This window comes from Heteronotia binoei, chromosome 2 (genome assembly GCF_032191835.1).
Source record: "Heteronotia binoei isolate CCM8104 ecotype False Entrance Well chromosome 2, APGP_CSIRO_Hbin_v1, whole genome shotgun sequence".
NCBI classification, from domain to species: domain Eukaryota; kingdom Metazoa; phylum Chordata; class Lepidosauria; order Squamata; family Gekkonidae; genus Heteronotia; species Heteronotia binoei.
In genome coordinates, this window is record NC_083224.1 from 137,370,306 (window position 1) to 137,947,021 (window position 576,716).

At 43.5% G+C, this 576,716-nt stretch overlaps 1 non-coding gene and 1 pseudogene across 1 annotated transcript; one reads left to right on the forward strand and one right to left on the reverse strand.

The window, feature by feature from the left end:
- The first annotated feature begins 410,204 nt into the window (after nt 1-410,204).
- LOC132567657 (elongation factor 1-delta-like) lies at nt 410,205-411,145 on the forward strand (annotated as a pseudogene).
- A 7,072-nt stretch (nt 411,146-418,217) lies between these two features.
- TRNAR-GCG (transfer RNA arginine (anticodon GCG)) lies at nt 418,218-418,288 on the reverse strand. The gene has a single exon. It is a non-coding gene; the product is annotated as a tRNA-Arg (tRNA).
- Between the last annotated feature and the right edge of the window lie 158,428 nt (nt 418,289-576,716).

The following is a 576,716-nucleotide window of genomic DNA, read 5'->3' on the forward strand; positions in this document are numbered from 1 at the left end:
TTCAGTTCAGCCGAACCAAATGCACACCCCTAGTGAGAACCAGGGTGTATTGTGAACCACTCCAGAGAGATCTGTTGAGGCTGGGAGAGTAGCAAATGAGGTTAATTGTGGGCAAGTGCAAAGAGAAGGAGGAGGAGGAGAAGAAGAGGAGGAGGAGGAAGAGATTGGATTTATGTGGCATCCTTCATTACCCAAAGGAGTCTCAGAATGGCTTACAATCTCCTTTTCCTCCCCCTCCCCACAACAGACATCCTGTGAGGTATGTGGCTCTCTAGAGAGCTCTAGCAGAAACTGCTCTTGAGAGGAACAGCTCTGCGAGAACTTGTGACTGACTCAAGGTCACATCATCAGGTGCATGTGGAAGAGTGGGGAATCAAATGTAGTTCTTCTAGATAAGAGTCTTAACCACTTAATCACTACACCAAACTGGCGCATTGGAGCCAAAAATCCTAACAATTAATATGCATTGATGGGGTCTGAACTGGCAGTAACTGAGCAGGAGAGAGCTCTTGGAGTCATGGTGGATAGCTCATTGAAGATGTTGATTCAGTACAGGGGCGTAGCTAGGGCTTTGGGGGCCTGGGGACCAAGATTTATGTGGGCCCCCCTATGTGTGCCCAAGATGTCCGCCTGAGGGGAGGGGAGGGAGCGGAGTCCTCCTTCAGGCAGCACCTGAGAATCCAGGTGTTGCAGCCGTGCACACCTGCCTGGGCCTCTGGCTGGCCCCTCACGGCTCTGGCGCAGCGGGCAAAGCAGGCCGGGTGAAGGAGAAGAGCGAGAAGGCGGCAGGAGGAGCCCCCCCACCCCTCCCCACCCGCGCACGTGGGCCGGAGGGAGGGAGGCTGGGTCTCCTGGGCGGGAGGGCGGGAGAGAGGGCAGGCCCCTCCCCACGACCCCCATCCCATCCCGTCCCTTGGCGGGCCCTGAGGGAAGGCGCCTACCGCGCTAAAGTCGAGGAGGTCGCTGAGCTCCTTGTCGTTCCCGATGGCGGCCATCCGTTGCTGCTGTGGGTTCATGGCGGGTGAGGGGCCTGAGGGGAAGGAGAGGCCCGGCGTTACCGTGCGAAGCCCCCCGCCTCCCAACTTCCATGCTGGGCGGGCCGAGGCAGGAAAGGAGGGAGGGAAGGAGGCCGCGGCCGCCACGCCACCCCACCCGCCCCACTGAGGGGAGCCGCATTGCCGCCGCCCCCTCAGCACCAGAGAAAGTAGTCCCCGCCCGCCTTTACCCAGGGGCTGCTGCTGCCACTGCTCTGAGCGGGAAGGGGCGTCGCGGCGGTGCCTCCTGGTCGCCTCCTCGGCCAGGCTCTGCAGATGGCTCCTTCTCTCCGGCCCAGGCGGAAGCGCGCGTTTGGGACCCCCCTTGGCAATGCGGGGACCCCTCAGACCTGGGGCGACCCGCCCCCCCTTCCCCCCCTCCCTACACCACTGATTCAGTATGCAACTGACAATTTAAAAAGGCCAATGGTGTGCTGGGGATTATTATGAAGGGGACTGAAAACAAATCCACCAGTACCATAATGCCTTTGTATTAATTGATGGTGTGACCTCAAAAAAATATTATAGCATTGGAAAAGGTGCAGAAAAGGGCAACTAAAATGATTAAAGGGATAGAACACCTTCCCTATGAAGAAAGATTAAAGAGGTTAAGGCTCTTTAGTTTGGAGAAACAATAATTGAGGGGGTGTCATGATAAGAGGTTTATAAAATTATGCTAGGGTTAGAGAAGATAAAGAAGTACTTTTCTTCGTTTCTCACAATACAAGAACTTGTGGGAACGCAATGAAATTAATTAACAGTAGACTCATAACAGATAAAAAGATAAAAGCTCTGACATGGATAGCCTATGCTAGCCTGATTTCATAAAATTTTGGAAGCTAAGCAGGGTCAGCTTTGGCTTGTATTTGGATGGGTGAACTCCAGGGAATACTAGAGGCATGGCACAGAGGTAGGCAATGGTAAACCACCTATGTAATGTCTCTTGCCTTAAAAACAAGTCTATCTCACCACCTAGTGGTGCATAATGCTAAAAGAGCTAAAACGTCTGGCTGCCAGACAATCTTAGGATCTCCTGGATATGCTGCACACACTGCCATATGATAATGATAACTATTAAATAAACAGAAGTACTTCTTCACTGAAAGAGTAACTAACATGTGCCGCAGGAAGTGGTGGCAGCCACAAGCATAGACAACTTCAAGAGGGGATTGGAGCAGAGGTACATCACTGGCTTCTAGCCACAATGCATCAATGGAACACCATGTCTGGGGCATTGATGCTCTGTATTCTTGGTGCTTGGGAATCAACCATGGGAGAGTTTCTGGGGTTCTGGCCCTGCTGGTGGACCTCCTGATGGCACCTAGATTTTGGCCACTGTGTGACACAGGTTGTTAGACTGGATGGGCCATTGACCTGAGCCAACATGGCTTCTCTTATGTTTTTAAATATGAAGTTCATTTATTAATGATTTAAACACAATGAAACCCAAAGTGAATAGTTCTCTGGAAATATTGAAATGTATTTACTTATAGATCTATCTGCAGTCAATGTGAAGGGTTTTTTTTAAAGAATATGCTTACCTCGCTGCCTGATAGTTATTTTGTTCTTGCTTGTAGCCCGTTTATCTGACTGACAGTTGTGTACTCTTGTGAATGGAGATTAATGTTATAAACTATGAATGTATCTATGATTCTTATTTTTCATTGAAAATAATAATAAAAAGAATATCCTACTGGATAATTTCCTTTTGGCTATGCTCATTAAATGCATGGCCAACACTTCTCAAAATTTCACTCAAACCCACTGCAGACCTTTAGGTTTTCTTTGTAGGTTTTCCCAGGAGGAGCCAAGCCAGTGTTTCACAACTGAAACTTCTACAGCTTGCTCCCACATGTGATCAGCCAGAAGTAAATCTCACTGGGCGTTTTCGCAGTCACCTTCAGCCGGCGCGACCCCCCTCTTCACCGCACAGGATCTGCGCGTATTTCGCACTAAATGCCGCGGAGCAGCCTTTTGCGCCGGAAAGTTGGCCAACCATGTAGTGCATTTCTGGTGCGACAACATGGCGGTGGTTCATGTTATTAATAAGTTGACTTCTAAATCTGTTCATGTAATGGGCCTGGTGAGGGCATTTACTCTTAGTTGTTTGCGTCTGAACATTTTGTTTCTTGCAAAGCATGTGCCAGGTGTATGCAATCTGTCTTGCTGGCAGATGGAGCGATTCAGACAGCTCACACCAGAAGCCGAGCTGCGGCCGGCGTGGATGCCTCTGGAAATGTGGTGGCTAGGAGAGTTGAGGCCAACCAGGCAATGCTGTTAGCCCTGGCACCGAGCACCAGAAAGGCCTATAACCGTTCTATCACACAGTTCCAGGTTTTTAGGGAATAGGTAGGGTTGAGCATGAGATGGCCCATTCCAGTTTCGCATCTCATGCAATTCTGCGTTTACCTAGAAGGTAAGGGTCTTGTAGTCAAATCCATTCAGGCAAAGCTGGCCGCGTTGTCATTTGACAGCAAGACAAAGGGTTTGGCCGACAATTCGGGTGATTTTCGGATTCGCAAGATGATGGAAGGTGGGCCCGGGAGCAGGGCCCTTGGCCCGATGGTAGGCAACCTGTTTCCCGCTCAATCCTAAGGGGTCTGCATTCGGTATGGAAGACTGTCTGTAATACTAAGTTCGAGGCGTTGTTGTTCCATGCCACCGCTTTGACGGCCTTTTTTGGCATGCTCAGAGTTAGCGAGCTAGTTGCTGGCTCACGCCACGATATTTCTGGTCATGCCCTTCAGGCTGGGGACGTAAAATTTGAGGGTGACCATGTATCCATTCCGGTACGGTGGTCGAAGACTGATCAGAAGCAGAGGGGGGTTGTAATTACCCTGGGCATGTGCCGTGAGTGGGATATTTGTCCAATTCTTGCTCTGAAGTGGTATTTGGCGAGCAGGGGAGACGAGTGCAGCCTCCTTTTTTGCCATAAGGATGGGTCCCCATTGACCAAGTTCCAGTTTTGGGCTGTCACTTCAAGGGCCCTTGAGAAACTTGGGTTGGGTGGGGTCAGATTCGGGACTCATTCCTTTCATATAGGTGTGGCCTCCACTGCTGCGGCCATGGGGTACCCAAGACCTGTTATTCAAAGGGTCAGTCGTTGGAGGTCAGCGGCTTATAAAAGTTACGTTCACCCACTGGATGCGTGAAGGGTCATGCAAGGGCATGAGTGTTGGCATGGTTTGTCAATTGTTTCTTTTCTTTATTCTCAGGTGCTGTGGTGCGACGTGAGAGACAGAGGATTCTGATCGCTGGCCACAGCATGGTTTTTTGGGTGGCCCACCATGCGCGATGCTCGCCAATTGGATTGCAATTGGGGCTCAGCGAATGGGCTGCGGTCGAGTGGCAGGGTCGGCGGGGCCTTTGATGGGCCGGACTTTTGCCCCTCTTGTTTCAGGGGAGGACAGGTCCTCCACTGCATATTTTGGTCATCCACCTTGGTGGTAACGACCTTGGTTTGTTGAAAGGGAAGGCCCTTTCACTGCAGGCTGTTGAGGACCTGCGGGTAATACGGAGCAGGTGGCCCGAGGTGCTGATCTTATGGTCCACCATCTTACCACACAGGGTCTGGAGGGCTGCCTTGGATCCTGTTGGGATCGATAGAGCCAGGAGCAAGGCTAACAAGGCTATCAAGAAAGCGCTTGGTGAAGGCCTTGGTATCTATTTGCTACACCCTGTTATAAAAGCTGAAGTGGCGGACCTGTATTGGCAGGACGGGGTACATCTGTCCGTGATGGGTAACAGGGCCTTTTTACACGATCTACGGCTGGGGCTGCGATTGGCTTTAGGCCAACCGGTGGGCCCAATTGCCTACGCTGACGCTTAGCATTGTGGTGGCAGAAGTTTTTGTTTGATAGTTAGGTAACCGGTGAGCACCCTCGGTTTATTCCATTTCTGGGAATGTGGCGGGATGGTACGGCAGAAGGGCTGTACGGCTCTCTGCTGTGATGCCCGCTATAGGGTTTCCCTCCTCTGGCAGGTGAGCTGGAGTCGGCGCCTGGCTGGTCGATGGTACACCTGTCCTTTGCCGGCCCGGCATTAGCCGTTTATCTCGGCTACTGCTGGGGGCTGGGTGGCTCACCCCACTGGACTTGGAAGGGTCAGGGGTTTCCCTTGGCTTGTCCGGCAGTTCAGGTTGTCCCATGCCATGTTTTGTTTTAATAAAGTTGCCCTGTTTTTTCATCCAACACAAGTCTTTGTCTCGTTCTTCCTATTGGGGGGGGGGCAATTCGGCCCCTCCCAGCCTGCGCCGCTTTCAGCGGCATAGGGCGGCCGTTCTTTGCCTCCCTGGACGGAGTCGAGGCAAACAGTCCTCGCCCATCTGGGGATTCAGGGGGCGTGGTTCCGGGGCTTTTTAAGCCCGGACATGCCTCCTGTGGTGCAGTTGCGTCCGGGCGTTTTTCGGCCCACCCTCCCTCCCTGCAATAGTACAGGCTTCTCCGGTTGCCGGTTTTTATGGGGCCAGGTAGGATTTTTTTCATCTCAACCAATTGGCCGGGTTGGGATGTGTTTCGCCTACCTTGTACTGTTGGCATATTCATAAGTTAATTGGTAACTTTTTGGCAGAAGTTTTTGTTTGATAGGTAACCAGTGAGCACCCTCAGTTTATTCCCTGTTTCTGGGAATGTGGCGGGATGGTACGGCAGAAGGACTGTACGGCTCTCTGCTGTGATGCCTGCTATAGGGTTTCCCTCCTCTGGCAGTTGAGCTGGAGTCGGCGCCTGGCTGGTCGATGGTACACCTGACCTTTGCCGGCCCGGCATTAGCCGTTTCTCTCGGCTACTGCCGGGGGCTGGGTGGCTCACCCCGCTGGACTTGGAAGGGTCAGGGGTTTCCCTTGGCTTGTCCGGCAGTTCAGGTTGCCCCATACCGTGTTTCGTTTTAATAATGTTGCCCTGTTTTTTCATCCAACACAAGTGTTTGTCTCGTTCTTCCTACTGGGAGGGCAATGTAAGATTCACCCGGAGGTGGGGGAGTGGATGGAAGAAATCAGAAAGGAAAAAGTGTTCCACCAATTTAGGCTACACTTTGTATATCCTTAAAATACTCTAGAATTTCCCCTCAATTTGTGGTACATCCAGCTTTAACAAAATCCTTCCTTGGCCTCCATATCTTGAGAGGGGATATGAGTAGACAGGACTTTGGAAAATCAGTGATGAAAAGCAGAAGACTTTTGAGGCACTAATACTCACAGTCATTTTCTCACAATGAAAGGTAAATTTGCATGTCAGTCATTTGTCTTTTGCTGATATCCAAGGTTTTAACATTGAGCACATTACCGGACAGACATACAGAATGTTTGCCATTAAATACAATGGCATTTCACTTTTCATTTTAATTAAAAAGCACTTACAATTGAGTAAGATTTGTGAATAAATAGTTGCATCTAACATGTGGAGCTGCAGTTGTAATACAGTTCTAGTTGAGGGGGGTATCTGCTGAGGAAAAGCAAAATGCAGAACTTCAGAACAGGGACCTTTTTAAAAAAGAACACATAAATGATCAACCCTATTCACACTTGTGCATGACATAAAACAAATTCACTTTCAGTACCTTGGTGGCATTTAATAAACCACTTTATTTTATTCTGTTGCTTTATGGGATCACCAGCATCCCTCCATGGAATTGCAAAGCCTTTCAACTGCAAGGTAAAAAAAAATCATTAAGACAGTTCTTCAATATTTTGTTATTGTTTGACCTACAGATTAATATGCCTCTCTAGAATTTGCATCTCCCCAATTGTCTTAGAACAAATTATAGCACAATAAATGTTGTCAAAGTAGAAAAAGCTCCCTCTGCCTCTGCCACTTTGCCACTTACAATATAATTATGACTGACTTGCTTCAGCAAAAAAGAGAAAAATAAAACAACTTCGAAGAACTTTAGAAATTGCAGTGAACTTGTCTATCCAATGATGGAATATATCTATAGGATGATGTAAAGAGGAGGGTTCATTCTACTGTAGGTTCACAATAAATAGTCATTAATTTTTATGTTCCCAAACTGTTTATGTGATTCAGTTGAATTGATTCCAGGCTTAACTGAATATTTGCACTAATGCTTTTTTGGAACACTTTTAGGTTTTTTTTATATCATTTGTCTTTTTTATTGCTATCACCATTTTGGATCTCTTGAACTTGTACCTCTGATTAGCTGTAGCAACTCATGGGATTTGTATAGCATCTGTGAAGTCATATATACAAATTACATTGGGCAGATTAGCAGCACTGAAAGCAATGGGCATCAAGAGTGCTGAACGCCAAGTCTAAAAAGGGAAAAAGTTATTATTCATACCCATTTTGTATTGCTCATTGATTTTTGAGGATGCCTATGTACTTTTAAGCTATCTGCCTGTCTCTTGGAGGCTGTTGGTCAATAAAAATGGACCCTCCATTTCCTTACTGCTAAAAGACTCATATTATAACACTGGAAAGATAAAAGACCACTTTCAGTAACTCAATGGATTGAAGACCTTAGAACTCTATCAATATTTGAATGCATGTCACACAGATGGAAATTGTGCATGGGCTTGTTTTAGATGTTTGGAAACATATGTGTAGATATGCCACCATTGTTGTTATATTTTTGTCTTCATGTATATCTTTAAAAAAAACAGCTTTATTTAGTTGCTAGATTTTAAGGGGTTCCCCCCTTGTTTTTTTTTTTTGTTTTTTTTTTTTAAATAGAAATACGGGGTGTGTTCTCCTTCATCCTCCCTGATTTTTCCTTAGCCCATAACTTAAATGATGCTTTTAAATACTTAGTGGCTTTCAAGTATTTTAAAAAGACTGTCTTCTGTTTTATTTAGATTTTGGTCCTATTATCTATTTTGTTGTAACTCTTGCATTTTGCTGTTCTTATTGTTGCATTTGCTTTGTTGCTTTCATTCTGTATGTCTGGGAGGTACCTTGGGAAATGGCTCTGAGGAAGATGGACTACTGAGAAGCCCAAACAAAACCTGTCTCCCTTGAAATAGCATGAGGATGTTCACAGTAATGACCCAAAATTACTGAAAATGGAACGTGCTTATGAACACTCACAAAAATAAGCACCAGCTCAGGGGAGAATTTCCTGACCAGCTGAATACTATTATGTGTGAAGGGCAGAAGATGACAAGGAGTTGGTTCCAGACCAAAATTTCTACTGGCAAAATGGAGTTGTAATTTCTACTTTCTCTTTCTGCTTCAGTCCTCTGATTGTCCCCTTGCATCATTCCTGGGAGTTTTCTTTGCCTCAGAAGAGGCATGTTGGGAAGATCAGTGGACTGCTGTGGGAGTGGGGGAGGCAAGAAAATTCTGTTCTTCTGATGGGAGTGCTTTCCATGAATATCTAGCCTGGATACAACCTATGGCTTATTAAATGTTGCATTCAAATTTTTGTATATCCCCACCCAAAAAAGAAGAATTATGTCAGAAGTAGACGCAAATTTCGCAGAACATTAAACTAGAACATTTTACTTCTGTGATAAATGTTTACATCTGGGGAATTTAAGGTATGCCTGGTGTTTCACTTCTGTTTGGCTAGAGCAGAACAAATAGGAAACCCACTACCATATAGGGAAGCCACTATGGAGTTTAGACAGCAGCTTGTGTTCTCAAGTGAATTTCTGCTAACAAAGCCCCAAGTGGTGTGTGTTTGTGAGTTGTTGTTGTTTGCCCTATGCACATATCATATATTTCAGAGGTGTCAAACATATGGCCTGCTGAATGCAACTAGCCCACCCAGGGGTTTAATCAGGTCCACACCCTTTTCTCACTCCTTCTCTCCCTCCTCACACTTTGAAGCTCTAAGGCTGCTGGAGTTCCCAGCTCCCTCTGTCAAGAGGAGATCAGAGTGCTGGAAGCCTGCTGCCAGCTCTCTTTTTGTAGCATCTTTCTCTAGCATGCCAGCAAACTGAACAGTGATATGTCATTCCTGTCCTCCCTGTTCACTTATCTGCCTAGCTGCTACTGCTTTTGCCTGCTCCTCCAGCTGGGAAATAAAGCGTCCCACAGCTGCATGTCCCCAAAAGAAATGGTTCTATCTCCTTCCATCTCTGTCATCTGATTGCAGGGCGCATTGCTTCCCAGCCTGCAAAATAGGAGAGAAAATGGCAGTACTAGTAACCCCATAGATGAGCAAGTGGGGAACCAGCATTAATTTCACCAACTTGCTACACATAGGCATTAGTATAAAAAGGCAGCTGGTTGGATCTTCACAGTGGTTTGAATTTCTGTCTTCATTCATTCTCAACTAGTACATGAAGAGCAGGATTGGCAAGGGTCACTGTCAAAATCTCCACTCTGAAGTTGCTTGGAAAATATACAAAAAAATTGTGCCAGAAATCACTGTTTTGATTAGGGTTTCTAACATCCCTCACCATCCAGCTCAAATTGGCATCTTTCTGTATCTTGACTCCCCAGATTCTTTTTCTTGCACCAGTCCTGTGCCCACTTACCACCTCCTCTCTCCAAGGCCTAAGTACTCCCTAGCTACTTTAAACTCCCCACTAAGATATCTAAAACTCACTCACATATCGAAACCATTCTTCCCACTCCAACCACACCCCAAGCCTGACTATCCATTTTTCTACTAGCCACCACAATGCATTGCACAAGTTTTCTTAGATACTAATTGTAATGCCACACTTAAAGTCCTAAAGCATATTTTCTATATTGGTTCTAGTGGGTTTAGACTGGAGCATGGCACTGTATTTTGTAGAATCAGTTCAACAAACCAACATAAATGTACGTCCAGAGGGCAAAGGTTAGAATTTTCAGTTTTAGTGGGATCCCCCCCCTAAAAGCCCTAGTTTTTGATGTCTTATTCTGTAGTTATTAATAAAATGCTTTCTTTTGTTGTTAAAATGCACTTTGATATAGTTATGCAACTCCAAACCACTCCAATGTGACTATTCTAGAAAAGGGGTGACTACACAGTGAAGCAGAACTTATACATCCAAACAATGAAACCAATCCAAACATATTTATCCTTATTGGGGGGGGGGGGGGGGACAGGACTGGTGGACTAAGAGTCTAATGATAGCAAATTAACAGTGCAATACTAAGTCAAGTTACACCCTTTAAACTTTAGTGACTTCAATTGATTTAGACAGGGGTAACGCCATTTAGGATTGGAAAGGAAACATTTGAGAAATCTCCAAAGATTTTTTTTGTCTAAATTCCAAAGACCCAATATACAAGTTCCTCTGAAATACTGTAATGCAAGGGTCCCCAGTGTAATAACAGTGGGCACCATGGTGCACCATGGCACCCACTGACATTTTTCTTGGCACCCATCAAGTGTTATTAGAAATTGGTTGGGCCAGATGGAGCTTTTATTCAGAAGGTGTTCCGACTAGGGGTATAAAAGTTTTTTAACCAGTATTTTTTTTTTATTTGTGTGTAATGACCCTCTACATTGGTACATTATTCAGATCAGGGATTTTGCAGAAATCCAATTAAAAAGAAAGTCAGCCCAAATCCAATTAAAAAGAAAGCCAGCCCAATTCAGGGAATAGCTTTGCTTCTCCAACATTCCAGTTTAAACCATGCTGCAGAAAAAAACCTGCCCAGGTTTTGCTTGCCATGGGGAGCAATCTCCACGCAGCATGCAGATCTGGGCGTGGGGTGGGGGGGGTGGGCTTATTTTTCAGATAGCTTTTGCAGGATTTTTTTTTTTCCTAAGAAAACCCAGCTACATTTGGGATGCCAAAATTTATTCAAAAATACCAATAAGGTATTTTTGGGTAGATTTTTTTTTTATTTGAGTATGTCCTAGTTCTGATAGGCCACTGGGGATCTGACTCATTATGCAGATTTTTTTCCAAACATAGTACAGCTATACTACATACATCTTAATTGTGTTACTGAAATTAAGCTTTGTGTATATAATAACATTTTTATACATTATGTTCATTTTTAAAAGCATCATGTTAAACAGAGCTTCTTTATGAAATGTTGAAGAGTTGCTATTAGAGTAATACATAAACTATTCCTAGACATTTTGTCATTGGTTTTGCCTCCTGCAGTTGTCATTTTTTGGTTCAACCTGTGTCAGAATTCCAAAGATATCCACAGGCTCAAAAAGGGTTGAGGACTCTTGCTGGACTGGAAAAGAGAATTGCTGTATCGTTGGAAGGATTTTAAAGCCAGATGTGATGGAAAAGTGCAATAAAAATATTTTAAATCAATAATGTATAATAAACAGGAGTTTTTGTGGTACTTTTAACTTAACAAGAATTTGTTCTAACATAAGCTTTCTGCAGACTGGATCTCACTTCATCCAAAGAATACTGATGTGCCAAGTGGGATCTACTCCGTAAATCCTAATCAAAGAGTGGTGACTTTTTTTAGTCTTAAAGGTGCTTCAGGACTCCTGTGTACTTTGCTGTAATAGACTAAGACAGCTATCCGTATGGATTTCAAGTGGGTAACCAGGCTTCTCAGACAGGTGAACTGGTAAAAGAGGTGTTTGCTTTCTAGAACTGTTCAATAACTTGTATGGATTATTGAAAGGATATTGCGGGTCACATTACAGAACACAAATGACTTGATAAAGGTCCCTGAGCCTTATCTTTGACAGGATTTTTTAGGGAATGCGCTAATAAGTAAAAGCTAAGTTCCATGGGTTTAGGAAATTTTTCACTGTTTGTGCAAGAATGAAGAGCAACAGAGTAGGTGGCATAAACCAAGTACTGAAGACTTATCTTTTTCTTGCATTAATGGTTGATATATGGCACTAATAAGCAGAGACACTGGAAAAGTGGGGTGGAGGTGGTAGAGAACACAAGGAAATGAAACATGTGTGGATGCACAACAGTCCTTAAATACATGTGTTTAATAATCATCAGAATTTATTGTAGACTGCCTTTAGCTGCAGCTATATTCATGCTTTGAATGAATTAAAAAAAAAGATGGGGAAATGATCTGATACCATAACAGTAACAAGAAGAAAAATTAAAAGATGGACCTTAAAATAATATTCAGGTTGATAATCCATATTCAGCACCTTTTGTAGCTCAGTTAAAAAGCAATTGCAAGTCTAGTGTTTGCTCTATAACTTCTGTGTTCCAGAAAGTTTAGAGGTCAAACTACCAGTAGCTGATTCATGGAGTTCCTCCATGTACATCCAGAAATGCTGAGATCATAATGATAATTCTGGTAACAAAAAAGAAAGATGAAACAATGTAATTCTTAATAAAGTTACACTCAGGGTTTTTTTTTAGCAAGAACGCACAGGAATGCAGTTCCAGCTGGCTTGGCATGGGGTGTGTGGCCTAATATGCAAATGAGCTCCTGCTGTGCTTTTTCTACAAAAAGCCCTATGCTAAGCAATGGTAATGTCAGGGGGTGTGGCCTAATATGAAAATGAGTTCCTGCTGGGCTTTTCCTACAAAAACGGCCCTGGTTACACTTATGTAAGCTCAAGCCCATCAAAGAGCGCAACTCTACTTTGTATTGCACTGTAAGCCTTCCACATTCAGCTGAACATTATATTAGCACTGACGTTTTGTTCTGTTTGCACAAAGCTCAGATTTTATGCACTCGTTGTTGCTTTGGCCTAATTTTCTTCTTCTGTATTGGGGGGGGGGGGAACCCATGCTGTCATATGATTTACAATCATGCAGTAATACCAGTCTATGGTTGCCAGCCCATCTAGTAGGCAGGGATCCCCTACCACCAAGCCCTGCCCCAGTGGGTGATCAGCTGGCAGGTGAGGGGACTTATCAAAAGAAAGAGAAAGGTCCTTGCTGTAAGTGATTTAATTATACTGGCAATGTCTGGGCAAGAATCTGGCATTTGGGCAAACATTCTATGGTAGAAGCTACTTTTATCATAGAGTTTTTGCTCAAATGCCAGACTGTCACTGAAATCACGATGTGCAGACATAGCCATGTTGCCAGTGACATTGCCTGGGCCTCCTTTCCACTCCTGGTATGTACCCCCTCCCCTGCCGGTTGCCAGGACAGACCTGCAACCCTAAAATAAACCCCTATAAAATCCTATTGTCATTTGTAGTGGCTATTAAGTGGTTATGAAAGGATAGAAGAACTATAACAGACCAGGGAGAGTAAGTTGAATGTGTGGAAGGATAGGAATAAATCAGGATCAGGTACAGTAGCAAGCAATGTTGCCACTAAGGGATGTCTGAAGTAAGACATGTGTCTGATCTTCACACACACATACACATGCACACACCATCTGACCCTAGTGTGGGTTTATATATACACAGGAACAGACTTGAGCAACATTTGGAGAGATATACAGAAAGAGCTTTAAACTGGATAGAATTAATATTATTGAACTGTAATAGAAAAAGGGGAAGGCAGAAAGAAATGCAATGCGATACAAAACACAAAATCTGAGAATATAATGGGGAATGGACTAAAACACATGAAAATAGGTAATACAATAAACACAGTTAAACAGTACCTAATAGAAGTGGTCACATTACAGCTTGATGTGTTCACCTACTACTGGTCCATGTGGAACCCTGAATAGATGAGCATACAGTTTTCCCAATGAAGAGGCAGAAGGAGACAGAACAAAGGGATGAAGAGATATAAATTGGATGTGGGGTGGACTTGAAGCAAATAGTAAGTGTATGTAAATTTCAGTTGGTATTTGAAAACACTTGAAAAGTGTTCAGAAACTTCACTTGGTATAGAATGCCACAGCCAGGTCGTTCCCTATCATATGTCATAGGGACCATATAACTCCAGTTTTGGCCCATCTATATTGGCTCCCAATCTCCTTCCAGGCACAATACAAGCCCTATATGGCTTGGCAACAGCATACTTGAAAAACCACCTACTTCTTTATGAATCTACCCCCAATACTGTCATCTTTTGAGGCCATGCTTCAGGTGCCTACTTTCTGAAATTAGGCAGGTAGCAACTCAGGAACTACTTTTTAAGGAACTAGAGTTGATAGACAGAGTGCCTGAAGAACTATGGATGGAGGTTCATGACATTGTACAGAAGGCAGCAACCATCCCAAAGAAAAAGAAATGCAAGAAAGCAAAGTGGCTGTCTGATGAGGCTTTACAAATAGCTGAAGAAAGAAGGAAAGTGAAAGGCAAAGGTGAAAAAGAAAGATTCACCCAATTGAATGCAGATTTCCAGAGAACAGCAAGGAGAGATAAGGAGGCCTTCCTGAAGGAACAATGCAAAGCAATAGAGGGAAATAATAGAACGGGAAGGACAAGGGATCTCTTCAAGAAAATTGGAGAAATCAAGGGAACGTTTCGTGCAAAGATGGCTATGATAAAGGACAAAAACGGTAGGGACCTAACAGAAGCAGAAGAGATCAGGAAGAGGTGGCAAGAATACACAGAGGAATTATACAAGAAGGATCGCAATGTACTTGACAACCATGACAGTGAAATCGCTGACCTTGAGCCAGACATTCTGGAGTGTGAAGTCAAATGGGCCTTAGAAAGCATTACTAACAACAAAGCGAGTGGAGATGACGGTACCCCAATTGAGCTTTTCAAAGTCCTAAAAGATGATGCTGTTAAAGTTATGCACACATTATGTAAACAAATCTGGAAAACACAACAGTGGCCATGGGATTGGAAAAGATCAGTCTATATTCCAATCCCAAAGCCAAGGAATGTTCAAACTATCACCCCATTGCACTCATTTCACATACCAGTAAGGTCATGTTAAAGATCCTACAAGCTATGCTTCAGCAGTATGTTGATCGGGAACTACCAAAAGTTCAAACTGGGTTTTGGAGAGGTAGAGGAACTAGAGATCCAAGTGCCAACATTCGATGGATTATGGAGAAAGCACAGGAGTATCAGAAAAACATCTATTTCTGTTTCATTGACTATGCTAAAGCCTTTGATTGTGTGGATCACAACAAACTGTGGCAAGTCCTTAAAGAGTTGGGAGTACCAGACCACCTCACATGTCTCCTGAGAAACCTGTATAAGGGTCAAGAAGCAACTGTCAGAACGGGATATGGAACAACTGATTGGTTTAGAATAGGAAAAGGAGTTCGACAAGGATGTATATTGTCCCCCTGCTTATTTAATTTATATGCAGAGTACATCATGCCAAATGCTGGCCTAGATGAAGCACAAACAGGAATTAAGATTGCCGGGGGGAAAATCAACAACCTCAGATATGCAGATGTCACCACTCTAATGGCAGAAAGTGAGGAGGACCTAAAGAACCTCTTGTTGAAGGTGGAAGAGGAGAGCACAAAAGTAGGCTTGAAACTCAACATCAAAAAAACTAAGATCATGGCATCTGGCCCCATCACACCTTGAGAAATAGAAGAGGAAGACATGGAAGTAGTGACATACTTCACATTTCTGGGGTCCAAGATGGTGACTGTAGCCATGAAATTAAAAGACGTTTGCTCCTTGGGAGGACAATTATGGCGAACCTGAGTAGTATAATAAAAAGTAGAGACATCAGCCTGCCCACAAAAGTCCAAATAGTCAAAACGATGGTATTCCCAGTAGTAATATATGACTGTGAGAGCTGGACCATAAGGACAGCCGAGCGCAGAAGAATAGATGCTTTTGAGCTGTGGTGCTGGAGAAGAATCTTGAGAGTCCCTTGGACTACAAAAAGATCCAATCAGTCAGTCCTAAGGGAAATCAACCCAGACTGTTCCCTGGAAAGTCAGATGCTGAAGCTGAAGCTCAAATACTTTGGCCACCAAATGAGAAGGGAACACTCACTGGAGAAGATTCTGATGCTGGGAAAGACAGAAGGCAAAAGAAGATGGGGATGGCAAAAGATGAGATGGCTGAACAGCATTACTGATGTAACAAACATTAATTTGAGCAGGCTTCAGAGGATGGTGGAAGACAGGAGGGCCTAGTGTGACTTTGTCCATGGGGTCACAAAGAGTTGGACTCGACTGTCTGAACAAACAACAAAAAAACAGGAATTTGCTGTTTGCAGCCGGCAGCAAAGCTGCTAGGCTGCTTGGACAGGATTTGCCCACCAGGAAGGGAAAGGGAGGATCACCGGTCCATTTGGGCACATGTTGTAAGGGGGCGGGGCTTGGCCGTTGTATCAGACGAGCACCCATCCCCCAGCTTCAGTCTGCAGCGAGGATCAGAGGAGCGTGTTGAGGCGCTCCTGGCTGGCGTGGGTGAGCTGGTTCCCAGAGTGTCGGTTTCGGGACGCTTATCAGTGATCGGATCGCTGATAAGCGGGAGAAGGAGCAGTGAGTCGGTCTGCGGAGGGCTGGGGCTTGCCTAGCCTGGTTTGTCGTATTTTGTTATATCTCATAGTTATTGCCCCCCTCCCCTCCCTTGGTTTTCGCTGGGGTTTGTGGCGGGCTTTTCAAGGGGTTTGAGAAGGGAGGTTAGTGTGGGGGCTTTCTTGCTACAGGTGGTTTGGGAGGAGAGTCAGCCATTTTGTGCTTTCCACAGTTCCCACATTGTACTTTCTCTTCTTGGTGTTGGACGGCAGCCATTTTTGGTTCCCTTCTTCCTAGTTGGAGGGCAGCCATTTTACGTATATTCTGAAGGGAGGCCATTTTGTGGGCTGCCCTGGGGGGCGACAGCTTCTCATTGGGTGGCAATTCATAGAGGTGCCTGGGGCTGCTTCTTTGGTGGTGTGCGGTGGTCTTTTTTTGGGGGGGGGTGAATTCTTTAGGGCCTGGTGAGCCTTTATTTGGCCCTGGGTGCAAAGATGTTGGGCAGGAAGGGGTCTGGAAAATCTAAAGGCAAGCAACCTGCACCTAAGACCACTAAGACTCCACCAAAAAGGCCTTCACCACATCCATCTTCTTCCAATGAGGAGGGCGAAGACAAAGTCAATGCAGCGATTTTACAAAGGTTGCGGGTGCTTGAGGAAGCATCGGGTATTCTGCCCTCAAGAGAGTGTAGGTATGGGAAAGGCATCAAAAAGGGCGCTTCAGGCAAATTTGTTAACCAGGTTGTCTATTCTCGAAGGCAGGTCTGGCGGAAACATAGCTGGCACTACCGTGGGTCTTGGCATTTCTGATGTGGGAGCAGGGCCATCGTCTGGAGCGGCGGGGCCTGGGTTGATGTTGATGCCTATTGGATCGGCAGGTAAGGTTGGGGACCTTTCACAGTCTTATCCTGGGCTGGCCTGGCCTTGGGGTCTGTGGGGGCAGGCTGCACCAACTGCGCCTGGCGGGGGCACTGGGAGTTCTGGTTTTTCTCCCTCCACAAGCAGTGGTGGGATTCAGCAGGTTCGCACCAGTTCTATGGAACCGTTACCTAATGTGCTATCGGTTCTATAGAACCGTTTGTTGGTCGGGCACCCTCGGATCAACAGGGACTTTCCCCTCTAAGTGCCTAAAACTCACCAGTTTCTTTTCCCCACCAGACTGCAAAAAAGCCCAAGCGAACAAGTTAGACGCGCGCCCTGCCAGGAATTGCGTCTCACTCCCTCCAGCCCCTTCCAGCTTCACCACTCCCACGTGTGATTAAAACCCAGGCGCCGAGGAAAAAGCAGCTCAAGCTAACCACCGCACGCCTTCTGGGACTCGTAGTCCTTGCGCTCGGTAGCACAGCAGGCAGGAGGCTCGAAAGACTACCAGACCCGGTATGCCCCTCGGCAAAGAAGGGCTCCGCTCGCTCGCTCGTGCGCGCTCGCGGAGTCAGGAAGCCCCGCCCACTTTCATTCCTGGAAGGATGAGTAGGCGAAGGTCTGTGGGCTGCAAACGCTTGTGGGGGCGTCGGGCTTGTTTGGTTTTTTTGCAAATGGCAGTCAAATTAGGTGACAGATTTTTCTTTTTGCAGAGAGATAAATATTGGAGCGTGTTGCCATGTATGCAAAACAAGGCTTGATAGCCGGGCTTTTCCCCAGCCAACGGTTGATCTGTTCAGATGGGTTCTGTGGCATGCGTTTGGGTGCCCCAACTGTAGTAGCTTTCAGGTGATGGTAAAAAAAAACCTCTGCCTGGACATGTGAGTCCTCCACCCGTGTTTGCTCAAGCTTGTATAACCAGCTTTGGTTGGCACACTGCTTTTTTAGGGAGGCCAGCCTTTTAAGCTCACATTGCCAGAGTGACACTTCGTTCTGCAAAGCCAGGGTGTCAAACATCTGACCTGGGGGCCGAATCAGGCCCTCGGAGGGCTCCTATCAGGCCCCTGAGCAACTGACTGTCATCTGCTTCCTTCTTTCTCCTTTCTGTATAACAGCTTGCTTTGCAAGGCTCCCTTAATTGCACAGGAACTGCAGAGCAAAACTTCTATTTTCTCCATTGGCTGAGGCTCCTCCCTTGGGGAGGAAGGAGGAGGAATAGCTTGCTTTGCCAGGCTCCCTCAATCGCACAGCAGAGATACTGAGTGAAGCCTCTCTTCCTTCTATTTGCTGAGGCTCCCCCCCCCCCCCCAGTCCCCTGGGGAAGGAAGGAAAGAGCCAGAGCTTCCTTTGCCCAGTTCCCTGGATCCCACGGGAGAAATACAAAGAAAGCACCTTTAAGACCAACAAGTGCTAATGCTTTTAGCATGTTTTAAGTTTTTTAGGAAATATATTTGTGTTTGTGTCCTTTATAAAGTTTGTATCTTTGCTACCTAATCTTTAAATAGGAACACACATGGCCCAGCCTGACATGGCCCAGCCAGACAAGGTCTCCTTTATGTCAGATTCGGCCCTCATAACAAAATGAGTTTGACACTTCCATAGCGGTCTGTACACTGGTTGTAACAGGCTTGAACCTCCCACCCCCACCCCGCTTCAGGTTCCACTGCAAGATTCTCTGGTTTGATTTTGGTTCTCTGGCTTGACACATTGGTTTGTGGTTCCTCTGGGATTACTGAGTTCTGTAGAAGTTCTGCTGAACTCGCTGTCTGTCAGTGATTCCTACTTGCAGACATGGGGGGGGGGGGTTGCCCTGGAAGCAGCTTGCAGGGTTTTCTGTCCCGCCTTCTCCTCTGAGACTCTTCTGAGTGGAGGGCGGGATATAAATCCAATATCTTCTTCTTCTTCTTCTAAAAACAACTCCCCCGGCCACCTGGAAATCTTTCAAAACAACTGTTCCATTTCCCCAGCCATTCCCCATTCAGAATAATGGTCCTGAAAAAACTGGAAATGGGGGGGGGGGGGGAACCATACAGGTATCTGGAATTCAGGAATATTGGAATTACCAATATATTCCCAGTCCAATATACCTGAACCTGAAAAGGTACTTTTTTGGCACGTCCCACCCAGGACCCTGGGAATTATATTGTTATGGACAGTTGTTGGTATTTATGGCGAGAAAATGGTTGGATCCAACACTGAAGAGGGAAAAAATCAAACATTACTAAGGACATAGGTGTATTAACAGCAGTTAGTGACTAGTTTACCAGGTTTCTATCCTGTTTATCCTTTCTATCAAGAGCCAGTTTGTTGTGGTGGTGAAGTGTGCGGACTCTTGTCTGGAAGAACTGGGTTTTATTCCCCACTCCTCCACTTGCAGCTGCTGGAATGGCCTTGGATCAGCTATAGTTCTTGCAGAGGTTGTCTTTGAAAGAGCAGCTTCTGGAAGAGCTCTCTCAGCTCCACCTACCTCACAGGGAGTCAGTTGTGGGGGAAGAAGATAATGGAAATTGTAAGCCACTCTGAGACTGATTCAGAGAGAAGAGTGGGGTATAAATCTATGGTCTTCTTTTTCTTCTTCTTCTTCTCTTCCTCAAAATTGTTCAAAGCAATTGTTCAAATTGTTCAAAGTTAGGAGCAATCGTGTTTTATTTAATTGGCCAGAAGAAGAAGCCAAGATTTGTTGCAATCAGAATTCTGGACTGGGAAGACTGAAGGTCAGATTCCTGCAAAACTCACAGGCTGATTTCAATCAGTCACTATCAGTGCAATCCTAAAGCCATTTCCCTCTGCAGCCCAGTTGCATAGACCTGCGTGAGAGTCTGAGTTAGATCTCCTAAGGATGGTGCTGTGTCTGTCAGCCCCACCTACTGCACAAGGTTGTGCGGATTTAAAGGGAAAGGCTAGTAAACCATGTATAACATCATGAGTACCTGAATACAAAGATGGGCTACATCAGGGGTAGGGAAATGGCTGAGAAGTTGAATGCATTTTTTGCCTTCACTGTGGAAGACGAGAAGTGTTTGCCCGCTCCAGAACCACTAATTTTGGAAGGGGTGTTGAAAGACCTGAGTCAGATTGAGGTGACAAGAGAGGAGGTTCTACAACTGATAGACAAATTAAAAACTAATAAGTCACCAGGTCCGGATGGCATACATCCGAGAGTTCTGAAAGAACTCAAAGTTGAACTTGTTGATCTTCTGACAAAAATATGTAATCTTTCATTGAAATCTGCCTCCGTTCCTGAAAACTGGAAGGTAGCAAATGTCACCCCCATCTTTAAAAAGGGTTCCAGAGGATTTCCGGGAAATTACAGGCCAGTCAGTCTGACTTCAATACCGGGAAAGTTGTTAGAAACCATTATCAAGGACAGAATGAGCAGGCACATTGATGAACACGGGTTATTGAGGAAGACTCAGGATGGGTTCTGTAAGGGAAGATCTTGCCTCACTAACCTGTTACAGTTCTTTGAGGGGGTGGACAAAGGGGACCCAATAGATGTTGTTTACCTTGACTTCCAGAAAGCTTTTGATAAAGTTCCTCATCAAAGGCTCCTTAGAAAGCTTGAGAGTCATGGAGTAAAAGGACAGGTCCTCTTGTGGATCAAAAACTGGCTGAGTAATAGTAAACAGAGAGTGAGTATAAATGGGCAGTCTTCGCAGTGGAGGATGGTAGTGCCTCTCCCCAAAATACCCTCCCAGTTTCAAAAAGATTGGACCAGGGGGTCCAATTCTATAAGCCCCAAAAGAAGGTGCCCTTATCCTTCATTATTTCCTATGAAAGGAAGGCATTGAAAAGGTGTGCCATCCCTTTAAATGTGAGGCCAGAACTCCCAATATGGAAATATCTTCAATAAATCTTTCTTTAAACATAATCTAGTTGTCTTTACCTCTTTCACTGTTCTTATTGCAGTATTTAATGCGTGAATTATTAAACTACCTTTCGGTATATCTTTTGATATAGTTAAAATGGTCATTAGGACATAGAACCTGTTGTTAATTTATTTGAATCCCACCACTGTCCACAAGTATTGGCTCACAACCAAGTTGGCCTTGGCCGCTTGGTCAGGGTGGCCCTTATGGAGTTTGGCCAGGTGTGGGGCAGCAGGATTTTGCAGGTCCCTTTAAGGGCAGTTAGGGCGACCCTTCTCTTTACGGAGCGGTCCCTTTTACCGCCTTGCCTTTTGGGGAGGTAGCACTACTGTCGAGGGATCATTTATTGCCTGCAACTAAGGATAAGATCCTAAAGGGTGAGTATGTAGATATCTTTTCCCTCCTGTTCTGGGAGTTGGAGAAGAAGGATAAGGAGGAACTGGATGACAAGGAGAAGGAAAAATTGAAGAAGCGCAAGGTGGAGCGGACTTGGGTCAATTGGCTGCTGGGGTTTTTATCTATGCTGGAGTGATTGCACATGCCCAGCCTTGGAGGGTGGCTGCACTTATCCAATACATGGATATAATTTATAAAGGGTACACTATGTTTAGTGGGCCTGCCTGGATTCAATATGATGAGGAATTCAGGATGAGGGCTGCATTGTACCCTTCCCTTCAGTGGGATCACATTACCAGCAGCTGTGGCTACAAGTCATGTCTCCTGCGTGACCACTCCGACAGCGGTCATTTGGTGGCCAGGACAGCAACAACATCCTCATCTTTGGCAGCCTCTTCCCGCAGTTCAGTGGGGCTGGCAGTTGAACCCCGCCTGCTTTGTTGGGAGTTCGGTTCTCAGGGAGTGTGTAGCAGAAAAGCTTGTCAGTTCAAGCACGAATGCCCCATGTGTGGCGGCTCTCACTCCTTCAGTAACTGCCTCAAAGCCCGGCTGTGTAAGAATCAGAAGAAACCAGGAGGTGGGGGAAGTACCCATCAGGCTGGAAAAGGGGCCCAGTCCGATAAAGGTGGGACCTCTTGAACGCTGGCTGTCCAGGTATCTGCAAAAGGTTGATAGTGTTTACCTGCTAAAAGGTTTTAAGTTTGGATTTAGGATTCCTTTTCAGGTTCCATTTATGTCTGGGAATCTCAGTTCTGTTAAAGGTTTAGAGCAGGTAGTCAAGGATAAAATTGCCAAAGAGTTGGCCGAGGGCAGGATTTTGGGCCCATTTCCCAATCCCCCTGTGCCTAACCTTAGGGTTTCCCCCTTGGGTGTGGTGCCCAAGAAGGTACCAGGGGAATTTCATTTGATTCACCACCTATCCTTCCCAAAGGGAAGTCTGTTAATGATGGGATTCCCAAGCATTTATGCTCTGTTAAGTATAGCAGCTTCGATCAGGCTGTAGCCGTGGTTCATTGCTGCGGTAAGGGGGCAGAGTTGGCAAAATGCGATATTAAATCTGCACTTCGCCTTTTACCTGTTCATCCTGCTGATTTTGAGCTCTTGGGATTTTCTTTTGGGGGTCAATTTTACAGGGATAGAGCATTGCCAATGGGCTGCTCTGTATCATGTGCAGCTTTTGAGTGTTTCGGCACATTCTTGGAATGGGCTGTTCACAAAAAAGTGGGTCTGCAGGATGTCGTTCATTATTTGGATGACTACTCTTTGTGGGTCCTGCGGGGATTGGGCATTGTGCACAGCTGTTGGCTGGTTTTATTGAGCTGGTTGAAGAAATTGGGGTTCCTTTGGCTCAAGAAAAAATGGAGTGTCTGGCCCAGAAACTGATCTTTTTGGGGATTGAGCTGGATACCCTGGCACAACTGTCCAGTTTACCTTTCCAAAAAATTGTAGATTTAAGGAATAGGATTCATTCCTTTCTTCTTAAACGGAAGGTCACTTTGATTGAATTGCAACAGCTGGTTGGGCATCTCAACTTGCTTGCGAAGTGGTTGCCCCAGGGCGAGACTTTCTTCGTAGGCTATGTGATGCTCTGGCTGGCCTTCGCTTGCCTCAACATAGAACACGGGTTAGCAGCAGCATGAGGGAAGATTTGAGGGTTTGGCAAGATAGGCTCTCCTTTTGGAGAGACAACTTGAGGCTGGAAGCTGAGCTCCAGGTCATGTCTGATGCTGCTGGGTCTTTAGGTTTTGGAGTCTATTTCCACGGACACTGATGTGCGAATAGTTGGCTAGACTCCTGGATTCAGGTTGGGGTGAACTGAGATCTTACATTTCTCAAGTTCTTTCCCATTCTAGTTGCAGTTTGACTGTGGGGGAAGGATATGACCAATCGCACAGTTCATTTTTGGTGCAATAACATGGCAGTAGTCCACGTCATTAATTCCCTTTCATCCAAATCTCAGTGGGTTATGAGGTTGGTAAGGGCCTTCACTCTGCGTTGTCTGCAGTTTAACATATTGTTTTTAGCCAAGCATGTTCCTGGGGTGAATAATGGGGTGGCTGACGCTCTCTCTCATAAACAGATGGAGAGGTTTCGTCAGCTGGCCCCAGATGCTGATCGAGAGCCGGTGCCAATGCCCCAGGAGCTATGGCTGATTGGAGAGCCGAGGCCTGCAGAGCAATAGGCCTAGCCATTGCACCTAGCACCAGGAAGTCTTATGAACGTGCTGTACAGCAGTTTGAGGACTTTAGGGCTGAGGTAGGGTATCACATTGTTTGGCCCTTCCCAGTGGAGCAGTTGCTCCACTACTGTGTTTCCCTAAGAGGTAAGGGACTGGCCATGCTATCCATTAGGGGGCGCTTGTCTAAATTGGCTTTTGCTAGCAAGGCGCTGGGTTATAAGGAGGAAACTGCTGATTTTCGTCTTAGAAAGATGCTGGAGGGGTTGGCCAGAGAGGCTGGTCCTAGGTCTGACACGTGCAAGCCTATTTCCCCTCTGATTCTTAGGGGCCTGAAGGGGGTTTGGAGTGCAGTGTGTGCATCTTATTTTGAGGTCACTCTGTTTCATGCTGCATCCTTGGTAGCCTTTTTTGGGGCTCTTAGGGTCAGCGAACTAGTGGCAGGGTCCAGAAATGTCGTTTCTGGTAATGCTTTGTCGTTACAAGATCTGAGGTTAGTAGGGAGAAAGGCGGTCATTACTGTCGCAATAAAACGGACCAGCGTCAAAAAGGTATGGTGTTGGAGCTGGGCATATGCTCCAAGTTTGAGTTGTGCCCAGTGTCCGCTTTGGCTGCTTATTTGGCAGTTCGGGGGCCCAAGGAAGGGTTTTTGTTTTGTCACATTAATGGTAGCCCACTGACTAAGCATCAGTTTTGGGCTGTGACTTCTCGGGCCTTAGCTAAGCTGGGGCTGTCTGGGGTGCAGTTTAGTACCCACTCCTTTAGAATTGGGGCAGCCTCTACAGCTGCTGTCCTGGGATATCCTTCCTCCTCCATTCAGAGCCTTGGCCGTTGGAGCTTATCGGCCTACAAATCTTATGTTCGACCTTTGCTCAGTTCTTAGCTTTGTTTGTTGGATGTGATGTTGCTGGTTCTTGTTCTAGTTTGACTGTTTTTTTTCCTTTTTTAGATGCTGTTTTTCCTGGCCAGAGGAGCCAAGTTCTCATCTGTGGACACAGCTATGTGTTTTGGGCCGCGCATCAGGCTCGGAGAACTTCGGTTGGCTCTCAGCTGGGACTCAGCCAATATGTTTCCATCGAGTGGCAGGGGCAACAGGGTCTTCAATGGCCAGGCCTGCTGCCTCTGTTATTCCAGGGAACTAGGGGCCCACCTCCTCAGGTTTTAATCATTCACCTGGGAGGGAATGATCTCGGGCTGGTAAAACGCAAGGCATTAGTCTTGCAGGCCCGTGAGGATTTTTGGCACATACCGGAGAGATGCCCTGGGACCATCATTATTTGGTCAGCCATGATTCCTCGCCTTGTGTGGCGTAGTGCCTGGGACCCTGCAGGTTTAGAGAGGGCCCGCTATAAAGCCAATAAGGAAATTAGGAAGGCATTGGAAAGGGGGTTGGGTCACTATCTGCCCCATCCGGATATTTCTACGATATTACCTGACCTCTACAGGGGGGATGGGGTGCATCTCTCTGAAAAGGGTAACATGCTTTTCTTGAGACATCTCCGGCAAGGGCTGCAGGTAGCCTTGGGCCTCCCGGTGGGTGCTAAGCCCTAAGTAGAGACTTGACCTTAGTAGTGGCAGGTTTTACTGGGTTTATGGTACTATGAGACTAGGGGAGGACTATGAAGCATCTCCCTTTTGGGGAGTTAGGGGTCTGGCAGGATCGACCTTGGGGTTTGATGACCCGGGGTGGGAGAATGCAGACCGTCCTGGAGACTCGACTAGAGGGTGCCTTCCATTGAGACATGAGTCTGGTGGTTGGGCCCTCTGGGGCATGCATCCTTGCTGGGCCAGCCTGGCGGGAGCTGTGTCACACGGCTCCAGCTGGGGGGCTGGGTCTCTTGCCCGTGAATAGCAGGGGAGTGGGTCTGTTGAGACCACTGGCCCTGACCAGGCCACAGTTATAGGTGCCCTTGCCCTGTTTACAAGGATATGTTTAATAAAGTGGCCCATAGTTTTACCAACATCTTGTGTTCAACTCTTTCTGATATGAGGGGCAATTTGCTGTTTGCAGCCATCAGCGAAGCTGCTAGGCTGCTTGGACAGGATTTGCCTACCAGGAAGGGAAGGGGAGAATCACTGGCCCGTTTGGGCACATGTTGTAAGGGGGCGAGGCTTGGCCATTGTATCAGACGAGCACCTGTCCCCCAGCTTCAGTCTGCAGCAAGGATCGGCCCTCCCATCCGCCCTGTTTGTTATGTATGCAAGTGCTGGTCGCCTCATGTTGGGGGGCCGGGTAGGAATTTTTTGCTCCCCAGCTGATTGGCTGTTTTCTGGGGTATTTTTTTCACCTACCCTACATAGCAGTTCAGTGGATTATGGATTTGACTTGAGGGAAGTGCTGTTAAATAGGTTGGTCACTTTAGTTTGGCAGTTTTTACTGGGTTTATGGTACTGTGCGGTCAGGGGAGGACCATGAAGCATCCCCCTTTTGGGGAGTTAGGGGTCTGGCAGGATCGACCTTGGGGTTTGATGCCCCGAGGTGGGAGAATGCAGACAGTCCTGGAGGCTCGACTAGAGGGTGCCTTACATTGAGAAGTGTGTCCGGTGGTTGGGCCCTCTGGGGCATGCATCCTTGTTGGGCCGGCCTGGTGGGAGCTGTGTTACACGGCTTCGGCTGGGGGGCTGGGTCTCTCGCCCGTGAATGGCAGGGGAGTGGGTCTGTTGAAACCAGTGGCTCTGACCAGGCCACAGTTATAGGTGCCCTTGCCATGTTTACAAGGATATGGTCAATAAAGTGGCCCATAATTTTACCAACATCTTGCGTCCGACTCCTCTTTCTGACTTGGGGGGCAAAGGGCTTTCTTATTTGTATTATCAAAACTCTGGAGCTTTCTTGTCATGGAGATTCTTTTGTTGCCATCTTTCCCCAGCAGACTTTTTGTTTCATGTTTTACTTGCTGTTTTAATGTTTTCATATGTATGTATTAAAAGGTAAAGGTAATCCCCTGTGCAAGCACCAGTCGTTTCCGACTCTGGGGTGGCGTTGCTTTCACAGCATTTTCATGGCAGTCTTTTTGTGGGGTGGTTTGCCATTGTCTTCACCAGTCATCTATACCTTACCCCCAGTATGCTGGGTACTCATTTTATCAACCTTGGAAGGATGGAAGGCTAAGACAACCATGAGCCGCCTACCTGAACCCAGCTTCCGCCGGGATCAAACTTAGGCCATGAGCAGAGCTTGGACTGCAGTACTGCAGCTTTACCACTCTGCACCACGGGGCATTTTAATGTATATGTTAGCTTTGGTTTAAATTGTTTTAATAATATATTTTGTCTGGTTTTAATGGTTTCTAAGATGTGTTTTTATTATGTATGTTTTTAATCTGATTGCACTGATGATCCAGGAAGGCAGGGTATACAATTTGTAAATAAAATAAGAGGATGAGCAAAAGAAAAAAATGCAGAATGAGTTTTTTGAGGCTTAGCCAAACAGGTTTTGACATCAGAACCTGAAAATATATTTTCAACATATGCCATTGCTTTCCTGTGGCAGTCTTAGTTCAGAAAACTTCTTAAGATTCAGGGAGGGAAATCTCAAGTTTTGTTCTCCCCCCTTCAAGCAACAAAAAAATGGGGGGGGGGGGGAAATCAGAGGGGGGGACCTTTTCTGCTTCTGTTTTAAACTACTGTAAGTACTCTTTCATCTACATTCTTGGAAATTTGGACAGCTTATAGCCTTCACCATAAGATCTTCCATACACATATGTCATATTAATGGGACAAATTGTCTTCATTTTATATGAAATAAAATTCTGTGGTTCTTCAATAAAGCACAGGCCCATATGAATGAGCAAACTACTAGGATGAACTTTCTCACCATAAGGTACTGTGGCCACCTCTCAAGTAGCAAAGAAGATTTTATCACATGTCAATAGTATAGTATAATATAGATGAAATGGACAGCTGCATAGGGTCATTTTGAAGTATGCCTGTACTGAGGCAATAACGGAGACTGGGAAGAATTATATATGGACACATGGGCTGCCTGGCAACTTGTGGGAAATGGGGAGGATTTACAAAGAGAAAGAGCTAGGCCTCAATGCTGGCATCACACAGGAAGTGACATCATCATGCCAGCAATGTCCAGGCACCATTCTAGTATTTGGGCAAAAAAATCCACAGTAAAACCAGTTTCCACCATAGAGTTTTTGTTCAAATACCAGAGGGTTGCCTAAATGTCATTAGCATGATGACATCACTTTCTGTATGATGTTGGTGAAAAGGCCTAGACATTCTCTTTCTCCTATTATGTGATCCAGATTTGACACTGGATCACTTCGACCCGCTCAGCCTGGAAGAAGTTGATGGAATTCTCTCTGCTGCTCGCCCGACAACATGTGATCTGGACCCGTGCCCCTCTTGGCTGATTAAATCTTGCCAGAGGGAGCTTAGATGCCCTTTACGGGACATCATAAATAGATCCCTCCTAGAGGGGCATTTTCCAACGCCTCTGAAAGAGGCCTTGGTCCGCCCCCTCTTGAAAAAATCTACAGCAGACCCGGCCGAATTGGCAAACTACCGACCGGTGTCTAATTTACCATTTTTAGGTAAAATCATCGAGAGGGCAGTGGCGTTGCAGCTACAGAGATTTCTAGATGACGCTTCTGTCTTAGACCCATGCCAGTCTGGCTTCCGGCCGGGCCATGGGGCGGAGACGGTCCTGGTCGCCTTGGTGGATGACCTCCAGCGGCAACTGGATCGAGGCGGTGTGGCAATACTGATGTTACTAGACCTGTCGGCTGCATTTGATACAGTCGACCATCAGCTGCTGATTCACCGCCTCGCCGACATAGGGGTAGAGGGGCTGGCCTTACAATGGCTTTCCTCCTTCCTCATGGGTCGGGGACAGAGGGTGGCAATTGGGGGTGAGCGATCCCAGAGGCGCACACTAGATTGTGGGGTGCCCCAGGGAGCAGTTCTCTCCCCGATGTTATTCAACATCTATATGCACCCCCTCGCCCAGATTGCCCGGAGATTTGGGCTGGGTTGCCATCAATATGCAGATGACACCCAGCTCTATCTACTAATGGACGGCCGGCCCGCCTCCGCCCCGGGGAACCTGGACCGGGCTTTGCAGGCTGTTGCAACGTGGCTCAGACTGAGCGGGCTGAAGTTGAACCCAGCGAAGACAGAGGTTCTCCAGGTGGGTCGTGGCACTCTGGGGAAGGAAATATCTCTCCCGGCCTTTGACGGGGCGCCACTGAAGACGGCGCAACGGGTGAAGAGCCTGGGTGTTTTACTGGAGCCTTCATTATCAATGGAGGCCCAGATAACAGCCACTGCCAAGTCAGCATTCTTTCATCTGAGGCGGGCGAGGCAGTTGGCCCCTTTCCTAGAGCGGCAGGACCTAGCGATGGCGATCCATGCGACGGTCACCTCAAGACTGGACTACTGTAACGCTCTCTACATGGGGCTGCCTCTATACCGGACCCGGGAACTGCAGCTAGTGCAGAATGCAGCAGCCAGGCTACTACTTGGTCTTCCAAGATGGAGGCATATACGGCCTGGGCTGCGCGGACTGCACTGGCTGCCGATTGTATACCGGATCCGGTACAAAGTGCTGGTCATAACCTTTAAAGCCCTATATGGCCAAGGACCGACCTACCTGAGGGACTGTCTCTCCCCATATGAGCCCCAGAGAGCACTGAGGTCAGTAGGCAAAAATAAACTGAATATCCCTGGGCCGAAAGAAGTAAAACTGCAAAGCACCCGCACTCGGGCCTTTTCCGCCGCAGCCCCACAACTCTGGAACCAGCTCCCAGAGGAGGTGCGGGCCCTGCGGAACTTAGATCAGTTCCGCAGGGCCTGCAAGACCGCCCTCTTCAAACAGGCGTTCATTAATGATGGTACCAATGTTTACTGCTAAATTAATAATGCTTACTGCCACTGTTAGTCTAGGAATGTTTTAATCACTGATTGGTTTTAATGTGTTCTTAATGTTTTATTATTGTATTGTTCATTTTAAATGTTGTAAGCCGCCCTGAGCCTGCTCTGGCGGGGGAGGGCGGGGTATAAATAAAATTTTACATTACATTATGTCCCCCAGCCTGGCAGCTGATCAGTGGCTGTAAGTAGGGCCTGGTGGTGAAGGATCTCTGCCTCCACCAGGGAGTTGGCAAAACGAGAGCTGCCTCATTTGTTCTGAGGAAGGAACCATATCCTGTACAGTTTATGATTAGGGACTTGCTTTCCATGCCTCAGTAAAATAAATGGGCCAAGCATTATGTGTGTATGGAGGAGCTTCTAGTGTAGTTTGAAGAATGTGCAGCCATAAGATATTGCTGGAGTATGTAATTAGTATAATAGTCTAAGGCAATATTGATCAAAATCTTAGAACTGAGGTAACCTCTCTCCTCCTGCGTAGAATAGATTGTTGAGACACAGAAAAGCTAGATAGTAACTACTGGCCAGATGCTTGTAGAAGGGAAAGATCATTGTGGGCTTTTATGTCTTGACAATGAAATGTTGCAGCTGCTGATAGACACAGCATCATCACTTGCTGTAGGGCCACTGGACCATATGTTATTCAGGACCCAGGGATGGATGGAATTTGCCAGGCTGCTTGTACTGGGGCTGAAGAGGGGTTTATATTGTATTGTTGCAGATAACAATCTAGTATAAATGTTGACAGCAGATATTTGGACAACATAAAGAATACTACATTATTTAGAATGATGACCTTTATGGCTTCTTCATGTTTTCTTTGTGAAATAACTAGTGACTTTAAATAAATACACCATAGAGAAGTGAAGCAAGGTTGTGGAGCAAATCCTTATTTCTGAATAATTTCTTCAAACATTCTCTCAGTCAGTGCCACAATATCAATACAACAAACAAGTGTATTCGAACCTATCCAAATCAAAAGCCATGGATGACTGGCACTGTTAGGTTTCTCTTGCATAGGAGATATAAGGCTTTTAAGTCTGGGGATGCCTCACTTTACAGTGTGGCCAGAGCAAATTTGAAGCGGGGTATTAAACAGGCCAAAGCTGCATATAAGGGCAGGATAGAAGAATGGCTTTCTCAGAATAATTTGAGACAAGCCTGGCAGGGGATTCAGCAGTTAACTAATTTCAAGGCGCTAAAGGCTAGTACGAATGGAAAGCAGGAGCTGGCAGAGGAGTTAAATACTTTTTATGCCCGGTTTGAAGTGGATCAAAAGGAAGCGGAATTACTAGTAACATCATCATTGGGGACCGAGCAAGGTGCTCCTTTCGTTGTGAGGGAGCACGATGTTAGGTGTATAATGAAGGCAGTAAATTCTAGAAAGGCTGCAGGTCCCGATAATATCCCTGGTTGTGTGGTAAAGGAATGTGCAGGGCAGTTAGCCGGGGTGTGGACTGAGATTTTCAATCGTTCTTTGTCACAATCCATTGTTCCCACTTGTTTGAAGGCTTCCCTTATTGTCCCAATACCAAAGAGGACGCCAGCAAAGGTTTTAAATGACTATAGGCCAGTGGCCTTGACTTCTGTGATAATGAAGTGTTTTGAACAATTAGTTCGAAAATATATTATTTCCTGCCTTCCTGTTATTTTTGATGAATATCAGTTTGCTTACAGGAAAAATAGATCTACTGAGGATGCTGTTAATACTGTTCTTTATACTGCTTTATCGCATTTGGATAAAAAGGGGACGTATGTTAGAATGTTGTTTGCAGATTTTAGTTCTGCTTTTAATACAATATCACCCCATAGATTGTTGTCTAAGCTTAAAGATTTGAAGCTGTCGGACTCTATATGTGAGTGGATTTTGAATTTTTTGTCAGGTCGTTCACAAAGGGTTAAAATGGATGGATATATTTCCTCCGTGAAGATCTTAAATACTGGCACCCCTCAGGGATGTGTCTTGAGTCCACTTCTTTTCACTATTTACACATCTGATTGTGTTTCCAGCAGTCTGAGTAACAAAATCATTAAGTATGCAGATGATACAACGTTGGTAGGGCTCATCTCTGAGGATGATGAGTCTGCGTACAGGAGGGAAGTTCAACAGCTGTCCCTTTGGTGTAAAGTAAATAATCTTATTTTAAATATAAATAAGACGAAGGAAATTATAGTGGATTACAGGAAGAGTAGTTTGGACACCCAGCCGTTGTTTATTGATGGTGTTATGGTAGAACAGGTGACAGAATGGAAGTTTCTGGGAATTACCATGAAACAGGATCTAACATGGGGGGCAAATACTTTAGCTCTAGAGAAAAAGGCCCAGCAACGACTATACTACTTAAGACTCTTAAGATCACTACAACTGTCAGGGAGTCTGCTGGTTGCCTTTTATCGTAGTTCCATTGAGAGCATTTTATCTTATTGCCTCTGCGCGTGGTTTGGGAGCTGCACGGAAGCAGAGAGAAGGGTGCTCCAAAGAGTGACGAGAAGAGCACAAAAGATTTGTGGATGTTCTCTCCCCTCATTGGTGGATCTGTATAATATGGCATGTAAAAGGAAGATACAAATGATCCTAAGGGACCATACACATCTGGGCCATTTGCTTTTTGAGATCTTACCGTCAGGTAGACGATATAGAGTGTTGAAGGCTAGGACAAACAGATTTAAGGACAGTTTCTATCCAAGTGCTGTGGTTAGGTTAAATGCAGGGTTATGAAGGATTATCTGTTTTAGATGTATTTAATGGTTTAAATGGTTTTAATGGTTTTATGAATGTTTAATGGTTTTATGAATGTTTATTTAATGGTTTAAATGGTTTTAATGGTTTTATGAATGTTTATCCGTTTTAGATGTATTTAAATGGTTTTAATGGTTTAAATGGTTTAATGGTTTCAGATGTATTTAAATGGTTTATGAATATGTGTGTTTGATGTGTTGGTATGTTTGTGGAAGAGCACCTCATTTCGTTGCTCTCTTTTTGTTGAGAACAATGACAATAAATTCATCTATCTATCATAATACACAACAGTGTTCAGGTGAATTATTAAAGCCTTTTCAAAACAAAGAAAGAAATGCTCAGGCAGCATTGTGCAGTATTATTACTTTTTGCAATAGTTAACCTCTTAAAGGCAATTACTGGTTACATCTCATGAATTTTTCAATGTTCTGCCTTGTTCAAGTGTTTCTGATCCTTTCTTTGTCTTTGTTTCCATCATTATGCCATTTATATAATCCCACTGAGGCCTTCTCCAGCAGAATTAAAATAGCTCTTAATTACTGGAATTAGAAATGACAAATATCACACTTTTTATCTGGTTGATCTTATCTAAGCAGTTCAGTAAATGAACTTGAATAATTTGGAACTGTGACTTTTAACATTTTCCAAGGTCTTAAAGAGTTGGGGATTTTTTTAAAAAATGTGGATTTATTTCCTGAGTATTTTCTAAAAGCACACTACTCATTCCTCCCCACGTACAGAGAGAGAGAGATGAATGAAAGGATGAAGTTTGATAGAGATATTCTCCTTTAGCTGTCCTCCTCCTGCCACATCTTTCAATTATTTACTTTTATATTCCTTTCATAGCTGACAGTTATATTTACACATACGCACGCACTCCCATATACACACAAACATATCTGTGTTTATATATAATGCAAATTTGAACCTGATGCTTGGCTCAAATTTATTTCCACTGAAGCATCTTTTTAAATAATAATTTGCATATTGGTATACTTTGAGACTATTAAATAAGTGGCAAAATTATGTACAAAGGTGTGTGCTGTTTTGCTATTACCAGACTGACCTCCTGAACTATTCAAAAATTGATGTGAGATTTCCAGTTAATACTTTCATAGGTTGCTGTGTTGGATGAAATTAAGAGTTTAAGGAAACATTGCTTGTATTTTACCTTAATTTTCTTCTTCACTCAGTTAAGTGGATGCCTTAAAAAAAAATTGCTCATGCTGGTATATGTTTCTTGTCTATGAAATATGGCTCTCAAAACTGCAGACTGCAAAAGAAGTTCAGCTTGTGTGAAGATTATTTCCATAATTCTGACAAAGTAAGGCACCTGAATGTCAGTGCTTTAAATTTAATTTTAAGCTGCGCCTTGCCAAAGGCTGAGCACATCTCACAGTGGTCTGAGAGGAGCAGAGCAGAGCAGCTCTGATAGCTGAGACAGCTGGAGAAATTGCTGAGAATTTCTGAGTTTTGAAGGACTACATTCTAAGGTTTGTGGGGCTGCCTAAAATTCTAAGGTGTGATAGCTGGGGAACTGCTCTTTGTTTGGTTGACTGCTCTTTGTTTGGTTGACTGTGTGATAGCTGGGGAACTGCTCTTTGTTTGGTTGACTGCTCTTTGTTTGGTTGACTGCCTTAAGGGTGAAAGAGATTGAGAGTGATTGCTGCTGATTGAGAGTGATTGCTGAGGAGTGCCTCTGCTCCACCTCTTTGCATTTTAAGCTGCGCCTTGCCAAAGGCCTTTAGCACGAGCCGAAGGGCGAGAGCTAAAGGGCTCTTGGCCTGTGGCTCTTCGCCTAGGGGCTCCCTAAGGAACAGGAAACCAGATCCCTGGCTTCCTTGTTCTCCAAATAAGGTAAGCTCCCAATAAGGTAAGTTGAGGTAAGGTAAGTTGACCCGCCAGAAGGGGAGCCACTTAAACAGCATTTAAAGAGGACTGTATATTTTAATATATATATATACAATGAAGATAGAATGCCAGCAGGGGGTTGGGGGCTTTCCAGTGTTTTGCACTGAGTGTCACATGTATGACTATCTGCCCAAAGGACAGAAGTCTTGGGTGTGTGCTCGATGCAAGGAGCTCCTGGTCCTCAGGGAACGAGTTCGTACCCTTGAGGCCGAGGTGACTGCCCTGGAGAAGCAGAGACGGTCAGTTAGGCACTTGGGGAAGACTCTCGGGGGTGTATTAGATGAGCCCCACTCTGAACGTAGCAGCCCCGTTGCTGCCAGAGAGCGTGAGGGTCGAGAGGGAACAGGGCACCGTGCTGAGGATAAGGGGAATGCGCCCTCAGAAGGGACCTCTTCTTCGGTTGGTGAGCGGGAATCCTTTCGCGCCAAGGAACCATCCCTGAGCAGAGGAAGAGGGGGGGTATTGGTAGTTGGTGATTCGATCATTAGGCAAGTAGACAGCCGGGTGGCGAAACCGCGTACTGACTGTATGGTGACTTGCCTGCCTGGTGCGAAGGTAGCGGACATTACGCGTGTAGTAGATAGACTGATAGACAGTGCTGGGGAGGAGCCTGTGGTCGTGGTGCATGTTGGCACCAACGATGTGGGGAAATGCAGTCGTGAGGTCCTGGAGGAAAAATTTAGGCTGCTAGGCAGGAGACTTAAGGCCAGAACCTCCAAGGTAGCCTTCTTGGAAGTGCTACCTGTTCCACGTGCAGGGCAGGAGAGACAGGCACAAATTAGAAGTCTCAATGTGTGGATGAGACGATGGTGTAAGGAGGAAGGGTTTAAGTTTGTTAGGCACTGGGATGCTTTCTGGAACAAGCGGGAGCTGTACAAAAGAGACGGTCTCCACTTGTCCCCAGATGGAACCAGGCTGCTGGCGCTTAAAATCAAAAAGGTGGCAGAGCAGTTTTTAAACTAAATCTTGGGGGAAAGCCGACAGGAGATGAAATGTCTCTGGTTCGGGAGGACTCGTCTCAAAGAGATGAAGGGTTAGCTACTATTTTTCTACCGGGTAACGGACCGGAGTTGTCCACTGTGAAGGTGACAAACAATATGGACTGTCTGCCAGTGTCTCGAGGCGGCAGGAGGAAGGTGGCGGGCCTAGCTCGCCTGGGAAATTATAGATGTTTGTATGCAAATGCTAGAAGTGTTCAAAGTAAAATTGGTGAATTGGAATGTTTAGTGTTGGGAGAAAACATAGACATTGTGGGAATTTCAGAAACTTGGTGGAATGAGGAGAATCAGTGGGACACGGTGATTCCTGGATATAAGCTATATCGGAAGGATAGGGAGGGAAGGGTTGGAGGTGGGGTGGCTCTGTATGTCAGAGAGGATATACGGTCCAGTAAGGCTGAGATCAGAGAATTAGATTCACTTTTAGAAATGCTTTGGGTTGAAATAGAGGGCCCAAAAGGAAATTTAACTATGGGAGTTTGTTATTGCCCACCAAATCAAAAGAGAGAGGACGATTATAATATGATGGAAGGCTTAAAGATAGCGGCTAAACGTAAAAACTGTGTTGTAATAGGTGATTTTAACTACCCGCAGATTGATTGGGTCAATATGTGTTCTGGTCGAGAGAAAGAGATTGAGTTTCTTGATGCTCTCAATGACTGTGCTATGGAGCAGATGGTCTCAGAACCTACCAGGGGTGGGGCGATCCTGGATTTGGTCCTAAGTAATGCCCAAGACTTGGTGAGAGATGTAAAAGTGATTGCGCCGCTTGGGAGCAGTGACCATAATGTTATTGATTTCACCGTTTGTATAAATAGGGAGTTGTCCAAAAAGACCACCACAACCACGTTTAACTTTAAAAGGGGTAAATACACTGAGATGAGGAGGCATGTGAGGAAGAAACTGAAAGGAAAGGTACATACGGTCAAAACCCTTGGGGAAGCTTGGACGCTATTTAAAACTATAATCCTAGAAGCTCAGATAAAATACATACCACAAGTTAGGAAAGGCACAAACAGGCATAAGAAAAGGCCTGCGTGGTTAACAAACAAAGTAATGGAAGCTGTAAAAGGTAAGAAGGACTCCTTTAAGCGGTGGAAAACCAGTCCAAGTGAGATTAGTAAAAGGGAACACAGGCTGTGGCAAATCAAATGCAAGACTGTGATCAGGCAGGCAAAAAGGGACTATGAGGAGCATATTGCAAAAAACATAAAGACCAACAATAAAACTTTCTTGAAATATATTAGAAGTAGGAAACCAGCCAGGGAGGCAGTGGGGCCCTTGGATGACCATGGGGTAAAAGGATTACTGAAGGAGGATAGGGAAATGGCTGAGAAGCTAAATGAATTTTTTTGCCTCCGTCTTCACTGTAGAAGACGAGAACTTTTTGCCCGCCCCAGAACCACTAATTTTGGAAGGGGTGTTGAAAGACCTGAGTCAGATTGAGGTGACAAATGAGGAGGTCCTACAACTGATAGACAAATTAAAAACTAATAAGTCACCGGGTCCGGATGGCATACATCCGAGAGTTTTGAAGGAACTCAAAGTTGAACTTGTGGATCTTCTAACAAAAATCTGTAATCTTTCATTGAAATCTGCCTCCATTCCTGAGGACTGGAAGGTAGCAAATGTCACCCCCATCTTTAAAAAAGGTTCCAGAGGAGATCCGGGAAATTACAGGCCAGTCAGTCTGACTTCAATACCGGGAAAGTTGGTAGAAACCATTATCAAGGACAGAATGAGTAGGCACATTGATGAACACAGGTTATTGAGGAAGACTCAGCATGGGTTCTGCAAGGGAAGATCTTGCCTCACTAACCTGTTGCATTTCTTTGAGGGGGTGAACAAACATGTGGACAAAGGAGACCCGATAGATTTTGTTTACCTTGACTTCCAGAAAGCTTTTGATAAAGTTCCTCATCAAAGGCTCCTTAGAAAGCTTGAGAATCATGGAGTAAAAGGACAGGTCCTCTTGTGGATCAAAAACTGGCTGAGTAATAGGAAGCAGAGAGTGAGTATAAATGGGCAGTCTTCGCAGTGGAGGACGGTAAGCAGTGGGGTGCCACAGGGCTCGGTACTGGGTCCCATGCTCTTTAACTTGTTCATAAATGATTTAGAGTTGGGAGTGAGCAGTGAAGTGGCCAAGTTTGCGGATGACACTAAATTGTTCAGGGTGGTGAGAACCAGAGAGGATTGTGAGGAACTCCAAAGGGATCTGTTGAGGCTGGGTGAGTGGGCGTCAACGTGGCAGATGCGGTTCAATGTGGCCAAGTGCAAAGTAATGCACATTGGGGCTAAGAATCCCAGCTACAAATACAAGTTGATGGGGTGTGAACTGGCAGAGACTGATCAAGAGAGAGATCTTGGGGTCATGATAGATAACTCACTGAAAGTGTCAAGACAGTGTGCGTTTGCAATAAAAAAGGCCAATGCCATGCTGGGAATTATTAGGAAGGGAATTGAAAACAAATCAGCCAGTATCATAATGCCCCTGTATAAATCGATGGTGCGGTCTCATTTGGAGTACTGTGTGCAGTTCTGGTCGCCGCACCTCAAAAAGGATATTATAGCTTTAGAGAAGGTGCAGAGAAGGGCAACTAGAATGATTAAAGGGCTGGAGCACTTTCCCTATGAAGAAAGGTTGAAACGCTTGGTACTCTTTAGCTTGGAGAAACGTCGACTGCGGGGTGACATGATAGAGGTTTACAAGATAATGCATGGAATGGAGAAAGTAGAGAAAGAAGTACTTTTCTCCCTTTCTCACAATACAAGAACTCGTGGGCATTCGATGAAATTGCTGAGCAGACAGGTTAAGACGGATAAAAGGAAGTACTTCTTCACCCAAAGGGTGATTAACATGTGGAATTCACTGCCACAGGAGGTGGTGGCGGCCACAAGTATAGCCACCTTCAAGAGGGGTTTAGATAAAAATATGGAGCACAGGTCCATCAGTGGCTATTAGCCACAGTGTATGTGTGTATATATCATTTTTTGCCACTGTGTGACACAGAATGTTGGACTTGATGGGCCGTTGGCCTGATCCAACATGGCTTCTCTTATGTTCTTATGTTCTTAATTTCTGAATTTCAGCAGTCAGAATTTTTTGTTGTACTTTTAAAGGACTAATAACCCAAACCTAAACCCTGGATGCCAGAACTATGTTGACCCTGTAAAAAAAAAAAAGATTTAGCAGCTTAGTAAAAAAAGGGGGGGGGAAAGGTAAAGGTAGTCCCCTGTGCAAGCACCAGTCGTTTCCGACTCTGGGGTGACGTTGCTTTCACAACATTTTCACGGCAGACTTTTTTTTTAGGAAGGAGATTCCAGCCAATGAAATCTTTCTAGGTCAAAGGGAAATCTGAGATAAACCATTTGCACTCCTGAAGGCTGCTCCGTGTGAGCTAACTGCAGAGATGGCGGTTTCTTCAGCAAGCTCCCAAGTTTGAGTGCCCCAGAGTCTTGGAATTTACAGCTTTGCTCATGATGCAATGTAGCCTTTAAATGGACCCTAAGCCTGACCACCACCATCACTTTAAGATTTATGAACACAATTACCTTACAGATGAAGAGAGATTTTCTTGAAGGCAAAAATGCAATGTCTTTTATGGTGAGATAACTTTTTTGGCGATTATAAAATTATCTAAAAAATTTATGGACCTAACTTTTGGTAAAAAGCTTAATAAAGAGTAAATATAGGAAAGTTTTAAATGGATAAAGGGACAATTATTCTTTTTCATTTCTTATTTTTAATTTTATTCTTGATGAAAGTGCATAAGTGGTAAAGTTCCTAGCTAAAGAGATAAAACTGCCATGGGATAATTTTTTGTTTATTTTAAAAGACTGTGTGTAATTGGAGGATCTTATAAAAACAGAAGATAAGTTACTGACTCAGTCTGTTGCCTCCATTGCTATGGTGATGTGCTTCTAAGCTATGCAGAGTCATAAGTGAAAGTGCCTGATTTATAAAGACTCTAAGTTTGTAAGATCTCTTTTTGGGTTTTTATCACACAATGGCTGGGTCTAGACTGGCATTTTCAGGTGGCACAGGGACCAGATGTGGGCAGACCAAAAAAGTGCAACCAAACACGCACAGCTGCCTCCCGTCCTGTTCCCACCCTCAACCCATCCAAAGGCATCCCAGCCATGCCTCATAAAGCTACCAAGTGGTAGCTGGTCTATAAGATGTTATAAACTTGAATCTAGCTGATCCACTTTTTAAAAAAATGAGTATGCTTTATTAATACTGAGCATTGTCTCACTTTATTAAAGAATACCAGATCTATTTGGATTACAGCTGTTTCTAGAATGGATTTGGTATCTCAAATCTTTTTTAGGAGTTATTGTGTTGGTTTTAGGTTTCTTTTCCTCTTCCCCCCACCCTCTTTTGCAGCAGCATGGTATTGCATAATTGGCACATTGTGGCCTTGTTGCCGTAAACTCTGCTGTAATTGCTGTGTTCTTAAGATCCTAGTTTAAGAAAAGAGCCCCATAGGGCAGAGTGGTAAAGCTGCAGTACTGCAATCCTAAGCTCTGCTCATGACCTGAGCTTGATCCCGGCAGAAGTGTGAGGAAATGACCCATCTTTCCCCAATATTGTAGTCACCAGCATGGTTGCCAGGGCGCCTGGAGAAGTGAGCTCAACGCACCTTTGGCCAGAGGGTGTGAGCAAAACCATCCAGGGACTAAAAGGGACTCATGTGTGCAAACAGCCTAAGTGTGCAGGCATTCTAAACCGGTATAGAGTGCTTGCCAACGTGCACGGACGTTTCCCCGTCACTGCGTGGGTCCGCCATGGTAGGGAAGAAGCTGCGCCGCTACGGAGCTATCCAGGCGACCGGTGAAGAAGCGCTGTACATGGAATCCACTGTGTATCGCTGACACCACTCGTAGCCATCTTCCTGCCAGGCTGGACTTCATTCCTTCATAGTGGGAAGCTCACGTACACACCCTGAGTCACCCTTAGCCCACAAGCAACCCATTTGCCCCATGAATGGATTAACAGCTCAACTGTTAGTTCTGATTGCCTGGCAATACCCTAAACAATAACTCCTGCCCAGAAGATGATGAGAAAAGAGGAAGAACATCTCCTGTCACAACCAAGTCTTTTGTCTTCACCGAGGATACCTAGGTCAATATTTGATTCCCTATTGTCACCTTCCCAGATAAACCCACTTAATCCCAAGTACCTAGCCATTTCCATACTGACACCCTTGGAGCCGCCCCAGGCCTTGTCGCAACCTGGAAGTTTCCAGGTTGCCCAGGATGAAGGTGAAGTTCATTGGTCAAAGCAAATACCCAATTGGGTGTCACCACGGGACTCGCCATTGGCTCTGCTAATGTCCAGCCTTCATGGTCATCACAGAGCCTCCCCTTCCTCCTCCCCATTGCCTCCCATCCCCTAAGGGCTCAGGTGAGGCCTTATAACCTGTGGACTAGCTACCCACAGGTGTGCTTCTATCAGCAACCCACATTCCGCTGCATAGATCCATCCCCGATTCCTGATCAGTTTCGGGTCCTCCCCCATTCCCTCAACTGTCGCCACCGGAGCCTTCCTTGAAGTCTGCGAGAGGTAATATCGCCCTGTCTGTCTACCCTTATATGTTCCCCTATCAATCTATTTGTGTTTCTTAGACCTGTGTGAATGTGTGATTGTTTTGTATTTTTATCTTGTGTGAAAGAACTATTATTCTAAATAAATTACAATTGGTTTTTATTAAATTAGAGTCCTCTTTATTGAGCATTACCCTCTGGATGGTTGATCCTGGTATATATTGGTAAAAAGATTCCTAGTGAGCCAGGTGCCCACCTAACTAATTCCCCAACCTCGTTTTGAGGGCATTTTGGCTAACAGAAGCTGGGTTCAGGTAGCCGGCTCAAGGTTGACTCAGCCTTCCATCCTTCCAAGGTCGATAAAATGAGTACCCAGTTTGCTGGGGGGAAAGTGTAGATGACTGGGGAAGGCAATGGCAAACCAAATACTAATCCAAAGCTGGAATAGTTAGTTCCATACCTAACCTATTATTTTACAACTTGAATTAAACTTAATGTCGTGAGCCTCATGTGCAGTTATGGAACATGGTTTCCCAGCTCCATCTTTGGCCTCAGTTCCTTTATGATTTTCTCCACCTGAGTAGGTTCCAAGGGTTGAAAACACAATGGGATGTGGCAAAAGGACTGAGAAGGAACCTGTGATTGATAGAAATTTAATTCTTTGTGTGAGCAGAAGTGACTTTTTGTTCACTTCTGATATTTGGATCCAAGGGCATGTTTTAAAAATGAAAACACCAAACACCAGGTTAAAATGAGCACTGAAATAGGTTGAATTTGAAGGAAAATCAATCTCTCTCTTACTTATACTTATACTGGTAAATAACAGGAAGTGTTTGCCTCAAATTTATTAGCCAGGACTTTCCTTCAAGACTCCCAAGAAAACAATTGGACTGGACTTTCTGAGGAATAAACAACACAAGAATAATAAAAACTAAGTTATGAATGCAACAGTAGAGGATGTATTTGACATTAAAACTCCAATAGATCGGGGCTGGGCAACTGTAAAAAATCTGACCCATGGTTTGCCCAACATCAATCCCCCCATCCATCCAATGTATTAATGGTTTTCAAGCTGTGTCCTAAGAGCCCTGTAGAAATCTAGTGAGCTTTAATAGGTTGAGTGTATATTTTTGATAGTCCTGGTTTCCAAACCCTAGGTTCCCATCCCACAGTGGATGCACCAGAAGACTACAGCTTGTCTGCAGATTTTGTTATAAATTATCATAAAATGGGCAGAACAAAAAATGTCCTCAAAGCTATCCATAAAAATTAAAAGAAGCAAAAATTTTACATATTATCTATCTCCTAGAACAAAGAAAATACTTGTCACTATTTAAATAACAAAAGTTGCTTGGGAAGCCATATGCATGATCTTTCTGTGAACTCAGAATAAAGGTCTATGGTAAAATGAGAGAATAATATAAGAGGGATGTAGTTAGGTCAAGATAATGTTACCACATATCAGAAGGCTTGGGTGAGCAAAGGACCTGCTATAACTAAACCTCTACTCATTCAAAAGCTTTTGAGATCTAAAATCTAGGCTTGTAATCACGACACCAGGCAAATAGTGTATTTTAAAAAGCAAAATTATATGAGACTCTCCATATTAAAAGTACTTTCTATATATGTTTCTAATATTTGCATACCTATGGGTTATTTTCACTCATAGATCTGCAAAATAGATCTCATTCCTTCCCCTCAATTTGTTTCTGATGTTCTACCAAGCCCAGGACATAGTTGGTGACTGTAGTTATCACAGCAATCACTTATTATGAAAACTGACAATGTCCCACTGAAGATGAAGAGAAGCGTTCACTTGAATAGAGCAAGGGGAGGTTGTCATGAAACAGTTCAAAGCACATTGGTGAATTTTCTGGAGTCAAGGGAAGTAATTTGCATTTGCAGCCCGTCACCCCTAAAGCCCTGCCATAGCACTGTTTTGGCTGTTATAATAACTATTTCCAGAGCCAATTTGTGAATCGAGGCAATTCACAAAGCGGCAGAGCTTCATACCATAAAAATAGATGCCAGAGATAATTGGGCAAGGTGGTGTCATGTCACTTGTGTGCAGCTCATTAATTAACTGCTTGAAACTGCTATAAAATAATAGCCATGTCATCAAGAAGAAAGTACAGAAGTGGAAACTAAAACTGCTGCAAGGAAGAAAACAGAAGCAGCTGTTATTAAAATACCCTCAAGTTACCATTCATTTTTAATGGCTACCCTCTGGCCTTCCCACTGCCAAAACTGAACCTAGACATGTACCCAATAGGCCTTTTGCTTATACCATTCCTGGCAAGGCTAGACTCTTTAGTACCGGAATCAATGCAGTGTCTCCATTTTAATCATGTATCAAGCCACTTCTTTAACCAGGCCGTGTTTGCAATCAGATAAATGCAGCAACAGTGGAGGTAGCACCCTTGCCACTGAAATCAACTTATAGTGCTATCCTAAAAAGAATTACTCCCTTAAAGTCAATAGGCTTATAAAACAGTAAGGGTGGCATTATAAGTTTGAGAATAACCCCCACCAAATACACTGGAACCTACTTCCAAGTAAACTTGCATAGGGATGCTGTTGTGAATACTTCCAAGCATCAACCAGAAGTCAGATGAAATCATTGCTTAATTTAAAGTTCAGAATCTACTGTATTATCACGAAAAATCACAATCGTCTAGTCCTTGCAAAATATTTGATGGGAGATACTGAGAAATCTTTCCATTAGTAGCAGTGTGTTAAATCCAATGAAATTAATTCAATGCAGAGCCGATTTCCATAAACAAACAATGTTTATTTTATGATCAAATACACAGTCACATGGAGACAATGAGAGCAGCATCTTAGCATAAGGCTGATTCATACATCTGGAAGAACTTGATGATATTATTTCCATCCATTCACATTGATTGCACAGAGAAGTATACACCATTGGCATTCCATAGAAAAGGTCTTTTTCGATTTCCATAACTGCAGTTGCTTTCAAAAGTGCACTGTGATTACAGAAATTGCAGCAGAAGTGCAAAGGTGGAGTGCTGATTCATAAAGCCCCCTTCGCTACATGACCACCCTGCTTTCAGCTCCTTGTCCCTTTATGGGTGCATATGATGAAACTGTGAAAAGAGCAGCACAGGAACAAATAGGCAAATGAAAGAGAGATTAAAATAAAAACAGAGATTAAAATAAATATAAATAATAATATAGGAATATGGTATGAACATGGCCTAAATGGCTTCCAAATGGCCATTTCACAAAGAAGGTTGGTACTTTTATAATAGTAATGGAACCAACCAGGATCACAAAGTATTGATGAATTAACTCTAAGTATAGTACATCATTTTTCATCATGGTTTATCACCTTTCATCTGACCATTTAGTTAAACAGGTCAGTGCTGAGAGGAAACTCATCATACTTATCTCTGAAATATTTGTGAAAACTGTCTACCCTTAATGGAATCCAAGGTTTTGTCAGATGTTTCTGTATTTAAACAGATGAAATATTTCCCTGTGTGCCTATTCTACCTTTGACAGTGCTTATATTTGATCAGCTAATGATGTTTCCTTTGCTACATCCAAAGGTCAAATAAGAATTTCTGATTCAGATTTAAGCCAAATGAAAGCGAATGCAAAAGTGCTATGAAGTATTTCAGTTATATCCACATACTGATTATAGTTGCTCAGAAACTCCTTCAGTTTGTTTGTAAAGTGGTCACACTGGTGTCTCATCACAGAGGACATTCTGTTCTTGTATGAATTCCCTTACAACACTGAAAGCAGTCATACAACTGGACATCTGTAGATACATCTCTATATCCTCCTAGAGGATAAGAAAAACAAAAGTATAGTCTAACAGTCTGTAGCCATATATGGCACTTTGCCAATCTAATCAATCTGGGAATGTTGTTGCTGTTTGTTTATTACATTCTTAAGAGCAGCATACAGCTTAATCAGACATAAAATACAATAGAAGAAATTTGAATTTAAGAACTTTTAAAATGTGATTCCAAGGATTTAAAAATTGATGCACAGAATTTAGCAACTAGACATGTATTCTTAGAATTGTTAGCAGATAAAGACCAGTGAAACTTTGCTTTGTTTGTATTAATGTGACCAGGGATCATATCAACTAACTTTGATTAATTAATTCTAAAATGGGCCTCCCTGTAAAATGGGGAGCTAAAGAACATGTGCTCTACAGACTTGACTTCCCCTATGGGATATAAGCATAACCTTTCTGAGTAGGGGATTTTATTATACCTACCTTCAATAACCACAGATGGGAGAGCAAAATACCTAGCCAAAGCAAACACCCTTCTAAAGCTATTTGCTTCCACAGAAGCCAGATATGCTGCCAGCTCAATAGCGCTTTTGATATTCAACAACGGCACAAGTTTCGATGCATTAGAGATGTCAGATTGTCACTCTATATCCTCAACTCTTTGTTTAATTAACTCTTTTGCTTGTCCAGGTCCTTAGGTTAAGAGTACTTGAGGAGAGAAGCTAATTCTGTTAATACTCTGTTAATATAGCTATAAACTGCCTCAAACCAGCTAGCAATATTATATATTTATTTATTTATTTATTGCAGGATTGCCAACCCCCAAGTGGGAATGGGAGATTCCCCAATTTTATGGGCTCTTTCCTTCTGCCAGCCAGCTGGCCAATGGGAGGAAACCCCTCCCCCAACAGCCACAACCTACATGATGTCCTCAATGCAATGACATCACTTTTGTGTGACCTCATCATGTTGGGGACATCACATGCGGAGACATTGCCCTGGAAAGCTCCCTCCCATCCCTGGCCAGTGAAAGTCTAGGACCCGGCAATGGCAACCCTAATTTTTTGAGAAACATACCTTGGTGAAAAGATCAGTGAACACCTAGTGCCTTCTGCTGATGGATCACTGGATCCAGTGCACAGCATTTGTATTTTAAAAGGATGTTTGTTAATAAAATTACAAATAGCAAGGATCTGATTAAACAACCGCAAAAAAGTATACTGCCTAAACAAATGCTGTGTGTACCCCGTTCCGCTTGAAACATAACCTTAGCCTGTATCATGTTTAAGATTTTAAGAAGTGTGCTGCTGAACCCATCTAATGCTCTGTCAGTTCCAGTGATCATTCAAAGGTTCCAGAAGGCTCACAAGCAGGGGACAGTGTCCCAAACCTTCCCACTGATGTTGATTCCCAGCAAATGGTATACCCTAAATATGACCCTTTCCTTCAAAAATTTGCCTAATCCATAATCCACAGAGAGACAACGTGTGGTTTAGTAAGCAGTTAGAGTATTAGATTATGATCTGGAAGACCCAGGCTCATATTCCCATGCCACTGTGGAAGGTTGCTGGCCATGGGCCAATCACTCTGAGCCTAATTTATCTTTCATACCCCCCCAATGGTTGTTGTGAGGATAAAATGGATAATGCAAGTCAATTGACTTGGATGCAAGTCAATCTGAGAAAAATGTAAATCCACAGAGGAGAAAGATAGGGCATGTTAGTAAATAAAAACCAATTCATGTCAGCATTTTATGACAGTGAATTTTGTAACTAAATTATACATTGGCTAAATAAAAAAAATGGTTTTCAGCATACTGCCCATCAACTTCTTTGGGTGTCTCCAAGTTCTCCTATTTGGTGACACAGGAAGGAAACTTTCTCTCCAACTCATTTTCTTCACACCAGGCAAAATTTTATAAACCTTTGTTGTACTGCCCTCCCCATATTATTTTGAAAAATGAAAACACCAAGCTTAGTCTTTCCTTGAATAAATAATTATTTATGAACAAATGAAAGTCCACCCTCTCTAACATAAATCCTGTTTCTTCCCTTCCATTCCTTCCAGTGTTGATCATTGTTGTGTTGCATATTATAGCTATGCATTTGAGAAATCTTCAAAATACAAATATAACAGAGAAAATCAGAGAAGACAAGATTTTATCATGACAAACTTAATAAACATCTGATCTGAAACACCTTTTACCTATGGGGATCATCGGTGGAGTCAGGATTAGGGATGTGCATTCGGTTCAGCTGAACCAAATATACAGCCGAATCAATACTGATTACTGATTCGGCTGTATTCGGAATCGGCTGTAGCCGATTCCCATTGCCGCCTATTATGTGGCAGCCGAATACGGCTCGCCGTATGCTTCCGAATAGCTATTCGCAAGTATACGGCTGCCAAAGCAAAAGGCGGGAAAGTGGCTTCTGCAGCCTCAAAGGAGCTGCTTGCCTACTTTCCCGCCTTTAGTGGCCTCTTCCCGCCTCTCCCATAGCCTCCCTGGGATCAGGGAGGGGGGAGGGGGAAGAGGAGCCCCATCAGCCAATCCAAAGCATGCATTTGCAAAATGCATTGCAAATGCATGCTTTGCAGGGCTGTTGTGTAGCTGATGGCCCAGCCATCAGCTACATTGTTGTTATTTTGATCTTTTGCTTACTTGGGTATCCAAGTAAGCACTGTTGTCTGGCCAATCAGAGAGCAGTGCTATTTTTTGAAATTGCTCTCTGTAGGGCCAGAGAACCTTTTTAAGGAGTCTTCCTGCTGGACTCCTCCATTGCTGTGTTGGTGTGTGGCTTGGTGTGTGTGAGAGAGATTGTGCTGCTGCTGGTGGCTGGCCCTTGGCTTCAGCAGCTGCTGCCTGCTGCTCTCTCACTCATCCTTACTTCCCTGGACTCAGAGAAGACAAGGTAAGACAGTTTTGGGGTTCTTGTTTTAGTTTTTGTTGGTAAAAGGACTACAGTCCCTTTACTTGTCCAGATTTGGGTGGGTGAGTACTGGGTGGGTAGGGTAGCCTATTTGGGGTTGGGGTTAGGTTCTACTGGGGGTGGGGGCCTGGGGTGGTGGTTTTTTGCTAATTTGCCCATATCTTAATTTAGTGAGAGGACTTTTAAAAGTGCAGTGTCCTTTTACTTCTCCTGATTTGGGTGGCTTGGATTTCTTGGGGTTAGGGTGAAGGTTTTTTTTTTTTTGTGGGGGGGAAGTTCCTGTATTGTTAAAAGTTGAGTTTTTTACTGTTGCAATATTTGATTTGTTGCTGCTGTGTTGTGTTGCTGCTGTGTTACTTTTCTCTTCAGGTTATTGGGTGGTGGTGGTGCTGTTTGGCCTAATTTTCATTGTTTAAAAGGCCACTTTTGTCCCCCTTTTCCTGGTTCTGGTTTTGGGGGGGGGGTGTTGTTGACTGATTTGGCCTGAGCTTTCTTATTGGTGAAAAGGCCATTTTTTAACACTTGAGTTGCTTGGCCTTTTCTCCTGTTGTCCCTTTTCTTGGTTTGGGGATGGGGGGGGGGGGGGGGTGTGATGACTTATTTGGCCTGAGCTTTCTTGTTGGTGAAAAGGCCACTTTTTAAACACTTGGCCTTTTGTGATTCTGCTGGTTTTGTTTTGGGTTTTTTTAATTACCTCTGGTTGGTGTGGGGGTTGGCGAGGGTGTGTGTGGGCTGGGTCACGTTTTTATAGAGTAGATTGTGTGTTCTGTGGCAGGGAAGCTGGCACCTGGGTGAGAGACCCAGAACCAGCAGGTTTGTTGTGGTTGGCCAGCTCTCCCCGTGTTGTTTGGGACAGGGCTGGAGAGCTGGCATCTGTAGACTGTGTGTTCTGTGGCAGGGAAGCTGGCACCTGGGTGAGAGACCCAGAACCAGCAGGTTTGTTGTGGTTGGCCAGCTCTCCCCGTGTTGTTTGGGGCAGGGCTGGAGAGCTGGCATCTGTAGATTGTGTGTTCTGTGGCAGGGAAGCTGGCACCTGGGTGAGAGACCCAGAACCAGCAGGTTTGTTGTGGTTGGCCAGCTCTCCCCGTGTTGTTTGGGGCAGGGCTGGAGAGCTGGCATCTGGGTTTGCTGAAGCCAGGTCTGCAGAGCAGACCTTGAGCAGATTGTGTTTTGTGTGGCAGTGACATTGGCAACTGGGTTTATATTGCTTCCAGGCCTGCAGGGTTCATAGAGGGATGTAGTGCATTTGGGTCCTATAGAGATTCTCTGATGTGGTTAGGTTTGGCTTTGGGTGCCCCAGGAATTGGACACCCTGGTCCAATTTTTTTTTTTTTGGCCTTGTGGGTTTTGTGTGGGACAGTGCTCTGAAGCTGCACAGCAGTTTGGGGGGCTCTCCTCAAAACTCCCTGCTCCCCAGAGCCACTTTTCCCACGACAATTACAGTGAGGAGGTGGCTAATTGGGCTTTCCCCATCATTGTTAGCAATGGGCCTTTTGGGGAGCCCAAAGACAGGGACCCCCTGGCCCAATCTTTTTGGGACTTGGGGGGGTTGGAGGGGAGAGTCCCCTGCAGGTCCCCTGAAAATTTGGGGGCTCTCCCTCAAACCCCCTGCCCCCCAGTAGCCTCTAATTATGCCCTATGTTGCCATTGATTTCAATGGCCCATAGGGTATAATGATGGAATAGGGGCACCCTCTTTGGGTGCCCCTGGAATGGGATCCCCTGGCCCAATCTTTTTGGGACTTGGGGCGGTTGGAGGGGAGAGTCTCCTGCAGGTCCCCTGCAAATTTGGGGGCTCTATCTCAAACCCCCTCCCCTCCATGCGGCTTCAAATATACCCTATTTGCCATTGATTTCAATGGCCCATAGGGTATAATAGGGCCGTATATTCGGTAATAGCCGCGCATCTACCGTATATGTGGCTATTCCGAATGCGGTATTCAGGAGTATACGGGGATTCCGAATTCCGCCCCCCCCCCGTATACTTCCGAATCCGTGTCAATCCGAATTTTTTTTTTTTTGCACATCCCTAGTCAGGATACAAAAATACAAGTAGGTTTATTCCTTCCATGTAGCTGAGGTGTTACTAACTCTGTGTACTTTTTGCTTCTTATGAAACTGTTAAATTCCTTTATGAATGTCACACAAATTTCATGACCAGAAAACCTTCAGTAATTTGCATAAATTATGCAAATAGACCAAATGAGCACAATCTTTTATTGTATTGAGCTTCTGCTAGTTAAAGAGAACTAAAGCCCATATTCTGACCTTGAGAATCTTACCTAGCATTATCTACATATCTTCCTAACTGTAAAAGATGGAATTAGCTTTTTTAAAAAGGAGAGAAAAGAAATAAATTCTTTTTTAACCGTTTCTACATTCTGAATTTTATGCAAACCCAGCATCTGTCCACTTTTGTTTATAACTTATAACTGAAGTATATGTAGTGTATATCTACAAAGGTAAAGTTGAGTATTAACATTTATCATGACTCATGAGACACTTGAAAGATGCTGATTTGATACTGGATTTTCTTATCTTGCGTATTGGACAAAAAAGATATACATATTTTAGTATAAATTGCAGAAGATACATTAACTATTCTAGAGATTGTTGCAACTTCTCATTACTGTTATTTTTGCATGTAGTGCTGACAAAACACTTAGCCTTGCCATGGATGAATTCAACTTATGGAGCGACTAATTGCAGACTTGCTGAGGAGCTCAAAAGGCCAACAGCTACTCTGAAACACTAGCCAATATTAATCAGACAGCTAATATGGTGCAGGGATGTCCATTCAAATCCACCCAACTTGAAAATACACCTAAAAATACCTTAGCATTTTCTAGATATACCTTGGCTTCCCAAATGTATCCAGGTTTTCTTTGAGGGGGGAGATCCCAAGAAAATCTTGGGTATATTTGGGGGTAGATCCGAAAACAGCAGAGAAGCAGGAGCAGATTGATCTCGGCTCTCAGCTGCTTATCGGACAGGGTTATGTTATCCCTTTAAACTTTGAACCAAGTGGTAGGAGAGGGCAGCCCCACTGGGATCACTTTACCTTCAGAGAGCCCATTACTTCTTGCAGGCACACCTCTGTACTGTCCCCTGGTTTACACTGGTAAGCAGGAGAGGACACCCCATGCCTGTTGGGAGCTGATTGTTCCCCATTGGCACAGCTCTGTGCTTCTTTCTCCTATAGCTCAGTTTAAACTTGGCTGCAGGAGAAGACAAGCCAGACCCAGGATCAGGCTGGTATTTTTATTTTTTTACTAGCATTTTTCAGTTCTGGGGGCACAGTTTTCTTAGGGTCTTCTCCGAAATTATGGAGATGGAGGAGCTCGAGTCCACCTCCATTTTGCATGGAGCGCCCTCGATTAGGACCGACAGTCTAACCTTGTCGGGGGCGGTGAGGGGCAAGTTCATTACCTGCAGGCTGGTCAATGCTGTTGTGTGAGCATCGGTCGAGTCATGGTGAGCGGTCTGGCATCTGCAAGTTGCCTTGGTCCAGCAAGCCCTCACTATGTGGCCCACCTTCCCGCAGTTCCTGCAGTCCGTGTTGCAATAGGGGCAGTCCCGTCTCTCGTGGGGGTCGCCGCAACTGGCACACTTGCTGTTGGTCGGTCTCTCTGTGGCTCGTTGCCGCGTGGGGGCTCTTGGGCCCATTCCTTGTTGGTGGCGGAGCTGGAAGGCCTCTTCGTCCTCTGGGTCTCCTGGTGCCATCTCTTCCTGGTGGACTTCTCCTCGCGGGTTGTTGTATGCTTTGGTAGTTCTTTCAAATGCGGTTGCTTTGTTGAAAGCTTGTTGAAGGGTGAGCTCCTCCTTCATGAAGAGCTTTTGCTGCAACTTTTCGTCTCAGAGGACCCATACGAATTGGTCTCTCAAGGCTTCCTCCTGCTTGTCGAAACCGCAATTCCCTGCAATCTGGCGGAGTGCGGCCAGGTAGATGGCCGCCATTTCTCCTGGTCCTTGATCTCTCTTGTGGAAGAGAAATCGACGGGCGATGATGGAAGGCTGGGGCAAGAAATGCCTGGTGAGGAGTCTGACGATCTCCCCGTACATTCTGTCGGTGAGTTTCACGGGGGCCGAGAGACCTTTGGCGATCTCGAAGATGGCCTCCCCACAGACGCTCAAGAGGACGTCTCTCATGCGGCTGTCGTCCATAATCAGGTTTGCACATAGGTAGCATTTGACCCGCTCCGTGTAGGTCTCCCACCTCTCAGGGTTGGCTGGGTCGAAATCAGCAAGGTGGCCTGTTGTTACACTCAGGTTCGCCATGGCGGCGGCGGGCGCTTCTGTCTCTTGCGGCTCCGTGCCTTCCTCGTCTCCAGCCAGGTTATCAACTTCCCGCTTGGGGAGTTACCTAGCTAGATCCCACCTTTGTCGCCAGTGTAATGTGCTCAGTGACGAAACGTGTTGAAGGCAACATACTTTATTAGCTGGTACATCCCAAGAGGGCGAAACATGGTCCATGTCCCAATTATATACATGCCCCGGAACAACCCTCCATCTGGCCAGGTCCAATCCTGGCCAGTTAAACTTCTCACCTCAGATCTTGATAGGCGGAGCGTATTAGTGAGCGTATTAGTTTCCTCTGGTCGCCTCGGTAGCGTTCGCTGTGTTATACCCGAAGAGTTGGATGCAATACATAACACCATCTCTGCAGTCTTCACAGTGGGAGCCTTGTGGGGAATGCTGCCTAGCCGGGGTGGGGGATGAGCAACAGCCACAAAACCAGAGGAATTGCTTTCACCCCTCGCATCCTCAGTTCCTGCCAGCCTTGCCCTCTTGGCCCACCTCTGCTCAACATGTTGGGAGAGCTTGTCTCTCCAGTGACTGAGTTCATTAGCCCGCTCAGTGACTTTGCCCTTGATGTGTGGGTCACACATGGCCGCCAACATGGAGACCGTGTCCTTTGTGATAACTGAAACACGCAGGATGACTGACCCAAGGCATCCATCACCATGATGTGGATCAAGTGGGCTGCACAGGGAATGTGGGATATGCCCACAAGCTTGGTAATCGCAATCATGTTTGTGCCACCATCTGTCACCATGTAGCCCATAGTGACCCAACTGCCTACCCAAGCCTCTATCGACCTGCAGATGATGGCACTGATGTTGTCCCCTGTGTGTAGCACATTGATTGGTTCACCATGCAGCAAGGTCTTGCAATAGCTGGCCCAGGGGCTCTGACCCTACCTACTGCTTCCACCACCGCCACCTACCTCCTTGCCTTGCCACCAGTGTGCAGTCAGGGACAAATACCATTGATGTAAACCATGGAGAGTCCATAGATCTGAAGTGAAGTGAACAGTTGCCCCTGCAGTGTGGGACAAATGCTCCCTCACCATGGACTTCATTGCCCTGTAAAGATTTGGTACTACGGTCCTGCTCATTATGGTGCAGCAAGGAACCGTGTACCAGGGCACAATGAAATGAAGCATCCCCTACTATCCCTCTCTACTATGGAGAAGGAATGTCCTTTAGTGATCAGTTCAGCTAGGCAGCGACTGAGCACTTTGATAGCATGCTTCTTCCCCATCCTTGGCACGCTAAGGTCACCCCCACCAAGCATCTCCATCAGAGTTGCCTGACACTTCCTCCTGATTGCAGATCTCCCTGGGAGAGCTCTGGAGGTGGATGCAATAGTAGGACTCACCTCGTTGCCACCAGCAGCAGGTCTGTCCCCTTGGAGAAGCTCCACTGCGTGGTTCTCCTTCAAGTGGTTCCACATCCCTGCGTGGCAAGCAAGGAGATGGCAAGATCCCTCCCATGACTGTTGCAGTCCCTACACAGCTGGCACTGTGCAAAATTGAGATCCTCCATGATCTGGATGTGCTTCCAGACACTGGAGGAGAATGGGTGCCCAAGCTTACAGGAAGGTGGGGTCACCAGAGCCATTTCCTGTGAGGGGCTTGGGGAAGACACACCATGTCTTGGGGTGGCAGGAAGAGATGGCCAACTGGGAGGAGGGGGTTGAGATGGCGGCAACCTGGGGTGCCTCTCCATCTCTTCCTCCTCCACCCCCTTCAGTGGCATCCCTTCTCGTCCATCCCCAGAAGGCCTGCTGGAGTCCAGAAGAACTGGAGAAGTGGGTTGATCAGCAGTCAGCTTCTCCTCCAGCACTGCCACAACCCTTTCCATCCTTGAGGTGAGGCTGTGAGACAGAAAACTGTCACTCAGGCCCAGCCCCAATGGTGACTGCTCTTGCCCCCCCTCCTCCTGCCACTGAGGCTGAGCAACAACTGGAGGAGTGAGTGCCTGAGCAGCAGACTGCTCCCAGTGCCAACACCTACAGGCACCTCTGCTGGGGCAACACCAGAAATAGCCCCAAGGAAGAGGTGGGGCCTCTTCCTTGTGCCACTAAGCCCCAAGGGTGGAGTGGTGAAAGACCCCTTTGGAGCAGTCCCATGCACAGGTGTGGGGGTCTTCCCCCTCCCCTCTGCCCTTCTAGTCTTCTCCTTCATTTGGTCCCCAGGGCCTCTCTGAGTTCCCTTGCTGCCAAGCTGTCTAAGCTTAGGTTTTGGAATAGATATTGTTTTAGGTCACCTAACTACCTGCTACATGATACAACCTGACCAATCAGAACCTGACTCCTTTTTAATTTCCTTCCTCCCAACAAAACTGTTTTTTTTTTCCCCCAGAGCTCCCTAGCCTATATTCTTAATTTTTATTCTTTTTGGTTTTTGAGCTGGTAGTGATTTAAACTAGGGGAACCTGACCATGCCCGGCTAAATGTTTTAAAAGACTTCCTCGAGATGGACAAGTACTGGAACTTTAGAAGCTTTAGAGGTACTGGAACTTTGGAAGCTTTTCCTAACTGGAATCTACTGGGACAAGGCTGATTTCTGTTTGATCAAGAAATGCAGGTGTCCCCTAAATGAAGGAAAAACTGGTGCTTTCCCTAGCTAAATCAAATAGGCAGGCACTGACCTTCAGTCACTGAAGGTCAAATGCACAATGTCTGCTGTGCTGTCTTTTTAACGCAACCCCCCTGTGCCTACTTACACTGCCTTTTAAATAAAGCCTTCTCTCTTTTGAATGATCCTGACACTTCCTAGTAAAATAACTGTTGAAGGGAGGTAGCTATTACTACCCACTGAATTATTATAACTGAAACAAGAACATCAGATAAATTAGAAATGCACGTCTTGATTTTAGGTGTAAATTCTATGAATGATTTTATTGTGTATTTTGTTTTAAATGTTTATGCGGTTCAATTTGTTGTTGTTAGCCGCCCTGAACCCATCAGGGGAGGACGGGATATAAATTTGATAAAATAAATAAATATCAAACTAAAAAGACAGCACAGCAGACACTGTGCACTTGTCCTTCAGTGACTGAAGGTCAGTGCCTGCCTATTTGATATAGTTAGGGTAAGCACCAGTTTTTCCTTCATTTAGGGGACACCTGCATTTCTTGATCAAACAGAAATCAGCCTTGTCCCAGTGCTAATTTAATTGAAAGTTTTTTAAACAGTATAAAAACACCAGTTCAGAAATCGGTCATAACCAGACACTGTTATCACAGGAGCCTATTTAAATGCCCTGCCAAAACCAGAAACTCCCAGAGTCCCAGAAGACCAAAAGAAAGCCACTGACCTGTGGGCAAAATCAAGCAGCCAGGCAAAGGCCAAACCAGAGAAACTAGGAACAAGAGGCCACCCCCCCCCCCAAAAAAAAAAAAGAATCAGATTCAGGAAAAACAATAAAACACCAGTCCACCAGCAGTCACACAGCCTGGCCTAGGGAAAACAGGAAGAAATCAGACCCATACAACCAGGTCAGCCAAAGCATGTTAGAAATTTAAAACACAATTCCAAAAGAAGTTTAAACACCTAGAAAAGATTATAAAATTATAAAAAAGATTAAACACCCTAAGCCATGCCAGAGCCACCCCTCATCCCTCAGTAACCAACCCCCCAACAGAAAACCAAACAGGTATCTACCCACCCAAAGCAGGAGGAAAACTCAAGGGGTGTTTTCGCACTCACGTTTTACTGGCGCCACGACCCTCCTGACGCCGGCGAATCTGCATGGATTTCGCAACAGAAGCGCCGGCGCTCCCAGAAGCGCCGGCGCTTTCCGTCGCTAAGCCAGCGCAAACGTTTTCCTGCATCTTTGCGATTTCCGTTTGCGCTGGCTTAGCGACGGAAGTAGCCGGCGCTTCTGGGAGCGCCGGAGCTTCTGGTGCGAAATTCATGCAGATTCGCCGGCGTCAGGATGGTCGTGGCGCCAGTAAAACGTGAGTGCGAAAACGGCCAAGGTTTCAAAAGAGTTTAAAAGAAAAACCTGCTTCTAAAAATTCCCCACAAAAAAACTAAAACGGAGTTCTCACCAGTTAGATGACGTCCGGCAGTCCAGGAACACCACCAGCCAGGCCACTGAGAGCAGAGCAAAGCATAGCCACAGTGTGTAAGCTCACTCACAGTCTCTCTGTGGCCACACAGCAGCAGCAGTGGAGTCAAGGGAGCAAGAGATGGTTAAATACCCTCTTTCTGCCCATGGACAGAACAGTTTGAAAATAAACTTCTATTCTCTGATTGGATTGAGGGAGAAAACATGCAATTCCATTGGAGAATTGCAGTTTCTCTCTTCCCCCTCCCTTGCTGGAGTAGACACAACCTTGTGAGAACAACAGCAACCCTACAAAGTCCTGCAAAGCAATGCATTTTGCAATCTGCATGGCTGTGATTGGTCAGGGGCCTACTCCCTCCCCCCAGGCAGAGGAAAGGCGGGAAAGGCAATCAACAATAAACAGACTGCTTTCACTTCCCCCCATTGCTTTTCCCTGCCTTTGCTTTCCCCTACTGCTTTCTATTGATGACTGGAGTTTACCAAATATTTCTGGTTACCACTAGCAATATCCAGACTTCAGCTATTTGGAATTCCAGAATAGGCTATAGATGCCTATCCAGAATTCCCTAATTCTGGATATTGCTGAAGAGGCTGGTATTTGGTAAACATCTGGTAAATCCTTTACCAAATGCACAGTCCTAACCCCAAAATTTCAGATTTTCTTAAAAATCTAAATAATGATATCTGTATCTGGGATTTTTCAGAAATTAAAAAAAAATCAGGTCCAAAATACCTGCAAAATACCAGACACCCCTAATGTGGCATTTTGCAATTTTTAATTTAAAAGTCAAGACTCCTACTAGTCATTTTCAAACATGTGGCAAAGTATATTCAATAAAAAGTTAGTTCCACAGCTAGTTTGGTGCACATTGCTGATTTTTTAAAAGGTTTCAAACTAGAAAGACCTTCACCAGAAATGAAAAGTAGAAATCATGATGGATCGATAGCTCAAATACAAATAAACATGTTTAGCAAAAAAGACAATTAATTGCTTCTGCAAAACCACACTGATTTCACTGGTCATGCCACTGCCCCCCAGGAGTCAAGGGGCAGAGCAGCAAGAGAGGTGAGCAGGGTACAAGCATGTGATTGGGAGGTGTGAGCAACAGATGCTCTTGCAGTAGCAAGTGAGAGGACTGAGGCAGTTACTCCAGTGGAGAATTCAAGCAAGTGCATGGATAGTAGGTAGGTGCAGAAGGGCAGGAAGCTGGGAAGTGGCAGTGGGAAACAAGGGTGGGTGGGTGCATGAGTGGTGATAGTAAGGAGGAGGGGGAGGTGAGCAGCAGGGAGAAGGAGCCCCCTGGGCCCAGGGCTTTACAAAATCTGGTACTAGCCCTGGATTTGCAAATGTAGTTTAAAAACGTTATCAGTGTGCATTAAAATTATTCCTGAGCCAAACATATACACAGAAAAGACTGGCTTGTATTGTTACAATGATTTCCTGAAATGGGAAAACAAATCTATGATTCTTGGGAATTATGAACCCCCCATCCTCCAAACAATCATTTTTTCCCAAGTTTGAGTGCTTACTACAAAGTAGATTACACTCATGTTGTTTGTTTGTTTTCTTTTACTGGTTTCCTAAGAAATGACATTTTTCCCTTTCAAATTCAATCATATTCTTGCAAGGGAGAATTGTCCCAGCCAATCACCTTTGAAGTCAAGGTGCAGAAAGCTATCATTCTCCTTTGCTCCCTCCTTTGTAAGGGGTGTAGCCCTTTTTTCTGCAAGTAGAACAGCTGGGGGTACCAAGTTCAGGGGTCCATAGAAATGGAACCTGTGGTACAATTCAAATGATACCTGAGGATTCTTTAGGGGACAGTCAGCACCAGCCCTGCTGCAATATTGGGGTCATTTGGTTAAAAAATGGCCACTCCAGTCCCCTGCAAGTATCCTCCTTCCTCACTTTGTGAAAAGAAACAAAAAACAGACCACAACAAGGAAGGGTGGCAAATACAGTGTTTTCAGAAGAAAGATAAAACATTTTTATTGCCAGTCATTTCAAGAGTAGGAAAATGAAATGAATGCAGACAGGAGGGTTTTTTTATTTAAAAGTGCCAGTGACTGATGCCATTTCCTTCTGATAGGAATCAGTGGAGAGAATTGCATCTGCTCCAAGAGAGGCCTACTTTGGGTACCTGTGAAACTGAATGTCTTGGTCCAGTTTACTTGAAACTTGTGAGATCTTTAAATTAGAGGGAAGGCTATGTTCTCTGCAAATTAACTTTATAAACAGCTCCCCTAGATGCTGCAATAGATTCCATATTAAAAGATCACAGATTGGAATCCTTAACTGGCAATGTTTTAAATGGACATAAACAGTTACTACACCCCCTCCCATCAAACTCTACCTATGCAAATATAACATTTTTTCTTGACACACACCCTTAGTTAACATAACAATATAAAAGCAGCCATGCTAGATCAGACAAATGCTCCATCTAGTCTAGCATCTAGTTTCACACAGTAGCCAAATACTCTTGGAAGCCCTATAAGTAGGATGCAGAGGGGAAGGCCCTGTTGTTGCCACTCACCACTGATATTCACAGGCTCTGGACATGATGGTTTCATTTCATCTCAGAGGCTGATGAGATAAGGCAGAGATGATGGGGACACACAAGCAGTCTGTGGGAGCAGCAATCCCATTCCACCTACCTCCCCTCTCCACCTCCCATTTCTTTCTCCCCCTCCTTACTTTCTGTGTCTCTCTGTCAGTCTCTCTATTCCCCCATATCCACTGTCACTCCTCTCTTTTTGTCTCCCTCAGTCATTTTTTTTCTCTCCGGCTTCCCTGACCCCATCATTCTGTTTTCTTCATTAGCAGTGGTGGCTTACCTGCCTCTTTACTGATTTTGTGACTCACTCAACCCCTCAACTGGTTTACTGCCTTTTTGGCAGCAGCACCTCACCTAGGCTAGCAGCTTTGCCTCCTCAGCCAGCGGTTCATTCAGGCTCTTCCCTGGCCTTGGCAACTCAGCCTATTTGCTGTGATAGTAGCAAAACCTTGACACCCCTGCCCTCCGCAGTTTTTCTGCCTCAGCAACACCTCATTAAACCCCCCAGCCTAGGGTTGCCAAGTCCAATTCAAGAAATATCTGGGGACTTTGGGGGTGGAGCCAGGAGACTTTGGGGGTGGAGCCAGGAACAAGGGTGTGACAAGCATAATTAAACTCCAAGGGAGTTCAAGCCATCACATTTAAAGGGACAGCACACCTTTTTAAATGTCTTCCTTCCATAAGAAATAATGAAGGATAGGGGTACCTTATTTTGGGGCTCATAGAATTGAACCCCCTGGTCCAATCGTTTTGAAACTTGGGGGGTACTTTGGGGAGAGGCACTAGATACTATATGGAAAATTTGGTGCCTCTACCTCAAAAAACAGCTTCCCCAGAGCCCCCCGAAACCTCCAGATCAATTCCCCATTATACCCTATGAGAATTGATCTCCAAATAGGGGATAATGAAGTGCTCAGCAGACGTTCCTCCCCCCCCCCCCCGTTTCTGATGACTCTGAAGTGAGGGATTGGCCTCTCTACTCAGGAGTTGCAGCCAACTTCTTCCAAGTAACACAGACACCCCATCCCAAGAGGAATCCTTTCCAATTGGAGACTGGAGCCTCCGGAGGGGGATAGTCACATGGTGGCTTTGGGGGTGGGGCTTCCCCCCCTGCCGGCCAGCTGACTGGGGGCGGGAAGCAGCCTGGAAAGCAGAAGAACCCTCACTGGGACCTGGGTATTGGCAAGCCTACCCCAGCCTCTTCACTGCCTCACCGCCTTGGCTGGCAGCTTCCTCAGTCTCTTTGCTGGCTCAGCGGTTCACCTGGCAGCTTGTCCAGCTGCCCTATGGCTTTGCTGCCATGACAGTCGCAACTCATCTCCCCAATGCAGGGACTTTGATGCCTCAGTGGCATTGGCAGCAGTTTGCTCACCCTCTTCCAGCATGATTGCCAGCTTCACAGCAGCGACTCCTTTCCTATCTCCATGGCCAATCCCAGAGTGCCTCTCAGACCCTGCCACTGCTGTGGCTGAGCCCAGAGTGGCTCTTGGACTCCACTGCTTTGGGCCCAGAGTAGATTCAGAATTCAAACTCCACCAAGCCTTCAGTACAATAAATGTAAGTCCTCACCTTCAGCATTGTTGTCTCACTGTTATAGAGGCTGCTGAGGAGAGATCAGGCTCCCAATGGCAGCTTCTGTTGTGCTCAGGTGCAGAGAGGCTCATCTGGGGGGAGATATTAAAGATCTCTTATCAATTCCGGAAAAAGTTTTTATATATTTCTGCAAACCTGAGAAGTACCCTGACTGACAGAATTATACAAATATGTAAATACAATCTTCCCAACACAACATTTTATCTGAAGTTACATCATTGTGATGGGATCTTGAAACAAGGGTATATGAAATCCACCACTCAAAAGCAGATGTTGACAGTCTTGATCACAAATATCACTTTACCCTCTTTCCTTTCCACTTTTAAAATACAGGTAACAATGGTGTGGTTGAAAACACACATATACCTCCCCAATAACTCTGTCTAGGGGATGTAGCAGAGGTGCCCCTTGCTTGGTTTGGCCCACTCTGCTCTGTCACTCCTTTCCCTTGTGGATTTCCAGATCTGTTTCTGCTTCTACCTCTTTCTTTATAATCTCCTCTCTACTTGCCCTCTACTCTCCTTTTGCCTGTTCCCTCCTCTATCACCTACCAACTATCACCAAATATCTCTCTTGTCATTTTCCTTGTCTTTTTAAATTCACTCTTCAACCTTCCTTTTGTTTTGTTCTTCTATACTCAGATCTGATCCTTCCTCTTTTTTTTCTGTTTTATCCTCCCCAATTATCTTCATTGCCTTGACATGCTTAAGGTTGTATGGAAAACCCTGTGCCTTCATCCCAAATTCAGGCCTCAAACTCCAACCATGGCCAGAGAGGTGATCAGAGGTAGTAATCACTTGATGTTGTTGCTGCTGCTGGCAAAAGAATGGAGCTGATCTTTAATGCAACTAAAACAACCCAGTAAAGTAGACCAGAGTTATTGTGGAGGAGAGGATCTTCAGCTCGACTAAAGCTAGCTAATAAGTTCATGGCTAAGATGTGAACCAGGAATAACCAGTTTGTAGCTCAAAGAACACAAAAGAATGGTAGGCAGGGACTAATAGAACTGTCTGCCAGTGCTAAATTCCCTAAATCTGTGAAAGTTTTTAAAATTCTAACTCTGTGAGCAACTGCAATGTTTCTGTCTGTGACCCTAGTCTAATCCTTCCCCCACACACACACTCACACTCTTATAGCTCTGGTCTGCAAAAGAGGTCATTTCTCACTTCAGCTGAAGTGTATTGCATTGATTACTGTAGCCCTACTTAAACTTTGCTTGAAAAGAAGACCAGATTTAATCACATCTTGCTTTACTAGACTGTTTGACATTAATTAGATGCTCATATGGAGTCCAATTTGGCATAAAGGCAAAATGTACACTTTTCCAACTGCAAGATTTGGAACCTATGCACAGTGGATGCAAACAGCCTAATTAGCAGCTTCTGCATTTCCACCTCCAAGACAAACGTTATTAGATGCCCAGCCTTGTGTTTGAGATTCTCATTTGGCAGGCAGCATTATGGGCAATGCAATAATACATTTTAAAAGAGGCAAACTTTCAAGTATCTGTAATGTACTTGGTACCAAGAGCTCAGCAAAAATAATGTGTGTTCTGACTACAGGGAATCTCAGTCCAGAAGCCTTCATTGCTTTTGCATTCAGAGTTCACTTTAAATTAAAAGAAAGACTAGTGAGTATGAACTAAAGCTTAACTAGTCTGTTTCAGTTTAAATAGTGCATGATAACGACTGTATAAAGGACAGAATTGCTGCAAAGCAATTTCAGATAATTACTCTTTACACTAAAAACAAACCAGAAAGAACACAGCTAATTAGTTCACAAAGAAAAAAGGTGATGTTGGCCGTGCAGTAAGTGCTCCTTAGAAATAACATTCTCCAGGGCTTTTTTTTGGGGGGGGGGGTAACAGGGACTCCTTTGCATATTAGGCCACACACCTCTGATGTAGCCAGTCCTCCTGGAGCACCTGTAAGCTCTTGGAAGACTGACTACATCAGGGGTGTGTGGCTTAATATGCAAAGGAGTTCCTGCTGCAAAAAAAGCCCTGACATTCTCATATACACTTAAAGGTTCAAAACACCATGGATTCCAACTATCCTTAGTTACTGTCAGTCACCCAACCCTTTGTTTTTGTTTTTTTAAAATGTTTTTTTAAAAATATGTTAAGAAAGAGCAGGAAGTTTGTTTATGGCCACCCTAATCATTGCGCCTAACAACATTTGTGCATACAAATCAGTTCTACAAAACTCCCACTTTAAGATGCCAGTTAAATACTTGGTCCTGATTTTTGGCAGATCTCTGAAAGAAAAGATGATGTGCCATCAATGTGTCTAATTCTCAACATAGCCCCATCTGTAGAAACTTAAATCGGGAGACTAGAACCATGTACAGACATGACAGATCTTCATACAAAACTGAAAAATTCAGGCTTGCAGAAAAATCTGTATATTGGTGTTTAACTCCCAGCCCCTAATAATAGAAGTAGTACCTGTAGCTTCGGAGAGGGCAGTGTTTTAAAACGGGCATTTTTAAAACACTGCGCTCTCCAAAGAGCACAGTGTTTTAAAGGTAGCCAGCCGCTTTCAATCCAAAAGTGGCCAGCTGCCTTTTAGAAACTACGCTCTTTGGAGGCTTCCAAGGAAGCTTCCCAAGAGTGTAGTGCAGGAGGAACGTGGTGATGATTTCACTTTTAGTGATGTCATCATAGCGCTAGTGCTATGCGTGCACAAAAAACCCCCCAAAGGAGCTGGAGGGGGCGTGGCGCGGGGGTCTGTCTCTAGTGGCAGAACCCTTAGCGCCGGTCCTTACAGTGCCACGCTTGGTCTAATAATCTGAGCTCTTGTTTCATCCTCCATAGCTCCAAAGTATACCATGGAACTGCTTTGGCCTGAGGGCAAGGGGGACACTGGGAGGGGGGCAATCTCATTAATGGCTTCAGAGAACTTAGAATGCCAGTCCTCCACCAGCTCATCTAACAAGCCTCTATTATTGGGGGCATCAGATTCCACAGAGCATCCCAAAGCATCTCAGGGTTCAGTTGGCTCCATGGGCGAGCAAAAATCCACTCACTGCCTAAACAGGGCAGGTATGGTGTGCTCAGCCAGACCTTCAGGATGATGTGTTCTGATCACAGGACTGCATCTGGGGTCATCAGATACACATTTATCCCCATCCCAAAAATCAAGTCCAGCATATGGCCTGCTTGATGCATGGGAGTCAATACAGACTGGACGACTCTAGGTCCTTAGCCTGAGAGGATGCTGCATCATCAACATGGATGTTGATGTCCCCCCAAAACTAATAGTCTGGGATGCCCACTCCGAAACAACATCCATCAGGCCAGGCTTGGTATCTGCTGGTGCATTAGGTGGGAAGTACACCAGCCAGATAACCAAACTCTCCTCTGTCTCCTCACCAGGCCATCACGTTTTTATTGCAATTGCACACTGTCTCAACATTTTCAGTGAGTTATCTACCCCAAGATCTCTTGCTTGGTCAGTCTCTGCCAGTTCACACCCCATCAACTTGTATTTATAGTTAGGATTTTTGGCCCCAATGTGCATTACTGGCCACATTGAACTTCATTTGCCATGTTGACGTCCACTCGCCCAGCCTTGACAGATCCCTTTGGAGTGCCTCACAATCCTCTCTGGTTCTCACCACCCTGAACAATTTAGTGCCATCCACAAACTTAGCCACTTCACTGCTTACTCCCAACTCCAAATCATTAATGAACAAGTTAAAAAGTATCAGACCCAGTACTGAGTCCTGTGGCACCCCACTGCTTACCATCCTCCACTGAGAAAATTGCCCATTTATACTCACTCTCTGTTTCCTATTAATTAGTCAGTTTTTGATCCACAAGAGGACTTGTCCTTTTATTCCGTGACTCTCAAGCTTACTAAGGAGCCTTTGATGAGGGAGTTTATCAAAAGCTTTCTGGAAGTCAAGGTAAACAAAATCTATTGGGTCCCTTTGTACACATGTTTGTTCACCCCCTCAAAGAACTCTAACAGGTTAGCAAGAAGATTTTCCCTTATAGAACCAATGCTGAGTCTTCCTCAATAACTTTTGTTCATCAATGCGCCTACTAATTCTCTGTTTGATAATGGTTTCCACCAACTTTCCTGGTATTGAAGTCAGACTGACTGGCCTGTAATTTCCTGGATCTCCTCTGGAACCCTTTTAAAAGATGGGGGTGACATTTGCTACCTTCCAGTCCTGAGGAATGGAGGCAGATTTCAATGAAAGATTACATATTCCATAACTCTTCCATAACCAGAGTGGGGTGTTCTAGGCCTAGCGGGTCCCCTCAGGTGGCCTGCAGAGAAGTACAACATGCAACCTTCACCTGCTCCTCCCTTCAGACTACCACATTACCAGTGAGCCTCTCCTGATGAACCCAGAATGAGTCTGAACACCACTAGCTTTGGCTACAGCATTGCACTTACTGCCACGATCCCCACATGCCCTTCATTATTACTTTAATTTGAAACCTGAGGTAGATCTAGGAATCCTTGTCACATCATAAGGAAACTAAGAAATCTGCAGGACACTGAAGGACACACTATACTGGAGACCTCATTGTTTTGCTTGATTTAAGATTAAAGCTTTACAAAATGGATGCTGGCTAGAATTTAGAAATTATGGGAAATATACGCTTTTTTTCATAACAACCTGCCAATAGGGGTTTTTTTCTGCTAAAATGAAATTATGTCTTCTATACATATACATTACAGTTGTACTAAAAATTTTGCTATGCTAAGAGTATCAATTAATTACAAAGCTGAAGTCCCATACTTGTACTTACATATGGAGGTAGCCTGTCTGTGGATACCAGTTTATTTCAATTTAATTGCTCTCGTTCTCTCTCTCTCACACACAAACAAGCCATTTCAATATTATTCATTGAATGCACTGTTTAGCAAACAATGGCAAAATTAATTTGAATAATTCATATTTTTATAAAGTATTCAGCTTGGTTTTATTCATACATATGTTTATATAAAATGGTTGAGTACTCTATAAACGGCTCATGAATAATTCAGTCGATTTTACTGTTTGCTATATATAACAGTATATATATATATATATATAAACATTTTCCAAGCTGGGTCTAAAAATAGAATCCAAAGCTGCATTGGCCATTCATTGGGAAATTCAGAAACTCACAGAACATCTTTTCTGTCAACTTTATAGCTGAAGTTGGCTGAGATGGCAGCAGACTATGAATGGTATCACTTCTGAAACTATCATTTCTAATAATCATTCCATATTCACAATACTTGATATGGCTTTTCTGCTGTGAATTGCTGCTGCTGATGATGTTGTTGTTCTTACTACTACTACTACTACTACTACTACTACTACTACTACTATTATTATTATTATTATTATTATTATTATTATTATTATTATTATTATTATTATTATTATTATTATATGGATTGCCTCATCCCAGGTGGTGTCAGGCTCTGGGCGATGTACAGCAATAAAAATTACAATAGTCAATAAAACCAAATTAGCTAAAAACCAATTTATAACCCAATGCTGTCTATCATGAAATGCCTTCAGTTACTGCTTTTCTAGAACTGCATTGGGAGCAGGTACCCCCCTTAAGGAAGGGGGGAAGAGTGCAGCCTGGCAACCATTGCTGCCCTCAAGCAAAAGCCTGGTGGAACATCTCTGTTTTGCAGGCCCTGTGAAATTGTAAAAGATCCTGCAGGGCCCTGGTGTCTTCCAACAGAGTATTCCACCAGGTTGAGGCAAGGACTGAAAAGGTCCTAGCTGTTGCTGAGGACAGCCAGACCTCTTTAGGGCCAGGGGTCACCAGCAGATTTCGACCTGCAGAGTGTAATGCTCTTCCAGGGACATAGTGGAGGAGGTGATCCTGTAGATATGTTGGACCCAGACCTCTCTAGGCCTTAAAGATCATAACTATAACCTTGAATCTGACTTGGTGCTCAAAAGGGCATTTAGTCTTATCAACATCATTTCATTTTTGAGAGCGCCAAGGGGACTGTGGCCATTTTTTTATACTGAGGATGACTTAGCAGACTATGCTGAAGGTTCCAATCTGGGTCCAAATTATGGTTCGGTAGAAAAATTTGCCATTTATGATGGTGTCACTTTTGTTGTAGAACATTTTGTTTTATTCAATATTGCCATGTTTATCTTCCTTTCTCCTCATACCCTCTATATTCTGAGATCTGCTAGAGCTAGTCTTTCTGCACACATTTTCTTAGGGAAGCAAGTCGAAGTACTGTCCCCAGCCAGGTACCTTTTCAACATCACTATCCCAAAATATCGGATAGCTTTCTCAAAAGCACGACTCAATGCTCTTTTCTCTTCGGTGCTTTTGGGACGTTACGCTGGGTACCCATATCTGGAAAGATTGTGCCCCTGCAATTGCAATGAGGTGGAAACAACTCTCCACATCGTTTTGCACTGCCCTAATTACAATGACTTGAGGGCAAGATTAATCTCTCCGATTCTTGGGTCCTTGGTGGGCAGGCAGGAGGATGAGCAAATTGCCTTCCTCCTGTCTGACGCTCATTCTGATGTTTCATCTAAGATTGCCCGTTTCTGTTATGCTGCTCAGTTGGAAAGGAGGAAAATTGAGAATGTAAATCTTGGTTATGAGTTTTAACAATATTTGTAATAGTAGGAGTCAGGAATTTTGTGTAAGAGGTGATGGGTTTGTTTTTATGATTTTGTTTTTGTTTGTATTAAGCTGGTCGGATGACCGTGAATAAAGAACTACTAACTACTACTACTCTATATTCTAGGGTCCTTCTCTAGTTTCCCTAATTTAATTTGGCTTGAAGGAACTTCCCATGCTGCCTAAAAGACAATGGGTAATTAACACTTGCTCTTCAGTCTCCCACTTGCGTCTTTCATAGACGATTAATTTGCAGTATTCCCTGTGAGTGGGATCCCATGATTCATGGAAGTATGAATCACAGATTTTTCCCTTGTTCCTCTCTCCAAGCAGTTGAAGGCATTGGGAAATGAGAGTGACCAGATGTGAGCTGGGTTGATTCCATGTAGGAATCCACATCCCTCAGTTTGCAAAAATTGAGAATGGCTGTTAACAATAGGACATGTAGATGATACTAATTCATAGAGTGATCTTAAGTTTTATTTATTTATTTATTTATATGTTAGATTTGTGGATCGCCCAGTGCCTATTTCTTCTGGGCTCTGGGCAATGTATGGCATCATTAAAACAAGCCAGTTACAATGAAACCATAATTAAAATACATTTTAAGAACAGATGGTGACTATTGTTACTCATTCTAGTTACAGACTGCTAGCTGCTTCATGGGCAAGGGGGAGAGGGTGATCGAGAACGAAGCAGAAAAACAGGAGAGGGTGCCAGCTTGAGGCGGAAACCATCACTGTCATCAGTCAAAAGCATGATAGAACATCTCTGCCTTACAGGCCCTGCAGAATTGCATAAAGTCCCACAAGGTTGCTGGAGTTTGGCAGAGAGTTCCACCAGGTTGGGGTCAGGATTGAGAAGGCCTTGGCCCTCACTGAGGACACTGAACATCTTTAGGGCTGGGGACCACTGACAAATTGTTATTTTGAGAGCACAACATACTTATGAGGACATAACGGAGAAAGTCCTGCAGATACATTGGTCCCTGACCACTCAAGGCCTTAATCCGCCTTTGGAATGGGTGGGATATAAATCAAAGGTAAATAAATAAAATAAATAAACACATACACAAGCAGTCCTTTACACTGGGCTGTGGGACCTCTGTGATATAATAATTATGTGAGTCAGACAGCTGATTTTGGGAGGGGAGGGGGGCATGCTGTTTCATCACTGAAGGTGATTTTCCCAGGGTTGTGGAAAGGACTTTGAGCAGAAGTGGAATGCAGGAAAGATCCATGATCATCACTGCTTTCTAGTGATAGATCATGAGATCCAGCCCTGTGATTGGTTGTTTAACTATCTCACTTGCTTAGCTCATGTTGTCATTGGCTTAAGGAACCCCGCTCACCAGTCTATCAAAATGTAGGGTTTTAATCATCCTGAAACACATATATTTGTCTGTCTCATTAGTAAGTAGAAGACAAGACGGAAATGGAACTGAGAGTAAACTAGTTGCTATAAATCATTGAAGCTTTCTATGGAAACAACATACATTGCTCAATCCAAATTTCTGCTCAAGGTTGGAAGACACATGGTTTAGGCCACAATCTGTGAATACAGAACATCTTATCTTCTACATGATGTGACCCAAGTGTGAGTTGAATCGGTGTACATGTAGGAGGAATAGCTATGAGAATTCTGGTCTCATCCCCTCTATGCAGTTACCAGCACATGAACATGGCTTAAACACTTGGAAGAACTGTAGGCTGGAGCCTCTGTCCCCATGATCAGGAGCATTAGCTGTTTAAATATTCCTGATCACAGAGAAGAAACATGTGTACATACTTGTACCACATGTAGATGCCCTGGTCACAGGCTAGCTATCATGCGTAGGTGGGGGTTGCAACCACCATGCACATGTCTACTCCCCCCTCTATGCTCATTGCATGTATGGGAAATGTGAGGAGGGCTTTTATAAACAAGTGCTGAATCTTGCTGTTGCCCCTCTGCCCTGAAATAGACAACAGGCATCAGTGCATGGGCTAATCAGGGTTTATTAAAAAATTCTGAATTGCACTTGAAAACTTAACTAGTTGATATGGGGTTCTCAGGAAGGTGACCAATTGACTTTGCTAGCAATTGAGCAGCTTACCCTGGCTCAAAGCTCAGCATGGCCTTCCTTCTCCTTGTCTGTGTCAGACTGCAGAGATACTACCCATTAATCCCACACCATGTAGAGTAAGGGATCAAGAGATTGTGTAGAAAGCCCCCTTGGATTGTTCTATTGAAGAGGGTTTGATTGAGTGCCTCCTTCCATCCTTAGATGACTCAGGGTGCTTGCCAATCTAAACAACAACAAGCATTATCTCACATTCATCCTGCCAACCCCATTTGGGCCTATGGTTGCCAGGTCTGTGTTTGAAAATACCTGGAGACTTTGGGAGTGGATCCAGGAGAGGACAGGGTTTGGGGAGAGATCTTGGCATGGTACAATGCCATAGAGTCCATCTTTCAAAGCAGCAATTTTTTTCCAGTGGAGCTGATCTTTGCCAGCTACAGATCAGTTATAAAAGTGGAAGACCTCCAGGCCCCAGACCTATTTAAACTACCCTCTCAGAAACAGCAGTGTTAAGTACCCTGCTGCCCAGGGAGGAATGGGTGGGAAGTCTGAACCAAAGGTGAGGCAGCAACTGGTGGAAAGACTATATACATATTCTTTATTGCCACCTTGCCAATTGGCAATTAATGGCCATTGGCCTTCCAAACCCTCATGTGTCTGTTTGCCTTTAGAGCTTCCAATGGGATATAGGCAAATTTGCTCTGTGTGCCTAGCCAGGGAAGTAAACCTAAATCTTGCATTGTAAACCCAAATCTATGTTTATTTTATATTTTAAAAGCATTTTATAATAAAAAGCATTTATAATAAAAAGCAAATACAATACTTAACATTGTTGTTTTTACCAGGTATGCAATCCCCCCCCAAAACAGAGGAGGTTGTCTCAAATTCTCATAGAAGTTACTGCTACATGAAAAACTAAAAAAAAAAAAAAAAAAAAAACAATCCACACCTTTTTGTTAATGTTTCAAGGGGGCATCATGCATTCAGGATCATCTTCCTTTGTACTATTTGAATATCAGATTGTGCCTGTATTCGCTGCTTATCTGTGCCATACTGTGGTTATTCTTATCAGTTCATGTCATGTCTGTGTTAATACTGGAGTGTTTTGTTGTTTTACTTTTTTATGAAGGTATTCACCAGATATCTTTGGAAGCATTTGATAGCAAAAGAGGTTAGAAGATTTTCAGGTGCCTTCTGTTTAAATACTAAGATGATAATGACGTATTTTTTTAAAAAAATAATAATGTTATGTGCAGATGGAATGGCAGTCCACCCAGAAGCTCATGCCCCAGAGGCCTCCTGACATCAGGGATGGCAAGGCAAGCTCCATTAAGGATATATGTCAAGCAAAACTACAGTAGTGGGAGAATCTCACAACAAAAAACAGTCATTTATTTACAGAATTATCTAGTCCATTGGAAAGCTTAGCTTCTTTAGGCAGTTACAAAATCATTCCCTATTTCCTACTTACCTTTTCAGGACTAACTTTTTCATAAGAATCAGCAACTGAGTAGGGTGGCCAGGTTTCCGTCAAGAGTGGGAAACGTCCTACCCTGCAGCTATGGTTACTCAAAACAGGGATAGAGGTAGGGTAGATAGCCTCTGTGGCAATGCCACAATGTCACCATCTCTAGCACAAACCTGGAAGTGTAATCACTGCATTGATGCAACACTCTAGGATTCTACTAACAATCTAAGTGTTCCCTCTAAGCAGCGTTGGCATGAGCTAGCTCACAGATTTTTAGCCTCCAGCTCACACATTTTTGTCTTAGCTCAGGAAGGATGACCCCAGAGCACACTAATTCATGCAGTAGCTGACAACTTTAATGCCAATAGCAAACAAAGCAGAATTTTTGCTCACAGGACTCTACAGCCTAGAGGGAACATTAGCGTTTCAGTGGCATCCTAGACCATGGCCCCAACACAGTGACTTCAAAACTAGGTTTGTCCCTACCCCTAAACCTCCCACTGGTTGACAGCACTGACCTTGCAACCTTACTATGTACTGAAAGTTCGCTTTCTATCTCCTACGGACCTACGGTAGCAAAACTGCTGTAAATCAGCAGGACCGGCACGTGGGAATAGGCCAACCAGGCAGCCCCCTGGGGTGCCAGAGGTCTAGTGGCACCAAAAGGTGCCCCCTTTCCCGTCGCGTCCGGCACCGCTAAATTCCCGACCTTGCAGAGGCTTCAAAGCCTCCATAAGGTCAGGAAGAAAGCCTCCACAAGGTCAGGTGCTCGGAGCCACCAGCTCTGAGTGCGCTTACTCCTTGCTCCCCCAACTCGCTGAAACCCCCTGCCCCCGACCTCACCACTGCCATGCCCCCCCCCCAGCATCTACAAAGCCAGGGGAGGCAGTGTGGCAGTGAACACACTCAGAGCCAGCAGCTCTGAGTGTGCTCACTCCTCCCCCCCCATCACACCAAAACTCCTCACCCCTGACCTCACCACTGTCACGCCCCCTCCCCAGCTTCAGCAAAGTAAGGGGAGGCGGCGTGACACCAAACATGGCATGACTTTAAAGTGGGAGAGAGCCGAGAATAGGGGGGGCGCACACTGCATGTGACCTGATGACATCACTTCCGGTGACATCATTGGGCCGCGTGCATGCGGAAAAAGTAAAAAAGAAAAGAAAAAGTCTGGGGGCCCACTTTCAGCCTGGGGCGCTGGAAAGGCCAGCACCAGGCCTGTATCAGCCATAAACACACTGTCAGAAACTGCATCATTCAGTAGCAATTCTGCAATCCAGGCTTTCCCCCTTAAGTAGCCTATCTTATTCTATCTAATCATATGAATCAATAGATACCCTCAGGCTTTTACTTTTTTAATGCTATGAAATTTTTACATCAGTACCTAAGTCCCATTTCTTATACAACACTCATTCCTTTGTGATATTGTACATCAGTTTCTTACTTTTTTGTGAATATGACCCCACATGATGAAGTTGGTTTTTTTCATGATTCTGAAAATGTGGCAGAACTGATTCAGTGATTAAGGCCTATGCTGACTTTATACATCTTTTACACTGCAAAAAATAAAACAAAAACAAGGAACGCACTTGAATTTGGTGTACTGGTAATTTAAAAGTTCTGTTAACATTTACTTTTCTGTTTGATGCTAGATCTGGCAACATGGGCATGGACATAAAAATCTGGTGTTAGCATTAAATCAGTCAATGCATTTAGGCACAACTGTAGCCAAATGTCATGTACATGATACCTTGCCCTGAGAAGAAAGATTATTCAATGTAATATTGATCCATGACTTTCAGGGACTAATTGCACAGAAAAGAAATAACAAAAGCCTTCTTTTCACAGGAAAAAGGCAGCTTTGGGAGAGGAATTAGAGCAGAGAAGTGGTGGGAAGATATTTAAGACTTGTCTCTGCTCACTGTGCCTCTCCGTCCCCAGCTGCTCTTGTTTTTGGTGAGGATTCAAAAATCAGCTTTTTACCAGCACTTTGAAATAGATAAGCTGTGGACACAAAAAGAAGAGTATATACGAAGAGAATAAATGAAGACAAGCACATACATATATTTCCCTGGGAAAAGCAGCTGATGAATGTTTGAAGCATCCATCCCTTAGAATAAAGTCATGCACATTATGGAAGCATCTCATTATAAAGTATTTTAGTAAAAAGGTCAAGACTGTACACTTAAGGTACACCTTCAAATATACTTTAAATAGCTGCATCTTGTTCAAAAGCAGAGCATGAAAGAAAGTTGATGAATCAGAAATCTGTCTTTGTTACCAATGAAATCTCCTTGCGTTTTGTTCATCATGAGAAAGCATGGTATTTTTTTGCAATACAATAGTTCTCCACTGATTTCAATGGAAGGCACAACTCTGCAGATGTATCCTTTTGTACTCCCAGACAGCATGTACAGAGCTCTGGATGGATGCACTGAAATGGTACCATCTGTATTTTTTGTGGTAAGTTTTTCTGGAAAATATAGTATAATCAATAATCCAATGAACTGCCCTAAAATGAACAGTGCAGTCCTAAACAGAGTTGCATCCTTCTGAACTTTGACTTCAATGGATTGGAAGGGTGAAACTGTTTAGGATGGCACTAGAAGTTATCTTCTTTTTGGTAGTTTGTTTACAAAATACCCTTTCTATTATTTTACATATGCTGACTCTCTTGTGGTTTGTAATGTTATTATTGAACAAGCTTAATGATTTGCTGAGGACCTCTTCTAGCAGAATTACCAGGCAATGTGAGATTAGAACTATATGGGGATATAGGCTATCTTTGAAATGAATGAAAATATTCAACTACCAAGAAGGCTCTCCAGAGATCAAATTAGGAGCTAGCTGTGAAGGGAGATGTTTAGGCATGTACTGGAATTATTTATCAGCATTTTCTGCTTTTGTGGGAAATAAGCAGGCATTACTTTGAATTAAACAAAGAGGGGGGAAAACAAGTGGTTTGGTGTGTGTATGCATGTGATCTGACTGCTAATGATATTTCTGAATTATTTGCCATTTAATATTTTAAGTCATTTGCAATGATAATGTCTGTTTCTGCCCAGGGTCTCATATTTATCATTCTTTTGAAGGTATAATTAATTGTCTCTTTAAAAAATCAAATGGACATATAATTGCATATTTTTGTGTGGTTTCTTAATTTTTACTTTTGTTTTCTGCTTGGAATTTGAACATATGAAGCTGCCTTACACTGAATCAGACCTTTGGTCCATCTAAGTCAGTATTGTCTTCTCAGACTGGCAGCGGCTCTCTAGGGTCGGGCAATTTGGGCAATATCATGTTATTTATGGCATACAGTCACAATTTGCCAATCTGGTTTAAAAGTCCATTAGAAAGAATAAATGGGTGGTTTATGTTGCACTTGTTTGTCTTTATTTATAATGAGTTTCTGCAGTGGAGGAAAGCAGTTTAATTATTAGTTTTGAACATGAATGTATTTTACGCAAACACACACATTCAAGATAAATATATTTAAATTATTTCAGCCCAGCATGAAATTATTATCTTTATTTTCTTGCTTCAGTTGTACAAACTTCCTTTTTAAAATTCAGAAATATTACAGGTGTTTATTTTTTACACTTGCTAATTTCATTGGTTGTTCAATGGCTAATGTCTTTTTAAAATGTACTATAGTGCCTACAAAAAATGGCTATGGAGAAAGTCTGTATCCCTTGCAAAACAACTGAAATATGGCTCCACTGTTCATATTAGAGACCATTGGCAGGGTTGGAGAAATCCCAGTCTAATAGCAGGCTGGATTGAGTGATTACAAACAGCGCTCCACCTTACCAATGCAGGCATTTCTTATATGCTGCTGATGACACACCAGCCCTGCTGCTGGAAAACAGTGGGATTAGTTGGTCACCTTTTGGGGCCACACAGGAACATTTTGGATCTGACATGATCAGTTTATGTAGGGAATTTTTTTTTTTTGCCTGATTCATATTGTCTTATGGTGCGGGTTGTGTAATAAATTTTAATTTAATTTAATTTTTGGATTTATATCCCGCTCTATCCTGCAAGTGGATTCAGGAAGGCTTATAACAATAAACAATATAACAGACATATCAAGATTAAAATAACATCATAAAACAATACTATAAAATTGAAGGCAACACATAAAAATAGACAATATTCAGACACAGGTGGCAACATATATGTGGTTTTGGGATTGGTTATATTGTAACTATAGATGCTTGGAATACAGCAGGTTGTTCAAGACTGGTAGGGATTATATATGTGTACCCTGAGTCTTCAAAGGTTCCTGTGATATCCCATCATTCGTTTATGGTGGGGTGGGCAAAGAAGGGGATGCCACTGGTTCTGAGAAATATCACCCAAGCCCTTTTGCAGCACCTTTGGGAAGGAAGATGACGCTTGGTACCACTGGGCACACTTCACTTGCACATGAGGACACATAAGGCTAACTTAATCACTGGCTAAATTTGGAGCCAGGGTGGAGTTTCCCAAATGACAACAGCCACAGTAAGAATGATAGTAAAATCTAAACATAAAATATACTGGTCTGGCAACCAGCAGGAGACTGGAGGCAGAATAATACAATGAGGTTGCTGTCAAGCAACATTGTGATGTTACTTTCAGGAAAAACCTGGTAGTGACATCATGTCTATCTAGGAATTTCTGGAAACTCTATGGTAAAATCAGAGAGTTTATGGCTATTTCTACAGGGGACTGACATCTCTTCTGAGTTTTCCTGGAGCTAGTATCATGCTGATGGGTAATGCCATTTTTAAAGAATATTTTTCTCCTACCAGCCTCAGCAGCAGCAGGAAATGGGAGCCTGGGGCAAGGGGTTCCCACCTCTTGGTGTGGGTTTGATAGAACAAGTTAGCATTTTTTTTAATGTTGTTACATAGATCAACCAATGAAATAAATTTAGTAAAGCAATACCCCCCTCTCTCTCTTCATTTGAAGGGAGGTGCTGGCAACAATTTTTCCCCAAAGTGCACTTTGGGTTGATTCCAAATCACCTGAGTTTGTATAGCTGCTCAGCTATCATGATGACATGTGGATTTTGAATTTTCTTCTTGGAGATTGTTTGCTGACTAGACACTTAGATCCAAGCCTTAGGACTTAGATCTCCTTGTGGACCTAGACATATCAGTGGGTTTTTGCTCTCTCACTCTCTCTTGCCCTCTTCTTCATCTCCTTCTTCTTTGGCCTCTTGCTTGTAATAACTTGCACAATGTTTGTGTGCTTGGAGTGACTGGGTTTTCATTGGGCTTTCTAGTACTGGGTAGTATTGATGAACACTTGATATTATTGGTATTAATGTTACTTTGACTGCCTGACACTTGCTAATACTCCAGCCAAGATACTCTGTATTATTTTGCTTCTGGTTTCACTTTATCTGGATTAGTGGTGTACACACACACAAAAATCAGTATTTTCCAGATTTGAGTATATTGGACATGAAAATATTGGTATACTTGATATTACTGAATTCCAAAACCAGCATGGTTTTTGGATTTTTGGGGATTCTCAGTTTTTCTGGCTTTATTACATTCTATGGGGATTATTGTAGAAAGTCAGGGCGTTTTCGCACTGACCTTAATCGGCAGCGACGTCCCTCTTCACCACGCAGGATCTGCGCGGATTTCGCACCAATTGCCGCGGAGCACCCGGAAGAGCCGCATAGTCCCGCGGCTTTTGTGGCGCAAATGGAAACTGGTTTTTGGTGGTTTCCATTTGCGCTGCAAAAGCCGCGGGACTTTGCGGCTCTTCCGGGTGCTCCGCAGCAATTGGTGCGAAATCCGCGCAGATCCTGCGCGGTGAAGAGGGACGTCGCTGCCGATTAAGGTCAGTGCGAAAACGCCCTCAGTTTGGCATAGTGGTTAAAAGCATGGACTCTAATCTGGAGAACTGGGTTTGATTCCCCATTCCTCCATATGCAGCTGCTGGGTGACCTTTGGTCAGTCACAGTTCTCTCAGAGCTGTTCACTCAAGAGAAATTCTCAAAAAAGCTCTCTAAGCCCTATCTACTTCACATGGTGTCTGTTGTGGGGAGAGAAAGGGAAAGGAGATTGTAAGCCACTCTGAGACTCCAAGTGAAGGGCACAATATAGCTCCAAACTACTACTACTCTTCCTCCTTCTTGTCAATGGTGAATCTATTGGGGATATCTGGGGGTCTGTGGGGAGCAGTTTTTGAGGCAGTGGCACCAAATTTGCAGCATTAGCTGCTGGTTCATTTCCTTAGAAAAACCCCAAGTTTCAAAAAAGATTAGACCAGAATGTCCAATTTTATGGGCCTCCAAAGAAGGTGTCCCCATCCTCCATTGTTTCCAATGGAGGAGGAAAACAAACAAACAGAAAACAAGGCAATAGAATCCCAGCAAAACAGAATCAAAGTCCCAGAGAATCTTTACAGTAGAAACGGAAGGGGGAAGCATATTTGCAAGCCCAGTAAAACTAGTGCTACTGTGACAATACAAAAACCCAACAGGACTAAGATTAAACCTGAGATCTCTGCAGTAAAAACTGAAAGGTTTTTTTGGGGGGAGGGGGAAGTTGCAAGCCCAGCAGAACCAGTGCAATGTAGAGATTACCCAGTAGTACTGGTGCAACCATAGAGCGCCTAAAAGAAGCCACTGCCATTGTTGCAATGCCAGCTCAAAAGGACTAATGGCAAGCATAGATTCACAATCAGGGGTGGGGTTTGGAAACCCAGAAGAACCAGTGCAATGTACTAATGCTCAGCAGAATCCAATGCCATTGTAGCAAGCCCAGCACAACCAGTTAAGTATATAGAACACCTAGCAGAACCCAGTGTCATTGTGATGATGCAAGCAAAAGAAAACTAATGTCAGATGCAGTACAAACTGAAGGTAGAGGGCATGTTTCAAGGCCAGCACAACCAGTTACACTGTGCGGAATGCCAGCAGAACCCAGTGCCACTGTAGCACTGAAAGCTTAAAAGGACTGATCTCAAAGCATAGAGTCACAAAAAATCTAAGAAAAGGGGGTGGTTTGCAAGTTCTGTGGAAGAAAATAGGGAGGGAATACAAAAGTACCCCAGCAAAGCTGGGAAAAGCCGTCTTGAAATGGACAAGACTAGTTTTAAACTGACAAAAGCAGCCAGGAAGCCCACAGAAACTCAAGACACAGAAACAAAAAAAGGAAAGAAATAACAGTCCCTGGGAACTTGCAATGCTGGATCCCAATCTTCCTGGAAAATGCCAAATACATCCTGGATTTTTTTGGGATTTCCTCCCTGGTTTTCTGAAAAAGCCTAGATATTTTTGAAATGCTAAAATATACCCCCAAATACTGATAAATATTTCAGGTATATTTGCAGCTTGGTTGTATCTGAAGGTACACCCCTAGTCTGAATGTCAGTGTTTCTTCCAAATTCACTTTGTCCAAGATCTCTTAATACTGCTTCATAGATCATTGTCTAGATCTGAGGGCATCTTTAAGCCTTATGAAGAAACTACAGTCATAAAAACAGTTCTGGAGTGTGAGGCAGTAGAAGCAACATTTTCTTTCTTACAATAGCCTTTTTGGTGTGAATTTAATCCTGAATTGGGTAGTGGTCCACATTCATGCTGTCGAATGTCTATCATACGTACACCTTTATACTACACTAGGAATAACGCCCGTTGTGAAGAAGAATACAACAGGCTGTAGAAAGAGGCTCTGGGCAAGTGCCCTCCCAACCTTGCTGTCTTCCCACCCACCCAAGTGAAGGCAATCACTCCCACCAACCTTGGTGGCTCCCCACCCCCCACCCCAACCACCTCTACCTCTCAACTACCCCCACACCCTAGGAAATCCACTACTACCCCCACCCATGACATTCGCTCACCCCCATCCTTCTATCTTCCCATACATCCCCACTCTTGGACTTCACTCACCCCTCACCCTTGCTGTCTTTCCATTCACTACCAATCTTTGGCATTCACTCACCACCCCCCATTGTCTTCCCACCCACCCTGCTGTTGAAACAGATGCCAACTTCCCACTCCTCCTGCATGTATGTGTGTGTCCCTGTGTCTGTGGTGGTGCAAAGCCCTGAAACAGGCCCAGAGTGGAGAGGATTAAGAATAATTATGGGGGGGGGGGTGCAGGGGGGATGACAATGGACACACACAAACTGAAGCTCAGCATTCCTTTTTTTTTTTTTTCTTTGCAGTGCATTGTTGCTGCCTTTTCCTGTCATATTCAGTCTTGTGGCATTTAACATCAGCATGAGTTTGTGGGGTGATTTGTGTTTTTTGGCCTGGCATAGTTGTGTTATGGTATACCTAGAGTGTGAGCCTCAAGGTGGCCATTTTCTGTAGGGGAATTGATCTGACTTCAGCTTTCCATCTCCTCCCCCCTCTCTACAGGCTCTACCTAGGAAAAGTGCAGTCTTTCTCTGCAGTGGGGACTAAAGCAGCTTACATCATTCTTCCCTTCCACTTTTGATCTGCACAACTCTGTGAGGAAGGTTATGCTGACAGTCTGTGACTTGGTTGCCTAGCAATAGCATCTGGATAGCAGCTTCCCCAGTGGCCCAATCTTCATCTGTCCTGGGGCGAGGCTGAGGGAAGGAGGGAAAGAGAGAGTGACAGGAAAGCGGTGGCAACCATGACTTCTGAGGAAATGCTCCAGGTGGGGCTAGGCCTTGCTGCCTAGTCACATTATGGGGTGTGTGTGGCTCCATGGCTATTTTGGTGGCCTTCAGAGGCTGTGTGTGCTGAGAAGCCATCTGTGTGGGCCATTAATGGTCTGTTGTTACTGGTGTTCATGATGTTTTTCATGAGGCTGCAGTAGAGCAGCAGCCTTTTCTGAGGCCAGTTGACAGAAAAAACACAGAGAAGTATTGGAGATGTGTCTGTCTCTTAGGTAAGACTGCTTTGGGCAGTTTGTTCAACATTCCCAGGGCTGCAGTAGGTAAGGGCGGGGGAGTCAGCCAATGGTAGGCCAGATATACTGACTGAGCCATGATGGGCTAATGGTTTATGGAGTGCACAGAGAGCCAATGGGAGAACTCCATTTGGCCACCACGATAGGGAAATTGTTATCTATGATATGGTTACACTATCTTGGAACCATAGCAGCCATTCAGTTTTGACTTATTTTTGCTGCTTCATTGAAGCACTTTGACTAACTATTCTTTACCAGCAGAAAGAGTCACTGTAAATCTAATTCTGATAGCCATATTACACAAATTGCAAAGCCATGGTACATTATTAAGCAGCAGTGGGGGATTGAGCTCCAGAGTTGGAGGTGCTCACCATAACAGGCAACCTGGCTCCACTAATTAAGCTGAGGTTGCTCACCACTGAAGACGTTCTCCTGCCCAGCCAATGAGTGGGCAGCTTTACCTGTGCTTATGCTATAGTAACCTACATTATTTCTGCCATCTTTATTAAGGTCACCAATCCTTAAAAACTAGGCCTAAGTGTAAAGAAACTGCCAGTCTTGTCCAGTGTGGATTGGAACAGGCGAAGAATACTAAGGTCCACTCCCCAAATTAAAAGAATAAAAAAGGCAAATTGTTAGTCATACATCACCTGTATGAGAGCAGGTTGATAGACGGCTGCCACACGGAACAAGTGTGTGAATGAGAGATGAACTGGTCTAGCTGTTCCAAATTTCAGTCATTGGCTGGGCTGCACAAGGCATACTGTCCAGCTCTACTCCCATTGAGCCTTGTGCTCTATGCAAAAAGGGGTAGAGTGAAAATATCTCTCACATGCATTATGATTGGGGTTGTGAACTTCTGGATGAATCTCTTTCAAATGCAGAATTATTTGCAAGACAATGAAGCCCTATGGGACATGGAGATTTTAAACTTTCTATTCTTGTTGAGGAAATAAGGCTGCCCATTCTATAGTTGTAAGTAGAAATCATTTTGGGGGGTTTTGTCGTATTTTAAGTGGATTTGTAAGGTGCAGCCAGTTTTCTTTTAGAAGTCCATTACCATAATTAATTCATCCCATGGTGATTCAACGATGAGCTCTGTTATATACATTAAAAAGGTACATAAAACTAAGTAAAATAAGAATAGAACAACTATTATATATGGCTTTGATCTTGTTCTAATGATAGACAGCTACTCGTAAATAGCAAGTGATGGCCCAGATTCAGATGCACATTAGATTTTGAATGGGGATGTGAATCAGTCATGTGATCCTTCTGTGAATTTTTCTGTGAATCGTGTGACTATGTTCTTTCTGTGAATCCCCTTGCTAGATCAGGACATACATGTATATTATAGGACTTAGTCCATCTTAGTGACCAAGCATGATCTTGATTCATTTTCCTCCTAACTACAGATCCCTGATCCCCCACAGTCTTTTATTCACAAGGGGCCTGTGAGTCCTACAATCAGCTATTGGGGTGTCACATGAGCCCTGTTTAGGGATGAGCATGAACTACATTTTTGCAGTTTGCTTCAGTTCATGGCTGAATCATAAACTGAACCACAGCCATGAATATGGATCCAAGTGGGTAGCCATGTTGATCAGAAGCAACAGAATTAAAACTGTTTTCGCACACAGCTTACCTCGCAGTCACAATCCTGTTCCCTCCGCAGCATCCAGTCGGATTTCCCACCATCTGCGCTGAAGTTACAGGAAGTGCCTCAGCTTTTGTGTAGCAAACGTAAACTGCTAAAATCCAGTTTACGTTTGCTGCACAAAAGCCGCAGCACTTCCTGTAACTCTGGCGCAGATGGTGGGAAATCCGACTGGACCCTGCGGAGGGAACAGGATTGTGACTGCGAGGTAAGCTGTGTGTGAAAACGGTCAAAGTTAAAGTCCAGTAGCTCCTTTAAGACAAACAAAATTTTATTCAAGGTATATGCTTTTGCCCCCCCCCCCCCCAGGCAGAATGAAGAGGCTGACACAGTGTGTTGGATAAAAAACCGGGCCGCTTTATTGAAACATAACTTGAACGAATAAGGATGGCAAGAGGAATAGGCCTACAAGAACAAGCCCTGGGGTCAAAACACAGGACCCCGCCTTGTCCTAGAAGGGCGAGCCACCCTGCCCCCAGCACAAGCCCAATATCATCTGACTGGTGCTGAGCGGCCAGGCCCAAACTCCACCTCCACCTCTGTCGGCATCAATCACTCAGGAAAGATCCGCCCAGGTGAGGCTTTGTCATGATCTGCACTCCCAGCATTGAGCCGTAAAGCCCATCTACTGTTCATACAGACCACCTGCACCCACTGGTGCTCCCCTGAAAAGACTGTAGCCAATACCTCATCCTGCCAAGCGACCAAATCTACCAAACTTCTATCCAATCTCTTTACAAATTCACACAGGCTAATTCTGTGAAAATGAAAAAAATCCTACCTGGCCCCTAATAAGGCAACCCGTAAACCTGTACTGCATAGGGCGGGTGGGTGGGCCGAGAGCCACGAAAGAACTGCGACCCACGGGCGGGGGCTGGGGCTTTATAGCCCCAACACCATGCCCCCTCCTCTAACTCCCGGATGGCCGGGAAGCTGAAGTCAGCCTCCCTCCTTCTGGGAGAGCAAAGCGCGGCCCCCAGCCTATAACTGGCGTTGCCAGTGCGGCTTGAAAGGGGCCGATTTATGTGTACATACACACTTCTTCAAATACAATGAAATGGGAGAAAAGCATTCAAACTTCTAGACAGGGATGAGGAAAAAAACCAAAAAACCCCCCCAGCATATAACATGATATGGAAATTTTGAGACAAAGCAGCAGAGCAGCTGTAAAAACCCTGCTTTCTGTTCTTCACAAACTGCCATAAACCACTAGGAACTTTATGATGGCTCTTCAGTTCACAAACATGGCTTCATGAATAATAAATTGGCCAAAATTTATGATGAACTTCAGTTCGTAAGCCAGTTCATGCCCATTCCTAGTGCTGTTCACATGTTATAATCTGCATTTACACATATATCTGTTTGTAAGAAGCAGCCAATGTGCATGCACTTTACAAATGAAACTGAGCACCTGTACCTGGATAAATGGGGGGTTCCAATCACATATTCAGCTTAGTGTGTTATATGTAAGATGCGAATTACTCAACACATGTATAAAGAAAAGGCAACTGAACACTGTACACAGATTGTGGTTGCTTTCAGTGTAACTTGTGAACAGTGGTAAAGTTTTGCTGGTGGAAAGGGAAGGTAGAAACAGATCCTCTTTCACCAGTGGGAAACTGGCAGAATCATCCTATCAAATTTCATTTCAGCAGGTTTACAGCACTGCACTATATACTTGTTGCTTAGAATATGTTGGAGGGGAAATTGAATTCAGATATTCATTAATACTTGATCCCTGGTGTTTTCTTTTTAAACATGGCCATGTTTTATTTGGATTGTGCATTATAAAACGGCATGAGGGGTGGGGGGGTTTTTTGGCATGTGCCAAGTGATCATGAGTTGAAATGAATGTATTTTCCACAAGTGACCCTTCCTTGCGCAATGTTGTTATCTGAGAATAAAAGCAACTGTTAGTAAGTTGACGTATTACTTTTTTCTGCGATCCTTTGTGCTGAGTGGGCCTTCACTTTTAATAAAGATATTGCCACTATTGTTTGCAAAACAGATATTATATCTGAGTTCAAGTAAAAATTGAACATGTTAAATATCCAATTGTTATTCTTGGCTAGTACTGTTAGACACTGAGACAAAGATGAAACATTACACAGCAGAAATGTAGAACATCTCTCATACCCACACAAGGAAAAAAAACCCCACAATTAATTGAGGGTCCAGGCTGATATATACAGTATCACAGAAATGTAAAGCCAATAATAATCTTTCTAGCTTTATCTTGTCTTGTTGCGCTCAGCATCGCAAAATTGCGTTGCAGTGTAATACATGTAAGTATAGAACTCTGAAATGTCTACAAATGTCCTGTCATAATGCAAACCAACACAAGCTAGCTGGGCTACATTTCGTTTTTATTCTTCAAATTAAATGTTATAGATTTCCTTGAAAACAATAATACATTAGAAATACTATTACCATTTGATGTAGTATTTTATGGAATAAATTTTCACTATACCAAATATGTTAAATGGATACATTTAGGAGACCCAATGTTAAAATCAAAAAATATACAGCCTGTATATTACAAATTATAGCAAAATCCATGTATTTATTATAAATTAGTTTAAAAACTATTATAAGCCCAAATATAGCCTCAATAAGAATTGCCTCAATTCAAATTGCAATATAGCCTCAATTCAAATTGCACAATATGCTCAGTTAGAACCTCATATGACCCTAAAATGCACGTTTTAGCCTATTGGCTTTCTTCAGTGATCAAGCATAAATATTGCACATTGGCTCAATTATTGCAGTACTAATAATCAATATAGGACCAAGTGAAAATTATGTTCTGATGAATATCAGTAACTCATGGCAAAGATATACTATATAGGCCTCATTTGACATTGCCTTGTGTCCAAATCAGGTACATATAACCAAATTAGTATTTCAATTGTGTTATAATGTTGCCAATCCCCAATTGGAGGCAGGGGATCCCCCAGCTTGGAGGCCCTCCCCCTGCTTCAGGGTTATCAGAAAGTGGAGGGTAGGATGTCCACTGGACACTCCAATATATCCTATGGAGACCAATTCCCATAGGGTATAATGGAGAATTGTTCTGTGGGTATCTGGGGCTCCGGGGGGCTGTTTTTTGAAGTAAAGACACCAAATTTTTAGCATACCATCTGATGCCTCCCCTGAAAACATCCTCCAAGTTACAAAAAGATTGGACTGGGGGTCTAATACTGTGAGCCCCAAAAGAAGCTGCCCCTATCCTTCATTATTTCCAAATGGAAGGAAGGCATTTAAAAGGCATGTGGTCCCTTTAAATGTGATTGGTAGAACTCCCTTTGGAGTTCAATCATGCTTGTCACATTCTTGCTCTTGGATCCACCCCCAAAGTCTCCTGGCTCAACCCAAAAAGTCCCCAGATATTTCTTGAGTTGGACTTGGCAACCCTAGTTGTGTACCCTCCTATTTTGGTTCAGGAAATTCAATTCCAAAAGCAATATGGACCCAGAGTAATGAAATAGTTACACTGGAGGGTACAGAATTGTACTGCCACAGTCATGTTTAGTCCAGCCTTCTCTATGAGTAAAGTTACTGTGAAGTCTCATTGCACCCTCAAGTAACACGTAGGCAGTTTGAACTTTATGTCTGAATGTGTGCCCTTCATGACCAAAGTTTGGAATCAGGCTTATGAGTAGATTTTCATATTCTCTCTTTTTGAATTACTCCTTTCAGTGGGGAAACTTAATGATTTCTCTTTCCCTGGCTCAGTTCTTTTTATACATAGCTGCTAGATGGTATGTTTTCCTCCCATTTCTAGCTCCTCTAAAGTTAGTACTGAAAGCAGTAGAAATGTTTATGATATCTTTTGGAATAAAAGCAGCAGGACTGAACTACTCTTTGCAATTACCAGATTTTTTTGGTGGGAGGGGGGGATGATCATTACTGCTGGTGGAAAGACTAAAAAACCTGGTCTGTACACAAAGCACAAAAGCATTCAAACTCTTGCTTCATTTGATGTTTGCCTCAGATATTTGATTCAGAGTATGGACAAACATATGACAGATTAGTTAGAAAGAAAACATCCTTATTTATCAACTGCTGCTCCTTCCTGAAAGACTTGGCTTCTGCATGATTAAATAGAAGCTGTTAACAGTTATTTTGGGGTGGAAAACAATAACCACAACACCAATCTGTATATAATGTAACAACTTGGAATGAACTGAGCCTTTATATTATTCCTTTACTTCACACTGGACAGTGTCTTTTAAATAGTTTTGCAGACTGCTCTGGTGGCTTACAGACAGGCAAGTGTCAGTTGAAGGATTACAGACAGTGTGCTGGAGAAATGTCTGCATCAAGAAAACATGGCAATTTGTGCCCAAATGAGCAACTTTCAAAAGAACATCAGAGTCATTACTTGGCATCACCTCCACGTTGGCAGATGAACCGCACAGCTATTAATCAATAAGCATTTGATTGAATTAATTTCCCCAAACATGCAAGCTATTAAGCAAGGATGTTAAACCATTTCTAAGATAATTTGGTAATAATGAGAGGGAAAATGCTGTTTTAGAACTGATATGTCTGATTTTTGTGCAATGAAGTGCAAAACAGAAAATGATTTCATGTGGTGTTGGATCCAGATTAAATTGGCACTTTCCACCAATTCCCCTTTTGCCCGTCATGTCATTCCTTAGGGTCCTCGTTTTTCCAGGAATGACATTTGGTTGAGATCAGCAGGCTGCAGTGGGAGGAGGAGGCAGGAAAATTCCATTATGCTATTTGAAAATTTGTTCTGGATCCAACCCATTATGTTGAAAGGGGCAATCTGATGAGCTTCTACTTTCCATGGCCCTGACTCTTGAGACTGCCAGCTTGTCCCGGCACAATGACATAGGGGTTTCCTCAAGCGTGCAAACACCTGGCCAAAGAATCCAGTATCAATATTAATATAGCAATGATCATATTCTATCATAATGCCTCAGATGTCTGTGGACAATCATATCTGCTAATTTTCTCTTCCTAAACTGTTTCACCCAGTACTGCTGAAAGCTACTACCTTTTGAAAATGGATTGTATGGAAAAGCAGGCTGTAGGCACAGATTACAAAGCACTTTTGCTTTATCCTCAGTCATAACTTGCATCTTCTTCTCTTGGTCTGAATAATATAGCTCAAGCTCAAATAGTCCCAGGTTACATTTATTATATCCATAAGTAGATAGGTACTGATACCAGTTTGGAATGACCTTTTCACCTCTCTCTGTATCACATACACATACAAATAACATGATATTTACAATTCAAACAGGGGAATCCTAAGCAGAATTAAACATTTCTAAACTCATTGACTTAAAAGTGCATAACTCTGCCAAGGATTGCACTGTAAAGTCAGGATCCTTCAGCGATGTATTCTCCATCCTTTCTGAATTGGTTGAAAGACAATTTCACATTTTATTCCCTTCCTTTCTGTGGCCTCCATGTGCTTTGTGTATAACCATCCCTCAGTTTTCAGGGCTAACTACATGCTTCACTTATAGAAGATCTAACCCTGCTTCTCCCATGTGCCATAGTATGATATAACTTAGATCTACACATGCCTGGGAAGCATGATACTCCCATACCATACCTCTTGATCTGTCCCAGGAACAGGGGTCATTTTGTAGAAAAAGCTTTCCAGAAACTCATTAGCATATTTGCATATGCCACACACCCTGACATCACCGAAAGTGTGTTAAAAGGCAACACCCACCACTCAGGCTCCACCCCAAAATCTCCAGGTATTTCCCAACTTAGAGATGGCAATCTGGAGAAAAATTGCCTGAGCTACAGAAAACATCTCACTCTTCAAAGTCCTCAGTATCTCAGCACCGTGATGCAGCAGTGTGCATCACAGAGAAAATAGCAAGAAAACTATATCCCACAGCAAAAATCCAACTTTCCCTTACTTTCCTGAAGTTTTTGAAACTTGTCTGTTCCCGATATCCTATTCTGACATACAAGATCCAGAAGCAGTCACTGGAAAAACACAAGCAGCTCACCTGTCACAAGCAGCCTGGCTCCTGTTGTATTCATTCAACAGCCACCACTACAAACTCTTTCACAGAGTTTGACAAGCAATAGCTCCCTCATTTTGAGACAAATAGAGGAAGGGAAGGAGAGAGACAGATGAGAGGAAAGAGTGAAAGAGGTGGGAATAGATGGAGAGAATAGATGGAGGAAGGAAGGAGAGACTTGAGGCAGCTTGTATGGAGGGAGGTCTTGGCTTTGACCACCACTGACTGGCTCTTTGCCTCCTGTGGAGGGGGAGGGAGGAATCCGCATGAAAAGACAAAGGATGTATGCCAGCCAGAGGGCATAAATGGCCTGTCAAGTTACTTTTGAGGGCGGAAAAGATAGGGGACAGAAGGCAGGGGGAAATAGAGAAAGGAAGGAGAAGTGAGGAGGTGAAAGAGGCTTCTAACTCTGCACTCCACACTTTTGTGATCCACATCCCAGGGAGATTATCTGGCTGTTAAGTTTGCAACAGCTCTTGAAAACAACCCTTTTCTGGGGAGTCTTATAGGAGTCCAGAAAGTCAAGACTGGTTTCTCTGACTGGGACTTGCCACTTCTTTCTGGCTTACACCATTTTTCTTTCATGGTTACTTTTATTCTGCATTAATTTTATTGTTCCAGTTACATTGATTTTGTTCTTGTTTCTGTAATTTTATTTTGTCAGTAGGGCTGTACACACACACACACATAAAAAAAATCAATAATATCCTGATCCGGAAATATTCAGGGCCAAACTATCTGAGATTCCAGATATATCTGAATACCAGTATCCAGTATATCAGAATATATAGGAGATATCCAGATATTTCCAGATATTTGGCTGCATTATACCCTAAGGATCATTGAAGTCAATGGCAACATAGGGTATAATGGAAGCTGCTTGGAGAGGAGGGGGTTTGGAGGAGAGCCCCCAAAACTGCAGAGCAGTTTCAGGGGACTCTCCCCCAAGGAACTCCAAAGTTCCAAAAAGATTGGCCCGGGGGTCCCATTCCACCATTATACTCTATGGGCCATTGAAGTCAATAGCACAACATAGGGTATAATCAAAGGCAGCTGGGGGACAGGGGTTTTGGGGGAGAGGCCCCAAAATGGCAGGGCAGCTGTAGGGAACTCTCCCCCAAGGCATCCCAAAGTACCAAAAAGATTGTATTAGGGAGTCCAATTCTAGGGACACCCAAAGAGGGTGCCCCCATCCCACCATTATACCCCATGGGCCATTGAAGTCAATGGCAAAACATAGAGTATAATGAAAGGCAACTGGTAGACAGGGGGTTTAAGGGAGAGCCCCCAAAACTGCAGGGCAGTTGCAGGGGATTCTCCCCTAAGGAACCCCCAAGGTTGAAAAAGCCTGGACATATCTGTGGGCACACCAAAAGTCTTTACAAAGGCACATACACACCCAACACAGCCAGGAAAAACAGTAAAACACCACTAGCAGTTCAACAGGTCAGGTCACTAACAGGCCTGGCCAAACTTGTCTCAGGATCCAGAGATGAACAGCCAAGCAAAGGCCAACCACCCAGAAATCAAAAGCAGTCCAAACCACACACATACACCCCAACACAATCAGGAAAAACATTAAAACACCACCAGCAGTTCAACAGGTCAGTAAACCACCACAGCTTGGCCAAGGGAAAACAGAGGAAGAAATCAGACCCCACACAACCAGGTCAACCAAAGCCTGGTAAAATTTAACAGGCAATTAAAAAAAAAAATTAGCACGCAATTCCAATTTTTAAAAAACCCAGAAAAGATTACAAAAATGACGCAGCTTAAAGTAAACACTTTAAGCCAGGCCAGGCCAGGCCAGAGCCACCACCACCCCTAGCAACCCAGCTCCCAACAGAAAACCAACCACGCAAAGCAGCAGGATGTCAAGCATTGATATTTCTCAGTAATTAAGCTTTTGTTCTTTAATCAAAAGTTGCTTTATTGTTAAAACTTCATAGCTTGCCCAAGGACGGACTCCTTGGAAGTAATGAAATACATAGCATTGCATAGTAACTTATAGGCATGCTTCAAAAGGATAGGTTACAGATAACTTCAAAAGAATAACATAAAGATGCAAATTGAGTTGAGGGTTCAAAGGCTACTCACTAGTATCTCTTTATGACGAAGGAATGTCAGCTAATAAAAAAATCTCCCTTTTTCACACATTCTCTGAGAACCGATAAGACCTGGCTGTGTGAATCTGGGGGAGAGGCACTCTACACCGTTAACACAAGGTTACACTAAACATCCTGGGTCCAGATGGATTTATTATGCAACCTTTGGTTAGAAGGAGGGGGCGGGGAAGAGCATGAGAAGTGTTCTGCTTTGTATCTGGCTTGTCTGCTAAACACCATTAGATATAGCATATAGAAATGGCATGCTTGACACAGGAAAACTCAAGGTTTTCAAAAAGTTAAAAATAAAAACCTGCTTCTAATCTGAACAAAAATCCCCCCCATAAACACACAAAAAAGAGTCATCTCACCAGATGATGTCCTCCAGTCCAGTAGTACAGTCAGGAACATGAACAGCCAAGGATAGGCCACAGAAAGCAGAGCACAGCACAGCCAAAGGGCACAGGAGCTCACTCACAATCTGTCTATGGCAAACTGGCAACACAGCAGCAGCGATGGAGATTAGGTTCGCTCTTCCCCCTTCCTTGCTGGAGCACGCAACAGCCCTGAGCCATGCATTTTGCAAAATACATGGTTGTGATTGGGTCAGGGCCCCCTTCCTCCCCTTCTCCCCAGCCAGAGGGGGTGGGGCCAGATCTCAAATGATCTAGCTGATACCGTAGCCTGTGAAGCTCCAGCAGTCTGCAACAGCAGACTTGGAGAGACAGACTTGGAGAATTTCACCATGTGTGTGGCCTTATAAGGTAAAAATAAATAAATAATTTGTATCTTCTCTCCCAGAACATTGTTCCTGTGCGTTCCCCCTATAAATGAGTCCTGCCCAGGGATACAACCAGGAAAAAATGTTATGTGGATGTAGGCCCTCAGTGGAGAATTTTCAGTGCACACAGGGGCTACTATGAGAAGGGAAGATAGGAAACAGTCACTGTGCTGATCCTTTCTGGAAATGGTTTCATTTCATCCAACCATTTAAAGAAATTATATATCCTAATTTCCTATTCCTTTCACAAACCATTTTGTTACAGTTTGGTTGATCAGGAGAACAGATTTCTGATGGAATATTGTAGCCAGCACATCAATTGTAGCCAGCACTTGTGATTAGGGATGGGCACAAACTGGAAAAAATGAAGGTTAATCCTGGTTTGTGGGATCTCACAAATCCTGAACCATGGACCTTCATGAACCTTCTTGTTTACTGAACTGGCTTGTGGATTGTAAGCTTCACAGCATAGTAGAGTGCCCCTCCATGGGCTAGTGATGTCAAACTCACAGTGAGTCTCCAGCTGACTCTCCTCCACCTGCCCTCCAAGTTTGGTAAATATTGTATTTATGGGAGTCAAGTTACAACCCCCCAAAATAGGTGCCCTGAAGAAAGTGCTCTTGGGGAAATCACAGTGGCAGGTTCAGGAGTTTGTCAAATTGACCTTCTGAAAGCCAGGGGCATAAAACTAACAGAGGACCTCCCCAGGATGCTTTTCTGTCTGTTCTCCAAATCTGCCCACCTCCTCATTGTAGACGTTGCTGCATATGAACAATCCTTCTCTTCAGACCCTGGAGGCGGTCACCCGCCTTCCTCTCCCTGGTGACAGGATTTGATGGAGTGGCCCATCACACTCCCCATTGTGCCTGGGAGATGGTCACCCAGTTGTGTACATGGATTTTGGGTTTGCTCAACCCTTCTCCTTGGGTAGGGAAGTGGTCACCCATCTGCCTCTCACTGGTGACAGAGTTTTTTGGGTAGCTCACCACACTCCCCCTTGTGCCTGGAAAGCAATCACCCACTTGTGAAGATGGATTCTTTGGGTGGCCAACCCTTTCCCCCTGGTCTAAGAGACAGTCACCCACCCATCACATTGTTGTCAAGATTGTTGTTGTTTATTTATTTTTATTTATTTATTCGTTATTTATATCCCGCCCTTCCCACAAGTGGCTCAGGGCGGCTTCCAGAAATTGGTCAAACATAAAAATTAGACAATTTTAAATATATAAACAATTAAACATTTAAAACAATTAAACATTTAAAACAGTTAAAACCTTAACAACCAGTAAACATTCCAATTACATATAGAACAGACGTCTGGCCAAGCTACATTGAGTTCTCATCTTAGCTAGGTGTAGGCTAGCCGGAAGAGAGTCGTCTTACAGGCCCTGCGGAACTGAACAAGGTCCCGCAGGGCCCTCACCTCCTCCGGCAGCTGATTCCACCATGTAGGGGCCATAACGGAGAAAGCCCTTTCTCTGGTGGATTTCAAGCGGGCTTCTTTTGGCCCGGGGATAGTGAGGAGATTTTGTGTTCCCGACCTCAGTACTCTCTGGGGAACATCTGCGCCTAAGATGAAAAAATGCGGACTTGGCAGCGGCTGCTATCTGAGCCTCCATCTTTAAGGAAGGCTCCAATAGCACCCCCAAGCTCCTGACCCTGTCCGCCGCCGTCAGCGGCGCATCGTCAAAAACTGGTAGGGGGATTCCCCTTCCCGGGCCACGGCGACCCAAGCAAAGGACCTCTGTCTTCGTAGGATTTAGCTTCAGCCCACTCAGTCTGAGCCACTCAGCCATGGCCTGTAGTGCCCAATCAAGCTTTTCCGGGGCGCAGACCGGCTGGCCATCCATCAGTAGATAGAGCTGGGTGTCATCAGCGTACTGGTGACACCCTAGCCCGTACCTTCGGGCAATCTGGGCAAGAGGCCGCATGTAGATGTTAAATAACATCGGGGAGAGAACCGCCCCTTGGGGCACACCACAATCGAGTGTGCACCTCCGGGATAGCTCCCCCCCAATTGCGACCCTTTGTCCCCGACCTTCCAGGAAAGAGGAAAGCCACTGTAAGGCCAACCTCTGAATCCCCGCATCGGCGAGGCGGCACGTCAGTAGCCGATGGTCGACCGTGTCGAACGCAGCCGACAGGTCTAACAGCATCAGCACCACCGAGCCACCCTGATCCAGATGCCGTTGAAGGTCATCCACTAGGGCAACCAACACTGTCTCCGTCCCGTGTCCCGGGCGAAAGCTGGACTGAAATGGGTCAAGGACGGAAGCGTCCTCCAGGAAAGTCTGTAACTGCATCGCCACTGCCCTCTCAATAAGTTTACCCAAAAAGGGCAAATTTGAAACCGGCCGATAGTGTGCCAATTGGGCCAGATCTAAAGATGGTTTTTTTAGGAGGGGACGGACCACAGCCTCTTTGAGCGGCATTGGAAAGTGCCCTTCCGTTAGGGATCTATTTATGTTGTAGATTGTGTGCAATCAAATGAGCTTGCTTGTATGGGTGACTGTTTGACAAGGTAGAGGTTTGCATAGGTGGATGTTGGTCCATGAGGTAGGTGTTGTGTTATTAGGTAGAGCTTGGTTCCTGAGGTGAGTGTTGCAAAATAGGATACGTCTTGGTTCCTGAGGTAGGTGCTGCACTATAAAGTAGATATTGGTCCATTGGGGAAAGGATGGAAGTGCCAGTTCTTGTGGGGACAGAAATCATGGGAAAGCAGACATGGGTGGGGGAATTCTGGAAGCGACAATTCTTTTTTTTTGGGGGGGGGGCAGATATAGTGGTGTGTGTGGGCAGGTGGAGGCTGGAAGCAATGATTCTTGGGAGCAGAAATCATGAGGAGGCAAATGCAGATGGGGGAAGTAACAATAGCCAAAATCTATCTCCCCCGTGGGGTGAACCAGTGAGTGGCAGAGCAGCCCTCAAGATAAAAGGAAGACACACCAAGTCCAAAACGTAGCCCCAGGAAAGAACAGTGACACCCAAAATCTATTTCCCCAATGGGGTGGGCCAGAGGCAGAGTGGTCCTCAAGATGGAAGGATGACATACCAAGTCTGAAACATAGCACCTGCCACTCTGCCATACAGAGGTCATTGGGCAGGGTGCAGAAATGCTCCAAAAGTGTGACCTGGAAATGGAGACCCAAAATTGGAGCAGGCTGAAGGCTTAGCCACTGTGGTGTGGTGCTGGACTGGTAGGAGAAACAGAGGGTTGGAGTCAAGGTGGGTGGCACCCCAAAGAATTGAGAAGTGGAGGGACTGGATATTTCCCCACCTCCCCTTACTTCACCACTCTTAGATTCCTCCTTCACAAACAGTTTTAGCAACTACTCTGGTTTTGGCAGCACTAGTAGCTCTTCTGCCTCTGAGTCCCCAATAGCACATGAGAGTGTGTGTGTGTGTGTGAGAGAGAGAGAGAGAGAGACTCTGCCTCTGAGACACTAGTGGCACCTGAATACATGGCTGGCAGGATGGACTTGTTCCACAGGGATGGAGGCCTGTGGGATGAGGGATGGATTTCTTCCCCATGTGATGAGCACTTCTGTGAACCCTTTCCTCCACTCTCACCCTCATGGCACAAAGTGGTATTAACAATTAGGTGAGAGGATACGTTCTCAGCTGAGGAGCCCATTGACTGAGCCCCTTTGCCTGGCTGTAGCAGATGAACAAGTCAGCACCTGTAAGATCCCTGAGCCTACCAGACACTGCCCCAGCCAGGAACATGTAAAACAGACATGTAAAACTCCCACTGAGGGACAGCTGTGCAAAACTCCCACTGAGGGGGACTGTGTGAGTCCTCAGCCTATGAACCCACTGGCTGAGCCCCTCTTCCTGGCTTTAACCTCAGAGCCCTGAGTAAGCACCAACACTGGTCACAATTTTGAGGAATGACTTGCAGTTCTTTCCCTCTCTGCCTCTAACATTTCTCCCTAACTTCCTGCTGCCAAGTAAAAAGAACTGTAGGTGAGCTGAGGGTTTACATCCATTCAGGTCCCATAGAGCAGAATGGGAGCTCTCTTGTTGGAAGCCAGAGCTGCCTATCAAACTTTGAATGGCCACTAGTGGTATTTCTAGGGCTGCAGAAGTCCATCCGCCCTTCCATTGCTTTGTCAAGTATTTCATCAGCACCAGTGTGTCTAGCTCACAAACTTCAGTCATGAACCATTTGAACCCTCCATGAAAAAAATGGTGGTTCATGGGAAGTTTGTGGGAGATGAGATTTCACAGACCAAGACTCATGAACCATGAACTGGATGGGCTTGTTCTACAGGGATGGGGGCCTGTGGGATGAGGGATGGGTTTCTTCCCCCTGTGATGAGCACTTCTGTGAGCCCTATCCCCCACTCTCACAATAATAATAATAATAATAATAATAATAATAATAATAATAATAATAATAATAATAATAATAATAATAATAATAATAATAATAATAATAAATTTTATTTATATCCCGCCCTCCCCGCCTAGGAAGGCTCAGGGCGGCTAACAACATATTCAGATAAAAGTTATACAGTAATTTTAAAACGACATTAAAAAGTTATACAATAGTTTAAATCAACAGTGTCTTAAAAACCATTCCAATTTACATGGCACAAAGGGGTGTTAACAATTAGGTGGGAGGATAGGTTCTCAGTTGAGGAACCCACTGGCTGAGCCTCTCTGCCTGGCTGTAGCAGATGAACAGGTTCATGATGAAATTAGGTTCATGATGAGGTTTGTGCATATCCCTACTCATGATACCTAGTTTGTTCTGATAATCTTACCGTGAAGTCAGGATATTAGTAAAATGTAAGTCATTGTAGACTTTTCTGTGGCAACAGAAAATGTTACCATCAGTATAAATTCAGCATAGAGTTAGCATAATGGAGTGTCTGTATTCTGAATTTTTAGTTAAATGGATGGTTAAGAGATTTGTTACAGATTCCACTTTTGCTTTGTATATGTAACATATTCCCATTCAAAGTAAATTGCTGTGTGGCACTGATGTCAGCAATAAATGGTGCAAAAATACACAAAGAATAGAAATTAGAACATCCAGCAATAAACAATCTGAAACAACTTTGTTATTTATCTCCAACATTAGGACCATTAAAAATTGAAGAAGTGCTGTGATTCAATTTGCTTTTCCTCAGAAATATTGATCCTCATTTTCAACTAAGTAGACCTTTTGGACTGTAGCTCTAAATGGAAAATTAATTTGCATAATGTTTTTCATATATATTAGCTTACTTGCTGAAGAGTGAATCTCTGCATGGTAACATTATGGCCTCATTCATGCCAATTGCTGAAGTATTATGTACATTATAATTGGAACACGATGGCACAAAATGTACAGAACATCATTCTCATCCCAAGATAAATTAATGTCAGCATCAGTCTAAGAAAACATTTAAAACTGTGCCTTATCTAAACGTTAAATCTCAATTTTAACACTGTGTTAATTTTACAGAGAATAAAGTTGTCACAAATGAATGTGAAATCAACACACAACTCACATAATGAATGTTCTATTTATTACAGGTGTTCATAAACAGTGCTGTCTTATATATAGCTGAACTAAAAGAGGGGCAGTTTTCATAAACATTATCAGAAGCATTGAAAGTTAACCTTCAGTTTTTTCAGGGATGCTCAAATAGGTCTGAAATGTTCATCTATAAAAGAAATGTTACCCTATTTAGGAACTGCTTTTGTTTCCCCAAATCATTTCAACTCCCAACCCACCTGGATTGCATTTGCAGCAGCATCACATCCTATTCTGATCCCAAATTGGCTGGCATTAACCATGTGATGAATTCAAGAAGCTCTCATTTTCTGTTGTATTTGTTTGCCCACAGTGACCTCACACATTCCACTGTATAATTTCATGACATCATCCCAGCCTGTAATTGTTTGAATCACTCTTGTGATATATCTTGAATGTAATTAAAATTAAAATGGCATCAGAACAACAACCACAAATATGTGGGAGGGATTAAAACATGAGAATGCTTTCACAAGGAAGTTTTGGTAATATTTCTACTTCTTGTAAGTACTGTGTTTGACTCTCCTATATAAAAATATTTTGATAGCTCTAGTAGTTATCTTTCATAAAAAGACCTACTGCTTGTGGTAGTAGACAGCTGTGGCATCAAGGTTTTGTCCAGTATATGAAGGGTCCTAGTGATGGTTCATTCCTCGTGGGGGATGTCAATTCCTCCCCCATTACTTTCATCTTCCCTGACCCCCTTACTCAACTACTCAAACTTGTCCTTCTGCCCCTGCAAGCAACTCAGTCAGTGGGGATAGTGTAACCATGAGGTTGGCAGGCAAGCCCATGGGGGCTGCTGCATTGTCTAGTGTCCCAGATATCAAGGAATAAGCCTTGGAGCCAAGGCATGAGGGCACCTGCACCATCTCTGGCAACCCATCTGCTCCACTGCAGTACTCCACCAAGGCCTCAATGGCCAGTGGCCCATCCATCCAACCCTCTCATTGGGCCAAGCCAAGAGGAGATGGAAGTCAGTGATGGTGCATTGGACTTTAGTGCCCAAGCTGCAGAGCTGGGAGGGGGAGAGTGTGAGAGGTGAGGAAACTGTGGGTACAAATCACAATTGTGGGGCTGCATGTGTAAGATTTTGCCCAGGTTCAATCATGAGACTTCTTGAGTGGAATCAATAGAAGTTTTAATGACAAACAAAATAATCTTTAAAGCAAACATTACATGGCAAGTGATCGCTAGTCCAGGTCTTGCTAGACTGGAGTATAATTGAAAGTTACCAACTATTATAGAAAAGGGCAATGGCTATTCACTTTCCCATGCCCACTAAAAGTCTTTTGAAAGTCTTTTGGAATAATATACAGTTATTTCCCTGGCCTCAGTAGTCAAGGTCAAGTCTTCTCTTCGGTTGGTGCCTATCAGTGTTACCCAAGGAGATCAGATTAGACCTGTCTCCTCATGGCCTCTTTCCACCTGCGAGCATGGAGCATCCCACATTATCACAAAATACTGAACATTCAAAAAAGAAACCTTGTGATTGTTAGTAACTGAAAATAAGTCTACACAATGAGGTTAGTATTATATGAAATCCAGGCTGGCTACATTTGCTATGAACTTATTAATAGACAAGGAAAATAATATCAACAGCTGCCCCCAACAACTCAGCCACTGCTCTCTGCTTCCTTCCTAGGCCCCTTTACCCAGACATTTGATGCTGATGCCATGGACCATCATTGCACCCTCACCCCTTTGAAGCAAGCCATGGCAGCAAGGACTGTTGTTCTCTGGACACTAAGTATAATGGAGTCCCCAGAGCTGAGGGGAGCTGATGAAGTAAACAGGCTCAATGTCTTTGGAGTTGAGTGGGGTGGGGGCAGTGGATGATGGGGGCAGGTTATGGATAAGGGAGGTGGGCAGTGGATGATGGGGGCAGGTTATGGATAAGGGAGGTGGGCAGCTGTCTCAGGTGGCAACTGTAGGCCTTTTGCTGGATCCCCATAGCCTATCCCTTCACACTCTTCCAATGTGGTCAGCAACTGAGTGGGAGTGGCTGGAGACCCATGACAAATGGAGGTATTCTTTCTCCAAGGGTGCAAGGAAGGGCATTTGTGGGAGCAGCTGTCAGACACTTGGAGGTGCTACTGGCTGTCAGGAGACACACAGGGGATGGACAGGTGTACACTGAGAGGCTATTGGGAAAATCTGCCTGACAGTTCCCTCACTGACATACACATACCTTCCCCTTGGATCTTCTATGTAATTTTCAGTAGCCATGGCAATAAGGCCAAAAAATTGGCAATTAAATTGATTTCAAAATGTCCTTCCTGAAAATTCTAATCTGGTTTACAACTGCACTCACTCAGACTCTTAAGAGGTAAAGTTTAATTTTAGAGATGCTCCTAAAGATTCCAATACCAAGAAGGAAGGAAATAGCACTGCTTATTGCCACTGCTCCTTGAATAATCTGCTCCCATAATTACTTTTAAATGTTATATGCGTTTAAAATTGAATCATACACCATGTCATCGTGTTGCACACACATAGGCAATCATACTTTATTGTTTAATTTGTTGTTTATTAATGTATATACATTTTATCAAAGCTTTGAGAGGCACTGAAAGTGAAATAAATCTATGTTTACAATCATAGACTGTTTTTCCCCTGAACTCATGTATATTAGCACCCACTCTGAAATTCATATAAATTCTTTTTCTTACAGCTATGTTACAGCTACATACAAGTACTAGAATAATGGACTAAACAACTGAGGAAACACAATTTTGATAAAGACAAGTTGGCTGTTTGCAACTGTTGCCCAGTCCCACTATCTATTTGGTATTCCTCATGTACTTACAGTGGCCATAGGGCTATCTAGTAATATAATCTGCAGTATACATTTAATCATGCTCCCCAGGAAAACTGAATTAGATGGGGTCACTTCTTCCCAGACTTCTTCCAAGTAATCTTGTGTTATTTTCCCTGAAGAACGGTTTGAAATTTTCTTAATGTTCACAGCATCCTGAAGACTGTGTATCTTAAGTCTTACATTTTCTTGCTTAAGGTTTTGAAATTCAGCAGTGAAATATATACATCTTCCTCTTTTCATTTCTTCCACTCTAACTCATGTTTTTATTATATTATTTCTTTTAATACTCTTGTTCCTTCAGAGAATCTCATTTGTTTATACCATATTTTTCATTACCTTTGCAGGTAGCTGACTCTGAATCATTAAAGTTGTTTCCATGAGATCTGGTACAGCCATCATTTTGTAAGATGCTTGTATTTTTTCCCCCTTGGATTCAGTGAGGATGAAACAGTTTGAAAGTTCATCAAAGAAATTTGTACACTCATCCTGTTCATTAGATTTATAATTGCAAATTCAGTTCTAGGTTCAGAATTCATATCCCAACTGCAGACAAAGGACTTGTCTACACTGCAGTTTACTGAAACTAAAATTAGAAAGCCACTAATTCCCAAGACTTGCACATTTGAAGCACTGTTGGGAAAACTACTAATAGAAAAGTTCTAAAAATAACTCCACAGCACTATGCATACACCTTTGACTTATACCCGTAGAGATTAGCTGCTTACCACAGATAGAACTGGAATACAGTTTATTCATGGTATTGGCTGTTCAGGAATTTGATATAGGAAGTTGCTGAAAGTAGAATTCCACTGCCTCTGAATCATGCCCTTAGAAACATTACACACTGTACACAAATAGTTTGATTTCCACTGAAATACAATTGTGTTAATAAAATGAGGATTAGAGTTTACAAAATAAAGAGTGGTGATCCAAGCACTAAATGATTAAGGCATACAATACATAACCAAATGCCATTCTCCTTTATACTAGAGAATCCCTTAAATTTCTTTTCAACTCCTGAAACAAGAAATATTTGTTAATCAGTACCAAGTTTAAGCTTCTCAGAATTTCAAGTACAGTCATACCATAAGGATGAATCTTGTTGATGTAGGGCAATGGTTCCTCTAAGGAACCCTGGGCCTTGTCAAGGTTCCTCAGTGAGAAGTCTTGTAATGGTGGACAAGGTTCTATGAAGAAATGTTTGCTCACTGCAACTGATATTCCCTCAAATGTGCATCAGCAGGGTGATTTGGTATTAGGATTACCAACTCTGGCTTGTGAACTACTGCAGATTTGAAGCAAAATCTGGGAAAATTAAAGTTCAGCAAGAATATAGGATATGCAGGCAGGAAAACCCCACAGTTTGCAATGTTTCTAGTGATATTCAACAGTTTTCTAAACTGACTTCAATAAGAAGTGTAATGGAAAAACACACTGACTAGAGAGCTCTGTTCTGCTTTGGCCTTCTGCAGTGTTTAGGCATTTCATGGTCGCTCCAAGTCTCTGCCCAGCAATGCGCTGCTCTCTTGAGTCTGTCAAACTCTCAGATGTGTCCCACTTCTGTATGGTATTTTCTCTGCCATTAGCTGGCCAGTTAGAGGGGTTTTTTCACTAAAAAGGTCAGCACTCTTAGCACTCCTTCTGCAAAGCCCTATGCAGGCCCTGGCTGGCCTTATTCTAAGACAAGCTGTTTGAATTTAGAAGGTATAGCATTGTAAAAGCTACACATTACCTTGGAGGTTTTGTCCAGACTGCTGGTCCTTTGTTTGTTCCACATGGTAATGGGAATCATCAAGATAGAGAGCTCTAGTGAGAGACCTCCCTTCTCCAAATGTTATCGGCCCAAATGGACCTTGTTCCCCTCAAGCCAAAGAAATACTATTTGGGATGCAATGTGGCATTTGACAACTCCAAATCTCTGTCCCCTCCCAAGTGCCACATTTATGTTAGAGTGTAAGTTGGCCCTTTGCTTGCTCTCTGGTAGCTAGGTGATTGTCATTGCAATCCCAAAAGACAGCAGAATAGAAAAAAAAAAGAACAAGAGAAAATCATAAAATACCAAGACCTGCAAAAGAGTTAGAGCACCTCTGGGAGAAGATTACCATCATGCCAGTTGTCACTGGGGCCCTAAGAACAGTGTCTAGAAGTCTTAAGAAACACATGGACATTCCGGGCATTGAACAAATAACTCAGCTCTGAGGTGATACAATCATTCAAATAGCTAAACATAGTAAACTCTCTGTGTGCCATGGTTAAATATCTATGACAATCCTCCATCTTCCTCCTCCTCTAAGTATAAACATGAATATTTGCAACCTTCCAGCCCCATTGAAATTACTGGTAAATATTAATAAGCGGATTCAAGCCGTAAAAATCAAGGTTTCCACTGTTCTCCCTCCTATTTTGACCCTATGCTTTTCTAGAGGATACTCTGTCCCTGAATCCGGGGACAACATTTCAGGAAGCTCAGTGGGTTGTAGCAGGAGGGGAAGAAAGGAAAGTCTCATTCTATTAGTAGAGTTTCTTTCGATATTTGGGTTTGATAACATTAAAACTGATTATAGGAATACAACAAAAATTGCATTACATTCTTCAGTGGTGAATGAATGTGGTGCTCCCTCCCCCCCCCCCTAGTTGGGGCTGACTCAGCCACAGTCCCTGAGGGGGAAACAAGATGAACATGGCTGGGCTGAGCTAGGGCAGAGCATCTTCCACAGAGATGTCCAAGGTCTAGCTGCTCCCACTGCAGTTTCCCAAGGGGCCCAAGTATGAAGAGGAGAAGGTGGCCATCCCATTGAATGCACCCCCAGCCATCCAGTAAGTATTGCCCCAGAACTCTGGGGAAATCTTGAAGGTTTTTTTGTGCCTGCCTTTCTCTTGGCTTGACCACCTTTCCCTTTCTGCCCCCACATGTGCCTATGACATTCTGCCTGGCCAATCATCAAATCACTTCTGGATGACATCAGAAGTGATGTCACCACATTGGAGCACATGCTCCCCCACAGAAAATGTTCTGGCTATGAACCCGGGAAGCAGGGAAAGAAGGCAGCATATGGAGCTGCTGGGATGAAAGAGAGAGGAATGGTATGGATAAGCGAATACAGCGGAAACTGAGGAGACCCCCACAAGTTCTTGTGAGTATCCCATGGTGCAACTCAGGCCAGGCCTGGTGGCCCCCACCAAAAAACTGAGCCCAGCATTGTGTTACTAGGACAATGGACAGTACCACATAACTTGGCCAGGGTTTTCCAGGTACCAGGGGAGGGAAGGAGGGAAAGCTGAAGTTGGGAGGCAGATAAAGTTTCTGTTAGCTGGTAGTGGGAAGCAGAGGATGAAGCAGAAAAGGTGGAGAGGCTACAGGGGTTTTCTGGAAAGAGAAAAAGGAAATGAGAGAGTATGCCTCTACAAGTTCTTGCATGTTCCCTACTTGTATATTTGTATTTGCAGCTACAACTTCCATTATTCATAGCAAATTTTAATGGTTTATACAGTTGTACAAAAATTATGCAATCATATAATGAATTAAAAACTTCTTGGGGGAAATAACTTGTAAGCAATGAATCATTCTTGAAATAGTTTTAACTCTTGGATAGAAAAATAAATCTCAGAACTCCATTGACTTCTTAATGAGTTCACATGAACTTGGGCAACATAATAATTTTTTTCCATCTGAAAAACAAACATAAAAATGTGTATTTTAATGCCCACAACTTTGAAGGAATATGCTAGACTTCAAAGAGGTCAGCCAGCTGATACTGCCGCCTTTCTGTGCTTATATTTGCAAGGTCTGGTTGGCAATATTTGAATAAAAGTTATACCAAGCTGAGCTCAGACTTCATGTAGACAGGTGCAATTCTATTAACTTGAAGAGAATTAATCAGGAGGGAACTCAGTTTGTTAAATTAAATTAACATCCAATATATACTGATGTTATGGGACCAAAAAGTTGCCTTAAGAACAAGGTGGCTACACAACTGGATGCCAACGTTAACTTTGAAAAATTAAAAATCACTGTGGCAGTAGATACAGTGCTATTTCACAATAATAAAATACTTTAACAACTGCATGAAATAATTTCAACTTATATTTTTCATTCTAAAAAACTATTTAAAGTACTGAGCTTGTTAATACCTTAAACATTTCTCTGGAATTTTAGGGCATGGATGCATTTAGGGATGGGCATGAACCAGCTCACAAACTAAATTTGTCATGAATGCTGGCTGTTTGTGGTTCACAAAGCAATGTTTGTGGAAGGGTGCCTGGCATCAGGGCTCTTTTTGTGAAAAAAGGCCCAACAGGAATGCATTTGCATATTAGGCCACACCCCCTGACATCACCATTGTTTCACACAGTGGGAACTCATTTGCTATCAGGCCATACCCCCTGATGCCTAGCCAGCCAGAACTGTGTTTCTGTGCATTCCTGCTAAAAAAAAGTCCTGCCTGGTATGAACATTTCAGAAACTTTGGTGCTGTTTGTGGTGGTTTATGGTGGTTTGTGAATGGATACATTTTCCAGACAGCCTGTCTCTTCAGTTAAACTGTTTACAAAATTCCAATACTGGGGGAGGGGAGGGATTCTTGGCCTGGGAAACACCAATAGGAGCCCTCCAAAGCTTAACAGGCACTGCTGGCTGCCAATAACAGAATTCCCATTCTGCTGTATGGGATCAGAATGTTACATATAGACAGGCCTTGGATTCAGCAGGAGCTCACCTAAGCGCCACTCCTGAACCTTTCTGGAGTGTTCCACCTCACCCTCCTCCCCTTCCTTTCCCTTGTCAGGTCATTGAATAAGGCAGTGCAGCTGCATAATCCCTAGTTTCTCCAAGGACTGACTGAAAGTGGAGGCTAGATAGCCAGCCAGGAACAAGGAGCTTTGCCATGCCCCCAGCAGCCTTTCTTAAGATGTGGAAATGCCCGTGCTTTTTTTCCTCCTGCTGCAATTGACACCGGAGGTAAGTTCAGCTCTTCATCTCTCCTCACTGTGAAGGGAGGGGTGTGGCCAAGGAGAGACTGGGGCCGAGAGAGGCTTTTGTGGGCCGGCTGGTTTTGCAGCTGGCCCAGAGAAGCTTCTCTTGCCCGCCCTTCCTTGCATCAGGGTTCTCATAGGTCGGGGGGGGGGGGTGGCAGCCTGCCTGTGCTCTTTCTGCTTACATTGGGGCTTTTTTCAGTCGGGCAGCCTAGGAGAGGCTGGGGCTGTTCTGGGCTGGCTGGCTCTGCAGCTAGCCCAGAGAAGCTTCTCTTGTCCTGGCAGGAATCCTTGCATCAGGGTTCTCATCAGTGGGAGGGGGGAGGCGGCCTGCCTGTGCTCTTCTGCTTGCATCAGGGCTTTTTGCAGTGGGGCGGCCAGCCTAAGAGAAGCCTGTGTTGCAGGCGGTGCCTTATGATGTACTTCTGGTGATGTCAGAGGGGTGGTGGTATATGCTCATGAGTTATGCTAATGAGCTCCACTACCTGTTTTTCAAGAAAAAGACCCCTGTATATACCCTTAGCTAAACTCTACAGCCTCTTTTCTCTCAACTGTTTACAGTTACAGAGAGAGGAAGGGAATGCAAACTAGCAGAGCATATTACCTTGCTATTGGGAACATCTCCCCTGCTGTGAGCCACTTGTGCTAGTGGATTCCTCATCTGAGGATCCATTTGGATTGTGATTCCTTTTCCCTGCTGGGATTTGGAGGTGTTGAGGTTCTGAGCTACCCCATCTTTTCACACCAAGCAAAGAGACTTATCTAGTGGATTCCTCAGCTGAGGAGCCACATTATGATTGTGATTCTTCTCTGCTGCTGGGGTTTGGAGGTCTTAGGTAGATTCAGGGCTCTGAGCCACCCATCTCTCTGCTCAAACTGAGCAGAACGGCTTAGCTAGTGAGTTCCTTGGCTGAGGAACCACATTTTAAACCGATGGTCAGGGTGAGCTCTCTAGAGTGCAACGCTAAACCATGTACTTTACAGGAGAACTCTGGAGCAGTCAGCAGCACAGCTATCTCTCCCTCACCACCCACTGGTGGCAACCATACTTCCTGTCTGTCTGAACTGTCAGGGCATGGCCCAGACCCGATATAGGAATGGTCCTGCCACTGGGTGGTTCTGCTCCATTCGTAGGGGATGAATGAAGATCCCATGATGCAAAACATCACAGCAAGGCACAAAGCATTACTATGAAGAAGAGGTTTACCACACAACCTTAGGTATTGTGCTATAAATGTTTTGTCTTACTCCCTCTGTAAGATCCTTAAATGCTACTTTGATTTATTATAATGTGAATATAGAATCCTTCACATATACTGAAATTCATCTAAGGCAGCAAGAAGTGTCATCAGTGTTCTCTTTGGGTATAAAGCAAATGTTCAACATTCATTAATATAAGCTACAGTTGCAAAATGCTAAAGGCTAAAATAGTAAAAGGTTAAAATAGTAAATATATAACATTTTCTAACTCTCATTACTGAAATCAAAATAATAAATTATATCACTCAATATCTGAACTTTATATTTTGAACATTTGTGAGATTCTGAAATTTCTGATAATATTTCTATCACATTTTTTTCTTTTTGTGGTCATATATGTGTGTGTTGTAGCACAGACCATCTTAAAAAGTAAATTCTTATGTATGGGAGAATGCCATTTTCAAGATGTCACCTACCACTGCCAATTTTTGTAAATAATTACAATGTCAACGTTTTTAAAAAAATGCAGCCTGGTCAATTGGGTGAACCAACTAATCAAAATACTGAATAGCCCTCTTCTTCTATTTTCTGGAAGAAGATAGTGAAGAAAATGATGTAAAGGAAAACAGTAACAACCAGTCCAAATACAGACTGGACAGGGAGGGGAATTTTTTTACACAAGAAAATAAAGATAATAATAAAATGGAACATCAGGGATCTGCCCACATGGCCCTTCCTGTGTCATAGGGTAACTGTTGCAATTGAATTACTACACTTAAACCCTCTGAGAGTTTTATGGAAGCTCTCTGGTGTTATCACCTGTGTCACACAGCAACCCGGGTCACTGGATGGGAGTTGCAGTTGTGCCATCTAGAGTGCCCTTCACTCATTTTCTGGCTAACACAGCTAGTCTTCATTGCTGTTGACTGTGCCTTACTGACAGACTGGTGTATTCAATTTTGATGCCACAAATAACTTCCCTATATGACCTACTTTCAGAAACTGCCAGGTAGAAAAGCAAAGGGCAAATGAAAGATTATTGCCCATCTCCTGCCTCCATAAATTGTGTACTTGTGATGCAATGGCTCGGGTTCCAATTTACAAGCAAACAGAGGATTGATCTTGGTGCTCTGCTAGGCACCATACCAGTTTCTCAATTTACTGCTGCCTACCCGTAATGATTTGTGAGGTAATAAAAGTGCACAGGTTCAAAATTTCATGAGCATTATGAAGACTTTGCTGGGACCCAACATTTCTGTAATTTTTAAACATCATTCTTTCACGATTACATCCAAAATCAATATTATTTTTCTCATTTTTAAGAGGGGCAAAAAACTAAAATAACAAATTAATACTCAGTTACACGCTCTAGTGCCAAGTTTTTGTTGGCAGCACATCAGTGTGGATATAATTTTGAAAACTCAACATAAGTTTTAAATGGTGCTAGTGCAGATGAAAATAAGTTACACACTTTGCTGAGTAAAATGATGTTCTGTTACGTTGAGGATGGTGGTTGTCAGTCAACACAGGATTCAGATTAGGAGTCTTGAGGATTAAGTCCTAGTGCCCTGAGTGCTATATCACTAGAAATCTTAGTTGGAATGGGAAGTGCAGGGAATCCAAAGTGCAATATTCCCACAGTATCCCACAATGCTCCTGATCTCTGGAATCAGGTGATATCTGAGGGCCAACCCTATGCTGTGTGATGGAAAGCCTCCAGATCTGCCTCACTCACTAAAGCAGAAATTCTATGTGGATTTAACCAGAATTCAGTCCCATTTTATTCAGGGCCAGGAACATGTCCTTTGGATTGCACTTTTACATTCCTCTAATTAGGAAATTTGGTTAATTTAGCAGTGTTTTACTAAGTCATAGAAGTGTGATACTGACTGCAGTAAATAAATTTCCCAATAAGTTTATGTCAAAAAAAAGTAAACTTACATGATTCAAATAGATCCAGTTCATATTCAGGTTGGTGTTGAAAAGAGAAAGAGAGAAGACTTATCAAAAGAGTACTTTTCCTATCATAAATGGCCAGCTTGTCCAGAAACATGTGTGGGAGTATGAGGATGCTGTATCTACAGGAGAGACCTGCAGAGACATGTGTCACCATGGAAGGCCAAAGAAGGAGAATGAGAAGACAATGAAAAAGAGAGGAGGGGTCAGAGGGCAGCTCCCAGATTAAGACAGAGAGGCATCACATTCAGGGAGATAACACCTATACAAATGTAGAGTGATGTAGCACCCCTCAATGTCCAGGCATGCTGAGTCGCTCACTCCAACATTAAGCCTATTGACTTCAATGGGTGTAAAAGAATGTAACTCTTAGATATGTGCTGTTAGTTTCCCCCCTGTCCCATGGAAGCCCAGGCCACCAGGTTCTTTTACTACACCTTCTGGTATACTAATCTCATGACTTCTTAAAGGTACATGTGCATTTTGGAGCCTGAATCACTGATTTATTTATTTTATTTAGAGTGGGTACTTGTATCCCACTCTACCCTACAAGCGGGCTCAGAGTGGCTTACATCATAATGCACAATAAAACAATTCCATAAAAACATTACCACATTAAAGTTAATTCTAACAGAGTTAATGTTTAAGAGACCACTTTAAAACACCTGATGGCCATTAGTTTTGCTCCAGTATGTGCTAGACTCATGCCAGGTAGGGACAGTGGTGTGCTTTGATGATATAAATCAGCTGCTCCTGGAGCCAATTAATATAAATAGCAGGGGAGGCTAATGTTGTTAGCCTGCCTCTGTGGTCCACTGCCTCAACCAAAGGCCTGGAAGAATGGCTCCATTATACAGGCCCTGTGGAACTGCAACAAATCCCACAGGGCCCTGATCTCAATCGAGAGCGTATTCCACCAGGCCAGAGCCAGGGCAGAAAAGGTCCTGGCCCTGGATGAGACAACGCAGACATCTTTTGGGCTAGGGACCACTAAATGGTGCTGGTCAGAAGAGCACAAGGCACTTGGGGGCACAAATATGGGGAGAAACAGTCCTGCAGGTATGGTCTCCGGCCATGTAGGGCCTTAAAGGTTAATACCATAGCCTCAAATCTGACTTGGTACTCAACCAGGAACCAATGCAGCTGCCACAGCATTGGCTGAATGTGCACCTGCACTTATGTCACAGTCAGCAGGCATGCTGCTGCATTTTGTACCAGCTGAAGCTTCTGGATCAGGTTCAAAGATAGACCCACATAGAGTGAGTTACAGTAGTCAAGCCTGGGAGTGACCATTGCATGGATCACTGTCACCAAGTCCTGGGTGGAAAAGAAGGGAGCCAGCTGCCTGACCAGCCAAAGATTATAAAAAGCTGACCTGGCAATTGTGACCTGGGACTCCATAGAAAGGAAGGCATCAAGAATCTCAGCCAGAGGGTGCTATCACACTGGGAAATTGACAGGATATTATCTCGGCTTCAAAAAAGTAGCTTGAGTTTGGTCCGTTTCGGGGCTATCAGACAGCAGCAGTTGAAGCGGCAGGATCCTGGCAGCAGTCCGTGGTTGCCCATTCAGACAGCTAGCGATCCTCAACCACGAACCCACTGCAGAAAGGGGTTTTTTTTAAGTCCCCCGGTGTGTGCACTCAAGCAAAGAAGTGCACAAGTGCTTCTCAGAGCAGGGTTAGAGGGCAAAAAACCCAAATGTGCCAGAAATGGCTTGGTGTGATCACACTGCTTTACCACTTATTAGTCGCACCTGGGTGTTCAGATGACCAGCAAATATGCAACCTAAATGTGATTCAGGGGGAAACTACTGGGAAAAACCAGATGGCTTTTTAATCCAATTAGGAGGTGTCTGGAGATGGGGCGAGAACGGGTGCAGCTCGGAGGGTAGGTGTGCTTGTATGATCATGCATATTTAATTTGAATGCAAGGCAGGGCTAGGTCAGGCCAAATCTCTTGTGTGGAAACACACAGACTCTTCACAGCAACAGTGTCACTGGTGCTCCACCAAGAGCTGAGAGTCAGATTCCCAAGCCCATCCTCCCACAACTCTGGAACAGGACTTCCATCATCTTAGCCGGATTTAGTTTTAGACAACTCTGTTGTAGCCAATCAGCCATCGCTTCCAAAGCCCTAGCCAAAGTATTGGGGGTGGAATCCATCCATCCATCCATCTATCCATCCATCCATCCATCCATCCATCCACGATACAGCTGATGTCATCAGCATACTGGTGACAACCCAGCTCGAACCCTCAGATTAACTGGCACATATAGATATTAAATTACTTCGGGGAGAGGATAACCCATTGCGGGACACTACATACCATAGGGTAACACTGTGAAAGTCTCTCTCCAACTGCCACTCTCTGTTCCTGACCATGTAGAAAGGAGGACAGACACTGAAAGGCAGTTCATGGTATCCCAACGTCAGCAAGGCAGTGGGTCAGAAGGTCATAATTGACCATGTGGAATGCTACCATTAGCTTGAGTAGGAACAACAGAGCCAACCCACCTCAATCCAAATACCTCCAGAGATTATCCATGAGGGCAACCATCACAGTCTCCATCCTATGGCCTAGGCAGAAGCTGGACTGAAATGTATCCAAGAATGACTGGAGCTGCTCAGCTATCGCTCTCTCAACTAACTTACCCAACTAGGAATGGAAGGTTTGATACTGGGTGGCAACTGGCTAGGACCATGGAGTACAAAGACGGCTTCTTTAAGAGCAGTCACATCACCACCTCCTTCAGGCACCCTGGGAACATCTCTGACAATAGGAACAGATTGATGCGATCTCCTAGGGCAGTGATGGCAAACCTTTTAGAGACTGAGTGCCCAAACTGCAACCCAAAACCCACTTGTTTATCGCAAAGTGCCAACACGGCAATTTAACCTGAATACTGAGGTTTTAATTTAGAAAAAACAACTCATAGTGAAATTAACAAACTCAAAGAACATTTGGTCTGGATAGCATTTGCTTAGGAAAACAACAAAATAGAGGACTTCTGGGTTTTGGTCATGGCGGATTGAGCTGCTTCTCAGCCGAGGAGCAGACCAGAGCCTCTGTTCTGGGCAGAGAAGGTGATTGTAACACCTGCTGCCTGCTTCTTCCAGGCAGGGAGAAGGCCAAGATATGCATATGAAGTTCTGAGAGGATTTACTTTGGCTGATGAGGGACTCCAGTGGGGTTCCTTTTTGGCTTTGAAGAGTCCCCGGAGAAGGACTGCATTCAATCATCTACAGAGGATTTCTGAGGTCATTAAGTTGACTTAAATTCACCAAGATTCAAAGCTTCTTTAGGACTGATTAACATCTATTTTCGAAAAGAGCAGCGTGCAGAAGGATATTGGCATTGAAGGTAAAAGATCTATATCACTCCGGGACTAATATAAGACTAATTTAAAATAAAAACAAAGGTCTGGATCCAATTATACCATCTTAAATTAAGGAAGATAAAGGAGGGGGTAATATTGGGACTGGTGATATTGGAGAAATAAGATTAAAAGAGGAAAAACAAATATTGTTTTGAATATCTGTGGTCAGGAACAGACAACTCCCTTCGAGGAGAACTGCTGACTTGACGATGACAAATAAAGGAAATGGCGTCATAGAAATAATGTGAGACTTCTTAACCATTGAAAATGAGACTTCGTGGCAAGAAAGGAAGGAAGAAGCCATTAAGAGAAGGGAAAATAGCAAGCCTCCCAGCCCTTTCTAGGACCTCAAATCATAGAGAAGTACTAGTGGCCATTAAAATAAGGTCAAAATTTAAAAAAAATTATTTAAAAAAATGGGACATTAAAAAATAGCGGAGCTGGCAGATATCGTCATTAAAAAGTGGAATCTATTGGATTATATGGTTAGAATCAACTTTGGTACAGTTTAGGAGAAAAAAGGAAAACAGTTTTTAAAAGGACAGAAAAGCCATGGAAGCCATTTTGGAGGAATAAAAATTTAAAAAAATTAATATCTGATCTTAGGAGCATCAGGGAACGGTGATTTTGGGTTTGTTCATAAGGGCATGGTCCAATCTATAAGACTGAGTACTTAAAAATTGAATCTCAGAGGTCAACCTTAGAGCCTATTCAAGTAATGGGCAAATAGTGATGTCTGTGCAAAAAATCAGTAACAAAGCAGATTCGAATGAGGGCTGGGTCACTTGAAGAAGCAAAAATGGCTAAATGGCAGGACACAATAGATGCTATGGAAGCAAGATTGGTAAAGATAATAAAGGAGTCAAAATCAGAAAGAAATAAAGAAATAAAAAAAGACAATGAGTCCAGTGCAGAAGAAGTTTAAAAAGAAATTTAAAAAGACATTGAGGATCTTAGAAAAGATTCTCAAGCAGTGTTAAAGAAAGTTCAAGAGGTGGAAGAAAAGGTGAAAGACCAAGGTATAAGAATAGACACAGTGGATTCCACTATTCAAAAAATACAGGAGAAAGCAGTATTATTAGACTGTAAACTAATGGAAAATCAGATACGGTTAAGAGGGGTGCCTGAATCTATTGAGATTGATTTAAGGACATATATAATAAAAATTATTGCTGAATTTTTAGATGAAGACCCAGATGAAACTATCCATTTCTATGACTACATCTATAGGGTAAATTCGGAATATGCCAGGAGAAACAAACTACCAAGAGATGTAGTAGTAAGATTTGTGACAAGAGATATGGTGGGAAAGGTCCTGAGTAAACAATTTGAGAGCACACTGGAGGTGGATGGCAGTAGAGTAAGAATCATGAATGAATTGCCAAGGAAAGTCATCAGCAACAGGAGACTTTATAAAAAGCTGACAGAAAAGCTGAGAGTAAAAGAAATGAGATACAGATGGGTACTCCCAGATGGTTTAAGTTTTGAATTTAAAGGACAGAGATTTACCATCACAAATACTCAGGAAATGACAAAGTTTGGGGGGGAGCATAAGGATTTTGGGGGAACAGATCAAGAATAAAAACCATTATGGATTACAAATTAATATCTTGGAATATAAATGGACTTAATTCACCACAAAAAAGAAGGACAACCTTTCATTGGATTTGGAAACAAAAATGTAACGTAATTTGCCTGCAAGGAGTACATATCAAACAAACAGGTTATAAATTTTTATGGAACAAACAACTTGGCATAGAATTTTGTTCATTGGCCAAGGAGGAAAAAAAGGAGCATAGTCTTTTACATCAAACAAGAATTAGACCCAAAATTAATTTTTAAAGACAATAATGGCAGATATATTGCGGTGGAAGTGACATTGAACTATAAAAGAACTTTGTTGTTGGGAATATATGGAGCAAAAGACTCTTTTTAAAAAAGATATTATGCAACAATTAGACCAAGTGGTGTATGAACAAATTATGATAATGGGAGATTTTAATGGAACAGTAAGAAAAAAAAATACTCTAGACAGGTCTGGGGAAAAAAATAATGAAGGAAAATTACCAAAGATTTTTTGAGCTGGTAAAACAAGAGAGTTTAGAAGACATTTGGAGGGAATTAAATCCCAAAGAACGTGACTATACTTATTTTTCAGCAAGACATAATTCTTTCTTGAGAATTGATATGATATGGACTTCAAAAGATCTTGGACTATTAATGAAAAAAAATAGAGATACTTCCTAAAATAAGGGCAGATCACAATTAATTACATTGAATAATAAAGATAAACAAGCCAAATATAAGCAAATGATGGACATTCAGAAAGAAACTGGAAAAAAGGAGAAGGAACTTAAAAAGCAACCTGGGAAAAAGAAAATTACAATATTACAAAGCCAATTGAGATATTTTTGAATACAGAGGTGGAATTGAATTTAAAAAGACTCCAACACAAATCTTTTGAAGGAGTGAACAAACCTGGAAAATATCTGGCTTGGCAAATGGAAAAAAGAAGGGAGAATAAAGTAATTAACAAAATCATGTCAGGAGGAAAGGACATTGTTGATCATGAAGAAATTAAAAGGGAATTTTATAAATACTACGCCAAGCTATTTAAAAGTCAAAGTGTGGATAGAAAAAAAATTGATGCGTATCTACAGAAAAATAAGGTAAATCCCTTAACAGAAAACATGGAGAAGGTGTTGAATAAACCAATTGAAAGAGGAGAAATAGAGGAGGCAATTAACTCAATGAAGTTAGGAAAAGCACCCGGTCCAGATGGCTTAAGGCAAAGTTTTATAAAGTTCTCTCAGAGGCGTTATTACCAAAACTTCAGAAACTGATAACATTATAAGAACAGAAGGGAAAATTCCCAACACATGGAAAGAAGCAGTAATTTCGTTGATACTAAAAGAAAACAGAGACGCTACAAATGTAAAAAAACTATAGACCAATTTCATTACTTAACAATGACTATAAAATATATGCAAGAATTCTGGCAGAATGCCTTAAACAGCATCTGAGCAGTTTTATTAAAGAAGAACAAGCAGGATTTCTTCCCAGAAGACAAATTAGAGATAATATCAGAACAGTTATAGATGTTATTGAATATTATGAGAAACATCCTGAAAAAGAAGTAGCATTATTCTTTGCAGATGCAGAGAAAGCATTTGATAATGTGCATTGGGACTTTATGTTTGCAGTGATGGAGAAACTGAGACTGGGAGAAGAAGAAGAAGAAGAAGAAGAAGAAGAAGAAGAAGAAGAAGAAGAAGAAGAAGAAGAAGAAGAAGAAGAAGAAGAAGAAGAAGAAGAAATTGGACTTATATCCCGCCCTCCACTCCGAAGAGTATCAGAGCAGCTCACAATCTCCTTTACCTTCCTCCCCCACAACAGACACCCTGTGAGGTGGGTGGGGCTGGAGAGGGCTCTCACAGCAGCTGCCCTTTCAAGGTGCAAGTGGAGGAGTGGGAATCAAACCCGGTTCTCCCAGATAAGAGTCCGCACACTTAACCACTACACCAAACTGGCTCTCCTCCTTTTTATAAGAATGGTAAAGGCGATATATTTTGAACAACAAGCAAGGCTCTGTATTAATGCAGATTTAACGGAAAAATGATAATAAGTAAAGGAACAAGACAAGATTGCCCTCTATCTCCACTGATATTTATAATGACTTTAGAGGTTTTGCTAATGCAACTTCAAGAAGATAAAGAGACAGAGAGACTGAAAGTGAAAGGGTTTTTTTTTATAAGTACAGAGCATTTGCAGATGATGTAATGATTATTAATGAAAATCCCACTCATGTAACACCATTGTTGCTTCGTAAGATACAAGAATATGGAGAATTGGCAGGCTTTTACATAAACAAAGAAAAATCGAAAAATTTGTGCAAAAATATGTTAAAAAGCAAACAGGAAGAACTACAGAGGTTAACAAAGTGTGAAGTTACCTCTAAAGTAAAATATTTAGGTGTGGAAATAACAACAAAAAATATTGATTTGTACAAAAATAATTATGAAAAACTCTGGCGTAAGATCGATGGAGATTTGATAAAATGGAATAAATTGAATTTGTCTATGCTGGGCAGAATTTCTGCAAATAAGATGAATGTCCTACCGAGAATTATGTTCCTGTTTCAAACAATTCCAATAGTGAAAGACAACAAACAATTTAATAAATGGCAAAGGAAACTTTCAGAATTTGTATAGGCTGGGAAAAAAACAAGAATCAAAATGAAAATCCTGACGGATGCGAAAGAAAGAGGTGGATTTCAATTTAAAGCAGTATCATGATGCAGTATGCCTGGTGTGGATTAAGGAATGGATGACATTACTAAATAGAAAATTACTAACATTAGAAGGTCATGGAAATGTTTTTGGATGGCATGCTTACATGTACTATGGGAAAAATAAGATGGATGGCTTCTTCTCACATCATTATATAAGAAGTAATTTGCTAAATACTTGGTCAAAATATAAAATATATGGAGATGAGAGGAGACTGCTTTGGATTGTGCCAACAGAAGTAATAAAATTGTATTCAGATATTAAAGAAGAGAAGTGGTTATATAAATAGCTTTTAAAAATTCCAGGAGGAAAGGTGGAATTAAAATCGGCTGAGGAAATACAGTATAAATATAATTGGTTTCAGTTGCAAGAAATAAAGAGTTTGCTTGAACAGGACATTAAGAAATGTGGAATAAGGCAAGAACAAATAGAACTGGAAAGAATGCCGTTTGGGGAGAATGAAAAGCTGCTTTCAAAGACGTATAAACTATTACTGAAATGGTCTACGGAAGATGAAGTAGTTAAATCACAAATAATAAAATGGGTGATAAATATAAATAAAGAAATACAAATGGAGCCATGGGAACATTTATGGAAGAACTCTATGAAAATATCTGCATGTTATAAAATTAAGGAAAATTGCTTTAAAATGTTATATAGGTGGTATATGACACCTAAGAAACTGGCAAAAATGAATACAGGTATCGGATAGATGTTGGAAATGTAAAAAACAAGAAGGATCTTTCTACCATATGTGGTGGACTTGTGAAAAGGCAAAACAATTTTGGAAAATGATTCAGCAATAGATTTCAAACATTTTGGGATATAATATTAAGAAGGCACCAGACATTTTTTTGTTGGGATTACAAATGGAAACATTTTTAAAACAAGATAGAACGATAATTTGGTATATGCTTTCAGCTGCATGGACATTATATGCGCAGATGTGGAAACGACAAAATACCAGAAATATGGGAATGGATTTTGAAAGTTATGCATTGGAGTGAAATGGACAAGCTTACAAGAATCTTAAAAGAACAAGACTTAGGGAAGTTTAAAAATGAATGGGCAACGTTCCAAAAGTATGTTGAAAAACAATGGAATGTTAAAGGATATTTGGTGATTTTTGACAATGGTTAATCTCTAAAGAAACTTTATATGTATTATAGTAAAAAAGTGACATTATTGGAATATATCTTTTTTTTTTTTTTTAGATCTTTAAAATGCTTTATTGAATTGAGAAACATGGTACAAATACATCAACAAATCAGTAAGTGTGCACCAAGTACCAATACAGAACAGGGAAGTAGGTGCGTACACCATAGGCCATTTTAGAGCAAAATTACAACAACAATTGACATGACATCAGTATAGCATGGTATGAGTTACTAGGAATATTGTTATCAGCTAACACCTTGTCTATAAAGGGACGCCATTTTTCTATAAAACTCAGGGAAGCAATTTGTTGAGAACGATGGGGGTCTAAATCATAAGTAAGCTTATCCAAAACAAAATAATCCCACAATTTCAACCACCAAGTCCGTCGTGAGGGCGGAGATTGCTGCTTCCAGACTAGAGCTATTGCAAATTTAGCAGCCACAAACATATGTGAGATCAATTCCTCTATAGGTTTGGAAGTGTTTGAGGTGCCTATAAGATTCAAAAGAGCGTATTCAGGCGTAAATGGTGGAGAGTATGAAGTGAGAGCTAGTACTTCTTGGTAGATTTGCCTCCAAAAGCTATTTATGACTGGGCATAGCCACCAAGAGTGAAAAAATGTGCCCTTCTGGCCACAATTCTTAAAACAGAGAGGTGAGATAGAGGATGAGTGTGCTAACTGCACTGGAGTTTTGTACCGTCGCGTAAGGACTTTTAAGGCTTGAAGCTGAATGTTCATTGCTTTTGTTTTGTATATGGAAGAACACCAAATAGCCTGCCACTGCTCCTCAGTCAGCTCCATGTGCAGGTCTCGGACCCAGGCACCTTGGTAAGAGTGTGGCACTGCGTTAAGGGGGCGGAGTAGTATTTTATAAATCTTTGATATCAATCCTTTGATCGGGATTGAGTCACAAAATAAAATCTTTTCAAAATCAGTAAGTTGAATGCGTAAAGGAGGGGTAAAGAGATGCGAGTCAAGTAAATGCCGAAGTTGAAGATACTCAAACCAGGGGAGCCGAAGGTCGGAGTCAGCCTCCAGAGTCCCTTTGTCTTTTACTACCCCATTAAGAAGGACATCGACAAAGCGAGTTAGCCCCAATCGTCTCCATTTCACAAATGAGTTTTTACACAGTCCTGGAGCAAACCAGTGCTGACCAACAAACGTGGTTAAGGGAGAGGTTGGAGGAGCTATCTTAATATGATGTTTACGCCAAACCTGCAATAAGGAAGCTAAAAAGGGATTTGGAGAAAGAGAAGATTTAACTCGTTTGGGAACATTCCAGAGCTCTTCTTGAAAAGAAGGGGCCTTAAGATAAGAATTTTCGATCAACTTCCAGTCCGCCACATAAGAGGACCTATAATATTTCACCAAGTTAGAAAGAATAATAGCGTCATGGTATCTAAAAATATCTGGGATCCCCAGTCCACCCATTGAAATAGACCGTCTGCTCGATGCGAAGTTGAGCCTTGGTTTCCGATGTTGCCAAATGAATTCATTTATTTGGGATTGCCACTTATGTAGCAAGGAGGCCGGGACACACAGAGGGACAGCGCGTAAGTAGAACACTATCTTGGGAAGGATCAAAGATTTAATTAAGTAAATGCGTTCCAAAAGGGTGAAAAATTGTTGTTTTCCGGAGTAGGTTAGGATTGACTTGATAGATTTGGAGATTTCCGCCTGATTGACAGCTGGGAGAGTATTAAAGTCAAGTGGGACGTGAACGCCAAGGTGTTTCCAAGATTTGTTAACCCACTTATAGCGATAGTGCTTTCTGATAAAGGAGATGGAGGCTGGGGATAGAGTAATAGAATGCAAGAGAGATTTATCAAAGTTTATGGTAAGGCCTGAAGCATTGGCAAATTCAGAGAGGTGAGAATGAATTGCTGGAAGTGACGAGGAGGGATTAGTAAGATACAAAGTTATGTCATCCGCGAAGAGACTTACCTTAAAAACTTCGGTCTCCACAGGGACACCCTGAATGCGAGTATCATTCCTGATTTTGATGGCAAGAGGCTCAATTGCAAGAGCAAATAAAAGGGGTGAGAAAGGGCACCCTTGTCGAGTGCCTCTAGACAAGTTGAAGATAGCTGAGTTTAAGTTGTTAATCCGAAGTAGCGCTGAAGGGGAGAAATAAAAGGAATCTATAAGATTGCGAAATTTAGGACCAAAATCCATTCTTTCGAGCAAAGAGTGCAAATAAAGAGGTTCGACCGAGTCAAAGGCTTTCTCTATGTCTATGGATAGAATACAGGCATCTTGAACGGCCTTGGATGTACAGTGATAGATCAGGTTCAATGTTTTTTGAGTGACATCAGTTAGATCACGACCAGGGATGAAACCTGCCTGATCTGGGGCAATATACTTTTCTATAAAACTATTTAATCGCTTAGTTAGAATGCTGGCAAAGAGCTTGTAGTCAGTGTTTAAGAGTGATATCGGTCGATAGGATTTGGGGTCTAGTTCATCTCTTTCTTTCTTATGCAAAACAATAATCTTGGCAAGACTCCAGGACTGGGGGATAGAGCCAGAGTCAAGAATATGATTAAAAAGAGTTAATAAATACGAGGATAGTGAGGAACTATAAGCTTTGTAGAATTCAGAGGTGAAGCCATCAAGACCCGGAGATTTGTTAGTGCGCAATGACTTGATGGCTGCAGCAAGTTCCAGCTCATCAATGGGGTGGTCGAGGTACTTTCTGTGAGTTTCTGACAAAGTGGGAAGAGAAGTGGTAGATTGAAAGAAATTAGAGATTAGGTCCGGTGATGGGTTTTTGGATTGGTATAAAGAGGAGTAAAATTGGCTAAAGGCAGCTAAAATAGATTTAGAAGAAGTGCATAAAGTACCTTTGCAGTCTCTGAGACCTTTTACATACAGGTTGGCAGCTTGTTGTTTGGCTTTCCATGCCAGGAGCCTGTGAAATTTAGGGCTTCGATAGCAATATGCCTGTTTAGTAAATAGCAAATTGCGTTTGATTTTTTGCGTTTCTAAGGCTTCTAATCTCTTTCCTTCCTCTTGCAAGTGTTGATAAACTTTTTTGTTGCATGTATGTTTGTGTTGAAATTCAAGATCTCTGATTTTTGCGGTCAGGGCAGTAATAAGATGTTGCTTTTTCTTTCTCTGGGCCGCGGTCAATGCAATAATCTTACCTCTTAGGACAGCTTTGCAAGCATCCCAGACTGTTTGGGCGGGGGTGTCACCAGAAAGGTTATGACTGAAAAATTTGTTAATTTCGCATTCAATTTGGTTGGAAAGTTCCTTATCTAATAATAAATAATTGTCAAGTCTCCATGAGAAGCTATGGTCATATTGCTCAGTTGCCCTTATAGTGCAGAGAACTGGCGCATGGTCAGACCAAAGTTTTGATTCAATGGAAGCGTCTACAAGAGTGTTGCAAAGAGAGTTGGAAATAAAGATATAATCGATGCGCGTGTGGGTTTGATGCTGTGATGAGAAATAAGTAAAGTCTCGTTCATTTTGATGAAGAAACCTCCAGGAATCCGTAAGTCCCATATCCGACATTATTTTTTGCAGACCTGAGGGCGAGGGGCACTGGCTGGGGAGGAGATGAGGAGGCAGGCGATTGGTTTTTTTATCTAGCCGGGTGTCCATAAGGAAATTAAAGTCAGCCCCGATAATTAGAGGGCCTTCCTGGAAAACTCTTAGTTTGGACATAGCCTCGCGAATGAAGTCCAGCTGTCCCGAATTAGGTGCGTAAACAGCAGCCAGGGTTATGACTTCTTCGTTAAGCCTACCTTTAACAAATAGAAATCTACCACGATCATCCTTTTCAGTGGCCAGACAAGAGAATTGAACTGAGCATGAGAATAGAATAGCGACTCCTCTAGCATGTGAGGAGCCAGGAGCGGTAAAGGTCAGGGGAAAGTGAGCGGAGTGAAATAAGAGATTAGTGTCATTTCTTAGGTGCGTCTCTTGCAAAAGAATAATATCTAGAGCCCGCTTCTTCAGGCCTGAGAGGATGTGTCTAGATTTAATTTTGCTATTAAGCCCTCGACAGTTCAGTGAAAGAACCTTTAGATCTGGAGCCATTTAGACCAAAGTAAGTAGATGGTGGGAGAAATCTCCCATTGAGGATAAGAGACAAGACAAAGGAAATGTAGGAGTGGAGCATGAGGTCTATGGCAAGAAAGTGCTGCATAGGACCCCATAGCAGCACAGTAAAATGATGAGTATGCAAATATAAGTAAAACGATGCCCAGAAATAAGACTGCGATGGTTACGTGACAGGGTGCTAGAAATATATAAATCACGAGGAGTGGGCCAAAGTGTTGCGGTGACTTATGTCCATTTGACTGGCTTTTAAAAAAGAAATGCGGCGAACCCAAGGGTGGAAGGACCCATGATCCAAAAGACAAAGCTATGGGGCATGAAAGCATACACATAAGACCTCTAAAGCGATCAAAATGCATTAGTGCCATGTCAAACAAACAAGAGCTAAAAAGAAAAAGGAGTTTAGAGAGAGCATACAGACAGCCATGTAATGACATTACTTGAACAGCAGATGGCATACCAAAGTAACAAGTTGAACAGTAGCTAGCATAGTTAACACTATAGTGAAGGTAACAACAATGAATGCACCATGTTCTCTCCCCCCTTCCCCTTTCTCTGTTCCTCCTGCAAACAAGTTATGTTTGTATGCGAGATGGAAAGGCATGTGCAGGAGGACAGATCCCTTAGCAAGTAAGGTGAACAATACCACCAGAAATAAACATATGGGGAAAACCTGCGGGTCCCAGGGAACCACCTGAGACAGGGGACCTCGTACCCTTCCACTACACATCCCCACCATTTTGGGGGGAGCTGGAGAGTCAAAACCCACACTACCCTTTCCCACCCACCCACCCTCAGATAACATGAAACATATTATTCATTTCTTCAAAGAAAGATAATAAGGTGACACAGGTTTATAGAGAGTTTACGGATTGTAGAGATTGCATAGGATCTGAAGCATGAGTTGGCTCAGGAGAACGAACTGAGATCATGCGGTCTTTAGGTGGTGATGCAAAAGTCCATTTTCGCTTTTGTGACTTGCGATCCAGCTCCATTGGTACATCTAGGTTGAGTGACTGAAGTAAATATAAGCCAGCCTCAGGGTCTTCAACTGTCCAATTTTTCCCTTGATGGTGAACAACGAGCCTGCCTGACAGCGACCATCTATAGCGGATGTTTGCTGCAGCCAGTTTTTGGGCTATCGGCTTGAGGAAATGTCTGTTCTGTAGAGTCTCTGCAGACAAGTCTGGGAAGGCAAGAATTTTCTTGTCTTTAAAAGCTAGACCATTCAGGTTTCTGGCAGTGTCTAAAATCTTCTTTTTGACACGGATATCAGCTAGTTCTATGATGACATCCCGGGAGCCACGGTAACGTGGGGAGAAAGCTGAGCCTAGCCTATAAGCACGAACGATATTTGGGGCAATGCCGTCTTCCAACTGAAGAGCTGTAGATAGCCAGGATGCTAAGAAACTAGCAAGATCTGAGGTACCTTCCTCATGTTCCTCAAAACCTCTCAGTTTAACGTGCTGCTCCCGCGCTTTATTGTCGAGTGTCAAGATTTTGTCTGTGGCCCAGCGTTCTTGCCTTTGAAGATGGCGGATGTCATCCTGATTCACTAGGCCCGTTTCTAGCGCCGAATTAGCTGTGGCTGTAGCTTCTTTCAGAGTGATTTGTAAAGTGCTGATCTGATCTGTGATCGGTTTCAGTATAGCTGCCATGTTATCAAGCATTTCTGACTGGAATGAACTCAGAGTATTGTGAAACTCTTTCGTTGTAAGCAAGTCCGTTGAGGGAGGTGAGCTGACAGCGCCATCTGCCATTTTTGTTGTTTCGTGAGGCCTTGTCAGGGAGCGATCTGCTTGCGAGCTAGAATCTAGGAATGATTTGAGGAGCCGAGCACTAGCTAAAATTGGCTTATTCTTTTTATGGGACGATTTTCCCATAATCCGATAAAAGGCAGAGTGCGGAAACCTGCGTCGATGAGGGAGGGTGAGGGGATCAGGTCAGGAGCTTGAGCCTCACACGTCAGTCGCCATTCGCGCCGAAGCCACGCTCCCCGGAATATATCTTTTTTGGGTTTTTTGTTAATGACTAAAGGACCACTATGAAGATGGATTATAATTATAACCCATGGTTTTTTCTTTTCTTTTTGATGTTTTTTCTATGAAGTCAGATTCTTTAATAGATAGTTTTACCTTTTTAACAATTTAAATAAAATACACTGCCGGGGGTCACCAAAAAGGGGGAGGGATGGAGAAAATGTAATGTATATGTATTAATTTTTAATAACAAATGATAATGTGCTATTACAATATATTACAGTATAATAAATTGTTTTAAACACCAGGAAACCAACAAATAGTAACATGTCAGAATGGGAGAATGATGTTGAGAGTGTCATAAGGCAATAAATGGAGGCTGTTCATTGCTCTGTTGCTTGCAGATCTGGGTTAAACTGAGAACATGCCTTTCCCAGAGATGTTCCTGTCCACCTAATTTACTTTTGAACATGTAACATACATTATAAACATTCTAGTTTGCCATTAGGGAAAAAAGAATACATTAAAATATAGCGTGTTTAGTAGGACCTGGTAGTTAGGGTGTCCAAATCAGATCTAGGAGGTCCTGATGCATATGCCCACTCTGCCCTGGCAGCTTGCTGGGAAACCTTGGACCAGTAATATACTCTGAGTTAACCCACTTCATAGGTACATTGTGAGGATAAAAGAGAAGGGGAAAGTGTGTCAAACCACTTCAGTGTCCTTTTGAGGGAGGAAGGCAGGGGATACATGATTAGTTATTAAATTAAGTTGATGAAAGGAGTCCACTGATTTATATGGCTAAATCTGAATCCAGCAGCACCCTAGAGAACAAGATTTTTGAGAGTCAAAGCTCCCTTTATCTAATTGAGGGAGCTCTAATGCTGGAAAGCTTGTTCCCCCTCCTCCAAATCTTGTTGGTCTCTAAGGTGCTCCTGGGTTCGAATCTAGTTGTTCTACTATGGACCTGTACGGCTACCCTTGGAAACTTCAGGGATAGTCTGAATTGTATTAACTAGAAAGTCTGATGTGAGAAAGGAGGGCCAGTTTGGTGTAGAGGTTAAGTGCATGGACTCTTATCTGGGAGAACTGGTTTTGATTCACCACTCCTCCACTTCCAGCTGTTGGAATGGCCTTGGGTCAGCCATAGCTATCACAGAGCTGTCCTTGAAAGGGCAGCTTCTGGGAGAGCTTCTCTCAGCTCCACCTACCTCACAGGGTGTCTGTTGTGGAGGAGGAAGATAAAGGAGATTGTGAGCTGCTTTGAGACCCTGAGATTCAGAGTGAAGGGCGGGATATAAATCCAATATCTTCTTTCTTTAAACTCAAACTGCAATCCTGTGCATGTGTAGAGAGTTGGTGCCACAGTGCTCACTGTAGATTACTTCCGCGTAACCATGGAGAGCAAGTCTGATGAGGAAAGGCTAAGGGACTTGAGGATATTCAGTCTGGAGAAGAGGAGGTTGAGGGGGGAGACATGATTGCTCTTTTGAAGTATTAGAAGGGCTGCCACTTAGAGGAGGGCAGGGAGCTGTTCCTGCTGGCAGCAGAGGAGAGGATTGGCAGTCTTTAAGCAGTGGCTGGAGAAACACTTGTCAGGGATGCTCTAGAAAACCAGAACAGAAGTGCAACAGTTCAAAAACAGCTTTGCCTTATGGTCCCTGTAGCTTGAAAGAGCTCTGTTCAGATACTGCTATCAGAAGCATCGTATTTAAAAGCAAGGAAGCTTGCAGTTCCTCACTTTCCATTCCTAAACCAGAGGAGATCCTGGCCACTGTTTCTGCCAGATTAGTGGGATCCAACATTTCCTGTAATAAACCCACATCCCTTCAAAAAAAAGTGCTTGGTTCAAGGTCCTGATCTCCCCCCCATCCCCACACACTCATGCTCTCTTCTTCCCTTTGGCTTGAACCATGCCACAACAGTTTTGAAATATGAAATGGAACCAGGTCTTGGCCACATGAAAACGTGAAGCTGCCTCATTCCCATCTCTCTAATGCAGGGGTGGCCAAACTGTGGCTCTTTCACACACATTGTGTGGCTCTTGAAACTCCCACCAGAGAAGACATTTGTCTCTTTAAACCACTTCTTCAAGCCAAGCCAGCCAGTGACTTGGAGAATGCATTTAAAGTCTAAGTTGCTTTCTTTCCACCTCTCTCTCTCCCTCCCTACTTATTTTCCTTCCTTCCTTCCTTCCTTCCTTCCTTCCTTCCTTCCTTCCTTCCTTCCTTCCTTCCTTCCTTCCTTCCTTCCTTCCTTCCTTCCTTCCTTCCTTCCTTCCTTCCTTCCTTCCTTCTCTCAGACATCTGACGTTCGTGTCTGGTGGCTCTCACACATCATTTACTCTATGTGGCTCTTATGTTAAGCAAGCTTGACCACCCCTGCCCTAGTGGGTCCCATCTAACCCTCTCCCTAAAACTGCAGGAATACCTGCAAGGAATTTTCCTCTGTGTGTTGTGCTTGGGGGCTGCATTGTGGTGGCATATCCTCCCACATCAGAATTCCAAAGGTGTCGACAAGCTCAAAAAGTTTGGAGTGCCCTGTTGTCTCTCTGAAGGAGGCCCAGTTAGGGTTGCCAGGTCTGGGTTGGGAAATACCTGGAGATTTGGGGGAAGGAGCCTGAGTTTGCAGAGAGGAGGAGCTTCAATGAGATATGACTCCAGAGCCTCATGCACGGTGGGGGGGGGGGGCGCGAGGGAGCATGCGTGCCCACAGAGAGAGCTCCGAGTGCCTCCTCTGGCACCCATGCCATAGGTTCGCCACCACTGTCCTAGGGGAACCAGAATTCTGTCTTCACAGGCTTTAACAAGCCAAGATGGACACGGATCAAAGAGTCAGGTAGTGGGCTTCACAGCTGCCAGGGTCTTGTCAACCTCTTCCTGGGAGAGTTGGCTGAAACAGTTCAAAACTGGACCAGAAGATGGTCAAGGGTCTATTTATTTATTGAATATAGTATTTATAAAATAACATATACAAAAATGATCTCTACCTCAAGGCATTTGCAGTCTAAGTATAGACACTGAAGAGAGAGAGGAAGTTACAAAAGAGTAATAGGAGACTAATCTGTAGAAATCCTGTTACTATGGGCAAGGGGAGGCAGTTACCCAAGGCCATGAGAGGCTTTTTCAGTAGAGCGCAGGCCTTTTCTATGTATTGATGTTGTACTGGTTTTTTTTAATATCAGAAAATTTGAATAATTATTCTAGAAGAATCACTACTTACTTGTTCTGTGCTTACTTCAGATTTTTTTAAAATAAAAAGAGACCACTATTCTTGAGCCATTCTAATTATGAATAAAAGAGGGAAGACAGATGACATTAATAGAAATACTTTGATGTGCTCCTAGCTACTGTAAAAAAAAAAAGTTGTATATATGTGGTCACCTATTTGCAGTCAGAGAAATTCTCCCCATATTCCAAAGTTTAACAGCTAGGGCAGTGGAGGGAGGGGTGGTGTGTGAATTGGGCACGGTCCCAATCTGTGTGCATGGGGTGTGTGTATAGGCATTCATACCTGCTCCCAAACATACCAACCTCATCAGTATATGAAACAGCCTGTCAGTGCTATGAAGAATTGGCTTGCAGTTCATATCAAAGGGAAGAGAAATGCTAAAATCTACAAGCACTATAATAGAAAGTGACAGAGAACCCCTATTGGATGCCAATCACAGAGGAAACTAATATTTGTCCAAAACACAGTCTTGCTGACTGACAGCCATTGCAAGCACTCAAAGAAGAGGGACTTTTCATACTGAACTATCAAATGAGACTGAACTAACAAATGAGACTGAAGAATCTTCAAAGAGATTTCAAATCAATGTGATGTATGAGGACATTTTATAGATCCAGGAAGGTGAAGCCATCATACCTTATACCTATCAAACTGTGAATCTGTAAGGTGCATAGTGTCCCTTGATTCTTCACTGTGTATGGGTTTTATTCCCAAGGTTTCATAGGAAGTGTCATTTCTGTGCACAGCATGACCCTGAGTATACCCACCCATGCATGTCCTTGCTTTTTGCCACTTAGACCACCTTTTTTCTTGTGTTTCAATTCTGTATGAGTGTGCAAAAGAAGTTTGTTTTGGATTAGTGTCATTTGCCATTTTAAATAGTTGGATCAACAGAACCTTTGGTGGAAGAATGCCACACTCCCTCTCCCTAGTAGTCCCTTCCAACCCCTTACAAGTTAATCCTTGGGGTTTGTGGACCAAAGTGTACTAACAACCTTATGAGTTGCAAGGTTCCAGTGAAGGAAGGAAAGGAGGTGAAACTGCTTTTCTCTCTTCCACAGGCACAGCTCCACTGATGGAAGAGCGAAAGGCGATTTAATCCACTACTTAATGAAGCCTAGGGTGGCCAGACCGTCCCGGTCTCCCGGGAAAGTCCCGGTTCTGGCCCCCAATTCCCGGCTCTCAGGCTGGCTATACCGGGACCATTAGAGGTCCCGGTTTAGCCAGCCAGAGAGCCGGTGGGCCGCGCGCGCGGGGAAGGTGGTGAGTGAGGGAGGGAGCGTCCCTGGGCGTGCGCAGGGCGATTGTGGCGGGCTCTGCGCATGCGCGGGGACGCTCCCTCCCTCACTTGCTGCCTTCCCCGCCCGCGCGCGGGGCCCTGCGGTGGTGGCGGAGGTCGGGGAGGTGGTGGAGAGGCCGGCGCTAGCCGCTGGAGGCCCTCCAGAGACTCCGGAGGGCCTCCAGCGACCAGCGCCGACCAGCGGAGGCGACGGAGAGGCCGGCGCTGGTCGCTGGAGGCCCTCCAGATACTCCGGAGGGCCTCCAGCGACCAGCACCGACCAGCGGAGGCCGCGGAGAGGCCAGTGCTGGTCGCTGGAGGCCCTCCAGAGACTCCGGAGGGCCTCCTGCGACCAGCGCCAACCAGCGGAGGCCGCGGAGAGGCCGGCGCTGGTCGCTGGAGGCCCTCCAGAGACTCCGGAGGGCCTCCAGCGACCAGCGGAGGCCAGCGCCGACCAGCCCGCCCGCCCGGAGGGGAGGCCGCCACCCGCCCTGGAAGAAGGTAAGCAGGCAGGGAGGGAGGGGGCCGAAAGCGGGGGGGCAGCTGGCAGGAGGGGGCGGCCTTCCTTCCTTCCTTCCTTCCTTCCTTCCTTCCTTCCTTCCCTCCCTCCCTCCTCCCTTCCTTCTCTCCCTCCTTCCTTCCTCCCTCCTTCCTTCCTTCCTTTCTTCCTTCCTCCCTCCTTCCCTCCTTCCTTCCCTCCCTTCCTCCTTCCTCCCTCCCTCCTTCCTTTCTTCCTTCCTTCCTTCCCTCCCTCCTTCCTTCCCTCCCTCCCCTCCTCCCTCCCTCCCTCCCTCCCTCCCTCCTTCCTTCCTTCATTTCTTCCTTCCTTACCTCCTTCCCTCCCTCCCTCCTTCCTTCCCTCCTCCCTCCCTCCTTCCTTCCTTCCTTCCCTCCCTCCCTCCCTCCTTCCTTCCTTCCCTCCCTCCCTCCCTCCCTCCTTCCTTTCTTCCTTCCTTCCTTCCTCCCTCCTTCCTTCCTTCCCTCCGTCCCTCCTTCCTTCCTTTCTTTCTTCCTTCCCTCCTTCCTTCCTTCCCTCCTTCCTCCCTCCCTCCCTCCTTCCTTCCTTCCCAGTGGGGTGGGCTCCCAACTCCCTCTGCCGGCTGTTTCTGATAGCCCTGCGCCCCCTCTTTCATTTGATATGTGTCCCGTGCGGGTGCCACCCTCCTGCCAGGAGATGCCGCAAAATGAGCCCCCTTGAGGCTTATGGCGGCAGGGCTCGGGGGAAGCGAGCTAGACTGCTGTTCTTTTGAGGGGTTATAGAGTGTTTTGAGCCCGTCCCTGTGGCATCAGCCCCATCATTGTGGGATCCAGGGGGCTGGCGCAGCGGCTGGCTGAAGCAGCCTGTCGGTCACTTCCGGGTTCCTGTCCTGCATCTTGACCTGTGTTATTAGTGACAGGCTGCTTCGGCAGGCCGCTGCGCCGGCACCCTGGGTCCCACAACGATGGGACCGATGCCACAGGGCCAGGATCGAAACACTCTATAACCCCTCAAAAGAACAGCAGTCTAGCTCGCTTCTCCCGAGCCCTGCCGCCATAAGCCTCAAGGGGGCTCATTTTGCGGCATCTCCCGGCAGGAGGGTGGCACCCGCACGGGACACATATCAAATGAAAGAGGGGGCGCAGGGCTATCAGAAACAGGCGGTGGAGGGAAATGATGTCATTTGGGGGAAATGATGTCACAGGAAGTGATGTCATTTCCTGCTTCTGGCAGGTGGCGTGGGGGAAATGATGTCACAGGAAGTGATGTCACTTCCTGCTTCCGGCGGTGGCATGACGTCACCGGAATTGACGTCACCGGAAGTGCCGTCACTTCCTGTTTCCGGCAACTCGCGCTTCGTGCGCCCGCACTCACATCATTCCCCCCTCAAGGTGTCCCTGGCTGGCCTCCAGCTATTATGGCCACCCTAATGAAGCCCCTCAGTCTGTTAGACCACGTGCATCCTGTAACCCCAGGAATTAACTTCAGAGAGGTTAGAAGGGACTGCTGGAGAAAGGAAATTAAGTGGGAATATGCATCTATCAGTTCCTTTGTTGTTGGATTGATGGATCCAATTCCAAACTTTAAATACACACACACACACATATTATCTATCTGTCTGTCCATCTGTCTGTCTATCTATCTATCTTCAACATCATCATCTATCCACACACCACCGCCAATGACCATAAAGCTGTTGACCCCACGGTAAAGACCCAACCGTCAACTCTGCCCCCTGTGAAGTAGACTGTGTAGCAGCCGTCGAAGAGACCTGAGTAGGGCCCCAAGGGAAGACCTGCCCTTGAGCCCCAGGAACCCAAGCCCCCAGAACACCGGGGAGGTTAGATGACCCCCACACACACCGCCAGGACTGACCCCCGGCATGCAGGGGGTCCCCAACCCCCCCCCCAGGGCCACCCGCTACTATTACCTGGACTGCAGTGCTTACCATCTGGGTCCTCAACATTAATCGCTACCACCACCAGCTCTGGAACCCCAACTCGCCCAGAGAGACTTGCCCCATCAGGAGTGTTGCCCTCTCCATCAGAATCTGAATTGTTGTCCACTGGTTCCCAGCTCAGCCCTCCAGAAGTACCAGCCCGAGCAGCCATGGCCTGTAAAGTAGAAAGACGAGCCAGAACCTCCTGCTCGAAAGCCCTGGTAGAAGTCCTTGCTGCCTTACGGCCCTTAACTAAACCAGTGGAACCAGGGTCTAAACCCTGTTGCTGCTCCAGCACCCCAAGCTGTTCAATTATAATTCGTCTGGTGCGTGTCTCCTCCTCCTCCTCAGGGTGTGCAATAGGTGTACACCTCTTAGCTACACCCTTAAGGGGCTGCTTGCCCTTGGATACCCCCTGACCCTTTTGGGGGGCCATGGCACACTCCCACCAACCCTAACCACTTGAGAGAGGGGGTGTGGGGGTGTATCTATACAACAAAATGAGGAAGGGGGGCCTGCTTGTCCACTCCTCTCCACTCATGGAGGTAGAGGTGGGGAGGGGACAACCACAGCACCTCACTCCCAAAGGCTCCCACCAACCCCCAAACGAAGGCCCTCTGGGCCCAGGGAAGCAGACTCAGAAACCTGATGACGATCACAACTTGCAGCCCCAGGCACTCCCAATAGTGAGGAGGGGTGAAGGGGGGGGTGAGCAGGCCACACAAACACTCTCTGGAGCTCAAAAGAGGCCTGCCAGTAGCCCAGAGGCTGAAGACCCCTGCACCCGCGCTTTCCGCTACCTAAAGACCCCCCGATGTGGGCCTCAGGCTCATCAGCTGGGAGCACTGAAAAACGCTCCCACTCCTCCAAAAATGCCTGGACAAACTGTGCCACTGGAGGCATGTCTGTGACTTATAAAGCCCCAAACCACACACCCCCAGCGTCCCCGAATGGGCGGAGGACCGTTTGCCTCTACTCCATCCAGAGAGGCAAACACGGCTCCCACCCTATGCCGCCCTATGGTGGCACGGGTGGGAAGGGGCCGCATTCCGGGTGCAAGTGTTCTCCTGGCCACCCAATTGAAATGAAATTCTCAGAAACTGTACAACATTCTAGATCTCCTTCCTGCCAAATTTGAGACTTATCTTGGTACATCCCACTTCCTTGATCATTTTCCTCCCAGTTCAGCTTTGATACTGAAAGTCAACTGGGTTAGGTGGAGTATAGGAGTAAGCCTGGAATCATAGGAGTAAGCAGTACTCTTTTTTTAAGGTGCCAGCACTCATGTAAAAGGTTGCACTGATTTCTACCAACTGGGAGAAACAGTGATATCAGTGAGTGCTATCACCATTTTTCAAAAGTCCTGGGAGTATGCAGGATGAGACAAGACCTAGTTCCCCTGCTGTTCCAATCTAAACATAGATGATCTTTCACATCTCATCTGATCTGTAGCCTGTAGCTTAGGTAAGCGGATCAGTATTAATACAAAATCAGAAAGCTCTTCCATGCTACTGAGATGGTGTGATCTGGTGGAAGGTAGAATCAAAAATTTCAGAACAGTTCTGTTCAGAAGTCTTCTAATCTGATTATGCTCCTGTCATGCTTATATATGTTAGTGAGTTATTCTCTCACCACCACCCCCAATTACTCCCAGTGTTCCCACCTCCTTCTGCCTGAGAAAATGAAACTGGACATTGAGAATAACTGTCAGATGGGAAGGCTTCCAACTGCTCCTGAATGTGTCTCTGAGTGTCCAACCTTTTAGAAACCCTTCCTAACCACACTGTAGTTGTTTTACATATGTTTTCCAACCAAAATATCCCTGGAGTAAATATTAATCTGTTGAGGTTCTATTAAAACCATTTTTCATACCCATAATATTTCTCTTCTCACAGGCTTTCTTTATATGCCTCTTGGGTAAGTGTTCTTGATATGGTTGTAGTTAATTTATTTATAAAAACAAATCCATACATATTTATTTATCCACATATGCAAGCTTGTCTTCCCATAGTGCAATAGCTGCTTAATAACTATATGTCATTTAAATTACTATGATTTTTTCCTTTAAATAAAATGCATTTATGTCTAATGCTCTATTCTTCAGAGGAGACCTCATGTAATAGAAACATTCAATAGATTTTAATATCAGCTCTGTTTCTTGAGCTTCTGATCAAATATTTGACAAGGCAAGTCACTTTCATAACAAAAGGCCTGAGTTAGCTAAAATCATAGGTGATTGTAAGATTTAGAACAAGTTGAGTCACCTGTGAGGTTGACCAAGGGATGCCATGCTGGAGCCATATTCTGAGTCTTCTCCTATGTGCCTGCCTCCACTGATTTACTACTGGGTGCCTGATTCTCAAATGTTTGGGGAAAAACAACCCATATCCCTATGCTTCACTCCTTAGAAAGCTAACACAGTTTCTGGCCACATGCCTCTATCTGCCTCATTGCAGCTGGGAAGCAAAGCTGGCTTGGAAAGCTGGTCCCATTCCCATTTTTTTCTTCATTGGCCTGGCTGCACAAAACACAAAAGCCCAGATCAGCCTCCCTGGAACCTTGTGCTCCATGCCCCTGAACCATTCTGGGCAAGGAATGGACTGTACTGTACTTTAGACCACTATACTGTAAAGGGCATTCTAAAGCCATCAGTTTACTCTCACTGACTCCTGTTGAGAAGACACTCAATGCAACAAAAAGCTTTTTGCCTCTAGAGAATCAGTTTCTATGTAGCTAATTCACAGCACAAATGATTTTCTAACCAATGAGCTTCCCGGAAAACAACAAAGGACTCTAGAGGCAAGCATATCCATCAATGGCACACCAAATAGATCTCAATTACATTAATTACAATAGACTTTCTAATGGGTGAAGTGTCAAGCACTGGATCTATACCCAATGCTAATAATTCACTCACTCTCAGCTGGCACTACTTCACATACTGGCAATGATGTTTCCTGCACTCTGACACCCAAAATGTCGACACTGAAGTGGTTACACTTTAGAGTGAGTGTTAAAATAAAATGGGCTATATCAATTAAACATTTTCGATTACAGAATGTGCATAGTTATGATGCCTCAGAAATAACTAGCACCACATATAGCATGGGAAAAGACAAATACAGATATATTTTATTATACATAAAAAAAGATGTCTGTGTTTTATTTCTTGGATTTGTTGTCTGTCCCACATAACCACTTGTTTGTCTGTAAGTATGGTATCATGAGCACACAAACACCACACTCAGTCCAGCTTCCACAGAGCCTTAAAATCTCATTTGTTTTTCCAAAGTCATCATTCATTTGCATAGAGAAATTGAATCTGAAGTTTCATAGGCATGTCCATAATAATTTTGTTGAACCAGACAAGGCCACATCTGTCATTGCTTCCTTTGGATGCTATCTCTCTCTAATGAAGGATTTTTATAGCAGATGATCCTAAGTAGTGAAGTTTGATCTCTCAATCCAAAGATTTCGTGGGCTGGTCTGATTACAATAGGACTTATAATTAATTGACCACAGTCAGTTATAGGTTTCTTTTTCATACCAAATATTTTGTATTTAACAATGTAATTCTAAGCAGAATTACAACCCTTTAAATTCATAGTTGAAGTCAATGGATTTAGAAAAGCATAAATTATCTTAGGTTTGCACTGCAGACCTCTCCATATACTGTTTGATACCCTTCTAAATTTCAAAGTTGTTCTCTCTGATTTAAAATACTTACTTCAGAGAGGTCTGAGAGAGAGCAGAGCAACTCTGAGATAAGCTAAGACAGCTGGGGAAGTTGCAGAGAATTTCTGAGTTTGGTGACTGCTGATAATTCTGAGTTGTGGTTGCTGGGGAACTGCTGTTTGTTTGGTTGAGTGGGCTGAAGGTGAAGGTGATTGGTGCTGATTGATTAGGAGTGGCTGTGTTCCTCACCCTCTTTGCATTGTTAAGCTGCGCCTTGCCAGAGACCTAAAGGGCTCTTGGCCTGTGGCTCTTAGCCTGGGGGCTCTGTAAGGACCAAGAACCCAGATCCCTAATTTCCTTGTGCTCCCAATAAGGCTCCAGAAGGGGAGCCACATAAACAAACAGGATTTAAAGGGGACTGTATATTTTTGAAAAAAGCTATCATGAAGGTAGAATGCCAGCAGGGGGGTGATGGCTTTCCAGTGTTTTGCACTGCGTGTCACATGTATGACTATCTGCCCACAGGACAGAAGTCTTGATGTGTGCTCGATGCAAGGAGCTCCTGGTCCTCAGGGAACGAGTTTGTACCCTTGAGGCCGAGTTTGTACCCTTGAAGCAGAGGCAGTCAGTTAGGCACTAGGGAAAGACTCTCGGGGGTGTATATGAGCCCCGATCTGAATGTGGCAGCCTCATTGCTGCCAGGGAGCATGAGGGTCGAGAGAGAACAGGGCACCATGCTGAGGATAAAGGGAATGCACCCTCAGAAGGGACCTCTTCTGCAGTTGGTGAGCGGGAATCCTTTCATGCCAAGGAACCATCCCTGAGAGAGGAGGGGTCTTGGTAGTTGGTGATTCAATCCTTAGGCAAGTAGACAGCTGGGTGGCAAAACCATATACTGACCATATGGTGACTTGCCTGCCTGGTGCGAAGGTAGCGGACATTACGCGTGTAGTAGATAGGCTGATAGACAGTGCTGGGGAGAAGCCAGTGGTCGTGGTGCATGTTGGCACCAACAATGTGGGGAAATGCAGTTGTGAGGTCCTGGAGGAAAAATTTAGGCTGATAGGCATGAGACTTAAGGCCAGGACCTCCCAGGTAGCCTTCTCAGAAGTGCTGCCTGTTCCACGTGCAGGGCTGGGGAGAAATTCACAAATTAGAAGTCTCAATGTGTGGATGAGACGATGGTGTAAGGAGGAAGGGTTTAAGTTTGTTAGGCACTGGGATGCTTTCTGGAACAAGCAGGAGCTGTACAAAAGAGACGGTCTCCACTTGTCCCCAGATGAAACCAGGCTGCTGGCACTTAAAATCAAAAAGGTGGTAGAGCAGTTTTTAAAATAAATCTTGGGGGAAAGCCGACAGGAGATGAAATGTCTCTGGTTCGGGAGGACTCATCTCAAAAAAATGAAGGGTTAGCTGTTACTTTTCTACCGGGTAATGGATCAGAGTTGTCCATTGAGATGATGACAAACAGTATGGACTGTCTGCCAAAGTCTCGAGGTGGCAGGAGGAAGGTTGCGGGCCTAGCTTGCCTGGGAAATTATAGATGTTTGTATGCAAATGCAAGAAGTGTTCGAAGTAAAATTGGTGAGTTGGAATGTTTAGGGTTGGGAGAAAACATAGACATTGTGGGAATTCCAGAAACTCGGTGGAATGAGGAGAATCAGTGGGACACGGTGATTCCTGGATATAAGTTATATTGGAAGGATAGGGAGGGAAGGGTTGGAGGTGGGGTGGCTCTGTATGTCAGAGAGGTTATACGGTCCAGTAAGACTGAGGTCAGAGAATTAGATTCCCTTCTAGAAATGCTTTGGGTTGAAACAGAGAGCCAAAAAGGAAATTTAACTATGGGAGTTTGTTATTGCCCACCAAATCAAAAGATAGAAGACGATTATAATATGATGGAAGGATTAAAGATAGCAGCTAAACGTAAAAACTGTGTCGTTATAGGTGATTTTAACTACCCACAGATTGATTGGGTCAATATGTATTCTGGTCGAGAGAAAGAGATTGAGTTTCTTGATGCTCTCAATGACTGTGCTATGGAGCAGATGATCTCAGAACCTACCAGGGGTGGGGAGATCCTGAATTTGGTCCTAAGTAATGCCCAAGACTTGGTGAGAGATGTAAAAGTGATCGCACCGCTTGGGAGCAGTGACCATAACATTATTGATTTCACCATTTATATAAATAGAGAGTTGCCCCAAAAGACCGGCACAACCATGTTTAACTTTTAAAGGGGTAAATTCTCTGAGATGAGGAGGCATGTGAAGAGGAAACTGAAAGGAAAGGTAAATACAGTCAAAACCCTTGGGGAAGCTTGGAGGCTATTTAAAACTACAATCCTAGAAGCTCAGATAAAATATATACCACAAGTTAGGAAAGGCACAAACAGGTATAAGAAAAGGCCTGCATGGCTAACAAACAAAGTAATGGAAGCTGTAAAAGATAAGAAGGACTCATTTAAACGGTGGAAAGCTAGTCCAAGTGAGATTAATAAAAGGTAACACAGGCTGTGGCAAATCAAATGCAAGACTGTGATCAGGCAGGCAAAAAGGGACCATAAGGAGCATATTGCAAAAAACATAAAGACCAACAATAAAAACTTCTTCAAATATATTAGAAGCAGGAAACCAGCCAGGGAGGCAGTGGGGCCCTTGGATGACCAAGGGGTAAAAGGATTACCGAAGGAAGATAGGGAAATGGCTGAGAAGCTGAATGCATTTTTTGCCTCCGTCTTCACTGTGGAAGATGAGAAGAGTTTGCCCACTCCAGAACCACTAATTTTGGAAGGAGTGTTGAAAGACCTGAGTCAGATTGAGGTGACAAGAGAGGAGGTCCTACAACTGATAGACGAATTAAAAACTAATAAGTCACCAGGTCCGGATGGCATACATGCAAGAGCTCAAAGTTGAACTTGTGGCTCTCCTGACAAAAATATGTAATGGACTGTGGGGAAAAAATTACAATAGAAAATTGGTCCAACATATGGTCATCAAATTTATTCCATACGCCTTTAATAAATCTACGGCTAAAAAATGTTAAAATTTATTCCAGTTGCATTTATCCATTGTTGGTGGGAATGTCCCTTAGTCTCGGGCTTCTGGAAGAAAACCTTACCCACGATTGAACGCATTATAGATCACAAGGTGCCTTTTTTCCCTGAATCAATTTTACTTAATCTCTGGAATAATGAGGAAGTACCAAAACATAAGAAAGAATTAACATCGATGCTTATTTTAGCTGCAAAAATATTAATAGCTCATCAGTGGAAAGCATCAGTTTTACCATCTAAACGACAATGGTTTCTAAAAATTTTGGACTTAATAGTTATGGATAAGTTAGCTGGTACCATACAAAATTCAGAAACACCCAACAGAGGAAATGAAAAAAATATGTTTATAGAAAAATGGTTTCATTTTTTTGCATTTATACAATCTGATCAAAATGCATTATATAAATTACCGGAAAAATATTTAAATTTTGCTTTCTATTAGATATTTACTTTGCACATTGTACAGGATGGCTTGTGTTATGGATATTGTTCTTGTTATAGTTGTTGTTTGTAAAATTGTGTTTTTATTAATTAGTAAAAAATATTAAATCTGAAAAAAAAATCTGCCTCCGTTCTTGAGGACTGGAAGGTAGCAAATCTCACCCCCATCTTTAAAAAGGGTTCCAGAGGAGATCCAGGAAATTACAGGCCAGTCAGTTTGACTTCAATACCGGGAAAGTTGGTAGAAACCATTATCAAGGACAAAATGAGTAGGCACATTGATGAACACGGTTATTGAGGAAGACTCAGCATGGTTTCTGTAAGGGAAGATCTTGCCTCACTAACCTGTTGCATTTCTTTGAGGGGGTGAACAAACATGTGGACAAAGGAGACCCAATAGATGTTGTTTACCTTGACTTTCAGAAAGGTTTTGATAAAGTTCCTCATCAAAGGCTCCTTAGAAAGCTCAAGAGTCATGGAGTAAAAGGACAGGTCCTCTTGTGGATCAAAAAATGGCTAATTAATAGGAATCAGAGAGTGAGTATAAATGGGCAGTCTTCACAGTGGAGGACGGTAAGCAGTGGAGTGCTGCAGGGCTCAGTACTGGGCCCCATGCTCTTTAACTTGTTCATAAATTATTTGGAGTTGGGAGTGAGCAGTGAAGTGGCCAACTTTGCAGATGACACTAAATTGTTCAGGGTAGTGAGAACCAGAGAGGATTGTGAGGCAGTCCAAAAGGATGGGTGAGTGGGCGTCAACGTGGCAGATGAGGTTCAATGTGGCCAAGTGCAAAGTAATGCACATTGGGGCCAAGAATCCCAGCTACAAATACAAGTTGATGGGGTGTGAACTGGCAGAGACTGACCAAGAGAGAGATCTTGGGGTCGTGGTAGATAACTCACTGAAAATGTCAAGACAGTGTGCGATTGCAATAAAAAAGGCCAACGCCATGCTGGGAATTATTAGGAAGGGAATTTTATTTATTTATTTATGATTTATATCCTGCCCTTCCCACCAAGGTGGCTCAGGGCGGCTTACAACAGATGAGTCAAACATAAAATATTAAATTGGTATTTAAATATATAAACATTTAAAACATTCAAAACATTTAAAACCTTAAAAACATTAAGCATTGCGGCAGTATGCATAGCAAGGATCTGATAGAGCTACATTAATTTCCTATGTCAGTTAGGTGTAAGCTAGCCGGAAGAGGGTTGTCTTACAGGCCCTGCGGAACTGAATAAGGTCCCGCAGGGCCCTCACCTCCTCCGGCAGCTGGTTCCACCATGTAGGGGCCATAACAGAGAAGGCCCTGTCCCTAGTAGATTTTAGGCGGGCTTCTTTTGGCCCAGGGATAACGAGAAGATTTTGGGTTCCCGATCTCAGTACTCTCTGGGGAACATGAGGGGAGAGACGGTCCTTCAGGTAGGCAGGTCCTAGGCCATATAGGGCTTTAAAGGTAATGACCAGCACCTTGTACCGGACTCGGTATATTATTGGCAGCCAGTGCAGAGCCCGAAGACCCGGCCGAATGTGCCCCCATCTTGGGAGCCCCAATAACAGCCGGGCCACGGCATTCTGCACCAGCTGCAATTTCCGAGTTCGGCACAGGGGCAGCCCCATGTAGAGGGCATTGCAGTAGTCCAACCTCGAGGTGACCGTAGCATGGATCACTGTTGCTAGATCGCCGCGATCCAGGAAGGGAGCCAACTGCCTTGCCCGCCTAAGATGAAAAAACGTGGTCTTGGCAGTGGCTGCTATTTGAGCCTCCATCATTAAGGAGGGCTCCAATAGTACCCCTAGGCTCTTGACCCTGTCCGCCGCTATCAACGGCGCACCGTCAAAAACTGGCAGGGGGATTCCCCCCCCCGGTCCCCGACAACCCAAACAAAGGACCTCTGCCGGATTTAGCCTCAGTCCACTCAGTCTGAGCCACTCAGCCACGGCCTGTAATGCCCGATCCAGATTTTCAGGGGCGCAGACCGGTCGGCCGTCCATAACCAGATAGAGATGGGTGTCATCAGCATACTGGTGACACCCCAGCCCATACCTTCGGGCAATCTGGGCAAGGGGACGCATATAGATGTTGAATAACATCGGGGAGAGAACCGCCTCTTGAGGCACACCACAATTGAGTGTGCGCCTCCGGGAAAGCTCCCCCCCAATCGTGACCCTTTGTCCCCAACCTTCAAGGAAAGAGGAAAGCCACTGTAAGGCCAACCCCTGAACCCCCGTGTCGGCAAGGCGGCAAGTCAGTAACCGATGGTCGACTGTATTGAACGCAGCCAATAGGTCCAACAACATCAGTACTGCTGAGCCACCCCGATCCAGATGCCGTTGAAGGTCATCTACCAGGGCAACCAACACCGTCTCCATCCCATGGCCCGGGCGAAAGCCAGACTGAAGTGGGTCAAGGACGGAAGTGTCCTCCAGGAAAGTCTGTAACTGCATTGCCACTGCCCTCTCGATAAGTTTGCCCCAAAAGGGCAAATTTGAGACCGGCCGGTAGTGTGCCAATTGGGCCAGGTCTAAAGATGTTTTTTTTAGGAGGGAACGGACCACCGCCTCTTTAAGCAGCGTTGGAAAGTGCCCTTCCATCAGGGATCTATTTATGATATCCCGTACAGGATATCTGAGGTCCCTCTGGCAAGATTTAATAAGCCAGGAGGGGCATGGGTCCAATTTACAAGTTGTTGGGCAAGCAGATAAGAGGATCCTGTCAACTTCCTCCAGGCTGAGGGGGCTGAAACCATCCAGAATACAATCCGAAGACAGGCTCGGGGCCTCAGTTTCGCTAATTGTCTCAAATCTGGCAGGGAGGTCGAGGCGGAGTGACGCAATCTTGTCCGCAAAAAATTTCGCAAAAGCCTCACAGCCTATTGCCAATTCAATAGAATTTGGACTGCCTTGTGGCAGCGTTGTAAGACCTCGAATTATATCGAACAATTGTGCTGGACGCGAAGTTGCGGACGCAATCTTAGCCTCAAAGTATGCTTTCTTTGCGGTTTTGATTGCCATCTCATAGGCCTTCAAACTCTCTCTATAAGATGTTCGGATCACTTCATCTCGATTACGCCGCCATTGCCTCTCCAGTCGTCTGAGTCTCCGCTTTAGTTGCCGCAGCTCCCGGTTAAACCAGGGCGACGGCTTCAAGCGGGGTCGCAGAGGGCGCCTAGGTGCGATCACCTCGATGGCTCTGGAGAGTCCATCATTCCAGGACTCTACCAGATCATCCAGGGAATTGCCAGTGGGCCAGGTATCCCGCAGGGCTGTTAGGAACCGTTCCGGGTCCATCAAGCTCCGCAGGCGAGCTAAAATACGCTCTCCGCCTAAACAGGTTTGGGGTGACACATCCATACGAGCCTTGAGGGCATAGTGATCCGACCATGGCACTGCTTCCGTTGCAATATCGTTCACTGATACTCCTGCCGCGAAGACCAGGTCTAACATGTGTCCCGCCTGATGAGCGGGCGTTGTAACAACCTGGGAGAGTCCTAGTGTCACCATGGATGACACTAGGTCCATCGCCTGACTGGAGGCTGCGTCGTCGGCGTGAACATTGAAGTCACCCAAGACCAATAGCCTTGAATACCCCTACGCCCAGCCCGCCGCGGCCTCCACCAGGGATGGTAAGGTGCCGGCCGGTGCGTTAGGCGGTCGGTACACCAGCCACATCGCCAACCCCTCCCCAACAACCCACATCAGGCCAGCACATTCCATGCCCGGTATCTCCAGGGCTGGGAGAGCCCTAAAGGAGTAAGCCTCTCGTATGAATAGTGCCACTCCTCCCCCCCCGCCCACTAATCCGGGACTGGTAAAAGACCGAGTATCCTGGGGGGGGGGTCATCTGGGAGAGAACCACGGTCTCCCCATCTCGCACCCAGGTCTCGGTCACGCATGCCAGGTCCACAATTGAAAACAAATCAGCCAGTATCATAATGCCCCTGTATAAATCGATGGTGCGGTCTCATTTGGAATACTGTGTGCAAGTCTGGTCACCGCACCTCAAAAAAGGATATTATAGCATTGGAAAAAAGTCCAGAAAAGGGCAACTAGAATGATTAAAGGGTTGGGACACTTTCCCTATGAAGAAAGGTTAAAACGCTTGGGGCTCTTTAGCTTGGAGAAACGTCGACTGCGGGGTGACATGATAGATGTTTACAAGATAATGCATGGGATGGAGAAAGTAGAGAAAGAAGTACTTTTCTCCCTTTCTCATAATTCAAGAACTCGTGGGCATTTGATGAAATTGCTGAGCAGTCAGGTTAAAACGGATAAAAGGAAGTACTTCTTTGCCCAAAAGGTGATTAACATGTGGAAATCACTGCCACAGGAGGTGGTGGCGGCTACAAGCATAGAGAGCTTCAAGAGGGGGTTAGATAAAAATATGGAACAGAGGTCCATCAGTGGGTATTAGCCACAGTGTCTATATATATATATGTGTGTGTGTTTGTGTGTGTGTGTATAATTTTTTTTTGGCCACTGTGTGACACAGAATGTTGGACTGGATGGGCCATTGGCCTGATCCAACATGGCTTCTCTTATGTTCTTATGTTCTTACTTTGGTGCCTATTTCATATATTTCAGTAAGAACTTCATTCTCTTCAAACCTTGATGATGATATGATGTCACAAGTCAGTTTCTAATTTCTACCTGTCCTCATTTTTAATAATAGATTATTAGTTATTTTTATTAATCTACTCTAAATGTGATCAATATATATAATTCTCAAATTGTCCCATCTGTGGAAGCTTAAATAGGAAGGTACTTAAATCTGGAGACTGGGGCCTTGGGCAGATAATGCACATCTTTCTATAAACCTTAGAATAAGCCTATGTTTGTAGAAAAATCGGAAATCTTTTTAAAAAAACCATTAGGGGTTAAAGTCTTCCAAAATGATAGAAACAGCATCCATAGCTCTGAGAGTCAAATGCCCTTGATGACTGTCACTAGGCAAGTATAACTGTATTGCAAAGTTTCAAGTGCAGGTTCTTTCAATAAAAGGCAGGGGTAAGACCTTTTCCAGGGATGTTTTGGCCTTTGAGGCCAAAACGTCAGGTCTGAAAGCAACCTATGAGTTCACCATAGCCAGTTTGGTTAGAGTTTCAGACTTAGATCTAGGACACAAAGGTTTGAACCATCACTTTGCCATGGATGATTCCTTGAAGACCTTGAACCAGTTACCTATTCTCAGACTAATTTACCTCACAGGATTGTACTGAGGATTAAATAAGGGGAGGGAAAAATAATAAAAGCTGTTTTGGGTTTCCATTGTCAGGGTATAAATGAAGGGAATAAATAATAAATATAGCTAAAGATGGGAGGCAGATAAAAGGTGGATGGGTGGGTAGGTTGGTGTGTGGGAAGGAAGGAAGAAAGGAAGCAGGGTAAAATGAGGCTTTGGGAGCTTCAAGGAGGGAGGATAAGAAGAAATAGTGTGGGGATGTGGAATAGAAGGGGAAATGAGATGTCCATCACAAGTTTTTGTAGGTTCCTGATCATAAAGCTAGGCCCAGGCTGGGCAGTGCCACCCAACTGGGCCTGACCTGGTGCCTGGAACTGTACAATTTTGGGGAAGCTTTCCTAGGGAATGATTGCTGGGGGAAGGAAGGAGGGAAAACTGAAGATGGGGCAGGTAGGTTAGCTGGTGGATGGGAGGGAAAAGGAGGGAAACAGGAAAATGAAGATGAAGAGCTGCCAGGGAAATCAAAGAGGAAAGAATGGGGGATGGGGAAATGAGGTACCTCACCACAAGTCCTTGATTTGATTAGTATTTCAAAACTTTTTGCTATTAGACCAATTCCTCATTAGCAGTTGCTCCACCCCGGGCTTCAGCTTTCTCCAGCTCAAGCAATCAATTCCCCACTAGTTGTTGTGCAGGTGCACTTAGATCCACAGCTCCCTCCGATTTCCCTCACAGCTTCCTGATCTTGTTTTTTAGAGATCCAGAAGCTGCGAGGGAAATTGAAGGGAGCCACAGATCAAAATGCACCCATGCAGCAGCTGATGGGAAATTGATTATTTGAGCTGGGGAAAGCAGCAGCCTGGGGGCAGAACAACTGCTAGTGGGGAATTGGTGTTAGCTTCATTCAAGGATAACATTAAGTCTCAACTGATTTTATGGAACAACTACTTATATACAACCAGATCTGGAGCAAACTGCTAAGTGCAGTCACCAAGTTAGAACTGCTATGCCAGAACAGAGAAACAGAAACTTATGTCTTAAAGGCACCATGTAATACAAGGAAGGTCTGGCTGGCCACCAAACCATATTAATATATAGAACTGTTCCATACACCACAATTATTAACAAATTCCTTTAGGTTCAAGTGGTTTTAGTTTCTCCAATATCATCAGGCTCAGCCACTCCCATCCCTCCATGGTACTAGCTGCTCTTTTTCCAGCTGTTCTGTGCCAGGTTTGTGCTGGGAAACAATATGCCTTTTGCTGGCAGAAGGCTCTAAATGCCCATTCTTCCTGCAGTCCTGTCCTTTTAAACATCCATGTTGGAGCCATCTGCTGTCAGATCTACTGGTCTTGTCCCTCACCCCAGCAAAGAGGCCAAAGGGATGGAGCTGCTGAAAGTTGCATCAGAGCCATCTAGCTGAGGATAATTTCTGAGCACATTTGCCCAGAGTTCTCCTATTCCTTCCTGCTCCTCCATATGACCACAATAAATATTTCAGCCTTAGACTGAAAATTAAATTTGTACTGGGAACATTCAAAAGCAAACAACACTTTGGTAAATGTAGAACAAAAAAAGCTATTTCTTGAAGCTCTCCAATCTGGTAGGTAGGTTGAAGATCTGTCTACAAGGAAGGTCTGGATTGCCACCAAAACCATATTCTGGGAGGCCCATAGGTTCAATATTCATGACTGGCACAGAGGAGTAGGCCATGCTGGTGGTCGCCTGGGGCACCATCTGCCTTACTGTGGTGCTGGGCACCCCCCTCCCACCAAGTGTGCATTTGCTCTGAGCGCATGTGCTGCCCCACTGTTCTCTGTGCAGACCCGGGAAGGCAAAAGCAGCAGGGCGGGGCACACCTGCACTCTAGAGCCTGCCTTTCCCAAGGGAAGGTTGGCTCTGAAGAGCACAGGCACCACACCACCACTTTTGCCTTCCCAAAGGTGAAAGCAGTGGGGAGGGACATGCCTGCGCTCTCACCCTCCTGGGTCTGGTGGGGTGCGGGCAGGCTTAGGGTGCCAAAAACCCTGATGCTGGCCCTGTCAATATTCTACTGGAGAGTAATCTTCTTCTTCTTCTCAGTGTACTCAGAGAACATATAGCTAGCTACCCACTCACCTCATCATAGTTAGTTGTTATCTAGTGAATTGGTTGATTTAAATCTTATTTGATGGCGTTCTATTTTGTAAATTGTCATGAGTTGTCATGGATGGTGAGAAAGGTAGAGTAGACACATTTTACTAAATAAATCAATCATACTGCTGCAAATATATTGAAGTAAATGAAGTTTATGTTGGAAGAATAGTTTGGAGAATGATCTAGAATGCAAGGTAAAAGAGCTCATTTCTTTTTCATTCTGCTCCATTTTGTGGCAACTTATTATTTTGAGTTCAAGTGGTAGCACTTTACAATTCAGTGTAGCAGCATTTAAACCCTCTAAATTATTATCCATCGTGTTGTGAGTTTTGCAGTACTATAGATATAATATTGTTTTTGTTAATATGATTGCCTCAGTAAAATAGCATTATAATGCTATAATTCTGAATCAGTTTCATTATAATCTTCATGTTGCTGTTCTTCTAATTTCTAACAAGGATTCAAAGGTGCCACATGAATGAAAGAAACAAGCCTCCGGTAGTTTTGATAATGGATAATTAGCCGCTCCTTTCCTTTAGATTGAAACACAGTCTTTTTTAAAGATACAAACACATTTCATAAATATTTCTCTTTTTCATTACATGCATGGCACTAAGGAGGGGAAAACCTGAAACCTGAGCAAGCTTCTTTTGACCTCACAAACATTAATGGTAGCCATTTCACTGGTGGATTTCTACTGTCTATTTGGTAGGAGTATTTGCAATTGTTTAATTAAATAATCAAGGGGGAAATTCTACCCTACTTGCAGTTTTGTTCGGTACCATGCAGAACAGAACTGGTTCTACAACATTGTCCTTTGGGATATTGTCACTAATAGACAATGTTCCTAAAATACAGCCACTGAGTTTTATTTCTGTAAACAAAACATCATCTGGGGCAAAAAAGACCCCAGAAACTTATTGATATTATGATTCTGGTTCTTTTTTTAACAACAGCCAATGAAATGTATTAGGGTAAAAAAATAGTCTCATTGGTTTTTGCAAAGGAAACTTATACAAACAATGACCGTTTTTGCACATAGCTTACCTCGCAGTCACAATCCTGTTCCCTCTGCAGCGTCTGTCGGATTTCCCACCATCTGCGCCGGAGTTACAGGAAGTGCTGCGGATTTTGCATAGCAAACGTAAACTGGGTTTTAGCTGTTTACATTTGCTACGCAAAAGCTGCGGCACTTCCTGTAACTTCGGCGCAGATGGTGGGAAATCCGACCGGACGCTGTGGAGGGAACAGGATTGTGACTGCGAGGTAAGCTGTGTGCGAAAATGATAATAGGCTTTTCACCAGATAATATTTACTTTACCACAGACAAATGCATTCTTGAAATTTAAAAAGCCCAGATACCAGTGTCAGTGATCAATGTGCTTTCTGCACAAAGACAAGATTGTATGTTTTTCCCTTTGCTGTTGTGGATGTCAATACAGTGTAGTGGCAATAGTGCATATGCATGGTAGTTTTTCCTGTAGTTTTCCTGACCCAGTACCTAAGCAATGACCACGCCCACTTATCGATCAGCAGTCTAATTATAACATCACCAGATATGTGCATAGGTAATTCCAGATACTGAAGCCATGAACAGAAAGAAAGATCTTTCTACAACCCCCATCTCAACACTCAGGACTGCACAAAAATCTGTCATTTAAAAAAGGAGGGAAGGTTAAACTTTCTAAAAAAATAGAAGCAGCACCAGTAGATTTAATTGGCTGTTGCTTGCTAACCAGAACAGTGCTTCCAGGCTTCAAAACTTGGTTTCTGTCTAAAAGGCAGGGGGTGGGTACAGGGCCCTTTCCAGGGCTGATTTGGCCTTTGAGGGAGGAGTCATTGAAGCCAGCCCTGACAGCTACTATCAACTTGGTACATGCAACTTGCTTGACTTATCCAGGAGTAGCCGCTATGGTTCAACAACAGCTACCCCATGACCCTTAGTTCTCAGTAGATCTGCCTAGTAAAGCTTAAACTTGTGTTAATGGTTAACATGACAATCCAGTGTAGTGTTAGTCCAGTCCAAGGCCATTGATATCAGTGGGCTTAAACTGGGCTGGTTCCAGACAGGCAGTATAAGCCACCCCAGGGATGGCTTGCAGGTGGATTAAAAAAGCATGTCCAAATGTGCACATCTGGCTCCTGACCCACCCTGCCCTCACGCCATCTCTAGCTACATTCCAGTCACCTCAAAAAGGTACCATGTCCAAAGTGGTACCAAATCTCTGAGGCGCCTCTCTGGCCATCTGGATGTCCAGGAAATGCCCCAGGGAGCAGTGGAAGGGCACATGAATGCTGTGGATTCTCCTCCAAGGTGCCCATGACCTGTCCCTGTTCCAGCAGAGGGCCACTCACCATTTGGATGCCCCAGGGCACTTCTGTTTCCACCAGCTCACTTCTGGGTCAGCACACTGCCACCCTGAGCTGGCTGTCTGGTCTCAGTCCTGAAGTTACACTGCATAGGGTTATGCAGCTAATCACTGCTAAAAGTTTTGAAAAATGTGATGAAAGAATACAGGCTGTTTCAGCCAGGCCAGTTTATCTCTGAGATTGTTCCTTGCCCATTCCTTGCAATGCCTTAATGGATCTTCTAGATTATTAGAGGCAAAAGAGAGCCTCAACTTAAGCCAACCTCTTCAACCATTGTTCTAAGTATGAAATTGTATGATGTTCCATCAATGTTCTTGGGGGGAAAGGGGTTTGATGGTTTTGATTTGATATCCTTGAGCTATGTAAAATCAAGAAAGATCAATGGTCATTGCAAGTAAGTATATTTGGGACTGGTGCTCACTAAACATTGTTACTTTTGCCATTGGTACTTAACTACTTAAATTTTAAGATCTTACAGAAATGTGGGCTTTGGAGAACATCATAAATGCTCCATACCAGCAAACTGTTTTTGGTTAAGCTTGGACGTTATGCAGACAGCTGAATACGAACATCCAATTAAGCTCTGCTGCTGGCCGAGAAAGAGAGCAGGATAAACTGCAACTAGCACTTTTTTCTTGTCTTCATTATCTCTTTAATTTGCTTGATCTAGAACAACTTTATCTTCTTCCTTAAACAGCAACAACAAAATCCATGCCACCTTTTTGGCTTCATTGGCATTAATCACAGTATCATCTTCTAAAACCTTGAATCACCATAATTACCCCCATCGCCACCACAGTCTCATCAGCACTATTAGATAACTTGTCAGTGCTTAGTCCCAGCATCTTTTTCAATACTGACAGATGAAGGAAAATCAAATGTCTTTAAGCATGTACAAGGAATCTTTGCACTGCTGCTGAGTAACTATTATCAGCCTTTTTTCTTATAAGGAAAAAGGATGCAGCCTTCAGACAGCCCTGAGTGTTACTCCTTGCATTTTAGAAGCACTACCTAGCATACAAAGGATGTGATTTTTTGGGTATTGGAAATATTTATTTATTTATTATTTGCAATTTATAATCTGCCCTTCCCTCAACGGGCTCAGAGCAAGTAACAACAATCAATAAATATACAGAAAATTAAATAAATATAAAACAATATAGCACTTTAAAAACCAGCTCAAATTCTCCAGATGGTGATGTTAAATTACATTAGCTCCTCCTATATACTCCTCAGCTTGTATAAGACAGATGGCATGATCCCAAGGTAGTGGGCTGATTCAACAGAATGGTTTCAGCAGGGCCACTGCAGCAGGGAGGCCACTGACAAAATGTCCACTACCTCAGTTGAAGGCCTGGTGGAACAGTTCTGTCTTACAGGCTCTGCAGAACTGCAACATTCCCTGCAGGGCCCTAATTTCCAATGGGAGCTTGTTCCACCAGGTAGGGTCCAGGACAGAAAATGCCCTGACCCATGTTGAGGCTAAGTGGATTTCTTTGGGCCAGGGATTACCAGCAATGTTGATCCACGAAGAGTAAAGCTCTCTGGGGGGTCTACAGGAACAGGTGGTCCCACAGATATGTAGTGTAGGTCACACAACCACTTACCAGTGGATTTGTATACCAGGCTACAAGATAAGGAGATGACAGATGTCTATCAACTATATTAAACTGGCTACAAGTAGTTTAATATGAACAAGGGGAAGACTCACATGAAAGGGAAAATGCTGTTTATTTTCCTCACATGTGGTATGGTTGAGTGGCTAACTGAAGAGAGAGAGAGATATGCTTAGATATGAATGAAATGTATACATTAATCTGCAGTAATTTGCATATTAGAATTCTTATGAACCCCTTAATAATTTATCTCTGAACATAATGGGCATAGGTCAGCTGACATACTGTAAAATTTTAAAAATCTATTCTCAAATACAAATTAATTTGACCCTACTTCACAATGACACTACTCATCTGAAGAAGGCAGGGGGGCTCTCCTCCTGAAAAGACAAGAGACCTGTAGAAATAAGATAAATCTGATTTTTTTTTCCCATTGCTTGAGTAAGGGGCAGTCAGTATTACTTTATTTTAATAGTAATAGTAGTAGTAGTATATACATCCCTGTTTTATTAACACCATCAATAAAAACATTATTTTATTCTCCTTTTTCAGAGAAGAAAAACACCATTTCTTTAAATCTGAAAAACATTACTTTTGATGCTTGGCATTTCACCTGATTGTGGTCTCATGTGATATAGCGTAACCCAAAGCACATGTCATGTTGCATCTCATGTAAGGAAATGCTCTCTGTGCAGCAGCAGGAAGCAGCTGCTGTTGGCAGCAAAACATGTGGGCTGCACCTAAGAGCCTCTGGGTACACTGCTGTCTGGAGCAAAGAATTAAGAACATTTAAGAGACTTTGGTGTGAGGCAGTGATCCTCAGCACATTTATTTGGGAGTAAGTCCCCCTGAACTCAGAAGACTTTATCAATAAGTGAACATGTCTCAAAGAATATACAATTTTAGCAGCTACTAGCAGATCTAATTGAAATAAAGTGCACAATGATTGTAGCTCATCTTTGCTCAACAACTCTCCATGAGAACTGGGGACAAGTCTGATTTCTAGCCTGTGGTTGCAATCTCATTACCATAGCTGAGCACACTATATCAGGCAGGCAGGGGGTGAATTTATGTGTCTGATTCACTGGGAGGCAAAGATATGTGGACACATATGGTAATTATCCCTCATTCAAGTCCCACAATGCATCATATGTGCAGGTATATAAATACACACCGTTAAACAAACACAGAATCTTGAGTCACAATTCTTAACATGTCATGATGCGTCAACTTACAAGAAGCTAGAAGTAGGAAACCATGCGATAACTATATTCATCATGACTTATTTACGAACTTCTCTGCAATATTTGACTGGCTACAGTTGAAGCACGTTTCTAACCAAATAGTGACAGGGCAGTTTTGCATCCATCCTCCTCAGAAAATCTGAGAAATCAGACATTGAGGGTAGGGAAATCTGAGAGTTTGTCTGGTAAAATCCGGCCCCTTCCCGCCCGCGCCGGCTTGAGCCGGCTTTAGGGCGGGGGCCGAGTTTGCCTCTCCGGATGGAGCGAGGCAAACGGCCCCTTCATCCGGGGATGCTGGGGGGCGTGGTCGCTGGGGCTTTATAGCCCGACCATGCCTCCGGCCATGCACTTTGCTGGCCGTTCTCGGAGGAAGAGCACGTATTCCTTCTGCCTCACTCGGAGGCGCGGCAGCAGAGCCTTTGCCTTGGCTGGCAAAGCGTGGTTTCTCCGTCGGCCGCGGCGGTCCTCTACTGGCCCTTTCGGCTGGGAACGGCCGCTGTTTCGGCCCGGCGGCTAACAGGCCGGAGTGCAGAGCGGCTCGGATGCGGCAGCGGTCGTGCGGCTCTCGGCCGCTTCAGGTCCCCCCCCCTATCGAGGAGCGCCCTGCGGGAGCCTCGCCTTGGGCGGCGTTCGGCTGCGATGGTCCCCTTTGGGCCCTTCCGGCCGGGAACGGCTGTCGTTGTGGCCCCGGGCCCGGCTATCAGTGGCGGAGCGGCGTGAACGCGGCGCCCCACCCACGGCTTTTGGCCGCTTCAGGTTTTCGGACCCCCCCTCGTTTTTTCCCTCGTGGGGATCGCGCGGGCTTCTTCGCCTGCGAGCGGCTAAGGCTTGGCTTGCTGGGGCGTGGCCCACGTGGCTGGGAGCCGACGTGCAATTTCGGGCCCAGGCCCCTTTCTTTTTAAATCAGCTCGCTTTGGGTGTTTGGCAAAGGGGGTTTGGGCTCCCCCAGGGCCCGTTTCGCTAGCTAAGTGGTGCCCCGGTGGGTTCCTCTTCCTGACCGCTGGCAAGGCTGTCCCCCCCCCCATCTGCCCTATCTCTGCCTCTCCCTTCCCTACTGGGAGCTAGTGGCTCAAGTGGGCAATTCAGTTCGTGGCCTGTGGGTGCCTGGGATCAGTCATGCCTAAAGGGCAGGGCAAAGCGAAGGGCAAGCAGCCCTTAAAGGCCGGGCAAAAAAGGCCCATCCCCAGCGGTCCCCCGGGAGCTGAGGAGGAGGCCCAAACCAGGCAGGCTATTGTCGCCAGTCTTGAGGCTTTGGAAAGACGCAATAGCGTGGATCCCGGGTCCACCCTCCCTGCGCGAGGGCGCAAGGCAGCCAGGACGTCCACCAGGGCCTTTGAACAGGAGGTCCTGGCTCGTCTCTCTTCTTTGCAGGAAATGGCGGCCCTCCCGGGGCCTTCCGGTGGATCGGGACCGGAGCCTCATGACGCCAGCTCTGATGCCGAGGAGGGTAACGCTCCAGAGGTGCCTGCCCACCCGGACCTGCCACCTACTCCAGTCCGGACACCTGCAGGTGTGGAGCCGGATGGTAAGCAGGGGCGGCCTGGCAATACTGGCTCGTGGCCTTGGGGAGGTTGGAATCCCTGGTTCCCGCTAGGCATGGCTGGCTCGCTGGCCAACTTCGGCCATGGGTTGCCGGTGGGCCCGGCGTTTGCGCCCAACGCAGCCGCTTTAGCCGGCTCGTCGGGGCAAGGGCAGATTTTGCCTTGGGGCCCGCCCCCAGGAGCCGGTTCTGCTACTACTCCTTCAGCCCCCTCGGGCTCTACAGGTCAACAGGCCCCCTTGGGTTCCCTGGCCTGGCAATGGGGCAGCCCGCCGCCAACGGGTTGGCTGGTCCCTCAGTGGGGGGGCTGGTGTTGCCCCCCGAATATGATGGGCACAGTGCCTTTCCACTGTCGCCCTTTTGGTGACACCGCTATGCCTTTAGGTGACCACCTAACGACAGCCACCCGGGACAAAATTTTGTGGGGTGAATATGTTGATGTTTTTGGTCTTCTTTACCGGGAGTTAGAAAAGAAGGACAAGGACAAATTAGACGAGAAGGACAAAGAAAAGATCAAACGTCATAAGGTTGAGAGGAACTGGGCCAATTGGTTGCCCGGTTTCCTGATCTATGCTGGGGTTATCGCGCGGGCACAGCCTTTACGGGCCTCACCTCTTTTTCAATACATAGACATTATCTATAAGGCCTATACGGACTTCTCTGGTGCTGCATGGTTGCAGTATGACGAGGAGTTCCGGATGAGGGTGGCTTTGAACCCCATCATCCCCTGGGACCACATTCACCAGCAGCTGTTGCTACAGCTTATGTCACCGGCCAAGCCTAACTCTGGTGACAGGTCTGACAGTGGCCATCTCGTCAGTAAGCAGGCATTGGCGTCAGGTCCCTGCGCTTTGGCGGGGCAGCCGGTTCAACCCCGGGTGGTGTGTTGGGATTTCTCGTCCCAAGGGGGTTGCAGCAGGAAGCCGTGCAAATATAAGCACGAGTGCCCCTTGTGCGGTGGTTCCCATTCCCTGGCCTCATGCAGCAAAACGAAGCCTCAAGCCGGGGCTAAGCGGACTGGGAACAGCGGCAACACCCAAGCTGCTGGAAAAGGGTCCCAGTCCCATCAAGGTGACGGTCCTTAAGAAATTGTTAGCTGCCTACCCACGCGCCCGCGACCGAGTTTACTTGTTGGATGGTTTCTGCCACGGTTTCCGTATCCCCTTTCAAGGGCCCAGGGGCCCCTGTATGGCCAAGAACTTGCATTCTGTTAAAGGGATGGAATCAGTTGTTCGGGACAAAATCCTGAAGGAATGCAGGGAGGGCCGAGTTTTAGGTCCTTTTGATAGACCCCCAGTTCCCAATTTAAGGGTATCCCCATTGGGGGTAGTGCCTAAGAAGGCCCCTGGGGAGTTTCGCTTGATTCACCACCTTTCCTATCCGAAAGGTGGGTCAGTGAATGATGCCATTCCGGATTCTCTCTGTACAGTGAGATACACCTCATTCGACCAGGCAGTCAAGATCGTCCGGAGCTGTGGATTGGGGGCTGAAATGGCAAAATGCAACATTAAGTCAGCATTTCGCCTGTTGCCAGTGCACCCGCATGATTTCGAGCTCCTGGGTTTTACGTTTGATGGGAAGTTTTATATGGACCGAGCCCTACCAATGGGGTGTGCTATCTCGTGCTCAGCTTTTGAGCGTTTTAGCACTTTTCTTGAATGGGCCCTGCGTGTGCGGTCCGGTTCCGCCTCCACGGTCCATTACCTTGATGATTTTTTATTTGTGGGCCGTCGCGGGGCAGGCCAGTGCGCCCATTTGCTCCAGTCCTTCCTGGGTTTAGCATCTGAGTTGGGAGTACCGCTCGCCCACGAGAAGACTGAGGGCCCAGTGTCTATGTTGACTTTTTTAGGCATTGAGTTGGATTCTGTTCAGCAGGCTTCCAGGTTGCCTGGGGAAAAAATTAATCGGTTGAGGCAGATGTTGACGGCGGCAAGGGGCTAGCGCAAGCTGTCGCTCCTAGAGCTTCAGAAACTAGTGGGCCACCTTAATTTTGCCTGTAAGATGGTGGCCCCTGGGAGAGCCTTTTTCGGCATTTATGTGACGCTATGTCGGGTTTGTGCCGCCCTCACCACCGAGTTAGGATCACCCAAGGCATGCGTCAGGATTTGCAGGTTTGGGAGCTTTTCCTGGCCAATTTTAACGGGGTGTCTTTCTGGCACGAAGAGCTGAAAATTGAAGCTGAGCTCCAGGTCACATCTGACGCCGCCGGGTCCGTCGGCTTCAGTGTTTATTTTCATGGCCATTGGTGCGCTGAAGAATGGCCTGCCGAGTGGCTGGCCAGCGACCTCTGCCGGAATTTAACTTTTCTGGAATTTTTTCCTATAGTAGTTGCACTTCAGTTATGGGGATCTGCTTTGGCCAACCATGTTGTCCACTTCTGGTGTGACAATTTGGCCGTTGTCCACGTGATTAACACATTGTCCTCCAAGTCGGTCCCGGTTATGCGCCTAGTTAGGGCGTTTGTGTTAAGTTGTTTACGGTTAAATGTTTTGTTCCTTGCTAAGCATATGCCCGGAGTAGGCAATGGAGTCGCGGATGCTCTGTCTCGTCAGCAGATGGAGCGATTTCGCCTTCTCGCACCAGAGGCCAATCTCCTGCCGGCTCGGATGCCCCCAGAGATGTGGCGGCTTGGAGACTCGAGGCCAACCGAGCAATGATGCTAGCGCTGGCGCCTTCTACCCGGAAGGCCTACAATCATTCGGTTCACCAGTTCCTGACCTTTAGGGAGCAGGTTGGGTTGGCCAACCGGTGGCCCGTCTCGGTGGCCCACCTTATGCAGTTTTGTGTGCATCTGAAAGGTAAGGGGCTTGTCGTTAAGACGATTAGGGCCAAGTTGGCAGCCCTTGCTTTTCATGCAAAAATCAAGGGTTTACCTGACAGGTCTGACGATTTCAGACTGCGTAAAATGCTTGAGGGCTGGGCGCGTGAACAGGGGCCGCGACCCGATACAAGGCAACCCTTTTCCCCCGCTGTGCTGAAGGGGCTCAGGGCAGTTTGGCCTTCAGTTTGTTTTTCCAGTTTCGAGGTTGCGCTTTTTCAGGCAGCATCGATGATTGCATTTTTTGGAGCACTCAGAGTGAGTGAGCTGGTGGTCAGCTCTCGGCAGGACCGCTCCGAGCGGGCCCTACAGTCGGGCGATATAAGGATTCAAGGAGACAGCATTGTCATTTCAATACGCAAGTTTAAGACTGATCAGAGACAGCGAGGTACGTACATCACCTTGGGATCGTGCGAGGATATTGATATCTGTCCTGTGGTAGCCTTGAAGGAATACATCGCTGTCCGAGGTGATGACATTGGTCCTTTATTTCGTCACAACGACGGGTTGCCATTGACCAAATTTCAGTTTTGGTCCATAACCAGCCGTGCTTTGGATAAGCTTGGCCTTGGCGGGGTCCAGTTCGGGACTCATTCTTTTCGTATTGGGGCTGCATCGACGGCAGCGGCCATGGGGTATCTGGGACCTGCCATTCAGAAAGTGGGACGGTGGAGGTCTGCGGCTTACAAGGGTTACGTTCGCCCCATTACCCATTGAGGGCGTTGGTTGTTATGTTCATGGTGTTACTTTGTTCTTTGTTTCAGGTGCTGTGGCGCGGGGCGACAGGACAAGCATCTTGATCGCCGGCCACAGCATGATATTTTGGGCTGCCCATTTTGCTCGACGATTGCCCTTCGGTTCGCAGCTGGGCCTCAGCGAGAGGGCAGTAGTGGAATGGCAAGGGCGTTGGGGCCTACGCTGGGACGGCCTCTTGCCGCTTCTGTTCCAGGGGAGGGACGGCCCTCCACCTCGGATCCTGTTGATTCACCTCGGGGGTAACAATCTGGGCCTGGTGCAGGGGAGGGCCCTGTCACGTCAGGCCATCGAAGACCTTCAGGTGTTGCGGAGCAGGTGGCCCGATGTGTTGATCCTGTGGTCCACCATCCTTCCGCGATGGGTGTGGAGGGCTGCATTGAACCCCGCCAGGGTAGAGAGCGCTCGACGCAAGGCTAACAGAGCGATGCGGAGGGCGCTCGCTGGGGGCCTTGGCATTTACCTTCCTCACCCGGTCATTAGGTCGTATAGGGCAGACCTGTATCTGCCAGACGGTGTCCACCTGTCCGCAGCGGGCAACAGAGCATTTTTGTTGGACCTACAGCTGGGGCTCCGGCTGGCTTTAGGCCTGCCGGTGGGCTCAAGTGCCTAAGCTGAGGCTTGGCATTGTGGTGGCAGGACTTGAAGTCAGGTTTGTTTTGGTGAGCACCCATGGTTTTCCCGGTTAAGGGAAGTGGCGGGGGATGGATGGCAGCTGGGTTAAACAGCCCCTTCATCCAGGGATGCTGGGGGGGGTGGTCGCTGGGGCTTTATAGCCCGACCACGCCTCCGGCCACGCACTTTGCTGGCCGTTCTCGGCCCACCCTCCCATCCAGCAATAGTACAGGCTTCTCCGGTCGCCGTTTTTATCGGGGCCAGGTAGGAATTTTTTCATCCCACCTGATTGGCCTGAGTTGGGATGTTTTTCGCCTACCTTGTACTGCTGCCTTGAGGTTGGGCTTATTGTTAGGTAACTTTATGGGGCGGGACTTGAAGTCAGGTTTGTTTTGGTGAGCACCCATGGTTTTCCTGGTTAAGGGAAGTGGCGGGGGATGGATGGCAGCTGGGTTAAAACGGCCCTCTGCTGTCTTTCTCGCTACTGCGTTACCTCATTTGGCGAGCCGTCCCTGGGTGGGCGGCTGCGCCATTTGGAGGTGACACCCGACCGTTGCCGGCCTGGCAGCAGCTAGTTTACCCGGCTGCTGCTGGGGGCTGGGTGGCTCGCCCCATTGTGACTGGGAAGGGTTTTGGAGTTCCCTTCGCCTGCCCGGTTAGTTGTTAGGTTGCCCCAGGCTGTTGGTTCAATAAAGTTGCCCTGTTTTACACCCATACACCGTGTTGTCTCGTTCTTCCGACTGGGGGGGCAATACAGCCAATAAGAGGGCTGAGAACAGAAGGCTATTGAAAACAGTTCCTTGGTTGTTTGGTGTATTTTGGGGTGCAGAACAGCAACATGTCTTTTGTGCAAAAATGTGTGATTAGCCAGGTGCTTTGGAGTCAAGCAGGAAGTTTTTAGGTCCTCTGCTTTGCTTGTTGTGTGGTTGGATTATAGAATCAAACCTGACTCGGGGTTGGTGAGGCCCTAACTGAGGTTGGCAGGTTTTGTGCAGTTGAGGTGCTTGCTGGCTTAGATTGACTGCAATGAACTGGACAATTCACACATGAGATGACATTAGATGTCACTCCCAATTGTTACTTTGCTGATTCTGAAAAGGTCTAATACTACTAAGAATTTCATAAAACAGTTTGGCTATGTATTGTTTTCAGAGTTTTTGTGAGTGTGTGTGAGCTTGTGTTTGCAGACAAAAGCATTCCACAATGCTTATTTCACCTATGCTCACATCTTCTCTTGACTGGGCCACATGGGCCTATCCCAGATGGCCTAATAACTTCACTCATTTGCTTTAAGTCATTATTTTCCTAACAAATGACTAGTGAATATGATGAAGTTTCTAACTATATTTAACCACTGAGGCAGAAGAAAGCCAAGAGAACATTGACTCATTCATTGAGAGAGATCAGATGGGATTTTTTTGTTTTCTTCTTTTAAGTTTGACATCACAGCATTTATTCTAAATATGTCATAACTGAGACCTGCACATCTTCTGACTGTTGCATTCTGAAGCAGCATTTTAATTAGGGTCACACGCATGAAACCCCTCTCAAGGGAGTGTCATATAAAGACTGGAATGAATAATATGACAGATCTTGTGAAGGGAAAAAAGTCTGTAAGGTGTTGCCAGTAGTATTGCATCATCCTATCTAGCAAGTGTTCCAGAACTGAGGATGACAGAAAATTTCATCCCATACATGAAGCTCCAACTTCAGCTATAGTATTCCTGTGCAGCTAATTAGCATCTTGCATGGGATTTAGTGATGTTAATTATAAAGGAAATGTGTGGGAAAGGGGAAAAATCTGAGACTCAAGGAACCATTTTATGTGCAGTCCCTTCACAACAAAACCAGCAACCGTCTGCTAGAGATCTTTCATTATTCACTCATGGATAGTGACTAGAGAGGGATACTTCACTCTCTTTTGATCTGGAGAGCAGAATGTGCTTAACGGCAGACCAATTATGAAATTCAAGTATTTTTTAGATTGCTGAATAGGAAACATTGAGCTGTGCTTGTGTGATTAGCTTCATTAGTTTCAATCAATGAAGAGCTAGGCTTAAGAACTGCATTGTATTGATGAATTTCATGAAGAGTATGCCATGCTAGCCAAAAAAAGGGGCTCCTTGGATTGACCAGAAGAAAGTTGCTGGCACTGTAGTTATTGGAAAAACAGCCTTAGCCTTTGGCAGATAAGGCTACCCAAGTTATCAGAGTTTGATGTTTTCTTTTTCACCTTAGTTTCAATTTCTTGCAAACAGCTATCAATTATGTCAAAAATAAAGAGGGTGTCATTGAGTTCTAGGACTCAGAGATGCTTTTTATCTGAAAGAGCAGAGGGCTTACCAGAAGAAGACACTGAACATTTACATTTTTAATTTACATTTACATGTGCCATTGAATATGCAGCTTTGCAAAATGCATTATAGAACATTTCAAATGGAAAAATAAAACCACCTCTAGCATTGCATGATTTAAAAATTGGGGGAAAGTGTGAATAGGAATCAAAATAATTTTTTATACTTGACTTTAGGAATTTCTGATCCTCCTACTTAAAGTTTAGAATTATGTATATATGAACTATAAAATTACTATTAATACTATTACACTATAATTAGGACCTAGTCCAGTATCATCATGGATGCAGTGCCACACATACAAGATTCCCACAAAGCCCTGTTTGCTCCTTTCCTCTAACATGAATATCTCGTAGTGCAATACAATATGAAGTGTTCATTCAAAGTGGGAGATGGAACTTCTGAAGGACCTTCCTAATGATAAGAGCTCTCTCTTCATATTAAAGATTCAAAACTATTCAGATCTCCAGCAGCTTGCCGCCTCGCGGCTTTGCTGCCGGGGAGCATTTTGCCTCCCTGGAGGGAGAGTGGACTTCGGGCGTTCTTTTAGGCACATCTTTGAGGAAGCGGGGCTGGAACGTGCCTGTAGAGGCCTCTGCGCCCTCCTGTCAGTCCCTTGGTGATGCTCGGGCTGTGAGGAGCGTGCTTCGCTCATTCTGCCGGCATCGAGGGATTCAGGCCAGGCCTTTAGGGCCTGTCGTCTAGTGCGCCGGGATCAGTTCTTCGCAGTTTAGCGGTAGCATGGGGAAGAGAGCATCGTTGGACTGAGGATTTTCATCGCGGTTTATCTTGCTTTGATATAGAGGGCTGGGGGGGCTCCTTATTTGGGGGCTCTTTACTTAGGACCTTCCTTTCACTGCCACCCCCCTCACCCCCCCTCCACCACTCCTTATCAGAGCACGCAGCTTTGGCTCAGTGGTAGAGCATCTGTTTGGCAAGCAAAAGGCCCCTGGGTCCATCCCCAAGAGCCCCATTTAGAAGAAGGGGAGTTGGTTTTGCCTTTGTGGTGTGTGTGGTAATTAGGGGGCCTTGCTTTAATTTACTCAGGCAGCCATTGCTCCCTTTCTTGTTGTGGGCTTGGTGGCCATTTTACAGCCTTGTCAGTCTGGGTTGAGGTGGCAGCCATTTCAAGGGTGTGAGTGGGAGGCCATTCCTTGATTCCTGCTCAGGTGGCTGCCATTGTTCCTTTCTTTGTGGGGGCTTGGTGGCCATTTTACAGGCCCTTTTTAGTCGGTGTTAAGGCAGTGGCCATTTTAAGGGTGCGTGTTGGGAGGCCATTTTGGTGAAGGTTTTTGGGTGCTGCCATTTTAGGGGCTGGGTGTTGGCCCCCTTTGTGAGTTGGCATTGCTGGCCCCTTTTTGAGTTGGCATTTCTTTATTAATCAAGAGAATGTCGGGACTTAAAGGGGCAGGAAAGTCCAAGGGCAAGCAGCCTGCATGTAAGGCTCCTAAGCCCCCACAGAAGCGACCCCCGCCTCCTTCTTCTTCTGATGAGGCAGGAGAAGATGAGGTGAATGTGGCTATTCTTGCAAGGCTGCATGCCCTTGAACAGGTGTCTGGGTTGCCACCTTTATCGGGTTCTAAAAAGGGGCCTGTTTCAAAGATGGCTTTTCAGGCCAATATATTGACACGTTTGTCTATTTTAGAAGGCAGGTCCGCTGCTGCTTCTGAAGGAACTTTGGGTTCTGGTGTTCTCGATGCTGGAGTGGGCACTTCTTCTGGAGTGGGTGATGGTGGTGGTGCGGGTACCGCATTGGAACTTGCCGGACTTCCAGGTAAGACGGGTGATGGTTCTGGGGCCTGCATGGGGCTTGTCTGGCCATGGGGGCCTTGGGGTCCAGCTGCACCTGCTGGTGTGGGCTTGGCTCCTAGGAGTGCAAACACTTCTTCTGTTGGGGGTGTGGGGCCTCAGGCTAGTTGGGCATGGCCGCAGGGTCAGTTCGGATCATGGGGGAATTGGCCTGGGGCAGGGCAGCAGGGGGTTGCACCTTTCTTAGCCGGAGGTTGGGGTTTACCTTCCCCGTATGGTTCTATTTCCTTTTGGTGCTTTGCCCTTTGGTGAGGTTGCCTTACCTTTGGGCGATCACCTACTGCCGGCCACAAAAGAGAAGATACTAAAAGGGGAATATGTGGATATATTCTTCCTTTTATTTCGGGAGTTAGAAAAGAAAGACAAGGAGGAGCTTGATGATAAGGAGAAGCTAAAAAAGAGAAAGGTTGTGCAACTGGAAAGTTTGCCAGTTCAAGCATGAATGCCCCCTGTGCGCCGGCCCACACTCATTTAACAACTGTCCAAGAGTTTGGCCACGGAAGGGACAGAAGAGACAAGGTGGGAGAGGAGGCCCTTCCCAAGCTGGAAAAGGGCCCCAGCCCAATAAAGCTGGGGCCTCTTGAGCGGTGGCTAAGCAGGTACCTGCGTAGGGCTGATAGTTTATATATGTTGAAGGGTTTTACATTGGGTTTAGAATTCCTTTTCAGGGTTCTTGGGTGCCAACTTGGTCTCAGAACCTTAGTTCGGTTAATGGTTTAGAACATGTAGTGGAGGCTAAGATTGCCAAGGAGCTGGCTGAGGGCAGGATTTTAGGCCCATTTGCTAGTCCTCCAGTGGTCAACCTTAGGGTTTCCCCTTTGGGGGTGGTACCAAAGAAGGTGCCTGGTGAATTTTGTTTGATTTATCACCTTTCTTACCCCACGGGTTCTTCTGTTAATGATGGGGTTCCCGAGGAACTTTGCTCGGTTAGGTATACTACCTTTGATCAGACCATAGGCATCATTCGACGCTGTGGTCAGGGGGCTGAGCTGGCTAAATATGATCTCAAATCTGCATTTTGCCTTCTCCCTGTCCATCTGGATGATTTTGAGCTTTTGGGTTTCTCTTTTGCAGGGCAATTTTACATGGACAGGGCTTTGCCTATGGGCTGCTCTGTATCATGTGCTGCTTTCGAGTGTTTCAGCACATTCCTTGAATGGGCTGTGTGTGAAAAAGTGGGTTTGCAGGATGTCGTCCATTATTTGGATGACTCCTGTTTGTGGGTCCTGCGGATACTGGACGTTGCGCTCAGTTGTTGTCCGGCTTTATTGAGCTGGCCTCTGAGTTGGGTGTGCCATTGGCCAAGGAAAAAACTGAGGTCCTGGCCCAATGCCTTGTGTTTTGGGGTATTGAGTTGGACACCATAGCACAATCGTCCAGGATTCCTGGTCAGAAGCTGGAGGATTTAAGGAGTAGGATTAGTACTTTCCTCCTCAAAAAGAAGGTTGTGCTTCTTAAGCTTCAGCAGTTAATTGGGCACCTTAACTTTGCTTGCAAAGTGGTTGCCCCTGGAAGGGCTTTTCTGTGATGCTATGGTGGGTCTTCGCTTGCCCCAGCACAGGACTAGGGTTACCGGCAGCATGAGGGAGGACCAGCAGGTGTGGCAGGAGTTTTTGGAATCCTTTAATGGGATTTCTTTTTGGAAAGAGGATATGAGACTTGAGGCGGAGCTTCAGGTCATGTCCAATGCTGCTGGGTCTACGTTTTGGGATCTACTTCTGTGGACACTGGTGCATGGAGGTGTGGCCGGATTCATGGGTGTGGGCTGGTTTGAGCCAGGATCTCACTTTTTTTAGAATTTTTTCCTATTTTGGTTGTGGTTTGGTTGTGGGGGAGTGATATGGTCGATCGCACCGTACGTTTTTGGTGTGATAACATGGCTGTTGTTCATGTTATTAATTCCCTTTCATCCAAATCGCAACGGGTTATGAGGTTGGTGAGGGCCTTCACTCTGCGTTGCCTGCGGCTTAACATTTTGTTTTGGCCAAGCATGTTCCTGGCGTGAATAACGGGGTGGCTGATGCTCTCTCTCATAAACAGATGGAGAGGTTTTGTCAGCTGGCCCCGGACGCCCATCAAGAGGCAGCGCCAGGAGCTATGGCTGACTGAAGAGCCGAGGCCTGCAGAGCAATAGGCCTAGCCATCGCGCCTAGCACCAGGAAGTCTTACGAACGTGCTGTGTGGCAGTTTGAAGACTTTAGGGCTGAGGTAGGGTATCGCATTGTTTGGCCCCTCCCGGTGGAGCAGCTGCTCCACTACTGTGATTCCTTAAAAGGTAAGGGATAGGCTGTGCAATCAATTAGAGGATGCCTGTCTTAGCTGGCTTTTGCTAGCAAGGCATTGAGGTATAAGGAGGAAACAGCAGATTTTTGTATTCAAAAGATGCTGGAAGGGTGGTCCAGAGAGGTCAGGCCTAATCTTGACACCAGGAACCCTATGTCTCCTGGGATTCTCAGGGGTTTGAAAGGGGTTTGGAGTGCAGTTTGTGCATCTCACTTTGAGGCTGTTTTGTTTCATGCAGCCTTTTTCGTGGACATTTTTGGGGCACTCAGTGTTAATGAATTAGTGGCAAGCTTCAGGAAGGATGTTTCAGATAAGGCATTGTCTTTCCGGGACGTTAGGTTAACGGGGTGTAAGGCAGTTCTTACTGTCCACCATTCCAAGACAGACTAACAGGGCTTTGGGACTGTATTGGAGCTGGGTCCGTGTTCAGAGGCGGAGCTTTGCCAGGTGTCCGCATTGGCTGATTATTTGGTGGTGCAGGGGGGCAGCGAAGGGTTGCTGTTTTGTCATGCTGGAGGCAGCCCTCTGACAAAACACCAGTTTTGGGCAGTGACGTCTAGGGCTTTAGCTCTGTTGGGGTTGTCTGGAGTGAGGTTTGGCACTCACTTCTTTAGAATTGGGGTGGCCTCTACGGCCGCAGCCTTGAGATATTCTTCTTCGTCCATCCAGCACATTGGCCGTTGGTGGTCGCAGGCTTATAAAGATTATATTCGCCCTTTGCTCCATTCTTAGCTTTGCTCTTTGGAGCTGGGGTAGTTATGGTTAGGTTTTTGTAACTTGTCTGTATCTTTCTTTAGATGCTGTTGTTCCTGGCTGGAGGAGCCGAGTTCTCATCTGCAGGCACAGTTATGTGTTTTGGGCGGCACATCAAGCTCGGAGAACTGCTGTTGGCTCTCAGCTGGGGCTCAGCAAATATGTTACAGTTGAATGGCGGGGACGCCAGGGTCTTCAGTGGCCTGGTTTGCTCCTGCTTTTATTTCATGGATGTGTGGGCCCTCCTCCTCAGGTTTTAATTATTCACTGGGGGGGGGGGGAATAATCTCGGGCTGATTAAAGGCAAGGCTTTGATCTTGCAAGCTCGAGATGATTTCAAGTACATTAGGAAGAGATGGCCCGGTACCATTGTAGTTTGGTCAGCCATGATTCACGCTTGGTGTAGCACAGTGCTTGGAATCCAGCTGGGATAGAGAGAGCCCATTATAGAGCAAATAAGGAGGTCCGTAGGGCATTGGAGGGTGGTTTGGGCCACTATTTGCCCCATCCGGATATTTCTATGGAATATCCTGACCTCTACAGAGGGGATGGGGTGCATCTCTCAGAAAAGGGTAATATGCTTTTCCTGAGGGATATTCGGCAAGGGCTAATGTTGGCTTTGGGCCTTTCTGTGGGTGCTAAGCCCTAAGTAGAGACTTGGCCTTAGTTGTGGCAGGTTTTACTGGGTTTATGGTGCCATGTGGCCTGGGGAGAACCGGTTAGCCTCCCCCTTTTGGGGAGTTAGGGGTCTGGCAGGATCAACCTTTGGGTGTTGGTGACCCGAGGTGTGTGAATGCAGACTGTCCTGGAGACTTGATCGGATGGGTGCCTTTCGCTGAGACGTGCGTCTGGTGACTGGGCCCTCCGGTGCGTGCCTCCCTGCTTGGCCTGCCTGACGGGAGCTGTGATGCACAGCTCTGGCTGGGGGGCCAGGTCTCTCGCCTGCTAAAAAGGCAGGGGAGTGGTCTGTGGAGACCCCTGGCCCTGACCTGGCTGCAGTTGGTTGCCCTTGCCGTTGCTGTGTTAATTTAATAAAGTGGCCCATAGTTTTTACCAACTCACTTGTGTCCGCCTCTTTATTCCGACTTGGGGGGCAATTAAGTTTCTGCATGCCACATTTTTTCATGGAACCAGTGGGACAGGTTTATTTATCTACAGCCTTGCTTTTTCTCTTCTGCTGATATAAATTATACCATGGGACCAATATCCTGGTCTGTCATATGAATATAGGAAGTTAATCTATACTAAGTCAGAACACTGGTCCATTTAGTCCAGTGTTATATATTTTGTCAGTGGCTTTTCAGGGCTTCAGGCAGAGAAAGGTTTTTTCAAGCATTTGTTACATGAGATCCTTTAACAGGAAAAGTTCTTGTTGAATTTCCATGTCACTGAAAATGGCCAACTTATAATGGTTAAGAAGATACAACTTTTAAAGCACACTAGTTTCCAAATAATCTAATTGTTTTGTCAGAACAAGAGTTCATGTAAACTTTTTAAATGAAAGGATAGCCCACCTTGACTTCTCCAACTTTGTTGCAGAAGTAGGGTGCTTATTGGTGAGTATCTCAGTTGTTGTGCTGCTCCTGGGCAGCATACAAATTTGCATCCCCTCACTGCCTTCTCATACCTTTTCCCTCCTGCCTCTGTTAACTCTGAGAACAGTACCCCCCCCCCCTGAATACCATAAGAGTGTCTCCATTCACAAGAATTACCAACCTAAAGGTGGATTCTGGAGTTCTCCAGGAATTATGACCAGTCTCCAGACTACAGGAATCAGTCTCCCTGGAAGTAATGGCAACATTGAAGGGTCAACTCTGTTTAGCATCACATCCCCATAAGCCCCATCTCCCAAGTCCACACACCCCAAGCGCCTCAGCCAAAGCTCCATGAATTTCTCGATCTAGTGTTTACAACCCTACTTTTCACAAGGGCTGTGCTACCTGAATAAACAAACAATTTTAGCACAAGTAGAAAGGCCTAGAACTTGGTCAAAGAGTCAAGGGTCAATTACACATGTGCGTTTTCTATTACTTTCAGTGTACATGTCTGTCAGTTCCCCTTCTCCATCCCCACATGTTTTTCTCCCTTCATTGCTTGCTTTGCTTTCTGTTTGCTTTACCCCTGTGTTTTCTGAGAACACTTTTGTGGCATTTTTTTTTGTTCACTTCCACATCAAAGTGTATCTAAGAACGTAATGATTTTATCATACCCCCCCAGCCCTTTGCTTTCCTTCAACACCTACTCTCCCACCCACATCAACGTTGTAGGTAGGTAGGTAGGTAGGTAGGTAGATAGATAGATAGATAGATAGATAGATAGATAGATAGATAGATAGATAGATAGATAGATAGATAGATAGATAGATAGATAGATAGATAGATAGATAGATAGATAGATAGATAGATAGATAGATAATGAAAGGAGTTGTAAAATGAGAGCAGGATATAATTATCCTAAGGTTGAGGATAGAGTTTACTTGTTCAACGGTGTTAAGTTTGGTTTCAGAATTCCTTGTCCGTGACCCAGAAGGCCGTTTATGGCCAATAACCTGACGTCAGTTACAGGTACGGAGCATATAGTTCGACAAAAAATAGGGAAAGAATTGGCTGAGGGCAGGGTGATTGGTCCATTTCCTGTAGCTCCTGTGAGTTCTCTGTGGGCCTCTCCTTTGGGCATTGTGCCTAAAAAGACCCCAGGGGAGTTTATTTTACCCTCGTGGGGAGTCAGTGAAGGATGCCATACTCGAGGTATTGTGTACCATGAGGTACACATCTTTTGATGCAGCGGTTCACATGGTGAGGCGCTGTGGGGTGGGTGCTGAGTTGGTGAAATGCGATATAAAGTCTGCCTTTCGCCTTCTCCCTGTTCATCCTTTGGATTTTGAATTGCTGGGTTTTCAATTTGATGGGCAGTTTTACATGGATAGGGCCTTGACCATGGGGTTTCTTGTGCTGCCTTCGAGTGCTGTAGCTCTTTTTTAGAATGGAGTGTGGGCTGTAGTGCTGGTTTAAGCAATGTTGTGCATTACCTTGATGGCTTTTTGTTTGCCAGACCCTTGGGCTCCGGCCAGTGTGCCCGCTTGTGGCAGCCTTTACAGCGCAGTCTGAGGAGTTGGACGTCCCCCTAGCCAATGAGAAGACAGAGGGCCCTACCCAGCAATTGACATTCTTAGGTGTTGAACAAGATTCCTTGCAGCAAACCTCTCGCCTCCCAGGGGGAAAAAAATTGAGGCTCCAGAGGCTGATTGCCCAGTTTTTGTTGTGGCAGAAGGCAACCTTGAAGGAGTTGCAGCAGTTAGTGGGACACCTAAGCTTTGCTTGTAAGGTAGTCGCTCCTGGTCGTCCTTTCTTGAGGAGGCTGTGTGATGCAATGGCTGGTCTATGCCAGCTGCATCACAGAATTAGGATTTCCGGATGCATATGGGAGGACCTCTTCTAGTGGCAGGAGTTTTTGATATCATTTAATGGTGTCTCCTTTTGGAGGGAGGATTTGAGGTTGGAAGCCGAGCTTCAAATTACATCTGATGCTGCAGGGGCCTTGGGATTTGGCGTCTATTTTTGCGGACACTGGTGCGCGGAGGACTGGCCTATGGAATGGGTAGATACTGGGTGGACCATGGACTTGACTTTCTTAGAGTTCTTCCCAATCCTGGTGGCCGTTTGGTTGTGGGGAAATGATTTGGCAGACCACACAGTCCACTTTTGGTGTGACAATTTAGTTGTGGTGCATGCCATTAGTTCTCTCACTTCTAAATCACCCAAAGTTATGAGGTTAGATCTGGCTTTCACACTGCAATGCCTGCAGCAGAATATTTTATTTTTTGCCAGGCATGTGCCTGGGGTGGATAATGGGGTGGCTGATGCTCTCTCTCGCAAACAGATGCAGAGGTTTCGTCAGCTCACCCCAGACACAGATCTTCTTCCTACAAGGATGCCCCTGGAGATTTGGACGATTGGCGGGTCGAGGCTGGCAGAGCGATGAGTATCGCTATTGCTCCCAGCACTAGAAAATCATACACAAGGGCAGTCAGCCAGTTTGAGAAGTTTAGGAGCACTGTAGGTTACAGCATGGAATGGCCTCTTCCAGTGGAGCATTTACTCCACATTTGCGTATCATTGCAGCGCAGGGGCCTGGCAGTTCGATCCATTCGGGGCCAGTTGTCTGCTTTGGCTTTTGCCAGTAAAGCCATGGGGTTACAGGAACTAACTAGTGATTTCTGCATTCGGAAGATGCTCGAAGGATGGGCCAGAGAGGCCGGGGTTATATCGGATGCAAGGCTGCTGATTTCACCCGTAATTCTTAGGGGTTTACGGTCAGTCTGGGGTCAGGTGTGTCGGTCGGAGTATGAAACACTTCTCTTTCTGCTGTCTCCCTGGTGGCATTTTTTGGGGCTCTCTGAGTGAGTGAGCTGGTAGCTCAGTCCAGAGGGGATCTTTCTGGAAGGGCCTTATTGGCCCAAGACATTTGCATTGCTGATGTTGCGGCATATATCACAGTATGTCGTTCTAAGACTGACCAATTGCAGCGGGGGAAAACTATTAGTCTGGGCGCCTGTTCCGAGTTGGAACTGTGTCCTGTAGCAGCTTTAACGTGCTATCCAGCTGCCTGTGGTTCTGGGACTGGTCTGTTGTTCCAGCATGGGGATGGTAGTCCCCTGACGAAGCATCAATTTTGGTCTCTGACTGTCAAAGCTCTTGTCAGGCTTGGCCTGGCGGGGGTTAAGTTTGGCACTCATTCTTTCCGCATAGGGGTGGCTTCTATGGCAACAGATCTGGGGTACTCCCCACTGTCCATTCAGAAGCTTGGTAGGTGGCGTTCCTAGGCCTATAAAGACTATGTCCGCCCTCTGGCACTGCAGTAACTGGCATCAGGTTATTGAGGATGTGGTTATTCACTGTTTTCTTCTTTTTTCAGGTGCTATTGTTCGTGGGGAAAGTCTACACGTCCTCATATGCAGCCACAGCTTCATGTTCTGGGCTGCCCATAGGGCCAAGAGGACTTCGGCCGGGTCACAGCTGGGGCTCAGCAAGTGGGCTACCATAGAGTGGCATGGACAGCAGGGTCTCCATTGGTCAGACCTGTTGCCCTTGCTTTTTGAAAATGTTCATGTTTTGCCACCACATGTTGTGGTGATACATTTGGGAGGAAACGATCTAGGCTTGCTCAAGGGTAAAGCCCTTGTGCTGCAGGCCAAGGATGACTTTTGAGTCATTAGGAGTCGTTGGCCTCAGGTTTTGATTGTATGGTCGGCCATGATCCCGTGCATGGGATCCACGGGCATGAGGCATGGGATCCACGGGCGATTGAGAGAGCGCACCGCAAAGCCATTTTAGAAATTTTAAAAGCGCTTGAGGGAGGGTTGGGCCACTTTCTCCCTCATCCTGTGCTGATTGTACGGATTTATATAGGATTGATGGCGTCCATCTTTCCGATAAGGGAAACAACGCTTTTTTGGATGACTTAAAACTTGGGCTTCGGGAAGTGGTAGGCGTTTAGTGGGCACAGCTGCCTAAGCAGAGGCTTGACCTCGTGGTGGCTGGGTTTTTTGCCTAACTTCCATTATGCAGCTCAGTGAGCACCAATAGCACCGCAGTTTTGGGGCATGGAGTCTAGCTAAATCATTCCTGGCCCGTGCGGACTAGTCGAGTGATGAAGTAGACTGCCTCGGGGAGGGACGGTGGCTCAGTGGTAGAGCATCTGCTTGGGAAGCAGAAGGTCCCAGGTTCAATCCCTGGCATCTCCAAAAAAGGGTCCAGGCAAATGGGTGTGAAAAACTTCAGCTGCTGCCAGTCTGAGAAGACAATACTGACTTTGATGGACCAAGGGTCTGATTCAGTATAAGGCAGCTTCATATGTTCATATGTATGGATTGATCCGCCCTTCAGCCGTGCAGATGGGGGCTGGAACTCCAGGGCATAACCTTTCTAGGCCAGCTGGGTACGAGCCATGCATTTTGGCTATACATAGGGGCAGGGTGGCTCGCCTGTCATGCAGCAGGGGAAGGGTGTTTGTCCCCTGGCCCTGCCATGCTGCCTGTTATGTTTATAGCCCTTGTTGTTAATTTAATAATAAAGAAAGTGGCCCTTAGTTACCCAAACCCTTGTGTCCATCTCTTCCTTCTGTGGGGGCAAATTCATTTATGAGTTGTTACATCAGTAGCACAGGTCTCCAGACACTCAAAGGAGAAACCTGGCTGGAGCATATACATTTAAGCTAGTTAAGTAGTTATGATTTCAAAAGGTTGTTTGAATTCTCTTTAATGCTTGCAGGTACAAACATGCTTTCACTGATTAGCCAACAGGTGGGATCCTTTTACACATATAGGATTCCACCCACACCAGCCTGCCTTTTCCCAAATGTAAGACTAAATGGCATGAGGTCTGCTCATAACCAGATACAGGCCTTACAATTCACAACTGATGCTTTGTCCTCTCCCATAGATAGAATAAACTGTTAAGTCATGCTACCAGAACAAACTGAGTTAGCGCTAAATTAATTTCTCTGTTTTACTTATTGAATGTGCATTTTATAATATTTATTGATTTTAATTGTTGTTGTGATTTTTTATTGTGAGCCGCCCTGAGCCTGCCTCGGCAGGGACGGCGGAATATAAATCAAATAAGTAAATAAATAAATAAACTATCCTTCAAACTATTTGTTCTCTTGCTGAGACAAATCAAAAACTGACTCCTGTTGTGCTTTCATAAGAACATAAGAGAAGCCATGTTGGATCAGGCCAACGGCCCATCCAGTCCAACACTCTGTGTCACACAGTGGCAAAAAATTTTATATATAGACACACACTGTGGCTAATAGCCACTGATGGACCTCTGCTCCATATTTTTATCTAAACCCCTCTTGAAGGTGGCTATACTTGTGGCCGCCACCACCTCCTGTGGCAGTGAATTCCACATGTTAATCACCCTTTGGGTGAAGAAGTACTTCCTTTTATCCGTTTTAACCTGTTTGCTCAGCAATTTCATCGAATGCCCACAAGTTCTTGTATTGTGAGAAAGGGAGAAAAGTACTTCTTTCTCTACTTTCTCCATCCCATGCATTATCTTGTAAACCTCTATCATGTCACCCCGCAGTCAACGTTTCTCCAAGCTAAAGAGCCCCAAGCGTTTCAACCTTTCTTCATAGGGAAAGTGCTCCAGCCCTTTAATCATTCTAGTTGCCCTTTTCTGGACTTTCTCCAATGCTATAATATCCTTTTTGAGGTGCGGCGACCAGAACTGCACACAGTATTCCAAATGAGACTGCACCATCGATTTATACAGGGGCATTATGATACTGGCTGATTTGTTTTCAATTCCCTTCCTAATAATTCCCAGCATGGCGTTGGCCTTTTTTTATTGCAAACGCACACTGTCTTGACATTTTCAGTGAGTTATCTACCATGACCCCAAGATCTCTCTCTTGGTCAGTCTCTGCCAGTTCACACCCCATCAACTTGTATTTGTAGCTGGGATTCTTGGCCCCAATGTGCATTACTTTGCACTTGGCCACATTGAACCACATCTGCCACGTTGACGCCCACTCACCCAGCCTCAACAGATCCCTTTGGAGTTCCTCACAATCCTCTCTGGTTCTCACCACCCTAAACAATTTAGTGTCATCCGCAAACTTGGCCACTTCACTGCTCACTCCCAACTCTAAATCATTTATGAACAAGTTAAAGAGCATGGGACCCAGTACCGAGCCCTGCGGCACCCCACTGCTTACCGTCCTCCACTGCGAAGACTGCCCATTTATACTCACTCTCTGCTTCCTATTACTCAGCCAGTTTTTGATCCACAAGAGGACCTGTCCTTTTACTCCATGATTCTTAAGCTTTCTAAGTAGCCTTTGATGAGGAACTTTATCAAAAGCTTTCTGGAAGTAAAGGTAAACAACATCTATCGGGTCTCCTTTGTCCACATGTTTGTTCACCCCCACTTCGGTGGGAAGGGCGGGATATAAATCAAAATAGAAAGAAAGAAAGAAAGAAAGAAAGAAAGAAAGAAAGAAAGAAAGAAAGAAAGAAAGAAAGAAAGAAAGAAAGAAAGAAAGAAAGAAAGAAAGAAAGAAAGAAAGAAAGAAAGAAAGAAAGAAATGTAACAGGTTAGTGAGGCAAGATCTTCCCTTGCAGAACCCATGCTGAGTCTTCCTCAATAACCCGTGTTCATCAATGTGCCTACTCATTCTGTCCTTGATAATGGTTTCTACCAACTTTCCCAGTATTGAAGTCAGACTGACTGGCCTGTAATTTCCCGGATCTCCTCTGGAACCCTTTTTAAAGATGGGGGTGACATTTGCTACCTTCCAGTCCTCAGGAACGGAAGCAGATTTCAATGAAAGATTACAGATTTTTGTTAGAAGATCCACAAGTTCAACTTTGAGTTCTTTCAGAACTCTCGGATGTATGCCATCCGGACCCGGTGACTTATTAGTTTTTAATTTGTCTATCAGTTGTAGGACCTCCTCTTTTGTCACCTCAATCTGACTCAGGTCTTTCAACACCCCTTCCAAAATTAGTGGTTCTGGGGCGGGCAAAAAGTTCTCATCTTCCGCAGTGAAGACGGAGGCAAAAAATTCATTTAGCTTCTCAGCCATTTCCCTATCCTCCTTCAGTAATCCTTTTACCCCATGGTCATCCAAGGGCCCCACTGCCTCCCTGGCTGGTTTCCTACTGCTAATATATTTGAAGAAATTTTTATTGTTGGTCTTTATGTTTTTTGCAATATGTTCCTCATAGTCCCTTTTTGCCTGCCTGATCACATTCTTGCATTTGATTTGCCACAGGCTGTGTTCCCTTTTACTAATCTCACTTGGACTGGTTTTCCACCGCTTAAAGGAGTCCTTTTTACCTTTTACAGCTTCCATTACTTTGTTTGTTAACCACGCAGGCCTTTTCTTATGCCTGTTTTTGCCTTTTCTAACTTGTTGTATGTATTTTATCTGAGCTTCTAGGATTATAGTTTTAAATAGTGTCCAAGCTTCCCCAAGGGTTTTGACCGTATGTAACTTTCCTTTCAGTTTCCTCCTCACATGCCTCCTCATCTCAGTGTATTTACCCCTTTTAAAGTTAAACGTAGTTGTGGTGGTCTTTTTGGACAACTCCCTATTTATACAAACGGTGAAATCAATAATATTATGGCGCAAGAGGCGCAATCACTTTTACATCTCTCACCAGGTCTTGGGCATTACATAGGACCAAATCCAGGATCGCCCCACCCCTGGTAGGTTCTGAGACCATCTGCTCCATAGCACAGTCATTGAGAGCATCTAGAAACTCAATCTCTTTCTCTCGACCAGAACACATATTGACCCAATCAATCTGCGGGTATTTAAAATCACCTATTACGACACAGTTTTTACGTTTAGCCGCTATCTTTAAGCCTTCCATCATATTATAATCGTCCTCTCTCTTTTGATTTGGTGGGCGATAACAAACTCCCATAGTTAAATTTCCTTTTGGGCCCTCTATTTCAACCCAAAGCATTTCTAAAAGTGAATCTAATTCTCTGACCTCAGTCTTACTGGACCGTATATCCTCTCTGACATACAGAGCCACCCCACCTCCAACCCTTCCCTCCCTATCCTTCCGATGTAACTTATATCCAGGAATCACCGTGTCCCACTGATTCTCCTCATTCCACCAAGTTTCTGAAATTCCCACAATGTCTATGTTTTCTCCCAACACTAAACATTCCAATTCACCAATTTTACTTCGAACACTTCTTGCATTTGCATACAAACATCTATAATTTCCCAGGCAAGCTAGGCCCGCCACCTTCCTCCTGCCGCCTCTAGACTCTGGCAGACAGTCCATACTGTTTGTCACCTTCACAGTGGACAACTCCCCCTTCTCTGGGGATGGTTCCTTGGTGCAAAAGGATTCCCGCTCGCCAACTGAAGAAGAGGTCCCTTATGAGGGCGCATTCCCCTTATCCTCAGCACGGTGCCCTGTTCCCTCTCGACCCTCACGCTCTCTGGCAGCAACGGGGCTGCTACGTTCAGAGCGGGGCTCATCTAATACACCCCTGAGAGTCTTCCCCAAGTGTCTAACTGACCGTCTCTGCTTCTCCAGGGTAGTCACCTTGGCCTCAAGGGTACGAACTCGTTCCCTGAGGACCAGGAGCTCCTTGCATCGAGCACACACCCAAGACTTCTGTCCTTTGGGCAGATAGTCGTACATGTGACACTCAGTGCAAAACACTGGAAAGCCCCCAACCCCCTGCTGGCATTCTATCTATCTATCTCTCTCTCTCTCTCTCTCTCTCTCTCTCTCTCTCTCTCTCTCTATATATATATATATATATATATATATATATATATATATATATATTAAAATATACAGTCCTCTTTAAATGCTGTTTGTTTAAGTGGCTCCCTTTCTGGAGGGTCAACTTACCTTATTGGGAACTTACCTTATTGGGAGAACAAGGAAATCAGGGATCTGGGTTCCTGGTCCTTAGGGAGCGCCCAGGCAAAGAGCCACAGACCAAGAGCCCTTTAGCTCTCGCCCTTCGGCTCACGCCTTTGGCAAAGCTTGGCTTAAAATGCAAAGAGGGTGGAGCAGAGGCACTCCTCAGCAATCACTCTCAATCACTCTCAATCTCTTTCTCCTTTAGCCCACTCAACCAAACAAAGAGCAAACAAAGTTCCCCTGCTATCACACCTCAGAATTTTAGGCAGCCCCACAAGCTCAGAATGAAGTCTTCCAACATTCAGAAATTCCCAGCAACTTCTCCAGCTGCTCTGCCCTGTTCTGCTCCTCTCAGACCTCCAGTCTTCCATCCCCTCTCTGAAATATGATTGGTTACTGGACCAGCACTCCCATAGAATCAAGGATGAAACATCTGAGCGGCTGTTTTTCCTTTCAAGGACAGGATACCTTCTTGTTTGCCACAGTTGTCTTCCATATAAAAAGTAACTCTTGTCATGCAATGTCGTAACCAAGCTGTAAAGAGGAATGTCTACTTTCTCAGTTTTCTCATTTTACCTTGTAAACTGTCTTACTCTACCATTTGTCTCTTCTGAAGAATGGCTAATCCTGCCTCATGCCCTGTTTCTCATATGTGACTTACAGGCCATACCAAGCTCACTGAACCTCTCACCAGTCTGCCAGTCCTGTATTTTATCCTCTCCCCTCCCCGTCATCATTCTGGCATTTCTCTGCATTGCTGCTTCTGATGTCTGCTGAGACTCACAGTGTCCAGCCCAAGATTCCTTTAGTCCATCCACAGTATCCTATAGATATAAAAGTCCTTTTGTCTTGGGAAAACAAAGTTCTCCCATTGGTTGGGGGTGCGCTCCATCATCCTTTGGCCCATTAAACCATCAATCAAGAGAACTTGCAGGCCATTGGTTGAGTCTGCTCCTCTCTCCCATCCAAGTGGCTGTTGCTAGCTAGCCAAGCTGATTCTGTCAGTAAAAGGCAACCAAGCTTAGTTCTGGCAGTTTCTGTTTCTCCCTACTCTCCCATTGGATAAGCTACCTGTCACACTGCTTCACAGAGGAGAGAAAGAAACTCCATCCCTCAATTGGCTAAGGGGAGGAGGAGGAGGGAAATAGCCAGAGAAAGCCTTTCCCTTGATTGGCTGAGGAAGGAGGAGGGAAAAAGCCAGATAAAGGCTTCCCTTTGATTGTCTGAGGGCTCCTCCCTATCCTCCTCTGGAAGGGATATGGCCAATGATGGGAATGGGGGGAATGCTATCCCATAGCAGCAGAGAGATAGGGAGGGAAAGCGAGAGACAGACAGAGATAAAAGTCCTGTGCTTAAGACCAACAACGTTATCAGAGTGAATGTGTTAGTCTGAAAAGTATCACTAAAGGCCTATGAGGGAGAACTCATTGGGGCCAATCCTGACGAGGTCTGCCAGTTCCGGATTAGTGGGAAATTCCTAGAGATTTTGTGGTGGAGTTGGAGGAAGGCAAAGGAGTTAGGGCTTCAGAGCAGGGTCTGCCAGACCCAGGTTCTTGCTGTGGAAGTTGACTGCGTGATTTTGGACAAATCACAGACTTCCAGCCTAACCTACCTCACAGGCTTGTTGTGCAGATCAAAGGGAGGAGATAAGAATGATGTAAGCTGCTTTGGTCCCCTCTCATTGTGGAGAAAGACTGTGCTTTTTCTAGGTATAGGGTGCCAGGAGGGGAAGACAATGGAAACCCCATGTGTATTCATGCTTTTTGACTCTCCCATTGACCCATGATGCTCACTTTCTCACCCACTGGTCCATCAACCATGACTCAACTGTACTTACTTCCCACTGACTGGGTCCACTCCTCTCCTCTGCCCACTGCCAGCCCAGCCACATCTTCTTTGGCTAAAAAAAAAAAAAATGCCTGTCTCTCCTCAGGTGGCACCAAGTCTGGCAAAAGAGGCCGCTCCTTTCTAGAGTCCATTGTATTTATTCTCAATATGGGCCTTATTCCTAGTATATATATATATGTATATATATCTTGGACTCTAGTAATAAAATTGTTGTTTGTTGTTTTTTGTTTACATGAAGTACAAGAAAAGATGCTGCCTACAATAGCTGTAAAGTGAAAGATAAGAAACTGATAACAACAGAAGGGGCTAAAGAGATACTTTTAATTGCTTGGGGAGCGACTGGTCACCTTAAGTGGCCTTCTACCCATGCCTGGCTTAGATGATGGAGTGCATGGTATGGGGCTATACTTTTTTTTTTACCTCATATTATATATACTTTGGACACACACCAGCTGGATTGGAGGAACACAGGCATTGATCTGCAGAGAAAGGGCACTTTGTACAAACAGCCAAGGATAACAAACATTTTTTTCAGCACATTGCTAACACTGCTGAACACTGAAGCTTTTCAGCTATTCAGCTTCAAAACGTAATTATCAACCTGAATTCTCTGCTCTTCCAACTGTGGGAGTGGGGGGGAGGGAGAGCAAAGACAATGCACCCTAAATAAATAAGTGAGGGAGGGGGATTTCCTTCCTCAAACTTTGCTGCTAATCCCTCCCCTGCTGCCCCTGCCACCCCACCACACAACATTGACAAGCTGTGTATTGGCTTAACAACCCTTCCTGAACTTGATGTGGGGGTGTAATACTCCTTCCATCTGGTAGAACAATAATGATGATCAAGAGAATCGGGTTCACTATAAGGTAGCTTAATCACATACATTGACTTTTTCTCTTTTCTATATAGAGAAAGAGGAAAACTGTAGAAGTACAGAGGCAAGCCCAGAGTTTCATATATCGTACTTTTTGGACTAGCACCATAAAAGGTGTCATAAGTGGAAATGGAAGTGTGTTGTAATATCCTGCAGACCTGAATGGGTAATATGACACACAACACAAGTCATTCCATGGTTTCAAAACCACATATTTAAAAGTTGCTAGAACCTACACTGCATAGAACAAACATCTAATCAATGCATAGCTTCATTTTAAAGTGAAGTGCCATCTGCACAACACAATCCAGTAGAAGTCATCAACACCTTTGCTGGAAGAGCTTTTGATTCCAATTTGTTTGGCAATGATGTTTTATTACAGTTTTCTAGGGCTATGTCTGCATCCAAAGGGAAAAGCTGCCATCAGACAGTGATGAAAGTAAAGATATTAGCCACATCAGCTACTGGGAAATGCCAAGAATATTAAAATATATTTAGAGACTCATCTGTGTAGCTGACAAAATGTATATACATGTTTTGATGTATTTAAAAGTTATGACTAATACCACAATGTGGTTTTGGATTCTTTTAAATAAAAGAGAGATTTGGCATAGTCACTGCTTTTCATAAGCAATATAGCAAAAATGTAATGAAATGATGTGAAATGATGTTGCCACCTCATTCTTCCAAAATATGAAGTTTCCCATCAATTATCTGGTTGGCAAGTAGAAACCCAAAACAAATACTTTGTGGCAAGAAGGAATGGGAGCAAAGGACTTTGTTCCTTTCTTCTTCCTTAATTTTTCACACAATGAATTGATCATTAGAAAGAAGAATTCAAGAAAACTGTTGACCTACGATGGCCCCTTTTTCCTTTTATTTGTTAGTTTCTTTGATCAATAGTCCTAAGCTCAAGATAAAACAAGACAGTAAAAGCAAAACAAGTTACAAATAATTTAAAACCAAAATATACTAACAACAAGGACAAAAACCAATAATCATACTCACAACATAATTAAATAATTTGAAAGACTACCTAATATTAATATAAAATTCCGTAAAACTCTTTAAAATAATATAACATTATAACATTAGAGTTAAAATCTAAATACATAATAGTAGCACAACAAGGCCTTTATTTGAGAGAGAACACTATTGGCAAATATTTTGCCACCGAGTGAGTTTTTTCAGGGTCCAAATCTGCCAGCAGTAGGGTTGTCACCCAGGATTCCACAGGAAGTCAATGTTTATGTAAAATAGGAGTAATCCAAAAGAATCTGGGCACAGTCCACTGATGGAAGAATAATATAAGGTGATCTAGTGCCTCTATTATACCTGATGCACAGTCACACAATCGGTTCGAATATGGAATTTTAGCAAAATGTCCCCTTAGCTCTGCAGTTGGAAAAACATTCAGCCTAGCTCGTGTAAAAACATATCAACCCTTAATGGCCTAGGAAGTACTGGATTAGGGTGGAGATATAAAGGTAAAGGTAAAGTTAGTCCCCTGTGCAAGCACTGGGTCATTACTGACCTATGAGGTAACATTACTTCAGAACATTTTCTTGGCAGACTTTTATGGTGTGGTTTGCCATTGCCTTCCCCAGTCATCTACACTTTATCCCCAGCAAGCTGAGCACTCATTTTATTGGCCTCACCTTGAGCCAGCTACCTGAACCCAGCTTCCACTGGGATCGAACTCAGGTTGTGAACAGATCTTGGACTGCAGTAGGTACTTGATCTTGTAGTCAGATCTCGTAGCTATTACTTGATCTTGGATAGTACTCTGTGCCACGGGGACTCTGTAGGGTGAAGAGACTAGGGTTCAAATATTTATTTATTTCCCCATTACCCCCATGCAGATATAATGTTTAACCATTTTTGTTTTATTAACCAAGGTTAAGCATTGTACATGAACACTTAAACCATACTTAAAGGTTGGCAGCAAAAGCATGGTTTATATTAGCAACAGCTAGGCATTATGTCTACACCTAGCAAAGCAATCCATGAAGCTCACCTTGGGTCAGTTGTTCTGTCTCATCCAAATGTATCTTAACAGATACTGATTTTGCACACAGCTTACCCTGCAGTCACGTTCCTGTTCTCTGCGCAGCGTCCATCAAATTTCCTACTATCTGCGCCGGAGTTACAGGAAGTGTCACGGCTTTCCCGTAGCAAATGTAAACCGCTAAAACCCAGTTTACATTTGCTACGTAAAAGCCACAGCACTTCCTGTAACTCCAGCGCAGATAGTGGGGAATCCGAGGGACGCTGCGCAGAGAACAGGAACGTGACCGTGGGGTAAGCTGTGTGTGAAATCGATCATAGTTATTGTAAAAATAAGACTGAGGGAGAGAACTATGTATGCTCCCCCCAAAGAACCCTCCTTGGAAGAAGAGCAGGAGAGATATTGAATACATAATAAATACATTCTCCCAACCACAATTTGGCTCCCCCCCCCCTCCAAAGGCTGAAGAGTGAAGACAGGGTTCAGTATTATCACTGGCAATGTTCTGCTGCTGGTTCTCTGAGACACTGCAGGCCTCCTGAGAGTTTACAATAATCATTCTGCCTGGTACCAGAGAGGACTGCTCCAGGGAAGCTACGGGGTTGGATCCAGAATTCTTTGGATTTGGAATAGCTCCTGAAAACTGATGGGTTGGAGCACTGGATGCCACATCCCCCAAAGTTTCAGAAGCTGTAGAGAGCCATCACTAAGTCACTCTGATTTTTTTAAATTTTATTTTTACATTTTTAATTATCATTCCGATCTTACCCCAAAAACATACAGAAAAGAAAATCAGAAAAAGGATTAACATCATCCTATACAGTTAATTACACGCTCCTTTGCATACTTAAAGAGATGAGTTGTGGTTTAAAACCCAAAGTAAAGATTTAAATTTTTAACCATCTTCCTATTTATATTAGTTAATTATAACAAAAAAGTAAATCATACTATATAAAAATCATTTTTTTTCTAACCACCTGTAGACTTTCCCCCATATCTTTACCGCTTCACTCTTCGGCATCCCTTTTACCAAATTGGATAAAATGTCCATTTCAGCAACTTGGAGTATTTTCTGAATTACCTCTTCCTTTTGTGGGACTACCTTTTGCCTCCAACACTTGGCAAATAAAATTCTTGCCACTGTCAAAATATAGACAGTAATATATTCGTCTTCATGAGGGACTTCCTCTCTAACTAACGAAAGTAGCATCATTTCCGGCTTAAACAAAATATTTATCTTAAGTATTTCTTTCAACATTTTATGAATATCTACCCAATATCTCTTTGCTGAGTTACACGTCCACCATAAGAGGTATAAGGATCCTATCATTATTCTGCACTTCCAACATTTAGGGGATATAGAATGCTTGATCTTATTTAATTGGACCGGGGTAATATACCATCTATGAAAGATTTTAAAGAAATTTTCTCTAAAGTTTACCGGTTTTATAATCTTATAATTGTTTTTCCATAATATCTCCCATTGGTTCAAAGTTATATTTTTCTTCAAATTTTTGGACCACTTTATCATGGTTTCTTTTACTATTTCCTCCTCAAGCTTTATTTGCATCATATAGTTATAGACCTTAATGACTTTTTCTTGTCTTGTGGCTATTATTATATCGAAGCCAAAATTCTCCTTAGTAAAACCTAATACTTTATCTTTGTTATATTTTGATACTATTTGTGTCATTACCCACCAATCAATTTTTATTCCCAAGACTTCCAAATCCTCCTTCTTTCTGATTTTATTCTTTTCATCCAATAAATCTATGTATCTAATCACCCTCCTAGAGTGCCATAGCTGCGGCATAGTTGAAGCCTCCTCTGGTGAAAGCCACCTAGGCGTTTTGTCATATATTTTTCTTTTAACTTTTGTCCAGACTTCATAAAGAGATTTTCGTACTAAATGATTTCTGAAATACTTTTGTGGTTTTCCGATGTACCATAAATTTGCGTGCCATCCTGCCTGTAAATCAAATCCTTCTAAGGCTAATAGACGATTATCATCCAAAGTTACCCAATCTTTTAACCACAGGGTTGCACATGCTATATGATAAGTTTCATAATCGGGGAGCCCCAAACCCCCATTCTCTTTCTTATCTGTTAGAATCTTCCATCTGACCCTAGGTTTCTTTCCTTGCCATATAAAAGCTCTCGTCATTTGGTTTAACTTAGTAAAAAAAAGTTTTCCTAACTGCAAAGTTCGCCATTTGGAATAAAAATAAAACTTTTGGAAGTATACTCATTTTAAGTAGTGCAGCTCTACCCATAAAAGAGAGTCTCAAATCACTCCATTTTTTTAAATAATAACTCTATCTCTTTTAGTAAAGGTATGTAATTATCCTCATATATAGTGCTGCATTTATTTGAGACTGTTATTCCTAAATATTTTACTTTTTTATCCGTTTTAAAACCTGTTTTCCTTTCAAGATCACCAACTTCCTGCGATGTCATATTTTTGGTCAGAATTTTTGATTTATTTTTGTTTACTCTTAAGCCCGCAACCTCTCCATATAGTCTGCATTAAGTAAAGATATTGGATGGTAGTTCCTAATATCATCCGTTTCTTTTTCTGATTTGGGAATAAGAGCAACATTACTGTGTCTCCAGGATTCTGGAATTTTAGCGGAGAACCATACCTCATCCATTAAGTTTTTAAAATGATTCATAACATTTTCTTTAAAAGTTATATAATACTCCGAAGGGATACCATCGGGACCTGCTGCCTTATTTCTTTTTAATTTGCTCCATACTTCTTCTAATTCACACATAGTTATCGGGCCATTTAATACAATCTTCTGTTCTTCCGTTAACTTTGTCTCCACTTTATTTAGCAGATACTCTTCCTGTTTTCCCTTATTTCTCTCACTCTTACTATACAAATTCCTGAAAAAATCTTGAACTATTGTTTTCATTTCTTCTAAAGCAGATGTATGTTTTCCTTCTTTATCTTTCAATACTTTTATTAGTTTCTTTTCTCTTTCCTTCCTGACTTTCTATGCTAACCATTTTCCAGGTTTATTTGCATTCTCAAAAAATTGCTGTCTGGTGTATAATATCTTTCTTTCCATCTCCTCTAAAAAAAAGTAAATGGATCTTATGTTGGAGATTTCTGATTTCAATCCTGAGTTCCCATTGTGACGGGTTTGTCTTTAATTGTTTTTCTTTTCTTTTAATTAAATCCGTCCAATTCGTCAAAATGCTACTCTCTTCTCATCGCTTATTTGCGCTAAAATTTATAGCTAAACCCCTGAAGAAAGCTTTACAAGTTTCCCAGATTGTTAGATAAGAGATGTCCTTCTGTACATTTGTTTGAAAAAAAAACCTTCATCTCTTCCCCTATGTATCGAATAAATTTCTTATCCTTCATCAAACTTAAATTCATTCTCCAACCTGTTTTCGTCCTAATGGTTCTCATTGATAACATAATGGGAGAGTGGTCAGCCATAGTAGAAGGTAAAATTTCTGCCTCTTCGACTAATTTCATTAAACCTATTGAAATCCAAACCATATCGATCCTTGACCAGGAGCTGTGCCTGTTTGAAAAGGAAGTATAATCTCTTCTAAACGGATTGAGTGTACGCCAAACATCAACTAAGGTAAGTTCCTCCACCATCTTAAAAAAAACTTCTGGAAGAGTATTACTTCCTAACGCCTTACGCTTCTTATTATTGTTTCTGGGACTTCTATCTATCTGGGAAACATAGACCGCATTAAAATCACCCATAATGCAAAAATTCTCATACTTAGATTGGACCACTTTGCGGTATAAATCTCTATAGAATGGTCCCTGCTTATCATTAGGAGCATAGACATTCACCAAAAGAAATTTTTGATGCTCTTTTATTATTTCAATTCCATGAAATCTGGCATCCTTACCCTCAAAAATTAGATCGGCTTGCAAATCCTCTTTAATGTATGTCACAAGTCCTCTTTTTTTCTTATCCACCTCAGAAGTTATAATTGACTTCCCAAGTTTATTGTTATATAGCAAAAATTCATCCTTCCTTTTTACATGCGTCTCTTGCAAACAAATAATATCTGCATTTAGCTTTCTAAGTTGGAGAAAAATTCACTTTCTTTTTTGAGGGGAATTTAAACCATTAACATTCAGAGATATAATTTTTAATTTATTTGCCATGATTCTATATTAAGCTTCCTACCGTTCACTCTATTGATTTCTCTTTTTTTTTCTGTAACCTTGTTTCCCTTTGTACCGATTCTTCTGTTTGGAGTACTTCTCCCTCCTCTCGTTCATTTAAGTATAACAGGTCATCCAAATGAGTTGGTTCTTTCTGTGTTAGCTGCTCCTCTAAATCTCTTGAATTTTTCCCCCTTGAATTTTTTTGCCAATTACTAATATGATTTCTGATAAATTCATCTAGTTTCAGGATCGAGCCAATCTTATATCTATTGTTTGCAAATGTAAAAAGCATTCCTTCGGGGACTAACCACCTGTACATGATCCCTTTTTCTTGCAGCATGAGAGCCAGTTTCATATATTCTTTTCTCCTATTTCTAATTGACCAAGGGATTTCTTTCATAATTTTTATTTTTGTCCCCCTAATCATCAACTGCTGATCTCTAGCTTCTCTCCACACCCTCTCCTTTATAACCTTACGAAGAAATTTTAAATGAACTTCTCTATTAAGACTGTTCTTTTTGGCATACAAAGTGTTGACTCTATAAACAAAATCAATTTCCTTCTCCACTTTCCCCTTCTCCATCTCAAGTATGTCAGTCAAAACTTCCCCCATTAATTTTACTAAGTTCTCATTCTTCTCCTCTGGTATATTCAGAAATCTAAGTACATATTCTGCCTGGCCCATTTCCATTTGAGCCATTTTGGTATCACATTTCGACTGTTTGGATTCTAATTCCGCCACCTTGTTTTCTGTTATTTTAAGTTTATCTTCTATAGATTTGGTAATTTTAATCATCTCAGATATATCTTTCCTAGTGTCTCCAAATTTGTCATCAAGGTTTTCCAATTTACTTGATAGTCCCTCCATCTGTTCAGTCAATACATCTTTCATCTGACTTAAAGCTTCTAAAAAATTCTGTTGAATATCTTTAAGAGAATCCTGTGGAATTGATGCTCCCACAGTTTTTGGCTGCCCTGGTGAGAATTTGGATTTCCCTGGTTGAGACATTGTTTGAAGCTTTAACAGTCTTATCTAGGTATTTGCCCCAACACTTAAAGTAATAGTACACTCAGAACAGTAAGTAATCATTAACAGATAAGAAACATTAAACAAAATCAAACAAAACCAAACATCCAAACGATAAGCTATTTGTTTCCAATAGACTTTGGGTCAGGCTATTCTATAATTTTTAAGCTGTCATTCTTAACATACCACCAATCACTCTATTAAACAGTTTACTTTAACAGCCAAAAAAAAATTGCCCCCAGCAGCCTCCCACTATCCAGACACCAGCTACAGCCAGCAGTCTTAAACTACCCTTCCGTTCTCATTTCACTTCAGTCTCTTCCAGACAATTTACCCCCTTCTTGTTTTCTACAGGCTACAGTCTCTCATGCAATTCGATCCTCTCATGCTCTAGCTTGTGTCAGTCTTCCTCTCTTCCGTCTTCCGTCCTCACCCACGCCTTCACCTTCGCCACAACGTCAGCAAGTCCAGATCAAACCTCCAAGTTAACTGTTTAAGCACCAACTCTCCTACAAACTCCCAGCTTTCCTTCAGTTCTTAGCTCCTTCTTTTCCGCCTGGAATTCTTCTCTCCTCTTCCTGTCTTCAGCTCAATGAAGCCAGTCATAGAAACAGAAAAACACATGACGGAGGAACGAGGGGGGGGGCAAACTCACCAGTTTTCACAGGGGAGGCATGACGAGAAAAAAAAGAAAGAAAGGGCCTCGCGTAGTAGTGTTAAATGCCGAGTCTTCCAGCACACATTGAATCTCCCAAGCGGATTCACAAGCAGTATCACAAATGAGTCCAATCGAACAGAAAAAGACAAAAGCGATAGTGTTTCTCCTCCAACGCCCTCCACCAACCACCTCTGTGATCCAGTGGCTGGAGCTAGCTCGCCCAAAGGCGTCTTCGGCCCCGGTGTAAAGGTAAGAGGGTAAACTCTCGGAGAGACCTCCCGTTGGTCTCCCTTCGCTCCCCTCGCCCCTTCTACGCACTATAACTCCTCAACCGGAGTTTGTGCGGACCTTGGGTCCCCCAAAAGGCCGAAAATCGGATTGCCTCGAAGAGAAAGCCTCGAGACGCTACCGCACCGCCCCGCTGGAAACCGGAAACCCCCTAAGTCACTCTGATTAATAGCTTCTTATGCCTGCTCACTCAGTGAGCCATAAACAAATCAAGAAGAGGGAGAAGTACCAGACACAGTAATAAACAGGGGTCATTTAGTAGGAAAAAAGGTGCAGGAGCTCAGTAGCATATCTCATTTGCATATGCCCCAGGATCTGTGTGCAGCAGGAAAAGAACTCCCCACTGCATGCAGACCCTGGCTGGAGGTTCAAGAGCTGTGCTCCTGTGAGCTCCTGCTGAATTCAAGCCCTGGTAATAAAGGATCCAACTAAAATACAGCCCAATGAGGTATGGGCTAAGAAACTGCACTCCCATATTTTAACCGAATAGTTGGTAGCCCAGCCCACTCTGAGATGCCAATTAGAACTTTCTCAAAGTTCAATCACCAAGTATCCCAGAGTTTTAAGTCACTCAGACCACTTATCAAAGATGTCACAGAACCTGGCCCAAGACCCGTGAATGTCTCTGGAATGCAAGCCCCTTTAATAAGTGTTCCTTATGCTGGGAAGATGTTTCTCACATACTGCACTGATAATCTGGTTGGTTCTGACCATTGTAGGAGCAAGTTGTCCAACCTGGAGCTATCCACAGTCCTTGAAAATCTACCAAACTTCATACTCTGACCATCGGTACCATTCTTGTGATCCTATCGATCAGAGTTCTTCCTGTCCCAGCCCAGAGGCCACTTACTCAGGGCCAGAAAAGGACCACAGCATTTGTCACCATTGACTGCCAGGGTTGATTTGGCTGATCTGGCTGGCTAGGTGGGTGTCCCCTACCTCTCCCACTGCTCCATGTGTGTCCCTCCTGAAGCTGCATGCTTGGTGGAAGAGGACGACCATCCCAGATAGAAGGAGTGCACCATTCTTCAGTCAAGGGTATACAATATATATCTATATTGCCTATATTTACTTGTATGGTACATAAGATACATACCATGACAAAGCATCTCTAATGGATCTATATATATATATACACACACACACACACAACCATCTTTGTACCCAATTAGGGCTCTCAAAGCAATAAACATTCTTTTTTTAAAAAGGCAAACCTAAAAAAAAATACTTATGTATAAAACTAACTGAAAGTCTGGATTGTAGTGTTTTTGGAGAATTAAGTTAACAGCATCAAAGTTGTAAATCTTGGTTAAAAAAACAATTGTGTAACATATTTCTCAGTGTTAAAAATAAGATTTGTTTCAGGTGTTAGCTATGATTCTTTTGGTCCTGAGTGGATTGATAACATTAAGTTCCATTCTATTGGATATTTCCAAATAAAAAGCTTCAGAGATTGTTGATGCTTATATATTTTGGAGGGACATGGTTTGGCCTTTTCACTTTCTGGATATGAGGAGAAATTTTTCTACAGTCTCTTAAACCAAAGCTCCTCCAGAACAACTTTTGTATTGCTTTTATGCAAATAATGCCAATGTTATTGAATACTGTTCCAAATAAAGTCATGGAAGGCATATTTTCTTTACGTGGGTTTTATACAAAGTAATTATAATAACTAAGAATGATCTCTCTACCATTAATGGAAAAAGGGAAAAGTAGAGCCAAAAAGGAAGAGCCAAATGGAAGGAGTGTGATTAGAGTCAAAAAGGGAAAGTGGGGGCAGTTATATCCCATCATTTAGGGTTCATGCAAACCTGGAACAGGCCTTGCCTTGGATGGCCTTTATAAGACAGGCATCACTAACTCCCATCAATTTAGGTGTCATTTGTTTGAAAAAATAGCCACTCTCTGCTCCCAGCAAAGCTCTTTATAGCAAGGGTGGCCAATGGTAGCTCTCCAGATGTTTTTTTGCCTACAACTTCCATCAGCCCCAGCCAGCATGGCCAATGACTGGGGCTGATGGGAGTTGTAGGCAAAAACATCTGGAGAGCTACTGTTGGCCACCCCTGCTCTATAGGGAATAACGGAAGAGCTGTCATTTCCTTCCTCTCTTTGGTGAAACAAACAAAAGATTACAATAAGGAGCATGGGAAATGCAGACCTTTCAGCAGAAAGGTAATTTTATTTGACAGTCAGTCACTGTAAGTGTAGGAAAATGAAGTGATGCAAACTTCTAAAAAAATACCGGTTGCTGGCACCATTTTTTCCTCCCTGACAGGAATCACCTGTGCTGAGAGGTGTCTGTTTTGGGGGGTTGTAAAATCAACCCCCTTGTTCCAATTTATTTGAAACCTGTGAGTGTGTGTGTGGGGGGGTCTTTAGGTTGAAGGGGAGACTATATTCTGTGCTAATTAGGTGCCTTTTTATAAACAGCTGTCCCAAACCTACTAATAGATTCTCGATTGAAAGTAATAGTCCCAAAGTAAAAGACCCCCCTGCAAAAATATCAACATGGATTTGAATCCTGAATCAGAAACATCTTACATGAGCAGTTATGACCCCTCTCCTGAATCCTGGATATGAAAATATGTCTTTATTCTTGGTGCACATCCCTAGCCTCATATGCCAAACCCACTTCAATTAAGTGTTGTGTTTATTTGCAGACATTTTCACAATCCAGATTACCTGTACCAGTTTCTGTGAACAGACTTGGCCTACGATAAAAACGTTTGTTTTTCTTTTTGTAAATCTCAGTTGTACCCACAAAAAGTCTTGGGGCGTTTTCGCACTCACCTTCAGCCGGCGCGACCCCCCTCTTCACCGCGCAGGATCTGCGCGGATTTCGCACTAAACGCCGCGGAGCAGCCGGAAGAGCCGGAAACTCCCGGCGCAAAAGCGGCGCAAACGGAAACTGCTTTTTGGCGGTTTCCGTTTGCGCCGCAAAAGCGCCGGGAGTTTCCGGCTCTTCCGGCTGCTCCGCGGCGTTTAGTGCGAAATCCGCGCAGATCCTGCGCGGTGAAGAGGGGGTCACACCGGCTGAAGGTGAGTGCGAAAACGCCCTTGGTGTTCGCAGAGGTAGAAAAATAGCTCATAAGTTACCAAGGCCACTTCTCATGACTGAAGAGCAATTCAGAACCTAGATTTCTCTTACTCAGACCCAGTAGTCTATGCACTGCTCTCCCCAAAAGGACTTCATAAAGAAGTCCAGTTGCAAATATTCATTTTGCTAGGCATAAGGTTGCTGTATGTTACAGCCTATTTGCTAAAGCTGATTAAAACAAACTTTCCATCTGTACACTAAGTCCTCAAAATCAAGACAAAGTTAAGAGCATGTAAATCCTTTATTTGTAACGGAATGGGCTTGTGCACATTTAAGTGCTGGATTTCAGTCTAAACGATGGCCAACCTGCATGCCTATATTCTGGAATATTTTCATCTGCAAGAGCCATTCAAATTTCCCTTAAGAAAACTCACAGGTTTATGGTGTTGTAGCTGAAAGGGTGTGTGTGTGGGGGGGTGGAGTCATCAGCTACTGAAAATGTTTGTTGTTGTTCTAATTAAATAATGTAAATGAAGTTGAAATGACCCATCTGCTAGTAAATATTTTGTTTGAAAGGCAGTGCAGCTATTATCAGTTTAGAAAAGGGATATATGTACATTGAGTGACAGCCTTAAAATGAGTACTGCCATCCCATTATTTGTAAGGTGGATTGCTAAATTGGTCTATTCATACCACAGTGGCTACCATTAACACCCTCATTTTCTACATGCAAGTAATTAACCTTACTGCAGTGTTCACAGTATGCCCCCTACTAACTTTAGCACAAATGTGGCAGTCATATTAATTACAGAAAAGGAAGAGATTTTATTGGCAAGCATTGCATTATCAAGAATAACAGCACAGGAGGCTGGTAAAATACGTGACATAAATGCAAGCATCCATTGATCTCCTGTTGCACATCTTTATTGGTATTTTTTAAAAAAGTAATGTGGTTATCTATAAACATAAGAGCACAGCTTTGATGATCTACATGGTGCAGTAAATAATGGAACCACATTGCCCTTGGTGGAACATATTTTATTGGCATAGCTGTTAAGTATAATGGACCTAGGACTAAAGGCCTGGGGACACCTTTGGCAATGGCATGTTTCACAAAGACGAGTGGCTTCTTAATGGCAATATAGGAACATTGCGTGATGTGTCACAACTGACCTGTAGTAACCAGTTTTCTGTTTTCAATGATATATAAACTTGAAAGATTTCCATTTGCTTTGCAACCTACATTACTTTTCCATGCACAGCCCCACAGAACAGGAAGCACTGGGGTTTTTCTAGCAAGATATTATGTGAGTAAGCGACAGTCATGAATTTTATTAACTTTTGTTGTTTTTATTAGAAAGTGCATTAAATGGCCAACACGAATGCACGGATGAGCTCTACGATGTACCCATTCCAAAGCTGAGCAGTTTTGCTGTATTGCTTGCTTTTTGTGTTCTCTGTTTTCTTGCTGCATCCTTGACTCCTTCTACAGAAGAGCCTTAAGCTTTCTTGAAGCCTATCAAGCATGGGGGCCTCATCAGTCACTGATAAGGAGAAAAGCAAAAATCTGTGCCAACAGTATATTAAACCTCTTTCTTAAATGGAAATGAGAACTATGTTCCAGATACTGTTCAAGTCTAAGTCATTCCTGTTATCTTTATGAGATAGCCTAAGGATTGTCTTGGTAAATGAAAACATCGGCCATCTTCTTTTATATTTCTGTGAAAATTATTAAACATTCTCTGCAGTGGAACTGGTGCAGCTCTGCATTCAGAACTTGGCCAACCTTCCCTTGAGGAAAAAGCTTGATTGCAAGCATTTAGACTGTTCATCAAGTCATATTTCAGCAACAAGGGCTATCTGGCACTCCTGAAAGAAGACTTTTATGGGTCAATGTAGTTTAAGACTCTCTTTGAGAAACTGTTGGCTCTTGATGTTAACCTGCATACTATCCAGGTCCTAGGCTTTCATGAAGTAATGAATCACCAAAGCTCTGTCTTTAGAACACACTACATCTGTTCATCCCAATTTTTTTGGTATTCCACCTCCAAAATCTCTTCCCTCCTACACCAATCTATTGTCTTCCCAAAGCCTATTAAAGGTATTCATTCTGGCCAGACAAAATGCCCACTCCTTGAAAGTTATAAGGGGGAGGTTAATGCTTTTACCTTATTTAGAACAAATCTGCCCCTGTCCTTTAGGTAAAATTGACGTGATACTACATATTCATCTGGAGTGTCCTTTGTATGCTAATCTCAGGAGGCATTATATTTTACCATGTTTGCAAGCTCGTTCTGAGATATATTCTCATGACTTAGATATCTTTTTACTTTCTGACCGAGATCCATCAAGAACTCTAGCAGTTGATTTTTTTTTTTTACTCCTTTTGTCTACTGGATGGTAAGTGATTAACAACAACTATTAAGGTTGCCAGTTCCCCTGGCCAGTCCTGCAGGAGGGATTGGGGGGGAGCATTCCAAGGATGGACAGGGATGTTGTGCAATGTCCCCAAAGCAATGATGTCTCCCAGAAGTGATATCATCATGTGGGGGATGCTCTGGGTTTTGTGTGAATCCTATGGTTAAATTGGGCTTAAACCATAGAGTTTGCCCCAAAACCAGAACATCCCCACGTGATATCCCTGACACAATGATATCACTTTGCGGACATCACAAAGTGACATCACTGTTTAGGGGAGGGGTTTCTCTCACTGGCCAAGTGATCCACAATGGGGAGAAGCCTTCAAAACCAGAGGATCTCCCACTAGAACCTGGGGGCTAGCAACTCTAACAACTATCCACTATTCAAGATCATCCACTATCCACTATTCAAGATCAAGCCTTCAAAACTAGAGAATCTCCCACTAGAACATGGGGGCTGGCAACTCTAACAACTATCCACTATTCAAGATTCATAGAGCTTGGATAAAAAGAAGAAGAAGATGATGATATTGGATTTATATCTCGCCCTCCACTCTGAAGAGTTTCAGAGCCGCTCACAATCTCTTTTACCTTCCTCCCACACAACAGACACCCTGCGAGGTGGGTGGGGCTGGAGAGGGATCTCACAGCAGCTGCCCTGTCAAGGACAACCTCTGCCAGAGATATGGCTGACCCAAGGCCATGCTAGCAGGTGCAAGTGGAGGAGTGAGGAATAAAACCCGGTTCTCTCAGATAAGAGTCCACACACTTAACCACTACATCAAACTGGCTCTCCAAAAAGGAAAGAAAACAAACTTATCAAGTAAGGACAGGGTGTGGTAGAAAACAGATATATAAGAATCAAATAATGCGCTACCTGTGATTCGCCTTCCTTCCTTCTTTCCATAAGGAGGATTTATATTTTCATTTCCAGGGACTTTTGCCCTCAAGGTCTTTTCCTGGGACAAATGAAAATCTTGCTCTTTATTTCAAAATTGGAACAAGTCGTGACATAAAGAATGGTCTGAGTAGCTTGTCTTTAGTTAGCTGCATTTTCATATTTCTGCCATTTTATTACCTTTACATTCACATATTCCAGCTGTTTTTAAAAAATGATAAATCATATTTTAATTTAAAATTTACAAATGCATCATTTAAATTGCACTCTGAAATAACAACATGATCATATAATCAATAGGTGAAAGGCAGGTGAACTAAATTCTGTGTCCTCAGGCAGAACCTTGACACTCTCTTAAAAGAGAAATCTAGATTTTAAAATTGTATAGGCTCCTGTACCTTTAATAGTTGTGAAGAAGAAGACATTTGGGGAAAATGAATACTGTTTTTCTCACCTCTATATAAGTAACACTGGCTTAAATTTCTTTTTCATAAGGCACCAGGTGAGACTCATCCCAGGCCTTGAATTGATTGCCTTACAAAGCAAAGAAGATCTGGAACCGGTATAATCTAACACTGCCATCTGTCTGTCTCTTCTCCTGTTTCAGGTATCACTTAACTGGGCCTGAGCAAATGACAACTTGAGCCAATCAGTATATCTCAGACTCTGTAAAGCCCTAGCATTCAGGCTGTTTCTTCAGTCTAGATAGTTTGTCAGCTGAATGCAGAGCTAGGACAGACTGAACTTAAATTTGTGGCTCTGTGCTCTATTTCATACCTCCCGGGATATGGAACATTGGCCTGCCTGTGACTTTGCTTGTGGCCTTCAGATCCTCTGAAACCTGACCATCATCTTCTTTTGACTGCACCTATTGCTTGGGCCTGTCGTGCTCCAGACTGATCCCTTATATCCTGTCATTCTAGGGCTGCCAGCTCTGGGTTGGGAAATTCCTGGAGATTTGAGGGTGGATCCTAGGGATGGAGAGAAGGGACATCAGTGGGATATAATTCCATAGAAGCTACCATCCAAAACATTTTTTTAACAGAAACTGATCTCTGTAGCCTGGAGATCACTTCAGTTGCAATTCCAGGAGATCTTCAAGCTCCACTTGAAGGCTGACAACCCTATTACCTAACACATACTAAGTGTTCATGAGTCCTGCCATCCTCTCTCTCATCTTGAAACCTCTCTGTGTAAGACAAGCCACCTAAAAGCAGAGCATGGATGCACTACAAAAGGCAACAACAGAGTATGTAACTTTAAATCTCTCCACTAGTCCATGCCATGTGCTGCAGAGAACACCCAGACAAACAAATTACAACACATCTACTTAATCTGTTCTGACATCACATTCCTTCTAGATTCCAAATAATATGACCAGTCAGACCTTGAGTGCATGGAAAATGTATCCAATGATATTTTTTCTAGAGTACAAATCAATATGTCACACCTTGTGAGGCAAATTTATCTGAATGGCTGGTCCAGGGCCAGGGTTAAATCCTAATCTGATCATCCAGTACTAACTAGCTACATTACACTGTTTTCAGTCTTCCACAGAGTAATCAGAAGTTTAATTAAAGTATTTTACTTTGTTTTACATCATGAAGTAACTGCTTGGTCATTTGGTTTTCTCCTAGAATCAGGACTTGGGGGCTAATTGCAAATACATTAATAAATAAAAGCAGTCTTTCATTAATATGTTATTTAGATTGTTTTCACAGGGACCTTTCTAGCATGAGAATGATCTTCCACATACCAGAATTCTTCACACAAGAGAATGTTATTGCTCTGCTCCTTAGGAGACTAGTTTTGCCTGTGTGCTTAATCTAGGGTTTTATTCAAACTCTGGGGTATATCTAATTTATAGATTGCTGAATTTGATATTGCAGAACCCATAATTAGCCCAGTATTCATTTTTCCCCACTAAATAAGGAAGAAATTAAATGTAAAACTTACTTTTAAGCTAGATAATTATAATCTTCATATAAATCAATATGGATTTTTTAATATATAATACAGCAATTCCATTTTAATTCTAAAGAAAGAGTTTTCAAAGAAACCATAATCTTGCTGTTAAAGGTTTCTCAGCTTTTAATGATTCTGAAGTGGACATGACTACATATTGCTCCTATTTCACAAAGCAAGATTGGAAAACTGATTGACTTGCGCAAGATCAAGAAACCATATATTAATAGTGTACAATGCTGATAGTACTCTGGGTGAAGCAAATGCCTGCTGGGCAATTCAAACTGAAGTTTCAGGGCTGGTATATCACCAATGCCAGAACAGTATCAACACTTCTAGTTAGTATCTAATGCTCACTAAGCAGAATGGAAATATGTACAAGAAACACCCAACTCCATGGAGTCAAAAGTATAGAAATTGCACAAAAGAGCATAGTACCTCCATTATGAAAACCATAGGTAGAAGCAGCCAATCAACATAGTATGATGCTGATGAATCTCCATAATATCTAGGGTTTTTGAGTTTGGAATACTAGATGGAGTCCATCCTGTTTACCAATACTTTTACCTTATATAGATTTTGTTTCTGCTTCATATCTAGGGTTGCCAGGTCCAATTCAAGAAATATCTGGGGACTTTTTCTCCATTCTGGGTCTTTTTCAGGGTTTCAAGTACCACAGACATGGACACACATATGCAGGGGGAAGTGGGATGCCAGCAATTATCAGCTGCAGGGTGGGTGGGAAGACAGCAAGGGTGGGGGTGAGTGAATGCCAAGTGTTGGGAGTGGGTAGGAAGACAGCAAGGATGGAAGGTGAGTGAATGTCATGAGCGAAGGAGTAAGGAGGTGCCAAGAGTGTTGGGGTAGTTGAGACGAAGAGGTGGTTAGGGGATGGCTAGTAGTTGGAGGGGGTGAGGGGTGGAAAGATATCAAGGTTATGGGGAGTAATTGCCTTCACTTGGGTGGGTAGGAAAAGCCTCTTTCTAGAGCCTGTTGTATTTTTCTTCACAATGGGTCTTATTCTGTGTGTGTGTTATTTTGATTGCACAGAAAGAGTCTGCATGTTTACAAGTTTTACTTATACCTTCACCCATATGGTTGAAGGCTGTGAGTGAAGTTAGCAAGTACATTGTCTAGAAATGGTAGCTTATTTAGAATATAGCAGCCATACTATTCAATGGAACTGTTCCTAGGGAATATATTTCCCAGTTAATAAGAGATCATTAGGGTTTGTAGAATCTTTCGGGCTCAAGTGCCGTGTTCTACTGGAGAAAGTTTTCCTTCCAGACATTTCGTTCTCAGCTGCAGAGAACATCCTCAGTGGCGTTGCAGCTGGAGCAGGCACTCTGACCTTCTTGGCTGCTATGCATTGAAGGTCAGAGCGCCAAGAAGGTCAGAGCGCCTGCTCCGGCTGCAACGCCACTGAGGATGTTCTCCGCAGCTGAGAACGAAACGTCTGGAAGGAAAACTTTCTCCAGTAGAACACGGCACTTGAGCCCGAAAGATTCTACAAACCTTAATGATGTTACCAGCCGTGAAAACCTGAAATCTTTGATAATAAGAGATCATCATACATTGTTTCTGAGCACAATTCAAAAGTATTGGCACTGATCTTAAAGACCTAATTAGTCTGTGACTGGTTTTTCTTATGGACCAACTGCTCCCATATGAACCTGTCCATCAATTAAGATCCCCATAAGAAAAGTTTCTATGGGTGCTGTCACACGTCACATTAAAAGCAGGTGTGTAGCACTCAAATTTGAACCACTGAATATTGATTCAATGCAGGGCCATTCAGATGAGCATCCAAGAATGCAACTCATTCTGTTGTTGAGCGATCAGACATCCAATACTATCATGCTCTTTTCTTGGAGCATGCATGATCAGATGGTGATTTCTGGGAGGGCGGGTCCATTGAACATGAGCCCAACTGTTTGGAGGTGGAAAATCAAATGTTGCTTCAGAGACGTGGGGGGAAGGGGGGGAAGTTTCCGGAATTAACATTGCTGATTCAAACCAGGGAACTGCCAGGAATTACTTTCCTAGAAATTGACAGTGACAATGATATCTGGAAATCTTCCACTTTGAAAAAAAAGATTTTTTTTCCTGTTTTGAATAGTGGGATAGCATCTCTCCCCCCCCCCCCCCCAAATCCTGTGTTGATTGGAGAAGCAGAAGCGTCACCTCAGATTCCCGGATGATCTGGCAATGCACATGTCTGCTGGGGCTTTTTTTTTTTTTTTAAAGTGGGAGGGGTGGTAAACATTACAAGGGGCAGTATTGTGCATGAGCTGTCCAAACAGGAAAAAGCCGATCTTGTGCTGCTTTTTGAAAAAGGGCCGGACTTTCTGCACTGTCTAATTAATACGGCATTGATCCACAGCAAGCCGGGATGACCCTGGATGACACTCGATTGCCAGATGTGGATGTCTGAATGAACACATTTAATCCGTCAGCGAGATGGAGCTGTGTCGCCACTAATGGTACGCCTGATTGCACCCCATGAGAATCTTCACCTTCTCAAGTTAGGTGGATGGCTATCAGAAAGAAAGTGAGGCCTCTTCTGTGATTACCCCAGTTATGGAACTGTTTCTCTAGCCAAATTGACCTGATGATCACATGCACAGTTTTTGGAGTACTAGATGGAGTCCATTCTGTTTACCTATACTTTTACCTTACATAGATTTTGTTTCTGCTTCTGCTTCATATCTTGATTTAAACTATCAGAATGTTATTTGTTTTTATCTGGTTACATATTGATATTATAAACTTTTTAACTCTCAGCCACCTAATGGAAGAAAAGCAGGAAAGACACCCTCTAAATAAAATAATAAATAACAATAAAACAATGTTCACACTGAGAAAAAAAGTTGTGAGGCTCAAATGACGTGAAATATTTTTTCACAAACTGGGTCAATGGTCTCCAACCCAGTTCATATTCCCCATAGCCATTTCCCCAACCTAAAATGGCTTTAAGGGCTGGATTTTGTCCCACTGCAGGGCTGCATGTAGAGACACAACTGGCAGTTGCACAACACAATTCAGACTGGGGCCATGATGCCCCTTCAGACAATTCAGACTGGGACCATGATGCTGAAGCCTCTTCTACCCTGTACCATGCCTCCAGTCTGAAGCTGATTTCACAGTGCTGGGGGAAATAAGTTATCTGCAGCTGTCATGAGGCTGCAGGATATGCATATCATTTCAGGAGAATCCAGGGTGTTAGTCAAATTGGTGCACTTGTTGGACCCATATAGAACAAAGCATTGTTGGACCCATACAGAACACATGTAGTGTTAGATGGTGCCTGCAGGGTAATTATTTGATCTAGTGTATACTAAGTCTCACTCCACACACAGAGAGAAAATCACAGAGAAGATACAGAACTAGGGAAATGAAATGCAAGGGAAAGCAAAAATATAACACTATGTTGCAATCAATGTTCCCTCTAATTGCCACCCCCCTCTTAATCCTGCTTTGCAGAATGGGCAGGATATAAGTAAAAAATAAAAATAAAATATTCTGAGCAGAATATAAATGCTGTAATCTTAAAATGAACAATGGGCAGTGCAAGTTACTGAGTGGCTCCAAACTGCTGCTGAGTTCGGCTTCTTGTGTTAATGAGGAGCTGCTCATGCGCACAGCTTAGAGGGAGCACAGGTTGCAATATAGTAATGCAATATTACCTTTTATTGTTGCCTAAGGTGAAAATCTAATAGGAAATTAGGATCATGAATTCGGTTGCTCCGAGGTCTATGGTAAGACGAAAAGCTGGTCTTGGACACAAAATCCACTGTGAGGCTGGGGCTCCAAATGCGGGATTCAGTGATTCAGCAAAAGGGCAAAGGTCTATGTAATGCAGCAGCCATGGAATTCGGCAATAAGAATAAAAACTACAAAGCTGAAGGGACATGAGATGCCCTATTTATAGGTTTATCAGGATAAGGTTCAGGAGAGTGCACACCTATGTGGAAGTAGCAGGACAATTTAGGTGGAATAATTGAGTTACTGGGACACCAAACCAAATTGGTGTCAGAGTGGTCTGACAAAGTTGATGTAGGCTTGATGACATTTCCCTAGTTTTGAGACTAAATTACTAGGGTAATGCATAGGAAGGAGGTTGTATAGTCCCAGGTTATCTGAGAATAGCAAATCTGAGTCAATTACTCCTGACTGAGGAAGCTTCTGGAGGCCAAGGACAAAGTGTGCTCTTTGGAGCATTCCAAAAGGTCAGCTAGTCTCTTGTGATATTATTCAGGGAAATTCCTATTAATGACAGCTAAGGGGTGCAAAAACATAGGGGTCCCAGGGTGGGCAGCCTCATTTATAACATGACCTGATTTACGGAGAAACATATTAAGTGGTTTGAACCTCAGATACAGGGTTGTTAAATTTCTGTCTCCTCATGGTTTCCAATGGAAAGGTAAAAAGACAGAACAGAGGAGAAAACTGAGTTTGCAGGCTACTTGTTGCTTGGTTTAATAGCTTTCCTATTTCCTATATTTCCATGTTTATCCCACTAAGTATAGATGGCTGCTGCCCTCCAGACCAACAGATGCTAACGTCTCTTCACCAGTTGATTACTGTAACTATGCAGGCTTGCCCTTGGGACTGATCTGGAAACTCCAGCTAGTGCAAAATGTGGCAGTACACCTGCTGACTGCCAGGGCCACAATTTCTTTGAGGAGGGGAACATCAATAACCCCCTCTCCAAAACAAACCAATTGAGTACCAGATCCATTCTAAGGTGCTGGTACTGACTTTAAAAGATCTGCAAAAGACCAATATATTTGAGGGACTGCCTCTCCCCATGTGTGCCTCAAAGAGCTTTATGCTTGGCTAACCAGTGGCTCGGAGTGGTAAACTGCAGTACTGCAGTCCAAGTTCTGCTCACAACCTGAGATCGAACCCAGCAGAAGCTGGGTTCAGGTAGCCAGCTCAAGGTTAACTCAGCCTTCCATCCTTCTGAGGTCGGTAAAATGAGTACCCAGCTTGCTGAGGGTACAGTGTAGATCAGGGGTCCTCAACCTTTTTAAATAGGGGGCCAGTTCACTGTCCCTCAGACTGTTGGAGGGCCGGACTATAGTAAAAACAAAAACTATGAACAAATTCCTATGCATGCTTCATATATCTTATTTTGAAGTGAAGAAACAAAATGGGAACAAATACAATATTTAAAATGAAATAAAGTTAAATCATCAAGTTTCGCCTGCAGCCCCGCCTTTCCCTCGAGGGTGCACCTGATTGACAGGCGGTGGTGTCTGCCAGGCTTCTGGGTCGCACTTTCTAGGAATTACTGAGCAGGGGAAGCGCCATTTCCACTGCCCCCCAGCAAAGATAACTTTGCACGCAGGATGCACATCTGCACAACTCGCCTTGCCATTTTTCACTAACCCCCTTGCAAGTTTTCAAGCCTCCCAAATGTTAAGTGGCACCCGGAGGCTCTTCATATGCCTTCTCGAATAATAATAATAATAAAATAGCAGCAGCAGCACTAAAACCACCAAAGACCCCCGTGCCTAGGCACGTGTGCTCAGAGTCATAAGCAAATCCCCACTAAATGCAATGGGGATTACTCGCTAGTAAACGATCGCAGTCTTAAAGGCACGCTTACCCGGAAGAAAGTCCCTCTGAACCTAGTGGGACTTACTTCTGAGTAGACGAGCTCAGCGTGCACTGTTAATCGCCCTCCCCCCGCCGCTGGTCTCAACGGGAGGAAGCGGAGGACTTGCTTAATGTGAAGGGAGAGCTGCTTTCGGGTTTACTGGGGAGCAAGGCTCCCTGAACAACTAGCCCGCCCCAAAACACTCATTGGAGGGGGGAGCTGTTTATTTCTGCTGGCTCAGCCCCGGGGGGGGGAGGGAGCAAAACCTTCCCCCGCACTGGCTGCGCTCCATTCAAAAGCACCGTCTGCAATTCCTTACCAGTTCCAAATCAGTAAGGGCAGAGATCGGGCTGAAGTCTGAGCGTGGGAAGGGAGGGGGCGCCCCTCTGCAGATTTACTCAGAAGTAAAGCCCCCGGAATTGCAAGAGCACGTTCCCATATAAGCACGCTTTGCTTCCTGCAGCGGAGTGAAGAAGGGTGGCGGCCTCAACGCAGGAGGGGTCTTGCTTGGCTTTTCCGGAGTCCTCCCTCCCTCTGCAAAAGTTGCGAGGGGGGAGGGTTGTTCCTGTCCCTTCGTCGATTTGCACAGCCAATAGATTGAGGAGGTTTGCTACTGCGCATTTGTTGTTACCGGGCAGATAGTCTTCCAAGGGCGAAGCGGGGCCCTGTCGTTCTACCCGGTCTGATTTTGCCATGACCCGGCGGGCCGCATAAACGTCCTCAGCGAGCCGCATCTGTCCCGCGGGCCGTAGGTTGAGGACCCCTGGTGTAGATGATTGAGGAAGGCAATAGCAAGCCACCCTGTAAAAAGTCTGCCATGAAAATGTCATGATGTGACGTCACCCCAGAACTGGAAATGACTGGTGCTTGCACAGGGGACTACCTTTACCTTTTTAAAAGCCAATATCTACTAGCTATCCCCTGCCCAAAAGACATCCATTTGGAACCTTAGAACCAGGGCCCGGGCATTTCCCACTCTGGCCTCAGCCTGGTGGGACACATGCCCACTTGAGATCAGGGCCTGTAAAATGGAGCTGTTCCACCAGGCCTTTGGTTGAAGTTGTGGACATCCAGACAAGTTGGCCTTCCTTACTGCAGCTCATCACTCCATCTGGCCCAGCCTTAAGAAGCTCTTTTATGACCCAGCTCGGGTTCATCATATCTTAATCTGGCTCAGGTTCATCATATCCTAATCGATGGCTATCTATGTAAAATTTATATTTTTACTCTTTTAGCTTATTGAACTATTATATTAATATATTGTATATTGTCTGATGTAATCTGCCCTAAGCCTGCTCGCAGGGAGGGAGGAATATAAATAGACATAAATAAATAAGCCTCACCCAGTGGTCTTCACTTAAGAGGCATTACCAGTAGTCTACCAGTGCCTTGAGAACCTGGCAGTCCTCCTAAGAATTTGGCCTGGAGTGCAGAGCCAATCCCCATCCCAAGCATTATCACATCTAAGACAAAATCTAACCTCAGCAAGTATTCATAAAACTGCTAATCATGGTATAGAGGAGTGAAAATCACTGTATAAGTACCATTGTTCAGCCATGTAGACACTCTGAAAAATAAGAGCCACTCCCTAGCTGGATGTTCTGTTCTACTCTGCCTAAGCTGTCTCTGTCCCATCCTCCCTCCTCCTTCTGATTTTTTTTATCAAAGCTATAAAAAAATTGTATCATCCAGCACACAGCAGGATGCACTATTATATGTGAAATAAGCTTTACCGGTATCACTGGAATGACAAGTTCATTCTTGACTCTTCGCATACAAAGCATAACGCATCCCTGTCGAGCTTATTGCATTCAGGGAACCCAATCACATATGTGAGCCTTATATTATTTTTCCCTTTCACAACATTTATAAATTGATACATATCTCTCCAAGAGGATAAATGTTTTTTTCTAAGTCAAAAGAAAAAATGTCTGTAGAGAATCAGATTGCATTAGTGCTGTTGAGTTCTTCAAATACATACCAAGTTAATGAAGGCTAAACCATGGTGGGCTAAGTTTTTTGACAAATATTGCAGTGGTTTTTTGATCATGATAACCCCCAAATGTTCAGCATGAGTGCGCTTTCATGGTCAGCTTTCAATGATTTTGATATTTGACTTAATCTGTAGCCCAGGGTTGTTTGTTTTACTTATCTTGATGGCATGCCTTGAACTGAAACAGGAGAAATTAAAAACAGTTCAGGAGTACTGGAAATTTGATATGCTTCAATAATACTATATCCAGTCCTTGTTTTGTTAATACTTTGCTTCACTTTACCAGTTTTTATTGGTTCATTGATCCACAACTGTATCTAAGGTTGCCACCTCCAGGCTGGGAAATTCCTTGATGGGGGAGGGGATTTTAACCTCAGGAAGGACTTCAATGGGGTATAATGACACACATCTTCTAAAGCAGCCATTTTCTTCTGGGTAACTGATCTATGTAGTCTGGAGATTATTTAGAATTCCAGCAGATCTCCAGGCACCTTCTGGATTTTGGCAACATTAGGTTTATTTGATGTTTGAGTTGCCAGGTCTTGGAGTGTGACATGAAGTTTTCGAATCTTCACTGTCTTGGGGACTTAAACGATGACAATTATCTGGATAAGGAGCAGAAGAAATGGAAGGAGACTCTTTTCCTCAGAACCCATACATATTTTTCTCCTCCATTCTTTACTTTTCAGTGGTCCCTTCTTTATGAGCATTTTCTGCATTTGACCAACAGTGACTTAAAAGCTTTTGTTGTTTTAACTTACCTCCAAACCAACTATCAAGCACCTCCAAGGGCCACCTGATCTGGTAGTCTCCATTTTTTATTTTAGCAAGCACTATTCTTCGATTTCCAAGCTCCCTTCCATATGAAGTTCCAGATATCTGAGATTTAGATAAAAAACTACATAAATATGCTATTACTCTATCAGACCTACAAGGGTGTAATTTAAAAAAACCCCAACCTCTTCCAGATGGAAATGTGATATTTGTTATATTCTGGAAATTTTATAACTGATACAAACAGAATAGTTGAGTGTGCAAACAAGCAACTGTTGAATTCTTATAGTAATATAAACATTTTAATTGACTGAAACATTAGCAAAAAAAGGTCTCAATTTATGTTCCTTGCTTCCCCAGATTCCTGCAGATATGTTTTCCTAAGTACAACCTTTTGCAAAACTCTTACTTCCTACTGTCTGTCAAAATTGAATTTGCAAGGTAGTATTGAGGTTGCTTCCCAGCTCCAGGGCTCCAATATAGGGGAAAGACTAGAGTGGACATAACCTTGCAAGTGGGACAACCCTATTAAGCAGTTCTTGAATATTTTTTTCAATGCAATTAGGCATCAGTTGCATGAGATAGGATAAAGGCTTCAGTGACATATAAAAGTAATATAAAGAATGAGCCAAGAAACCCGATGTTACATACATATCACAGTTTATCTGCAGTTCAGTATACATAGTGCACACATAAGCACCTTTAGGGAACCTTTGCCAAAGGAGTTCCCCGAACTGGAAGATGGCTAGGATCTGGTGGCTTTTATGTATGAATGGAGCACTTTAAACGCTGGAGTATCCCAATGCACTTTTGTGATGATGCTCATGTAATGTGCAGACTGTTTCTTTCCACTGAATGGTTCTTCCATAGAATAGGGCTTTATTATAAAAATCCTATTTCCTGAGGATGGAAATTTATTGATTTTGAGGACTTTTGTGCATTCCAGAATCCTGCAAGCTTTAGACCCACACAGGCCTCTGATTTCAACAAAATCATCAAAAGCAAAATTAAAACTTAATGAGCAACAACAGTACAATGTTGAATTCTTGAAATCCAAATTAATCACTTTACAATTCATTTCAGGATGGCCCACCAATTTTTTTTTAGATTGGTTTTCAATATTTTAGTAAGTAACATTCTATGTTCTTAAAATATAACTACATCTAAAGGAGTCATTTTGCTAAACCATATTTCTTTCTTGGTGCTTAATAGTCTTGTAAGACTGAAACTAAAGAAGAAAAAATGATTACAAACAGAATGACCTGTAAAATGCTGTAGTAGACCTGTAAAATTTGTAGTAACAAAGAAGTCCAACCAGTTTATCTGAATTACTGGAAGAAACCTATTCATTCAGTTGAAAGCCTTGTAATAAACTGAAAACCTATAATAACTGTGTTTTTGCACTTCTTTACTTCAAATATCCTTCAGCAACATTAATTAATTCTCACAACATCCCTATGAAGGAGGAGCACTTAGGTGAAATAACCCCTTTCAATGTTTGCCATTGGAAGAAAAACAAAAAAAAAATAGCCCTAAAAAGCTTATTTCAGGAATAATGCTGGCAAGGTGGGAGTGCAGGAAACAACTATTCTGCATACTAATGCTTTAGGAGAATAATAAGAGCTGCCATAAATATGAGAACTGATAGAGATCAGGGAACAGGTTGCCCTTACAAGCCAAGCTTGATGCCTTTGAAACTGAAATGTGTAACATAGTTTGTGAGATTTGTTTTTTAATTTTTGTTTTGCTTTGTGAAATTATAAGAAAGTGAGAGTTAGAACTTGCCTTTTAGGTAAGATTTCCAGAGCTCTCACAGCTCTTTAATAAAAAACGAATTCACAAATACCACTTAAGGCTGACTGGTAAGTAATTGAAAAGAAGCCCAAATTGCTGCCTTTCTGGGCATGAGAAACAACAAAACACAAGCTCGAGTTTTCTTGTTGTGACTGATAAAAGGATCTGTGAGCAAGTTATTCTGGAGTTTAAGGAAACCATGATCAAGAAAGAAAGGTAAACATTCAAACAAAGAGGCTTTTATTTATTTTAATGAACACTAATCTTTCAAGCAATAAGTGTAGAAACACTTTAAAGGCAAACCTGGAAATAACACCCTGGCAGATCCTGTGTGGGTATAGCAAAAGATGCTCAAGAAATGGAAATAAACTAGCAAACAAAATGTCATTTGCACAGAAACAATAATCTAGTGTTCAGCTAAAGACTGTTTACTGGGCTCTCAATCCATGCACTAAAAACATAATTTTTTTTTCCCCTTGAGGCCAGATCTGGATCATTTGAGCAGGATCCCAGGGAGACAGCAGCATGTATGATGAGCTGATTAACTACAAAAAAATCAAATGCCTTGCAGTTAGAAGAGATGTACTTGAGAAAAAGCACTACTGCCATAGAAGTGGTAAATATCTACATGCATGCATGGCTAAGCAAGAACACAACAGAGATTAAGTTTCACTGTAGCCTAAAACAAAGGATTTAGGAATGATGATTTACCCTTGACAGTCTGACCCCTGCCAATCTTTATTAACTAAGGCTTTGACATATGACATTTTAAAGTAACCAAACACTCCTTTTTCAATCATAGGATTTTACCTTCTTAAAACATAGCGCTAAGATTTAAACTGTCTTTCTCTCCCACCCCCATCCCCAATAGTCAGTGATTCATATTTAAAGGTTAGGATATGTCTTATTTCAACACTTGTGTGCATAACTATAATCCTTTGAGCCTGTCTCTTAGGAAGAGCTCATTTAAATTGAAGTGCCTACCTACCAGGAAGACATAAATGAAAGCAGAATCATATTAAATATTAGGAAAGCTGTATTGGCAGGCTGGAGAAACTTGGAAGCTCTCTCTAATAACAAGATAATTAGAAGTAGGGACAAATCAACCTTATTCATTTTCCTTACCTCAAAAACACCCACTAATAAGCCTTTGTCCCCAAGGAAAGTAGAAATTACTTTCTCAGTCATGAAACTCTCTGTGTTCATCTAAGATTTCCATGGTACTATTGGAACAAGCACTCTGTTCAACACATTCATGTGTATCAAGGAACTTATGGACAGTATTAATGTTCATTTTAACAAGTATATATAGCCACAATTCCAAATATCATGGAATAATCCTAAATGACAATCTGCAGTCTGTGTACACTTTAGTACACTATATGCTAAGTAGTATTAAGTAGGACAGCTGGATTACTTTGTCATTATCCAGAACCTTTCTATTGTTCAGAGTGTGAGGCGCCTTTCACATTACCATTCTAAATTGGATGTTATCCGTTGTTGGCTGAGTTCTAAGTACAGCAATACAAGGACAGAGGTTTCATACAGTGAATTTCATTCTGTTAATGAGTGTCTCAGAAGTGATCTGGTCATTTCAAACAGAGCCATACTTCCCTCTCTTTCTTCCTCAAACTTTTTAGAAAATTCCAAGTTGAGCTTTATAGCACTAGACCAATATAGCACTTCAGTGTTTAAGCGGCACCATACAGTGTTTCACCATGTAACAACAGTCGCAATCCCAGTGTATCTCAACCAGCCCCGTAGCCAAAAACATTTGGGTAAAGGGGCCCGGGAGCTAAAAAATTTGGTGGGGGGCCTGCAGAGCTTGCCTGCTTCTTCCCTCCAGCGGCCAGCCTGCTTAGCCCCAGCTCTCTCTTGCACATCACTGTCACTCTCCTGCTTTCTCTCTCATTGCTGCTCTCTCACTGTCCCCCCTCTCTTGCTGCCATTCTCTCTCTCTCTCTCTCTCATCTTGTGCTCTCTCCCCCCATCGCTGTTGGGAGCTCTCTTTCCCCCCCGCAGCCCCCCCCTCTCGCTGCCACTCTCTCACTGTCCCTCCCCTCTCTGTCCACAGTAATACTATACATATTAAGGAGTTCACATATGTTGCTTAAGGAGTTCACTAGAAATGGGAGGCTGTTTAGCTATCACATCCCAACAGATATACATGAGTTTCAGGGTGAAGAAGGTAATCCAATGAAATATGGATCATGGGATCAAAACAAAGCGGGAACGACCAAAACAAAGAAGAAGAAGATATTGGATTTATATCCTGCCCTCCATTCCAAATTTGAGTCTCAGAGCGGCTCACAATCTCCTTTATCTTCCTCCCCCACAACAGACACCCTGTGAGGTGGGTGGGGCTGAGAGAACTCTCACAGCAGCTGCCCTTTCAAGGACAACCTCTGCCAGAGCTATGGCTGACCCAAGGTCATTCCAGCAGGTGCAAGTGGTGGAGTGGGGAATCAAACCTGGTTCTCCCAGATAAGAGTCCACGCACTTAACCACTACACCAAACTGGCTCTAATCATGCCCTAATTCTCCAGGAAGTCCACAAAGAAGGTGGGATTCTTGTTTAACCAAAGAACTTCCTTAAATGACTCTGCAAGGTGAGGAATTGTGAAGTGCTGCTTCTAGTAGAGCAGACCCTGTTTTCCTCCTGACCTCCCATTTTCCTGTTTGCATAAAAGTTTACCAGCAACCTCAATGAGGGGCTGGCAGGAAGAGGGCAGCAGCTCTTTGGCGCCTCCTGAAGCAGACTGGCAGCGGGGGGGGGGGGAGCTGCTTCTGTGCTTGGCCTTTCTGCATGTGGGAACCCACTTGCCAGGGTCTTCCCTCCTTGGAGGTCATCCAGGGCAAGGCAGGGGGTGACTCTCCTGGGGGGATGAAGCCTGTGGGTGCCCTGCCCTCCTCTCCCCACAGGGCTCCCTCCCCACAGGGCCGCTGCTCTCTCTTGCTGCCACTCTGCCACTCTCTTTCTCTTGCTGTCTCTGGCCCTCTCCTTGTTGTCTCTCTCTCTCTCTGCTCTCTCATGTGCTCTCTCTCTCACTTTCCCTCCCTTTTCCACGGGTCCTGCAGGCCCTCCAACAGAGGGGCCCTACATAGGGAAAGGGTTTTTTTAATAGAGCAGCCTGGCCCCCCTATAGCTATGGGCTTGATTGCAATGGTGCCAAGGCATCTCAGTAGTGCCACTGTAGCATTGAACTGCTAGGGAGATTGCATGATGGAAAAGGGCAAGGGGAAAGGGCTGCACTATTGGAAGCACAGCAGACATCTTAGACAGAATACTACAGCAATTCAGAAGCACAAAGAAGAGATGAAAACAGAAGAAAGCAGTTTACCTCAAGAATGGCTCGACCATGCTGTTCTAACCAAATGCAAGCAGTTTTATATTAAAAGGAAATATAATTCATTAGCAGCCAATTGCTAAAATGATTATATCTGAAATGACACAAAGGGTGATAACAGAAATGCAGTTAGGGGCGACTCAGAGATGCCTAAGAAACCATCCCAAAAAAATCCATGCAAACATAAACATCTGCCACCCAGCGCCATCCCATACTCACCCCACCCTCCAGCAGCCTCAGAGTGGCTCAAAAAGCTACCACTTTCAAAGTGGTTAAATATACTAAATGCAAGTTACATATACTAAATGCATGCCAGTCGCTTCTTTGGCGTCTAGATGGGGAAGTGCACAAATGAGGTGCCTTGGCGGTGTGAAACTGCCAAGCTGCTCTAAGACGTTTCTGGCCTTTTATTTTTTATTTTTTGTAAAAACTACTCAGAGCACTTGAGTACATGAGTGCTTGACTTGTTGGGGGAGAAAAAGAGCAGACCGGCCTCTGAGGTACCCCCCCTCTGATCGTACCAAGCCACCTCCAAGATGGGATGGGACCGCCTCACTGGGGAGTATGTGGAGGGTTTGGGACAGCTCTTTTTGAGCTCAATTTGGGATGTCTCCGATCTGCCCCTAAATGTCCATCTGTTATCACCCCAAAAGCACTTTAGCCATTAGCTACCAAAACAGATTACAAAGGCTGTCTGAAAAGGGCATTCTTTCCTGGAATTCCTTTAAGGTTCTCACAGAAATATGTAGGCATCATTGTTTTCTAAAGGGATATTTGAGAGGCCCCTATGTTCCCAGCTCTGATATGCTACCAATGAAGAAAAACACAATGAACATAATCTTTGTGAAATAACAGAACAAAGTTCTACACCTTTGAGACCAACATTAGGTTTTGTATGCTTGCACACTTCTCCAGATATGAAACCTTATACCCAGAATAAAACTGGGTATAACTTTGTTCTGCTGCTTCAGACCAACACAGCTACCCAAGAGAATCTATCTTTATGAAGTAGTGTATTTTAAGATATAGATGTGCCTCAACATTCATACGAAATTAGCTTGTCTGGGACAACAATTCTTACTTTAGGATCTGATTTGTTTGCAAGTACAAGGGTCACATTAGAGCAGTGTTAAGTGGAAAGAAAGGAAGAAACAAAAAAGAAGATCATGTGAGTGACATGCTTTACTGTGTTTTAAAACTATAACTGGAGGTAATATCACCACTGCTTTTATCTAGCGCTAACTGAGTCATCACTGAATTGCAATCTGGATAGAGAGTAACTAAATACAGATGACAAGAAATTAGTCCCAAGCACCTCCATTAGGTCAATGTAGGGCTATAACAGTGACATATGGAGGTGCAATAAAGAGCTATGATTCTAAGAATCCTGTTCCTATTAACATCAGTGGTAAGGCTCTTAGTGACTTCAATGGATTAGTAAAAGGCATTTTTTAGATTGAGCCCTTAGGCATTTTTGTGGACTACCTTTTAATTTACTAACTTTGCACAGTCAGCCTGTTCAAATGAATGTTGCTCACATTTATTCTATGACAATGGTACTCTTTTCCATTTTTCCTCCTTTTTTGAGTTCAATACTGACCATAATATGGCACAATTGCCCCATTGATTATAGCTTGGGGGATATAGATATTTCTTCATGGTTACACTGTTTCTTGTAAAGCAGTAAAGTCTTTCACAACAGTTGAAATATTTTAACCAAGACCACAGCAGTGTGGCTAACAAAAGTAACAGAAGATCAAAGAATTGTGCTGCAGACTGTGATAAGAAAGGTATTTTATTTACTGATAATGTAGATATACATCACAGTTGGGTTATTTTCCTAACTGGGAGCTATAGGCTATGTTATTGTCTGCACCTGAACTCATTTAAAAAGCAAACTATGTTTTTTTCTTAATTCACTCCTGTGAGGCCTCTTCCCCCCAGACCTCAGGAGATAATACTTCAGAGGGATTTTTTTAAAATCCTTAAACCCAGACTTTTATCTTTCCTGTAACTCTTTTGCATTGCAAACACCTGACTCTAATTCTGGAACCTGACCATCAAAATTACCTTGCTTACTTGATATTTTAACTCTTTGGTCTTTGATATGTCTGATAAATACATGTTTGAGTGGCTGAGGTTGAAAACAAGTGATTCAGTTTCCCCATCTGAGGACTTGCTTGACGACACAGAGCCTCATCATCTCAATGGAGGGAGGGAATCAAGGAGCACAAAGGGATGCTTTCATGAAGCTGCTAGCTCTGTTAATGAGAAGGAGCATGGGATTTTCTACTGGTGATCTCTGACTGACTCACAGGGGATATCTGACTGATTCACCTCTATCTGCCCTCCAAGTTCAGTGAGGATTGAGCTTAGGTGGTTTGAGTTATGCACACATTCATACTCCTCCAAAAAAGATGCTCCCTGGAAAAGGGTGAGGTGTAGGTTCAAAGTGTTTAGAATGCAAGTTACATATACTAAATGCACAGGAACCTCATCCTGCCTGCCACCTACTCCTCTAAAATCTCTCAGAATTGGGGACATGCTACATTTCTGGGGTCCCAGTTACAGACCCCAAATGAAGGTCTCCCCAACTGCAGTTACAGGAGTCTATGGAATGATTCAGGACCAATGCAGTGACATGAAACTCACAAGGAAACTTCACCTGGGCAGACCTACCCCCCCCCCGACACTGAAAGCAAGGCAAGCATCTCCCCTATGCTTGTAGCCACTGACAAAGTTTCCAAAAGCAGGCTTTGAATGACAGAAAGGCAGTCATCTCCCAGAGTTCCGACGCATATTAGCAGTTAGACTCCTCCTCTCACAGAGGGGCAGTTTATAGCTTAGAGAAGCAGAAACACCCCTCTTAATATATCAGCTCAAAAATCATTGCCTGACCCAAAATGAAATAAAATGAATGCCAGTCAGAAACAGGCCTGGACAAGTGTTTTGGAAGGTGAGTCAGAGTGGCTGTCTACTGTCCCCTCCATGTCCTGGAGAGATGCATAACTATGCAACAATGGGTCTCCCAAAAACCTATTGACTCATAAAGTCCATCTTTACTTCCTCTGCACTCACTTACCCTAATTAAGTGTCACTCAATCAACTCGTAATTCTACTCACCAAACCCATTCATTTTCTCATCTGGTACTTGCAGGATCATCAAGCTTTTCCCAAACCTTTTGTTCATCTTAGGAAAATCCATCAAGTTATTGTTTTGGGGCAGATACGTCAGCTTGCCCCAGGGTGCATTTTGCCCTATATCAAGAGCACTCAGCCACCAGTACAGTGTTTGTCTGACTTGGGGCCTCTCTCACCCTACACTTTGTTGGGTCTCTTCTCTCCACAAAATGCTGGTAATTTTGCTCTTCAGTTTGCTGCTTCCGTGGACTTTCTTCAGGACCAGTAATTATCTCCCTTCCCTAAAATTGCTCTCCTCTCCGTGTTTCTCTTAGTTAGCTTTTGCATGTGTGTTAATTGCATGCATTTTGTTTTATTCTTTCTCTTTTTAATAAAAATTGTTCTGGTTGGACATCTGCCTAGTTTATTTTTAGAGTTTATTTAGTTATTATCCAGCTTCTAACTCTCCCTCCCCTGCAAGCAGGCTCAGAGTGGATTACAATAAGCAATAAACACAATTTAAAATAAAGTCAATTAATATCAAACAATGACACTATTCAGCTTCTCTCCATTTGCTCCCACCTAAATTCCCCAAGTGTTGCAGATGAATAGTAATTAATATTTGGGAAACAGGCAGACAAAAGATAATGCAAGTTGACAAAATGCACAGCACTATAGCTTCTGTGTGGCAGAGTGCCAGCTTTGCCTCACTATATTCAGAGGGGTGCACACCCCCAGCACTTGTTCTCTTTCATCTTTTGTAGGCAACTGAAAAGGATGCACCCAACTACATTGCTGCTAAAGGAAAGAGTCACAGCCAGCGGGAGAAAGAAGAGATCCACTCCATCTCAACAGGGAGAAGCAAAGGAAAATAGGAAGCCCCTCCAAAAAAAGGCTCTCCATACTCAGGCTGCCATGGGTGGGACATCAAGGTGAGCCACCCTCCCAAAGGTTAAAATCTTTTTTGGATCGAGGTGGCTCTGTGGTGTTGTTGTTGCTAGATCTGTCAGCCACATTTGATATGGTTGACCACCAGCTACTGTCTAGCTGCCTCACCAACATGGGGATTCGGGGGTCTGCCTTGCAATGGCTGGCCTGTTTCCTTCAAGGTTGGGGACAAAGGGTGGTGATAGAGGAAGAATTGTCCTGGAGGCACCCATTCACACGTGGTGTACTGCAAGGGGCAGTTCTGTCCCTGATGCTATTCAACATAAACATGCGCCCCCTTGCCCAGATTGTCAGGAGGTATGGGCTGGGGTGTCACCAATATGCAGATGACACCCAGCTCTATCTATTGATGGGTGGCTGATCCGGCTGTGCCCTGGACAACTTGGCATTACAAGTCATGACATCTTGGCTCAGGCTGAGTCAACTGAAGCTGAATCCAACAAAACAGAGGTATTCTATCTGAGCCACAGTGGCCTGGCCTGGGAAAGGAGATCTCCTTGCCGGCTTTTGATGGGATGCCACTAATTCCAGCCCTGAAAGTCAAGAGCTTGGGAGTGCTCCTTGAGTCTTCCATGTCTATGGAGGCCCAGGTAGCAACCACTGTCAAGTCCACCTTTTTCCATCTGTGGCAAGTATGACAGTTGGCCCCTTTTCTGGAGCATTGCATAATAATAATAATAATAATAATAATAATAATAATAATAATAATAATAATAATAATAATAATAATAATAATAATAATAAATTTTTAATTTATATCCCGCCCTCCCAGCCGAAGCAGGCTCAACTTAGCAATGGTGATCCATGCTATGGTCACCTCGAGAATAGACTACTGTAATGCCCTCTACATGGGGCTGCCCTTGACTCTGACTCGGAGACTGCAGCTAGTGCAGAATGCTGCAGCACAGTTGTTAATTGGACTCCTGTGATGGGAGCACGTTCAACCAGTGCTGAAAGAGCTGCACTGGCTGCCTATTGTGTTCCGAGTCCGCTTCAAAGTGCCGGTATTGACCTTTAAAGCCCTATATGGGTGAGGACCTGTCTATCTAAGGGACCACCTTTCCCCATATGTTCCCCAGAGAGCACTGTGTTTGGGAACTCAAAATCTATTGTCAATCCCCAGACCAAGGGAGGCCAGACTGGGCTCTACACAGGCCAGGGACTTCTCAGTGGCAGCACCAATACTGTGGAATGTGCTCCCTGAGGCCATAACAGCTGTGCAGGATCTCTCCCAATTCTTCAGGGCTTGTAAAACCGAACTTTTTAAACAGGTCTATAACAACTAGGAAGAGCCCCGTGGCGCAGAATGGTAAAGCTGCAGTACTGCAGTCCTAAGCTCTGTTCACAACCTGAGTTTGATCTTGGCAGAAGCTGGGTTCAGGTAGCCGGCTCCAGGTTGACTCAGCCTTCCATCCTTCTGAGGTTGGTAAAATGAGTACCCAGCTTGCTGGGGGGGGAAAGTGTACATCAGGGGTCCCCAACCCCCGGGCTACAATCTTCTTTATCTTCCTCCCCCACAACAGACACCCTTTGAGGTGGGTGGGACCGAGAGAGCTCTCCCCAGAAGCTGCCCTTTCAAGGACAATTCCTATGACAGCTATGGCTGACCCAAGACCATTCTAGCAAGTGGAGGAGTGGGGAATCAAACCTGATTCTCTCAGATAAGAGTCCTCATGCTTAAGCACTACATCAAAATAAAGTGCACAATTGTATCATCCCGAAACCATCCCCCCACCCCGGTCTGTGGAAAAATTGTCTCCCACAAAACCAGTCCCTGGTGCCAAAAAGGTTGGAGCCCACTGGTGTAGATGACTGGGGAAGGCAATGACAAACCACTTCATAAAAAGTCTGCCGTGGAAACATTGTGAAAGCGATGTTACCCCAGAATCGGAAACGACTGGTGCTTGCACAGGGGACTACCTTTTTTTTATAACAACTAGGGGAGAAGGCTGCCGCTCTATGCTGTTGGGCAACTCCACCTAAAGGACCACAAACAGATAAATTGTATACTTGTATAGCACCAATACTTTGTTTTAAATTGTTTTAAATTATAATTGTTATTCTATTGTTTTATATCCAAAATTGAGATGTTGGTTTTATTATGATTGTTAGCCACCCTGAGTCCATTTGGAATGGGTGAGATATAAATCAAAAGTAAATAAATAAATAAAATAAAAATAAAAGGGCTAAATGGAGGGCACAGGAAGCAGTCACTAATCTTGTTGTTAGTGAGATTATTGTTGTGGATGGCCAGCCCATCTTCATGGAAGTCATAGCCTTTCACTGACTGCAGTGGTGATGGTCAAGGCTCAGGCCTTTAGAGCACAAGGAAGATCTGTGCACTTTACAGCAGACCTCTGGAACAGCCAGCAGGACTGTCAGGACATGACCCAAGCCCCAGGAGGGGACAGTCCTGGCACAGGTTATAAAGTGGTTCTGCTCCACATGCAGGGTATGGATGCAGACCACAAGGTGCAAAACATCACTGCTTTGTGATACAGAGCAGCCTGAGGGAGTGGGAGCAACATCAGCCGTGACTACATGACCACAGATACAAGAGCCAACATGCTGACCAAGGTGAAGTGTGTGCATCTCCAGGACATCATCTCCCTGATGCACACACTTCAGATAGTGCTGAAGGATGCTGTGGGGCTGGAAAGCACTGTCAAGGCCAGCTGGGATGCTGCACCCCTTGAGGTAGTCCTTGCTCAAGACCTGCCAGGACATGGCCTTTCACTTCTCATGCAGCATCAAGTCTGTTTGTCTGCTACTCGAGAGGCAGGGGGAGGAGGATGAATTCCACGTATTCCATGATTGCATGGAAAAAGCAGTCCTCCTAAATCTCAGGACCTTGGCAGAGAGGTTGCAGGTAGGCATCACCACCAGGTTGCATCCTCTCTGCAATAAAGGGGAGTACAAGGTGGCTTGTATCTATGACCCCCACAAACAAAAGCCAGCATTGTTCTCTGGAATGCAGAGATCTTGCAATGGAAATGTGAGCTCTGCAATGTGCAGAGGCTACAGGCCAAAATACATGGTCAGAGGGAACAGCAGATGGGAAGGAGGAGAAGGAAGAGCCGCAGCCCAGCACCTCTGCCTCAAAGAGCCCAACCAGGGAGAAGCCCCCTACTGGTTTTCAGGAGTGAACTGGGAAGTCACTGGTGGCAGGGATATCAGGTGTGCAGTGGTAGAAGATTCAGCAGAGGTGATGATTAGGGAGTATCTTGACAAGTCCCCTGTGCCTGCTGATCCCCTGGAATATTGGTCATGCAGGGCTGTAATCTGGCCTGACCTCTCTTGTGTGGTTCATGAGCCCTGAGCCCACCTAACAACCAAACCCCAGCAGGGAAGAGGAGTGCACAATCAGGAGAGTACACTCAGTAGGTAAGCCCCACCACTCAGTGTCAGCAGAGAGATGAAGTGGCTTAGAGCCCTTAGTTCCCCTAACACCCAAACCTCAGTAAGGGAGAAGAGTTCAGAAACCAGAGGGAATAAATGAATGTGCTCTGCTAGCCTGCTTTTAACAAGTTCTCTGTCTAACTTCCAATAGACAACAGAGGAAGGCGGGGGCAGGAATGAGCTAATATATACTTTCTGATCCCACAGAGCACTCTTTTATTGGCAGTCATCAGTGCCTGTTAAGCTTTGGAGGGCTCCTATAGGTGTTTTCAAGGCTGGAGAATTCCACCCCCCTGTTGCTTTGAAGTTTTGTAAATGGTTTAATTGATGGAGACAGTCTGTCTGGAAATGTATCCATTCATGAACTGCCGCAAAGAGCACCAAACTTCATGGAATGTTCATGCCAGTTGCCTTTCTATAAACATAGCTTCACAAACCACAAGCCAAAATCTATGATGAACTTTACTTCATGACTCAGTTTGTGACCATCCCTGGAGATAACCTAGCATTTTGATTGGTTTAAAGGCATTGCTATTTAGCTTTTATTTGAAAAACCTATGAACCTACACTGTTGCCTTGCTTCTTCAAAGCATTGCTCTAAAATAAGAACAACTGTGTTGTAGTATAGGATTTTGTAACTGGAGATGTCAGTTGAAATCACTGTTTAGCCATGAAGGTTCAGTATGGTGTTGAACCAATAGCAAGTGAGGATAAAACTGAGTAATCCCTTGAATGGTACTTGTCCAGAATTCCTTGGAAGTAGGGAGTTCCTGCTTATGGTCACCTATAATGTCTGACTCTTCAGCAAGCCACTGCTTATACGTTTGCTAGGTGTTGTTCAGTTATGACATGTAGGATCTGCAGGGGCTGAACTGAATGTTGATTATCTCAGCTAGATTCTAGTACGTCTTGGGTTCAGATCCTCATTCAACCATGAGGTGGACCATTTGGACGTGGACAGCCATCATCTCTCAACCTTACTTACCTCACAAGGATTAAATAGGCTAAACCTTTTCCCCCTTATCAAGCTTCTTGGAGGAATGCTAGGGCATGAACACAACTAAGAAGCAAAATATAAAGTTTAAGGTAAAAGAAAACACTTCAGAGTTCTCCAATGGCAAATGTATTCTAGCAATTACATTGGGGATGTGCTCTCTGTTCTTTTGGCTTGCTGTTATCCTCTCCATCTGTTGACATGGATTACTGCCTGTACCACAGTTTTGCTAAACCAACTTATTCTGGCATGAATGCCAAGCCATGGCCATCTATAAAACACAGCCAGTTTCACAGTGTCTTCAAAGGAATTCTGAGGGATGCTTTGGCACTTTGTACCTTTTTGCACCTGCTGATGCCTACAGGCCATCGGCAGGGGTGGGGGGGCGGATTTAGGAAAATACACACACACTTCACAGTACAGTGCTGGCAAACATTAACAACAAGATAAAATACATTAACTGGGAAACATTTGGGATATACAATGAGGGACTTTTGTGTCTCAGAGCAACTCTCTTGATTTGTCAGGATCATTGGTGCCAGTTAAGGACACAGCAGAAAGTTCTATTAGTTATAGAACAGAAGCACTGCAACACCAGGAACATCTGTCTTTTCTTTTAAAGCCAACTGAAGCCAAAACCTTGCAGGTACTAAAGTAATAAAACAAATATATCCCTGATGTGTCCATACTCCAACCCACAAAGCTCCAGACAAATTAGATTAATTCCATTATGTTCAATGTACAGAAAACTCTGTACATGCAGTACAAACATGTTTTGCTGTTCACTTGTGAACACTCATAAAGCTTTCTAATAGTAGCCCTGTGCATGCATTTCCATGAACAAACATATATCCTACATTGTTACCACCCCCACAGACATGTAAGCATATTCAGACAAACACAAGAAATTAGTTTGTGTGTTTGTGCAGGGAGCAGAAAACTGAAAGAGGTGACTGTGAATAGCATGGGCAGTAGGAGAAAGATGAAAGAGATCAGATTAAAAGTATGAAAATAAATATGGAGTTTATTATTGACAGATCTGGTACAGTATTAAGGGAGGATAGACTTATCCTATGAAATAATAGATCACCTCACAAACTGAACTACCTAGAAACCAACTAGAACTACATGAGAGCCAGTTTGGTGTAGTGGTTAAGTGCATGGACTCTTATCTAGGAGAACCAGGTTTGATTCCCCACTCCTCCACTTGCACCTGCTGGAATGGCAGTGGGTCAGCCATAGCTTTGAAAGGGCAGCTGCTGTAAAAAGCTCTCTCAGCCCACCTACCTCACAGGGTGTCTGTTTTGGGGGAAGGTAGAGGAGGTGGTGACCGCTCTGAGACTTTGATATTCAGAGTATAGGGCAGGATATAAATCCAATATCATCATCATCTTCTTTATTTTGGAGCTAGAAATGTAAATGTGTGGGGGGGAATCTGGAAAAGGTGGCTTGGCTAATACTTAGAAAAAACAGTGGTGCTTTGGGGAATAAAACTGGAGAAAGAAAATATATGTCTGATGCTGAAGAGAAAATATGGGTGAGAGTCCAGTTCAGCAATAGGTGATGGAAAGTAAATCTGGGGATGAGTCTCGGGTTTGAAGCATGGGAAAGCTCAGTGATTTCAGCAAGAGTAATAAATTACACCAAACATGAGACTGGAGTAACAAATAGGATCCAGAACCAGCAACAAAGGTGAGGAGGCTGAGAGGTGGGTTTTATGTAGCTTTAGTTGCATACAAAAGGGGCAGTGTCTGCTGGGATGGAATTGGGTTCTTGTTGAAAACTCTGAATCTTATTGGAAAGTTTAAATTTTAGGGGAGTGGAAGGTTGAAAGAATTCCAACTATGGGCATGATTTTAGAAGTCTGAGGAAATCATTTGTGACTTCCTGCTTCATTTACTTAAGATTATTGTTCCCAGTTGACCCCTTTGTGGTGCCTAAGGAGTGTTTTCTTACACTATATAGTTGTGTCTCAGGCCTTTTAGACAAAGGCTGTGAAGTGGCTTGATGGCTTTCCCTGGGTCTATGATTGAAATACCTCAGAGACAAGCTTGAGGGCTAGGAGATGGCTGATGGTCCTTGGTTCATTTTTGATTAGGTTTCCAGGGAGCTCTGTATTTTAAGGCAGATTTCCTGGATGGGCTTAGAAGGCAAGATATCCTTCAGCAAACCTTGATCATTAATCATGGCCTGAAATCTGATGAGCCCTCAGGAAACCAAATAATTGAACTATTGTAAAAGGAGTGTCCAGCACCGTCCCCAAGGGACCTTGTGATTTCCTGTGGGTCAGCTTTTCTGCTGCCTTCAGCCTGGACTCAGTTTCCCAGTTTCAATATTGAACATAGATTCTGTCCTGCAATCTCATTCAGCATATGGCCTGAGAAGTTATGAAGATAAAGAAATAATGTGGCTCCTCAGTTCATTTGAGTTACAATACAATCCCATTTGTAAAGAAACCCAATAAAAATGGATAAATATCATATGTTCAGCTGCACATGTGTAAAAAGTTATGTGAAAATTACTGAACCCATTTATTTTAAAGAGTGTGCATTGTACATATATGAACAGCACTGCTGAATAGTGCAATTGGACTTTCTTTCTTTGTCACAGTGGACTCCTACTTAGGAAATCACCAAAATTACAGAGAACAGATACACTATGCAGATCCTGATTTGAAATCATTTGTGACTTCCTGCCTCATTTACTTAAATTATTGTTCCCAGTTGACCCCTTTGTTGTTCCTAAGGGGTGTTTTCTGATACTACATAATTGTGTTCCAAGGTCTACAAACAACACTTATCAACAGAGGTTAAGCCAACAAAGAGGAACTGTATAATCTGATAAATGCTACTTGAAGTGGTCAGGTATAAAATTACTTACCACAACAACCATGGTACAAATGATGTTTCCTTCTTTAAAACTGATGAACTCTTCTGAAATGTGTTCTCTTTTTCATAGCTATCTTTTATCATTTCTCCTGTTGCTTTTGTTAATTTTCTTTATGTGTACTTAAACATTTGCTTTTCACCCTTAATCCTGTCCTGAGTTTATAACAATACTGAAGCAAAGGTTTATTTTTGTACCATTTGCCCTCACTTCATTATTACATGAAGGAAAGTCTTTGTTCCTTTTCTGAACTTTAAATATCCAATCTTATACTACATCCTGTGGTTACAAGAGACATTTTTTAAAAAAATCTTAACTTTTTCCCAATTTTGACCATTTGCTTGGGTTTCAGTCTGTTAAAATTCACAAGCTCAGGTATATTAGTTTGTAGGGATGGGAACAAACTGGCTCACAAACCTGTTTGCAATTACGGTAATTTTGGCTGCTTTTTGGTTTGCAAAATGAACTGCAGCCTGGCCATGAACCTCCCCAAATATTTAAGGAAATTCATGGAAGTTTGTGGATATCTGGGGAGCAAAAAGCAGGAGTTTAAACCCCTACTTTCACCTTTCCATGAAAGCTGCCCAAACATCCCTACAAAGCTGCTAAATAGGAAACAGCTGAGCCATGGGGGCAGCTTACTCCCATGGCTCAATTATTTAAAGGGGCTTTTATAAGCAACCAGTGCCTGGGATTGATGACCCAAAAAAGCCCCTTTAATCAGAGGAGCCACTGGAGCAGGCTGATGTTTCCAATCTAAACAACTGAGCCATGGTGGTGGCCAAGTTGTTTAGATAAGAAACACTTGAGCCATGGGAGCAAGCTGCTCCCACAGCTCAGCTGTTTAGAGCCAGATGCAACTGAGTTGTGGAAGCAGGCTGCCCCCCATGGCTCAGCTGCTTTAGGCACAAATTTCACTAACCTGGTTCAGTTTGCATGGGTTCATAGGGTTCGTGGTTCAGTTCATGGTTTGCCACAAACTGAAACACATTTTTGTTGTCCATTCTTATCCCTATTTATTTGAATAAGAAAAGTTGTAAGAAATTCATTCAGCTATTTTCACAATTAGATAGTTGGTTTACGATGTCCTTGGGAGGGAAGAAAAATCAATATGCATTGGCATTGGTATTAATTGCTCTCAATCCACTTCTGGCTTTTCTCTAATAATGGCAATACAGGAAGTTATTTTTTCTCTGTTACCAAATACTTTTAATCAATAAAGTAGATATCATTTTTCTGATGTATAGTGCAATCCCAATCATGTATTCTCACAAGTAAGTCCTAAGTAAACTTTCTAGGGAGTAATCCCTATGTAATACAATGGGACCTACTCATTAAGTAATTATTTATAACTGTTAGGATACTAATACAAATATAAAGAAGCAAACTGGAGTTGTTCTGAGTGCTTTTCCAGAAGGATGGGGTGTAGTGGTTAAGTGTGCGGACTCTTATCTGGGAGAACCGGGTTTGATTCCCCACTCCTCCACTTGCACCTGCTGGCATGGCTTTGGGTCAGCCATAGCTCTGGCAGAGGTTGTCCTTGAAAGGGCAGCTGCTGTGAGAGCCCTCTCCAGCCCCACCCACCTCACAGGGTGTCTGTTGTGGGGGAGGAAGATAAAGGAGATTGTGAGCCGCTCTGAGACTCTTCGGAGTGGAGGGCGGGATATAAATCCAATATCATCATCATCATCATCATCATCATCATCATCTTCTTCTTCTTCTTCTTCTTCTTCTTCGTAAATAATATAAATAAGCATTCAATATTCTTCCCCCAGTGGTTTTGCAGTGGAAGAGGAAAGGAGCAAGTAGATATTGTCATAAACCTACCCTGGTTTGAATATGTGAGTGCATGGCCGTTTTCGCACTGACCTTTTACTGGCGCGACCACCCTCCTCACGCCGGCGGATCTGCAGGGATTTCGCACCAGAAGTGCCGGCGCAGCCAAAAGAGCCGGCTACTTCCGTCGCGAAACCCGCTCAAACGTTTTCCTGCTTCTTGGCGGTTTCCGTTTGAGCTGGTTTCGCGACGGAAGTTGCCGGCTCTTTTGGCTGCGCAGGCGCTTCTGGTGCGAAATCCCTGCAGATCCGCCGGCGTGAGGAGGGTGGTCGCGCCAGTAAAAGGTCAGTGTGAAAACACCCCATGTGTTCTTCAGTTGCCACTTTTACATTTACTCGTGGTCTGAGGGGCACCAGTAAAAGCTGTCTCTGTACATGTGCAAAGGCAAAGTTTCACAGGTACCACAATCCCTTTTCTGTGTGCACTATTCACACAGGAAGGTCTTTGTACAGACTGCTTTCTTAAACAGATGAGGTAAACATTTTATTTACTACAGCTAAACACAGTAGAGCACAAGGATAGGGCAAATAACAACCATACACATTAGGCTATAGAAGATCTAGGAAAAGAAAAGGGAAAATCATATCTTTGTTAACCTTAATGCTACATATGTTTACCTCATTTTTGGGAGCAAACACTAATCCTGGCTGTCCACTAGAACCTAATTCCTTACATTTTAAATAATGTTAATAGGTTGCTCAGACCTTTTAACCCTTCTTGCATTAGCTGGTTAGAAGTCCCTGACCTAATCCAGAGTTGGGAGTCTTTTCCTCTTGTGGGACTATGATCTCCTATCCCCAATCATCAGAGACCTCATGTCCTAGTTGCCTTGATGCCAGCTCATGTGTTGTCAAAAGCAGGGGCGGCACTGGGGTTTTTGCTGCCCCAGGCAGCTACCCCACCAGCACCCCCATCCTTGTCCTTTAAAAGAGGGGGGAGGTGGAGCTGCTTCTGCTGCTTCTCCCCCAGGCAGAAACAGCTGATCTGCCTCCCCCCTCCAATTTGTAGACTCCCACTGATCAGCTGATAAATGGGAGTTTTTAAATGGTGGGAGGGGAGTAGTGCCTCATTCCTCTGCCTGAATCTTAGGTGGGGAAAAGAATGGGTACAGGGCCTTGTCCTCACTCTTGGGCTGCCTTTCCTGCAGGGGAGGTGGCCCAGGAGTGAAACTAAGCTGCCTCTTTCCTCTGCCCGAGTATCAGGCAGGGGAAAGAGCCAGCATGCGGCCTCATCCTCGCTCTCGGGCTGTCTTCCCTGCAGGGTGGAGGTGCTTCTGCTGCTTCTGCCCCAGGCAGAAACATCTGATTTGCCTCCCCCCTCCAATTTATAGACCCCCACTGATCAGCTGATTGAGGGCCCTTTACTCTTGCACCTCAAACCCTTCTGCCAAGTCCCCTTTTCTCTGCTGGGATATCAATCTGTCTTCTGGAACTCCAAACTGAAACAGGAACCTTTGTCCTTCTCACAGTGTGTTTCTGTTCTCTCACACAAATGGAGTCTTCCCCTTAGTCTTGGGATCAGTATTCCTCACCAGAACCTCTAACCGTGGCTCTGCCTTTGTGACACTCTGTGCCACAAACTTGAGAGCCTCCCAAAAGAGTGGCTGCTAGCTCCTTCTCTCACATGGACTCTCACAAAGACAAGAGCTCTGCCTTAAACTCCAGCTCTGTCTCAGAATGAAGAGATTTCTCTCTCACTGCCCTATCACTGTTGTTACAATTAGAAACTGTCAGCCAATCACAGTGAGTTCCTCTAGCTGCCACTCACTGAGAGTTCTATCCAGTCCATCACATCAGCTCTGTTTTTCTTCCATTTAAGGTTTCCCAGGCAATAAGAGGGAGGAGGAAAGGAGGCAGCTCTCCTACACATTGGCATAAGATGTTTGTGGGAGCACTACAACTGTCTGCCCATTCCTGCCAATTCTCTCATAGCCCTTTAATGGCCCTCAGAGCATGAGGGGGAGGGATTTAAAGAAGGTCTGGCACATTCTTTTCCTTAATGATTTCACCCTGTCCCTTTTCCTACCTTTGCCAACAACTGATAAATGAGATGATGGGATATTGGGGTACATTTCTTCAATTTCATGACCTTCCTTTTTATTATGGAGACCATTCCCATGCATAGGTTGATTTTGAAGAGCCTGTCTTGACCCAACTTGCTGAAGTTGTGGTTGTTGTAGATCTCTGCCTCCATCCCCCCAACTCAAGAAGGGCCATCACTGAATTGGAATGACTTTCAGTTACAGATTGGTCTTATTCTTCAGGTTAAGTAACCTTGCTGGGTGGCCTTATTTGTAAATTCTCCCTGGAAAGTAGTGTCTGTCCTTTTCTTGTTACTCAAAGACTCTGGTGTGACAAAATTACTTCCTGAGGCTTAACTGAATTTTCCCAAAGAGGCAAATTGCCCTGTGCTGCAGATTAGAAATGGTTTTTCAAGGCTGCTCCATATACCATATGTTAATATAGTGAAGTCCAAAGGTTACAAAGGCATGGATGACAGTTGCTGGGTATGAATTTGTAAATTATCTGGCTAAGGTCACAGAGGATGTATACAACCCACTGTAAAATTAACCTGAAATCTCCTGAGATTCATGCTGTAGCCACACACCATCTTTCCTCCCTTCTGATACAGTTTCACCTTCAATTTTCATAATACCTTCTGCATCCCACTTTCTTTTTAATTTCCTTTTGGCAAAGATAACCTCTTTGTAGATCATTTTTATATAATGAATCAGCTTATTTTTTATTTGAAATAGCTTAAATTCAACTGTCAAAACACAGCATAAAGTACTAAGAATTAATCTTTCTCATTCCCAAGCCACCATTCACCTTCTGAATACCTTATAATTACATCAACAGTGAACTGTGGAAAAAAGCAGTACTCTAATGATTGAGAGAACAAAAAAACTTAAAATCTCTGTGCAAATTGTTAAATAGTGTATTTCCTCTCAAGATTTTAACCTTCTGAGGATAGAGCATATGTGTGAAAAGAAGATGAGAAATGGTTCTGAAGTCCTATTTAACTCCTGAAACTTTAGCTGCATTTAAAATTCTTAATGCAGACATTACAGTTCCGAATGTAAGCATTAGCATGTTCAGGGGTGATTAAATTCAAATACATTTTTAGTGATCAGAAATTTTGAAACTTCTTTTTTATAAAAAAAATATATTGCAACATATTTGCATGTATTAATAGGGTTCCCAATTTCCAGCTGGGCGGTGGAGGTTCCTCCAATCTTGAGGCCTCCAGGCCTCCAGCACAGGATCAGCCAGCAGGGGAGCCCTGCCCCTGAAGAGTTCTGATGATGCCTGACATGCCCAGCAGAATTATGTCACTTCTGGGTGATGCAATCATACCACACATGCTTCAAGTACGCAGGGGACCCCTGCCCCCACCGCCAACACCAGCAGCTAGGTAGGACCTGGCAACCCTATGTGTTAATGGCCTGTGCATTGGAAGGAAGCCTAGATGCAAATGCTGTCTAAGTTTATGTTAGGGAAATCATGATGATGACTCAATATGTATAAAGTGCTTTAAGACCGGCAAAGGAAGAGTGTTTCACATTCTTTTGTCTGTCTTTTCACTTTTCTTCAGTAACAATAGGATGGTGAAGAGCCAGTATTTTCCTTCAAAAATAAATTTTTGTGAAAGAGAGAAAGACAGAGAGTGAGACCTTTAGAAATGAAATTCCTAAACCCTGAGCACTTCAGCAATTACAGAAGGGAAGGGTTCAAAGGAGTATGGTTTGGCATGATATGGGATATTTTTTGTTGGTAAGGCTCCTAAACATTTTAGATTTGAATTAATTTTGCTCTGTAAAGGAATGCTTATATTAAACAAGAAATCCTTGGACCTGGTTTAGAAGGAGAGAATTGTTATAGTGGGATTTTATTGCCAGAGATAGCCTTTCTAATTCAATTAAATTCAGATTGCTGTGATTTGAATTATCAGAATTGTTATATAAATACATTTGTGAGTTGCATGTATATACACACAAAATGGGTTTTAGACCAGTGGTGAAAACTCCTGGTGAAGGTTTTACTCTGTTCAGACCTCTATTCCAAAGTGCATTTCTTCACTGATTTCAACCATGTGATCAAATGATAAACGACTCCAGTCTGATTTCAGTGGTCTTAATGTTGGGCCAATCTGCATAAAATTGTACTAAAACTCAAATAGAAAAAAATTATACTAATACATAGGTGCAACAGTGTATACAAATACATCAGTGTTAACAGTGTAACAGCAAATTACACTAGTAAAACAAAGATGATGGATAGATACTACCCCAGATGTTCTGGCCAAGAGTTTGAATGTCATGGCTGTGTGATTAAAATAGACATGACTGAAACTGAATCAAGCAGGATTGAGGTCCTGAACTTGGGTTGTGGGGTGATTTTATCAGGGATATAGCTTCCAACTCTGGACAGGGTGAGATTAGTATTTGCACCAGTGGTAAAGAATCTGACTGTGGTCTTAGATACCTCACTTTCTATGGAGACCCAAGACATACCAGTTGCAAGATCTGCATTTTTTTTTCATCTGCAGTAAGTCAAGCAACTGGCCCCCTTTCTTTCCCACCATGACCCAGCTACAGTGATCCATGCAATGGTCACCTCCAAGATGGATTACTGTAACTTGATTTATGCAGAACTAACCTTGAGAGTGATCCAGAAATTGCAGCTGGTCCAAAATGCAGTGGCATGTGAGCTTCCGGGCTATGTCGCCTTGCTCTTAGTCGGGTTTGCAAGCTCTCCTGCTTGCGGCCCCCCTGAGTCAGGCAGGGGGAGGGGTGCAACAGATGTGACACCCCCAAAGAGGCCCTGGAGGGGTTTCTTTTTGGCATGGGGCTTTTACAGCAAGACAGGGGCACAATGACAGTTGTTCCTATTCTTTCTGTATGCTCTGAAGCCCTCCCCATCGTGATCGCCATTACAGCAGCAAGAGGTGAATGCCCAATCGCTTGCTTTTCTTTTCTTCAATAAGCTTTTGATCTATCATCCCTCTGTCTCATGCATGACAACTCTACAATGCAAGTAAGTCGGCTTTCAATTGCCAATGGCTAATGGATCATTTTTACATTTCAATAAACTGGGAGTTCAAAGGAAGGGAAAGAGGTCAATACCTCTAATTTCCCAGTGAATGAGGCCGTGAAAAGCTAAAGAACATCTCTAAGTACTGGAAACAATTTGAATTAATCTGAATATGGATACTTAAATCGACCCAGATCATAATTGGATATTTGTTAAAGAGACTATTATTTGGCTGCAATGTGGTCTGAACAAAATGAGATACTTGTTAGAGGAATTTCTCCTTGTCATCTGATTTGAAATTCATATGCTAACATTTAAAACTCCAGTTGGAAGAGACTGGGAAGGACGAACTATCTGGGACTCTGAGCTACTTTTCAACCTTGATTAATGGACTGAGTTTGCTGACAGGGAAAAATGGCTTTGCTAAGCGAAATTTTTCACAAAAAAGATATTTTAAGCAGTTTGAAGTCTCTGAGGCAAGATCTTGGTTTATTGACAGAGTTGGTTAAGAATCAAATGGGAGCTTTTGTGCTGAAAGCTAGCGAAATCTCAAATCTACATGAGCAGAGTGCTAAAGAGAACCCGGTGACATCTGTGGAATTGAAATGGGAAAGCGACTTGTTGGGAAATGAAGAAAAGAAAATCAAAACAGAACCTTATGGGGTAATTAAAAAAGAAGACCGGAAATGGAGACTGATTCAAGTTAGGTCTAGAGGAACAAAGGCTGTGGAATTTTTCCCACTTTCTTCGAGAAGGATGACTGCATTAAGAAGTAAAAAGATGCATTTTAACCAGAAAATCATGATGTGGAAATCTTTCAGAAAGAAGAGCCTCCTGAATTAGATTTTTCTCAGTGGATAGTTGGATATGGACTTTGTAAGAAAATCTGATATGTGATATTAGAAGACTAAGTGAGATTCCTTTTTCCCTTTTTTGTTTTTTTTTTTGGGGGGGGGGCTACAATAAGTTGTCTTGTTTAAAATAATATGGATATAAAAGCTAAAGGATTAAAAAGTCTTTGAAAAGAATTTTATGTAAAAATAGTTAATTTAGATTAACTATTAAGAAGGCAGATAGCATAATTACTTGATAAATTGGTGAATTTGTCTTTAACAGATAATGATATTAGCTTTTTATGTTTGTTATTGATATGGGTAATCCTACAAGTTAACCTATAACTGTTAAGAAGGTAGATATTGTAATTATTTTTTTAATTAGTAGATCTCCTTCTAATATGTTTGTTTGAAGAAATTGTCTATAATAAGATAGATAAATTATTGTGCTCTATTTCTAATCTGTCAAGGATAAAGACTGTATTAAGGAGAGAGAAGGTGCATATTAGTTACAAATCAGGAGATAGTTTTCTTTTTAGTAAGAAGGGTTTCTTGAAATGTTCTTAGCTTGGTGGGTATTTGGGTATGGAATGCTCAATAAGAACAGGCATGTGATTTTTATTTTTGGGTTATAATAAGTTGTTTTTTCTAGCCCAATAGGAATATAAGAGTTGGATTAATTGATAAAAAGGCAGACAGCACAGTTGTTATGTAAACTGGCAGATTTGTCTTTAGCATGTCTCCAGGAGAAACTGTTTATATTGAGATAGACAAGATACTATGTTGTATTTTTCTTTTAGCTTCTTAAGGATAAAGATATGAATTTTTGTGTCTATGTTAATGAGGATAGTGTTAAACTAACAAACTAGTCTGTGTTTTTAACATGGTTAATCCAAAGCAGCTAGTTCCGTGTTGAGATTGCTCTGACTTGTTTATACTTATATGTGTTGAAGAATAATTGTTTAGACTTGTATTGCAAATAATAGTTTAGTAAAAATGTTTTATAATGAAAGATAAAGATAGTAAAATATATGGAGAACTCTATACTTGCAGGTAGAACGAATTGGATATTTTATTTGGAGGTAGAATTAAAACTGATATAATTGTAATTTTCTTTTTTCCCCCCTGCTTTTCCCATTCTGAATATGCCCTCCCCCGTTTTTTTGTATCTATGTTTATGCTTCTTTCTTTTGTAGTTAAAACCAATAAAAATTATAAAATCAAAATGCAGTTGCATGTGTCCTTACACAAACATCCTGTGCTATGCCAGCTGCATTGGCTCCCAGTTGATTTTTTAATACTGCTGCAACCTGCCCTGAGCCTGCCGTGTGAGGGAGGAAAAACTCGAAGCCCAATTAAATAAATAAATAAATAAAAGCTTGAAAATGTAAAGTTTATAAAAATATGGGAAAATAAAAAAGCAGATAGATGGTTTTACCTCTCATCATAGTTAAACAAATAAAATATGTTATGTCTGATTCTTTTGCACAGAGGTGGCACTTGTGTTCAAGATCCTTCTGTACCCACACAATAGCTGCGAATTTCCTGCATTGTGTAGGGTGACACTGGGGTTCCTTCCAGCTAGGGTCCCTTCCAGCCTTCCAGCTATGATTCTAAAGAATCAAACTGTAGACAGGGGAAGAAGGACTAACTAGTTTACCATTTCTGAAGCAAAGAAGCAGGCATAGGAGGCAGAGTATTGTGAATGGGGCATACATTAGGAAAATATTTTAGTCTATAGAGCATGTGGCTTTTCCCCTCCTATAACATTTTGAAGATGAATGAACTCCAGGGAAAGGCGGGGAAAATTTAGGATAACTCTTGAAAAAAGGAAACTTGCAAAAATCATGCATTTCAAGAAAGTCCTTTTTACCTTGTGAAGAAGAATATATTGGAATAAGGTAAAATGATCATTACAGTGTTTACAAACTCTCTTTTTAATTGTATAGGGCTTGGAACTGAAAATATTTAATCCATAGCTAAGAGTGTAGAAAGGATGTTGCTTTGTATTTTGTGAGAATAATGACATCATAGATGTTCCTCCAAATTTTGAGGTGATTTCTAAATACCATTTTAGAGGAAAGATTATTGAGTGAATTACTCATAACTGTTTGTCACCTCCCAAAGCTCAACCACAGAAAGAAAGCACTGAATAGGTCTCCTAATCTCCCACCCCTCATCCCTTTCTTTCAAATCAAGTCAAGTGGAATATAAAGGCTTTGTTTCCACTGAAATCTTCTGTGTGAAATTAGACCTTTGGAATCCAAACTTTCCTGGCAGGCTTTTTTTTACAGTAAGTAGTCAGTGTTTAATTACTTGACTTTTACATTGTACAACCTTTGAGAGCTTACTGACTTGCTGAGTCTTCAGGTGCATTGTTTTAATCATTCAATGGCTCTGTTTAGCTTGTTAACACCTACAGTGTGTGATGGGAAGGGAAGAAACCCTCCACTGAATTAAATATGTTACATTGACAAAAGCTATCTATAATATACACGGATTAAAAAGGATTATCTGTATTCTCCTTTACTCAGAATCATCTGGTGAACTCTTTTCGCCATCAGAGGCAGATGTTAGAATCCCAAAAGCAGCATTCTAAGAACTCTTTCTTGGGAGTAAGCCCAGTAGACCTATTTAGGATTATTCTCTTATCCTATTCTTTGTTCAAGATGAGTTATATACTCTGAGCAAAACTACTCTACTATGCACTTTAGATGATAATTCACAATGCCACTATCTGAAACCAAATTACATGTTGCAGAAAATAAACAGTTTTTGCCCCAAATTGTAGCTGAGTGTCTCTCTTCTGCCTCTCTGAAATGGCTATAGACTTTACCTCATGTAGTTATGTCATGATGTTCAATACTTCTACATCCCATTTCTATAATGTAAAGAAATAATGTTAAGGAAATGAGAAAATGCATTATGTCATGACACAACAATGCTCGGTAAAATGTTGTAAATGTTGTAAAATGGCAGGAGGAACTTTACGTAAGGCTGCTTTCCAGTGCAGTCCCAGATTTCCAAGAATATGCAAATCTGAAATTTGTAATGAATTGTATTCAGAATACAGTCAACTATCAACCAGCAGCTCTGGAATGATAAGACAAAGAAGGTGAAAGAAAACTCCCTACCCTGTGGAATCAGTGCATCTCATATATAGCAAATATGTGTCTAATGCCTTGTGGCTAACAAGTCTGTGGGCCTAACTCCACTTATAGATGTTGTCAACAATACATGGTTACCATTGCTCACAAACTCATAACCTGGGGAGTTTAGCACAATAGTTACTTTAACCAAGCATAAAGTGGTGTTTGCATCCTTTCTGGAAAATGCGGACATGCCAGGGGCAGGGCCTGATGCCACCTGGAAATGATAGGTGTGCATTGCTTCCAGGTAATATGAGCGTGCTAGGGGTAGGGCCTGCTGCCACCTGAACTAATTCTTAATCCACTGAGAGAACAAAGTATGAACAGTTCTTGCTATTACCAGAAAGACAACACTTTCCAAAAACAATGAAACTCAGAAAATCTCTCTGAAAAAATGTGTTCTCAAAGATTGCTTGAAACAGGAAATAGCAATCTGTTTTTAATAAAATGGATCCCTGAATTTCTTAACTTAAAACTGGAATTGAAGTCCAATTTAAGAAAAGAGAGTGTGTGATAGGGTTGCCAGGGGCCTTCCTCTTGCCAGGGGGGGGGGGGGGGGCGGGGTGTGTGTGGATTGCAGGGATGTTCCAGAAGTGGGCAGGGATGTCAATGATGCTCTACTTTTTGGGTGAAACTCTATGGCAAAAATGACTACAATTAATGGAGTTTTGCCCCAAAAATAAACCGTTAACCCATTGCTGATGCAATGATGTCACTTCTGGAAGTGACAACAGTGTTGTGCAGAGATGTCTGTTTGGGATCAGGTTTCCCGTGCTGGCTAGCTGGCCAGCCCTGGGCCAGACCCTGCAAAAGTGGGGGATTTACAGCTCCTCATAGCCAGTTTGGTGCAATGGTTAAGTGTGCAGACTCTTATCTGGGAAAACCGGGTTTGATTCCCCACTCCTCTACTTGCAGCTGCTGGAATGGCCTTGGGTGAGCCATAGTTCTCGCAGGAGTTGTCTTTGAAAGGGCAGCTTCTGTGAGAGCTCTCTCAGCCCCACCTACCTCACAGGGTGTCTGTTGTGGGGGAAGAAGATAAAGGAGATTGTAGGCCGCTCTGAGACTCTGAGATTCAGAGTATAGGGCAGGATATAAATCCAGTATCTTCTTCTTCTTCTTCTGCACAGTGTATGCATAGTTGAATTGCTCAGCACTAACACCACAACCAGCTACATAGCTGTGTGTTTCAAAAAACTCTCCTTGCCTTTCTAGTTCTAGAGGTCCCACTTTGGAAGGATTGCATAACTGATTGGCAATCCATACAATGGAACCTTTTGTTATGGATGCTGGGATAGAAAATTCATATTTCAAAATAGGGTTGCCACCAGTGGATCTCCAGACCACAGTTCCCCAGAGAAGATGGCTGCTTTGGGGAGTGGATTCTATGGGCGTTTTCACACTGACCTTACTCTGGAGCGACGTCCCTCTTCACAGCGCAGCATCTGCACGGATTTCACACCAATTGCTCCGCAGAACCCGGAAGAGCCGCAAAGTCCCATGGCTTTTGCGTTGCAAATGTAAACCGCCAAAAACCAGTTTACATTTGTGACGCAAAAGCCGCGGGACTTTGCGGCTCTTCCGGGTTCTGCGGAGCCATTGGTGCGAAATCCGCACAGACGCTGCGCGGTGAAGAGGGACGTCGCTCCGGAGTAAGGTCAGTGCAAAAACGCCCTTTGGCATTATATTCCACAGACAAGAAATGTGGAAGACAATAAAGTTGAAATCTAGTAGCACTTTAAAAACTGACAAGATTTCCAAGATTAAACTTTCACAAGTCAATGCTCTCTCAAATCCTGGGAACCTTGTTCATTTTTAAGGTGCTACTGGTCTTAGATCTTGTTCTTTCACAGACGAGTATGGCTACCCACCTGATAAAGTGGCAGACAGTGCTTTTTATTTAAAAAAAGGTCTATTCATATATAAGGTTGTATCAATTTCCATCCAACTCTGCCTCCCTCTTCATATCCCTGTAGGGTTTTCCTGAGGATTTACTATCTTTCTCTGGCTGAGTGGGGCAGACCAGCACATGACAACTGTGTTTTGGGGTTGCCCTCACAAAGGTACCAGTGCTCAGTCCTAGTGGATACTATCCCTCCCCTTCCCCCCCCCCAAAAAAAAAGCCCTGATGACAGGCAAGGATGTTTTGCACAGTTTAGAAAAGTTTAGGGCCTGAGATAACTTTTTTTTGTAAATAAAAGGTCTGCCCTAATTGTGCACACAGTGTGGAGGTTATGAAAAAGTCAGATGTCCTTATTATGGGGTCAAAAAAGGAAAACAGCAAAATCCTTCAATAACATGCATGTAACAGAAGCAGGAAAAGCAATTATCCTAAACTGTAGCTTTAAGAACAATGTATATAAATGTGCCTCATCTGAGAAAGGAAGGTCTCATTTTTGAGGAAGATCTCATTTCTGTGGGATGCAGGTTTTACAAAAATGATGAAGAGTAGTAAGTAGCTATGGTCCCTCAGAGCAAAATTCTTATTGAACAAGAATATGTGGTTGGATAAAATGAACCCTTTGCTTTGGCGGGAAATTTTTCTGCAGTTGTTCATTTACAATCTTTGTAATAGTTTTACCAGTTCCAGTAGCCATAAATGGTGTGACTGAATGTTTCTTAGTGAGAAAGGCAACTAAGCTGACGCTTCCCAGCAGGGTAGTCACGTTGGATGATGAAAAGAGTCAGATCCCATTTGAATGCATGAAATAAACATGATTCTGTAATGCCATAGTTATTGTATGGGTAATCGCTGGGCTACTGCATCCCCTACATCTTCACTCCTCTGAACTCTTTTTGCAGTTGAGCAACACAGGGGTGTGCAAAGAAAGCAGAAAACAGCCCCTTTTATTAGTTTTACTCTAATGTTAAAGTTAGCTGTGAATTTTACAGTCATGGGTTGTATTTAGCTTCTTTCCCAGATCTACAAATGCACACAAGTTTCTGTTATGGAGTACTATCCACTTGTGTAAAGAAATGGTCATATGGGTGTCCTTTAGTTGGAATGAATAGGTGAGCTGTTGTCAGGAGAACTATACAAGCTGCTATATCTGTAAGATATCAGGTCAGGCTTCCTGTTTATATAGATACATACTCTGCAGATATGTTTACACAGACTACCATTATTGATAGGCTACATTACAAACGCAGTGGATCAGATTTTTCTGAACTTCTGGTAATGGGTTATTTCTCATGACAGCTGCTCTTGATGCAAAGCTGGAGGTGGTTAATAAGGTGTGTTGTTACCTGTTATCCTTCTGTTGTTTAGCATTTATTACAAGGAGATGCTAGTGTTAGCAACAAATCAGCATTGGAATTTCTTAGTCCTTCCTTCAAAAAATGCAGACTGATTTCGCACTAGACTTGTTCCGAGTGTGGAGTCCTTTTGCTCCCAGGGCTTCTCTCAGTTTTCACACAAGTTGCCCTGGAGTTGTGAGTTGACGGGCTGCTATTCCACAGCAAGCGAGATTCTCTGACAAGCAGTTTCTGCCTGCTGTGGAAAAGTGGCAAGCCAACTCACAGTTCCGGGGCAACATATGCGAAAATGGAGGGAAGCCCTGGGGGCAAAAGAGCTCTCCACCCGGAACAAGCCCTAGTGCAAAATCAGATGCAAGCTCAGGAGGAAAATTAAATTGCTTGTTTCAACTCTTCTCTTCATACCTTTTTCATAGAATCATATGAAAGAAGTTGATGTTCTGTGAGGATGAGACTAAACCATGAGGTCTTCTTGCTTCAGCTACTGGCCCATTAAAATTTGGCTCCATAATTTACTTTGCATAGGCAGAAAAGATAGCATTTTTTTTTTTATGACAGGCCTTGAATTCAGCAGGAAATCACAGGAGTGCAGCTCCTGAACCTTTCTGAGGGTTTCCCCTCCTCCTCCCCACCTACCTTGTCCATTGAATAGTAGGAGCAGCTGCATAACAATCCCTGGATTAGGAGAGCAGGCAGCCAGACAGCCAGGAGCTTTGCCACACCCCTAGCAGCCCTCATTAACCCCTGGAGAAGCCCACACCACCCTTTCTCCACTTCTTATGTAATTTTGGGCAGTGGTAGCTTGCTGGCCCTTTGACTGTGGGGCGGGGGATGGCCAAGGAAAGCCCCAGGTGAGGAATGCCTAGTTGAGCTGGCTGCATCTTCAGCCAGCCCAAGCAGGCCTCACTCACCTGAGGATCTCTTTTCTTCCATCAGGTTGATGTTGGCTGGTGGAGGGTGACAGCATATGCTAATGAGTTATGCTAATAAGCTCCACCACCTATTTTTCTCAAAATGACCCCTGTTTATGCACATAATTTCACAAGCAAACTGAAATTTCATACAAGAAAATGTCTTAGCCTATGGTTCCCAGCTCTGGAAGGGGCCAGTAAATGCTGTGACTGCTGAAAGCTTTGTAGAATATGACAGTTGTAGACATTGGTGTTTCCTTCCCCATAGCATTCATAGTGAAACTTGCCAAAATGTCACTTGTCTCTTTAATGTTTGTCATGAACAACCATTTATAAAACACCATGTTATTACACATATGAGAGGAAAATATGGCAGCAAGAAAGAAATGTTATCTTCTATTCATCCACTCATAAATTTATCATGCAGGAACAAAAGGATCCAATGAACCATTACCACTGCACATAACTACTGGACCAAAATATGCAGACCCCCTGTAATAATACCAAAAAATATGTTTCAATTTACAGTGAAGTACAAGAACCATCACAAGCAGCACAGCAAACATAATGAGTGATGGCTAGTGTGTCTTGAGGATAGCAGTCGGGTTGTGTATGTCACTCACTGGGCTTTTTTTGTAGCAGGAACTCCTTTGCATATTAGGCCACACACCCCTGATGTAGCCAATCCTCCTGGAGCTTACAGTAGGCCCTGTACTAAGAGCCCTGTAAGCTCTTGGAGGATTAGCTACATCAGGGGTGTGTGTCCCAATATGCAAAGGAGTTCCTGCTAGGGTTGCCCAGTCCAATTCAAGAAATATCTGGGGACTTTGGGGGTGGAGCCAGGAGCAAGGGTGTGACAATCATAATTGAACTCTAAAGGAAGTTCTGGCCATCACATTTACAGGGACCACACTCCTTTTAAAATGCCTTCCTTTTGAGGCTCATAGAACTGGACCCCCTGGTCCAATCTTTTTGAAACTTTGGGAGTATTTGGGGGAGAGGCACCGGATGCTATACTGAAAGTTTGGTGCCTCTACCTCAAAATACACCCCCCCAGATACCCACGGATCAATTCTTCATTATTTCCTATAGGAATAAGTCTCCATAGGGAATTGGACTCCCGAATCCACCGCGGACTCCCGAATCCACCGCGGGGACCTCCAGTACATCGTGGACTGGGAAGGCTATGGCCCCGAGGACCGTTCATGGGAATTCGTGAACACCCTACATGCTCCTGATCTTGTGCAGCAGTTCCACACAGCCTACCCTGACCAGCCTGGCCCATCTGTGGGGGGGGGGGTCCTGCGGGGGAGGATAGTATCATGAGCCCTGACGAGGAGGAGCTGGAAGGGTTAACAGACCTGGAAGAGTTGCCAGCCAGTTCCTCAGCTGAACAAACAGCAGCTGGCCCATCAATCACTCTCCAGGCACCAGTGTCAGCTGTTGACAATCAATCTCCTCCAAGCGCTCCTCCTCCCATCTCAAGAGTTTGAAGCAGGCTCCGGAAAGAACTTTCAGAGTGAAGACATGAGGCACGTCGATACTTCAGGTCTCTCAGCCCTGAGTTCTAGCAGAGTCACTGCTACCCAGGGAGCAGGCTGATTGAGACTTCCATATAGCTCCCACCCAGGACCTGGTAACCTTGTGGAAGCGACAAGTCTATTCTCTGGCTTGCATTCACGGTCCTTCCTGAGTCCTGATCCTGACCTGCTTGATTTCCTTGGCACCCTGATCTTTTGACTTTTGGACATTGACTTCTGATTCCAGTTTGTGATTCTGCATTGGTGACTTGGTTCCTGCTTGACTTCCTGGACGTTGACCTTGGATTGTCTTTGGATTCCTGCCTGCCTGCAACCCAAGAATGTGACAGGTAGGATGATAGTCCTGATGCAATTTGGAATCTGAAGAGACAGAAGGTTCCCAAGCAATGATAATTCTGCCTTCATAATCTGGTGCACACAGTGACACTAAAATTATATCAATAATTTGCATGGTTTGCTATAGGAAAATAGTGGGAGTTTGGCTTAAGAAGACCATTGAAAATGGCTAAAATTGAGGGAACTCATTAGGTGAGACTTAGTTTCATTATGGGCACTCTGAACTTTCTTTCATAATTCATGAACTGGGTAAGATCCTTTTGTTTTCCACAGCTGCTTTTAATGGTACTCAAAATCTGCTGCCTGAAGTTTTTGCTTAATGATAGAATAGTCCCTGTTTATATTTCCTCTTTTCTTCCATATTTTGTAAAGCCCCAAACAGTTCTGAAAGCAGAAGAACCTGATCTTTCTTCTGATAAGATAAGACAAGAGAGTTTGTTTTGATGTACTTGCCCCATAAAATGAATAAAGCATGATGACTAAGCAAGACTATCTAATTCCTACAGCAAATGAATTTCTTATGCTTATTTGGGGGAGGGGGGAATTGTACAGTGTGTTCTACTTTTACTAGAAATCTGACGTTGATTCCTGTCAAAACCAGGTTTAAATGCAGAGATGTGTCAGATTATTGTCAATTATTATAAATAGAATGTACATTGCAAAATTGAAGCAGGTTATATATCACACTTCTATTTTTGTTTAAATTAGAGCAAGTGCTGGGCAGGAAATAACAACTTTTAACCAATGCCCCCCCCCCCCCCCCCGCTCATTAAGTTATAGTGCTGTCCTGTCTTACATAAGCAGAACACTGGAAGGAAAATGCAAACATCGCCTGATCACTCATTACAAGCTAAGGGGCGTGTGAAATAGGCACTTCAAATCAGCAGTAAAATCAATACACATCATTTAGCAAATGTCCATCTTTCTGTTTGTCTCTTTAAAGGGTTAAAGATATGTACATTGTCTATTACTACTTGATAGTTCTCCTTAATTGACAAAGATTTCACAGAATCCGGCCCCTTCCCGCCCGCGTCGCCGTTCGGCTGCATAGGGCGGGGGCCGTGTTTGCCTCCCTGGATGGAGCCGAGGAAAACGGTCCTCTGGCCATCCAGGGATGTTGCTGGGCATGGTCTAGGGGCTTTATAAGCCCAGCCACACCCAGCGCCACTCACTTTGCCAGTGGTTTTGGCCCACCCTCCCACCCTGCAATAGTACAGGCTTCTCCAGTCGCCGAGTTTTACGGGGCCAGGTAGGAATTTTTTCATCCTAACTGATTGGCTATGGTTAGGATGTTTTTCGCCTACCTTGTACTGTTTGCCTTTAGGATGGGTTAGGTTTGGTAACTTTAGTTGGCGGGAGTTTAAGTAGGTACAGGTATTTGGTGTGCACCCACGGTTTTCCCGGTTTTAAGGGAAGTAGCGGGATCAGACGGCAGCAGGGCTGTACGGCTCTCTGCTGTCTTGCCCGCTATAGGGTTCCCTCCTCTGGCAGGCCGTGCCTGGGTGGGCGGCTGCCACTTGGGGGTATACCCTGCCTTTGCCGGCCTGGCAGCAGCCGGTTTAAACGGGCTGCGGCTGGGGGCTGGGTGGCTCGCCCATCCAGACAGGGAAGGGCCTGGTGGTTTCCCCCTGGCCTGTCCGGCAGTTTTTAGGTTGCCCCAGGCTGTTCTTGTTCAATAAAGTTGCCCTGTTTATTACCCAATATACCGTGTTGTCTTGTTCTTCCGACTGGGGGGGGGAGCAATAAGATTTAAACAATACTTCAGATTTTTGTCCTAGAATGGTGCATTGCTGCATATTAATCAGACTAACTCTAGGAGCATGTCCACACTGTATCTGAGACATGTAGCCTACTCTCCTAACAGTTTTTCTTCATTGGCTCATCTTGGGTAGGTGACAGTGCTTGAGATTTCCTCAGAGCCATGGCCCTCATTTCTCTAATCATTGCAACCACCTGAATCTTGAAACTGGCACAAAGCCTTCTTTGCCTTGTATCAGCTTTAAGATGTTTGTAGAGGCCAATCTCACTAAATCTGTGGTGCTATTCAAAAAGTGGGTGGTGACTAGAAAATGCCTACGTAGATATTAGGCAAGTTATTGGGGATGGAAGGGAGACTAAACAAAGAGGTTCATGTAGGAGTGACCATGTAATTTTGGAATTTACAGTCTTGGAGAAGGAAAAAGATGTATGTAGTCAGATATATAAGTTGGACTTCAGGAAAGCAAATTTTGAAGAAATTTTGCTGGGTAGTTATGTTCGGTAGAATCCCATGGCCAGAAGCACTTAAGGATTCGGGTGTTCAAGAGGGGTGGGAGTTTCTTAAAAGTGAAATATTGAAGGCACAATCACAAATTATTCCTATGAGATGGAAAAATGGGAGGAGCCTAAAGAAGCCAAGGTGGCTCCATAAATAGCTCTCTAAAGACTTGAGAAATAAAAAAGACACATTTAGGAAATAAAAGGAGGTCTTATACAGCCACATAGAAATTTTGGGGTGGGTGTCCCAGAAGATAAAATTTTGGGTGGGGGGGCCATGGGGCTTGGCTGCTTCTTTCGACATCACAGTTAAGTACAAGGGAAAGCCGCAGTCCCTTAGCTGCTTCTTCCAGCGGCCAGTCGCCCAGCCCCAGCTCTCTCTCTTGCACTCCCTCTTGTGTCTCTCTCTCCCATGCTCTCTTGTGCTCTCTCTCTCTCTTGTTCTCTCTAACTCGCTTTTGCTGTTGCTATCTCCTCTTGCATTTTCTCTCTCACTATCACTGTCACTCTCTCATGCTCTCTCTCGTTTATTGTCTTTCTCTCATGCTCTATGTCGTTCTTACTGTCACTCTTTCTCGTGCTCTCTCACTTGTTGTCACTCTCTCTCTCTGTGTTGCTGTCGCTTTTGCTATCGCTCTCTCTCATGCTCTCTTGCATGCTGTTGCTCTCTCTCGTGCTCTCTCTCTCTCACTCACTGTCACTTCTCACTCACTTTTGCATAGTTCCCTCCTCTCATTCTTTCTCTCTGTTGCTCTTGCTCTCTCTTGTGCTCTCTCACTCTCTCTCTCACTGTCACTCTCTCTCTCTCTGTGTTGCTCTCTCCCTCTCTCTATTGCTCTCTCTCCTGCTCTCTCTCTTGCTTTTGCTGTCACTACCTCCTCTCACTCTCCTAGTCTCTCTCTCTCACTGTTGCTGTTGCTCTCTTGCTCTCTCACATGCGGAGGTGGGGGAGAAATAGCCTGGGAATGGAGGGTCTCTACAGAAGGAAGGGGGGTTTACATAGAGTGGCCTGCCCTCCTAGAACCCACAGGTTGAAATTAAATCAAAACAGTTTTTGGCTAAACATTAGGAAGAATTTCCTAACAGTTAGAGTGCATTCTCAGTGGAAAAGGCTTCCTCGGGAGCTGGTAGACTCTCTTTTGGAGGTTTTTAAACAAAGGCTGGATGGCCATCTGACAGCAATTCTGATTCTGTAAATTTTGGCAGATCATGAGAAGGAGGGCAGGGGGAGGTACTTGCAATTTTTCTGCATTGTGCAGGCGGTTAGACTAGATGGCCCTGGAGGCCTTCCAACTCTATGATTCTATGGTTGTATGTTGTGTAACAGAGATGAGATGGAGCGCTAACTCAGTCCTGTTCAGTTTACACAAGAAACTCAACTGGCTGTACTTTCATATATCAATTGGAAATAAGATATTGTGAATTTTATCCCACCAAGCAGACTGAGGTGTGTCCAAAAGTAAGCTATTGTCTCAGTTCCATTTATGACAACCAGGATAGGCTGGATGGAATGTGGAATTATTCATACTTGAATGTCAATTTATTCTCCTTGTCACAGCTGGACAATGTATTATATTTTGAAAACTGCTATGACTTGGTCTGGCCCTTCCCAGCCAAGCCGGCATCGCCGGCGTTCAGGCTGGGGGCCGTCTTTGCCCCCCTCGGAAGGAGGGAGCAACAGACCACTCGTCCCTGGTGCATCCGGGTCTATTTCTGGGCATGGCGTCGGGGCTATATAAGCCCCGGCCCCGCCCCGAGCTCTTGCTGTCTTGTTTGGCTCTCTGAGGGAGAGCCACGTGCAAGAGTGGCGCATTCAGGCTGGGTCGGCTGGGCCTCGGAGTGGCGAGGGACGGTTCCTGTCGACCTGGTGGGAGCATTCGCCGAGCGGCGCGCGCAGTGGCGGCAGCGCGAGCGGCTTGGGCTAGCACAATCGTCGGCTTTGCTTCCTCTTCGGATTGGGGTTTGGTGCCCAGAAAGGGGGCCGGTAGCGTGGGCGGCGGCCATTTCAGGGGGTGATTGTTTCCCAGGCTGCAAGGGGAGGCAGGACGTGCGCAGTGGCGGCTGGGCATGGCCTACGGCGCGGGTGGTGGCCATTTTAGGGGAGAGTCTTCACAGGGTGCCAAAGGGAAGCAGGGTGTGCTTTGCACATGGCGCGCATGGCGGCCATTTTAAGGGAGCGTCTTCTTAGGGCGGCAAAGGGAAGCAGGGCGTTCTCTGCACACGGTGCGTGCGGGGGCCATTTTGTTATAGCGCGGCAAGGTGCATTTCAAGGGCCGTTGAGCACGGCCGGCGGCACACGCGGCGGCCATTTTATTTGCTCTTTTTTACTAGGAGAGAGGCCTTGGCTCAGTGGCAGAGCATCTGCCTGGCAAGCAGAGGGTCCCAGGTTCATTCCCCGGCATCTCCAGTTAAAAAGATCAGGCAGTTGGCACTGGGAAAGATCTCTGCCTGAGATCCTGTAGAGCCACAGCTGGTCTGAGGAGACCATGCTGATTTCAGCCCGGTAACCCCTGTTCAGTGAACACACCCCACCCCTTTCAGTTTATTGTGCCGGCTGGCATACATAGGGGTCGTTTAGGGCCTGGCTGGGCCTCATCCCGCCTCCACCTCTCCTTCCCCGTTTGACGGTCGGGGGGCTCATATTAACATATTTAGTAGCCAGTCTGGTCACTGTAGGGGTCACCAGGGTCACTGTGGTGTGTGTGGCTGATATTAAGGTCATCTTTATGGCGCCTAAGAAAGGACGGGGAGGCTCCAAAGGCAAGCAGCCTGCCCGCCCGTCACGTGGGCAGGTTCAACAACCATGTTCTGTTGAGGAGCTGGGCCAGGGGGAGCAGGTCCGGTTGGCCATCATCAGTCAATTGGAGGTGCTAGAACAGCAGAGGGTCGCCATGGGGGCTCCCATATGGGAGGGGCGTCGCCGCGCTTCAGGGCGGTCGGCGCATCTGACTTTTGAGGCGGAGATGCTGGCTCGTCTCTGCCTTACAGGGTGGTGCAGCGGAGCCCGATCCACTGCCAGAACCGGAACAGGAGGACGACCCGGGTGATGGTCCGTTGGGTGAACAGGCGATCGGCGGCATGTATGGAGGCGGTGTAAAGCAGACTCTGGGCGGGGCTGGAATGCCCTCGGATGTTGGTGGTAAGATCTTGTTGCAGCAGACACCTCGGTGGCCCTGGGGTCCTATTCAAATGCCCCCCTCCCCCCGGGGATGGGGGGAGGGGCTTGGGGCACAGGGCAGTCCGGAACACCTGCTGTGCAGTGGGGTTCTGGGCTGCCTTGGGCTTGGGGCCTGCAGAGTTCCGCCCCACAAGGGTCTGGCTTGGGTAGCTCTGGATTCCAGGCACTCGGTCAGCAGGCGGTCCCGGTGGTGATGCCTGCAGTTCCCACAGTCCTGCCTCCCCAGGGGGTCCTGTTTTGGGGCGGGCAACAATAAGCACAAATGCAAGGGACGTGGCCGAGTGGGCAAGGAGGCGGATGGTTTTACCCTCCAAATCCTTATGCCAGTATACCTTTCCACATACTCCCATATGGCGACACCTCGTTGCCTCTGGGAGATCATTTAACGGCTGTTACACGCAAAAAAATCCTATGTGGAGAGTATGTAGACATTTTCAGCCTACTTTATAGAGAGCTCGAAAAGAAGAGCAAAGACGAGCTCGACGAGAAGGAAAAAGAAAAATTAAAACGCAGAAAGGTGGATAGGACGTGGGCAAACTGGTTGCCCGGCTTTTTAATTTATGCGGGTGTCATCGCTAGGGTGCAGCCGGCCCTTGCGTCTGCGTTGTTTCAGTACATGGATATTATTTACCGGGCGTATACGGATTTCGTCGGTGCGGCATAGCTGCAATACGACGAGGCCTTCCGCATGAGGGCCGCTGTCAACCCGGGGTTGCCATGGGACCAGGTCAGCCAGCAGCTTTGGCTGCAGTTGATGTCCCTGGCAAAGCCTAATGCGGGGGATAGGTCCGATAGCGGACACTTGGTACAGAAGCAACAACAGCAGCTTTCTGCAGGGGCCCGCCTCACGGCGGGCCAGCTGGTTCAATCACGGCTGTTATGCTGGGAGTTCGCTTCAAAGGGAGTGTGCCCCAGAAAGCCCTGCAAGTTCAAACACGAGTGCCCACTTTGTAGCAGGCCTCATGCCCTTTCCGCCTGCAGCAGATCGAAGCCTAGGCCTGGGGGTAGGCACCCCGGTGGCGGCGGTGCCAGTCAACAGAACCATGGAAAAGGGGCACAGTCCCATTCACCTGAGGGTACTCAATAGTTTATTGAGAAAATACCCACGTAAAGCGGATGCACAATATTTGTGGGAAGGGTTTTCTTTTGGGTTTAGGATCCCTTATCAGGGGCCTAGGGCCCCCTTTTTGGCTTCTAACCTTCGGTCAGTGGTAGGTCTTGAGCACATAGTTAGAGCCAAGATCGCCAAGGAGTGTCAGGAGGGCAGGGTCCTAGGACCCTTCGATACGCCACCTGTACCCACATTGCGGGTATCTCCCTTGGGGGTGGTGCCTAAGAAGGCGCCCGGGGAGTATTGCCACATTCATCACCTGTCCTACCCCAAAGGGGCGTCGGTTAATGACACCATCCCTGAGGAATTGTGTTCAGTGCGGTACACTTCCTTTGACTAGGCGGTCAAAGTAGTGCAGGGTTATGGTGTTGGGGCCGAGATGGCGAAATGCGACATCAAGTCTGCATTTTGTCTCTTGCCAGTGCATCCCGAGGATTTTGAGCTCCTGGGTTTTTGCTTTGAGGGCAAATTCTATATGGATCGCGCCCTCCCAATGGGTTGCTCGGTATCCTGTGCTGCATTCGAGCCCTTCAGTTCCTTTGTGGAGTGGGCGCTACGGGACAGGACCGGGTTTAATGACACAGTGCATTACCTGGACGACTACCTGCAGGCACAGGGCAATGTGCCAGGCTGTTACATTCCTTTCAGGACTTAGCCATCGAGCTGGGGGTACCGTTGGCACATGAGAAGACTGAAGGGCTTCGGTGCTTCCCTTTCTAGGCATTGAGCTGGATACCCACAAACAGGCTTCTCGGCTGCCGGAGGCCAAAGTAACAGATCTTAAGGCCCGGTTGGCTGCCCTGAGGAGACAGCACAAGGTTTCACTGCTTGAATTGCAGCAGGTGGTGGGTCACCTTAACGTGGCATGCAAAGTAGTGGTGCCCGGAAGGGCCTTTTTGAGGCATCTTTGTGACACTATGAGTCAATTGCGTCTCCCTCACCATCGGGTTCGGGTGTCCGCAGGAATGCGGGTGGACCTGGGGGGTTGGGAGGGGTTTCTAGAATCATTCAACGGTGTTTCTTTTTGGCGGGAGGAGTTGAAGATTGAAGCTGAACTTCAGATCTCCTTGGATGCTTCTGGGTCTACCGGGTTTGGAGTGTACTTTAGGGGACACTGGTGTGCGAAGCAATGGCCTGCAGAATGGTTGGACAGCGGGCTCAGTAGGGACCTGACATTTTTGGAATTTTTCCCTATCTTAGTTGCCGTTTGGCTTTGGGGCGAGCAACTTGCCAACCATTCTGTGCTTTTCTGGTGCGATAACATGGCAGTAGTACATGTTATGAACTCCTTGAATTCTAAGTCGGTGTTAGTAATGAACCTGGTTAGGTCATTTACACTTCGTTGCCTCTGGTTGAATATTTTGTTCCTGGTAAGGCATGTACCCGGAGTCTGCAATGGGGTGGCGGACGCTCTATCTTGCCAACAGATGGAGCGTTTTTGGCAGCTCGCCCAGAAGCGGACCCGCGGCCAGCGCGGATGCCCCTGGACCTCTGGCAGCTTGGGAAGCTGAAGCCGGTAGGGCCATTCAATTGGCTTTAGCACCTAGTACCAGAAGGGCTTAGGATAGAGTGGCTTCTCAATTCCGGGAGTTTAGGAGGGCTGTTGCGCTGATGGATTGCTGGCCGATTCCCACGGCTCATATTATGCAATTCAGCGTATTTCAGAAAGAGAGAGGTTTGGGGTTAAAGACTATTCGGGGCCAACTGGCGGCATTGGCCTTTATTAGTAAAGCACATGGGTTTGCCGAGAATACGGCCGACTTTAGGATGAAGAAAATGTTGGAGGGCTGGGCCAGGAAACGCGGTCCACGGGTGGATGACCAGCAGCTCATCTCTCCTTCTGTCCTGAAGGGGCTGTTTGGAAGTTGGCCGGCCATTTGTTCTTCCCCTTTCGAGGCCGCTTTGTTTCATGCGGCATCGTTGGTGGCTTTTTTCAGCGCACTAGTATTAGCGAATTGGTAGTGCAGTCTAAAACTGACACTTCGGGGCGGGCGCTCCAAGCCAGGGACGTCAGAACGGAACAGGGGCAGATTGTTTTGACGCTCCGGCGGTCCAAGACTGACCAACGGCAGAGGGGGTGCATCATCACGATTGGACAGTGTGATGTACATGAGTTATGTCTGGTTAGGGCTGTTAAGCGGTATGCTCAGCTTAGGGGTGGAGTGGAGGGCCCCTTCTTTAGGCATGACGATGGATCCCCCCTCACCAAATATCAGTTCTTGGCTGTGACAAGCCGGGCCCTGGCTGCACTAGGTCTGAAGGGCGTCAAGTTTGGGACGCATTCATTTCGCATTGGAGCAGCCTCCACAGCTGCTTCAATGGGTTACACGCCATCCACCATCCAGCGCATTGGTTGCTGGCGGCCGGCAGCCTTTAAAACTTATGTGCGCCCGTTGGTGGCCTAATGGGTCGTTGGTCAGGCGTGGGTTGTATTGCCTTTGTTAATCACCGGTTTTGACAATTTTTTGTTTTTCAGGTGCTGTGGCTCGTGGTGAGAGGCGGCGTATTCTCATCTGCGGGCACAGCATGGTGTTCTGGGCCGCCCATCATGCTCGGCAGTCTCCAGTGGGCACCCAGCTAGGCCTCAGTGCATGGGCAGTCATGGAATGGCTGGGTTGTCAGGGCCTGCGTTGGCCTGGGATTATGCCCTTGTTGTTTAGGGAAAGGGCTGCACCACCTCCACACATATTGGTCGTTCACTTGGGCGGGAACGACTTGGGGAGGCTGCGAGGGAAGGCTCTTTCGCAGCAGGTGCTGGCCGATCTCCGTGAAATTAAGCGGAGATGGCCGGGGGTGATCCTGGTGTGGTCAGCAATTCTGCCACGCAGGGTGTGGAGGTTTGCCCTTTCACCTGGAGGGATTGAGTGCGTTAGGCGCAAGGCCAATAGGGCTCTACAAAAAGCCATGGAAGATGGTTTGGGGATTTTTCTCCCTCATCCGGCCATACGGGTCGAGGATGCAGACCTGTATCAGCCGGATGGAGTTCATCTTTCGGAGTTGGGCAACCGGGCCTTTTTAGATGAGATTCGGCAGGGTTTGCAGTTAGCTCTGGGCCATCTGTTGGGATGCTAATGCCTAAGCAGAGGCTTGGCATTGGCGGTGGCTGGAGGATGTTTTGGCCACAGTGTTTGCAGGGGAGCACCTATAGCCTAGCACCATTGGTGCGGGTGGTCTGTATGAACTGCAGATGGGCTACACGGCTCAGTGCGGGGAATGCAGATCATGGAGAGCCTCACCTGGGCGGATCTTTCCATGGGGGATTGATGCTAGCCCAGGTGGAGAATGGCTAGGGACCTGGCCTCTCAGTTACAACCCGAATACGGCGGGTTTGTGCTGGGGGCAGGGTGGCTCACCCTTTGGACAAGGCGGGGTCAGGGGGTGACCCCAGGGCTTGTCCTGTTTAGGTCTCATCCCTGCCAGTTTACAGGTTAATTAATTATTCAATAAAGCGGCCCGGTTTTAAACCCAACACTTTGTGTCTGTCTCTTCTTTCCAACTGGGGGGGCAAGGTCCAGCCCTTCCCAGCCAAGCCGGCATCGCTGGGGTTCAGGCTGGGGGCCGTCTTTGCCCCCTCGGAAGGAGGAAGCAACAGACCGCTCGTCCCCAGTGCATCCGGGTCTATTTCTGGGTGTGGAATCGGGGCTATATAAGCCCCGACCCCGCCCAGAGCTCTTGCTGTCTTGTTTGGCTCTCTGCCTGCCTGCCCTCCCTTGGCAGTACAGGTTTCGACCGGTCGCCTTTTTAGGGGCCAGGTAAGAATTTTTTCATCTTCACATAATTGGCCCATGTGAAGTTGTTTTTTGCCTACCTTGTACTGCCTTATAGTGTTAGGTGTTAATTGATGGAGTTTGTAATTTGGTCGCAGGCTGGAGGATCTTTTGGGCACAGTGTTTGCAGGGGAGCACCTATGGCCTAGCACCATTGGTGCGGGTGGTCTGTATGAACCGCAGATGGGCTACACGGCTCAGTGCGGGGAATGCAGATCACGGAGAGCCTCACCTTGGCGGATCTTTCCATGGGGGATTGATGCTAGCCCAGGTGGAGAATGGCTGGGGGCCTGGCCGCTCAGTTACAACCCGAATATGGCGGGTTTGTGCTGGGGGCAGGGTGGCTCACCCTTTGGACAAGGCGAGGTCAGAGGGTGACCCCAGGGCTTGTCCTGTTTAGGTCTCATCCCTGCCAGTTTACAGGTTAATTAATTATTCAATAAAGCGGCCCGGTTTTAAACCCAACACTTTGTGTCTGTCTCTTCTTTCCGACTGGGGGGGGCAATATTCTTTCTCTAATCATATAATTATGTAACTGAGTACTCATATATACTCAAGTAGAGTTGCAGGAAGCATTTCTTCACTGAGTTTTGTGGCTTGAAATGCTGTTAATGTTTCATGTCAATATATATATATATAGCTACGATATGTTCTGATAGCATCTATTTGCATACTGTGCTGGTTCTAGTAATGGTCAATAATACCATAATTGTCAAGCAGAAGAATCTTTCTGTATGAAATACCAATCCCAGAATTTATGGCTCAAAGACAAGCAAATTGGACGTCTATCCTGTACCTTAGATAAGCTGCAGGTACACTCTGATGCACACCAAGAACTCCTACATGAGTAAGTTTCCCAATTTATTTTCCTTGTGTGTATGTGGAACTAGCTTCTCCACTGAAGTGAATGAATCAGATATTCCTTAATGTTGCCATTCTGTAGATGCACTAGAACTTTCACAGAAGCAAGAACTTACTGGTTCAAGGATCTGGAAAATCTGTTCCATTAATCCAAAAGCACATATGCTACGTAAGTGGTAATATTCATTGTTTGGTATTATAAAATAAAAAGGAATTAGGAAATTCAGGATGATTTTTTTTAAATCAATATTTATGTTGGCTTGAATTCTAGGATAGTTTAAGTTGCAAGAGTTTTCAGAAGTGTATTTTACCCACATCCAACAGGCAGCCCTTTATACACCCTGAAAATCCTCTGAGGAGGATTGGAGGTCTCTCACAAACAAAATGTATCATGAGGTCTATGGTGAAGTATGGTAACTGGAAATACCTCCTCCCCACTCCACAGGTGGAGTCACAGTAAACTTCCTGTCTGATCAACTTGCTGGGTCCCCTTTGCCATATTACACATTTAGCTTGAGAGGGTCAGTTGATAACAGAGAATTTTAGGGGCATTTTGAAGGGCTGTTGGATGAAGGCAAAGATGGAACTCTTTATGTTACTGTATGGTCCAACCAACTGTTTATTTACTAGATTTTTTCACTGACTTTAATCAGTTTTTAAAAAAATGGCTGACAGAGTTGTTTCTATAAAGCAAAGTATATGTAATTACAGAAATCCAGTCATATGTACTAAAACACTGAGATCATTTTCAGGGTGCTCTTGCTATGAGGCTATGACAGTGTGTGTGGGAAGTACTGGTCTGAGTAACCTGATATGTGCAACTCCAGTAGCTGTGCAGGAAAAACAAAACTCCAAGCAGCCAGTCAAACAGATATATTTGGGCAACAAGATAGAAGCAGTGTTAGGCAGTCCAAGGTTCATTCACAGTTATCAGTTCAGCCGAGTATACAGTACTAAATTCAGTTTCCAGTTAGAATAGTCAGTAAGCCAGTCCATACATTACATCAATAGCCAGTCTTATCCAATCCTTCAGAGTAACAGTCAGATAGTCTAGATGTTGCTCCTCTCTCACGCACAGTTTCTCCTCTCCTTGTATCACCCGACCATAGCTGAGAGGTAGACCTTTTCTGATATAGTGCAGCCAGCCAATCCCCATCATTGATTGCTAAACAAGCTGCACCTGTTACTCTTGTGACTTGCATTAGCCTGTATAGCATGTGTTACATAATGCTTACTCAGCAGTTTTGTTTCTTAAAGAAACCTAACTCTGACAGGCTAGATGAGTAGCAATCTGAGAAAGGGCCTTTTTGGTTGCAGCACCAAGATTCCCTCCCAAGAGAGGTTCTGCCGGTGAGTGAAGACTTATCTCTTTTGTATGACATTTCCTTACTGACTAACCTTCCTGCATATGCATTTTAACTGTGTATGTGTTTTGTTTAATTGTTGCTTTTGACTGTTTTAAGTTATGCATTTTAAAAGCTTGTTTTGGTATTTTTGTTTTGGGAACCCTAAACTAGGTGGGAAAATAGTATAACCTGCCATTTTAGTCATTCTGGTTTTTTTAGATGTTATATATTTAAATTGGTCTTTTATTGTTTTTATTATTGATTGTTTTTATGATGTAACCCGCCCTGAGCCTGTCCTACGGGCTAAAAATCAAATAAATAAATAAATAACAATGTTTAAAGTAAATAAATGTTTTCCTTATTTGCCCCTTGGAAGTCAAGAGCAATTTGCACTACAATTTCTGGTGGAACTGACTTCCAGAGGCTGAGATCCAGAGTGTCCTGTAGCTTCATTCCAAAACCATGTTATTGATTTTTGTCCTAGCTGCAGTATATGAATAGTTAGCCATGTCTGTTGTTTTACCATGGGGTCCAGTATATAGTGTTCTAGTTACAGACTACATTCATGATCATTTGTGATAAGAGTGGGAACCCAGAGTGGTGCTTTAAGTAGATAGGCTTGCCTATAGATTATGCCCTTATGCTCAGACTCGTAAATTAGCTGTGTTTTCAGTGGGTTAGGGTAGAGTAACTCTGCATAGGCTTGCATTGTATATCCACTATAAAAGCTATGATGAGCAATTTAATTGCATGGTGTTGCAGACTTTTAAAATGTGTAATGTGTTATAATGGAAATTATATAATTTTGCATCCCTAACTATCTAGATTCAAATGTTTTGCAATTAAGAAATGACATACAAAACTGAAACTCTAAAGTTCTTTTATCTCCCCCTTGGCAAGTTTTGAATTTGAAAGACTGTTGTGGTGTCTTTTTTACCATGTGGTTCTGTTCTCTTAAAGGTACACCACATGGTCTTTGTAATGAGAAATCGACAGAATACAATTCCCATTTGTCATTGCTGAAGTAAGGCAATGATTATGCAAGTTTTGATGGAGCCCATGCTGTGCATGGCATGGATGCGAGTGTACACAGTAGCCAGTTTACAGACTACATTTTTGTCAGCTAGTTCTCTTGCTGTTACTGTAATAAGATTAGTAATGCACATGGTGTTTGTTCTTTCTTTGGCAACTGGGTTTTGTAAAGTTGTGACAAATATGAACTGAACAGCCAGAAAGACATCGGCAAGAAGGAAAAATGTCTCTGTTTGGAATAGTGTTTCTGAGTGCACGCTGCATGCAAGAAGGAAGTGCTTTTGTAAAATGGATGGATCCCGCTGGGTTTTTAGTACTAAAGCTCACAGATTTTTTTAAAAAGCATCTTGTCTTGTGTGAAATCTGCCTCTGACTTTGCAGCCTATTTACATGCTTGTTAGAATGACATCTTGCAAATACACTCCACGAAGGATGTTGCTGAACCAATAAATTAGAAAAATGAAGCTTTTCCTAGCTAGCACATCAGGCCAGTAGCTCACTGGCTCATAAGCTGAAATTGAACATATGTCCAAAAATGCTAAGTAGATTTCACAAAGTGCTGTCAGTCTACTTGAAGGCTGGTGCTGTTTGCTTCTTGGTAGCTCCCTAGTACAACTTGTATAAATTAAATACATGTCAAAACTGCTTCTGAATATGTTGATGTGCTCACTGCGCAAATGATTCTTTGTTGCTAATGAGCAGTGCGGAGAAGCTTAATGGAAGCAGCAAGTAAAACTTAATATATTTGTCTAGCTATGGGAATGGTCACAGACTGTTATTTGAGATGTTCCTCCAGCCTTGAATTGTACCTCATAAGTCAGCTGCTTCAACATTATTGAGGTTGGATGTTTTCAGTGGGTTAGTAAGATCCTTGGCTTCTCCTGGGGGTAAACAGCTAAAAGATGCCTCTTTTGAAGTACCTCCAATAACATATACTCACAATCTGAGGCCGGTCCCACACACATTGCTGGATATTGGGCTAGTATCAGACTAAAGCAATCATTTGTAATTATTTTCCTGAGGGAACAGGCCAGTTCATGTGAAAATGATTGCTGTAGCAGACCAATAGCTCTGTGTCCATTGGTGTGTGAATGCAGCCCAAGTGAAGGGGTTTTTTGGTACAAGATCTGTTGTGATTGTCTTGTTTCCCCTCTTTATGCACTGTGTACATCTTTGATGGATGGACTTGTGATTTCAGGGACAGCAAGTGGTTTATGTGTAATCCAGTTACTTATTCTGGTATTATTATATGATTGTGAAGGACAGAACCAGGCCACACCTAGCATTGACATTTTACTGTAATGAATATGCTAAAATGTCCATGGTAGATCCCTTTATAATCTTTCAACAACTGTTGACACAGGGCATGTTTGCATGTTATTAATCTAGATGCATTTTTACAGTGTACCACATCCATATGGTATACTGTTTTTTTCTCTGTGTAAATACAGTTAAAGTCCAAAATATTTTATCACACAAGATAGATAATCCAAATAATGTTTTGCCCCCCCCCAGTCGGAATGAAGAGGCAGACACAAGTGTTGGGTTTTAAACCGGGCCGCTTTATTAATAATTAACCATGTAACTGGCAGGGGGGTGAAAGTACCGACCAGACAAGCCCTGGGGTCAACACCTGGACCCCGCCTTGTCCAAAAGGGTGAGCCACCCTGCCCCCAGCACAAGCCCGCCATATTCGGGTTGTAGCTGAGCGGCCAGGCCTCCAGCCATCACCATCCGGGCTGGCATCAATCCCCATGGAAAGATCCACCCAGGTGAGGCTCCCTGTGATCTGCATTCCCCGCACTGAGCCGTGTAGCCCATCTACGGTTCCTGCAGACCACCGCACCAACGGTGCTAGGCCATAGGTGCTCCCCTGGAAAACCCTGTGGCCAAACCTCCTCCAGCCACCGCCAATGCCAAGCCTCTGCTTAGGCATTAGCGCCCCAACGGACGGCCCCGAGCCGACCGCCAACCCTGCCGCATCCCTTCTAAAAGCAGCCCGGTTGCCCAACTCCAAAAGATAAACCTCATGCGGCCGATACAGGTCGGTGTCCTTGACCCGTATGGCCGCATGAGGGAAAAATCCCCAAGCCATTCTCCATGGCTTTCTACAGGGCCCTACTGGCCATGCGCCTAGCGCGCTCTATCCCACCAGGTGAAAAAAGGGGGGGGCACCTCCAACGCTTGCATGGCAATCAGCTGACCATACTAGGACCAGCCAAGAAGGACGAGCCCTGGGGTCACCCCCTGACCCCGCCAAGTCCACAGGGCGAGCCACCCCGCCCCCATCACAAGCCCGCCAGATTCGGGTTGTTGCTGAGCGGCCAGGCCCCGAGCCACTCACCCCCCGGGCTAGCGTCAATCCCCCATGGAAAGATCCGCCCAGGTGAGGCTCCCCATGATCTGCAGTCCCCACATTGAGCCGTGTAGCCCATCTGCGGTTCATACAGACCACCTGCACACTTGGTGCTAGGCCATAGGTGCTCCCCTGAAACCACGCATGCAAATGACCAAGATGTGCGGAGGAGGTGCCCTCCTCCCCCTGCACTACCATGGCCTAGTGCCCGGCCAACACTGGCCACGATGACCAAGCCATTCCCCAACTGTCCCGTCGCTGAACCCAGCTGGGTGCCTGTTGGAGACCTCCTGGCTTGATCGGTCACCCGGAACACCCTGCTGTGCGCGCAGATGAGAATACGATGCCTCTCACTATGAGCCACAGCACCTGGAAAACAGAAAATTGTCAAAACAGATGAGAAGACAACCACCGATTTATACCCCACCCTTTTCTCTGACTCAGAGGCACAGAATAGCTCACAGGCCTCTCCATCCTCTCCCCCCTAACAGACACCCTGCGACGTGGGTGGGCTGGGAGGGCTCACACAGAAGCTACCCTTTAAAAAGGATAAAGATATTGGATTTATATCCGCCCTCCACTCAGGAGAGTCCCAGAGCGGCTCACAATCTCCCTTACCTCCCTCCCCCACAACCTGCACCCCGTGAGGTGGGTGGGGCTGGAGAGGGCACCCATGGCAGCTGCCCTGTCAAGGCCAGCTCCTGCAAGAGCTATACAAAGATGTGCAAGAAGAAGAATAGGGAATGAAACCTGGCCCTCCCAAAGTGGGGGGTCTCCGGCCATAACTGAAGGCTGGCAACCCTAATTGCCTGCCTCTGGCTAACAGCTCTGGTATTCCTCAGAGGTCACCCATCCAGGTATTAACCTGAGCAGACCCTGCTTAACTTCCATGATCTGACAAGATCAGGCAGCCTGGGCAATTCAGGTGAAACGCTAGTAGTCAGCATCTTAACCACTACACCAAACTGGGTCCAAAGGAGACTTTGAACATACAAAATTATGAAGCCACCTTATACTGAATCCAGCCCCCGGTTACACCAGGTCAGCACTGACCGCACTGACTGGCGGCAACTCCCATGGACTCAAGCTTAAAGTTTAAAAGCCTATCCATCTGGACCCTCTATTAATGGAAGATGTTGAGAGCTGAACCTAGGGGCTTCCGCTTACCAAGCCGATGCCCTGTAACCGGGCCATCGCCTCTTTCCCAGGCTGCAAGCGGGGGGGGGGGCTACCCACAACTCATGTGCTGCCCACACTCCTCGGGCCGCCCCACTAGCGCAGCCGCCGGGAAGGGGAAGGAAAAAAGGGGGGGAAGGAAGGGGGGCCTCCCGGCGTGCACCCCCGCTCAGGTTCCCCTCATTCCTGAACAGAACTAATTCGCCACTCATGTGCTACTTAAAAACTATTTAAAAGCTGCTCAGCGCTGCCCTGAGCCGCCCCGAACTGCTCCTTGCGGCCAAGACCCACTCCCTGCAGCCCCGACCAGGCTACTTGAGAAGGAGGGGCCCGCGCCGCACCGGCTTGCAGCTCACGCGCCAAGCCCCGGCCCCAGTCGACGCCAGAAGGCGTGGCTAATTAATAGCCATTCAGAGCCGATCCAAACAGCTCCCCGCAGCCCCGACCAGATAACGTTAATAAAGGGCCTGCGCCGCACTGTCTTGCCCGACAGGCTAAAGGCTCCACTCCAAAAAGGCTGCCTAATAAAGGCAAGCCTGGAACTTGGCCCCGCATGCGAACCGCCCCTTAACAGAGGGCCGCTGCGCATTTCCCGCAATACAGAGGGAAGGAAATAGCGGCAGCCGCTCCCTGCCTCCCAAATGCAGCTCGGTATCAGCCCCTCAAAGCCCCAGGACTGTAGGAATGCCGGCCTCTGCGCTGGCCTTGCCCGCTCAGGCCCCCCAGGAGAGGGGGGGGGAGAGACTTATTGCCCCCAACTAGGGTCCCTCTAATTCAATCACCAGTGTGCACCTCCCACCTCCCGGAGCACAAGTTTCCTTGCTGCAGGCCCCCCAATTAAAGAGCCCCACAGATACAACGAAGCTGCGGCCCCAACTCGCCCCCGCCAGCGGTCAGGCAGCCGCGCGGGATTACTGCGCTCTTCCCTCAACTGGAGGGTAAACTTAATCGCCGCCCCAAAGCCAGCCCCACGGACCAGGGGGCCAAATATCAGCCGCCACACGTGCGCTCCAACCCAAGCCTCCCAGCTGCCAGACAGCCCCGAAGCCGCAAACCGCCTGGGAGTGAATCCGATCAGCCTCGCCGCTCGCGATCTCACCGCCGCTGGCGCGCGCACACACAGCCCTTCAACTGGCCGGCCTCAACACAGACCCTGCCAGCACGTGGCTCTCCTCCAGAGAGCCAAAAGGAACTGCGCGTTGAGTGGGCGGGAACCGGGGCTTATAAAGCCCCGGCTCCACGCCCAAGACAAACACCCGTATATCGGGTGATGTCGCCCCTCCCTCCTTCCAGGGAGGCAAAGACGGCCCCCAGCCTAAGTGCCGGCAAGCCGGCTTGGCTGGGAAGGGGCCGAGCCATCTCTATGCATCAAAAACACATTAATAAAAGGTAATTGATTGTTTCCCCAAATCTGACAAGACGAAGTGCTGGGAGAATCTATGAATGCAATTCCAGCATACTTTTAAAAAACACTTGTTTCCAAAGAGCGGAAGTTAGGGTTTCCAGATGCATGCTACAGGAAGGGCAACCCTGACTCCTTCTCTTACTCTATTGAACAGTGGCAGAAAAATAGAAAAAAATGAACAATGTCACAGCCCTGTCCTACAATCCTATAGGAATTACGGTTGCCAGGTCCTTATGGTACTAGAGGATCCTCTGTCCCCAACTCTGAGCAGCAAAATGGAGACAAATTTTAAAAATGACCATTGGGCCAATGGTGTGACATCATTTATGAGGAAAAACCAGAAATTATACCAGTCCTTTCTATAAATTACTGAAGACTCTATGGTTACCACAGAGTTATGGCTTTACCATAGAGTTTCCAGTGATTCATAGGTAGGCAGGACATCACACTGTTGATGCTGACTGTCCCACATGTTCCTGCCCCCCCAGTCTCCTACTGGTTGCCAAGTATGGCTTGACCATCCAACATTTGTCATACAGACAGGGAAGCTCTTACAGCATCATGGGAGAGCATTGGCATCACTTCTGTCTCTCTACACAAAAGTGATATCAAAGCATTAGTCCATTACTTTTCTCCCCAAATGCTCTGGGGATTGCAGGGGTGGGCCTGGGGACCCTAATGGCAATAATGAAGAGGATTTTTCCTCTATGTCATTTTTCCATTTTCAAATGCCTCTCCTGAGTAACTATTCCCTTAGGGGAAGAAGGCAACTTACATGTTTTCTCAGTGAGGATAACATTGGATTGATTTTGGGAAAGCAAACTACATCTCTGAATCATCCTAGTCCTTGGTTCTTATAAATACTTGGAGATCCATTCACAGAATTCCAGCAGCTTTTGTAGTTGGGCTTTAACATAGCTGCTATGTTCTGTCTAATTCTAGCCCTAACCTGTTCAGTTGTTATTGATGATAGAAGATGAATTCATTGCAACAGCTTGCGTTCTGCCTGGCTTTAGAGATTGCTTTCACTCTGTCAACCTCATCAAGACCAAAAGGATTCTAGAAAGAGGTCAGGAGGGCTGCTTATTAGGTGTGGTAAATGTCAAGGTTCTTAAGCAAATGCTATCACAAAGTTGGGTTTTCTACAGTATTTACACAACTGTTTTCTTTGTATATATGATTCACGTAGAGACTTGTAAAAGAAGAGAATGTTTTCAGGGCCCTTATGATCAAAGAAAGAAATTGAAAAAAGGAAGTGCATTAAAATTCACACTCCTTGCTTCTTTCCAATAAATTATTTGCATATTTTTAGATTAGAACAGCAGGACGGCAGCAGAAAGCAAGATTTTCATTATTATTAGTTTGGATTGTGGCCACTATCACTATTAGATCTGAAAGGGCAAAAGGACATTAGAATTGTTCCCTTCTCAAAGGCACTTATCTTTGAATACCTGATTTGTTTCCCCTGCTGTCCAATACATTCAGATTTCAAGTACATTGAATAAGTAACAGGTTTTCAATAGGGATGTGCAGAACCACAATGCAAGAAATCTTTTGGTAGAAAGAGCAAAGGAAAGGGAAATGGAGCAAGCAGTGATAATTTTCAAATATTATTTTCCCAGTATTTGAAAGCACCTTCTATCCCCAGAGCTTCTTTATCTTTACAGTACTTGTGTTTTTGCCCATATGAGGCAAAAAGCATATTTGAGGAAGGGTTTTTCACTTGATGGTCCTGATCCAATTCTTTCCTCTCAACTGCTTTTAACTAAAAAGCATGTATCTTATCTAGCATGGCAAAATGCTATAGAGAACTATACAAAACTAATAGCTTTCCCTGTCATTGTTCTTGTGCTCAGCTTTGTAATACCACTACAGCTTGAGCATGAGATGACATAGTTCTGCCCTCAAATAAAAGTAATAATGACACATTGCTCAGCTCTTGACTATCTCTGGAAATTATACATGTTTCTATGTAAAGATTGTATCCCAGGAACTTAACAGCAGTCTGGTTTTGGAGAGCTAAGGTTGAAGTCTTGTGCAAAATTATTTGTAAGTGTTCTATTAAACACCATGTGATTTGCTTACAAATAAATATGCATAAATCAAAGTTACTTTGGAATGTGGCATTAATAGCCTGAGTTTTCTTAGCTAAGACTTCAGAGATTTCAGTGAACTTTCATTTGCAGTGTAGTTTTCTTAGAATCAGGGCTTTTTTGGTAGAAAAAGCCCAGCAGGAACACTTTTACATATTAGGCCACACCCTCTAATACCAAGCCAGTCCACAAGGATGTATCAGAATACTCCTAATAAGTGTTGGAGATGCCAGAGGGCAAATGGTTCATTTTACCATATTTGGTGGCAATGCCCTAAAGCGAAAAGATGTTGGGGCCAGATTCATAGCCGGCTCCAAAAGGTATTAAGAAGAAATATCAATCACCAACCTGGGATGTATTTATTAAACATATGTCAGAATGGTATTTCAAAACCGGTGTTTAGATTTTTAGTACATGCAATCACGATGCCAAGAATAGCTTATGCAAAATATTGGGAAGTTAAGCAAATACATAGACAAGAAGAGTTCATACAAAAATTGCTTGAAGTAGCAGAAATTGATTATTTATCAGTGAGACTAAAGAAGGAAATGTACAAATGTGTAAAGAAACATGGCAACCATTGTATGATTGGTTAAAAATGACAGAATAACTGATTCTTAGAGATAGATGATAAAAAGGGTAAAATATTTATGTGAAAATAAGAATATGATGGAAATAATAAGGGGAAAGTCCATAATATGTTAGGATATGGGAAAGAATAGAAGATTAGTAGTAAGTGCATTGTATTATATTATAGATTAATTTAGTTTTATGGCAACGATATTGGGACTAAGGTACTTTAACCATTATTCTCCAGTATAACCATTATTCTCCAGTATTCTCCAGGGGTTATGTCTGTTTACTGTATTGTATTGTTTGTTTTTGTTTATGTATATAGTGGTATTTGATTTGATTGTATTGTTATTTGAATTGTTAATAAAACTTTAAAATCTGAAAAAAAAAATAATACCAGGCCAGCTCGAATGCGTTCCTGTGCGTTCCTGCTCAAAAAAAAGCCCTGCTTAGAATCAAATCTTGAGCATGAGATCCACAATCCAATTTAGCTGTTGCATTCACACTTTGATAGTAACATGAAGCAAGCAGGACCTTGAAATAAAACATATTTCCTTGGCAGTACATTCCAACAAGATTTATTAGCAAGTAAGAATGTTTGTAACTGGGATATAAGGACTCCTTCACTTACTTAGAAATATGTGTCATGGAATGTTACTTTGAAGCAGAGGATTGTGTTTAAATTCTATTACATCATGCAGCTCTATTCCTCCAGGGATTTACTGGTTCTGTTTTATAAAGGACAATCACATCACTATATGCATCACCATGCACCAAAGATTATTTTTTCTCATAGAAGAGAATGGACATCTCTGGCATGCAAATGTTAGCCATCTCAATGTCACAAGAAGAAGAATAAATCAAAGTACTACAAAATGAATAAAATCAAATGCAAGTCCTGCCTACAGACTTACAACTCACAATCAGTACAATGACACAAAAAGATCACAACATGAGCCGATACAAATAATGTTGGTTTTGAATATACTTGCTCCTGAGGCACGATGGCTTGGGAAAATAAAAATTGCGAAGGGGAATGTTTATGTGACACCCCTCCCCCCCCCCCAAGATGGAAAAAGAAAATCTTAGGACTTGATCCTTGATCTTGACAAAATGTTTTCAGATTAAGCAGAACATATATCTTCAGGTATTTTACCCAGGAGTGAAAACATATGATAGTACTAAGAAGCTTGCCTCAGTTCACGCAACATTTCTATTTTCTGAATTCCATGAAAATTAAGAATTGGAAGACATTGATATTTTAAAAGAGTAGAGGAGAGTACATGTATTGTGGTACTATTTTCAAGGATGAAAATCTAAATGAAATAACTGTGTCCATAGAGTAGCTTGGTCTATTTCAACAAAACTTTATGATGCCTTAACAAACTGTACTCTGGTCCACAAAAGCTAGAATGAAACTTGCTAGTGTTTAAAGTGTCAGAAAACTCCTGTTTATGTAAATATGTATTTGGGGTAAATAATTCTCTCTACAGTTACTGTAACATTAGCAGCCTGCTCTCATGCATGTCTATTGAAGTAACAGATCTATGGGGCAATGCAGGAATGTAAGCTCACTAAATTTATTTATTTGTTTGAAAGGTTTTCTATCCTACATTTTTCAAAGTCACATGTATGATGACATCCTAATGAAATGTTCAGTATTATTATAAAGATAAACTAAATGTCCAAATGTATTACTATTCTCATATGCATTACAGGAAGGGTTTTTTTTTTTTAATCTTTCCCCTTTAATATTTTTCTGTTGCTTCAAGTTAATGCCAAGGTCCACATACAGTTTCTAAGCCCAGCTGATAAATCCTTCATTCACAGTGTTCTCTGCTTTTCTACATCAATGTTCCAGTACTTTCCTTATTTTTCCTGTTTTCCTATCAAAAACTACACATAGATAATGTGAAGGGAAGCATACTTCATTCCCCCCACCCCAATACTTCAGGTGTTTCCTCCACAAAATATGGATCCCTACCACCATGTGTCTACAGATTTCCTTGAAACGGTATCTCTCTTCTTTTGAGAAGGTCTCAGCTACTCATACTGCAGTGTAAAAAATGTATTTGGATCACACCTTAAGCCATTTCATGAACTCCACAAAAACTGTCGATCATTTAGAATCAGAAATAGTCAAATTAAAGTTTTCTTCTAGAATGCCCAAAATGTAGTCATCAGTTTTTCCCTAGCTCCACTGAGTAATAATACACGAGATTTAATACCTCATACCATTGTTAAAATGCATGTGCAGTGCACCCTTATATATCATTCATCACTGCACAGGGTCAAATTCATTATATAATACAGGGTTTCATACTTAAATTTTGCTATGTTAGTTACCTCTGGAGATATAGATAAGAGGAGTTTGATTATTTCCTGTTCAAATCCCCATGGATGGCCAGTGTTATCAAATCTAATAGCACAAATTATTCATTTGTGAGGTGCTCAAACAACATCTAACCAGTAGGGAATATTACATAGCCTCCACGACTATCACCTTCACTCTAATGAAGATAAAATCTGGTGTCTATTAAATGTGTTTTACAAGGTGTTATTTACAATTTACAAAAATATACATACATACAAATGTACATGCAAAATACATAAATATATGCATACATAAATTTATATTTAAAATTAACTTTTGTAAGAGACCAGGATGCAAGCAAATTATGCATGATTGACTAAGCCAGAGCATTTCCAAATCAAGTTATTTCTGATATAACTAATAAGTCTGGTACAAAGTTATCTAGAGGCTTGCTTTTATGGCATCCATGGAATTTAACAGTATAGCTGTTAGAATGCATTTAAATCAAATTGCATGCATAAATCTAATTATCTGCTATTGTTTATAGAAGCATGACTTCAGGGATTTAACAGATGAGAAAGCAAAGTGTGAAGTTTGGCTTTGAAGTGGGTGGTTTTGTTTCAGCACCCCTTGGTTTTTAGCCATTTAAAAACATGGGAAATATGAACAGTAAAATCAGATTTCCTACATTTTTAAACAGCTAAAAACCAAGGAGTGCTGAAACAAAACCACCCACTTCAAAGCCAAGCTTTGTATTTTCTCACATTACAGCAAGTTATTAAATTAAAGAAGTTTAAATAACCTGATTAGTTGTCTTTGCATAAATACTAAAACGTTCTTCACTTGAAAATTTACAAAGGCATGAATCTATTCTGTGATTTCACAAAAATGCATGAAAATGTATGCAGCACTGTAAACTGTCTTAAGTTCCTACAAGGTACAAAGGTGGATAATAAACATTTTACACAAATAAATAAAACAAGTAGCATCCCTCAAAAATTAACTGAACAAACCCATTGGTATATTTTTGCTACACATAAGTGGTTAAGTCCATTTCAAGTGGACTTATATTTGTAAGTATTGTTAACTGTTTTGTAGGTCTAATTTTGACAAACCCACACAACATTCTATGCTCCAAATACTCTTTTTGTACTTATGTCAGAATTCTTTTCTTCCCCTCTTTTTAATCTTTTATGGTGGGAACTGTAATCTGGTGTCTTTTTTCTGAATAAAAACTGTTAATTATATTTAACATAATATAAAGCTCTGATACAAATACAGTATTGGCTTGGAATTTCCTTTCTTCTCATACTGCTTTGCAACATCAGGAATCGGTTTAAAAACTACTACCAATTATGGTGAGCCAGAGCTCAGTGAATGGAAGTGAAAAATATAGAGTATGGTCTAGACAATGTTAAGGAAGCTAAAATTCTATTGACTTGCATGAGAGGAAAGTGAGTTAACTTTCTCCCATTGGAATTAATGTGAATTAACCTTGATGGGGTAAAGGATTTTAGATTTTACAGTTGAATTCTCTCTTCCACAAGATACAAGTACAATCTGCTCTGTGAAGCTTTCTCATCAGATAGGATTTCAGGATGCAGACAGTGATTTTTACTTTACATTTCATGGATTCTTCTGTATTTCCACATACACAGAGAAACTAAATCCAAGTCATTATTCTTGAAGAGTGTAAAAAAGAAGCCACTTCAATGGTTTTCTGTGTTGTCCTTACCCTGAATAAAACTCTTCGGTAAGAAACACAACATGATGGATGCATTACTCAATACCTGATTGCAAAAAAATATGTTATTTTATTGCAATCTGAGGTGACATTTCTAACAATACAATTTGTTAAGTGTTTTGCCTGTTCAGATGGATACTCAATTTTAAAATAATTTCAGTTATAAAATTGATGGAATAAGATTAACATATTTTATGTTTTTTAAGAATATTCATTTCTAGCATTTGTGCAAGCCTTTCTTTTCTCATGTCTTGTATTTTGTTTATTGGGAACACCAGTTCAGCCAGCCACTACCAGTGCTTTCATGAAATTTCCTATAAATTTCACCACTTGCTATTTTCAAATTGCTTTATTACTTTACAACTTCTGAACTTGTTCCTTCCTAGTACACTGCTCTGTTATCTATAAATTTCACTTCCCACAAACCATGTTGTCCATCCTTTTCAGAAGGAAAAAGTTTCATGAATTTGTTCTTGAAAGGGTAATTTGCATTGCTTCCCCATCTGCTCAAGAAAAATGTTAGGGCTGATTTTGAGGAAGTTACAGGACCTATAGTACATGAGCCAGCTCCAATCCAGGCCCTGAAACAATTATATCTGCACCCCCTGGCTTTAGCCAATTTTATCCTACATATGAAAAGAAAGTATGTATTAGGAGCAGTCAGTGAGGTAATATTCTGGGAAATAAAAAGCTGCTGTTGCTCAGGTGAAAGATGGAACAAAAAGATCTGACTAGCTGTAGACAACAGGGGAGGATCACTTATTTCTTCTCTATATTTTAGTCTCCTTTTCTCATTGAGTCTTAAATATATTACAGTGTAAGTTGATGCAATTAAAGTGATGAGACAATTAATAAGCAATGTACTAGGAATGATTACAGAAATCTGAACAAACATAGAATATTAAACATGTTACAGATTTCAGATACAATGCAGAAGAAATGGTATTGCATCAGTAGAGAATAATGCAGTGACAAGGAGATAATATCTGGTGTAAACATTTAACCAGTTCTCTACACAGTGGTATAGTCCACAGTTCTGTTCCCTTTCTCCTTCCAAGACTATTCTGTTATAAAAAGGCCCTTCTAAACAACATAGTTTGCAAAACAACAGATGCATAGGAGCCCTCCTGACTTCATCAGGCAAGCCATTCCACAAGAAAAAATGCACATGTACAGGCAGTTGTTGAGATTGCCCATTTGCAAGGTGCTACATGTGAACGAGTAAAGCCATGATCAGTCAGTCAGTCACATTTTATTTGTATCCCGCCCTCCCCGACCAAGCGGCTCAGGGCAGCTAACAGCATAAAATTCAATACATACATTATATACTAAATAACATTTGAAGACAAATTAAAATCCATAAAATTCTATAAACATTAATGATGAAATATAGGAGGAGAGGCAGCCCCACAGATATAATGGTTCAAAGCCAAGCAAGGTTTTTAGACCACCAACTGTTGGAATGTGTTAAAAAATGTTCTGCAAAAAGAAAACCAAAACAACGAGCTGGGGAGGGACTGAATCTGTGGAGCTAGTTTTTGGTTTACATGGAGTTTATATATGAAGAAAGACCTGAAACTGGGCTTTGCTACCTCCGTCTAAAATAGTACCGTTAGATTTTATCACCTCAGAGTTCTAACACTTCATTACTACCTCTTTCTACTGCATTTGTGACCTAGGACCTAGAGATAAACCCGACAAGCTAAAAAGTGGGCCATTCAAGACAGAAGGGGCATGGGGGATTCTAGAAAACACAGGGAAATGGCAGTCTTCAGACCCAGAATTTCTGGTGAATATGAAAAAGTACTAAACATCATAGTTCTATTCATTTACTAAAGTACTCCACATTATATTGCATGATGCATTTCAAACTTTACATACTTAATGTTCATCATAATCAAAAACAATAGACATGCTTGATTATATAATTGTAGTTTATCTATAAAATGGTGAGAGGTCTCTTATAAGATTTGCTTTATAGCAAGGTAGATAATCGATGGACTTCTTTTACTTTAGATATTTAAAGTACATCATCAAGTCAGTGTTTTAATTTCATAATACTTTACACTTAAGTTGTTTGAAAATGTTTTAGTTTTTCAGAGGAAACTAAAAATGAATTAAATAGTATAAGTATGCAGTCTTCAAACTGCCAGATAAACTGCTTCAGCTAATAAACAGTATGACTTTGGTGCCATTTGATGTTTGTGTCTTTGTGCTGCTGGGATGATACAAACAGGCATGCAGCTGCTAATGGGCCTGTAGTTTCAAAACTGACTTCATGGCCCTGCTGAGCACCAACCAGATGATATCCTAGTGACCTGCCTTTGCCACCACTTGATACCTGCCAGTCTGGGTTCTGGATCCACATCTTACTAATGTAAAATGCCAATGCCAGTATATCACCTCAAAAATTGCTACTGCTCACTATTCCACTAATGTGGGGAGGGGGAGGATATGATCCTCTAAAAGTAAAATAATTTGATTCCCAGACCCAATTCCCTGTAGTCATCATGACTAGTAGTAATTGATTGATCTATCCTTATTGTAATTGATGGACTATCTGGTATTGTTTTAAAGGTCCATCTTGAGAAGAAAGTGGATCACCACCACCAGCATCATCTTCCTTGTATCGTAAACAAATATATGGCGTTATAAACGCTTGAGTCGCTGTTAACAAAATTGAATAAGGCATTGCTTAAAAAACAGCAACCCTGAAATGCTTCTAGGAAGGTTTTATCTTTGTGACATTAATGATAATCTCTTGTGTAATTAACTGTAGAGTGGTTATGCATGCAGTATGTAGTCCATGACAAGCCTCATAGAAAATACATCAGTATTAGCCACAGGTGAATTCATTTAGAAAGATTAATGACTGCACCTGAATTTTAATGTCTGAAAAGGGACGGAACACTGAATCCTTAATTAAAAAGTTGAATGAGTGGTATGGTTTGTTTAACATCACAAATTTCAACTGGAGATTTTTATATTCAAATGAAGTCTGCAAAGGGAAACTTTCCTTCAAGCAGGGAAGAGTAAAGGTGAAAAGCAATCATGTTTTATGTGCTTTCCCTTATGTAAATCAATACATGGATCAGTTGCTTTGATAAGAATCAAATATGGTATAATTATGGCCCCTCCATGTTTATGGAGTATATAAAAAAATAAGGAATACAATGCAGACTGGCACCACTATGTGTAGAACATCAGATGAGAGACACAAGAAAAGTGACACATGATCTTATTATTTTCTTAATGAAAGGCAGTTTTCTCTTCAGTATTCTTGGGCAGAGTTTTTAGTCAGTAGAAAGTAACCTTGAAAAATACTACTGCAGTCCCATTCCCAGAAGATGATTAACTTGTCCCTCCCTGAACCTCTCTTTCAATTAGTGAGTTAGTTTCAAGTTGTTAGCATTAAAGTTATTCCTGTTATCAAAACATAAAGTAGAAGTGCAAATCTGGAAAGAATACATAGAGTAAAGCTTAATTTGCTTAAATGTGTCAAGGACAAGTTAACCCAATGGATTCCTGGTTTGAAAAAAATGTAAACATATTTGTATGCTGATATATATATATATATATATATATATATATATATATATATATATATACACACACACACACAGAGACACACATACAAACACAATTAATCACTTCCAGTAAGTCTTAATCATAGAGACTGCATTATATAAATGATGGGTTTGTGTGTGTGTAAAGTTTATTTGTGTAGTGACTCATCCACGGTTTTCCTGGCTCTATGATGAGTATTATTTCACCTGGAACAGATGCACAAGGTCACTTTTCTGACTGTCTTCCTGAGCACTGTAAGTCATTCATACTGTAGCTTGTTTTTAATTAGACTATTTTTACTAAGCAGAAGAACTAAATAACTACACAATCAGAGACACTCATGCTTATATCCTAGTATTTCTAAAAAAAACATACTTTAACTAAAGTAAATCATGTGATTGTATTTAATTGACAAAGGGGAGGTGGCTTGAAGAAGATTACAAGTAAATTAACTAGAATGCTAGAACTGGTTGTGATGGCCTATTATCAAATGTGCTACAGAAAATTATTGCAGAGAAAAGAGATTGGTCTTATTTTCATTTTCCTTTACTTTTGAAGGGTATTAGAACATGTTAAAAACACAGAAAACCATAAGTTCTGACTAGGGAGGGGCACAAAACCAGCTGAGGGACTAAACCCTGGCCTGTTCAGGGTTTGCAAACCGAAGTTCATGAACAGAAGATCAGGATGAACTACCTTGAATTTTGTGCGCAACTCATGGTGGCTCATGACAGTTTGCAGAAAAGGATCTACCCCTTCTTTCTGCTCTTCAGGACTTTTTCTGTAGGAGGAAATCCTTTGCATATTAGGCCACACACCCCTGATGTAGCCAACGCTCCAAGAGCTTACAGAGCTTGGCTTACTGTAAGCTCCAGGAGGATTGGCTGCATCAGGGTATGTATGGCCGAATATGCAAAGGAGTTCCTGCTCCTGTTCATGAGAAACAGCCCTGGGAGATCCCTGCTACTCAGCTGTTTGGTTTAAATGGCTCTGAGCTTTTAAAATCGTAGCTACTTTATGCTCCCTGCAGCTTTCTGAGGGGAACAGAAAATGGGTTTAAAAGACATGAGGAGCAGAAAGCAGGGCTGAAATGGAAGGAGTGGATCCTGGGAGATCATCACTCCCTTTCTTTCTTATGGTGGCAGTCCCCTGCAGCCAGCAGAAAGGAAGGGTGGAGATCTTCCTGCGAGATCTTCCTGGGAGATTTCTCCTCCCATCTACTGCCCAGGGCTTGCTGGGGCCAGAAGTAAGGTGGGAAGGAACCCCTTTTCCAGGAGATCTCTCATTTGCCCCCATCTCCCAGCCTGCTCTTCCTCCTTTCAAGGAGGCAAAAATGGCCACTGGAGGCATGGCTGTTCAGCCTGTCACTGGGAGGGAGCTGCATTGCCCCCTCAGATGGAAGAAAGAGATGGACACAAGGGTTTGGGTAAGCTAAGGGCCACTTTCAGTGATCTTAGAAGATGCAACTCTGCTTGTGATCCCACTGTTATTATATCAGGTTGTTCTGGCAAGCATTTTACAAGTTCGTGTGTTGAATAGTTATATATAACTAAAGAACAGCCTTACAGTCCTCTTCTAAGATACTAGTTTGTGACTGTTGTCAAAAATGTATTATGATGAAGTTGGGAGTTTCCAGAAAGGATTTCATTCTGTGCTAGGATAGGTTCTATAGCAGCTTGCTTAGGAGGTAATGTTCAGTATGTGTTGTGTATGTGATTCTGTGTTTAATGTGGGTTGCTAATTCCTGCCTGGCTCACTGGAGCTGTTTAGGACTGAGCTTGGGGACTCTGGAATAATGGGAAGCTGGATCCAAATTTCTGCTTCCCGGGACCAATCACTAGCCCCCTGCTGGTTCAAATGATCCAATGGTGTTCAAGCGTGGGAACTTTGAGTTTATATAGTTGGCCCATCGACCCAGTTCTTGAGTCTTAGTTTAACTGTTGCCATGCTTTAATTGCTAACAAAGAGCTTTGATCAACTGCAACCAAGTCTCCTTATGCATCGAACCCAGTACTTTTCAGTATGTCAAGGAGTATGGCGACTAAGTTTTCAGACATTTAGGTTAGGCTGTTGAGATCAGCTTATCACCTTGGAGCTGAATCTGCTTGTGAAGCCTAGGGAACTGGAAAGTGCTAGGGCTGAGTAGTGATCAAGGTACAGTCATAAACTGTCATTGTTGGAAGGTACATGCCAAGGAAGGGTAATGCCAAGGAATGTTCAAACTATCACACCATTGCACTCATTTCACATGGTCATGTGAAAGGTCATGTGAAAGGTCATGTTAAAGATCCTACAAGCTAGGCTTCAGCAGTGTGTCAATCGGGAACTACCAGAAGTTCAAGCTGGATTTCAGAGAGGTCAAGGAACTAGAGATCAAATTGCCAGCATTCGCTGGATTATGGAGAAAGCATGGGAGTATCAGAAAAAACGTCTATTTCTGTTTCATTGACTACGCTAAAGCCTTTGATTGTTTGGATCTCAACAAACTGTGGCAAGTCCTTAAAGAGATGGGAGTACCAGACCACCTCACATGTCTCCTGAGAAACCTGTACAAGGGTCAAGAAGCAACTGTCAGAACAGGATATGGAACAACTGATTGGTTTAGAATAGGAAAAGGAGTTTGACAAGGATATATATTGTCACCCTGTTTATTTAATTTATATGCTGAGTACATCATGTGGAATGCTGGCCTGGATGAAGTACAAACTGGAATTAAGATTGCCAAGAAAAACATCAGCAACCTCAGATTTGGAGATGATACCACTCTAATGGCAGAAAGTGAGAAGGACCTAAAGAACCTCTTGTTGAGGGTGAAAGAGGAGAGCACAAAAGTAGACTTGAAACTCAACATCAAAAAAACTAAGATCATGGCATCCGGCCCCATCACACCATGGCAAATAGAAGAGGAAGACATGGAAGTAGTGACAGACTTCACATTTCTGGGATCCAAGATCACTGCAGATGGTGACTGTAGCCATGAAATTAAAAGACGTTTGCTCCTTGGGAGGACAGCTATGGCGAACCTGGGCAGTATAATAAAAAAGAGAGATATCACCCTGCCAACAAAAGTCCGTATAGTCAAAGCGATGGTATTCCCAGTAGTAATGTATGGCTGTGAGAGCTGGACCATAAGGAAGGCCGAGCGCGGAAGAATAGATGCTTTTGAGATGTGGTGCTGGAGAAGAATCTTGAGAGTCCCTTGGACTGCAAGAAGATAAAATCAGTCAGTCCTAAGGGAAATCAACCCAGACTGTTCCCTGGAAGGTCAGATGCTGAAGCTGAAGCTCAAATACTTTGGCCACCCAATGAAAAGGGAGCACTCACTGGAGAACATCCTGATGCAGGGAAAGACAGAGGCAAAAGAAGAAGGGGACGGCAAAAGATGAGATGACTGGACAGCGTTATTGATGTAACAAACACGAATCTGAGCAGACTTCGGAGGATGGTGGAAGACAGGAGGGCCTGGCGTGACTTTGTCCATGGGGTTGCAAAGAGTCAACATCGACTGTTTGTCTGAACAACGACAAAACATAGTGGTTTTTCAGGTATGATTGCAGTGCTAAGAATGTCATAATCTATGTTCACTGTATTGTGTTCTGGGTGCTAGACAACCTACCAAGCCTATTTATTGAAGACCACTCCAAACACACATACAAGTTCAGAAAATGAAAGAAGTAGATTATAGAAGACAAGAAGGGAATTTATTTTATATGGGACTATACCTATTCCAAAACAGAGACTCAAGGAGAAATGTGAACAAGATGAACCAGCATTCCACTCAGAAGAGAATTACTCAACTTGGTGTTGGGGGTGTGAATTAGTGGATGTTCAAATAATGCAGAGAGAGAGAGAGTCACTCAGTCTCAACATATTTATGAGAGCCAGAATGTGTGTGTATATAGTATTTTAGCTATGACATGATTGTTCCTAGAATGATGCTGTGATGGTGTAAATGAAACAATGTGTCTGACCCAGCGAAACTTCATAACTTTCCCATCTGTTGCAAATGTAATGTAACATTCATGTGAAAAATCCATTGTGTTTGGTGACCTCTAATAGACAGGACAAGACAACTGTAACACAAAGGATTATGGGATTAAAATGTTTTTTTACTACGTATTTAGAATAACCAGGTGAGGAAAGGCTAAGTGAGGTAGGGAGTTTATAATCTAATGTCTTTTTTTGAAATTAATTTTTGGCATCGATGGATTAAACGGAGGGAAGAGAACTGCCAAAATCCAGACCTATGTACCTTTAGGATCAGTTTTCCAGACAAGCCTCTGGCCTATGTTTGATGGCACACATTCCATGTGGCCATAGGACCCACTTTGATCCTAATTGCAGACCAGGGAAAAGTTTAGAATGAATGACTATGAGAGATGTAGAAAAGAAGGTTCCCTGTCCTCACCTTTTCCAAGGTATCAGGCCTAACAATATCCCTTTCTAAACTGTCATCTTATATTTATGTATTTGGATGTCTGCAGCTTCACTTTCTAAAGCAGAAGACATCTGTTGAAGTTTTTTTCTCTGCCTCTTGCCTAGAATACCTTGGAATAAAAAGTTCCATTAGAAATGTTTTTGAGCTCCCACAATTTCCATGTACTACTGAGGAAGTTTGGTTGTACTTCCCAAATATGAACAATTTTAATAAAGGTATTCTTCCCTTTGCAAAGTGTGTTGAATTTTTGTTGGTTTGAATGTAAGGTAATGAATTTTAAGACCTATGAAAAATTTCCATTTTAAGATTTAGAATTCACTCACGATCAATTCAGTATTGTTCACTGAGAGACAATATTCATTATTGTATTTGTGCAACAAGGAAAATGCAGCATTCTGGAAGTGCTTATTAGAAGAATATTTTTTTTACAAAAATCAGTTTTGTTGTAAAAGAAAAGATGTTATGGATGAAACAGTTCTTTTTACTAATTAATTCATTCAAGTATTTTATCTATCTTGCCCAAATGCTGTTATTATATAGGAGTGATGAGAAAGAAAGATGAACAGTTTCCATGCACTGTATGTAAGTCCAGTTATCAGAAATTTCGAAGAGTTTGAATACTTAAAGCAGGAGCTGCTGATAACCTCTTAAAAGTAGTCTATAAATCCCAAGGTACATAAGATTACATCTATAGTAATCTTAGCTTGTTTATCTGGAAGCCAGGCGGATAGAGTGCATTAGTGGATCAGTTCCGAACCACTTTCCTTAGTAAAAGAGAGAATATAATGCTTTTTGGTAGAAAGTAATCTCAGTAGTGTGTTTTGGCTTTACTGAGTACAATATAAACAATTTCTTAGCACAATTTACAGCTACAGTTATAGGCTGTTTATCCAGGGCTGCATTTGTTACAATCATATTTCCTGAGGTAATTGCTGAAATATCATGGAACACCCTTCCAAGAGGACAAGATCCAATGAAAAGCTATTTGAAAACAATGTAGTCCAGAGGGCAGTAAGACTAAGTTGATTCTCCTTTTGTTACATTTTTATCCATCTATCTTATCCATCCATTAAAAGCTAAGCACTCTTGTCTGCCTTGATTACACTGCTGTGTGGATCTTGTACATTTTATGTTGAATAATTTTTTAAAAAACACCAGGTTTTGCAAAGTTCCAATTTAATAGAGGTTCCTTTCAACATGAATGCTCTCCATCTCCATTATGAATACTGGCCTGCTGGGAAGAGTCTAAATAGCAAGCCTCCCATTTATCCCTTCTGAATGGATTGCAAAATCCCAGTCCTGAGAATTCTTCTCTTATTAGCAGTTACTTGTAGAACATCTGAAGGCACATCCTTTGGAAACTATGAGGTTCAGAAAGGTATAGACTTCAGATACTGTACTGAGAAAGTCTGGGTAACAACAATACACATCTAAAAGTCAGCAGGAAATGAGCATGAACTCTGCATATTTGCCTCATTTAAGGAATGCGGCCCCTTCCCACCCGCGCCGCTTTCCGGCGGCTGAGGGCGGGGGCCGTTTTTGCCTCCCCGGATGGAGTAGAGGCAAACAAGCCTTCCCCATCGGGGGTTTTGGGGTGGGGGCGTGGATCGGGCTTTATAAGCTCGAGCACGCCTCCTGTGGCGCAGTTCGCCCGGGCTTTTCTTTGGTGCGTCGTCCTTCGTCTTGTCAGCATTGCGCTCCCGATCGTCATTGTGGCGCGGTTTGGCTGGCCTGGGTCTTTGGCTCTTTTCCCCTTCTCCCTCTTCTCCTTGGCCTCTGCTGTTGGGTCCCAAGGAAAACATCGCACTTTTTCTGGGTTGGGGAGGGTCGGGAGTGTTGTAGGGAGGGGTGAGCCAGCCCTATTCAGCAGCCTTTGTGGGGGAGCCTGGGCTAATTGTGAGCCCGTTTTTTCTGGCTTGTAGTGTTAAGTGCCTAGCCTCTTTTCTGAGTGAGCTGGGTTCCCGTCCCCTCTATTAATTGCCTTCGGCTGTTCTTAACGGGGGTGAGGATTTGGCTCAGTGGAGGAGTGTGAGGTCTCTGCTGGTCTCATCGTGGCCTTTGATAGGGCAGTGGTGGGAGATACTGTAAGACTGCTTGCGTGGGCTCTCCTTTGGGCTTAACCCCCCCTCCTCTCCCCTCCTCACCTTCTTGTTGGGGGTTGTTATTGGAGTTAGTTATGGGTCCTAAAAAGGGACAGGGGGGTGACAAGGGAAAACAGCCCCTTAAGGGGGTTAAAAGGCGTATGCCTACACCACGCCCTGGGGAAGAGGATGAGAAGCACACCAGGCATGCCATAATTGAGCATCTGGGTGCTTTAGAAAGGCAGCATGGTTTGGACCCTGTTGCGGCTGGGTTGGCCAAGGGCCGTAAGGAAGCAAGGACCTCCACTACGGCTTTTGAGCAGGAGGTTCTGGCTCATCTTTCTTCTTTACAGGACATGGCCACTCAGAATGATTCTGCTGGAGGGCCAAGGCAGGAGCTGGTGGACAACTATTCTGAATCGGAAGTGGAGGGCTATTCTCCTGATGGGGCAGGCCCCTCTAGGCCTGGTGGGGTTCCAGCTCCAGTGGTGTTGGCGGTCAATGTTGAGGACCCCGAGGGTAAGCAGGGAAATCAAGGTAGCTGTGGTGGTTGGCCCTGGTGGGGGGTTGGGATTCCGCCTGCATGCCGGGTCAGACTAGCTATACGGCGGGGTACGGTCCTGTTAGCGTAGGTGGGTCCTCTGGCCTTCCTGGCAGTCCTGGGGCTTGGGTATCGGCCTCTCATGGGCAGCTTTATCCGTGGGGCCCCACTCAGGTTTCTTCAGTGGCAGCCGCCCCCTCCACTTCACAGGGCATTTCGACGCAGCAGGCAGCAGTAGGGACGCTGCCGTGGGGTCAACAACCTCTTAGTCAGTGGCCTGTTGGTTGGCCTGCAGCCCATTGGGGCGGGTGGGGCCTGGCGCCAACACCTTATGGCTCGCTACCCTTTCAGTCCCGACCATTTGGGGACACGGCCATGCCGTTGGGAGACCACTTGACGGTTGCTACTAGGGAAAAAAATTTGCATGGAGAGTATGTGGATGTCTTTAGCCTTCTTTATAGGGAACTTGAGAAGAAGGATAAGGACGAGATGGACAAAAAGGATAAGGAGAAGCTCAAACAGAGGAAAGTTGAAAGGAACTGGGCCAATTGGTTGCCCGGATTTTTTATATATGCGGGAGTTATAGCGTGGGCACAGCCTTTACGGGCTGCTCCGCTGTTTCAATACTGTGATATCATTTATAAGGCATTAACGGACTTCTCGGGCACTGCATGGTTGCAGTATGATGAGGAGTTCCGTATGAGGGTGGCATTGAACCCCTCCATCCCATGGGACCAGATTAACCAACAGTTGTGGCTACAGCTGATGTCCCTCGGCTAAGCCCAATAGTGGGGATAGATCTGACAGTGGGCATTTGGTTAGCAAGCATGCTGCTGTAGTTGGTCCCCACACTACAGCAGGGCAGTCAGTTCAACCCTGTCTGCTCTGTTGGGAGTGTACATCACAGGGTGTTTGCAACAGGAAAATGTGCAAGTATAAGCACGAGTGCCCGTTGTGTGGGGGTTCGCATGCCCTGTCAGCATGCAGTAAATCTAAACCCAGGTCAGGGGGGAAACGGCCAGGAGGGGGTAGCAGTGCCAGTCAGCTAACAAAGGGACCCACTTTTGGTGCAACAACATGGCTGTGGTTCACGTTATCAACACTCTTAATTCCAAATCTGTTGTGGTTATGGGCTTGGTTAGGGCTTTCACGCTACGTTGCATGCGACTGAACATTTTATTTCTTGCCAAGCATGTCCCAGGTGTTTGCAATGGAGTGGCGGATGCTCTGTCTCGCTGGCAGATGGAGCGGTTTTGGCAGCTTGCACCGGAGGCCAACCACCGGCCGGCATGGATGCCACCGGAAATGTGGCAGCTTGGAAAGTTGAGGCCGACCGGGCAATGCAGTTAGCTCTGGCGCCCAGTACCAGGAGGGTTTACATCCGGGCCATCAAACAGTTTCAAGTTTTTAGGGAGCAGGTAGGGTTGGGCTCACTGTGGCCCATTCCAGCTCAGCACCTCATGCAGTTCTGCGTTCAATTAAAAGGTAAGGGGCTGGTTGTCAAATCCATAAGGGCAAAGTTGGCAGTGTTGTCACTCGACACTAAGATTAAAGGTTTTGCAGACACCACGGGTGATTTTCGGCTGCGCAAGATTTTAGAGGGTTGGGCTTGTGAGCAAGGCCCCCGGCCAGATACCAGGCACCCCGTTTCGCCGTCTGTTTTAAGGGGCTTGCATGTGATTTGGAAGGTGGTGTGTAAGTCTACTTTTGAGGCTTTACTGTTCCATGCAGCGGCCTTAACGACCTTCTTTGGGGTGTTCAGAGTTTGCGAGCTAGTGATTAGCTCATGCAATGATTCCTCCGGTCGAGCTTTTCAGTCGGAGGATGTTAAATTTGAGGGTGACCAGGTATCCATTAGGGTATGTAGGTCCAAGACTGATCAAAAACAGAAGGGTGTCATGATTACCTTGGGCTGGTGCCATGAGCAAGGCATTTGCCCTGTGTTTGCATTGAAACAGTATATTGCTGTGCGGGGTGATGAGTCGGGCCCCCTTTTTTGTCATGTTGACAGGTCACCGTTGACCAAGTTCCAGTTTTGGTCCATCACCTCCAGGGCCTTAGAGAAACTGGGGCTGGGAGGTGTGAGATTAGGTACCCATTCTTTTTGGATTGGAGCGGCTTCTTCGGCTGCTGCTATGAGGTACCCGGGTCATATTATTCAGCGGGTGGGCCAGTGGAGGTCCGCAGCGTATAAGAGTTATGTTCGCCCATTGGATGCCTAAGGGGGCTGGTATGGGTGATTGTGTTGTCATTGTTGCGTTCAATTGGTGTTTTCCTGTTTAATAGATTCTGTGGTGCGGCAGGAATGGCGCAGAATTTTGATTGCTGGCCACAGCATGGTGTTTTGGGCGGCCCACCAGGCTCGACGTTCGCCAATTGGATCGCAGTTGGGGCTCAGCGAGTGGGTTGTGGTCGAGTGGCAGGGCCGGCGTGGCCTGCAGTGGGCCGGGCTACTGCCACTCCTATTCCAAGGGAAGAATGGTCCTCAACCACATATTTTGGTCATCCACCTTGGTGGTAATGACCTTGGTTTGTTGAAAGGGAAGGCCCTTTCATTGCAGGCCATTGAGGACCTGCGGGTGATACGGAGCAGGTGGCCCAGGGTGCTGATTGTGTAGTCTGCCATTCTTCCTCGCAGGGTTTGAAAGGTGTCATGGGATCCAGCTGGGATCGAAAGAGCCAGGTGCAAGGCCAACAGGGCAATTAAGAAGGCGCTGGGTCGAGGCCTGGGCATTTATTTGCCACATTCTGCGATAAGGGTTGAGGTGGCGGACTTGTATCGACAGGACGATGTTCACCTGTTCGTGAAGGGTAACAGGGCATTTTTGCATGAGCTGCGGCTGGGGCTTCGGTTGGCTTTAGGCCAACCGGTGGGCGCAGTGGCCTATGCTGAGGCTTGGCATTGTGGTGGCAGGAGTTTTATTGGATAGTTAGGTAACCGGTGAGCACCCTCAGTTTATTCCCGGTTTCAGGGAATGTGGCGGGATGAACGGCAAATGGGCTGGATGGCTCTTTGCTTGGATGCCCGCTATAGGGTTCCCTTCTCTGGCAGGCTGCTCTGGAGTATGGCGCCTGGCTGGTTGAGGGCATACCTGGCCTTTGCTGGCCTGACATTAGCCAATATTAATTGGCTACTGTCGGGGGTGGGGTGGCTTGCCCTGCTGGACAGGGAAGGGTCAGGGGTTTCCCTTGGCCTGTCCAGCTAGTTAGGTTGCCCCATGCCATGTTGTGTTCAATAAAGTTGCCCTGTTTGTTTACCCATATACTTTGTTTGTCTCTTTCTTCCAACTGGGGGGGCAACATTCAGTTCACATCCAAAGTAATAAGACTCAACCTAATGTTTCAGGTTATTTCCTGAATAAGAGTTTGTTGGCTATGTGACTGAGCCTGGTACTTTGTCCTATGTCTCAAACTGTGTCTGTGTAACCTCAGATACTATAGCAGTGCCGTTTAGAATTGTGGAATCCTAGAATTAGGGTGGGTGAAGATTCACAATTAAAAGTTGCTCTTAATTTTTTTTTTTTTAAATGTGATTCCTTTGATTTAAAAATTTTGACATCTGTGTTGAATAGTGAGGAACAAATGATGTCCTCTTAGAAATGAGTTGTGGCTTAGTAATTGCACAAACTGGTTAGTAGTCACTTGTGTCTTACTCCAGTATAGCCATAATTACATTATTTTCCTGAAGGAAGTCCACTTTCTTGCGGCCATACTGTCCCTTATTTGCAATGGAAACCTGTTCTATAGAGACTTCCAGGGCTCTTGTTAGAGACAAATTATTGAGATTTCATTCTTTGATCTTTTTCAGTACTAGTCCATCATAGAATTTGTTGTGTTGCCTCTTCTAGCAATTTAGGAAGATATCCCCATCTTTTAATCAAAAGTCAGAGAGAACATTTTACCACAGCTCAAAATGTTGCAAAATTTACCTTATCTCTAGTAAAATTATTCAAGCAGCTGTCTACCTATTGGTCCATGCCCATATAGTTTTATCAAGTGTATGGGTTCACCTCATACAATCATATGGTGATGATATTCTTCCTTCTGAATCACATTATGGTGTCATTGACTGGTGAGAAACTGTTCCTCCTCTCTTATAATATTAAAACCTGGGGCCACCCTTAGCATGAAAACTTTATAGTGGTCCTTATGAGGTTACATATATTACATCATATAGCAGAATAAACTATAAAGCATGAGAGTATTACAGAACATAGACAGAGGCTCTAAAAGGTGGCCATATTGGACCTGTTAAACAATCACATGTTATATTATACACACATGCATACATACATATGTACTCTCATATTAATATACTAACATCTTGTGTTATGTTATGTATTTGTTAAACTATTTTCTATACACTCTTTTTACATATTTATACATTGATTACGGAATATCATTAGTATCTGTAAAACTGCCTATATATTGTGTATTTGGGTAATTATAACAAAGCTTACTTAATATGTTTTTCCCTTTTTCCTATTTTTTTTTCCTTTTTGTATCCCCATTCAAATTTAAAATTATATTTAAAAAAATAAAAATTGAGGTCACCCTACAAAAATGATTCACAATATATTCAAGACAAGAAATCAGTACTGTTTCACATAATATGTAGTTAAATTGCGGAATACAGTGGGCCACTGATCTGATCCAGTAATGCTAATGTTATGTTTTTATGGCTGAACAGAATCTCACAGTAATATTTTGCATGCTACTTATGAAAAAGACACAGTCAATTTCTCAGTACTCACAGAGGATTAATAATTTTCTAAGCAGATAAGTATCTTTAAATGAATAATATTGTTCTTATTACTAAAAACAGGGTATACCTGGGATCTTAATAAGATTATTATATCCTGATTCCTGGCATTTTGTATGTATTAATACATTTTGCCAAGGGCTTTGGAGGGCATATATGAGGTCATGGCATTTCAACCCTGCAGCAGCCTCATGAGATAGATACTGACCATAGACTACGTAGGGAACAAGGATTTGTTCCACTCTTTCCTTTGTGTAAGTTCAACCATCTACCAATCATTCTGTATAGGCTCCTCCCTCCCCCCTCCCCCCACCCACAGTGGCTGAATTATATGGAAAATTGAGTCAATAGAAGGTTTGTGATTTTTGGTTTGTGACAGAACTTTTTTTCACTTTAAAATATTCTGCAGACTTGAGAAGTAGATAGGACAGTAGGTCAGAGCAGCCCCAAGGCAACTTGCATCATCCGTGTTACTCATTAGAATGTTGAAGGTATCAAGGATCTTTCTGTTATGACAGATATAGTACAATACATTTGTTCTTTGTCTCCCATGTAAAAAAGAGCTCTCCCTGAACATCTGGAGTGTGTGAAACATTTCAGTAATTTAGTTTCCATCTCCTATGTCCTCTCTCTCTCTCTCTCAGTAGCATTCCCCTCTCTCCTTTTCTCATTCAATTTTCTGAGATTCCAGTCTACCAAAGGCAGCCACTGACTTTGAATAATCTACAAGGAAGCACTAGCTAAGGTTGCTCAACTTGTCATTTGAATTATGTAAAATCATGAGATGCAAGGGAGAAGAATGATTAGATTAAGGCCTTTAAAATGGGCAGACTTGTGGAGAATGTGCTCACCCTAAACAGAATATTTTCAGCGTCCACCCAGTCCTTCAAAGTTAAATGCTCATCTGTACAAAAAGCACATCCTAGCCAGCTTAATTATTATACCTCATTATATCTCCATTTTCATTCTCCATATTTTACTTAGATCAAGGTAAAACTGTGTGTCTGAAATCAAATTTATTTTGAAACCAATATGTGTATAAAGATTGACTCAGATTTTAGAGTAGGGATAAGTAGCTGTGACTAGTACATTTGACATTATGTTATAGAGTGTTTCAATATCTTTTTTGTCCCAGGCTGTCTGTATACCTTGAATCAGACAGGCATATGGTGGGGTATTACTGGAAAATAAATTATTCTTAGAAATACAGAGATTGAAGTAAATACTGCCAGGATGAAAATTACTTTCTTCTATGATAAGTTACTTTTTAACAACATGCATTCTCAGAGGCATTTTATTTCCTTTATGGAGCTGTTACAGAAAAGGATATTGTGTCCACAATAGAATGTGTCTGGGAAGAAAAAAAGACGGAAGTCTAGCATTTTTCAGTTTCCACAAAGCCATTTGTCATTTCATTTGTGTGCATGTAGCATCCTTGGAGTGTAGGTGCATTTTTATTTTATTTTTCATAGAAATCATAGCATATATAAGTAATACATGCATGTCTTTCAAAGAATAATATTCTCATAGACCTTCATACTAGATCAAACATAGGACTCTATTCTGGGATAAACACATACAGAAACCTTAAAGAGAGTGAGGCTGCTGTGGATCAAGGAGTTTCTAGTTTGCAGCCTCATGAACCCCAGCCCCCCCCCTTTTGCTTTCAGATAGTATATGCCAAAGAGCTTGAGATATAAATATTTTCCTCACAAAACCATCCAAAACATCCATTTGATTGATCCTTCTGAGTGTTTGAATCACACAGGAGTGGCCTTAGCCATGATACATCTGGGACAGTTACTTCAGGTCCCCAAGTTGGGGCAGCCCCCGCAACTGCCATGCAGCCACAGTCTGGGCTGCGACCATGAAGCTGCCACCATTGTAACTTCAGAGACTTTGAGTTGTGGTGGCTTCATTCAAGGAACAGCCAGTAGCCATCAGTCTGAGTCAGAATGAGACTGATTTCTCACTAGCAGTTGCTCCACCCCTGGGCTTCTGCCTTCCCCAACTCAAGCAATCGATTCCCCACCAGTTGCTATGTGGGCACATTTTGACCTGAAGCTCCAGTTTCCCTCAGGGTTTCCTGATCTCAAAAAACAAGACTAGGAAGTCACGAGGGAAACTGGAGGAAGCCATAGGTCAAAATGCGCCCACAGCAACTTGTGGAAAATCCATTGCTTGAGCTGGGGAAAACAGAAACCTGGGGATGGAGCAACTGCTAGCGAGGAATCAGTCTGAGCTTGTAGGAAGAGACAGAATCTCTCTGATTATAAGATGGCAAACAGCAGGCAGCAGGTAAGGGCTGTTGTCTGTGTGTACTGCTTGTTGGCATCTTGTCTCCCTGAAGCAAATAGGAACTCTGCTATTTGCTACCTGAGCATCTTCTGGGACAGGGTGCCTCAGGGCTTTTGCCCATCTGCCAAAGTAACCCAATTGCTATTGTGCCCAACTGCTATTGTGGGAGCCCCATCCTTAACTTTTGCCCAGGACCCACAATCACTAAGAGCACCTATGTGTTCATACCCTAAGAATCCACCACAATACAGTCTCAGTGACTGCCCTACAACTTTGAAATCCCAGTTCCCTAGAAATTTAACAGAGATTACTTCAAGACCATCTTGTTTTGGGGTGTGACTTTTAGGAGGTAGAATTAAGATGGGCTTGAAGTTGTTTTCTTCTCATATCCTAGAGATAGGACAAAATGAAATGTACTAAATACATTAATATCTGTTACACCTCAACTAACCTTTAATTGGGGGATATTAATATTTCTTAGCTCAAAATAGTGAGTCTACGAGAGGTGAGGTGAGCAAGGATCTCTGTCAATGTTTACGGAGATAGGCCACTGAAAATCCTTTGGTTAATAATGGATTTTATTATAAGTATTGGTTTTCAAATAGTTACATCCCAATAAAATAATTTCAAGCATACAAGAGGAATACAGTGGTTAGCTGAATAAATGTGAATGAGGGAGAGGTGATACAATACCTAGATCTTGCAGAGTAGGGTCAGTCAGAGGAAACACAAGGTCCTGAAGGAAGATTTCTCTTGAGAAGAAGGGGAAGTGAAGGCAGGAAAGGATAGAGGGAGGAGAGGGTGGAAAAATCTAATCCTGACAGGTAGGATTGCCTGCTTTCTAGGGCAAATTACGTCACATCAAGTGATTCAGTTACCCAATGAGGAAGCAAAGTGTCACACCAATGGAAAATCGGAGTGTCATATGTTGACTATCCAATCAGAGATCATTGTGTCATAGACCCATACCCCAATAGAGGAATTTTAATTACACTGGCCAAATGAGCTTTTATGGCCCTGTTTTTCCAAACTGATTCCTTTGAAGCTTCCCAAAAGTGATAGATTTCACCCTAAATGTCAACATCCATCAAGGGTTCAGGAAATTGCTTGACTTTGATAGCCTTAACAGTAATTAAAGAAAAATAGAAATTCTATTAGAAGTCAGATTCCCTGGCAGAAATGTGAGACCAGTTTAAAAGTATACCACACATTCACACAAGATGGCCACTTAACCTTTAGCCTTGGTGTTTCTGCTGTCTTGCCCTGAAGAATAACAGAAGATATATATACAAACCATTCATTTGTGTTGCAGGGGTTCTGGTAACCCTTATATTGTTTTTATGTTTTGATAACAGGACTTAAAAGGTTGCCAAAAGAAGTGAAGGAACTTTTAAAGCTCTGCCCACTACGTGTCCCTCTTTGGGCTTGGAATTCTTCATTTCCAGGAGCAGGAAGATGGATGCTCTTTAGCCTTTCAGCACTGCAACCACATTTGCCCAGTCTGTGAACCAGACTTGGCATCATGCTAGCCTGCTTGGGGCCTAGAAGGAACTTGATTTGTCTCCCTTATGTACAAGAAAGACCATTCCAATTCAAATGGGTGTTGCTGTGTCATATTAATATTCTAGGGTTACATTGCAATATCACATTCCAGGGGTGCATGGCTTGGGAATCAGTACAGGGGTGTCTTTCTGGATTTCACTGGATTACATAGTAATTAAATCTGAAGTACATTAAATTAGGCAGATACTTAAATTTTTAAACAAGCATCTGGATTTAGTGGGCTTTGTTGACCAGTCTCATTCATGCTGCTGACATCAAAATTCTTTAGAGAATAGAACCATACTGATTAACAACAGTACTTTTGCTTCCATGGTGTGACAGTGAAGCCATTGACTAACTGTATTTTTTTGTTCACATTTCAGCTGTCCACACTAGCACAGTTAGCTTTCTATCCTTTTCCATTTTCAGCATGTTGCCTCTTATCTTGTGTGGATCTGCATAACCATAAATCAGAATGAGTTTCTGAAAGGTTAGAGTCTTATTGCATTGAATAACAAAAGAAGTCAGGAACAATGAGATGCAAGTAACAAGTATTTCTTGTGGCGAGTCTTCAGTACACATGGTATCTCGTTGGATTGGCAGCATTTTAGATTTGAATACTACTGAGAGAATAGCATAAAACACCTGTTTGTAGAACTAGATACATTCAGGCTTAGTGCATCCCAGTAGGCCACAGGGACAGGTATGGGTGCCCCCTTCCCCCGAGTGTGTGCTCCTTGGAGCCTTCCCTCCCTTGCTGCGGAAGTCTTCCGCAGCAAGGGAGGACAGGCTCTGACTGCACGTTCTGTGGTCACCGCACTGCTCTCACCTAACCTTTGCGCAGACCTGGGAAGGCAAGAGTGGCAGGGCAGCACAGTACATGCACTCTTTGGAGCCCTGCACCACCCTTGCCTTCCTGGGTCTGCCGGGGGTGGGGGGCGGGGGCAGGGCCTAGGGCACCAGGACCCCTGGAGCCAGCCCTGGATACATTGTGGGCTGCCTGAGGGAAATGTATCAAGTGCTGTGTGTCATTTGGAAGCTCTCTCTCTCTCTAACAGACACACACACTTCAGTTACCATTTCTTGTACTTTTAAACTTCTGGTTAATAGCCTAAAAAAAACCTAACAACAAAAGAATAGAAAACCAATTTTCCCATCAAGGCAGGGGACTTATGATATCTGAAAATTTTGCACTGTTTAGAAGGATTTAATTCCCCAGTTTAGTCATTCACCATGCCTCCGATTTCTTTTAATTAGTATGCAATCATGCTGCCGATGCTGCTGCGATAAAGTAATAGCCAGAAATACTCTTGGTCTGTGATTACACACACTAAATAATGCACTTTCAATGCACTTTACAACTGGATTTTCCCATGCAAACTGGCAAAATTCAATTCAAAAATGCATTAACAATGGATTGAAAGTACATTATTTATTGTGTGTGATTGCAGCTTTGGTTATGTAGATTTGAGCTGCTGAATTAGCTATTCCAGTTCAGGAACAATGAACCTTCAGTTTAAGATTTAGATCTGAACTATCCCTTTGCATCACTATGCATTGATCCACCTGTATCCCATTTTTGGGTTTTTTTGTTGTTTTACTCACTGTCTATGAGCAAGCTAATCTGTTAGACATTTGTGTACACCCACATAGCTGTGTTTTAGGAGCCACTGTGTTTGTTTAAGGCTTTTTGTTAGGACAGTAGTTCAAGTGTTAGCTACCTATAATATACAGGTAAATTTTGAGCTTAATTCTCTACTGTGTCTGAATATAGGTCTCTGGTTTTCAGCTATTCAGACTAAAAGAACACGATACCTGTAGGGAGCTGGCAATGATAGTTGGCACTGCTTGTTTCCCACATTCTTTCCTAATGGTGCAGTACAGCACAATCTGCTATTCACTTATCTGCATTTTCACACAACCAGATTGAGTTATACCCCCAATTTTGTAGACAGAAAATTTTCTGAATGGTTAAATCAGTCAGAAATAAACAATTCAGTTCTCTGTTTGTCTAAGTAATCCTTAGGAACATTAATTGTTTGGCACTGTTTTTCCATGTGCATAGTTGAATCACAATTTCAAATATTTCTCTCTCACTTTCCTTTGAGGGCCAGTGACATCTAAGGTAGCAGATTCAAGAACAGATATCCTGCCATGTAATTTAGTGGCAAGTACCTCAGTATGGATTAAAGCACCAAGGAAACATGGTACTGTCTCCTACCATTTTAATTTAATTAAGCCTTAGTGGGGGAAAAGATAGGTATAGGACTATTTTTGAGCAGGAATGCACAGGAACAAAGTTCTGGCTGACTTGGCATCAGGGGCATGACCTAATATGCAAATGAGTTCCTACTGGGCTTTTTCTACAAAAAAGCCCTATATGAAACAATGGTAATGTCAGAGGGTGTGGCCTAATATACAAATGAGTTCCTGCTGGGCTTTTTCTACAAAAAAGCCCTATATGAAACAAAGGTAATGTCAGGGGGTGTGGCCTAATATACAAATGAGTTCCTGCTGGGCTTTTTCTACAAAAAAGCCCTATATGAAACAATGGTAATGTCAGGGGTGTGTAATAATATAAATAATAATAATAATAATTTTTTATTTCTATCCCGCCCTCCCCACCGGAGCAGGCTCAGGGCGGCTCACAACACAAAACACACATTACATCAGTTATAATTATAAAACACGGTTAAAACAATTACAAAGTATTAAAATTCACATAACAGTATGGCGTTATAAACAAGTTTCAATAAATTTCAGAAGTAAAAACATTTCAAGAATAAAAGCATTTCTAGCAGCATATCTAGTTTTGTCACAAGTTTTTTCACTAATTTTTTCGCTAGTTGAAGGCCATCTTGAAAAGGTGGGTCTTACAGGCCCTACGGAATCCCTCTAAACATCGTATGGCCCTCACCTCCTCAGGGAGTTGGTTCCACAGTAGTGGAGCAGTAATAGAGAAGGCCCGGTCCCGGGTGGCTTTCAGTCTGGCCTCCCTTGGCCCAGGGATATTCAGCTGGTTTTTCCCAGATGACCTCAGTGCCCTCTGGGGCTCATATGGGGAGAGACGGTCCCTTAGGTAGGTAGGTCCTCAGCCATATAGGGCTTTAAAGGTAATAACCAGCACCTTGTAGCGAACTCGGTATGCCACTGGCAACCAGTGCAGTCCGCGCAGCCCCGGCTGTATGTGCTCCCACCTTGGGAGCCCCAGCAACAGCCTAGCCGCCGCGTTCTGCACCAGCTGCAGCCGCCGAATTCAGCACAAGGGCAGCCCCATGTAGAGGGCGTTGCAGTAGTCCAGTCTCGAGGTGACCGTAGCATGGATCACTGTTGCTAGGTCACGGCGCTCTAGGAAGGGGGCCAACTGCTTCGCCCGACGAAGATGAAAGAACGCGGACTTGGCAGCGGCTGCTATCTGTGCCTCCATTGATAATGAAGGCTCCAGAAGAACCCCCAGGCTCTTGACCCTGTGTGCCGCTTTAAGCTGCACACCGTCAAGAACTGGCAAGGGGATTTCCCCTCCCAAGGCACCGCGACCCAAGCACAGGACCTCTGTCTTCGTTGGATTCAACTTCAGCCCACTCAGTCTGAGCCAGCCTGCCACGGCTTGCAATGCTAGGTCCAGGCTTTCTGGGACGGAGCCAGGCCGGCCATCCATTAGCAGATAGAGTTGGGTGTCATCAGCATATTGATGGCACCCAAGTCCAAACCTCCGGGCAATCTGGGCAAGGGGGCGCATATAGATGTTAAATAACATCGGGGAGAGAACTGCCCCTTGTGGGACCCCACATACTAGTGGGTGCCTCCGGGACCGTTCCCCCCCAATGGCCACCCTTTGTCCCCGTCCTTCGAGGAAGGAGGAAAGCCACTGTAAGGCCAATCCCCCAATCCCCGTGTCGGCGAGCCGGCGGGCCAGTAACTGATGATCAACCGTATCAAATGCGGCCGACAGATCTAACAATATCAGCACCGCCACGCCGCCTCGATCCAGATGCCGCTGGAGGTCATCCACCAAGGCGACCAGCACTGTCTCCGTCCCATAACCCGGACGGAAGCCGGACTGGTGAGGGTCTAAGGCGGAAGTGTCATCCAAAAAACTCTGCAGCTGTAACGCCACTGCCCTCTCTATAACCTTACCTAAAAATGGTAGGTTCGAGACCAGCCGGTAATTTGCCAATTCGGCCGGGTCTGCTGTACTCTTTTTTAGGAGAGGGCGGACCATGGCCTCTTTCAAAGATGTTGGAAATTGCCCTTCCAAGAGGGATCTATTTATGATATCCCATATAGGATATCTAAGCTCCCTCTGGCAGGATTTGATTAGCCAGGAGGGGCATGGGTCAAGGTCGCAAGTTGTAGGGCGTACAGTTGAGAGGACTTCGTCGACTTCCCCAAGACTAAGCGCGTCGAAGTGATCCAAGATAACACTAGAAGACAGGCACGGAGCCCCGGGTTCATCTGCTGCAGTCAATGTGGCAGGAAAGTCCTGGCGGAGTGACGAGATTTTATCTGCAAAAAATTTCGCAAAAGCCTCACAGCCTATTTCCAATTCTTTCATGTTTGGTCTGCCTTGGGGCAGAGTGGTCAGATTCTCAATTATCTTAAATAATTGTGCTGGGCGCGAATTTGCAGATGCAATCCTAGCCGCAAAGTATTCCTTCTTTGCAGCTTTGACTGCCATCTCATAAGACTTCATAAACGTTCTGTAGGATGTTCTCGTCGCTTCGTCACGAGTATGCCGCCACCGCCTCTCTAGTCGTCTGAGTCCCTGTTTCAGTTGGCGTAGCTCCGAGGTATACCAAGGAGCCAGCCTACTTCGGGGGCGCAGAGGATGCCGGGGTGCAATTTTGTCGATGGCCCTGGATAACCTGTCATGCCAGGTATTTACTAGGTCATCGAGGGAATTGCTAGGGGGCCAGGGGTCCCGCAGAGCCCTCTGGAACCGCTCAGGGTCCATCTGACTCCGCAGGCGAGCCAAAATAGGCTTGCCGCCCGTACAGGGTCGAGGGGGCGCACCCACACGGGCCTTAAGGGCTAGGTGGTCCGACCATGGCACCGCTTCTACTGCGATACCGTCCACCAGAATCCCGGATGCAAAGATCAAGTCTAACATGTGTCCGGCCTGATGCGTGGGAGTGGTAACAAATTGGGAGAGTCCCAGTGTCGCCATGGAAGACACTAGGTCCAGCGCCTGATTGGAGGCCGCGTCGTCTGCATGGACGTTGAAGTCACCCAAGACCATAAGCCTTGGGAACTCCAACGCCCAGCCCGCCACCGCCTCCATCAGGGCTGGTAAGGCGCTGGCTGGTGCGTTAGGCGGACGGTACACCAGCCAGATCGCCAACCCCTCCCCCACTTCCCACGCTAGACCGGCACATTCCAAGCCATCGATCGTTGGGGCCGGGAGAGCCCTAAAGGAGTAACCCTCCCGTATGAGTAGCGCCACCCCTCCCCCCCGGCCAGTGGTCCGTGATTGGTGAAAGACCGAGTAGCCCGGGGGCGCCATCTGGGAGAGAGCCACCGTCTCCCCATCCCGCACCCAGGTCTCGGTCACGCAAGCCAGGTCCATATCCTGCTTGAGCAGGTAGTCCCTAAGGATTGAGGTCTTGTTATTTATGGACCTGGCATTACATAACAGCAATGACGGAGACTGACTTTCCCTCTTGGCCCCACTACCTGCCACCCTCGGGATGGGACGCAGACCGGAAGAGGGTCGAGCACTGTTTTGTCTCCGCCTTCTTCCCACATGGTTCTGTCTGCTCCCACCGTCATACCTCCCCCTCCCCATGAGCACTGGGATCCCTAGGCCAGACATCTGCTCCATACCCGATCCTTCACTAGTGTCAGTTAGCTTGCTACCTAGTTATCTTATCCAAAGCTTCACCACCCTCACGCTCCTCTGCTCCACAATTCCAATCGCCTGGTCTTTAATAATTCATCTGTAGTTAATTAAGTTAAACCTCTCCCCACTTTATCTCCATAATTTAATTGGCTAAACATTTTCATCTATGTTGTGGCCTAATATACAAATGAGTTCCTGCTGAGCTTTTTCTACGCACAAAAAACTCACAAAACCCTGTAGGTACCAATATCCTGTCTGCTGTTAATTTCCTTCATTTTTCAGTAGGGGAAGAATGTAGCAGAATGCCTCTCTTCTCTGGTGCAATGACTCACAGGGCCCCTGTTGTTGCTTTCTGCATCCACATCACACATTAGCCATGGTTGCCATGTGTACTGTGGTCCTTAGTAACACAGATAATATGAAAAAGAATGCACAATACACAATCTTGTTTTCATTTTATTCTTTTTGTGAAGTTATGCATCATGACCTTTTTGAAAATTAAAATTGCCTTTTCCCATCCTTTAATGTAAAATTTTACTCTATTATCTAGTTGTCAGGACAGTGTTGTGTTGTAATGAGGCAAAAAAAAATAAACAATTGTCTCTGCATTGCAAAGATTTGTGAATGTTTTTCCTCTAGAGGCCTTAAATGCCTCTCTGTATCACCTACTGATAGAATTAATTTCTAACCTTGTGTTTGTCAGGCAAATCACACTACTACATCTACCTTGCACATCATCAATTTCAAGTTGCCAACTCTTGTCTTACCTAGGAAGAAGCTTCTGTTTTTGTTTTGTTTTTGTACTAAAACAGGAGACTTTTCTCAGATGTATTGTCCCCATTCAATTATTGCAACAATCCAGCTTTTCACTTTTCTTTGTTATATGCTTTATTCATACTGACGCTCATTTCAGAACTGGAAGAGACCTTAGATCAGAGGTGGCGAAACTTGCTTAACATAAGAGCCACAAAGAATAAACATCAGATGTTTGAGAGCTGCAAGTCATGAACAAATATCAAATACGCATCTTTATTAAAACTCTTAATACTTCCTTTGCACAGAAAGATAAAATACATATGCATGCACTTCACAACATGACCATGCTAGAAGGAGACTTTTAAAAAACACTAAAGTTGGGAATAACACTCCCCATAAAACTAGCATAGGGAAAGCTTAGGGAATTATTTTTTTGCACCAGTGGGAGAAGAAAATACACATGTACCATATAAATCACTGACAGTTTTCATCATTATGCATCTCTCTTTGCCTTGGCACCAAGGTTAGTAAATACAGCTTCTACAAGAGCTATGAAACTAAGAGGGAACCCTGCACTGCTATGTATAATTTGGCCCCCACCCAGCCGAGCGGCCGATTGGATGCTTAGGCTGGGGGCCGTCCATTGCCTCCCTGGAAGGAGGAGACAGTGGACTCTTCCTTCTGTGGGTGGAGGCGGGGTGGCCTTATAAGGCTGGCCCCGCCTCCAGTGGCGCAGTTCTGAATTGCACTCTCGGCCCGATCAGCCACACATTAGCTATGCGGTCCCTGGGCCCTGAGAGCGTGTTTGTTTTTGGTGTGTTTTTACACGCCAGGGAGCTATGCGCGCTGCGGTAGCAGCGCAAGGAGTGCGGCCCAGCTGATTCCTCCCCTCTGTGGGGGCTAGCTTACGCGCATCGGATGGAGTGCGTGTTTGTTTTCAGCGTGTTTTTACACGCCAGGGAGCCATGCGTGCTGCAGCAATGGCAGCCCAGCTGATTCCTCCCCTTGGCGGGGGCTGGCTTCCACACATCGGGGGAGCAGCGTGGTCCATCGACGGAGTCCCGTCGTCAAGAATAGGTTTGAGATTTCCCATCTTTCCTCCATGGACTACATGTAACCTGGGGCCCTGGTTTGTGCCTCTGTGTTTAACAGGCGCTATTTCATGCAGCCGCTTTAACGGCCTTTTTTCGGGGTTTGCGGGTGTCTGAGCTAGTGGCGCTCTCACGCACTGATTCTTTGATAGGGCACTCCAGGTGAAGGATGTTAAGCTCCCGGGGGGAGCAGGTTTCTTGGCTGGTTGGTCGATTCAAGACAAAGGGTTCGCACGGTCATATTAGGACCTTGCTTGGAAAAGAGGTTGTGTCTGGTGGCAGCCCTCGAACATTACAAGTCAGGCTTTGGTAAAATTGGCCTGAGTGGCGTGAAATTTGGTACTCATTCATTTAGAACAGGGCAGCATCAACAGCTACTGCTGGTGGAGATCTGGGGCTTATCGGAACTACATATGGCCTTTATGATCGTAGGGTGATTACCCATTTTCACCTTTATATAGACTAAGTTTGTACTGTTGGAATGTGTTCTAATGGTTTTTCTTTTCTAGGTGCTGTGGCTGGCGTGGAAAAGAGGAGGATCCTCATTGTGGCCACAGTATCACCTGTTGGGCGGCACGTCATGCTCGTTGGGTACCGGTTGGTTCTCAGTGAGGCCTGAGTGAGTGGGCTGTCATTGAGTTGTGGGGCCGATGGGGCATGAGGTGGTCAGGGCTCATTCCACTTCTCTGGTGGAAACGAGGGCCCCCCTGCTGCATTTGTTGGTGATTCTCTTGGGGGAGAATGATTTGGGCTTACTCTAGGGTAAGGCCCTTTCACTTCAGGCCCAGGATGGTATCACCATGATTGGCAGTAGGTGGCCGGGCGTCCTCATCCTGTGGTCAGACATGCCACCATGCCAGCAGTGGAGGGCGGCTTGGAACCCAGCAGTTTTGGTGTGGCCCCGGAAGAAGGCTAACAGGGCCTTGCGGATAGCCCTGGAGAGAGAGTTGGGATTTTAAGTGTCGGATCCATCCATAAGGTCTGTTGTGAGGATTAGTACAGGCCGGATGGGGTCCATCTTTCGTTAAAGGGCAACAAAGCCTTTTGGCTGAGTTATGGCAAGGGCTAGAACATGTTCCCGGTTAGGTGGGGGACAGTTGCCTAAGCAGAGGCTTGGCTCTGTCTGTGGCTGTTTATTGTTGGTAACATGTTGTGTGGGGTATTGGTGAGCTCCCACGGCACTGCACCATTTGGGTGAATGGTGTCCCTGGGGTGACTGTTAAGCTGTACGGCCCAAGGTTGGCTCCGGGGAGCCTTGGGATCCCGTCACTTGGAATTGTCCACATCCCATGCTGTATGGCTTGGGGGATGGTGGAGCGCAGGTGAATGGGATCTTGTGCCTGGCCGGCCGGGTTTGAGCCATTGGGTTGGCTCCCACCCGGGGCCTGGGGCTTGCCCAGTTCCAGGTTAAGGAGGTGGTCTGGCTGACCCCTGGCTTAACCTGACTCCACTGTTTTTCCCCTTGCCGTTTAAAGTAATAAAGTGGCCCTTTAATCCATAATTTGTTGTCTGTCTCATTATTCCAACTGGGGTGGCAATTCCATTCCTCTTTCCAGTGGCTCCCTTTGCTCTTACACTCTCTTGCCCCACACTTGGTCACCAGGCAACCTCTGTGGTGGAGGTGAAGAGTTTGAAAGCCTGACTATTTCCCCCACCTTCTTCCCTTCACACATGGCAGAAATCAGACCTTGAATTCAGCAGGAGCTCACAGGAGTGCAGCCCCTGAACCTTTCTGAGGGTTCCCCCTCCTCCTCCTCCCCACCTACCTTGTCCATTGAATAGTATGTGCAGCTGCATAAAAATCCTTGGATTAGGAGAGCAGGCAGCCAGCCAGCTACCAGGAGCTTTGCCACACCCCCAGCAGCCCTCATTAACCCCTGGAGAAGCCCAAGCCATCTTTTCTCCACTTATGTGATTTTGGGTGGCAGGTGGCTTGCTGACCTTTTGACTGTGTGTGTGGGGGGGGGAGTGGCCAAGGAGAACCCCAGGTAAGCAAGTCCTGCTTGGGCTGGCTGGATCTCTAGCCGGCCAAGCCGGCCTCATTTGCCTGGGGCTCTCCTTTCTTGCATCAGGTTGCTGTTGGCTGGTGGGGGGGAGGGTAGCATATGCTAATGAATTATGCTAATGATCTCCACCAATGCAGTTCCCGCAGCCTAGGCCATACATGTTCCCACCAAAGTAGTCCCATTAACAGTCTGGATGCTGCATTCTGCACTAGCTGTAGTTTCCGAGTTCGGTTCAGGGGCAGCCCCATATAGAGGGCATTACAGTAGTCTAACCTCAAGGTGACCGTTGCATGGATCACTGTTGCCAGGTTGTGATGCTCCAGGCATGGATCACTGTTGCCAGGTCACGACTGCCTCGCCCGTCTAAGATGAAAAAAGGTGGATTTGGCAGTGGCTGCCACCTGGGCCTCCATTGTCAGGGAGGACTCCAGTAGGACTCCCAAGCTCCTGACCCTGTGCACTGGTACCAGTGACGCACCGTCAAAAGCTGGAAGGGAGATCCCTCCATCTGGAATGCCATGACCCAGACAAAGGACCTCTGTCTTCGCTTGGATCATTTTGAGTTGAAAAACAACAATTGTTACTCATTACGAAAAGGAACTTTTGTCAATGCCCTTATATGGAACAATATGAAGGAATGCTGCCAAAATGGCTTGCATTCTATAGAATATATGGATGCTTACTTATATTGGAAAGGGGAAAGGGGATAAGGAAGATGCATAGGGGTTTCTATAGTATAATCATTCCACTTGTGGTGAACTAGAGAAAGGAGGGAGTGGGAGAGAGAGATTGCCAAGAGAGGAAAAATCTGCCAGAAATTCAGGCTAGACAGAGAAGGGGATTTTTAGCAGATGGATTTGTTAGACTCCCCCAAATAGGCTAAAGATACATCTAATGAAGTAGAATGTATACACACGCACATATGTATCTCTCTCTCTATATATATATTCCTGATTTTACACATATCCCTGATTATGTTGGGTTCTAATTGGATAGAAAGAAAGGGGTACTTTCTGGGTTCTGATTGGATAGGTCAAGAGGGGGGGAGGTTTCCTGAGTTTTGGTTGGACAGAGGGGGGAAAGGTGGATGGTGGAAATGGTATAATTGGACCCATCAAGGAGGGTGTGGTGGTCTTAGTTAGTTAGCTAGTTAAAAGTGAGTTTAGGAGAAGCCTCCTGAGAAGCAAGACCCCTCTACATGCTTCTGCATAGACCTGAAGCCAAAGGAGAGGTGAGGATGGGATGCTCTTTGCTATCTTTGTAATGGCTTTGCTTTTACTAAATGGAATAGGTTAGGGGATTTAAGCATAGGAAAGATTGTAATCATGTAACTAAGAAGTCATTTAACCATGGGTTATGTACATACACACCCATGAGCTCATGAAATCAATCATGTAACCATGTACTCTTGTTAAAATGCTGCAGCAATTAAGATTCAAATAAATTTATGCATATATTTCAGAACCTGAAGTCTGGTGTTTTTCCTCTCTGAGGGGTGTTCTTCCCAGAGTATCTGAATAAAGATCCCCTTTTCTTATATAGGGTAAATCCCTGTATACTTTATTTGTTAACACTGTTTTCCTGTGGTCTTTGGTATATTCTGTTATGTAATGGTTTGGGTGCCCAGGGCTCAGCTGGAGACCTAGGGTGTGGTCAGATGTTATACTAAAAGCGGATGCATCACGCTCCAATTTTAACCGCCCAATTTTGAATCGGCACATTTCTGATCAGACGACCGCTCCTGAAAGAGAGCAATCCCGCACTAGTCCCGTATTTGAATGATCAGACATCGCAGACATGTATCGCTTCTTCCTGTGGGCATGTGCTTGAAATAACAAGTTCTGGGAAAACCTGGAGTGGAGAGAGAAGCAAACATGCGCACACACTTGGAGGGGGGGGGGGAATGAAGAGATCTCGATTGCCTTTTTCTTCCTCTCCTCCCAATACACACACGCATACACACCCCACACACTTCCCGCGGGGGGTTGCAATATCTTTGTTGATATGGTTGCTTTAGAACGCAAGACATTTGTAGATGGATGGCGAGGGAAAAGGACTTGGGTTTGGATCTCAGGCGGCGGGAAGGGCTTTCTTGCTTTCCATGCCTCCTGCAACCCTTTCCCCCCTCCTGTTATTAGTGTTATTGTTGATGATGGATCACTTTCCAAGAAAGAAAAGCAGCCCTTTCCAAAACTTTTTTAAAAAGAGAGAGAGTTAAATCTGGATGATGCTCTTTTATTACAGGGTGAGCTGAAGGATACAATTAAACTTTTGGAAGAGAGTGCATGGAGAAGCCAGAGTGTTTCCTGGAGAATGACAATTTCAGTGCGTGTGTTTGAAAAAAAAAAGCCTGAGGTAGTTGCAATACATTTTGTGCAGTTGAAAAACTGCTGTTGTGGGAAGGGATCCTCGTGAGGGAAGGGGGGAGAGAAGCCTAGCCAGACGCATTCAAACTGCCGATCAGCAGAGAACTACTTTCAGGGAGAAATGGGACTTGACATTGACACATGGAGATTGATACCATGGAGTTCCTCTAAAAAAGAAAGATTCTGCTCCCGGTAGCCTGTGTTGACAGGAAAAATGCAAAACTGCTAAGCTGTTATGTGGTCATGTGCATGCATGAATTCGTCTGTTAATAATGGCGCCAGAAATGGTCACAGTTTGAGGAAAGTGCAAACCAGCTGCATCGCGGATGAGCCATTCAGACAGAAATAACCCGATAGTATGCTGCACCAAGCAGGAAGGACCGGACTTTCTCTGGGGTCAAATTGCAGCAAGATCTATCTGAGGCAAGTTGAGATGACTACAAGTTGCTGCCGAGTGGTGGACGTGTAAAATAGCCCAAAGATTTTGGGTCAGAATTTATGAAACTTTGAAGGCAATATTAAATATAAACTTACATTTTAAACCTGAGATTATGTCACTGTCTCTAGTTAGGAAAGAAATCCCCCAAGAAGATGAGTACTTGACAGTTTACACTCTTACTGCAGCAAGAATTACATTTGCTAAATATTGGAGACAAAAGGAATGTCCGAAATTAGAGGAGGTTCTGGATAAAATACTGCAAGCCGCAGAAATGGATATATTGTCAAATTTGGTGAAAGGGATACCAAAATCTGAAGCAAGTAAAAAGTGGGAAAAATTTTACAAATGGTTAAAAAAAGAATGATTTATGGGTAAGCTTAAAGTATTGCTGATTGTATGGAATTAATGTATGGATATATATTATTATAAGAATCTGATTTAACTCTTGTTTTAAACCACACTCGATCTCCTCAAGGATGACTACTTAGAGTTTGATTTTCTGCACTTATTTAATTCACTTTTTTTCTTTTCTTTTTTCTTTGTATATTAAGTTGTTGTTATGTATAATGATGGAATTTGATTGGAAAAAGGTGAAATAAAGGAAAAATTCACACACAAAAAAAAGTTGCTGCCGAGTAACAGATGTGGAAGTCTGAACGTGCTCAGGAAATCCGAATGGGAAACATGCCTCTGTCAGAACTAAAGGAGCTTCTGAACGCACCCCTTGTCAGTTGGATTCTTCATGCTCTGCACAGGAATATAACTTTTAATTGGAACAGTTTAAGACCAAGATTCACTGGAAAATACTTTGGTTATATTATCTGTCTCCCCCCTTTATGAATAGAATCTGTTGTATTGTTGAGTTGCTACTGTTGTATATAAATGCACTTTGTCAAACCAGCTTAAAACCAACCACCCTTTATCATAGCATTTGGATAGATCCTGAGTCTGAGGGTTTCTGTGACAGCTGTTCAGCAGTTTGGGAATTATAATGGTTTACAAATGGACAGTGCTGGGCTTCTTGTTTCACAGCCAGGTTTTCAAGTTGCAGATTTTACAATATGCTTCTCTACCTTTTCTGACAGATTTAAGAGATTAGCCTTTATGGATGGATTTAGTAGTAACCTTTATGTATTAAAGGTTACTCTTTATAAAAAGATCTTTCGGTGTATATTTCATCACAAGTAAGTGTAATTATTCACTAACATTCTAACATTTGTCAGCTACAGTTTCCTTATCTCGAGATGGTGCTGATTCTTCTTCATGTATCATTTTTGAAATGCACACAATCGTAGACATTATGCACTCAGCCTTACCCATTGTAGCACTTATATCATTTCCAATTTTCACCTCATGGTGATAGATTTTGCCAAGGTGATAAAGATAGCTGAGAAAAGACTGTCTGCCTTTGAACATGTAGGTAATTTTTGGGCTGCTATGCTCAGTTTGGTAATACTTACCTGTAGAGAAGTCAGGTTACCAACCTTCAGGTGAGGGCTCTTCTGGGATTACAATTTATCTCCAGAATCTAGACTACAGAGATCAGTTCTCCTGGAGCAAAAGGCTGCCTTGGAGGGTGGATTTTTTGACATTATACCCTGTGGTGGTCTCTGCCTTCTCCAAACCCTGCCCTCCACCCACCCACCAAATTTCCAGGTATTTCCCAAGGTGGAGTTGGCAACCATGGTATAGAAGGTAGCTGCCCTTCAATTTCTTCACAGATTTTCCTAAATACAAGTAATCAGTGGTGACACAGAGATGTTTTTCCACACCTTCACAGTGCCCCCTCTCAGAATCGTAGATTCTACCAAATGTTGACTATTAAAGCAGGAAGCAGAGCCTAGCAAAACAATGTCAGTCTTATGTTCAATTTCCTCTCCTTCAGAGCTGACTGTGCTCAGTAAATCCTTGTACTTTGGGTTCAGATCCCTGAAATTCTCAGTGAAGCCCTGTGTAATGAACGAGAGTCTCTCTGAGTTTGGTGGACTTTGTATTAAGACTTTAAAGGACTCGTACGTGCTGTATGATAAATATTCGGGAGAACAAAGGCTTTCTGGTGTTTCAGGATATGAACTAAGGTGTTTGGGTCTGATCTCATTTTTTAAAAACTAGAAATGTCTTGAAGTCAGAAATCATGATCTGGGGTTTTGATCAAGAAGGATCTAGCAAATATGGGTGACAGTGATGAAAGTCAAGTACTTATAAAAAGAAATATTTCCTGTTACTCTATTTCAATTAAAATAAGAAATATTTTTATGCTTTGGAGAAGACTTCATTCTTATCTATAAATTGAATATATATTCAAAATTACTCCACTGATACCTGCCAGCTTACCCAACACTGTTTATTTTGATATCAGGCTTGTTTACACCTGCACATGTAACATTTGATTGCTTTGAATGTTGATTTGCAGCCAAGTAATGAACTCAATGCCCTGAAAAAATATTTTGGACTGAACTCAATGGAGAATCTCTGTAGGCAGAAGTTCTGTCCCACCCAGTGCAACTCACCCCTCCCTCAATTGCATCCCAGGGATACTTTGGTTTGTATTTGAGATAATGCAAAGTGAACTAAAAATGTTACCAGATCTTTGGTGGCTTGTGCATATGCTGAACCCATCTACACGTCAAACAGACCAATGCTGATGATGAACAATGCAGAAGTGAGGTGATTGTCTTTCATTATTCCCAAGTCATCATATTTTACTGTGCTGTGTATTTAAGCTTTGAAAGAAGGTTGGTGGTGATACCATGAAATGTGTGCTTGAACTGAAGAATAAAAATGTGACCTGTTTCCATTGCATGCATAAAATGGCATCATGGATTGACTCTGGGGCCCACAAGACCATAGCTGTCTGCTATATAATTTATGCTGAATTCACATTATAGAAAATTTGCTTCCCTGAAATTGCAGTGACACTGCACTGCTTAATCTGTTCTAAAAGATGCCTATATATAAGCTCAAAAAAACATCCTTCCAAGAAGCAAAATAGTTAATTAGGAAACAGCTGAATGTATAAAACCAAATAAATTATCCAGGACATATTGTGCCCATAGAAGTAGTGCCAAAAGTAACTGTTTTGAAAAGCTGTCAGATGGAGGCGTTTGGTGGTTTTACAGAGCAGATATAGAATAGAGAATGCCTCCCCTGAGTCAAAGACTGTTGATGCTGTGTAACTTTAATTGAGATCTGATTCCAGGCTGTTCTCCCACTTCTGCTGTTGGCAGCCACTGCTACCTGTGGGTGGATGAAATTCCAGATGTAGTAACTCGATACATGAGCCTAGCCCACCCCTCAAACTGGTATCTTCTGGGAATGCTAATAGGAAGTTAAAACTCTTTGGAAAGATTAAAATAAAACTTGCCATGTCTTCTCAAGGAAAGAAAAAGTAAATGGAACAGATTTCTTTTTTATTTAAAAACAAGAGCCCACTATGCTTGTGTGATAAACCAAGCAGCATATGCAAACAAAACTTCTAAAAATAAGAGACAAGTGAAAACAACTGTCTCTCACCATCTTTTCCTCTTTGCTGCTGCTGAAATATTCTTCCTGGATGTTCATACAACTGTACAGGAGAGATCTTCACTCAAAGTCCAGTTATCTTTCTAATAATAATCGGAATGCTAATACTGATTGTGGGGATCATGAGTGCTGATGAGTTGTACATACCTGGAGGATGAATCAGCAGAACTGACTTCCAGCTGCCTGCCTAGGCAGTCCTTGAATCACACAGCTCCAGGGGACGACATGATGTGAAAACCAGACCGACATCAAAAGAACAAAAATAACAAAGCACTAGGCCAAAAGGTTAAGTTTCCATCCTACAATGCTAGTGCAAGGAGGAATAAAGATCAGGATGCATTGATTTTGAATTAAAATTGACCTCTACACAAATCCCGTTGCAGTGTTTTGATATAAGTCTGCTGGATGCTTCCTGCAAACACATGTGTTGACTTACCTGCTGAAAATCCACAGGAAGGATTTTGCTACAAGAGAGTGTAAGGTGGGTTGCAGACTGGAAGTCTTTCCTTGCTTCTTCCTCCTCCCCACAGTCGATGTCTTTCCTCATCACAAATGACTGACCTGCTGCAAAGAGCATGATAATATAGCTCCTATTTATTAAGTGGGAGCTGGACTGCTTAAAGACTACCTGCATCATGGTCATGACAGTATGAATACTTTCACTAGGAACAACTGTGCAGTGCTGTAAAACTATGTAAGTAGCACAAGAAAAAAACCCCGCAACCACCTTGGCAGTATTTTTAAATGCAAATCCCCTTTCTACATGCTTAACTCTTCAGTTTAAATAGCTATTTATGAAGGAGCTTGCTTGATTGTGCTGAATGCTGTCTAGACTCAAAACTGTTAATAAGTACACAGTGGTAATACTTCACAAAATCTGTTTCATTACATGTTTGTCAGGTCCCTGAGAGCCAGTGTGGTGTGGTGGCTAAGAGCAGCAGATTCTAATCTGGAGAAGCAGGTTTGATTTTGCACTCCTCCACATGAAGCCAGCTGGGTGACCTTGGGTCAGTCACAGGTCTCCCAGAGTCTCTCCGTCCCCAAAATAAGTCTAGCTCACCACTTAATGGTGCATAATTCTAAAAATAACTAGTACTTTAGGGAGCCAGACAATCTTAGGATCTCCTGGCTATGCCACCCACAATACATTATCCACCCACCATACATCACCATAGATCATCATCATCATGCCAGTTGCCTGCTACATTCTTCCTCTGTCTCATGTACAGCCATGCCTTTCCTTCATGAAGTTATAGCTACATAGCTATCAACAGATGTCCCTCTTGAATTTTTCTTCTGAAAATAAAACTCTGCAGTGATACTTCGTTTTATTAAGACAGTTTTCATTTCCATTACAATTCAAAGCACAGCATCGTCTGAAAAATGTCAGTGAGCCATGGCAGGCATATTCAATTGAAACCTAATAATTAAAATAGAACGAATGATTTTAAAGTTATTTATGGTGATTCCACTTCAAAATATTATCATTTTATGTGACCAGTCAATATTACTATGAAAAACTGTGATTACAAATCTGCCTAAAATTATACCATGACTTGTTCTTATAGTCTTCTGGTATATAAAACATATATTCTGTTATATATTTTAAGCATTATATTGTTTTCCAATTTGTATTTTGTATACTATTCTAGTTGACTTGTTGACTATTTCATAGTCAATGAAGAATAGGGATTGCATTAGGCCTTAGGTGACATTGCCATCAAAGGGTTGCCATCCCCCTCTGTGGGGCCTGGAGATCTCCCGCTTTTATAACTGAGCTCCAGACGACAGAGATCAGCTCCCCTGGTGAAAGTGGCTGCTTTGAAGGGTGGACTCTATGGCATTGTACCATGCTGAGGCCCACCCTCTCCCCAAGCCCCACCCTCTCCCAGATCCACCCTAAAGCAGGGTGTAACTCTGCTTAGGAGTGCACAATAGGGTTGCCGACCTCCTGTCAAGTCCGAGGATCTCTCAGAATTACAGCTGGTCTCCAGTTCCCCTGGAGAAAATGGCTGCTTTGGACTCTATAGCTTTATACCCTGCTGAGGAACCCCCTTCCTCTCCAAATCCTTCATTAGACTCCACCTCAAATCTCAAGAAATTTCCCAAGTCAGAGTTGGCAACCCTAGAGCACTGCTAGTTTCATATTCACCATGCAATCCATTCGTGACTTTGGGTCAATCACTATCTCAGATCAACCTACGCATGGGATTGTTGTGAGAATAAAACAGAGAAGGGGGAACACATGTCTGCTGCCCTGAACTGGAGAAAAAGTGGGATAAAAATGAATAAAATCAGTTTAAGATGAACTATAGTGCAGAAGCTTTCTCATGAAGAAACTGGAGTAAATGATCTTGACACACAGACTTTAACATGGATTATGGGGACAATCCATCCCTTCCTGTACATGGAGCATTCACATAGGAAGGAACCTGTGTTGTATTCAGTGGATATCTTTAATGCACTTCCATTGTTCCTCATTCAATATGTGTAATGCCAGTTTGCCACTGGGAGGCCCTGACGATGAGTTGAGTCATTGGATCCTGCATTACCTACAACCAACAAGGTAGGAAGAGAATGGGAAGTTACAGTTGTATTTGCATCTCCCACGTTATATGTTGTGTTCTTCTTTTGATTTCAGCCTTTGGACAGTTGTGCTGGGTTTTTAGGGGCTGGACTAAAAGGAAGCCAGTGCAGTCTGAAAGACTGATAGTTGTTTTTTTGCCATCAAGTCTGCTGATCCTGTAGGGTTTTCAAAGCAAGACACATTCAGAGATGGATTGCCATTTCCTGCCTCTGCATCATGACTCTGGTATTCCTTGGAGGTCTCCCATCCAAATACTTGCCAGGGCTGACCCTTTTTCGCTTCTGAGAGCTTTTGAGATTGGGCTAGCCTGGGCCATCCTGGTCAAGGCAAAAGGCTCTTCCAATTGTTATACTTTGTTGCTTACATTTTTTCCCCAGACTGTTTGCCTTTCTATATCAAAATAGTGTGTGTGCATATATGCACACATACACACACATATTTGCATATCATATTATATATGTGAAAATGTCAGAGAATGAAAAAGCAGAAGGATTTCATAGGGTTGCCAATCTTCAGGTGGTGGCTGGAGATCTGCTATTACAACTGATCTCCAGGAGACAGAGATCAGTTTGTGTGCAGAAAGTGGCTGTTTTGGAAGGTGGATTCTATGTGATTGAAGGCCCTCCCCTTCCCAAACTCTGCTCTCCTCAAGACTTCACCCCAAAATCTCTGGGCATTTCCCAAGCCAGAGCTAGCAATCCTAACAATGCTGGGCCCCTGTTCAGTAGCATAGGTCCTGCATAGATGCATTTTATGTGAAATGTGTAAGAGAGAGAAAGAGACAGAGGCAGACAGACAGAAAATCATTCACTCTAGTTACCACAAACTTTGCTGCTATTTTAAAGAGATTATTTCTTCTGCTATTAACAGAAGTGCAGAGAATCCCTTTATCTCCAAATACTGTTGTCAAAATTGGAAGACTTTAGGATTGTAAAACAGCCCTTTTAATACTGATGTCCTGACAGAAAGGAGAAATTGGTGGTTTTCATCAGTGAGCTTTTTGATTGAAGTCAGATAGGTACTTAGGTCTTATTACATGTGGTTTGCTTGGCTAAAAATAGACACATTCAAAACTTGACATCAATGTCTTAAAAGCTACTCATGAGAGAGACAACAGCTTTCCTTAAGCCACTTAATTTTTGCCATCAAATTAATATTTCATGATTCCTGTGGGCCCTCTACATGGTCTTTATGGTTTTCTAAAGAACAACAAGAGCCACAGATAATATTAAATTGTGTCTTGAAAATCTGTTGAGAGAAGGTGCTCGCACTAAATGCTTTAGTAACTAACAGAAATAATTAACTGTGGGATAAGAATTACAAGTTGCAATGGTTTGTTTTAATGGATGGCCAGAGGGGAATGAAAAAGATAAATAAATAAAATATCAAAACATCACATTCTAACCAATAGCAATCCTATATAGTGAAAAAAAAATATTTCCAGGATTTGATCAAAAATTATCAGCTGGAAAGCAAATATTTTACAACTGTAAAACCCTTGCACAGTTCACACAAGAGAACAAATTCATAAAGGAGACAGATATTTAATTTGCTGTCACTGATCACAAGAGTATCAATTATTTCTTGAAGGGACTTTCTTTCATCTTTTCCCAGACGAGATATTCACTGCTCTTCAGACCTCTCCTTTTTTCATCAGTCACTCAGAAATAAAAAATGTATGATGTCAAATATTTTTACCTCACTGTAACTGATAGAAACACTTCTGTTTAAAATATGTAATACTTCCACTGAAGTAATACTTTTCCGGAAGAAACAAAAGGGACACCAGGAGACTTCATACTTCTGAACATGTTTATGATTGATTTTAGCAATTAGATGGTATAAATATGTATACAGGAATAAAAGTCATTTGCTTATTTTTCTCAAAAGTCTCCTTTTCCTGTTTTATTGTGCAATTTAGACTAGATTTTAAACAAAAATGACTCAGTGTTTTTAAAGTCACAGAATCACAGTTTTAATGCCAAACTGTGTTCCTGCCTGAGTGTTTACATTTTTTCCAGTCTTGCAGTCAGTGTCTCTATGATAATTTTGATAATTTTTTTCTTGATATTTTAAGGTACACATTCAAAAACCTTGGGGATATGATTTATACTCCCTCATCCAGCATAACAGTGCTTGGTAACAACAGAAGGTCAGTTACTGGAAACATGATTGGAATAGCCCATAATCAACTTAAATTAAAAGAAATGGGTGTGAGAAGGTAATCCAAGAGGAGACCATGACCAGTCAGTCCTGACAGAGCAAAACAGGACAGATCCAGGCAAGAGAAGGAGAAGTAGGTCAGTACCGCTTGGCAGGGAGAACAACAGAGTGAGCCAGCCTTGTCAGAAAAACTCGCAATGGAGATGGATAATTCCACTGAAGAAGGAAATAATAAGCCAAAGCTGTCAGGAAAGAGGCAGACCAGATTCATCTGAGGGGTGAGGAGTGGTGCAAACTAGCCCCACTCGTGCAGCATTTACAAAGCCTGAAATCAATACACCTTCAGGAGGAGGAAACAGGAGACTTAGCAGAGGGAGGAAATTAAAATGACTTGCCAATAAAAGAATTTGGGGTTAGAAGTAAGAGCAGAGAAAAATGCACTCCTGCATGTTAAACAGTTTTGCATGGCTACAGAGAGAAGTTATCTTTACAAAGCTGCAGCTTCTTAGATTAGTAATAGATTGGTGTTAATAAACACTCCTGACAGTGAAGTCTTCCTTTCCAGAGGTATCTCTTCATCTCTATTTACTGTTTATCAGCATGTCTGACCCTTTGTGGGTCTGTATACTGCAAAGAGATCATCTTTTCATTGAGTAATTTAAAGACAAAATAGATCCATCCAGGGCCTTCTCTGACTTCTGTTTCTCATAAACTAACAATGCAAACTGCCAGGTTGGGAATGTAAACATTCAGTAGCCAGCAAACAGCATGAATTTAATCTTATTTCCTAGTGTGCAGACCAATGGGAATTACATATCCTTTTTGATATCTGATTTTCTTTTAGTTAGTCTGGAAGAAATAAACACCTTCCTTTGGGAAATAGATTGCAAGTTGATGACCATCTACAGTTGTGTTTAAACATGAGAGAATATCAAGTAGTGGCTGCTGAATATCGCAGCTTGTTGTGAGCATTGTAGAGTACAGTCAATAAAAAAATGATAGAATATAAATTGACTGTTTCCCTTTCAAGAATGATCCTGTACACTTCACATTGGCACAGCACATTCTTCAATATCGAAATAAACTGAGTCCCAACAATGCTTTAAAAGAGAAAGCAGCATGTGGGGAAAATTTTGAACAGAGTAGTGGCAGCAGAATACCCAACCCTTGCTCCATCTACCATTTATGTACTCCAGATTCCCAACTCAAGAACAGATATCAGCCTCAGGAACAAGATGTGAGTAAACATGAACTTTGAACCCTGTATAGAGAGGGAGTGATCATTTGGAACTTTTTAAACTGCTCAGTGTTTTATGTTGCTTCGTGCTCAGGTTGGGTTTTAAAGCTAGGTTTTAAATTGTTAATTTTTATGGACTTGTGTTTTGATAGTTTTGTTTTGAAACTGTTTTTTTTGGAAAGGTAACATTAAAATTTTCTAAATATATAAACATATAGAATGAATTGCTCTTTTCTTGATCAAAACCTCATCTCCAAAGCTGCTGTCTTTAAAACAACAACAACAACAAAACCTTCACAACCCTAGCACCAGTGTTGGTTCTGTTACAAATATTTGCATATCATGGAAGCCCTCAGCTTCCAAACAAACTTAAAACAATTTGCTAATTTTCCCTCTTCCTTCGCATGTTCTTACTAGGTATGCTCTGAATGTCTGCTGAATATTCCATAAATGTTTGATGTCTTCCAGAAGAGTATAAGTGTTAAATCTGTTGTAGCGCAACAAAAATGGATATCTGACAGTTGGTATGCAAAGCTCTTTGATTGATCTCTGTTGTCTAGTTGGCATGCAATGGAACTTAGTAACTGATAGACAACATTCAACAATATTTCAGTTTGAGTGGTGTCTGGGCAGTGCATTTTTTCCAGAATCTATATATGGTGCATGCCAAGTATTTTTTTAAAATCAGATTTGCGTTTCAGATTATAAAATTCCCAATCAAATATAACTAGCAAAATGTTTCATAGTTACTTACTTTCCCTACATTTGCCAGTACACAAGGTTTTGCCTTGGGGTACAGAGATGCCACTCCAATGATGGTTTTCCAAAACCAATGATGGTTTTCAGTTGAATCCAAGAAGTTCAGATTTTATGTGACTCTGATCTTTTTCTGTTTCTATGGGCAGCTCTGGAAAAGTTTCCAGTATTTGTCCTAATTCTGTTCAGCTGAGTTCCGGCTAGGAGTTTCTTGCTGTCTCCAGTACCAAAGTCCCTTGATAGGAAGTGTAAGAATTTGAAACTTTGGATTGGATGGAAGTGTATTGACATGTATTAAAGCTTGGATTAAGCCCTTTTGGGTGAAAGTGAGGTCTAAATGTCCTGGGAGGCCTGTTTAGCTTGCTCAGCCTGTACAGAGAATATTGGAAATTATTGCACATTGAAGAACCTCTTTCAGACTGCAGCATATTTTTCTGCATCCTGAAGTCCGTCTTAATATCTACACAAAGTGGGAGAAGTGAACAGTCAACCTGGAAAGAAAAGGAACTGGACTTACCTGTTGAACTGTGAACTGTATGAGAATTGATTATTGCTTTCCGTTTAAAATGTACTGTTCTGTTTGTATTTTTGTATGAATGCATATTGTGATTTAATAATAAGTATTTAAGATTTTTCTATTTCTATTGTCTGTACTTGATTAAGAAATTCTTATTAGTACTGTAGTATCTAGACAGTATACACGGAGGCTTAGCTTCTCTTGCCACTTCTATCCGTGGGTCTCACTCTGGTTGCCAAGTCTCCAGATGGGGCCTGGAGATCTCCCGCTTTTACAACTGATCTCAAGCTGGCAGAGATCCGTGTCCCTGGAGAAAATGGCTGCTTTGTACCATGCTGAAGCTCTTCCTCTTCCCAAACCCTGCCTTCTCCAACACAGACCTAACAATCTGAGGGTCTGCATAAATATTTTAACCAAAATGGTGCTCCCTGGATTGCCAAAGTTTGAGAATCACTTCTTTAGGGACGCAAAAAGTCTCTGCTGCATGGACCACAGAGGTAACATTTATTAACTGGAATTAGTTATATGTTACATTACTTGCTTCTGGGTTCACAGTGATTCACTCTCTTTTGCGGCGCAAATGGAAACTGGTTTTTGGCGGTTTCCATTTGCGCCGCAAAAGCCATGGGACTTTCCGGCTCTTCCGGGTGCTCCGTGGCAATTGGTGCGAAATCCGGGCAGATCCTGCGCGCTGAAGAGGGGCGTCACTGCCGATTAAGGTCAGTGCGAAAATGCCCTTAGTGTTTGGAGTATTCATTTCATCAAACATCCAAACAAGACAACTTAAATAGTCCTATTATGCTTAAAGATATAAAGGAATAAATCAATCATGAATTAAAGAGGAATGGAAAAAATGGTTAAATCCCCCCGTGTAATAAAAAAAAATGCTCAAAATTGGTGTAAACGAAGAAACATGTTGCAATATAGAATGCCTCTGTGCTATCTGAGGTTGAATCAAGCCTTTTTTCTATTTGCAAAGACTAGTCAGATTTTGCTGCTGCCTCTTCCTCCTCCTCTCCCATTTTATATCCAACTTGGAACTACTTGATGTGAAAGGCAGCCTATAAACTGAAACTGCATTATATTTTGGAGGAGATAAAGATATTGAAATGGCAAAGGGGGGAAGCTTTAAAATGAGAGTTGCTAGAGTTGAAAATACAAACTATATTAATTCAAAGGGGTTGAGATTTTTTCCTCTGTGGCCAGCCCATAAATGAACACAGCCAAGGAGGATGTTTGAAAGTGTACATGAAAGAACATGAAACTTAATAAATGAAGATGGTACAAGCACAGGTAAACAAATGAAAGTAGTACCATCAGATGAATCTGAGAAACTAGGCAGGAAGCCAGCAAGTAGAGTTGCAATATATAAACACGGAATGAAAATGATTAGGAATATGAAATGTGCTTAAAAAAAAAGCTAACAGAGGGGGACAAGTTAAAGAGGAGCATGCTTTTTTAAAAGCAACAGCTATAGAAGTTGTGGTATGATCAAGATTGGACATAGTTTATGCAGAGGGAAGCTGCTGTTGTTAGCCTCCAAAGTATGGAAGAGGTCTTCCAGTGGGGAATGTTCATCTCATATAAACTTTCACACATAATGAGTGGGGTATAGTGGATAGTGCTGGGCTCTAAGCCCAAGGTTCTTGTCCCCATTCAGCAGCACTAGAAGCCCTTGCGTCTGTTATCATTTCTCTACTTAAATCTCCTTCATTGAACTGCACATAAGGAAGTCCTTGGAACCAGAGAAGCATTTAAAATCTGGTACTGATTCCTCAGTAGTTGCTCTGTCCCCAGGCTTCTGCTTTCCCCAGCTCAAGCGATCAATTCCTCACCAGTTGCTGCATGGGTGCATTTTGATCCGTGGCTCCCTCCAATTCCCCTCACAGCTTCCTGCTCTTGTTTTTCAGAGATCCAGAAGCTGCAAGGGAAATTGGTGGGAGACGCAGATCCAAATGTGCCTGTGCAGTAACTAATAGGGAACTGATTGCTTGAACTGGGGAAAGCAGAAGCCCAGGGAACTGCTAGTGGGGAATTAGTATGTATTTCAATAGTGGTATTGAAGAAGACTCATACATCATTGCTCAGCCATTAGCCAGGCCTGTAGCTATAAGGGGGGCTTTGGGGGGCACAGCCCCCTGACTTCTGCCCAAGGCCCCCTGACTCTGGGACCCCAGGAGCCCCTGGGACCTCAGCCATGTCAGCAGGAGCTGCCACTGGCCCCACAAGCGATTTGTGTGGTGGAGAGGTTGCTTGTGGGCCGGCACCAGAAGCAGCTGGGGCCTCCTGCCTGAGTTAAATGGCCTGCCAATCAGCTGATTGGTGGGCCCTTCAACTCACGTGGGGTGCTGGGGGCTTCTTCTGCCCCTGCCGATGCACTATTTTAGTGGCATGGAAGGAAGGCTGGTGGTGAGAGTGACTCATCCTGCTGCTCTTATTGCCCCCTCCCTTCCCACCACTAAAATAGTGCATGGGGCCAGGGGCAGAAGCAGCCCCCCAAGCTAGTTAAAGGGCCTGCAGATTAGCTGGGGGACTGGGGACTAATTCTCCCCCCAGCCCCACATGCTATTTTAGTGGTGGGGAATGGAGGGCGGTGACCAGAGTGGCAGGGAAAGCTGCTCTCTCCGCTGGCCTTCCTTCCCCACCACTAAAATAGCATGGGGGCTGGGAGCAGAAGCAGCCCCCCAGCTGATCTATGGGCCCTTTAACTAGCAGGGGGTTGGGGGCTGCTTCTGCTGCCCACCAGCACATTATTTTAGTGGTGGGGAAGGAAGTCCAGTTATGAGAGCAGTTCTCCCTGCTTCTCTCTCCACTGCCCTCCCTTCCCGCCACTAAAATAACATGCAGGCCTGAGGGTAGAAGCAGCCCCCAGCCCCCCACCAGTTAAAGGGCCCAGACTGGCTTCTGCCCCCAGCCTGGCATGCTATTTTAGTGCCAGGAAGGGAGGACAGCAGCGAGAGCAGCAGCGAGAGTCGCTCTTGCCACCGCTTTCCCTTCCTGCCACTAAAATACCATGTGAGGCCAGGGGTAGAAGCAGCCCCCCATGCTAGTTAAAAGGCCTGCAGATTAGCTCAGGGGCTGGGGGCAGGGAAGGAAGACTGGCAGAGAGAGCAGCTCTCCCTGCCACTCATCACCGCCCTCGCTTCCCCACCACTAAAACAGTGAGTGGCGCCAGGGACAAAAGTAGCCCCCAGCCTCTGGTGCCTTGGTCTGTTTAACTCATGCTGAAGGCTGGGAGTTGCTTCTGCCCCCAGCTCTGCTCACTATTTTAGTGGTGGGGAAGGAAGGGTGGCAGCGAAAGCGGCAGGGAAGGAGGGGGAGGGAGGAGAGGAAAGGTTCTGTGGGGTGTCTGGGGGCGTGAGTGCCCCCCCCCAAAAAAAATTAAATGCTCCCCCAACTTTCCAAATCCTGGCTACGGCCCTGCCATTAGCTGAAGTGATGTCTCCTTTTCTCCCTGAAGCAAAATTGCTTTTGGAACTTATTTATTTAAGCATTGCTAGACCATCTTTCACAAAGAAGAAGGGCAGTTAACAAAAGGCGAAAATGCAATTAAATGTCAAAATATAAAATTTCCCTTTAACTCAAAGGGACTTAGCTTGAATAGATGAACAAACAGCATTGCAACACTGTACTAGCAGGAGCTGACCATAGAAATACAAGTTAAACACAGGCACATATACTTGTAAGAAGGATGGGAAATTTTTCTGACCACTGAATAATACTTATTTCAGAGTGCTCTAGGAACAATTTCTGTTCTAGTTAATTGTCAGAATGCTCAGCCAGTAACACCAATAGCTACTTTGGAGACAAGTCCTGGGTATGTCTTTAGCTGTTACCTCTGCCATGTTGTCCAAATCAACACTAACTTGCTCTCAATAACAATGACCATAGCAGTAGAACAAACCACAAAATGCATGGACACAAAATCCCATTTAATAAACTGCAGAACCTACTTTCTTAACAACCCCAATGCATGCATTCAGAACCATTTTTAGAGTACTGCTATTATAAGATTTACACCCACACCTTTAACTAATGTTTGTTGCTACTAGTTCATAAGATATTTTTATCTCCCAAGTGTTAAAATTAATGCATTATGTGTCTGTTCTATATCAGTTTCAGAGCACCCATAAATTAGATTGGATTCTTTCTAAAGACAGAAATTTACAGGTAAGACAATTTAATATTCCATACTTTAAATGCTGCCTTGTCCAAAGTATGGTATTGCTTAAAATCTATTGCCCCCCAAGTTGGAATAAAGAGTTGGACATAAGGTATTGGTATAACTAAGGGCCACTTTATTAAGTATAACAATAAATGGCAAGGGCAATCAGAACTGCGGCCTGGTCAGGGCCACGGATCTCAACAGACCTCTCTCCTGCCATTAGCAGGCGACAGACCCAGCCCCCAGCCAGAGCTGTGTGTCACAGCTACCGCCAGGTCAGTCCAGCAAGGAGGCAAGCCTCAGAGGGCCCAACCACCAGACTCACATCTCAATGGAAGGCACCCTCTAGTCGAGCCTCCAGGACGGTCTGCATTCTCCCACCCCAGGTCATCAAACCCAAAGGCTGATCTTGCCAGACCCCTAACTTCCCAAAACGGGGATACTTTCTGGTCCTCCCCTAGCCACATAGTATCATAAACCCAGTAAAACCTGCCAAACTAAAGTGACCAACCGATTTAACAGCACCTTCCTATAGCCAAATGCACAATCCACTGACCTGCTATGTAGGGTAGGCAAAAAAACGTCCCAGCAAACAGCCAATCAGCCAATCAGCTGGAGAGCAAAAAATTCCTACCCGGCTCCCCAAACCATGAGGCGACCAGCACTTGCCTACATAACAAACAGGGTGGGTGGGAGGGCCAAACTTCAGCCATGGACTGAGATAGGGGGCGGATGGTGCTGCCGTTACTACAGCAAAGCCCTGCCCCCTCCAAAGTGCACCCAAACGGGCCGCAAAAGTCCTCCCTTCCCTTCCAGGGACGCAAATACGTTCCTGCAGCCCAGCAGTGTTGTCGCTGGCTGCTAGAAACAGAATGAGTAGTTTATTTCACAGCTATTACTACTTAATATTTCTTCAGTCACATCAGTGAACTTGATACTGTTCAAAAAATACAAGCCATACAGTTCCTGCCCCAGAGTTTCATGTTCCATTTTGTACATGGATCAAAAGGAGCTTCATGACATTCAGGGACTGTTGGAATAAGTGGAAGAGTTTCAGTGGGCCATGAAAGGAATGAACTTAAGACGAGATAGATATAGGTTGGATCAACAATGGTCTTTCCTTGGCTGAGGCAAAAGAACAGGAGTAAGGAGAAGATGGGTTAGACATAGAGATACTTCAGGAGGAGGTGACACCCTGGGACAGAGGGTTAAAGCTTGAGGTAGCTTTTCCTGTAGTTTTAGTTACATTTAATATGTAATACAATGGACATTTTTGGAAGCTGAATTGAATGTCTTGGGTGTGTGTATTTCAAATAATAAAAATAGGGAAGATATGGAGACAAGAGAAGTCATAGAGAGCCAGTTTGGTGTAGTGGTTAAGTGTGCAGACTCTTATCTGGGAGTACTGGGTTTAATTCCTCACTCCTCCACTTGCACCTGCTGGAATGGCCTTGGGTCAGCCATAGCTCTGGTAGAGGTTGTCCTTGAAAGGGCAGCTGCTTTGAGAATCCTCTCAACTCCACTCATTTCACAGGGTGTCTGTTGTGGGGGAGGAAGATAAAGGAGATTGTGAGCCACTCTGAGTGGAGGGCAGAATATAAATCCAATAGGTAAGGAGGCTAAGCTAATGGAAGTAATAAATGAAAATGAGACAATTGAGAAAGATTTTTGTCTCATGGAGGCAATTTCTTATGGGTATAGGTCCGCAGATGTTAATTACCTTATGTGCAAAGCTGACCAGCTCACAAAGAGATATTATATACCCAGATTTGTTGACCCAATAACCCCATTTAAACAAAGTCACTGGTAATGTGCACAGGAACTCTGTGTACACATTTCCATGCACACAGTATCTTGACTTAGAGTGCTTATCTAGAGGATTAGTGAGCCCCAGCACCTGTGTATCAGGGGAAACTACACTTTAAACATTTTCAGTGTGGCTGAAAGCTGAAAAGCAACATAAGGATGAAATAGTAGGAATGTTAGATGAATGGACCAAGTCATCGGTACACTGTGTCGTTGATCGGATGGAGGTTTGGCTGTATCTCCAAGGGCAGTTTGTGCCATCTGTTCTCTTCAACAGTTGTTTTATACCAATGTGGTTCAACATCTTCCAGATTCCACGTATCTGATTTACCTATCAGAAACAACTAAATTCATGGTGGGCTGAACTCCAAGCCATATGATATAATTTTATTATGAAAACTATAATAACTTACTTTATTTGGAAAACATACTTCTCTTGACATATGCATAGGAGTATTTCGCTATTAACAATAGGTTCAAGCTCCTTTGTAGTATACATCAAGAAAACATTTCTTTACTTACACGGCACTTGTCTAGCTCTGTGCACCCTTTGCTGGATCACAACAATGATCCACCTTGTCCAGCATTCTGTTTCCAGCAGTGGCCAGCCAGATGCTTCAGAGAAGCTTTCAGTTCTGTACATAGGCTTGCCAGGTGCCCGCTTATGGTGAGTACATTCTCAGTCATTTTGGCTACTGCCCACCAATGCTCAGCTGGTTGGTGGGTGGAAAAGGCTGGCCAAATGGGGGAATAATTATTGTTGTCATTGCATGATGATATCACTTCCAGCACAACCTGGAAGTATCAGCATTGAACCAAGGTGACACTCTAGCTGTTGTTGTTAACCATTCAATTTAATATAGAATTGCCATGAGTCATGTCTGACTCATGGCGATTCTATGGGCCACCTCTCTCAATGTTTTCTAATCTTGCACTGTTCTTTGAGTTGTTTCATGCTCAGGCTGGTGTCTTATGGTGTCTAGCCACTGTGTTCTTTGGCAGCCTGGTTTCTTTTTACTGCTAACCAGTTCAAACATAATTGCTTTTTGCAGTTAGTTCTTCCGCATGACAGGGTCAAAATAAGTCAGTTGGAGTTTTGTGATTTTTCCTTCCCAACAGCATATCTGGTTTTATGTGATCCAATATTTGCTTGTCACCTTTGCTGTCCAAGGAATGAGCAGGAGCCTTCTCCAGCAGCACAGCTCAAATGAGTTGATTTTCCTCCTGACTTGTTTCTTCTTGGTTCAACTTTCACAGCCATAGGTTGCTATGGGGAACACAATAGCAGAGAACTAAACTGCATTTGCTTTCTAGGCTGATGTCCTTGCTCTTCCATATTTGATTCATGCTCATCATCGCTGTGCGACCCAGCGCGATTCGATGTTGATTCGATTTCTGGGCTGCATTCCTCCCTCTGGTTGATCAGTGATCCTAAGAAAGTGGATTCTTCCACACATTCAATCTCTTCATCATCCTGTTATTTTGATGTTTCTATTCTCAGTGGTCATAATCTTGGTCTAGCACTCACACCAAAAGTAGAGTTTTGGGACATGCTTTAGAGAGTCACCTCAGCATGAAACTGGTGCTTCCAAGTCATGTTGGAAGTGACATCATCACACGGTGACATAATCACTCCCACACATGGTAAATTCATGTCTCCCTCCATTTCCTGCCAGTTGCCAGACCATGCCTCTCAATACTACTTAAAAGTCTAGACTTTTTATTTTTATTTTTCAGATTTATATTCTGCCCTCCCTGCAAGCAGCCTCAGGGGGGATCACAGATAATCCACTTCAGTGGATTCAATCCAGACTGGATTAACTCTGCATAGAATTTTACTGTAAAAGAATGAGCAATGATCTGTGGGGTCCCCAACTGACATGTTGCTTCTGCAATGAATTTAGCCAAGCCACTATTTTTAACACTCCTCTCACTATATGAGGATAATAGTCTATCCAACAAGATAATGAGGACTAAGCATGCTAAATAAATAATAAATATTATTTCACTGCACCATAGAAGGACCACCCTTCCATAAATGTGTTTAGTCCCTTTAAATTATATAGTTAGGATGCTTTCTACATCTTTTATTTTTTAATGTATATATTAAATATTTCAAATCTATGCTTTGCTTGAATTTTTTCATAGGGCTGTCAAAATTATGTTATTGTTATTAGCTTGGCTGGAAAATATAGGTGGGGGGGTTGTTTGTGCTTACTGTTTTCAAAAGAACAGCTGAATGTCTTGTCAGTTGCTTTTTAGAAAACAAAACCTAGCGTATCTTATCCCTAAGTAAGAACTTTTTATGCTGCTATTAGTCTACATTAATGTTGGTTCTTGCAAGCTAGGAATCTGAGCCAGAAAATTATGAGGAATGCTAATGTTCAAACAGATGCACCTTTAATAACAATTGTATTGGGATGAGAAGCCCTGTTTTATTTTCATCAACTTTGTTAGGGAAATGTTTTGGAAAAGAAAGGGAAAGAGAGTGTTTTAATGATGTTCACATGTTTTCCAAAGAATGAAAGTTGATATATACAGGCGTCGAAAGCATTACATGCTAATTTCATTAAAGTGGAGGGAAGAGAGTGTGTATACAGAGCCCAAATGTAAACATGTTTGACCTCACTGGCAAAAAGATGAACATGAGAACCTGCTCTGACAAACTAAAATGTTTTGCCTTTGTTACAACAGAGCAGGGTGATGGCAGTCTTGAAAATTTATGCTATTATTTTATTTGCAGCAGATGTCTCCATAAAGTGAGCATTTTTGCTTTGTGCTCCACAAATCCTATGGATAATTGCAAACGTAATGTGTAGTTTTGGTTATGCTGCAGTGGCCCCTGCTATTTTCCTAAAATGGATTATGGTCAGGAGAAGAGGGGGAAGGAACAAGCCCTGATCCTAATCTTGGCCTGAAAGATAACAAAGTAATCAAAACAAGACTTCTGCAGATGCTTTGTGGAGCCTTGTTTTAAGGGGGGAAAGGTAAAAGTTGAAACTGTGTACGGAGATCACTAATTAAATCAGTAACCAGTCTTGCCGTTCAAATTAAAAGGACCAAATGCCAAAATAAGCCAGAAGTAGCATATTTAGTTATGGTTATAGAATGAAAAACCCTGAGATTTCCTTTCTCTTCCCCCCACCCCCAAGCATTGTTACTTAAATCACATGCTAAACTATACTGAATAAAACTAAATCAGACCATCAATTCCACAATGATATGGGGTGGGGAGATAGATTTAGCCTCAGTCTGAAAGACTGTCACTGTGTTACTTGTGTTAACTTTAAAATAATTGTTTCCATGTAACATGAAGGAAATGTAACATTTTTTATGTTTAGCAAAGGAACAGAATTTCATACATATGGCAAAAGAATAAAAGAGTTTTCTCTGTTTTAGTATCTGGTTCAAGCACAAGTGACAGGATTTTTTTTTTAAAAGCGCAATAATAATTAAAGATAGTTAATTTTGACAAGTTTTTGTCTGATTCGAAAAGTAACATCTGTGAATGAAGTAGACTTCCATAGTCCAATCACTTGCTTGGTAAGGAACCCTTCATGCTGAAGTGTGCTTCATGTGCAGGTCCTGTTATAGGGATGTACATTTGGTAAGGGGCTAGGGCTCAGTGACAGCCCACATGTTTAGCCAAAAGACTGAAATACTACCTTGAAGCTCATGTTGGCCTCTAAGGTGCTAGTGGACTCTAATCTAACTATTCCACAGCTGTTTCCAAAAGACTTCCATTGTTGGCATCTGCATTTAAGAGGACCTCAGATATTGGGAAAGAAAGACCCATTCTATTTGAGACCCTGGAAAGCCACCATCTCTCTGACTAGTTTTTGTTTCTGTTGCTAGTTTGTGCATGGACTCAGAAACATGCATTCAGATACTAATTTATTCAGATATTAATCAATGAATCAAATAAAACTCCATCGTGTTAATGTCATTATGATACCAAATACAACAAAATCAACAGCATTTCAATGGTTTTAATTAAGATTTTGGTATCTTCGTTATTCTTGCACCTGCCTGTCCAGTTTGGAGTTAAAGGAAGCCTATGGCAGGGAGCTAAGTGGAAGCCTTCCTCCTTTTTCTGGAACTGAGCTAAAGCTGCAGCTGCTTCCTTTGTCAAAGCTGACTGGGCTGAACAGCTCTTTTCTGCCCTAGATGTTCCTTCGGATTATTCATGGTGCTTCATGGTTCATCCTTGGAAATGGAGTGCCAGACCTCCTGGGACTCTCTTTCCTATGATGACTGAGACATTGTACCTCTGTTATTCCTGAAAGAGTTCAAAACCACTGAAGAGGAAGGTGGAAAAGAACTACTCTGCCTTCTGCCTAGTAGCAGCCCCAAACCACATCATAAACTGGGGAGGTAGAAGGAGGCATTGGGGGGGCATAGAATAATAAGAATAAGTAGAATTAATAATGAAAACAAATAATTTTAAGTGAATTGAAATGGAACTGGACATTTTCATTGTGCACATCCTTAATACGTAGCACCTAACCAGCTTGGCTTGCCCAACTGTGGAAGCAACCAAGACAACTCTCTGGAGTGTTTCCTCAATTATCTAAAAGAGAGCTGTTGTCTGTACGTTATGATGAAGGCTCTTGAGGCACTCATGGAACAGAACTGATAGCCCTTTCAAGAAGAAGAAGTAAATCATTAACAATTACCAATACAATTTCCAGTGATTTTTTTTTTTTTTACGTTCTAATGTGCTGCATTTAAACTAAGAACTAAAAGTAGGAGGTTTTCTTGCTACGCTATCCTTCCTAACTGGTCAGCTGAATCCAACCTCTGACCTTTTCACATCCACTGACAGCACCAACCATCAGTAAGATACATGCAGATATGCATATGTAAGAATAATTTAAGTAGTCTAGTCCACTGATCATTGAGTTGTATCCCCTTTTAGTGTTTATTCTTTTAAAACATAAGATATTATTGTCTCCCAAACATTAGCTATACTTAAAGTAATAAATAATCTTAAATAAACTTAAAGTAATGAATAATCTTATTAAAAAAAGATCTCCCCATATTAACACTATTTTGTTCTCATTTGATGATGTGCAAGACAGAGGGTGCTTTCACACATCAGCTGTTTGAAAGTGAATTTTGTTATTCTTACACAGTAAAAATCCAGTTGCAAAGTGCATTATTTTGTATATGTGAACACACCCAGAGTCATTATTAAAATTACATTTTAGAAGCAGGAGTACAAACATTTATGGTCTTTAATGTTTTTGTGAATTTACTGTTCACTATGTGGTGTTGCCAAAAGCAAGATTTTACTGAGGAATTCATTAAAGAAATACTGTTACTATTTATTCATTTTGCTCAGTTCCAAGGCTAATTAAGGATTAAAGGACACTTTTCAGGAGTGAGCCGCATAGCATACTATGGGATTTACTTCTGAGTAGGATTGGTCCCAAAATAACTTACTTTTTCTAGAGGCAACTGAACAATCTTGTGACAAGGATGGAAAATTGACTGACTTTGTGATAATATAATTTTACTTATGTCATTAGTTTATAATTTCAAGGACACGATATACCATTCTGTAACAGTGCAGGAGTGCCATTCCTAACCGATGCATGCATTAAGATATGAAGAAAAATTCTCTTCTCTGAACTTCCTTGAGAAGAGATGCTTGCCATTATAATTCTGGTCACAGATTAAGGTTAAAATATTGTTCACCTTTACAAATGTAATATGTGGCACCAGTGCCATAGCTTTTATTGCAGATAAAATCTATCACACATTCAGTGTGTGACAGAAAGAAGGAATATGATTCTATATCACATTTGGATGATAGAGGCAGAATGTTGTTCTTGTACGTCTAAACTACTTTGGATCCAGTAACAATGAATTGCTCTTTCCAAGTGATTACAAGTAGTAATCCTTGACATCTGTTCTTTTTTATTACTTCTGTGCTGCAATAGATTCCTCTCTACAGAATTTATGAAGCCTGAATAAGAGGGTTAAAGAAAGTGTTAAAAATTCAGCTCCTTTTTAACCTTGGCAATAAGCAAGATAAGAAATTCATCCATCTCTGGAAGTCTGTAAAATGTAAGCAGTTGTCGCCAATGGGGATTGCAACACAATCAGGATGTTCTGATGAAAGCTAAAGAAGAAAAGCATAGTCCATTCACAGATCACTGGATACTTCCATTTCTACAGCAACTTCATGACCCAATCACCCAATCCTCCTTTTTACTATACTCCCATGGATTTTGTCCATGCAGGTCAAGAAGACCCTTTCCTCCCTTTTCATCAGTGGAGAAGCTGGTTGGATCCAACTCTTGGTTGTCTCTGAGATGACCTTTACTTTGTAAGCACTGCTCATGCTGCTGTCTGATTGTTCTGTCACTATTATGTGTAAACAGACAGCTTATAGCATGTGCTGCAAAACAGAAAGTAGATCTGAGAGGCTTAGATGATCTACCTGACAGCAGGTGGCTGGCTGCCAGAAGTCTTACATCAGCCAGCAGAGTCAGCATGACACAGCAAGTTGCTGATTGGCTGTCCCATGTATAAATGTACAGAGTAACAGTGGTGATTGTGGGTTTAAGGAGTTGGAGTGCAGCGGAGCATATTGTCAGTCAGGAGAGTGAGTTGGTGTAAATAAATGTATATAGTGGTTTTACAGCTACTGTGTACAGCCTTCATTCTTGCGTCGCTAAGCATCACCCTCTGGGTCTCTCTACGCGCATCGACAGGGTTATGGGCCCAGCATGCTTCCGCTGCGCCTAGAACCTAGGAGTGGAAGACCTGAGAGAGAGGTGGTAGAGAAAGGACGCTGACTTGCTCCAGAGGCTGCCTAGGAGGTGAGACCAGCAGTGGCTAAAGGAGTCTGAGCAGGATGGCTACAGCAGCAGCTACAGTGCTGGTGGATAAGCTCACCACTACCAACTACAACACCTGGTCGCTGAGGTTAGAGCATTTCCTGAAGAAAGAGGGGCTTTGGGACTGTGTGTCAGCTCCTCCAGCTAATCCCACAGCGGCAGAGGCCATCAAGGATCAAAAAGCTCTAGCCAACATCATTCTAAGTGTTGCAGACGACCAGCTGGTGCATGTCCGTGGGCACCAGAAAGCAAAGGAGGCTCGGGAAGCTCTCAAGGCTGTGTATGTGCAAAAGTCAGCCGGCACGCTGATATCCCTATGGAGGAGGCTCTACAGGAAACGTATGCTAGCCGGGGAGTCGATGAGGGACCACCTCGACGGTATGTCTAATTGTTTCCAGGACCTTGAAGCAAGAGGGAAGGCCGTGGCTGAGGAAGATAAGGTGTACATCTTATTGAGCTCTCTGGATGAGAGATACGACATGCTGGTGTTAGCATTTGAAGGGCAGGATGCTGACAAGCTAACTTTGCCTTATGTGACCGGCAAACTCCTGGCTGAAGAGCAGAGGCAGCTGGAAAGCAAGAGAGAGCAGACTCGAGCCAAGGAAGAAGAGAAGCCGAGGTCTGTCGGGGCTGGTTCCAGCTGGCAAGCTGAGGAGGAAGAAAAAGCCTTACAGGTGCGGAGGAGGCGCTGTTATCTGTGTAATCAGCTCGGACACTTGAAAAGATTTTGTCCTCAGCGGCAACAGAGGAAGAGCCGGCAGCAGTCTTCAAGGACTCCCCAGGTGACTCTAGTAAGAACTAGTCCGGGACTGCAGAGTCTGCCTTGGGTTGTGGATTCTGGGGCTACTCAGATATTCTGCTGCTGTGAAGAAGAGCTGCAAGACTGCAAGCCAGCTGAGCAGAAGACTGTCAGCTTAGCTGATGGGAGACAAGCTAGTGTTCTTTGCCAAGGCACGGTTTATTTTCCGGGACTTAAACACAGGTTTGAAAATGTATTATGTGTGCCCGAGCTAGAAACTAACTTGCTAAGTGTCTCTGTTCTGGCAAAAGCTGGGTTTACCGTAGTATTTGATAAGCAGGGCTGTGCAATTTTGAAACAGAGTAAACAGCTGGCTAAAGGCACTCTAAGAGCCAATGTGTATGAGCTCATGCAAAATGTGGGGAAAGCACATACTGTGTGGGATAGACAGCCACACAACAAGTGCATACATAGGCTGCATAGAAGGCTGGGCCACGGCAGCTACAATACAATAAACAAAACTCTAGAAATATTAGAGGGAGTGAAGGTTGACAAATGCAATGCCTTTCTAGATTGCAATGTATGTAAAGAAGCCAAATCAAGGGCAGTTCCATCGACCAGAAGGAGTGTACGCGTGTCGGAGAGACCACTCCAATTAATACATGCCGACCTGGTGGGGCCGTATGCACCCAGTGTTTCTAAAAATAGGTTTGGCTTAATTTTGGTTGATGACCACAGCAGGTTTGCATGGGTATATGCTATTAAGCACAAAAGTGATGTCTGTGCCACCTTCAAGTACTGGGCAAAGAGAGCGCAGAAACAGTTGAATGCTAAAATTGCCTCAATTCAGACTGACCAGGGGGTGAGTTCCTGAATAAAGAGTTTGCCAATTATTTGAGGCAAGAAGGCATAGAGCACAGGGTGGCCAATGTTTCCTCTCCATGGGAAAATGGGATTGTGGAACGGAGAGGTGGAGTACTCCAAGGTATTTGCCATGCTTTGTTGCAAGATAGTGGCCTAAGGCAGGCATACTGGGGTGAAGCCTTAAAGGTGTCCTGTTATATTTCTAGCCGCTATTAATGGTAGTTCTGTTGTATCTGGAATTGGTAGAGTTCTTGCTTTTTCATCTTTTTAGTTTTTCTTCATTTTTAGCTAGTTATTATATTTTTATTTACTTTGAATTGGTTGTATGTTGAATATATAAAAATGAAATGGTGAGCTTCAAATGTTTTTAATTTGACGGGGGAGTTTCAAATCCTATATACAAAATTATCAGTACTCTGAAAAAGAAAAAATATCACATGAATGCAAATGAGAGCAGAACAATTCTTGGTAAATATGGCATTTGGTGCTGGTGCACAGTAGCTGACAGCATATGGATGTTTTGATGTTTCTGACTTCCTATATATTAAAATTAAAATGCCAAAGAAACAATAGGCAAAACAGATTCTAGCAGGGAACAGCAAAATATAACTTCCAGATCCCTATGCAAGAGGCTTTCAAGGCAAGTAAGGTACTTTTTCTTTGCCTCTCTCTTCAGAGCCTTCCTTGGCAGTCTCTTGTCCAAATACTGACCCTCCTTAATCTCCAAGACCTGATGAGACTGGGCTATAGTAGGTGCTATAAAATTCAATTTTTCTATACATGATGCTGTACCCTCCAACATGAAACACTGCCATTAATCAGAGTTTTAAACTATTAAAAGAAACTGAATCAATAATTGGTCTTAGCCCTGGAATAATACATTCAATATAGTATCGTTAACAAAAATTATGTTTGTTGGTCTCCTCAGTAGTCATTTTTAATTTTATGGTGCATTGATAGTAGAATTCCCGCCTGTCATACAAGTGGTAGAATTCCCACCTGTCATACAAGAGGCTGGGGTTCAATTCCCAGTCAATGCAGCTAGGTACAGTAGGGGCTGTGGCTCAGTGGAAGAGCATCTGCTTGGCATGCTGAAGGTTCTGGGCTCAGTCCCTGATATCTTCATTCAAAAGGATCAGGGAAGAGTTGATGAAAGACCTCAGCAGCCAGAGATAATGGAGGGCTGCTGCCAGTCTGAGGAGACAATACTGACTTTGATGAACCAAAGTTCTGATTCAGTGTAAGGCAGCTTCATATTTTTACATTTTAGCTCTGGAAAAACCATTAATTCATTGTTAAGGGAAATGTCAACCTCTGAGGAAGCCTAGAAGTCTAAGCTCCCTTTCCTCTCTATCAAAACTCTATGTCTGTCTCTTTTTTCCCCTTATCTCACAAGGGCTATATTGGTTCAATGCTCTGGCAGTACAACAGTAACCATGGAAGGTGTTGGTGGTAGAGTAGTTGACCTCTGACTCTCCATTGCTACCAATGGGTGTATTTTTAGTTATGCAGCTTGCTTTAGAAGTAGACTGTTACGTTGGTTCAGAGAGGGTAAAAGGTTTGCACAAATGCATGATTCCAACAAAATCCAGCTTCTCCTCCAATTCTGCCCATTATTCTCACTGGTGCCGACAGTGAAAATTATTATTGAGAAGACTCTGGTTGTGCCTTGCACACAGGCACGTTTACAATGTAGAACTGTGTGAAGCAAAAGAAGCTCCAATGACTCAGGTTATGAAAGAAAAAGAGATCCTAAATACTTGCTGAGGCATTCTGCCTCACAAAACCAGTGAACCTCCTTCATATGTGTTATTTATTTATTTATTTATTTATTTATTTATTTATTTATTTATTTTTATTTACATTTATATCCCGCCCTCCCCGCCTAGGCGGCTCAGGGCGGCTAACAACATTTCACATATTTAACAAAGGATAAAGCTTTAAAATTTTAACAATTAAAGAAATTAAACATAAAAACCAGTTAATTAAGTTAAAATATTTAAAATACATAATTCATTACATAGAATAAATCTGGCAGCAGTAAACTTGTTTGGCGCTGGTTCTGCCAGTTTAGATGATTTATATGCCCTTCTCTCTCAAAAATAAGTCACAAAATGATAGAACTGAGAGTCATTAAAGTTAGAGAGGACATACTTTTTTGTTAATACTATATTGAATTTATTATTCCAGGGCTAAGACCAATTATTGATTCAGTTTCATTTAATAGTTTAAAACTCCAATTAATGGCAGTGGCTCATGTTGGAAGGTACAGCATCATGTACAGATAAATTGAATTATATAGCATCTATCAAAACCCAATCTCATCAGTTCTTGGAGACTAGGGAGGGTCAGTATTTGGACAAGACACTGTCAAGGAAGGCTCTGCAGAGAGAGACAAAGGAAAACTACCTTACTTGCCTTGAAAGCCTCTTGCTGGGGTTGCCATATCATCTCATCTGACAGCACATACCTGCATATGTAGTACACTGAATTTCAAACAATAAACTGCTGTTTGCTGGTTTAACTCATACACAAGCCAGAGTGTAAATAGACTTAATGAAAGAAAGGTTTAGTGCTACATTACAGGCAAGTGATTTGCTAGTATAAAACAAAATATAACAAAACAAAAGAAGACTAGGAACTAAAACTCTGAGCTAATGTGAAGAGGTTGTTGTTTCCTGTGGAAGCCTTCCAGTGATGGTATTCTGCTTGCTTTGTCATAGGGGGTGTTCTACAAAGTGGATTTTTCCATCACCAGGCATTCTCTATCTACAGAACACTACATAATCACATCTCATGCTTCAGCATATAAAGTGATCACCAGCAGGGGTCCAGTAGGATTTTCTTCACTGTGTCCAGTACTATCCTTGTCACCAGATTTATTTGAGATTCATTTGTGCCTGCTGGTGGGGTAGGATGATGAAGTCCTGTAGAATGTTTGGCTGTTTCTCTGTTTGGTCTTGGGAGGCTCAAGGTTTGCAGCTGAGAGGCAGATCTGGTTGCACACCTGTTATTTTTCCTTTTAGAGTCTTATCACTTCTTAGTGTCAAGTGATCAGTGTGCACCAAACAGCATTTTAAACTGAATTGTTAATTTTGTAATTGGGTAATGTGGTCCAATGGATGGAGTAATTTATTTGGAGTGGTGGGGTCTGTCAGTTTAATTGTGGATCAGCCATGAAACTTGAAGTGTTTTTACTCTGCATAGTGTGCATACTGTCAATGTTTGCTGTGGTAAGCATATTATATGTGAAACAGCAATGTACTCCAAACATGGAGTGGACATGTGTTAGGTAGTCACAGCTAGTCAAACTCCTCAGCTCACATTTCAGAATGTTTGAAGTTTGCGCCTCACCTTTAAAGTTGAAATGTTTACCAGCAGTAAAAAGTTCAGTTGCTTCCTCTCCATATTCATGTATTTATCTGTACTCTTCCAGTCTAAAATGAGCATTCTCACCATTACACCATACCAGATAGTGTTGGACAGAAAACGCTCTTGTGTTTGTTGAGCCATTGGACAGCCAGTCCATAATATCAATGGAAAGTCTGTCAGCAGTAAAAAGCAAAACAACATGGTACCAGATTCTTCAGTCTGGTAAAAAGCATTGGTCTGGTATCCACACATCCCACATTCAAGAGAAACCACAAGCCTTTGCCATTTGTACATTTGTGTCATAAATAGTTGTTTAAAAAAACTTGCTCTAGCTGATTTTTATGCCTGACATTCAGATTCCATACCATTTTAATTTATTACTAGGCTAAACATAACTTTAGTGTGTTTCCATCCAATTCTATTGATGCTGGTGATGATATTTGCTGAGGACAGCAGACCTCACTTTTTCCTATAGCCATCCTGTCTCGCCTGTTCTCTTAAATGGTTATTGAACGGTTTGTTAGGAAAAACCTATGATAAATAGATCCTTAGCATAGGAATGATTTTCAGAAATTGCTGAGTGCCTGTGTTGAGATATGTAGCACTCTCACAATGTAATACTATGCAGAGAATGGGCTTAGACTGGAGTAAGTCTGCATCGGATTGCACTGTAACCTCTCTTTGACCCTAAAGGGAGACTTGAGCATTCATCACTTAATAAGAGCTGGAACTTTGGCTGTGTTCTCTTGTACATCCCATGTAAGCTATAGGAAATACCTTGAATACTACAAATATTGAAGTTAGCTCATTGCCAGAGAAAGACTTAACATTTCTCATGGATCCACAGAACTATGTTTGGTCTCCCTATTAAGTATAACCTGTTCCTATCCAATGCAATTCGCTAAGGTGCCTTAACTGCTTTTTGCAGATTTAACTAGAAGAACTGCAAAATATAGCCAGAAAGGCTTCACAGCCGTACTTTTATTCATGTTTGCATTTATTTATTCATTTATTTATAACATTTCTATCCTAATGTCTACTTGGACTCAAAGTAATGAACAATAGAGCAACCAAGTGGTAATAAATGATAGTCCAATGAACATTAGTAAACTAAATGAAACAAATTATCAATTTTAACACATTCAGATTTAAAACACCCAAGAATCAAAACATACAGGATAAGCAAACTCACAGCCAAATGTGCTATAAAATTCACTTTCTGCCAAATATTTTGCATCTCCTGAGAACACCTGGAGAACAAGTCAGTCCCCACTTGTATTTTCATGAGTTTTAACTTTACAGAGGAAACAATAGACAAACATTAATGGAAGGAGCATAGGCCTGTAGTATAGGTGACTAAAAAAAACAACAACCTCATTTTCAGGCTTACTCTGTGGCTTGTGCCTTGGCTATGTTTTCTCATGTACACATCTTTTTAAAAAACGATTCTGCTCTGCTTTCTGATCTCTTCTAGTCCATGATGTTTTTATATTTCTAAATGTTAAGGGCCAGCTTGAAAGATGTGAAAAAGACATTGCTATGGATCCTTGGCTGCTACAAAGCAGGGATCTGGGTGATATTGTTTATTATTTATTTAGTTAAAATATTTATATCCCACCCTATGTCCTTAGACTCAAGGTGGCTAACAGAACAACAGCAAGTTGCAGACTCTTTAAAAATACACAAGTCCACCAACAAAGCACCACAAGATAAAAATGCGGCCATAAATAAATATTTCCAGTATCTCCTACTTAAATTCTCCCAAAGTCACAAGATTCCTCTTTCACAGCTGGTATTTATTCCAAACAGAGAACTGAGATTTCCTCCATCTATTCAAGAAGGCTTTTTACAGTCGTACTGCTTATTTTAAGATATCTATGCTAGATTTTGATAGATGTAGCACCCCAGAATGGACAGTGATAATTATCTGCAGCAAGGATAACACTGCTACATGTCCATGTTCCGAGAATATCTATAATTAAAATGAAGCTTTGACTTCCAAAAGAAGAAGGGGTTGCAACAACGTGGGATGTAGAACACACTACTACACTGTTCAATAGAAAGTGACTTAAAAGAACTTAGAGTGGATGCAAAATAGACAGATTTTATTTACATTAGTAGTTTCAAGCCTTCTGCTCAGGCAAAACACGCCCACAGCCAATAAGCATGCTAATTCTTAGCCTGTCTGCCCAAAGCTGCAGTGTACTGAGAAGAGCTTGCACAGACAGGATCTCACTGATGCACGCCTTGTTCTCTAACTGCTGCAGAGAAAATATAAACATTAAGAACAAGGCAGAGCATAGCATTGGGACATTTTAACCACAGCATGACTAGATAAACTAGACGTTAAGTGCACTTCATACCCATCATGAAGTAATATCACTGCATTACATAACACAGTGGGAAAGGTTAAACTGGCTGTGAAAATGCAACCTTGCTTCATTTGATTCTCTCACCGAACTGAATGTGAATATGACATAACAAAAGTCTTGCATCCCAAAATGGGAAAATTATTTGAATACCTGCACAAATATGGTGTACCAACTTGATTGATTTGCTTTTCATGGTTCTACTCCCTCTACCCCATGTTCTTAGTTATTGTACAATCTGAGAGCATGTTGCAGATGAGAATGGAAAATTTTAATTTGTCCATCTAGGACATTTTTCTCCCACCCTTCTTTCTTTCTTCTCACTTTCCCCATTTTAGTATCAAAGAACTCTATTAGGCTTAGGGTTGCCAATCTCCAGGTGGTAGAGATCTCCTGGGATTAAAACTGATTTCCAGGTGACAAAAATCAGTTCACCTGGAGAAAATGGTCACTTTGGAAGACTGATTCTGTGGCTTTATACCACACAGAAGTCTCTCCATTCCTTAAACTCTGCCCTCCTCAGGCTCCACCCCCAAATCTCCTGGTATTTCCCAACCCAGAGATGGCAACGTGAAGTCAGGCTGGGTGTGATTGGTCTATTAATTCATCCAGTGAGCTTCATACAGCACTGTATTTGGGCCCAGGTCACTGTGAGGAACTGGTCAGGGTCAGCTTGGGAGGGTGACCACTATAAATCAGCCCCCCCATCAGTACCTCAGGCACATTCACAGAAATCCTGTCAGAAATATATAAAGACTAGGTACCAAATGTTTTAAAGTCCAAAACCACAAAAAGAATATTGGTTCACAAAAGGTAAGAGAAAGGGATAAAATAATATTAATTAGTTGTAGTGAAAACAAATCAGTTGGCAAGCTGGTGGTTGGTAAAATAATCAATCTCTAAACTCCAGAGATTTGTCAGACTGAACAAATATAACCTGGCAGAAGATTCTTAAATTGCTAAACAGGCAAGCTTTAGAATTATTCAAAACTTTGGACAGGTAGGCAGTGCCTACTGGGCACTAGGCAGAGATGATGATATCACCCTATGCTCTGGCTTCTGTAAATCATAAAAATTATAAACTGATATTCATTCTTCCACAATCACTGAGGACTCCTGATTTGTGCCAGATCAATTCTCCCTCACAGACAAACACACTAGCATACAGGACCCACACCTTCTGAGTGCCCCAGTGGTATTTCCAGCCCCTCACTCCTATGTGACCCAGCCAGCTAGATTCCTAGTCTGAATTTTGGGATTCCCTTCTAGCCACCAAAAATCCAGTCCTCCTTTCTGAGTGTTTCAGTGTTCTCAGTTTACTGGGAGTCTGCCCTGTTGTACTGACAGAGAGTTCCTTCTCACAGAAGGTGCCTGACTTTGACCCCCTTCTGACTACAAACTCTCTCACAGACAGAAACTTACCAAATCCCTGCAGTGTTTCCTGAAGTGATTAGCATGGTTAGTAGGTAGGTAGGACGGACAAAGGCCTTAACAATATAATAATAATAATAATAATAATAATAATAATAATAATTATTATTATTATTATTATTATTATTATTATTATTATTATTATTATTATTATTATTATTATTATTATTATTATTATTATTATTATTATTATTCCAGTAATAAATATTATAGTAAAAAGGCAACAAGGTTAAAAAATATTAAAATTGTCAGGACCAGGGCAGAGTTTATAACAAGGATGACCACACTTGCTTATTATAAGAGCCACATAGAATAAACATAAGATGTTTGAGAGTCACAAGACAGGAACAAATATCGCATGCACATTTTACTGAAAAACATGAAAATTTGCATTTTATTAAATTAAATGAGAAATAAAAACAAAAGGGTAAAAACATATTGATAATGATATTTGTCTAAGAGTATAATAAGAAATGCTGAACATCAGGGCAAAAGTTTTGTATGAATCTTCTTAGCAGCCAATGCATACAGTGACATTATGTAGGTGAAATAATGATCATCATCAGAGAAGAGGTAGATTAGTTTGTCTACCACTGAGTGTGAGGCTAGCCTGGATAAAATGGCTGCAAGGAAGTTGGCCCTGGGAACCACATAAAAGACATAATGAGAGAGATTCTCCAATTCCAGGGCTCCACAGATGGATACTCGCTGAGGAATTGGTATATGTTCATAACAGACAACTAACATAGGGCGATTTCCCACACAGCTTACCGAGGAGCGAAGTCCCTCCTCACAGCGCAGCGTCTGCTCGGATTTCCCACCAACTGCTCCGCGGATTCAGGAAGTGCCGCATCTTTTGCATTGCTAACGTAAACTAGGGTTTTAGCGATTTCCATTTGAGACGCAAAAGGTGCGGCACTTCCTGAATCCGCGGAGAAGTTGGTGGGAAATCCGAGCAGATGCTGCGCGGTGAGGAGGGACTTCGCTCCTCGGTAAGCTGTGTGGGAAATCGCCCATAGTGATTGTCATTGTTTGAGATCTGAGGGATGTAAAGACTTCTCTAAATATGTGGAAGGTGATGCTGGACAAATTGAAAGCTCTGATGTGATCCTGTTTGAGTAGTTTAAACCATGGGGAAAATCTAGAATTGATCATAGTTCCCCTATCTAAGGCAGCATCTATACTGAATAGCAAATTCCGAGTTGTGAACCCATCCTGAGGGAAGCCCTGGGGGGTCAACAGGTATTGGGTAATGACAGAAAAGCCTGTGATAGCTAGGCACCAAAATCTAGTCCTCCTTTCTGAGTGAAACTGGGTGAGTGGGGAGTCTGGGTGTCAATGTGGCAAATGAGGTTCAATGTGGCCAAGTGCAAAGTAATTCACATTAGGGCCAAATATCCTAACTATAAATACAGGTTGATGGCAGAGACTGACCAAGAGAGAGATCTTGGGGTCGTGGTAGATAACTCACGGAAAATATCAAGATAGTGTGCGATTACAATAAAAAAGGCCAATGCCATGCTGGGAATTGTTAGGAAGGAACTGAAAACAAATCAGCCAGTATCATAATGTCCCTGTATAAATCAATGGTGCAGCCTCATTTGGAGTACTGTGTACAATTCTGGTCACTGCACCTCAAAAAAAGATATTATAGCATTGGGAAAAGTGCAGAAAAGGACAACTAGAATGATTAAAGGGTTGGAACACTTTGTCCCCACAGAGAGAAGAAAGAGATTGACAGAAGGGTATTGGGTAAACTAAAGGGCCACTTTCTTTATTAATATAACAGCAAGGGCTATAAATATAACAGGCAGCATGGCAGGGACAGGGGACAAAACACCCCTCCCCTGCTGCATGACAGGTGAGCTACCCTGCCCCTAGGTATAGCCAAATGAATGGCGCGTACCCGGTCAGCATAGCAAAGGTCATGCCCTGGTGTTCCAACCCCAGCCATGCAGCTGAAGGGTGGATCAATCCAGGCAAACCCAAAGCAGTCCGCTTCATCACTCAACCAGTTCGCACGGCCCAGGAATGAGAACCCCTGCACAGAGGGCACTCATGCCTGTATGGGCAATTTTTGCTGGGAAAGCGGGGTTGAACCACCTGCCCCACATTACTACGGGACCCAGAAACCGTCGCAGAGCACTGTACCACATGCCCACTATCAGACCTATCACCGAGATTAGGCCTCGCAGGAGTCATCACCTGCAGCCAAAGCTGAGGCTGGATCTGATCCCACTGAAGGGACGGGTTCAATGCAGCCTGCATCCTGAACTCCTCATCATACTGGAGTCAGGCGGGGCCCGTAAAGCTATTATAGCTTTTATAATTGGGGATTGGATAAGCATATGGAGCAGAGGTCCATCAGTGGCTTTTAGCCACAGCGTATTCTTGGAATTCTCTGTCTGGGGCAGTGATGCTCTGTATTCTTGGTGCTTGCGGGGGGCACAGTGGGAGGACTACTAGTGTCCTGGCCCCACTGGTGGACCTCCTAATGGCATTTGGTTCTTTTGGCCACTGTGTGACACAGAGTGTTGGACTGGATGGGCCACTGGCCTGATCCAGCATGGCTTCTCTTTTGTTCTTAACTAAGAGATGTCTTTCTGCAGCTGGATATAACACTGCTTAGAAAGGTGACTAGAAGGAGAATTCTTTAACTTTTTCCAGTAATTAAGGCAGCATGAGCACAGACCATAATGGAAGGCAAGCCAGATTCAGCTCACACCAAGGCAGCTGGAGTGCCTGAGGCAAAATCCAAATTCTATTTAGAAAGGACTTTTGTATATTTCTAGGCTTGTATTTGTATTGTTGTCCCAACCCCAGATCTCGACTCCACACAAGAACTAGGTAATGGTTGATATGATCCTCTCTAGGGATGGGCATGAACCACAAAAATGCAAACTACAAACTGAACCATGAACCACACAAACCCAGTCAGCTTGCATACAAACCAAACTGGGTTCATGAGGTTCCTGCCCCAAACAGCTGAGCCATGGGCATTAGACTCCACTGATGTCTGTGCTCCAGTAGCTCCGTGGCTTTTGGCTCTAAACATCTAAACAGCTGACTTGTGAGGGCAGCCTGCTTGGTGTAGCTCAGCTGTTTCCCATCAAAACAGCTGAACCACAGGGGCAGCCTGCTGAGTGCAGTTCAACTTTTAAAAGGGGCTGTCTTGGACAGCTTGCCCCAGGGGCTGCCTGCTAAAAAAGCCCCTTTAAATAGTTGAGTCCCACAGAACAGTTTGCTCCTCATGGCTTAGCTGTTTAAAGGGGCTTTCTTGGGCAGCCAGCCCCAGGGACTCAAGAAAGTCCTTTTAAACAGCTGAGCCATGGAAGCAGACTGCCCCTGTAGCTCAGCTGTTTCCCATCTAAACAGCTGAGCCATGGGGACAGACTGCTCAGTGTCACTCAGCTGTTTAAAGGGGCTTTCTTGGGAAGCAAGTCCCAGTGGCTGGCTTCAAAGAAATTCCCTTTAAACAGCTAAATTGAGGAGGCTGGCTGTCCCTGTGGCTCATCAGTTCCCCTGTGGGTCAGTAGGGGCAGCCTTCTCAATGCTGCTCAACAGTTTAAAGAGCTTTCTTGGACATGAGTGCTGTCCAAGAAAGCCCCTTTAAACAGTTGAGCCCTGCAGGGCTAACTGCTCCCTTGGCCCAGCAGTTTAAAGAGGCTTGCTTAAGCAACCAGCCCCAGGCTCAGAGCTATTTAAACCCCTGCTTTCTGCTCCTCACAGCTTTTTGCAGGGAGCGGGAAGTAGTGGTTAAAATAGCTCCCAGCTGTCTTTCATGAAGAGCAGAAAGCAGGGAATTAAACCCCTGCTTTCTGTTCTTCACAAACCAGAATGGACCACTGCAAAATTTCATGAAGAACAGAAAGCAGGGAATAAAACCCCTGCTTTCTGTTCTTCACAAACCAGAATGGACCACTGCAAAATTTGTGCTGGTTTTTAAAGTTCCTGAACATTATGATGAATTTTAGTTTGTTAGTTAGTTTGTACCTATCTCTAATCATCTTCTCTTCACCAAGGAGGTGAGGGTTAAAGTTTCAACTTAAACAGGTTTACTTAGGCTGAAGCCAGATGGTTGGTTTGGGGCAGCTTGTAGCCGCCCCGAAGAAAACTGGCCAGCAGAAGAGTGCCCCGGAGCTTCTGGATGGCGCTGGAAGAAGGGGCGGACCTTGGGCAGCTGGGGAGCATTTGGAACACTCACGTGTCTCGCTCACGCACACGCTCACAGGTGCTTGTAAGCCACCCTCCGGCCTTCCAGATGGCCTAGTGCCACCTCAGAGCCGCTCCAGCGAAAAGGGACCACTTTCCAAGTGGTGCCTTTTTGAGGCGGTTGGAGCTTCCTCAAGGACGGGGTAAGTGCAGGACAGGGGCAGGCGGCAGATGTTGCCGTATGGATGGTTTTTTGGGTCGACTTCAGAGGTGTCTTTAAATTGACCCAAAGTGCTGATCTATAATCAGCCTTAGAGTTCTATTCAGATCTACTTAAATGTATGTGTTCTTAGGGTTGCACTCTAAATAGCAGTTCACAGAAAGGATTAAAAAATATTTAGAAAGCAATCCTAAGAAGTATTCCCTCTAAGCTGAGTTAGTGTGAGCTAGCTCACAGTTTTTAAGTCTCTGGCACACACATTTTTGTCTTAGCTCAGGAAAATTTTGTCTTAGCTCAGAGCAAACGAATTTATTAAGTAGGTCACAACTTTAATGCCAGTAGCTCAGAGTAGAATTTTTGCTCACAAGACTCTATAGCTTAAAGGGAACATTGATCCTAAGAATGTCTATTAGGAAATAAGTCCTGTGCTTTTCACAGAGGCTTTGTCCCAAAAGCATATATATATATATAAAGAATTTAAAATTAGAATGTTCAGAAAGTCAGACCATAAATGATACAGGTACATAATGTGTGAACCTCATAGTTTAAAATCATGTTTATTTTGCAGGGCATGATGCCTTTGGTTGACTTCCTAATTATTAACTTCCATCTTCACAGACAAAGTTAGAAAACCAGTCAAGACTGAGCAGTTTTTTTGTAATATTTTAAATGTTAACCTTTAAAAAAAAAATGTAGCTATGAAGTTTGCTTTCATTTTAAAGGATGTCTTAAGCCTGCATGGTAACTAATGAGACTGAAGGAAGCTTCTGATGATTACCTCTCTCAGTCCAGGAAAAAAGTATTTTGTTTCCTTTCTGCAGGATAATGGGCTGGCATTGAATACTAGTTTGAGGCCATTTATATGCAGATATAATCTGCTGTCCCATCTCTTTCAATAGGTGCTGTAAATTAGAATTCAATTTCTGCTACAATTTTGTCATCTTTTTTCCTTCATTCATTTCCTACGTATTTGATCTGACTTCCATCACAGCTGTTCCTCAAGATGTATCATCCTCTATGTGGAAACAGTCAAAACAACTTTTGGTCAATTTCTAAACTTTTTGTACATTCCCTTTACAATATTGCTGCAGTCAGGCTGTACTATTGTTGAAGTTGTGGTCTTATTTTGATTTGTATATATTATATTTATGAGATTTAAAATTTGTTGTATTTAATTTGATATATTTTACTTATTGTTAGTGTAATGTTTTAATGTTGTAAGCCGCTCTGAGTCCGCTTTGCGAGATAGGGCAGGGTATAAATCTCAAATTAAATTTAATTAAATCCTGCTGCATGTTTTTGCTTCTTATTTCTGAAACTTATACATTTACATTTATTTATTTTTGCATGTAGGCAGTGTTTGCTCATTCATTGGTTTTTTAAACCAGAGGGCTCTCCGAGAGAATTGTGTGGGTACTGAACTAAACCCCAACAGTTATTTATTTAGTTATAGGTTCACGTCATTTAAGATGTCAGCCAAAGGCACAAGGCACAAGTTATAAAATTACAAAAGTAAAAACAAGACATTAAATACAACAGAGAATGCCAGCAAAAACAAACCACAAAGGCAAGATCAGCTAATCAGCCAAAGCTTTCCTAAATTTTCAGTGTAGCACCCAAAATATTTTGTGAGATTAGGGACAGTTTCAGCTTTTCATGGATCCTCAGTGACAGAATATAATCAAGCCCTCTTTCACCTTTGGTGCAGCCCTTTTCTCCTCTGCCCACACCCTTTCCATTTGACCTCTCCTAGTTGCCTCTACCCTTTCTTCTTTAAATTCTCTCCTTTCCTTCTCAATGTGCTTACTTTTGTAAAGATAAATTATACAAAACTTTGCTTTCTTGGTTACCTTTCATGACTTTGTATAATACAGAAAGAAGAAAATATACCTCCCAGGATGTTATTTGGAGTGCTATTCAATGAAATTGGTATCTGGCCTCTGCCTCGTCAGAACTTTCAGCAGCATATATCAGCACAGGATTCCAGTTGTGGAGGAAGCAGAGTACAAAGAATACCTGAGGGTTTTTTCCCTAGAATAATGGCTTTCAGTTCTTTGACATCATTATCGCAGCATTGGCCACAAATTTTAGACACCAACAATTCATAATCTTCTGACACTCTAACACAGTTCTCCCAAACATTTTCCTTTTGTGTCTGTGAAAAGCAGAAATCTCCCTCCCTTTCAAGCAGAAATCCCCCACCCAATTTCCTTGATGTCCACTGATTTTTCAGTTAACAAAGAAAAGGGGAATGTTTGTGATTAGAATGGGCAAATTGCCCCTTGCCTCCTGATTGAGAATCCAGGTGGGCAACCATGTTGGTCTGGAGCAATAGAACAAAGTTGGAGTCCAGTAGCACCTTTAAGATCAACAAAGTTTTATTCAGAATGTAAGCTTTCATGGTTACCACTGTCCACCAGCTATACGTAGCACTGCTCATTGTACACCATTTCTTTGTCTGATTAAGTGTGCATGCACACAAAAGTTTACATTCTGAATTAAACTTGTTGGTCTTTAAGGTGCTACTGGACTCCAGCTTTTTTCTATTCCTTGTTGAAGACTTAGCAAATCCTTGCTTTCTCAAATAATGCATCACTGTAAGGTAATAAAGTTGACTTTCTCTGCATTAGTACATTGAAAAGTTTGCAAGTTCTAAAAAAAGCAAAGCAATTATTTCAAAGGAGGTGGGCCTATGAATTATTTCATAGAAGGTGTCCTTCCTCAGCATAGGAGGTGTCCTGCCTCAGCCAGTGCTGAAGCTGGCAGTTGTTGAGCTGATCATATGAGAGTCCCAGTGACCATGCTATTACAGACCAATCTTTCCACCACTTGTATAACCCTTTCTCTTGAAAGTGGTGACACTTGGAATGGAGCCTCACATGATAATTTCAAATCCTGGAAAGGGAACATATGGGAGAAGGAAGTTCTTTAGATAGTATTAAGACACATGCATTCTGAACTGACAGAAGATGACCTTTCCGTCTGTCAGTTTGATTTTGATGAAATTCATTTGACCACAGTATAGTTCCTATAGCCTTCAATTGTGTGCAAGCATTAATGGAGCATCCAGTCACTGGTGAAAGTTGAACTTCCACTTATTTTATATAAAGCTTCTCAATATTGCTGGAACTAAATCAGGATGAATCTTTTAATGTAGATTACTCCAAGCAAATTCACAGATGCATAATATTTTATTTATTTATTTGGTTTATATCCCACTATCCTATCTGCTACAAGCAGAGCTTAGGACTGTTTTCAACATACATAAATACAAAAATTTATTTTTTTAAAAAAAAAAATAATCAATTCAGTATAACATAATATAAAGTGCAAGATGACTCCAATGTGGTTAAATTATAAATTCCCATTGTGTGTGAGCTCTGATGGTTTAATAATTTAATGAGTGGCGAATTCCCACCAGGAATACCATAGAAGCAATGCCTGCAAATAGAGCCAGCAGGTGAAACAGGTAGGTGGAGTGGGGAGGCATTTTAATTTGGTATCCACTGCCTCAACCCAAAGCCTGGCAGAACACCTCCATTTTACAGACCCTAAGAACTGTTAAGTTGCCAGGGCCCTGATTTCACTTGGGAGACTGTTCTACCAGGCCAGAGCCAGAAACCTTTTCAGTTGAGGCTAAGCAGGTATCTCTTGTTCCAGGTATCACCAGTAGATGTTGATCTGAAAAACACAAGGGTCTTCAAGGGTTATAGTGGGGGAAATGGTCCTGCAGATATGCTGGTCCCAGACTGCAAAGGGCTTTAAAGGTTAATATTATAACCTTGAATTTGATCTGGTATGCAACTGGAAGCCAATGCAGCTGGCAGAGCACTGGTTATATATGTGCTTGTGTGAATTCCTCCCCACCCCCGTTTTAGAAAATTTGTAAATTAAAAAGCGAGTCTACTCACCTACAAAGTTCAGCTCAGCTTGTAATTGGCCGTGGAAAATACTGCCAAGTTACAGCCAATTTGTGGTGACTGTATGGGATTTTCAATGCAAGAGAGGTGGTTTAGCCCTTCCCTGCCTCTTCATAGCAGTCCTCGAATTCCTTGTTGGTCATCCATCCAAGAACTAATCAGGGCCTACCTTGCTTAGCTTCCATGATCTGATAGGATGATAGGTCCAGTTCATAATTACGTCATCTTAATACAAGCTGTCCTTTACCTTCTAAGATGCTAGTTTCTCTTCCTCTCGTCCACGGTTAATATATGTTGTGAGAGAAGAAAAGAAAATAAGTGTCAGGAAAAGTTTCATTAGTGAAGGTTAGTGGGAGCATGGTCTTTCCAAAGAACTTTCAAAGTTCAATGAACTTTCAAAGAACATCTTTTTTGTGTGCATGTGTGTGCCTGCACCTGGAAGTCATGGCAACCTCTGGTGACTAACTCCTACTGGGGGCCTGGATGATATTCAGAGGTAGCTGAATAAAGCCTGCCCCTGTCCTCCTGACTGCTGGTATTTCAAGGAAGTCTTTCATCCAATTCTTGCCAGAGTTGACCCTGCTTAGCTTCTGAGATCTGATAATATTGGGCTATCCAGGTCAAGGCTTTCAAAGAACACTTTTAAAGAGCCTGAACTTTTTCCTAACGTTCTTTGAGAAAATTCAGAATGGCTGAGTTCATTCTGAATCAATAGTTGGGGAATTTGCCCAACAGTATTCACCAGTTTATTTTTTAAATTAACTTTTCTCCACCCACCTCCATTGCACCCGAGGACTTGTAGGTACCTGAGGACTTGTAGGTACATTGCTAATACAGAGCAATGGCTCACAATTTCACTTATTTGTGGTCTGTGGTCTGATCGTATGATGTGCTCTCTACCCTGTTTTTAGTTCCACCATGTAAGCATTGTAGCTATTACATAGTTAAATTTTGCAAGAAATGTGGTTGTTTTGTCTTACTGATATTTGAGGACTGTCATTACCGGGAACAGATCTCTCACAAGCAGTGCCGGCCCTAGGGCACATGGCTCCGCAGGCAGGCTCCCTGCCTGCCACCTTCCTGCCGCTACAGCCACCTAATGGCCTCCCTCCACAGCCGTACTCCATCGTGCCCCCCCCCCCAAATCGATTAGAAGAGTGTGTCTTTCTGGAACCAGAAGTGAGGGGGAGTGAAGCCTCCTCCAGTTCTCTCTTCAAAAAACATTCAGATGCCTCCTGCCTTGAAGGCAGTAGGGCCCAGTCTCATCGCAATGTGCTCCTCTGAGGAGGGGGGCAGATGGAGTGCAGCAGAAGGGAGGGGGTAGCAGTGGCAGTGGAAGGAGGGGGCTGGCAGTAGCAGTGGCAGCAGGGGGGAGAGAGGCAAATTTAGGCAGTTGTCTTGGGCACCAGGAGGGGGGAAACTGATTTGTTACCCACTCCCAGCACCCTAGGCAACCACCTAGTTTGCCTAGTGGATGAGCCAGCCTTGCTCACAAGTGAGGATATATTATACTTCACTCAGTTAGTTTTTAACTACTTCCCACATAAAAGATACCAGTGTGTAGTAAAATAGCATATCAAAGAGACAGCTATAATGAACAGTCAACATATAACCCATTTTAAAATAATACATAGATTAGTTCTACCTCTGAGAGACATAATAATGTCCAACATACCATCTGGCTGTAAGGTACAGAAATGTGCATGTTCTTGCACTTATTTATACTGTATACTAGATTGTTTAAGTGGCTCCTCTGGGCTTAGTGGTCATCTATTTCCAGTCATATACTCTCCATCTTCTGGAGAAAACTAAATACATCTATATTAGTTAGTTAGACATTGTTTATTGCACACAGACAGCTACTAATTACTGAGCAGTTATTAGGGAATTCAGATATATTCTCCACTTTCTCTGGTGTCTAATTGGTCATTTATCTGATGTGAGTTTTTACTGTAAATGTGATTAGTTCTAAGAAGCATTTATTCATGACTGGATTACATAAAGGTATTCACTGCCTTTTCAGATGTAGATAGATGCATCTTCTAAGCCATTAGGTCATACTTGAATGCCCCAGTATACTGCATGAAAAGATTAGTCCCCCAAAATAAGCTGCACAGTCAAATGTGCAGCCCTTGTAAAGAGAGGCAAAAAAAGTACACAATTAAACAGAGTTTTGAGAAGTCTATAAGTTGCAGTAGTTTTGTCATATGATGAAGTGGACTCTCGTCTTTACGATTCTGTAAGATTCCATTCTTGTGTTGTTTTATTTTAATATACCATATGTTCAAGTGCTCTGCTAGTTATTGGCCAGGAACCAAAGAAAACAGTTCCCCCTAGCACAAGGAAGCTTTGAGCTTGTGTTTTTTGAACAGCATCCCCTCCCCCATGCTATATGGTAAATCCTTTTGAAAACTTATGGGGGAGAGCTGAAAGCAGTATGTGAAAGAATCTGTCAGCCTGCTTTTCAGAGGTGGGGGAGGGAAGGGGCAAAATGTCCAGGTATTTCAAAATAAGAAACCTTGTGATATTTAGAAAACTGCATGCAAATTTATTTCTGTCTTTGTTGGGGAAATGAAGTTTTTAGAAAGAAGGGTTGGGAGATCAATACCTGTAAGAATTCACACAACAAAATCAAAAGTATTAAAAGTATCAATGTGAGAACAGAGAACAGGAGATAGCATTTGAGTTCCACAGTTGTTTGTTTGTTTGTTTGTTTGTTTATATTCCACCCTATCCTGCAGGCAGATTCAGGGCAGATTACAATAAATTTAAACAAGTAACAATGAACAATGAAAATGTAACAATGAATTTAAACAGTTAAAACAATAAAAAACAATTAAATGATTAAAATTACTCCATTTCAGGTGGAAGACAATTGGGCCATAATACAAATAAAGCTGGGACTAATGATATCTCAGTAGGTCTGATAGAATACTGTGGCAAAAGAGGCCAGATTCAATGTATTATGGGTGTCCACTGTCTCAAAAGCCTGGCAGAACAGCTCTGTTTTACAGGCCCTACAAAAAGGTAGTAGATCAGGTGGGGCCCTAATCTCTAATGGAAGCACATTGCAAAGAAAACACTTTAAAAGCTCAACAGATAGATAGATAGATAGATAGATAGATAGATAGATAGATAGATAGATAGATAGATAGATAGATAGATAGATAGATAGATAGATAGATAGATAGATAGATGATAGATAGATAGATAGATAAATTTATTGTCATTGTTCTCAACAAAAAGAGAGCAACGAAATGAGGTGCTCTTCCACAAACATACCAACACATCAAACACACATATTCATAAACCATTTAAAATACATCTAAAACCATTTAAACCATTTAAATACATCTAAAACAGATAAACATTCATAAAACCATTTAAACCATTTAAATACATCTAAAACAGATAATCCTTCATAACCCTGCATTTAACCTAACCACAGCACTTGGATAGAAACTGTCTTAAATCTGTTTGTCCTAGCCTTCAACACTCTATATCGTCTACCTGACGGTAAGATCTCAAATAGCAAATGGCCCAGATGTGAAGGGTCCCTTAGGATCATTTGTATCTTCCTTTTACATCCCATATTATACAGCTCCACCAATGAGGGAAGAGAACATCCACAAATCTTTTGTGCTCTTAAACATAAGAACATAAGATAAGCCATGTTGGATCAGGCCAACGGCCCATCAAGTCCAACACTCTGTGTCACACAGTGGCAAAAAATTTTATATACACACATACACTGTGGCTAATAGCCACTGATGGACCTGTGCTCCATATATTTATCTAAACCCTTCTTGAAGGTGGCTATACTTGTGGCCGCCACCACCTCCTGTGGCAGTGAATTTCACATGTTAATCACCCTTTGGGTGAAGAAGTACTTCCTTTTATCCGTTTTAACCTTTCTGCTCAGCAATTTCATCGAATGCCCACGAGTTCTTGTATTGTGAGAAAGGGAGAAAAGTACTTCTTTCTCTACTTTCTCCATCCCATGCATTATCTTGTAAACCTCTATCATGTCACCCCGCAGTCGACGTTTCTCCAAGCTAAAGAGTCCCAAGCGTTTCAACCTTTCTTCATAGGGAAAGTGCTCCAGCCCTTTAATCATTCTAGTTGCCCTTCTCTGGACTTTCTCCAATGCTATAATATCCTTTTTGAGGTGCGGCGACCAGAACTGCACACAGTACTCCAAATGAGACCGCACCATCGATTTATACAGGGGCATTATGATACTGGCTGATTTGTTTTCAATTCCCTTCCTAATAATTCCCAGCATGGCGTTGGCCTTTTTTATTGCAGACGCACACTGTCTTGACATTTTCAGTGAGTTATCTACCACGACCCCAAGATCTCTCTCTTGGTCAGTCTCTGCCAGTTCACACCCCATCAACTTGTATTTGTAGCAGGGATTCTTGGCCCCAATGTGCATTACTTTGCACTTGGCCACATTGAACCGCATCTGCCACGTTGACGCCCACTCACCCAGCCTCAACAGATCTCTTTGGAGTTCCTCACAATCCTCTCTGGTTCTCACCACCCTGAACAATTTAGTGTCATCCGCAAACTTGGCCACTTCACTGCTCACTCCCAACTCTAAATCATTTATGAACAAGTTAAAGAGCATGGGACCCAGTACCGAGCCCTGCGGCACCCCACTGCTTACCGTCCTCCACTGCGAAGACTGCCCATTTATACTGACTCTCTGCTTCCTATTACTAAGCCAGTTTTTGATCCACAAGAGGACCTGTCCTTTTACTCCATGACTCTCAAGTTTTCTAAGGAGCCTTTGATGAGGAACTTTATCAAAAGCTTTCTGGAAGTCAAGGTAAACAACATCTATCGGGTCGCCTTTGTCCACATGTTTGTTCACCCCCTCAAAGAAATGTAACAGGTTAGTGAGGCAAGATCTTCCCTTGCAGAACCCATGCTGAGTCTTCCTCAATAACTTGTGTTCATCAATGTGCCTACTCATTCTGTCCTTGATAATGGTTTCTACCAACTTTCCCGGTATTGAAGTCAGACTGACTGGCATGTAATTTCCCGGATCTCCTCTGGAACCCTTTTTAAAGATGGGGGTGACATTTGCTACCTTCCAGTCCTCAGGAACGGAGGCAGATTTCAATGAAAGATTACAGATTTTTGTTAGAAGATCCACAAGTTCAACTTTGAGTTCTTTCAGAACTCTCGGATGTATGCCATCCGGACCCGGTGACTTATTAGTTTTTAATTTGTCTATCAGTTGTAGGACCTCCTCTTTTGTCACCTCAATCTGACTCAGGTCTTTCAACACCCCTTCCAAAATTAGTGGTTCTAGGGAGGGCAAAAAGTTCTCGTCCTCCACAGTGAAGACGGAGGCAAAAAATTCATTTAGCTTCTCAGCCATTTCCCTATCCTCCTTCAGTGATCCTTTTACCCATGGTCATCCAAGGGCCCCACTGCCTCCCTGGCTGGTTTCCTACTTCTAATATATTTGAAGAAAGTTTTATTGTTGGTCTTTATGTTTTTTGCAATATGCTCCTCATAGTCCCTTTTTGCCTGCCTGATCACAGTCTTGCATTTGATTTGCCACAGCCTGTGTTCCCTTTTACTAATCTCACTTGGACTGGTTTTCCACCGCTTAAAGGAGTCCTTCTTACCTTTTACAGCTTCCATTACTTTGTTTGTTAACCATGCAGGTCTTTTCTTATGCCTGTTTGTGCCTTTCCTAACTTGTGGTATGTATTTTATCTGAGCTTCTAGGATTATAGTTTTAAATAGCGTCCAAGCTTCCCCGAGGGTTTTGACCATATGTACCTTTCCTTTCAGTTTCCTCCTCACATGCCTCCTCATCTCAGTGTATTTACCCCTTTTAAAGTTAAACGTGGTTGTGGCGGTCTTTTTGGACAACTCCCTATTTATACAAACGGTGAAATCAATAACATTATGGTCACTGCTCCCAAGCGACGCAATCACTTTTACATCTCTCACCAAGTCTTGGGCATTACTTAGAACCAAATCCAGGATTGCCCCACCCCTGGTAGGTTCTGAGACCATCTGCTCCATAGCACAGTCATTGAGAGCATCAAGAAACTCAATCTCTTTCTCTTGACCAGAACACATATTGACCCAATCAATCTGCGGGTAGTTAAAATCACCTATTACAACACAGTTTTTATGTTTAGCCGCTATCTTTAAGCCTTCCATCATATTATAATCGTCCTCTCTCTTTTGATTTGGTGGGCGATAACAAATTCCCATAGTGAAATTTCCTTTTGGGCCCTCTATTTCAACCCAAAGCATTTCTAAAAGTGAATCTAATTCTCTGACCTCAGTCTTACTGGACCGTATATCCTCTCTGACATACAGAGCCACCCCACCTCCAACCCTTCCCTCCCTATCCTTCCGATATAGCTTATATCCAGGAATCACCATGTCCCACTGATTCTCCTCATTCCACCAAGTTTCTGAAATTCCCACAATGTCTATGTTTTCTCCCAACACACTCTTCTCATCACTCTTTGGAGCACCCTTCTCTCTGCTTCCGTGCAGCTCTGCTTCCATGCAGCTCCCAAACCACACGCAGAGGCAATAAGATAAAATGCTCTCAATGGAACTACGATAAAAGGCAACCAGCAGACTCCCTGACAGTTGTAGTGATCTTAAGAGTCTTAAGTAGTATAGTTGTTGCTGGGCCTTTTTCTCTAGAGCTAAAGTATTTGCCCCCCCCCATGTTAGATCCTGTTTCATGGTAATTCCCAGAAACTTCCATTCTGTCACCTGTTCTACCATAACACCATCAATAAACAACGGCTGGATGTCCAAACTACTCTTCCTGTAATCCACTATAATTTCCTTTGTCTTATTTATATTAAAAATAAGATTATTTACTTTACACCAAAGGGACAGCTGTTGAACTTCCCTCCTATACGCAGACTCATCATCCTCAGAGATGAGCCCTACCAACAGAATCATACAGAAGAGACGTGATATTTTTAGATTCACAGTGGTCTATTAGATACTCATTCCATCTCTACAGCTGGACCCAATAATAGAAACCAAGGCTTCCATCTATGAACTGCAATCTTGTAGGGACTCCATTCCATATTCATCTGATCCAGTACAGTCAAGCAGTCAATAGAGTTATTGATATTCCAGATTTGTTCCTGCCCCAGATTCCTTTAATTGTACCCAGCCAGCCCCATTGTCCTGCTCTATCCCATTCATCCATGCCTCTCTCAAGTTCATTTGTTTGGTTGCTAGTATCTGCTTCCGCAGCTGATGTCGTTGTTAATCTTCCTCTCCCTTCACACTCCATCTCATGACAGCAGTCTTGTTTGGTTTATTAAAGTAGCAGGTCAAGAAGATACTAAATTGTTATAATTTGCCAACACCAGGTTGGTGCACCACTGGTAATTCTATGAAAGATGCAGACCTTCAGCCCTGGTAGGCTAGCAACATGGAGACACTAATACTTTTTCCCTCATTCTCGTAATTTCTCCTTGCATGGTGAGCAGAAACTGCAGAGGAATTGATGTTAAAAATTATCAGCTTTGGACTGAATAGATAGAATATATACCTTCAATGGATGTAAAAGAGAGTCACTCTGCTTAGGATGACACTGTAACTCACCAAGTGGATTTCGGCAACCGATTATCTCTAAAACTGTACCATCCAAACTCTACAGGTTTGCTGTAAAGATTGTTAGGGTAATAATACAAAGCACTTCAAACATTTTTTTAAAAACTACATCATTGCTTAGAGTTCTCTTGTTGCTGTTACAGGGCTGTCACTACTCTAGCTCTGTTTTAAAATCTTCATAAAAATCTGAGTGCAAGAAGATGTCTCATTGCTCTCCTCTGGCTTTCAAGTAAGCCTTAATGACAGCATTTCTTATCTTACAACTATGACATGAAGAGGGAGCTGTGGTTCTTCTGAGACATGCAGAGCTTTGCTTGAGCTCGCCCTCTCTGCCAAGCTTTCTGATAACTTGTCTGATTTTCCTTTCTCTCTCTTGCTCTCTCTTTCTTGTCTCTCGCACTCACTTACTCTTCCTTCTTTTGCCACTGTGCCAGATAAATTTAAATGTATCTGTTCAAGTGGAGATAATCCATGCAAATCAGAGCCACTGGTTCCCAAGTGCTCGATTCACAAAGAGAACTCAGCTTCAGGAGGTCACTCGTTCACAGCTGCTCCTCCCATTATATCTCCCCCCCCCCCCTTATAGCAGAACTGCTGCTTGTATACACTGACTGAAAGGACTCAATTTACTGCTACTGCTGCCTGGTTTTACTTACAACTTTCATTAAAGAAGGACATACCTTCCAGCTATCTTGCAAAGAAAGGTAGGAAGTCTGATTCTTCTAAAGTAGTGGCATACCTCTGCTCATTGTCAGATCATACAGTAATGGTGCTTACTGTTATCAACCTTACCTCTACGTAGTGTGATGTCAAGTGTCTAATGCTTTTGTTACTTATATGTGCAATTGCAATTGTTTACATGACTGTTATTCTAATGGCAATTCAGGCAGCTATTATCCAGACGCAAAATGGCAAGGAAGATCTTATCACAGGCTCTCTGTTCTGCAATTGCAGTTTTCCTAGTTCCAATCATATTGTCTTTTTCCCTTGTTATTTTTTTAATAAAGCGGTGTGCATGGGGGAAGCTGTTTTAGGGTGTCTTCTAAGTGCATATCAGTACTTTCATCAAATGAGAACTCCAAAGGTGACAGGTGATTCTGTCCTTGGTCCTTATTAAGATGATTTCCTTGGAGCAAAACAAACTTGAATTTTTTTAAAAGAAAAACAATATACTCTAGGTCTTTTTTTTTCTTTGCATTATGGTAAACAAGGAAACTGCAGGCCTCATTGCAAACAGGCCTGTCAAAAGCTGCCCTTTTAGATTAAGATATAGTTATGCCAACAGTGTTCCTAGAAAAGAAAACCCAGCTCATTGATGTTAGATGTACAGTTTCAGAAGCAGAACTGGGATATAAAAAGATCAGCTTAAAAAAAGTATAACATCCATCATTCATATTGGTTGCACTTCAAAAGAAAATTCAGATGCTATTTAGTTAGTAATGGTCTCAGTCAAAGCACATATCATGAGAAATATGAAATAAGTGCTTTCCAGTGGCACACACAAGTCTCACAGTAGATCCAGGAGCTCACCAGACTTATGTCCTTGCATTTGGAGTTGGGGTAACATCTTAAATGCATCTTGACAAATGACACTCAAGAGGTGTTTGACACCGGCAACATTTGCAAGCAGCACAGCTCAGAAATCAAATCAATCAGTACTGAAATGAATGCATTGCATAAAACTTAATGGCCTTTTTGGTGTAATATGCTATAATACAATACAGTTATTCTCTTTCAAGATCCAGAGCTTGTTTGGTAAATTCATCTGAGAAATTTAAAGGTATCTGCTTACAAAAGAGAAGTGTAAAAAACAAGGAATCAACAAGGAAGTACCAGAACATAGAAGTTTAAAGAGGTGAAATTCTTAGGATATAATACAAATGATGATAATGCTATGGATTTTGAGTTTAAAAATGAAATTTATCATTTATCATACCTAATCTTGTAGGTACAAGAGTAGGTACTAAAATTTGCTAACTAAAAATGCTCACTCTCACAAGAGCGAATCTGGACCATACACTACTTTTGCCTAAGCATCTACAGATTTTTTGGACATCCTGGGCACTCAGAGTATCTTATTGCTGCCCAAATATAGAATCCACCTACACAAGTCTTGATGCATAGGAAGCACCTTTCCTTTCTGTAGTTCTTTGTATGGTTAATGTACACTGAATGTAGCAGATAAGCATCTTTTGGTTTGCAGCATTTGGGGGATCCTGTTGGTATACAGACCAGTCCTCTATGATGAGAACTGGGGAAAAAGAGTAAGCTTTGTAGTACCATACAATGAACACCTTCACTCTGATGTAAGAAGAGTCAAACTTTTTGTTTGCTGATTTTTAAAAAAAAAAATGTACGGTAACTATTTTCAGCTTTGAGGGGTTTTTTTTAAGTATAGAAATTGACTTACAGAGCAAAGCTATCTAAGCCACATATTTATAAATGCCTAACTGCAATGCTGTGCATATTTGTGGCTCAAACTGAATAGGATTTAAGCTAGTGTAATACTGTGAAGAATAGTGACCTACATTTTCAAATCAGCTGCAATCCTAAACACATTTTATTTTGCAGTCAGTTTCACTGATTGCAGTAGATTTTTATTTCATTTTTCCTTTACATAGAGTGGACTTAGGAACAAGTTTTTTCTATGCCCTACTTGTGGTTATAAATGTGTTATTTGGTTTGGCAGTTTTTCAAGCAACAGAACAAAATCATACATCTAGACAACAACCTGATACGCACTTGGTTGTCTGCATTGTAAAAGCAAAGCTTAGTTAAGAACCCTTATGTTCATTTTAAAAACCAACATGGAGGACTTTTCTTCATTTGAATGGAATTCTGATCCAAATAATGTTGGGGGTTAAAGATGTTCTCTTTTGAGTCTGGCAATAAAGTGAGGTGACATTAGTTTTCTCACTAGCAGAGATATGAGAAAGAGATGAAAGGCCTGTCAGAAGATCTTAAAGAAATGCAATTGAATGTGCTCATTTCCTTCTTCCATTTTCCAGAATGCTACCAAATACCCAGTTATATAGGCAGGCCTCAGATTCAATGGTAATTCACAGGAGTGCAGCTCCTGAACCTTTCTAAGAGTTCCACCTCCTCCTTCTGAGAGTTCCAACTCCTTGTCCATTGAATAGTATGTGCAGCTGCATAACAATCTCTGGATGAGCTCTACCACCTATTTTTCTACAAAATGACTGCTATATATAGGTAAGGAGGTATCTGATCAGTCACTTTTTAATAGAATAATTTCAAAACAGTGAAACATTCTGAAGATTGCTCTGGGGAGTAATCCTAAACAAGTCTACTAAGGTTTATAAAAAGTTAATAAATGAGGTTTACTCACAGAGAGCCAGCTTGGTGTAGTGGTTAAGAATGGTGGACTCTAATGTGGAGAACTGGGTTTGATTCCACACTCCACCACATGAAGCCAGCTGGGTGACCTACAATCAATCCCAGTTCCCTCAGAGCTCTCTCAGCTCCACCTACCTTGCAGAGTAATTGTTGCAGAGAGAGGAAGGGAAGCCACTCTAAAACTCATTCCAGAAAGTGAAGGGTGGAGTATAAAACCGACTATTCTCCTCCTCCTCTTCCTCCTCCTCTTTAGGATCACAGCCTTTGTCTCATAAAATATATATCATTACTACCTTCAGATTTATGAACAGATGGTAATGCTTATCTTAAATATTCCAGAATATGTGATTATTATAAACATGCATCTTCTATAAAAGTCTACAAAAAAGTGGGGTTTTTTGTTTTATTTTCAAAAAGGTTGTACTGTCTTGAGCATTTGTCCATTCCTTCTCCATAGCTTCTGTCCCAAGCTTCTCTTCCTTCTTTATATGTGAACCTGAATGAAAAACTGCATCCCTCTGAAGCATTTTGCTTCTCTCTACATATGCATGGCAATACAGAAGAATCTGCAAATGCATTTAACCCTGCTTGTTATTCAGTGGGCACTCTCCCATCAGCATCTCTGCTGCTAGTTTTATGGAAGACAGTTATAGAGATACATACAATGACCCTCTTGAAAGAAGATTGTAATACAATGCATATAAGTTCTTTAAAGTTCAACCTGGGTTCTCCTTTCACTGCTGTGAAACACTGCTGTGTTTCGAACAAGGAAAATGCATCACTACAGACACAATATTTAAAAAAAACTTGAGCCTCATAAATATTAGTGGGAAAGAGAGCTTAATTGGCTACAAGTTTATCAAGCAGGAGCTGCCACTTGAGACGGCCTATAGCAGCCAGAAATGAAAACTCGCTCCCTTAAGTTTCTCATCAATTTGCATACTTGATTATATCCTGCTCTCATTTTACAACTCCTTTCATTATCTATCTATCTATCTATCTATCTATCTATCTATCTATCTATCTATCTATCTATCTATCTATCTATCTATCTATCTATCGTTGCAGACTTCAGGCCTTTCGTCCAAATGAATGCTGAAAATTATTGCTATTTCAGGAAAAGCTTCTTTATACCCCAAGGGGTTAAGAAGTGAATCAGATCTGTAATTGACTGACTTCCCTACTGACAGCCTTTGAAGCTCTTCTTCATGAAACTCCTATTTCATGAAAGAGAGAGAGAGATATTGACACGCCTTTATATGTTTGGAATTCTTCAGCGGGTGTAAAGTACTAGGTAATGATAGAAATTAACCCTGGGCTTTTATCTTTCTACTTCTTCCTGTAACTTCATTGAAGTGCTGGTAACAGTTAAAATTTTTATGCAAACAACTGTTCTCATCAGAATCGTGCATGCTTCTGTCATGTCATGTCATGCTTGTGATTTCTAGCGGTGTTAAAAATCTTTCCTCCCTCTCCACCTCCAAAAATGTCATTTTGTTTCAGAGAACCAAGGACAATTTTGCCAGTCAAAAAGCACCAGCTGAGGACCAGATAAAGAAAAAAAATACAGAGTGCAAATGCATTTCTGAATGGTTAGCCTGTGGAACGTTGAACATAGTTATCTGACAGTATGTCAGCAAGAGTTATCTTGAAAAGAGAAATGAGCAAGAGCAGGGCCTTCCAAAAAAGAAAAGGAAAGGGGGGGAAGCAATTGTTGCTTTAACTTCTGTTTATTTGTGCAGGTCGAACTGTTCCTCCAATTGTCCTCCTGCTTTGACACATTCACTGCTATTTGGAATTTGATTCAAAAGCTGTGTTCCTTAAACCTTTTGAGAATAAAACAAGTGATTTAAATCTACACACACTGTTCACTGTTTGTTGCCTCTGATAATGCCTGTTTTATGATGTTTTAATTTTTACATATGTGATTTTTAGTTTTTAATATGTTGTTTTTATAGTTGTAAGCCACCCTAAGCCCGCTTGCGGGATAGGGCATAGTAAAAATTGAAACAAATAAATTAAATTAAATTAACAAAAGTCCCAACCATGTGAATTCATAATAAATGCAAGTGATGAGAAGACCACAAGCAAATTTATTGACCCATAGCAAATTCCTCAGGGATTTTGTGATTTGTGAGCAGGGGGCATGATAGAGGTTTATGGAATTATATACCATGAGTGTGTTCACACTACACTAAATAATGCATTTTGCAACTGGATTTTTACTGTGCAAGAATAGCAGAAATCCACTTGCAAAACACATTATTTAGTGTAGTGTGAACACACTCCATCGTTATAAAGTGGATAGGAGGTAACTCCTTTTGTTCCTTTCTCCAAACAATACAATGAGAAAGTGATCAATGAAGCTGATGGGCAGCAGGTTCAAGATAGATAAATGAAAATACTTCAGTGCACAATTCATAATTAACTTATTAAAATCACTGCCAGTGGGATTTAGTGTTAGCAACTAACTTAGATCACTTTAAAAGGGAGCTAGACCAAGTCATCCACCTATTATAGATGTAGCAGTTATTTTATGTGCTCATATGGTTTATATCATTCTTGTCTTCATTTTATTTTCACAACTACCTGTGAGGTTAGGCTGAGAGCACGACTGGCCCAAGTTTGCCCAGGAAGCTTCCATGGTATAGTGGGGATTCAGACCTGGGTCTTCCAAATCCTAGTCTAACCACTGTTCTTATGAGTAGCCAAGTAGCTAAGTGGGACCTCTTTGTTCAAAGTCAGTAGGTCTCTGAATGTCAGTTGCTGCAACTGGCCAGAGGAAAAAAATTAATCATCTGAGCACCTGCAGTGGCCTTCTGGTGCCTCTGGACTGTAACTGTGGAAAAACAGGATAATGGACTAGTTAGACTAATGTCATCTCTTGGAAGAAGTTAAAAACAGCATTGAGGACACAGACTATAGAGAATTGCCTTATAATGAGTCAGAATGAAGTTGAGATTTTTATGCATACTTAATTTGTGAGTAAGCTGCATGGAATACAGTTCTGTATTACTAGATGGGGAAAAAAACAAAGTAAAACTGCTTCAGAACACTGTGACAGTATGCTAAGACTTCTGCTTTCTACAGGAACTAGAAGTATCTTTCTGGTCTCTGATTCCAACCATGCTGCTTGAAATCTTTAAATAGGAGAGGCTTGAACCTAGAACCATATACATGCCTGAACTTTAGCCCTTGCCCAAGTAATACCCTTTTGTGCTTTGTGTTATAGGAATATCCACTACTTCCAATACCAATTCCATCCTGTCCCCCCCGCCCCCCCCCCCCGGCCTCACATCCACCTATTAAAGGTCCTGGCCAAATATTGGAATGAAACATTATTCCAGTTGCACTGAGATTGATTCAAACAAAAATATATTTTAAAAGGATGTTACATTCTAAACAATAAAAATCATAATAAAAATACTATGTGCTTGCCTTATAAGAATTATGTGTCATTTAAACTCCTTGCTGCACTGCCAGATATTTTGTGTGTGTGTGAAAGAGAAGACTGCATTTATCATGAAGGCATTTCAATCCCATCACTCTGTTATTGTTGCAACACTTTAAAAGGAATCTCAGAGACTTACATAAACATATGCTTGGTGTGACTGAAATTTCCAAAACTGCATCCTGTAACCGCTGTTTCAACTTCTCCACGTTGCCAAGATAATAATATAACCAGAGAGTAACAGGGGGAAAAGCAAGCGATAGCTATGGGGAAACTGAATATGTGAACATATGTTGAGATGAAATTCACGTAATGACCAAATAAAAACTGATTTGAACACTACCTGTGAGAATTTAGTTAAAGATGCAAGAACTTGAAACAACCTTAAAAGAATGTCAGGATGGCATGTTTTCCATTCTGCTTCATTCAAGTTCCATGGAAATAGGAGATTTATATCCCATTTCTGACCTGAAGATCCAGTTAATGAACAGTTAAGATTTATTTATTTATTTTTTGTGGGGGGGGAGTCTCTTCAGAGATTAATGTATCTTGAACATTGCAGTGCATAATAGAATATTCTCTCATTCATGATTTAGGACAGGAGGTGATCTCCTGAGGTAAAGGAGAATTAGGTATACTCAAAGAGAAATGTTAATGGGACCCTTTTCTCTTGCAGTAACTGCTATTGGAAATCACTATTGTCAGAGAGATCTTATCAAAAGAGGATTAGCCTCTACAGTTTAGGAATACATTTTATACTAAAAATCCAGCAATCATATGACCATTTCTCTACCTACCAACTCCGGGGGTCTCCAAGATCTTTTGACAATGTCCTCTTGAGGCTTTCTCCCACAGGGATGGGAATAGCATTAAATACTAGTGCCACGATAAAGCAGGAAAACTATTCATATGGCTATTTGAACTCATGGCAACCATTGGCTTTCAGTCAGCCATAACTCACAGCCATACCAGCACTGTATAAAGCTGTCATTGACATGTTGCCAAATGTTGAGCCTGGCATATATCAGCTTCTGGTAACCATTTACAATTTCTTAATTAGTTGCAATTGCATTTGCTGACTGAAACAGGCTCAAAACTGAGAGATGTCTCTCGAATGAGCTTTATAATTTGAACCTTGTTTTCTGAACTAGAGTCAAATGACTCATTAGTAATAATTATTATGGTGGCATTCTGGGATATAACATTCTGAAAAGTGATATCAGAATTCCTGAATTAAATTTTGCTTAGCGGTTTAGTAACTGATTCTAAAAAAATAAAGATTATTTTTCCTCTAAGTATATATTTAAAAAGAGGTGTGCTTTCTCCTTTATTCTTTATTACCATGCCTGATCTTGCTGTCTGAAACTAGAACTGAATAAACTTACTACCAACAGTGAAGATGAGTGGAGGTCAAAGATGTGTATGAGGAATTATTTCCACACTTGTTAAGGTCATAAAGTTTCTCTAAGTCAGTACTTCAGCACCTGCAAAACAGGCTCTTCTAGAAGAAGGCTGGACAGCGAGTTTTTATGAAATGCATCATTTCCCAAGGTCCATTTTCTCTGTACTTTTGGTTCAGATATTAGTCTCAATACAAGGTTCTACTATGTCAATATGAGAGGTTCCCCCCATTTTGTTTTATGTGGCTCTGCGCTATTCAGTTCTGTGAGTTGTCAGACATGTCCATTGCTGATTTATATAATTGTGTAATAAGATTCACAAATGAATCCTATGGCTGGAATCCCAAGTACCAGATCTAGGTACATTGTCAAGTTTTTTTCAAAATCTTCTATGGATAGAAATATATGGACAATATTGTAATCTGGCAAGGATCAAATCAGATAGGAAGTAGTTTATTTTTCTTTTGACTGCTACTAAGTGCTGGGGAAGTGTGCTTCATCCATGTCCCATGAACATAGGATTGAGGCTGTTCTTGTTTAAATGTAGCATTTGTAGCAGATATTTAAAATGTACAGAATAGACATGAATATTTTAATTGGGAAAAATTAAATTGTTGTTGCTAAAGATGAAGACACTGGCTTTCACAACAGGTACAGATCTGGGAAATCAGCATTATGAATCTGTTCTTAAAGAGCTATGCATTCAGCATGCTAGTTTAAAGCAGCGCTCCCTACCTCTGTTCTACATCCAGTATCAGAGAACTGAATCTAATATGTTAGTATGTACTTGAACTGATCTTTCCAAGTTATTGATCACTTCAGACAAATTTGGCAATAAACTATCTTACCAGTATGATCAGTGATTAAGATATATGCTTCATAGGATTTTTCAAATTTATGAATATGTTTTAAACCTTGTCATTTTTTTCCTATTTAAATATCACCAATGTGAAATTATTTGCATATTATTAGTTTTATAATAACTTTTTAAATACAAATCATGCCTTATGATTAAACATTTATATACAACCTATTTATACTTTATGATTAATATTACAATACTATGCAAAGTTGTGTCGATCTAAACCCATTGCAATTAATGGGCTTGGAATACAATAACTCTACATACAATTTCATTGTAAATGTTGTAATAACAGTATAGAAAAAGTGAGTTCTAATGACACAGAGTTAAGCAGGCTTAAACCCTTTTGTTTTAATCAAAAATATACCAATTCTATATTAAATTGTGGAGACAAGCTTTACTATATATATATAAGGTATACAGACAATTACTCTTATTTCTGGAAGACACAACAGTTTCATATGTGTGTGTATTTGTTACAATTAGCATTTTAGACATTTACTAAAGCGCAGTAGCAAAGCATGAGCTAACATCATCATGATTCCATGATACCTTGGAAATTCACTATGTGCCTTGAAAGCTAATGCAAAACATAACAACAACAAAACCCCTTTCATCATGATTGAGTTGTATTAGATTCCCCCTTAGTCAGCGGCGTCACAGATTTTGGAAGAAATACTGTGAAAGGCATCACTTTGCAAATAATATATGAAATCTACTGTTTTTCAAGGTTCTCAAATAAGGGTTACAGAACTAAGCAGTATATGTTATTAATGATACAATAAATAGAGCTGAAATGTTTTATACTTTCATAGGTTTAGTTTTGCTTTTGCATAGGACACTTTTGTTAGAATTTACTGGTTTTTTAAAAAAGAAATTATATTAATTGATTCAAAGGAACAAGACAATCATTTTACTTATTGGTATCATTGCATGTATGTGTGTTTTGTCCTGTCTATCCCACATTTTATGCTCTTGCCCTAAAACACATACACACCAAAATTCTATTTTAGCATATAACCCTGTTTAATTTTCAATGAAAGATTATAGTAAGCGTGCTTTTAACATAATGATGTCAGCACAAGATGATAAACATGTATTAGGCAGCGTGAACTACTGATTATCTGTCAGGATAAATCTGTTTATTTCAAAAATAGCAATCTGACAACCCCTTGTTGTTAATCATGAAAGTATGTGGCAATGCCAGGTACCATTTGCTGGGGCTCTCTGGCAGAGGAATGTGGTTCATATATTGGTTTTGTAAACTTCTGTCACCTAGTTGTGCCATCCCTCCCCACCACAGATTCTTTTTTGAAAATAAAACAAAGGCAAATTCTTGATGGACAGATTTTCCGCTCCCTTTAAATTCAAAGCTATTCATAAGAGTGAATGGCAGAAGGCCAGAAAATGTAGATTAACGGATTAAGTTGCAGTTTGTGATATTTGTTGTGAATGTTGTCACTGTGTGCTCATTTGTCTTAACCTAGGAAAGAACATGCATAGAAACAGGAAGAAACGTTAGCCAGGACATTTTCCCTGAAATGGTATTCCTTTTTTATCACAGTAGTTCTGCTTATATCACATGCTTTGCTTATAACCAACCCTGTTTTTAAGTTAGCAGCTTAGTTTAAGTAAGCAAGGGCAAACAGCTGTGTGATAGATTGTTCCCTAAAGTTGAGAGGTAGACCTTGTGTACTTGTAGCTTTCTGAATTTAGTGAGTCTGAATTTGACAGTTAGTTTTGTTTTCTCTAAAGAAATCAATGTATTCGAAAGTCAGCATTAGAGGTGGACTCTCACTGCAGCCTTATGTTACAAATCTTTGCTGATGTGATATTAGTATGACTGTGTTGCATTTTGATCTGTTGCAAGCACCATAAAATGCTAAACAGCTCAGTAAAAATTGGTATTTATATTGACATTTCCAAATGCAATAAAGAAGCCCTAAACAGACTCAAGTTTGGCAAGCAGCTGTTCCTTCAAACCTAGTCTTGTTTTGACAAATTTCTTCCTTCTCCCATCTACACAATTGCTTTAGATTTAGTAAATACCTCCCCTAAAACTAATTTCATCCAAGAAGATTGTATATTTCTCCATCTTAATTTGAAATTTACATGTTTAGTTTGCATATTTTAGCATCAGAATATCTGTTTCCCACTAGATAAAGGTCACTGCCATTTATAATCAAAAGGAAAAGGTAAATTAAAGGTCAGGATTCAGTAAAAAAATGATTAGCTGTACAAGTTTTTTCATATGATTAGGTATATCATTGAATAAATGAAATCATGAGTTAAGAAACTCATGAGTTAACTAACTAAGCAGTATTATGGGGCATTTGCTTCATTTGGTTCTGAATGAAGTTTACATATTCTCTTCATCTCAATATACTACTTGTTTGCCCCCCCAGTCGGAATGAAGAGGCAGACACAAGTGTTGGGTTTTAAACCGGGCCGCTTTATTAAACCATTAATTAACTGTAACTGGCAGGGGGGTGAAAACCTAAACCAGACAAGCCCTGGGGTCAACCCCGGACCCCGCCTTGTCCAAAGGGCGAGCCACCCTGCCCCCAGCACAAGCTCGCCGTATTCGGGTTGTAGCTGAGCGGCCAGGCCTCGAGCCATCCACCATCTGGGCCGGCATCGATCCCCGTGGAAAGATCCGCCCAGGTGAGGCTCCCTGTGATCTGCATTCCCCGCACTGAGCCGTGTAGCCCATCTACGGTTCATACAGACCACCGCACCAACGGTGCTAGGCCATAGGTGCTCCCCTGTAAAACCCTGTGGCCAAACCTCCTCCAGCCACCGCCACCGCCAATGCCAAGCCTCTGCTTAGGCATTACCGCCCCAACAGGTGACCCAGAGCCAACCGAACCCCCTGCCGTAGCTCATCTAAAAAGGCCCGGTTGCCCAACTCAGAAAGATGAACACCATCCGGCCGATACAGGTCAGCCTGCTCGACCCGTATGGCCGGATGCGGGAGAAAGATCCCCAATCCCCCTTCCATAGCTTTCTGAATGGCCCGATTGGCCTTGCGCCTGGCGTGTTCAACACCACCCGGCGAAATGGCGTGCCTCCACACCCTGTGCGGCAAAATCGCCGACCATACCAAAATAACCCCAGGCCACCTCCGCCGAATTTCGCGGAGGTCAGCCAACGCCTGCTGGGAGAGAGCTTTCCCACGCAGCAGCCCCAAGTCGTTCCCTCCCAAGTGGATGACAAGAATGTGTGGAGGTGGTGCCTTCCGCTCCCTGAACAACAGGGGCATGATCCCGGGCCAGCGCAGCCCCCGACGACCCAGCCACTCCACAGTAGCCCAAGCACTGAGGCCAAGCTGGGTGCCCACTGGAAACCATCTGGCGAAATGGGCAGCCCAGAAAACCATGCTGCGCTCGCAGATGAGAACGCAACGTCTCTCACCACGAGCCCCAGCACCTGAAAAAACAAACAACTGTCAGCATATAATAACAACAATACAACCAAATAAGGCCCACCACCTACCCATTAGGTGACCAGAGGGCGCACATAAGTTTTGTAGGCCACTGACCGCCATCGGCCAATGTGCCGTATGGCGGAGGGCGTGTAACCCATTGAAGCAGCTGTGGAGGCCACCCCAATCCGGAAGGAATGCGTCCCAAATTTGACACCCTTTAGACCCAACTTGTCTAGGACCCTACTTGTGACCATCCAGAACTGATACTTGGTGAGAGGGGAGCCGTCATCATGCTGAACAAAAGGGCCTCCGACGTCACCCCTAAACTGGACGTAGCGACGAACAGCCCTAACCGGACATAATTCCTGTATGGAACACATACCAATCGTGATGACGGATCCCCTCTGTCTCTGGTCAGTCTTGGACCGGCGAATTGTCAGAATAAGCTGACTATTAGTAATTTTTACATCCCCAGACTGGAGCGCCCTCCCAGAAGTATCAGCCTTAGACTGTACTACCAGCTCACTTACACACAAGGCCCCCAAAAAGGCCAACAGCGAGGCAGCATGAAACAACGCCGCCTCAAAAGGTGAGGAACAAACTTTGGGCCAACCCCCAAACAACCCGCGAAGGACAGACGGGGATATAGGTTGTCTGTCATCCACTCGCTGGGCCCGCTCCCGGGCCCAGCCCTCGAGCATCTTCCTAACCCTAAAATCACCTGTGAATTCAGGAAGACCGCGGGCCTTGCTAACAAAAGCCAATGCCGCGAGTTGGCCCCGGATCGTTTTCAACCCCAGGCCTCTCTCCTTTTGGTGCACGCAGAATTGCATAATGTGCTCCACTGGAATCGGCCAACAATCCGGCAGTGCAGCTGCACTCCTGAAATCCCGAAATTGGGCAGACACTCTGTCATATGACCTCCTGGTATTAGGAGCTAGTGCCAACTGAATGGCCCTACCGGCTTCCTTTTCCCAAGACGCCAAAGTTCCGCGGGCATTTTTGCCGGCCAAGGATCTGCTTCTGGGGCCAGTTGCCGAAAACGCTCCATCTGTTGGCGAGACAGAGCATCCGCCACCCCGTTGCATACACCCGGTATGTGCCTTGCCAGGAATAAGATATTCAACCGGAGGCAGCGCAGGGTAAAAGACCTAACCAAGTTCATAACCAACACAGATTTAGAAGTCAAAGAATTGATAACATGTACTACAGCCATGTTATCGCACCAAAAAAGGACCAAATGGTTGGCTAGCTGCTCCTCCCAAAGCCAAACGGCCACTAAAATGGGGAAAAATTCCAGAAATGTCAGGTCTCTACAGAGCCCGCTGTCCAACCATTCCGTGGGCCATTGCTCCGTGCACCAATGTCCCCTAAAATATACACCGAACCCGCTGGCACCGGACGCATCTGAAGAAATCTGAAGCTCTGCTTCAACCTTCAGGTCCTCCCTCCAGAAAGAAACACCATTGAAGGACTCCAAGAACTCCTCCCAGACCTCCAAGTCAGCACGCATTCCAGCGGTAACGTGGACCCGATGGTGGGGGAGGCGCAACCGGCCCATGGCGTCACACAGGCGCCTCAAAAAGGCCCTACCCGGGGCCACCACTTTGCAAGCGAAGTTAAGGTGGCCCACAACCTGCTGCAATTCCAGCAGCGAAACCTTCCGCTGTCCCTTCAAGATGGCCAGCCGGACCTTAAGGTCGGCGACCTTGCTCTCCGGCAAACGTGACATCTGCTGCAGAGTATCAAGCTCGATACCCAAAAAGGTGAGAACCGTGCGGGGTCCCTCGGTCTTCTCGTGTGTCAACGGCACCCCGAGTTCAAGGGCTAACTCCTGAAAGGAGTTCAACAACCTAGCACATTGCTCAGACCCCGCTGGACCGACGAAAAGATAGTCGTCTAGGTAATGCGCCGTATCACTAACCCCGGTCTTGTGCCTGAGCGCCCATTCCAAGAAGGAACTGAAGCGCTCGAACGTAGCACAAGATATCGAGCAACCCATCGGCAACGCCCGATCCATATAGAATTTCCCTTCAAAGGAAAAACCCAATAACTCAAAATCCCCGGGGTGAACGGGCAAGAGGCGAAATGCAGACTTAATGTCGCATTTCGCCATCTCGGCCCCAATCCCGCAACCCTGAACCACTTTGACCGCCTGGTCAAAGGAAGTATAGCGCACCGAGCATAGTTCCTCAGGGATGGCGTCGTTCACCGATGCTCCCTTAGGGTAAGACAGGTGGTGAATAATACGATATTCACCTGCTGCCTTCTTGGGTACTACCCCCAAAGGGGATACTCTCAACGTGGGAACCGGGGGTACAGCGAAAGGTACAAGGACCCTACCTTCCTGACATTCTTTGGCTATTTTTGCCCGAACTACATGCTCGAGCCCGACAACTGAACGAAGATTGGGAGCCAAAAAGGGGGCCCTGGGCCCCTGATAAGGGATTCGAAACCCCGAGGTAAACCCGTCCTGCAAGTATCGAGCGTCTGCCTTGCACGGGTATATGCTCAACAACCTATTGAGTGCCATCAGGCGGATGGGGCTGGGCCCCTTTTCCAGGGGGCTGCTGACTGCCACCGCTGCCCCCGGGGCGCTTACTGCCCGGTCTGGACTTAGATCTGCTGCAGGCAGAAAGTGCGTGGGCCCCGCTGCAGAGCAGGCACTCATGTTGGAACTTACAGGGTTTCCTGGGACACACACCCTTAGATGCGAACTCCCAACATAACAGCCGGGTTTGAACCGACTGGCCCGCGGTAACGCGGGCCCCTGTAGAAGACTGTTGTTGCTGCAACCTCTGCACCAGATGGCCACTGTCAGACCTGTCTCCGGCGTTTGGTTTTGCTGGGGACATCAGCTGCAGCCACAGCTGCTGGTTTATCTGGTCCCACGGCATCCCAGGGTTGACGGCGGCCCTCATACGGAAAGCCTCGTCGTATTGCAGCCATGCTGCACCGACAAAATCCGTATACGCCTGATAGATAATATCTATATACTGAAAGAGGGCCGACGCCCGAGCCGGCTGTGCTCTCGCAATGACCCCGGCGTAGATCAAAAATCCGGGCAACCAATTTGCCCAGGACCTATCGACCTTCCTACGCTTCAGTTTCTCCTTCTCCTTGTCATCGAGCTCGTCTTTTCTTTTCGAGCACTCTGAAAAGGAGGCTGAACATGTCCACGTACTCCCCACGGAGAATTTTCTCACGTGTAGCAGCTGTCAATTGATCCCCCAAAGGCAAAGAGGTATCACCATAAGGGAGGACGTGGAAAGGAATACTAGCATAAGGGTTAGGGGGGTAGAACCACCCACTACCCTGGGCCACCGGCCAAGCCCCCTGAAACTGAGCAAGCTGCTGACCACCCCATGGCAAGATGCCGGGGTGGATGGAGGGGTAGAAGCAGCAGGCGGCGCCACAGTGCACACCTGCTGGCCAACTGGAGAAAAAACCATACTGGACAGCGGGCTTGTTGCATGAAAACCCCAAGCCCATGGCTGGACAGAACCCGGCTGCTCCATAACTCCCAGCTGCCCGGCACCCCATACTGCCCCGCCCGCCACCGGAGGGGGGGGAGGAAGTTGAATGGGACCCCACGGCCACCCTTGAACTGGCTGAAGAGGGGGCTTACCACCGTCACCCGGGAAGACACTAGCGCCTCCAGGGGTCTGCTGCACACCGCTACCAGATGCGCCACCGCCCATTGCCGCACCCGATGGGCCTTCCTCTGGATCCTCCTCTTGGTCCGGTTCCAGTGGTGATTCAGGCTCAGATGGCCCACCCTGCAATGCAGATAGACGTGCAAGCACTTCTGACTCGAAAGTCAGCCACGCCGACTGGCAGGTGGCACGGCGACGCCCCTCCCAAATGGGAGCGCCCCTAGCAACTCTGTCCTGTTCCAAGGCATCCAGCTGGCTCATAATGGCCTGCCTAACCCGCTCACTTTGCCCCAATTCCTCGACTGGGGGCCCCTGCTGACCCCGCCCACGGGGCGGGCGGGCTGCTTGCCCTTAGACTTGCCCTGCCCTTTTTTCGGTGCCATACCTAGGTGCCTCTATAAGCACAGGCCAAAACAAAAGTGAATGCTGCCCACAGGCACTCAAAGGTACCCCCTGTGCACACCCACCACCGAATAGTGTGATAGAGGAAAAGTTATAGTCAATGGGGGGGAGGGGTCCCCCAGACACCCCACCAAAAGGCCAAAAGCCCAGCCCAGCCCAAAACAGCCGCCTTAGTACCACAGGCCCCTTGCACCAAAGGGAAAAGGAGGGGTGGGGGGGGTGACTAGAAATACGTGCCCCAGCACCACATCACCTCCACAACCAGTTTAGGCAGGCTCAGGGGAACCGGCCAGAAAAGAGGGGGGGGTAGGCGATATCCACCCCCACCAGGTACCCACAAGCCAAATTCCGCACGAGGGAGCAGCTCGTAATTAATGGGCACAAGATGGCTAAAGCCCCCCTTCAACAAGGCACCAGCCCAATAAAGGCAAGCCTAGGAACTGGCCCCGCTTGCGAACCGCCCCTTAACGAAGGGCCGCTGCGCGTTTCCCTCGCTCTGAGGGGAAGAGAAAGTGGCAACAGCTCCCTGCCTCCCGATTGCCGCTCTGGATCAGCCCTCCCAAATGCCCAAGGGCTGGGGAATGCTGAGGCCGCGCTGGCCTTGCCCGCTCAGGCCCTTGCCCGCTCAGGACTCCCGCCGCTGAAGCGCCCAGCCGCACAAACAAAAATAAAAGGTCAGCCTCGCCAGCGCCGATCAGCCGCCACACGCGTCGTCGCAGAGCGCTAGGAGCCACTGCCGCGCTATACAGCAGTTCCCGCCACGCAAGGTCCCCGCCGCTAAGGCCTTGTCCTCGCCACGAACGCACGTGGCTCTCCTCTCCAGAGAGCCAAAAAGAACTGCGTAGAGGAGGGCGGGAGCCGGGGCTTATATAGCCCCGACTCCACGCCCCAGCAAACACCCGTATGTCAGGTGATGCTGCTCCTCCCTCCTTCCGGGAAGGGGCAAAGACGGCCCCCAGCCTGAAAGCCGGCGAGCCGGCTTGGCTGGGAAGGGGCCGGACCTTGTTTCTGTTGCAGTAATAAGAGATTTGTGTGTCTTTTACTCTCACACAGCAAAGTGTTTTTTGAATTAGTTTAATGTTTTGTGAATTAGTTTAATGCTTAATGACTTGGTTGCAATTCTTAATTTTCTAGGTTCAGAACAGGACATAAATACATTTTAGGTGTGTATTAGTACTCCTAAATGGAAGGCAATAGTGTGGGGGGGGGGAGTAATATCATTTAAACTTTAGATCAGAAGTTTCATGAGAAATATTTGTGTGTGTGAGAGAGAAGGTTGTGTGTGTCAATGGAAGATTGTCCTATGGTTTAGCTGTTGGTTTAAATCACAGCTTTTCCCACAGGCATTCTATAAACTTCTAGTTAAATAATTGACACTATACCTCAGTTTTCCATTCACCAAATATGAAATGGCCCTAATATATTTCTGAGATGCTTCAGATTCAAAGAACAAACCAGGCACAATGTGAATGTTATTACCAGTGATTAGGAAATTTGGTGTTTTTAAAGTAACTGCTTTCCAGATGGGAAAGAGGTTGCTGGGTATGAGGTTGTTTAACTCTTTCCTCTCATAAGTCTTTAATGGGTTTCTTTAAAAAAACAAAAACCCTGTCTATATCTGTAATTAAAATAGAAAATTCCAGATAAAATTCCCAGAGATTGCATCATTCATAAAGGGATCCTTCCACTCAGATTTCAAGCAGATTAGAGAAAAGATTGTATGTCTGAATTTCAGAGCAGGCACAGAGAACCACTGGGCAATCCCAGAAGGCAGGCAAAAGTTGTTCCCACATAAATATTTTGCTCTGTCTTTACTGGAGCATTTTCCAGAGCATCCCTATGATGTTCTCAAGTTGCCTGGTTTCCGTGGGTTCTGCTGCTTTTCTTCAGTGTTTCCTAAGCATCCAAGTGGTTTTGCATGCTGTCTAAACAGGTGATTCTTTTCAGATTTCCCACCTATTATCAGGACCATTTTCTGCCAACAGTGTTCCCTCTAAGCTGTGACTACCATGTTCCACATACCATCAGACGGTTGTGTTTTTTTAAAAAATGTAGTTGCTATAGCACTGTAGCGTTATAACACTGTAGCAATATAGCAGCTACTGTTTTTTGTTTGCTTTTTTAAAGCTAACAAAAAGCATTCTTGTGGCATTGGGAGAATGATCACTGTGAGAAGATAACTTAGAAGATAAGCAGAATCCTTGCATGTATTGGAATAGGCAATGTCAGGTATATACAGGAGAAATGAACAAGACTCTGTAGGATAATTAGGATATTATTGTTGAAGCAAAACTGTTGTGGTTCTGGAATGGAGGGCTCCATGGAACCCTGTGTACTCTGTGGAACACTATGTACACTGTGTACTGGCTCTAGATTAAGGACGAGATCAAAATTCAAGGTTCTGGTGCTAACCTTCAAAGCCCTTAGCAGTCAGGGACCAGCATATCTTCAGGAAAATGTTCCCTCTAAACTGTGGAGACTTGTGAGCAAAAATTCTATTTCGTGAGCTACTGTCATTAAAGTTGTGAGCAAGCAATTTGGCTGCTGCATAAATTTGTTTGCTCTGGGGCCATCCTTCCTGAGCTAAGACAAAAATGTGTGAGCCAGAAGCTAAAAACCTGTGAGCTAGCTCACACTAACTCAGCTTAGAGGGAGCACTGGCATGTCTCCCTAGAGCATTATGCTCTGGTGATCAAAATCCTTTGGCTCAAAGAGTGTCTGGTCGTCCTCAACCAGCCCAGTGGAATAATCTTCCAGGAGAGATTAGGGCCCTGCAAGATGTTGTACAATTCTGCAGGGTCTGTAAAACAACGTTGTTCCACTGGGCCTATGGTTGAGGTCAATACCAGGCCCATAGCTAATATGCTATAGCCAGAGTCTGGCCTCTCCTTCTTTTCTTCTCTTTTCCCCCCCACCCTTCTTCTCTTCTTATGCCATCTTGATTTTTACAGAAATTGTTCTTTTGATCTTACTGTTTTTATAGATTTTGAATAATTATATGCTGGATTCAGAAGGTTTTTAATTGTATATTTATAAGATGTTGTCATCTGCTCTGAGCCAGTTTCATGGAGAGCAGGCTATAAATTGAATGAATGAATGAACATAAGAACATAAGAGAAGCCATGTTGGATCAGGCCAATGGCCCATCCAGTCCAACACTCTGTCACACAGTGCCCCCCCAATATATATATGTGTGTGTGTGTGCGCGCGCGCGTGTGTGTGTATACACACACATATATATATATACACATATACACACTGTGGCTAATAGCCATTGATGGACCTCTGCTCCATATTTTTATCTTACCCCATCTTGAAGCTGTCTATGTTTGTAGCCACCACCACCTCTTGTGGCAGTGAATTCCACATGTTAATCACCCTTTGGATGAAGAAGTACTTCCTTATATCCGTTTTTACCTGACTGCTCAGCAATTTCATTGAATGTCCACAAGTTCTTGCATTGTGAGAAAGGGAGAAAAGTACTTCTTTCTCTATTTTCTCCATCCCATGCATTATCTTGTAAACCTCTATCATGTTACCCAGCAGTCGACGTTTCTCCAAGCTAAAGAGCCACAAGCGTTTTAACCTTTCTTCATAGGGAAAGTGTTCCAACCCTTTAATCATTCTAGTTGCCCTTTTCTGGACTTTTTCCAATGCTATAATATCCTTTGTGAGGTGCGGTGACCAGAATTGCACACAGTATTCCAAATGAGACTGCACCATCGATTTATACAGGGGCATTATGATACTGGCTGATTTGTTTTCAATTCCCTTCCTAATAATTCCCAGCATGGCGTTGATCTTTTTTATTGCAATTGCACACTGTCTTGACATTTTCAGTGAGTTAACTACCATGACCCCAAGATCTCTCTCTTGGTCAGTCTCTGCCAGTTCACACCCCATCAACTTGTATGTGTAGCTGGGATTCTTGGCCCCAATGTGCATTACTTTGCACTTGGCCACATTGAACCTCATCTGCCACGTTGACGCCCACTCACCCAGCCTCAACAGATCCCTTTGGACTGCCTCACAATCCTCTCTGGTTCTCACCACCCTGAACAATTTAGTGTCATCTGCAAACTTGGCCACTTCACTGCTCACTCCCAACTCCAAATCATTTATGAACAAGTTAAAGAGGATGGAACCCAGTAATGAGCCCTGCGGCACCCCACTGCTTACCGTCCTCCACTGCGAAGACTGCCCATTTATACTCACTCTCTGATTCCTATTAATTAGCCAGTTTTTGATCCACAAGAGGACCTGTCCTTTTACTCCATGACTCTCGAGCTTTCTAATGAGCCTTTGATGACGAACTTTATCACAGGCTTTCTGGAAGTCAAGGTAAACAACATCTATTGGGTCTCCTTTGTCCACATGTTTGTTCACCTCCTCAAAGAACTGTAACAGGTTAGTGAGGCAAGATCTTCCCTTACAGAACCCATGCTGAGTTTTCCTCAATAACCCGTGTTCATCAATGTGCCTAATCATTCTGTCCTTGGTAATGGTTTCTACCAACTTTCCCGGTATTGAAGTCAGACTGACTGGCCTGTAATTTCCCGGATCTCCTCTGGAACCCTTTTAAAAGATGAGGGTGATATTTGCTACCTTCCAGTCCTCAGGAATGGAGGTAGATTTTAATGAAAGATTACATATGAATGAATGATTTAACAGGTATAACAGTATGTGGGTTCAATCTTCAAGGATTTTAGCTGTGCATAGGGACTAATTCCTTATTTTATTTTTCTTTTTTTCCAGCCATCTGCCTAGGTTAACATTTCCAGTTCCCTCTGAGTCCCCAGTGGGGAACTTTGAGGGGACTGTCAAGGAAGGGGTGGTGACAGCCCAAATGTGATGATGCCACACAGAAGTGACATCATCATGCTGGAGACTTGGCTCATGCATATTTGAACTCCAAGCAGGTGTACTGGCCCCACTTTGTGATAACATCTTATAAATATATAATTAAAAACCTTCTAAAATTGTGGCCTGGAGTGCAAATGCATGTGTTTTCCCCTTCTCCCCCAAAGCATTTTTAAAATACCTTTAAAAGCTTTGGGGGAAAAGGAGGGGAGTGTGCACATTTGCACTCTAAGCTGCAATTCTGTTGCTTGGATTGCACATTCACACACTGCCCCCCCCCCAATTCTTCCCCAAAGCATTTAAAGGTATGTTTTGGGGATGAAGTGGGGTGTGTATGTTTGCACTCCAAGCCACAATTTCACAGCTTGGATTTTGGGTGCCTGCCACCCTTCACTTTCTTCCCCAAGCATTTAAAGGTATCATTAAAGGATACCTTTAAATGTTTTGCGGAAGAAATGGGGGGTGGCACCCACCCCTCTCCCTCATACAAGTGTTAAAGGACCCTCCAGCTGATCAGGGGGCCATGTGCTCAGCTTTAAACCTTGCATGAGGGGAGGGAGAGGGGTGGCCACCAGCATGGGGCTTGGCCAGCTAGCTGTTGGTGGGTTGGAGGCCCCAAAACCAGGGGAACCCCCACCAGGATCTGGGGGATAGGAACCCTATCCTAGATTTAGGGGCAAATTAATAATAAAAGAAGCCAGCAGTCTGCCCAAATATCTCCAACAAATAAATTATTGTAATGTCAGCAGACTGCCCAACAAGAATTTATTTGTTGGAAGTATTTAGGCAGTCTGTTGACTTTTTTTGAAAAATAGAATGGCCTTGGAACTTATTCGGATATTTCCAGCAGTAAAAAAAACCCCAAGCAGCATTCCAAAATGTCCATTTTGAATGTCATCTAAATTAGTACTTTTGAAACAGAACCATAAAAAGGTTATTCATTTTCCTTTGCTTGAACAGGAGGGGAAAATGGTATTTCTGCTATTCAGATCCATTTCAAGTGTTCTGAATCTGGGGGTTTAATCAAATATGGTTTCAAAGGCTATTATATAAATGTTGCTACTTTTATGAGAGTCTTGACTTTCAGTTTTGTTATGCTTTTTGAAGATGTTTATGAAACAAGGCTGAAAAATATACTACATTGTATGCACAAGGTGAAGAAACTAATACCTCTTTTCTCTAACAGAGTTTTAAGCTTGTTCTTTCAATTTATTATAATAAATGCAGTTTTGGAAAATATATTGCACAAAGAAACACATTTATTTTTAAAAAACAATCATTTGAGTTTTCTAAATCAGGATTGCCTACTCTTCAAAATTCCTGGTATTTGGATGAGTTTGGAGGCTTATTCTAGGGTTTTTTCAATGGGGTTATGTCAAATTCAGTGTTTGATGTAGGATATAGCCTAGCCCAGTGATCCCCAACCTTGTATCCCTCCCCCAGTGTTTTCTGGCATCCATATTTTCTTCCTCAAAGCAAAGAGTCAGTCACAATATTTGCCCACCTCCCCCCCAAAAAAAAATCCTGGTCACACTGTTGTTGTTTTGGTTGCTGTTTTTGTTTGTATGTTTGTTCAGTCAATTTTATGAGCTTGGGTTGTCCACTTGTCAGTCAACTTTTTGAACTTGGGTTGCTGATTACCTTTCTCCCTTTTCTGTTCTTGTTCTAGTATTCTAGATGGTAACATTAATTTCTGGAAGAAAAGAAAAATACTTTGTGTCCAGTTAGGCTGGAGAAATAAAATGCAAATAACTGGCACTCCTATTTCAGGCAAGTTGCTTGTCTTATAGAATCCATAGAATGTTTGTCGTGCAGCAAGAAGCATAAGCTCCTAATATAAGGTAAGATCCAGTCAAAGTTAAATATTTTTATTACACAATAAAATTTCAGGAGCACAGTGAAGGCAGCAGTATACTTTTGCTGCATATTTGTCCTGTAAATCAGGAACAGAAGCCCACAAACTGTGATTCATCTTGCAATATGATTGATCTTGCAGTTGTCTCTAACTTGGAAGACTGCTAGAGGTACAAAGTCACAAAAATCACAGAGTAATCGAAATGATATAATATCAGTTCTTCAATCATATAGTAACAACTTCTGTGCTTTTAACAGCCAATCACTAACAACATACGCATCAAATAATCATCACGTTGCACAACAGTGGGTTTCCAAAAGTAGAATAACTCCCATACAATGGGTGACTGTCCTCAATAGTAGCTAAAAGTATCTTGCAAAGAGAATCCTGCTTTTTTAGTCCAAATCTACTAGAAGAAGCTTGGAGTCATAACATCATCTTACCAGCGATCAATATTGGAGCCAGTTTCAGAGTCTTTCTCAGAAGCTGATTAAGGAATGAAGCAATATTCTCATAACCTGCAAATAAAGTCAAAGATGAGGAAGAATAAATCTTAAAATCTTGTCAAAAACAGTAGAGACTTAGGATTTCTATTTTAAGATTTATTCTTCCTCATCTTTGACTTTGCAGGTTATGAGGATATTGCTCCATTCCTTAATCAGCTTCTGAGAAAGACTCCAAAACTGGTTCCAGTATTGATCACCAGTCAGCTGATGATGTTATGACTGCAAGCTTCCTCTAGCAGCATTAGACTTAAAAAGCAGGATCCTCTTTGCATGATATTTTTAATTACTATTGAGAACTGTCACCCATTGTATGGGAGTTATCCTACTCTTGGAATACCACTGTTGTGCAATGTGATGATTATGTGATGAATACATTGTTATTGATTGGCTGTTAGAAGCACAGAAGTTGTTACTACATGATTGAAGAATTGATATTATATCATTTCGATTACTCTGTGATTTTTGTGATTTTGTACCTGCAGTGTTCTTTCTATTTGAGTCCCCTCTGATGTGACACTTGTTGTTGGTTTTACTCCACTTCTTGATTTTTATATTGATGCTGATCACAAACACTGACCCAGGTCTTTCACTTTTTACATTTAACCACTCTAAAACAAATCTCTCAGGCCAGAGGGCTTTGAACTCCTTTTTCTATTAAAAGGTCCACCTTCAGCTTTAAGAGTGTGAGGTTTTAAGAATGGATTTTCTCCCCCTATTCTTTTTTCTTTACACAGGATCATTTAATCTTTAAAACAGAAAGTACATTAGATAGTGTTCAGGACTTTTCCCCTGCCCATTCCAAGATATCTCCTAACCCCTCTCTCTCCAAAACCAAACTTGATTCCCCCCCCCCCCCCTCAATTTATCAGTGGTTGTTGAACTGCCTCAGTTCCACCTCCCCTCCAGCATTTCAGATCTAATTGGTCCTAGCTGTATGGAGAGGAACAGAGGGCAGAATCTTCTACTGTCTACCACAATGACCTCATTGGAATAAAATATGTGTTCTCTTCTGATAAACATATTTGTGGACCCTGGTGGGGGTCATTTGCAAAGGAAAGCTTACTTTCCATATGTTTGCTGATTTTATCCTGAAAGGTTCCAATGGTAGTGTTTAATTAAAAAAAATCTTCAGGTGCACTTTGGAAAGTCCAGCTGGGGTAAAAACAGGCCTAGTGGAACATCCATATGCAAATTGGCAACTGTTGGAAGGGTTCCTAGCTTTCAATCCTGTATTAGTATTTTCCTAGTATACATGGCTTTGGGAGTGATATTTGTTGAGGGAATATGTTGCCTCTCACTGAGTAACAGCTCTTATCATAGAAATAACTGAAATAGTTGGTGCTGGCCTTTTAAAAACAAAATACTGATGTCAAATGTAGGGAAAGTGCCATTTTAGCTCCTGTTTCCCAGTCAGGGATAAGATCTGAAAAATGGGGAAACCACAACAAAAATTCTAAACAAAATGAAGTGATACAGTCCTTTAGCTCTTGCAACGTGCTGCTTGCAACATGCTCATACTGCTTGCATACTACTTCTTTCTTTCTGCAGAGAACAGCCTTGATTTTATGCCCCACATATTCTAACCATTACACTTCAATCTTGTTCCATCTATACAAGCTCCCAGCTGGCTTCAGTGCCGAACTCAAGGTGCTTGTGTTGACTTTTAAAGCTCTATATGGCTCAGGGCCAGGATCCTTGAAGGACTGCCTACTCCCATATGAACCTACTGGCCCACTCCGGTCATCTTTGGAGGCCTGCTTCAAATGTTTCTGCCATCTGAGATTAGACAGGTGACAGCTCAAGAATGGGCTTTCTCAGCTGCAGAACTAAAACTTTGTTACTCCTTCAACAGGAAGATCTGCCTCTCTCTAGTGTGGAGGGAAAGAAAAATACTTTCCCCCTTTTGATTGATGTCCCTCCGCTAACTGATATTGGTCCTCTCTCTGGTTGTGTGTTTGCATGTTTATCTATTTTATTAAATTGTTTAAATATTGTATATATACTTTATTTTAAATGCTGTTTTAATGTATCAAATATTTTAATATTGAAATGTTTTAATATTTTGATGCTTGCCACCTCAGGGATCTCGCACAGAAATGTCTCAAATAAATAAAATTCATTTTTTACATGACCAGTTTTCTGCATCAAAATTGTATCCCACGGTATTTTTTTTTTTCTGGTTTGCAAATCAAAAGATCTTAGTGCACCTGGTGGGATGATAGCCTGTTCTCTAAAGGGTCCCAATACATCAGCAGTTCTTCATATCAGTACACCATATCAGGGCAGTAACTTTGTCATTATATAATTAACTGCTTTGGCTCTGCAGATACATTCTTTGAGAGTAAGATATTGCAAGCAGGCAGCAGTTTGTGTGAACAAGATCTTGGAGGTCCGAGTGAATCATAAGTTAGATATGGGCAGCCGGTGTGATGCAGCAATCAAAAAAGGCTAATGTCATCTTAGAGTGTATCAACAGAGACATAACATTCAAATTGCATGATGTCATAGTCCTGCTGTACAGTGCATTGGTCAGGCCACACCTGGAGTATTGTGCACAGTTCTGTGCACCAGGGGCGTAGCTAGGGCTTTGGGGGCCCGGGGCCCAAGATTTATGTGGGCCCCCCTACGTGTGTGCACGCTGCCAGAAACAGGATATGATGTCACTTCCGGTGATGTCACTTCCGCAAGATGGCCACCACTTGCGAGGGAGGGGTGTTGATATCACTGTGTGTTGGTATTATTGTGTTGGTAAATCTTGGTATTATGGTATGGGATGTTTTTCATTATTACAGGGGTGGCCCACGGCAGCTCTCCAGATGTTTTTTTTTGCCTACCACTCCCATCAGCCCCAGCCAGCCATGGGAGTGGTAGGCAAAAAAAAATCTGGAGAGCTGCCGTGGGCCACCCCTGCAATTAGATCCCTGTGTGTGTCTTTTGGGTTGCCACGTGGAGGTGCAGTGAAGCCCCCTTGGCAATTAAGATCCTATAGGCAACATATCCTGTTCTATCTACCTACAAAAGAAATAACTCAGGAAAAAGCAAAATAGGTCCCTGGCTTCAAAGGATAAAATAGACAAGTGGCCTCATGGGAAAAATGTTAGTGGAGGAGGAGATGATGATGATGATATTGGATTTATACCCCACCCTTCACTCAGAGTCTCAGAGTGGTCACAATCTCCTTTACCTCCCCCCCCCCCACACACATACACAACACCTTGTGAGGTAGGTGGGCTGAGAGAGCTCTCACAGAAGCTGCCCTTTCAAGGACAACTGCTGGGAGAGCTATGGCTGACCCAACACCATTCCAGCAGCTGCAAGTGGAGGAGCGGGGAATCAAACCTGAGTCTCCCAGATAAGAGTCCACGCACTTAACCACTACACCAAACTGGCTCTGTACTGATACAAGCAAAGAAGCCACAGCTGCCATGTTAGCAACAGCACAGAACATAATCAATTTAAGAAACACAAGCTATGGAGGGAGAAAGTCCACACAGTGAAGCCAAATGAAGCTACAATTTAGGGTTCTGCAAACCCAAAGGGGCTCTCCAGGTTTGCAGAAAAATGTGATTAAAAAAACAAGTTGGAGATAAAAATACCCCCATGTTGAGAGTAAGAACCCAGAGTCTGCATTTTGGGTAGCTGTAGCAACCAAAAAGAGTGCCTGGAAGAGACAAAGGAAATAGAGCAGGCTCCAGCAGAAAATGGAGGAAAAATGGAACTAGACCCAGGGAAGAAATAGAGCTGGTGGAGGAATGCATTTTCCATTCCCCCACCAGTTCTAGGATCCCTCCTTTTATATGTATAAAGAAATACATTAAGTAGTAATATAGAGATCTATACTAAAGGAAACCTTGCACAAATAAAAATGAGTTCAGTTGCATCTTTAAGATCAAATGAAATTATTTTTAAAACAGATTTTCTAGGCATTTAATCACTGGCTAAAATAGTATAGAACTCTTAAACTCTCAAGAGTCACACACAAGTTATTAATTCTTTAGTTATGTCAACTATGTAAGAGAACAACATACTGCAAATGGGATCTTCTTCTAGGGACAGGACTAGCGGGGAGCCTCCGGCGGGCGGCCGACTCAGCCTGGCTGCAGTGACAACTCCACTTCTCCTCCCGGCAGGCAGGCGGGCGGGCGGGACTGAGGGAGGGGCGAGCCGGCGGCGCGGAGCTCCGTGGGCGGCTGCTGGCTGCTGCGGGTGGAGGGCGCCGCCGCCTTGCAGGTTCCCTGGCCCGAGAGGGGGAGGAGAGGCGAGCGGCTGCAGCTTCGGGGTGGAGGGGCCCTGCTCTTTCTAGCAAGTCATGGCTGCGCTCCGTGCTTCCTCCTGGACGGGCTCGGTCGAGAGTTTCTCGCGGCCCCGCTAGCGCACACAAACATGAGAGTCACTCCGTGCTTCAAATGGGGCCACTCTCACTGCACACAGCCTGCCTGCTGTACTGGTAGTACGGAGAAGGGGATAGTATAGAACTTCCTTATCTCATTTAGTTCTAGGATAGCAAGTAAGAAACGCAAGTATTATAACTGACTTGCATCCTGGATAGGAAAGAGAAGACAGGAGCCCCCAACACACATAGCATGTTCTTTTAAATGATCTAGCATCATAGAATCACAGCGTTGGAAGGGGCCATACAGGCCATCTATTCCAGCCCCCTGATCAATGCAGGATCAGTCATAGAGCATATTCCTTGTAGAATAAGGGGTCCATCAGGAAAAGACTCCAGTTTTTATGGCGAAAAGCTGGAAATGGGATCTGCCCTTGGGACCACCCTGGATAGACTCCTTTCTGCAAGTTTCATGACTTCTGAGATGGTACTACAGGGAAGCTACCAGTTTGCCAGGTCGCCAGTTATGAGCCAGGGGATGGCTCAAGAACATGGCAGGTGTCTCACCCAATGGAGGGCAAGGAAATGGACCAGGGCAACACCTGTCTTGCCTATTCTGCATCCAAGTTTGCTTCCCTTGTACAGGTTAATTAATAAAATGGCCCTTGTTTAAATCCATGATGGTGTCTGTCTCTTTCTTCCAACTGGATGGGCAAATGTTTTGCTTTGTTTTTAGAACAAATTATCTCCAAAAATCCTTTGTAACCAGATATTAAGACCGATTTCACTTAGCACTTGCCTCTCTTCTGTACAGGGCTCCTCTCAATGGCACTTTTTCTTGGATTCTGCATTGGCATCTCTGGAACAGGGAACTCTGTAGTACCATCCCAGAAGCCATGAAACTTGCAGAAAGGAGCCTATCTAGGGTGGTCCCAAGGGCAGTCCCCATTTCCAGCTTTGGGCCATAAAACCTGAAGGCTTTTCCTTATGGACCCCTTATTCCACAAGACTCAAGCATGAGACCGGACAAAGGCTAATGTGGAATCAGTCAAAGTTTAATCCCCCCCCTCCCCCCCCCACACATCTGAATCAGAACTAAAGTTAATCCTTTCCTGCCTTTTGTCTTAGTACTAAACAGAAGGGAACTTCACTATACGTACAACAGCTTTCTTCACTACAGTGTCATTTCCTAAAAGTTCAGTGTTCACATGCATTATCTCAGTAATCCTTAAGGCAGTCCGGGAGGGGGGGGGGGACTAATATGTTTTTTGTCTTCATGTTGCAGCTACATGACAGTCAGGGGTATTTGAGGCACAGTGACTTGTTCAGCACTATCCAATTAATTCCGAAGTTCTTGAGAGATTGCCTGGCTCCATTTCTTTGTTGTAGCAGTCTAACATGACTATATTATATCAAGTGCCTAAGGACTGGCCAGTTATCCAGAAAATTCTCAGAACTGAATTCTGAACTGTGAATCCATTGCCTTCCCTATGAACTGGTCCATGCTGAGTTGAATTGAAGACTCTTGTAATGCTCAGTAACAAGGCACTGACAAGAGGTCAATGAAGGTGGGTAGGATATGTACTCACAGGAGATGCAGAAATCCAAGAAATATACATGTGATGAGCACTGGATACCAAGGCTGTTTCCACAGTGGCAAACCAGCCCAATTTGTGCTTTGTGAATACAATCTATGGCCATAATACTGAACCTGTCTTAATATTCTTTTTGCATTTCCGCTTTGTATACTATTAGCCCATGTTGAGCACCTTTTATCTTCTAAACTGCACAGATCAGAGAATATCAGAAACCCCGCTAAGAAAACCAGGCTGTTCCTTGCACATAGCAGAAGCAACATCAGCAGCCTTAAGTAAAGGTGATCTAACTTGTTCTTGTTCATTAGTTGCTCATTTTTAAAACAATTCTTTGTATTTCAGTTCACCCTTGCAATGCTGGTGATCCCTCAGCCAGGCTAAAGGCATTTTACCATACTATCAACAATTCTAATTTCTCTTAATGATTGGTTTTCTTTTTTAACTCAGTAAGACATCCTACTAAGACTAAGGCGGTAAGTAATTAATAAATTTGTTCAAGCAGACATTCGTTCAGGCATCAAGCTTGAGTGCTCTGTCTCTTTGATAGATTTCTCAGCTAAATGGAAATACTCTAAAGTATTTTGTAAATTAATGTTTTAACAGGCAATATTTCACAACTTTAGCATCTATAAAGTGACCAAATTCAGGGCTGCTTCCCAGATTTGGAATTAATTACCATCCTCATATAAAAGATGAATATTTTAAATAGGCAAAGAAGTTTGATATTAGTTAAGGGTTATTCAGAAAGGTATGTCCCCTGTCTAAAATTGGATGCCATTGGGGAATGGCTCTGACAGACAGAGCACAGAAATATACTAAGGCAAGGGCTGTCTTAGTGATCATGGGGCCCTGAGATCACTGTGTGCAGTGCTTGCTGCTACTTAAAGCCAAACTTGACATGACATCTGCTAAAAGTTGGGTTGAGGTTTCATGCTCTGACTTATAGGCAGATACGATGTTAGGGACTATAACAATCCCAAGCAACTGTGCCTTCTTAGTCACATAAGCATGGCATGTAGGAAAAGGGACTTCTCGCCCATGCCATTTTTTTCCTGAAACAAAACAGCTGTGAGGGACCTTATTTGCCCTGCCATGGGGCTCAATATACTACAATCAGCGCATGTATTCCTTAACATGACTTTCAGCTCAGAAAATGCAGGGGCAGAGTCTGTGCATCACTAATGAGACCAGTCAGGACTGGAGCACTTAGGGAAGTTAGTTCTTTGATGTCATGTCTGCCTGCAAGTTGGGTCAGGGAACCCCAACACAACTTGTGGCAAAAGTCATTTCTAGAAGCCACTGCCCATGAATCCAAAACCTCTAGGGTAATAGAAGGAGGGGCTTCAGGACAGCTCAACCTTAGGGCAGTTGAGAGGGAAGCATCCTACAGCTGATTTTCACCTGCCTGAGTGAAGCCATTACCCAGAACTCCAGGGTTGCCCTCTGATTTTCCTACAGGACAGTGGCTGAGGCATCTGGCTGCAGGGCTGTCACCCAACCACCCCACCATGGCCTCTTGTTGTGTTGGGAAGCTGCCCTGGATGTCTTGTGGCTAAGACTGTTCGTGAACAAAGGAGACAATGAGAGCAGCACCCTGAACCAGCTAATAAGAAGCTCAATCCCAACAAAACAGAGATGGTAGTGTGGAGAAGTCTGACCCAGGAAGTGGGTTATCTCCTGCTCTGTATGAATTTGTACTTTCCCAAAGGTGCGGGTTCATAGGTTGTGGTGCTCTGGGACCCAGGCCTCCTGTTGGATAAACAGATGGCAGCAGTGGCCAGGGATGCCTTTTAGCAGCTTCAGCAGAACCTGGGCAGAAAAAAATCTTGCTACTGTGTGTATTCCCTGGTAACATCTAGATTAGATCACTGCAATGTGCTCTACATGGAGCTGCCCCTGAAAACTGTACAGAAGCTACAGTTGATATCAGTGCTGTGGCAAAATATTAACTAGAGTGGGTCATAGGGACCATATCACTGCAGTCAATTTTTAAAATCTACTGTGGCTTCTAATTTGCTTCTGTACTTATATTGACCTTTAAGGTGCTGATATTGACTTCTAAAGCTATGTAGAGTCATGTAACATACCTTAAGGACCACCTTCTCTCATATGAAACTGCCTTCTAACTCAGGTCATTCTCACAGGCCCTGATTTGGTTGCTCACACTATCTGAAGTTAGGCAGGTGGCAGCCAAGAAAGGGCCTTCTCCATCATGGCACAAAAACATTAGAACTCCCTCCCCAGGAGACTCTTCTGTCTACCTCTACTGGTGTCTTTTGCCAGCAGGTAAAAACTTTTATATTTGTCCAGCATACTCCCAATAATGGATACTGACCCTCCTTCTAGTATTGTTTATGTTTTTAATTGCATTATTTTATAATTTAACTGTATTTTAATTGTTCAAAATGCTTAATTTTTATATATATTCATCACATTGCAGACCTTAATTGAGTGGAAAGATGGCATAAAATGTTTAAATAAATAAATAAGAGCTATGTACGGGAAAAGAATTAAGAATTCACATGGAGTTTATTCAGCTGAATGTTAGAGACTGAAAACTGTGAGTGCGAGACATGGATACAGTTAGCAGAAGTATGAATAAAAAAAAAGAGATATAAAATCTTTGTTTAACCCTTTGCTGTTGTGCTAGCATTCTACATACAGGGACTTATAAACATAGATTGTTTTTAAAATGTAATGCAAGTCTCTCCCATGGTAAGTCTCCCACCAGTTACCATTCTAAGGCTAGCAAACCTAAGTGGGAGAGTTAAACTTCTTCCCCTCCATACCATTACCCCAGTCTAAATTGGCACATTATATTTAAAAATGCTAGAGATATTCAGTCATGTATTTCCCATCATCTTATCTAATTAGGCCCATAGCATATCTGTCTGTCTTCAATGTCATATAAATTATATAATTACATTTTCTTGTCTGTTATGTTGGACAGAGGGAGTATGGGAAGTTATGGGGTGAGTATAAAGGCTCACATGAATTGACACTTTAGGGATATAACCTCCTCTGGAAGCAAAATTTGTACTAGGTCAAATGACAAATATCCAGAGCACAGATCATCTGGCACGTGGAAACTATTTTCAAGAGCTCTTATGTTGTGGCTATATCATGAGAACCATCACCTGATATATCACGGTGATATCTCTGTAGAAGAGAGCTGTGGGATGTCTATGTAGAATTTCAGATGGAACACACTTTTTAAAAAAGTTAGAAGTGCTGTACAATAGCTGAAGGACTGTGAAGGGTTAACTCTTCACAGACACAGAGGGCCTTGAGTGACAGGCTGCTCCAAGCAATCTGATTGGTTAGCATCAGCTGAACAGAGAAAGTCTGGAGAGAACTGCATGCTGAGGACAGAGTCAGTAAGATTTCTGCCTTGACTGAGTTGAGTACTGACAGTCTGATTTCAGCCATAGCTGAAAAGAGTCAAGTACTGACAGTTTCAGAGTTTATCCTTAGCTGAGAACAGTTTAACACAGACATTTGGGCCAAGGAAAGGGGGTAGATCTTCTAGAGCAGAGTGCATTCTCAGTCCGAAACATAGTGGTATGTCTGATGAAAACAAAAGGCACACTTAGTTCTTCGTGTGAATATAAAACAGTAAAGACAACTAAATTTCTTTGAATATGAAAGACCATTCAATGGCCAATGGTCAATGGCTGGGGCTGATGGGAGTTGTAGGCAAAAAACATCTGGAGAGCTACCGTTGGCCACCCCTGCAATAGAGTTTGGAAGAGGGAAAAATGTTCTCCAACTCTCCTATATGTTATGAGATCTTTGGAAGTCTTTTTGCTAGAAAGTGTTCATAGCGGTATCAAATATGATAATACAAGTTCTCCATCTTATTAGGTTGCTCTAGAATACTACTTAGGCAACAGAGGTGTGAACAAGATGCAATCTGTACCCAAAACAGAGTACATTTCATTCATCTGTCCAAAGCAGTCCCTCATTGCTTCTAAAATGCTCCATATAACTACAGTAACCACAGTTTTTACAACAGTTTAAACATTGGTTGTCTTTTGTGTGAGCATTTTACTTTCAAATCAGTATTTGACAGTGAATGAATAAAATTTACAATCCAACCCCCTGTCCTGCTGTAGATACAAAGGACTGTGAGCTTTTGAGCAGTATGTACCCTTATGAAGGCCACACTCAGAATCTTCTCTGTCTTGGGATATCTTTTGGTATTCTGGAAAGCTAAGCTGCACTTAGTAGCCATGTAGTGTGACTGTTCTCATATGGTGTATTAATATTACTTTGACACATTAGTATAAGCATATTTTTTTAAAAAACCTTAAGTTCTCAGAAGGGAGTGTAAACACAGACATTTGGGCCAAGGAAAGGGGGTAGATCTTCTAGAGCAGAGTGCATTCTCAGTCCGAAACATAGCGGTATGTCTGATGAAAACAAAAGGCATACTTAGTTCTTCGTGTGAATATAAAACAGTATAGACAACTAAATTTCTTTGAATATGAAAGACCATTCAATGGTCAATGGCTGGGGCTGATGGGAGTTGTAGGCAAAAAACATCTGGAGAGCTACCGTTGGCCACCCCTGCAATAGAGTTTGGAAGAGGGAAAAATGTTCTCCAACTCTCCTATATGTTATGAGATCTTTGGAAGTCTTTTTGCTAGAAAGTGTTCATAGCGGTATCAAATATGATAATACAAGTTCTCCATCTTATTAGGTTGCTCTAGAATACTACTTAGGCAACAGAGGTGTGAACAAGATGCAATCTGTACCCAAAACAGAGTACATTTCATTCATCTGTCCAAAGCAGTCCCTCATTGCTTCTAAAATGCTCCATATAACTACAGTAACCACAGTTTTTACAACAGTTTAAACACTGGTTGTCTTTTGTGTGTGCATTTTACTTTCAAATCAGTATTTGACAGTGAATGAATAAAATTTACAATCCAATCCCCTGTCCTGCTGTAGATACAAAGGACTGTGAGCTTTTGAGCAGTATGTACCCTTATGAAGGCCACACTCAGAATCTTCTCTGTCTTGGGATATCTTTTGGTATTCTGGAAAGCTAAGCTGCACTTAGTAGCCATGTAGTGTGACTGTTCTCATATGGTGTATTAATATTACTTTGACACGTTAGTATAAGCATATTTTTTAAAAAACCTTAAGTTCTCAGAAGGGAGTGTAAACTAAGGTCCACTTCCTGTTTGCATCAAACCGAGCTGGTTATTTTCTTTGATATCAACAGGAAGAAGTTGAGGCTGGGGCCACAAGCCTGGCTAATGCCAATCCTTTTTCATATTATTCACAATGCATATGCAACTCTCCATTCCTAATGGACTACATTGCTGTCATGTATTTCAGCAAATCATATATCCTTACTGAACAAATCATAGATGTTCTCAGAACAAGCAGTATAATATGGTAACCGGAAAAAAGCACAAAGGAAAAAATCCCAAAGGAAAAAACCCTCTGACATAAATGCTCACAGGAAAAAAGCCCCCATGGAAACATGCCCTCATGAAAAAATGCCCACATGGAAATAAACCCAAATGGAAAGAAGCCCACATAGAAAAAAGCCCCCATGGAAAAATATGTAAAGCACCATAGATATTTATAATTGTGAATAACCATTAATAATATTTTGTTGTTATTTTAGGATTAAAATAAGTCATATTTACATGAAAAAGTGACCATTTTGTTAATTTTTTATTGTTATGTTAGGATTAAAATATGTCATATTCACATGCAACAAGAAGTGACCATTTTGTTATCAATGAACTTTATTAAGAAGGAAAAATAATAATATAAATTAAACTCTGCATACAAATATATTTAAATAATATTAAATACTATCACTTTATTAATTTACAATTTGTTAAACTTTTTAATGTTAATACATTGTAGTACACCCAGTGACCACGACAAAAGACTTTCTGACCCTAATAGTAAAAGCAACAATTATTTAACAACAATAATAACTCAGATATAATTCTTCATTGCAAATTAGCCAATCTCTTTAAGCAACTAATTTTATCTTCCATCTGCTCATATTGCTGCACAGAAGTGGCAACCGTGTCATGTAGTGCCTCATATTTCCTCTTTTTCACCTCTAGGTGACCTGCCTGTGCATTAGCCAATGTTAGTTTGTGACAAGCCAGGTCCCTCTGCAGTCCATGTAATGGAGACCACACACTGGGATGACTGGAATGGAACAAGGAATTAAGAGCATTGTGAAATCCCTCACAACAGTTTATAGTCTTTGGTAACCGTTCCAGGGTTGCATCATGATGATTCCATATTCTTATAGGAAACTATGCATAAACAAAACAAAGTGTAATTTGCACATTAAAGAGATTCATTCTAATAAACTTCTTTTCTAAAAGAGATGAGTGGATAGAAATCAAAACCTGCATTTAATTGACTGAAATTCTGTGCCAAGATATTCTGGATTTTGTGACTTTGTGACCTATTAAAACGTAGCACACTCCACGTATTTTATTTATAATAAAAATGTTAAGCTGTTGCTAGCCCCTGACAATTTGATATTTGCAAATTCACACAAAATTATTAAGACCATTTCTTAACTGACTTTGCAGTCTCAAAAACCAAAAATAGTGCTTTTGTACTATGATTTTAACCAAATTCATGTCCCAATATCCACATCCATGGTTGTGTGGTATGATTATTGAGTACACACTAAAATAACCTAACAGTATTACCCAAATTCAGCTGGCAAAGACAAATATTCTTCACACTTAGGAAAGTGATCTGGAAACATACTGTAGTGGGGTGGAGGTGCCCTGCATCACTAGGTGATATTACCCAGTTTGCATTTTGCTGATTCTTTACATAGTGCATCACCTAAAATCAGCCTCCTGTTTCGTTAATGTAACAACCACTTTTCCTCTACTGTTTAAGGGACCAGTGTGTTCCACATAGTATTGATCAGCTTCCATGTTTTGTATTTTTAATTGGAAGTTGTCATTATTTCGTCTTCTGAGCAGGGCCGGTGCCAGGTTTTTCGGTGCCCTAAGTGAGGCTACCTACTTGCACCCCCTCTCTAACCTTAAAAAAAAAAGATGGTTTTTTAAAAAAAGATGGTTTTTATGAGTATTTATATGTATTTAATTAGTTATATACTTTTCAAAGTACTGTATTTCAAAAGAAAGAAAGAAAGATGGGGAGGGAGGGAAGAAGGAAAGGAGCACTTGACACAACACTGATTTCAGTTCAGTTCTATTAAAATATTTATATCCCTTTCTTCTTCTCCACCCATCATGAAGTTTTGAAGGTGGTCCTGGCCTGAGTCAGTGTTATTGGTGTTGGGGAACTATGGAAAGCTGTTGCCCCCCCCCCCCCAATTCCAAAAATGTGAGGTCCTGGCTCAAACTGTCCTGCACCCACGACTCCAGCCACACCTCCATGCACCAGTGTCCACAGAAGTAGACCCCAAAACCTAATGACCCAGCAGCATCGGACATGACCTGAAGCTCAGCCTCGAGCCTCATGTCCTCTCTCCAAAAAGAAATCCCATTAAAGGATTCCAAAAACTCCTGCCACATCGGCAGGTCCTCCCTCATGCTGCTAGTAACCCTGGTCCTGTGCTGTGGCAAGCGAAGGCCATAGCGTCACAGAACCTGCGAAGAAAAGGCCTACCCGGGGCAACCACTTTGCAGGCAAAGTTAAGATGCCTCACCAACTGCTGCAGCTCAAGCAGCATAACCTTCTTCTTGCGAAGGAAAGAACTAACCCCTTCCTTCAAGTCCTGCAGCTTCTGACCAGGAATCCTAGATGACTGCTCTAAAGTATCCAGCTCGATCCCCAAAAACACAAGGCAATGGGCCGGGCCCTTGGTTTTTTTCTCAGCCAATGGCACACCCAACTCAGCGGCCAACTCAATAAAGCCAGCTAACAACTGAGTGCAGCAACCAGAACCAGCAGGGCCCACAAACAGGTAGTCGTCCAGATAATGAACGACATCCTGCAAACCCACTTTCTCACGCACAGCCCATTCCAAAAAGGTGCTGAAACACTCAAAAGCGGCAGACGATACAGAGCAACCCATAGGCAATGCCCTGTCCATGTAAAATCACCCTGCAAACGAAAAGCCCAGAAGCTCAAAATCATCCGGGTGGACAGGGAGGAGGTGAAATGCAGACTTGATATCACATTTCACCAACTCAGCCCCGACCACAGCGTCGAACGACGCCCACGGCCTGAACAAATGAGGTGTACCTAACGGAGCATAGCTCCTCAGGTATGCCATCATTGACAGAGGAACCCCTGGGGTAAGAAAGATGGTGAATCAAATGAAATTCACCAGGTGCCTTCTTTGGCACCACCCCCAACGGGGAAACCCTAAGATTAACCACAGGAGGACTAGCGAATGGGCCCAAAATCCTGCCCTCCGCCAACTCCTTGGCAATTTTTGCCTCAACTATGTGCTCTAAACCCTCAACTGAACTAAGGTTTCTGGACCAAGTTGGTACTCAAGAACCTTGAAAAGGAATTCTAAAACCCAACGCAAAAACGTTCATCAAATATAAACTGTCTTCCCTACGTTGGTACCTGCAAAGCCATTCTTCAAGAGGCCCCACCTTTATCGGGCTGGGGCCCTTTTCCAGTTGGAGAATGACCCCCACCTGATCTTTTCTGACCCTTGTGTGCCCGAACTCTCGGGCAGTTGTTGAAGAAGTGCGGGCCAGCACACAGGGGGCATTCGTGCTTAAAATGGCAGGCTTTACGACTGCATGCCCCCTGCGACCCAAACTCCCAGCAAAGCAAGCGAGGTTGAACTGCCTGCCCCGCAAAACTGCGGGAGGAGGAGGATGTACTAGAAGGAGAAGAGGAAGCCCTAGTTACTAGGTGACCACTGTCCGATCGGTCCCCCAAATTGGGCCACGCAGGTGACATCACCTGCAGCCACAACTGTTGGTGAATCCGATCCCAAGGGAGTGAGGGGTACAAAGCGGCCCTCATCCTGAACTTCTGGTCATATTGGATCCAGGCCGGGCTGCTGAACATCGTATACCCCTTGTATATGATGTCCATATATTGAATTAACGCAGCAGCCCGCTTGGGCTGCGCACCGCTATTACTCCCGCATATATAAAAAACCCCGGAAGCCAATTGGCCCAGGTCCAATCAACCTTCCTCTTCCTGAGCTTCTCCTTCTCTTTATCATCCAGTTTCCCCTTGTCCTTCTTTTCCAATTCTCTAAATAAAAGGGAAAATATGTCAACATATTCCCCTTTTAAGATTTTTTCTCTTGTGGCAGGCAGCAGGTGATCGCCCAAAGGTAAGGCAACCTCGCCAAAAGGCATAGCACCAAAGGGGACCGCCCCATAAGGAGATGGTAAACCCCAGCCACCAGACCAAGCCACTGCTGACCCCTGCTGCCCCTCCCCAGGCCAATTACCAAATGGACCAAACTGACCTTGTGGCCACATCCAATTGCTCTGCTGCTCTAAGCCTAAAGTTGAAGGAGCCCCTGAACCACCTGACGGAGCACCCGCCCCACTAGGACCAGCAGACCCCAAAGCCCCCCAAGGCCACACAGGCCCAGTGTGAGGTAAAGAGCCATCCCCCGACTTACCAGAAGGTAAAGCAGGCACCAATGCTGACCCGGCACCAACCGCACGAGACGACGGGCCCGCTCCAACATCAGAGCCAACAGGCCCCACAGCTCCTCCAGCAGCAACTGCAGCAGATCTGCCCTCCAAAAGAGACAAGCGGGTCAGTATATCTGCCTGCAAAGCACGCTTAGAAACCCGCCCCTTCTTAGGCATCTGAGAAGGTGGAAACCCCGATGCCTGCTCCAAAGCTTGCAGTCGCTGGAAAATGACTGCATTCACTTCATCGTCCCCCTCCTCATCAGAAGACAAAGGGGGCGGAGGATGCTTTGGGGGCGGCTTAGGAGCCTTAGGGGCAGGCTGCTTCCCCTTTGTTTTCCCACTCCCTTTACGCACTGACGTGCTTGCTAAAGAGCACAGCACCAGTTGAAACTAAAGGGGGAATGGACTGCTGTAAAGCAGCTAACCTCTCTGAACCCAAAAAAGGTGAGTCACCAGAACCCACCAAACCCTTCAGTTATCCTACCAAAGAAAAAAAAGGGGGGGGGGAGGCCAAAGCAAACACCTAAAATGGCTGCCGCCCCTCTTAACCTTAAAATGGCCGCCACCTCACTAGGTCCTAAAATGGCCACCAAGGACAAGGGGTGATGAAGAAGAAAGCCACAAAAATGGCTGCCAAGCACCAGAAAAAACCACCACACTAGTGCATAAAAATGGCCGTACACACCACCCCCAGACAACACCTCAGCCTCACTTAAAATGGCCGCCAAGGCCACCAAAAAGAGGCACCACAATTTCCTCACAAAAAAAGGGAGGGGGGGCAGCAGGCATTGAATCACTATTGCCTATATAAACTGAAGCCACTCTCCAGAATCTCAGGCTGAGGTTTTTCACATCTATTTGCCTGGATCCCTATTAGCTGGAACAGTAATGCCCTTATAAGGAAGCAACCTCCAAACACCCCCCCCCCCTTAAGAACCACCACAATTCCCCCTCACAAAGTTCCCAAGATGGGCTGCAGTTCAAGGCCACCCGCCCATATACTCAAGCAGCAAATGTTGGGGAAAAGCCTAAGCAGCCGCTCCAACGATGCTCAACGCGACGACGACGACCCTTCCCGGCCTAATCAGCCCCGGCGCCAAGCAGGAGCGTGAAAGCATGCTCCCAGCCCACTGAGCACCAAGAGCGGACTGCCACGACGAAGAGCGGGGCTTCGAGACAAGCTCTGAAGCCCCTCCCCCACCAGACGCACCTGAAAGCATGCCGAAACGTCCGCTCTCCCTCTGGGGGGGGGGCAAAATTTCCCCTGCGGCCACTCCACGATGCGGCGGGCCGCAGGAGGCTCCGTTGCAGCCCTAAACCATAAAGAGTCATGCCGCATGTTGGTGGGTAATACTTCACCTGCCCAGGTGAGAAGCAGAGATTCAGCAGCGAAGAAGAAGGGAGGGGAATGTGTGAGATGATCAGTGTTATTCTCAATAAGGGGCCCAAACTGATCAGAAGTGTGTGTGACTCTTCCAGACAGAGTCACACCTGAATTGCAGAGAAGCCTGCCTTAAGCAGCCAAATTAATAACCTGAGACAGGTTCCCATGATGGGATATCCTGGCAGGTTGATAGTTCCCAGGAAATTTAACAATAAAACTTAGGGAGTGATTAATGTTTCTCTGAGTAGAAACATGCACTAGTCAAGACAGCCTTTATTGGCATAAAAATAACAGTACAAAATTTATAATGTAAAACAGGATAAAAACACAACTTTCATGTAAACATGCACTAAGCAATGGGCAATTTAGGATCTGATGTTTATTGATGGTGGCACCTCATGGGGAATAATAGGAGACAAAAAGGGGTTGAGAAGGGTAGGAGATGGGTAGCAGGATGTGACTGGTGATGGCTGTGAGATTATGGGATTAGTCCAGCAATGGTCCACTGACAGAGGCATAGTTTCACAATGGAAGTAGGAAGATTCCTTTGTTGGCAGATACCTGGGCTGGTTGTCTTACACCAGTTCTAGTGTTCTTGACTGGGTAGTCAACATCTGCATAACCAAAGCTTGATACAAAGGCTCTGGAAAATTGTATGTGGTGAAGATGCAGCCTTTTCATGGCTGCAGCAGAAATATAGTTGTGATTTTGAAATCTCCAAGAACATGGCTTCTCCTTGGACTGCTATTGGTTTTGTCTCCATGAAGATTGGGCTGTAGTTGACTGCAATAGGATGGCTGGACAGCTCAGAGTTGAAGCACAGTCTGTCCATGCGGCCCTGAGCAGGGCCGGTGCTAGGCTTTCTGGCACCCTAGGCAAATCACCCACTATTGCCCCCCCATTATTAAAAAAAAAGGGAAAATAAAGAGCACCAAATTGAAACTTTTCACATTTTTAATTTACTGATTTTTAATTTTAATTTTTCAAAAAAATGTAATAAATTATAAAAAATGTGAGAATAAGTGTTTGCTGGCCATGCCAGGAAGGAGGGTGGTGGGATAGGATGAGGTGGGAGGCCAAGCTGCACATCGGGGACAGGGGAGTGGCTTTGCTTTGCTGAGGGCAGCTTGGTGATGGGAGAGGACAAGATTACAGTGGTCAGCAGCCAGAGTCATGTGTCAGAGAGGGGATGCCCAGTGGTGCCCCTAGGCCAGGTGACACCCTAGGCAACTGCCTACTTTGCCTACTCCCACACACCGACCCTGGTCCTGAGGGCAGAAGCTACCCACAGTGTAGTAGTCCAAACAAGGGGTGTAGCTCAGCATTATGACAGACCATTAGTGCCAAGTGCCCATATCTGGCTTGACATATGTGCCAATCTTGCAGTTTGAATATAGTCCATTAGAGTTTTAGGTATGTTTAATTTTGGAAATTGTGGCTGTCTGGCAACAACCCCCAAGTTTCAAAAAGATTGGACCAGGAGGTCCAATTCCACTATTGTTCCTATAGACCATTGAAGACAATGGCAAAACAGAGAGGCTGGGAAGAGGGGGTTTGAGGAAGAGGCACCAAATTTGTAGTGTAGCTGCAGGAGCCTCTCCCACAGAGAACCCTCAATTTAAAAAAAGGGTGGACCAGGGGTCCAATTCCAGGGACACCCAAACAGGGTGTCCCCATTCCCCATGCTTTGCTATGGCAGGAGGAAAAGGTGCCAATTTCCCCATTGTGGGAAAACTGACACTGGGGAGGAGGGGATTTGAGGCAGAGCCCTGTGACAACCTAATAGTGACCAGCCCAGTGGTACAACCCTACCAACAACTTGAACAGGAGATTGCAGGGGTTCCATTGCCCTGAGGTTTGTTTGTTTTTTAATGAGTGCAAAGATTGTAATTCAGCAATCTCCTGTTCCAGTCTGTTTCTGAAATGAAGTTGTAGTAAAACAGGTTTCTCTGCTGCTTAGCTCCAGTGCATTCAATGCACTGTTTCTGTGCTGTGGTTCTTGCAGAAAGCACTCCCCCTAGGTTTGTAATTCAGAGAGATTCTCAGATTTTTACTAAGGTCCTATGTGTGTGACACTGGCACTGTCACAGTAGCACTTGTTCTGCCAGACACATAGTAATGTTATACTCCTTGCAAACAAACATTCTCAATACAGTTGACTTTCCACTGCAGAGATTTTCTAGGAGAATCTGACTGCTTCCTGTGTTTGCAAGTTTTTCCCATCATAGGAAACAATTAGGAATGGGGGCAACCACTTTGGGGTCCCATAGAATGAGAACTCCTGGTCCAATATTTTGGAATTTGGGAGTTCTCTGGGGGAGAGGCTCCTGCAGCTACACTGCTAATTTGGTGCCTTTCCCTCAAACCCCCTCCCCCCAGCCCCCATATATTACACCCTATATTTTACCATTGACTTCAATGGCCCATAGGGAACAATGGTGGGATGGGGGCACCCTCTTTAGGACTTCCTGGTTCAATCTTTTTGAAACTTCAGGGTTCTGTGGCGGAGAGGCTCCTGCAGATGCCTGCCAAATTTGGTGCCTCTCCCTCAAATCATTGCCCCCCGCCAGCCCCATACATTTCAACTTATCTTTTGTCATTGACTTTAATGGTCCTTTGGGTATAATGGAGCTGAATAACTGCCAAATAGAGGCAGAGATGTTGGGTTGTATCTCTTTCAAAATACAAAAGCTATGGCTGACCCTGCTGGAATGGCCTTTAGTCAGCCATAGCTTTCATGGGAGTTGTCCTTGAAAAGGCAGCTGCTGTAAAAGCTCTCTTAGCCCCACCTACCTCACAGGGTGTCTGTTGTGGGGGGTAGGGAGGTAAAGGAGATTGTGACTGCTCTGAGACTTTGAGATTCAGAGTATAGGGTGGGATATAAATCCAATATCTTCTCCTCCTCCTCCTCCTCCCCCAGCCTCTCTCACTCACTGTTCCCTCTGGCTACATCCGTTGGCCTGCAGTCTCTGTGGAGGCTGCAGGCCAACAGATGTGGCCAGAGGGAGCAGTTCATGCTTTACAGGGTTCATGCTTCCATTGCAAGAGCTCTGCATTCAGGAGAGCAATGCTGTCTTTTTATCTAGGCGTAGGAGAACCCCATGGCACAGAGTGTTAAAGCTGCAGTACTGCAGTCCTAAGCTCTGCTCACGACCTGAGTTCGATCCCCAGCAGAAGCTGGGTTTTCAGGTGGCTGGCTCGAGGTTGACTTCCATCCTTCCAAGGTCGGTAAAATGTGTACCCAGCATGCTGGGGGGAAAGTGTAGATGACTGGGAAGGCAATGGCAAACTACCCCGTAAAAAGTCCACCATAAAAACGTTGCGAAAGCAACATCACTCCAGAGTCAGAAATGACTGGTGCTTGCACAGGGGACCTTTCCTTTTCCTATATTTATACAGGCCAGTTTGTACTCCCATTTATTGCAGAGAGGATGCAACCTGGTGGTGATGACCACCTGCAACCTCTCTGTCAAGGCCCTGATCACATGAGAGCAGCCATCCTCAGTGCAGAAGTAAATGCTCATCCCAGTCCTCAAATCAGGGGGATTACTTGCTCTAGCTTGGATATATAGGTGCATAACACATCATCGATGGTGTCCTGGAAGGGCTTGAGAACACAAACCATTTGAGAGGGGGTCAGCCAGTTGCTGGAGCTGATGCTGAGCTCCTCTTCCCCATGCAGGATAGTCATTCTTCACCAACAGCTGAAGCATGTGTGCCAGGCAGATGATGCTGTCAAGGCACACACTCTTCACTTCTGTCAACATGTTCATGTTGACATCCATGACCATGTAGCCATGGACGATACAGCCACCACCTATCCACTCCCTCAGGATTCTCTGTAGCACACAGCAGTGATGTTTTGCGCTGTATAGTCTGTATCCATCCCCTGCACATGAAGCAGAATCACTTTATAGACTGGTGGCAGGACTGCCCCCTCCTAGGGTCTGGGCCAGGGGTAGGGAACGTTGACTCTCCAGATGTTTTTGCCTACAACTCCCATCAGCCCCAGCCATTGGCCATGCTGGCTGGGGCTGATGGGAGTTGTAGGCAAAAAACATCTGGAGAGCCAATGTTCCCTACCCCTGGTGGGCCATACCCTGACTGTCCTGGCTGCTCCAGAGATCTGCTGTGAAGTGCACAGTTCTGCCTTGCTCTCTAGAGACCTGAGCCTTGACCATTACCACTACAGCCAGTGAAAGGCTACATCCTCAAGAGAAAAGGGGTTGCCATCCACAGCAATCATCCCACCAATAATGAAGTGAGTGACAGCTTCCTGGACTCTTCATATAGCCTCTTTGACTTTTCATAGAGTGGCCTGTCTTGATGTCTCTCCCACAGCAGCCAGGGAATGGGGACCTTTTCTTGGAAGGGCCACTTTATCCCTGTCTCCTTCTCTCTGCTGCAAAGGAGTGAGCCTCTTCTACCTCCCACTGGCTGCCACTCCTTCCTCTGTTTGTTCCTGGTGCTCATCCCATGTGTCCCCATGGATGTTGCCCTGTGGATGCTGTCCTGTGGTTGGTTGATTCCCTGATCCATCACAGCTGTGCCATCATGCTCCTATAATATTTTATGACTTCAACGGAACAATTACTGAGGATACCAAAATGGTCATGGCCTGTGCAACCCCACTACAAAGATTTTGGCAAGGCCTGGCCTGTTCAAGTTTCACTTCAGGGAAAGGGCCAGCAGCAAGACTATTGCTCCTGCATACAACTACTTCCACAACACCAGTCCTCAGTATTAGGCTGTGTTGTTGTTGTTGATTTTTCCTTAATCATGAAGAGTTATTTCTTTTTTCTTTTCCCCAGATGTTTCTATTTGGCTGGATGAGAGATATGAAACAGATCAGCACATGAATTGATGGTCTGTCTTGTTGTTTTTGTTCTCTAATTGCTAAAGAATAATAATAACTATAAGTATGTAAATATCATATTTAAATTTGATAAAATGATGGTTGACATTAACAGAAAGGTCAGGTGTCCCGCTTGCCTTGATGAGGCTTGCCTTGTGAAATTAAGAGAAACATGCATTTGACATAAAAATTCAAATGCCTGCTATATCAACAGTGCCATTTTGCTAAATGTAATATAGTAAAAAGGCACTTAATTAGAACTGCTTTAAAATCTGATTTTGCTGATTTATCTGAAAAAAATTGCTGATGTATGAGCAAAGGCTGGTAACAGACATTAGTTTTCAACAAAATTTGAAACAGTATAATATACCCCTTGCTGAGCCTATATATACTCTTGGAGTTTGAGAACAGGGAGTGGGCAGCACCACAAAAAGATAGCTAAGGTGTGCTTGATGGTATGCTGTAGAGTTTGGTGCCACTCACAAAATGCTGGGAGATTCCAAACGAAGCCCCACCTACCTCACAGGTTATCTGTTGTGGGGAGAGAAAGGGAAGGAGAGTGTAAGCTGCTCTGAGACTCTGTGTGAAGGGCAGAGAATAAATCCAATCTCTTCTTTTTCCCTTCTTCTCCCCACAACAGACACCCTGTGAGGAAGGTGGGGCTGAGAGAGCTCTGAGAAAACTGTGACTGACCCATAGTTACCTAGCTGTCTTCCTGTGAAAGTGTGGTTCTCCAGATTAAAGTCTGCCACACTCTTTACTACTGCACCATACTGTCTCTCAATAATCTAGCAGGCTGGTAAGTAAGGATTTTAAAATGCAATATCATGGAAAGAACTGACCATACTTTAAAGAGGATACCATTACAGCCAAACTCATGTATGCACTGTACAGTATAGCACTACCTTCACAGCTACATTAGCTTAAAACTGAAATGTAATTTTCTTGGTCAATGAAAATGAATTGAGTCATGTCCCATTTCTCAGAGAGCCATGATCTAAGCTTTAAAAAAACTTAAATTGACCTCATAATGCCCGTTCAATGTCTTTTTGAAAATGTGATGCATGAACTTGTAGAAAGGATGACAGCTATGAAACAGATTTTCTTTCATTTGTCATCTCTGATGTTTCTATTTCTATGTATTTCAAGGACTAACACTGAAGTTTAGGTGGTCTAGTATTTTTTTTTTTTCTCTTCATAAGTTTCAGCAGCGCTGGGTAGCCATTACCAGCAGTACAGCACAAAACCATAAAGCACAAAACCATAAAGTAAAGGGCCAGGTGAAACTCTCTGTACTCATTAAGACACTGAGAAAATTAATAAAATACCATTCACCTAGGAAGTCTTCAATAGATGTTGTTTCTGGTGCCCAGATTCTTCTGTATCCTATGGTTGCTAGGATGCAGCCTTCCCCTTTCATTTCTTACATTTGTTCCTAATACTCTTACTTCTACACATCCTGTCCCATACTCTTCCTTCTTCATCTTTTTAAAAAATCCATTTGTTGCTTTCAAATAAATATTTCACAGACCGTAGCAAATTGAATAATGGAGCCAAAGACAACAATAGCTTAAAGAATGTAGGTCTTCATAAACAAGAAATTTAGTCTTTCTTTGGATGGCAATAGCATATAATGGAAAGTTATCTCCAGTGCGTGACCCCATGGCGTAGAGTGGTAAAGCAGAAGTACTGTGGTCTGAACTCCCTGCTCATGACCCAAGTTCAATTCTGGCAGAAGCTGGATTCAGGTAGCCGGCCCAAGGTTGACTCAGCCTTTCCATCCTTCCGAGGTCGGTAAAATGAGTACCCAGATTGCTGGGGGGGGGGTGGGTGGGACTGTAAAGGACTGGAGAAGGCAATGGCAAACCACCCTGTAAAAAGTCTGCTGTGGAAATGTTGTGAAAGCAACGTCACCCCAGAGTCAGTAACGACTAGTGCTTGCACAGGGGACCTTTCCTTTCCTATCTCCAGTGCAGTGAGTTGTAATATGAGGAGTTGTGATAAATGAACAGGTCTCTTTACATCACTGAGGAGAATTGTGGGTATGAATGATCAAAGGCACAAATCCACAAATCACATACTCAGGAACGAGCTATGAGAGTCATATTCTCATAGAAATCAATGTAATTTCTCTGAGATTTCCCTGGGATAGCATGCTCTATTAAAACAAAATTGCAGATTAATGTTTTCATAAGGGAAAGTCTGGTTCATGGGATGTATCAGTTAAGAGGTGACTGTTTTACCAGACATAGAAGAATAACTGGGGTTTCTGGTGGGGAAAAAACTCTCTTCCTCTCTGGTTGAGGATAATCTGATGGTGCAGAACTACTGGCCACAAGGGAGAAAAGGGGTTGGCCTCTCGCTGTGCCATGGTGCCAAAGTGTGTTGTATGATTGGCTAGTTCCCAGCCAATAAATAGAGTCCCCTGCTGCTCACAATGAGTTTTACATTCCAAAACTAATTAATTCCCCACTTTTTAATTTCCGGAGAAGAAATTCAGTTTGTGGATTGCAGCCAATGTCAGTAATCTATTTTCAAATATGGGTGCCATTTTACATGACTGCCAAATGCAGTATTTAGCCTGTTACTTCAACACATAATCATTATATAGACATTTCAGTGTCAAAATTACCATAAAAGGTTTTGAGGATATTTACATAAGAACATAAGAGAAGCCATGTTGGATCAGGCCAATGGCCCATCCAGTCCAACACTCTGTGTCACACAGTGGCCAAAATTTTATATATATATATATATATATATATACACACACACACACACACACACACACACACACACTGTGGCTAATAGCCACTGATGGACCTCTGCTCCATATTTTTATCTAAACCCCTCTTGAAGGTGGCCATGCTTGTGGCCGCCACCACCTCCTGTGGCAGTGAATTCCGCATGTTAATTCCACCCTTTGGGTGAAGAAGTACTTCCTTTTATCTGTTTTAACCTGTCTGCTCAGCAATTTCATCGAATGCCCACAAGTTCTTGTATTGTGAGAAAGGGAGAAAAGTACCTCTTTCTCTACTTTTTCAATCCCATGCATTATCTTGTAAATCTCTGTCATGTCACCCCGCAGTTGACGTTTCTCCAAGCTAAAGAATCCCAAGCGTTTCAACCTTTCTTCATAGGGAAAGTGTTCCAGCCCTTTAAACATTCTAGTTGCCCTTTTCTGGACTTTCTCCAATGCTATAATATCCTTTTTGAGGTGCGGCGACCAGAACTGCACACAGTACTCCAAATGAGACCACACCATCGATTTATACAGGGGCATTATGATACTGGCTGATTTCTTTTCAATTCCCTTCTTAATAATTCCCAGCATGGCGTTGGTCATTTTTATTGCAAACGCACACTGTCTTAACATTTTCAGTAAGTTATCTACCACGACCCCAAGATCTCTCTCTTGGTCAGTCTCTGCCAGTTCACACCCCATCAACTTGTATTTGTAGCTGGGATTCTTGGCCCCAATGTTCATTACTTTGCACTTGGCCACACTGAACTGCATCTGCCACATTGACGCCCACTCACCCAGCCTCAACAGGTCCCTTTGGAGTTCCTCACAATCTTCTCTGGTTCTCACCACCCTGAACAATTTAGTGTCATCCTCAAACCTGGCCACTTCACTGCTCACTCCCAACTCTAAATCATTTATGAACAAGTTAAAGAACATGGGACCCAGTACCGAGCCCTGTGGCACCCCACTGCTTACTGTCCTCCATTGCGAAGACTGCCCATTTATACTCACTCTCTGCTTCCTATTACTCAGCCAATTTTTGATCCACAAGAGGACCTGTCCTTTTACTCCATGACTCTCAAGCTTTCTAAGGAGCCTTTGATGAGGAACTTTATCAAAAGCTTTCTGGAAGTCAAGGTAAACAACATCTATCGGGTCTCCTTTGTCCACAAGTTTGTTCACCCCCTCAAAGAAATGTAACAGGTTAGTGAGGCAAGATCCTCCCTTGCAGAACCCATGCTGAGTCTTCCTCAATAACCCGTGTTCATCAATGTGCCTACTCATTCTGTCCTAGATAATGCTTTCTACCAACTTTCCCGGTATTGAAGTCAGACTGACTGGCATGTAATTTCCCGGATCTCCTCTGGAACCCTTTTTAAAGATGGGGGTGACATTTGCTACCTTCCAGTCCTCAGGAACAGAGGCAGATTTCAATGAAAGATTACAGAGTTTTGTCAAAAGATCCACAAGTTCAACTTTGAGTTCTTTCAGAACTCTCGGATATATGCCATCCGGACCCGGTGACTTATTAGTTTTTAATTTGTCTATCAGTTGTAGGACCTCCTCTTTTGTCACCTCAATCTGACTCAGGTCTTTCAACACCCCTTCCAAAATTAGTGGTTCTGGGGTGGGCAAAAAGTTCTCATCTTCCACAGTGAAGACGGAGGCAAAAAATGCATTCAGCTTCTCAGCCATTTCCCTATCCTCCTTCAGTAATCCTTTTACCCCATGGTCATCCAAGGGCCCCACTGCCTCCCTGGCTGGTTTCCTACTTCTAATATATTTGAAGAAATTTTTATTGTTGGTCTTTATGTTTTTTGCAATATGCTCCTCATAGTCCCTTTTTGCCTGCCTGATCACAGTCTTGCATTTGATTTGCCACAGCCTGTGTTCCCTTTTACTAATCTCACTTGGACTGGTTTTCCACCGCTTAAAGGAGTCCTTCTTACCTTTTACAGCTTCTATTACTTTATTTGTTAACCATGCGGGCCTTTTCTTATGCCTGTTTGTGCCTTTCCTAACTTGTGGTATGTATTTTATCTGAGCTTCTAGGATTATAGTTTTAAATAGTCTCCAAGCTTCCCCAAGGGTTTTGACCGTATTTACTTTTCCTTTCAGTTTCCTCCTCACATGCCTCCTCATCTCAGAGAATTTACCCCTTTTAAAGTTGAACGTGGTTGTGGTGGTCTTTTTGGGCAACTCCCTATTTATACAAACGGTGAAATCAATAACATTATGGTCACTGCTCCCAAGCAGTGCAATCACTTTTACATCTCTCACCAAGTCTTGGGCATTACTTAGGATCGCCCCACCCCTGGTAGGTTCTGAGACCATCTGCTCGATAGCACAGTCATTGAGAGCATCAAGAAACTCAATCTCTTTCTCTCGACCAGAACACATATTGACCCAATCAATCTGCGGGTAGTTAAAATCACCTATTACAACCGTTTTTATGTTTAGCCGCTATCTTTAAGCCTTCCATCATATTATAATTGTCTTCTCTCTTTTGATTTGGTGGGCGATAACAAACTCCCATAGTTAAATTTCCTTTTGGGCTCTCTATTTCAACCCAAAGCATTTCTAAAAGGGAATCTAATTCTCTGACCTCAGTCTTACTGGATTGTATATGCTCTCTGACATACAGAGCCACCCCACCTCCAACCGTTCCCTCCCTATCCTTCCGATATAACTTATATCCAGGAATCACCGTGTCACACTGATTCTCCTCATTCCACCAAGTTTCTGAAATTCCCACAATGTCGATGTTTTCTCCCAACACTAAGCATTCCAATTCACCAGTTTAGAGTTAGACTGGAAAATTTCAATGATTATTGTATGCTGGGAGCTCAAACTCACCTCTTGTGCTTACTGCTGAATGCTTAGTGAGGCTAAACTTGGGCCAGTAAGATCTAGCAAGGGAAGCCATGTTGGGGTTGGGGATAGTAATAGAGGGTAGGGTAGGTTTGCCAGTGGGACAAAGTGGTATATGTGTAGAAGATGCAGATATGGTAATGCTCAATCCCCTCCTACCTGTGTCCCATCCTGAGGGATATTGGTTCTGGGGCTAGGAAGGTATACCCTTCTCTGACACTCGTGTTGTGTAATGCTAGGTCTATAAATAATAAGACCAATGTTCTGCAAGAGTATCTTGCAGAGCAAAATGTGGATATGGCATGTGTGACCGAGGCCTGGGTGAGGGAGGGTGAGATTGTTGCCCTGAACCAACTTGCCCCACCCCTGTTTTTTTGGTCCTTCATGGCATTGCTTATCCAGGAGTTTCTCCTTGAGGGTGCTCCTGCACCAAAAATTGCTGGCATTGAATATGTTGCCCTAGTGTGGAATGCTGAGGAGAGCTCATTTATCTGGCTGGTGTACTAACCACCTAATGCACCAGCAGATACCCTACTTGTTTGAGGCTGTATCAAGCTAGGCATTGGAGTACCCCAGGCTGCAGGTCCTGGGGGGACTTCAATGTCCATGCTGATGATGTAGCATCCTCTCAGGCCAAGGACCCAATGTCATCCATGGTGATGCTGGGCCTCTCCCAGTTTGTATTGGCTCATACACATCAAGCAGGTCAGACAGTGGGTCTTATTTTTGGGATGGGGATAAATGTAGATCTGAAGGCTGTTGACACAGTGCCATGATCAGACCAGTTAGCCCTGAAGACCCAGTTGAACATGCCTAACCCTCTCTGTTTAGGCAGTGAGCAAACTTGTTCTCTCCCATGAAGACTAATGGTAGGTTCCAGATTGTTCTGCAGAATCCGATGCTCCCTGGCTGTTCATTGGATGAGCTAGTGGAGAACTGGCACAGCTAGTTCTCTGAAGCCATCAACAAAATCACTCCCCAGCATGCTCTCTGTCCTCATGCTAAACTGGCCGCATGGTATACATGGAGCTATGCAGGATGAAATGGGACCTGAGATGGTTAGAGTGAAGGTGGCAGTGTACTTGTGATGAAGCTGCAAGAACATCTTATGAGACATTTATGAAAGTCTATGAGATGGCAGTGAAGACTACGAAGAAGGATTTCTATGTGGTATCCATTGGGTGTGCTCTCACCCAGCTCAATTATTTAGCACGATTTGATCGCTAGCTTCCTTGCCACAAGGCAAACAAAATGATAAGGAATTGGCCATTTGGGCTCTGAGGCATTTGTGAGCTACTTTGCAGGTAAAGTCTTGTCACTTCATCAGGAACTCCCAGCCACAGTTGGGAACCAGAAGCCCTTTGCCTATCTTCAAATCCAGTTTTGGACCATTTCAGCTGGTTCTCCCAGGAGGAGGTTGACAAGATCCTATGTGGCCAGGAGCCAGCATACCTACAGCATTGTCTTTCTCCATATGTGCCCTAGAGAACCTTTCACTCTGCCATCTTATTTGAATTGGTTTTAATCTGGTTTAAAATAGTATTTTTAACATTGTTATTATAATAATGTTTTTGTGACATTGTTGCAGTATGATCGTTATGACTGCCCTGAGCCCGCTCATGCGGAAGGGTAGAATATAAATAAAATAAAAAGATTTTTAAAAACCACAGCATCATCTTGAAGCACGATCTCAGTACCTACCTTTTCACTGAACTTACCCAACAGCTACTATCATCCCCAGACTCTATCTTGATTCCAACAAGAAGGCTTGCTGTAACCAGCAGTGCCTTGAAAGCATTGAGCTATATAAACATTTTTGTTCCAGTAATGTTCCTATTTTTTCAGCCCCTTCTTTTATGATGACTTGGGGGAGAGGAGATTTAAATTTACTATCCTGCTCACGTGATCTCCATAACTATCTGGAACAAAAGAATCACATGCAAATAATTGTCATGGGCAGGGCTCTTTTCTAGAAAAAGCCTAACCGGAACTCATTTACATATTAGGTCACACCCTCTGACATCACCATTGTTTCACACAGGGCTTTTTGTAGAGAAAGCCCAACAGGACCTCATTTGTGTATTAGGCCACACTCCCTGACATCAAGCCAGCCGGAACTGCATTCCTGTGCAAAAAAAAGCCCTGGTCATGGGTAATTTAGAAAGTAGAAAGGCACCAAATAACTTTAAACAAGGGAAATGTTACTCCTTTTCTCACAGAATTATATTGACCTATATATAATAGACTAATTATGAATAAACATGCATGAATTGAACCAAAATCATATGAAAACTGCAGGCCTTCTTAAATTGTTCAATATCAGTTTACTGAATTGCATTTACTATGACCTGAGCCTGTCTGGGGAGGGTGGGATATGAAGGAAAGGAAGGAAAGGAAGGAAGGAAAGGAAGGAAAGGAAGGAAAGGAAAGGAAAGGAAAGGAAGGAAGAAAGAAAGAAAGAAAGAAAGAAAGAAAGAAAGAAAGAAAGAAAGAAAGAAAGAAAGAAAGAAAGAAAGAAAGAAAGAAAGAAAGAAAGAAAGAAAGAAAGAAAGAAAGAAAGAAAGAAAGAAAGAAAGAAAGAAAGGGCATGGCCTTGGGTTAGCCATAGCTATTGCAGGAGTTGTCCTTGAAAGGGCAGCTGCTGTGAGAGCCCTCTCAGCCCCACCCACCTCACAGGGTGTCTGCTGTGGGGGGCGAAGATAAAGGAGATTGTAAGCCGCTCTGAGTCTCTGATTCAGGGAGAAGGGCGGGGTATAAATCTGCAATTCTTCTTCTTCTAATGAAACTTAATACTGATATTGTCTGTTTTAAGAGTGAAAAGCCCATTAGTTTTGCTACCTCACTAATCTTTGTGACAACACTGTGGGGTATGTTAAAAGACAGAGGTGCTGAGGCTTGCCTAAAGCATGAATGACATTTAAATCAGGCACATTCTGGACCATCACTTACATTTTTAGCCACAATACTACACTCATAGACACATATATTTTACCTGGTGGGTTTGGAGCAAACAATACTGGCTTTAGATCAAGATGGGTAGCCATTTTAGTCTGTATGTAGCCAGTAAAACCTTGAAGACTAACAAAATTTGTAGGAGGGTATGAGCTTTCACGAGTCACTGCTCACTTCTTCAGATACAGCTAAAATGTTAGTCCATCTGTCCTTATATCTTGGAGAGTGATTTCAGATGTCAAATGACAATAGAAGGTGAATTACAAGAGTTGGCATGATTGGATTAGGTGTGATATGTGGAGGGGTAGTAGGGATGGAGAAATTTGCATTGATAATGAGACAGGAAACAGGTCTCAAGTCAGTACATTTGGATGCATTGTCATGGGCTTCCTTGTTGGTTGCACTTAAGCAGTCTCTCTTTCTAATGTCCCTTTGAAATTCCTTTGTAAGAGAACTGCTACTCTTAGGCCAGCAACTGAATGTCCTGGAAGGTTAAAATGTTCCCTTCCCTTTAAAATGTTAAAATGGAATGATGTTGCTAGGTCCACTGATGTTATTGCAAGGATCTATATGAAAGCAACGTTGGCATCTTGGTTTACTGCAGGCCTTGGTACCAGAGTCCATGTTACTGTTGAATAGTTTATCATTGCAGGTGAGAAGCTGTTTTAGGTTAGCAGACTGTCTGTAAGCAAGAAAAGGTTGCCCCTTCCAGTGCTGTGTGAGGAAAGTGTAGATTTGCTAGCTTGGAAATCTCTCACTTTTACAAGTAATCTCCAGCTGGCAAAGATCAGCTCCCCTGGAGAAAATGGCTGCTTTGAATGGTGGACTCTATGTCATTGTACCATGCTGAGGCCCCTCTCATCCCCAAACCATGCCCTCTCCCATATCCACCCCTGAAGTTTCCAGATATTTTCCAACATGGACCTGGCAACCCTATGGAAGTGTCACTATCCAGCACAGGTTGCAGGTTGTTAATATTGCATTGAATGGATTGAATTGTGAGCTGTATGTAACCACCAGTGGCACTCTGTTGTCATTTTCTTTGGGCTAGACTTGAAGCAAGCTGTCCCTGGGAATTATGTTTTGTCTAGTATGACCAGGGCTTTTTTTCTTGAAAAAGAGGTGCCAGAACTCTCAAGAGGAAAATGAAGGAGAAACGTTTGGGTGCCCCTCATGAATTTTTGTTGTTGTTGTTAAGAATTTTGTTACCATGAAGAGACTCCAGAACTCCATTCCACTGTGTTCCCCCAGAAAAAAAAGCCCTGATTATGACAATCTTTTCTTGCTTGTCAGATTGTTTTATTATAATATCAGCATTATTTTTCAGGCTGGTTATGGCAATCTTCTCTGTGCAACTGAGACTGGATCTTGAATGGTGTTTTTTAAATTATTATTATTTTAGCCTGGGCCCAGTGGTGGAAGTATTCTATATATAGGTCCAGTTTGGTGCTTCCGCCTTCAAGGAGACTCCACATGTCCTTCTTTTTATAGTGTTGATGGGAGCTAATTGGTCACTCTTACACTGTTCATTGGTGGAAGAGTGAGGAGGCAGCTTTTCAGCTATAAGAAGGCTAAGGGCGTTTTCGCACTGACCTTCAAGTGGTGCGACCACCCTCCTCACGCCGGCGGATCTGCAGGGATTTCGCACCAGAAGCGCCGGCGCACCCAAAAGAGCCGGCGACTTCCGTCGCGAAACCAGCTCAAACGGAAACCGCCAAGAAGCAGGAAAACGTTTGAGCTGGTTTCGCGACGGAAGTCGCCGGCTCTTTTGGGTGCGCCGGCGCTTCTGGTGCGAAATCCCTGCAGATCCGCCGGCGTGAGGAGGGTGGTCGCACCACTTGAAGGTGAGTGTGAAAACGCCCTAAGTGTGCTCTGTTCTGTGCTGTGGTGAACATATTCCTTTAAATGTAGATAGCAGAAAAAGGCCGCCAGTTTTCCACAGAGTTGAATTGTCTGTGTGGGTTTAGTGGGACAGAAGAATAATCCTCTTGAAAGAATAGATCCCTCTTCTAAACTGAGAGTATGCAGGGAAAGATTAACAATATTGCTGGTAGGGCTGTTGTCATGACTAGTCGTGGCTTGTAAAAGCTTGGAAAGTTTTTTGCTCTTTTGCTTTTGTAGAAAAGTTAGTTTCATGTTGAAGATGCCTTATTTCCTGTTGTGGAATTCTTCTCAAAAAGGTGATTCTGTAGAAAGAAGTCAAATGCTTTCAGTCCAACCTTTAGGATTCTGTATTCATTTTCTGTCCTAGTCTTCTCTTTTTTTTCTTTTTTATTGCTAGGCTTGCCAGTCCCCAGGTCTAAGCAGGGGATCCCCTGGTTTCGCAGGCTCCTCCCCGCTGCCAGACAGCTGGCCAGCAGGGGGAAGCCCTGCCTCAATGGTCACATGTACCTTTAGATCTTAAGGCAGTTTCAAAAGCTTGCAACTGCTTCTGTTTTGGAAGGTGTGTGTATGCCTTGAAATCTCAGTGAGAATGAAGCTGCAAGGGGTGCAAGCAGGAAGAGCTATGTGTGAGAGAGAGACAGAGGAAGTGAGAGAGCCCAATCCCTCTGCTGGTTTTGAATTCCTTTCAGGAGCTGTTTGCATAGTAAAAGGGATAGTAAAGAGTTAACTAGAACCTGAGTTCTCCAACCCCTAGACCTCTTTCTCTATAAATTGGTTGGAATACAGCAGATTGTTATATTCAGTAACTCTGGTGAGAAAAGCTATCTATACCATTGCCCCAGGAAGATCACAAATGTGTGGGCATGCAAACTTCATTTTGGCTGCTTTGTGAGTGTGAGTATGTGAGAAAGTTCACTTTCATTTTAGTGGAAGTGCAGCTGCTGTGGAACCATTTGAATACAAATAAAAGGAGGAGGAAATGAAGATTGTATTCAGGAACTGCATTGCTGTATTATTCTTTATTTAATGTTAGGGAATGGGAAAGTCTCCCAGCTCTACCCCCAAAGTCTCCCAGCTCCACCCCCAAAGTCCCCAGATATTGCCTGAGTCACACCTGGCAACTGTATTTATTGTTTTCTCTCACATGCCCATTTAATGCTACCATTTGTGATACCTCTGGCTAAGAAAAAGCAACAGGTGGCATTTTCTGAAATGACACCAAAGCTTATCTGTAAAACAACAGAGCACAAAGTTCTCCCTGATGGCAAGTATCATACTTCCCTCTGTGAATAGCTTTCAGGGATGGAGAACTTAATAGATAAAAGCAAGTTTTTACACACTCTTTTATCTGCCCCATTTTACTTTGCCCTCGCGTATGTGGATCTTGCATCCTGTGAGAAGATACAAAAACAAATGTCAAATGTTTATTTGTGAAATAAACATTTCAAATATATGAGTATATTTAACCTGAAAAGCCAATTCTGTGTACTACCATGTTTTCTGCACTGTTATTTCTTTCATCTGAAGCAATTTTTTTTTTTTAACAAAGCAAGGAAGGTCTTAGAATAATATGTAGGAATACTCCACTAGTAATTATTTCTATGCCAATTTTATATCAGGTTGTTGCTTTATGGAAATAACATTAATTTAAATACATCTGCACAAGAGATGGTTCTGGTACATGGAGCTCACTGACTATATTAAAAATAAACTCCTATGCAGGAGCATAAATTTCAGTGGGGCAGTGGGACTTCTGGGATTTCCCAGTGGCTGCCAGGTGGCATCATGAAACTGCTCATGTCTGTCAAGTTCAGTCAATTTTCTTTTTAGCAACTTAGCAAGTTCATAAGAGTCACAATGCTAGTTTTGTTCATTTGTTTGTTTTTTAAAGATAAGATGGGGAGGGTACCTTCAGTGGATAATACTCTCTGTGAACAGAAGAAAGAGCCTGGAGGGGAGAAAGGGATTACCAGAACTGGTTGATTCCATTTAGCAATTAGAAGGCCTCACTAGTTGAACTGAAAAATGTATTTCCGGTAGCCTGCAACACAAAATCTGACGTAAGTAATGGACTGAGAGAATTATGGTTTGCCTTCACAGATGGGATGGTAATAACAGCAATATTACTGTGTCATGGTGGGTCCAGTCTTAGACAAAATATGATCCCATCTCAATTTTATCCATAGCTATGGATTGGGGGAGAAAAACTGGTTCCTGAAAAGTGGCATGGTTATTCTACTGCATAGACTCCCCTCTAAATAAAGAAATATTTCCATCATTTTATATTTACCTAATGTGTTTGGAGGTAAAACCGCCCGTTGCCCGAATATTGAACCTTGTGTGCAGGGGATGGGGGGAACCAGAAGCCTGTGGCCCAGATTGTGGACATTAAATGGATTTTGATATCCTGGAACCTGCTTTAGAAAAAAAGAAATTGGGAAGACTGGAAAATTTATTTAGCCATTTTTGTTTGTCTCTGTGTATCTGTTGGCCAAATCTTTAGATTTAAATCTAAACTCAAAAGCCTTTATTGGCATGTATCAGATTATAAACAAACAAATAAACAGCTAAGGAAATAACAGTCAGATGCAGCTATACATTGGATAATTGATCCTTGAGATATTTAAATCTGGTGACTAGCTGTGAATGGTCAGACAAGCCAGGTTTTTATACAAACCTTAAAAGGAGGCCAGGTTTTAGAGAAATGTCAAATTTTAAAAATGCATTTAAAAAAAAACCTAAAAGGATAAAAGGAGTGCCTGTAGCTTTAAGCAATATATGCCTTCAGCGGCTGTTGCTTGGCAACAGCAGAACCGGCTGGGTTTCTGTGAGTAAAAAAGATAGAGGGAGAGAGCCAGGTACTTTCAAGGCCTATTTTGACCTTTGATGGAGGACTCAATGAGGCCAGACCTCTAGGCTTGCCAACTCCAGGTTGGAAAATTCCTGGAGATTTTATGGATGGCAGGATTTGGGAAGAGAATCAGACACAGCTGAATATAATGGCATGGGATCCACCCTCCCAGCAGCCATTTTTTCCATTGGGATGTCCAGTTTCTCCATGTCATTTGGACTTCAATTGTAATTATAAGAGATCTGCCAGCAACTTCTGAATGAGTTGATATCCCCTGACTTGCATTGCTCAACTAAGCCTAGCTGCTTGCTACTTTCCAACAGCATTCATCCTATGAAAATCAGTGTGGTATAGTGGTTAGAACCTTGGGTCTGGGAGACCCAGGTTTGAATGCCCATCTTGCTGTGGAATCTCATTGGGTGATTTGTGGACAGTCACATATTTTCAGCCTAATCAATCATACAGGGTTGTTGTGCAGATTGAAAGTAGGAGAGGAGAATAATGTATGCTGTTTTTGTCCCCACTGTGTAGAAAGGTGGGGTAAAAAATGAGTAAATAAATAACAAATATAGACTTCTGGGACTGGAAAATGCCAAGCTGAACTGCTTCTCAGAAGGGGAGCAGGCTGGAACTTCTGTTCGGGGTAGTGGAAGGCAATCTAATTCTTTCTGCCAACTTTTCTCAGTTAGAGATCAGTCCAAGATATGAACAGGAAACTTTGAGGAGATTTACCTTGGCTAAAAGGGAGTCCCGGGGGGGAGGGGCGCTCCTTTGAGGCTTTGAGGGATCTCCAGAGACAAGTTGCATTTTCATCATCTGCATAAGTTTCCAGAGTCATTTATTTGACATAAGCTCGACAGGATCCTCTTTGATACTGCTAAACATCTAAAGCTATACAAGACCGGTGTTGATCTGGATAACTACAGAAAAGGTACAGATTGCTATCTTTCATTCCGGGACTAATTAAAGTTAAACAAAATAAAATCAGAAGGTGGGAAATTGAAATCTAGAAAGCTTGGAAGAAGAAGGGGAGAAGGGGTGAAATTTGGACTTTGTAAATTTAAAGGACAGTGCTAAACAGTGGAAAGGAATTTATTGTTTTATCTACCTGCGGTTTTGGAGAAAAAGCTCCATCATCATAGACTTGCAGCTCCCACAGCCAACACAGGAAATACGTCAAGCATTGTGAGATCTCTCTACCAGCGAAAACGGGATTTGGTGGCAAGCAAAGCAGGAAGTATTGGATGGAAATTAATGCAATGAAAAATGGAAAAGCACCTGGACCAGATGGATATACAGCTAATTTTTTTTAAACCTTCAAAGAGGAGTTAATTCTAAAACTTCAGAAATTGATGAACATAAGAATAAAAGGGAAAATACCAAATACATGGAAGGAAGCTGTTATATCATTGATTCCAAAGGAAGGCAAATAAGAGACAATATTTCCAAAAGGCAAATAAGAGACAATATTAGAACTGTTGTAAATATTTTAGAATATTATGAAAGACATCCAGAAAAGGAAGTAGCATTATTCTTTGCGGATGCAGAGAAAGCATTTGATAATTTAAATTGGGATTTTATGTTTGCAGTAATGGAGAAAATGGAGTTGGAGGAAAACTTTATAAGGATGATAAAAGCAATATATACTGAACAACATGCAAGGTTATGTTTAAATGCAGATCTTACAGAAGACATGATAATTAGCAAAGGTACAAGACAAGACTGTCCACTTTCCCCACTGTTGTTTATAATGACTTTTGAAATCTTACTGATGCAAATCCAAGAAGATAAAGAAATAGGATTAAAAGTAAAAGGATTTACTTACAAATATAGAGCATTTGCTCTATATAATGATATAATGTTTATAAATGAAAATCCCATACAAGTCACACCTTTGTTGTTAGCTAAAATACAAGAATATGGGGAATTGGTGGGACTGTGTATTAATAAAGAAAAATCAAAACTTCTATGTAAAAATATGCAAGTAAGCAAACAAAAGGAACTGCAGAAGATAACGGGATGAGAAGTTACCTCTAAGGTAAAATATTTGGGTGTGGAGATAACAATGAAGAATATTGACTTGTTTAAAAATAATTATGAGAAGCTATGGCGTAAAATGGATGAAGATATGATAAATGGAATAAACTTAATTTGTCATTGCTTGGCAGAATAGCTGCAATTAAGATGAATATTTTGCCAAGAATAATGTATTTGTTTCAAACTATTCTGATTGTGAAAGACAGTAAACAATTTAATAAATGGCAAAGGAAAATTTCAGAGTTTGTGTAGGCTGTGAAGAAACCAAGGATTAAAATGAAAATCTTAATAGATGCAAAAGAGAGAGGAGGATTCCAATTACCAGATTTAAAATTATAACATGAAGCAGTTTGTTTAGTGTGGATAAAACAATGGGTGACGCTGTTAAACAAAAAACTTCTAGCGTTGGAAGGTCATGGAAATAAATTTGGCTGGCACACTTATATGTACTATGGGGGAAAAAAGATGGATGTTTTTTTTCTCTCACCATTATATAAGAAATAATTTGCTAAATACTTGGATGAAATATAAGAAGTATGGGGATGAGAGAAAACCACTTTGGATAGTGCCAGCAGAAGTAATAAAAATAACAGCTGAGACGGGTGAAGAAAAGTGGTTGTCATACAATCAACTATTAAAAATACAAAGTGGCAAAATAGAATTGAAAACTGCTGAAGAGTTGAATAATAAATATGATTGGTTCCAAATGCAACATATAAAGAGCTTTGTGGAAAATGATATTAAAACTGAAGGAATAAGAAGAGAGCAAACAGAAATGGAAAAAAAGTTCTGCTTGGAGACAATGAAAAATTAATTTCAAAATTATATAAATTACTTTTAAATGGTCTATGGAAGATGAAGTAGTGAAATCTCAAATGATTAAGTGGGCAATTAATGTAAATAAAGAAATACAGATGGAAATTTGGGAATATTTGTGGAAGAATTCTATAAAGCTTTTGACGTGTCATAGTATTAAAGAAAACTGTTTTAAAATGATGTACAGATGGTATATGACTCCAAAATTTGTCAAAGATGAACTATAAGATGCCAGATAGATGTTGGAAATGTAAAAAATATGAAGGTTCTTTCTACCATATGTGGTGGACTTGTGAAAGAGCAAAAAAGTATTGGCAGATGATTCAACAAGAAATTTCTAGGATCTTGGGATACGAATTTAAGAAAGTTGCAGAGACTTTTCTGTTAGGATTACAAATGGAAAAATTCCCAAAAGAAGATAGAACTATAATCTGGTACTTGCTTTCAGCTGCTAGGACACTGTATGCGCAGTTGTGGAAGCAAGAAAAAATACCAGAAAAATGGGATTGGATTGTAAAAGTTATGACATGGAGTGAAATGGACAAATTAACAAGAATTTTAAGAGACTATAACTTAGAAGTTTTTAAGATGGAGTGGAAAAAGTTTAGAAGATATGTAGAAAAAGAGTGGAAAATAAAAGGACATTGGGCAATTTTTGATAATGATTAAGTCTTAGAAGGAAGAAGAATATTAATCTTTGTTTTTATTAGTTAAGGGTACCTTTAAATGTTAGTATTTTAAGTAAATAACACCGGTGGGGGTCAAGTAACGGGGGGGGAGGGGTGGTTAGAAAGTAATATATGGGATAGATAAAAAGAAGTTATTAACGATGCAAGAAATAGATATTGTTACCATATGTTACTAAATAAAATTGTTTTAAACAATAAATAACAAATATAGCACATAAAAGGTAGGTTGGTGAAGGCAGAGAAGGAAAGAATGAAGCAGGGAAAGGGGAGAGGATATGGGGTTGCCAGAGAAATTGAAAGAGGAACAATTCATGGAAGGGGACAGAGGGGAAAGTGAAGTTGTTGTGGGATTTTAGAGACAAGGACTATTCCTGGGACCTCCAGTTCCCCTGAATTCTTTTATTGGTTGGATGGAGACAAAAAAAATTACTAAACATTCATAAAATTCTGACACTGTTTCATAACATATACTAAGGCGAAGATATAAAACATAACAAGTCCCAATACCACAGTAGGCAATGGATGCAATGCAAAAAATATGGGCACCAATGGTTACACTTGAGGAATCCTTAAGCTTTCTGAATGTTAGCATTCCTTCCTCATTGCAGGTAATGACTGAGTATGTGGCCATGCAGAAAATACAACATACACCTAGCCAAGGGATGCCAGTTAATAGTGTCCTTTGGGGATCTGTCAATCCAATCAGGTATGGGAGATAGTTGTATGTTTCCAGTCAGTTGCCAATATATCTTTCTCTTTCCCTGTAACCTTACACAGCTGCTGCATTTCTATATAGTATTTTTACAAGTATTCTTTAGCAGGCATTTATGCATGAAGGAAGAAGCTGGACAAGAATCAGTCCACTATGTTCCCTACTTTGTATGATGACTTCAAAAGACTTCTGTTCAGTAAACAATTTAAAAAGTGACATTACCATATTCACAGATAACAGTAATGGCTACTGCAAATGCTGAGAAACTGAGCAGTGAAGGTAATTAATAATACAAGGACTATTCCTTTTCCCACTGTGGTCTACAGCAATCAGAAAAAGAAAACCCTTCAAGTGTTTAATGCGAAACCGATCTAAAACATATATTAAAAATGTCTTTGTCAATGTTAATTTTACACAGCATGAACTTTCCAATAGGAAACTGTTGAACTCTTGGGTATTCTGTTGCTTGTGAGAGTGAAGTCATATATTGAACTCTTTTGACTCATGACTTAAAAATGACTTATTGTCACAAAACATCTCCTGAAAATAGCAGACTTGCAAAATCTCAGATCTGTAAAGGGACACTGAAGGAGTATTCATTTTATAGCATCTTTTAGAGGGGAAAGGATCTGTCTTTGTGCCTCACTGAGGCAGTTTGACATCTTTCTTTTACTTTGAAAAACAAAAATATAATCTCTGTCAGTCAAAATTTCCCTGTAAGAAAGTGTAGGAAAATACATAAAAGTAATGACCATTCTGAGATAATTTACAAGGTCCAGTTTCTTGTGACCAGCTAGTTATGCTTTTTCTTTGCAACACCCCCTGCTTATTCTGGTCTGTATAAATGTTGGCACCCATGACAGTCAGCAACAAATGCAGGCCTTTCTCCAACTTATGGACACTGTTAAAATTAGTGGGCATACATATGCCACTCTGGGTTTCAGTCATCATGGACTGTAAAGGTGCCAGGCCCAGTTTAGCACCCCTCACTTGGACTGCTACACTATTGATGGGCTCTGAGATTATCATGCTTCATCTCACAGCTGCTCAGCTACACTGCAGAAGACTACAACCATATATCTACAGAAATAAGTCAAGCAGCAAGCCTGAGAGAAACCATGAATCTGAGGATTTCTAAAAGGCTTCTGTCTTTCTGTCTACAGAAGCCATGCTGAAGCTGTCTCTTCCTCACGTTCTGCATTCCAGAGTTTTGGATTATGCAGATGCATATGCCCTGCCGATAACAACAGGACTGTTGCAATGCACTTTCACAAACAAAGAAGAATCTTCCTGTCACCCCTATAGACATCACCTTAGTCAATAGAATGTCATTTAATTGATTGCCACACCGTCAACCAGTTTCTGTTATTCATCTCCTCCCTTTCTCAATCCTATGAGGTGTCACTATTACTTACAATGAGATTACAAATCACCCGTCATAATTTATTTATATCTTGGCCCGGAGAACCATTGATGGTACTCCAAGTTTATTTTTACATTTCCTGGGAAACTTTCAGCCAGGCAGATAATCCTGTCACAGGATCCTGCCTCAGGTTATGAATTTGGCTATATAAGGCAGAGCCCTCTGCCATTCGGTGTGTCTCTTTCGGGCCCCCACCTTGCTGCCCCCATTCGTGATCAGTTTGGGCCCTTATTGCAAGTAATGCTGGTTGTTACATGCACCTCCTTTCCTTTCCTCATCTCTGCTGGACCTTCTTCATCTCATCTGAGAGGTATAGTATTTCCCCATCAACAAAATCCTGCAACATCTCTATTATTTTTTCTCCCTATTTTCTTAGCTCTGTATTGTGTGTTTGAGTGCTTGTGCTTCTTAATAAATATCTTTGAGCCACTCGTGGGAAGGGCGGGATATAAATCCTAAATAAATAAATAAATAAAATACAACTCTCATTATTGACTCTGTGGTGCCCCTGGGAATTCTGACTCTCGTATACATAGGTTATCGATCCTGTAGTGTTTGGTCATCTTGCCCACCTACCTAAATTTTTCCTTAAAACTCTTACTGAGGCAATTTGACTAACATCCTCACTGGACTCTGTCTATGGCCTATTACTCATGGGTGTTTCCCCCTTGCTTTTACCATGCATGTCTGTTGAGTTTTCTTTGTTGTTCTGCATTGATTTTCCTCCCTTCAACACTCAGTTGTTTTCTGGTTGCTTTTTCCCCAAATTTTCTGAGAGTGATTTTGTGCCAATTTCCTCTTTGCTTCTCTTCCAAGCTGAAGATAATTCAAATGTGTACAGATTCCCTAGGATTTCCCCCTGCCCTTCTGCTTCCCCTTGAAAGTCACTTCCCATTCCCATCAAGGTCATTCTGTCCACTTAACACCTTCTGTCATCTTCCCCATTCAAGCACCATTTTTTCTTAATTTAAAATTTTTATATTTTTTTTACAAATGGGCATGAGTCAAGCAATATGATACTATCACAAGTTTCAAATAACTGAATAAAAACATTTAAAAGAAGGGGAGAAGTTTAAAAGGGACTGCAGGAGGTTTTGTTCCCTCCTGGTATTTCCTTTAATGGGAAATCAGAAAGGAGGCAAACAGCAGTATCCCCAGTGCAAAAACAATAATTCCAATGCTGTATGCAAACAAAATGGAGGGGGGGAGAGAGAATCATTAGTGCAGAATGAAATTGACATGAGATGAAAAGAGAGACACTGGGATGGGAAACCTAAAGCTTTGAAAACATTTTTTTTCCTTTAATGCTTTAGTAAACAAGGTTTTTTGGTACATGGACCTTCTGAAAACAACCAAACATAATGGTGCAACTTAGTTGTGCAATCCATATAGAACAGGTTTTTAAGAACTGCCATATTCATGACCAGTATGCAGGATTAAATTAGAGAATCACAAAGAAAAAAAATGCAAATTTACAAGGAAGAGAAGGAAATTAGCATTAATAGGCAGCTGCAATAAGGCTTTGCAGGGGTATAGCCAGAATTTTTTTTTTTTAGGTCTGGGGGCCTTTTAAAAAATTCAGGGGCCATCTGAATTTTTAAATGACCTCCTGACCTAAAAAGATGGGACTGGCAAACCTGATCTTTCAAACTGGTCTGCATGTTGTCCAGAGAATACAGGATGCCATGACTCAGGCATACAGCCACAGCAAGACATCTGAGGCACGTGTCCCCTCCCAATTTGCCTGGCCCCCTCCCTGCTGCTGCATCCTGCCATTCTCTGACCTCAAAGGGTCAATCCCTCCCTGCTCCTGCCAGCAGCTGCAGCACACAAGAGGAGCCTGTGGTACATGGCCTTGCCCTCTCATGAATGGCACAAGAAGAGAGGAGTACAATGCTGCATTGCAGCAGCCACAGTGCACGAGGAGCCTGGGGCAAGAAGAAAGGAGTGCAGCACTGCACTCATTCCAGTGTGGAAGAGGCAGGCAAGCAGAGCAGCAGGCAAGCTTGACTCGCCACATTGGCTAGCTGTGTCCACATGGTGAATGGCCCATCCCAGTGCCTCATTGTACCTGTGCCAGCCAGCCAGCCCATCACAGGACACATGACCTCATTGGTGGCATCATGTGGCCTATCATGTGACCTGTGTTGGGCTCAGCTGGCTGGTGTAGATGGAGTGAGGCACTAGGGTGGGCCAGAGTTGGCTGTTGTGATGAGCAGCCCTCGGCTGGCATGGCTGGCTGGGTTGAAGGAGAAATCCATGTCAACTCCAATACCCTGGCTCCTGGCATGACTACTGACATGGATAGCATTTCACATCTAACAACTGGCAGTGTCTGACAACTGATCATGCAACAATAATACAGACCACATGACCACAACATTAGTAAACTTGGAGCCAGTCACTGCTTCCCAAGGTATCTTGGTGGAGCTGGCCAGAGCCAATTCTCCATGCTGGTGAGGTGCCGAACTACCTAATCTGCATGGTATGACAGCTTTAAAATAATGTCTAAGTCAAAAGTGAGCATATTCAGGACAACCGTTTTTTTTAATAGTTCCTCTTCCTGCCCCCATCTGATTGCTAGGGCATGTGATAAGGCCTGCCTTGCATCAGTTATTCTAATTACATTCATTCATTCATTCATTCATTCATTCATTCATTCATTCATTCATTCATTCAATAAAAATCCTTTTAAGGAAGACAGCAGCGACATCCCCCCACCCCAGTTTCAAGCAGATCTCTTAAACAAAGTGATTCCAAAGTATTATAGAATCATAGAGTTGGAAAGGACCTTCAGGGTCATTTAGTCTAGCCCCCTGCACCATGCACTCCCTCACATCCCTGCTCCATGACCAAAAGATGGCAAAAAAAACCCCCACCCTCCAGAATCTCTGGCCAAACTCTCCTGGAGAAAATTGCTTCCTCACCCCCCGAGTGATGAACATCATTTCCCTGGGTGTATAAGAAAGGGCCACAAGAACTAAGCACTGATGCAACCCTTCCTGCCCTTCCTCTCATGATCTGCCTAAATTCACAGAATCAGCATTACTGTCAGATTACCATCTAGTCTCTGTTTAAAAACCTTCAAGGAAGCAGAGCCCATCACTTCCCAAGGAAGCCTGTTCTACTGAGGAACTGCTCTGTCAGGAAGTTCTTCCTAATGTTTAACTGACAACTCCTTTGATTTAATTTCAACCCATTTGTTATGGTCTGATCTTCTGGGGCAACAGAAAACAACTCTGCATCATCCTCTATATGACAGCCCTTCATGTACTTGAAGATGATGATCATATCACCTCTCCGTTGTCTCCTCTCCAGGCTAAACGTGCCCAGCTCCTTCAGCCTTTCCTCATAAGACTTCATCTCCATACCCCCCACCATCTTTGTTGCTTTCTTTTGTCTATATCCTTAAATTGTGATGTCCAAAATTTAACACAATACCCTAGATGAGGTCTAACCAGAGCAGAATAAAGTGCGATCTGGACACAATTCTTCTGTTGACACAGCCCCAATCACATTTGCATCACACTGATGATTCATATTCAGTGTGTGGTCTACTAAGACCCATAGATTCTTTTCACACATGATACTGCTGAGACAAGTCTCCATCCTATGATTATATATGCGATTTTTCCTACCTAAATGCAGAACTTTACATTTATCCCCATTAAAATCCATTTCATTTATTTTAGCCCCGTTTTTCAGCCTGTATCCTCACTGTGTCTTCTACCATATTTGCTATGATTCTATGAAATCTCTTGAACAAAGTGATTCCAAGATATCATAGTTGTTGTCTGTATTGTAACATCAAGGGCAACATTTGAACAACTGCTGAATTTTGATTTTTTTTAAAGGGGGGGGGGTTGTAACTGGAGACCCCTGCCCTGCTTTCAGAGGAAGAAGAAGAAGGGACTAGATTTACACCCTGCCTTTCACTCAGAGTCTCAGGCTGGGTTCAGACCTGTGGGTTGGGGCAGCAAAGGAGAAAGTGCCCCGGGGTAGTGAGACAGCATACAGTCTGCTGCTGGGACACACACTCTGGAAGAGTGGTCAGAGCACTCAAGTGCTTGAGCAGCACTTCCTAGGCACTCCCTGGCAGTTCAGACAGCTGGGAAAAGTGGCAGGGAAGTGCTGTGGAGATTTGCTACCACTTCCTAAGCTGCTTCAACAACACTGGAGGATGGGATGGGTATAGGAGCAGGATGATTGCCAGATGTGCACGTCTGAATCTTCTTTTTTAATCCATCTGGGGGCTATCCCTGTGTTGCCTCAAATTGGCCATTTGGACCCAGCCTCGGAGTGGCTTACAATCTCCTTTCCCTTCACAAATACCCTGTGAGGTAGGTGGAGCTGAGAGAGCTCTTTTGAGAATTGAGAGAACAGCTCTGGAAGAACTTGTGACTGACTCAAGGTCACACCAGCAGGTGCATGTAGAAAGTGAGGGATTCTCCCAGGTTAACCACTACACCAAACTGGCTCTCCAAACTGGATCACCAAACTCGGTGTACATTAGATTCCGTAACAGCCTTCACAGAATGGGTTTCTATCATAATATCCTTTTCTATTGATGAAGGTACCTTTTGTGTTAAGGGGGCTACCAATTTCCTCTCCCACAGCAGAATCCCTGCACTGCTCATGAGGTCTGCCAACCTCTAACAGCATCATGGGGGGGGGGAGGGGATTCTGAGTCAGTGGAAGACAGAAAATTTCTGCTCCATGATCTTGCTCTGCTCTTAGAGCTCATAGGATACAAACCACCAATTTGCTATCTCAGCCATCCTAAGAGTAAGCTCAATTGAATAATATTGAATTTACTTAGGATTGGTCCCTGTGTTCATTACATTTGGGCAAAAGTAAATAAAATGGAAGCATGAGTTCATTCTTAGACCCTTTTCAAACTGCCTTTGTATTCCACTTTAGTAACTTGTTGCTAATAGTTTTTTCCCCCCTGTCATTTCAGACAGACCTGTTTTAGTAACCAGCTGCTAGCAAAATGTATTTACCTATTCATACAAACCTGCTTGTATCAGGTTAGCAAAATGTGGTTGAGCTGCTTATGAGGGAAACTGCTTTTTCCCTATATTCAACCCCTTTGTTGCACTTCTGAATCACTTTGGTATGTTCTTTAAAATATCTACAGTGCTCCCTAAATGCCGCTTCTCCCCACACACACACACTTTTCACTTCATCGATCTTCCTCAGACTTTTTTTTTTAAAGCATTCTAATGTGAGCGCTATAGCACTGAAGTACTATAGTGGCACCATTGAGATGCATTGACTCCCTTTTAAAAAAGTCGGAGGAAGATTGCTTGGCGAAAAAGGGCAGGAAAAAAGTGGCACTTTCTGAAATGACCATAGCGCTTCAGAGACAGCTCATTAACTGAAGGAAATTTGTTATATGAAACCCCTATCCCCATACTGCTTTACTTGAAATTGAGCCAACAACGAATGACATCCGGTTTAAATGGTAATATGAAAAGACCCATAGTTTCTTGAGGCCAAGCTATAGAGCAGTTTCATATGTTTCAGAAGCAGTAAACAATTACATTATATAAACTAACCATCTGATAATTAAACTAATGCATCGGTCTACTTCATTGATTTATGCATTTCACTAATGATTCTTGTTTGGAATAGTAGAAGCCATAATGCATTCACTGATTTCTTTTTAAAGAGAATGTTGCACATAGGAATATGACCTTTCCCAATATAACAAGAATGGTATTTCTGAGCCTTTGGAAACGTGAAGAGGTTGTACTATCATAAAACCAGTTGAGAGCTTATATTGCCATACTGCCAGTTCTTCATACTGGATGCTTCCATTCCATCTTATTATCAGAGAGGAAAAGGGAAACATCTGCTCATTCAGAACATTAGGGGTTTGCACAATGCAAACTGCAGTGAAAGAGTGTAGGAGTTCAGCCTACAACAACGGAGAACAAGCAAAGTCAATGTAAAACTGTGGAGATTAAGGTTAAGTGAGACCTACATCCAATCCAGCCCAAAGGTTTCAGCAGAATCAGAACCCCACACTCTCCATTTTGATATTTTTTATATTCTGGTAGCTTCTGCTGCTCTCAGCTCCTCTTTTGTATTAAACATTATCATGTTTACTGAAGAAAATGTTCTCCTTTCCCCCAAAGAATTAAAACTCTTGTCAGATAGAGCAAGGAAATATTATCACCAATACTTTCTGTAAGCAGAAAAAACAAAGAGTAATTTTTAAAGGTTTATTTATTTATTTGATTTATATCCCACCAGGTTGCTAGTTCAACCCTCAAACTACTGAAATGTTCATAAAAGAGGCTTGGGCAGTTTTAGAACACTGGAGAGTTTGGATATGTATGGTACAAGATAAGAATGTCCCAGGGGCTTTGGGCCAAACTACACATTACATAAGCATCTGTGTCCCTTGACTTAAAAGAAAGAGAGAGACCCTTTAAACAGCCACAATCAAAAAGGAAGGAAGGCTAGTAAAGGTTGCTGAATCTTTAACCTGTGGTGCATTTTTCCATTCAAAATTGCCTCCCCAGTTTCTTCACATCTCATCAGGTACTTTTCTTTGTAAGTACATAAGGAGCTTGAAAGGGGAATGATTTTGAAAGGGGAAAAACTGGCAAGGAAAGCAGTAAGCACCACACACACACACACACACACACATACACATTTATTTTGTTCTTGACTGCTGCCTCCAGTGGCCACTTTTTATTTTTAAAGTCAGAAAGTTACACAAAACTTCTTTGTAAGCAATGCCCTTGATTTTACTCTTTGTTCAAAGCTGTCCAGCTGCCTCTCATTACCTTTTCAAAATCCTTGATGCTTATCTTCAATTCTTTTTTTCCTTCAAGATTTCCCTGAAACTGTATCTGATTAGATTGTTGTGGTAGGTCTTTCACCACTCAAGAATTTCGCATATCACCAGTTTGGTGCATGGTAGCTGAAAAACAAACACACAAAAACAAAAGACACCCAGAAGACTTCTAGGCAAGGCAGCCATGTTCATCAGTTACATGCATAATGCATGACATTCAGCAGCTACTTAACTTCTCCACAATGTTTCCAATGGTGTGCCTAAGATTGTACCCTTTATATTGTTACTAAAGTCCACAGTTGGTTGGCCACAGATGATGACAAGGTGGAATCCAATATGAATTAGGCTTCCCCTGCAATTCTTATACACTCAAGTGATCACAATAATCATCAGTAGATTCCACAAGTGGAAAACTGTATTTTATTTGATGGAACACAGAACAACTCTCATGATGGATAAGTCATACTGTATTTTTAAAAATCTGGGTCCAAATGGAAATTAAGTTGAAGTGGGAAAATATACAGCGGCACCATCCACAGTTCAGAGAGCACATATATTTAAACCTTTTTTTTCTCCCCTTAAACATACAAGAATCCTTTCACAGTTCCTGCTTCTTTGTTCAATGCAGAGAAACCCAGAAATTTATAGGTCCACATGCCATTCACAATGAATGTTATCACCATGTGCTTTGTCAGTTAAGCACAGGTGTTTTTTGTACTCCAATTTAAACAGCAAAGTGTGATTGCTGTGGATATCCTCTGCTCCGCTCCTGATTTAATTCACAGCTTTGTTTCTGTTTCTCTTCTTCCTCAATTACTTGGCACTGGGGTCTTTTAGAGCTTGCAGGCACTTTTGGAATTCTAACACAGAGTGGTGGGCACAATTATAGGAGGCAGAGCCAAGCATAAAATGGACACCATAAGAGGTGGCATTTTCAGCATTTTAGGCAAAAACTCTGTTTAATAGGATGTCTTTTAAAATGAACATATTGTTATTTCCTTGCTGATACACAGCTTATCCTCAATCAGGGCTTTTTAAAAAAAAAAAAAAAAAAAAAGCAATAACACACAGGAACACAGTTCCGGCAGGCTTGGCATCAGGGGGTGTGGCCTAATATACAAATGAGTTCCTGCTGGACTTTTTCTACAAAAAAAGCCCTGCTTTCAATCATGCAGTGAAGAAGTACTGTGATGGCAGCTGCTGCTGAAGCAATTTTTTAAAAAACAAAAAACTGCACAGTCTTTTTTCTCAGGCTAAGGTCAGGTGGAGTGGAGTGGGACTTCTTCTTTGGGCTTGACTTCACAAGGATCCTGCCTTGACTTTCCTCCTTCACTGGCAACATAAAAATGCAACCTAGAGAGATCCACGGAACTGGAGAATAACAAGGGAAACATAACCATGGACAAATTATGAATCAACACAAAGAAAAATTAATTCAATATCTGTTTAAGGTCCAACATCAAATAAGTCTTTCATGAAGGCCAATACCACAATAAATAATTAATTCATCAATGACGCAAACATTTACAAGAATATTCACCATCCAAACCACAGTCCATATAGTCTTTAGAAGTATTTCAAAATGATGCTGATTTCTTCTCTAACTGCAATGAAGATTTAAGGTGCTGATTTAAAGTGCTTGTCCCATGAAATCCGCTAAAGTGCTCAAGGAAATCTTGTGTATGGCTCCTCATTCCATTTTAGAACTAAAGCATATATCATGGATATGTTGTATAGCCTCTAACAGATACATTGACATGTATAGCTGTTTTCCATTCCTGCTTTTTCAAAGAGGCAGATTACAATCCAATTCACCCTCAATATGGACAGCATTTAGCAGCACAATTTTCTGAAGTGCAATTAATTGATGAATTAATTCTTTATTGTGGTATTGGACTTTAGGAAATACATATTTGATGTTGGGCTTTTAATAGATTTTGAATTAATTCCTTATTGTGTTGATTTGTAATTTGTCCACTGTTATATTTCCCTTGTTAGGCACCAAAAAAATGGCAACCAACTTCTTCATGCAAAAGACGATCTGGCTCAACAACTATGATAATGCTGAGAGGAGGCACTACAAACACATGTACAATCCCATTTGCAGCCCTTCATATCAGCAGCTCAAGACAGTTTTGCAAATCCTCCAGAAAGCCCCTGCTGCTCATCACAAGAAGCAGACAGGTCACGCAACTAGTGTGAGTGCTACCTCACACTCTGGAGACTCTGGAGACCAAAATGAGCTGGTGGACAGGATTGTAAACTTGGAGACAGAGAATCAGAAACTGTGTAGCATGCTTACAGATCTCCAGCTTGCCATCTCCAGATTGGAAACTCACCTGAGTGTGCTGAAGAAGGCATTTACCTGTCATCCCCCTTCTCAGATGCCTCCCACACAGCTTGTCACCACCATGAAGGAAGTCAAGCTGCTCCCTGCCCTTTCAAGGAAAGGAGAGATGCCCATGGCTTCACTTGCAAGGCAGGTAGAGTTCACTGCTGCCAAGGATGATGATGACGATATTGACCTGTTTGGCAGCAACAATGAGGAAGAAGACCGGGGGGGGGGTGCTGCCAGAGTTCGGGAAAAGCAGCTCCAGCAGTACACAGAGAAGTCATCCAAGTATCCCAGGCTGATTGCCAAGTCCTCCATTCTCCAGGATGTCAAGCCGTGGGATGATGAAACTGACATGGGCAAAATGGAGGTGTGCATATGAACCATTCAGATGGATGGCCTGGTGTGGGGAGCCTCCAAACTACTCCCAGTGGGCTACAACATCAATAAATTCCAGATCCAGTGCATGATGGAGAGTGACAAGGTTGGGATGGATGTACTGGAGGAGAAGATTACCAATTTTGAAGACTATGTGCCAAGTGTTGACATAGCAGCCTTCAACAAAATATAACAGCAAACCTTTACACTGTCTAAACCCAATAAAAGGTCAAGAGCTGGGGGGAAATTGCACAGTCTAATGGCCAATCAGAAGCCCTCCTGGGTAAATGCTCCACATGGCCACACTCATTTTCTAAAAACAAGTGGCAGGGGCCAGGAATGGTGTCTGCAGATGCAATTGGAACCCATGCCCTTGTGCATATGGAGGCTCCATACAGCTTACACTGGCATGACATCACACACAGTAACTGTAAGATCAAACATTCCATGCTACCAGAAAGAAAACACAGAAGTTGTATTTCTTGTCTTTGAGGGGGGAAAGATTAATAACCATTAATGTGTTCCTTTAAGACTGTGAACAGGGTCCAGAGATCTTCATCGTGCACATTTTTCCTAAAGTAGATAGTGTACAGAGGACTCTATACAGAGAATCTGTTTCATGCATGAAAGCCTGCTTTGCACTGTAATTGTAAATGTCATTGCATAAGGGCTAGTGTAGTCACAAGGAGAGCTGCAAATGGTTCCTTTTTTCCTTTTTCTGCTGACCATCTGTGACAGAGAAACTCTTGTTCTCTGATTAGTTTGAATTATATATATATATATATATATATATATATATATATATATATATATATATATATATATATATACACACACACACACACACACACATACATACATACATAAACATTCACTAATGGTGGTGGCCCAATGCAGCTCTCCCATTGACTTAGGGGTTCATTCCATGTTCTCCACAAGCCATTGGCCCATCATGACTCAGTCAGCATCTCTGGCCTCCCATTGACTGACTCCCCTACCCCCACCTATGGCAGGCCTGGGAATGTTGAACAAACCACCAAAACAGATACATCAACTCTTCTCTGTGTCCTCTCTGTGAACCGGCCTCACAAAAGGTGTTGCCAGCAACAGACCTCTGCCACCCCATCAATGGCCCACACAGATGGGGCCTCCCAGCACACGCAGCCTCCGAAGACCAAAGAAATAGCCAGGGGGCTGCCATTGTCATAATATGACTAGGATGCAAGGACTGGTCCCACTGGGAGCTTTTCATTATAGGCCATGGCTCTTTCCTGTAACTCCCTTTCTTCCTCCTCCCCTCAATCTTGCCCCTAGCCAGAGGCTGTTGCTACATAATCAACTTCTGTCAGTAAAGGGAACGGTATCAAGTGAATAGAATGGGATACAGTCCACCCTCCAAAGCAGTTATTTTCTCCAGGATCAAGAGAGACATCTATTGTCTAGAGTTCAGTTGTGATCCCAGGAGATCTTCAGGCTCCACCTGGAGGTTGGTTACCCTAGGCCTGGCAGCACCCTCTGGGTGACTTGATGCCACCTGACTGAGATGACAACTAGGCCTGGCTGCTTGCTCCTGTTCAGCAGCAGCCCTAGTATAACAGCCATTGTGACTTAGCAGTTGCCAACTCTTGGAGATTTGAGGGGTGGAACCTGGAGAAGGTGAGTTTGAGGAGGGGTGGGACTTCAGACAGGTACAATGTCATAAATGCCACCCTCTAAGCCACCCATTTCCTCCCAGCGAAGCACTGTTGCCAATATCCAGGTGAGACAGAGAAATTCAAAGCACAAGGCTCTCCGTAATGACCCTCCCTCACAATAATCTCCCTCACAAATGACCAGCCTCCATATCAACACTAAACTTGAAAAACATACAAATAACCATAAGCATATATTAATTCATAAAAGACCATACAATTAGTCCTTCACACAAAAGGGAACATGTTCACCAAGAATCAAACCAGTCTTTGTAGCAATATGCTTAGTTCATTCCATGGAATCCTGGTGAAATAGTTGTATAGATTATCAATGTCCCTTGATATATGCAGCCAACAATCCAAAATTGAGAAGAAAAGGTCGTACTGGAACCCTTGTTTCGCCCAAGCTTCTTCAAGCTGCAAATAATCCTAACTGCATAACCAGATCATATAAAATTTAAGCAATGTACAAATAAGTCAACCATTTTTAAATATAAAAAATTATTATCAAAACATACCTTTTAGCAATATTTTCATACCCTGGGCACAAAACACCATTCCATTATCACATTAAAGGGCACTAGAGTAGTGCTAAGGAAAACAGTAGCAAGTGGCTTATATGTAACATCTTACCATGCAACCTTATTGGAAATTTAAGCAGCACACAAAAGCACAAAGAATCAGGTTCATGCTTAAATTGGAGGAAATGCTCCACCAAAGGAGCATCCATCACAAGATATTTCACTCTCGATTTGTGTTCCAGCATGCGCGTGTGAACGGCCCACATGGTGGAACCCAAATAACCCTAGATTTAAAACCTGTCTTTCTTTGGCTGACAAATTGTACCAAGATAAATTCACTACTACATCCGCTTCCTCGCCCTGGTAGGGCTCCTGGATAAAAAAGAATCCCTAGGTCTGGTGTTTCTTATCATGCGGTTTAACTATACAAACTTATGAGTTTGTTCATCCTGAAACTGGTTATAAAGTATTTTTAAAGGACACTACAACCTGTGCTACTCAAAAATGCATTTATGCAATTCTCTGCCCTTGTAAAAAAATTATTTGGGTTCCACCACGTGGGCCGTTCGCACGCGCATGTTGGAACACAAATCGAGAGTGAAAAATCTTGTGATGGATGCTCCTTTGGTGGAGGAAACTATGTGGTACAGAGGGACTACCTTTTAAACAGACAAAACATTTATTTACAACATACAACTACATACAGGCATTTTTTTTAAAAAGGTGAACAGAATACATAAAATAAAGTAGGGAAAAATGCTCCTTCTCTCCCTAATATACAACTTGCCCTGACCATACCTTCCAAGACTATATTCCAACTCAAACTCTGAGACTGTTGCCAGAATAATCACTCACTGAATCGAACTGAAGGGTTCCCGCTCAAAATCTCCCATATTAAAACCCAGTTCCCACCCAGGAACTGGTTTACCTCTCTTGCAGCATTCTGGGAGGCAGGCCTCAAGGACTTCCTGTCTCTCTAGGAGCCCCCCCTCCCCCCCCCCCAGGATTGCTGGTTCCAAACAGGAGGGAGAGGGCAGGAGGAGGAGACTAGGCTGAAGCCTGCCTCAAGTTTGACAGCCTCCTCCTGCCAACTCCCAGATAAACATAGCCTAAAATGGCGTTTCACCACAGGCTATATTACAGGATGTCTTGAACACCTGACTGAGCCACCCACACATTTTTTGTTAGAACATATTGATATTATTTTTGAACACAGTTATTTCAGATTTGATGAACAGTTTTATTTACAGGTTATTCTATGGGGAGTCCTTTTTCACCTAGTTTGGCATGTTTATTTATGGCTGAACTGGAAAACAGATATTTTTGTAATTCTGAAGTTAATCCTTTCTTCTCTTCAATTATTTGGTTCAAACAATATATTGATGACATCATAGCTGTGGTAGCACATAACTCTGTGGTTAATCCTTTGATGGAATGGATGAATGGGGTACACCCTTCCATTAAATTTTCCCATGTAGCTGATTAACAGATGATTGCTTTCTTAGACACATGTGTTTAAAATCTGTAATAATATCTTAGCAGTAAAAATGTATAAGAAACCTACTTATAAAAATGCTCCTTTGCATTTTCCATTGTGTCATCCTACACACTTGAGAGCTAGTCTGCCCTATAGCCAGATGGTAAGGGCTAAAAGTAATTCAACCACACAGCACAATTTCAAAAAGGAATGAGATAATATCTGCCAACAGTTCAGACCACGTGGCTACCCTGATAAAATTTTGAAGAAGGCTGTTTCTAGAATTAATCAAGTACAGCATACAACTTTGTTTAAGGACCTCCCAAAATAGCGAATGTCCAAATCGGAAAACAGAATGACTTGTGCCATGCAGTTTTCTCCTTTAACCCAGCCTATTTACAACATATTAAAAAAAATTAGTTTATTGTTACGAACGTACCAGTTTGTCAGGAAGCTCCAAGGATGGGCTTCAGGAGGACTAGAAATTTGGAGGAGCTCTTAATAAGGTCAGATTTTGTGGCTTCTCAGCATACATCTATAATTGCGTGAGGGCTCTTTAAATGCGGTGCCTGTTCCGCGTGCGCCCTTTCTATGCAAATTTCTGAGTTTGTACATCTGACTTCAGGATATAAGATATATTTGAAGGATACCATCACGTGTTCCATGAAAAAATGTATTTATGTGATTTTCTGCCCATGTAAAAAATCTATTTAGGCTCCATGACACGCATGGTGTGCACATGCATGTTGGAGCACAAATCTCATATTAAAAACCATGTGATAGATGCTCTCCTCATGGAGCATTTTTCTACTTTCAAACATAAGCCAGATTCAATGCGCTTTTGTGTAATTTTAAAATTTCCAACTAGGTTTTGTTTGGAGGCTGGTTTTCATGGAAGCTTTTTGCTGTTTATTCCCCTGTTCCTCCTTTGCCGTGATTCTCTGTTTTTGTTGCACAATCTCCGGGTGAAGGCTGGATATCACTCAGAATTACAGCTGACAGACATGAGCTCCCCTGGAGGTGGAGGCATGTGAATGCCTTCATTTGAGTGGGTGGCAAGACAGCAAGGGTGGGGTCACTTCCCCAGAGCCTCTTTCCAGAGCCCATTGTATTTTCCCTCACAACAGACCTTATTCCTACTCTTATACAAAGATTACTCTTCCAGCCCCAACCCACATTCACACATTTCATGCTAAAGTCTTGAAACAAACCAAAAAATATATCTAGGATTTTCACTTATGAGTAAGGAGTATGAGCTCCAAAATGTGAAGCATTCTGAAACTCAATCCAATGCCAACCAGGAGATCGCATCACTTCTCAGTAAATCAAGCTACTCTTATATGTTTTTTTTTAAAGCAAGCATATCCATGCCCCTTCCCTGTGGATGACATCTCCAGGGATAGGTAAGGCCTCTAATGCTTTCCAAAATGTCAACCTCCTTCCCTGGTGAAATGAGTTTTAAAGTTAAAAAAGAGAGAGATGTCAACAGTTTAAGCACAGACAAAGGCAGGACCAGAATCATACAAGCATTTAAGGAAGGAGTGCTCTGATAATTAGCTGTTGCTTAGCAAATGGCAGGGGCCAGGAGGTACTTTTCTCCATTAGCAGTAAACCATCCTGTTTTTGTCATTCTCCAATCACTGCCCTGTCTAGTTAATACCTGTCTTTTTATTGAGCAAACATCCTTTGTTTGTTTTCAGTTCTGTTTGGTAGAACACATTTAAGCAGAGTAGTTTTCTGAAAAACAAAACAGAAGAGGAAGAAGAAAGGTAGAGGTGGATGGGGAGGGAGTTGAGAATTTATTCCACAGTGAAGCTCAATATGGGATCCCAGGTGCTGGAGCTGCAGGCTTTGTACATCCTTTACTGTTTAATTTTTTTTTCCTTACAAAATACACTTCAGGGTTCTATGAGGTGATGAAGAGACTCATAGTCTTCTGCAACAAGCAGTATCTATCTTGCTGCTTAATGGCTTCAGCAGCTGATTGAAAACAAAAGCACTACAGATAAGTGATTGGCCTTAAAGCTTATTGGAAGCCACGTCTCTTAATTAGAAGCTCTCCCTCTCCCCCAATTCAAAATTAGGTCTGGCTACCAGCGGAGAAAGGCACTATGAGAAGTCACTGTTCTCCATATTAGTTCATTTATGGCTGTTAGGGCTAGGGATACTTTTGTCGAAATCAAATGAAGCACAAGGCACTGAGAGTAGGGTCTGACTCAAGAAATATCTGGGGACTTTGGGGGTAGAATTAGGAGCAAGGTTGTGACAAATGAACTCCAAAGGGAGTTCTGGCCATCACATTTAAAGGGACTGTGCACTTTCGAAATGCCTTCTCTCCATTTGGAAATAATGGAGGATAGGGGCACCTTTTGGGGAGCTCATAGATTTGGACCTTCTGGTCCAATGTTTTTGAAATGTGGAGGGTTATTTGAGGAGAAACATCAGGTGCTATGCTGAAAATGTGGTGCCTCTTCCTTAAAAACAAGCCCCCCAGAGCCCCAGATATCCAAAGATTGATTATCCTTTATACCCATGGAAACTGGCCTCCATAGGGTATAATGGAGTACCCAGTGGACATTCCCCTCCCCCCTTTCTGATAACCATGAAGGGGGGGAGGGTCTCCACACTGGGTGATCTCCTTCCCCCAACTGGGAATTGGTAACCCTAACTGAGAGGTCAGGGCAGTTTATTGCCCAGCCATGGAGAATGGTGAAGAGCCTAAAAGTGGCTCTGTCACCTTCTTGTAGACTTTTGCCAAGTGCAGTTGCCTTTCCATCCTCTCTAGAGGCAATATGGGATTAGCTGGTCACTAATCCCATATTAATCCCAAAAAGGAATTTCTGGGATCTCTCATGATTGACTTTTGGTAGACCTTTTCCCCTTGTTTCATGTTGCCTGAGGAGAAATTAGGAAAATTAAGCCTGGTCCCAGAACTGGCTAAGCCATATGTAGAACCCTCTTCACGTATTACATTTGGATGCACTTACTTTGCATGTAAATGTAATGTGAGAATTACTCAATGCACATATAAAGAATAATCAAGTATATACTGGACACTAATTATATGTACATTCGCTGTAATTTATGAACAGAGTTTAGGTTGGCTGGAATAGAGTGGCTGAAATACCTGTTATAGGTAGGGTGAAATGGTGAGTACCCAGAGACATCATGTGATGACTGGGATCCATGTAGGGTTGACAGGTCTGTGTTGGAAAATACCTGGAGACTTTGGGAGTGGATCCAAGAGAGGGTGGGGTTTGGGGAAGGGAGGGGGCTTAGCATAGTACAATGCCATAGAGTCCACCCTTCAAAGCAGCCATTTTCTCCAAGGGAGCTGACCTCTGCCTGCTGGAGATCAGTTGTAAAAATGGCAGGCCCCACCTGAAGGCTGGCAACTCTAATAGCCCATAATTTGTTTTATGGTAGGGTGGGATTGTGAAGGAATTCTCTGTGAACTGAGCAGCTTCCAGCTCTTATATATGAAGATATATGAACATATGAAGCTGCCTTATACTGAATCAGACCCTTGGTCCATCAAAGTCAGTATTGTCTTCTCAGACTGGCAGCAGCTCTCCAGGGTCTCAAGCTGAGGTTTTTCACACCTATTTGCCTGGACCCTTTTTTGGAGATGCCAGGGATTGAACCTTGGACCTTCTGCTTCGCAAGCAGATGCTCTACCACTGAGCCATCGTCCCTCCCTACCACTGAGCCACCGTCCCTTAGTTTCTGTGTAGCACACTGGAGGAGGGAGAAGAACCTGGGCACCTCTTGGCACAGCTCATATGCATGTAAGAATAAACAAAGCCAGTAGATAAACTGTTTGGGGCCAGGTTGGTATCACCAAAATAGAGGTACCCCACCCTTAAATGAACAGTTCCGTGGCACAGAGTAGTAAAGCTGCAGTACTGCAGTCTGAACTCTCTGCTCATGACTTGAGTTCAATCCCAGTGGAAGCTGGGTTCAGGTAACTGGCTCAAGGTTGAGTCAGCCTTCCACCCTTCCGAGGTCGGTAAAATGAGTACCCAGCTTGCTGGGGGGAAAGTTTGGATGACTGAGGAAGGCAATGGCAAACCACCCCATAAAAAGTCTGCCGTGAAAACGTCATGATGCAACGTCACCCCAGAGTTGGAAATGACTGGTGCTTGCGCAGGGGACTACCTTTACCTTTTTTAACCCTTAAATGAGGCTAACTTACCATTTAAATAAACTAGTTAAAGACAAACTTACTTGTCTAGTGTCTATATTTTGGGAAGGATAATGGAGACAATAAAATTTTATTCAATATTAAATTGTGCTGTGTGAGCCTGTTTATGTCCAAATACTCTATTTTTCTTCATTTTACTTTCTTTGATGTAAGAAAAGTTGTGTGTTTTCCATTTTCAACTTTCCCTCTGCATCTCAGAGAGCAAAACGTAAGCTATTCATCCTAAAATAGCATAAACCACAGCAATTTGTGACTTTCTATTTCTTTAGTCTTAGGTATACTCAAAATATTGCTTGTATGACATTTATACTGTTAAGGTTTGTACATATGTCAAACAGCACAATTTTGAATGCCAAGTTGTAATTGATGAATTTTATGTTAAAGTATTTAAGTAAGTTTAGGCTTGATTTGGGAGAAGAGTTGAATATATTATATCCCGCCCCCCCCCACCCCCCAAAAAAACACAAAACTTGTAAGGTTTTTTCTTTTTTTCTGAGTTTAGCTGGTTGATAGATTTGCAATCATCTTCACCATTTGTTTTTTTAGTGCCAAGGATACTGAGCTGCTGAGCTCATCCATGTAGACAGGGCTTTTTTTCTGGGGGAATGCAGTGGAAGGGGTTCAGTGCCTCTTCATGGAAACAAAATTATCAAAAAATGCTTTAAAAGTTCATGAGGGGCACCCATGTGTTTCTCTTTCATTTCCCTCTTGAGAGTTCCAGCACCTCCTTTTCCAGAAAAAAAGCCCTGCATTGCATACATCACTCCTCAAGTGCAGGTTAGGTCTTGTTGTACAGACTTATTTATTCAGTTTTTTACTGCTCTGTAAATTTGCTCTCTAAAGCACTTCTGTACCTTTAAAAATTGTGTATAGTATAAAATTTTGGGTTTCGGTGGGTATAGAATTTACTCTCATGCTGGAAAGAGGCCTAATCCCAGTATGATGTTAGAGTTTCTTTGGCTGCAGTCCTAAAGACACTTTCCTGGGAATAAGTCAAATTTAATAACATGGGATATAATCCTGAATAGACCTGTTTAGGATTTCTGCCCGTGCCAGTGATTGGCCCTTATTTCCCATGTAGTGAGGCTGTGCTCCACAAAATCCTATATGTTAGCTGTAAAAGCTGGACAAGAGAATGGGGAATGGAAACAGGCTAGCTAGTATGTTGGATATGATGAGCTTTTGATAGTTTGCTTTCCCATGACAGAAACTCTGTTTCACTGTTCTAAGAATGGAATGAAATTACCATGTGTATCTGCATTGCCATTTGTAAAACCTCCATGTTGGCATTGGAGCAGAGATTTTTGAGCATGGATTGTGTGTTGGTTGGGATACTTAGTTCAACTACCTTAAGGATAGCTTTGCTTCTATTTTGTATATTGATTTTTTTGTATGAGACATAAAACTTCAAAAAAGTCTTAGTTCTGAGCGTCCCCCTTGTTACCTCTGGATGTTAGGGCTTCAGTGAGAAGCTGCCACCATAACTCCATAGAAGACAAGAGCAAGCATATGTTTAAGGCAGGAGTCCCCAACCCCCAGGTCGCAGACCAGTACTGGTCCATGGCTCATTAGCAATTGGGCCGCAGAGTGAGGCAGAGGCCTTCGCCTACTCCTTATTTAAAGGCCCCCATGGGGGGGCAGGGATGGGGTGTGGGCTTGGGGGCAGCCTGAGGCAGCAAAAAACCCCACCAGTCCGTGAAAAAATTGTCTTCCACAAAACTGGTCCCTGGTGCCAAAAAGGTTGGGGACCACTGGTTTAAGGGATGTGTCCTGTGAGTTAGAATGCCAAGAGTTAGGCACTATATTCAATCCTGTGCTAAAGAGTTGCTATAGTGTCCAGTATATTCTAAACATATTTTGCTTGCTGAATAAATTGCAACTTAAGATTGATAGAAAGATCAGCTATAAGGTCATAAATCATTGCTTTGACAAAATAGGGTGATCTAGCTCCTTATTCCATTCATTCCCAAGATTCTGCATATCATATTTATTAATGAATATCAAATGTTTATAAACAAATATTATAGGCTTCATTTTTTCCATCAACGCAATTAGAATTTCCAGGAGCAAAGGAGACTCTGAGACACTTACTGCCATAGGGCCATATTTAGATACCAACAGATGTTGCAATTGTAAATATTGCCATTCAGCAGAAGTTGACAAGTCTCTTATCCCATGCATACCAAATGATGGTCAGGGCCACATAGTGTGATGGTCCTGCAGCACAGAGCCTGGAGCAATTGGCCTGGTTACCCTATGACTGTCTATGCATCCCTGCCTCCAAATGCTGGCAATAAGATTTTTTAAAAAAATTCAGGGACATGAACATACATTTCCCTTATTACTTTTGCAAGAGAAGCTATTATTGCTAGGCCCAAGTCACCAAGATAACATAAGAAATATTCCTTGTTTCACCTTAATAAGTAAGGAAGAGGCTGAGTTCCATGTTGGGACTGGTATAACCTGCATTTCCCAGTTTCTTTTGGGGGAAACTATAAGAGCATGTCGGCTAAAATCCAGAAAAGCACTTAAAACATAAACTTAATTCAAAACATGTGGCCATTCCAATTGATTTCATTGAGGCTACTGACCTATTTCAAGGCAGGTACATGTTTAAGTGCCTTCCTGGACAGCTGAGGTCTGATCTTCTACTAATGACATCAAGGAATATCAGTGAAACTGACCCCTGAAAAGTCTGCGATGCTCCTATTGTCCAGTATAACTGTGTTAGTCAGGGTCCTCCCAAATCGCTGCTTTAGAATTTACTAACCTGGTTCCCCCCTCCCTCCCCCAACAATCTTTGGAAGAAAAAAAAATGAAATGCTGTTTTCTCACTTGAGATATGGGGCTATTAAGTATATTACATACTTCTTTTTATAAAGTTTATCTTCTCTCTGTATTACAGAAGACAGTATTTTTGTTCCCCTATTCATTAATAAATCCCCAATTTTCATGGCTTTTATCTCTCTTAGCTATTTCAAATCATATCACATTGAAAACCCTGCATGCAATTTGGCAGTACAGTTTCAAATATTTCCACAGAGAAAATATGTTTTAATCCACAGACTTGTTTTGATTTATGAAGTGGCACAAAAAGAAAAAAAAATTACTCAGTGATTCAGATGCACATTTGTTCAAGATCAAAACGATGGTCTCAATAGTCCTTAAAGAAGCTTAGATCTTTTGAAATTGGGAACAAAAAACTCTGAAAGCATCATTAAATATACTTTCTAGGCAGTATGTTTACAGTTGGTAAGTTGCTTTTATCATTTTATAATCAATGGCATTTTTGTATCACTAATTTCCACGGTGCTATTGTGGTGTACTAACGCAGAAATATTTAATAAAGGGTAGCAGAACAGTTATTGTTAGTGCAGGGGCAGTGCTTGGGCATGAAACCTTTCCAACCTCAAAACAGGGCATTATAGGTAACAGGAGGTCTGTGAACACCTTCCAATTCACACCCTCAGTGTTATACAAGTTACTTGTGTTCTACAACACAAAATGGTCAATCAAAATTCAGCAAATATTCGAATACTCCAAGTAACACACAAGAACAAAGTCAAAGAAAAGGAGAAACTCTGGAAGCAAATTCATTTCACTTCTGAAATTGGTGGTTTTCACTGGTACATGACTCATCATTTGTTTGACCAACTATAGCTCTAGGCCCCTGGGACTGTGCACTAGGCCAGTGGATCCCAGCCTTTTTGGCACCAGGGACCATTTTCATGGAATACATTTTTTTCCAAGGACCAGTGTGTGGGAGGGGTGGCAGTGGGGTTTCTGCTGCCTACCTTCTAGGTGGCCAGGTGGCAGAAGGTCAATCTACCTCCCCCTCCCATTTAAAGATCCCCGCTGGTCAGCTGATTGGGTCCTGGGCAGGCAGAAGGAGTGGTGGGGCTGCTCTGTCTTGCTCTAAGGCTGCATCTCTGTCTCAGAGCAAGGCTGCACTGCCTCTTTCATACACCCAGGACCTGGGTGGGCAGGGGTGGGGCAGCACTGCTTCACTCCATGGCCCAGTTGCTAGCAGACCTTGGACCAGTACTGGTCTGCGGCCTGGTGATTGGGGACCCCTGCACTAGGCATATTGCAAATTTTGACACAAACATGACCGCTAGGCAAATTTACCTTGCTCGGCTTCCTCAGTACTCTAAGTTTATTGCTTTGACGGTTATTACCGACATTTCCAGCAGATTTGTACCTTTGCAAGCAGGGCCAGCTCTAGACAGGGCTAGCTCTGCCACTAGGCAAACTAGGCGATTGCCTAGGGCACCAGTCTGCTGGGGGCACTGAATTGGGCACCCCCTGTGTGACTCTGTGATGTTATTAGTGCAGGGGGGGAACACACCAGAAGTTAGCCTTGCCTAGGGTGCCAGGCAATCTAGGGCCAGCCCTGGCTAGCCCTGTTTGCAAGAAAGCTGAGTAACTGAGCAAACAGAAACATCCAGATTCATTCAGTCACATCCACACAGCGGGGCATAATCAAGAGCTGAGAAATCAAGTATATGTAGATCTTACAATGTAATTCTAATGCCATTTGTGGTATACCTCACTGTTTCAAAGTATTTGTAACTAATTATTTGGTATCCAGATATAAATGTTTATTACCACAAGCAGCCTTCTTGTATGTCTATGCTAATGTTTTTTCCCCTCTTAAAATAGTCCCTAAAACATTCTTCAAGGCAATTTAAAATAATCACAACTATGTTGCCTTTATTTAATTACTTGTTGCTGGAGGCAGGGAAGGACAACAAGAATGTTAAATTATAATTAATCCATGTTAAGAGTTGTGAACAGATTCCTCAGTCCTGCATTTTTAAATGCCATACTTTGAGGACCTATAGCCAGAGATTGTAATCAAATCGCAAAAGAAACTAGATTTGCTTTAACCACAGGATGGAATTGGTTGTATTTAATCAGTGCTTTTAAGATCAGATATTGTATCAAAACATTTATTTGTGAAAGAAAATGCTTTTGATGATCTAATACTACATTTTTGGCATTTAAAGTTAAAAATTGTGGCTTTGGCAGAGTCTTTAAGCTTTCACAGAGGATACAGTGACCAGAGTTTAATACATAATGATCTCAGCCACTAACTCAAGTGGGTTAACAGTTCTGGTTAAGAGGAAGGTTTGGGGGGAGTTTAACAATGTTGCCAATGAAATACTTACAGCTTTACATCATCATGGAAAAATGAATAAATAACATTAAAATGGTAATGCAATGCTGCTCTATATATAAGTACTGCAGGGTTTAGTGTATGTGTGTGTGTGAATAAAACTATACGGTGCATTCTTCCAAAAGTACCTGTAATATTTTGTAATACAACATGCTGACATGATTAATATTTTGGTATGTAATAGTGATTAACTGAAACATTGGGCCAAACTATGGCTCACAATTTCAAGAGGCTTGGAAGGGTTATTGCTTCTCTACATACACTAGGATATGTGTTTTTTTTAATTGGGGTCAGCAAAAGCTTTTTACATGTACTCATTTTAATTAGGAGGACAATTTATATTCTTGCAATTAATTCCCTTTGCTAATTGACACACATACTTCTAATCCCAAGGGGCATGATTCAGCCAAAGATAATCGCTTTTAAGTCTCCCCAATTTAAATAGGAAATGCTTAAGTCTGAACTTAGAGTTGCCAGACTCCAGGTGGGGCCTGGAGATCTCCTACTTTTACAACTGATCTCTAGCTGATAGAGATCACCTCCTCTGGAGAAAATGGCTGCTTTGAAGCATGGACTTTGTGACACTGTACTTTATCCATTTGGGCAATCCTTTTCCATATCAGCCCCCTTGTTCATTGTTATTGTTTTAATTAATTCCAAGTGAGCACATGACAGTACCTAGATGAACCTATGTTTGATGGAAGGGAGGGAGAAAGGAAGGGTTTGAAAATAATCAGTGTATGCAATGATTTCATTGTCAAATAGGGGAGGTGGGAATGAGCAAGCTGTGAAAAGCAGGCTGATCAATAGTCTCCTGTGATCAGATGATGTCAGGAATGTACAGGAATAAAAAGCAACCCAGCTCCATTGACCTTGACCCACTTTGATTAACAAATGTTTATTTACTTATATATGTATTTATTTTAAACATTTCTACACACCTTTCCTCTCAAATAGGACCCCCAGGGCACTGAACATCAAAATTTTAATACATTTGAAAAATTAAAACAGCATTTAAAATAAAGTATATCTAAAACATCTAAAATGTGTACCCAGCATGCTGGGGGTAAAGTAGATGACTGGGGGAAGGCAATGGCAAACCACCCCATTAAAAAGTCTGCCATGAAAATGTTGTGATACAACATCACCCCAGAGTCGGAGATAACTGGTGCTTGTCTAAGTATTATATATACTCTAGTTCTTTTGCAGAAGGCAAGACCCTTCTGGTACATTTGTTCCTGTAATTCCACTCCAAATACAAGTACACCCAACCATTAAGCATTTCCCCACTTGTTGTACATAGTGTTCATTTTCTCTCCAATAGTCTAACCAGTTTTGTCAAGCACACAGCAGCCTGAAGTGAGTTCCAGAAACCCTATGTGTGATCTTGCTCCTGTGGGGAAGAATCTGAGCCGGGAAGTGATTATTTTCCTCAGTCCTGCTCTCTGCCTCCTTCTTTAGCCCAAATGGGTAAATCCCAGAGATGCACAAGAAGTGTTAGGGGAGAATAAAGGAAAGAATTTTAGAAGATAAAACATGTTGTTTCATACATGCATCACACAAGGCTAGGTGCTTAAATTGGCAATAGTGCAAAGGGTTTGGACAGGTATTAATAAAGATAATAGCACCAAATATGCATACAGCACACTCTTCCATCTCATCTAAAGAGACTCCCACCCCAGTTTCAAGTGAATTGGACCAAGCGAGTTGATTTTACAGAATCCAGAATTAGATGCTTTTGGGGGAAGACTCGTTTCTCTCCACTGATTCCTAAAATGGTGGTCAGGCAGCAGCCTAGCAGAGGAACATTAGCAGGCCAAAACATTTTTTTAAACAAACACCCTGTCTGTATTTTCATACTCTTTCATACAGAGTATGTGGTATGTTTCCTTTCATAAAATGAAAATGGCTTTCTTGCCACCCCTCCCCCATTCCTTTCCATCCATCTGCCATTATTTCCTAGAGAGGAATTTTCAGGGAAGCTGGATTGGCTGTTTTCAGCCAAATGACACCAAAATTGTGGTGGAGTGACTGCTGTCTGTATTCTAATGAGCATCCAAGTGAATAAGGTCCATGAGCTTTATATCTTCCCAGTCAAAAGAGTTGCAAAGAACAAAAGAAGAGAAGGAAATCTGTAGCTTGTCTCCAAAGCTGATTGGCTGGAAGCACTCTGTGTTTCTCCCTTGCAAAGATCTGTTTGGAATGGTGAAATGCCATTGCTGAAAAAAATCAGTAGGATCAAGGAAGAATACAAGCACATGCTGTAGCCAGATAGCAGCAAATGAACTTGTAAGCAACATAAATTTCTTCAGAGGAGGGTTGTTCATTTTACTAAGAATCCTGGATTACCAACACTGTTCTAGAAAATGATATGAAACAATGATTTCCATGTAAGTTTTCCTTCCCCACTCAGTACTGCATATAAGGCTGTTTTCACGTGGAACCTTCCATGCCTGCCCTGACACTGGACAGATTTTAACTACGGTACCAAAAGGCTGACAGAAGTTCAATGGTGGTGAATTAGAGGGGCAGGCTGAGAGAAATAGGAAGAAAAAATGGAGCTGATGAAGGTGGGAGGAAAGTCTGAAAATCTGTACCTTCCTACCATGCTTTGAATATGATCTTTAAGGCGAAATCATATCAAAGCATCATGGGTGGACGGAATTCTGTAAACTGACAGAAAACCCAGAAGGCGGATAATTGCACGATGGTGTCAAGAAGATGCTTCTCACATGTCAGTTTGGCAGTCAAGGTGACAAATTGAAACTAAACATCTGTGTGGAAGCAGCCTAAAATGGGTTCCTCAAACATAAGTATGCCTAAAACTGATAAAACTGATATCCTCAAAAAGGATAAAGTCCAGAAAAAGTCTGGAAAAAGTCCAGAAAAGGGCAACTATAATGATTAAAGGTTTGGAACACATTCCCTATGAAGAAAGGTTAAATCACTTGGGGCTCTTTAGCTTGGAGAAACGTTGACTGCGGGGTGACATGATAGAGGTTTACAAGATTATGCATGGGTTGGAGAAAGCAGAGAAAGAAGTACTTTTCTCCCTTTCTTACAGTACAAGAACTTGTAGGCATTCAATGAAATTGCTGAGCAGCCAGGTTAAAACGGATAAAAGGAAGTACTTCTTCACCCAAAGGATGATTAATATGTGGAATTCACTGCCAAGCATAGCCAGCTTCAAGAGTGGATTGGATAAAAATATGGTCCATCAGTGGCTATTAGCCACAGTATATATATGTGTGTGCGTGTGTGCATGTGTGTATATATATATATATATATATATATATATATATATATATATATATATATATATATATATATATATATATATATATATATATATATATATATATATGTATGTATGTATGAACAACAACAATTTTTATTTATATCCCACCCTCCCTGCCGGAGCAGGCTCAGGGTGGCTAACAACATGATTCATACATTGGTTATACAAAATTGAATAAAACTACATTAACAGTTTAATTAAAATTCTGATTAAATTTCTAAAATTAATAAAATGTACTAGTGCTATGTTTACTTTTATGATGGCGGTTTTCTTGACAATTTCCTTCTTCGTCAGCGAAGGCCAATCGGAAGAGGATGGTCTTGCAGGCCCTGTGGAACTGTTCAAGGTCCCACAGGGCCCGCATTTCCTCTGGAAGTTGGTTCCATAGGCTTGGAGCCATACACACACGCATATATTGGCCACTGTGTGACACAGAGTGTTGGACTGGATGGGCCATTGGCCTGATCCAACATGGCTTCTCTTACGTTCTTATTAACATGTTAATCTTCTAAGGAATATATGGATAGATGATGACTGGGTGAGGCAGAAGGCAGAATGTGTTTGGATGGGGGCCTCATTTCAAAACATTTGAACAGGCTTTTATAGTTCCATTCACCCATATATCAAGGATGGCCAACGGTAGCTCTCCAGATGTTTTTTTGCCTACAACTCCCATCAGCCCCAGCCAGCATGCCCAATGGCTAGGGCTGATGGGAGTTGTAGGCAAAAAACATCTGGAAAGCTACCATTGGCCACCCCTGCCATATATTATGGCAGCTTTTTTGTGGTTTTAATTTTTCTCTTAAAGTGACTACTGGCATTCAGCTCAAGGTTAGGCATGTATAGTGCAGAATAGTACCTACACTGTGGCCACACTGTGGATTTCACATTGCAGAAGATAAGCGAATAAATACCTTAGTAATATTTTCTTACTGGTTCACCTGCACTTTTAAAGACCAGTGCTATTGTGTTAAGCTGATATAGATTTGGTGTGTCTGTGCATAGTCATAGACCCTTTTGTCATTATAGAGCACTGTTTTATTGGAACAAGAATTCCAATTTCAGAAGCAGCAAGCAGAAATATTTTTTGGAAAAAATCATGGCAAGCTTATAGGTTTGATAGAATAAAACACTGCTGTGTTCAGCCATGCTATTTGAAGGAAGCATTTTAGTTCCCAACATTCCCATTGGCAGGGAGGACTTGTAATTGCTATGGAGACTCTCTTGTTCCTTGAATGTACAAGAAAAGGGTTATACTTCAGGATAAGTGCCCCTAAGGGCAGGATAGAATAATCTGAAGAAATAGCTTTATTGCAATGAAGACCAAAAGTCACTGGAATTACAGTTGACAGTGTCAGCACTCCCATGATAGGAAGAATGGATGTTGAAGCCTCTCTTTTCATTGTTCTCTTGCTATAAGAACTAATGCACAGTTCTTTCAGAATATATTCAGAGTATGGCAAGAAGGTTCAGTCTCACTCATCTATGTGCACATGCACACATGAACTCATATGCACACAACCAACACAGAGATGAAGTAAATTAAATTGTGGCTTTTTGATTTGGCAATTTATTCTGCAAAGTGTAAGGATGTGAATTTTGTGGCCCAGAATTTACATTGCTGTTGCCCTTCATATTGAAAACCTTACAAACAAGACAAAAATCTTGGTGTAGGTGCCAGAGGATTTCTTGCCTGAAGTATCACCTTTTAAATCACAACTTCTCATTGATGGAACTTTCCCTTTGACTCATTCAGCAAATACTAGATTATAGCACCCTTTAAAAAGTAGTTGTGTAATCAAGGAAACCAAAGGGCATTGCATTTTAGTGTTGCATTTTAATACAGAGGTTGGTTACACTATGGAATTAAAGAATTTTGACTGCTTTCTATTTAAACTGTAGTATTTTATTGATCATGCACCTTTTTAGTCTGTTTCATATAAAATATCCTTGCATGTGAGAAACATTAAAGAATGATTTAAATGTACTTTGCATAGTAGATTTTATAATAAAGCAGCTCATAAGTTTCTCTTACTGTATAGCCAGGGTTTTTCCCTTGGGGGAATGCAGTGGAATGGAGTTCTGAAACCTCTTACTGGAAACAACATTCTAAAAAAAAAGTAGGTTTAAAAGTTCTTGAGGTGCATCCATGTGTTTATCCTTCATTTCTCTCAGCACAGTTCCATCATCTCTTTTTCCAGGAAAAAAGGCCTGTGTGTAGCCCAATCCTAATCAAGTCCCCTGAGTTCAGTGTATAGGGATCATAGCCAACAGTGCAATAGCCACAAGGACTATTTTCTTCTTGCTTAAAGGGATGTTAGTATTTGTCATCTTAATTTACATGTACAATCAAACAGATCAAAATTCTTTAGAAGCTGCTGTGATAACTAGTTTTTCTGTGAGAGGGTTTCACTTTATGAATCTATACCATTAGTGCAGAGCCTTCCTTGGGTGAAAAGAGTCATACTCTAGAGAAGAGGTATCCTTGCACTGGAAGAAGGCTCTGCTGCTAGTAGAACAGATTCATAGGATTAAACCCACAGCATTCAGTATGGGCAATGTCTACCAAGAAGTACTCCTGTATAATCCCCCTTGAAATTAACAGGAAACAAACTAGAGAAAATATGCTGCGAGTGGCTACATTGGTATTCTCCCATGGCAGTGCGTTCCCACTTATGCTTTCTCTGTAGCACTTTCTCTACCACTTAACTGTCTGCCTTGTCTTCTTTCTGCCTGTTCTAATATTCCTATTCTTTCATGTAGTTCAAAAGCCATTAGAAAGAGACACTACCCTTCCTGACTCTCCCTTAGTCTAGAGATGCTAATTTTTCCATGATGGTTCAGCTGAACACTTTACAGCATCCATTCACATGTCCTTGAATCAAGTCTCCAAATTGATGTAGCACACAAGTTACTAGCCAGCATCCCCTGGGAATCAAGAGTCAACTGTTCAAATGCCAGCTGACCTCAGCTATCTCACTTGGTGATCTTGTGCAAGCCACTTTTTCTGGCCGTAGCTCTCATATATACGGGAATGATATACACCAATCACACATTATTGGGTACTTCCTAGGAACACTGAAATAATGTGTATTTAGCTTGCTGGGGATAAACTGTAAATGACTGGGGAAAGCAATGGCAAACCATCCCATTAAAATGTCTGCCATGAAAATGTTGTGAAACAATGTCACCCCAGAGTTGGAAATGACTGGTGCTTGCACAGGGGATTACCTTCTTAGCTCCACTTAAAGTACTTTGAGAAAATAATGTATACATCATCAGGGCTGAGTTGAGACCGCTGGCTTGGGGCAGCAGCATGCCAACCCAGAAGTGAGCCAGCAGAAACAGAAGCACCCGAAAGCATCCAAAGGGTGCACAGCCCGCCACCAGAATAGGGATGGTCTGCAGACACCTCAGAGGAGTGTCCACAGCACTCATGTGCCCATCTGTCTCTCCCAGGGCACTTCCTGGCCATCCAGATGGCCAGGAAGGCTCCTCAGAGATGCCCCAGAGATTTGGTATCACCTTGGAAGTGGTACCTTTTTGAGGTGGCTGGAATGCAGGTTGGAAGGGGCAGGATGGGAACCAGATATGCGCGTTTGGACATGCTTTTTTTATCCATTTGCCAGCCATCCTTGGGGCAGTTTATACTGCTCATCTGGAACCAGCCCACTATTACAATTCTATAACAGTTTTGAGGTGGTGAGAATGAAGAGGTAAATGAATGTAGGCTGCTTATATTTAAATCTTATTGTTCCACCACAAATACACATTGCAGCCCCATCACAGCACATTCAACTCACTTTTCAGTAATACGTTTATATTATATACTTGTTTCTCCAGATTGCAACAAGAAGCACCTACCTGCATTTGTTGAATACACACTCTTAACACCTCAAAATGATTATGAGAATGGACCTTATGTGGTGTTAGGATCAGTTTCTTTTAAGCTCCTCTATGCATTAAAATATCCATGCTAAAAGCATTGTTGAGCTGCACGCTACTCACATACAGAGCTCAAATTCCATTATGAAATTACATACCTTCCCTTTACTAATATATGCTTTTCACTTCAGTGCCATTGGTGACTGGACAGCACCTTGTTCTGATTTGCAGATCTGGGAGGACGGCCTTCACAGCAGGGGTGATGTCATTGGTTAACCAGTTTCTTCTGCATCCCACACTCTACACAGCAGTTCCTCACTGTATTAGTTCTACCTGAAAAGAAAACACATAGCTTCCTTTATTCTGCAGTGAAACAAAGTGGTTTGGACACAATTTGGAGGAGAACTGCCAGAAACAACAAAATAGGCTTTAACTTAATAATGTTTCCATATATTTAGGTGCTCTTCTAGAATATATGACTCTAATTGATTTTTACCATTTTTTATGGAACACAACTGGTATAGTGGAAATTATCCTTTGGCACAACACCAGAATTTAAAAGAAGGGGGGGGGGGGATATAAAACTTTATGGAAGCTGATACTATTAAATTGTAGAAGGGTTGTTTTTTGGAGTTCCTTTCAGTGCCCTTCTCCCTGATGACTGCTATTAAAGGGAAAATAACCTTTTTTTTTAATAAAGCAAACGTACTAGTCTATTTTACTGGTGACAGTGATTCTAATAGTAAAATCATTCATAAAAGCATATTGTGCATTGAAATAGCTGATGTTAGTGCAATCATTTTCACATAAAAATGTTATTGCATTTGCAACTTGCCTTTTATGACTGAACATGGGTCTATTTTTTAAGCAATCTGTTTGTTGGAATCTTGAAAGAATGGATAATCTATGAGGTAGGATGGGGGGGGGGGTTTCCCATGAAAAAGAAAAGGTGGGTGTCTTGTTTACAGTCTTAGCTATTTAAAATGGATATTTGCAGCAATACTTAGAGACAAATGCTTTTGTAAGATTTTAAATGATACTAGCCATTTTATAGAACTCATTGTAGGTCTAGCAACAGTATTGTTTTTAGTAACTATGAAGGGGGGTCCTCTTTTTTTTAAAAAAATGTGTGTGTATGTTTTTAAAAATGTAATATCAGTTTCTTCAACAACTAAATTGACTGTCATAATGTCCCCGGTATTCGATCTGCTCAGCTAGTTCTAGCAGTGGAGTGAGAAATAATACCAGCTGAATTCAGCTAAAGGTATTTAAAACAAAGTAAAATGCTAAGCCATTCTAGTCTCTATTGTAAAAGTTGTGGCTGTAGTTCCTCAAGAGACCACTATGTGCAGATGGATATTTGTTCCACAGTGCTCCCATGGAGCTGATTGGGACAGTCACAAAGCATTTGAAAAGTAGAGGCACAATCAACAGACTAAAAAAACCTATGCAACTGCTAGTACAACTGTTCTGCATCTCTGTGCCCCACATTACACTTCTTTCCCCAGTGTTCTCCATTTTTTCCTTCCTACACTCTCTGTTTTGCATAATCCATGTATGGTAGGTCCCTTCCCCCTCCTTAGACTATTTCTTGCCTCCATGCCTTCTTCCAAGCAATTCTCTAGATTTTATGTGGCCCATCATTTTCTAATCTACTTTTGTTTTACATTTTAAGGGGAGAGGCCATGGTTCAGTGGTAGAACATCTGTGTGGCATGCAGAAGGCCAGGTTCAAATTTGACTCTCCATTCCATATCTGCATCATGTTGCAAGTCTTTTTTTTTTAATCCCTGTGTGGTCCATATGGCTACACATTGCATGGAAAAAGGAGCCAATTGATACTGGAAAGTCACAATGTAGCAGATGTCCCACCATTAACAGAAACAGTAGTCTGCATATTACATATTTTTTTTACATATATGCAATCTATTTCAGACAAAACAGGAGTTTAGGTATACTGTTAAGGAAATGGTTCCATATGTTTATGAAGGTGGCTTTGAGAGAAGAAAGGAAGGAACAAAGGAAAGGGAAATTTCTAGTAAAAACATCACCGTACAAATCATTTGTACTTGCGAGAGAGAGAGAAATTATAAGATAACCTATTTTAAAGTTACATTCTTAAGTAAAATCTTCATGAAGATTGTAGTTGAACAAAAGGAACACATTTAATTATGTTCCACTGAGGCTAACAATGAAAGGAGTTTGGCAGCGCCTTACAGACTAATAGGCGGATTGTGGCATGAGTTTACATGTACTACAACCTACTTCTTCATTCAAAGGCAACATCAGATATTTTTCAGCTGATGCTTTGATTTCCAGTAAGATGTGAATGTGTTTGGTACAGAATTTTCATGTAAAATATTTTCACAAAGTCAAAGAAAAAAGAATTGATTTGGGGCCTGCATTCAGTTATGAAATGTTTTTGTGCATGAATCTAATAACATGGTACCCATGGAACCTTTTGGAAAGATCTGTCATTTCATCTAGCTATTTATGTAAACCCTGAAAGGAAGCATCAGAATGCAGTGCTGTGAAAAGCACATTTACAGATATATCCCTGTTTTTCTATACTTTCTGATGGATAAAACTAGATGTGATGTGAAAGATCCAAGATTAGGATTTCATGCAGTTTTTAATCTAATTATCAGTGTTGTGAGTTGCTTTGGAGACTGAGGAAAGGCTGCTGGGAAAGGGAATATTTATCCCTGTCCTCTCATTGCTTTTCTGTTATTTAAATAATCACCTCCCTGCAAAGCTGCATCTAGTTTGGCCCTGAGCCCTTAGTGCTGCCTACTGCAGTTTATTTTTGTTGTTGTTGAGATGAGATAATAACAGATGTAACTATTCATTGGAAAAAAATGCTGGTGAAATTAAAACTGAGCCTTTTGCAATTTAAAAAATGTTTTGTTAGAAGAAGCCTCTTTAGTTGTCTGATGTATACAATGTCCATAGTGGAAAATTTAAAAATACTAGCCAACTGCTAGCAGGATGCTTATTTCCCTTGTGCTCTCTACCTGCCCCCCACCAGTGACTGTTGAAGTAATTCTTAAGGTTATGATATTTAAGCGAGTGGGGCTGCAGTGAGGAAGGGGTGGGCTGAAATCTCTCCTCCTCTCCTTCCATAAGCACAGCTATGCTGAGAGAGAATGAAGGGGCAATTTCATCCCATCCCCCCTCCACACAACAGTCTGCAAGGCTGTTTGACCCTACCAGTTCTATAAGACCAAGGATGATCTTTCCATAGGTTGAAAAAAAGTGTTGGACAGGAGGGAGAGGAATTGGGGGTAGGGGGGGTGGGGAGAAAATCAGCATTCAATTCACTATCAGCCACTATATTATTTGGGGCCAATTTATCAGATGACGATAGTGTTATATTTCTACAGGTTCCAAGTTGTGCAGACAGGTCAATCACCTTATTGAAAATTACACAAATAGATGTTTAAAATGAAAGCATAATTTTTTTACAGAGTTCTCCTAAAGCATCCAGTTGTTGCAACAGAAATGCTAGCATTGTTTCTAAGTCATGTTTTCTGCATTAAACATGCATCTGAAAATTGGGTCAAGGTGAATTCATAAGTTTCTTGACAAGATTTTTACTCATCCATCCTTTCTATCCATTTCCATACAATTTAGAGTTTGCCTATCACAAAAGCCATTGAATGCTGTGCCTGTGGTCACAAAAGTCAACCTCAGGAAGTGACAATATTTGTGGCATAATGAGGTCTGTAAAGAGTCATCTCATTAATAAGTTTTACAGTATTCATATTTGGTTGTTGCAGATATGATATATATTTTCCTTGGTCTCTGTAAGAAACTGTCAGCCCATAAATTATTTGGAGGACAGCTTGCTGGACAGCCTTTTCTTTTTGAGATCACTTCATCACTGTTTGGTTTTCATTAGTTTGGGCTTATTTGGATGGTCATAAGGAAACCATGATTATCAAAGATTTCAGGTTTTCACGGCTGGTAACATCATTAGGGTTTGTAGAATCTTTCGGGCCCAAGTGCCGTGTTCTACTGGAGAAAGTTTTCCTTCCAGACGTTTCGTTCTCAGCTGCGGAGAACATCCTCAGTGGCGTTGCAGCCGGAGTAGGCGCTCTGACCTTCTTGGCTGCTGTGCGTTGACCTTCTTGGCTGCTGTGCGTTGCCACTCAACGCACAGCAGCCAAGAAGGTCAGAGCGCCTACTCCGGCTGCAACGCCACTGAGGATGTTCTCCGTAGCTGAGAACGAAACGTCTGGAAGGAAAACTTTCTCCAGTAGAACACGGCACTTGAGCCCGAAAGATTCTACAAACCCTAATGAAACCATGGTTGTACTGCTTCTGAACAAAATAACTCTGGAACAGTTACCACCCAGTTTTAAATGTACCATTTTGAGGTAAGGTAACTGAGAGACTCTAGCTGAACAGTTCCAAGATTTTCTGGATGACACATCAGTGTTGGACTCATTCCAACCATGGGATGGAAATGGTGTTTGTTACCTTAACAGATTATCTCCATAGGCAGCTCGAGCAAGGCAGGACAGCACTGCTACTGTTACTAGATCTTATAGAAGGGTCAGCATGGTCAGTTATGATCCATTGACCCACTGTCTTGCCAATTCTGCAGGGCCTGAAAGGCAGAGATATTCCACCAGGCCTTTAGTTGAGGACAGTGATGGTTGCCATCTTGGTTGGCACTTTCCTGTATTCTTCATGCTTACTTTGCCCCCTTCCCCCCTGCCTGCAGAGCGGCCAGCAGTTTGCAAATCTGGAAAATTAATGAATTAGTATTTGCCATCTGTTCTTACAATGTATTTTGTTCTTTTTGTTTTATTTTGTTTTTTGAAGAAGAAGACTGCAGATTTATACCCTGCCCTTCTCTCTGAATCAGAGACTCAGAGCTGCTTACAATCTCCTATAACTTCTCCCCCCACAACAGACACCCTGTGAGGTGAGTGGGGTTGAGAGGGCTCTCACAGCAGCTGCCCGTTCAAGGATAACTCCCACAAGAGCTATGGCTAACCCAAGGCTATTCCAGCAGCTGTAAGTGGTGGAGTGGGGAATCAAACCCGGTTCTCCTAGATAAGAGTCCGCACAATTAAACCACTACACCAAACTGGCTCCAAACACCAAACATTTGCTTTATTTGGCAAATGTTTTAAATGTTTCTGTACCCAGAGTCCTGCAGAATTAACAACAACAACACCTGCAGCCACCTAGAGGTATATCTGAAATATGCAGATCTTGCCTGCACATGTTCCCCTTCAGGCACTACATCAATAATGCTATGCCCCAAAATGGGAAGCACTGCTACATCCAGATGGCTGTGGATGCTGTGTTTTCTAATACCTTCTAAGGTATGTAGGTCTGAAGATATTCTACAGTGTCACAGATCCCACTATCATAACTGAGCCTTTAGGCTACAGTAGGTGATCTGCAATTCTGTAGGATTTAAAATCAGCCAAACATCATTATTCTATATTTACCCTAGAAGAACAATTAATATATTTATGTCAATTAACCCAAGGGAACAATTCCCAACATATGCCTACACTTCTGCTGGACTCAGGTCTTTTCCCTGTGTCCTAATGTCTGCACTTTCTGCCTTTAGAGTGGTGTCATCTGCATATCTGAGGTTGTTGATGTTTTTCCCGGCAATCTTAATTCCGGCTTCTGCTTCATCTAGGCCAGCATTCCGCATGATGCACTCTGCATATAAATTAAAAAAGCAGGGTGACAATATACATCCTTGTTGACTTCTTTTCCTATTCTAACCAATCAGTTGTTCCATGTACTGTTCTGACCGTTGCTTCTTGACCCTTATACAGGTTTCTCAGGAGACATGTGAGGTGGTCTGGTACTCCCATCTCTTTAAGGACTTGCAACAGTTTGTTGTGATCCACAAGAGCAAAGACTTTAGCATAGTCAATGAAACAGAAATAGATGTTTTTCTGATACTCCCATGCTTTCGCCATAATCCAGCAAATGTTAGCAATTTGATCTCTAGTTCCTTGACCTCTCTGAAACCCAGCTTGAATTTCTGGTAGTTCCCGATTTACATACTGCAGAAGCCTAGCTTGTAGGATTTTTAACATGACCTTGCTGGCATGTAATATGAGTGCAATGGTGTGATAGTTTGAACATTCCTTGGCATAACCCTTCTTTGGGATTGGAATATAAACTGACCTTTTCCAATCCTATGGTCACTGTTGCATTTTCCAAATTTGTTCACATAATGTGTGCATCACTTTAACAGCATCATCTTTTAGGATTTTGAATAGCTCAACTGGGATTCTGTCATCTCCGCTCACTTTATTGTTAGTAATGCTTTCAAAGGCCCATTTGACTTCACACTCCAGGATGTCTGGCTCAAGGTCAGCGATTTCATTGTCATGGTTGTCAAAGACATTGAGATCCTTCTTGTATAATTCTTCTGTGTATTCTTGCCACCTCTTCCTGATCTCTTCTGCTTCTGTTAGGTCCCTACCATTTTTGTCCTTTATCATGGCCATCTTTGCTCTGGGTTCTCAGCTGTGGCCTGTCCATCTTGGGTGGCCCTGCATGGCATAGCCCACAGCCTCACTGAATCACACGAGCCCTCTCACCATGTCAAGGCAGCAATCCATGAGAGGGCAGAGCAGTTTACAATCTCCTTTATCCTCTTTCCTCACAACATACACTCTGTGAGGTAGGCAGGGCTGAAAGAGCTCTCATAGAAGCCGCCCTTTCAAGGCTATGGCTGACCCAAGGCCATTCCAGCTGCTGCAGGTGGAGGAGTGGGGAATCAAACCTGGTTCTCCCAGATAAGATTCCACACATTTAACTATTCTAAACTATTCTAAAGAATAGGGGTGACTGTAGAGAAATCCTTAGATACTACAGAGGTCAAGTGTATCTGTTTGGTCACTGTGAAGGCAGATAAATGTCCAGCAGAATTCTGTATCACTGCCATGGACAACTATAATCTTACAAGCCAGGAGTTGATCAGTGATAATGTAAAACAAGTTGTCAAAATATATCACAACTTTCAAAGGAGTTGAAAATTTCTAGCTGTAGTAACAGATTACTCTATCTATAAGTGATATAAACTAAAAATAATTGAATTATGTTATTGTCCATCAAGCAGTAACTTTACCTTACTAAGAACGGCTGAATCCCTTCCGTTACAATTATGCTTGCCCCGTTGTTCTAAAGATACTTTAACTAATAAGGTGGGTCTTAGATTAATTAAATTCTGCATAGCACACAATGCTATAATATTTAATGGTCTGTCCAAATTTCTGGCTGCAACTGATTTTTCTTTTTTTTTCCACACGGAGTTGCAGTGTGATAGATTTTTGTTTGGGTTCACCCAACCTTCTGTCATCTATTGATAACTTTTACATTGATTCACGCACGGAAAGTGACCACTTGCCCCTAATTCTATCCTTAAGATTGGATCTGGAGGTTAATATGGTATCATCTTCCCAATCTGTGAAGGCCTCTAAGAATGTTCTAAAAAAAATAAAGTGGTCCCAGGCCCTAGAAAGGGAGTTTTCTTCCCTCTTTGACTATGAAGCACTGTGCAGATTAAGGGATTCAATCATAAATTCCAATTCAGATGATACAATCCTTTCAGAATTCTCATTATTAATTGATTACTGTAGTGCTAAAGCTAAACCTGTGATCTTGTCTAGGTCCAGTTTCTCTAGCTGGTTCGATACAGATTGTTTAGCTTGGAAACAAGAACTGAGAGCACTATTTAAAGAGGCCTGTCACTCCAAAGACCCAACAAAAATTAAGGCCTATATTGCTTATAAGACAGCCTACCTGGAGCTTATTACACCCCAAAAGAAAGTTTTCTTTCAGAATAAATGGCCCCACTTTACCACTCGATAAAATCTAATGATAATAAGGCTTTCTGGAGAATCATTTCGGGTAATCTAAAAAACAATTCTGTTACTGACCCAAATATTTCTGCGCAAACATGGGTTGATTACTTCTCTAACATTTTTGCTACTCCATGTGTATCCCCTCCTATCTTAGCAACCCTACAGTTACTGATATGCCAGTCTGGCCTCCAGTAACTCTAGAGGAAATCAGTGATTTATTGAAGGATTTAAAAGTGGGTAAAGCACCAGGCTCTGATGGCCTTCCCACTGAGGTATTCACAAAGTTTGCCAATTGATGGCTCTTGCCACTTGCAAAATTGTTCTCTTTCATTGATCTGCATGGCTCCATCCCTGACTCTTGGCTTGATTCTATAATTATCCCAATTTACAAAAGGGGGGGGGGATTGGAGTTACCAGAACATTTCTGCCCCGTTAGTTTTTTTATCTATAGTGGGCAAATTGTATGCCAAACATTTAGAACTCTGATTAACTGACTGGATGCGCCTAGGCAACATCATAGGTCCTGAACAAATTGGCTTCTCCAAAGGCAAATCTGCTATGGACTGTTGCTGCACTCTGGCCTTCCTTGCTGAAAAATATATGCATACTGGGACAAAAAAATTATATGCTGCCTTCATCGCATTTGATTCAATAGATAGAGCCCAACTATGGATTAAGCTAGGTTACCTGGGAATGGACCCTAGTCTGCTGTTTCTCTTGAGGCAACTTCATTCTGATACTTTTTGCCAAGTGAAATTTTCTTCTAGTGGTGACTTGATTAGCAAAATCCCAGTGCTAAAGGGGGTTAAACAAGGTTGTGTGCTGGCCCCACATTTTTTAATTTATTTTTAACTGACCTGGTACAATTTTTGAACCCTATTAATGGTCATCCACCTAAACTAGTAGGCTGAGCGGTCCCCTTATTACTTTATGCCAATAATACTACCATCCTCTCTTGCACAAATGTGGGCCTGCAAAGGTATTTGAATGCCTTCTATGACTACTGTAATTGTAATTCACTATCTATCAATTAAGCAGTTGTCTTTTCAAATTGCTGGCATCCACAGAGATGGTTTATTGGCAACTCAACAATTGAGCAAACAATTTTTTTAAAATACTTGGGGATCACTTTTAATCACAAGTTAAGCTGGGTTTCACATCATAACAACACCGTCAACTTGGCTAAATGTTCGGTTGCTCAAATTAAACAGTTTTTCTTTGCAAGGGGCAACCAATTAGTTCCGGCAGTAATTAAGGTTTTCAAAGCTAAAACACTAGCCCAAATTCTCTATGGTATCCCTATATGGATCTCAGCATTTACCAGGAAAGTGGAGGGCATTCAAGCCTCATTCTTTAGACAAATTCTTGGTATGCCAAAATGTGTGTCCTACTTTGCTCTCTGCTCTGGTGGGCCAGTCTTTGGTGGAGAAAAAAGCCTGGATTGCAGTGTTTAAATTCTGGCTCAAAATTTACTTTAGAACAGATCCTAACAGCCTCCTTGATTGTATGAAAAGAGACCCATATATTTCATCCTGGTCAGCAGTTCTTATGTCCAAACTTCACCAGTTGGGGATAGAGGTTGATGATTTTTTTACTTCTGATGAGTCATATATCTTCAGATGTATTAAACTGAGACTGTTGGAGTTGGAGGAAACGTCCAACAGACCCTTATATTTGCTCCCCAGCTTCCTTAGGTCTTTATGTTTTCTGCGGCAAAATGCCCCATTATCTATCAGACTTAACCATTCCAAGTCATCGCAGGGCATTTATGTTGGCTAGACTAAATACATTTCCTTCCAAAGTTTTACAAGGGAGATATCAAGTCCCTTTAGGCGACAGACTCTGTTCCTATGGAACGAATATTCCCAACTCAATTCAGCATATATTGCTTGATCGTTCCTTTTATCATAATCTCCGTAAAGATTTATTTTGCAAGCTTTCTTTCTCCCCAGATTTGTCTATTCTGCCACCCTGTTATTATTTATTGAATGATACTGAGGGGGAGGTTAGCGAGGCTGTGGCAAAATTACTGGCTGACATCCTTAAAATTAAATCTGACCATGTATGAATGCATCTGTAAGCTCGGTTTCATTTTGATTTTATCTCCAATGTTTAATTTTTTTATATTCTGTGTAGTTTTATTTGCAGCTATTATGCCATTAAAGGTTTGGTATGGTATGGTACCTTACTAAGAATTTGCTAATAGCTCAAATTCATCTATTTGCACCAGCATATATTTCAAATACAAAACCTCAAAATACTAACAAGAAGAAGAAAATATTGGATTTATATCCCGCCCTCCACTCCAAAGAGTCTCAGAGTGGCTCACAATCTCCTATACCTTCCTCTCCCACAACAGACACCCTGTGAGGTGGGTGGGGCTGGAGAGGGCTCTCACAGCAGCTGCCCTTTCAAGGACAACCTCTGCCAGAGCTATGACTGACCCAAGGCCATGCTAGCAGGTGCAAGTGGAGGAGTGGGGAATCAAACCTGGTTCTCCCAGATAAGAGTCTGCACACTTAACCACTACACCAAACTGGCTCTCTACACTACACCAAAAAAAGATCAGCTGATAGAAGTTTGAGTGAACTACCATAAAAATCACCAAAAAAATTTCTATATTAAATTGGTATTTCAGAGCAAATTTCAGCTTCCAGTAATTTTCATCTTTGTATTTTATAGCGTCAATTAAAAATGCCAGATATTGAAGACTTTATCCCCATATTTACTAAGGAAGACTTTATCCCCATATTTTCTTTTTTAAAAACCTATTATTTTAGATAACTTTCAAATAATATGTTGGGAAATATTGGATTAACTTGGGGCTCCTATTCCTAAAGTGAGACAAAGAGTGTGTTGATCTAATTGGCATCTATATTGGAGCCCACTAGTAGTTCCATATAAGATGGTTCAAGCTTTCCACATAAAAATAATGCGTAGTATGTTGCGTATATTCTCACTAAATCAAAAGGATAGTGCAGGGGTGGCCAAACTGCGGCTCACACATATTGTGTGGCTCTTGAAGCCCCCACTGCCTCATCAACCATCTTGGAGAAAGCACTTTTTAAATTACTTTTGCAAGCCAAGCCAGCCAGCAGCAGCTTGGTGAAAGCATTTAAAGTTAACGTTGCTTTCTTTCCACATCTCCTTCCCTCCCCCCATCTATTTGCCTTCCTCCCTCCCCCCATCCCTCCTTTCCTTCTTGTCTTGCAGCTCTCAAACATGTGATGTTCGTGTCTTGTGGCTCACAAACATTTGACATTTACTCTATGTGGCTTTTATGTTAATCCAGTTTGGCCACCCCTGGGATAGTGTAAGAATCATCACCTTGAAAATGCCTTGTAATTAGTCTTAATTCAGTCTTCCAAAAATTGCTTCTGTATTAACTCCTTTCATATCCAGAAGACTGACTTTGCCGTAATTGGACAATATGCAGAAGCCAGCACACAGTCAATCATGTAATACTTTATCAGTGCAAGCAAATGTACAGTGTTCCAAGCCTGTTGACTTCGATGAACTTAGAAGGGTAAAATTCTATTTAGGATTGCACTGTAGGTGATCAAAAATAGATAACCAATAACCATTCAGAAATTGTATGTATGTGTAGAGAAAATGGGTGATACAAGATAATAAGATTCAGAATAGAAAATGACTCTTGGTTAGTATATATGTGTATTAATTATATGTGAATTAATTGGAGAAAAAAATTATATTGTATATTGCGGATGAACAGTATAGTAGATTGATAGAATTATGTGGCAGATAACCTGTATTAATGTTCACTGTAGATTTTAATTTAATAAATTGTTAATGCAAAAAAAGAAATTGTATGTATATTCCTTTAAGTTTAATCTTACCAATGCTGTTCCCCGTAGCCTAGTGTTTTTGTCTAACATAAGATGTGGTGAATACATGACAAGGAGATAGCATTAGTTTAATTTGTTGATAGTAGCCAAAATGTTATGTGTAATCCTTCAGTTTCAGAATTTCTGTATAAAGTATTGGTGTTACGGTATGACTCACAAACTATATCCAGCTTAAATGAGAAGAAAGACTTATGAATGAATATGGGCAAAGTTTATAAATTTACTTCAGATTTTGTACAGGATATAAACCAAACTATTTGTGATCATATATTTGGTAGTTTGATAACATCTATAAATAAGGACCCAAATTCAAGTTTGTGAACATCTCCTCCTGGATATCACTTCTTGTGATATGCTTGTTTTAGCTGTACCTTTGCATAGAAGGATAGAAAAGAAAATCCAAAGTACTAATAGGTAAGATTTAGCATAAAGAATACTGTGCTGTAGAACTGGCTCTCTTTTGTTTTAAATGCCTGAAGAAATGGGGCAACAGGAGACTTAGTTTATTTTCATTCTAAATGGAACTTGGATTACTATTTAAAAGTTTCATTTGTGAGAAGAATTCCCTTAATGAAAGAAGAAATTGATAAGACTGGAAGATATTACTGTATTTTGAATGAGAGAAGTTCCATTCCATCTAATAACATTTTTTTCACATTGCTCCTTTGAGTTGAATAAAGAAGCTGCATTCCACAGTTGCATTTACATTGGAAGTAAGTGGTTTTTGAGTATCAACTACCATGTAAAATATAATCAGTCAGAATTAAAGAGGTTCCTATGTGAATGTTCTTTATGATGATGGTTGTGATGTAGGGGTGAAATGGGATAGAAAAAAAACAACAGAAATAGTAACATTGCAACCCCAGATGGAATAAAAAGGCAGACAACAGTTGTTGGGAAATGGGCCACTTTATTAACTGAACACAGAAACAACAGGCAAGGAGAACTATGAGGACAAGCCCTGGGGTCACCCTGGACCCCGCCAAGTCCTACAAGGGCGAGCCACCCAACCCCCGGTCGTAGCCATACCAAGATGGCTATAACCAGGCGGCAGACCAAGCACGTCATCCCCCCGAGCCAACCCCAATCACCAGAAAGGGGCGCAAAGGGGGGGATACATGCGCCCGATCCGTATTCCAGGACATTGAGCCGTAAAGCCCATCTGCCTATCGTACGGATCGTACGCACAACCACGGTGCAGAGACCTGAGTGCTCGCCGGCAAGGTCAGAATCCCTTGCAAATTCCGCCAACCGCAATGCCAAGCCTCTGCTTAGGCATTAGCGACCCCCGGGAGGCCCAAAGCCTCCCGAAGACCTTGCCTCAGTTCTGTCAAAAAGGCCCAGTTCCCGGCATCAGACAGATGTACCCCATCTGGCCGATAAAGCGCAGCATTGTGCACGTCAATGCCTGGGTGCGGAAGGAAGGTGCCCAGACCTCCTTCCAGGGCCAACCGCAGGGCCCGATTTGCCTGCAGGGTTCCATGCGGACTGCCAGTATCTCCGAGGCAAAATTGCCGACCAAATGATCCGGACTCCGGGCCAACGCCTCGCGATGACCCGCAAGTCCGCAATCGCCTGCAGGGAAAGGGCCCTGCCCTGCAAAAGACCCAGGTAGTTCCCGCCCAGGTGAACAACTAAGAAATGGGGGGGGGGGAACGGGGCCGACTGTCAAACAACAGTGACAACAACTGGGCCCATCGAAGTCCCCTTCGCCCCAACCACTCAACCGTAGCTCACTCGCTCAGTCCGAGCTGCGAACCCAGCGACGAACTTCTTGTGAAATGGGCCGCCCAAAAGACCATGCTGTGACCGCATATGAGGATCCTCAGCCTCCCATGTTGAGCCACAGCACCTGAAACAAGAAAATATAGTCAGAACAAACAGTAACGTAACCTTCCCCCTACCATGCACTAGGGGAGCAATAATGGGCGAACGTAGGATCTATAAGCCAGAGATCTCCATTGCCCAACCCGTTGGATTGCCGGTCCAGGATACCCCATAGCCGCAGCCGTCGAAGCCGCGCCAATCCTAAAAGAGTGGGTCCCAAAACGGAAACCCCCCAGACCAAGATTACCCAACGCCCGGGCGGTCACCGCCCAAAACTGATACTTCGTGAGAGGGGCACCGCCCTCATGTCGGAAAAGAGGTCCAGGTTCCTCACCTCTTAATTGGCAGTATGCTCGCATCGCCAGAACCGGACAAAGCCCTGGTTCAGAGCAAGGGCCTAGCATAATCGTGGTGCCCTTGCCCCGTTGGTCCGTTTTGGATCTATGCACCTGCAACCACACCTTCTCTCCCTTAAACAACACATCCCCCTTCTGTAGTGCGGTGTCCGATGTGTCCCTCCGCGAAGACTGGACCAACTCGCTAATACGAAGGGCTCCGAAAAAAGCTGCAAGGGCCACAGCATGAAACAGGACCATCTCGTAGTCCGAACTGCAAACACTGGGCCACTCATCTCCCAAACCCCGCAGAATGGTGGGAGATATGGGTTCTCTGGTGTCAGTTCTCCGCCCGTGTTCCCTGGACCAGCCCTCAAGCATCTTCCTGATTCTAAAATCATCGCCAGTGGCTGGAAAACCCTGGGCTCTACTGAGAAAAGACAACGCCGCCAGCTGGCCCCTAATTGTTTTAACCATCAAACCTTTTGACTTCTGATCCACACAAAACTGCATTAAATGAGCCACCGGGATGGGCCAAACCTCTCCCAGCCCGGTGGCCTGGTGATATACCTTGAACAGCGATGCCGCACGGTTGTAGACCCTCCAAGTACTCGGGGCCAGCGCTAAAAGGATTGCCCTACCGGCTTCGGCCTGCCAAGTTGCCAAAGGTGTGCTGGCATCCGAGTCGGGTGAGCATCAGCCTCCGGGGCGAGAAGACGGAACCGCTCCATCTGTCGGCGAGACAGGGCGTCCACCCCGTTATTAACTCCCGGCACATGCCTAGCCACGAATACAATGTTTAACTGCAAACAGCGCAGAACAAAGGCTCGGACGAGCGACATCACTGGCTTAGATTTGGAAGCCAAAGAGTTAACCACGTGAACAACAGCTAGGTTGTCGCACCAAAAGTGCACGACCTTATCCGCCATCTGCTCTCCCCAAATATAAACTGCCACAACTATGGGAAAAAATTCTAGTAGAGTTAAGTTTCTGCAAACGCTACTGTGGAGCCACTCCACGGGCCATGGTTCAGCGCACCAGTGGCTTCTGAACAAAACTCCAAAACCCATGGAGCCAGCCGCATCGGATGAAATCTGGAGGTCAGCCTCGAGCAACAGATCATCCCTCCAAAAGGACACTCCATTGAACGAAGCCAAAAACTCCTCCCATACCTCAAGGTCACAGCGGATACCCTCAGTTATCCTGACCCTGTGATGCGGCCAGCGTATGTTTGCCATAGCGTCATAAAGGCGCCGTATGAAGGCTCTCCCGGGGGCGACCACCCTACATGCAAAGTTTAGGTACCCCACCAGCTGCTGTAGCTCGAGAAGTGATACCTTGCGCCTGTCCCTCAATGCGCGGAGCCTGATCCTAATCTGGCAAACCTTATCCTCAGGCAACCGGGAAGTCTGTTGTACTGTATCCAGCTCTATGCCCAGAAAAGTGATGCAGGTGGCAGGGCCCTCAGTTTTTTCATGAGCGAGTGGAACACCCAACTCGGTTGCCAAACCCGTAAAAAGGTCTAGCAGTCGGGTGCAGCTGTCAGAACCGGACGCGCCAGCGAACAAAAAATCATCTAAATAGTGCACCACCTCCCTGCGGCCCGACCTGTGCTTGACCAGCCACTCCAAAAAGGAGCTGAAACGCTCAAAGGCTGCACGGATACCGAGCATCCCATTGGCAGTGCCCTATCCAGATAAAAGTTCCCTTCAAACTGGAAACCCAACAACTCGAAGTCTTCCGGGTGGACCGGCAATAACCGAAATGCTGACTTTATATCACACTTCGCCATTTCCGCTCCAAACCCACAGCCTCATACAACTCTAACCGCCTGATCAAATGACGTATAACGTACAGAGCACAGCTGGTCAGGAATGCCATCATTAACTGAACCACCAGCAGGGTAAGATAGATGATGGATAAGACGGAACTCCCCCGCTGCCTTCTTGGGGACCACCCCCAAAGGGGATACCCTCAAATTAGGGACAGGGGGCGTGGAAAAGGGGCCAATGACCCTCCCTTCCGCGCATTCCTTAGCTATCTTTTGCCGTACCACATGCTCCAAACCAATAACAGAACGTAAATTGGCAGCCATGCAAGGGACCCTGGGTCCCATGTACGGAATGCGAAAACCGGACGTGAAGCCCTCCACCAAGTACAACTTGTCCGCGACCCGTGGGTAGTTCTGAATGAAAAGTTTAAGAACCTGCAGCCGAATGGAGCTGGGGCCCTTTTCCCAGTGCCTGGGAGCCGCCACTGCCCCCTGGGCGCCTAAGTCCTCCCTTTGGCTTTGCCTTGCTGCAAGCCGAAAAGGCATGTGCTCCCCCACATAGCGGACATTCGTGTTTAAATTTGCAAGCCTTCCTTGAACAGACCCCCTGGGACGTGTATTCCCAGCACAACAGCTGGGGTTGAACCGGCTGGCCTGCCGTAGGGCGGGCTGCAGAAGTGCTTGCTTGCTTATGGACCAAATGCCCACTGTCCGCTCGATCCCCAGTGTTGGGTTTAGCCGGAGCCATCAGTTGCAGCCATAGCTGTTGATTGATCTGATCCCATGGCAGTAGGGGGTTAATGGCTGCCCTCATTCTAAACGTCTCGTCATACTGCAACCAAGCGGGCCCGGCGAAATCAGAGTACGCCCGGTAAATAATATCGCAGTACTGGAACAAAGGGGCCGCCCGACTGGGCTGCGCCCTGGCAATCACCCCTGCGTAAATAAGGAAACCTGGTAGCCAATTGGCCCAGGTTCTGTCCACTCTTCGCCTCCTAAGTTTCTCCTTCTCCTTCTCATCTAATTCCTCTTTGTTTTTCTTCTCAAGTTCCCTATACAATAAACTGAAAACGTCCACATACTCGCCCCTCAAAATTCGCTCCCTGGTGGCTGGGGTGAGATGATCGCCCAGTGGCACTGCCAGGTCCCTGAAAGGAATCGACAGAAAAGGAACGGACCCATAAGGATTCTGCACATATCCCCACGGGTTGCAAGGCACTGCCGGCCAACCAAATGGGTGCACTGGGGGGGTCTGACCACCCCATGGCAAAACTCCCGGAGCCGTGGCTATTGATCCGGGGGCTAAAGGGACCGGCGGCCCGGAAGGTGCCGAGGGCGCCACCCCCCAAGCCGGCGGGACTCCCTGAACCCGACCAAAGGAAACGCCGCCCGTGGCCCAAGAAGGGCCTGCCACTGGTGCAAGCGGACCCTGGCCACCACCCTGCGTGGCGGCATCCTCCCTGGAACCACCCAGCCGCTGAGGTGTGTTCGTGCCCCAGGGGCCCCACGGCCAATGAGTGTGCTGGGGGGGAGAGAACACCCTACCTTCCTCCATCATTGGTGTTACTGCCACCGCCGCTGGTTGTTCAGCCGGTTGCTGGTCCTCCTCTTCATCCAAACCACTGCTGCCACCGCCCGACGCCGGTTCACCGCTCATCTCACCTACTTGAGCAGGCTCGGGCCTCGACCTGGCAACCATATTATCCTGGAGGAAAGAAAGTCTAGAAAGCAACTCCCTTTCAAAGGTGAGGGTGCCCGACCTGCCACTAGCACTATGCCGCCCAGGCCACACCGCCTGAGACCCAGACGCCCCCTGCTCCTCTTCCATCGCCCTAACCCGGTCCAATATGGCCTGACGAATCACCGCACTGTCCGACTCCTCAGACGGAGGGTCAGTGTGCCTGTGCTTGGCAGCCGCCTTGGCTGGCTGCTTGCCTTTTGAAGGGCCCTGTCCCTTCTTAGGAGCCATCACTACTCCCCGGGCAATAAGCTAACTAGGGGGGGGGGGGACAGGCTGGAAACTAATGCAGCTGCTCCGGATGCAGGCAAGGTCCAAACCCACTAAGCAAAAACAGCAGAGAAGAGCAAGTAAGGAGGGGCAAAGAAAGGAGGGGGGGTGGGATCCGTCCACCTAAAAAAGGTGCCCAGGACCCCTCTGCTGAGCGTACCCCAAAGATACTTCCACCCTCCGGCCCACAGGCTGCACAAGCCTCTCCAGGAAGGCCCTCCCCCCAAAGGGGCAGCTGTAGCTGCTGCGACGACTCCCCACCCTCTTTCCCAAACCACAACCCAAGGTGAGTGGGAAGCAACTCAGGGTGGTGGGGGGGGAGGGGGGAGGTGGTCCGATCCCTAGGCCCTACCACAGGCCGCGCAAGAGTCTCCCCGGACCACGCGAAGCGCCGCTAAAAGCAAACGCCGCTCGCCGCTCCCAAGGGGAGGGGGGGTCGCTGCAAGCAAAAGCCGTTCACTGATCCCAAAGGGTGGGGGGGTGAATAAGGCCGCCTGAACCCCCGAGCCCTCTCGCAAACCGGCCAACCACCCGGGAAAAAAGGGGGGTGAGACAGCCCGATCCCCGAGGCCCTCCCAAACACGGCGCGGTAGACAAGCCTCCTGTGCTGGGTTGAGCGCCGCCGAACAGCTGGTGCCTACGATGCTTCACACGCCGCTCAGCTGGTCTCCCGGGCCGACGCTGCTGCCGCGCGCGATGCCTCTGGCGCCGAGGAAGCCCCCGAAGCTCCCCTGCAAGGTAAGTCAGGCCGCCTTCCGGCCTGAGCCTCCCTGACGCAGCTCCTGACGGCCAGCCAGCAGCACGCTGCTGCCCCCGTCCAACGACTCCACGAGACTGCGTGGAGTGATCTGGGGCAGAGGCTACTTAAAGCCTCTGACTCCCGCCCCCACGCAATTCCCAGATGCCCGGGAAAGCTGCCTTTCATCCTGGCAGGGCTGCAAAGGATGGCCCCACGGCGCGCAGCCGCTTTAGCGGCGCAGCCAGATTGGGGCCGAATTTTATAAAATCACTGCTACAGCATTACTGGTCTCTTGCTGAAGTTTTATGTATATTTTCTAAGGAATCTCCTTTTCTTATCATACTGTGATATTACTGGAGAAGAGACCCATTAATAAAGTGCAAATGTCATCTGTGGTAGGTTTAAGGTTGCCAGACCCCCAGGGGAGGCAGGGTTCCCCACTGTCAGGATCTATCCCCAGCCACTGATCAGCTAGCCAGCAGGAGGGAACTTACCAAGGGAAAGGAGAAGGCTTAGGTCTTATTGCCAGTGTTGTACAGGAAGTCATGTCATTACACCAGTGATGTTTGGATGGTGCTGGTATTTGGGCAAAAACTATAGTAGAAGCCAGTTTGACCATAGAGTTTTTGCCCAAATACCAGAGCAACACCAGGATGTCACTGGCATAATGAAGCCACTTATGTGTGGTGCTGGTGATGAGGCCTAGGTCTTTCTCTTTCTCCTTCTAAATCCTCACAACATCCTGCTGGTTTCCAGGAGGGACCCCTAAGGAAACTCTTGGTGCCTCTATTTGTCTTATATTTTATTCTCTGATATTTATTTATTTAATTTTTTTCTGTCCCTCTCAAGGGCTTCTGGCTAATTACTGTGCACACACTGTACTTAGAGGTGTCAAACTCGGTTGTTTTGAAGGATGAATCTGACAAAAATGTCGGGCCAGGCCATGTGTATCACAAAAATAATGCCAGGTATGGGAGATATAAGCTTTATAAAGGACACAGGCAAACCCGATTAATAATATTTTTTTACTCGAAATACAAAATGCTTTAAAACATTAACACTCTTACAATATTTCCTTTAAGAGTCTTTGATGACACCCCTTGCTCTGAATTGCTGCATGAAAATCTGGAGTAAACATATGTGCTGAGGCAAGCTTGAGTATGTTGGGTGCATATCTGTAAGTGAGAACATCCTTTTGATGTACTGACATTCATTACATAAAAGAACTGTTCACAGAAGTGCATTGTCCCAAACACAGAATTTTATAAGCAAAAGCCTTAAGTTGGGGGTAATTGGACCCCACAACTGGTAATATTTGCTAATGTCAATGAAAGGTAATAATTGCTAAAGCCAATGAAAGGATGCCACAAATCACACCCTGTGTGCTTCAGTTCTTCTATAGATCCACCCAATTTAGCCTCTCTCCACTAAAATAAGAGGTTGCCCCATATTTCCCACCGAGTGCAAAAAAGAATGAGCTTGATTTTTTAAGACCTTTTGGTTCATTGAAATGGGGTTATATAGCTCCTACTAATAAATACAGCCATTATTAGTAACAAAAGTACTTGTGGTGGATTTACAGAGCTAATAGCCATTTAGCCTTTTCCACTCAGCTTGTGGGAAGCCACAAGATATTTCTCCTATCCCTACCACTATTATATATATCAGTGTTTCCCAAATTCCCCCCCCCCCGTGGCCCAGTTATTTTTACAATTCTCCTTCGTGGCCCACTAAAATTTAGGGGTGGAGCTAGGAGACTTTGGGGGGTGGAGCCAGGAGACAGGAAATGATGTTCAAACATGCTTAAAACACTTGCAATATTTTGTTTAGGAAAGGTAGGAGAATAGTGGGATTTTGCAATGCATTTTAAAACTAAAACATCAAGAGAAAGCACAAGGATCACACAGCAGAAAACAAAATATAAAATACTCTCAGCCTGGGAAAACATGAAATGGTAGGACATTTCAAGATTTTCTCTCCCACCCCCCAGATTGTCAATGGGAAGGAAGGAAGGAAGACTGGAAAAGACGAGAGAGAGAGAGAGAGAGAGAGAGAGAGAGAGAGAGAGAGAGAGAGAAAGAAAGAAAGAAAGAAAGAAAGAAAGAAAGAAAGAAAGAAAGAAAGAAAGAAAGAAAGAAAGAAAGAGAGAGAGAGAGAGAGAGAGAGAGAGAAAGAAAGAAAGAAAGAAAGAAAGAAAGAAAGAAAGAAAGAAAGAAAGAAAGAAAGAAAGAAAGAAAGAAAGAAAGAAAGAAAGAAAGAAAGAAAGAAAGAAAGAAAGAAAGAAAGAAAGAAAGAAAGAAAGAAAGAGGGAGGGAGGGAGGAGAAGAGAGTTGGAAACAAATAGTCAGAGAAAAAAGAACGAGAAAAGAAATAGGAAGGAAGGAAAAGGGAGGGAAGGAATGAAAGAAAGGAGGGACAAAAGGAAGGAAGAAAGAGAAAAGAAAGGAAAAGAAAGAAAAAGAAAAGAAAAACAGAAAGCAATGGGATGGGAGCAACTTACCTTTAAAACAGCTGACTCTTGCCCAGCATCTTGGCCCACTGAGCCCTGCGGCCAGAGGGAAGTAGGGAGGCCCCCGCGCTGGTGCGGCTGCATCCCCTGACCTCCGCTGGTGGGGTGGGGTCGGGAGGCCCCACGCAGGCGCAGCTGCATTCCCTGATTTCTGCTGGCCACGGGGACATCGACAGGAGGCCCTGCAACCTGGCATCGAGGCCTCCATGGCCTGGTGCCAGGTCACAACCCTGCCAATGGGAAACGCTGACATATATAATAAAATCCACCCCCATCTGCAGAGGTGATGATAATGCTGAAGCTTAGGTCAGCATACACATCCACCTCCCACCCACACACACACCTTCAGGTAACAGAACCCACCCATGACCACCCCACAACTCCCTCACACTTCACATCATCATGGGCAGTTTGCTGCCCTGGTTGTGACCAGCCATGGTCCCACCTGTTTCATCAGTTACTAGGACTCTCCTGCCTCTCCATGGGAGGGGCTGGGACTCTGGTGGTGGCGGCTAAGCAGGCTCAGACAGTGGTGGTGATGGCAGCAAAGGCACAAAACAAGGGAATTTTCTCAGGTTCTGGGCATCAGCAGCAGTGGTTCTCTCCATCTCCATACCTGCCCATTATGAAGCAATGAAACTCACTCCACTCTCATTCTACAGCACACAAGGCACAAGCTGTCAAGGCTGCCATCTCTTTGATTGCAGAGTATAGATGTGGGCAACCCTCATCTTACTGATGCCCACCCCCCCACTTCACCGTCTGTTGACATTAACCTATCTATACTATCTAGTCTTGCTGACTTCCAGCCATTGAGCTTACATGATATCTATTTGAATATCTAGGTCTTGCTGAAGCTGCATGCCAGTTGAGATTGAGACGATGGTCACTAATATTGTCTTTGCATTAGGGATATATATATATATTAAATTGTTTTGGCAAATTTTCAATTCACCCAAGTAGTTAAAAATACTTGTTCAATTCACCAATCAAAAACAGCCAAAGAATCCTGCCAGGCTGTGCTATCAGATTAGAACCCATGTTCTGTTAAAAAGGCAGTCTGCCAATTTCACAACATCCTTGGCTCAAGGAACATTTGAAAATGTCTGACTGTGGTCTATTAATTAGCAATCTATTGCCAATATTTGTCTTGGTCAGTTGTCTGGTATCCAGCCACAAATGCAATTTGAGACACAAGAGATATACACTTCCTCAGTCTGTCACAGAGGTACCCATTGATCTGGTGAAACTATTTTTGTAAGTGATAACTGAGTTTTCTGTAGTGTTTTGTCTAGGTGTACACCAGTTACAACCCTTCCTCTAGAATCTTGGTTTCAATATCCATCTATGTCCTGTGATGTAGATCGTGGCAGGAGTAATTTGAGGACACAGGGAAGCAAGTCTGTAGTCAGAAAAAGCTAGTCTCCTAAGTTGCTCAGATGAGCAATAAGCTTCATGGAGTTTTAAGATTGTCCTCTATCCTGGCCTATTGGTGAAAGGAGACTCCCATTGGCAGTGTATGACAATTCCATGGACAGAGCTAGTCGGTGGCATCCAGATTAAACTAACACTTGGTATATAACAAAGCAGTTCAAAACATGCACTCTTCAAAACTTTGCAAATATACTTTTTTAGTAATAAAATATTCAGGAACATAATAATAATAATAATAATAATAATAATAATAATAATAATAATAATAATAATAATAATAATAATAATAATAATAATAATAATAATAATAATAATAATAATATTTATTTATATCCCGCCCTCCCCGCCGAAGCAGGCTCAGGGCGGCTTACAGACATGGAAAGTGCCATGATTACAATAAATATATTATACCATAAAATACAATAAAATACATTTAAATAATTTAAAAATTATAAAATTACAATAAAATACATTTAAATAACATAAAAATTGACAGCTAAAATAATGGTCGTACTGTCGTTATTGCCTTCTTCAAAGAACCGGTTTAAAGTGTCATTCTCCCATCTGGTTTGTGCCCTAGCCAAGGAAAGAATGGAAGCCAGTAAAATGTCTACACAATGTCTTTTAAGTGTATGTGTGTATACTATTACAATCCTGTTCCTTCCAAAGTTGTCCAACAGTTATGCTGCTGTGGAGGAGGAGTATTATGAACTCACTGTGCAGAGAAGGAGATATACAGGTGGCACACCTGATTCCCTCTGCCTCTCTGGATATGCATAATGAGTTAATGAGGACAAAACAGATGTGATGGGCTTAACCCTTCAATGACTGCTCAGTCTAGTTAAACAAATGTGAGCTTCCTGCATTATTATTAGAAATTTTAAAGGGAAAAAAATATCCATTTTAAGACATTTTTCCCCTTGAAAGCTGCTAATAGCAGTGTGGAATTATTGGTTTCAATTAGCACACCGAGCAGGCATTGAAGGGCTAAATCCCTTTTTCCTCTTCCTTTGTAGCTGAAATCCAAATAATCATTGCTCACATGCATTTTATCTTCAACAGATTTATGGAGATCTGTTATCTCCATCACATCAGTTCTGTCCCTGTGATTCCTTTTCTTTCAACACCTTTATAAAATATGGTTATCATACACATAAATCCATTATATATAGTCAATTACATATAATATAGTGAAATCATTCTATCATGTCTTCCTCACAGCTTTAATAATTTCACTTGTACCACTACCCTGGAGCTTTTTAGTTTCTCAAGTAGATAGAAAAAAACAGATGTGTTGGGATATGTTTGAGGACAAGATACGTGTTAGTAGATGTCCTGTATGGTCGCTTCCAGTTCTGTGATTATATGATAAAAACTGTTGGCAGCATTTGGGAGTCAAGCGCTATGTAAGACTCACAAATGATAGTGATGAGCAAGAGAAATTCTCATAAATCACAATCAGTGCAAGACCTTTCTTTGAACTTGGCCTGAACAGTTTGGAGAATATTTTTACAATCCTTGACACCTGAACATTCCACAGAAGGCTAGAAAAAGACATGTGAAGATGTTGTAAAACTAGATTTCCCCTGTGCACTACTCTCATGTGGTCAATCAACAGGGTACTTGAGATGAGAATTCCATGAAAAATATGTATTGTAGACCCAAAAAGGTATGAATTTTTCAGACAAAGACAGGATAATGGGCTAAATTTTTATTGCCTTGAAAAGGAATTTTGATGTTTCAAGCATTTTTCATGTGCCCTTAGTAGACTCCCAGAAGATACTTTTAAGAGAGAGAAAGAGTTTTAAAGCAACATCCACTCACAATTGTAATTCATTAAATGAATTACATGCTCCCCTGCAAAGATGCAGAAGTTACAGTGCCCACTGCTTGATCCATCTTGAGCCTATAAATCATTAGGACTTTTTTTGTAGGGAGAATGGATGAGTTGTGCTGTATATGTTCAGCAACATCTGCAATATGAAAGTCTGTCTCTGGGACTTTAATACAATTTAGGCATGTCAATCTATAGAAATGTTATGAAATCTTTGGGAGCAATCTGTGGATGAAGGAGAGGTGAATGGAAATAGACAAATAAAGTTTCCCTCTATGGCTCTCAAAAACATTAGTATCCTTGAAAACACAGGTTCTTGATTCCTTGGGTGATTCCACATCAGTTAGTTGTGGCACAATAGTCATAAATCATGCACACAAAACACTGGTGCCAGATAACACCGGAAATCAGCTGTGGCTCTTTATTCTTTCTCTGTCACATGCCCCAATACTTTTCCAGGATATTGATTTATTGGTACTATTTTTGTTATAGAACAGAAACATCATTTGAATTGCAAGGTATTTATTGTATTTATTTATTTTGTTCAACATATATTTCGCCCTTCCCATAATGCAGGCTCAGAGTGGATTCCATCTCAGATTAACAATTTAAACAAGGGTAGAATTACAATATAAAAGTAGTTGAAATGCAGACTTGAAGACTCTGCCTCAACAGTAATGACCCATCAGTCCAGAGGTCCATCAGATCTCAAGGCTGCTGGGGGGGGGGGCCTATTAAAAGGCAACATCTGCTACCTCAGTGGAAGAGCTCTCCTTTGCAGGTCCTGTGGAATTGCAGCAGATCCGCAGGGTCCTGATCCTCAAAGGAAGCTCATTCCACTAGGCAGGGGCCAGGGTTGAAAAATGTAGCAAAGAACAAGTCGAGGGTCAGTCTGTCTTCAGGCCGCAATTGTGAGCTGACCTGCTAGGGTCTTCCCCTAGTCTTTTATTAAGTCATACAAGATAATCATGAATCATTGTCTGAGGTGGATAGCTGACATGTACAAAACTGTTTGGTCAGAGCATGAGATGTGCTCGAGAGCAGAGACCGATAATCATGTTTACTGAGATTAACATTTCTCCCTGGGCATGGACAAAGTTCGCTGTACCTTGTTCCCTATTAATCTCTAAGGTTAATAGAGAGATCAAGGAGCAAGGTAGAGCCACTACATTCCACCCTTTTTTGTTTTATAAATTGATGGTCCACCTGCACAAGAGCTTTATATACATAAGGCAATTGTTGTTGTGAAATAGGATTTGTGGGAACTGTACTTGGCTTGCGTGACCGAGACCTGGGTGCGGGATGGAGTGCGGGATGGAGAGACGGTGGCTCTCTCCCAGATGGCGCCCCCGAGCTACTCGGTCTTTCACCAATCATGGACAACTGGCCGGGGGGGAGGGGTGGCACTATTCATACGGGAGGGTTACTCCTTCAGGGCTCTCCCGGCCCCAACGATCGAGGGCTTGGAGTGTGCCGGTCTGGCGTGGGAAGTGGGGGAGGGGTTGGCGATCTGGCTGGTGTACCGTCCGCCTAACGCACCAGCCAGCGCCTTACCAGCCCTGATGGAGGCGGTGGCGGGCTGGGCGTTGGAGTTCCCGAGGCTCATGGTCTTGGGTGACTTCAATGTCCATGCAGACGACGCAGCCTCCAATCAGGCGCTGGACCTAGTGTCTTCCATGGCGACACTAGGACTCTCCCAATTTGTTACCACGCCCACGCATCAGGCCGGACACATGTTAGACTTGATCTTTGCGTCCGGGATTCTGGTGGACGGTATCGCAGTAGAGGCGGTGCCATGGTCGGACCACCTAGCCCTCAAGGCTCGTGTGGGTGCGCCTCCTCAACCCTGTGTAGGCGGCGAGCCTATTTTGGCTCGCCCGCGGAGTCAGATGGACCCTGAGCGGTTCCAGAGGGCTCTGCGGGACCCCTGGCCCCCTAGCAATTCCCTTGATGACCTGGTAGATACCTGGCATGACAGGTTATCCAGGGCCATTAACGAAATTGCACCCCGGCGTCCTCTGCGCCCTCGAAGTAGGCTGGCCCCTTGGTACACCTCGGAGCTACGCCAACTGAAACAGGGACTCAGACGACTAGAGAGGCGGTGGCGGCATACTCGTGACGAAGCGACGAGAACATCCTATAGAACGTTTATGAAGTCTTATGAGATGGCAGTCAAAGCCGCAAAGAAGGATTACTTTGCGGCTAGGATTGCATCTGCAAATTCGCGCCCAGCACAATTATTTAAAATAATTGAAAATTTGACCACTCTGCCACAAGGCAGACCAAATACGAGAGAATTGGATATAGGCTGTGAGGCTTTTGCGAAATTTTTTGCAGATAAAATCTCGTCGCTCCGCCAGGACTTTCCTGCCACATTGAATGCAGTAGGTGAACCCGGGGCTCCGTACCTGTCTTCTGATGTTATCTTGGATCACTTCGACGCGCTCAGTCTTGGGGAAGTCGACGAAGTCCTCTCAACTGTACGCCCTACAACTTGCGACCTTGACCCATGCCCCTCCTGGCTAATTAAATCTTGCCAGAGGGAGCTTAGATATCCTATACGGGATATCATAAATAGATCCCTCTTGGAAGGGCAATTTCCAACATCTTTGAAAGAGGCCATGGTCCGCCCTCTCCTAAAAAAGAGTACAGCAGATCCGGCTGAATTGGCAAATTATCGACCGGTCTCGAACCTACCATTTTTAGGTAAGGTTATAGAGAGGGCAGTGGCGTTACAGTTGCAGAGTTTTTTGGATGACACTTCCGCCTTAGACCCTCACCAGTCCGGCTTCCGTCCGGGCTATGGGACGCAGACAGTGCTGGTCGCCTTGGTGGATGACCTCCAGCGGCATCTGGATCGAGGCGGCGTGGCGGTGCTGATATTGTTGGACCTGTCGGCCGCATTTGATACGGTCGATCATCAGCTACTGGCCCGCCGGCTCGCTGACGCGGGGATTGGGGGATTGGCCTTACAGTGGCTTTCCTCCTTCCTTGAAGGACGGGGACAAAGGGTGGCCATTGGGGGGGAGCGGTCCCGGAGGCACCCACTAGTATGTGGGGTGCCACAAGGGGCAGTTCTCTCCCCGATGTTGTTTAACATTTATATGCGCCCCCTTGCCCAGATTGCCCGGAGGTTTGGGCTTGGGTGCCACCAATACGCTGATGACACCCAGCTCTATCTACTAATGGATGGCCGGCCTGGCTCCGTCCCAGAAAGCCTGGACTTAGCACTGCAAGCCGCGGCAGGTTGGCTCAGACTGAGCGGGCTGAAGTTAAATCCAACAAAGACAGAGGTCCTTTGCTTGGGTCGCGGTGCCCTGGGAAGGGAAATCCCTTTGCCGGTCCTTGACGGTGTGCAGCTTAAAGTGGCACATAAGGTCAGGAGCCTGGGGGTTCTTCTGGAGCCTTCATTATCAATGGAGGCACAGATAGCGGCCGCTGCCAAGTCCGCGTTTTTTCATCTTCGACGGGCAAAGCAGTTGGCCCCCTTCCTGGAGCGCCGTGACCTAGCAATGGTGATCCATCCTACGGTCACCTCGAGACTGGACTACTGCAACGCCCTCTACATGGGGCTGCCCTTGTGTCGAACTCGGCGGCTGCAGCTGGTGCAGAACGCGGCGGCTAGGCTGTTGCTGGGGCTCCCAAAGTGGGAGCACATACAGCCGGGGCTGCGCGGGCTGCACTGGCTGCCAGTGGTATACCGAGTTCGCTACAAAGTGCTGGTTATCACCTTTAAAGCCCTATATGGCCGAGGACCTACCTACCTGAGGGACCGTCTCTCCCCATATGAGCCCCAGAGGGCACTGAGGTCATCTGGGAAAAACCAGTTGAATATCCCTGGGCCAAGGGAGGCCAGACTGAAGGCCACCCGGGATCGGGCCTTCTCTGTCGTCGCTCCATTATTGTGGAACCAACTCCCCGAGGAGATGAGGGCCCTAAGATGTTTAGATCAATTTTGTAGGGCCTGTAAGACCCACCTTTTCAAGGTGGCCTTCAACTAGCGATAGAATCAGTAATAGCTAGGTATGCTGCTGGAAATGTTTTTATTATCTGATGTTACAAAATTTAATGTTTATAACGCCATATTGTTATGTTAATTTTAATAATTTATAACTGTTTTAACCATGTTTTTATAAAGTAAACTGATGTAATGTGTATTTTATGCTGTGAGCCGCCCTGAGCCTGCTTCGGCAGGGAGGGCGGGATAGAAATAAAAAATTATTATATTATTATTATTATTATACTGCAAATAGAAAGAAATTGCTGCAGTAAAGAGGGTACATACTGAATTAAACAGCAACATAAAATCAATATGACAAAAACTAATATTCCATACATGCAAAGAGTTTGGAGCCAGGCTCCTGAGGGAAGCCAGGACCATAAGCTGTTCCACCAGGAAGGGAGGATTTCTTGCTTGATTTGCTTTGTCAGTTGTTTGAGGGCTTGTATTTCATTTTCGATAACATGACTATTGTCAGACAAATTAAAGCAGCACATCTGCTGTACAACTTCACAGCCTTGATGATGTAATAACAACAAATAATCAATTGCAACTCGATTGTCTAAAATAGCATGATGAACCTGTCACTGTTCTATGTTGAGAGCGGTTAATGCAGCGGAGGTATGGTTCAATGTTTTAGCAACTACACAAGCAAGTGCATTTATGTTACGAGAGTTGTGGGTAGCAAGGCCGGGGAAACCTGCAAGTGAGGCAGCGAGGGACACATATTCAGCCTGAGATAATAATGCCATATCTAAGGGGATAGTTTCTCTGCTAATGCGTGAGGCAGAGGATTCTATAAACCAGGATTTTTGAGGCAACACCACAGCAAGGCAACTTAAACAACATACAGAAAGGGATATATTATCAGGAATATAACTAAAAGTTCAATGGCTGCAAGAGAAAAACCACCCAGGGGGTAAGGGAATATGGCCATAATTACTGGTTACATTAATTGTTGCATTACTTTTCCACAAGGGGGCACCTGTTTGCAGGCAACCATGCAATGGCTTATGGTGGGAGCAATTTACCATCTGTGTACAAGTAAGATTTTCATGGTTAGCCACATATGGGGTATATAGAGTTAAGGCATCCGCTGGAAGTTTATAGGTGGGAATGCCCCAGTTGGGTAAAGTTGCATAAGAGATCTGGGATTCATTTAAAAATTTACCAAGAACTGTATTGTTTCCTACAGTTCCTGGAGCCTTGCAAACAGGGATGAGACAGGTCCCCAATAACATATGTAAATCAGTGTGTTGTGTCAAACAAAAATGGGAAATATTGTTAATGTTAGCTAAGTGTTCCCAAATATTAAACTGAAGACGTTCTCCAAAACTAATCCAGGCCTTGACAGGAGACAAAATACATAAACACAAACAACAAAGAACAGTCATGGAGTTCATTGTTAGTTGTGCAAAAACAGCAGCCACCAAGTTCTCCAGGGATGGCTCTCGCCCAGCTTCTTCCAACACTTTTTGAGCTTGATTAGTTAGACGCTTCACATCCTCCTATGTAATATCACGAGCTGTCTGGGTGTGCGGGCGTTGCACCATCCCCCGTTTGAGGCTGAAATTGAAATTGGGAATTGGATTTGGGAGACCCTGATGCCACGACATCTTTAGCTGGGCGAACGCAACATGCCAGAACCTATAACGGATCTGCAAGAGAGAACACAGCAGCATGCCCATGCCCCCAAGTAATAAGGGGAACCGGACCATGCCAAGTTAATAAGACCAAATTCAATTGTTCCTGAACCCGCATTTGGGTAGGAACCCTCATTTTCACTCCTTTTAATTGTTTTTGAAGAGTGGTTTTCAATGTCTGATTAGCACATTCCACAATAGCTTGACCCGTGGAATTACATGGAATGCCATGCCAGATTTGAATGTTCCATTGTGTTCAAAAATTAACAAATTCAGAAGAATTATATGTTGGGGGCATTATCAGTTTTCAACAGTTGCAGATGACCCATTACTGCAAAGGCAGAAATAAGGTGAGCCAGGATGTGTTTAGTGGCTTCACCACGGTGGGCAGTAGCCCAAAGATATCCAGAGTACGTGTCTACGCAAAAATGGACACAGTACCAAGGTTTCAGGGAAGCTATATGGGTAACATCCATTTGCCAAAGCTCGTTAGCTTGCAAACCATGTGGGTTAACAACATAATCAGGAGTATAATTAGTAGGAGCGCAATGTGAGCACGAGCAAACAATTTGCTGAGCCTGATCAAAAGGTAATGAGAACTATTTAACAAGTGCTTTGGCATTATGGTGAAAATAGCTATGACTGAGAAAGGGATCAGTAAATAGAGAGGTAACACCTTTCAAAGCCTTATCAGCATATGCATTGCCCTGAGCAATCACACCTAGAAGATTAGAATGGCTTGGAATAGTAGTAAAACAAAAATGGGTAACGCACGGTAAGAAATTAAAAACTGCAAGGTTAAAAAAATACAGCCAACAAATCAAGGTCAATTTGAGGAGTGATACATGCACCAGGAAGCCTTTGTGAATAGAGCTGAAAGGCCATTATTATAGCAGCAATTTTAGCCTGCTGTGTTGAGCACTGTTGCAAAGTAAAGTGAGTCTTTTACACTTTCCTGCCAGCAGACTGGATACTCATTTGACCAACCTAGGAAGGATGGAAGGCTGAGTCAACCTTGAGCCAGCTACCTGAACCTAGCTTCCACCGGGATCGAACTCAGGCCGTGAGCAAAGCCTAGGACTGCAATACTGCTGCTTTAACACTCTGCACTACAGGACTCTTTCTGAATCCAAATTAGCATTTTCCTTGGCCAATTTCATCATCAATTCTCCTGCTGTGTCAGGATTATCAACCTGTCTTCTGATTGCTGCCTGAAGACAGTTGATAAAGTCTAAATAGGGTTCTTGTGGCTTTTGACAGACAATTGCAATACTATGGGCTGGTCGCCTTTCTGTAGGTACCTTGGCAAAAGCCCGTAAAGCACATTTAGATACAATAGCAAGTGTTGCAACAGGGAGTACAGATTGAGCTTCAATAGTGCTGAATTGTCCGGATCCATATAGTTGTTCAGCAGTATAAGCCCCATTGGAACCACGCCCTTGAGCATCAGTCAAATTACGATATTCACTGTCCCATACCACATACTGTCCAGGAGTTAACAACATCCTCATCATATTTTTCCAATCTTGAGGAATCATAGTGTATCCATTAGAGAGTCCTTCTGGAAGACTCTGCACATAGGTTCCCCCTATTGCCCGTATCTCTGATAGCCTTTCTAATTTCACTAAAAACAGAGTAAGGCAACACAATATAGTTAACAACTGTTGCCCGTCTGCATTCTGTGCATATGTTACTGGGCATACTGATAAAAAGTCAGCCAGCTCTTCCCCTGTCAATGCACCCTTGTCCTGTTCCTGTCGTACCTTTTTTTTGAAAGGCATTTTCCACAGGTTTTTGTTCCTCCTGTCCTGTATCTGCAAGAGGGACAGGAGAAGTGGTAGCAGGAGGATGCAACTGAACATTAGAATAGGAGGGAGGCAGCTGAGTGCTAAGTTGAGAGGGGAAAGATTGTTGGAACCATAGGTACCAACAGCATGATAACAGTGGAACCACAATTGCAACGTCCCCACCGAAGCTCGTGGTTCAGGATGAAGAGCTGTGCCAATTCTCTGCCAGTCAGAAACCCTGAGGGACCCGCCCTCTGGGTACCAAGGGCATTGCTGCCCGATTTCTTTTACCAGGCCCTGAATTTTAGATTCAGAACTAGCCTGCCCCACCTTTCTAAGGAAATAGGTCAATTCCCTGGCATGTGCTTTCTGTTTCTGAGAAAGCAAAGCCCCCATACTTACCCTGAAAAGCGATTCCCGAAGGAATGAAAGCGGTGCACCAAAGTCTGTTCCAGACAGAGTGAGTAGGGTGTGGTCCCTGTGCCTGGGCACCACATGTAGCAAAGAACAAGTCAAGGATCAGTCTGTCTTCAGGTCGCCATCATGAGCTGACCTGCTAGAGTCTTCCCCTAGCCTTTTATTAAATCATACAAGATAATCATGAATCATTGTCTGAGGTGGATAGCTGACATGTACAAAATTGTTTGGTCAGAGCATGAGACGTTTGGTCAGAGCATAATCATTTTTACTGAGATTAACATTTCTCCCTGGGCATGAACAAAGTTCGCCGTACCTTGTTCCCTATTAACCTCTCTGATGTGCCTGAGAGATCAAGGAGTAAGGTAGAGCCTCTACAGAAAAGCCCTGGTCCTAGTTGAGGCAAGTGACACATTTCTGGGGCCAGGGACTACCAGAAGATGTTGAGTTACAGAACTTAAAGGTCTACCAGGCTCATATGGGGAGAAGCAGGCATTCGAATGGCAGGTGCTTTATTAAGGAAGAAGGGTGAGAGATTTGGCGGTTTGCTATTTTATTTTTGGTTTTAACTGAAAATGTTTCTGACTACTATTGTAAGCCACTTTGAACCATGAGGTTTAAATCAATACATTACTGTATTATAGATGGATATTGCATTGTTATTCTGGTTGATCCTTCCTTTTCATTGTAATCTGTTGTCAGTTACCTCCAAGCAGAACAGCAGCAACCGCTGCAGCCATTTTAAAAAAAAATGTTATTGGCACTGTGCCTCCATTACGAATGGTAGCCAATGTCATGCAATGATTAGTGCTGAAGTTGGATTAAGGTAGGTTTGCCAGGTCTCCCTGGCCACCACCAGGGGAAGGGGGGATGTTTGCTACATCCAGGTTGGGAAGCCCCTTAAGTGATCTGGTCCTGCATGCTATGTTCATGCTGAATTTCAGTGTGCACACTGGATATTCAACACAGTTGAATGCCTACCATAATTTCATCACAGCCTTCTTTAGAGGAGCTCAGGATGGCAAACATGGTTTTGCCTTCCTCCATTTTATCCTCACAACAACCCTATGAAAAAGATTAGGCTCATAACTGTCCTGGGTTATCCAGTAAACGTTGGTGTTCTGTGGGAATTTGAATCCAGATCTCTTCAGTCCTATTTAGATCAGTAGCAGAAGTTGTATTTTGGTACCAGAGGTTCTGGATCAGTGTTTGAACTTCTTCCCTATATATCTAAGTAACCTGCACAGCAATATACAGTGCTGTTCACAATCAGCCCTCTGATCTCTCACATTCACATTTTCAAGGCACATTTGATCTGATGAGATTAATTTTCTCTTTGATACTAGATATGTTCTTATGCATTAAAAAACATTAGCAGAAAGTTCACAAACCTATGTAACATTCTTTCTGTCTTGTATAAGAGAATATTCTCTCCATATTATTTCACTGTATAATTTTACCATAGAAACAAGAAATTATCAATAAATTGCATAAAGAGAAAAATTAAAACTTCTTTGAATTAAAAATATGGGGACTGGGCTAAGAACATAAGATAAGCCATGTTGGATCAGGCCAGTGGTCCATTTCATCCAACTCTCTGTGTCACACAGTGGCCAAAAAAACCAGGCACCATCAGGAGGTGCATCAGTAGGGCCAGGACACTAGAAGCCCTCCCACTGTGGCCCCTGCCAAAGCACCAAGAATACAGAGCATCACTGCCTCAGACAGTTCCAATAATATACTTTGGCTAATAGCCACTGATGGACCTCTGCTCCATATGTTTATCAATCCCCTCTTGAAGCTGGCTATGCTTGTAGCCACCACCAACTCTTGTGGCAGTGAATTCCAAATGTTAATCACCCTTTGGGTAAAGAAGTACTTCCTTTTATCCATTCTAACCCGACTGCTCAGCAATTACATTGAATGTCCACGAGTTCTCGTATTGTGAGAAAGGGAGAAAAGTATTTCTTTCTCTACCTTCTCTATCCTTTGCATAATCTTGTAAACCTCTATCATGTCACCCTCAGTTGATGTTTCTCCAAGCTAAAGAGTCCCAAGTGTTCCAACCCTTTAATCATTCTTGTCCTTTTCTGCACTTTTTCCAATGCTATAATATCTTTTTTTTTGGAGGTGAGGTGACCATAATTGTACACAGTATTTATAGTTAGGGTTTTTGGTCCCAATGTGCATTACTTTGCATTTGGCCATGTTGAACCTCATTTGTCACATTGACGCCCACTAGCCCAACCTCAACAGATCCTTTTGGAGTGCCGCACAATCATCTCTGGTTTTCACCATCTTGAACAACTTAGTGTCATCTGCAAACTTAACCACTTCACCGCTTACTCCCAATTCCAAATAATTAATGAACAAGTTAAAAAGCATTGGGCCCAGTACTGAGCCCTGCGGTACCCCACTGCTTACCACCCTCCACTGCAAAAATTGCCCATTTATACTCACTCTGTGTTTCCTATTAATTAGCCAGTTTTTGATCCAGAAGAGGACATCCTTTTACCCCATGACTTTCAAGCTTACTAAGGAGCCTTTGATGAGGAACTTTATCAAAAGCTTTTTGGAAGTCAAGGTAAACAACACATATAGGGTCCCTTTTGTCCACTTGTTTGTTCACTTCCTCGAAGAACTTTAACAAATTAGTAAGACAAGATCTTCCTTTACAGAACCCATGCTGAGTCTTCCTCAATAACTTTTGTTCATCAATGTGCCTACTAATTCTCTCTTTAATAATGGTTTCCACCAACTTTCCTGGTACTGAAGTCAGACTGACTGGCCTGTAATTTCCCAGATCCCTCTGGAACCCTTTTTAAAGATGGGGGTGACATTTGCTACCTTCCAGTCCTCAGGAACGGTGGCAGATTTCAATGAAAGATTGCATATTTTTGTCAGGAGATCCTTTGAGTTCCTTTGTCAGGAGATCCTTTGAAAGAACTCTTGCATGTAAACCATACAGGCCTGGTGACTTATCAGTTTTTAAATTGTCTATCAGTTGTAGGACCGCCTCACTTTTCACCTCAATCTGATTCAGGTCTTTCAACACCCCTCCCAAAATCAGTGGTTCTGGAGTGGGCAGACACTTCTCATCTTCCACAGTGAAGATGGAGGCAAAAAAAAAAAAAAGCATTCCCCTTCTCAGCCATTTCCCTACCATCCTTCAGTAATTCTTTTACCCCTTGGTCATCCAAGGACCCCACTGCCTCCCTGGCTGGTTTCCTGCTTCTAATGTATTTGAAGAAACTTTTATTGTTGGTCTTTATGTTTTTTTGCAATATGCTCTTCATAGTCCCTTTTTGCCTGCCTGATCACAGATTTGCATGTTATTTGCCACATCCTGTGTTCCCTTTTATTGACCTCACTTGGAGTAGTTTTCCACTGCTTAAAGGAATCCTTCTTACCTTGTACAGCTTCCATTACTTTTGGTTAACCATGCAGGGGGTTTTTTTATACTTATTTGTGCCTTTCCTGACTTGCAGTATATATTTTATCTGAGCTTCTAGGATTGTAGTTTTAAATAGTCTCCAAGCTTCCCTAAGGGTTTTGACCCTATTTACCTTTCCTTTCAGTTTCCTCTTCACATGCCTCCTCATCTCAGAGAATTTACCCCTTTTAAAGTTAAAAGTGGTTGCATTGGTCTTTTTGGGCAACTCCCTATTTATACATTTTTGATTGCTATTACACTGCTGATTGCTATTACATCTTAAGTCTCATAATAATTTTCCAGAATATAATACATTTTTGTAACAAGAAAAAATAGTTCCAAACTTCGCTCATGACAAAAGTGTTCTTGATCATCTCACATAGCTGTGCACTTTGCTACCTGAATAGATTTCTGTGCAACTACCAACTGAGTTCTCAGTTTCATCCCATCAGACCTTTGGAAACTGTAGCTATTGCAGTTTCTGCAGAATTCTGACAACGATGTCCGGTATATCTGTGTCAAAGATGTAATGCTCCAGATAAAGATCACAGCCTATTACAAACTAAGGGGTTTACATTTGTTTGAGTGAGATGTGAATGAATGATAACATGATGGTGGTGGTGGAGAATCAGTCATCATCTTTATTTCTCTGTATATGTCTTGGGCCATTGCTGCACTGTCAAAGTGAAACAAGCTAGGAATGGAATGTGCTGACACCAAAATGCAGTAGAAAAGGAAAAGGAAATCAGACTCTGCCCAGATTTCCATGTTAACCTGATGTAGCCCTCCCCCTTGTCTAAGAATGCATCTTTAACATCTCCTACAAACAGTCTTAGTGTTTTGTAGCTGTCCATATCTTTACTCCCTTATAAAAAGTCAGAGCTTCCTCTCCTGTTGTCAGTATTTCCCCTCCCCCCCCCTTTTTTTCTTGGACATGAACTGAGATGGGTCTTCTATGGCAAGCACATTGTCCAGGATACAAACATTGTTTTAAACATATTTTTATTACTGACATCATAAGACTACAGCCCTTGTATGTTTGAAATAGGGTGGTTTGTCTGGCCATGAAAGCTATGAGATCAGATTCTAAAAGAAATTGTGGAGGAACATAATAAAAGCAGCTGTTATCCATTCAAACTCTTTCTCTCTCTTTCCCTTCACTCCCTCTTAAGAACTGTAAGATAATGATGTGGAACAGTGGGCTGCCTCCAGCCATAAGAGCTTTTCCACAAAACTGAGTTGCCATGTGTTTGAATCATGACTGCTTTCCACAGTCCCTAATGTGCTCATTTTGGCTTTCCTCATGGCTGCTGGTTGTTTAGCGAGGTGATAAATGTGAAGGAGAAAAAACACCTTTGATAGATACTCAATTGGACACACTGGTAGGCAAGTCTCTCATAAGTAACCTACTAATATTAGGAGCAATGGCTGCAGGCGCTTGTTGAGATTTTGTTCTCTGTGAAGAAGTAATAGCTCTTCACCCCATATCTAACTAAAGAACGCTACACTGATCAGAATTAATCAAGGCACATTTAAACTATTATGGTTGCCTTGAAAGAGCTTCACTTGGGATACTTGGCTTGGTTACAAAGTAAGCAATAGCTCCCCAAAAGCTATATTTAGAAAAAGGGCCATTCTCTACAAAACAACCAATGCAGTTACAGCTTTAGCAGGAATTAGAAAAGATTATTTATACGTCAATGAATTTTGCACCATTAGAATTGTTTACCTCATGAATTTTCCTGATCGGGGAGGATAGTTCTTTTCTAGTTCTGTCTGTGATTCTCCCCCACCACTCATTAACATCAGCAGTGTCAAGCTTCTATAACCTGGTAAAGAAAAATTTAGTTGATTTGCATTATTTCTTCAGAGAAGGGGTTCCCAACATTTTTCAGCCTGTGAGCATTTCTGGAATGCTAACATAGCATGGTGGGCACAATCGCAAAATGGCTGCTACAATGGCATCTTCAGGACTTCAGTCACACAATGAAGATTCTTGTGCTGCCGTGGCACCTGCTATCAAAATAGTGTTTTAAAAACCTGCACAGCCAGTCAGAAGCCTCACTGGGCAAAAGCCCCATTTGATCCCACCCACTTTCTAAGAATACTTGGTGTGCACCAAAAAAAGGTGTCAGTGGGTGCCAAGAAGCCGATGAAGTACCATATAGGAGACTCCTGCTTTAGGGCACCATCCCATTATTTCTCCACCCCTATTCTAAGAAGTAAAACCACTAATCCCTTTCCCCAGACTGTGATTGCAACATTCAGCTAATTCTAGATGGAAATTCCAAGATTTCAATCTCAGATTAAAATTCTACCTTGGAATCCATACAGTGAGATATTTCATTTATTGGTTTAATTTACTTTATCTCTTTCTCCAAGAACCTCAGAACAACTTACAAGGTCTCCCACCCTCTGCTCTGCTGCAAATGTCATCTTCACAGGAACCCTGAAATAGCTACATAACACAGTGAGGATATGAACTGAGGCCTCCCTTGTGTAGTCTCCAGGTGGGACCTGGGGATCCTCTGGAATTACAGCTCATCTCCAGACTATAGAGAACAATTTCCCTGCAGAAAGTGGATTCTTAGGAGGATGGACTCTATGACATTGTACCCCACTGAGGTCCCTGTCCTCCCCAGACTAATTCCAAATATCTATGAGTTTCCCAGCCTGGAGCTGGCAACCCTACCCCTCACTTCTCACCAGTGGTCAAGGGGGACTTGGCAACCCTAACACCACTTCTTACCCAATGAACAGTGATCAATTGCCCTATAGGATCAGTTTATCTGACTATTCTATCACCCTCTAAGGTCTCCAGGGAGATTTTAGTGAAGTACGGAGGTGTTTCTGGGTTTATATTGACATTAAAATAGGGCTCAAGAGTATTTGTACAACGGGATAACCCAGGACAACAAGGAGGAAGGCTTCAAAGCCAAAACAAGAATCACAAGTGAGATGGCTTTGCTAATTCGGCCCGTTCCCAGCCGAGCAGTCCATCGACCGCTGAGGCTGGGGGCCGCCCATTGCCTCCCCGCGCGGATGCGAGGCAAATGGCTCATCCCATGGGGAGAGGGGGCATGGTGCGGCCTTAAGAGGCCGCTCCCGCCCCCATCAACACAGTTAGAAATCCGCTCTCGGCCCACCCACCCGCCCGTCAATGCAGTTCAGGCAGAGGCTGGTCGCCTGTTTCTGGGGGCCGGGTAGGAATTTTTCACCCTCGGAACGATTGGCCCGTCCAGGGGTGTTTTTGCCTACCCTGTACTGCTGATGTGTGGTGCTGGCAATTGGAATGGTGGTGCTGTTATTTAGGTTGGTCACTGGCAGTTTGTGCTTGGGATTATGTTTTGGGGATTGGTGAGCTCCCGTAGCATCGCGCCATTTTGGCGCATGGCTTCCCTGGGGGACCGTAAGCTGTACGGCCCAAGGTTGGCTCCAGGGAGTCTGTGGATCCCGGCACGCGGCAAGTGTCCACATCCCAGGCTGCACGTCTGTGGGGATGGCGGAACTCATGTGAGCGGTGATCATGATGCCGGGCCGGCCGGGTCTGAGCCGTTCGATTGGCTCATACCCGGGGCTTTGGGGGCTCGCCCAGTTCCAGGTCAAGGAGGTGGTCTGGTTGACCCCTGGCTTGACCTGTCCCCATGTTCTTGCCCTTGCCGTTAAGTTTAATAAAGTGGCCCTTTAATCCAATCCGGTGTGTGTCTCGTTATTCCGCCTGGGGGGGCAATTTACCCCAAGCCATATTATTGCTGTTCATCTCTCAGTTTAGTGGTGATGAATGACTGAGGAAGGACGTGCCTCAATAAAGCTTTGCTTTGGTCTCCAAACGGAGTCAAAATGAATTGGGCAGAAACACTCTTTGAAACCACGTCCTTTTGCCCCCTCCTTTTTCTCCTGAGTACAATAATGATTACAAGATGTGGGAAGCATATCTGAGCAGCAAACAGATGAATATGGGAACACACTCTGAGGAAATATAACAGCCAACAGGTGCTTAACATTATAAAGTGCTATCAGTAATGAGAGACTGAATTGCTACACACATACAGCACTCAGGCTTAACCATTTTCTTCCAAAATGGAAAGCACAGAAGTGAGAGTGGACCTGCAAAGAGGGATTTCTTTACAAATCTTGTAAAATTGTCATTTTTCTAGGGGGGGGGGGAAATCCAAACAGTTTATTTGCTTCTATTACTTCCCTGTTCTTCTATTTGATTATTGAATATTTTAAAGTTATATACATTAAACTCACTTTATATGTAGGGTACTTATATGTAGGATGTGACTACATTTACTAAGTTTTACTTGTATAAGATGTGGCAGAACTGAACCTGGAATCAGACTTCTTCTCACTACTAATTCTATAGTCTAACACTGACTTGTACAATGTATTTCTTTAATGGGGTTTGACCTTTTCCCTTAAATTGATTAAATCAGATGTAGAGTCAAACCACTCTGCCACACCACCAAACAGAGCTACCTGTCACTCTGTCTGCTCTTTTCTTGAGCCACTGTTTTCTCCCCAATGCAGAATTAAACTGAACTCCTACTATGTTTTCCTCCAACTTTCCACCCCCCCCCCTTCTCAAAGCACTCCCATCCTCAAGTAATTGGCTGTTTTCTCCTTCAGGGACAGGACAGCCTTCTATCCATCACAGTCACTTCTGGGGATACCCTAGAAATGATGTCACATCTTTCTGCAAATCACTTTCTGCAAAGTGTCTACTTGATCTTGTTTTTCAGTGATCAAGGAGATGCAAGGAAAATCGGAGGATGCCACATGGCAAAATGTGGCTGTGCAGCAACTGGTGGGGAATTGAATGCTTGATCCAACAAAAGCAGAAGCCTGGGGGCAGAGGAACAGTGTGGAATCAGTCAAAGAGTTTCCAGCAATTCCTAGAGAGGGATGACTTCACTTCTGGGTTTTTCAGGAAGTGAGTCATGATATTACTGATGGCTCCCTTTTGTTTCTACCTCCCCAGTGTCCTGCTGGTTGCCAGGCTGAACCTGCATTAATCACTGAGCACTGAGAGCAGGACTTCAAAAAGAGACAAAATCAAGAAAGATGTGCTTGCATCTCTGATTGGAGGACAGGTAATCACATGTTGCATTTTCATTTGCATCATGATAGCTCCAGATTACGGGGGCCCCATGGTGCAGAGTGGTAAAGCTGCAGTATTGTAGTCGGAGCCCTCTGCTCACAACCTGAGTTTGATCCCAGCAAAAGCTGGTTCAGATAGCTGGCTCCAGGTTGACTCTATCCTTCTGAGGTCGGTATAATGAGTACCCAGCTTGCTGGGGAGGAATTGTAGATGACTGGGGAAGGCAATGGCAAACCACCTCGTGAAAAGTCTGCCGTGAAAATGTTGTGAAAGCAACGTCACCCCAGAGTCGAAAATGACTGGTGCTTGCACAGGGGACTACCTTTACCTTTTTAGATCCATGATTGCTTTTGCTCCAGTTTCTACCAAGGCTAGCCTTACAGATGAGACTTGTAAAAAAAATTACATCACTATACTAATTTCAGTTTGAATCACAGACAAGAAAGGCCATTCTCCAACCCCTCAAGTGTCCACAGCCAAGGTTCATCATCCTTTTCTTTCTAATTATAACAAGGCCTTCTCAGTGTATTGGGGAGGGACGGTGGCTCAGTGGTAGAGCATCTGCTTGGGAAGCAGAAGGTCCCAGGTTCAATCCCCAGCATCTCCAAAAAAGGGTCCAGGCAAATAGGTGTGAAAAACCTCAGCTTGAGACCCTGGAGAGCCGCTGCCAGTCTGAGAAGACAATACTGACTTTGATGAACCAAAGGTCTGATTCAGTATAAGGCAGCTTCATATGTTATATGTTCATATTCATATGTGAGATTTGTGAATACCTATATGTTGTATATATGGCAGGTTCTCTTAGGTACAGAATGTGCAAGTTAGCCTCTTCATAACATCCTTTTTCCTTTTTCTTTTAGCCAAAGGAAGTTTAATCATTATTTTACTCTGAGTAGAACTGGTAATGAGAACAGAGCCACAGACTTTTTGCTAAGGGAGCTAAAGGGTAGTGCAGATTCTGCTAGTGATTTGCGACTCAAACCACCATGTTCACATTCAGCAGGTGGTCTCCACATGTAGAAATAGGGGATAAAAGCAGGTTTACTTCACTTGATCTTAGCCAAAAGGCTGAGAAGCAATATGCAAGTATTATCAAAAGCAGGTATGATTAGTCCACTCACTAACATGCAGACTGTACACAGTAGGAGTCACAGGTCTAACATTATTAATATCTGTGAAAGTTTAATTAATCTAACTTTAATAAGACTGAAACCTTGGAACTGTGTTTTATCCTTGTGAATGAGATCAGAATTGGGTGTGGTATTAGTTCTGCATTAGAGAACCTGATTTAATGGCTTGCTTTTTAAATGTCCTCGTAATGGAACAATTGACTGAATCTTGCCCAATAAGGAAATTTCTTGTGCACCTTTTATAGCTTTAAATTCCAAGTCTATATTTCTCCTCATGAAGCCAACAGCTCTGTGCATGGAGCTTTATGACTACTTCCATAAAAGTCCCCCTTCCCCCAAAGTGGAAAATAAGTACTTTTAGAAACAAGGATAGTAACAGCTTATATTAAAAAGAGGGAAATGTCCATCATCAGTCCAAGATTTGTCATTACTCTCTACAAAAAAGATTACAGACTGAATACATATAAAATATTTCACATTTTCCAAGGACATTCTCTAATAGCTGGAAGCCAGCACAGTCTTTGGCAAAGATATAGAGGCAGCATATCAAAGCCAGCAGTAACTTTCAGTAATGTGTTCCAGGGTTAGCTAATGCAAATCAGAGCATTCAGCTATGTGATATGTCAAGCCACAAGGTATGTTATAGATCATACATCCCCTTCAGCCAAAATAAGATGTAACAACAGATTATGTGGTTTTGTATATACTAATCAAAGCAAAATATCTCCTATTTTTCCTCTCCCAGTCTTGTAGTCCCAGATTTTCTGTTGTTTAAATTCATCCCCCTTCAGCATATGACAACTTTGGTTCTGCACTACCAAGCCAAATGAGGTGACTGCTTTCCTTTTCAATGAACATATTTATGTTTGCAGGCAAGATAGCGTTTCTTCTGTTTTCCCCTTTTGCATTAATCACTAGCATCTCTTTATTGCCCCACAAAACCGCTAAACAAAAGGAGAACATATATTATGCTGTTTCAAATTGGTCCTAGTTGGAGTAATCTGTTGCAAGGATCCGTCATACATTTGGATAATAGAGATAAGAAAAAAGGAACAAGAAAGATTTTATGTTAATCTTACATATATAAAGGTCTAAAGTTCTGGCATTTTCCAGATCTCCCATTGGCTGTGGTGTGTACCACATCAGTCATTGGCCTGTGAATTTTATTTATTTATTTATTTATTTATTTATTTATTTATTTATTTATTTAATTCGATTTATATCCTGCCCTACCCCACCGAGGTGGGCTCAGGGCGGCTTACAACACAAAAAGCTAACAAAGTCAATTTAAAATACATTAATAATACATTAATAATTATAATTATGCAATAAAATACATAAAATACATATAAAATACATAAAAGCACGCTTCACTATGTACTATGCTACCTTCCATAGATCAATTCTTCAATATTCCAGTATTGAATAATCTGATGTTCGAGATTTGAATGTTCAGGCATTCCGATAACAATTAATTATATGCCAACCGGAAGAGGGCTGTTTTGCAGGCCCTGCGGAACTGTTCAAGGTTCCGCAGGGCCCTCACCTCCTCCGGGAGCTGATTCCACCAACAGGGAGCTGCAATCGAGAAGGCCCTGTCTCTGGTCACTTTCAGACCCAGGGAGTATAAGAAGGTTTTGAGACCCCGATCTCAGCACTCTCTGGGGAACATGTGGGGAGAGACGGTCCCTAAGGTAGGCAGGTCCCAGGCCATAAAGGGCTTTAAAGGTCATAACCAGCACCTTGTACCGAACTCGGTATGTTATCGGCAGCCAGTGCAGTCCCCGAAGCCCCGGCTGAATGTGCTCCCGTCTAGGGAGCCCTAACAACAGCCGGGCTGCAGCATTCTGCACTAGCTGCAACTTCTGGGTTCGGCACAGGGGCAGCCCCATGTAGATGGCATTGCAGTAGTCCAACCTCGAGGTGACCATTGCATGGATCACTGTTGCCAGGTCATCATCCTCCAGGAAAAGAGCCAACTGCCTTGCCCGCCTAAGATGAAAAAATGCGGACTTGGCAGTGGCTGCTATCTGGGCCTCCATAGTTAAAGTAGGCTCCAATAGCACCCCCAGGCTCCTAACCCTGTGTGCCACTGACAGAGGCACACCATCGAGGGCCGGTAAGGGAATCTCCCTCCCCGGACCACGGCGACCCAGGCAAAGGACCTCTGTCTTCGACGGATTTAGCTTCAGCCCGCTCAGCCTGAGCCATCTAGATATGGCCTGCAATGCCAGGTCCAGGTTTTCTGGGACACAGGCAGGCCGGCCGTCCATAAGTAGATAGAGCTGGGTGTCATCAGCATACTGGTGGCAACCCAGCCCATATCTCCGGGCAATCTGGGCAAGAGGGCGCATGTAGATGTTAAACAACATCAGGGAGAGAACTGCTCCCTGAGGGACCCCGCAATCCAGCGGGTACCTCCGGGACAGTTCACCCCCAATCACCACTCTTTGTCCCTGACCCTTGAGGAAAGAGGTAAGCCATTGTAGAGCCAACCCCTGAAGACGGCAAGTCAGCACCCGATGGTCGACCATATCGAACGCTGCCGATAGGTTTAACAACATCAGTACTGCCGAGCCGCCTCGGTCCAGATGCCGCTGGAGATCATCCACTAGGGCAACCAGCACTGTCTCCATCCCATGAACTGGGCGAAAGCCCGACTGATGGGAGTCAAGGGCGGAAGCATCCTCCAGGAAGCTCTGTAATTGCAACACTGCTGCCCTCTCAATGAGTTTACCCAAAAAGGGTAAATTCGAGACCGGCCGATAGTTTTTTTTAGGAGGGGGCGGACCACTGCCTCCTTAAGAGGTGTTGGGAATTGCCCTTCCATTAGGGATCTATTTATGATATCCCGTATAGGATACCTAAGCTCCCTCTGGCAAGATTTAATAAGCCAGGAGGGGCACGGGTCCGAATTGCAAGTTGTAGGGCGTGCAGATAGGAGGATCCTGTCAACTTCCTCCAGGCTGAGAGCACCGAAACCATCCAGAATACAGTCTGAAGACAGTCAAGGAGCCTCGGGTTCACATACTGTCTCCAATATGGTGGGGGTGTCGCGGCGGAGCGACGCGATTTTATCTGCAAAAAATTTCGCAAAAGCCTCACAGCTGATTTCCAATTGACTAGCATTTGGGCTGCCCTGTGGCAGTGTTATCAAAGTCCGAATTGTGTTAAACAATTGTGCTGGGCGCGAAGTTGCAGACGCAATCCTAGCCGCAAAGTATGTTTTCTTTGCGGCTTTGACTGCCATCTCATAGGACTTCATACATTCTCTATAAGATACTCTAGTTGCTTTGTCTCAAGTGCACCGCCATTGCCTCTCTAGTCGTCTGAGTCCACGCTTTAATTGCCGCAACTCCTGGTTATACCAGGGTGCTAGCTTTAGGCGAGGGCGCAGAGGGCGCCTAGGTGCAATCTCGTCGATGGCCCTGGAGAGCCTATCATTCCAGGCTTCCACCAGGTCATCGAGGGAATTGCCAGAGGGCCAGGGATCCTGTAGAGCCATCTGGAACCATTCCGGGTCCATCTGGCTCCGCGAGCGAGCTAAAATGCGCTCGCCGCCTAAACGGGTTTGGAGTGAAATATCCACACGAGCCTTAAGGGCATAGTGGTCCGACCATGTCACTGTCTGAGCAGTAATATCATCCACTAAAATTCCTGCCGCGAAGATCAAGTCTAGCATGTGCCCCGCCTGGTGGGTGGGTGTTGTAACAACCTGGGAGAGTCCTAGTGTCGCCATGGATAACACTAGGTCCATCGCCTGACTAGAGGACATGTCATCGGCATGGACATTGAAGTCACCCAGGATCAAGAGCCTTGGGTACTCCAATGCCCAGCCTGCTACAGCCTCCATCAGGGATGGTAAGGCGTGGCCGGTGCGTTAGGCGGTCGGTACACCAGCCAAACCACCAACCCCTCCCCAACACCCCATGCCAAACCGGCACACTCAATGCCCCTGATCTCCGGAGGTGGGAGAGCCCAAAAGCAGTAAACCTCTCGTATAAGTATAGCCACCCCTCCCCACTGCCTGCTGGTCCGGGACTGGTGAAAGACCAAGAATCCTGGGGGAACCAACTGGGAGAGAGCTACAGTCTCCCCCTCGTGCACCCAGGTCTCGGTCACGCATGCCAGGTCCATATCCTGTTCCAAAAGGAACTCCCGAAGGGTAGAAGTCTTATTATTGATGGACCTGGCATTGCATAACACCAGTGTCGGAGGCGGGTAATTTCCTCTGGCCCTACTACTTTTCACCGTCGGGATGGGACGTAGGCTGGAGGGGGGTCGAGCCCTGTCATGTCTCAGCCCCCTTCCCTTATAATTCTGCCTAGTCCCATCGTCATACCTTCCCCTCCCCAGGAGTACTGGAATCCCTAGGCCAGTCATCTCCTAGTTGTGTCCACTCCACTGATGGAATAGTTGAAGCTAAAGCTGCCCCTCCTCCAACCCTCCTCCTCTCAGCCGATCTATTTATGAACTAATCAGCCAATCGCTCTAATAGTTATTTAATTAAAAGCCCCACCCCAATCTTCCCAATAAATAATTAGCTAAAAAATTATTATTATTATTATTATTATTATTATTATTATTATTATTATTATTATTATTATTATTATTATTATTATTATTATTATTATTATCTAATTCTGAAGCTCCTTAATTGTAAAACCCCACCAATAAATAAATACATTTCCCAAATTAATTTGCCAGAGATAAATTTCCGGTTTAGCTAATTAATTAATAATAAACGTCTAATTTAAATAACTAACAATTTAACCACAATCCATATTATTAAATTGGCAATCTTAGATCCGCTGAGGTAAGGGTTAAAACAGGGACATAAATAGGGTGAATAAAGTGCGGTAGATTTAAAGTGGTAGTGCCTATAAAGTGCAATGCTCTTATTCTCGCTCCTGTTCTTCCTTGCCTTTGTCTCCAGCGTGCCGGCGTCCATGTGGAGTCCGTTCCTTCTTTCTTTCTTTGGGTGCAGCCTGTCGGATCAGTCCCTTCCAGTGTTCCCCCCGTCTTTTGTGCCGCTCACCCCGGTTCGTCGCTCACACGAGGAGGGGGATGAATGAAAAGTCCAAGGCAGTCGTCCCAAGCAGCTTTTGCCGCCGGCTCGTCGCTCACACATGGAGGGGAAGGGAAGGGAAGGGAAGGAGGGGGGGATGAATGAAAAGTTCAAGGCAGTCGTCCCAAGCAGCTTCTGCCGCCATGGTACTTTGCCTCGCCCCCCCCCCCCAATTCAGCCACACAGGCCACACCCAGCACACGGCCCGCGGCCGGCCCGCACCTCCAGCGACTCCGGCGTTGCCAACCGCACCGCCCGCTGCGACTCTCCGCTCAGCTGCACTCCACCCAGCTCCACTCCAGCTCAGCCCGACTCGCTCCGGCTCAGCCCGCACCTCTGCGGCACCAACGACTCGGTCACCGCGGCTCAGATGCACGGCTCCGACAAGCTCGGGTCCTGCAGACCATGCCGCCGTGCCGCCCACCGCTGATTTTTGCTCCGGCCCCACTCCGGCTCCGGCCCCGCTCAGCCCGGCACCACCAACACCACTCACAATATTTTCGGGTAAAGGTAGGGTGAAGCGTTCCAGCCTCCCTTCGCCTTCACCTCCTCAGTCGCATATTATTCAGCCTGGAAGCTGTAATGTGTAGCATAGTTTATTCAGCGACAAAAGTTGGTATTTCAAGGAGCACTAGCGTTAGGGCTCCTTGACCATCGCCATCTTGACCGTTAGGGCTCCTTGACCGTCGCCATCTTGAATCTCCAGTCAAGGCAAGTTACATGCCATTGTCTGGGTCTGCTCCTCTCCCCTGCCCACAGGACAGGTGAGGATTGGGCCACTGGGGAAGCTACTAGGCAGTAGCTATTGCTAGACAACCAAGTTTGCTTCTGTCAGTAAAGTACAACAGTAAAAAAAATCTTGCTTCTCTCACTAAAAGGTGGGGGGAGGCCAAGTCCTGACTAGGGTTGCTAGATCCAGGTTGGTGAGAAATTCCTGGAAATTTTGTGGTGGAGTTTGAGGAAGCTAAGGTTTGGTGAGGGGAGAAGCCTCAGCTGAATATAATGCCAGAGTCCAACCTTCAAAGCAGTTATTTTCTACAGGGGGATACAGATCTGTTGTCTGGGTTTCAGTTGTGATACCAGGAGATCTTTAGGCTCCACCTGGAGGTTAGCAACTCTAGTCCTGGCTGCTTGCTATTGCTGCTGGGAAGAAGATAGGGTTGCCAACTCCAGGTTGGGAAATTCCTGGAGATTTGAGGGGTGGAGCCTGGGAAGCGTGAGTTTGAGAAAGGGTGGGACTTCAGACAAGTACAATGCCATAGACTCTACCCTGCAAAGCAGCCATTTTCTCCTGGGGAACCATTGCTACCAATTTCCAGGTGAGGGTTGAAGATCACTCAGAATCACAACTGCTCTCCAGATGGCCAAGATCAGGTCCCCTGGAGAAAATGGCTGTTTTGCAGGATGGAGTCTCTGTCATTATACCCTGCTAAGGTCGCTTTCCTCCTGCTTTGGTCCATGCTGTGATTTTGAACCACTCACAGACACTCACAGGGTTATTGTGCAGATCAAAAGAGGGAGAGAATGATGTGAGCTGCTTTGGTCCACACTGTGGAGAAAAACTACTTTTCCTAGGTAAAGGCTGCAAGGAGGCAGGAAGAGATGGAAAGTTGAATTCAGATCAGTTCCCCTACAGAAAACAGCTATCTTGGGTGGGTGGGAAGACATCAAGGTTGATTGGAATGAATGCTTTCACTTGGGTGAATGGGTTGGGAAGACAATGTCTTTCTAGAGCCCATTGTATTTTCCACCACAACAGGCCTTATTTCTAGTTAAATATATAAACTCAGGTGTCAGCACAAGTAGACTAAAGCATAAGCATGCTACCATGAAATATAGGAATTGGGATTTATTAGTTTGGGAGTTCATGGAAGAGAGGGAGAACTGTACGTTTTAATAGAACTGTTCTCTGTTTTATCTTGTATCTCTGGCCTTCTGTTCATCACTATCTCAACACACACACACCCTTCCCATAGCCATACTGGAGAAACTGGCCACTTGCTAATAAAAGTACTTGTGGAAGTGCCTCAGTCTATCTTGATTGTTTTATTTGAAAGCAATGACAACTAAAGAGTAGATATGTAGGGGCTGCCTATTGTGACTTCAAACCAAGCCTCCTGGGACCACTTTGTACATGCTGAAATTGCATTTTTAAACATCCATGCATAAATAATTGTGCTAAATCAATGTAATAATAATAATAATAAACTTTTATTTGTATCCCGCCCTCCCCGCCGAAGCAGGCTCAGGGCGGCTAACAAGACATGGTATCCCATGATTTACATAAAACAATTTTAAAATACAGTTGATACATACATTAAAAACGGCTACATAAAAAGTTAAAACTACAATAAATTAAGGTGCTATGTTCAGTAGATATGTTTCGATGGCTGGATATCGTTTTCAGGGCTCCTTATATGCTTGCATAAAGAGGGTGGTTTTGCAAGCTTTGCAGAACTGACTAAAGTCCCGCAGGGCTCGCACTTCCTCCGGTAATTGTACTTATATGTATTAGTGGTACATATACACATAACCTGGAAAGCCAGGTTTGACTTCTGCTTTCAGCACATGGTTGTCTATGAATTTTAGAGTAAGTATGACTGTCAAACAAAAGGATCCACATGTGCTTTATCCTGTTTTCTGCACATGGATTTCTTCCTAAGTAGAAAGAAAAATTATAAATCATTTGTTCATTGAATGGGCTGGTTCTGTTTCTTAGTCCTGAGCCAGCAATTGCCTCAAGTGTTCAGAGTCTAGGTCTGATTTCAGAGGGTAGCCATGTTGGTCTGCAGTAGAACATCTAGATCTAAGTCCAGAAGTACCATAGAGACTGAAAAGATTTTGGAGGTATAAACTTCCAAGAGCCAAAGCTCCCTCAATTAGATACCTGACAAAGGTATCAGATGATGGGAGCTTTGGTTGTTGAAGGCTTAAATCTCAAACACCTTGCTGGTGTCTAAGTTGCTACCTGACTCGAATGCAGAATCTAGGTCTGGTCTCCCCCCCACCACAAAAAAATAACAACTAGCTAGCATATTTAGTAGGGTTTTATTAAATATAAGGGTCTCTTGTAGCCTTATACTGAATCAGACCATTTGTCCATCCAAGTCAGTATTGTCTACTCAGACTGGCAGCAGCTTTCCAGGGCTTACGCATAGGTCTATTGTATCATCTGCTGCCAGGCCCTTTAACTGGAAATGCTGGGGTTTGAACTGGGGATTGAACTTCTGCATGACAAGCAGATGCTCTACTACTGAACCTGGGATACCATAGTCCAGTATGGACAGCCTTAGGTTAAGCTTGTTGGTGTCCTACTTAACAGTATTTATGTAGATGTTTTATCCTTCACTTTTCTTCCCACTGGGGAACCATAGAATCTTACAAGATCATTCTGCCCTTCTCCATTCTGTCTTCATAGCAACCCTGTGAGGTAGGTTAGTTTGAAAGTGAATAGCTCTATGCTTCAGTCTAGAAACACAGATCATTTTTTCCCATCTATCTCCTTTTTTATTAAGGAAGATTAAGTTACCATTCTAGAGTTGATAAGCATGCAATAAACAGATCTATTTTCTCTAAAGAGAAGGATCTGTCTCCTAGTTGTTGTTTATTCCAGGCATGCTCTCAGTGTTGCCAAGCAGGACATTTGCACATCCATCCTGTCTTGCACAAGAGAAGTTCACTGTTTCCATTGGCAAGGAACTCTTGGCTCTCTGGGTGGTAAAGTCACCATGCCCTATTGCACACTGTTTATTCTAATTTTTCTCCTTTTGGAATTCTGTTCACCATTGCCCAGTTAGCTGTAAAAATGTTGGCAGTCTCTACTAGGACCCTTGCCATTACCAGAGCTGCTGGAATTCAGCATGTTGATACAGAGGAAAGAGACTTTCACATGCCCATGAAAGGGAGTCAGGAATTAATGAATAATCAGAGCTTGTAGTTATGCCTAGTGTGTCCAATGAATTAAAATTGCAGACTAACTTTGAACTGTGCTTTTATTTCTCCACTCAAAATAGTTTTAAGATATATTAGTGAGCTGAACAGTCTTAGTAAGAGCAAAATAATTAAAGTAAAAGTAACCCAGAGGTTACTCAATGCACAGCAGCCAAGAAGGTCAGAGCGCCTGCTCCGGCTGCAACGCCACTGAGGATGTTCTCCACAGCTGAGAACGAAACGTCTGGAAGGAAAACTTTCTCCAGTAGAACATGGCACTTGAGCCCGAAAGATTCTACAAACCCTAACCCAGAGGACTTCAAATGCTATGTTTAAAATACACTTGGTATCTGAGGCTGTGTGCCATTCTACAGCAGGTGTAATGGTTTTAGGAGGTTATGGTATCCACATAGTTTAAAAACCTCCAAGGAAGGAGCGCCCCCCCCCCCCCCGAGGAAGCCTGTTGCACTGAGGAATTGCTCTAACGGTCAGGAAGTTCTTCCTAACGTTGAGCCAGAAACTCTTTGATTTAATTTCAACCCATTGGTTCTGGTCCTACCTTCCGGGGCCACAGAAAACAATTCCATACCATCCTCTATATGAAAGCCCTTCAAGTACTTGAAGATGGTTATCATATCACCTCTCAGCCACCTCCTCTCCAGGCTAAACATCCCCAGCTCCTTCAACCTTTCTTCATAGGACTTGGTCCCCAGAACCCTCACGATCTTTGTCGCCCTCCTCTAGACCCGTTCCAGCTTGTCTATAGCCTTCTTAAATTGTGGTGTCCAAAACTGAACACAATTCTCCAGGTGAGGTCTTACCAGAGCAGAGTAAAACGATACCATCACATCACATGATCTGGACACTATACTTCTGTTGATACAGCCCAAAATCGCATTTGCCTTTTTAGCCACCTCATCACACTGTTGACTCATGTTCAGCGTATGATCCACTAAGACTCCTAGATCCTTTTTGCACATACTACTGCTAAGGCAAGTCTCCTCCATTCTATAACCATGCATTGGATTTTTCTTACCGAAATGCAAAACTTTACATTTATCCCTGTTAAAATTCATTTTATTGGTTTTAGCCCAGTTTTCCAGCCTGTCAAGGGCATCTTGTATCCTGTTTCTGTCTTCTTCTGTGTTTGCAACCCCTCCCAATTTATTATCATCTGCAAATTTAATAAGCATTCCCTCTATTCCTTCATCCTAATCATTGATAAAGATGTTGAACAAAACAGGTCCCAGGACAGATCTCTGAGGCACTCCACTTGTCACTCCTCTCCAAGAGGATGAGGAACCATTCACAAGCACTCTTTGGGTGCGATCTGTCAACCAGTTACAGATCCACCTAACGGTAACAAGATCCAAACCACATTTTACTAACTTTTTCTCTACAAGCACTGGTGATTTGTTTATATTCATCCTTGGTTATAAGGCCCTCCTTCCAATTCCTAAAGGAGTCTTTTTTATTTCTCAAGTCTTTAGAGAGCTGTTTATGGAGCTGTTTGGCTTCTTTAGGCTTTTTCCATTTTTTCTTCTCATAGGAATCGTCTGTGATTGAGATTTCAGTATTTTGATTTTAAGAAACTCCCACCTCTCCTGAACCCCCTTCCTCCTAAGTATTTCTGACCATGGGATTTTACCCAGCAAAGTTCTAAGTTTATCAAAGTTTTCCTTTCTGAAGTCCAATCTGTAAGTCTGACTACGTATAGCTTTTCCCTTCCCTAAGACTGTAAATTCCAAAATCACATGGTCACTACTGCCCAGGGTGCCCACTATTTCCACTTCTTCAATCAATTCTTCCTTGTTGGTGAGAATCAAATCCAAGATAGCAGATCCCCTTGTTTCCTTCTTCACTTTCTGGAAAAGGAAGTTGTCAGCAAGACAAGTCAGGAATCTATTTGACTTTTCATTTTTAGCAGAGTTGGACTTCCAACAGATGTCCGGGTAATTGAAATCTGCCATGATCACTGTATCCCTTCTCTTGGAGAACTTTGCAATCTGCTGTAAAAGTATCTCATCCAAGTCCTCTGCCTGACTTGGTGGTCTATAGCAGACCCCCACAATAATATCACTGTTGCTTCTTATTCCTTTTATTTTTACCCAGAGACTCTCAGCTGACCTGCCATGCTCTGATTCACATATTTCCTCACAAGTATATACCTTCTTAACATATATTGCTATGCCTCCGCCCTTTCTAATATGGGGTATAATATGGTGTAGACATGGTGGAGAGAGAGGATGTGCAGATGAATTCTTAAACCAGAATTAGTTAAACCAGAGATTACAAGGCTGTTGAACTGTGCTAATATGTGGGCAATGCCTTTCTAATTCTGGGGGGAGAAAAGATTGGTCAGGAGGGAATTAGTATGCCTAAAATCAGTGCATATGGATTAATGTTCAAAGCTTCTTTATATTTGTTGTACACTGACTCTATCATTGGTTGACAGAGGCCCAGACCACTTCCACTTTTTGAGGACTGGTGGCAGCAACTGAGGAGGAAATTAATTCATAGTGAGCATGTAATGATTTAAAGTGTGTGTTTCTTTAAATGTTTGGTAAGTTGCTGATGAATAAGAGGGTAAAAGAGGGGGGTGAGTGAGTGAGATGATTGGTTGGTGACTGAGAGTGTATGGGCAGAGCTTCAAAGTGTGTGTGTGGAGAGAGAGAAGGCAGATAGTGAGTTAACAGTTAACAGTTGTGGTCAGTTGTCTACAGAGTCTGGGGTGATGTTCCGATAACAGGCTTGGCCACATCTCTAATTTCTCCAGAACTATTTGTTCCAGAGAAATTCAATCATACCCACCACCTTAATCCTGCCTCGCCCTGTGCTTGAATGATCAGACTGCCACTGCATGGACTGTGAACACCATGGACAGAGTGGGTGGGCAGCTTCATTTTTTTTAAAAAAAGCCTGTTTTCCAAATGCGTACAACCACTTATTCACTGTTGGGCACATATGTTGTTATGCACACATTGCTAACAGTGAAAAAAAAATGGTGGCCAGGAAGCTGAAGTCTTAAACCTCCCAAACAGACTTTATCTGGTGTTGTAAAAGTTGGAGGTGAGGGTGGGGGGCCAAAGTGAGAAGAACAGAAGACAGATATGGCTGTCTGGACAATCCCTTGGGGAGAAGTGCTTATCTGACTGCAACCTCAGAAGCAGTCTTCTGATTAGAATCTCATATTTGTGTTGTAGAAGACCTTAAGACAAAAACCAAAATTCTGCGACAATTTTCTAGGAAAATACTTTTGAGCAGGTGTGTTAAATGTGCATCCCATGGGCCTACTCCAGTCCCCAGAGGGCTCCAATCAGACCTGCCAGCTAACAGCTTCTCCAAGAGTTGATGGATATCCTCCAAAAATTCTATAAAGAGTTTTGTTTTATTTTAATAAAACCTCTGACTCAAAGCCATTAGAATCTCATATTTGTGCTGTGGAAGACCTTAAGACCAAAACCAAAATTCTGCGACAATTCTCTAGGAGAAAAGCAGAATATTTTTTAGCAGGGGTGTTAAATGTGCATCCCATGGGCCTACTCCGGCCCCCAGAGGGCTCCAATCAGGGCCGCCAGCTAACAGCCTTCATCTGCTTCTTTCTCCCTCTTCTGCTTCCTTTGGTTGCCATTTTTCTGTTTCTCTCTGCAATGCAGTCATGCAAAGCAGCCTCTTGCTCTTTCCCTATTCCCTTCCTTTTTCCCCAAGGGAGGAGGAGGGAGGAGGAGCCTCAGCCAATGGAAGTGCTTGGCTCTGCAACTCTGCTGTGCAATTGATAGAACCTGGCTCTCTTATTTCAAACAGCAGAGCTACAGAGCCAAGCCCCTCCATTGGCTGAGGCTTCTCCTCCCTCCTCCTCCCTTGGGCAAGAGGGAGAGGGAAGAGGGGAAGAGCAGAGAATGCTTGGCATGGCTGCATTGCACAGAGAAACAGAAAAATGGCAACCATTTTCTTCAAAACCGCAGATAGACTAAACAATGAGATCCTTTTCACTTTTTAGCAGTTTTTAGCACTGTCCTTTATATTTAAACAGTCCAAACTTCACTCCTTCCTCCTTCTTGCAAGCTTTCTATTTTCTTGTGGAGTCTGCATAGTCAACGTCTGCAAAAGTTCTCAGAGTCATTGAATTTACATAAGCTCATCAGGATCCTAACTTTCTTGAACATTTCTAAACAATTAAAGCTTTGAAAGACCAGTGGAAACTTGGATAACTGGAACAAAAGGTACAGAAGTTTTCTTTTCATTCCGGAGCTATTTATAGCTTAAAGGGACAAAATTAAAAGGTGGGAAAATGAATCTCAGCGTCTCAGAGCAGCTCACAATCTCCTTTACCTTTCTTCCCCACAACAAACATCCTATGAGGTAGGTGGGGCTGAGAGAGCTCTCACAGAAGCTGCCCTTTCAAGAACAACCCTGTGAGAGCTATGGCTGGCCCAGGGCCATTCCAGCAGCTACAAGTGGAGGAGTGGGGAATCAAACCCAATTCTCCCAAATAAGAGTCTGCACACTTAAACACTACACCAAACTAGCTCTAGCTGGTTTTGTAGGAAGGAAAATGAAAGGGGAGAAATAACTGCTATTGTGATATAGCTTTATAATATTACAAGGGGAGATCCGCAAGAAACTTGTGGAGAGGAAGCATTCCCTCACCTTTGCTTCCCACTCCCCCCTTCCCTATCAAAGTTCCCTCCTCTTTCTGCACCCATCCTTATGTATCAATCTTTCTTCACCTCCCCTTCTCTTCTCACCACTTCTATGTCAGCTTTCCTCCCTTCTCTAGCAATCCTTTCTGATTCCCTTTCTCCTCTCACCCTTTGTATGTCTCACCCCTCTCTTATGCCAGCCCTTCTCAGACAATGTCCTCTTTCCCCACCCCTTTTCAGTCTGCCACCCTCTCCCCTGACAATTTTCCCTTTTTTCTCTCTTCCTCCATCAGACAATCTCCCATTCTTTCTCTCCCCCAACAGACAGTCCTCTATTCTCTCTCTCTCTCTCCCCTCTCAGATAACCTCCTTTTTTCTGTTTCTCTCTCCTGAACAATCTCCTCTTGTTTCTGTTTTTCTCCACCACCACCCCAAGCCAATCCCCTCTTCTTTCTCTCTCCCCCCAAACAATCCACCTTGATTCTCTTTCACCCACTGAGCCAATTTCTCTCCCTTCTCTTTCCCTACCAGTGGTGGTGCCTGTGGGAGGCCTGCACTTGCACAGAGAGAGAGAATGTCATCTCTCCCCCCACATTGCAAATCTAGGCCCCACCACCTCTGGCTTTCACCACAGGAAAATTACCTGCAGGTCTGACAGTACTTTGTTAAGTACTTTGTCTATATCCTTCTTAAATCCACTTAGGGCGTTTTTGCACTGACCTTAATCGGCAGCGACGTCCCTCTTCACCGCGCAGGATCTGCGTGGATTTCGCACCAATTGCTGCGGAGCACCCGGAAGAGCCGCAAAGTCCCCCGCCAAAAACCAGTTTCCATTTGCGCCGCAAAAGCCGCGGGACTTTGCGGCTCTTCCGGGTGCTCCGCAGCAATTGGTGCGAAATCCGCACAGATCCTGCGCGGTGAAGAGGGACGTTGCTGCTGATTAAGGTCAGTGCGAAAACACCCTTAGTCTTTGGGTTGAAATTTTGGAACCCATACAAGACTTACCGTAGGCCACAAACAGGTTAGAGTCCTTATGGAAAGGTTGTGTACATGAAAGATAGAAATACAAAGCCCTTCTGACATCTAGATTCTGCAGGGCTCTCTGTCCATTATCCTTTGGCTCAGGAAAGAAGGTTGGTAGAGTAGTGATTGTGAGAGGTGTAAAGTAGAAACGACCTTGGGTAGAAAGGATGGATCAAGACATAAGACCACCTTGTTCCTGTGAAACACTGTATATGGAGGATCGGAGTGGAACACATAAAGGTTGCTGGCCCATTTGCCTGAGGTTAGAGCCATTAGTAGGGCTGTTTTACAAGAAAGGAATTGTAAAAGAATAGTAGCCAAAGGTTCAAAGGAAGGAGCCATGAGTTGTGCCAAAACTAGAGACAAACTCCAAGCAGGAACAATAGGTTTAACTAGTGGCTGGAGGTGTAACAAGTCTTTAAGGAATGATTTCGACAACCTATGAGAGAAAATAGTCCAACCTTCAACAGGGACATGAAGAGAGGAAATGGTTGATAGGTGGACTTTTAACTAAGAGTAACTCAATCCTGAACTTTGTAAAGACAACAGGTACTGAAGAACAGCAGGAAGGGGCGCAGAAACAGGATTAAGATGTTGCGAGCAGGCGTAAATGCAGAAATGTTTCCATTTAAAGGAATAGGAGCATTTGGTAGAAGGTTTTCTGGCATTAAGTACAACATGTTGCACTTCAGGTGGCAACGTCAAGGGCAAATCCTCCAAGCCATAATTCATAGGAGGTGAGGATTGTGTTGCCAGACTTGGCTCTGATATTGCGTGAGAAGGTCTGAGATGAGAGGAAGCCATCGGTACAAGTGACGAGAAAATTGAAGCAGTCTCGTGAACCATAGTTGCCATGGCCACCATGGTGTTATGAAAATGCAATCTGTCCTGTCCCTGGCAACCTTTTGTAGAGATCAAATGATTAGTGGAAGTGGAGGAAAGATATAGTGAAGTGTCCCCTTCCAATGATGGAGGAAGGCATCGTTCATGCCTCTCGAATAAAAGTGGTGGCATTGTGCATTTGCAGATGACGCAAAGACATCTATGGTCGGAGTACCAAAGCATGCAAAAATGTGGTGGAGGTATAGAGGGTTGAGGGACAATTCATGGTCCTGCTCAGGGAGACTGCCAAAATGTTCTCGACTCCTGGTAAATGGACAGCAGTCAGGTAGATATTGTTCATGATGCACCAATCCCAGAGGCCAATGGCAATTTGACAATGACAGGTGGATCTGGTTCCCTCCTGCCTGTTGATGTAAAAAACTGTAGCCATGTTGTCTGTAGATATCAGAACATTATGACCAGTTAGGGAAGGCAGGAAGGATTGGAGCGCCCTGTGCACTACCATAAGTTCTAGGCAGTTGATGTGCAGCTTCTTTTCCAATAGGGTCCAAAGACCTCTGACAGTCCTGTCCTCTGAGTGGGTTCCCCCGCCCCACATCTAGGTGTCTGTAGTCACGATGACAGTTGGTGGAGGAAGAGTGAAAGGCATTCCCTCTAGGAGATTGGTTTGTATAGGAGAGGGAAAGTAGGGGTTTCTGGGGAATTGTAAGGAGTATTTCCTGAGATTGTTTGTGAGGATGAAAAGCACACACCAACCAAAGTTGAAGAGGCCACATCCGGAGTCTGGCAAACTGGAGGACGGAAGTCGTGGCAGCCATGAAGCCCAGAAGACGTTGAATTAAGAGGGCAGACTGGCATGGGGAATGTATGAAAGTTGCAGACAGGGACTGGATTTTGAGGTTGCTGTCCAGAGGGAGGAAGACTAAGTGGGGAAGAGTGCAGAGATGGGCTCCTATGAATTGAAGATCCTGAGTAGGGGTTAAGTGAGACTTGGCAAGATTCACGCAGAGACCCAAGGAGGCGAGGAGGGAAAGGGTCATAGTTATGCCTCTCTTGAGCTGGTGTGGAGACCGGACTATCAGCAGCCAGTCATCGATGTATGGGAAGATAGAGCTGTTGTGAAGATGCAGAGTTGCTGCCAGAACCACCATGCATTTGGTGAACACTCAAGGGGCAGTTGACAGTTTGAAAGGTAGAGCACGATACTGAAAGTGCTGAGTACCTACTGTGAAACGCAGAAATCTCTGGTGCTGAGGTCTGATGGAAGTAGGCATCCTGGAGATCCAGAGAGGCCATCCAGGAATTAAAGCCTTGAGGAATTAAAGGAAGAATTGTTTGAATGGAGAGCATTCTGAACTTTATGTAGGTTATCCTTTCATTTAGTTTTCGAAGGTCCATGATGGGTTGCTTGCCCCCATCCCTCTTGGGAACCAGGAAGTATCTGGAATAATAACCTGTTCACTGTAATGGGGACAGAACGTGCTCTATTGCCCCCTTCTTGAGAAGATCTTGAACTTCTGATTGTAGAAAGGGGGAGGGAGGGGTGGCAATGAAGCAATGGCAATGTAGGGGTGAAATGAACTTGATGGTGTAGTCGATACGGATTATGGTGAGCACCCAAGAACCTGTGGTGATCTTTTGCCAAGTCTTGAGAAACAGTGCTAATCTTGTGGCATAGAGAGGAGCAGAGTTGGGAAGGTTTGGTAGAGGGTGAATAGAGTCAAAGAGACTGCTTAGAAGGTAGTGTCATTTTCTTAGAAGACTGAGAAAGAGGTTTTTGGTAAGGTTGTTTTCCTTGTGGCCCACTGCATTGCCAGTATTCAGATTGTTTGGAAGACCGCTGTCATTTTTTGAAGGTTGGTTTCCCAGGGCACGATCTGTTGAAAGGCTGAACCTGGGGCTGGGATACTCTTAGGCATTTGGCTCTTTTGAGCCCATCATCTATGGAGGTTAGAAGTTCATCTGTCATTAGGTGGAACAAACCCTGCCCATAAAATGGTAAATCTTCAGTTTTCTGCTTAATATCTGGCTGGAGGTTAATAGAACAAAGCCAGGCATAACGACTACGGATGTAGCAAAGATTCTAGAGGAGCAGGACACTGCATGATGAACGGTATTTTATCTGTTGCTTGCTGACCCTGGTCAGTTCAACCACTAAGCTAGAAGCTGTTTTTTGAGAGGCATCTGGCAGAGAAGAGATGAGTGGTGTAAATTGATTGGCAAGATGAAAGACATAAGCGGGAAAATGTGCCAGGTAATTGTTAATGCAAGAATTTGTGGGTGCTAGGGTATAGACTTTGCGAGCAAGGATGTCCAGTTTCCAGCCTTCCCTATCTGGTGGAGCTGGATGCTTAGATGGTTTCACCTTAGTGGCCGAATGGACGATAATTGAATTAGGCAAGGGATGGGAGAGAAGAAACTTTGAGTCCAGAGCATGGACCCGATAAAGAGAGTTGAAACACTTTGATGTGGGTGGTATAGAAGCCAGTTTGTCCCAGGCCTCACGAAGGGCTTCCAGATGTACAGGGACCAACAGTAGCACAGAACCAGGAGGTAAGTCAGCCTGAACAAGGTCATGGATGACATCTGAGATTTTGGGAGAATCTGAAGGTAAGTTGATATTGGGGGCTTCAGCCATGGTGGTAATCAAATTTAAATAAGCCTTGGACACATCAGATGGAAAGAGGAAAAGTGACTGGACTACATTGGATCCTGGAGATGCAGGTGAGGCTGGGTGATCAGTATCCAAGATTGAGGACGCAGAGTCATCACTGGGACAAGGAGACTTGGGGCTGTTGAACCCAGCGGCAATGTCCTCCTGAGGCAAGGCTGGTGAGGTTCGATCCCTCAACTTCAAGGGTGATGGAACTGGAGCAGAGACAGCAGCGACTGAAGCAGAAGCGGAGATTAGGTGCTGGGAATCTGGAAGGCAAGATGGTGAAAGATGTTGACCTCGAGAGGGCAAGAATTATTGACTTCAGCAGGAGAGTAATGGTTTCGAGGTGATGAAAGTTGTCGACTCCACTAAGGGATGGAGGGTTTGAAGTCACAGTACTGAAAGAGGTAGAAGTCATCATAGGAAGGCGAGTGGGAAAATTGGCGGTAGTAGTGCCAATCCCAAGGAGATGGTGACCTTGGGTACGAGGAGTAGTCATAACGGCCATGACGGCATTGATAGGGAGATCGAGAACGCTGGTGTGGAAAATATGCTTGAATAGAAACATCTTGTTTACGTCGAATTAGAGATTGAGAGCACTGATGATGCACAGAAACTTGGGTGGAAGACTCTCTGTAGAGAGGAGAAAGAGCAACATCCCAAAAAGAGTCTGGATTGAGAAGATTTCTTTGGCAGACTCGATGAAGTCCCACAGGGTGTTGGGTTCAAGGATTTCAGATGGTAAGCCACTATGCACTGAAGGAGATCGAGAAGGAATTTGAATGATGTCCAACAGGGCATCTCCATGTGAGAAAGCTGGGACATATCTGTATGGACAAGCTGGGACATCTCAGCCATCATGTCAGCCAGAGCAGAGAGTTCTGCAGGGAAAGCTGAGGTTGGCTTTGAAGCTGAGGCAGTTGGAGTCGACTTTGAAGTCAAGAGAGTAGAACCTGAGGAGTCATGAGTCTTATGCTGTTCTACAAGCAAAGAGTCGGAGTGGTGGCAAGATTTTTTCGAAGATTTATGGGTCGACTTGGGGTGGTGAAAAGATTTGCCAGAAGATTTATCAGACTTATGCTATTTAAGGGCCGGAGTCTGAGCAGCCGACATAGCCAAATCTCCTGCTCAAGGTGAGGGAGGCAACAAAGCATAGTGGGCATGCAAGAAAGAGATTTTTCAAGGAGAAAGCTTTGCAGTCTGGCAGCCTGGTTTTTACATGCCTGCTTGCTGAAACATGCACAATGCAGGCAGGAGTCAACCCAGTGGACTTCACCCAAACAGAATAGGCAGTAGGAATGGCCGTCTGTGGAGTGAATTTTAGCTCCACAATGTCGGCACTTCTAAAAGGTCAGCTTCCCTTCCATATGCTTCAGACAGGGAAGGGGGGGGGGGAGAAACAAAGCGCAGAAGCGGAGCCTTTTTTTTTTTTAAAAAAAAAAGGTTTTTTGGACGAAAAGTAGAAGAAAGACAGAAGAAGAAAGAAGACATTCAATGATACCACAAAAGGAGGCAAGTTGAGGAGACAGTGCAGGTGCCTGCTCCCCAGAGTGAGACGGAAAGTGCGCCAAAAGACGCTTCTACCGAGCTATTGGAGACTTCGAGGTAGGGATCATTGCCAGCAGCAAGACCCATGTGTGGGACTTCACAGAGACCACGATGAAGATTTAGATATATAGACAATGGTCTATTGCTTGTGATGTACTAGTTTCTCTGAATTCCTCAGTTTCATTTTTTTAAAAAACACAAGCCTCCAGCCCTTTTCCTTGAAGAGAGACTATTTTTGCTTTTCTTTTTTCTTACTGAAAGCTGTGTTTTCAGACAAATGGCATGATGATAGGTTGCTGTTGTACTATTGTGCTACAGTGTTACAGCAATTACCCATTTTTTAAAAAAGCTATTATAATTGTTTGCAGACAAAGACAAACCTGGCAGCGGCAATGGCAATATTACAACTATATAGTGCTGATTATTAAACTAATGGTATTACTCTGGGTGACTTGGTATTGGATATATGATGTTTGGTATTCAATATTTGTAATTAATTGACAGATAATTTTGTTTGTTAAATCTGCAGTAAGTTATTAGTTGGATTTTAAATTAATATTATTAAAAGTTGCTATGCTATGTACTGTTCTAATTTTTGAAAAAGTTATTATTTAAATATATGTGTCATTTGTTTATTATTTACTGTGTTGGAATTGTATTATTTGCTATGGCTTTAAGCTAATACAATAGAACTTCTGAATTTGAATGACCCATTAAAAAAAAGCTCCAGTGACACAGGGAGCAATATAGTGGCAGTAGAGGTCTGAGGTGAGGCAATGAAAAAAGTGCCATTATGGGTGGGACGTGGTATACCAATGTGTTTTGACTGTGATCTTTCCCAAAAGATTGGATCAAACCAGGTTTGGGAAGGATCAAAGCAAAGCAGGGGAAAGCCCAGGGTGTGTGTGTGGGGGGGGGTGGCAGTGACATTGTGTAGGTGTTTTTTAAACAGTTCCTGTTCCAGTGTGGATTGCAAACCAGAGCAAAATCTCCATGTACATGCAGCCGTAGTTAAGGCTCTAGTCCATAAGTGTACATACATCAGCACGTACACTGCATTTTCAGAAATATTCCTGTGGTACACCCCTCCGGGGACTATATTACTTAGAAGAAAACAGGACATTGCACATAAAAAGCTTGATTGTCAGGGCAAAGCATTCCTGTCCGGCCTGCCCTGATGTTCCAGTTTCTTTATGCAAGAGGTTTTCTACATGGGAGACATGCAAATATGATTTCCTAATCTGCCTTTATCCTGACCTGGATAGTGCAGGCTAGCCTGATCTTGTCAGATCTCAGAAGCTAAGCAGTACTGGCCCTGGCTAGTATTTGAATGGGAGACCTCCAAGGAATACCGGGGATGTGATGAAGAGGCAGCAAAGGCAAACCAACTCTGAACATCTCTTGCCTTGAAAACCCCATTGGGTCACTATAAGACAACTGGGACTTGATGGCAAACCCCCCCCCCAAAAAAAAACTGCTTTCAGAATGAAGTATATATATATCATTCACATCTTAATTAGCTCACTGGAACTATAATTGCACACTTGAAATCAGACTTGAGTGGAACAACAAATGCAGAATTCCTCACTCCTAGCAAGTTCCCAAAGTCCTTTATGGGATGGAAGCCAGGGCCTTTAAACCAGCTTCAAACCAGGATGGGTCTGTTGTGGTGTCACAGTGGCCAAAGTGCTGATAGCTGTTTTATTTGCACTCAGTCCTTGGTCTTCCATTGTCTGTCTGGAGCCTTTTGCCACATTTTTTGGCAGTAATTGTGTGAAATAACAGCTGGCTATACAAGCCGCCCATTGGCTACAATTTCAAGATTTGTGGGATGATAGATGCAATATTCTTCATTCCTTTGTAGATGGAGACAGGGAAAGGAGAATGTGAAATTCCTGTCAGTGAAGGCACACCAAAAACCAAATTATTCTGCCTGTCCTAGGAAATGCATAGAGGGCTGGAGTCTTGCCACAGTTTCATTTATACATGCAAATGAGGAATTATGCAGAAGAGCTATTTGATTCTCGTTTTATTTTTGCTTAATCAGTTGTCTGCGTGTTTGTACAGTTCAGTCACTGTCACTTCTGATTGTTTTTGCCATGATGCAGGCCAAGTTTATCGAGAGGCAGGGTTTGAACAGCAAGTGATTTTATAGGGCAGGAAGAGGAAAGAACACCTTTTGCAAGTGTTGCCTAGAGTTTAGAGGGGAAGGGCTCCATTTTAAGCTTCTTTTAATGTAATTACAATAAGGCCACCTAATGTTTGCCTTAGCTCTAAGGTGCTAAGATTCAATTATTCTGGAGTTGCACCATCATGTTCAGCATATTTATTTCAAAAAGCCCTGGTCATTATGACAAGTGACGTGTATGTTACATGCTATGAGGACAGTTGGGATGCAATAATATGCAGAGCCTTGTTAGTAAGGCTGGGCCACTCCAGTGGGTAGGGTAAGTATAGGTTATTATAGGCAGTCCAGAATGAAGTGGTAAGATTGGAGAGATCATATCTATTCCATCTTGAAACAGCTCACTGGCTGCCAATTGAGTTCTGAATCAAATTCAAGGTGCTGGTGATTACCTTTAAAGCCCTAAATGGTCTGGGAACTTCATACCTGGTGGACTGCCTTTTCCAACATGTGCCCTCCTGAAATTTGTGTTCTTCAATCTGCAGTTGGCTTGTGGTGCCTGGCACCCTGGATGTCCATCTGAAATCCACCAGGAAGAGTGTCTTGGGGCCCATTCCTGGTGGAACTAGCTGTCAGATGTGCAGACCCTGAGAGACTTATCTGAGTTCTGCAGGGCCTGCAAAGCAGAGGTCTTCCATATAGCTTTTCATTAGTCAGGCCTGTTTATGTGAGCTGTCCTTTTGTTTTATTTGTATTATGTTTTTAATTTATACCTGTTGCTAGTTGCCTTGAGACAGCGAGAGGAAGCATATAAATTTAATAATAATAGTAGGTTACCTTCATTTCAGTCATGATACAAGTACAGCTCTTTCCCATTTTCACATAAACACATGAGTACTATAACATAAAGGATTGTACTTAGGACCTCCGTTGTGGTTGGAAGCAATCCTAAAGAGAGTTACACCTTATAAACCCATTGATTTCAAAGATGTAACTGCTTAGGATTGCATGGTACATCTTCTTCTGTCTGAAACTGGTATCCACTGTGAATTTCATAGCTGAGTCAGGATTTGGACTTCCTAGCGACTTCCCATTCCTAGTACACACTACACATTACTTCTCAAGTTCACAAAGGGTTTTTGCTCTTCTTTTTTCTGCTTACAACCTACTTCCATCTGCTTTCTTTTGCCTGACCATTTTTTTTCAGACATTAAGAAGCAGAATGGGTTAAGCATGTAGATCTTGTGATAGTTTAAGTGAGGTTTGGTCAAGCAGTTGGATGGATCAAGTGAGGGAAGAAAAGAGACCATACATTGGCTAGTGTCTGTTTCCTTTTTGTGGCCAGCAGAGGGCAGCCAGGAGACAGGTGTCAAGCATCCTTTCCAAATGTGACATCTGCATTCTGGAACACTGTACAGAATGTCTAATGGACTGTGCAAAGCAAATATGTTTGTGTGTGTTTGAAATTTAAGATGGTGCAAAGTAAATTATCTTCTTGAAGATCACATTGCTAAAAGCATATTGTACCAGTATTCTCACCTCTGCACTTGGTCTCAATTCACTGCGTAAGCTTTGATCAAGTCCTAAAAATCTTAGGTCTAATATATGCAAGAGATAGCTTTGTTATGACCACCATGGTCCATGAAATTAACAAAAATCTTTATACAGAAATATGTTGTCAGTGGTTGCCTGCCAGTTGTGGAATTCATTTCCCTTGGAAACCTTCCAAAGTCCAAGGCAAAGCATTGTTCAAAAACATTATAAAACCTCTTCAGGCTGGTTTTGAGTTAGACTTAATCTGATTCAGTTTTATTTTGCTCTGTTAGAATGTTCATGGTATTGAGACAGGGCGGGTCATATATATATATATATATATATATATATATATATATATATATATATATATATATATATATATATATATATATATATATATATATATATATGAAAAAGCAATGAGAATTTCCCAGTAAGGAGCTTGGATTGTAGAACAACCATCCTGTTCATTTCATCCCTGCCTCTGGATGTTATTGTGATGGCTATATAGGATTGCATTAAAGCTTGCTGGTGGCCAAGATTAACACATGTTGACTGCCAGCTTTTGGTGTTTAAGCCAAATTCTTGGGTACTTACAATGCACAGCCTCAAACTCTCTCCATCCCTCTCCTCCAAATAGCTTCCAAGTGGATGATTGCTTCTTCTCCTATGAATTGCATGTAGGATAACTGGCACTTAGAAAGGACTGCTGTATTTCCCTTGTTGAATTTTGCTCCCTGATAGTGGAGGAGACCTTTATATAGATTCTGCTATGTGAATTGTATCCTGTAAGATGACTTCTAGTAAGTGGAGAATTTTAAATGTTGTTTCACTTGGTATCAGAAAGGGTTTCTATTATTATCAGTTGGGGGGTTCATGCCTTGTAAAGAACTGAAAAATCCAGCTGGCAATCTCTTCCTTTTTATTGTTGTTGCCACTGTCCAGTGATCCATTTACTGAATTGCAATATCTCCAAGGCAACATCATGCCAGCCAGCAATAGAAAATTATGTAGCTGACCTTCTCCTACACAAATAGCATCTCTAAGCTTTTTTTCTTTTTTCTTTTAAAGATGATGCAATACATGATGTAGCAATTCTGGCTGCTTTGGTTGAACATTTGATCATAGGAATGTTATACATGGAGAAGAGTCAGGCAGTCCTTGGGAACATTTTTTTTACAATGTTGTCTCATAATTAATATTATACGACAATTCCATTAATTTTGTTTCATCATACACTAGATATTTAAATACTAGTGGACATGGCAGACTAACTGGCCTTGGGTTATGCCTATCTAGGTAACTTTGTTTAACAGTTGGAATGCCCATGTCCATTTCCTGAAATTAAACAATTCTGCCTTTCCACATTTTTAGTCCATTCCTCACTCAACTTGAGTAACATTGCTTTGGTCCTTCCAGCTAAAGGTGTGACCGATCAGTAAGTTCATACAACTAATTATTTGCTAGACTTTTTGCACAGACCTTATTGCAAAACAAGTATTCTGCAAAAAACCTAATTGTTTGATACTACAAAATATTATTTTTCATAACCATTGGAACCATAGGAACAAGCTGTAAAACTTCCATTTACCTAAGCAGACTATAGAAATACTTGGAGGACAAAGTATTTAATTATTTTTGTTGTTGTTGTGATCTTAATTACACCATATTATTTTGATATATTACCAACTCCCTAGACTAGATCTGGTCAGCCTACTATTTGGAAGGTGGAAATCATGAGATCTGACAACAGCACAGGGGTGGAGGGACCCTACCTTACCTCACTCCAGTAACTTTCCATTAAAACTAATTTATTACTAGTTCTTGTTCTCAGATTGTATCTTCTTAGGAAAGTTTTCTAGAATGTTGACTGCATGAGTCAAACATATATTGAGATGAGTCTTTAAGCTCTGCTGTGAATACATAAAGAAGAATGCAACATGTAATGACAACCAGTGCATTCTTTTGGCATCACAGACAGGAGATGTATTGTCTTTTGTATATTGTTGATGCAACCATGGTGTGAATATTGTTATCAGTTCTAGACACCTGATTGCCAGAAATCCACTGGCACTTTGCAGGGAGTTCAAAGAAGAACAAGAACCATTATTAGGGACCTCGAGACTGCCTGTCTAGGTGATAAGTCCAAACATGAGAGTACTTGTCAGATATCCAAAGAAGGAAAACATGGCAGGATTAACGAGGGTAAGGATAGGAATATAAACCATGTCAACAAATTAAAAAGTTTAAAATGTGTGGCAATAAATAAATGGAGAGAAAATCCTCAGAACTCTGAAAAAAATATCTTACTGGTATTGGGGGGGTATTTTTAAGCCAAATGCTGAGCAGAGATTCGTATTTGGCTACCATTTTTTTTCCAGATACATTCAGCTGTACCTAGAAGCCTTCTCCTCTTAATTCCCATGTTGGCAGCATGACTTGGCAAGTGAGTTCACTTGCTGTGTCATGTGATTTGGCAAATGAGTTCACTTGCTGCACTTAGATAAGGCAATACTCCTCCACCCCCCCCCCCACACACACACACACTCACACACTGCTGGCATGGGGGTACAACTTGGCTAGGTTGGCTTGCATGGTCTATTTAAATGCCTACTCCTCCAAGCCCTGCTGCCATTGTGGTACAATTTGAAGAAGGCATTTAAAGAGAATGCGGTCTTGCCTTTCCCCCCTCTATTGAAAGCAGTGGAGGATGGGGAACCTTCTTGGGGGACCATTGAATTGAACCTCCTGGTCCAATGTTTTTCAAACTTGAGTTTGTTGTTGGGGTTTTTTTAGGAGAGCTATGCTGCAAATTTGGTACTTCTATTTCAAAAAACAGCCCCCCCCAAAGCCCCAGTTACCCCTCAGATTGATTCTCCGTTATACCCTAAGGAGACCAATGGTCCCCACAGGGTATAATGGAACTGAAAAGTTTTGGGTTTTCAAAAAAAAATCCCAAATTCCAATGCCATCCTGATATTGGGATTCAAGAATATTAGAAAATACTGATTTGGGAGAGGGGGCGGTTCTGACACACCCAAACCTGAAAATTATTGTTTTTTTGTACACCCCATGACAGACTCCATAATGGCTCATTTAGTCTGAGCCCCAGAACTAAGGCAGTATCTCTTAAACTTCCTGTATGCACATGAGGTGTCTGTCAAGCTCTTTTTAAAGTCTCATTGGGGACTTAAAAACTGCTTTAAGCATTTGGTAGCAATAAGAACTTTTATGTAATGGAAGAAAGTCTGGCCTTCCATTGCTTCTTATCTTATCTTCTCCCTTCTAACATGTTCTTAAAATATTTCAGAGTTACATGACAGATGTGTTGGGCTCTCTCAACACAAATGGTAGTGCCATGAATGATATACCAAAGTCAGGTACCTGAAGGTTGGGTGATAATTTTTCTTAAAAGAAATAAATTAAACAAAATATATGTATTTATTACAAAATGCACTAAAACCAGGGTCTTTTTTTGAGCAGGAATGCCGTTCCAGCTGGCTTGGTATCAGGGGGTGTGGCCTAATATGCAAATGAGTTCCTGCTGGACTTTTTCTGCAAAAAAAGCCCTGTAAAACTATACTTTAAAAACATGGGCACAATTGCTGTTAAGTGGCAAATATTTGAAAAAAGAAGCCCTGAATCTATATAGCCTAATATATTTTGATGTTTCCAGTTTAAAAAGTTTGAACCAATAAAACACAACCAAGAATTCAATATATCTAGGTTGATAACCTTAAACCACATTAAAACAGAGCCAAATGCTTTTTTGGCCTCCAAGACCTTCCTCAGTGGTCAGATTTTTGTATATACATGCACACTGTGACATGTAAACATGTGTTAATACCAAGGCAGGTTGAGTATAGGCATTTTAGATATCCTTTATGGAAAAAAGAATTGAGTTGTATGAGGGTTTTCTTAACTTTTAAGCCCACATGTCCAAGGGAATACAGGTTTAATAGTTCTTACTGATCATAACTCTCAGATTATGCATATATGTATCGAGTTTAAAGGATTTATTATTCTGTAATTCTCTAGTTCAAATTTGATTCCATTGTTTTGCATTGCCACAGTAGCTCTGGGTTCTGCTGGGCTCCCACACATTGCCATTAGTTCTGCTGGGCTGGCAAAAGTGACTCCCTTCAGTTGCCACTGCAAAGATTCTCCAATGTGACATTACTTATGTTAGGCTTGCACTTCCACTGTGACCCTGGGTTCTGCTGGGCTTCTATACATTGCCATTTGTTCTGTTTTCTGGTTTTATTTTGATTCTGTTTGACTTGGCACATTTGCTGGGATTACTGGGTTTGCAGTGATTCTGTTGGGCTTGTTGTTGCTTCTTCCATGGAAGACAATGATTGCTGCATGCAGACATGGCTTTTGCCCTGGATGTGGCTTGGAGGGTCCCCTCATAGGAAATAATGGATAGCTGGGGGCACCCTGTTCAGGGGCCCATAGAATTAGACCCTTTGGTTCAATCTACTTGAAACTTGGGTCTTATTTAGAAACACACACAGAGTCACTCAGAAAATTTTTCCATAGGCAATAATTAACCTCAAAAAATGAGACTCCTCCTGCAAACCCTCTCCCCCACCCCCCAGTCAGAATATTCAGGAATATCGGGGATACTAATATTTTTCTGGTCAATATACCTGAAGCCTAAAAATATTGTTGTTGCTTTATTTGCACACTCCTAGAAATCTGTACAGCAACCCCGTCACTTCTCTAATAGGCAGAGATCTTTGACTTAATGAACCCTCCATAGCACAAAACGTATCTGAGCAGCCCTCTCACGATGTTTAGGAGAGAAAGTAGAAAACAAAGGAGACTCTGAAGCTCACCTCCTTTTCTCTTTCATGGAGTGTAACTGTCATTTATATCAGCAGTGTAATGCTTGAATACTGAGAAAAGACAACCAGTCCTCTCAGATCACTTCACTACACTGTTATTTTATCAGTAAACAACACCATCTCTTGGTTTACATATGTTGGGACAATATAAGCCACTCTAAATACTGATCCTCACCTGCCTTCTTGTACTTATTATGCATAACTTGGTACAAAATGCATGCTCATCTTTTCAGGTATGGAGTGCCCATACCTGTAATTTTACTGCATTTCATTCTAAAACATATTGCAAGTCAGGGGCAGGAGCCCACTCATGTACATTTCAAAATGGAATATGTTCTTTGTACTTGACAGAAAATGCACTTGAGTGCCCAAATTTTTTTCCAAAAGTTGTGACAATGCATCCAAAGGTTGTGATTCTGCTTTACGTTGAGAACAATGTTATGAACTATATCCACTACCAGCAAGAAAGGCCGAAATAATACCACTAGAGCAATCCTTAGAAAGATGTAGCTCTGCATTGTACTGTCAGTCATAAAAAAGCTTTCCCATGGTTTGGTTAGGAATTTTGGATAATGGACCAGGCAGAATTTTCAAATCTTGTTCTCTGCTATAATAGATCATATATTTACTTATTTAAGTAAGAGATGTTTATATCCTATCTCATAACAAAAGTAGCTGATGGTATGATATGAAAAACAATAAAACAAACACAAATGTACAGTAACCAAAACAAAAACCAAGAGCAGTAACATTTTAACAAGTAACAATCTCATAGCAAACAGGATGGCAGAACCCACAAAAACAATAGTTATCCTCAAATGCCTGGGGAAATATTTTGCATAGTCCTGAAAGGCACAAGGAAAGGTTTGCAAGGGAGTTTCATATGAAGATTCCATTTTATTGTGGGGGGGGGGGGGCAGGAGACATTTCTCAGGTAGTAAACTCACCATACTACTGGGAATAGGGGCAAGTTCACATGGAGGCATCTGACCAGATTGCTTAATCTTGAACTATTCTGAATTTTATCAATAAGAAACAGGTCTTTTGAATTGTACCAATAATAATCAGTTATAAATAAAAACCCAACTGTGATGGCAATTCTGAGGATTTTCATTCGTTGGATGTAGCCTGCACAGGATTGGCTCACAATGTCTATGCCGTGCCATTGGCTGATGCTGCTCTCTGCTGCCTACCACCGCCCTATCAGGCAAGAACCCCAGCAGAAGGCCACTGACATTCGAAGGAGACAATTTTCTGTTGACAAGGAGCTTACTGATCAGTACTGCTTCTCCTCAGGGCTGTTGTAGGAAGTCCAGGTGGGGGTACAGTTAATGCTTTCACTTGGGTTGGTGGAATGACAGTAAGGCTGGGGGCACTCACCCAGAGGCCTTTAGTTATATCTTTCCAGATTGGTCAGAAATTCCTAAGGTATCACTACAGGTCTCAGGGGGAGGCCTTTCCTCCTGAGGAAACCACTGTTGCCTAACTGGGTGATTTCAAACAGCCTAACCTGCCTCACAGGGTTGTTGTTGTTCAGATCAAAGGGGAAGAGGAGAGGAGAATGCTATAAGCTGATGTAATGGCTGACAACTCTTCCCTATTAGTCTGTCAGAGATAGACTGTTGGTCTGAAAGGTCTCACTACAGGCCTCTGAGGCAGAACTAACTGGGGCTGACTATGGCTGCCAATTCCAGGTTGGTGAGAAATTTCTGGAGATTCTGTGGTGGAGTTTGGCATTAAAATTAGGGCTTCAGAGTGCGGTCTGCCGAACCCAGGTTCTTGCTGTGGAATCTGACTAAGTGATTTTGGACCAGTCACACACTTCCAATCTAGCCCACCTCACAGGGTTGTGAGAGGAGAATGATGCAAACTGCTTTGATTTCCCCACACACACTGTGGAGAAAGACAGCCTATGTAGAGGCTACAGGAAGGGAAAAGGAGATGGAAAGCTGAAGTCAGAGGGGCAGATAAAGGAAAGAAGATAGGGTTGCCAACTCCAGGTTAGAAATTCATGGATATTTAAGGGGTGGGGTCTGTAGAGGATGGGGCCTGTGCAGGGGGTGGGACCTCAGACAGGTTAAAATGCAATTTCCTAGAGAACTACTGGAGATCACTCAGATTTACAGCTGCTCTCTAGATAGCACAGATAAGCTCCCTTTGAGGTGGGGGGAAGTTAATGCCTTCACTTGGGTGGATGGGTGGGAAAACAGCAGGGTGGTGGGCACTTGCCCAGAGCCTCCTTCTAGAGCCCATTGTATTTTTTCTTCACAATGGACCTTACTCCTAGTTTATAATAATTAAACTATTCATTTGATTTATATTCCACCTTTTTCTCCACTGGGGGCCCAAAGGCAGCTTCTATTATTCTCTTCTCTTCCATTTTATCTTCAAAAGAACTCTGTGAAATGGATTAGACTTAGGGTATGAATGGTCCAAAGTCACCCAGCAAGATTCCATGACAGAGTGGAAGTTCAACCTGGGCTTTCCAGATTAGGGTGGCCATAATGTCTGAAGGCCAGCCAGGGACACCTTGGGGGGGGGAAGGCAGGAGTGCGCCGCAGCGCGAAGCGCGTGTGCCGCCGGAAACAGGAAGTGACGTCACTTCCGGCGACGTCACTTCCGGCGACGTCATACCACCGCCGGAAACAGGAAGTGACATCACTTCCTGTGACATCATTTCCCCCGCGCCACCTGCCGGAAACGGGAAGTGACATCACTTCCTGTGACATCATTTCCCCCGCGCCACCTGCCGGAAGCAGGAAGTGACATCACTTCCTGTGACATCATTTCCCCCAAATGGCATCATTTCCCCCAAATGCCACTGCCGGAAACAGGAAGTGACTTCACAGCACTTCCTGTGACGTCCCCAAAAATCCCCCAAATATCACCGCCGGAAACAATTTTGTTCTCAAATCCTGTATATACTTCATCAGTATATGGGATAAGGCACTTTCTCAACTGTGCTGCATAATGCAGCCTATTTATTTTGTCCTGTTGGCTCTGTTGGCTCTATCTGCGCCACCTTCATCACTTTCGGGGTGTGGATCCCCCAGTGGGGTGGGCTCCCGACTCCCTCCGCCGGCTGTTTCTGATAGCCCTGCGCCCCCTCTTTCATTTGATATGTGTCCCGTGCGGGTGCCACCCTCCTGCCGGGAGATGCCGCAAAATGAGCCCCCTTGAGGCTTATGGCGGCAGGGCTCGGGGGAAGCAAGCTAGACTGCTGTTCTTTTGAGGGGTTATAGAGTGTTTCGAGCCCCTCCCTGTGGCATTGGTCCCATCGTCGTGGGACCCAGGGGGCCGGCGCAGCAGCCTGCCGAAGCAGCCTGTCACTAATAACACAGGTCGAGATGCGGAAGTGACTGACAGGCTGCTTCAGCGGGCCGCTGCGCCGGCCCCCTGGGTCCCACAACGATGGGACCGATGCCACAGGGAGGGGCTCGAAACACTCTATAACCCCTCAAAAGAACAGCAGTCTAGCTTGCTTCCCCCGAGCCCTGCCGCCATAAGCCTCAAGGGGGCTCATTTTGCGGCATCTCCCGGCAGGAGGGTGGCACCCGCACGGGACACATATCAAATGAAAGAGGGGGCGCAGGGCTATCAGAAACAGCCGGCAGAGGGAGTCGGGAGCCCACCCCACTGGGGGATCCACACCCCGAAAGTGATGAAGGTGGCGCAGATAGAGCCAACAGAGCCAACAGGACAAAATAAATAGGCTGCATTATGCAGCACAGTTGAGAAAGTGCCTTATCCCATATACTGATGAAGTAAATACAGGATCTGAGAACAAAATTGCACCAGAAGACACAAACACAAAGCTCCCTTACACTGAATCAGTGCTTGGGTCCACCAAAGTCAGTATTGTCCACTCCAGTCACAAACACAAAGCTCCCTTACACTGAATCAGTGCTTGGGTCCACCAAAGTCAGTATTGTCACATAAGAACATAAGAGAAGCCCTGTTGGATCAGGCCAGTGGCCCATCCAGTCCAACACTCTGCGTCACATAAGAACATAAGAGAAGCCCTGTTGGATCAGGCCAGTGGCCCATCCAGTCCAACACTCTGCGTCACATAAGAACATAAGAGAAGCCCTGTTGGATCAGGCCAGTGGCCCATCCAGTCCAACACTCTGCGTCACATAAGAACATAACAGAAGCCCTGTTGGATCAGGCCAGTGGCCCATCCAGTCCAACACTCTGCGTCACATAAGAACATAACAGAAGCCCTGTTGGATCAGGCCAGTGGCCCATCCAGTCCAACACTCTGTGTCACATAAGAGAAGCCCTGTTGCATCAGGCCAGTGGCCCCTCCAGTCCAACACTCTGCGCCACATAAGAACATAAGGAGGGAAGGAAGGGAGGAGGGAAGGGAGGAGGGAATGGAAGGGAAGGGAAGGGAAGGGAAGGGAAGGGAAGGGAAGGGAAGGGAGGAAGGAAGGAAGGAAGGAAGGAAGGAAGGAAGGAAGGAAGGAAGGAAGGAAGGAAGGAAGGAAGGAAGGAAGGAAGGAAGGAAGGAAGGAAGGAAGGAAGGAAGGAAGGGAAGGAAGGAAGAAAGAAAGGAAGGGAGGGAGGGAGGAGGGAGGGGAGGAGGGAGGGAAGGAAGGGAGGAGGGAAGGGAGGAGGGAAGGGAAGGGAAGGGAGGAGGGAAGGGAGGAGGGAAGGGAAGGGAAGGGAGGAAGGAAGGAAGGAAGGAAGGAAGGAAGGAAGGAAGGAAGGAAGGAAGGAAGGAAGGAAGGAAGGAAGGAAGGAAGGAAGGAAGGGAGGGAGGGAAGGAAGAAAGAAAGGAAGGAAGGGGGGAGGGAGGGAGGGAAGGAAGGAAGGGGGGAGGGAGGGAGGGAAGGAAGGAAGGGAAGGGAGGGAGGGAAGGAAGGGAGGGAAGGAAGGGAGGAAGAAAGGAAAGAAGGGAAGAGGGAGGGAAGAAAGGAAGGCCGCCCCCCCCCCCGCTTTCGGCCCCCTTACCTGCGGTGGCGGTCGGCGGCGAGTCGGGCGGCGGCGGCGGGTCGGGCGGCGGGCGGCGGGTCGGGCGGCGGCGGCGAGTCCAGCGGCGGGGGCGGGCGGCGAGGCCAGGGAGGCGTCGGAGAGGCCTTCCTTGGCCGGCGCTGGCCCGGGAAGGCCTTCCAGAGGCTCTGGAAGGCCTTCCCGGACCAGCGCCGGGTGCTCCGCGGCCTCCCCGCGGCCTCCGCTGGTCGCTGGGGGCCTTCCAGACACTCTGGAAGGCCCCCAGCGACCAGCGGAGGCCGCGGGGAGGCCTTCGCTGGCCGGCGCTGGTCCGGGAAGGCCTTCCAGAGGCTCTGGAAGGCCTTCCCGGACCAGCGCCGGGTGCTCCGCGGCCTCCCCGCGGCCTCCGCTGGTCGCTGGGGGCCTTCCAGACACTCTGGAAGGCCCCCAGCGACCAGCGGAGGCCGCGGGGAGGCCTTCGCTGGCCGGCGCTGGCCCGGGAAGGCCTTCCAGAGGCTCTGGAAGGCCTTCCCGGACCAGCGCCGGGTGCTCCGCGGCCTCCCCGCGGCCTCCGCTGGTCGCTGGGGGCCTTCCAGACACTCTGGAAGGCCCCCAGCGACCAGCGGAGGCCGCGGGGAGGCCTTCGCTGGCCGGCGCTGGCCCGGGAAGGCCTTCCAGAGGCTCTGGAAGGCCTTCCCGGACCAGCGCCGGGTGCTCCGCGGCCTCCCCGCGGCCTCCGCTGGTCGCTGGGGGCCTTCCAGACACTCTGGAAGGCCCCCAGCGACCAGCGGAGGCCGCGGGGAGGCCTTCGCTGGCCGGCGCTGGCCCGGGAAGGCCTTCCAGAGGCTCTGGAAGGCCTTCCCGGACCAGCGCCGGGTGCTCCGCGGCCTCCCCGCGGCCTCCGCTGGTCGCTGGGGGCCTTCCAGACACTCTGGAAGGCCCCCAGCGACCAGCGGAGGCCGCGGGGAGGCCTTCGCTGGCCGGCGCTGGCCCGGGAAGGCCTTCCAGAGGCTCTGGAAGGCCTTCCCGGACCAGCGCCGGGTGCTCCGCGGCCTCCCCGCGGCCTCCGCTGGTCGCTGGGGGCCTTCCAGACACTCTGGAAGGCCCCCAGCGACCAGCGGAGGCCGCGGGGAGGCCTTCGCTGGCCGGCGCTGGCCCGGGAAGGCCTTCCAGAGGCTCTGGAAGGCCTTCCCGGACCAGCGCCGGGTGCTCCGCGGCCTCCCCGCGGCCTCCGCTGGTCGCTGGGGGCCTTCCAGACACTCTGGAAGGCCCCCAGCGACCAGCGGAGGCCGCGGGGAGGCCTTCGCTGGCCGGCGCTGGCCCGGGAAGGCCTTCCAGAGGCTCTGGAAGGCCTTCCCGGACCAGCGCCGGGTGCTCCGCGGCCTCCCCGCGGCCTCCGCTGGTCGCTGGGGGCCTTCCAGACACTCTGGAAGGCCCCCAGCGACCAGCGGAGGCCGCGGGGAGGCCTTCGCTGGCCGGCGCTGGCCCGGGAAGGCCTTCCAGAGGCTCTGGAAGGCCTTCCCGGACCAGCGCCGGGTGCTCCGCGGCCTCCCCGCGGCCTCCGCTGGTCGCTGGGGGCCTTCCAGACACTCTGGAAGGCCCCCAGCGACCAGCGGAGGCCGCGGGGAGGCCTTCGCTGGCCGGCGCTGGCCCGGGAAGGCCTTCCAGAGGCTCTGGAAGGCCTTCCCGGACCAGCGCCGGGTGCTCCGCGGCCTCCCCGCGGCCTCCGCTGGTCGCTGGGGGCCTTCCAGACACTCTGGAAGGCCCCCAGCGACCAGCGGAGGCCGCGGGGAGGCCTTCGCTGGCCGGCGCTGGCCCGGGAAGGCCTTCCAGAGGCTCTGGAAGGCCTTCCCGGACCAGCGCCGGGTGCTCCGCGGCCTCCCCGCGGCCTCCGCTGGTCGCTGGGGGCCTTCCAGACACTCTGGAAGGCCCCCAGCGACCAGCGGAGGCCGCGGGGAGGCCTTCGCTGGCCGGCGCTGGCCCGGGAAGGCCTTCCAGAGGCTCTGGAAGGCCTTCCCGGACCAGCGCCGGGTGCTCCGCGGCCTCCCCGCGGCCTCCGCTGGTCGCTGGGGGCCTTCCAGACACTCTGGAAGGCCCCCAGCGACCAGCGGAGGCCGCGGGGAGGCCTTCGCTGGCCGGCGCTGGCCCGGGAAGGCCTTCCAGAGGCTCTGGAAGGCCTTCCCGGACCAGCGCCGGGTGCTCCGCGGCCTCCCCGCGGCCTCCGCTGGTCGCTGGGGGCCTTCCAGACACTCTGGAAGGCCCCCAGCGACCAGCGGAGGCCGCGGGGAGGCCTTCGCTGGCCGGCGCTGGCCCGGGAAGGCCTTCCAGAGGCTCTGGAAGGCCTTTCCGGACCAGCGCCGGGTGCTCCGCGGCCTCCCCGCGGCCTCCGCTGGTCGCTGGGGGCCTTCCAGACACTCTGGAAGGCCCCCAGCGACCAGCGGAGGCCGCGGGGAGGCCTTCGCTGGCCGGCGCTGGCCCGGGAAGGCCTTCCAGAGGCTCTGGAAGGCCTTCCCGGACCAGCGCCGGGTGCTCCGCGGCCTCCCCGCGGCCTCCGCTGGTCGCTGGGGGCCTTCCAGACACTCTGGAAGGCCCCCAGCGACCAGCGGAGGCCGCGGAGAGGCCTCCCCCACCGCTGCCGGCCCCGCGCGCGGGCGGGGAAGGCGGGGAGTGAGGGAGGGAGCGTCCCTGCGCGTGCGCAGGGGCCCTGCACAGGCGCAGGGACGCTCCCTCCCTCACTCCCCGCCTTCCCCGCCCGCGCCCGCGGCCCACCGGCTCCTGGGCTGCCTAAACCGGGACCTTTAATGGTCCCGGTATAGGCAGCCCGGGATCCGGGATTGGGTGGCCAGATCCGGGAATGTCCCGGGAGACCGGGACGGTCTGGCCACCCTATTCCAGATCCTAACCTGACAGTCAAACTGCTACAGAACAGGCAGCTAGTTAATTTCCTTCAGTACAGCTGAAATACATCCCAAACAATCTTTTAAATAACTCAGCAACAGTGTAACTGTATTTCAAACAAACTGAAGTTTCTCAACAGTTTTCAAAGGCATTTCAATGTAGAATGTGTTGCAGTAATCTAAACTGGATATGATCAGCTACTGGATTACTACTGCTAGATCTTACTTTTCCAGTAAGAAGTGTGACTGGTGTATCAACCAAAGTTAATTAAAGATAATACATATTAAAATGATTTCTAGAAAACTATCTGAAGAAATTGATCTGATACCACTCTTAAACTTGTCCTCTAAATGGAGTGCAATCTCATATAGAACAGATAGGCTCATCAATAACTGATTAGTGATATTATCAACAAACAGCATCTCTGTTTTGAGGTTTTTTGGCCCTCCACCATCCCATTACTGACTCCAAACACAAACTGTGCTGGGCATCCATTGCCTCATCTGACTTTCCAGAAAAAGTGGAGCAGAGTTGCATGTCATCTGTGTATTAACTAGACTTATACCAAATTCCCATACAGTCTTTCCCAACTGTTTATGTATTTATATGAAACACTATGGGAGACAAGAAGGAACAATGTTGGGTTCTGCAGACAAAGACCAAGGTGTCAAATCAACCAGCTCTACATTTTAGTACTGGTCTACTGCACAGGATAGAATAGAACCACTGGAGGATCTTGTCACCAGATCAATTCATACAGTCTAGCTAGATGGCTTCTAGAGTTAATGGAATCATAAGATGTCAAAATGCCCAGAGGTCTTTCTTTCCCAGTAAAAGTTTTCAGTTACAAAACTAGTCAGAAGTCAGATGGTAATGGACCTAGATAATCCATTCATCTAAGAAAGTCTAGAATTTCACAACCATCATACTTTCAAGTACTTTGCCCCCAAGAAAATATTTATGGCTACCTGATAACATTTTGAGACTATTCTGCAGAAACAGTGGCATCCCTGTCAGCAGAAATGCAATGATTTTATCTGCAACTTGCCCTGTAAACAAGTCACAGCATCCTTCCAAGTAATATAACATGGTAAGTGTTTGAATGAGAAGATCCCTTAACTCAGAAAAAACTTTGCTGGATAGCTTTTGCAAAAGTAATCATAGTGGGACAATATCTGTTTCACCGCTACAAATAAGTGCTCTGAACCATATCTTAAAACGCTCTCTCTGAGTTTCCTTTACTTATGCTAAAACTTTACTTATGCCTAACTATTCCATTGCCCCCAAATACTCCATAAAGCATGGGGACAATCAAGATCCATTGTTTGAAGAGGACATCTAGAAGCATCATGTCAATCTTCCTGGTTACCTTCAAATTCCAGATAGCAACTAGGGCTTCCATAGGAACAGAAGTTCTTGTTGGTGCTTCTCCCTTCATTGTTGGGGAGGATGACAAGATATAAGACTTTCTTGGTAGTGTTACTTTGTGCCAGGAGTGCCTCCTGCCTGAGGCTTACCTGGCACCTGCTTTATTGACAATTAGACACCATTTCTGTTTGTCCAGGTCACACGCTGAAATGTTATCCCGTCTGTTTGTTGTTTTTCTATTTAACAGCCTGTACACCACCAGTCTGAGACCAAGCCATTCTCAGACATATTAGTATGTCATGATTTATCGATTGCATTGCCTCAGTGGTGAAATTCATCTTCTGGCATGCTTGCTTCATAATTCTTCTGCTGAGCACTCCCACCCACACATAGAAACCAACCTGAACAATAGCAGAAAGAATTGGCAGGGTCATTGCATGATGAAAATGAAGGCAATACTAGTCATTATCCTTGCAATAACTGTTTCCTATCTCTGACCTGCTATCTTGGGTAAGTGCATTTTAATTTATACTGGTAGATCACCCTACAATCAAAGATGATAAAGAGGAGTCACAGAGTCTTCTTTATGTTTTGAAAAGACAAATGGTTCCATAAGATACTGTCTTCCAAAATGTCTAACCATTTGTCTCCAGGCTATTAGGTACATTTCCTGCCATTAATTAATGCTAAACATAGTATGACTTACACTATAGAATCATTGCATTTAGTTTCTGGATTTATAAACCTAAAGTCTCACAAGCCCAATTAAGAACTAACACCAAAAATATAGACATAGTTCAGTTACGATTACCAACCCTGGTTAAGCAGTTCTGGGAATAAATCTCCTCCCACTTCTCATATCCAGATAGTTAATGAAAGGATTCCAGATTCATGATATTCTGTAAGTATCATTGTATCTGGACCATTGTTTGATATCTTGTCTCCTGATCAAGATTAAAATATTGTTTAGAATGCTGGAGGAACAAGAACATGCTATCCTTTTGTCATATCCTGCCTCCTCATCTTGGGTTCATCTGCTGGTGGCTATCATGCCACTCTAGTTCTTCCCATCACCTTCGACTGTTGGACCCTCTTTGAGTGTCTCAGCCTATCTACCCCTAAGGGGCCTTCTCCCTGGGGGATAACTGAGGCCTCAGAATGGGCTGGAGCTGGGTTGACTGCACTCCATCCCCACACTAAGGCCCTGAAGTTTCCCTTCCTTCCTTCCTTCCTTCCTTCCTTCCTTCCTTCCTTCCTTCCTTCCTTCCTTCCTTCCTTCCTTTCTTTCTTTCTTTCTTTCTTTCTTTCTTTCTTTCTTTCTTTCTTTCTTTCTTTCTCTGCACTACTGTATCAAGCCCTCCAGCTTATCCTTGTTGACTTTGTGCTTGGTGCACCTCCCCACCCCTTGGCTGTTCCTCCCTCTTTGGGCACTTTCCTCCCAGCTGGTGACTGTCTCTGGACTGGTGCCTGGCCTTCCCACCACCCATGGATCCAGCAGGTGGCTGAGACCCTGGTAGTCTTCATGGGTCCAGGGCCTCACCCTCCAGGGCACATCAACTCTCATGCCCAGACAGCATTCCCAGCTGGTGGAGAATGGTGCCTGGATGTCCGGGAAGGGGGGGAAGAGACTTTACCTGCTGAACTGTCCTGAGTTTTGGTGAATTTGTCTTTGGGGCCATCTTGACCCTGGTGAGTAGTTGGGTGGCTGTGTGTATGCTGTGGGAGGGTTGAGGAGGAGTCCCCATCGTCCTCACTGTACTTTGCCAGGACACCTTTATCACTCAGCTATGATGACTTTCTATGGTTTGCTGCAAATTTACAAATCTTTCATCATTCATTAATTCAATCAATCAAAACATTTTAATGTTGCCTTTCCACTCACCTTAGGGTACTCAATGCACTGAAAATCAATAGCATTAAAACAAACTTTAAAGTACAAAGTACAACAACATTTAAAGACAACAATTAAACATAACACATGCATAGTTAAAACACATATACAGAAGGGAAGCTTCCCATATCTGAGCCAAACCATAAGTTCATCCTAGTTTTTTTCCAAATGGTGCAGTATTGATGTCTGATAGACCAAAAAACCCATGATGAAAGTCATAACTAGTTTTGCTTGCATGTTGTCTACCCACATTTATCAAAGATTTCTGTCAAAGTAAATCTGATATTTTTGCTTCAAGTACCAAGTGGAAATATTAGAAGGCATACCATGGACGCAATCTGGACAGAGACACATTTGTGTACCATTCAGTGAGACTGAAGCAATGCCTGTTACCTGATTTCTCTGGATTATGGCATCTGTTGTTATAATTCCAAAATATTCTCTTTTCTAACTATAGAAAATAGTACTTCAGATTCAATAGAGGATTTCCATGGACAGAAAGGTAGGTGAAATCCTCTTGTAGCAAAACTTCTAACTCTCCCCCATGCTGTTCCTAGGAGGGGAGTCTCCTGTCCATCAGAGACAGCATAGGGAGCATTTTAAGCTGTGGCAGGACAGTCAAGGCAAGAATGTCATGCTCTGCTAAAAGAAATCCTTTCTATCAGTGGATCCAAGTCTATTATCCTTGGTCCTCTCCTCCACTGTTTAAGAGTACCACATTCTTTCTGAAGAACCAACAGCTATAAGAGGGCACAAATGCATCTAGTGATCTATTCTATTTAGGGTTGCCAAGTCCAACTCAAGAAATATCTGGGGACTTTGGGGGTGGAGCCAGCAGACTTTGGGGTGGAGTCAAAAGCAAGGGTGTGGTAAGCACACTTGAGAGGGAGTTTTGGCAATCATATTTAAAGGGGCCACGCTCCTCTCAAATGCCTTCCCTCCATTTGGAATAATGAAGAATAGGGGCACCTTATTTTGATTTAATTTTCAATTTAATTTTGAGGCTCATAGAATTGGACCCCTTGGTCCAATCTTTCTGAAACTTTGAGGAGAGTCACCAGATGCTATGCTGAAAATTTGGTGCCTATACCTCAAAAAACACTCCCCCCCCCACCAGCCTCAGATACCCATGGATCAATTTTCCATTATACCCTATGGGAACTGACCTCCATAGGGAATAATGGAGTACCCAGCAGACAATCCCCCCCCTGCTTTCTGATGACCCTGAAGCGAGGGAAGGGCCTCCAAACCCCAAATTGGGGAATCCCCTACCCCCACCGGGGGATTGGCAGCCCTGATTCTATTGTCATTTGTTGTGTTTAGACAAACTATGTTGGCTAAATCTGCCAACTTTATGGAAGCTCTGTAAGTGCACTAGAAAAAAAAAAGTACCTAATAAGATAAACAATCCAAATGAGGCATGCAAACCTTGTGCGCAGACTTGGTCATCTCACTAGGTTTGTTAATTACAGAATCAATCAAGAAAAATGAGACAGAACAACTTAAAGTTCTACATTTTTTGTTCAAAGAACAGTTGTTTCTGTGCCATAATTTCTTGGGGAAAGTTTGTTTTGCATAGCATTTTTAAAGCAAGTCAGAATTTCCTTGAACTTTTGCATGGTGCTTAGGTGCTTTTTGCTGGGGTTCTTCTGCTCTTTTTATGAATAAGGCATTATAATACTAGATTATCTGAGGATTAGCCATCATCATAACTAGGCAACAGTTGTCCTCTGGCCCTGTAATTGTAATGAAAGATCATATAATCTGCTGCTTTTCTTGCAAATCCTAATTTACATATGTTGGTAGAAATCAAGGTAGATGTCCCCTTGGTTTAATCTACTTTCTGCTCCACTAACTCAAAATGAAAATTGAAGAATTAAGTAAGGCTTGGTTGGGATGCTGCAAGTTCTAAAGCAACCTACACTGACAATGTTTCTATCATTTTTCCTTAGTGAATATCTGCCCAGACGATGAAAAATGACTAGAAACCTGCTTTTGAACTCATTGTTAAAAGGCAGAATGATGTTTAGGCTACCCCCCTCTCTTTGATCTAAGAGCCAAAACAGGTGCTTTTCCAGCTCCAAATGTGAATCCCAGATGAAAAGAAATGGATCCTGAAAGAACGACCCAAAGCTCTTCTTGAGTGATCAGGCAACACCTTGGCATCACAACTGATCCTGGCTCAGTGTGCTTTTCTCATATGTTCTGACTCATTCTATGGGTGCATTCACACACACTAAATAATGTGCTTTGCAACTGGATTTTTACTGTGTAAGAACAGCAAAATCCTCTTGTCACTGTGTTAAAACACCCTAGAAGTCCCCTGCATAAAAGGAGAAAATCCATTGGTTTTATCTGACAACAGTCACTAGAAAGTCAAAATGATAGTTATGCATTCTCTTCAGAAAGACCTCATTGACTGGAAGTGAGATGTTTTCTTTCTGTCTTTTTCCTTTTGGGCACTTAAATGTAGGAGCAGATGGGTGCGGCAACAGAGGCAATAAAATAAGCTCTCTTCTGCCTTTGGTTGGAAGTTCAATATTATTGCCTCCCTCAGGCCTGGCCTGAGCCCTTCTGATGCCCTAGGCAGCACAGCTGTGCCTGCCCCTGATTTCCCATGCCTGCCGCCTACTCGCAAGTATGCAGCAGGCACTACTCACAAATAGGCGGCAGGCGCTACTCATGAGTAGGCAGCAGGCACGGGGTTACTCGTGAGTAGCTCCGTGCCTGCTGGCCCAAATGCAGCCCCCCCACCCCTCCCGCTCGCGGCAAGGATGCCCAGCCATACCAGCTCCGAGGTCTGTGTGTGTTTTGAAGAGACCTCTGGAGGAAGTTTCTTCCCCCTCCTTTCTGAAAAGGAGAGGGAAGAAATTTCCTCCAGAGGTCTCTTCAAAACACACACAGACCTCGGAGCCAGGATGGCTGGCGTCTTCGCAGCCAGCTTCTCGGGGCTGGGTGGGAGCTGGCTGTGGCAGCAGCAGGGTGATCTTCAGGGGGCGGGACAGGAGGGAGATGGCTGTGGGGGTGGCAAGGGAAGCTTCGGGGATGGGCTGGGTGGCAGCAGGGTGAGCTTCGGGGGACAGGAGGGAGAGAGCTGGCTGCACCAGCAGTAGGGCAGGGCACATATCGGGGGCAGGCAATGGCGAGGAGAGCTTCTGGGGTGGCAGGTAGGAGTGTGGCAGGCAGGAGGGAGGCAAATTAGGCCATTGTCTTGGGCACCAGGAGGGAGCCTAATTTGGTGCCTCTTGCTCCTGGTGCCCTAGCTAGCCACCTAGTTTGCCTAGTGGGCGAGCTGGCCCTGGCCTCCCTGATAGTAGCCACCTCTGTCTGAACTTGGGGTTATGAAAGATGAACTGCATTAAATGCTAAATCATTAACTATCATCAGAGCAGACTAAAAGTACCCTGGTGGGTTGCTCTGCTTAAATCACCAGCATCTGCCTCCTACCATGCAAAGGGGGTTGCTTCTTACAAGCATGCAGTGTAATGCTAGCAAAAGAGCTGCAGCTAAAATGACACTGTCAACCTCAACTAATTATAGCATGAGTGATGATCAACAAGTAGCCAACTGGAGAAAGTAGCAATGCATTTTGGCTCTTGTTGTGTGATTCTTCTTCATCCGTGTTGTAATTATCATGGTGCAAAATAGAAATCAAAGTGTTTCAGAAGTTGTACTGGAATGGGAATAGCAGCTCTGAGGGGGAAAAAAAAGAAAAATAATGATAGGGCAGCAGCTGTTTTTAAATGTTATTTAAGACTTGTGCTGACTTAAGAGTAAAGCATCTTTGTTTCATTGTCTAGTCTGCTGTATGTCTAATTTTTAAAACTCTGCAAAAGCAAATGTTATAGCTATACATGCCATTGTGCTAGTTTAAAATCTGGAAGAGGTATCTGAAAAAAAAAACAATTATCATGCAGTTTGATTTGTTAGAATTTCTTTTTGTTACTGTTCCTGTAGCCGAGGTTTGACCAATTTTGTCAGATTTCAGAAGCTAAGCAGGATCAGCCCTGGTTAATATTTGGAAGGGCGACCACCAAAGGAATAAAAGGGCCATGATGCTTAGGGATGCAATGGCAAACAACCCCTGAACATTCCTTCCCTTGAACACCCTGCAAGATTATCATAAGCCAACTGTGACTCGAGGACAGCAACAATGACCAACTGTTCATGTCCAGTGTAACAGAGATGTCAAACTCATTTATTACAAGGGTCAGATAGGACAAAAATGTTACTTTGTTGGGCCATACCATGTGTGCAATAAAATGTAATGCTAGGTACTGGAGATACAAACTTTATAAATGACACAGGCAAGCCCAATTCATTATATTACTGGGTTGATTCCTAGGAGTGAAAGCAATTGATTTACTGGGGAATCTACAAAAGCCCTAATAAATCATATGCATGACTAGTTCCCCCCCACCAAGTGATCCCATAAAAGGGGAGGCATCTTACATTTCCATATAAATTAGTTACCTTTTGTATATATAGCATCTTCCTTGGAAGTAAATAAAGTAGCTTTTTCAGCAACATCCCCATATGACCAGGCTTAGCAGCCAAGCACAGCTGCAATCCATCTCTCACTCTTTGTTTTTCTCCAACCCCATCCTACTTCTGAGGATCTCAAGGAGGCATATTGGACTCCCCCCTCCACTACCCCATCCTCACCAACAACAACCCTGTGTGGTAGTCCAGGCTGAGAGACTGGCTCTGGGTGACCCAGATGACAGGTTCCTGACTTTTGAGTGAGGGGGAGGGTCTGATCCTGACTTTCCCATATTTCACTCCCCACACACACACACATACACCAGTTCTCATCCCTCCTGCATTTCCCACAGAAGTGGTGGGGCTGAGGGGAAGGCCTCATGAATAGCTGTTTCTGAAACCTCCAACAGTCTTCCTGCGACTGCTTTTCCTTCATGGGCTGAGAAAAGGTGCAGAGGAGAAGGGAGGTCACCATCCCCCACCTTCTCTGACACTCATTCTGCCTTCTGACCCCGCAGCTATTCAAACATACAGTGGCAACAGAGGCCCTCCCTTTTTCCTTCACTCCACTTGCTTCCAAAGCTGGGACATCTGTCCCCTCAGAGTGGCATGCTAGATATGCCAGCATCCAGGTGAGATCTGGGGATCCCCTGGAATTACAGGTCATCTCCAGACTACAGAGATCAGTTTCTCCTGGAGAAAACTGATGTTTTGAAGGCTCTGAACCATTCATAATTTCTAAAACTTTTCAAATTTATGTGGATTACACTGCAATTATCCCATTGGAAGTTATCAATTGTAGCCAGGTGAGATTAGTCCAAGAATGGACATAGTTGGTATACCAGCCTAGTTAGTAAAAGGCACTCTTGCTTGCAGTATAATTCCATCCAGCACAGGTTGAACCCCATCTCCTGGATCATCCAGACCTTCAACCAATATTTATATTATCAGGATTAAGATTCAGATTATTCTGTGTCATTTATCATTGAACCTCCTTGTTTTAGGATACTTAGGGGCCAGGTGTTATTTACGTATCAATGACCCTCTACTCCAAACCTTCTGGCACCTCCCCCCCCCCAACCTTTTCATGCAAATGTTAATACAGGAAACCAGATGGAACCTAGTAGAACTCCACAGGCCAAAGAAGCAGAGAATAATAGTTCTCTTCCATCACCATTTCCTGGATCTTTTCATCCAGGAAGGATCAAATATTGGACAGAATGACACCTCCTATCCCTCCCCAACCAGGCAATCCAGAAAGAAACTATGCTTGTCTCAGAGGCCCTGGAGAATTATCTGAGTTGTTGTGCCATCAGTCTTCTGGCTTAGTTCATCAACTAAGGTGACTGAGGACTATTTCATTTACACAGTCTGGGTTCAACCAGAAGAATTTTAGGCTGTATCTGATGTCTGGTACAAATGCATTGCAATGATTAGTCATTTATATAGGGCTTTTAGGAAACTTCACTTCCATTATCCAATTAATCCTTACAACAGCCCTGAAATTTAATTTCCGTGTTGCACAGGGTCTGAGACTGAACAATTCCAGTAGTGGCTTGCCTAAGAGTACCTAAGAAGTTCGTGGTAGTGAATAATCAGAATCACTGACTTCCTGGTTCACTGTTTTGTCTCCAGTAGCCTCTGTATCACATGACCTCTGATGCTCAAGAACAGCATTGTTATGCAACTGTTTCCCTATAACCATTTAATTGTTAGAGTAAGTGGGGGTTTGGCTTTTTGGTACAAGTTTCCCATGACCTTAAGAAGAACTTGGAAGTAAATAGGTGCAGCCATGAAGGAATTAGTTTATTTTAACTTTTTATTAGAAAAATTTATCAAGCAATTATCCAGCTTTAGTTGGCTGTGCCTGTTCCTGGTCATAACATAATTTGTATGTATGCAAATAAACATTTTGCCTCATTGCATTTCCTGTGTACCCATTTTATTTCTAAAAGTGATACTTTTAGATCAAGTTTTTCAGGAAATAGCAGGAAGAGAATGCTGCACAGCAACTGCAGCCTCTGAAAGCATTGCTTTTAGATCTTGTTCTTCTGGAAGTGGCAGGAAGGGAATGCAAATACCAGCCAAGGGTCAGAAACCAAATATTGATTTCACTTTTTTTCTGGGCAGCTTTTCTAAAGTCCCAGTTTTGCAATGACCAATACAGCACTGAAGCTGTAAAGTTTCTTTCCTCTTTAGTAAAAGTGTTCAAGGTAGACCCTAGCTACAAGGAGACAGATTACATTTAAGTACAGCTAGGGTGCGGTCACACTCACCATTAAATCCATCTGCAATGCACCTGTATTATAATCCACACAACCAATTTTCCGATCAGACAGCAGCCAGGCTTTCGTTTTATCCCATGTGGGTCCTGTCGCTGGTCGATCAGATTGCTCTTCCAGACCTCGTTTCATGAGACGTCAATCTGCACTAGCACAGGTGCAGTGATGCCCGCTATCTGCAGCGCATCACTTTTAAATGGGTCAGAACACTAAAGTTTTGCTAGTCCGTTGGCACTACTTTTCCAGCACGAGCACTACGCGTGCAGAAAAGAACCCAGGAATTCAAATCGGTTCACATCTAGTTCACATCTACTTTCAAAAGTGATTTTTGTTTCCGGACATAAGGGCGGGTAAACGATTTATCAAGCCAACATTCGCTCGCTCATTCACTGGCGCAGTGATATCACTTGCAGGGGCTTTGGGAGGGAAGCGGTGGTGCGCTTCTGACGAGTCGTCTCAAAGCGGGACTCGAACGAGCTAACCACCATTCGAAGATGCTGACGTTTGGACAACCGCTTAAAATCCGACATGCTTCCGGACTCCAGTCATGCTCGTAGCGGGATTTTATGAACGTCTGAACTCACCCCTAGCCATTTACTGATGGTTGTGCACAACACTCTTAGTGTAGGTCATTTGTCTATGTTCTTTGATGTTTATTTAGGCATTTATATTCCACTTTTCTCCCCAATGGGGCCTCCAACTGGTCAACGTTATTCTCCCCTCCTCCATACATCCTCACAACAAACCTGTGAGGTAGGTTAGGATGAGGAGAGAGTAATTGACTCCAGATCAACCAGCAAGCTTCCATGGCAAGGTGGGAATTCAAACCCGGGGCTCCCAGATCCTAGGCTGACATTCTAACCCATGCATTATGCTAGTTCACAATGTTGCAGGCCCAAGAATCATGTGGGGTACCTCTGCTTGGGTTGCCAATCTCCAGATGGGACCTGGCAATCTACTAGAATTACAACTGATCTCCAGGCTACAGAGATCAGATCCTCCAGAGAAAACGGCTGTTTTGGAAGTAAACTCTGTGGCATTATACCACATTGAGGTCCCTGCCCAAACTCTACCCTGCCCTCTATCCCCAAAATCTCTGAAATTTTCCAGCTCAGAGTTGAGAACCCTACCCTGTATATTGCTAGATAGGCAGCAAGCCAGAAATGCAAGAAGCATCCCAAATAAAACAGGCACTTGTGTCCCAGTCTCCTCCAGGGGCGGTCAGCTAGGGGCAACCGGGGCAGCCGCCCTGGGTCCCACACTTGGGGGGCCACAAAGAAACCTAAACCACCCTGCTGCCACAGGGTTATGGTTTCCATCTTTGAAGTTGCAGTGGGCAACAGTGGCTGCTTCAGGATAACAGGGAGGATGTTAGGGCCCCCTCCTGCTGCTGTACAGCTGGTTGCCTGCCCTGAAGCCCTGACAGAAGGGCAGAAAAGAGGCAAGCAATCTCTCACAGGGCTAGGGCACTTAATTTGTAATGCCTCCTTGCTTGCTGAGTGGGTGCCTGCATTCTCTTCACCACACTGAAGGTCTGCACTACCACCTGGCTGCCTGTTCACTGTGATGCTGTGGAGCACCCTACCCTCTATCTCCAACAGGTGGTAAGTATCCTGTCCAATCATCATGCCACCTATTTACGGCAGCTTACACATGCCTCACAGTGCAGCTTGGGGTCAGGGTAGCCTCAGTGAGGGGGAGTGACAGTAGGTCACTAGATCTTCAGAGTTGTCTCTTGGTGTCTGTGACTGTTCAGGTCTTAACTGAATCACACACACACAGCCCTCTTGGCTGGTTTTGTCGAGCTTGCAGTCTCTGGAAGACTTCCCCGTCTCCGTCTCAAGCTCCTTCACAGGATCAGCTGTCCTCTCAGCCTCTCTGGCAGGCTCGAACTGACCCTCTCAGTCTCTGTCAGGTCCCCACTGACAGACTTCTCTGACAGGCCTCCACTCTGACAGACATCAACTTGACTGACTGCCTCAGCAGTTTCTCTTTCTCAGCTACCCCTTTCCCTCCCTGAGAGCTCCGAGCACTTTGCCCCCACCCTCAGGTCACCTGATGCAGCCCTGTGCGTCTTCAGTTTATGGTTAACCCATTGCTTTCCGTCACATGTCCCTCCCCCTTTTGAGACATTGCGCAAGGCGAAAGGTCTCAGCCTTTTGCTGAGCAATGGGACATGGGCACACTTGCTTGGATTACCCTACGTTATAACTACACACTTTCGTTATAACCCAAACTTCAAAATTATATACATTCTGCATCAGTTATACAGTCTAATTTCTTCTATAACATTACTATAAAAACAGACTTTTAAAATTTACATTCTTCTTGACAGTGCATCTGCAATCACATTTTGCTTCCCAGGGATATGCCGTATGTCAAAGTTGTAATCTTGGAGCTGTAAACTCCATCTTATCAGTTTGCTGTTCGTATCTTTTACCTGGTTCAACCATTTCAGGGAGAATGATCTGTACACAGTGTAAACGTCCTACCCCAACATTAGATGCGTCAGTAAAGAGGGTAAACTCCTTTGAAAACTCTGGAGTTCTCAACACTGGTTCTGTGGTCAGAAACACTTCCAGATGTTCATACGCTTGTCGACACTCTGCATTCCAGATTACTGGATCAGGGTTCTTCTTCTTGGTGCACTCACATAGCGGTGCTGCTATCATGCTAAACTCAGGTATAAACCTCCTGTAGTATCCTACTACGCCCAAAAACGCTCGAATTTGTTTCTTGGTTTGGGGTCTAGGCCACTCATGTATGGCTTGCACCTTTCCCCAATCTGCTTTGATCTTACCTCCTCCCAGCACATGCCCTAAATACTTAACCTCGGCCATGGCTAGTTGACACTTAGATGCTTTGATGGTGAGACCCGCATCTTTCACTCGTTGTAACACAATGGCCACATGCTGCAAATGTTCCTTCCATGTAGCACTGTAAATAGCAATATCGTCAATATATGCAAGAGCAAATTCTTTCAGTCCCACTAACATCTTATCAATTACTCTTTGGAACGTGGAGGGAGCGTTCCTTAACCCAAATGGTAATACAGTAAACTCAAAGAGTCCCTCTTTGGTTACAAAGGCTGTTTTCTGCTGATCTTTAGGATCCATAGCTACCTGCCAATAACCTTTTGTCAAATCTAAGGTGGTAATAAAATTGGCAGCTCCAATTGTCTCGACCAACTCATCTATGCGAGGCATTCGATACACATCCGGTACAGTGATCTTATTCAGTCTTCTGTAGTCCACACAAAACCTCATGGTTTTGTCCGGTTTGGGTACTAGGACTACAGGTGAGGCCCACGGACTTTCTGATGGTACAATCAAACCCAATTTCAACATTTCTTCTACCTCCTGCTGAACATACTTGGCATTCAGGCCAGTCACTCTATATGGTTGGAGTGCTACAGGCCTCGAATCCCCTGTGTCAATCTTGTGACACGCTAGGTTTGTCTTACCTGGTACATCTGAAAAAATTGTTTTGTACTTTCCCAATATTGTTTGTAATTGGCCTCTTTGTTCTCTATTAAGAGAAGGGGCGAACTGAACCTCATTAATGGTCTCTTCCTGGGATATTTTCCCCCAACCCGACAATTCAGTTCCCGCACACTCTCCCTTCTTAGCAATTAAAACCAAATTACCCCTGTCAAAATAAGGTTTTAACATGTTTACATGGAACACTTTACATTGTTCACCATCTTCACTTAAGTTCACTACATAGTTCACGTTGGAAACCTTATGGGCGATGGTATAAGGTCTCTCCCAGGCCACATCTAACTTGTTCTTCTTCCTGGGCTTCAAAACCAGTACTCTGTCTCGTGGCTTGAACTCTCTGTCTCTGGACTTGGAGTCGTACCACTGCTTCTGCCGTCGTTGCGATCTTCTCATGTTGTCTGCAGCAGCCGTCCTCACCTCCTGCAGATGCTGTTGTAGTTCGTGTAGGTAAGAGATGACATCTGTCTCCTGGATGTCCTCGTTCCCGGACCACGCCTCTTTCAGAACATCAAGGGGTCCTCTGGCTTGCCTTCCATACAACAGTTCAAATGGGCTGAACCCGGAACTTTCTTGGGGTACCTCCCTGTACCCGAAGAGCAGGTGTTGCAACCTCTGGTCCCAATCGTTGGGATGCTTGTATGCGTAAGTCTTTAGCATATGGTTCAGGGTGCCATTAAACCTTTCATTGAGTCCATTTGCTTGTGGGTGGTATGCTGTTGTGGTCACATGCTGGATTCCACAAGCTCTTCATAATTCTTGCATCACATTTGACATAAATGTGGTGCCTAAATCAGTCACCATCTCTTTTGGAAAACCCAATCTCGCAAACACATTCAATAGGGCTTCCGCTACTGTCTTTGCCTCAATGTCCTTAAGTGGCACCGCTTCTGGAAACTTGGTGGCATAATCTACGATGGTAAGGATGTACTTGTTTCCCCTTCTGGTCACTCTGGAGATAGGACCAACAATATCCACTCCTATCTTCCCAAAGGCTTCTGTGACTATAGGGACTGGCTGTAATAGACCCTTAGTTTTGTCTAGAGCTTTCCCCCCCACTTGGCAGGCCTGACACGATTTACAGAAAGCCCTTATGTCCTTGCCCATATTTGGCCAAAAGAACCGTTCTTGCACTCGGTCCCTTGTCTTATTGATGCCAAGGTGAGAGGCCATGGGTGATGCATGAGCCAAATCCAACACTTGCATCCTATACTTTCTTGGCAGGACTAATTGCTTCTTTCTTTCCCACACTACATTATGTTTTCTTTTTAAGGCCACCCGGTATAGTTTCTGGTCTATCACTTTAAATTGGCATGGGTGTTCAATTGTGATCTCAGTATCACTCACCCCAGTTCTCTGCCATAGTTCCTTCAGGCTGTCATCTTGTTGCTGCTCTCTGAGGAATTCTGCAGCAGGAATGGTCTGCAACATTGTTTCCTCTTCTTCTGCTGGTTGCTGTACAGCCACCTCAGGCGTAGGCGCTGGCTCTGGCCTGCTTCTTGTAACAATGTTTACAGGATTAGCTTGCTGTCTCTTTAACTCAGCAGCTAAATCATTGCCCAATAAAAGAGATGTTCCTATGTCACTCAGGACTCCCACAATCCAATCACCTTGGAACTCTCTATACTTGATAGGAACTTCTGCTAGGGCCACTTCAAATGTAGGTCCTTTAATGCCTTTTATGGTGTAAGATTTCCCAGGCAAATACTGATGACTTTTTACTAATCCTGGCTGTACTAGGGAAACCTGTGCCCCTGTGTCCCTATAAGCCTTGACTTCCTCGTCATTTACTGTCACAGTCTCAGTATACTCCTCACTCAAGCTTTCCTGTACCTTCCACACTTTCAGAACACTATTGGGTCTTTCTGGTGGTGTGTTCTCTGGAAGTGAGGGGTTTGTTTCTACTTCTTTCTGTTGACCTTGCACCATTTTAACTGTCTTAGCTGGTGGGGTCTTTTTTCCTTTTTCTGGGCAAAATCTGGCATAGTGCCCTATTCCCCCACATTGGAAACAAGCAGCCTGAGTCTTTCTGTAAGGAGGTGGACTGGACCACTTTGCAGGGCTGTTGTTACCCGCCCCAGACTTCTCTGGAGAGTTCCAGACTCGGGGTTTTTTAGTTGGAGCAGTCCACATTGATCTCCCTAGATCTGATTCAATCTCATCTAGAATCATAGCTGCTTCTTCTACTGTCTTCAATTTCTTGTCTCTCAGAACCCACCTATACTGAGAGGGGACTTGGTTATAAAACTGTTCTAAGCCCACTAAGTCTTTCAGGTCTTCTAAAGTGGAAACTTTACTCCCTTCTACCCATCTGTTAAGGGCTCTGTCTAACCGACAACCTAGTTGAGTATGTTTCCCCAGGCTTTCTTCTGATTTCTCTAAATTTTTTCCTGCTTTGCTCTGCTGTTAAGCCAAAGCGGACTCTGACCCTTTCCTTGTACAATTGATAGTCAGAGGTCTCCTCATCCCTCAGTTCAGAGTATATTTCACTCAACTCTCCACAGATCTGAGGTCTCAAATAAATCATTCTGTCCTCATCAGCAACTCTTAAATGCTTACAGGTTCTTTCAAAATTAAACAAAAAAGCTTCTACATCATCCCCTTTTTGGTACTTGGGGAATTTCTTTTGTTCTACTGTGAGGCGCCTTTCATTTCTAGTATCACGTTGAAACTCTGGTCTTCCCTGAATCTCCTGGAGTTTCAAACTATACATTTTTTCCTCATGCTCTCTCTCTCTTTCCGCTTCCCTCTCTCTTTGTTCTCTCTCTGCTTCCCTTTCTCTGTGTTCTCTCTCTCTTTCCGCTTCCCTCTCTGTGTGTTCTGCTTGAATCTTGGCCATCTAAATTTCTTTTTCTGCTTCTATTCTGGCCAATTCCAACTGTATTTTCATAGCCTCTATGCTCTGACTAGGATTCTCCTCAGGAATCTCTTCTTGTGTCTGCCCATCCCCTGTGGCTGTGGTAGTTCTCTTAGGAGGAGCCATTTCTGACAGGAATTTTTCACAAATCTGTCTTAATTCCTTTACTGCAGTGTCCCTCTACTTTCTGTGTGTCTTAGTGACACTTATTTTGGGGTTTTCCTTCGAAATCCCGACGCTGGCAACCAATTATAGCAGCGCCAACCTCATGGCCTCACTGGATCCCTTTATTTCAGTCTCTTCGGGGTATTTTACTTGTTTATTTGATGGGACCACAGCAGCTTTGTTTGTTCTTCCCACAAAATATAGGCTCTTGAGAACTTTAACTTAAACCACAGATTTATTGTAACACAAAGTTCTTAACTTGGGGATATGGGAGATATTTACACAGGCTAAAATGTTGCTCAGTTGTTTCAGGCTTTACAATCACTTTTACTTTCTTGGAGTCTCTCACAGTTACACAGTTCACAGTTTCCCTTTAACTCACTCTCCACCTCTAGCCAAGGTCTGGCCTCTTGGGATTGATGTGTCAAGTCTCACCCCTCGACTGGAGTCTCTCCTCTCAGCCCTCTTGGTGTATCAGACCCACATCCACTCCCTCAACCACCTCACTAGATCTTCAGAGTTGTCTCTTGGTGTCTGTGACCATTCAGGTCTTAACTGACTCACACACACACAGCCCTCTTGGCTGGTTTTGTCGAGCTTGCAGTCTCTGGAAGACTTCCCCGTCTCCGTCGCAAGCTCCTTCACAGGATCAGCTGTCCTCTCAGCCTCTCTGGCAGGCTCGAACTGACCCTCTCAGTCTCTGTCAGGTCCCCACTGACAGACTTCTCTGACAGGCCTCCACTCTGTCAGACATCAACTTGACTGACTGCCTCAGCAGTTTCTCTTTCTCAACTACCCCTTTCCCTCCCTGAGAGCTCTGAGCACTTTGCCCCCACCCTCAGGTCACCTGATGCAGCCCTGTATGTCTTCAGTTTATGGTTAACCCATTGCTTTCCGTCACAGCCATGTTGACGCCCAGCCTCAATAGATCCCTTTGGAGTTCCTCACAATCCTCTCTGGTTCTCACCACCCTGAACAATTTAGTGTCATCCACAAACTTTGGCACTTCACTGCTCACTCCCAACTTTAAATCATTTATGAACAAGTTAAAGAGCATGGGACCCAGTACCGAACCCTGCGGCACCCCACTGCTTACCGTCCTCCACTGCAAAGACTGCCCATTTCTACTCACTCTCTGCTTCCTATTACTCAGCCAGTTTTTGATCCACAAGAGGACTTCTCCTTTTACTCCATGACTCTCAAGCTTTCTAAGGAGCCTTTGATGAGGAACTTTATCAAAAGCTTTCTGGAAGTCAAGGTAAATAACATCAATCGGGTCTCCTTTGTCCACATGTTTGTTCACCCCCTCAAAGAAATGTAACAGGTTAGTGAGGCAAGAGCTTCCCTTACAGAACCCATGTTGAGTCTTCCTCAATAACCCGTGTTCATCAATGTGCCTACTCATTCTGTCCTTGATAATGGTTTCTACCAACTTTCCCGGTATTGAAGTCAGACTGACTGGCCTGTAATTTCCCGGATCCCCTCTGGAACCCTTTTTAAAGATGGGGGTGACATTTGCTACCTTCCAGTCCTCAGGAACGGAGGCAGATTTCAATGAAAGATTACAGATTTTTGTCAAAAGATCCACAAGTTCAACTTTTAGTTCTTTCAGAACTCTCAGATGTATACCATCCGTACCCGGTGACTTATTAGATTTAATTTGTCTATCAGTTGTAGGACCTCCTCTTTTGTCACCTCAATCTGACTCAGGTCTTTCAACACCCCTTCCAAAATTAGTGGTTCTGGGGTGGGCAAAAAGTTCTCATCTTCCACAGTGAAGACGGAGGCAAAAAATGCATTCAGCTTCTCAGCCATTTCCCTATCCTCCTTCAGTAATCCTTTTACCCCATGGTCATCCAAGGGCCCCACTGCCTCCCTGGCTGGTTTCCTGCTTCTAATATATTTGAAGCAATTTTTATTGTTGGTCTTTATGTTTTTTGCAATATGCTCCTCACAGTCCCTTTTTGCCTGCGTGATCACAGTCTTGCATTTGATTTGCCACAGCCTGTGTTCCCTTTTACTAATCTCACTTGGACTGGTTTTCCACCACTTAAAGGAGTCCTTCTTACATTTTACAGCTTCCATTACTTTGTTTGTTAACCATGCAGGCCTTTTCTTATACCTGTTTGTACCTTTCCTAACTTTTGGTATGTATTTTATCTGAGCTTCTAGGATTATAGTTTTAAATAGTCTCCAAGCTTCCCCAAGGGTTTTGACTGTATTTACCTTTCCTTTCAGTTTCCTCCTCACATACCTCCTCATCTCAGATAATTTACCCCTTTTAAAGTTAAACGTGGTTGTGGTGGTCTTTTTGGGCAACTCCCTATTTATACAAACGGTGAAATCAATAACATTATGGTAACTGCTCCCAAGTGGTGCAATCATGTTTACATCTTTCACCAAGTCTTGGGCATTACTTAGGACCAAATCCAGGATCGCCCCACCCTTGGTAGGTTCTGAGACCATCTGCTCCATAGCATGTCATTGAGAGCATCAAGAAACGCAATCTCTTTCTCTCAACCAGAACACATATTGACCCAATCAATCTGCGGGTAGTTAAAATCACCTATTATGACACAGTTTTTACGTTTAGCCGCTATCTTTAAGCCTTCCATCATATTATAATCGTCCTCTCTCTTTTGATTTGGTGGGCGATAACAAACTCCCATAGTTAAATTTCCTTTTGGGCCCTCTATTTCAACCCAAAGCATTTCTAAAAGGGAATCTAATTCTCTGACCTCAGTCTTACTGAGGTCCTCTCTGACATACAGAGCCACCCCACCTCCAACCCTTCCCTCCCTATCCTTCCGATATAACTTATATCCAGGAATCACCGTGTCCCACTGATTCTCCTCATACCACCAAGTTTCTGAAATTCCCACAATGTCTATGTTTTCTCCCAAAACTAAACATTCCAATTCACCAATTTTACTTCGAACACTTCTAGCATTTGCATACAAACATCTATAATTTCCCAGGCAAGCTAGGCCCGCCACCTTCCTCTTGCCGCCTCGAGACTCTGGCAGACAGCCCATACTGTTTGTCACCATCACAGTGGACAACTCTGATCCCTTACCCGGTAGAAAAATAGCAGCCAACCCTTCATCTCTTTGAGACGAGTCCTCCCGAACCAGAGACATTTAATCTCCTGTCGGCTTTTCCCCAAGATTTAGTATAAAAACTGCTCTGCCACCTTTTTGATTTTAAGCGCCAGCAGCCTGGTTCCATCTGGGGACAAGTGGAGACCATCTCTTTTGTATCTCCCACTTGTTCCAGAAAGCATCCCAGTGCCTAACAAACTTAAACCCTTCCTCCTTACACCATCGTCTCATCCACACATTGAGACTTCTAATTTGTGCCTGTCTCTCCTGCCCTGCACGTGGAACAGGTAGCACTTCTGAAATGGTTCCATCCCGGGACAAGTGGAGACCGTCTCTTTTGTACAGCTCCCGCTTGTTCCAGAAAGCATCCCAGTGCCTAACAAACTTAAACCCTTCCTCCTTACACCATCGTCTCATCTACACATTGAGACTGCTAATTTGTGCCTGTCTCTCCTGCCCTGCATGTGGAACAGGTAGCACTTCTAAAATGGATATTAAAAGGAAATGGATATTTGACAGACTCTTTCACTTAATGTGTAGCTATGAAATGAAAGGTGGGTGCTCTCTGTGGCTCTATCCATACCACAACCCCCTTGTCAGGAGCCAGAGTTGTAGGGCTCTGAAGGTCACAAGGGATTCTACCTGCTTAAAACTAAAAATACTACACTGGATACATTTTATGGTTATAATTACTCATCTGTTTTATTAGAGGAATATAGAATATAGTATTCCTCTAATATCACGTTAAGTCTATAAACAAAAACAAAAAAAACTCCAGATGCAGTTTTGACAGCTTGCAATAACTTTTTACAAATATCTGAGTGCTCAGAATTGTTTTATATTTATAACTCTTATTATTTATTGACAATTGTTTGCAAATTTATTTTGAAAAGACGTGTGCAAAGTTTCTGTGAAACTGAGGAAAAGGCAACCACCTGCTCTTCCTGGTGGCTTCTCCATAAGACAGTGAATGGTGCTAAAGAAATGACAACTTATAAGTAAAGTAACTACAGATTGTTTGTATGTTCATGGAAATATGTGGTTATGAATTCACAGAGGTTTCCTCGTAGAAATATGTTTTATACCAGTGCCTCCTTTCTCAATACCAGGCATCAATTTAAACAGCCTCCAGAATCCAATCTGAATTAACTTTCAAATTTAATTTAAAATAAAACCACTAAGTAGCTTTCAGTGTCTGAAAGGCCCCAAGAAGCCAAGTATTGTTTTGGCTGTTTTCACTTTCTTCTTAAAGAAATTGATCAGTACAATTGCCTCCCAAAGCTCTCCATTTCCTAGCAGTTTCCTGTATCTGGAGAGAAATTGCCATTCTTTGTGAGTTAAATCAATCTTTAAAGAGCCTTTTAAGACTAAAATAGGAGTTTACCACTGTTTTTTCATCTTTATGAAAAAGGGATCCATCTCCCAATTTGTCAGCCTCTCTATTTTCCAGCCACCTCTCCCCATAGCAGTTAAAAGTTTTAAAGGACAATAAATTTGAACATTTTTACAGAGTGCTTTTCATAAGGGCAGTTCAATTTATCTCTATTCCTTGGGAGAGATGAATGTTGTCACTCTGCCTTGTGAAGCCTTGCATTATGGGAATGAAGACTACTGCATGAGAGCGTTTATGGAAGGCACAAGGCTCAGATGTCACCAGAGCATCCAAATATGGATGAGGCATCGCCCAGCAACTGCCATCTGTTGAGTGTTTCAGGACAGCTGTATTGCTTGACCAGGACTGGTGCCGATAATCAGGGTAGGCAGCACATAACAGATCCACCCCCACTCAGATGAAAATTCCATGTTTGCTGGGGGGTTGTGACTCGGGCTTTAATGGCACAGTAATGATTTTCTAACAGACACAGTGGTATGCAGCTTTGATTTAGAGCAAACAATAAACTGCAGCCCAGTTTAAAAGCAGCAGCTAGGCTTTCCTAATGCAAGGATGGTTAGTCTTGGATGAGTGCTTATGGCTCCTTATGCATAACCCCGAGAGAGAACAGATTCTTACTAAATGAAAGTTATTTACCCATAATACTGTGTGCAGGATTTTTTTCTTCATATGACTTGGAAAATAAGCCTTGACAAAAGGGGTCTGTGAAGAAGGCTGTTTTTATACAGCTGAGTGGCGAGGAGTATTTCTTTGTCAGGGTTCCCCCCCACCACCCAACAGACATTGATTAATATTCATACCAGTTTCTCCTGAAATCTATACAGCACAGACTAAAATCCCCCCCCTCCCGATTTTGTTTCTAGGCTATCTTTGGACAGAATGGCTCCCTCTCCCTTTACCCCCAGACTAAATCTACAAAGCTGCCATCTGCTCGGCTGCTTGGGATGCAGCTTCTCATAAGCTGGAGGTCTCCCTGAAGAGCGCCAGCATGGTAAGGTCACAGAATAAGAGGCATAGGTGATAGAGTGAGGGAGAGGCCAAAGTCAAATCAGCTTTGAAGTATTGTAAAAGCTTCCCGCCCACCTCTGTTTTGTAATTACTGTGCTGTCTCTCCACACATATGCTTCGTAGCTGCATGCTGTCACACTATTATATCAAGAAAAGGGGGGGGGACCCACTCCACAGTCTCAAAAAGAGAGATGCAATGGAAGTGGTTGGAGGACAAATTCACACCCTGGTGTACCTTCTTGTGCTGGACGGTCCTCTCATGTGCCTGAATAATGAGACCTGACTCTGGGAGTTTCAATCATGGGATTTCTATTAACTTGTTTGCATTGGCTCTACAGGGATAAAAACTTGCAGCAGACTAAGGCTAGGTTTTGACAGACTCTTTCAGATAGCAGATTTTGAATCACCATGAAAGGGCAGAAGTCTGGTAATTGTTTAGTTGTTTATAGCAATTTTACCACCCAGCCACCAATGTTAAGGTTACCAATCTCCAGGTGGGGCCTGGAGATCTCCCAGATTTACAACTGATCCTCAGACTTACAGGGATCCATTCCTCTGGAGAAAATATCTGCTTTGGAGGGTCAACTCTATAGCTTTATACCCCTCTGAGGTCTGTACACTCCCCAAGCCCTGCTCTCCCCAGGCTCGTCCCCCAAATCTCTAAGAAATTCCAACCCTGACTTGATAACCCTATGCCAAGCACACACACCACAATAGTAGGCACACACAGCCCTGATTTATATTAGGGCTGTGGCAAAAGGGAGTGGATTAACCCAATCCCCTACTCCATTTCTCCAGCCTAAAATGGCCCTATTGCATGGTTATTTGTGCCATGGGGCAAATACAGAGGCAACACACAGAAAGCCTGAATATTTGCTCCAGCATGACAAATAACACCTCCAAGGAGTCAAACAAAAGTGGCGTCTCTTCTGGAGTGGGGGAGGGGGGGAAGAGAGTGAGAGTGTTAAGGGGAGTTTACAAAAATGTGAGAACGATAAAAAGAGCACCTGTAGCTTTAAGCAATAGACTCCCTCTGTGGCTATTGCTAGGCAACCACAGTATTCCAGACTTGGCTCTGTCCATAAAGGCGGTGTGTGTGTGTGGGGGGGTGTCTTTCCAGGCCTATTTTGCCCTTTGGGAAAAGACTGATCTGGGCCAGGCCTGACTAAGGTTGCCAGCTCCAAGTAGGGAAATTCCTGGAGTTTTAGTGGTGGAGACTGAGGAAGGCAGGGTATGGCGAAGTATAATGTCACAGAATATACCCTCCAAAGCAGCCATTTTCTCTATGGGAACAAATCTCTGTTGTCTGGTGTTCAGTTGTAATTCTGGGGGCTCTCCAGGTCCTACCTGGAAGCTGTCAACTCTTGCCACCTTATGAAAGGCAGAGCTTCAGAACAGGATCTGGGAGACCCAGGTGCAAATCCCCATCTTGCTGTGGAAGCTCAGTTGATTTTTTGAACCAGTCACATATTTTCATTCTATCTGACTTCATGGGTTTGTTGTGTGGATAGAAAGGAGAAGAGACTAATAGGAGTGTGCATTCAGATCTACCTGAGCTGAAAATATACCTTATAGGTATTTTGCAAATATATTTTGGCATCCCAAAAAGCTGAAGCCAGACAGGCAAATAAAGGTATGTTGGCTATTAGGGGAAAGGAGAGGGATGGAGCCTGGGGATGGTGAGATTTGAGGAATGGAGGGACCTCAGAAGGGTATAATGCCAAAGACTTCATCCTCCAAAACAGTCATTTCCTCCAGGGGAACTCAGGCTGCCATCCTCCAAGTGGGAACTGGAGATCACCTGGAATTATAACTGCTCTCCAGATGACAGACAGTTCCCCTACAGAAAATGGCTGCTTTGGAAAGTGGACTCTATAGCATTGTACCCTGATGAGGCTGTTTCCCTCCCAAAACCTCAATTTCTTACGACACCATTCCAAATCTACAGAAATTTCCCAACATGGAGCTGGCAACCTCAAGGGGAACTGTTCTCTGTAGCTGGGAGAATTACTGTGATTACAGGAGATCTCCAGATCCCACCTGGAGGTTGGCAACACTAGAGAAGAGAAGGGAGTTCTAAAAGGGGAGCAGCTATGGGGAATTTTAAGAAAGAGAAAAAGGAAATAGTTGGGGAGGGGAAATTGAGATGCCTTCCACAAGTCCTTTCAGGTTCTTACTTGTAAATGGGGAAATGTACATTTACTTAGTATGGGTAAGTTTTCACAGTGAGGCAAACAGGGTTCCCTAGGGCTGTATCAAACAGGGAAAAGGGAGGGAGGAGTCTTAACACTTCAACAAAGTCACAGTGTAGATCAACGCCCCATATACCTGGGAAGTAAGTGTTGTGACAAAATGTGTCAGTGAAGCTTCCTCAAAAGGAGCAACAGGCGAGGGCCCATGCCCAAGTTACTTAATTTGGTCCATAACAGAGCCCTATTGATTGAATTGAAAGCACTCTTCAGATCGATAAATGCAACATAGAATTTGTTTGTCCAGTATTCATGTACTTTTCAGCAAAAAGGCCAAGGTGTAACAATGATTGCAGATAGCTTTGCCTTTGGAAAAACCAATTTGTTCAGACCCAATAACGATGTTTTGGTGCGCCCAGTCCAATAAATGTGATTCCAGATGTTTGGCATATAATTTCCTCACTATTGATAGTAGACTGATGGGACGAAAAATTTCTGGGAGTTCAGGACCCCCTTTTTTTATATAAATTGGAATGATTATAGAATCAAGCCAAGAGTCAGGGATGGTACCATAAAAGTCAATCAGTGTAAATAATTTTGCATCTTCAGTTGTATTAAGAAAAAAATTACTTGATTCAGAGAAATTTAAATTATGCCCAACAATCCCTAATGTCTGCTCTCCAGCTACCTTAGGTTTGGACATCTGTTGCAGTAAGATGCACAGATATTTAATTGATTTAGTGATCCCTACATACCGTAGGGCTTTTATGTTGGCCAGATTGAATTCATTTCCCTCCAACTTGCAAGTTCCAGCCAGTGATGTGGGCTTCCTAGGAAAATGTGAATTGGAAAAATTCCTGATTCAATTTAAAATAATATAAAGATTTAAATGTTCCAAAAGGTTTTAAAAAATTAAACAGATGATGTTAGCAAAATTTAAATAATGATAGCAAAAGAAGGCAAATATACCATGCACAAGCCTATGTCAAGTAAATGTGCCATGAAATCATTGCTTGTGCTGAATACTTAAAAGTGTTGCTTACCCTGAATGTTTTGGATGGTAGTTTCTTATCTTCCCCATTTTCCTGTATCCTCCTTTCCTCCTTAGTTCCAACCCTTTCAGCACTATGGCAACTCACCTGTTGTTTAGTCTATTGCTGCAAAAGTAACTTCATATCTAACATGCTAGCCTTGAGTGGTTTTATTCTCTGCTCAAAGAATGCTTGGGAAAATATGCTTATGTATCTTTCCTTGCTGGAGAGAGGGGGCTAATGGTTTAGAAAGTTACCCTATATACTGGAGGAAGTTCTGGGACACCCCAGATCTGACTTGGACAAGATGTCTGTATCTATTGCTCTGGATTTTTCAATAAAAGGAACTTTATAAAGAACAATTTTTTTTATATTCTTAGGAACCGGTGGGGTGGGGGTGGACTTGACAGCCTGGACTGTGTACAAACACTGGGGTTTGGCCCTGCTTCATATCCTACTTTGAGCCCACCTAACACAATTGATCTGCAGCACAACAGCCCTGACAACTATGCACAAAGAGACTATATTTACATATGTGAGGCAGAAAATTTCCCACAGAAAAACATAGCATCAAAAATGTTATGCTTTGGAAATTTTTCTACACCACATCATTGCTTCCAAAGCACATCCAGACAAGCAGACTGGTGTCAGCACAGAGGATATATGAGACCAATGCAATGTATAGTTCTTCCCATAGATGAAGAGTACATTGCAGCTAATTTTCACATAGGAGAAGAGTACATTGCAGCCTGGTGTAATAGTAAGTCATATTCTTTATAGCATATTCAGATCTCTCTATAAACTCCTTCTGTCCTCCAGATTTTAATGTAGCTTTTCTTTTCCATGTGTTTGCATGCACTCACAATGCCAGGGCAGTGTTTGCTTGTCTATCACTCTCAGAAATCAGCTTGTAAAAAGATCTTGTAATCGTTGCCCTGCTGTGAACTCTCACAATACAAGAACAGCATTAACTAGGCAAAAGAAGGCACAAGGACTTTCTCAGTTCTGCCAGAAGGCAGCAGTTTTGATGTGAGATTAAGGCTATGTATGGGCAACAATAGCTTTTTAGATGCTTAGTATAGTAAAGCCTTCATTACCTAAGATATACAGCTTCATTTTTTATTCTTTGCCTCCTGCCGTAGTATCTGGTCAAATTGATTTTGCAAGTCTCTCATGTTCTTCATAACTGTGGGGGAACTAATCTGTGGGGGAACTGGATATGGACAGGGGCAAGGTCAGATAACACATCCAGATTTCCAGTCATGGAACCCAAAGCAACATTCAATTTTGCATTTGAACTGTGCCCTGGAAACACTCAAATGAGCTTCCTAAAGTATGACAGGCACTTCCATGTGTGCACCTGTTGGTGTGACTATCACTTGGAGCCATTGTGCTCAGTACAGTTTACACATTTCTCTATCTCCTATGGCCAGAACAGTTGGAGTGGTGGTTGAGGGGAGAGAATGGAGCACACAATATTACAAAGATAGAGGAAAGTCACTTCCATTGCTCCACAAAGAATAATCTTTTGTACATAGCATTACATGTTAGAGTTGTTTGAAAGCAAGCAAAATGAAGCAGAAAAATCTGCCCAGATTTCAGTCACTATGAGAGTATGTTTATTCAGGGCTCAGATGTCCTCATCTGAACATGCTGTTTCTCCAATCCTCACAGCTATTCTGCTTGCCTAGAGCTGAGGGCGTGATTATGAGATCAGTAAAGGCTGTATATGCTACAGAACCAACTTCCATCTGTTAGTGCAAGAGAGGAAGGGAAAGCACTCCTTCCTAGGTATTTGGTTGTGCACTATAGTTCAAGAAGCCACCTCGGAGACTTATCTTAATGTTGCACTGTTGCTGACCTACAACATAGATGTAATACTAATAAGGCCATGATAGAAGCATATGCCATAAAGTTTGCTGTTTAAGCCAGAACACAAATGGAGCTCAGAGCATTTTTTTTCTTCTTTGCCTTTTATTCCAGATATTAACATTAAAAGTGAAAGCAGATGTCAGACATTAGGCATACTGTTGGTAGTTTGATAGTTGCTCTCTAAACCAATGTGTATTTTTGAACTATAGAAAACCCACATATGCCTATGTTCATACTACAATTAACATCTCCAAATTTTGAAACTTTTTCTAACATGTTTGTGGACTTTTCTAAGGTGAAATAATCAACAAATGAAGTATAATGGTTTTCCACATAGATATTTTTAAGAACAGAAGAGACTGGATTTATACCCCATCCTTCACTCAGAGTCTCAGAGCAATTTACAATCTCCTTTCCCTTCCCCTCTCCACAACATACACCCTGTGAGGTAGGTGTGTGTGGGGGGGAGAGAGCTCTTTTGAGAACTGCTCTTGAGAGAAAAGCTTTTTCAAGAATTGTAACTGACTCAATGTCACTCAACAGGTGCATGTGGAAGAGTGGGGAATCAAACCTGGTTCTTCCAGATTAGAGTCTGTGCTCCTAACACCTACTGGCTCTCAAAAGCCAGAACTGCTAATGCCACTGTAAGAAATTGACTTACTGCATGTAAATTACCTCTGAGCATTGGTTCCAGATTATCGAAGTATATTGATCAGAAGAAGTTATTAATCGAAACACGAAATTTTACCTGGGAATCGTGTTATCAATAGTACTTCTCTTCAATATCTGAATCTTTTCTACAGAACATTCATAGCATCATTGAATATCCTATCTATTTGTGCAAGGAGAAGTCTGTGTGTCAACAAAAAACTACTTTTGAGTAGTGTATCCTTATGGACTCTTATGTGATGAACTTTTCTACCTCATACTGAATTCTTTATTGTTGTTTTGTTTATATAAATATATTTGTTTTGTGAATGACAGTAAGTGCTCTATTGAAAGAGTGGGTTAGTGCTCTAAGTAATTTTCATTTCATAAATAAGATTAGTGAATTTGAAAGTCTTCTTTAAATGTTGTGATTAATTTTCAAAGAACACATTTTTCTTGGTTTGCAGTCCCCAGTTGGGGGCAGGGGATCCCCCAGTTTGGAGACCCTCCCCAACTTGAGGGTCATCAGAAAGCAGGTGGAGGGGAGGAAAATGTTTGCTGAGCACTCCATTATTCCCTATGGAGACCAATTCCCTTAGGGTATAATGGAGAATTGATATGCAGGTATCTAAAGCTCTGGGGAGGCTATTTTTGAGGTAGAGGTACCAAATTTTCATCATAGCATCTGGTGCCTCTCCTTAAAACATCCTCCAAGTTTCAAAGAGATTGGACCAGGGAGTCCAATTCAGTAAGCCCTCAAAGAAGGTGCCCTATACTTCATTATTTCCAGTGGAGGAAAAGCATTTTAAAGGTGTGCAGTTCCTTTAAATGTGATGGCCAGAACTCCCTTCAGAGTTCCACCATGTTTGTCACACCCTTGTCCTGGCTCCACCCCCAAAGTCTCCTGGCTCCATTCCCAAAGTCCCCAGATATTTCTTGAATTGGACCTGGCAACCCTAATGTCGACTTCTAGGTGACATAGGCAGGGCTTTTTTGTAGCAGGAACTTCTTTGTATGTTAGCGCATACACCCCTGATGTAGCAAATCCTCCTGCAGCTTACAGTAGGCCCTGTACTAAGAGCCCTGTAAGCTCTTGGAGGATTGGCTACATTAGAGCTGTGTGGCTTAATATGCAAAGGAGTTGCTGCTACTAAAAAAAAAAAAGCCCTAGATATAGGCATGTCACTTTTATTTCTGGTTTCTTAACTGTTGTGGGGTAATTCCCCCCCTGTTGACCAGCTGGCTGTCATCAGAGAAGAGCACCCAGAACCAGGAAACCCCTGCCCACACCAGGGGGTCTGGCATCCCTAGTTTTCAGATACTGGCAAGACCTTTCCCTCTGCTTTCTTTCTTTTACAAGCTGTTTGAGGTATAAAGTTTGTTTTTATGTGGCAATATAGTTGTGAAGTAGCCTCTTGATTGCGTAAATAAAACCGCACATTGGGAAGGCAGGTAAGGTAAACTGGTCTCTTTTTATAGAAGCACCTTACTGAGAGGCTATAACAGGGGCCCACCTCCTCATAGCCAAGCTTCTCCACCCAGTTCCTGGTACTTAAATATAAGCGGCCCATTTTGAAATATTGAAGATTAAGTTGGATGGCTCTTTGTTAGCATGTGAAAATGTGTGAAGCAGAAGGGTGGGAGGAGGTCTTAGATGGCAGAACAAAACAGAAAGGCTGATGTGTCAGAAAGGCTGAGGAACAATTGCTCTAAATAAACCAGCAGGTGTTGTTACACACTGACTCAGAATTGCCAGTGAGAGGCAGGAAGGTGAAACAGGTGGCAGCGTTTATTTATTGTGGACTGAGGTTTTTATAGGCAGCAGCCTACTTTGTGAGTGGCTCACACTGTTCAAGAAGTAGGCTGTGGAACTGGAAATGGCTTTCTGAAATGCAGAGCAATGGACATAAGGAGAGACATCTGCTCCTGGTAGTAAGCACAGACACAGTCTGCCTGAACCTTCTAGATGACTTATGCCAAAGATGTGCCTGGACCATTCATATACCAAAAATCTTGTTATGGATGCCTTATTTCTGGCATATCAACATATATTATCAGAAGCTATTTTGTGAGTTTCTACTGGTTAACTAGATCTCCCGCATTTATCAATTTAGGAACACTAATCTAAGAGCACAAGAGGCTGTAGGAGTGGTAGAGAATACAGTATGTGCAAGTGTAAGAAACCATGACAACATGTATATGTGACCACTTGGCAAAATAGTAAAGGTAGACATGCACATCCCAAAGCATCAGTTTGTTGGTGGTAAATGGGCAATGTGCTAACGACATACCTCTCAGCTAATCTGTATCCATCTAGTTATTAATAACATAGATGGAATTACTTTTTTCTCTCATAATGCTGGGATGGCTTAATGAAATTAACAGGCAGTGAATGAAATAAAACATATTCCTTCACGCCACAGATAACCACAGATAATCAGAATTCATTGCCACAAAATATGATGATGGCCATGATCCAAGATGACTTTAAAAGGATTATAGATTAATAGTGACTAAAAGGAATCTTCATGTCCAAATAAGGCTCATGGAAGTATCTGGCCAGGCAGTGATCCAAATGAATCTTCAGTGCAATGTAGCAGGGGCAATTTTATGTTATATTCTCTTGACAAGAAGAGATCTAGAAACTGGGTTTTCTACTCATCTCTTATCTGTTCATAAACCTGGTTAATAGTTGTTCTTCCACACTTCCTCCATGCTCTCCTTGCACAGGTAGCCAAGTCTTCAACTAACTCCACTGCAGTGCAGTAGCATGTAAAGTTGCTAGTCTGATTTCAATAGGTTTAGGCTAGGGTACCTTTGCCTAGCCTTATGTTAAGTCATGATGTCTGAACATGGGCACTTTTCCTTTCTGAGGTTAGCATCTTTTCCAGCAACTAAGATTCTTAATCAGTATTAAACTTCCACCTACAATGTCAATATGCCTTGAAAGGGACCATAGGAGAGGGAGAAAACATGTGATTCCAGCATTTAGCCAGGTCTGTACCTATTACTAACAAACTGAGATTTGTTTGTGTATATATAGGAAAGGTTGCTGTGTGTCAATGGTGATGGAAATGCACTCTGGCCATTCTCAGAAGAACATTGGTGTTGTTGTTGTTTCACATATTAAGCCATAACTTTCAACATGGGTTTCAGAACTCAGTGGTGACCTTTGTCTCCAGCTGAGTCCTGCAACTTCCATATGCCCATCTCCATTACAAGCAGTAGGGTCCACATCTCCTCAAGTTCCCATCTGATTTTATTTATGCTAAGAGTCCATTGTGTTGGCTTATACTGTGTCATAAATCCTCCCCTCTTCCACACATACATACACTTAGGTTACAGCTCTATAACATTTAAAATACCAGCTCTGCTTTTAGCTCCGTGAGGGGCTCTAGTTTGCTGCTACAATAGATTTTGCTAAATTGGATGGCATTTAGATCTCTTTTATTTTACAAGTTTATTCTAAAAAGAAGCCAGTGAAACAAGCAATAAGCATTCGCTCCCCTTGAACGTCACTTTCATGTTGTAAAAGTTTGGTTTTTATATGGCAAAGTGGTTGTGAAATAGACTTTTGATTTCTTAAATAAAACAGCATGTAAAGAGGAGCAAGTAGGGGGAGTGGGCCCCTCTGGAGGCTTTTTATAGACTGCCCAGCCATCAAATGGGGCTTGCCTCCTCTGAACAAAGAATTTTGTGTAAATTTGTTGAACTTGCTTAATTTTAGGAGCACGTATGTAACATGTTTTAAAAGATGCTTAATTGACCATTGCACAAAAAAATAGACAAGGAGCTAACAATAAAATAAAACTTGGAGAGTCCTCTGTAGCTATTTGAATGGAAGGAAAAATTAACAATGAACTTCACTACCATTCAGGAAAAAACATCAATAGGAGAGGGCCTATAATTTAACATCTGGGTTCCAGGAAAGGCCCCAGTATGCTGTGTACTATTCAAATTCAAAACCAATGAGAAATGGCAGGCGGGTAGGGGGAAAATGCAGCAATTGGGGTCATTGTCTGCTTTATGCATAAAGCTGATTAAAAATGCAGACTCCACTATGCGGTATAAACTCTTGGGTGAACTGGAGAACAGTAGAAAAGGCCATAAGGTTTAGGGTGGGTTCCCCCACATTCTTCCACTTTTAATTACACGGAGTAGATCTGAAGTTGGGGGAAGAAAATGCTGGGGCCCTTGGGTGTTGGGGTCTGTGATTATATGCTTTTTTCCCTCCAAGATAAGGGCATGCTAAGTCGACTGAGATACTATTATTCCATAGTTCCATGCTAATAAGGCATGCTTCCCACAGTGCATGACAGAAAAGATGAATACTGTGCAGGGCTAATGGTTAATTTGTAGTGGCATGTGTGTTCCTTGAACGTTTGTGAAGTCTCTTGATTCACTCACGTACAATTGAGCTTCTCTCTCACACACTCAGTTACTCTTCTTCCTTTCTTTTTATTTAAAAACAAGGCATGATAATGTGTGTTTAAAATAAAGCGGTTCTGACAGAGCATTCCTGAATGCAATGGTGTTCACCAACAACCCACTTCGATAATAATAATAATAATAATAATAATATGTTTGAACTTGGAACTTACTTATCAAGGCATTAAAGCGTTGGTCACAGTTTTTTGTTTTAAACAATGAACTTCACTACCATTGATGACGGTGGAAACCCGTCACATCAGCATCAAGCCCCAGTGAGGTTAATCTGTATCGCATGGATTTGAAAGTCCTCTGGGAAGCATATATTTAGGCTTACTGCTGAGCGAACATGACTGCTAGGATTATGGAAGCCCTACAGAGTGAAGAAAAGCATAACACTCCTTCTGACTAGAAAGTAAACAATGGGATGATTGTCTGCCAACGCTCTGGGACTAAACAGCCCTACTGCTGAGGGACTCTAAGTAAAAGCTGCTATCAGAAAGGAGCCTTAATGTTTTCTTCATGGAGCTAGAAGGCTGTCAGGGATTCAGATGAGCTACCCTAGTGAGTATACAGGAAGCAAAACAGGATATTCTTGTTTAGGGCCTGCTTTGGGTAATTATGCAACACTTGAACTTCTCCAAGTTCTGTGGTGTGAGTGACAAGCCTCTAAAAAGAACAGCAAGGTGTCTGGCTAGTGTGGGAAGTGTTCTTAAAGGGCATGTTCCCCTGACAGGGCCTGCATGTTTATTTTCATTACTACCCATCAGTGGTGGAATACACAAAAAGTTAGCCCTATCACTGATGAATGCCATTTCTTGGCAATACAGAAGTAGCCCAAGTTAGCTGACTACAGACAGAATTGCTTTTTGTGTCATCTCAAAGTAATTTTACTGTGGCAAAAAAAAAAAGATTGCCCCCATCCAATCACTCTAGGTTTCTTTTTTTAATTGAGAGAAAGAAAGCGAGGAAGGCTGTCCCTAGCCAGTCAGAGAGTAGCTTGGTGGCACAGGCCTTAAGAGGCGGCTATCATAAATGGTCTAACTAGGGAGGCCAGACCTCCAGTGGGAGTGGGGATTCTCTGCTTTCAAGTCTCACCACTCCATAGCTGGACAGCTGGCTGACAGAGAGAATTAACCCCTCCCCCCAAAAAACCCAGGGAAGAATGCAAAAATTAAACACAATGTGCCTACGTGAAGTGATGCAGACATATGAGGGACATTCATTCATTCATTCATTTATCTCACCCTCCCCACAAGCGTGCTCAGGATGGGAGACATACAACAATTTTACAAAACAATTATATTAATATAAATAAAGACAATTAAAATATTTAAAAACCAAAAACAGGTAGTGCAGAAGATAATAAAATTTTGTGATCCAAAACCACTGGAAGCAGCTAGGCCAAGTAAGGTCAAAATTCATGTGGGCAGTATACAGCTAGAAGCTTCTGCAAGGAAGGCTATATAATTGGGTGCCTGCTGCCTCAACTGAAAGCCTGACAGAACAGCTCTGTTTTGCAGGCTCTGCAAAACTGTAATAAGTCCCACAGGGTCCTGATCTCAGGTGGGAGCATGTTCCACTAGTCTGAGGCTAAAACAGTGGCCATCCATACCATACCAAACCTTTAATGGCATAAGACAGTGGACATCCTTTGGACCAGGGACAACCAGCAAGTGATGGCCCACCAAGCACAAGACTCTCAGTCACACATATGGAGACAGGCAGTCCCTTAGATATGTTGGTCCCAGACTGCATAGGACTTCAAAGGTCAGTACCAACACCTTGAAACAGATCTGGTATTCAACTGGTAGCCAGTACAATTGGCGTAGCACTGGCTGAATGCATTCTCACACAGACATCTCAGTCAGCAAGTGTGCTGCTGCATTTTGCACTAACTGGAGTTTCTAGATTGGCTTCAAAGGTAATCCTGCATAAAGAAAGTTATCGTAATCAAGCCTGGAAGTGACCATTGCATGGGAGCAACACTTTGGTCTGGAGGAAAAACTCTATGATAGAAGCTAATTCTACCATACAGTTTTGTCCAAAAACCAGAGTGTCATCCCCTGACATTCCTGATGTGCCTATATCACTTTTGGGTCATGTACCCACATCACATTTACTTTCAGCATTCCTTCCTACTCCTAGTAAATTCATCCCCAACTCCTGCTGGCAGGTCCAAGTTAGGAGGAAGAGAAATGGGACACTGTACATCTTTAAAACCAGAAATCATGTGATGTGGGCTAGCATCACGCTTAAACCACTTTGCATGGTGCATATTTCAATGCAGTTATCTGAAGAGTCTTTCTGGAAGGCAGATCCCATGAATCAGGTACATATGTATACATTTGTGTACATCTGATGACACTGGACACCGTTAGTACATCTGATGACACTGGGCACCATTAGTAAAACTAAATTCCAGGTTTGCACTTCTGAAGACACAGCCATAGATGGCAGAACATGGCATTTTATGGTTTATCCTGCCTTTTTATGGATCACAGGTTTTTGTTTTTGGTTAAGCAAAACTTCTTAAGCCAAGGAAAATTTATTTGGGCCTTCCCAAACATAATCTGGAAGGAAGGTGACATGGTGTAGCCCGATCTTCTCAGATCTTGTAAGCTAATTGGGGTTGGTACTTGGAAGGGAGACAACCAAGGAAAACTCTGAAGAGGAAGGCAATGACTCTATTTCTCACTTGCCTTGAAAGCCTCTTGCTAGGCTAAGGGCGTTTTCACACAGGGCTTACTCCGGAGCGACGTCCCTCTTCACCGCGCAGCGTCTGCGTGGATTTCGCACCAACTGCTCCACAGAACCCGGAAGAACCACAAAGTCCCGCGGCTTTTGCGTCACAAATATAAACTGGTTTTTGGCGGCTCTTCCGGGTTCTGCGGAGCAGTTGGTGCGAAATCCGCGCAGACGTTGCGTGGTGAAGAGGGACGTCGCTCCGGGGTAAGCCTTGTGCGAAAATGCCCGAAGTCAGCTGTGACTTGATGGCACTCTACAAACAAAGATAATCTAAATAATTTAAGATGGACAGCTGAGTTAGCCACTTTAGTCATACTCCAGGGAGAGAAGGTAGCATTGTGTTTTGACTAGCACTAGAAGAATAGGTTCAAATTCCTACTTACCCATGAAGTGGACCTTGGGCCAATCATTCTCTCTTGGCCTTAGCTACCTCCTAGAGTTTTGGTGAGAATAAAATAAAGGAGAGAGAATGATGTATGCCAGTCTGAATTCCTTGGATAAAGGACTACATTGATTGATAGAAGTGTGATCGATAGACAGAAGGAGGATTTGTGCTATTTGGAATTGGAACATATTCTAGATTTCCAAAGGGAGAGTGAACTAAGACCAGAAGGAGTGCTTAGTTGAATTATAGTGTCAGAGTACTCTGCTATTATTGGTTGGACATGATTGGTAATAGATGCAGGAAATCACCTTGCATCTCCATCACAGTCACATATCACAAAAACAACATAACCAGAATGACACACACACCTTGTGTGTATATATAGTTTGCCCTATATTATTATTTTATTGGATTTATATCCCGCCCTCCCCGCCAAAGCAGACTCAAGGTGGCTCACAACAATAAAAATAAAAACTCTAACAGTTAAAAACATTAAACAGATTAAACAGTGAACAATTAAAAAACATTAAAAGCAATTTGGTGCTAGTGTTGTTTCCAGTGTATTCAGCCCTCTTTAGGTATCCTCATATCTCAGTTGAAGGCAAGTTGAAACAAAGTTGTCATACAAGCCTTGTGGAACTGGGGAAGGTCCCACAAGACTCTTACTTCTTCTGGGAGTTGGTTCCACCACTAGGGGGCCGCTATAGAGAAGGCTCTTTCTTGTGACAGGGGCAGCCCCATGTAGAAGGTGTTACAGTAGTCCAATCTAGAGGTGACCGCAGCATGGATCACCATTGCCACGTCGCCACGGTCAAGGAAAGGGACCAACTGCCTTACCCACCTAAGATGGAAAAAGGTGGATTTGGCAGTGGCTGGTATCTGGGCCCCCAAGCTTCTGACCTTGGGCACTGTTGTAAGTGGCACACCATCTAAAGCTGGTAGAGAGATTCCCCTTCCTTGGCTGCCAAAGCTCAGGCAAAGGACCTCTGTCTTCATCGGATTCAGCTTCAGTCGGCTCTGCCTAAGCCACCCTGCCATAGCCTTCAACGCCATATCCAGATTTTCTGGGGTACAGGCAAACCGACCATCCATCAGTAGATAGAGCTGGGTGTCATCAGAGTACTGATGGCAATGCAGCCCATATCGCCAGACAATCTGGGCAAGGGGGCACATATAGATGTTGAACAACATCGGGGAGAGCACTGCCCCCTGAGGCACACCACAATTAAGCGGGTGCTTTTGGGACGACTGTCCCCCAATTGCCACCCTTTGTCCCTGACCATGAAGAAAAGAGAAAAGCCATTGTAGGACTGACCCCTGAATCGGCGAGGTGGTTGATCAGCAACTGATGGTCAACCATGTCAAACGCAGCCGACAGGTCCAACAATATCAGTATCACTGAACCACCTCGGTCCAGATGCCACTGGAGATCATCTACCAGGGCAACCAGTACTGTCTCCACCCCATGACATGGGCGAAAGCCAGACTGATGGAAGACCAGGACGGAAGCATCCTCCAGAAAACTCTGTAACTGTAACGCTACTGCCTTCTCAATAATTTTGCCCAAAAAGGTAGTTAGTCTTTAAGTGTAGCCCTATATTACACTGTACAAATCAAAGATCTATGTTCACTACCACTTCACCTCTTCATTGCGTGGAACTCACTATATTATAGGAAATGATCTGATCTTCCACAAGTGGATTTTTATTGAACCATAGTGCCTTGGCCATATGGATTTCTGTGGAGTTTTGCAAAATGCTGAAAGAAGTTATATTCAGAACTTCTCATGAAGTAGTAGCTAACAAATTTTTCAAAATTAAATAATAGCTCACCCTATTCCTTGTACTTTTAGAACTCCTGGCTCTTGTTTATTGGCTCTGTTGCCAAACCTGTCTGTCATTAGCCCACTTTCCACCCATAATGCAACTTTAATTTTAGCAACCTGAATAATGCCCTACCTATATGGCTTCCTTCCTGTAGGTGTGGTAGATGAAACATTCTCAGAAGAGTTAATCAGTGGTGTTCATAATGATCAGGTTAAAAGTGGCTTGCCCATTATAACTGAGTTATTAGCTATTACAAGTGAGCCTCATGATGCAAATCCTGTAACTTTATTAACTGGTTATGTTGCTGCTGCTCCTCCTGTTGAGGGTGGAGTGCTTTGGTGTCTTTCTTCATGAGTTTTCTCTTGTGATTGCATAATAAAATTTCATTCTCAAAGAAATGACCTGCTATTCAGAATTGTAGAAGGCAGGGTGTTGTAATTTCCAGGGCAGGGAAGTGGGGGGAGGGGAGGATTAACCCTAGTAGCGTTTAACATCACTTGGCACATAACTATTTGGTTCCTGTGGTGCTATGACAATAAATAGAATCTGTTTATGTTAGTTTTCACTTGCTGTGAGGATCCACTAGGCACATTTTTTCCCCCACTGAAGACATCTGAAAATATCCTTTGCCTTTTGGCAGAATTTTCTGAAGTAAACATTACTCAAGCTGCTAAAGAGAAAGTGTGGTGGAGGTACTTTGTTGCACTTTTCCTCAGAATTCCTCCCCCCCCCCCCATGTTAATATTTTTATGTAGCTGCAGAGGTGGAATTCTAGCAGGAACTCCATTGCATATTAGGCCATACACCCCTGATGTAGCCAATCCTCCAAGAACTTACAAAAAAAGAGCCTTGTAAGCTCTTGGAAGATTGGCTACAGGGGTGAGTGGCCTAATATGCAAAGAAGCTCCTGTTAAAATTCCACCCCTGGTTACAGGTATGCTAAATTTATGTCAATCACACAAGAAGTTAATAGAATGTCAATAAGCAACCCAAATGAGCAAATAACTTTCTTAGGATCTGGCACTGCAGGCTGTGAAGAAATGTGTTTTCTCCTGGGAGGCTAGAAAGCAGAAAACCTCCACTTGGTGTTTTTAAAGGGTTTTTTCTTGCCTCTGAGCAGAGAACAGGCTTACCTCAACCCACCTTCATACAAATGTTAATGGATTTAGACAAAGGGATGGTCAAACCTTCCCAATCCCCCCCTTTCTTCAGGCAGAGAATAGAGGATTGGGGTGACAAATTGTAGGGAGGCTGAGGAAGTATATTCCTGGAGACCGCAGGAAAAGCTGCCTTGACCTGGGCTGGCCAGGGTCAAGTGGGAGGGGGGGGACAAGATAAAATCTCAGTGCAACAGGAAATAGCTATCTTTCTCTGGGATACTCAGGCAATGAAAGGACACAGGACCCTTAATTCCTGAGGCAGCCATATTGACTATGTGCTTGCCTGGGAGACTGAAAGCAAGCTTCAAGGTAATGTAAACTCTGTAGAGAACTATAACAGCTAAGCTAAAAGAATCTGTCCTATTTTAACATCAGTTAGGACATGTATAGAGAGAGGGGCAGAGGATTTGAATTTTCTACCAATTTATTTTGTTTTCCTCGCTCAAATCTGGTTCTGTGCTAAAAGTATGATCATAAATATTTTCTTTTCAGTAAATGCTTTAAACCTTCGATGCTGGGAGTGGTTCTCTGTACCACATAGACCCCTACTGCCTTAAACATGCTATCTGAAAGGGGGCTCCAGGGGGGGTTGGCAAGCAGCTATTCCTTCAAGGACACCCAAGGCATTAATCTGTTCCCATAGTGCTGGGCACACAGGAGACACACAGGTAAGACCTCAGAACTTGGAAGGGAAGCTGAGGGTCTTGATTTTCCCAGTGGGTCGTGGTGGATGGTTACCCTGGGAGTCCCTAGGAGAGCAGGCGAGAGCAGGCACATTCTGCCACATAAGCCACCTAACATTAACTTCAAAATGCGCATTCATATATAACCCAAGAGTACATTTTCCCAGACTATGGTCATACATTCGTTAATTAAAAAAAAATGACATGTTTTATTCCTCACAATCAGTCAACTGTAGGGATATCAGCCTCCAGGTGGGGCCTGGAATATCACAGAATAACAAGTGATCTCCAGACTACAGAGATCAGTTCTCTTGGAACAAAATAGCGGCTTCAGAGGGGTGGACTTTATGATATGCCATAAAGTTTAGGAGAAACTGGAGCCCTTCCCAAGGTACTGCCATCAGATCTCCAGGAATTTTCTTAGGCTTACCTGATCTCCTCCACTTCCTCATTTAGCAGCTATAATACAATCTAGACCTTGATTCTGTTATATCTTGCTGGTTGTCAACTCCAAGTTGGGAAATTCATGGAGATATGGGGAGTGGATTCTTGGGAGGGGAGGGATATCAATGGGATATAATGTCATACATTCCACCATCCAAAGCAGCTATTTTCTCCACTGGAACTGATCTCTGGGGATGAGTTATAATTTCTGGAGCTCTCCAGGTCCCTCCATCAGAGGTTGGCAACCCTAGCTGCATGACCTTGGCAGTCATATCCTGCATGTCACCAAAGGGTTTGGGGAGACTGAAACTGGCACTTGCTAGATCGCTATAGCATAGTATTGTTAGAACAATCTTTGCCAAAATCTACTAATTCTTCTGAGTTTTCAGCTTTCATTTTATTGAAAAAGGAAGTATCTGTCCCTTTCATTTCAGTGATATAGGGTAAATTCCTACAAAACCAAAAATAATTAAGAGGATTTTTTAAAAAATTAAGAGGAACTGTACATCATTCCAATAGATCCTACAAACAATATTCTATAGCAATCTGGCAATTACCAGTTGTGACACACACACACACACCCAATAAAGCAGTGGCACAGAGGAAGGTGGAAACCACAGGTTGCTGAGGGAAGGAAAGCACAGGGGAAACTGCCAGGTGAACACGCTGTTGCCACTGCAAATGCTTCTGCATTCACAGAAGCAACTGGAGTTACACAGAGAATTGTTGCTGTGTGGAAGCAGTTTAGGAAAAAAATATTATGGAAGGGAATGTGGCTTGGGATGAAGTCAACGGTTTCAATCTGACAAAACTATTCAGAATTGCATAAAATGAGGAACCTCACTTCAGTATAGTTTCTACATTTTCTCTCTATGGTCTCCCTCTCATAAGAAAAAAGAAAGAAACTACAAAGAATTCCCTAACAAATCTAAAATAGATTTCCAAACAGCTAAATAGTGGCCGATGTAAGGCATACTGATAACAAATTTGGTATTTAAGAGAATGCTTTTCACTCCGTGAGTTTTTGTCTCAAAAATGGCTCAGTTAACTACAAGAATTTTATTTGCTTCACATACTGTCTCACAATCACATACACACATTAAAAATTGTTCTCAAATAGAAATATTTTATGCTGGAATACAGATCAGCAGGCTGAATATTTGGATGCAGTGGTGAATCTTAATAAAACTCGCTATGAGAAGATTCTTCACTTGCATAATGGTGGCAGTACAGCTTGGGAGATACAAAAAGCTAAAAGGAGGCAGCATAAATGAAACATTGCAACATATGGCTTCTCCCAGTAGTTGCAATGACTGCCTAGGGCCACAATAAGCTAAGCATAATGTGGAACAGCCTTCCAACTTATATCAATGAACAACCTAGACTTCATACTACGGAAAATAAGCTTCTTCCTCCCCCCAATACAGGCTATGGCCTGCCATGTGCTTAATGAAACACCAGTCAAGAATTCTAGAAAAACTTATCTCAGTAACTATTTTGGAACCAGTATCAAGCTTTTTCCCCTACCCAAGAATTAACAGCTCCCTATCATTGATGGGATGTGAACTCAATGTGTGCAAACAGCTAACAGGTTCAGTTAGTTGCTTTCCTGCAATATAAAAAAAGGATCAGTTGTGGGGAAGGGAGACTGCTGTTAAGAGTTTCATGGTAAAATGTGACTAGTCCTGACAGCTGTCAGGTCTTTAGTTCTCTTCAGGCCTGATCTAGTGGCCATTGGGCTCAGTGTAAAGACAGCAACTGAACAAACCTCATACGACTGCACTGAACCACACTCGCTTCTTCCAGAGACACAAAACAGCATCACAGGAATGGTTGCCATTTCTTTTCTTTTACTATGCCTCACTCTCTGTTTGGCTGAACAGCTAATTCTCTCTCTCTGCTGCAGCTCAAGTTATCACATTCAGGAGTATAACAGAGGATTCTGGTAGACAGGAAAGATACTTCTTGTCAGAAGTGGGTATGGTGCTTGTTTCTGATTCTCCCTTTAAAATAGAACACAAATTGTCAATTCCATGCTGAAAAAATACCAAAATGCTTGGCTTGACTGGTAAGATAAGCCCTGTAAATTTGTAGAGAAAACAGAAAGGATTTACTCACTTTTAAAATCATTTTTCTCCCTATGTATTTAACAGCTTAATGAACAGAATTTGGCACGGATGTCAAATGAAGGGAAGGAAGGTTTACTTCATCACTTAATTTCTATGCATTTTTATATATTTAAAGACCCAAACCAAAAATAATCAAATGGTAATGGGCTTCAGTGGGGGGGGGGAGTGAAAAATTACTCAGATGGATGTATGGTTGCCAACCTCCAGGTGTTTGGAGACCCTATGGAATTACTACCCCAGACAACAGAGATCAGTTCCCACTGGAGAAAATGACAGTCTGTATGGCAATGAGCTCCCTAAAGCATCTTATCCCCACACCCGACTCCCAAAATCTCCAGGAATTTCCCAACCCACAGCTGGCAATGCTAGATATATGTTACACTGGCATGGAATTAAGATTGCTTTTTCTCCTGAGCACTGAACTGAGGACAGGAACAGACTTTATATACCATAAACAAATACACCCCTGTATTTGACTTGATGGGGACATAGACTAGTGATGGTTAAACTGGAATTTTCATCTCTATTCCCCCTTGGACCTTAATTTCACTTTCTCAGTCCTCATAAGAAAGGCACATTCACCCTTCTTCTAGCTCCCTTCCTTGTGCTGTCTCTGATCTTCCTTGCAAGCTCCCACTTCCCAGCACTTGCTTTCCCTCCCTAGCCAGCTCTGAGACTTTCCCCACACTGACCCTTTTATTTATTTGTTTATTTTAGTATATTTCTATTCCACTCATTCCCCATAGGGCTCAGAGCAGAGTACAGCATATGATAAAACAATAAAATACAATATAAACATTTTTTAAAAAGCTCAACAGCACTCAGAAAAGTTTACCATATCACATATTGCCCAGCTTGGCCATCTCACATCATGATATCTCATAGGTGACAGTGCCAATAGGGGCAGCCAACCAGATCAAGAATAGATGCCCGCAGCCTCAACTAAAAGCCTGGCAGAACAGCTTCATTTTACAGGCTCTACGGAAGGCTAATAAGCCAGGTAGAGCCAGGATCTCTGTAGGGAGATGATTCCACCAGGTCAGGGCCAGGACCGAAAAAGCCCCGCTCCTAGTTGAGGCAAGGTGGGTGTGTATTCGGCCGGGGGTGGCCAACAGATGTTGGGAGACCAAATGTTACGACCTCCTGGGCATATATGGAAGGAGACGGTCCTGCAGGTATGTTGGTCCCAGACTGTGTAAGGCTTTAAACGTTAGAACCAAAACCTTGAAGTGGATCCGGTACTCAATGGGCAGCCAGTGTAGACTGCGGAGTGCCGACCAAATGCTCACCCATAAAGGTGGTCCAGTCAGCAGGCGAGCTGCCGCATTCTGCACCTGCTGCAGTTTCTGGATCCATCTCAAGGGTAAACCAGCATAGAGCGAGTTACAGTAGTCTAGTCTGGAAGTGACCATTGCATGGATTACTGTAGCCAGGTCCTGGGGGGATAGATATGGTGCTAGCTCCCTGATCTGCTGAAGATAACAAAAGGCAGACCTGGCAACCATCGTGATCTGGGCCTCCATGGAAAGGGAGGCATCCAAGGTCACTCCCAAGCTCTTCACCTGTTAGGCTGGCACCAATGTGGCACCGTCCAAAACTGGCTGGATGCCCATACCCTCCCCACCCCGACTCAGATACAGGACCTCCGTCTTAGCTGGATTCAACTTCAACTGGCTGTTGTAAACGCCCAGTCACGGCTCCCAATACCTTGGACAACTGGTCAGGGGTGGCGACAAGCCGGCCACTCATCAACAGACAGATCTGGGTGTCATTAGCATACTGGTGGCAATGCAGTCCAATACCTCAGGCTCTCTCTTTCTCTGTGTGTGTGTGTGTGTGTGAGACAGAGAGGAACCAAGAGAGAGAGAGAGAAGCCAAAATAAACAGTTTGCAATTTCACACTGGTGTTGTCTCACTGGGGCAATTTACTCATGAGTTGCTGAAGTTCCAAGTTCTAACACAGGGAAACCAAAGGTTCTAGTTTACCCTTTCCAATGCAAATGACCTCTGAAAAGATTATACAACAAATGGAGGGTCTGGGCTGCTTTCACAGCTACTGGGAGCAGCCATGTTGTTCTGCCCCATTCAGCCTAGGACCTACATATATATATGGGTAATATTTTATATGTGGGTAATAGCCACTGATAGACCTCTGCTCCATATTTTTATCCAATCCCCTCTTGAAGCTGGCTATGCTGGTAGCCGCCACCACCTCCTGTGACAGTGAATTCCACATGTTAATCACCCCTTCGGTGAAGAAGTACTTCCTTTTATCCAAAAAGGAAGCCTTTCCAAGCTTCTGGCATTAGGGAGTGGAAAGACACATGGTAGGCTGTGGGGGTAGGGTTTCCCTCTGCTGGCCAGCTGACTGGGAGCAGGAAGGAGCAAACCCCTGCTGAGACCTAGGGATTGGGGCAAAAAAGGGAAAGGAACACGGAAAGTAGAAGACTGGGAGAAAACCGTGTTACAAGTGAAAAATTACCAACATTAACTCACTGTTACTCACAAGAAGTACTGATTACACATTGCTTATTATTAATAATGTCTAGAAAAATCACTTAACATTCATACATTGAAGAAAGCATACACTGAAAATATGAACACATGTATAATGTACAATAATTCCATGTGCAATCCTCCTGCAGTGCAATTATAGAGTATATAATCATATAGAGTATATAATCAGATATATTATAGTGCTATAACTGAATGCGATTATAGAGTATACAGCACTGGCTCCAGATTAATTGCTCTCAGCTTGCGGCGTTGGCCACTCATAGAGAACTGTTGCCTAATGAAATTGACCTAAGCATATTATGAACTGAGCTGTGGTTCCAGAAAACTACCTTCTTTTGTTAGACAAAGAATTGCAATCGAGACACAAACTTCACTGGAATCGTGTCACATTCACATGTTCTTCTGCATGAGAAAATTCTGACACCTTCCTATAATTTTCATGTATTAACATATGAACATATGAAGCTGCCTTATACTGAATCAGACCCTTGGTCCATCAAAGTCAGTATTGTCTTCTCAGACTGGCAGCGGCTCTCCAGGGTCTCAAGCTGAAGTTTTTCACACCTATTTGACTGGACCCTTTTTTCGGAGATGCCAGGGATTGAACCTGGGACCTTCTGCTTCCCAAGCAGATGCTCTACCACTGAGCCACTGTCCCTCCCCTGTGCTTTTCCTGTGCAGGAGGACTATAAATGGAATTATTGTAGACTGATATATGTGTTCATATTTTCAGTGTATGGCTTCTTCAATGTATGAATGTTAAGTGATTGTTCTAGACATTATTAATAATAAGCAATCTGTAATCAGTACTTCTTGTGAATAATGTGTAATCAGTACTTCTCATGAGTAACAGTGATTTAATGTTGGTAATTCTTCACTTGTAACACGGTTTTCCCGAGATCTGGGGATTGGCAAACCTAGTCCCTGCAGATCTTGCCTCTCTCAGGCCCATCCAGTCTACCTGTCACAACATGCTTAGATATCATAACAGGCTCATGAAACAAATCTTCCCAATGAAAGCAACATCAGCTCTACTGGAAATCATTTCTTCTTATCCAGGGTGACATATTATAATGTTATTAGTGCATATTTTACATTAGTGCTTTGTACTAAACTCATTTAATTTTTCAGCTTAATGCCCACCCCCCAATATTATGTTCAGGCAATATTTGCCATTTTTCACTTAAACTACTCTGGGTAAATAGCAAATCATGGCCTGACAGCATATGTTCCACTTAGAGCTAAGCAGGTCTTGGCCTTGTCACTTCCTGGGTAGGTGGCTATATGGACAGTTCAATATGCTGTTATGTGAAGGAGTGTTAAACTGACCCAAAAAGATGACTTTGCCTGCTCATGCACCCTCAACACCAGCTTTCACAACATGGAAACATTTTGGTATTGCTAAAAGCACAGCCCCAAGCGACAGGAGGAAAAACTAGCAATCCTAACCCTGCATTTTCAAGTAAAAAAACAGAACATACATAAATATCAGAAAGAAATTTGTGATGTGAATTTTGCATAAGGTTTTCCTCAAAGTGATTGTCTCTCAAGAGAGTGAGCTGTCACCACACCCTGGAATAAAAACACGAGGCTACAATATTGGATGCACTAAGGCCATGCTTTATTAATTACAGGTCTGAACTGTGACAACTTAATAAACTTGCAAACCCTTCATTGAAGGTGAACTCACTTGGTAAGGAGGGCCCTTGATCTTAAGCCTTAAGGTTCTTTTCTCTTTATTTGGGCAACTCCACCTCATTTCCAAGCTACAGAGTACGATTCCCACTTTTCCTTGCTTATTACTACCTACACTGTGCCGAGAAAGCACATGTAGCAATCTTCCCCTGCCCAGAAACCCAAGGAGTCAGTGCAGTCTTCAGGATTCTTGGTCTGGTTCCTTACATCAAGTTCCTTAAACCATCAAAACACAGGAGGTTAGATTATGAGAACATCACACTGATGCCTCAGGGTACTTATCAGTTGTTCCCATGTCTTCATTTACCTATCAACAAAACCAGCCCTTGTGACTTACTTAACAAGCCAATCAGTCTAGTCATCCAAAATGCTGCCATCACAGGCTGGCAAAACAAAGCTTCCAGTCACCTGTCAATCCATGTGGAGAACCAAAAATTCCTAGCTACTAACGTTGGGTGGGAGAATTGGTTGACATCACCCATCAAAGAGAGTGAAGAAGGGATATGGCTTGCTTATGTGGTCTGTCTGTGTCCACTCTTCCTTGATTGGCCTGCACAAGGCTGCTTCAAAAAGCACCCAAGAACACATTCTTTTTTTCTCCAAAGGCATGAAAAAACCTACCCCTTAGTTGTACATGGTGGCTAGAAAATAGCATTCTAAATACACAGAGGCCAGCTGCAGTGATCCAGTGGCATTCTGCCCATGCTCAAGGAGACTGTGTTATAATTCCAGTGTTCTAACTCAGGTTCTGAAAGTCAGTTGTGGAACTAAGCCCTGTTGAGCCTTTGATCAAGATAAACTTTGTTCAAACTCCAAGTGCAAATTACAACATTATGGGGTTTAAGACACAGTTTCACTTCACAGTTCCTCAGAATGTATCCATTGAACCTATGCATTTTCTTCAAAGCCTCTAAAATCCTTCCTTTGAACTTCTTGGTTGGGTTTCCTTGTTCTTTCCTACTGCAGAAGTTCCTGGGTTTACTAATTACTATTATATCAGTGTGCAGGATCAGTGAACTAAATGCCCTATCAATTACTTCTTCCTATTTACTGTTTTAATACAGAGAGGGTTGTTCTTAATTTGATGGTTGTTCTTTGTTCCAAAAGTCAACTGGAATTTTCTGTTACAGTTCCTGTGGGAAAGGAGAGGGAAAAAAAACATGTTGCCCTTTTATACAAATGCAGAGGTTTCCTGGGGGGAAGCACAGCCCCTGTGATTAGTACATTATATTTCATCATTTTAGGGTGAAAGAAACCAGCTTTTTGCCTTCCTGCTTCTATTCTCAGAAAGTGGCTCAAATTATTTTAAACTGAAGACACAGCTCAAACACTCCCACCCCCCCACCCCCATTGCTATGGAGATTAATGGCAGCAGCAATGTAAAAGGCATACAATTATAGTAGCTGGAGAGAAGATTGAGATTGAATCCTGATACACAGAGGTATCCACACTAATAACCAGCTTGTTCATATGGCACCTGTGTGTGTGTGTGTGAGAGAGAGAGAGCTCTGTATGACATGCCAAACTGTTTCTGGGAAGCTTCTCAAATTTTTGGGTTGCACAACAACACTGCCCAGCCCAGCCACTCATGAAATGTTCCAGTCTTGTTGCACTGGTTAAGCAAGGAGAGATCCAGTCTTGCTTTATTTTCACATAATTAAAAGTGGTGCTCCAGACCAACAATTATCAGACTGTGATTGAACCACTTTCATTGCCAGCCACACTGCTGTCATTTGTGAGTAATCTTTTATTTGGCTATTGAAACAGGCAAACCATGAGATTAGAGTCTATCCAGCCAAGTTTTGTCAAATATGTGTCCAATTACAATTTCTATAACAAGACATTGTATTGCATTTTAGAGCATTTGAACTGTATGACAATTTTTGTTGAGTTTGAATTTTGGAGGAAAAAAGGATATGTGGGGAATTAAAATGTTTCCTGTTAACAGAGAGCCAGTTTGGTGTAGTAGTTAAGTGCGTGGACTTTTACCTGTGAGAAACGGGTTTGATTCCCCACTCCTTCACTTGTAGCTGCTGGAATGGCCTTGGGTTAGCCATAGGTCTTGTAGGAGTTGTCCTTTAAAGGGCCGCTTCTGGGAGAGCTCTCTCAGCCACACCCACCTCACAGGGTGTCTTTTGTGGGGGAAGGAGATAAAGCAGATTGTAAGCTGCTCTGAGACTCTGATTCAGAGAGAAGGGTGGGGTATAAATCTGTGGTCTTCTTATTCTTAGTTTTTCTATGTCATTTTCCTTTTTGTTGGCCTTATCAGCTTCAATGCCACTTTTTATGTTGAGCTTCTTCTTAGAGATGCAAAACTTCTACAGGACAACATCACTGAGGGTGTTTTCGCACAGGGCTTACCCGGGAGCGACGTCCCTCTTCACCGCACAGCGTCTGCGCAGATTTCACACCAACTGCTCCGCAGAACCCGGAAGAGCCGCAAAGTCCCGCGGCTTTTGCATCGCAAATGTAAACCGCCAAAAACCAGTTTACATTTGCGACGCAAAAGCCACAGGACTTTGCGGCTCTTCTGGGTTCTGCGGAGCAGTTGGTGCGAAATCCGCGCAGACGCTGTACGGTAAAGAGGGACGTCACTCCAGGGTAAGCCCTGTGCGAAAACGCCCTGAGTTATTCAGGCTAAAGGAATAAAATGGCTGCCTTTTGTTGTGATGAGCCCTGAGCCTGCTTGTGGGTAGGACAGAATAAAAATCTAAATAAATAGAACTGTTGTTTTGATGACATAATCATGTAGCCAGATCTTTTACTACAAGAGGACCTTACTATTTTTAGACAAAAGGTAGCCATTTAAAAAAAACAATGACATCAAAGCCACAGTTCATTAAGGTTGAAAGTGGATTAAAACATTTACAAAGAAAGGAGCCATTAAGAAATGTATACAGGGGCAATGGGAAGTCACCAGAGGCATGCAGCAACAGGGTGAGTATTTTTGCCTCCTTTCACACATGTGAATCAACAAAACAAATCTTTCATTCATAAGACATGCCCTCAGTTTAGTTCAGCTCTAGCTGAAATAATTCACAGACATTTTCTTAAAATGCTCACAATGACCTTGTAAAGTAGGCTAGTATTATCCCCATATGTTATTTCCTCAACTTTCCTACCTACCTATTTAGCTAGGTAGCTTAAGCAAGTTGCTCTTCTCTTGGCCTGAGTTACACTGTTAGCCATGTGTTCAATAAAATGATCACAAAACCCCTTTTAAGGTGACAATATCTCTAAATTAGCTGCAGGAGAAAAGCTGTGACAGTTTCCAAGACTATAAAAATGTAAGATGCTCTCATTTTCTTTCCCTTTCCATAGAGGCCATCTTGCTGCTTATCTAAATAATCCAAAAAGGGCTGCAGACAAGTGATTTCTCAAGCAGAATAATGACACTTTAATCTTTACATATCTGAAAAACAGCTATTTGTAAGCCACAGATGTCCAGGCTTTTGGCAGAAATAGCTTACTGCATGATGGTGCAGCAGACTAAATCATCTGTCTTTCAAAAGGGAGTGTGTGTTGCAACTTTATTGTTTTTAGTTACCTCTGGACTTTCCTTGAAAGATTTGTATGCAGAATATTTGTGCATTTGTCAAAGATTCTAAGAAAAATATTGTAGATGAAGCAACCTGTTAGTTTAGCAATGACATAAGTCCTTCTTGGATCCTATTTGAAACAGAGCCATATTTATAAATCAGAGTAAGTATCTTCCATAGCCTCACTACTTTCAATTTTCCTTGATATGTAGACCTATCTGCTTTGAGAGAGTAGAAAGTTTTAAATTATTTATTTACGTCATTTATGTCCTACCTCTTCAGGAAACCTAAAGAGGTTTACATTGTTCTTCCACCTCCATTCTGTGTGGTAGGTTAGGCTGGGTGTGTGACTGGCTCAAGGTCACCCAGCATGCTTCTATGACAGAGGGAGGATTTGAACATGGGGCTCCCAGATCCTTGTCTGAAACCCTAGCCATTATACCCCACTGGGTCTCTGTTTCAAATACAAAGTGATTTCCTCCCTGTAAGATTATTAAGAACTTCTTTGCACTAGGCATATGAAAAACTGCATGCTCTCTTCCCAAAACCAGTTACATTTGCAGCACTACTACCATGTTATTTGTGTTTGTTTGTATAGTGTAGATGACTGGGGAAGGCAATGGCAAACCACCCCATAAAAAACGACTGGTGCTTGCACAGGGGACTGACTACCTTTACTTTATATGTATCTGAATGAGGAGGATACAAAGAATTATGTTATTCATATATCTTTAATAGTTATGCAAGCTAAAGTATTTTGGTAAGTAAGGCTTTGTCATCTGAACAAGAGAAGGGCAAAAGTGGGCATATATTTTTTTTAAAAAAATGTGGTCCCACGTTGCAGTTTGGGATCAAAGTTTAATTCAAGATGAAAAGTTTCAAAATTGCTGTCCTAGAAAGTTTATAAAGTGACCATATGAAATAAACCATTTGTTTGCAAGCCATATCTACTCATACAATATGACAGAAAATTTTGCTTGTATACACTGAGTTTTCACTAGAAGTGTCATTAAGATACTGTGAATAGATTCTTGCCACATAAATTGTGTATATTTCTCTGGTCTTTCCCCACCTTACACCACAACTTCCCATATGAAGAAGCAGATGCTAAGGAAACTTCAGGAAACATATTTCTATTGTAAAATATATCTCTAACTACCTAGCATACATTGAAGGGGGGGGGCTGTTTTAAAAAGACTGTGCCATTTTCCCAGTGACTAACTGTTTCCACCCAGTCAATGTAAGCAGGTGCCAACAACTTTCTCTTCAAAGAAAGGCAGAAGATTGAAAATTGATTATCTGATTATCCCTCTCCCTCCACTGAGAGGGGTCTCAGCAGCTTTCCACCTGTTCTCAGCTGCACCACTCCTCAGAGGCTGCCATCCATGCATCCATCCACTTTTCGTTTCTCACCTACAAAATCCTTCTGGCTTTCCTCAGTCTTGGTTAATCAAGGAAGAAATATTCTCCCATGCTCTTTCTTCAGTCAAATATAGACTCTATGATTCAGTTCAGCAAGGGATTTAATTGATCTTCCCTTGTTTATTTTAAAACGTGTATGTGGGCTTTTTTTAGTTGTTGTAGTTACTGTTGTGTTAAATGAATGTTTTCTTCCCATCCTTGTTCCAGGTGCCCAGTTTTGAAGACACTCTGTCACCTGGTGTGGAGAAATATGGAGTCTAGGCTAGGGTAAGTGATCTATTACAAGCATCTATGTAATATTCAGTTGGGTGGGACTCTTCTGTTATTCATCAGGGCAATTCAAACTGTATGTCAGTAACAGAATGTATAGTTTGTAAATAGAAGGTCCAGGGTTCAAATTCTAGTAGCTTCAGCTGAAAGGATTTCAGGTAGAAGATCTGAGTAAAAATCTCAGGCCATGGAGAGTTGCTGCCAGTCATAGAAGACAATAGTGGGTTACAGGGACTTATTTAGCCAAGCAGTCTGTATTTGCATCTAATATTGATAGGAGCAACCTCTTTAAAGTGTGAAGGCAAGACATGTCTTTTTACACACATCAGAACTCATGATGAACATGCATTTGGAAGCTGTGGTTGACTGGTGCCCTTGATATTTGTCTCTTGATATACCATACCATACCAAACCTTTAATGGCATAATAGAGTCTCTTGATATATATATCCTCCTGCTTTAGTTCTGAATATGCCAAACCACTTGACTTTCAGAGTGAACTCCCAACAGGTCTACTCAGACTTCGCAGTGGAGGACGGTAAGCAGTGGGGTGCCGCAGGCTCGGTACTGGGTCCCATGCTCTTTAATTTGCTCATAAATGATTTAGAGTTGGGAGTGAGCAGTGAAGTGGCCAAGTTTGCGGATGACACTAAATTGTTCCGGGTGGTGAGAACCAAAGAGGATTGTGAGGAACTCCAAAGGGACCTGTTGAGGCTGGGTGAGTGGGCGTCAACGTGGCAGATGCAGTTCAATGTGGCCAAGTGCAAAGTAATGCACATTGGGGCCAAGAATCCCAGCTGCAAATAAAAGTTGATGGGATGTGAACTGGCAGAGACTGACCAAGAGAGAGATCTTGGGGTCGTGGTAGATAACTCACTGAAAATGTCAAGACAGTGTGCGTTTGCAATAAAAAAGGCCAACGCCATGCTGGGAATTATTAGGAAGGGAATTGAAAAAAAAATCGGCCGGTATCATAATGCCCCTGTATAAATCAATGGTGCGGTCTCATTTGGAGTACTGTGTGCAGTTCTGGTCGCCGCACCTCAAAAAGGATATTATAGCATTGGAGAAAGTCCAGAAAAGGGCAACTAGAATGATTAAAGGGCTGGAACACTTTCCCTATGAAGAAAGGTTGAAACGCTTGGGACTCTTTAGCTTGGAGAAACGTTGACTGTGGGGTGACATGATAGAGGATTACAAAATAATGCATGGGATGGAGAAAGTAGAGAAAGAAGTACTTTTCTTCCTTTCTCACAATACAAGAACTCATGGGCATTTGATGAAATTGCTGAGCAGACAGGTTAAAATGGATAAAAGGAAGTACTTCTTCACCCAAAGGGTGATTAACATGTGGAATTCACTGCCACAGGAGGTGGTGGCGGCCACAAGCATAGCTACCTCCAAGAGGGGTTTAGATAAAAATATGGAGCAGAGGTCCATCAGTGGCTATTAGCCACAGTGTGTGTGTGTGTGTGTGTGTGTATGTATGTATATATATATATATTGGCCACTGTGTGACACAGAGTGTTGGACTGGATGGGCCATTGGCCTGATCCAACATGGCTTCTCTTATGTTCTTATGAATATTATTGTTTTGAAGACAGGAAGGGGAGAATGATATTAGGAGGAGTGAGTCTTTAAGTGCATGCATCATAGTTATTATAGTTATCTGAACAAACATACACCTTATTTTTAATGAAGCAATTCAAAATAAAAGTACCACTCAATAAGCACTGATCAGCTGTTTCTCTGGTTGGTAAAGCAGGATTGCCAATGCTGGGTTGAAATTCCTGAGGATTTGGGAGTGGAGCCTGGGGATGATGGGATTTGGGAAAAGAGGCACTTCAGCAGGCTATAATGCCATAGAGTTCACCCTCTAAAGCCAGCCATTTTATCTGGGGGAAATGTAACCTGTAACCTGGAGGTCAGTTCTAATTCCAGGAGATTTTCAGGCCTCACTTGACTTTCAGAGTGAACTCCCAAGCAGGTCTACTCAGAAGTAAATTCCATTATATTGAACACAAGATTACTCCCAGGAAAGTGTTTTTAAGACTGCTGCCTTGAAGACCTTCTACACCTGGGACTCACATTTATCCAAGAGTGATCTTCCTGTATAAATCTGCCTACCTGTAAGATTTTTAAGGGCTCCACTCTTGGTTTTCTCTATTTATAAAAAAGAATAATTACCTCCCTTATGAAAACATTCAGATCATGCTCTGTGACCCTCCATCATTTGAGAGACCGTGCTTGGATGGACACACTAGATAAGGCCTTTCCCATTGTGCAGATGGCAAGGCAAATTGCCCTGCCAAAGAAAGGAAGCTAGTTGGGCTCCATTGTTGCTTTCTTTCAGTGATCCATGGAAACAGGACTTTGTGGCTAAGTGTGAACTATTGATTTGGTTTTGCTAACATGGCTTTTCCCCTAAACTGTTGGTTTTAGCTTAGTTTTGAAAACTATATTATGTAATTTACTGCTGGTAGCTGCATTAAGATGTTTTTGTTGGAAAGGTGGGATATATAAATGCATGAATAAATAACAGTGCAACCCTAAATGCTTCCTGCACCAAACATTGCCAGCATTAAATGTGTAGGCTTGGTGGGGGAGGCCACAGAGATGGTGGGAGTCTTATTGTTTTAAAAGTTTTATTAAAGTTTCAGAAATGAAATTAGGGAAGGGAAAGGGGACAAAGAAAAGAAAATGAAACATTAATATAGACTCAGCTAAGATATAGAACATACTAATCAAGTCCATACATAGAAGGAGGCCAGGAGAGGGTGGGAGTCTTGCTGGTTTACCATCTGCTTAGCTTACCAGCAGACTCCCTACTGAGACTGGCAGAGGGCATTTCCCCAAACTCATGGTTTTGGGGAATTTCAGTGTCCACCCTGACACTGTCTTGTCTGGTGCTTCTTTAGGCTTCATGACTGCCATTGCATCATTAGGACTTGCCCAGATTGAAATGATCCCCCATGCACAGGAGAGGTCACGCAATGGATCTGATCTTTTGTGCAGGAATTGATCTGGATTCAGCAGTTCTTTGCAAATGGTGCCATGGACTGATCATTACCTTGTGAAGGTCAGTTTGAGATGTGCTTCCTTCTTCTACCTGGGCAGCAAGGTTATTTATGCTTCCCCGTGGAGACTCATGGATCCAGTTGGATTCCAGAACACTCTGCAGGATTTATGTGTCTCTGCAGCTCTCTTGATGAACTCCCACAACCTGGCCTTGCTCTTGATGAACTCACTGATGCCTGGGATCTGGGCCTTCAGGAGGCCATTGACAGAGATGTACCCTGGTGCCCTCTTTGCGTCTGTATCCTTGGTATACAGATGACCTTGACTCCCTGGTCTACAGATGAACTAAGCATGGTAAAATGGGGACTAATATGGCTAGAGTGATTCTGGTGATGAACTTGTGATGAAACAATAAGAGCACTTTATAGAGTTCACTTGAAGGCCTAAGAAGTGGCAGTGAAGGCAGCAAAGTGCTCGTACTTTTGTGCCTCCATTGCATTTGCCACATCGTGTCCAAATCAGTTGTTTAGAGTTACTAGACAATTGACTGGCTCCAAAAGTAGGTGGAAATTTGGCTATTAGTTGTTATACATCTGTAATGTTCTTTTTAGATAGTCTTACTCTTTCACCAAGACCTGGATGCTAGTTTTGGAGTCAGTAGGAATCTTTGGGCCCTGTGTGTGCAGTTGGGTCCATATTTGGACTTCTTCAATCCACTCTTCCAGGTGGATGTTGACAGGATTCTATTGGCTGTGTGCCCTGCTACCTGCTCCTTGAATCCCTGCCATTCCTGGTTGGTGAAAGTGAAGTGGTAGGAGGAGCCTTGGGAGATATTATAAATCTCTCACTCTCCCAGGGCTCATTAGATGACAGGGACCTTGCAAATTATCATTCAGTATCTAATTTTTCATTTCTGGGAAAAGTGATAGAACAAGCAGTGGCTGAAAAGCTCCAGGAATTCATGAATAAGACATCTGCCCTAGATCCATTCCAATCTAGCTTCCGCCTGGGATTTGGGTCAGACACCTCTGGTTGCTCTGGCTAATGATCTCCAGTTACACCTTGATGCAGATGGAATGGCACTGCTGATCCTTTTGCCTTTGACACAGCAGACTATTTGGTCCTGGTCAGCCACCTAGCCTCCCTAGGTATGATGGATATGGCCTTGAGATGGTTCTCTTCATTCCTCAAGGGTTGGTCCCAAAGGATAATCATGGGTAGGAAGAGGTTGTAACCATGGACCTGTGGAGTTCTGCAGAGGTTGATTATTACCCTAATGTTATTTTACATCTATATGCACCCTCTGGCAGAGATTGTCAGGTAGTTTGGAGTGGGGTGCCATCAATGATACCCAGCTCTAGCTCTTATTTAAGGAGCAAACAATAGCCAGAATTCCAGACTTGGCCTTTGCCTGGATGCAGTGGTAGAATGGCTAGGAAAGAGTTGGTTGAAGCTAAATCTATCTAAGACAGAGATTATATGGTTGCGGAAGTCCAGACCTTGGGGGTGGTCACCTCTGCTGACCCTTGATGGGGTATGTCTTTCCAGGGCTTTTTTTTTTTGCAGCAGGAACTCATTTGCATATTAGGCCACACCCCTCTGATGTAGCCAGTTCTCCAAGAGGCCCTTCTTTTAGGGCTCTTCTTACAGGGCCTACTGTAAACTCTTGGAGGATTAGCTACATCAGGGGGGCTTTTTTTTAGCAGGTACACACAGGAACGCAGTTCCAGTTGGCTTGGTGTCAGAGGGTGTAGCCTAACATGCAAATGAGTTCCTGCTGGGCTTTCTTTACAAAAAGCCCTGTGTGAAACAATGGTGATGTCAGGGGGTATGACCTAATATGTAAATGAGTTCTGGCTGGGCTTTTTCTTCCAAAAATGCCCTGGTGTGTTCTAATATGCAAAGGAGTTCCTGCTACAAAAAAAAAAGCCCTGCATCTTTCTACAGTTCACTCCATGAGGAATTTGGAAGTTTGGCTTGATTCTTTGCTCTCCATGGACAAACGAGTACTTTGTGACAAAGACTGCATTTTATCATCCATCCTGGACCCAACAACTGGCTCACTACCTGTCTCTGAAGGACCTTGCCATGGTAATTCACTCAACAGTTACCTCGAGACTGGATTACTGTAATGTGCTCTATGCGGGGCTACCTTTGAAGATGCTTTGGAACTGCAAGCGGTCCAGAATCAAGCTGCCAGATTGATGACAGGACTGTCCTGGTCAGTGCATATTATACTTATCCTATGGCAGCTGTATTGGCTCCTAATTAGTTTCCAGTGCCAATTCAAAGTGTTGGTACTTATCTTTAAAGCCCTAAATGGCCTGGGATCCTCATACTTTCAGGACCAACTCCTACAGCATGATCCTCCCTATCTTCTCTGATCCTCATCTCAGAATTTATTGAAGGTTCCTGATCTAAGAACTGCTCACCTTGTGTCAACAAGGGTGAGGGCCTTCTGAGCAGTGGCCCCTGTTCTGTGGATCCAGCTGCCCAAAGAGGTGCATGCCTTGTGGTCCCTTCCTAGGTTCCACAGGGCATGCAAGGCTGCTCTTTTTCGAGTGGCCTTTGGGTGATCGTGATCCACCAGGCAGCTGGTATGCTTCAGCTATGTCTTCACCACCAACACATCCTACCCTGCTTGATAGTCAATAGATTTTAATGGCAGTAAATTTTTAACCATTTTATATTTTCAAGATTATTTATCATATCTTTGTATTGTTTTAGTGGTGTGTTTTATATGCTGTAGAGCCCCGTGGTGCAGTGTTAAAGCTGCAGTACTGCAGTCCTAAACTCTGCTCACGACCTGAGTTTGATCCCCAGTGGAAGCTGGGTGTTCAGGTAGCTGGCTCAAGGTTGACTCAGCCTTCCATCCATCCAAGGTCGGTAAAATGAGTACCCAGCTTGCTGAGGGAAAAACGTAGATGACTGGGGAAGGCAATAGCAAACCACCCTGTAAAAAGTCTGCTGTGAAAACGTTGTGAAAGCAATGTCACCTCACAGTCGGAAACGTCTGGTGCTTGCACAGGTGACCTTTCCTTTCCTTTATATGCTGCTAGCCAACCCAAGTCCCTTTTGGTGTACAGGGAGTGGGATATAAATTGGATAAATAAATAAATGGAATTACACTTCTAAAATTTAAGTGTGTGTGTGTGAATGATGTGACAAACAGCTGAACAGTACAGGACACACTCAATCATACAGCTCTCCAAGAGTGTGTTGTAATGTGCTTGAATTCCCTCAGTATTTATACTATACATATTTCTTCTTTGTTTACTGTAAATTCTTTAAAAATCAGTAGAGTTGGATGACTATAATAAAGCTTTAAGTTATTGTATGTGAAGCCAGGGGAACAAATGAGGAAGTTCAAGTATAAAAGTCAAGAGGTTTATATAATTTCTGAACGTTAACAACTTGGCTATTGTAGAGATGCTTTCTCTTTCAGTATACTGGCTGTTACATAATGGCCCGTAACTTTGAATGTCTGTCCACTTTCCACTTCTGAAGCTCTGTACTGACATGCATGAGAAAAGCTGCATATGAAAAAAGGGGCAGCAGAGAAGGCAGAAAGAGTGTGCTTGTAGAACCATTCATCTTGGAAAACACACCTCAAAGTTTGTTTTCAACAGTTATTGCACAGGAGAATAGCACTAGTGTTCTCCCCACCCCTCACCCTCACACACACTTGACGGGTATTAATGCTTTCCAGGGGTCATTTTGTAGAAAAATAGGTGGTGGAGCTCATTCAGGGATTGTTATGCAGCTGCACCTACTATTCAGTGGGCAAGGTGGGAAGGAGGAGGTGGAACTCTCAGAAAGGTTCAGGAGCTGCACTCCTGTGAGCTCCCTCTGAATCCAAGGCCTGATGCATTTGTTATCTTGTCAGCCCTTATCCCAGGCCTCATCATTATCATGATACACTTATTTGTATATATAGCAACCAATTCAGCAAAGTGGCTTGGGAAATAAAGGGTCCTAGGGAAAGGGAGGGATAAAGCCCATGGACAAAACCCAAGTCAAAACTGCCTGGGAAAGGGAGCTGAACCCAACAACTTTTCGGAGAAAGCATTCATCTCAGGTAATGCTTAGTTCAGTCCTTGTGTTTGTTATGGACACATCACAGGTGATGTTTACATTTCTCTTATGAATATGATGGTCTAAACACATTGCATATTTGCATGACATGCCACATAATCCTAGGAAAAAATATTTACTCACCACAACACATAGAGTTATCCTTGTGCTGGGAGGTAAATCAGGGACTGGCAGCTCAAAGCTTGTGGGTTAACACAGTATAGCATACTTCATCTCCTAGATTACACCATCTTCCATATTATAATATGTATTTTAATGCATTAGTGTGACAATGTCAGATTTCCGTTTCATGAAGCTGAAAAATACAGTGTTATCCTTGAAGATCTAGTATTTCATTTTTTTAAATGCAATGGAAAGAGGCAGCCAAATGAATTGCAATGTTACCATCTTTGATTAGGTCTGCACCCTCCCAAAAAAGAGCCTGACCTGCACTATGAAAATTTATATACAACACAGGTTTCAGTAGATTTGTTAATTCTGCAAACCCATTTGGAAGGAAAAGCTCCTCTAATGATCCACTTTTTCTGCCTTCCTAGACCTTCAGAAAAGGCTTTGCCTGTTTTTGTGGCCTGTCAAGAGCCACTGTCATGTGCAATTATGCTTGCTGGTAAAACAAGATACAATAATAAAACCTGATGGTGCTGCCACAGAGATAAAACATATGATAACTTATTATTTTAGTAGAGCAGCAGGGTGGCCTATTGCAATGAGCTCCTCTCCCACAGCTTTGATTCTGTTCGTCTTCTGGATCTTGAATGACACAACAAAGAAAGAAGAAAATAATAAAGCTTGGAAACCAAAGCTGCTTACTGTGTAGCTGGAGTGAGTACTAAAGAGCAATATTAACGGCATGCCTGATACAGCCTTAGTAGGATTCCATACCAGGCTTTGTCTAACACAGAAGTTTGCTTTATATAAAAAACTGATTGTTCTTGGGATGCTTTCCCATATTAAGATATTAATTCAGAACTTGAAGGGTTGACCTGTGACTTCCAAAGAAATTGCCAGCTTCACTTGTGAATGTTGCTTAGCTGACCTAACCTAAAGCCCTGGTCCTATACTAATTTGTTCATGTGCTTTAACTTTCTCTTGTTGTACCAATAACATAGTTCCATTGATTTCTATGGGAAAATCAGAGAGATGGAAGGAAGTACATGTACAAATATTACTCCCATCATGTGAGCTGGGGATTGGCTTGTCATTTGTTTCTTTTTGCAATTTGAAGTACTGTTTTTGATTGATGAAGCCATGGGTCAAAGATATCTGAAAGAACACTTGCTCAATGGAAATACTAAAGCAGTATTTGGAATATGGACTGGATGAAGACAACCAAATCAAAATTTAATCCGAACAAGACAGAAAGTCTGTAGACTAAGAGTGGATCTAATTAAGGAAGTACAAAAAACCCCACATTTTTTTCCAGGCTAGCTACATTACCCCCCCCCCCCCAAAAAAAAACCCAACCAAAAACATTATTCTCAATATCCTCAAATTCCCAAGACCGGTATGGTATATGGATTTGTGTTTAGGAGGAGGGTCTGATTTTGGAAAGTCCATTCTTTCCTATGAGGAAAATACCCAGGTGGTGGCGATGTGTATGTGTGTGTTTAGAGATGCAAGCACTAAGTTGCAACCAAGTTGCTATATCCTGTCCTTTAAATAGCCTCCAAGTCTCAAATATATTGGGTCAAGGGGTTCATTTCTATAGATGAACAGAGTGCCCCCAGCCATCCTCCATTATTTTTTATGGAAAGACAAATTTGAAGCTTCTTCCAGGGCAAAAACCATACATGCAGCAGCAATAACTGGTCAAATGCCTCCTATAGAAGAACTAACCACAAGCCCAACAGAACCATTGCAGAATCCAGTTCTCCCTGTAGAACTGCAGGCAAACATGCCAAACCAAACAGAACCAAAATCAAACTCAAGAATCTCTGCAGTGGAAACCATGGGAGAACACTTTTGTAAGCCCAGCAGAACCAATGCTAATGTACAGAATGACCAACAGAACTGGTGTCAAACTACAGAATCACAACAGAAAAAACAAATTCAAAATTGCGGGGGGGGGGGTCTTAGAAGCCCAGCAGAACCAATTGTAAAGTACATAATGCCTAGTAGATCCCGGTGCCACTGTGGCAGTGCAAGCTCAACAGAACCAAAGTGAAACCATTGCAGAACAAATCCAAGAGTGTGTGTGTGGGGGGCGGATTTTGCAAGCACTGTGCAAAACTTGGCTGCAACTTGGTGCTTGTATCTTTAAACACACACATACACACCGCCACCACCTGGGTATTTTCCTCATAGGAAATAATGGACTTTCCAAAATCAGACCCTGCTCCTAAATACAAAGTGAAGGGGACACAAAGTGATACTGGAAAAAAAGAAGAGGAGGAGAGAAACCTTCTTTAAACTGAAATGCTTGACATTGACAAAGACAAAAGTATCCTGGAAAGCTCGTAGAAACCCCGAAGACACAGAAACAAAGAGGAATAAAAGAAGAGGTGGGGGGGAGTCCTTAGAAATGTGGAAATGCTGCCTTCCAATCTTCCTAGTAAATCCTGAATAGTTCTGGAATTTTTGAGACCATTTTTTTGGTTTCTTGAAAAATCCCTGGATATATTTTGAATGTTGAAAATATCCAAAAAATATTGAGAAGGTATTTTTATATATATTTTCAGCTCAGGTGTATCTGAATACACACCACTAGAGCTAATTGTTTTGGGTGATATTGCACACTCCTTGAAAGAGCAGAAATTCATTTTAATGATGCTTCAGGTCTCCTCCCTGTCTATATAAGTAAATGGTGGAGGAGGTGAGGGGTATCTTTTACCAGGTTAAGATGGTTCTTCAGTAATAGCCATTTCTGGGTCTTCCTGTTCATTGCTAAGTAAAGAGGAGCCATCTTTAACTTCATCTTCAAACCGTGATTACATTCCTGTTGCACATAATTTGGTGGAGCCATAAACAGATACATCATACATGGTCCTGCATCTTTGAAAATAGTCCAGAAACATCAGTGGATAAAAACATGGCAGCCAGAATGTTCATGAGGACCTGTTACAATAAATAGGGATTTGCATTCTGAAATTCCCACACCAAAAATACATGAAAATCTCTGTTTCAGGTAGTTACCATGATTTTCTAGAATGGTAATACAAATCTTGAATTCTTTGGCTTTATGACTTCCCTCCCCTCAACAAATAGGTGTTAATTTTCATGGCCATGTGCAGCAGGTCTCTTGCTAATTTCCCATACAGAGGCATTTCTCCCTTCCAATTAGATCCTTACAAGAGATCAGGAGGCAAGTCCTCCCAGTCAATCACCATTGGAGACAAGCCCCAGAGAAGCAATTTCCATGGTGGAGTGTATGTTGACCTGTAAGTGCTTCAACTATGCCATGTACAGCTCCAAATTTATGCAAATAACTTTCTTCTGGGGTTTCTTTGAGTCCACTAAAACAGCTGCCAACCTCCAGATGGGGCCTAAAGATTTCCTGGAATTATGACTGGTCTCCAGACTATGAAGATTAGGTCTCCTGGGGAAAATGGCTTTGGGGGGTAGACTATATGGCAGGCATGTCCAACTTCGAACAGGTCGTGATCTATTTTTTCTGGACAAAAGTGCTGGTGATCTACCACCATGAAAATTAAGTTTCAAATTAGTTTTGAATTAGATTTTAACCCACCATAGTTGGGTTCCACCCCACCCTCCACATTTATAATGCACCTTCTGTTATTTACTGGTAAGCAAAATAAGCAAAAACAAAACAGAAAGATGAAGATCCAGAAAGAACTGCGAACAGTTTTTCTTAATTTTTTTATTTATAACTTTCTTTAACTGTCTTAATAACTTCCTTTAACTCTTATTGAGTAATTTGTGTTAAACGTAGGTCAAGTATTGATCCAGGCTGATCTTGCGCAATCTTTAAGACTTCGCTCTTGCTAATTAGTGAGATGTCTGAGCCTGCATTTCATCCACCAGCTTTTTGAAGTTGGGTGAATACTGCATGAGAGTCATTCTCAGGGAATGCTGGAAATGTTCATCTGTCATGTTGGAACGCTGTGTACTCTGTCATTTTCAGATGGGAAAATGCAGATTCAAACAAATAAGTTGAACCAAAACAGGAGTATACAGCTTCATTGCATCTTCTCACTTTGGAAAATTTGTCTCTAGGCACTAGCTTCCAAAACTATTCTTGCTCAGCATGGGTCTTGAGAAAAATGTCATTTTTAAGGGTTACTATTTCGTTTTCAAGAGATGCCTTGTTCAATGAGTAATTTTTACTGATAGCAGCTGCAGTTTCCTTAATGTCCATATCTGCTTTGAATGGGTATGACAAGTACTCCACAACTTTTTCAATTCTTTGGAAGTCACAGAATCTTTTTTTGAATTCCTCGATAACAGAGCAGATTTCTGTCACATACTTCTCGTTCTGAAAAACAAAATTTGGATATTGTCCCAGATGGTCCTGCGTATTAGGAAAATGATCAAAAGTGTTGTTTGCAAGGTCAGTCATCATTAGCTCAAATTTGCTCTTGTAGGATGAAACTGTACTCATCATCTTGCCAATGCATTTGTTTTTACCTTGTAGTTCAATGTTCATATCACTTAGTTCGCCTGTAACATCAGCAAGAAATGCCAGATCACATAACCACTCCTCATCATCCAACTCTGTTTTGTCATCTCCCCTCTCCTTAAAAAGCCTTCTTATTTCATTCAGCAAATCACAAAATCTTTGCAGAAATTTGTGCCTACTTAGCCACCTTACATCTGTGTGCAAAATGATTTCCTCTGCCCCTTCATCAAGAGTAAGATTGAAAAGCCATCTTTGAAGTGATCTTCCACGAACTGAATTTACAATTTTGAAAGTGATATCCATGACAGTCTTTGTATTGAGTCTCTTGCTTGCCAAAACTTGCTGGTCAATGATGCAGTGGTAAGAAAGGAAATCTGGAAAGTCATCATGCTGTCTACAGAGGCCTATGAAACCGTTAACCTAGCCTGTCATTGCTCTTGCTCCATCAGTAGTAATGGAAACAAGTTTACGCAATGGAAGATTACACTTTGTCACAAAAGAATGGAAAGTGCTGAATATTTCCTGACTGGTAGTTCTCCCTTTTAAAGAAATCATTCCAAGTAGTTCTTCTTTAACACTGAAGTCTTCAAAAACCATCCAAATAAAGACTAGTAACTGGGCTATGTCTCTTATGTCTGTAGATTCATCCAGTTGGAGTGAGAAAGCAACACAAACTGAAACATCCTCCAACAATTGTTCAGTTGTGTCTCCGCACATCTTTTCTATTCGCCGCACAACGGTGTTTCTTGACAATTGTTCATCTTGAACAGCAGCTACGATCTCTTATTCTTAAATCCTTCAAAAAGATTGTCTGCTGCTTCGTGAAAACAATCTTTTACAAATTCTCCTTCATTGAAAGGTTTGCATTTCTTTGCAATCAGGTTGTTGACCTTGAAGGATGCCATGATTGCATTGACCGAATGTGACCTTGGCTTCGCCATCAACTGTTGCTGTGCAGTCAATTTAGATTTAAGTTCTTTGAGCTTCAGTTTACGAATTTCACTTTGGGGTAGAAAATCAGCATCAAACTTTGCTATGCAGAGCCTTATAATGACACTCCTTTTTGGGCAAGAATACAGCAGCATTACAAAGTAGACAACAACACTTGCCTTTCACCATGATGAAGTAGTCCATTTCCCATTCATCATGAAAGTGGTAGGTTTTGCTCTTCTTTGGAACACTCATCTTAGTTATACTGGGGCAGCTGGGGAGCTAAGTTAACACTGACCGAATCTGGTTTAAAACTGTCACTGTCCCAAAGTATTAAAGATCAACAGGAACTGAAGACCTCTGGATGTTGCCAAAACCACACATGCAGTTCTAAAAGTAAAAATAAGAATTCATCATGCTGGCACCAATAATCAAATGCCACCACACCAAACAATTATATAAAAAAAACACCCAAACACCTGTCCAGCAAACCATGAGACCAAGTGGGGCTGGTGATCTACCGCTGACCCCTCCGCAATCTACTGGTAGATCGCGATCTACCTGTTGGACATACCTGCTATATGACATTATACCTCATTGAGGTCCTTTGCCACCCCAAACCCAATATCTCCTGGATCCAACCCCAAATCTCTAAGAATTTCCCAGCTTGGATTTTTGGCAGTCCTAAACTGAGGAGAAGCAATAGCCCCTCCTTCATCCATGAAGCACATCAGCAAAATCAGCTTCTATGGCTTTTAAGTGATGTTCTTGGAGCTACTTTGTGACTCTGGTCAAAGCAGTGAACCTGGAGACATCTTGAAAATAAATGTATCATGTACCTTAGTTCTTGGACTCCCAGGACACCCTTGGATGCCCTTTGCGACATCCTCCTCCTCCTTCAGGAACTCCTTAAACAGTAGTGGTAGTACTAATTACAAATTAAGGTACCCCTACAGTGGGCACCCAGCTTGAAGACATGTGTCTTATAGTAATTTATATTGATTCATCACCTGCAATCACACACACACATACATAGGTTCTCTTTTTAAAAAAATAAACTATTTTCAAAGATTGTAGGGATGGATCTGGGGGCAAAGATTTTCTGCAAGGGAAGTCTTCCATATTTTGTGAAAGGAATTAATGGACAACAACAATGAAAAATGGCAAATGTAGAATTTCCAGTGGAGAAATCATTTTTTAAAAAATTGTCAGCAACTGTAAGATTATGTAAAAACCTGTATGCAGGAATTCCATGTGAATTCCACATATGCAGGAAGGCATTTTTTTAAAATGCCAATGACTGGTGCTGTCGTGCTGGGCTACCATCACCACCTCCCATAAAAATCAGTAGAAAGAAGTTCACCAACCATGAACTACCATTTTGGGGGGTCTGCAAAATCAACACCCACTGTTCATTCTTCTTGAAACTTAGGTTGTTGTTTTTCAAAATAGATTTGAGGGCACTATGTTCTGTCCAAATTTAGTGCCATTGTCTTATAAACAGCTGTCCCAGCCTCTCAAATTTATTTCCCCATTGAAAATAATTGTCACAATATTTTGGAACCTCTCATGAATGGAATGCAATACTCAAGATATTACTTTTTTGTTTACCATCAAGTCTTCTTTGATTTATTTCTATTTTTTGTTCAGTGGATTGTTTGCCACTTGGGTATTCAGTGGAAAGAAAGGTGGCATACAAATGTACCATATAAGTAAATAAACAGGGCAGTCATGCTCTGTTTGTTACACTTTATATAGTTAATTTGAATGGAGGACATACGAGAATGAAGTAAAACCTCAACATAATATCCAAAACAATTGTTATACATGAATATTCAAACACAACATGAATGTGGCTGTTAGGATGAACTTACATATGAATATTCATACACAACAACCTGTGGCTGTTAAGAGATTACTGTCACAGATTAGGTACCATAGAGGTGATATAAGAGCTGTCATGTCCAAAACAATCCTATTAACTGAAGATGCTTCAACTCATACATTCATCTGTGAGTCATTCAGTGGTGGTCTTGCATATGTGAATTCCATGAACACACAGGACAATATAATGCAAATTTTCAGGAGACTTTAGTAACTATATCTCCTGAACTATATATTGAATAAATATGAATAGAGAGAGAGACCCGTATCTTGAGTAATATTTTGTTGGTCTTAAAGATATCACTGTACTCTAACTTTGTTCTGTTGCTTTAGACCAACACAGCTATCCAGCTGAATATATCTATTCATTTATTACAGGGGTGGCCAACGGTAGCTCTCCAGATGTTTTTTGCCTACAAGTCCCATCAGCCCCAGCCAGCATGGCCAATGGCTGGAGCTGATAGGAGTTGTAGGCAAAAAAACATCTGGAGAGCTACCGTTGGCCACCCCTGATTTATTATAATCTTATCTCCTTATGATGTGCTTCTTCATTTATATGTATAGTCTTGCTAACAAGAGAATGTGAAGAATACCAAGAGTCTAGCACAATCATTTTGCAGATAAAGCAAATAGACTTTGATATCTCCTACAAGGTCTTTGGGGCCCATCATTCAGCTGCGTTTTTAAATGGACACAGCTGGATTTTTATGGCTGATTACCATTTCTGTTAAACAAGGACTACTTTAAATTTCCTTGAACTGAAATAAAAATGATAACGTAAATTTATCAATGGTTGGAACAGGTGGCTCCCAAACCACATGAGTTCCTTCAGTGAGGCAAATTCAATGCTACAAAGACAGTGGAGTACAATCAGTGTATTTTTTAAAAGAAGTAATTCTAGATGTACCAGAGAAAAGCACTTTGGGTGCTTTCCCACATGCAGCATAAGCAGTCTCATATGAATAAAGTAAGAGTCCAGTAGCACCTTTATAAAACTTTATTGGTCTAAAAGTTGCTATTGGACTCTTACTTTATTCTGTTGCTTCAGACCAACATGGCTACCCACTTGGATCAGTTTCATATGAGTTATCATTACCCCTTCTCTATGCAGCGTTTCCTCTTGTCCATGGCCTAAGCTATGCTGGCCGCTGGCCCTTTCATCTCCTGCAACGTCTTCCTGTTAACCAATGGATAATTTGTAATTGGCACACATTTAAAGAAATACGTCAAAAGATAATGGCCATTTATTTTCCTCATCTCCTCATTCTTTACCACAGCTCATATACTTCAGTAGAGCAAAGTTCTATATTAAAATAAATGGAATAATAAAACAGGAACCTTTATATGAGCCAGCATATGTAGCCCAGGATCAGATAGCCTATATGTTATAAGAAATGCAGAGTTTCGCAATAACCAGTAGGCCCATGTTAATTTCTCGCCTCTGCATCCAGCACGCATGAAACTGCCTTATACCAAAACAGATCATCAGGCCATCAATGCCAGTATTGTCTACTAACACTGGCAGTGGCTCTCCAGGATTTCAGGCGGGTCTTACACATCATTTATTACCTGACTTTTCAACAGTGGAGACACTGGAGATTAAACCCAGCAGGACCTTCTGCATGCCAAGTAGAGTCTCTTCCGCTGAGCCACAGCCCCTCACTTATTTGTTTCGTATTTTACAACTAATGCCACAGACTATAGTTTACATTTGATTATAATAATGTGCATTTCCTTCACCAGCTGGTGGCCACCAGTGATGTGAAATAAAATGAAGAAATGTGGTGTGATGATGTCAGACACATTACAAATTGTGCAACACACTGGCAATGGAGTGGGCAAAATTCAGTGTGGGAGTGATATTTTCATCAACAGTCCAGTATTTCTTACAATTTATATATGGCCAGTCATGCAAAAACAAAAAGAAAAAGCTGCCCCGGAGCTGCAAATTGGCGCACTGCTTTTCTGCAGCAAGCAAGATCCTCTTACAAGTGATTTCTGTTTGCCAAGGGAAAGCTGCAAGCCAACTTGCAACTCCACGGCAACGCGCAAAAATCGAGAGAAGCACCAGTGGGGGATGGGGGAGGGGGAGCTCTCCAATCAGAAAAAGCCCTAGTGGAAAATTGGTCTCTGTTTAAAAACCTCCAAAGAAGGAGAGCCCACTACCTCCCAATGAAGCCTGTTCCACCAAGGAACCACTTTGTCAGGAAGTCCTTCCTAATGCTTAGTCGAAAACTCTTCTGATATAATTTCAACCCATTGGTTCTTGTCTGACCTGGG